We start from the raw sequence: 477033 nt of genomic DNA, 5'->3' as shown, positions 1-477033 counted from the left end.
AAATAAACAAACACATTGAAAAAATGGTATTAGGCTTCTACGTCAAAAACAGAATCAAACTGGCTGTAAGCATGAAATCCAGAGCCCATAGTAACGAACATAATCCTCATGCTGCTTCCAGAACATTTTTCCTTAAGAAGCATCAAATTTCTTTTGTTTTCTGGACAAGTTGTATAGTAGAAGAGTAAATAAAATGTTTTCAACTACTCTTGGATACAAATCCAAGGAGCAATAAGATGGTAATCAATACAGGAAATACCAGGAGGAAATATAAGCTCCAGAAATTTATTTTGAGCCTCCTGAAGCTAGACTGAGCACCTCGTGGACCCCAGCAAGAGTATCGCTGCCTGAGGGGCGCTCGGTCTCACTGAGAACACGAGGAAAGAAGCACCATAGAGAGGAGAGGGGATACAAAGATGAAGGACAAGGACACAGTAGTAGAATCACATATTTAGAGGAGAAATTTCTCCAGTTTCCCTGTATTTCAATTTGCAAACATATTCAACTCTTGACTCCAGCAACCTCTTTGACTCGGATCAAATCCCCTACAGTAAGTGGTGGACAAACATCCCAAGTAGGTTACACACTTTAGAAGTCATCTGAGTTTCATAAACTGGGCCCTTTGGAATAAAGTGTTTCTGTTTACTTTTATTCTGCAGAATTTTTAAAACTTGCTCACTGATACTTTTAAAGAGATTAGCAAGTTAAGCAATTATCTATGCTCTCATTTCCTCATGAAATACAGGTTAGTTTAATCTTCTTAGGCTTTGCAGTGATACTATAGGGCATAGCTATAGTATGAAATAGCATGTCACTCCAGATGAAAGAGGCTGCAAAGGTTTTGCTCACCTCTTAAAAAAAACCACACCAAAACCCCAGACTTCATCATAACTACAGTTTCTGAAATTTGTTTAAGGGATATGTAAAGGCAATTATCCTCACAAAAAAAAAAAAAAAAAAAAAAAAAAAAAGGAAAGAAAGCCCAAACTTTGAAATTGGAGGAAAGAGATTAATGTTATTATGCAAGTGGGGACACTCCCTGTAATAGTGAAGAGTCAGCATGTATTTTTCCAGGTTAAGAAAACAATACAGCCACTACATGTGTGACAGTGACAGGAATTGCTTGCTGTAGCGAGTCAGAGGGGCAATGGGTTGCAGAGGCAGTTGTGATGACTGAGGCGCAGCAGTGACATCCCATAAGCTATGTCCATGTCTACCCGGGGGAAGCCCCCAAGCTGTGCCAGTGTAATGGCACACACTGCTCCATGCTGGCTCCGTACTGTACTTTCTTGATATTGCAGCCTCTGAGAAAAACGACTCATTACTAGTATATCACAGTTCACTACCTGCACAACTGTTTGTGGGGAGCATAATAAATAATTACCACTGACCAGAACTGGTGTACAAATGAAAACTCCTCTCCCTCCCAACTCAAATTCTCTTTATTCAGTCCTGTGTTACCGTTACCAGAGAACACTGAAATGGCAAATTTCCACCGTAGGGATAATGCTGAGTAGGTTCTTATGCTGAGTCACCAGCTCCTACACCCACAGCCAGGAAAGCTGCACAGGTGGTGCACACCTGAGGTTGCTCTATGGCATTTCCCATCACTGGAGCAGCCTTAGTGGGCCCCAAGGAAAACTCACTCAACCATTTTTTTTTTCCCTTAGATTGTTCCTGTCATAAAAAGTCTTCAAAAAGGGGAGTGCAATGAAAAAAATATTACTTTAATACTGCTCTAAAATTTTAGGCTTAGCCAATGCCCAGGCACTTCCCAATGTCCTCAGTGCTGCCAGTCCCCTGACCAGAGCACTGGACTTTTTTTTTTTTTTTTTTTTACCATGGAACGAATGGGAATGGCCCAATTTCACCCTTTCTCCTCACCCCCCCCCCCTCAAGACAGCACTGAAATCAAACTGATAGCACATTGCTTTTATTGGTAAAGAAACAACTGCTCTGCGCCTTGAGGAGTATGTAACTTGTCTAATTTCTGCCGGGGGCTGCTGGGTCCTGCTGGTGGCTCACAGCCTCACGCCTCTTCAGGCTGCCTTTTCCAGAGGCCTGGGGGGTAGCTGCCAGGAGAGCTGGGGAGGCACGTTCCTGCTATGACCAACCACAAAAAGCACAAATAACATGCACACAATTTATCCAGATTAAGCTTGTTGAACCCAATACTGTTGAACCTGTAAGTGTTGCTGAGTGAAGCATCAGTGGCAGAAACATACATGGCAGAGGCCTAAGGATGTGCGGCCATTTGATCTGCTCAGCCTGATCAATGGCAGTGCTGTGCCAATGTCACAGCTGGGAAAAAAAAAAAAAAAAAAAGCAAAAAAGCAGCACTTGGCATCTCTCGGTTTTGTTTTTTTTCTGAAAAGTCAACGTTCCTACCATTTTATTGTTTCTCTCTCATTACAGCAAGGAGACTCACCGAGCCCACAGCCTCCATTCACCCAGCATGTGCACAGAGCGCTCCAGGGTGCGTACTCAGATGTAACCTGCCAAAGATTTCCCACAGCCCACCAGGACAGGTTTACAACACCTGGTGCAAGGATTTGGGACTAGTATCCACATGCCACAGCAAAGACAGACACTTCTCCCAAGGACTGCAGGGCACCCGATTGCCCATGCTGCTGTTTGTTTATTTATTTTGCACAACTGGCTGAGCAGCATTGGCCAAGTACACCAAGAGAAAAGCCCTTCTCTCCTACCACAGCACCTCTGGAGGGGAAAGGCATTGACTGCTTCTCTTGCCGTTAGTTTTCCAGGCTGTTCCTCAATCCAGAAGCACACTCACGTAGGGACATGAGCCAAAGACAGGGAGCTTTACCCACGCAGCTATTCCCAGCTCTCAGGGTACCTTCCTTCCCTAGAAGCACGCACTGTCCTCTCAGTCCTGGAGATATGTTAAATCTCCTAGAGATCTTTCTAACCAGGGGAACCACTTCCATGTAATGATAAAATACAATCATTTTCCCAATAGACTGTTTCTAGTAAGAGCAAAGTGCTGGAGAGAGGACAGTCCCTGCATTGCTTGCTGAGGGGAAGGATCTGATGTCCTGAGCATCCATAAGCCCATTTAATACAGTGACCTGTCTCCATTTCCTGAATTGATTTGGCATATGAATGTTTATACTCCGAGTGTATTTAAACTAATGGCTGCTAAAGCAGCTTACGTGACTTTTTAATCTAGCTTTTCCATACAGTCATTTGTAGAATGACTGTTTGGAAGGGAAACAGACAAGAAATTGGGGCAAAACTTCCACCAACAGACACTAAAAATGGTATGATGCGGCCACAGCACATGCAATTACACAGGCAGATTTGTGGCTTGTTCATTAGCATTAAACTACTTTCCCCACAGCTGAGCATTTCTACAGGCCACCGGACTAGAGGCACATGCACACTGCCTGTGAGCCTATCTCAGATGAGCCCCGAATGGGCTGCACTTTAGAAAATTAATTTCAGCTTCTGTAGCAGAAAATACAAATTCTCCCACCAGTCCCTTTCCTCAGGGAGAAAGGGGACACATCCAGTTGAGAGGAGAGGCCCACCCAGGTGGCCCATTCCCCTGTGCTCTCTCTCAAGGGTTTTGACTATCATTAAACGCTAAGGCAAAAGGAGCATTCATCACTGAAAGACAGTTTCAAGAGCCTGCTGCAATGTGCAGAGACTGGCTCTGATCGCAGATTACTTCATTTATTGAGCACGTGTAATATTCTCTGTGACTGTATGGTGGAAGTCTTTTTGTGCCATTTGCCCTTAGAGAAAATAATGTTGATCTCTTACAAAACACTAAGATCTGTTGATCTGGTATTAAATATATCTGTATCATACTATTTTCCTTTTCAAGGTCTTCCATACCTTTCTATAGTAATTAAGCATGCCACGCCAAAAATCAAATCAGTGCAAAACCGTATTTACCCCCAACATGTCACGCAACTCATGTTGTTTCAGCATACGACAGAAAAAGCTAATCAAAGGACATCACACCTGACCTTCTGATGACTTCCCCAGCTTGCGTGCTGCAGGCTCACCTACCCACCACGCTGCAGAACTGCAGACAACACAGGACCATGTCTAGGTATTGTACCTAACCAATAACTCCTTCACAGGTCGTTTTCTAGGCATTGCCACTGCTGTTTTAAGTATGATCAATAAATGGACATAAAGTTCATTTTAAAAATGAGCATTGTCTAAGCCTGCTGTTCTGATACTGATATATCCTTACTAACAGTAGTACAGACACTGCTTCAAAATTAGAGACAAAAAACCCAGTCCAAGACACTCTCCTCCGAGGGGATGGGCGCTACCCACCCCATCAAACCTCCACCCGCACATGCCCCCACAGAGCCAGGAGCCAGGGCTGCTCACACAGTCACAGATCCCCCATGACTGTCCCGCTGCACTCACGACGGCCAAGCACCACAGTTTGAGAGGCCCTGCTCAGAGCAGGGAGTTGGTGATCTGAGATATAAATATAGGAAAATGAGCCAGGAAGGGATACATAACACAAACATAATTATGGTTCCTGAGTAATAAACACCGCCTTCAGTTTCCTGAAGAAAACCCTATGCCATCGGCGTGACTCCAAAGGTTGGTTCCCATCACCTGTCACAGCAGGAAAAGAAAAAAAGCACCTTTGGGTAATCTCATCCTGGGGATAATCAAGTTAGCTCAGCCTGGCAGATGCTGAAAATCTGAAAAGCAGATGCAGCGTGATATGGCCAGCCCAGCTCTTTATGAAAGCCACCTTCGCTCCTGGGTGGCTGGAGCCATGCTCAGTGCAGGGGTCTCCACTTTTCTGGGCATCCCACCTTCCCACAGCAATGGCAGCACCCGACTGTTGCTGCAGCTTCTAAAACTACAGAAGGAAATGGCATGATCTACTTAAACCACAAGATCCATCTGGCAGTGGATTTCTGAGTGATTATCACATACCTCAGGTTGCCTCTGGACTTTAATCACCCTCGAAGCGCGATAATCTCCAAAATACATGCCCTATTGTGGCTTATCCATGGCAGAAAATTACAGTGATGCATAAACGAGTTGTGCTTTCTACACACACTTGGATCTGGCATGGATCCCGGGAGCCAACTCGTGCCCTCTGTTGGGTCAAGTGCAGAAAACAGCTCTCCTTTGCCACTGCCAGCTCAAAGGTACGCCACAAGGTCATCTCCAAACACAGCGCATCAAAGATTTGCTGACTAGATACTTGCATGCACAGCTGGGAGATGGAAAGGTCGTTCAGTGCCGTGCCTCCTCTCAAAAAATAACATTATGTGGAAGAAAGCTCTGAATATAGATTATCAGTCCAAGACTGATGGCACAAAGTGGCAGAAAGATGAGCAATGAGAAGGGAAAACCACAGGTCTCTGTGATAACTATTTCTTCACTTTTAGAAATTGCTTTGATGAGCTCTCAACAGGGGGTAGCTGCCATTTCCTTCAGTTTTCACTGAAGCTTTAGTAGAGGCATGGGCTGTTTCTGTTGGGACTTTGATCAGAGGAGTGGACTATACAATTTCCTGCAGAAATCAGGGTGTCCTCTCTCAGGAAGGAAAAGGGAGATTGGATAAGTAAGAACAGAACCAAAGTGGTGTTTAGGTTCAAAGATGGCACCAGAAGGATGCCTGAAAACATAGAAAATGTTCTTTGGAAGAAGGCCAAGATACAGAGGTGCATCTCAGACTGTAGTTACAAAATAGTTGAAACTTTTAAAGCCCTGGCTGGCCCTCCATTCAGCTCTTTGTCTAAGGAGCCCAGCCAGGGCTCAGCTTCTGGTTTATTTTAGACTTACAGGACAGAGCTGTAAGAAGTCAGAGGGAGGTTCATTGGCCGGTCTCTTCAGGCCAATGGCCACTGGCAGCACACCTCACTGCAGCTTAATCTGCTCTAAGCAGCCCAGACAGAGCAGCTGCCATTTGCTCTGTGCTCTTCCATAAATGCGGATTTTACTGTGAAATCTGGATTTGACAAACTGGGAGCAAACAAAGACAGCTGATGATGACACCCAAGCATCTGAGCAGATTGCCCTTAATGGAGACAAACTCTGCCAGAAAGAAATTTGTTTCTCCAAGAAACTTATATTTTTAAGATTCATATATTTGTTTGCTGTTCACCAAACACATCAAATGTAGGTATTGTGACACATCTTCACTGGCATCATCTTAATGCATTACTGATGTTACAACAGAAAGAAAAAAAAAAGACAGTATCACAATCAAATTAATAACTCCATTGATAATAAAACATAGTGTACCCATCCTCAGAGAGAGGAAACCTTTATGATGATCCTCCTGAATGTTTAGAGAATATACAATTAGGACTTCCTTATACAAAATTCCTGTTGAAGCCAATAACTTTAAGGTAATTCCTGTGTGAGGAAGAAGTTGATAATGTTCTATCAAGCACAAAAATACCAACATTTGCCAAGGAATGCATTACTTTTTATGACAAAAATTCTGTCTTGTAATTCTTAATTCCTTTAAAATAGTTCTACCACTAAATACCATTACCCGGTACAGGACCTAGTGAAAACATATAACATTTATTAACAAATTTTCTAAACACGTACAACTGCAATCAGAGTCTCAGAGGCATGAAATCAGAGAGTTGATGTTTCTGTGCAGAATTTGGTGTCAGCATATAGCAGGCAAGAACAATACTTGTTAAAGCAGCAAATCAGTGCTTATACTGGTAAGTAATGGAGACTGAAGTTTTTATATCAAACACTCTAAGATGCAAGAGGAAATATTTAAAAAGTGAGCTTTGTTGACCTGAAAGTGGAATTAATTTCTTGGCATGCCCCAATAACTAAGCTCCTTCTCACGTCAGAAAAGTAAGTCTTTTTTACATGCAAAAGGTGGCATCAGATCTCTGTGCTAAGGAATGAAAAAGCAGCAGTTGCTCCAGATATGAAAATAAAACACATTTTCACACCAAAAAGACATGCAGAAATGCTGTGCTGTCAGTAACAATAAAATACTATCTAGTAAATAAAAGTGAGTTACAGTAAATAGAAGGAACCCCATTCCCTGCCAGGCTGCATCTCCTATAGCAACCAGCATATGTGCAAAGTGAAATGAAATTCTATCAGATAATGCTTCTCCATCTGCTTACACGCTGCTGCTTCTACGCTCTCTTCTTCCTTTGCTGTCAAAGACTTCCCTAAACGCTAGGCGGTAGATAACCAGATCTGGGGCTGAGATGAAAAAGAAAAGGGCTTTTTTTCCCTCCGAAAATACACGATACCTTTGCACCCTCTACTGGGGACAGAGTCACGAGCAAACAGCCCGCAGAGCCCTGCCGTGGACATCTCCCTCCCTCCCCACACCACCTACATTTAACTACTGACGACTGGGTTTCATCTTAAACATTTTATTTCTTTTAACCCCGGGATATCAATTCGATTCTAGCCATAATCCCTACTGACTTTAGTTGCAGTTAGTGAAAAGTTTACACATAGGATTAATGAATAATAAGGGAAGCTCATGAAAATGCCTTATTTTATGATCATGTTCTTGCAAGGTCATTCAAGTCTTTGCTTTTTGTAAGGAAGGAGACCTCTTGTGCTGGGTAAAAAGGCCATTTTAATACCAAAAAAAAAAAAACAACACCCACCCCTTAAGTAGCAATGTATCATTAAACAACATGTCAGGAGGACAAACATTTGTTAGCTACTGAAAACCAGGCCTTTGCTATTGACACACAGAAACCACTGTGGCAGATTTTCTGTAGCGAGGATGGCTTCTGTAACTTTGACTCTCTCCCTTTAAGGTCAGGAGGAGCAGATCACAGCATGATGGTTTTATTCTTATCAGTATTTTTTATTAATTTAAATAGTAATCCAAGGGAAAATGTTCATGTGACTCAGTAGAAAGTGTGTTAAAATAAAAGTGTTCAAGAAAGCTACTAAAGAAGTTAGACATTTAGTTATTCCAGTTTATCAAATAAAGATAGCAATAAACCCATTTTTGAAGAGCATCTCTGCTGTTATATTTATAACCAGAAGGTGGCATTAAATTGCCACAAATCTGCTCCAAGTGTCCTTAACTGCTGCCTGCCCGAACCTAGCAGGGAAGAGTCCTGGGCACTTCACACAGCTACAAATTTGTCATTTAAGCTACCACTTGCGTAAACTCCCTGGAATTAGAGCAAGGTAGCCAATAACTAACTCATGCTACACTGGCAACAAAAATGCTTGATTTCTTCCCTCCTGCCTGTTCACCCCGTGTAACCAGCCTCTGGCATATCTGCCCTGGCTTTTCTGGAAGACAACTGAAACGACACGACTCAGAAGGACCCCACGTCCCTTAGTGTGTACAACACATGCAATACTGTCTCATGTCAGCAGTGGAGGCAGAACCTCAAAAACTCAGGGGAGTTTCAGAGGAACAGGTTCCCATGATCCTTGCTACTTACTCACATCATCTCCCATGAAAAATGTCACACTAGGGAAACTCGGGGTTTGGCTGAATCCTCTGTTGGTGTCCAGCAAGTCTGAGGGCCATGCTGCCACCTTGCCTCTCCTATAGTGTTTCTGTATAACTTCAGGGATGCATTTGTATTGATTGCCCAAACAGAGGCTTCCCAGGTTTTACTGAGAGAGAAGTTATCTCTGTAACTGCTCCACAGCCTGGAGCCCTACCCAAGAGCAATAGAAAGCATCCTGAGTGCACAGGCTGATACTGAAAGCATCTCTCAGATGGCTGAAGTTTCAGGAAGAAAAACCCACACACGCACACCTGCGCAATGACACCAAAGAGAGCCTCAGAGCCCTCGAAGTTTCCTCCGTGTGGTTCAGTTGAGCAGGATGCTCGATTCCCTCCTGCGCTGCTCCAGATCTGCACTGCTCCCCTCAGTCCCGGGGCCGATACGCACTCCTGAGCAGTGGGACACCCTGGGGCAGGCGCTGCTCCGGCTGCACCGCCAGCTGTCTGTCACGGATGCAGAAGAGCTGTTCTGTGACATAAAAAGAGGAGGTTGAAGGGATGCTGGGAATATCCTGGTAAATCTGCTGCTACACAGCAACGCTCAGCCCCGCACTGCGTGCAAAGTGAACAGCCGGGTGTAAGAGCAGCACTAGAGACAGGCACAGGCATAGCTTGCCTGGCTCCAAGCCTCTCCTTGGTGCAATGGCAAGATTTCCCAGCAGACTGCAGCAGACAGTAGAGCAGGAGAGCCAGGGTCCTGCTCCCCTTGGCCTGCCACATCCCCACACCAAGTCACAGCCACGCCATCCCCTTTGAAGGGGAGAGCTTTGCTGCCACAGGGCTAGCTGCCAATCAGACAGCTAACAGCATGCAAACGCATGGTGCTCTGCCCATGAACAGTTGCTGTCTCAACACAGACTCTAGCATACTGCCAGAAAAGAACTTTAAAACAAAAAAAAATTTTTTTTTTTTTTACTAAGATCACTCAACATGGTTATTTCATTTTCCATTTTTAATGAGTTGGTCATTATTCTTTTTTAGTGAAATCTTGTCTTATTTTATTCTAGTGCTACCCGACCCCACCAAAAAGAACACATTTGGGAGAAGAAATTGGCATTTACTAAAAAGTACAACAGAAAAAAAATAAGTAGGCATCCAAAGTTGCAAAACGGAAGGATAAACATTCAGGATATTTCAGCGCTAATGCAATATAAGGTGACAAGGTGAATACTGGGACTTCCTTCTTTCTGTGATCATTTCCATGCAAACACAAAAGGAGACTCCAGCAAGGAGGAATCCAGGTGTTGGTACTACTCTGTATTTACACAGAATAAGTAGCAATTCTCTCGATAAGTTTTAAGATAAAGACAAAGCTCATTTGTGGCTTTGCTTGGGAAAGAAATAAAGAAAAAATATAATATTTTTATTCCTGCCTTTCAGATAAATAATTCAGAGGTTTCTGAGTGTTTGGAGGTTTCTTTGTTTTTAAAAGAAGGCAGGGGCTCCAGTGACAGACATTTAAAGAAGAGATCAGCTTTGCTAACGCCCATGTGGCAGCCCAGACAAGACGAGTACGTGCATGCAGAGGGAAAGGAGAGAAATAAAATTCAGGGTTGGAAGAAGCCTTGCCATTTGGGTTGCCAGTCATCTGGACCAGCACAGCCTCCTGACAGCTCACAAGTCTGCATTTCCTTTGCCTGGGACTTGGTGGTAAAGGGACTGAGAGGACGGACTGAGACCAGCTCTCAGCATGACATGAGCTAGATGTGGTCAAGAGCCATACCTGGACCCACAATATGAACACGGCAGAAGTGGGGCAGGGGGAGTGTTTATGTATGAGCCCTATTACTGCTGCCTGAGGAAACGTAAGGCAGGGAAAGGTTTGGAGTGAACAGGCAATGGCAGGTAGCTCTGATCAAAAGCACAGTGATGCTCAGTTTGTAGCACGTGAAACTACTGAAAGATTGAGTGCTGAGAGAAACTGAGGGAAATGCAAACAGAGCCCCCGGAGGGGAACCATCTTTCAGCAGGTCATGAGCAAAGCCAATAACGATTTCCACTTCATTTGTATGTGTGCTAAACATACTTGGCATTACTTCAGAGACTGGGGTCAAAAGTTCGATGATTATAGATCTTTGCTAAAGGCATTGTGCTAGAAGATGCATCTGGGTGGCTGCTAGGAGAGGGTCAGAGACAGGTTTGCACTAATCCTTACCCCTGCCCTGTCCTGGTAGGGTTTCCCAGCTGAGATCCATCATATAAGTAATGGCACCACACTGAAAAACATCTGGCACATTACCTCACTGCCAAGATACTTCAAAGCAGCGAACAGGAAGCAGAGCAAGCAGGGCCAGCATTCATTTTGCATCTCCCGATAGCCTTTCCATGCTGCCAGTCTCCTGGGCCAGCAAAAGCCTTCCTGTGCTGAAGAGGGTCTGGAGCAAAATCTCCAAAAACATATCTAAGTACAGCACACACAAAAATTAAGTCATGCATATATGAGGGAGGGGGAAGGATAGCCATCTTCCCTATCAGCCATCAGGAAAAGGTAGGTAATTACAGGAAGGCAAACTAGAGCACTTTGAATTAGCCAGTGCCTAACACGGAGAGTACAAATACTCCCCCTTGCAATAAGTCAGCATACACACTCTTGCTGTCTCCACAGTGGTGCCTGCACTGCAGTTCAGGCCCTTGTACACATTTCAACACCCACTGCTTTCTCACCACACAGTAGGACACCAGGTAGAAACAGCACCTGGTCTTGAGGGTATCCTTATGGGGCTTAAATGGGACCAAACTGTCCGCTGCTAAAGGAAGCTTTGGACCAGCCTCATTCCCCCAAGGGAAGTAGTAGCAGCAGATGCCTCTTCCCAACCCCAGGGCAGCTCTGCAGCAAGCCAGCATCCCTCTGAGCACCCCAGCCCCCAGAGCAGCACCAGCAGGCAGCTCCCTCACAACCATTGCCACTGCCTCTCTGGAAACAGAGGACACTGCACCCTTAGCTGCTTCACTGCTTGCCTCCCCATAACACAGCAGCAGCAAAGCGAGTCCCAGCACTAGCTGATTTGCCTTGACCCAAGAGAAACACTTAGAAAACAATGGGCCAGACAGCAGATAACTTAGTTTCTTGGCAACACTGACAGCATTTTAACCTCTCCCTTTAGACTTTAGTGGTCTGGTGGACCCACAAAGTCAACCCCACATGCTCCAAGATACATGGTGAAGTTCCCCCCATGCCTCCAAAAAGGTGGCCATGACATCGCCCCTTATGGCCCCTGTAGCACTTGGCTGTTGCTGCCTGGGGATAAGCTGAAGAGAAGCACAGGTTTCTCTGCCCGAGAAAGATAACAGAGCTGCCACAAAAAAGTGTCAAGTACACAACCACAATGCTGGGAGCGTCCTTTTGCATCAGCGACTGATGTCTTGGCTCTCTTGCCTTTCTCCAAAACATACCTGTGTGACAGAGGCTCTTATGACTCACTGAGTTTCAGCACATAGTTTGACTTTCTTTACATTAAACTGGCACAAAAAGGAGGAGATTTCCATTGGCCCCAGGGGCATTACAATTACACTGCCTGTGTTTCCCAGCTATGAGTAGCCTCACGGAAAAGAAATCTTCCAGGGAAGCCTCAAGCAGATTCAAGGGAAATGGAGGACCAGAAGCTTTCATTAACTCACAGAGGGCTTGGTTGAACTGGATTCAGGCAATGAATACTAGCTAAGGAAGAGATGGGGTCATTTTTCAAGGACTCCTGTGCAATTTTCTTGAACTTTAACAGGAGCTTGTAATGCATTCTCTAAGGGTGTAAGCCTCACAGACACACATTGTCAATTTGACTTTTCACAAGTGGGGGAAAAAAAGCTAAGGAAAACAAACCCATTTCTTTTTCAGAAACTCCCCACCCCTTTCTTTTGTAATTAAAACCACCATAATGACCACTGCAGTCTAAATCTAATAGGAATCTGAGTTTCTGTTTTCCATTGGCAGCCATTTGCACTGCTCAATTTAGGCAACTCACTAAAGCATAAGAACAATATTGCAAGACAACCTTCTTGAGTCAGTGGGTAAGAAGAAAAGCTTACCTAGACAGCATTAAATCACTAAAATTGATTGCACCCTATTGCTTATGCTCTGATTCCACTGGCAGGAAAGGTACAAGCTGGCTTATTTACACACACACTAGTGAACTCATTCACACACAGCTGCTTTCCACCTTGGAGCAGTAAAAATTAATAATAAAAATAATTAAACCTCATCAGCCTTCAAGCATTTGGAAGCCCCAGAGCCCCATCACCAGATCCTCTGAAAATGCATCAGCCTCCTCATGAGAGAGATTGGGGCTTGGTTCCTGCAGGGACTGGCTGCCAGAACTACCACGGCGCCTGGTCGTCACGCTCCAGCAACAGATTATTCTATGGTATCGACCCCCCTGCTCTGGGTTAATTCTTTTAATTGTCTCACCACATCTTTTCCCATTAGGCTGATGTAACTTGTTTAAGCATACACAGATTGATTTATGACAGCACTAGGGATGTTAATCAGATGCCTGCTCTCCAGTTAATGCACGCTCTGTAAGAGATGCGGGACAATAGTCTCCCATATGGGAGCTCTAGCCTTTTGCCTTGAAATCAAAGGCAGCCTCACAGCAAGAGCAGAATTACACCTCACTAAGAAGAGGCAGCTTCCACCAGCATTGCGGGTAAGGCAAGGTCATTGCCTCCTGCTCTCGATTCTCAAGTGCCATCTTCTTTAAATATAGCTGCAATCAAGGAAATGGAAAATCTTTTTAAGAAGTTCACTGTTAGGAACTTATTAGAGCCCACTGAAATCCTCATCAGGAGGTACAGGGTTCCCTTCAAATGCAACCTCATTTGTCTCCATTTAAAGAGGCACTTCCCTTAACAGTGTATGTCCAATATCCTTTAGCTCACTGCTGCGTGGTCCCTGCATTTCCCTTTTACTGAAGTGAGGTGCATAGTGCAGAAGCCCGCACAGAACAGCCTTCTTTTCCATACATACAGCTTAGGTCACCTAATGCACAGAAGACATAATGTTCTGATACTATGGAAATAGTTGAAAAAACAGAGTTCTCAATAGTACCAATAAAAATTTGAAAACTCTTTGGAAAAAATAGGACACCCTTGGTACTTTTCTTTCTATTGCTGTGTTCAACATTAAATCAATTAGATACATTCAGCAAGAATGAAGTTCATCTGTAAGTGCCACCATCTCACTGAAAGTCAAAGAAAACTTGCCCCCTAGCTTTGTGCTTCTAGGAAAAAAAAAAAAAAAAAAAAAAAAGCAAACAAAAAACTCCCACATATCCACTGTGCCAGAGTGCTAAAGAAAACTAAAGTTCTGATTCTGACTATAACCTACATAACCAGACAATCTTTGGAATTACAACCAGGACACCACCAGTCCCATCACATTTTGACAGCAAATCCCATGCATTTTCCCACTAGCAAGAGGACTCAGAGCAGGACCTCCCTCAGCCTATTCTCACAGGTGCTCCTCCTGCTACCCAGCTGGTCCTGCCTTGGTTAGCAAATGGACTTCATCAGCTCAGATTTGCAAATCCTCCAGAGAGCTTTCAGTACAATTTCTAAACACAAAGTTACTGGATGTGCTGACAAATCTCAGTACTTCTTAAGAAATTTCTTCCACTTACAGCCTACTCATCTTAGATGCAAGGGGGGGAGGGGAGGAACTTATATAAAAATGTATAAGAAAATTGCAGAAACAATCTCTTGAACTGAGTTCCAGACCCATCTCAGACCCTTCAAACACAGCAGAGGGGAAGCTGATTTGGACATAACCAAGAAAAGGAGAAGAGCAAATACAACAAGGCCTAAAAGTGACCGAATTGATGGCAGCACCAGAGGCTTTGAGGAGAAGAAACATTCACACAGTCAAAGCAGGGACACACTTCCAGAACTAAGTAACAACGATACACCTACGCTTCCACGGTTTTCTTATTTCGTCTGACTTTTTCTGCAGCCAGACCACAGTCAGCAATGCCTCTCCATCAGTGCCGTGCAGCCTGGAACCTGCTAGCAGCAGCCTTGCAGGCCCTGAGCAGCAGCCAGGACTGCCCTGGGCAGGGAGCAGGATACACCCCCACGGCATCGGCCAGGCCAGCACCGCCTGCCACTCCGCTGCCAAGCCCAGCTCTCATCCAGCCAGGGTCTCCAGAAGCATCAACCCCAAGAAAGATTTCCCAAAGCCCTGCATCAGCATAGACATGCCAAGGACGAGACACCAGGCAGGAGAGGGGAAACCGGCACTAACTAAACATGCTTCCAGCCCAGGCAGGGAGGCAACGGGAGGTGCCCAGCCCCTGAGAGCCAGTCAGTACAGTCCAGGTTTCCAGCGTCAGGTATCTCATATTTACAGCAAGTTCTTTGAGAACAACCTTCACGCTGAGAGCAACTCACAACATTTTCAAACAAAATAAGTGAGACAACTGTAAAAGTACCTTTAGATGATTCATGAACAAAGACTAAAAAAACCCTTATCTAATGTATTATTAAGTATGGATTATTATTCAGCTCTGTTGAAAAATACCAAAGGCTGCTTTGATAGATCTAAAAGCACCAGCAGGAGCCACTGCCCTTTGTACCTTGCTACGAAGAGCCCCCAGCTGACAAGGGCCACATGGACCATATGCTGCTCTGAAGCAGCACTGACAACAGAGATCTCAGCAGATACTCCAAGTGACAAAAAGCACTACCTTCACTCTTCTGCCTCTACCCACAATCTATTCCAGGCCCTCGCTCCAACAGCAGCTTCAAACCAGCACTGGTTTGTCCCAGCCCAAGACTGATATCACCTACGGCCTGAGCCCATCCTCCCCAACAGGATAAGACTCAGCCTTATACCTCCCTGAGGAACCAGCCCTGATGAATACCTAATGTCCCTTCCTAAATTTGTGTGCATACTAATCCTACACACCTGCAAGTACCTACAGGGTGGCTTCAGTCTCCACTGACTTTATCTATGCTGCAAAAAGCAGCATTTTCTCCTCTTGTTCTCAAGTGTTTTCAATACTTTGAAATGCCACAGCCATTCAAAATGTTAAGGCAAAGGATGAAAGCTACAGAAATGTAACTTCTTATGGACAAAAGAATGCAATGAGAAGAGATGGGCAAGACGGGTGATAAATTCTGCCCCAGCCACACCTAACACCTATAATGTATGCGCATGAGTAACTACCTAAGGCACTGAGTAATCACCTAGGTTTATCTTTTCTGACTTTCATAACTCACATGGAAAAGTAGGATCCACTACAACTATGTTGTTTGTCTCCAGACACTGACGCCTATTCATGCTTTACCCAGAATTGTCTCCTTTGCAATAATTTTGTAGAAAGGCACTACAAAATTGCCAGAGCTTTTCTTGACAGTGAAATTTCACTTAAATAGTACGAAGATACAAGCTGACTTGTATCCTGTGACTGGGATATGTCACATACAATATATCCTGCAAACACATTTTTAATTCTTTGCCAAGAGATTTGCCTCCCCATTTAAGTAAAACATTCATATTCAATTCATTCTGCTTGGGACAATGTTGATCGCTTTACAGATTACCAAGCCAAAATATCTGACAGGTTATTTGAAATACCCTTCTTCTGTAGCCAGCACAAGGAGAATGCCCAGCATGATGGAAACCTACATTTAAACTGTCAGCAAATCAGATTGCCAATCTGATACCGCTTTTAAAGCCACAGAAGCTATTTGTGAGTGTGTGGAAGATGTGTTTCCTGCTGTCTTAGTTCTGAGAGGCTGTTAAGCAACGAGGAGCTAATGAGGAATTTGATTTGGGCTACGGCAAAGTCCCAAAAGGTGAGCAGACATGAGAGGCTGGTGGAGAAGCAAGTTAGGAATCAGTAGCACCAAAGCATTTCTTCAGTTCCTGCTCCCTGCAAAACTGGATGAGAAACGAGTGCATGCATGAACTTGAGGGTTTTTGGAGCAAGGATAGATTCTGTATTTTTACAATTGAAAAGCTGAAAAAGAGGGAAACGTTGGAAAAAAAGCAATATTTTTATGGTTGGTTGGAGAACATTTTGACAGGCTTTCTCAAACGAGCAAAGACAGACATGATAGGACAAAAGTGATGCTGAAGTACTAGGAAGAGAAGCAGTCATTGGGAGGAGCAGGATCTTCCCAGATCTTACAGCTGCTTCTCGCATCTCAAAGATGGACACCATTTGTAGTCCTCGTCTAGTCTGGGACTGACAGAGCAAATGTTTGAAGGATATAGAGAAAAGACAAGGGTGGCTTTTAAGGTGACACACACAGTAGACATAGGCATAGCGGGAACAAAACAGGAAAAGAAATTTCAAACTGAACATTAGGAGACTACTCAAGCCGTGAATTTTATTGGACAGCTAAGTATTCTCCAAGGGGGGAAGTGGAAACTCCATTTGCTCAGCCATTTAGAAGTAGAGACGTGACTTTATTGTAGATAATACCCTGTACTTTCAGAGTTGGAAGGCACACTATAATTTAATAGCTCTTTTTTAAGTCTAACTGCACAACTGTCTATTACAACTAACAAAAACATCAACTATTGCTAGAGCTAACATAAGCTTAGACACAAACCCTTGAATTACTTTCTCTCTTCACTTTCTCATCTATTTTTCGTCCTCTCTATAAGCGTTATTGCCAAAGAGTGAAGCAGCATGAAGTATGGGTGCAATATTTAAAAAAAAAAAAAAATCAGATCATTTACTGTTCCTCAAAAAAAATTAGTTGTGACAACCATTTTTAAAGATTGGTTTTGCTTATTGAGCACAGCTTTTACAGAAATGGACAGGCACACTTTCATGTACAGTCCTTATGCCTTGTCACATCTGTATCATGCATGACGTTTTGACAGAGAATTACAACAGCCAACGATGGTCTCCCCAGAAGGCTGTGCCTGGTGGCTATTCCCGCTAACGCCAAAAGCCCCGTTGGCTGCAGGCGCTAAGGCTTGTCCAGCCAGTACTGCCAACCAGACCTGCCCAGCGGGAACCCAAAGCACGACCAGGGGCACCGAGCCCTGCCCAGCCTCCCCACCAGTGCCACCGCATGGCACCACCAGCCATGGGATTTGCCAGCCCCTACCAGGACTCCCTCTTTCTTCTGCTCTCCGAAGCTCCTGTGTGTGCCTTTGTGTGCCTCTGCCTGCACCCGTGTGTCTGTCTGCCTTCAGAACAAAGATTTTAGTGCCCAACAGGATGGGTAGGAAGCTCAACTGACATACAGGCATATGTTAATGGCTAAGGCAAAACAGCAAAAGTTTTCTCAATAATTCCACTCATGGCAATAATTTATGGGTTTCTGTTTGACAGCCCCACCACTTTGTGCACAAAAATGCTTTTGAAATTAAATTGTTGCAAATGGACTTTACCTTCTATCTCCTTCCTTTTCCTTCACCACACTTCTAAAGATTATAACATACTTGTCAAACTAGGTGAGCATCTCCTATTTGGCAGGATCAGATTAGCAGGTCTTTTAGTCAGAAATTAAAGTTAGAAAAGAAACATATAATTAGTTTAGCACTAAGTGCTAAAAAGTATTGCCATGTCCTTAAGAGGACAAGCTCTCTATTGCAGACATTAAGTACTCAGGCTATCAAGAAAATATTTTGCAGACATGAGGAACTCTAACTCTCTGACTCATTGTGTTTGGACTCCTTATAGCAAAAAGTTTTTCTCCTGTGGAAGAAAAACTCCTAAAGATACACAATTAACTTAAGTCCATTCCTGACAGCAGAGTGCATCACAGTAGTTGTTGCTTCTCTCTCTCTCTGTAAAATCACCCTGATACAGCATCAAAACCAACTGTCGTTCCAAAGAGCAAGGACTATCAATTCAGTAGGCAGCAGGACAAGCAAGCGCAGATCGTACACAAGTCATTTTTTCTGTTTAACTACTCATTTATTTTGATGTTTGGAGAGAAACCTTTCTCATTTTTCCAAAATTCCTAAGGCAGGCAGGTCTTTCTTTTTAAACTAAAGTGAGTGTTAGAAGTGTGACCAGCTGGTCATACTAAACCCCACTTTCCCCTCATGTTCAACTTGAAGTGATACCATCATCAGATGTGTAGGTTTATATGCCTGTATGTGTGTTATGTATGTTATGTATGTTATGTATGTTGTTTCTGGAATCTTGAAGATCCTAAATGTCGTTTCCCTTCCTGGGCCCTGGGCTTTTTTTGGACTCAAGAATAAATTCCTCTCTATGGCAAAACAGTCATCATGAGCTGCATTTTTCTTCATCTACAGCCCCTAGAACAAAGGAAGCGGTAGGAAGTCCTGGTGCAGTCAACTCTGCTCTTTATAGAGACCTAAAATCTTCTCCATCGCCTTGACATTAACAGTGGCTTTCCAAAACTGCATGTTCTGCACTGGAGGACAAATGAAGTACATCACCTCCTCCGCATTCCTCTTCTTAAACCAAATAAGTACGTGTCACATCTTCTGGGCTTTGGGATAAAAGTACAAAATTTTAAAAGTCGTCTCATCTCACCTTGAAGTCCCTTCCCAAATATAATTACGAGTTTCTAAGCCAAACACCAGGGAGACTTTTTTTTTTACTTTAATTTACTGTAGGTCCATCAACTTTGACCACGTTTGCAGGTACATTTTCTCCCCATTAGTTCTGTCTAGTCAAAGAAGCTCACGTAGCGATGACGCATCTTTTACAGATAAGGGTATCTGCTGATTTGATTTACTAAGAAGGCTAAATTTATTATGCAACATTTTACAAGTCTAATTCTGCTTTCCCTTGACGGTAATAAATTCGATATCAGCTCCCCTGAGACAAGAGAACCAGTCCCTTTATTATCCAGACATGACCCCCAGAGCCAGATTCCATTTTAGAGACGGGAAATGGCCATATCTCTGATTAAAAGGGAAACTTTAATCAAATAAAGTGCCTCATCAAGCAAGAGCCAAGATTCCAATACTCCCGACTGCAGCACAGCAATGATCCAAAGTCATATCTGCCCCCAACCCATTACCGCTTACTGCAAACGTGATATCCATCCCAAACAGGAGGTGCATCCTGCAGCAGTTTCCTTATCATCCTGGGAGCCGCTCCTCCTGTGCCCACAGTCCCTCACAGAAACATGTTCCCACGCTGCTACCCCAGGGTCTCTTTGAGGAACCAGAGGAGGATGAGCTTTGCGGCATTTGGGGTTTTTTTCCCCAACTAAATCAATCTCACAGGTGACAAGTAGGTTGAACCATGCAGCCAAGTGCAGCAGCCACTGCCTTCAGCTCAGTACCCTTCCAATAACACTCTTCTGTTCTCTCAGATACTTTCCTTCTACACTCTGAAATGATCTTCTGGAGCATTTAGGATACTAGCTTATTTAGAGTCCCAGGTCAGAGCTTTGTCCCTATTGTCAGTGGTGTATTTCTGCAGTTTTACAGCAGGGTAGTAAATGAATAACAAATAATGACAGCAATGACCACACGGATGTCTAGGGGTATTGTTATTTTAAGTGTGCTTTAAGATTCCACTTCTGTGTAAGCACTATCGGATCTGTATGCCACTCCATGCAGGGATCCATCTTAAAGCCTTTCTGGCCATCTAGACAGTTTTCTTGCAACAGAGCAAGATAGAGCAACTGACAGATAAATCATCTCCCTTTCAAGCCACGGAAGCCCAGCTATGCAAGCAAATTAAGGCACCCGAACTCCACGTCTAGATCCAGTTATTTCATACAGCCTTCTGCAGAGATCCTCCTTGGATCAGCCCACGTGTCACTTCTGCTATAGCAGTCACGATATTTACCCTCTGCTTTATGCCAGGAGTATCTTCCTAATACCAAAGCCTCTGCACCGAGTGAGGCCCCTTGCTCTGCAGGGCTTCCAGCTGCAGCAGTGGCCAGGCAAGAAGCGGGAAGTGTCATACCGCCGCACTTGAAGATTATTTCCCCAGTATTTTGTCCGAGTGTGACACGCACACATGCACACCCGCAGGAAGACGGCTACTGCGTTGCTCCCTGCTTTCCAATGCAGCTTCAGTGGCCTCCGAGTTGCGAGCGCTGTCCCGGGGGGGCACACCCACCCGCGGGGGGGCAGGGCTCAGCCCGGCCCTGCCTAGCCCCGTTCCCGCTCAGCCCGAGCTCTGCCGCGCCCTGCCCTGGCCCGGCCACGCCGTCGGGGGTGCGTCCCGGGCGGCGGCGCTGTGCCGGGGGTCGGCGGCCTGCCCCGGCGAGGAGCTCTCGGGTCAGACGGCGGCAGCCGGTGGCACAGAGCGGCCGGGGAGGGGGCGGCGGTTCCTTGCGGCCCCGGCGCGGGGGCAGAGGGGGCCTTTGCGGCTCGCACCGCACAGGGGCCGAGCCGGCCATCGCCGAGCTCCGCAGGCGAGCGGGGCTCCGGACCGACCGGGGCAACGGCGGCGCCGGGCCGCGAGGGCACGGGACCGCTGGCCGCAGCACCGGCGGGCGCACGTCGGACCGGGACCGCTGCCCCTGCGCCGTTCAGGCCCAGAGGGAGGCGACGGAGCGAGGGCTCCGGGAGGCTGCCGGGGGAGCCGGGGCCGCTGCCAGGGCCGCTCGGGGGTCCGCGGGCAGCCGCGCCGTCGGGGCGGCGAGAACTGCCGGCGGGCCCCCGCCTCGGGGGTGTGGCCGCCTCCCCGCCGCCCCCCTCGGCACACCCCCGGGGCGGGCAGGGACCGGCGGCACCCCCGCCCCGCAGCCCCCTTCCCGCGGCCGGGCAAAGCTGTCGCCGCCGGCGCGGTACAGCGGGGCGGGGCGCGGGGGGCGGGCGAGCGGCGGGGCCGGGGCGGGCGGGCGGGCGGCGGGGGGGCGCGGGGCCGGCGCGGCGGCGGCGGGGGCGGGTGGGGTTTCCGTGCGCGGCGCTTATTAGTGTGGTGATGGAGGGCCGGCCCCTCGGAGCCGCCTCGCAGCGGCGGCGCGGGCTGGCGGCGGCCGCCGGGAGGTGAGCGGCGGCGGCTGCTGGCGGCTCGGGCGGCGGAGGCGGCGGGGCCGCCCTCGCCGTGCCCCATGCGGGCGGCGGCGGGGCGGCGGCGGCGCTGAGGGCGATGTCGGAGGCGGGGGGCGCGGGCCGGGCGCGGGCCGCCGTGGCGCGGCTCTCGGAGGCGGTGGGCGAGCGGCGGCGGCGGCTGGGCACCGCCATGGGGGAGGCGCGGCGGCAGCGGCGGCTGCTGCTGCTGGTGGTGTGCGTGGCGCTGCTGCTGGACAACATGCTCTACATGGTCATCGTGCCCATCATCCCCGACTACATCGCGGCCATGCGCGGCCGGGGGGGCGCCGCCGGCCCGTCCGCGCCCGCGGGGGGCAACGAGAGCGGCGGCGGCGGCAGCGGCGGCGGCAACCGGAGCCTCCTGCCGGCGCGGTACCCGCCGGCCGCGGGGGGCAACGAGGACGTGCAGATCGGGGTGCTGTTCGCCTCCAAGGCCATGCTGCAGCTGCTGGTGAACCCGCTCAGCGGCACCCTCATCGACCGCGTGGGCTACGAGGTGCCGCTGCTGGCCGGGCTGGCCGTCATGTTCCTCTCCACCGCCACCTTCGCCTTCGCGGAGAACTACGCGACGCTGTTCGCGGCGCGCAGCCTGCAGGGGCTGGGCTCGGCCTTCGCCGACACGGCCGGCATCGCCCTCATCGCCGACCGCTACGCCGAGGAGCCGGCGCGGAGCCGCGCCCTGGGCACGGCGCTGGCCTGCATCTCCTTCGGCAGCCTGGCCGCCCCCCCCTTCGGCGGCATCCTCTACGAGTTCGCCGGCAAGCGGGTGCCCTTCCTGGTGCTGGCCTGCGTCTGCCTCCTCGACGGGCTGCTGCTGCTGGCCCTGGCGCCGCCCTGCGCCGCCGGGGCGCGGGCCAACATGCCCGTCGGCACCCCCATCCACCGCCTCATGGTCGACCCCTACATCGCCGTGGTGGCGGGGGCCCTGGCCACCTGCAACATCCCCCTGGCCTTCCTGGAGCCCACCATCGCCAACTGGATGGAGGAGTCCATGGGGGCCAGCGAGTGGGAGGTGGGCCTCACCTGGCTGCCCGCCTTCTTCCCCCACGTGCTGGGCGTCTACGTCACCGTCCGGCTGGCCGCCGCGTACCCCCACCTCCAGTGGTTTTACGGGGCCCTGGGCATGGCCATCATCGGCGCCAGCTCCTGCCTGGTGCCAGCCTGCAGGAATTTCGGGCAGGTCATCGTTCCCCTCTGCGGCATCTGCTTCGGCATCGCCTTGGTGGACACGGCCCTGCTGCCCACCCTGGCCTTCCTGGTGGACGTGCGCCACGTCTCTGTCTACGGCAGCGTCTACGCCATCGCAGACATCTCCTACTCTGTGGCGTACGCCCTGGGGCCCATCGTGGCCGGCCAGATTGTGCACACCATGGGCTTTGCGCAGCTCAACCTGGGCATGGGGCTCGCCAACGTGCTTTACGCCCCTGTCCTCCTCTTCCTCAGAAACGTCTGCCAAATGAAACCCTCTCACTCGGAGAGGAACATCCTCCTTGAAGAAGGACCTAAGGGACTCTACGACACCATCAAAATGGAGGAGCGCAAAGGCATGGGCAAAAGCCTCCGGCCAGCGGGCGAGACGGAGGAGAACAGCATGGACCCCTACCGCAGAGACCTGACAGGGGTGTCCGAGGAGGACTCCTCAGACTATGAGTACAGTTAGGTTCCCCCACGAGGCCCAGCCCCAGGAGCCAGGAGGGGTGTGCGGGAGAGAGGGAAAGGGGGGTTGAAAGCATTATTGCATTATGTTTCTGTACTGACATGCAATATATACAGTTTAACCTTTGTCATGATGTAATGGCTTTCTTCTTCTAGACTTTTAACTGGTATTTCCTTCAGCATTCTGGCAGGGTGGAGGGGGTGGAGAATAGGGGGACAATCCGAAAGAAAATTATGTGGATAATCATTGGCATAAATCTGGGGGGAAACCTTCCAAAAAAAAACCCAACAACAACAAAACAAAAAACCCAACAGCTTTGTAGCTGGGGTATAATTGTGCAAAGTTTTTTCAAGCTGAAACTGTGTGTGACATACTGTATATCTGTAAAAAATATAAGAAAAGCAAAAAAGTCTGTGCAAAATTTTGAATGGCATATTCAGGGACTTAGTAAATCTTGTGTACATATACTTAGATTTTCAGTTGGTTTCATATATTTAAGAAGAGCAACAACTATCACAACGTCTTATTCTTCCTTGGGAATAAACTGAAGTATTGTACTGGTTTTTTCTCTCTTGTGCTGCTCTCTGGTAAGTGCAATATGCTGTATTACGTTGAAGTCCAAACTACAAGAATAATACGATCTGAATAAATGGAATTGAAGGGGATCGATTGTCTTTGTTTCATTGTTGAGGGCTGCTTGAGGGAGGGAGCTGGTTGTGCTCAGCGTAACCCCTATGGTAACAATTCCTCATAACACAAACCTCATCGGTTACCAAAATCGCCCAGGAGAAAACCCCGGTACAAAATGTTCTCATTCATTCTTCAAAACATACGTTAACGGGGCCGAGCAAACGACATCACACTGCAAACATGCTATCGATCGCCTAAAAACAGCTCCTCGTACTCTCATGCGAATTTAATTTTAATTCTCACAATCGTAAATTTCAATTTTCGAATATTCCAAAAATTACATTACCAGCAGTTAGAGACACAGCACTGGAAAACGCCCTGCTTGGTGCTGAATGCTGCCCCAAATGCAATGTGCCCACCTCAGTGTAGCCGACAGGAATTAAACAAAACAAAAGATGGGTAAAGCGCTTCATTCAAACCTTTGCAAAAAGTGGAAACCTTCGATCCAACCGCAATGGAACCAGAGGGCATATTTTGCCCTGTAAATTTATCTTGATATAAAACAAAATCGTTTATTTAAATTCCTAGCTCATTAGGAAACAAAATAAATGACTTATTATCTCAAGAGGGGAAAAAATTACATAAACGGCCACAGGAACTATTAAAGGGCTTCCACCGGTCCCTGGGGAGCTGGGCGCCGCGAAGGAGCGCGGCCGGTTCGGCCGAGCCGGGCGGGACGCGCGGCCCCGCCGCGCCGCAGCCGCTGCCGGGGCGGCCGAGCCGCTGCTCGCCAGGAGCAAAACCCATGAGAACACCGCGACGGTGCTTCGGCACGGCGGGCTTGGCGAAGGAGCAATGGCCACGGCGGTAGGGGCTGAGCCCCGCTTCCCTGAACCGGCAAGCGGCACCAGCCGCGCCTCCTGCGGCCCGCTGCCCCGGGCCGCCCCCGCCCCCCCCCCGCCCCGCTGCTGCCGCCGCCGGCCGCAGGGCAGCTCCCGCGCAGCCCGGGCCGCTCCCGGGACCGCCGCCGCCCCTCCCGGCCGTGGTGCCGGCAGCCCGCAGGCAGCGCCGCCCGCCTGTTCGGCCACGGAGCTTTCAGGAGCCGCAGGCGCCCCGCGGCCACCCTGCTCGACACCGGCGACAACCCCCGTGGCAGCGCGGGTCACCGAGAGCTGTAGCCCTCGGGGGCTCCCCTTGCCGCCGCCGGGGAGCCTCTCGGCTGACCCCGACGGCGGTAAGGGCACGGCCGAGCCCGGCTCTGCCCGGCTCCTCCCGCCCGCCCTCCCGGGACACCGCCAGCAGAAGGGGCAGAACATGCGCGGCGCCTGTTGCGCGCAGCGGGAGGGGCGGGCAGGGCCGGGCCGGGCCGGGCCGGGCCGGGCCGGGCGGCGCCGGGGGCGCGGGGCGGGGAGGAGCCAGGCGGCGGCGGGGACGAGCCGCGCTCCGCTCGCCCCCGCCCAGAGGGGACCCGGCCGCCGAGGAGGCGGCGGTACCTTGGACAGAGCCGCCGCGACGCGCGGAGCCCGCCCGGGAGCCGCTCCGGAGCGCCCCGACAAGCAGGTACGGGCGGGCGGGCAGCGCGCCCCGCGCCTCCCGCGGCCCCGACGGCGCGGCTGCAAGTGCCGGGGCGGGAAAGCCGCGGGGCTGGGGGCGGGGCGGCGGGTGCCGCGGCGCGGAGCGGAGCGGAGCCGAGGGGGGTCCCCTCGCCGAACTCCGCGGCGCCGGCGGCACCCACGGGCCCGCCCCGTGGCCGCCGCCCGTGGGTCCCGCCGCGACGGGCGGTCCGGGAGGGAAGGGGCTCCCCGGGGCTGAGGCGGGGGAAGGTCTCGGGGCGCGCCGGCAGCCTCCGGCGGAGCGTGAGCGCTCCCCGACGGGCCCCGCCGCTGCTGCGGCCCGCAGGGAGCTCAGGGCCGGCGGCGGGGCGGCTCCTGGCTCCTCTCGTAGTGTCAACGGCCGCAGCAGTGCGCACCTCACGCATGTATTCCTGATAACGCGTACATTCCTCTTAACTTTAAGCATAGATTCCTGAGAACTTTAAGCTTATCTTCCTGATAGCACCGAGAGTGAGGATGAATAGGTGGGGGCTGAGTGTAATGCCCCAGCAACGCTATATACTGTAAGCTGCCTCCCGAGTCCACAATGCATAAAGAACTCAAGCATAAGCACACGGGCTTATTTCAGTCCTCTGCTATCTGCTAACGGAGAGATCAGCGCCTTTTGTTGTGGATTTGAGCTGCTGCTCTGAGCTGTGGGGAAGGCCACCCGGCTCCACAGCCTGCTGTGACTTGCAGCCACCCTGCTAAGCCGCCCACCCCAGCCCTCCAGCTAAGCCAGCTGTAAATAAAAACAGCTAGGATTAATTTTTTTGCTTAATAACTTTGACAATGCACCTCTCAGCCATTCCAGTGAGCAACTTTGAAGTCATCTTGAATTTCTGCAGGATTTTCTCTTGTGTCAGTTTCCTTGTCCTTTACTAAGCAAATACAGGATTGGGTGTGATGCTAAGCTGGCAGCGCTTGAACCAGAGACAAAGCCTCGGTTCATCCCCGTGACAGGAGAGTACAGTTCAGGCTACCACACCCAAACTCTTTATCACACTGATTTTACAGATATATGAATCTGTTATTAGTAGCATTTCCCACAGACACAGAGCCAGTATGGACCTGTAGTCAGTGTGACTCCATATTGCAGTTTGACCAAAAACATAGGGAAAGGAAGAACAAAAGTCCCAGTGAGAAGAATACCAGCAGGATTTTTCCTTTAGGGGAATACAGTTTTAGGGGCTCTGAAGACAAAATGGCTGCTCTGTATTTGAACACAGGTGGGGAGCTGAGGCTAGCCCATAAAGAGCTGGGCAAGCCACCATCTTCCAAGAGTTTGAGGACGTGTCCATTATTTGAAGTGCTTTGAACCTGTGTTGCTAGGAATAGAGTGCACGGCTAAGTGATGAGACCTGTGTAGCACACGAGAGGGAGCGGAGCAGCGCAGCGGGTTAATGTGGCCGTTCCGTGAGGGAAATCGTCTCTCACCTGGGTTGAAATCGTGAGCAGATGACAGATCAACACGAGTTTGCTGTGTGCCTCATTGCAGGGCCCCAGGGACATCTCTCAGCCTTATACAACCTGCTTCACAGCACATGGCCCCACTGGCAGCCAGCGCAGGACAGGGAGAGGGCAGGACCGACACAAGGTGTCAGTGACCACGTACACATTGGCAGAGCCATGCTGAAGCCGCAAGGCTGGAATAGCCAAGCCGGTTCCTCAGGAGGGGAATAATGCACAGCCATCCCTGCGCATCGCCAAACAAAACTCTTCATCTCACTTTCATACACTGTAGGTTTTTATCCAAATTGTTCTTAAAAGCTGTTGTAGAAATAATTCAAGTGCCCTGAATGTATAGTCCCAAGGGTTTCAGAAGGGAAATATGACGTCCTTTTCTACTTAGTCAACCCATGTTGTCTTTTATATTTTGCATACACACAGCGCAAAGTAATTTAAAAAACCAAAAAAACCTGTGATCTGCCAAGACCTGGCTGAACACATAGAACTTACTCTGCTTTAGCTGTACCACTGTAGCTGAAGGACAACTGCTTGGTGTGGGCACTATTATATCGGAAGAAATATGTGTGCCGTATGGCTTGTTCTTTTACAGAAAAGGAATAAGAGGCATCTTTAGAAATGAAAACCAGGATAAGCACAATACCAGAGATACACAAGTGGAAGTATTTGCTCTGTCACAGGTGACTTCTGTGACTTTCGGCAGGTTAAGCCGTCTCCATGTATAGGTTTTTGCTATTTTGAAAGACTGCTATGCGAAGCGGCTCAAATGCAGTGTACGCCACCCCTCCCAGTTCTCCCACAGCCAGCCAGCCAGCCAGCCAGCCTGGGCAGGCTCATGGGGTCCCCCAGCCCAGAGCTACGCCCCAAAGCACTGGCACCCTGCGAGCTTCTAGCCTGCAGGGGCAAAGGCACATCTCCATCAAGCTCCTTTCCACAGCTTGCACATCCAACACAGAGATGAGAGCACCTCACTGTGGAACCGTGCAATGACAAATACATTTAAAGACTGCGGTGCTTTCATATAAAATGGTAAAGGAAGGACATATAAGATCCTTAGATAGAAAAATGCAACCTTACTATTACCCATGTCGACATGAGTACATTCAAAGAAAAGTCACCTCTTTCCTCCAGCTAACATATAACAGTAATACAAAGCGTGCAGATCATGGTACAATGCATTGCAAAGTAAATTAGAGTGACAAAATAAACCATGCTGAGAAGGGACCATTTATGTGCATCAGATAGTTCTGGATAAAGAAATTTATAGCTAAATGAGACAAACAATGTCAGAGCAATTTCCACAGGGCTCAGTTCAGCTACTTTTGAAAGTTGTACTTCTATTTCTCTTCAGTTTTGCATTCTGAAGCTTCTATGTATGCTTGCGCAGGGAATACTCCCCATGTACGTTTTGGTTATAAATAACGGGTACTGACTGGACTTTAAATCTTTTCTATTTCCAGAACTGAGGCGTGAGGCTCCATAAGTGCCCCCAAGTGGCTTCAATTTCTGTCCTCAACAAAAGATATCAAAAGAAATGCAGGAATGCCTGTCCTAGAAAAAAACATGCAGAAGAAAGAGAAAGATACATGCAGTAAAGATGAGACAGTAAGTGACTGTTTCCGGGAAAACAAAAAGAAAAAAAAAAAAGGTTGAAGGTGGATGACTTAACAGCTTTTAATACTGTAAATTAATGCAAATTAATATAATAATTGTAAACCAAGCTCTGTTCCAGAGCTGATTTCTTCATTTCAGGGAACACTAGTTATCCTGCAGCAGTTTATACTCAGGAATTTCGATCTAACATTAGTGCTTCTCATATCCAAATACACTCCTCCTCCCAACATCCTGTGAAGAATTCCAGTAAGTGAAATACTATTACACAACAGCAGATGCGTTACTACACAGTTAGAGATGGCATGTAATTATTTCTTAATAGTACAGAACTATCAAACTATCACATACGATTCATTTTCAAGCTGGTTTAAAAGATGCTGGATGTGTAAGTGCCTGTAAGTAGTCAGCCCCTCGGGTTTAAAGCTTTTTTCCCTAAGCAGAGTCATGAACTGTGCAGTAACCTTACCCAGAAAGACAGGGCCAAAGCCAGGTATCAAAAGGAAATACTATTTGGCACATCTGTTTCCACTGACCAAGAAATCAGTGACAGAAGAGATATGCCCTGACTAAACATAGCTTGAAACTGTAGAATTACCATTCCTTTATTTCTGAGATCCAGGGCGCATTACAGGCTAAATTGGATTTGCATTTCCATTAATAACTGGTAATCCTATGGCACTTCTTATGAGTATCTGAAATCTTCGGTTTCTAGATAGGGAAACATAATGTAGCACTGACTTTTCTGTGGATGTCAAAAGGCAGAGCTGGTATTTGAGCTCAGAGGCCACCCACTCCCTGCCTGCTGTTCAGAGCCCTTCCTCCACCCGCTCCTGCCCTGCCTGCACTAGCAAAGGAGTTTGCAGCTAGCCTTGCTCTCAGCAGCTGGTGGGACTAGGTGACTGCCAGACATCTCTTCCAACCGAAATCACGCTATGATCCTGTGATCCTGTCAAAATGAATATCTATTACATCAAGAGCTAGTAAAAAATTCTGAACTTTACCAGCTTTGGGAGACAGGCAAAAAACAAATTAGAGAAATAAACCCTCCAAAAGTTTATGGTCTACACTAATCACTAATGGACAAGCACAGCTGAATTAGATGACCGTTTCTCAGCTGGGAGACACGTCCACCTCCCTGAGGAGCCATGCTTAGAGCATCACAGCCTCTTGCAATTTCCCAGTCTTTCATGGATTACTTCCTGACTTGATTTTCCCACTGCCCCCATAATTCCTCTGGCTTTTAAATGACTAATTACACTTCACTTCGTTAATTCTACATTAAAAAACAAAGGAAGCTTAATTGCATGGACAGCATGAGGTTGTTTTCTTCCCAGATAGTGTTGGTTTCCTGCTCCAAACAGGATAAGGATAAAGCAAGTATAAACAGAAATGTTTTATCAAGCCTTCTAGGAGGGTTCCAGACTGGCTGACAGCAGAGGTTTGGCAGGGTAAAACACAGGTTTATTGAGGATTCTGTGTAGTCAGTGCAAATAAACAGGTAGACCTGCATGTTTTCTATTTCTGCAATTTTATAACCAGTCATATTACCAATCGGACAAGTAGTAATCCACGGTTTTACTGATCACAAGATAAATGCACTTCTTTACTAATGAAATACCTTCTCTTAATGCATTATTTCATTATGCTCTAATGTATTTGAAGATTTCCTAGACTATATGCTTGCATCATGCCTATTCGCCTGTCTGTTCTAAGATTTCTAGAATTTTTACCAAGGAATATTCTCCTGTTTTCCACTAGTTTCCTGGCTTATCCATTTGAAATCCTCATTGGCCAAAGGCCTACAAATAGAGCTACTGAAGAGGTACCAATGCTTCAGTATTGCATACAGCTGCATACTATGTCTTAAAATCCAGGCACTTTAAGACCTAATGAAACTCCACTGAAGTCACGCAATTACATTTGCAGTAATCAGGCATCTCAACTGCTAAAACAGAATAAATGGATTAAAAAAGGGATTCAATGTATTAATCAGCAACAGAAGAAAAAAAGGAAGAAAAAAAAAAAGAGGACAGTTCGGGAACAAGTAGAATTACTTGCTAATCTCTTTTTTTTTTTTTATGATTAGGTAGTGCCAAAACTTCCAGTCCCACCACTGCAACAGACCTTACGCATGTACCTACAGTGCATGAAACACTTGGTGCCAGAGGAGCAATTTAGAAAGACCAAGGTCATTGTGGAGCAGTTTGGAATTGCAGGAGGCCTGGGGGAATCCTTGCAGCAAATCCTCGAGGAAAGAAGGGAAAAGACAACAAACTGGGTAAGCAAATGCAGATGAGAAAAATAATTGCTGTGTTGGATGATGCTCATTTACAAACTCTGTGATGTTCTATATGTGATCACTGCTTTCTTTCAGTGAGTCAATGCAAACAGGGGTCACATGAGATTCTACCAAAGGGAATAGATATTTCAGACGTATTAGGCTAGAATTTTCAAATGATGTCAAAATCTATGTCATTATTATGTTTTCAGATCAACGGTTTGTTGACATAAATGAGGGAATTCGTGCATCTCAGGTGCATGCATGCAGGTGTCAGCTCTACCTGTAGGAAGCACTAAGTTACATCCTTTTTGGATGTAATTTCTTCCTTTCCCTTTAATAACAGGATTTAGAGTTTTTATTAAAATGAAAAATACTTTCTGATAGGGCTATAAAAAGTGCCCTGCATACCCATCTAGCCAAAGCTCTGATCCAGTCAAATTATTCTGGAATGGAAAACTTTAGGATAGGAATTACTCTTTTTAAATTAAACTGTTATTTGCCATTCATTGTCACGCCATACCAATGTAGCTACCCTGAAGTATTTACTTTGCCAAATATACATACACATGTATAGATAGATAGACAGATAGATATCTATCACATAGACCATACTGAGACCTCAGGCTTTAAAAGTCCAGCTTTCTGCTTGCCAAGACAAGGAAAACTAAATAAGCTGTAGATAAAATAGAGTTTATCATTCCACAAAGTCACAGTTCATCCTGCCTGCATTAACCATGTTAGAATATGGCAGCTGAAAACTAGAAACACTGATTTTATTGAAGTCCTTCCATTGCAGCAAGGAAGAGAGACACTGAATGGTTTCATGGGTTCTGTGAAATCCTGCAGGCTTGCTACTGATGTCAGTGAAGTGTCATTCTTCCTTAACTTTTCAGTTGTGTGACCCGCAAGAAAACGCCATCAAATTGCTGCTATAGTCAGAAAAAAAAGGCTACAGTACTGGCAGTGCTTTTATTTTAAAAGCAGTGCTTAATTTCTGAACTACTTGTTGCTACAGTCTGAGGGCTCCACTAAATACCACCCAATCTCGTTTTGTTATGCTGATCATAGAACTTCATGGTTTTGGTGGCTAAATTAACCCTCGCTTAAATAGTGTTGCTGATAACAAATAGCGTTCCAGGAGACAACTGTTCATTTAACCACTTACAGCATGAAAATTACAGAGGAAGGACATATAAGCATTTTCTGAAATGTCTCAACTTTAAATACTGGTTATTAAATACCTGATTCTGAAGATAAAACAGAAATGTTTTTATTTGGAATTTAACTTGCCGGGAGTACAGATCTAGCCTGTTCTCCTGAAGACTCCAGAGACTGTGGGGGAAGCATCTGTTCTAACAGCAATGAAATATCTCAGAGGAAAACTTTTTCAACTGATGCATGCATTTGTAATTATTTTTGCATAATTTCATTGTTGTTTATAGCTACCATATGCAAAGCGTGCCTGCTAAACTCAGAAAGACCACGTGATCTTTTTATGAAAGCCTCCATTTTCCAAATAACGATTCTTCAAAGTCTGCTCAGACATAAAGGAATGTGGTTACCGTGCATCTGTGTTTTCAGTAAAAATGGTCAGAAATTTAGTATGTGTGTCTGTCTGGGTCGAGCATCAGCAATCTGCATTTGTGTCCGTGGAGGGAATTCTCCAGGGGCCCTAGCCACGTGCCAGTATCTGCAGAACTGAACCATTAGGCTTGGGAAATTTTTTTCGCACTCTGTCTTGCTACAGGACAATATCTGGTGGCTAACAACAGAACATCTTGGCATCATTGACAAATATTTGAAGCCCCTTGAGGAAAGCCATCACTAGTAGAATTCTGTCCGTCTCTTAAATATATCCTAATCACTGTTCAAGGGTCAGCAGTTAGCATATTGTACTCACACGTTTTTTTGTTGTAGAGAGAAGCAAACGACAAAATACCCAAACCACCACAATATGGAGCTTGTTTACTTTTTAATGGAACACACTGTAAATTGCCATTGATTGAAAAATAGGATTATGGAATTGCGGCTGATTTCAGCTGAGCTGAGGTCACAGAGCTCAGACTGAAAATGCTCAGCAGCTCCATTAATCAGAGCCCATGCCTGACACCAGGAGCACCAAGCACTCTCCCCTCACCCCCAGACTGCTTTTCTGCATGTTGTTCATAGCTTTAAGATTTCCTGTCCCCTTCCCTTAGGTGTTTAACTACTGGCTGGATGACATGTACCTCAACAACCGGCTAGCTCTTCCAGTCAATTCCAGCCCAGCAATTATCTTTGCTCGTCAGTATTTCAAGGATGTGAATGACCAGCTGAGGTAATGTACTACGACTTTGCAGCTTTTGCTAAATGAAAGGGTATTTTAAATGTACTGCTTTTGCCAAAAGACAATCAACTTTCATTAAAAAATAAGGGCTGTAACCATTAAATGGTTTCCTACTAGGCCTGCTGACTGAGGGTAGTGTTTCTGGGGTTACTTGTACTGATATTCAGAAATGAAAGTGTCATTACTAAAAAAAAATGCCATGGCATTTATAATTTTTTTAAGGAATATTTGCAAAGCTTTTCATTGTATAATTCAAGTAAACCATTTTGCGATGGAAAAAAGAAATACTAATTTCTGACACACTGTTTAAAGGAAAACCTTAACATGCCATCACTATGACTCATGGCCACCCTGCAAACTGAAAAGGCCGTGCTGGCATTAAATTGTCCCTCTCGGGTGCCCAAAAGGGCACCAGAAACACAGGGGATCTAAGAATAAGAATTCAGAAATCACTCCTCCCCAAGAACACTGCTTCCTTCAGGCCCATCCTTCCCAGCCCTGAACTGACCTTTCTCCTTTGAGCTGTTGTGGGCAATTACAATCATTTAAAAAGTGAAAAGGTAAGCAAGTAGCCAAGCACAGAATATACCTCTCCAGACACCCTTAAATCAGGATTCCATTCTTCAGCCTTTGCCAAAACATTTTCTCTTTTTAAAACAGTAAACCAGATCAAATCTACCTTCATGTAGTGCAATTTTCCTCTTTGCTTTTCACACTCTCTAGCTGCTCATTACTGAAAGAATTAACTGCATGTGAATTTATGCTATTATAAAACAGCCAGAACCTTGAAGCCGATATGTGTTATTTTAACATTTTGCATAGACAGCCAATGTATCATTTACTTTACTTTACACATAACTATAAATGCTTCCATTCATTACTGACTAAATTTATTGTGCACACAGCTTCTGAAAAACCTCCACTTTGCATTTTCTAATGCACGTGCTTTAACAAGGAAATATTTTTCTCAGAGCCTCCCATTCAGACACAGTGCAAATGGGCAGTGTCAGGAAATAATACACCTGTCCACAGCTCTGCAGAAAGAATATCTGCTTAGGACAGGAAGTACTCTAATAAATTGGACAGCTTATGAGTATTGATATTGAAACCCATGTTAAGGATTCTATTAAATATTCAGCCTCTGCTCCCATTCTCTAAATAAATGCTTTCAGGCTTCCTCCTGTGGTAGTCTGTTTAACCATTGAAGGGACCATCTCTAGGATTTCATATTTCTCTTGACATGAATTAATTTAGGGTTTGGGTGGGGGCGGGGGGCTCTTCTTGCTAAGCCAGAAGACTTTCTCTCCTTATGCCGTGTCATCAATCATTCAGGCTCTCCCCTGTCTCTCAGAAACAGCCCAGTGTTGCCAAATGACAAAAGACTGATGTCACTTCTATCTGCTACTTGCAGGTTTGCCGCCAATCTCATTTCAGGAGTGCAAGACTATAAAGCTTTACTGGACACGTAAGTAGCTTGGAAGGAGAGCTGCTGCTTGAGTATCTGCAGGGCTTCTGATTCAAGGGTGCTCTAACATGCCCAAAGTCAGGCTGCATTGCACCTCTCCATCATCTGGAAGGGCTGGGCTCCCGCATGCTCCAGGGCAAGTGCTTCAGCAATTTTTTATGCACTTTCTGCTTTATTACTGCAATCTAACAGGTTGGAGAAGGATCCTTTTTGATGCCTGGTAGTCATCACTCTAGCACGTGCAGTGGAGCCCAAAGGATGCATGCAGCCTGCCTAACAGAGCTATTGAGAACACACCAGGAACTCTGTGCTCCCCAGACCCAAAAAGCAGCAGTTACACAGCGGTTACACAGCCTGCACACCTTCCCTGGCACCTGGCATGCACCTCCTCCACATACTGCACCCTCCATTTAGAACATCGGCCCCCCTGCCTCCCTCCTCCCAGAAAAGAAATAACACATCCCACCAGGAGAAGGAAGCCTCACCACAGAGAGGCTGGTTCAGTGGCTAGCAAAAATAAGTTGTTACTTACGGCATTGGTACTTTCTGTATATAAACACAGGGGAAATCCATGATTCTTTGTCACGTATGAAGTAGCTCATAACAGCATTTTACACAGCACTTCTTAACCTCACCTAGTGTATTCCACGTTTACTGCTGAAATCACTGCTCCCTGAAGAACAGAAACAGTGGAGAGCCAAGCACAACGGACACCGCGCCATAGCAGGGAAGGGGTCATTTTCCTGTCTGGAAATACAAGAGGCCTATGTGCTTTAACTAACACTTATTTGGATGAGGAAGGCAAAGTCCATATTCAAACAACAAAGTCCCTGTCATCTATGAATTAGATAAAAGAAAGAGGAAGAGGCTGTTTGATTTTTCACTTCAAAAGTCTAACAGCTACTCAGAAAGTATAGAAGAGGTACTTATTTAAGAACACGTGCTTTTGTCCAAGATATGCCATGCAACTGCATACACCAGCACTGGCGTGCTGTGAAGTACTATTGCATACTAATGTAGTTCATTGCATCTTTATATGAGAGCAGCTGAGATGAGATAAAGAAACCACATTGCTCAAATAAAGGCTAATTTAAATTCTTATTATTTTGACCTCACTACTCGAGATCCAAAGACTCCTCTGATCAGATTTGCTTGCCTTAAATCAATCATCATTTAAATCCTCACTACTGCGTCCTCATATTGTTATTACTGTTTGCTTATCACCCCTCCTGTATAATTATGAGGACATCATAATTGCAACATTCTCGGTTCCTTGTTGCTGTTAAGGACTGCTACCGGTGAGCGTACTGCTAGCTTCTCTTGGATCATCCCACATGCAGATGCACAATATTCCAGCACAAACCCAGGTGTTTAATTTTAACTGTGCAGATACTCCATGCAGTTGCCGGGACTAAATATTTCAAACAGAGCCTAACTTGTTCACATAAAAGAGTTATAAGATCTTACGCAGACATCTCCTAAATCAGTACAAGATTTTCTGGTTCCATCAGTCAGAGTTAATAACCCCTTTCTTAACTGCTATAATCAAGGATTGTCTTACCTAAATCTACCATGCTATTCTACTATTTTTGATCATCATAGATGCCCTTTAAAACTCTGTTAAATTTAAGAGGATTTCTGCATTATGTGAAATGTGGGAGAAGGAGAACACTAATAACCCTGTTCTGCTGATAAGGAACAAAAAAAATTAAGCAGCTGTACAAGGAAATAAGTGATACAGAGAGTTTGACAGCTAGGAACTAAAGTGAATATCCCTGGTTTAGAACTGCAACAGTTCTAAAGAGACAGTTAAATAAGATAAACGAGCATAAAACATTACCCCATATCAGCTGTATGACAGTAACCCTCCTTGTGTGCTTCTTTGCCCCTGCCCCGCTCTGGCAGGCTGGAAGCTTAGTTCTCTTTTGCTGAGGGAAGACCTCTGCACCACAGCATCTTCTTCCTCCTGTGGTCTCTGCAGCCTCTCCCGAGCGACAGCACCATTATTTCCTGCTGCAGTGTCAGTGGGATATTTTACAATCCATAATCATAATTGTGATAACTTCTTTTCTTTTCTGGCCACTAAAGAAGCCTTTTAGGAGGTGCTGTTTCCACATGCTTTCCAATAAAAAGGCAATAGGTTTTCAGCACTTATTCCCCCATAGGTCTAAATAAGGATTAGCACGCAAGCGAGGCTCTGTGGAAAACAGAAACACCCTCTGTATTGCCACAGTCGTTTCTGTTCATCAGGCAAGTCCCTCTCACACACTCTCTAACCACTCCACACGGTACAGGGCCACTGTGATTTGCAGTGAATTTCACCAATACTTTTTTCCAAGGCGCTATCTTTTCCAGCTGTTCTGCTGACTTCCGTCCTGGAAAGGTTCTGGGGTCCCATCTAGGCAGGCTTCCCATGCACGTTGCAAAGCTGCTTGTGACCTGCTATTCTTTCCATTTCCACTAGATGATAATGCCGTTGCTTAATGAATATGCATGAAGCTGCCAGGAATGATATATTTAACTTTGGTATGGGAATTCATCCATTTCCCTTATACTGTAATATCATTTTATTATTCAATTTGTGTTATACCTGATCTAATTGTAACAGAACAAAGGACAGATTAGATTTCTTTTCCTTTCTGTCTCTCTCCCCCCCTCTCTTCCTCTGGCTTTGTTTTTCTCCTTCTCTTTCTCCAGCCATGCTTTACCTGTTGATTTTGCTCGTGGACAGCTGTCTGGTCATCCTCTCTGTATGAAGCAATACTATGGACTCTTTTCTTCCTATCGTCTTCCAGGACATACGAAAGATACCCTCGTGGCCCAGAAAAGCAGTGTAATGCCAGAACCAGAGCACATCATTGTTGCTTGTAACAATCAGGTAAATGAGTGTTCTTTTTTTATACCTTTCTATATTTCTTAGTTTGCTTAAATTCACTCAAGAAGAGCCTAATGTGACCACTGTTCAGAAACACAATTAGCATGCTACGTATGAGCTCACTTTTTACCAAGCATTCGCTGTCAATATTTCCAAAAGATGCTTCTGTAGCATTTTTGTCCTTAGCCCACGTTATGTTCCAAGTACAGTGATGCAGAAAGGAGGAATGTGGCAGAATTCATTTGCTTTCTCATTCAAACAAAAATGTTTATTAAACAGAGAGGAAACCACAGAGAAAAAAAATCTTATTAGAGTGCATTTGCTGGAAATGCTTTTCACTTGACAGTCAAGTGTTGGCACACAACACATGGCATATATACCACCGTCCCACGTAGGGGGACCTAAACTATGCCTGAAGAAGTTAGCACAGGCGCAGGCAGAAATACTGAAGCGTTAGAGTGAATCTGCCCCAACCAATGAGTGCCATCGAGCAGCAGAGTATACTGGCTGGGCAGAGTACCTTACAGCCCAGCTTGACTGTTTGTAGTACTGGAGCCGTGCCTGCAGGCCCCCTTGGAATGAAGGGGTAGGTCCCAGTGGTCCCTTTTCCAAGAAGTCCTGTTCTTCACCTCAATGGGAAGTTCTCTAGATTCTCTAGGTTATTTTTAAGTAAACAAATAAAGCCATGGAAATTATTTACATACTTCCTGATGTTCTCTCTTCAGTTTTTTTTAAGCTTATTCAAATAACGTATGTTTTATTTGAGCCCAACACACAATGTAAGTCCCTTATAGCAACTGGCATTACACTGGTGTAAAAACACAGGAGGGGTGAGCCCTGGGCCAGTCCCCAGTGGTTTTGTTCTCCACTGCCTGCAGGCCTGGCTCTCCAGGCAGGACTTCAGCATCTCAACACCTACCCAGGCAAAAGCGAAACGTTGGACCACTAAGGGTCCAACCCATCTGTGACTGTTCTTCTGACTTCTGTCATTTTTTTGCAGTTTTTTGTTTTGGATGTTGTCATTAATTTCCGTCGTCTCAGTGAGGGAGATCTTTTCACTCAGTTACGAAAGATAGCCAAAATGGCAGAGAATGAAGAGGAAGTGCTGCCTCCAATTGGCCTGCTGACAACAGACGGAAGAACAGAATGGGCAGAGGCCAGGACCATCCTTATGAAAGGTTAGCAGCAGCAATCCCAGCTTTCTCTTCTTCATCATCTTCCTCCTCTTCCTTCTCACCATCATTGCCTTTCTTTGCTGGGATCGAACATTACAGCAAATATAGGACTGAATGTGCAACATCACTGCTGAATTTTTCTAGCAGGAGGAAACTCAATACCTGTAAGTGTTCAGATGTGTGTTACCAGGGAAGCAGCAGATATGGTGTGACCCTTTGGCTGTGTATGTGTAAGTGTTACGCCATGTAAATAGCTCTCACTCCATTCTCTGTTTTTCATCACATAAATTACATTACATCAGATTTTGTGATTTGTCTCTTTCTTCACATCCATTTTGTACCAATAGGAATGATGTATCCTCTTAGCTTTCAGTAACCATTAGACATTTTTCATCTCATCTAACAAAGGCATCTACAAGTTAAACACCTATTGAATCTAGCTGTGTACTCTTTCCAGTCAATGGAGAAAAATAGAAAGTACCAGTGCTGATTCATCCAAATCTTAACTAAGTATCTAGGAAAGGTGGCAGCAATTATTATCTGGGGATAGTTCTCTCTCTCTTCCAACAACAGGCAGCATTTAGCTGTCTTGGATTCTGGACTCAAATGCCTGACTTTGAAACAGATGAAAATAAAGGGTGGGATTAGTCCCCTCTATCACTTCACACCTTATATATTTTACCCTGAAGCTAAGTGATTTAAGCACCCTCTTTTTGCCATTTTAGATGACTTAGGTATTCATTTTTCCCTCCTGAAAAAAAAGTTAACTCATGTCTTTATCCCCAGTTCAGCAATGCTACAGAAAATATTGCTGGTTTACCAATGCCCTGGAATATACAAGAGTTGCCAGGACTACGTTTACCATCCCAAGGAAGATGTTCCCTTTTCTTAGTCAAGTTTATCTGTGCTTATAACAACTTTATATAGATACACAGAGAGAGAGAGAGAGAGTCCTGGCCATTATTACAGCATTATTACGTGGCACCAGTCTTGTCTTCAGGCTTTCCCCTCCCCTCCCCTCCCCTCCCCTCCCTGTCTTTTCTTTTTAAAGCAGTAGAAAAAAAAAATTATTTATTTTAATGAAAACGGAGATAAACACCTAATAATTTATTTTCATGCCATGCTTTTAAGTAAAACAGTGAGTACCTTGAAACCTGCAGCAAAACCATCTTTGTAAACCTGCATCATCCTAAAGAAAAAAAGACAAATCAACAAAAACTAGCAGAACCATCTCTATAGTGTTTTTGGATCACCTGGCATTTGCCAAAATATTCATTTTAATGAGGAAGCAAACCAACTCAGTTATGCAGCTGAAAAAAACAGATTCTGCACTAGCAAATATCACAGCACCATGATGTGAGCCTTCTCTAATCTAAGCAGGAATCCCATCCTAGACCACTCCTATTAGCACAGCTCCTCTATATAGTATAATGCATTGCTGTTACGCATGGATACATGATTATTAACAGCCCTTTTTTCTTTCATATCTGTGGTGAAATATTCATGCAACAATAACTAACAGAGGAAGAGAAAAGCCTCTAGCGAAGCAGTGTGCGGTGGAAGGTGTCACTCCACAACTGTTCTGTACTGGGCAGGGAAAGAGGATGCTTCGGGACAGAGAAGACCTATACAGCGCCTTGCAGAGGTTATGAAGGAGATATATACATGGGCCTGCATAGACCTAGAAGTAGAGGATAGGTCTTCTAGGTGAGAAAATTTCAAAGACATTGACATAAACCTAGCCATCACTGATTTATAAACACATTAAGTATTTGAACTGCATTCAGGCTGCAGAACTCACTCACTCTCCTGACTACAGGAAGTGAATTCTTACTGCTATAGGGGCTGCTGTCCCATGCATTCTATATCCAAATTTGATTCAGAACCGCCTTCTCATATTTTCCTTTTTAAAACAAAAACCGAAAACCCCAACTAACCAAAAGCTGACTCGCCAATTCAATGCAATTGTGTGCATTAGAAAGGAAGAAGGACAAGAAGTATCTTGCAGGGCTTTAGGCTTGTTCTCACACTTCTCCTCTGTTTCAGCTCTTTCTGGAAATATTTATTTTCCATCCCAAGTCATGGTTCATGAGTTCTTGTGCAGTTCACTGCCTGCTTTACACGATAATTTTTTTCAGTGTTTGATCAGCTCTCTGGACGTGTCTGTTACTTTCTGTAAGGGCATCTTTCCCCTACTTTTGTATTTCTAGCAGAGCTTAATTTTATTCACTCTAATACCTAGTCTCAAGATACCCTGAAGCCATATGTCAGAATAAGGGCTTCATATCTGTCAAAGACGTGTGGGCAGCAGCCACAATGAAATATATATAAACCTATCAGACAACATAAAGCAGAACGCTGAGCAAGCTGCGAGCAGTTTGTAAATCACTATCCAAGCAGTTTTTCCTTGAAGGTGCCTGTCCACAAATACCAGCAGCTGATGTATACAGGGCAACTTCCCTTCACAAGGATCTTTTCAGCCTTTGCACTGACGTAACTCAGATCATCAATGGAATAAATACCACAATTACAGTAAGCCCTGCAAGTATCAGATGCTAGAAGAACTTTACAGCCAAGAGGACAGGGACATGCCTTCTCCCTTATAAAGCTTCTGAATGCTTTTAAAGACAATTTGTAGGGACATCAGTGTTTCACATGTATGGGGGCACAGATCAGTGACAGAAAGCTCAACCTATCTGCGTGCCCCATCAGTTACAATCTCCTGGCTCAAGTCTTTATAGGAGCTGGCAGGAAGGCCAGTTGCCTTCCCTAGGACTCTGCTTCTGTGGGTAAGAGAAGACAACGCACTATGCACTCCACCAGGTCCCCACACAGCCTGCAAGAAGTCAGGCTGGCCACCCCTGTCACTCAGGCCCATGGCTGCCAACACTCCCTCGCAGAAGCCACCAGACAGCAATAGACAGTACCTGACCATAACCTGCAAGAGGGCACAGCTCCCCCTCTTCCTTCTCAGCCACTGCTATCACTTGCCTTTTCTTCTCTTGTCACCTTTTTCATTTCTTGCATATTTGCACTCTTTTTTTACTACACAGCATCTGGAGAATGAACCTAGATGATAACAAGCAACTGGTTTTTTTTCTAGCTCTTCACTAATATATGTTACTCATTTTGGGAAGGTACATTTTTTCTTACTTTGAAAAATTATGTTCTTTCAGAAGATCAGGCTACTTTTCATATTTGCAAACATTAAAAACATGCACATTTTGAAATGGCTCCATACTTCAAATGCAAATCAGAATTGTTTAATTTTAAATATTTTTTCCATTCTTTCACCTACAATAATCTCCTGAATTGAGCACAGATTTCCTGAACTTAGCACAGACTTGCAAGAAGTTTTGATCAATCTGAATTCGTATCGTTAGTTAAGAACATTCTGAAACAAACATTTTCACCAAGATCTACAAAAACTAGCAGATGAAAGTTGATCTGTTAAGAATGGAAAGAATTTTAAGTTGATGTCTGAAAGCCCTTTTTCCTTTGATCTTGTTAACAACCATTTAACAGCAATTGACGATGTTATATGCTTTTGAATAAAACAAGTTCTTGTTATAGGTCCCACACTTTCATCCTTTCAGTTAAGAGCTGTATTAAGTGCTCAAAATGAAATATTTCCTATGCCTCAGACTGGCCCTCAGAAGCAAACAAACCTTTACTTTCAAACCTTTATGAGTTAAAGAAACTGAGAAAAAAAACCTGCACAAATACATCATAAATAAGGAGGAAAGCGCTGAGGACAACATAACAATAGCCTTTGTAGTCCACCTGTAGAAGCAAGAGTGACAGGATAGGGAAAAAAACAGAGAAAGAGAACCAGAAAAAGCACATTTTATTCAGCAGTACATTAGTGATAGGAGGGAAGTGTAATGTGGCAACCCATGGTTTTGGGAATACCATGTTCAAAAACAGAACCTCACAACCTCATCTGCAGATGTTTCCTCATGTGATGTAGGCAATATACCCAGTCCAGGGCTTATTTCTCTAACATACAAGAAATGACCAGGGACAGGAGAGAAAAGAGGGTTTTAATACAAGAACACAAAAACAACATGGGCCCTGCTGTTCCTTGTCCAGAAAAGGTTTTAATGGGAGAACAGCACAAAACCAGTATAGGCCCTGCTGTTCCAGAACAGAATGCTGCAGCACTGCAGCAATAGCACGAGCTCTGAAATTCTCTATTTTCCACCTGTCCTCTCTGTAACCGCTATGTATAGTTTAAGTAAGCATTGCTGGCTTTAAGAGTAAAATAGATCTATTTTGTAATACAATTACTTCAGGAAATGAAAGGCAGAAAAAGAAAGTGGATATTATTGAATCATATGAAAGATACACAGAGATATTGCAAAAGTTAACACATGAATTACGTTACGCCTTGGTGTAACGTTTCCTTGCACTGAGACGTTCTGCTGTTGAGAGAGCTCTGCAGGCACCAGCTCATTGCAGAGTCAGGGTCCGATCTTCAGTGCTCTCCAAGGCAGCAGGGTTCCCCAACCTGTCCTGCACTACAGGTAAGAGGATGTGAACGTTTCACTCTTTTATCCCCAGACTCTACTAACCGCGACTCTCTTGACATGATTGAACGGTGCATATGCCTGGTGTGCCTGGACAGCCCAAGCGGGGTGGAACTCAATGATACAAACATGGCATTGCAACTGCTACATGGGGGAGGCTACCATAAAAATGGGGCCAATCGTTGGTATGACAAACCTATGCAGGTAAAAACCTTACAGTACTATGATATTACTCGCACGTGGCAAGGGACTCCGGTTGCCCTTGTGTCAGGGACCACTTAGAATCAAGTGGGAGAAAGAGGGGAAGGTGGTGTTGGGTTGGTGTGAGCAGCGCTGTTCCTTGCAAGGCAGGGGAAGCAGACCTACTGCCTTGCTGGCAGTGGGGGGGCCTTCTCCAACACAGGTACGCTTTCAGCTTCTCTGAAGTTGCCCTTTGCACTTGAGGAGGTAGACAGATACACAGACATACAGGTAGGTAGACATCTGATTAAAAAAAAAAAACCAAAAACAAAACAAAAAAACAACAGTACACATTTGATTACACTCAATCAAATGAAATAAAAATGCTGGACTAGCATCCCAGAACAAATAAGAAAAGCACGATAGCTTTCTCCATTTTCTCTTCTCACACATTTTCCTGACATCCTAGAAATACTACTGCTTGTAATTTAGCATGTGTTTAAGTTAGTATTAAGTTCTCAGTTAACAGAATGTTTACTCATTTAATGACATCCTTGTTGAGACTTTCCTGAAAGTATTGATTTCTCTAGCCTTTTTCCCAATCAGATTTTGATTGTCATATTTGAAAGTTGCACTGTTATTTTCACATTTTGCAATAGACCCAGGGTGAAGCAATGTATTAATCTCCAACTGTCAACAATGTTGACACCACATGAAAAACTGATAAAAGCGCCGACTGATACATTGCTTGCGCAATGCTTGTTGCTCTTGCCATATCTAAGAACAGCAACATGAAAAGAGAAACCACTAAACTAACTTCACTTGCACTGACTTAGCCCAGTGCAAATACATTTCAGTGGTCATTCCTGATTCATGCTGCTGCAAATGCCATTATTCGCAGACTCCAGTGCTGTGTTTTTAAAGAACAAACCATTTGTCTTTAGTTAGAGTCCTCTGTTTGCAGGACCACTGGTTGAGATGTTTCAAGCAGATGAGAATAAACAAGATTTTGTTTACTATCAGAAGGTAGCAGAAAGCAAATAAATTTGCATAGTATAAGGGAGAGCTTCATCTGTCCAGATGTATTCAGGCCAGAAGTAGTTCAAAGGCAAAGAGAAATTCTTAGGGAAAAAAGATCCCATTTTCTTTCATGCAAATGCAGATTATATAGGAAGCCATTCTCACAGTAGGACTTGTTCTTCCTCTCCATATTCTTCTTCAACTTTGCAGCAAGGCATCAGAAAACATCCAGGTAAACTTTTTGCATCACACACACTGTGAAAACCTCATGGGAACCAGGGAAGCAGGATGCGTATGTGTGATACAAATGCACAGGGGGAGCTGAGTGGGAGAAGTCCAACCAAAGACACTTCAAAAGAAGTGGGGGGGAAAAGTCCAGAAAAAGGACAAGAAACGTGAGACAACTTGCAGTTTTGTCCTAGACATCTGCTTTTGTTTGAGATGCAGAAGTAACCAACTGCATGGGTATCACAGAACTACAGTGCGGCAGGTTAAGTGTCACCAGTTATACCACGTGTATGCAATGAAATCAGGAATGAAGACAAGTAAGAGGGAAATGAAGAAAATACCACCAAAAAAAAAAAAGGTAAGGAGGAGGCAGGACAGTAAAACAAGCTATGAGAAAGCTATCAAATAAGGATGAGCTTGCTCATTTGATATATTTGTAATAAAATGTGATCCTAAGGGACTTTGCAGATACAGAAGTTGCATTGCCTCCAAGTGTAGAAGGAGAACCCCAGCCTGTCTTTCTATTGACGGGTTTTCTCTACCATAAAGCAGATGCTAAATCCAATTTCTGGACTCCAATGGGAATTGCTGAAGTTTACATTGTCGCAGGACTCAGTCCAAAATAGCAGCATGAAAGGGATCCAATGCAACGCCATTCACAGGACAAGAAAGTCTCCTGCGATAAGTCTAAGTCACCCACTGATCTGTAAGTCAAGGAAGTTCTTGATATGAGCAGTAAGAAAACCACAGGAGAACAACAAGGTCTTTTGTTAGGTTGCCATCATGGGTAACTTACCCAGAACATTATTTATTCCCTATGTATCTTGCATTTGTTCTTTTCCTTGCTTAGTTTGTGGTAGGAAGAGACGGAGTCTGCGGTACCGTGTGTGAACATTCCCCTTTTGATGGCATCGTACTGGTGCAGTGCACTGAACACTTGCTCAAGCACATGTGAGTCTCCTTTCAGCACAGCTGTTGTACCCACCCCAGCCCCCGGGAAGCCTCTGCCAGTGGCAAATTCCCCCTGATGCACAGGGCCCCTAAGGCCCATACAACTGTTGGAAACCAGTCATTACCTGCTAAAAAAAACAGTGTTTAACAGATAGATTATTCCTGTGACCTTAATGACTTCTCTCTCACATACTAACAGGAAAGAAAGCTCCAAGAAATTAGTCCGAGCCGATTCAGTGAGCGAGCTTCCTGCTCCACGGAGACTGAGATGGAAATGTTCCCCTGAAATTCAGGCACATTTGGCATCATCAGCAGAAAAACTCCAAAGGTAGAACAGATGCCTTATTTTTCTCAGCAGTGACTGCAAGCTGGGAACTACCCAGAGCAGTGAGTGCAGGCATGGGTTTCTTCCTAGAAGGCTCTCCCTGCCCTCCCACTCCTCCTCATCTTCCCAAGCTGGACATACCTAGCATTTCTTTGCAGGATGGCACCCTTATGGGCTGGAGCTACTTCACTGTATTCAGGAATTGCATTACCATTGTTTCCTTCCACGTAAATATTAGGAAAGCTAAAGACCACTGGAAAAAACAGTTGAGTCCTATTTGCACGGGATGCAAACAGTGCAGGTCCTCTGTTTTTGTGGATGCACTTTATGGGTTTGACCTGACTAAAGCTGAAGCCAGGGCAATGGGGATACATATATGGGACAGTAGAATACAACTGGTTTGAATAAACAATTTGAATTCAGGAATGTAATTTGTTTATATCTATGTTGCTCCTACAAAGGTTAGTTCTTCTGACTGTGTTTCCAGACTGTTAAAGATTTGCATAATTTTGGGGGTGGGGATGGCAATGAGATTTTTTTTTTCAAATTATTTCACCTCAACACTCAGGCCTGTGATCTCTCTGTAGAGAATTAACACATTGTTCGCGTGATCAGCTGTAAGTATGTCCAGTGTGATTGCATTAAATGAGACTTCAAAGTGGCTAGAAGCATACATGAGAGTATGAAAGCATTCAGGATGCAGAATAATTCCTTTTTGTTTTTAAATAAAGGTAGTAGTCCTCTAAATTGAAACTTGCAAGGAGCTTACAGCCTTCATCAGGTTTTAAATCCACCCATTTCTCATACTAGTAAATCTCACACAAATTTGTGGAGAACAAAGGAGGCCCTGGCTTAGGCTGCAGGAGTGGAAACACTATTTTTTTAATAACAAACAAACATTTTACTCAAATGAACAGAATGACCTGAGTGCCACAGCTCATGTTAAGGCTGCAGATACCAAGCCCAGTCTAGAACCTGTATGAATAAAAGTTGCTGAGTAGAAACAAGTTACCAAAGGCCAGGACTGTCTGAAGAGCAGGAGCCCACTCACCTCCAAGGGGGTACAGGCAGGAAATGATCTCTGGGTTTTATTTGCAAACAGAAATGGAACGTGAGATTCTTGCATCTCCCCCCACAGTAACTGCCTCTGCTTGTTTTCCAGGATAGTAAAAAATCTGGACTTTATTGCCTACAAGTTTGAGAACTATGGAAAGGAATTTATTAAGAAACAAAAGATTAGCCCAGATGCCTACATTCAAGTAGCACTTCAGCTGGCATTTTACAGGTAAGGTTAATTCAAATCATAGGAACAAGGCAGCACAGAGGAGATTCACACTTTGTTTTTTATACAGACAGTCCGTTTTTTCCTCAGCACCCAAACAAATGCCTCCTGCATGGAAATGAGTGATCTTGCCTAATGACTGTAGGTCAGACAAGATAGAAATTGCCACCCAGTTCTGAGACAGAGTACTCCTTTCCTTCCCTCCCTTTCCCTCTCCTTGCTCTACCTTCCCATCCCCATGTCCCACACACACCATTCCCAGCCAGTATCCTCCCTCCCCACAGCTGTCCCTGCGCTTGGCATAGAGAAGAGGGTGCAGGGACGTGGCAGGGAGTGGCAGAGAAGCCTGCCACCCACAGCAGCAGAAGCAGCTAGGAAGTAGAAGTCCCTGGGGCAGAAACACTCCCTTGCCACCATGGGTAGCTTGGGAGGAACCGTGGCAGTAACCCACAGCTCACCACGTATGCGTCCCCCGCGCCGCAGGGGGAAAAGCATTCACAGGGGAAAATACTACAGCAGCATATCAGATCAGAGTTCCTACACAGGATAGTAACTACTGCTGCTTCCTTCTTCACAGGCATCCTAAGATTTTGTAATATCCTGTAATTTCCATGGTATTATCAAAGTTAAAAGCTCCTTTCTGCATTGTCAGAACAGCTAATGCTCCAAGTTAGAGGTCGGTTGCACGGTTTCCTGCAGAATAGCCTATTACACGAATAAGTCTTTACCATGTCAAATTAAATCCTGAAGTGGTCTTTACCTAGTCAAAATGAGAGATGCCCAACACATTTTGTATACTCCATTAACATCTGTTAAACATCCGTTTTGCGTATTCCATTAACCAAACTCCAACAATGATATGGTCCAAGATTGCCATCTGGATCCTAGCCATGATATAAATCCTGTGTTCACAACAAAACCCTTCGGGGACAGATATGTTCTGAGACCCCTGCTTCAACTGGAAGGCACAGTAGGTCTCCTGAAGCGAGGAACAGTAGCTATATACCTGGCCCCAAATTAAACAATAGTCTTCACACTCTGTTCTATTTGCTATGTGGGTTTTCATTCCAGTTCACAGTCTCAAATAGCACCCTTTTTCCCCTCTTAGTTTTCTATTTTTCATTCACACACAGCGTGCATTTTTTTCTTGTTTTAAATAAAACATATTTCACGCCCATAAGTAAATGATTAATTACACAATTATTTTATGATGCAGTACAAATAAAACATTCCTTGAGATCTTTCAGTAAATTTTAGTTTTACTAGCCTTGTTTTACACAGCAAGCCATTTTTTACTGGCAATGCATAACTAAAATGTATACAGCTGTATCCAGCTCCTCATATTAGAAAGGAGTAAGCATCCATCTTTTTTAAGTTTCTTATAGAATTCCATTAACATTAAGATGAATACTATGCAAAAAATAAAATTGTGGCTGTAAAAATAAAATGTCCTAAGCCTATATTTCTTTTAGTCTTCATGACTCCTTGAAAATAATTATTCTTTGTTTTTCTTACTTCATTCTCTCAGATGCCACAGGAGACTTGTCCCTACGTACGAAAGTGCTTCCATACGCCGATTTGATGAGGGCAGAGTCGACAATATTAGGTCTGCTACCTTGGAAGCATTTGCTTTTGTAAAAGCAATGACTGATGACAAGACAGCTCTATCGGTATGTTGGTCTGGCTCCCTCTGCCTTCTCTGGCAAAACACTATGCAAATAATGCATTCGTGATCCCCAATCTCTCACTTTTTAACTGTTAACTGAGAAGATAAAGGCATAGGGTAGGGTATCAAGCCTTACAGGATTTTGCTTTTTGTGCAAACCAACCATTGAGCTAAATATAAGTATTTCCTTATTTTTATTTAAGCATCCAAAAGATTCAGAGGTGCCTAAACATGACATTATAAGAAACAAAACATCTGATTTTAGACTCAGCACTGTCTTCTGAATAACCTGTCATCAGATCCCAATTCTGCTCCCTGGCGAGATCTAGGCTGAACAAGCAAAGTTCAGTATCATGATACTGCCACACCAGGGGACTTGCCTGGCAGGTCCCCTGCAGTAGGTAGCTCTGCTGCAGATTGCAATGTGTGAAGTGATGTAATTCACGTGCTTTGATTTCTGAGTAAGACGGATATGTTCTGGCTGATCTTTTTGGTTTTAAAGGTGTGCTTCTACCAAATACAGTTAGTATTTTAGGATCCTCAAGGGGGCTGAACCTTCATAATGAAAAAATTTCATCAAGCTCATAAAACAAGTCTCCAAACTGTCCTGACATCATCCTGCAAAAAGAAAAATTAAATTGCCTTTCTTTGAGCCACCACCATCTGTTTGCCAGAAGCATGAGTACTGTACGTAGTAGATGGGGATGCAAAGAGGTACAGCTGAGAGAGCTGAGACTATAGCTGCATAAACAGCTTTGTGCACTGTCCCTCCCTCCATCCCTGGAGGGCCTCCCTCAACGTCTCTCTGTGTGCCACTTCCACCCACTGCACTTTGCTGCTGTACAGGGAATTTCCAGGTGGCTGTTTAGATGCAAAATGCTGCCACAATATAGATTATTTTGCACAGTAAGCCCACTCTAGTGGCAACAGCCCACATGGCTGTTCTTTAGAATCTAGCATAGCATTGCTAGAAGTATTGCTGGGCTGTAGCTTAAGTGTAAATTAATGAAATATTGTAAACCAAGCTCTCATGTCTGAGAGGATGAGAAAAATTTGCCCAGAGAAGTGGTCTGTTCCTCAACTGCTGCTTCAGTCTCCTTAAGGTTACCATGCCTAGAACTTAGCTCATGATGAACAAGACTCAACTAAGTTCCATCTTAAAATGATAACTCAAAGGAAGTAATTCCCCAGGCTGAGTGAGTAATTCAAGGCAGATCACGACCATACTATTTCACATAATAGTGACTACCATACAGTAGACAAGAAGAGGCTGTCGTTATTTGCTATCAGTGTCCTGTCTGACAACATGGATCTTAATCATATTTCATTAGAAGCTGCTGTCATCTGTGCACACCTTCCCCTCCACACTTCGGTGCTCACCATACCCCCAGCCCCAACACACATTGCTGCAGGCTGACTGTACCCCTAGGAGGAGCCAGCCTGCTCCTAGCACGTTATTTTGCCAAATCCTTCTTGTTCCCTCCAACAATCTCTTCCTACCTTCCTTATTCCAACACTTACTGACTTCTGCAGCTCTCCCAAACCTTTAGCATTTCTCACTGTTTTACCACCCAAATCTGAGATTGTGCCCACCTTTCACAGCATCCTAAACTGTACTGCTTCACAGAAGCAAGCAGAAGAATGCCATGCATGTCTAGAGTGATCTCAGTCTCGGCCTCCAAATCTTTATATTGCATGCCTTGGCAGTCCCGAACAGGGAGAATAATGGTTTCATTCCCCCTGAAAAACCTGCAATCATAATGCAAACCAATCCAGTGATAGTTTTCCTGGCTTCTTGTCCACTGAGAGATGCAAAGGACATTTAAACTGATCTGTGATTGTTCTTTCCCACAAACATTTAGAAATCTTTGTTTTGATGTGAACATCTTTATCTTTCAGCTCAAAAAATATATATGATTATCACAGAATCATTAGAAACAAAATTCACTTAACACAGCCCTATTCCAAGGTAATTTCTTTAGACGTACAGATTGCCTCTAGATGTGAAGGGGTTAATTCTATTTTTTGGACAAAGAGATGCATCACTTGGTTTAAGTAGCCTTGAACTCCCCAAAATATTATTTGTTAATAGCCATTAATCCAAATCAAATTAAAAACAATTTTCTATCTGATGCTAATAAAAATTATCTTCAAATGATAAAGCTTGAAGAGTCACCAAAGATTGATTGAGTCAGATTGATTCTCTAGCAGGAGAAATATCTCATGCATTTGACACTTGCTGTAAAAGAAGCAGCAACTGACACTGCAGAGATTGCTTGAATAGCTGTAAATTAATCAGATTTAAAGACTGCATTTAGTAATTTAATCTGTATAAGGGAACTAAGGCCTAGCTTTAGCCCTGTGAAAAAATATCAGACTCATACTTTGAAGGTCCCTGATGGTGGCCTTGAATTGCTTCTAAAATGAATTCTTTGTTCAAAAGATCATTAATCGTCCATAGGAGCTGAAGGTTCCCTGTTTGTCTGGAGACCCAGTCATTTTTGGGTGTTTCAGGGTCTCCCAAATTTGCAGTGTCAGACTTGATGTACAGCAGGTCAGCACTTCTTAGGATCATTCCCTTAATATAAAAGGCTGCCATTTGACAGGAGTCAAAATTTACTAGCTTGTTACCTGATATGTGAGGCATCTGTGGAGGGCAGGGCAGCCTTGGAAAATTCTAGATGCCCTTTCACACAGGGGAGTAATTTTTTGACTGGCTAGTAAAATATCAGTAATGGCTTTCATTAATATCACTGTCATTGTCTAGATAAACCATTCTGGAGAAGATATACAGCCTGGCTGTTTTGAAAACACTGAATTACACTAGGCAATTATTTTCCCTACTTCAACTGGAGCGATTCAATTAGTAATAATCTACATCCCCGAAATCCAGCGAAGGAATCCATGAAAGGAACTGCAAGGCTTTCCTTGACTTCCAACAAACCACCACCATAAGCCTGTTCAACCCTTGCACAACCAGGCACCGTTGCTGCTCAGGACATTGAATCCCTATGGCTTTTCATTTGTAAAGAGTACTTACACCTGAGCCAGGAGCAAAGGACATTAGAGAGTGCTTGCTGTTTGGCTGCTGGTTAATTGATTGAAGATGCTATTTCTTTGAGCGTTTATTCAATAATAGATATATTTTAATTCCCCCAACAGGATTCTGAGAAGATGCAGAGATTTAAGGATGCAATCACAGCTCAGACTAATTACACTATTCTGGTAAGTAAAACGCTGCTTTGTCTGAATAAGGACTAGTTGGTTTTTTTCAAGAAAAGTATGATACCATCATTAACTATTTAAGCACCAGAAAACATAGGCATCTCTACATAGGAAAGTACCGGCTATGTCACACTTATCAAAATTTCTGATGACCCAAACACCCTCCAAATAGCCATATTCAACTGACCTCACCTTAAAAAATACTTCCTGGAAGGCAAGATAACAAAATTCTGCATTAGACATCAGTGGCAAGACCATCACTCTTGGGCATTAGCTCTCTTATCTAGAACTGTCACAGAAGATGACACTCTGTATTCAACATATTCACAGGGAGTGTGCACCTGTGAAACATTTATGATTTGTATCTGCATCATAATTAGGAGTCCCAGCCACAAATTAGGATTCCACTAAGGTTGGTGTTGTACAAATTAACAATTCAAAAATGGCCTCCATCTTAAAGAGCTTGCATCTTAATTAATTAAAGATTAAAGCTCTTAAAGAGCTTGCATCTTAATTAAATCAAAATTTAATAAAGGGATTTTTTTTTTTATAAATACTGAAAGGTTTGCAAGGGAGATCAGTAGCCAGATGAAATAAGCCTTTATTCTGTACACTCTGTGATCAATATGAAATGTTAGCCATGAAGATAGCCAAGAAAAGTGGCAATGGGGTATTCTAGTGGGGTATGGCAAATGGACAGCTGAGAGCCTTATCAGGATGAGAAGTAAGCAAGGCTTAAAAGTAACCAGCTTAACTGCTGTGTAACACGCATGAGAAATAAAACTCCAACTGCAAAATCCAGATCCCCCAAACTTACAGGTATTTAGACCCATGAGCTATAACGTTACAGATAAGATCAAGACAGCTGTAACACATCAGGAACTTCCCCTCCTCCCAAAAACCTAACCGCTTATGCATTTTCTTATGTTTTCCCCAGAGGAGAGAAGTCCCTATTTGGGACCTGATCCTCAGAAGGACTGGTATTACAGAAAGTGTATTCTGGTATTCCAAAGTGCCATTTCTAATAACGGTCATTAACAATGAGGGAATGATTATAGTAAGTTCTCTTTTAAAGACCTGAATGCAGTGTCTAATAAAAGGAAGAGACACCCTCCAGTGAAGAAATCAGTTTAGTATCCAATACAACTCGTTTTCTGTTGATTAAAAATGAGACAATTCAGCCTGGGTAATGCTCTACATCCCACTGTGCCAAGACAAAGCACAGACTTACTCTACAAAAAACTTCGTCAAACCACTCGTGAAATTAATAAATGTTAATAACCAGCTATGTTAAGTGAATTTGCTACCTATGGTTTTGCCTCAGACCATTGCCTAACAAACCCACATTGCTGATTACTGTTTAAACACTCATAATATTCAAGAAATCATTCATTTCCAGAGGTGGTTTCAAAGGTATACTCAGACCACTGGAGAGGTGAAGTGTTGCTTTCAGGCAGGATTTGTTCCCAAGACTGTGAAACAAAAGAAGCAGGGAAGAAAAACAGTTTTGGTTTTCAAGCCTTGTGCTGGGAACCCACGTCTTAGAAGCTGAGACTCCACATCATTTCTAAAGCAGAGGCAAGTCTTACTTCAGGGCAACTGTCTCACCTGAACCATTTCAGGGTAACCTCGCAATGAGCACAACATACTGTAGGTCTACTAGGTCACTACTAATGGAATTTCTGTACAACATCTCTTTAAAAAAAAAAGAAAACATTTCCACAAAATCCCCCCTCCAAGTCATGTCCGTTCCAGAGACTGCTATAAAAATTCAGCTTCCAGTGTAGCTCACGGGAAAATATTAAAATCGCCATCAGAAAGTTAATTTATCTTTAAATTTAAAAAGGTCTCTAGGCATTTCTACTCAGCAAGCTCCCCTTTCTCTCTCAGAATAGCAGAATGTAATTGTTGTGCCTTTAAACTATGGGCAAGACTTACATGGTCTGACTAAATCGTGCGTAACGGACTGAAATGTAATAGCTCCTAAGAAAAACAAAAAAATCTACTTCATAAAACAAAAAGCAATTTAATGATTTTATTTCCCCTTGTTAGGGCTTACTAGTAGCATTGCTATCTTAAATGTGGAGCTTTAAAATTCGATTTAGCACAGTTTTTTCCTATTCGTTGACTCACAGTTTATTTCGTTAGCCTGTCTCGGCCTCTCTTCAGACAAGACATTGATCTATGTTGCAAAAATGTCATTGCTAACAGCCTTATAAATCTTGTGTGATAGCAAAATATTTCCTTTGATTATCAAGTCAGTTTCCCTCTCTGGGAAAAACAACATGAACACTGCCCTGATGTATGCTACTTTTTTGCAAGCATCCTTGCTCCGTCTGGGCTGATGAGCAAATAGCCCCTTTACCAATGGGTGCCTACTCCTTCATAAGCCAGACAGGATTATGCACTCCTGCCCCCCCTGCTTCAGGCACTTATTAGTGGTTAAAATGATTCTCCTCTTAAGAGGAAAAGCAAACTTGTTCCTTTCTTTTTTTTTTTTTTCTTTTTTTTTTTAATTCTCTCCATAAGAGGAAAACCAAGCTTGTTCCTTTTTTTTTTTTTTCTCCTTTTTTTCTTTTTCTGTTCTCCCCGTAAGAGCAAAAACCAAGCTTGTGCTCTTTTTTAAATCCTGCCTTCTCTCAGGTTGCTCGTCCCCCTCATTACAAGGGGCCTGTGCCACAGGGATACCAAGTTCTGCTCTCAGTGTAGTACAATGTCCCTTGTTCAGCATTCCCTTCCTACGTGACTTCAGCCTGCTACCAGGGATGAGCTAGAGCTCAGTCCTCATAATCAATGCTTTCACCAGCTAGAATAAGCTTAGACTGAAGGATTTTTAAATGCACATTTTAATCTGAGGCAATTCCTGCCTGGTTGGAACAAATTTTGATTTGGTTTCCTAAAGAAACAAAACTCTGTAAGTATCCTGTCTGCCCATCTCCCACTACTGACTTTTGATCCTGTTAGCCATCTTCAATCACATTTGCTAGCAGGGCAAAGATCTTAAAGCTAATAAATTCCTCAAGTCTATAGCATTAGGTAGCTGGATAGAGCACAGGGACCCAAGCACAGTAAGCTCATGTCAGAAAGACTTACTGCAGGCTCGGCAGTAGTTCTTCTGAGTTGGCTAGCTGGCCACCAGCGTGCCCCTGCTGCTAACTTTCAGCCACTGCACATGCTGCCGATCGCCTCGCCTGTAACCATGAGACAGAAGAGGAAACTGGGGACATTCAGGAGCAGGGTTTGGGGGCAAGCATGGCTGGTTCTGCGCTGGGGATGATGGTGAGCAGAGACACAGGCAAGCAGGACGGCAAGCAGACTGCTCTAGGTCTCTTGCTTCTCAAGCACATTATTCTCCTTTGTTAGATGCTGTTTAATTTGATTCTAGACTCACGGTACCTGGACTACGGTACCATCCAACTGTGCTGTCCTAGACTTACTGTTTTCAATTGCCTCATCAGAATGAGGGCTAAAGTAAGGGCTACCCCTGAGATAATCCAGCTCTGCAATGATGCCAGTACAGGGAGAGGGGGAGGGAATTGGGATATTTGGGCAGTGAATGAAATTGAGAAGGCATTGTGTCTCTAACCCCAGTCTTCTCAAGTGGTGGGGTATGCTAGTAGATCTGTGATAGATCACTGGCAAATCTATGTTATTCTGTGATCACTGTTAAATCTGTTGCAGACATCTACCAGATCTTTGGATCTCAATTCTATGGAATGATACATGCTTTACCTGCCAGAGTGAGACGCAGGCAGCAAGGCAATGAAAGATTAACTTGTTCCGATTTGGAGGTGTTTTGGAGCCTCCTATCTTGAAATATAACTCAAGTGATGCACAGGAAAGTCTAAAATACACCTAGAGATTTCTGGTGTCCCATATGCTCCCCTCAGTGGCTTTGGAAGCCCAGTCCATGATATTTAGCTCTGAGAGATGATGAACACCCAGAACACCAGATAACATCAGCACATAATACCTCTCAAGACCATCTCCTTCCTAATTTTTACATCTGCAGAGCACCATATGAATTTCTCGTTACTGATCATCAGCAAAGTACATACTCAGAATAATATCTGAACATTATAGGCATTACATCACTCAAACCAAGTTCATCAACTCCAACCAGAAAACAAGGCAGTAACAGCCATGAAAATGTCTCCATACTCAGTTAAATGCTGGTGTCTTATCATGTTGTCCACAGGCTATTACTGGAATGGCAATAGACAACCATCTGCTAGGGCTCAGAGAAGTGGCACGGGAACACTTCAAGGAACTGCCAGAGATATTTACGGATGAGACATATTTGACAAGCAATCGATTCATCCTCTCAACCAGCCAGGTGAGTTTCTCCTGTTCGCTCGTCTTGCTAAGCAAAGGCTAACTCACTTGTGTTCTGCCAGACCTTGCAGCTCACAGTGAGAACAATGTTAAAGAAAAAAAAAAAAAGAAAAAAAGAAGCTAGAACCGTCAAGAAGTCTGCAAAATTCTCCAGACTTTTAATCTAGTTTTTGTTCCTTCCACAAAATCAGCACAGTAAATACTGACTGAAGTTATCACAACATCCCAAAGCCCTTCCTGGAAATTCTGGAAATGCACACAAACTCAATAAAATTCGCATGAGGGCTCAGGGTTTCCTCACTTTCCAAACTCCGTATCTTCCTGTTCCCCTTTCTTCTCCTCCTTCCCCTAAGGTGACAGCTTTAGTGGGAATTCTTTACTCAAGTGACAGTACAGCCACAAGCCAGGCAGGCTGCCACTCTGAGAAACAAAAGCCAAGAGCCATGAGGAAATTTTACTCTTAAAAGTAACTCTGAAATCTTTGAGAGCCTTCAGTTATTCTGTGTAAGACTGCAACCTGTACAGGCATGCCTCTTGGATTTACAGACATTTTAGACATTTACAGATTTACAGTTATTTGCAACTATACTAAGATACTCTAAGACTCAACACTTCCTACATTTAAAGTTCTGAATAAGGAAACATCTTTATAGCATACAGCCTAAAAATTAAATGTGTCATTGCATGTAGTAGAAGTCCTAATGAAAGAAGAAATCTATGGAGGAATTAATTTACTGAAACACTAGCCCAACTGCACAGATTAGAACTATGCAACAAAAGAGACTTATGATATCATGCTACAGCATAAAACCTTAATAAGTAATTTGATCTTGTCATAATGTTTGTAGGCTTTCAGACATGAGTGAATGTAACCAACATACTACTACATAAATTCTCCAAGAAACTATCCATGAGCAAAGAGTGCTTCTGAATAGCTTTATGGCCTTCGGCTGTTGCACAGCAAATTTATCTGACAATTCTATGGCTCTATTAGCAGGACTAATGGCTTGTTCTACACCATTAAAAAGCCAAATGTCATTTGTGAAGGCCCATGTACGCAAAGTCTGAAACATATAGGTTTCTAACACATTTTTTATTTTCTGCAGTAGAAAGTGTTTCACTCCTGTACTATGCCATGATTAAACCAAGGTGTAATAGAAATATAGCACCTAGATGCATTAAAATATGTTTTTATACAGCATCACAATTATGAATGATTATTTGAAAAGGACAATACTACTTTCTAGAATTGATTACAGTCTTCACATTATAAGTTTAAGATAACCTTAAGAAATTAAAAACCTTAGAGAAATTTTATGCGTCATAATTTTATGTATCATAATTACATACGGCCTTAAAAATTCCCTATCTATCAGTAACAAAGCTTATAGCTGTTAAAGATCTATACAAAGTGAGCAAAGAAATGCATTATATCCACTTCACATTATACCAGTTTTCAAATGGTAGCAAAAAACCAGAGCAACCAAATTCTATACTGAGATCAGCTTTTACCTTCCAAGTGTCAGCTCCAGGTCTGGACTTCTGAAGGAAGTGATATTCTACAAGGGGAATTCGCCACATTTCCAGCATTTGTAGCATTTGTTTATCTTTTTCCTCATTCCTAACCAGCTGATTTCAGGTGCCCTGATTAATCAGAGATCACTCCTTACCTTCTCCCTGCAACCAGGTTCCAACTACTACGGAAATGTTCTGCTGCTATGGGCCTGTGGTGCCCAATGGTTATGGGGCATGTTACAACCCTCAGCCAGAGCATATACTATTCTGCATCTCAAGCTTTAAAGACTGTAAAGAAACCTCCTCAGACAAGTTTGCAAAAGCTGTGGAAGAAAGTCTCCTAGAAATGAGAGATCTGTGCAGCAAATGCAACTCCACTATGGCAAAGCCACTTGCTAAACAAGAAGCAGCCACCCAGCCGCAGAGCGACCGCAAACTCTAAGAGGCCATGGGAATTACTCTCCTGAGTTCACCTTATGAAGAAACAATGACATAGTTGTTCAAAGGCAAGATAGTACTAGTAATATATTAATGTAGAACCAAAATGTCATTTGTTTTACATTGTTGCCAACATTTAAAACCCTGTAAGTACTAAATCTACCATTTCTTGCTTGAGAGTCAGCAAAAAAAGGTTTGGTCTCACTGGCTGAAATGCAGGAGGAAGTAAGAGGAGTATGTGTTGTACTACCATTTCTAACCATAATTAACTTATGCCATTTTATCACCTAAAAAAATTGAGTAAGAGCATATGCGACATAAATTAAATACTAAGGCACACCAATTAATTAATATCCCCTGCAAGTAGTTATAAAATATTCACATCTATTCCTGCAAGATTTGCATGTAAAGAAAAAAAAAAAAAAAGAAATTTCCCCTATCAGGAATGTTGAGAGTAACATTGTACGTAACAGGCTGATGCCATTAAATCTTGAAAATCTGCATGAAGAGTATTTAAAACCACCATGCTATTTTCTGCATAAAAAAAAGCAGATTATTTTTAAGAGTGGCTGCTGTGTATTTCCACAAACAGAGTTTAGGAAGATTACACTAGCGTTTGCATGTTCCCCCAATTCAGAAATGCTGCAGAAATAATTTAGCCTTTATTCTGGTTTGCACTGGCCTCAAGCACAGTCCCATTTTGAGAGCAGCATGTTGGAGATAAGATCCATCACAGAGAACTGGGAGAATTTTGTCCGTAATGAATTGACTGACTTATTTCTTTCTATCAGTGAGCAAAATCCAGTCTGACAGAGAGGCAAAGCACAAAGCGTAAGTGCAATTCAATCCTACTTAAGACCTTTTTTGTTTGCACAGGAATGAATTTAGTCACTGTGTCTAGCAGGAGAGTGTACGCAACCACACAAAATCAAAGAGCAATAAATAACTAGAATGAAGAGGCAAACTTGCAATATAAGAAAGTCTCCAAGCTAGAGCTATAAACACCAGTTGAAGAGTACTGGTACTCTTATCAGCTTTGCATCATCCCACTTGGGAGGGATTTATATTTTATATTTTTTAATAGTAGATGTAGGGTATCATATTCTGCAATATACAGTAAATTCAATCAGGAGAATAATATAGTATCTGTATCTGGGAATTCCCATATTCTGAGAGTGTTATCCTGAGTGTTTCATTCCCTACAAATCCTTCCAAGGACTGATATTTTCAGTTACCTTCTCTCAAGCTGAAATATGTTGCCTCGCTTAGAGGTGTTCAGTCATCATTGTTAGAATACCACTTACTCCCTGACTAAAGACACTTACTAACTCCAGTGCAGATCCCTTGCTAGGCAAGCTGGAGCACACTCGGAAGGCTGGCCAGGAGCTGCTTACTTGCCTCTGGAGAAGTGGAGACATTTTTTCTTCCTTCGTAGACTGAACAGTCACATGCTTAAGCGCTCTCAAGCCTAAAAGCAGGAGAATAGATTTATTACAATAAACTAGAGGCACAGATACATTTCTGCCTAAGAACTCTAGATACAGATTCAGTAGATTATATATGTCCATGCTTATTTAACTGCCTCTTCGGAGTTGCATACATGCAATTAAGCAGTCTGCTGGATAAAGGCTATCCACAGCCCCATATATGACAGCACAGTGGGCCTGATAATCAATTGGAACAAGTCAGCTACGTTGGAGCAAATCAACCATGTTAATTTACAGTGATTGAGAGCAGGGCTCATTTTTTTAAAGTTAATGCGTTCATTTAAAAACATGCATGTTTCATTACTCCATGAGCTGTGGTTCAAACCAGAGATGAAACCTATTTTTAGATTATATAAATAATATTATGGCATAAAAGCTGCCCCAAAATTAAAATGTAAAAAAATAAAGAAAACTGTTAGTCAAACCACATGTTCACTTAATGAATATACTGTTCAAAACATTACTTTAAATTTTTCCTACACTATAATTATGAAAATTACTTTGGAACATTCCTAGTAATTTTGCTTTGTTCTGTCTCATGTCACTACAAAGGCTTTCCGTATTTTTAACATTTGGAGCACTACAATCTCAAGATTTTCCCATAGAATTTTACGTTTAAAATTATAACCGTATTTTAAGTGTATAAAAACACTGTGAAGAGTTATTTGATTATTTATTAATTTGCTTCTAATGAAATACGTAATTTTATTTTGCATTCCTAGTTCTATAGGTACTGATATTTATTTGCAAATATTATCTGTGTTTCCATTTCACTTTTTTGGCTGGAATTTTAACAGTAGCTCAGACAGTGTACTCAACACACAGTCACTGAGAATTCAGGCAGAAACTACAACCACACCTGAAATTTTACACCCATTTATCACTAAGAGCCCCTTACTTGTCTACAGCTGCTGTAACAGGTGCTTTGGATTCTCCCACACTGGCAAATACTAGTGGTGGAAAATACCAACACCATATTTTTACCTCAGGAAGAAACCAGTGACCACCCATACTTACTATTTATTTAGCTAGCCATTCCAAGTATCTTAGGTACTTACTGATCTGGTTTTAGTATGCAGCCTGAATACCTGAAATGAGCAGCTTCAATGAACGCAGTCCCTCCAGAGGAAGGCATTTGTGTAAATGCTTAACCTTAGGCATTACCCATGCTAAAAGCAGTATCTGCAAAGTACCTGACTTTGTTCAAGAAACTTCAGACTCAGTCCAGGTATGTTTAAATTGGAGAGTCCTGATTAAATTACAGTTGGATAAAATTCACAACACAGGGCATTACAAACCTCTCGGTTTGCCAGCAGGAGCTTCACGAGGGACTGTGCTTCTCAGTTAACAGAATCCCCTACACCTATGTGGTATGATCCCATGCTGCAGCTGCATCTATTAAGGATTTCAGGAAATAGGTAGTTTTCCTAGGTTCTTATTTAAAATTATTTGTATTATACAAATGAAGTTCTCTTCCAGAGTTTAAAAATACACAGCCTGTGCACATGCACTTACGGAAATCAAACATGAAGCTTTTAAAATGTTTCCAACCAGAAAACTATGGAATAGATTGTTCATTACAAAAAGGGAGAAAATCTTGATTGACAGACGAAGTGTAATTACGTTAACCTAACAAGGCAATGGTTGAATGAGACCTCGTGGTGGGACCTGGGACATACAAACCCCCTGCAAGAGAATTTTAAGAAGGTAATTGTTTCACTCTCGCTGTAGGTGTACACCCACGTACACGCAGTACTGGGATGTAGAAATTAAAAAGCCAATTTTTTGTGAACGTCTGTATTCACAGCGAACAAAAGCGAAAGAAACTTGACTGCAAAACAGTGGTGTTTCAAGGGTGTGAGAACCTGACCTGGCTCCCCTGCGTGCTGTCAAAGGCCCTGCGCCATCTGTCATTAAGCAGGACACGGCTGTGACGACACAGCTGAACTCCTTCTGGTGTGTGAGTGGCAGAGGACATAAAAATATTTTAGTGATACTTTTATTTTTATAGAATATTATAGATTTATGACAAAAGTAAATGTGTATTTATAGCACATTTTGTTTCTGTTATGCTTTGTGCTCTATTGAAATATATTTACCTGTCTATATTCATACATACGACCTAAAGTGTACGCCGGTACCACGAATTCAGCTTGCTTAAAGCCAGAGCTCCGCACCGCAAATAAAATCTACCAGAGCAAAGATCTTGCCGCCTTTTTGCGCCCTGCCCCCGCAAGCCCCCCTCACCCCGCCAGGCGCCGCGGGGGAGGCTGCGGGGCGGAGCCGGCCGGCCTCCCCTCAGGGCAGGGGAGGCGGGAAAGCGGCTCCCAGCGGCCGCGGCGCCGCGCCTCCCGCCCCGCAGAAGCCGGCTCATCCGGCAGCCCCAGACGCCGCCGTGCCTTGGGGCGACGCAGCCCGCCCCGCGACGGGGACCCGGCTCAAAACGCCCGTTGTCCAGCCGGAGCCGCGCTCCGCTTTTCCCCTGACGGAGGGGAGGCGCAGCGGGCAGGGCGGCCGCCGGCGCCCCGCGGGCGGGTGTTCCCGGGGCGTCGGTGTGGTGACGCCGTACCGAAGGGTCTCGGTGTCGCCCGGCCAAGGGCGGCTCTAGCCGCGGCGCTGTGTGTGTGACAAAGGAAAGAGCGGGTCCTTAAACACGCCTCGGAAAGCACAAACGCTTCCATCTTTTGCGTTTGCTAAAATAAGCTTGTATGACACTGTGTGTGTATTTTCCAATTCCACAAGCCTTATTAAAAACACAGTCTGACATAAACTCATAAAGGTGAAAACGTCTAAGCCCAAATTTAGCTATAAAGCGAAGTACTTGGGAGGGCAAAGTAACTTTCGCTGCTTACGGCTCGCCTGTAATTCCCAGGGATTCACACAGCGCGGGTGGCCGGTACCCGTGCCCGGGAGCCGAGCTGCCCCCGCCGGCCTGCGCCCGCAGCCAGGCTCCAGCTGGGACCCCCCAGCCGGGACGGGCCCGGGGCCTGAAACCGCCTCGCCGCAGATCCAACGGAGGAGCCGTGCGACGGAGTTAGCTACTTCTGCTGAAGTGGACTATCCGCACCTCAAGTTGCAGTGGCGTATCGCCCACAGAAGAAAGTGCAGCTATTTTTTTCCCCGATTCATCGCAAATTCTGTTTATTAGGGAATGAGCAACAGGTTTTCTCCATTCTCATGCTTTGCATCTATAAGAGGATACATAATAAAAACTTCTGCCTAGCAAAATCCATCTGAAGTTGCGAGATAAATCAAACTGTATGTTATCTAACGTATTCAAATAACTCAAATTTTGTTATTATAAAGGCTTTAGGTCACATAGGTGCAACAAAAAAAAGAACGATAAACTCAGTGTCGGACAAATCAGTATTTGGTTGACACTGGAAACTTACAAAGAACACAAGTTAATGCAACATATAGGCTACTGGCAACCCATTCAAATTCTCTCACTGGGGCTGCGACATCATTGCAACACACCTGACATGGACCGAGAGAGACCAGGCCTCAACCTAGGGAAACGAGTACCTTTTTTTTTTCATTTTAGAGCCAACAGTATAGAGATGTCATCTCTCTCATCCATTTTATACACGTGAATTAATTGTCAGAGATTGCCATTAAAGTGTCCTAGAAAGCAGCGGGAGCTGTCTGATGAGGATGACAAAACAGCAGCAGAAGCTGAAAGCATGCTGCTTTATGAACCGGACTCCTTCCTCAGCCAGTTTCTATAGTTTTTCCATAATCAAATTCCATAATTAAAACGCTGCAAACAGCTGTCACAGGTGGACATGGTTAGGTTAAATGTTGGAAAAACTCCAACCCTTGCAAGTCATACGGCTACAGTGGAACCGGGCCAGAGGAAGCGGTACCTCTGCCTGCCAAAATAACTGATGTGTATTGGTCAGCACGCTGTCTCAGCCTGAACACATAGCTGATACAAACCCCCAAAGGTGAGATCCCGAGTGTGTAACTCTAGAGGAATCTGCTTCTGCCTTGTAAAACAAGTCAATAGAATAAGATGAATTAAAAGAAAAATTAAATCTATGGGGACGCAGGCAGATGCACGTGGCATTTCTGTGTTGCTGGAATTGCATTATCAGCCAGTTCTCTTATTTCTCCAGTTCCGATTAATTTGCAACAACACTATACAATGTACCGTAATAAACCCAAAAAGCACCTAATTCATCTAAACAAACACGTGGGTCGAGAGAGGATTTTGTCCCTTCTGGTTTGATTCTCAGCTTCACAAAATCTTTAACGTCCCGAGGAATTACTCTTTCAGCAGAAGCAAAATGAATTATGCGTCAATGAACAATTGGGTTATCAAGGTTGTTCACTTAATGTTCCAGCTGTTCTATAGCACCATCTTAATGTTTATTGGAGATTTCTTTTGAATTTAGACTTATTCCATGGTACTTACAAATAAATGCGTCGCGTTTCTTACAGCTGCTGTGCCAGTTAATAGCAAATACAAGTACATAATGAATTTCTTGCCTTTTACCGCTAGAACTAGAAATGACAGAGGGTGGAGGCTTCATTCAAAGGAGATCCATTAATGTAATAATAGGGAAGCCAGAGATTAAAGCCGATAGGATTTGTGGGGAGTTTTGTACAGCACTTAACTACGTTTACACTGTTCTTTGCTCCTTGCCCTCATAACTACTAAAACTTAGATAGTTCACAGGAAACCAAGCAAACACAGTGCTGGCCACTGCTTCTTTGCCCCTTTTCCAGCTGTCCTGCAGGCAGGTGGACATCAACTTACCCTGGAAGAGATACCAGACTGGAATGCCGTAGAGCTGGTGGTCAGCGGGGAGACTGTATTTCGTTGCAACATCAATGAGCTGGGTTTTACTCATCGCAGTCTCTCGCTGAAAGCACTTACATTTTGAAATGAGCGCTTCCTAAGGCATAAACAGGCCAGGTTCTGTCAACATTAACACTTTTAAGCTCTGCACTCCTTTATATTTGAGGCAGTTTGAAGGGCACAGTCAGGAAAAGAGGATGGTTTGGGAGTTAAGGCCATGCTTGGGAGAGCACCGCTCGGGGCCTTCCCGCATGCACCAGCAGACAACCACAAGAAAACCTGCTGGGTTTCAGTCCACAGAGGTATTAGGACATCCTTTTGCTTTCAAAATAGCAAATATTTTTCTTTGCTTGAGCCTTAGCTTCTTTGGGTTTTTTGTCTTCCCCTCCTCCCTCCCCAGCAAAACATAGATAATACCATTTCAGTGCCTTGCAGAGATAATTTTTTGTCGTTTTTTGCTGCAGGTGAGACAAGGAATTCAGGGCTCAAGTTTTCTCTTCTGTGCAAGTGGCTTCCAGAGAAAGGCTGAAAGCCACTGCTTCTCACCTCCCCACTTTTTGACAGCCTCCCTAGGGCTGGGGACAGGAGTTGTGGAGCAAAAGCAGAAAACTGACCAAGGATAATGGCATTTCCAGCACCACAGCTTGGTTGGTTTCACCTTCCCGCAGGGAAGGCAGACAGGCCAGGAACTGGGACGTTCCGGTTGGAAATTTCTTCTGACAAAATACATCTTTTTTTTGTCCCATTCCTAGGCTAGACAGTGAAGTACTGGCTAATAGGCCATGCTACTCTCTGCTGAACCACCAGCACTGCTGCATTCACTTTTTTGCTCTGTTTCAACTCCAGATCAAAGCTGAATCAATCTGATTATGCAGCTAACCAGGGTAGAGCCAAGCTGAGTCCAAGTACTGTGAGGGAGAATGCAAAGGAATATAGATGCTCGGATAAGAAGTAGAAATGTAAAATCAGAATACATTTACCTGCATATACTTTGTAAGTTGTGTTTTTTCTCCTTTAGGAGGTGATGGCAAGTTGGATCCACTTTGTGAAGAAGCCAGAAAAGCAGCATTAAATGCTTACTGATTTACAGGGACACGTGCCCTTTTACCTTGGTTTTCTGTCAGGCAATTTACTTGCATTACAAAGGTATTAGAAATGTCAGGATACAGTTGGTTCTTTACACTTCTAGGTCTCTTAATGAAGCTCTAAATAATCTTACTTGTTACACCCATGTGTCAACCAAGTAAGAATATACCACCTTTTTCCAGAACCAGTCATATGTTACCACCCTGAATATTATAAATTCATGTAGAACTGTGACTTGCATGAAGTTCTAATAATTTCATTTTAATTAAAAGAAGAATGAAACTCCTGGTTATCTTTCATTCTTTCAACTTTTAGAAAAAGTTTCCTATGTCAAAGATGATAATTTCGAAGTCATTCATAGCTGATGATCAACCCATACATATTCATACAGATGTGCCCGTTCTGCTCTTCTCTTGGCCACAGATTTCCCAGAGAACATTCGCGCATCATTATACACAGCCCAAAGGCACGGAGAGAAAGAAGCTGGCACAGCCATAAGGACAGGATTGAAGCTGACGGGATGTTACCACAACTGATACTCCGGGTACCTCAAAAGTAAGGCTGCCTTGTCCTCTCTCTTTTTTTCCCCCCCAATAACTAGAGTATGAAGCTTCTTTTTTGCTTCTGATTTGTCAACACGTACTCTCAACCTCAACTTCATTTTAAAAACACTTCTGACTCAGGTAAATTCAGTAGTTTGCAGATAATCATATGCCAGAATGCTGGTACCCTGAGCAATTTTCAGTTTGGCCCGTAATTAGTTATGAAAGAAAGAAGTGGTTAGTCTTTGCATCCTAACGGATTGCTGTGAGCAAAGAAACACAGCATTTGTTGAGGCTCAGGAGCGCCAGGCAGCAAAGCTGCAGTTTCTAGTGCAGCTGCAGGAGAGACAGGCTGCCCAGCATAAAACCAAAGACAAAGAAATCCTATCACTCGATATCTCCTATCAGCTGTAACCCGCAGGGAGACAGCTGTAGTTACAAATAACCAAACCACAGTTATGGGGATACTGACCCAACGCAAGTGTGTTATCAAAATAACACTATCCCTATGCCCAGATACACTCCCCTTACCAATGACCTGTAGATGACAGAGGCATTAAAACAGTATTCTTTAACGAGAAAAAAATACTCATAGCTAAAGTCAAGCAAAGCAGAAACTATATCGTCCCTTTAGCAGACTGAAACATTTTTGCTTTCTACAACTCTGATATAACAAGATTAGAAAGTGAAAACATTCAGACTGACCCATATTGAGAAGATGAAGACAATTAAGCTCGGCACAGATAACGAAGGCACTTTCTGCAGCAGACATTCACACAGACAGCAGACTGGGGCTTCAGCACCTGCCCCGCTCCAGTTCTGCCCTGGACAGCAGCGAGTTAGTGCACACCTGGCTGTGACCCTGACCCGTAACTACTGAGCAGGCTGTCCTCAGCCCAGCTCCGGCCTCCAGCTCCAGCCCTCGGCACAGAGAGGAGCTTTAAAAAAACCCACCCTACTGCATTGGTCAGTGGGACACCAACAAATGGCTTTCTGCTCTGGCAGTAAATTGTTTGTTGGCCTCTTAGGTAAATGCAAATTAATTAGACTAAGTTAGTTCACATAATGTTAGTTCTGGGCAGAATTTACTCCCCAAAATAGAAGAGACAACTCCCCGGACCTCTTGAGCATGGAATGCTGTGAACATCAGCGGAAACGCTCCAGGCAGATGAACTCACCTGTGTGACTAGTTTATTATATTTTTTTTCAAATTTCAGTTTTGCTGTGTTCAGTGCCTTCTGTAACATCACTCTGAGGACATTTCTGCCATACCTCCAAGTTAGAATGTCAGCGGTTTTGTAGGGAGATATTAAGCCTTAATAGATCAACATGTTTAGCTGGAACAAATACAAACAAGCTTTGAGGAACACAAGGCTTCAAGTCTGAAAGAGAAGCAGCAAAGTTCAAGACAGGTATGGGTTGAGAACAACTGCTCTGACTTTGCTTTAGAGTAATATTATGACCAAATTGTGAAAGCTCAGAGACAGAGGAGAAAGAGATTTTTAATACGACAGCAAGATACCTTCCAGCAAGATAAAAAATTAGCTCCATCGGACATTTTGAACACAGCCAGCTAGAATGCATAAAGGCAGCTCAGGCCCCATTATTGTGCTTTCGTTACAGAAGGGAAAAATAAATACAAATTTGAAGTACTCCTTTCAGTTTGGTATCCATCCCCCAAACACTACCTGTGATTAGTTGCCATGGCACTAGCAGGCAGCTGGATATTTGAAGGCACTGTAGTAGCCACTCGGACAAAGGCATTTAATTTTTTTATACGTGAAATAACCACTTTTTTCCTCAAAGTCTCCCTCATTTTTAAGGGGATTATCTGCCCCACAGATAATCATGGCCATTTGAGAACTGAACCTAGCCTGCAAGTCCTCTCTACAGTGACTTTCATCCAGACTATTGTGATAAAGTCAAATCAGGAGGAAGAAAACAGCAGCAGCAAATTATTCCAGTAGTAACACCAACTAAATTGCTCTGCAGCTTTTACGGTTTGACTAATTGTCTCATTAAGACACATTTCTGATCACTGAAATGGATCTCAAGTATTTTTAATCACTGAAAAAACTGTACCACTAAGAGCCTCTCTCCCTCCTATCCTCGGCACTATTTGCAATGGAAAGCACACAAAGGCTCCTGTTGATTGGAGCCCCGCTGCTGCACAGTTGGCAGTCAAATGGTACTAATGGCGCAATAACACAATATAACTAAAATAGTTTGCCTTGCAGAGTAACAATCTCTTATAACACGATTAAGCTCTATCGTGTGCGCTTCCTTATGTTTTGCAAATGGATCCAAAAAATCTGACAATTTTTCCAGTAATTTCTTCAAAAGGGGAGGGAAAATAAAAAAATCATTAGCTATCAAAAAACTAATTAACAACACTTGATACATTAAAAAAAGATGAAAACAACTGCACCAAGCACGGGCTGCACAGCAGCATGGCTGTGGGGCACCCAGTCCACTCCCCCTTGCAAAACGCACCTCCAAAGACCGAGTTTGTCACATTTAATTGCAGACGCTTTATTGAAGCACTTCGTTTAGGAGCTGGCTTGCCCTAGGCTACCTCTGTAACTGATGGAGAGAGGCATCTCCACAGAGCAATTCGGATCTCTACTAAGTACAGATTGTAGGATCTCTGGGCTCCTAATTTAGGTACTTTTTTGGTGTTTGGTTGCAAACAATATTAAGAGAGATGAAGCTTCTTCCTCATATGAGGAGCACATTTCAAAAGGAGCAAGCCGGTATTATCTAACATGCTACTACATGCTCTTTACACTCTCAGCAAACACGAAGATTTTGCTCTTGGCCACCGCTCCCAGTGGTTGCACAAGCCATACATTGCAACAAGACATGTCCCCTCACAGGAGTTGTAGGTGTTTATCCCATACATTATCACATTAAAGACAGCAGCCACTTAATTTTCAAGTAGATTATTCTCAGAAGTCTAATGCAAAAGCGGCACAGCTATTGCTAGGAGAGATGTACATTTCTATGGTGGCCGGTCTGATCAAAAAAACCTGCAAAGGCCTAGGAGCTCTTTTGTGGAGATGGAAGTGATGCAAGGGAAGGAGATGACTCCATACAAATACTCCAGAAGAGTTGAAAAGATCTGATTTATTCTCAGATGTATTTTGCTTGTTTAAAGTGACTGTACGATGGTAATCATCACCTTCCCATGGGTGCACTTCTGATCGTGTACTTGGAAAAATAAAGCAACATACAGCTGATATCAGCACCGTTCTCAGAGAAGAGTTTAAACTTCATTAGAGGAACAAAGTTGAATTATTTTAATAGTTGGGTTTTTTTAAAAATATCAATTATACTATACATAGTTAAATTTCCTTCCTGTTCATTTTGCATATTGGCCATCCAGTAACATGATATTAAACATGGCAGCACTAGGAACTTCCATGCATCATTTTTACATATTAAGAGAAAGTCTGTGACAGATTCGCTTTGCAGTCTGTAGGAAATCACTTCTCCATCTCCTTCATCTGAAATGGAGATAACAGCTTTGAGTCACAGAGATCTTCTGTTCCCTAAAATATTTTCCAATTCTCCAGTAAAAAGTGCCGCACAACTAGTCGCATGGCACTCTGCAATTAGTGCAGGGAAGGGTTTTATTCCAGTAAATTCTTTTTTTAATTTTTTTTTTCCAGCTTAAGAGAGAAGGAACAAAGTGATACTTCTGTTTTTAACAGTTGCTTTAAACTGTCCAGATTCCTTTTGGTTATTTTAAGGTATTTCTGTTTAAAATATTGAGAACGTTCCCTATCAATGCCCATGCGTGTTATGAGTGGAAAACAGCCCAAGAGAATACACGTAGGATTCTTCTGCTCTGTCAAGGCACATATTTACAAGACTCATAACTCGGTATAGGCTCATTCAAGTGAGAGACAAGATGCATTACTAATTTAAGATGAATTTGAAATGCGGCCATTTACTTGCTACAACTTTCAGTTTTGATCAATTTTGTAAGGCAGTTTTAAGAAAAGACAGGCTTGTTCGGCACCCACACATAGGCACCGCTCAGACACATAAATATTTGCTCACATACACGTGTATATGTAAATGCACCCAGGAAGGCATCCACCAAGGTCATATGAAGTATAGCCAGAAACGTTACAAATCAGTGGTCTCTGCCATAGGCTTTGGAATTAACTCTGGGGAACAGAATATGCTACAGACATCTCTGTTGTCTTCCCTTTGGGCTTTGTTACAGAGACGGGTACCACAAAGTTACAAAGTTCTGCATAAATCTATTGAGCTCATGAGCTGTGCAATACCGTGCACACTATGAAAAACACAGTTTTACTGACAAGTCTAATGAGGGGCCTGAGGGCTGTGATAAAGGCCTAAGGGGGAAAAAAAAAAAGAAGAAGAAAAAAAAAAAACCGCACTTCAGGTAGCATATCCCTAATTTTTTAATGCATGTAACTATCAGAACAGTGATGCTGAAGAGAAGGAAAAATACTAGAATTTTTTTTTTGCTGACAGTCCCTGGAGAAGCTATTTATGTGCAGTCATATACTGACGTACGTACTCAGATATATTTTCCTGAAGCCTGTAGAGTTTTGTCTAAGCAAGAGCTTCAGAATGTGTGTGTGTGTATATAAATTGAAGAATGCCTCTTTTATAATGAGAAGGGTGTATTGTGGTATAAATATTGCAGTGCACATTAAATAAACATGGTCACATATGACCAGGTATCTATTAAATGAGCACATCACAGGAGAAGTTAATTATCTAAGAGTGTAACTAGGAACCGTTTAGAATCACTGGAGATTAAGTTGCTTTATTTCTGTTTATCTTTCCTTCTGAATAGGCAGTAGGCTGTTGCAATAAAGAGTCCCAAAGCAACACAAAGCTTCAGCTCTTCATCAACTCTAAGATGACAGAGTTTTGTCAACAATAGGCTGAAGTTCTGATAAACCAAAAATTTTCCTCAAGGTAATTTGAGCAAAATATGCTGGCACAAAACAATACCGAAGATGTAAAGGTGCAAAATATTTCTTGTTCTTTTGATATCTTAAGCAGCTCAGCAGAAGGAAGACGACTTACATGGTGTACTTTATGTACATGTATTTCTCTCATATATTGCACCCCAAAAAAAGTATACACAGACTTCTTCAAAACTGATTGTTAGTGTCAGACTAATATCCCAGGGGTAATGTATAACTTTACTATTTTAGTAAGATTTTTCTAAACTTGAAAAGCTATATTGTATTTCAGTCCACATGCAAAAATATTAATTCTGATGGAATTTGATTTTGCTTGGGCCATGAAATTCATGAAGAAAACTGTCCACTATTCATCCTATACAACATAATCAACATTGCAAACACTGCTTAGTTAAGGATATGTTTGTGCAAACCAGTCTAGCACAAAGAACAACTGATGAAGAAAGATCTAATCACATAAAATTCTTGAAAGCAAGACGAAGCCAATCCCTTTAAATTACTCAAGTACTGCTTAAACCCTGTAATTAACATATAGTAATAAATATTTCATCTTTAACAAGCCTATTGGGAGCAGTTTGTTAAACATTTATTTCTAGTCACGGGGAGTTACGTACGATCATTTTATCATGTTCTGAATTAGACAATTTTATCCTCTTTATTTTATCCACAGCAGTGGAGACACTCATTTGGGGAAATATCCTCTTTCCTCAAATGTGGAGAAACATACTCTTTCTTCAAATGCGTTTTGCTTTTTACTAATTAAGTTTACCCTTGCAAAGTCCTGGTCAGCACACAGTGACGGTTCACATTTACTTGACGGCCTCTCCTGTGGAATTGACTTGCTACAGATAGGGGAGCTTTATTGGAAACCCCAGCAAGACAACCCAAGGCGTCACTGCAGAAGTAACCTTGCAACCTGGGCAAGGTCATCTTGGGAGGCTGGAGAGAAGAACCGAGGTCTCCTCTATGGCACAGCCCGGCCCCAGACAGAGGATACCAGGGGTGCATTTTCAGGCACCTTCTAACATTGACCTGCACTTGTTCCTCTACCCCGGGTAACGCCGCAGGCACAGGGAGAAATCTGTGAGAGCATTAAACATCACTGCCCTTCAACCAAGCCCCTGTGCAGACAGCTGTTATTCCACTGCAAGGCCAACTGAAATGCGGTCACTGAAACCACTGCTAAAACAAACCCATTATACTGATCGTGTCTAGTGTCAATCCGAGGGAAATAAGCGAGCGCCAAGCCGAGCTCTTAGGCACAGCTTCTTCACTTGCGATACTCTGAGCACGCCCTCCCTCCTGAAGGGGAGGAGAATATAAAGCTGGCTGGGTAGAACATGGGCAGAAAGTTTCTCTGTGCTCCTTTATGACAGCAGCAGTGACTTTATGGGCTATTGAATAGGAAGTAAAGATTTCTGCAACAGAAACTATATTTCACTGTTTCATGCAGCATCTTTAGTGATGACTACAATTGTTTTCCCCTCTAAACAAATTAGATCTCCATTTGCCATTAATGACTGCATCACTTAAATATCACAAAGGAACCGCCTGGTGCACTTATTAATAATTGAAAACTTTGAAGAACTCTGTGAAACGTTATCAATCAAAGCTAATAAATCTCTTAAAATATTCTTTTTCCTGAATAATTTTTCCTTTTGTTCTTTTATTCCTTTTGGATAATAGGCTATGTTTTAAATAATGGCATTAAGAAAAGCACAATCTGAAATAAGAGTTGAGAAGTATCTAAAATCAGAAGTGGTTTCAACAGTTAAAAAAAAAAAGGCAAGAATTAGAAAAGAGGCAATATTCATCTGGTTCCTTCTTACAAGTATGTTGAATTTCTATTTCAGTCTGCATACTGTTTCCCGATATCTTACACTGATGATTAAGAAAATGTACCCACTTAACCTCTGTCCTTGTTCTGCATAAACATGAAGAAAACTTTCAATAATCATTTTTTAATCAGTAGAGTCCATCAAATCAAGACTCCTATTGCTATACAATTGGACTTTGCAGAACTACTAAATGACCGAAAGGAACAACAACACCAACAAAAAAAATACCCAAAACTTTTTGATCAGAGCTAACAGAAATCTTGAATGCCTTTTGCCGTTTAAAGCTTCATGTTGGAGTTATTCTACTCAGTAACCTTTACTACCCAAGAACAAGGGCAGAAAGATACATGCAAAATTACCCTCATCTGCGGAGGTTTTTTTGGTGTGGTATAATGTCTATGTTTTCATCAGCACAGCAAGGTTGTATGACAAGTACTGAGCAAAGCTCCAAGACCTGCAATCTTGTCCACAGGACATGGGAAAAGCAGCGGTCCAGTGCCTGTCCCTCCCAGCAGACCTCGCTGGCCATGATGGCTGCAGCCTGGCAAAAGGCAGATCATTCTTCACCTCCACCCAGGGAAGGACAAGAGATTTTTAAAGGGTTTGTTTTGTTGTGTTGGTTGTTTTGGTTTTTTTTGAAAAACAAAACATGCATTTCTCTACCTTTTCCAAACAAACCTCACTGCACTTGCAATGCAAGTGGCAGTAATTATACATCCTGAGCAGCTTTTGCCAGTGACTTGCATCAGAAATCCCCATGCACACCGTGAGTTTTTCTCTAGGCCTTGAAGTCCTCAGAAGCTCTGATAATAACTCAGAGGATGGTGTTCCCTTCACCCCGAGGGCAGGGTGAGGCACCCCTTCCCAGTTCCCACCAGCCGGGTCTCTTACCTGCCCGTAGAAAGCACCAGCAGCTGGGAGCCTGTGGCCCCCTTTCCCTCCTGAGCCTTTCCCAGCAGCCATCCTCAGCCTCCTTCACCGCAGTTTAACTCTGTAACTCCTGTCCTTCCAACAGCAGAAATGGCTGGCAATGCCCCACAAAAGCCCGTGCAGGGACCCACTGCAGGGGCTCAGCCACAGCCCTCCGTTCTGGGGAAAACAAGGTGACGTTTTAGGGGGTGATGCAAAGGAGACAGAGATGGGCCAGCTGGGGCCAAACCCTGGGCTTTAACCAGTTAACCACAGGCAGCGTTTGCTTGGCCACCCCCACAGAGGCCAGTCCAATCAGCCATAATTAAGTAATCACCTGTGCTGGGTAACTCATTAGCCTGGCAGGTGCCCTGGCAGACCCCGGTGACCCAGCACCAACGTGAGCAGCTGCCTGTAAAATTAAAACATGCCGAATTCACCAAACTAACACACAAGACAATAACAGACTTTTTTTCCTCCATCTTTGACCAGACTTGTTAACTTTACAAAGGTATTTCATTTGCTTTTAGGGATTTTTCTGGCTTTATGTGATTTTTGAGCGTGCCTCTGTTTCACGTTTTAAATAATGTTCAAAGTCATCTGTACCACTGGCAAAAAGCTAGGCTGAGCAATAGTCTGTGACAGCTGCGTAAAGTTAATAGCAATCAAAAAGACTGATTTTTTGGCACACGCACGTGTGCGTGTGCGCGCGCATGTGCACGCGTAGAGCAGAGGTTCCCAAGCTTTCATTTTGTTATTAGCAGCAGTGGTTATTCCCAGCTCTGTGTCAGAGGCAGCTGGTCTGCTGTTTGTGCACCGAGGTAAGAGCCACCAGAGCTCTCAAGACAGTGGCCAGAGTCCAGCCAAGGGGTGCTTCAAAAACAAACAAACAAACAAACAAACAAACAAACAAACAAACAAGAAACAGACACCACCCCCCCAACACACACACTTTCATCTACTCAGTTCAAACAATGCACACACATTCCTGTTCCTTGTCTAGTCTCGTACATTAATTTTTACCTCCTAGAACAAGCGGAATGGTTCCCTTTCCAGCGCACAGGTTACTCCTCTGCTCTAGCAGACTGACTCCAACTGGACCATGGGTAGAGCAAAGGTTTCCACCCCTGCTGTTAGCGCAGTTCATCAGGTAGCTACTAGGAAATAAAAATAATTGTGTGACAGAAGCTGTTCGTCTTAGCAAGTCTGGTGCTGTTGTGGGCATGCATGATGTGGTATCTCACCCGCCAATACGATGAAGTAAATTGATTTGAACATTTGCTGTTTCTTCTTTCTGAGTTACAAAGCTGGGATTTGGATTTCAGTGCAGACTACTTGCAGAAGAGGCTTATATAATACTTCAGTCCTTTTCAAACACTCTACAAAGATTAATGTATTGCTATCTAGTACGTACAAAGTATTTAACTTGTCAGCTAGTTCTAAGAAAGTATTTGTTTTCTGTGAGATCAGAGAGATATTCTTAACCTGGTTTAAAGCTGCCACTACAGAAACTTGCATTCTTTATTGATACTGCATGTATTTAATGTGCATCGATTTAAGAACTCTCTGTAAGAGTTTTTTATTCAAGGGGCCTCGTTGAAGAAATGCAGCAGAATTCTGCAAATAAGTATAATCTATGCATTTACCAATTCATAATGCTTTAGTAGCTTTTGAACATTTACTATCTGAAAGTACAGGCAACAGGAAAAGTAATTCAATAGAAACATATGTTGAGCCAACATGTTTAGAGAAATTAATTCCAGTGTTTAGAAATTAGAGAAGTTAATTCCAGTCTAGTTCCAGTATTTTAAAAATTCTGCTTGAAATAGAAATCTGTTCACTTATTGCTTTAAAAAATTAGAATAGAATAAAACAAAATATTCTAATATAACCTCAATGCTATTATGACTTCTAACCCAATGGTTTTGAATAATTATCTTTTTCTAGTCCAAATGCTGTCTCTCTCACTGCTACTATATTTAAGCCACTACTGAGGAAACAAACAGAAAACGGAAAAATGAGCTGCCCTATGCACTCTCACGAATGGGATGCTAATGCCAGCACTCAAAGGAGAAACTGTCAAAAAGAACAGCCATAACAGAGAATTTCATTCTTACATGTTTTTATTTTATTGGTTTTTTTTACATTCTTTGATGGAATTTTTATGCAACTATTATGCCACAATCTATGATACACAATGAAAATGGAAACCTGTCATTTACCACTTACATTTCTATGTTAATTTTGTTTTCTACCGCTGCATATACCGTGGCATAAGTGCATTTATCATATTTCATGCAGCACTGACCTGCCTTATGCAAACTGAGAATACAATAAACGGTGCAGCAATATTTAGCTGCACTCAATTCTTGCCAAAGAAACAAGCATTCATAAAAGCATTAAAATACTTCAGGTGATAGTTACTGCTTAATGTTTTGAGCTATGGAAATGGACAGGAGACAATCTTTGCTGCTGTCAGCTGCAATACTTTCCAAGTTCATTAGGTTTCAGAAGACTGAATTAGCTTCACTGTTTCAATGAGAGAAAAAGCCCAAGGCAACCAGCCCGATTTAAAAGGATCCCATACTGAGTTTCACAAACATTAGACTAAGTTTGGTTCTGGATCCCATGGTAAGTACTTTACCACATCAATTTTATGCTCTGACAGAAGGATTATTTTTTTCACCATCATGTTGTCTCCAGGCCAAATGGACAGCATAAGGCACACATCCCTTTTTGGTAACTTGCTCAGACAAGTAATACCTGGTCATAGCTAAAAGTTTTTAATACAGCTTTTTATTTTGATGAGACAAGAAGGTTTCCAGCATCACCTGACTCTTTGAATCAGGCATAAACTGTCAAGCCTTATTATGTCACAGCCAATACAGCAGTAGCAGGGTAAAACTTACTGCCAAGAACACAACTATGTCCCATGAGCACGCTCAGGACAGGGAATTGGAGATGGGGGTGAAGTCTCTCTCATCTGTTTTCCCGTCACTTGTGTCCAAGTGGCTGCTCAGCAGATCTAGCATAACCCTCCAGGCACTGCAGGGGCACAGGGCCCTTGTGTAGCTAGTTACTTCTTCCTGCTTCGGCACAGGCATGGCCGTTCCTCTGCGGCCTACCACACCGCTTGCTCTGTTCATTGAGCAGTTCCCTCTGCAGCCAGCAGAAAGAAGGGAAGAAGTCTCCTGCCGCTGCATAGTCTAGTGTTGCAGAAACCTGCAGTCACAAGGTTCACCCAGACCCAAGTTCTCCTGGGGCAGAGGGAACGGGACTTCTGACACCACTAGTTTTTATATTAAGAGGGGAGAGGAAAGCTGTGCCCACCTGCCTTCTAGCACTGCGGAAGAAGCACAAGCAGCGACGCCCTGAGACCACCCTGCTGCGCAGTGCCTCCCGGGAAGCCAAGCACTGTCTCCCGAGAACAGAAACAACCCCTGCTGTTCCCTCCCCTCCAGCACCTGCTGTACATCAGCCGCCTTACACAGAGCCAGCTCTTAGAGGCGGTTCACTTTTATGTCCATACTGAAAGTACATGGCAATTGATATCCTAATTGACAAGTAAACACAAGGGACAAAAAAATCAATTACTACTTGTACAAAACCACAGCATGTGCCTTTGGTCAATCAGCAACTGTTGCTTGCCCACCTTCCTCTTAACATAAAAAAGGGTGACTAAATCAGGAATTGCCACTTCAGAGTTGAATTAATATCAGCAAGGAGATGTGAGGCAGGGATTAGCACTCGACAAAGCAGAGAACCCACTACTTGTTGCACAAACACAGATTTCTCATCCAAACGCAACCTTTTTACGGGTGCTACCAGGTCAAAGAAAAGCAGATCCTAGTAGTTTGGTGAGGGAAAGAGTGTTCATCCAAAATGAGGATGTTCACAGGACCCCACAGTTCCTAATATCACAGACCATCAAAGCAGGCAGCCCAGGGAGTGGGAGCAATTGGTGCTGCCACCTCTTACTTTTGAAGTCATTTGATGCTGAATTCTCCTGCTGATCACCCGCTGCTCTGTCAGCTGTGGTCTTGTGTAGACTTCTTCCCTCCTCAACTACCCCCAACAAACCTTTTCTTGGTCCCTTTTAGATCTGCCTTCATCACCCTCCTCCACCTTATACCTAAGTTGTCCACACCACTTTTGTTATCACCCATAGTTCAGCAACTTTGTAATCTGACTCCCTGTTGCCAGCCTCCTCCTCACATCTCCAGGCTACCTTACCATCTCCTTCCAACAACCACAGCTGGTACATTTCTCTCCCAAAGTCATCTATCAGTTCTTTGCTTTTCAGTTTCATTACTCCTCTCCAATACATCTAGAAATAACTGTCAACCATTTTCCTTGTAACAATGCATCTTGTTTCCTTAGAGGCTCCCAAACGTACTCTCTTCTTTTTCAGGGATGTGCATAACTATCATGCTGTCCACGCCTGCTCTACTTACTTATAGTAATTAGACAGTGCCCACAGACTGAGACTGGAGCCTCACTGAGCCAGACACTGCAGCCTTGGATAGGAGACTCTCCTTGTGCCAAAGAGGGCCCAATCTAAATAGACAAGTGACAAAAAATGGTAGAAGGTAAGTTGGATTTTTTTTTTTTCCTGATAAAGTGGGGAGCAAGGTGCAGATTAATGAAGTCCGTTGCTGGATCATTTTATCTGGTAAAGCAAAAATACATAATTTCCAGTATTCTTTCCACTGTTATTTCCTCTTCTGGATGCAGTGATTTGAGAGACCACTAGTCAGAGATGGATCGGTGCCCTGCAGTTAGAATGTCTTTCCCTCAAAGGCCTCCAGGTTGAAAGCTGTATCCAAGAACCTTCTGAGCGACACCAGATGCGTGTTCTTGTTGCCTGTGGCAGCTGCAGCAGCAGGCTCTCGGCCAACATACCTTTGTGACAAAAAGAATTGGGCAAACAAATGAGGTGAGAAGAGAGACTATTTTGACACTAACAGGCATGAGAACATGCTGCTAAATGCATTCAAGTCAGCTTGGCAGATTTGGACATTTAATCATTAATCTTTGTTAAATAAAAATCAATCTAAGGTGCACCATCAGTTATACCTTCTGGTCAGCTTTCCCCTCTCCCCCCTCCTGTCCATATTAAGCTGTGTCTTCTCCCCCATCCCTCCCAGGGCAGCCAGCTACACTGTCTCATAATTAGATTAACTTGCTTTTGGCGATGAAGACTCTCATTCCTCCGACAGCTGCATGCACAGATCCGAGAGTCAATCATCTAAAATAAATGCAAAGGTACCTGGACTGAGCTCTTACAACAACTGTTTCCTCCAGAAACCTAACATTCGGAGTGAAAAATCTTAAAAAAGACAAAATCTTAGACAAAAAGAGAGGAAAATCCAGGACAGCTAAGTGCTGTGCTAAGTGGCAATAAATACAGAGCTAGCTGCTACTGGTTTTCTTTTAGAACTACAAGGAGGAGCAAGATATGCATGATGTATTTGAGAAATACTCATGTAGACTTTTCCCTCCTTCAGCCAAGAACCCAAACTCAGAGGTTTCGATTTGTGAAGAACCTGACTTCCCCATGAATAACATCCTCAAACCAAAAACAAATTTAAAAAAAACAAAACAAAACAAAACAAAACAAAACAAAACAAAACAAAACAAAACAAAAACCCAAGCAAATGTAAAAGCAAACAAATCAGCCCAGGAGATAGAGCAATTGTTTAAAGTCTCATACCATATAGGTCGAGTGTGGTTCACAATAGTGCGGAAACGAGGTTTGACATAATCATAATATCCACTGTTTTTGTGTTCCTCCTGACACCAAACAAGATCAGCACCTGGATACTTCTCAAGCTCTTCTTTCAGCAGGTCAAAAGGGAATGGTGAGATCTGGAAAGAGAGGGTAATAACTGGCAAAGCTTTCTTTTACGTGGTATTAGCTCATGGCAGGAAAGCCTTCTACTTATTGGGTATTACAACCAACCATTGTAATTAACCATTTAATACCTTAAAGAACATATAGCAATTCTTTTAAGTGAGTCATATTTCTTTAATTGATTTCATGCTGTCAGAAATGAATACACACATATTTTATAGTTGCACCGGTATGAACAGAAGTAGGTCATAGTCCAGATCTCCTGAATTCCTACCGTTTTTCTAGTGTGAAGTAGCTGTGACAAGTCCTTAATTAGTGAATGACAATATAGCTGCAAAGTGTACTATTCACAACATTTAAACCTAGCAGATTGGATATACAAATTTAAGGTGCTGTCATATTGTAACCTTTACTTTGTTACGTTGTTCTGGAGAAGTCATCAAGCTTTCTGGATCTCATTGTCCAGTACACTATTGATGTGTTCCTTCTCCACAAGGCCATGAAGGATTAGATAATGTCTTGTAAGATGCAAAGTGCTATAAAAATGCTATCACCATCCTTTCTGGGAAGTGATATCTATTTAAAAGCATAGGAATCCCTTACTGAAAGTCTCCCCATCTGAGGATCAGGGAGCTCACCTGTTCAAGTCTGGTTATAGCTACTTGTTTCTCCAGGTCTTGATTCTTTCTCTCTTTCACAAGATCATAGTACACTTTTCCTGTGCAGAAAATCACTCGCTTGACCTCATGCGGTGCATGAGCTGCCAGCCCATTCTCAGGAATCATGCGTTGGAAAGTGGTACCTAGTTAGACCACAAATTAGAAAAGTGCTCTGAGTGGAACTGACATTGTAATAAAGCAGCCCAAGAAACAATCCTTAACTGAGCAAGCAGCAGGTTGCAATGCTCACGGGGTTCTGCTGCCTCTCTATTCCTACTTTTCAGAGCAGTAATTCTATTAAAGTGGCTTTCAGCAGTTTAGTTGCAAGAAATTAAAAGATTATCAATAATCCACTCTTTCACACTTAATAGACAGAAACCTATTAAGAGTGGATTCTTTTTTTTTTAGCTTTATTTTGTGCATTACACCTTTAATTTTAAATTGATTGGATAGCTCACCTTTGCTTACAGGTGTTTTTTTTTTTTTTTTTCCAGAGAATTACCTGAAATATTGTTTCTTCTTTCCAAGATTATCTCAACCATGTAACATTAATATAGGTTTAGAAAATTTTAGAACATTTTTATATAAAAGCATAGCACATATTCATAATGCAACTAAATCTGGCAACTGCAGAAATACTTACACAAGCACACACATTACTGCCATATATTTACGTGATTTAAACCACTGTTTGAGAGCTAAACTGTCATTAGCCAAAGGAAGAATTCGCATAGTACTGAGACGTATGTATTAAGTGATAAGATACAATTTCAGATGCATATCCTCACTGCTAGATATCTTTTCCCCTGTGATATCATCTCCCAGGAGAGCAATTTGCTTGGGATACATGAAAGTGGAAGAAGGACTTGATGGTCTAAAAGATCCTTTTCTTTTCTCTCTTAGATGATTGATTAGAACTATTCCCACATTAACCAACTGCAAGGTAGCAGACAGTGGCATGACCTCCCAGTTTGAATCAGCACACCCACTTACCAGGAGAATAAGCTCCTGTTTGAACCATTTATCTTGGGGGGAGAAAAGCAGCAGCACAAACATATAAAAGAGGAATGGATTTATGTCAGAATTATTCTGTCTCACTGAACAGCAGAATTCATCATTAAAAAAGACTGAATCTGCACTTCATTGAGTCAGCTGGAGTCAGTGTTCCTCTCCTTCTCAACTTTCCATTAAAAATCAGAGCAAAAAGAGTTAGCTGACAGGCAGCAATATTTTACTACTTGCTGTCCTCCTCAGCAGGAACATGAAATTATGTCAGAATTCAGTGTTAATTAGGAGTTTGGCCACTATTGAGGCTTAGCCTGAAGTAGAGGGGACTCCCAAGACAAAGTGGCAAATCACAATCCTTACAGAATTTCTAATCTGACTCATTCTACAAAGCTTTGAAACAGTAATCAAGACCAGCAAATGTCTTTGCTTGAGAAGCAAACTTTACTCACCTACAGAAAGAAGATAACGCAATATTTAAGCATGTTTATACACTGTAACTTGCTTTTAAAAAACTGAGCAGTTACTCTTTTCCGACAGCAGTCAAGACACCCGCTAGAACTGGAGACAGACCACCACACCTATGCACACTCTCTCACTCTGAACAATCGCTTTAATCACTCACTCACTACATTTCACTGCATTTCCTCATGCCACCCTAACACATTCTAACCAGTGCATGGCAAGACAAATTACTCCAGTTTTTGGTATTACCTCTGCAGTCACTACATATCTCCTGGTGCTGACAGCATGCCAACAGCAGCTAGGGTGGTAGCCTACAGCTCTGAACTCGCTGATCTCACTTTAGATCACTGGTGTGACATGGCAGCCCCAGAAGCGAGTATTCTAAGAAGAAATGGGCCCCTCATTCTTCCAAACGGGCACAGTGTGATTATAACCTGTCCCTTACATCTAGGGGACAGATGGACGGGACAGTACAAAGAACAATTCAATTTTTATATGAACAGATTAAGAGCGGAGGAACCTAATGTTGAGGGGAACATCCCTGCAGAGAGGGGAATGGACTTTCCACTGCTTTTAAGATTAATAGTTGGTTACAAGATAAGCCTGTTAAAATTAAGAATCCATACTTGAAAGCAGACTTTTCAGCAAAAGTCCATGCCACTACAACAGCTCCACAGAAATTATGCCAAAGGAAAAGGCAAACTCTACAGAGCAGATTCTCTTCTTCACAGTCTGACATGCAACTTGATATAGCTAATTATTTGTCCATAACACTTTAAGGTGACCTACCAGGCACCATTTCATCAAAACTTGATTTAGCTTCTGGATGCCTCAGCAGTGACTTGGGTGTCAAAATAATCAGCTGTAAGACAGAAATTTTTCCGACAGTCAGGAGCTGCTTTATCTACATTATTACATGTAACGTTTCTAACACTGTTCATACAAAAAACACAAACTGAATATGCTATAGAACAAATTAATGTGAACAGCAAACACAGTAAATTATTTTTTCCTGTTTTGAAAGCCTAGGAATTTTCAGAACTATTCAAAAGATTTGGGTAGTCCACTCCCTTTAAAGGCTGTCAAAACTCATTCCTTATGCTGCTCTTTGAGAACAAAATCAGATCACAGGCTATGAACCAGTAAAACATCCAACAGTTGTATTTTAGGTTTCTGAAGTTCCAGCAATTAGACATGCAGATTATAGTTATGCAACCTGTTAGCTACATAGTGTCTTGACAAGCTCATCTGAAGGTCTGCACAGCCCGAAGGAAGTAAAGCTGAAAATCAAGTTTTAGAACCGTAGTAAGTCAGAGCTGAGTTTCATTCCATCAAATCAGTGACTTCAACCTGTGTTCAATTAAGGTTTTTCACCAACGATTCTTGGTCTTTTCAGCAGTGTGTCATATGCAAACAAAGACTCCTCTTGATGTGAGGGCTAATATACCTAGAATAATCAAGTCCATTACAGCAACTTTACCGGTTTTCTGAATGGCAGCAAGATCTGTCTTCTGAGGACATGGAAGTAATTGGCTGGAGTTGAACAATTCACCACAATCCAGTTGCATTCGTACAGCTGGGAAACTTCAAACTGCTCACTGAACTCCTGAGAGAGACATTAAAGGCGTCAGAAAAATGTCTAAAAGATCAGAAAAAAAGGCTTGAAAGCCATCTTTCTATTTCTGACTCTCAGCAACTCCCTTCCTCAAAAAACTTAATTAGCAGATCTCTGCTGAGATTATATTATTAGCCAGGGAAACATCTCTACACATCATTCTCTTCTGTTTCTACTTCTTCCTAAAAACATATGCAAATAAAGGCAAAAATCTCCCATTCATTTCAGCAAGCTGGGAAGTCCAGGAAGGAAGGGTGAGGAGGATCAGGACTTCAGTCAGTGGAAGACACAAAACAGAACCCCTTTGAAAGAATCTTAAAACTAGAATAATTTTTTTGAGTGTATAGTTAACTCTCTCCCATTTTTTGGTAGGTGTCCTGTCCTCTTATACTATTTTTAATACATAAATTTCATATGTTTTATATTTATGTATCTTATGAATATAGGGTTTTTTTAATCCATATCTATGTACATATATATTAGGTAAGCATATATATAGGTATAGGTACAATAATTTCATTACAGATTGGTACAGCATCTAACACAATTTCCTGCTCCATGGTTTGAGCTCCTACCTTCTATGATAAAATTTGTAACTTGCTTATTACGTGCAATTGACAGTGCTTAAATGTAGTCAATCAAACAGGTCTTTATTCTGACAGTACACTGACAGAAATCACTTTTAGATGAGGAGGGACGTGGCTTTGGAACTATCAATGCCCCAAGGGTAACAAACTCAGGGCCAAAACTGAAACATCCATTTTATTTTGCTTTTTATTTTTTCAATTGGTGGGCTTTTCAATTAATGTATAGCAGTGTTTCGTAGGAAATCTGCAATGGGGAAGTGGATGCACAGTATCCTGTAGAGCTATGTACTTTATCTGTAGAAACGAACGGCCAATGTATGAAGGTCTTAGCTGAATCAAATTTAGAAGTTGCTTGTTTTCATGCTCCCAGCAGTACAATTTAGCTCCACTGCAAAAAGCCAGGAGTAGTCTCACTTGGCCTCCTTTAGAAATTAGCTAGAGACACCTATTTGCAGTACGCACAGCAATATAAAGAAGCAGAATCACTGGCCCTGAGGAACAGCCATAAAAAGATCACGCTGCTGAGATTAATTGTATATGACCTCAGCTTTGAAACGAAGCAGCATATACCATGTATTTCCATTACTTTTACTAGGATCAAGTTAACGTTACACCAACTCTTGAAGCTAAGTCTTAATCCACTGTACCTAGGTAAACGGATGCTTCTTACAAAAAATATCTCTGACATGTGAAGAGCAAAAAAAAGGACATGGCCTTTGACAAATCTACTTACTGGATAAGCATCAGAATCATCATTGCTCATCTGCAGAAACCTCTCAGGCCTGGCTGATGAATGCTCTGGACCCTGGTAAAGGTATTGTTTAAAACAACATTAAAAAGCCAAATCAGCAGTTAGACATCAGTCTAGGTCACTCACTGCATGAGTACCTCCTGTCACCCTGGCAGCTCTACACCAGGCTGCACACCTCCCCCCACAGCCAAAGGCATCAACGGCAGCAGCAGTGGAGAGGACACACCGCAGGACTGGAATTCTTTGTCTTCCATAAACTGTTTTCATAGGAGTAGATTAGGTTTTACATGGATTTCCAATGCTTTTACCAGCTGCAAGTAATTTCTAGCCTCACTATAGCTGCACAACGAAGACCAGTGAAAGGGCAGTAGGTCCACGTGGGCACAAGAACGACCTTGCTAATGCAGGGCAAAAAGGAGCAGGAGGAATGTCAGGAGGAGAAACACCACGTGCCTCAGTGTACTGCAGTGACTCACACTTCTTTGGGGCAAACCACACTTGCATGCTGAACAGGAGCAAACACAAAGTTAACTGCTGACTATCTTTGCCGTATTAGCAACACAACAATCAGACTCAGGATCTCTCTCCTACCATTGTTCACTGTTCAGTACAGGACAAAATAACCTAGATGAAAGCTTCAGCTAAAATGGATGAAAATACATGCACACATTATCTGTCAAACTAACCTATGATTAATTTCTGGCTCCTCAGGAGGTATTTTACATTCTGCCAAAGTACTGAACACACAGCCACTGTCTCACTAGCAGTACCCAAGGTAATTTCTTTTAGTGCACAAACACTGTTAGATCCATTTTATACTAGCAAAACATGCATGCTGGTCACAGACAGTATCAGGAACAAGGAGTGTAACAGAATCTATTATCTTCCCCCATGTCCTTGTTTATAAAGGATGAGAGAAAGCTGTGAGGAGTACAAGAATGCAGTGTGCTTTTTTTATTTATTATAGCAGCCTTTACTTGTTCAAGTGACAGTTACTGTTAGGAAGAACTTTCATTTTGGGGACAGTTGCAAGGTATTTTAACCTGAAGACATAAACTATTACACCTCTCAAATCTCTCCATGGCTCCTAAGCTAACAATGTTCATGAAGAGCTTTTTTCTTTATATGGCTGTCTCTCATCATCACTTCCTCTACTGAAACCTTAACATATGATCTCCAAAATCACTCATTATTTTGACAGCTAGGAGTCCACCTTGATTCAACGCATCATCCTCCCTGCTTCCAAGTGCAGGATTCACTCTACTCCATGGACTAAGGGAATTCAAAGGAAAAAACACTCCACTGGCAACAAAGGAGTAACACAAACAGCCAGGAACCGTGCCTTGCGTAATTACTCTTTTGAAGTCTGTCTCCACTTTTGAGGTGCCAAATAATCTGGTCATAAACAGGTAAGGGCTTGAGAACAAGGAGCAAAGCTGCGCAAAACTGTAGTGCACGGCAACAGCCCAATATTGCAGTACCTCTGCTGTATACATCTATTTGCTGTAAATCAAATCCTAAATGAGTACAAACATAGTGCTTCACAAGCACGCTGAATTCAGTGCGCTGGAAACAGAGATGTTACTAGCAAGCAATTACAGGAGAGACACGTGAGGCTTCCCTAACATACACACATACGCTGCCCCAGCAACAACCTCAATCCAGAGCCTCAGTGTTCACATCCATCTTTGATTTCTCTGCCGACACCACCAGTCAGATTGCCAGCAACTGCTGCATGGGATGGGACAGGGTTTATTTCTACTGTGACCACCTATCCAGTGAGACCTATACTGAATCCATTAGCTACTTTCAGACGAGTCCCCAAGGAGCCATTAGGCAGCACAGTCTTTCAATCACAGCCAACTTGCCTGTGAATGCATGACCTAGAGGTGAGGGGATCCATATCCCATTACGAATCCTTCCCCAAATCATTCTGTCCCCAATGCTGTAGTTATAGAGAGAGTAACACTCCTGTAATGGAAAGCTCCTCTGGGAAGATAACGGATTTCAACAGCCTGGTGGGATTCTTAAATATCCCGAAAACACCTGACACTAGTAGGAAAATGAGCATGTTTCAGAAGATCTGGGCAAATCTTAGCTGCCAAGTGGCTAAGAGAAAAGAAAGATTAACTGTACTGTAAGTAGCAGAGAACCAGCTCCCTTCAGCTGAGTGCTTCCCTGCAGAGGACCACACCTCCTGCTGAGGGCACATTCAGGCTGTCCCTCAGGATTCATTTAAAAAAAATTGATTTATCAAAACTCCTGTGAACAGCATCAGACCTTTATTCTTTACGCACAAATGGGTATGGAAAGCCATTCATAAGATATGAATGCACCCCAGCATATTAGGACAGGATTATAATTGAATGGAAATAAACTAAATTGTTTGTGAGAATGGAAATGACGTAGTTTGTAGTGAAAGGGTCTAGAGCATTTATACAGATGGAGATTGCCACTGTGGCACATACTATGCTTTTCTTAATAGAAAACTAGAAACATACATGCACCAATTCATGAATGTTAATGCATTTGAAAAGGAGCAAATTAACCTAGCCTGACATGGTGTTCATGTAACCTTTAAAAATAATTTAAAAGATTTGAAGAACAATTCTACTGCTGATATGAACTTCGTATAACGTTATATAGAGAGCTTGCCCATGCCCTTTCCCTCTAAGACACAGTCTAGTTCCTCCTACGAGCCACCAAAGAAAAGAGAGTCAACAGCTAGTGGAAACGTTTTCCTTTTCAGAAAGAGGGAAATTTCTTATTATATGAAAGTTACCCAATGTCAATGATTTTTTAAGAAGTTTTAAAGTTGTTTCGTATCATTTCATTGCAAGTGAATTTAGTGCAGAGTTTACACAGATGTACTTCATGCAAAATAACACCAAGGAAGTACTGGTAGACAGTAATGATTTCTTAGAATCTGTCTTTCTAGGGAAAGAAGGCAGTGTCAGGGAAAGATACAAAAAAGAGAGAGAAAAAAAGAAAAAAATGGGGAAAACATGGTACACACCACTAAGAAGGACACAAAGCTAAGAGCTCAGAAATATTTCTCAGTTTTCTTTGGTTCTCACTGGTCAATCTATTCACATTCTTTTCTGTAGCACTGAAGCAGTCCAACATGCTAAACAGTGCCTTCTTCCCCCGGCTTTGTATCACCATTGGCTCTCCAAGACACCTTTGCCTTTTACAGACACAGAGGAAAGCATGGTAGCCAGCATTTCCCTCCCGCACATGCCAGCCAGTGGCCCTCACCATTCCTTCCATTCCATGTGGCAAGAGCAGGACAATCCCGTTGTGACGAACCCATTTGGCCTGGCCGGAGCTGATGAACTGGTCTATTATACACTGCGCCGTGTTGTGGAAGTCGCCAAACTGGGCCTCCCAGCACACCAGGGCATTGGGACTCGCCATAGCAAAGCCAAGTTCAAAACCTGAGAACAAAACAAGTAGGAGAATTAGAAAAGAAACAGACTTGCTGACAATTCTGTTCATTTCTCATTAAAAAAAAAAATTAAAACAAATCCAAAATGAGACCATGAACTGGATTTTTGTAGCCCTGTTATAAGCCATGCAGTTTTCAGTCGTACCATTTTAATCTGAAAGATTAGCAAATAATGTTTTTCCAATACTGACTCCAATCCTTCAAACTTTTCCTCAAACATTTAAATGTTATAGTTTTTAAAAGAACTAAACCCCCTCCCTTAGCTCAGACTTTTGTGTGACGTTTTCCTGAGAGCTCACTGAGGTGGGTACCATCTTTTCCTGTAAAAATCCACTTACAGCCCAGTACTAGTTCAAGAAGCCACTTGTTCATTTTATTACTTGCACAGCCCTGCACAACACTGTCTTTTTTTTTCTTTTTTTTTTTTTCCTCTCATATGCAGGCACTGAACAAAATTATTGGTGACATCAATCATCAGTCTGTAAGCAGGATCATAGTCTTTGGATCTTCAAAAAAACTTGAACGTAATAGGTGCATGGAAGACACATCTGGGACTTGGGTAAACAATCCTTTCTTTGTCAGGGTTAAGGACCCTCTAGGTCTCTGCCTCAGTGGCAGAGAGGAGACCAGAAGTGCTCTTCACAGGGAGCACACTCGCTACAAGACAGACATTCAGGTGCTGGAGGGTGTCCAAAGAAGAGCAACGAGGCTGGTGAAGGGTCTAGAGAACAGGTCTTATGAGGAGTGGCTGAGGGAGCTGGGGTTGTTTAGCCTGGAGAAGAGGAGGCTGAGGGGAGACCTTATTGCTCGCTACAACTACCTGAAAGGAGGTTGTAGCAAGGTGGGGGTCGGTCTCTTCTCCCTAGTAACAAGCGATAGGATGAGAGGAAACGGCCTCAAGTTGCACCAGGGGAGGTTTAGATTGGATATTAGGAAAAATTTCTTCACCAAAAGGGTTGTCAAGCATTGGAACAGGGAAGTGGTTTAGTGGCGGAATTGGCAGTGTTAGGTTTACAGTTAGACTTGATGATCTTAAAGGTCTTTTCCAACCTAAATGATTCTATGATATCACTACTTCAGCTAGTGAAAACAGAAAGATGTAACTTTCTTGCTCTCCACTCGTGTCAAAGATCTCAACCCATTTTCAGGTGGTTTACAGTAGCAGGTAAGTTCAGAGATTTCCCTAAACTTGTGCTGTTTGAACTGTACGTTCATCAACTCCACACAGAGCAGAAGGGCCACACATTCCCCGTTACTCAGCCATGTCAGGTTAATGCAGCAGGAGAAACATACAGCAGCAGCCCAGTTGACAGCAGCTCAGGTGTTCTGCACAGAGCAAGCCAGGCAGCTTGTTGTCGGCTCTTAAAACCTGTCAAGGCCCAAACATAACTGAAGGCTCTCAACAGGCTCCATAGGTATCTCTTAAAAGGCAGAAACGAATTATTGCTCTCACTGAGAGACGTGCTGCAGTATGATAAAGCCCCAGCTCTACAACAGGACCTGCGGAGATGACTGGCAAAGAGAGAAAAGAAAACCAAATCAAACTGCTACTGCAATGTAAGCTAGGTAATTGATTCCTAGTAGCTCTGCGAAGGCGAAAGATAAAAAACTCCAAGGGTGTTTTTGCATGTGCTACACGGCCTCTGCTGTGTAGCTTTAAAACAAATGCGGAATTTTGTGTCACATCAGAACATGAAAGCCTAGCTATGTGCAATGTGCCTGTCTCAGTTTAACGACCACACTTAAGTTTAAGGTATTTTTCTATACCACGTTCCATAGTAAACACCTAAATGTATCTAATAATATAAAAATATATATTTGATCTCTGCTGATATTTTCCTTTGACACTTCGATACAGCTGAGCCTGGAATGCTGAGCTAATGCTGGTACTCATATTCTACATCTATAGTTTGGAATGATTAAAACCAAAAAAGTTAAAGCTCTGAGTAAAAAAACAGTGCTACGTAGCGCTGCTCTGGATGTAGAGGTTCTGACTGAGGGAAAACTGATTCAATAGACATAGAGAATAAATATTTGATGGATAAATATGTTTTAAGTTTTTAAGTTCTGCACAGAATATAAAGATCTGTTTTCAAATACAGAACTGCAACATGGGAAGACTCATTGAAGGTTACCCCAGCAGAGCAACTAGCTTTGCTGTTGTAAAATTTGTATGTAAAAAGCTACGATAATGAATTGCAACTCTTTCCTGAGTAATTGCAAGACCGTAAAAAAACCTCAGAGTGAGCTAACAGACTGATATGGATTTCTTATCTCTTTGCAGCTTCTTTATTTTAAGACCTGCACATGCAACCTAAGTTGCAGAGAGAGTTCCATCCCACTACCATTGATCTACACTGAACTCAGCTTCATGTTTTTGCTATGCACAAGTCACTGTAATTTCCATTTTTGCCTGGTTTCCTTACAGAGACACGGCAGCCACTCAAATGCTGTTCTACAATATAGGCTTGATAGCAAAACCAGCTTAGGCAAAAATGAACACAGTTTCTGGTAAAAAAATATCTGTACTGCTTAATTTGCCCCACTGGCCCCCAGCCTCCCCCCCCAAACAGTCACAAGAGTAGTGTACATTTAATTAAGACAGAAATGCACCTAAGACTGGCATCTGGGATGCAAAGAGAAATCCCTTCATATCTGAGAGGACGGTACACCTGTCTAGATACTATGCCTTAATTGGGGTTTCTCCTCCTTTTTTAACTTGCAGATATTCTCAGGAGTACAGGACAAAAATATCAATCTGTAAAACCTCATGTTGTGGATTATATTTCCTAGAACCAAAGGTGGCTATGAGCCCAAATACAATCATAAGTCAGGAACCTAATATGCCTCCTAAATATCAGTAAAATCCAATACTGCTTTGTGACCACTAGTATTTAGTAAACTACAGTAAACTGTTGTGAAGCCATGATAAAACCCAAAGTCATTAGAACTATAGTTTCTGACTCTGATCAAACCCACTCTACAACTCTTCTAATTAGAAAAGTTTCAGGAACTTCAACAAACCTCAGGCTTCCTGGAAGAGACAAGCTTAGCATCTTGACATTCTCCACACACAAAAGGCTATGCCACAGGCTCACCAGCAAGTGATAGCTGACATCTCTCATATACTTATCATTTGTGATTTATACCCTGGTGACTGGAGGCTGCAACCCCTCTAGGAGAGCCTCTGTGGAATTCAGTGGGTAAGAGAATTACTTCAAAGAGAACTATAATACCAAAAACTGTACAAGCAATAACAGAAAAATACCTAAAATACCTTTAAGATGGCCTGGTATTCCAGGCATTAAAAAAAATTTAATATATTATGAGACAGAAGAGAACAACATGTGGCACATACAGCATATGAGTTACTTTAATATTATCAGTGCAAGGTGATTGACTTAGCTATGGAGGAAGATTTCAGGATTGTGTCAAACCTATTCAAACCTTCTTTGTACTTTTTCATTTTTGTTCAACTTTCACTTTATGTTCACTATCAGAAAGATACTCAGAGCTCTAAGCTAGGATTGAGGTCTTCGTGTGCTGGATGCCACAAACATACACAAGCAGTTCCTTCGCTGAAAGTTTTACTGTGAAACTGGGAAAAAAAAAAAAAAGAAAAAAAAAAAAAGAGTGAAGGACAAGCATTTCCACCTTATAAAACTCAGAACTAATGAATACGCGGTTACAGAAAGTTTAATTTGTCTAGTTCCACAAAGAAAACCCTCAACAAAACTAGCGAGATTAGTCATGTATCAAAGAAGTTCCTCTGTAACACGACCTACAAGAACATCCTTCCAACACTTGACATGAAGTTTTGAAATAGGTCATCTATGCATGTAACTGAAATTGCTTTAGCTTAACTTGATGACTACAGCTAAATTGGAACTACAGGGTTTCTTTCTTCTGCTCCAGAAACAGGCTCTTCAGTCAATGCCAGGATACAAACTTTGCTGGAAGGTGAGTAGAGGGACAACTGTAGAACAAATTAACTGCATGAGAGAAAAAGCAACAAGAACTTCAAGTGAAATTGTTTATTCACAGAGAAAACAGTTTAACATATTGTTTTTATAGTGTGTCTTCATAGTCTCCTCCTCGGTAATTCCAGCCCAGCTTTTTGTTTACCATTTCCACGGCAAGAAATCTTTGAGTCACTTGGCTTCTGGACTGATGAACTCTGAACAGTCCATCCATGACTCCAGCAGATGCTCATGTTCACACCAAAAGGCAACAGTAAATGAGAGGCCAAAAGGTGACTGATAAGTCAGACAGACAGCCTTTCATCTGTGAGTCACCATGACAGTGCATTACCAGTGGATGGCTTTTGCTGACCATTCCTTTGGCCTGACTGCCTGAATGGCCTTTCTTTCAGAACATCTTTTAAATCTCTGTCCTCCTTATTTGTGCGATTCTATTGTTTTTAACACAATGCAAACAGTGGAAAAATTTGCACAACTCCTTCAATCCATTCTCCCAAAGGTATCTGAAAAATAGATTTCCCTAGGTAGGCTTGAATCCCATTCTAATTTTACACAAGCATTAAGAGACCATTTCTACTGATTGGGTGACATGGTTGAGAAAATATGCAATATGTTCAAGACTTATTTGCGCATATGCTGCTCTCTGTAAGGATGGGGTAATCTAGCTTTTCGAGAAGAACAAACTGAGGTCTTGACCACTTGGAGTTATCAATAATCACACAGCGCTTTTCAAAGAGTATGGAGCTCTGTGCGTATTTAAAACTTGGTCAGAGCACACACATAATCCTGTTTCATATACCAAAATCACCCCTAAAATTCACATGGAAAAAGAGTGTAATTTCTCATTTCCTATCTTATTGCCCACTTTGTGCTAATAATCTCCACAAAGTGACAAAGTCCGAGGTGAAACTGCGTTGAAAGGTGTGATCCTAACACAGATACCTTTTGCAAGCTTTCTGACAGCCATAAAAATATCTGGGAAAATATATCAAAATGTAATCTATACATTCTGATTAATATTTTGAAATTAGTTCTGCCAAGACTACTATTTCATGGAACATGTGTCTGTGGTATACCCACCTTTGGTATACCAGAACTCATTTTCCACCAGGCAAATGACAATGAGAGTTCCTAATATTAAAGCTATCCCACCAGCGATTATAGCAATTGCTAGGGTGTCTGTCAAGAATTACGACTCCTACCTGCATGTGGAGAAAAATCGTTTAAAAAGCAAGATTTGAACTGCTAAATTAAAAAAAAAAATGGTGGAAAGACATCTAGACAGATGCAAGGTGAACAACCCAGGAGAGGGTGAGGTGCTGCTCCTGAAAGGGATTTGTTGGGGGCACCAGATGAGTCAAGGCCAGGGAAGGTGACCCGAGCTAGAAAGACTCCACAGTTCTAGAGACGGGACATAAGCTGCAGGGGAGCAGGTTCCTACCCAGGCCCCTCATGAGGGCTCAACCTCAGACCAGAGTAAAGGGTTAAAAAAACTGCAGCAGAGACCTTGCAAACTTCTATAGTTTGTGTCTGCAGTCACAAGAAATGAACATTTCTTCAGAATGCTGTGCAAACTTTGCGAGTTTAAAGGATTAACTCTTACACAGCTAGAAACACAGAGAACATGTTTAAGCTGTGAGGAAATCCAGTGCCAAGACAACCAGGCTGCAAGATGAAGCTTTCAAAGAATGACAGGTAAAGAATCTGCACACCCAAAGGGTGGCGGAGAGCCACCAGCCAGCTCCCGAACACCAGGCAGCCGTGCAGGGCTCAGAGCGCACTAGGGCACAGGGGACCAGGACCCAGCACAGCAGTTCAGTAAACTTCCAAACTGAGGGGAGAGGGGAAAGAAAAATACAAAGCACTTGACTAAGGCTGCAAAACTAATGTTTTAATTGCTGAAGTTCATTAAGGTCCCTAGATGACAGACGTAGCAGAAATGCTTGTTTCCATTAGTCCAGTTCCTGCTGTGCTCCCTTACTGTTCTTTTGTCACTCTGGCAGAGAAAGAGGTGTTGTCAAGCAAAGTGGCAGCTTACACAGCATATTATACTGTGTTTTTCCCCACAGCACTTTTCATGATTGTCATAAGAACTGTAGTTTTTCAATTAATGTAAGTAAGGCTATAGCTTAATTCAATATGATTTCAAAGTGACTTAAGGCATGAATGTTAACTAATGGTTATAGAGGACTTACCAGTGCAGGGATTTAATGTCAGAATGAGGAAAGTTACAAAGACAGATTTGTGTTATGTTTAACAGAAAATCTAAGCACAGGGACTAACGGAGGGCCATGCATCCTTTCACAAACCCAAACACAGCCCAGGAGAAAGCGAAGTTAATACCCATGTGGTGGATGAACAGAAAGACTGATGCCTTCTTAGAGCTCCATGCAGATGCTATTGAGAACCTGGTCCTTGGTTACCACAGTCTGTCCTATCTCCTAACACAATTTCTGACAGGTAATTGTATTTGCTACTCCGAACCTTAAAAATATGTTGTTCTGAATGAGTAGTAATACTACATATTTCATCCTAGGAGTGTATTGCAAAAAAAAGTTTAAATTAATACCTGTCCTCTTCCCTCCATCTTTTGCTTTAAACATGAACTTCCCCCTTGAAAAAGCTGTACTCCAGGTCTCATCGTTCAGGAATTTGCTGAACTATGCACTAGTTCCAAGTCTATCTTGCCTGGCTGTTCCCTGGAAGTTCCCGGTACAGGATGCTACAGCCCAAGACCTCTCAAAGCCAGTACTGAACCTGACAGAATCACACCTCCTGGGTGGAGAATCAACACTACACAAGTCATTCTGAGGGCAGTAAAGACAGACAAGAGATCCTTTCAAGTATTTCAAAAATGCCATGGAGTGCCTGTAAGTTACTTCTGCTTTTCTCCTCTACCTCGATCAGCAAATAAAGTCAGACAAACTTCTTTGCTTAAATGACTTCACACAGCTGTCACATATACTCCCAGACATTCAGTTTCAGTAACACGGAAAATTTATAGCTAGATGAGTGGATGCACAACTAAATTGTAATTATCTGGATATAGCTAAAAATAGTAGACACAGGACGTCAAACAAAATTATCAGAGATTGTTAAATATTCTGATTTAATGCCCCCGTACACACACTCCACAGCTTCCTGTATACAAAACATAAGCAATTGTTTGAACTACAGGTTAACCAGACTGCCTTTGTTTTATTTCTACGTGAAATCAATCTTGTCAGAGTATCATTTTAATGGAGCAGTTACACCCCAGGTGTTCTTAACCAGCTCAACAATAACTTGGTGCGAAGCTCACAGCTCTGAACAGATGCCAGCTCTTGGCTTATGTAGCTGCCAAGGAAATAATCTGTAGTTTTATCATGCTGGGCTGTTCAATCCATTTTTACTTCGCTCTAATTCACAGAAACTAAGGGAATTCCCAAAAATGCTTCCGAGATGTTGCATGTTAACACAGTCATAAATTAAATTCCTAACACCTTCCCCCCTCCCCCCTTTATGTCCTTTCACAACCCTCCCACCCCCACCAAATACTTTAAGGCACTAATCCCAAACTGCTCCTTGTAACAGGCTTATATAGTAGAAATAGCAGTTAGAGAAAATGAAGTGTTGGGGGGGTTTTGCTACTCCTGAAGAATCAACTCCTCAAACTGCAAATGTTCTCTTATTCTTCCACGTACTAAAAAGGAGACCCAGTGATGTTACCAGCCAAAGAGGTAACAATTCTAATAGTTCCCTTTTGACTGAGATGCATTAACTAGAAGAGACGTTTTCACACGCTGCTGCTTATCCCGACACTGTCTCCCTATGGATACAAAATGCAAGAGTAAACATGTTGGAGAAGGCTGATAAGTAAAAGCTAGCAAGGGAGAGGAAACTTAATTATAAGATCACTTCAACATAGAAACATGGCATTCTTAGTTAAAAAAAAAAAAAAATCATCGCTCATCAACTATTTTTATCAATTTAATCTCCTTGACTGTTAGAAAACATCTCGGACATGAGGGATTTAAAGTTCTTAACAATTAAAAATATCAATATTGTTAGTTTTGAAGAACCTGTCATCACATCTGCTCAAGCAGAATTGCACAGAAATGGTACTCTTGTTTTCACTGCATGAACAAACACATAATTTGCCCTATTGTTTGTATTCAATTAAAGTTATTAAATCAACTTTCACATTTCTGCTGCTGAGGAAGGGGGAAGAGTAGGATGAGATCGAGAAAGAGAAAGAATGAGGGCCCACTTGGTTCATTCTTTAAAGAACAGACTTGTGGCAATAAGAATTGCCCTTCACACCATATCAACACTAGGCTTCCTTAGACCTACTGAGGTGTAATTTTTGGAACAAAAGCAGATTTTAATCATATCCAGACATTTGTCACTTTCACATTTCGATACGTTATTTGAATGTAAAAAAACCCCAACCAAACAAACAAAAAAACCCAAAAAACCCCAGACCAAAACCAGAAACCTATGACTCACCCATAAAGTTTACAGCACCACTGTAAACAGGCTCAAGTTAAGAAATCCCAGCCCAAACTGTGAGAAACAACAGGAAATTCGAAACAAACAAAATCATTCTCTGAAGTTAAAATCTTGCTTTTTATCTATGTCAATTATTTTCTTATGTTTATACACATCCTCTTTTGCACTCTCCTATTTAGAGTTCACATTTACACGTTACTATTTTAGCTTATGGAGATACAAACTTCTGTTCACACCAATTCTGCCATAGAGCCAACAAAAATACCTAAAAAATCTCAGCTCTTGTGCCCATGCTCCAACTCTACAGTTTTATACCATTTTAATATTATTAGCAATAGGTAATATGTAGCATATGTTGTGCTGGTTTTGGCTGGGATAGAGTTAATTTTCCTCATAGTAGCTAGTATGGGGCTATGGTTTAGATTTGTGCTGCAAACAGTGTTGATAACACAGGGATGTTTTCGTTACTGCTGAGCAGTGCTTACACAGAGTCAAGGCCTTTCCTGCTTCTCACCCCACCCCACCAGTGAGGAGGCTGGGGGAGCACAAGAAGCTGGGAGAGGACACAGCTGGGACAGCTGACCCCAACTGACCAAAGGGCTATTCCATACCATATGATGTCATGCTCAGCATAGAAAGCTGGGGGAAGAAGAAGGAAGGGGGGGACGTTCAGAGTGATGCCGTTTGTCTTCCCATGTAACCGTTACGTGTGATGGAGCCCTGCTTTCCTGGAGATGGCTGAACACCTGCCTGCCGATGGCAAGTAGTGAATGAATTCCTTGCTTTGCTTTGCTTGCTTGCGTGGCTTTTGCTTTACCTATTGAACTGTCTTTATCCCAACCCACGAGTTTTCTCACTTTTACCCTTCCAATTCTCTCCCCAATCCCACTGGGGGAGAGTGAGCGAGGGGCTGTGTGGTGCTTAGTTGCTGGCTGGGGTTAAACCACAACATAGGTAAAAATGACTATGTGATCAAGTATTTCTGGAACTCTGAAGCAAGCAGCTGCCAATTACCATCTTTATCTACTACAATGTTTCATCTTTTTCCTTCACACTAGCTCCAAAATGGATATGAAACAATATTTCATTATTTATCCATAGAATCAATAACATTTTTGATAAATTATTAGATTTATTTGTTTTGTGCTCCACATTCCTCTTGCCACCCTCATCATGTCGGAGTGAGGTTATCCATTGTCTGTGGCTGAAGGTAAAACGTCTGTCCAGTATGAAAAATATAATTCACTATGATTAATACCACCACTAACAAGAATTTGTTTTCCTGAAATAGCACCATTCAGAATAGCAGTTCAGATAAGGCTGGGATGGATTTTTATATCTGTATTACAAAGCATCCCTGATTTTCTTGTCAGTTTCTCCCCTTTTGAGAAAGCATTAGGTGCATGTTCCAGCATTGACAAGATCAACCACAACAGATGGATACTTTCAACTGAATCCCATAATTATAAAATGTGGGGATGCTTGTTTAAGAGATGCCAGAACATGAGAGGGAGAGCTTTGATACCTGTTCCATATATAACTGTTTCACAGCTTTTTTCCACATTCTCTTTCTTGCTGAGCTCTGCTTCTCGTATAGCTACGTTATACTCTGAAATTCACCTTCCATCATTACTATGTAATTTCCTGTTGAATACTAATGAGACCAATGCTAGCATATTCTGTGACTTTTCCACCTAAAGCTGCTTAAGTCTCCCAGTTTATGGTTTTGAAGTACAAGTATGCTCTAAGCAGCCTAAACAAACAGGCGTACCATTTGAAGAGTGCAGGAAGTTTTGCGCTGCAAGCACACTGAAACTTGCAAATTCGTATGCCTGATACTGCAGGCAACACATTCAAAAATTAAAGAAAACAAAAAAACGAAACAAAACCAACCAACCAACTAACCACCCGCTTGAAGTTTTCCCCCCTCGTTTTTAATGTATGCTAAAATGTTAAAACTAAAATGTTAAATTAACCACCCGGTTGAAGTTTTCCCCTCTCATTTTTAATGTATGCTAAAATGTTAAAACTAAAATGTTAAATTAAAAACAAAACCCATCATAGCACACTGTAGGAAAAAAAGAGTTTGGCTTAAAGTTTATACTACAATGAGCTTTTAAAAAACTTTCAAGACAAGAAGTCCACAAGGGACAAATCTTACAATGAACAGGGTAAATTTATTGAATCTCTTAGTAGAACTACTTTTTTCAGGGGGTGAGGTGGGGGGAATCAGTTGAGGCATTTTGATTGGATTTTAGGCCCCTGTTCTGCAATTCCTGGCTCCCACCTGATACAAAACTGCTATGAATGCGAGAATGTCAAAATACAACAGTTTTTTATTTTTAAATGCCACTAGCAAAAGGAGACTTTTGTTTGTTTGCTTTGAGGCTTGGCAAACTCAAGTAACAAAGTAAAACTTTGTAGCCAGGAGGCTTAACCACATTAAAGCAAAATCAGAAAAAAATCCCTCTTAATTAGCAGTCATCACTTCCTACATCTTGTTTGAGACCTATTAAAACATAAGCAGACCTGTTGGATAGTTACCCCGAGACATACCTAAGACACCATATTCGGAAAGGGAGCTGTTGCACACAGTATAGGGGGCCTGCTGCTCCCAAAGGTGATTCATGGGAACACACGTTCTCTTGTCAACTTCTTGATCATGAAGCACATGATGACGATGGCTGCAAATAGGTGTTGAAGAAATTTATTAGCTAAGAATAACTTTGGGGTTTAACAGAGCTATTTTCAAAGATAAACCATCAAGGCTATGTTCTAGAAAGCATGCAAGCAACACAGTTATCTTTGCTTTACACAACACCGTGGTTTCATTGAAATCTAGCGATACAATCACATGTCTAAATACAACTGCTGCACTATAAGGACTTTCACTGAAGGCTTGTTCTCAAGCACTCATGAAAACTGAAAATACCTCATCACTAGTAGAACTGGGAGGGAGGGGAGGTTGTTGCTATGAAATAGACCGATTAAAGCAAAAAAAAAAAAAAAAAAAAGAAAAGAAGAAAAAAATTGTCATTAAAAACATTTCATTCTGCCTCCCTGGCAAATTCTATTAATCTTTTCCTTAAAACAACTGTTGTTTGTCTTTTATGCAAAAATTTAATCTAATCTAATCTCAGCACCAAGACTTGAAGCAGTTGTATCCTCTTTCCTGCTATTTCCACTCGCATGCACCATTTACAGCTCTCTAGAACACCATTAATCAGCATTAGAATGGGGCACCAAGGAACCCTACCAAAACAGAGATGACTGAAGTAATTACTGTCATCCATTAACTCTGAGCAGACTGAGTGAATCACACCAATATGTCCAGCTTTACAACTGCTAACATAAGGACAGTTATTATACTGGTAACAACTGCTGCGTGTTGTATAGCTGCCAACACTGAACTAAAGACTGAATCTTTTTGTACTTCCCTTTGCTATAATGAATGCTAGCAAAAGAGCTCTGAAATGTATTTAGAAGTCAACAATACAAGGCCAGGAAGACAGAATCTTTGAAGAACAGCACAGGGAGGTAGGTAGATAGGGGAAAATACACACACCAGACAGCTGTTAGGTAGGAATTTTTGCCACTGTCATTTTATTTTTGTCATTCAGATGAAGATAGAAGGCCTAGCTAGGCGATAAGCTTCTTGAGCATGAAGTTTTGTGTTTCCCCAGCAAAAGGCAATTACAACGAACGTAGATGGACAGCCAGAAATACAGACATGCAAGTCAGATTTTGCTGTTGTGCGATTATCAGGTTTACTGACATCACACCAGTACAGAATCAAGTCTCTCTCTCCCCCTTCCCTTCTCTAGAGTGTCTCCAAGATGAGAAGGGGCCCAGTCCTTCTATCTGCAGTTTTATCTAGCCTCTGTCTATTGATAATGTTGAATACTGAAACAGAGAGAAAGCAAGTTGTCACACTGAATACTGACAGAAAGTACTATTTTCTAGACAGCACTTCAGAAGCTCCAAAATAATGAAAGCACTCCCATCATGTTTTCATTATGGCAACACAGTATCTTCAGTTCGTCCCAAATTCTAGCTGATGCCCCCTCTCCAACTAGCCCCAGAGATCCGAGACATTATGTACTTCAAGGATTTTGGGAGGTGAAGAAGTGTCTTCTCAATAGAGAGAGGATAAAATGACATATACTTTTAATGTGTTTGCAATGTGTTTTTTCCAATAAAAATGCACCAGCATTTGCAAATGTCTTCAGTTGTTAGAGAATTTGCTCACCTTTATTATAAATGACAAAGAAACCAAACCACAGCTAAAAAAAGAGCAGCTTTACCGAGAACTGCAGTCTCTCTTAGATGTGCTTGTACCACAAATTAACTTTTCTACCTATTCCTCTGATGAAATGAGCCTGAATACAGTATAACAGTCTTACACATTTCTACAGTGTTCTCTTCTGTTTAATAGAGTAGTCGAACATTCTCTGACTTCCTCAGGTCCAAGCCACTTTTTTAATCTCACCCTTTATTGGTCAACTACCCTATCACATTCATAGCAAAAATTCATAATCACACCATAGGCTAGTATTTTGTAGATCCCATCAGGCAAACTCAAAACCAGGTAAAGGAGAACCAGGTTACTATAACTCAAACATCTGCAGTACCAGCTTCAGTCCTGAACTTCACAAGAATTTATCTGAATGCCTTTTTACTCCTTTTCTAAAAGACTGAATAATAAAATCCGGATGGCACAGGAATCCATAGCTCACCTTAGCCAGTCTGAATAGCTTTTTATTTGAACACGTTTTTTTCTTTTTTCCCTATATTGCTGTGAGCACAATAATTATTTTTATCTTAAACAAACATCAAGAAAATCTGGATGATAGTTCTGGAAAATCCTCTTCCACCAGTGAGAGAACTGGGAATACAGAGAATCAGTATTCTCAAGACAAGTCTATAGGCGTGTGCTAGACATGACTAAGCACTCACCTGAAATAGGTGGGTAGGTTGCTAAACAATGAACACATGTGTTCCTCTCCCAGGAGATGCTCACCACTTTACAAAACCGTGGTACTGAAATCAAGGAGGATCAGAAATCAGGGCAGCGGGGGGGGGAGGAGGAGGAGAAATCTCCCCATTTTCAGTTTTGTTTTCAGGTCTTGTCTGAAGGATTTTGTTAAACTGTCATAAGAATGGGAGCAAAAAAAGAATGGGAGCAAAAAGAAAGCCCAAAAGACTGGATACCAAATGAAGCTCAGCACAGAAACAGAGCACTGTACCAGAGAAGACAGGCACCAAGATTTATCTCTTTTCTGCAAGCATTCACAATGAAGCACAGTGCAGCTGCTAGTTCATTCACCCCCAGCAATGGGCTTCGCATCAAAGGCTTCAATTAAATACATCATTAACATTTCACTCCATGGAGAATCAGGTAAGGCAGCAGAACCATATATATTTTTACCAAGTGATCAGATTCTGCATTCATTCATGCTCCATAGTCATTAAAAGTCTCGGTACGAAGGATCTTGTTTCACTTAAGAAAGCCTTGCCAACTGGCAATGTGTTTGTTCACAGGATACCCGCGTTCCAAGCAGCCTCCACTGGAATGGTATTTAAAAGACTTCAGAATCTGCAGCAGCAAATACCCTTCTTTTACTTCTCAGCAATTAGATGGATTGTAGTAGAATTTTTAGTTAAAAAGCAGAAAAAAAAAAAATAATTTCTGCTTTTCAGCAAGAAAAGGAAGAAAGTATCTAAGGACATTTGTTCTGCCTTAAATGCAATTCTTTAAAATGCTGTTTACAGATACACAGGAGATTTGATTATTCTTGACTGCCAGAATCTATAACATCCAGATTGATGCTGAATAGCTTCAACTTCCCCTTCCCCGCAGAAGACCATATTGTTTAAAAAATGTCAAGGTGTTTCTTTAAGTATGGGACAGCATTTAACAGTTATCTCGGTACTCACCTAAAAGTACCCCTTTCCACATCCTGTCCACTTAGTCGGACATGGATCCCTTCTTTCAGAAAAGAGCCAAAAGCCATGTACTCTGCTAAGGCCCAGTCAACAACCCTGTTCTTGGTCATTTCTAAGCGGGCTCTCAAAATCCGAGAGAGTCCTACATTGGAATAAAGATCAGATATCAGTGGATCTACTTCAGAGATATTTTATAGTCACATTACATTCACCATTCTCCTTCCCCACTGGCTAACTTAAACACAGATCCTAATAGTGTCTACAAATTGTTCTTCTAGAACTGAACTGCTAACAAAGTAAAACAACTTGTTTCCCAGGCAAAGGGTTGCATAATGTTCGTACCTTGCTCTAGAAGAAGAAAATAAGATTGGCTGTGTCAGAAACTACTGAGGACCATTAAAGAGACTCCTGGTGAAACACTTCTTAAAGATTTATTTTCACATCTCTAACACCAAGTACTGTTTTATAAGAGACTGAAAACATCAGCTATTGGGTTTGTGATTTTTTCTTCTCTCTCTCTCTCTCTCATTTTTTCTTGGCATTTGTCTTATTGGACTTCTGGGGATGTTACAAAGAGAAACAGGGCAGATTAATCAATACTATGAATACTATGGATATCATATAAATAGGAAATTGCAGCAGCTGCCAATGGATTTGTGGTTGGTAACCAAAAGCTGTTTTTTTGTTTTGTGTTTTTGGTTTTTTTTGGTTGGTTTTTTTTTGTTTTTGTATTTTTTTGTTTTTTTACAGTGAAGATTTTATAACTTGGTAAGCCAAAACACAAGTGGCAACACTGTGACTTTTAAAGGGAATAAAACTTCAAATCTCTACACGGGTGCTTCCAGCTTTGAGGTTATAAGCTTAGTGTATTCAGTGTCACTTGACACCATCTTATTTTCACATCTACACTGATGTTTTTGGCAAGCTGTCCCATTTGTTTATTCTCCCATACTTCCCTTTGTTACTTCCCCATTTTTACAAAAATCGCCGTTTCCTTTCTACATAAAACTATTCTTTCATTGAAATTATTGCATTTTAAGTAAAAAAAATCTTGAAAATTTCCTCTTTAGAATATACTAAACATTTAATAAAACAAAATAATCTTCCAATTGTTTGTTGAAAGACTGCAAGAGATTAAGCTGTTTCGTTCTAGTGGAAGGACAAAGTATTTCAAAGGTGCTCTTCCCCTTTTAATTCTCCCAAAATTTTCTCTTTCATGGCCTTTTAAACTGCATAAAAAATCTAGCAGACCAAAGTTTGGTTTGAACCATAAATCTATCTTATATACTGGCAAGTGTTACTTAGCGTCAATGGTTAATCAAGTTACTAAAGAGAGACTGTCTTACCTTTTTAATTAGAATGTCTAATATTAAGTTTTATTGGATGACTATAATTTCAAATTTATCAGTGTCACAACGAAGTGCACAAATGTGTAGAAGAGATTTAAAGTTCTTCTATTAATTGTATCTGCTCAACAAGTTTGCAATTGATAACTGGGAACGCCCTGTCATCATTACTTGTAGTGGTGTTTAATTGTCCCAAAGGAACACAAACACATAGAACATGTACAGCAGAGACACTTTATTCCTTGATGGATGACTCTGGAGAAGAAAGATTAGCTAGAGATTTTACCTGGGGGAAAAAAAAAAAAAGCTTTCTCCTGATCCTAAATACATTCCCTACCAGCCAACAAAAGATTCCTAAACAAAGTGTCTCCATGTTTCCCCCTGGAATGAACATGTTATTGCTCCCTGTAGAGCTGCTAGACTTCAACCTGACCAAGGAGTAAAAGAATTAACTCAGAACTTTGACACAGTGCCAGGCACTCCCCCATGAGACAGGCACATTTAACTTCTTACTGTAATAGATGCCAAATTCAGAATTGAATCTCTTGAGACCAAAAGCTAAGACTTTTTGAGAAAACACTAGATTTGTGCTATCATCAATGCTAAATGGTAAGTTGAAAGAAAAACTGAATTTGCCCACACAGAGTCCTTTCAGCTGTACTAAAATTAGGCTCTTAGTATATCAGCAATGTTGCCAGGTCTGAAAAGACCAAGCTATATGCCTGAGTAGAAAGTTATCTAACTACAAGAAGAGTGTCTTAAGTGGACCTCAAATTACCACTGGTTTTAGCATTAAAAAAAGCATTAATAGTGCTTCCCAGTAAGTCCCACAAACGTGCTGCATAGAAGCAGTATTTTCCACAAGGACTTGAAGAATAAAAGGAGGAATTAACTTAATGTTACAAAGAGACTTTTACCTCCCTCAGAGGAAAATCTGTTTTAATGAGGTAGGGAACAGAAGTGGTGTGATACGGAAAGAACATTATGCTGAGAACAAGCAGCAGGACCTTAACTGTCACATTCTCCTTGCCCATAGGGTGGAAGAGTTAAAATAAAAGTCACAGGCATTTTCCTCTTTGGGAAATGGCCCAACAGCAACTCGTGTGCAGAAATATAAAATCTGAGCAAGAAACATAGCCACTAGGAGAAACAGAGAGTCCAGCTGACCTGCATGTATTTTGAAGTCTTTGACTGGCACTGAACTAGCTACGTTGCCAATGTGAGTCAGCAGGTCTTCTGAAATGCCAGTTGGAGGACAAGACATGCTCTTGGGTTCTCCATCCACGTTAAAGAATCCTGGAAGTAAAAGATTTGGTTAGAAGTCCAAGGCCTGATTCTGAGATATCTACACTACCTACAATCTATTTAAAAACTCAGAACTCTTAAAGTACATCCTAAACAGTGGCCTGAACCTAGTTCTTCACCTTTCACTGGGAGACAAAATCATTTTGATTGTCTGCATGACAACAGAACTTGATCTTACAGGCACTGATCTGTTTTGTTTCTGCTTTCACTCCCTGCAAAGTCCAACTATGTGGGCACAGGCAGCCAATAAAAGGCACATGGCACCTCAATCCCTCAAAAAAAAAAAAAAAAAAAGTATGAGACATACTCCTCCTTCCTGAAGGCACAGACAGTTAACATTACAGGAAGAACACTTCTCTGCTAAACTGAAAAGATGTCTTTTTCAAAGTCACACTTTACTCTGCGTGTTTTTTAAGAAAGAAGCACCCCTTTCAAGTTCATTTGGCAGAATGTTTTATTTACTATTAACAGGGGCAAAACAAAGGTCACATATTTTATTTTAAAGGAACACTGTCTGATAAAAACCATTTAACAGTCCTAGAATACGGACTCAAAATAAAAGCACAATAATATTAACACTAGGGTAAGTGAAAGGAGACTTCTTACCAGGCCAAGGTGAATCAAGCCAGTGCTTGATATGTAGTATCTTGTTATCCTTAGATCTAGTATATGCTTCTTCACATATTCTATCATACTTTGCAATTTCTTCCTGTAGAACAAAAACTTTCTTTTTAGAACGGATAAACTTAACACCTTTGTATCTTACAGATGACACCTACCATCAGGAAGATAAAACCAGTTATTTAACTCCAGAAGAAAAATTAGTTACAATTATGCAAAAAACCAATTTCATTTTATCTAGGATCAAATTGCCTTCTAGAAACATGCTTACCCACATTACTCTAAACAAATTACTCAGTTTATTGGACGGGTGTTACAGAGGAGAGTACCAAGACCCGAAGTTGCAAGCAGTGCTCTAGAATGAGACAGAACTGAAGTACCAAATATAATTTACAGTCATACTTCTAAGATCAGCATTATGCAGCTCTCATACTTCAGGATACAGAAGCCACTGAAGACTAGAAAATAACGTCCTAGAAAACTAGTCTGGCTAAGAGAGTTTAGCTAAGAATCTGCTGGCTACACCTATCAATGGCAACAGATACAAAGCCATATTCTGCAGAGGCCAAATGCCTCTACAGTATCTATGTTTCAATCCAAAACCATTCTCAAGTTACTGAGCTAGCTAATCTTAAAAGTAATTAACAGCAATGTTGAGCTCAGTCTGTACAGTAAAACATCTATCCAGGATCCTGGATCCAGTCACCAAAGCCCATGCCACTACCAGCACACTCTTACAACAGTGCAGGATAGCCAGTTCTGCATGAGCTGTGATCATTCTTGTGGGTAACAGAATGCACCTGCACAAACTGCTTTTTTGTTGATATGCAATGCTATGTCACTACATAGTTAGCCACACCTTCTCAGAAGGTCCTTTGTTGCATCTGCCGTCTACACATTGACTTTCAAAAAGATTAAGGTAAAGACCTAACCAGCTTAATACAGGCACCAGACTCTACACTTCATCCTTCTGGAATATTTCACATTATCTCAGTTGAATTATTGCAAGAAAACAAAAAGGTTAAACTGATTTTATTGCATAATTGCTGGATACAAGCCTTCCAAGGTTATCAATATGAAGCTACAGTTATACCTATGAGCATTCAAATACTGTTTTACTGCTGAATCAAGATTCTAGAGATGAAGAAGAACAGCTGACCAATGCCTCCATCTCCAACATTCAGATCTGATCACCTTTTACAAATCTCAGAACTGAAGCAAATTTTCTTCTGTATAATATGTATTAATTACTTCACAACACTTTAAGTCCTTTTGTTACAACAATACTATCTATTTTACATGAAAATCCAAACCAAATTGAATGAGAAAGTGTCGAAGGGTGAAGACTTATCACAGTAATGAAAGGAAGGTTTTTAAGCAGACAGCATACAGAGACAGTTGTGTCTTCCTACTGACAGCTTCTTAAGTTCCCTTTAACTCTGCTGACGTGTACCTCAAACTCCTGCAGCGTTACAGTCCCATCTGCAATCAGTTTGTCAGCATACTTCTTCAGCACCGGCACCTGCTTATGAATTTGCTTGTACATTAGAGGCTGGGTGAACATCGGTTCATCCATTTCATTGTGCCCTCTCCTACGGTAACAAACCTACAAAGGGAAAGATTGTTTCCATTGGTAAGGAAAAATGTAAAATGGAATCTTTCAATTTCACAGTTTTACAAATATTTTAGGAGGTTTATGGTATAAAAACATTTGTGGATTCTTGTGGGGCTGTTAGTTGTTTGGGTTTTTTTAAATGAAGAAACTAAAGGCCATTAAAATTAAAATATGTTTCTTGACAGGGTCTTCTAAGCCACAGAAAAATAAGGGAGTAGTTCATAATACACAGACTGAAAAGTTAAGAAAACCATGACTTACCAGATCAACCACCACATCTTTATTGAATGTGTTTCGCCATTCTGCAGCTACGCTGCACACATACATCACTGCTTCAGGGTCATCAGCATTCACGTGAAAAATGGGAGCATTGACCACACGAGCAACATCAGTAGGATACGGAGATGAACGGGCCATACGGGGGTCTGTGGTGAAGCCAATCTAAAAATTCCAGAAACTTCCACTAAAATGTGGGCATTTCCCTCTACTTTGTTTTGAACACTTGAGGTTTTCATTTAACAGTCATTTACACAGCAGTAGTATCAGCTTTTCATTTTGGCTAGCTAGATTCTTTTTGCTCCCTTAAAAACAAAACAAAGCAAACCTAATCCGATTAAGTGTTATAAGTTGAATGAAATAAGTGTAGGTGATAAAATATTATCCACTCAGAGTTGCTACATACTGATCATTTTCAGGAACCTCCTAACCATTCTAGCAAACAGAGGGGACAATGCACCTTGCTAATAACAAACAAGAATAAAAAGAAATACACTAGCAACTATTCAGCAGACAAATTGATTGGAAAATGCTCTACTTGTTACCTGGTTGTTGACCACAACGTGAATAGTGCCATTCGTAGTGTAGGATGGGAGGTCACTAAGATGAAACGTCTCATAAACCACTCCTTGTCCTGCAAAGGCAGCATCCCCATGTAATAATATGGACATAACCTAAGAGGGAGGATTATACACACATATCCACACACATATTAGAAAGCAAAACTGCAATTTAAGCTGCTTAGAAGGATTTCTCTGCTCCATATTTCTGTAGTGTTAATAAAACAGAACAGTATTTCTATACTAAACCATAGACTTGTCAGCATTCTGCTGCCTTTGCTCAGTTTGCAAATGAAATAAAGTTTAAGCCCACTTCCTGAAGTTACCCTTGAGGTACCATGTTAAAAACCGTATCTAGTTCAACAGGTGATATATCCCTTTTGTGAAGGAGAAACAGAGGAAGACTCTGTAACACAAAACTACTGGTAAACTATTTTTATTAAAAATAAATATGAAAAACTACCAGTAAGAGTTACTTTATTAAAAAAATCTTTACCTTTTTCCCTGCTGTATCCCCTCGATAAAACTGTTCAGCTTTTGTCTTCCCTTGCACAACAGGATCAACTGCTTCCAAGTGAGAAGGGTTAGCCATCAGGGACAGAGTGATTTTCTTGTTTGTTGCTCGGTTGATCCTCTCATGGTACATTCCCAGATGATATTTTACATCCCCAGATCCCTAACATACAAGATGTAGTCACGATTCAGGAATGTCATTCATACCAGCTGCATCTGATTGACTACACCTAAAATTTTTGTGCTTCCGTCTGAAAAATGCATCTAGCTAATTGTACATCAGTATGCACTATGGGTTTGACACCATAATTTCAAATTGGAACAGCGTTCCATTTTATTATTTCAGTGTCACTATTCAATATTGGATAAATATTCACAGAATATTGATACTCATTTCATTTATATGAAACAAAGAAAGATGCTCAGAGATGACGAACTCAGTCAAATGAGCTGGAACTTACTTATCTACAGTCATTCCTAAGACACCTTCTGCATGTCAGAAGTACAGTATAGTCTTTAAATTTGTTAAGAAATTTTACCGAATCATATTCCTCAAACTAGAAAAGACAATGCATTTCAGCAGCTGATAACACTATTTTCATCATAACCATGACCAAAAACTACCTTGAATGTTGACCTCTCTATATAGATCTATTGAAGAAGCATCTTACCTCATCAGCTGCTTCAAGTTTGGGATCAAACTGACAGAAGATCTGCTCCAGCTCTTTTCGGATTACATTCGCCAATACATTCAGCCTACCTCTAAGAAAATTCCAAACACAGTTATGTCCCAAAAATGGTAATAACAGAGTTAACAGCATAAAACATATAAAATCAGCAAGCCGTCTCTGTCAGAAATGTGCAAGTAAGAAGTTCACCTCAAACTTTTCAACCTGAAACCCTTCATTCTACCCTTCTCCTCCCATTGCAAAGTTCTTCCAATGCATTCCCACAGACATTTTAAAATGCCTAGTTATCCAAGTATGAGCAATGAATTTTGTAGCCATCTAGCAGTTTTAACATGATGACATTAATAATTAATTAAGGCAGACTGCAAAACTAAGTTTGATACTATCTCACCAAGCTTTCTCAGTTCTAGAATCTATACAATGGGATAGACACCATGGCTGCTGCCAAATTTGCTTGCAGCTTCAAAGCACACCAAAGAGAGTTTTGCTAGCATTTACTTGTGAAGCCTGTACCCTCTCACTGACAGGTATCTGTTACAGTTCTGTGTTCCCATTACTTGCTATGACTGGCTCTTGCTACCCTAGCTTCTCTAATATCAACTTCGTTAATAAAATTCTAGAACCCGAAACTTAAGACAATAAACCCATTTGTTGGGGGGTTTCCATTGACATTACCTATGAGGCATCCCCATTATAACATATTCAATTCCCATTTCACTGGATTTATCAATGATGGTCTTAAGTGCAGGAATCATTACTTCACATCCTTCCAAACCAAATCTCTTTTCGGAAGACCACTTGCGAGCAAGGAAGTCTTCAAATCTTTGCCCAAAAGAAACCCAAAAAAAAACAAGAGAGAGCGTTTGTATTAAGATAATGTAGAAAATACTTATTGTCAAACATCTTTTAGCAAATAAAATTACATTACACTGCTTTAAAACATCTGTGAATACATGTTTTTAGGCCTCTGGAAGTAAGTCACATGTAGGGAGGGTGACATAGGAGAGAATTAAGTCTTTTTTCTCCTCCACCTGAGAAGTATTTACCAGGATTTTGAAACAATTCAGACAGGAAGAAGAGTCTCCACCTCAGACAAAATTCACTTCCCAAGTTGAACTCTGCTTCTCCCATGTATACAAAATATATACTGACCACTGGGAAGGCAGAGTAACAGCAAAGAAGTCTCTTCCACAGATTGAAGAAGACATAACAGAGAACCTGTATTTTCTGGAAGTAACTATTAAAAACTTGTAGAAATACAGCTGAAAGCACGTCTATTTCATAGGTCCTATTCAACGGCAGGGCTCCTCAGACTGTGTGATGTAACGGTTGGTAACGTGCCAAGAACTAGGACACTGGTATCTGCCTCAGCTGCAGCAGGAGAAAGATGTCAATCCTTGACAGCTCTATGTTCTTTCATTCTTTAATGCATTTGGGCCAGAGGCAATATGAGTGGTTAAAAAGTACCTTTTAACAAATGCTGAAAGGATTATATGTTGTAAAGCTTGGAGATACAAAAGGCAAAGAAAATACATCTTCATGAAAATAACTGTATTGGTTACATCATCTGTGCAATGCCTTGATTCATAACACTGCCATAATCCATTAATACTCAGCTTATTCCTTACTTAAAATGCTGACATTTACCTTTTTAGATTGAAGTCCTAAAAGCAGTGAAATGAAGAGTTGCCAAAAGACTCTCCTTAACTCACCCATCAATACCCTTACAATTCAGGCATCTAAGCGACAAGCCAGACCCTCAGCTGAGCTATGCTGCCGGAATTCCTCAGGCAAGCCAGTGGGGCTGTGCCAGTTTATATAAACTGAAAGTGGGGTCCCATGTGAACAGCAAGTCCTACGGGGCAAATCAAAGTGGTGGTTGTACATGCTGTTTTCCTCCTCTTTGCAGCTGCAAGTTAAGCCAGTATTGGACCAGCAGAACATTCATTATTTGAGGCAAATCTGCCACTAAGTGTGCACAACTACGATTTTTCAGTGTCACATCTTGCAAGTCCCCCATATGCCACTGTGAGTTCACAAGGGCTGGCAGCTGATCCGCTGTCACTGCATGTCTTCAGTACCCAGTGAGGAGCAAGTCTTAAGAAAGATGGGTACTCTCAGAAGGCATAATCTAGAAATGCTTGACTCTGCACAGGCTTAAGAAGATGCCAAGATCAGACTACACAATCAGGGTCTAACATGTTTACTAATGCATACACAAAGTAGCTCAAAGATATACAATGAATATTTTAGAGAAGGAAGAGTTAAAAATGACCCTTTGTTCAATAACCTGTCAGTGAACACCACAAGGGATGAGAAATCCTACTTTAAAATTCAGTTTCAAGTACCTGAAGTATGTAGTACTTGGAATGAACATTTTTGAAAACAGTATTCTTAAGCAAAATGATGACTATCTGCTTTACAAAGCCACAAATCTCAAGAGCACAACCAGTTTTCCACAAAACCAGATCTTTTTTCTTGATCATTTTCAGACAAAAAAAAACACGCTAGAGATAGCTAAATAGATATTTATGTAAAGCTTTTTTCTTCTATTTTCAGCACACAATTAATTTGGCAGAAGATGAACATTCGGTTCCTTCATGCTACTAGAAATCCCAGATCTTTCCGCAGCTCAGACAGGCAGGAATAAAAGCAGAAATTCTTGTCTCAAGATAAATGGAGATGGTTCATACTGAGTGCTTGTTAAACAAACATATTCAAGTGCAATATTCACTTGACCATCAAGTGACTTTTTAATTTCTGTTCAAATGAAACTTTTAACCAGACAAACCATCTTGCTATAATATTGGCAAACACAACCTGGCAAAAATATCTTCCAACAACTCCAATGAGCACTTCATTTTTAAGTCTTTGAACATAGAAGCCTAATCAGAAAATGTGTCTTTAAATCTTTAACTCCTGTGTTTGTCAAAGGATATGCAAACTGTTTCAGATTGTAAGAACTGTAATAAATCTTGTGCCTGAGAAGACAGTCTTGTTCTAGGGGTGAGAGGGTAATTCAGTCTCTGGGATCACAGTATTTCCATACAGATAGCCACAATGGGAGCAATCAATAAGCTGTTTCCAAACATGCTTTCATATATTGCAGAGACCAGAACTCCTGCTACCAGGTCACAGCACATCTTGGCATACCTCAAAAGGAAAAGGGGCAAAACCAGGACTTGAAATCACGTTATGCCTCTCAAATCCAGTCCCATCTTGGCACAGCCCTCCAAAGAGACTGTTAGCATCCCAAACAATGCTCATGTCAATGTTTCACCTGCCTAAAAATTCTCCTTGAGCTGACTGTTAGGATTGCTTCCTTTGATCGTGTGCTACTAGAAAGACGCACAGTAGATAGAATATAGCAGAAGATCAGTATCCAATGCTGTTCTGACACCTGTTTTCTGAAACAGGTTACGAATCTTTAGCACAGATGCATATTAGTAGTCTGTTGAAACAATTTTTTCCCAGTTTATCTCCGCAAGCCAATGAAAACATTGCCAGGTATGCCACTAAAGGTTGCACAAGCGTTACAGAACACAACCTGCTTTTTAAGAAAATAGAATACTAAAAGTAACTACACTGACCCTGACATACCTCACAGCACACGCTTTCCTTTGATATCACAGCCACATTAACTACACCCACCTGTACTCCAGATTTCACTTAGACTCTTCACCTCCACCTCAGCAGTTTACAGACTGAACCAGCTTACACCCAGCCGTCATAAAGCAGTTTCCCAGCACCACCCCAGTGTACCTCATTGAGCGCACCAGCCTTGCTAACAAAGTCCTTTTTTCCTCATTAGTAAACTTCATAACTCCCGGCGTCTCAAACTTCTGCCGGATCCACTGGCACTGCTCCACATCATTGATGAACATAAACTCCAAGCCAATGTGTTGGCAGTAGGTATTCTAGGATGTGAAAACACCAACACAGAAGCTTTAGGAGTTAATAGGCCATAAAGAAACAAATATATATTTTAAAATTATATTTTCTGTACATATTACTCTTCTGAAAGCTATCTGGTCTTCTTCCTCTTCCACTGTATCTTCCCCACAGTAATCCTATAAGTGAATAAATTATTTTACTGAATCTAGTTTAGTGCCAGAAAGCTTTCTCTGCAAAGTAACATTTCAAAATTTTGAATCTGGAAGATTCTCCTTTGGTGATACATTCAAAGTAGGCCAATAAACCTGCCTTAAACTGACTGGCATTATTTTACCTAACTTGCTACTGTTCTTACAGGCATAATAGAGTCTTTTCTTTAGATGCACCAACAAAGATTTCAAGTCATTTATCAAAATTTACCCTGTCTTTTTTAAATGTCACCTGAAATCAAGTAACAAAGACAATGAGAAGACAGCTATGAAGCCTCATGCAAATTATGTGGTAACTGTCAAGTCTCAGAAGGCTGGAAATCCGAAAAAGAATCCAAGCAGCTGAGAGTGGAGAAAGGACAGGGAACAATGCAAAGACACTTCAGAAATTTTATCTCCTTGTTGCATTTGTAAATTTTCTTTTTCTTACCTTAAAAATAATATTTAACCAGAAAAATGTGTCCAAAATACAAGTCAACAGAAGTAAGACCTATTGTGAGTTTAATTTGAGAAAAAAAACACTCTGAACAAATAGTATGTGCTCTCTACTGCCTCTAAAAAGGAATTTAATGTTAACTTCAATTAAAAAAAAATTCCAAAGCTCTGGAGAGGAGAGGAAAACCAGAGGGTTATTTCTCTTTAACACAAACCAGTTCCTTGAGGCTTTTAGATTTTGCTATAGATTTTATCCATTTATTTGCACATTACGATTTTAAGGATTATCTCTTGAAAACTGCTGCACAGTCATGCTAGAAGTGCAAAAACCAAAAAGTAAATATAGACCTCAAATGCACAACAGAGCTGTTGTGGCTTAACAACTTACCACTCTTCAGCTAAGCTGATATAATAGTCAAACATGCAAGTCAGCACATTCTCTCACACCTGCAACAAGTCAAAGCCATGAACCCTTATATGCCCAATAATTATTTTTTTTATTTTTATATTCTTGTAACTCAGTTCTGTATTTCATCCTTTAAAATATTTCCTCACCCCTAGCCCTTTTTACTCCAATGGATTTCATTACCATGCAACAGAAATGTCTACAACTTCAGTACTCCAAAATGCTGGAAAAAGCACAATCGGGAATATCCAATACTTATTAACTCATTAGTTTACAAATTCATTACCATTCCTACTTGCTGTTCTGCTATTTGGAGTTCCCCTCCAATTATATTTATTTCTTTAAAATAGTTTTGCTTTAAATTATTTTAGCTTTGATGACTTCACATGGCATAACCATATCACCTGTCAGATAATGAAACTCTAGAAAAAGGACTGGGGATGGAAAGCAAGGGCCATCACTACCCACAAGCTGCCGCTGGGCTTTCATGAATTTGGTACCCAACCCTCGCATTTTTACGCAGGTAAAAGTCTCACTAAAGGTAGGGCTCTGTGAGCAACCCCTGCACGTCCTGAGTACTGTATGCAAAGGTGTTTTACCTGTGGTAGGACGCTTAAAAGACAGGTTCTGAAGGCTCTATTCCTTTTAAACAACATCAGCTCTTTACAGAACTAGGGACCAAATTAGCATTCTACCATATTCACCTCTTTTATACTCATCCTTAATCTATGTATTTCAGATATCCAGGCAATGAAACTAATGGTGCTGCCATCTCTAGAAACAGCACACTGGTTATTTTTAATGTCATTTGAATTCTTTATATGCTCTATTAATAATTGACAAATGATGAGGTTTTTTTGTGACTGACAACTGGAAAAAGTTCACTCGCGTTTGGATGAAAACAATCACAAATCAAAAAACATCCCACTGACCTCCAGTCGTTTGATGATCTCTCGTAAAGAAAGACTGTTCTCATTTCCTCCTATGAAGGTGGTTGTAGGCAGCTGAAAGACTTTGTCCAAATCTGATTCATGCAAACCATAAAACCCTACAACAGGTACATTATCAATTTGCAAAGCAGGGTAGGATACAAAAAGGAAACGAACATTGTTTTTCAAACCACCACGAATTAAGTTTAATAAAGCAATATTAAGAAAGAACGTACCAGATTAAAAATTGAAATTGTGAATATTTTGGAGGCATCCATTAGTACAATGCACTTTAGTCTGGATTTTAAAAAGAAATGTTTTAATTAAATAGTTATTGTTTGATTAGAAGTACCAAACCATTCTTAAATGCTCAGATAGAACAACTGAAATTAAAATCACCCAAGTCTTTTTATATTTCAGCATATTAGCATATATGCCATCAATTCTCCACATTATATCTTAGCACTTCATTGTTTAGTAAAATAACTGTAATGATTGGGATTTCTTCCTTGCTTTATCATGAGCAACAAAACCAAAAAGAACCACTTTTCACAGACAGAACCAGTTGGTTGGAAGCATAGTAGATTAATTTATACAACATTAATAGATAGACTAAGAGAAAATACAGAACATGTTCAATGTAACACCGTGCAAACCCTCTGGTAGAACTTCCAGGGTATCTCTATTCACCCCCTTTCTCTTTATAGGGAAATTAGTTTGAAATACCCATGTATTGGCCTGTAAAGTTCTATTTCCCAATTGGTGACCCATTATAAACCAGACAGATTTACACACACACACACACCAGCTAAAACAAGGGCTTGTTTAAGCATATCATCCCATCTTGATTTAGACATACATCTAAAATTGTTCTGACTGAGAATACAGTTTAAGAAAATATTTAACATAACTATTACACAGTTTCAAAAGCCAAAATACACAACAGATGACTGAAAGACTAGCATCAATGCAAGTTAAAGGCTTTGCATGATAAAGTTTAATTTAGACCTGTTAAATGAAGAAAGGAAAAATAGCTTCTTACAACTGTAAGCAGCAAATGTATAAAACTTGTAATACACATTACATACAGTTACAGAAACTTATATATACATAAAAATTATATATGTGTGTGTGCACATGTAAAAATATTTTAAAAACTAAAAATAGCTTCTGTGTTTTTCATTTTGAACTCTCTTATCTTTGTTCGGATAAACTGCAGGCATCCACTTTAACACTGATACGACAGCCTGCACATAACTCTTAAATCAATATAGAATAGTGCTCCGTATTCCGTGTTAAATGAGTTTTCCGAAGATGAAAACAAAGAAGCAATTTGAAGATGAAAACGAAGAAGCAATTTAAAGATGAAATAATAATGGAACTAAACATTTAGAGTTCAACTCAGGCCATAGGAATGCAAATACATTTTGTATTTAAAAAAATATTATGTATTATTTATTATATTATTTTAAAATAATATATATAACATATTTTAAAATATTAATTTTGTTTTCAATAGTAATTTTAATAATATATTAAAATGTCAAATCTGGAGTGACCAAAAAAAGGGTTTGTGTACCAGTATTTCTCCTTTTAGTACCATAATAGGTTTTTCCAGCATCAAATTAATTCTCATGTTCTATAATGTTAAAAAAAAAAGGGAGAAAAAAAAAGAGGAGGGGGGAGGGACACAGGGGATACCAGGGGCATTAGCGTCATTTGAAACAAAGCAGTATTAACATCCTATTTTTTTTCCTCCTTTGCTGACTTTCTCTCAGACTTCACAGGCTCTTCATGTTCTGTCATGCAAAAACCAGAACACATACAGGAGTGATCTGGGCACACAGAGAACATCTGTGCTTTGTACTGCAGCACTGCATATTTACTGAAGCACCACCTCATGTTTAAAGAGATACAATCTTATTGAAATCCAAGAGTTCCTGAAAACAATTCTATAACTTGAATCGTGCAGTAGGTATACCTGTAACTAGCTGCATTTTTAGAAGCAACTCCCAGAAGAAACTTCCTACCAAAAGGTTTCTCAAAAAAGAAACCAGAAGATGGAACAAAGAAAATGCACAGAAAAATCAAATACTAAAATACCTTCTGTACTACCAGAGACCTTTCATAAGTTTCCTGCCTGGAATGTTCAAGGATAGGCAACATTTGAGATCCTTCCCTTTTTTGCTGTGCCAAGACTAGGTTAGAAATTTTGTTTCCCCTCACAAACTGAAATATCACCTCAGTTACACTCTCAGACACATGCCCCCATCTCATTCAGAGGTCTAGCATATTTTTCCTATGCTCATGAGGGCTTCAGTATGATGCCTTCTGACCAGTCACAACACTACTAAACTATCTGTAGAGTTTAAAGAAATTTGAACTGACGTGCTAGCAATCACCCACGCTCCAAACAAATTATATTTACTCAGTAAATGTCTGATGTATTTTCTAGTAGGTACTTTCCTTTAATTAAAGCTGACAAACTTCAAAGAGAACCCCTGATTTGTGTAAGCACCTTTCTATTTACAGTCTTAGGCACTCCACTGCCTTTATATGATCAAGGGTCAGAACTGCTTCTTTCCCTACCACCAGAAAGAGAAAACACAGAAGCAAAGAGGCAGTAGATGTACTTACGGTAAAATTAAGCAGAATGTGTTTTATCTACTACTTGCACTATGTTTTATGTCTGGTCCAAAAAGCTTCCCTACATATCAAAGAAAAATTGATTTGGTGTCTTTATCAAGTAGAAAACCACCTTTTAAACATACCAGGTAGATTGAGGAGTAGAGAAAAATCAATCAGATGGTTTTTTATTCAAGCAGAGAGGAGCAAAGAAATTGATCAGTGCAATTTCTCAAAGACATGCCCTCTTAGCAACCAGAACCACCTTTGCAAAAGCAAACCCGAGCGTATTACACCGTTGCAGCAGTAAACTAAAATGATCACCATTGGATTATATACACAAGTCAAGAAGTCTGCACTTTCCGTGTTTTCTTCTGCTAACTTCAAACAGACTTCTTCAAGTTACGCAAAAGGAATAAGTATCACAGGCTAGAATCCCAAGTTGGTATGAAATCTACCCTAAGCTCCTCTATCCAGCACTTTGTTTATTCCTTGTTTTTCCTATTGACTAGCCTTCACATGTCCCCAGTCAAAATAAGTATCAAGCATATGGTATAAAAGTAATTTAGGTTACCAGAATCTTGGCCTAATGTATTGATTAGTATTAATTTCTGGTGTGGTTCAAAACCATAAGATTTGGGGTTTTTATAAAGCGTTTATAATTATCGTTCATCAGAAGGTGAATTCACAGGAACCTCACCTGTGATCTCAGAGTAGAAATTCCACCGTCCTGAAATTTGAGCCTCCTTACAGATGCTCAAAGAAACTATTTCATGATACCAGCAAGCAAAAAAGGTAGAAGCTTCCCTGAAATGTCTTATTAAATCACCTCAGCCCAATGAGACAAAAGAGACAAATGACCATTGCAAATAACAAGGCATGCAGTGTACACACCAAGTTTATCAATGGTAGTGATTAAGTCAGATGGAACAAACGAATCCAAGTCTGCATCCAGAATTCCAAGGGGATCTAGCTGAGCCACATGATGGCCGCGGATCTGAAAAAGGAGGAAAGTGAGAGAAAAATGAAATCACACTAACAAAAGTCAGACAAAGGGAAAAAGTCACAGATATCTCTCCATAGTGTATATATCAGCCATGAAGTCAAATAAGCAAACACCACTAATGTCATGAGAGGGTCATATTTCCCGAGTTTTCCCATACAGGAAAACAGGAACCGGAAATAAGCATTATATCTCTGGATATGTATACTACCTCTATTAAAAACTGTTGAATACACATCAGAACATAACCTTTATTTTGTCTGACATACAATTTAAACTGTAATTACACTGAAGTCTAAGTAAAGAAAACCACTAAAGACTGTACTCTAAATCTCTAGGTAAAATTAAGAAACTATGACTAGTCTATAGATCCTATCATTTGCTAATTCAGTCATTTTGTATTTTTGCCTGAATCCTCTTTTCCGCACCTGCAGAATACTGAAATACACCTTTGCTGACCTAAAACACAGATTGGTGCTGAAGAAGTTTATATTGGAATTGAACAGATCACTCTTCATGAGCTGTGCTCCTCATCAGATAGCATTTATTTTCATTCATGGAATTCCGGGAATTTCATCTATGTTAAAATTGACATTCAAGACACCAAAAAACACAAATTCAGTAGGAAATTTAGCCAGCTTTCAGTTATCAATATGACTGGTGTTAATGCATGCCACAAGTTGCCATAAACTAGTGCCTTATACTAACATACAACATCGCTACAGAAGAAAAAACTAATTGATTCAATAGAGCCTCAAATAAAACCCAATTTTTTTAATATAATGTCTCTTGTGTGTGATTCTCATATACCAAATTAGCTCATTAAAAGCTTTTTATAGATTAATATATGAATACTTTCTCCTTAATGTTCTTCTTTTTAGGGACCAATTCAGATCACTTGGGTAGAATTTCATTCACACTACTAGTATCCTAATTGTCTCTGGAAAACAATATATCAATAAACTGCAATATTAATAATGAATTGCATCACACAATAATAGAGTGTGATTAAAGTGTGGTTCATCAAGAAGCGACTTGTAAAAACACTATTCCGATGTTCTATATTTGCAGGAGAGTTCATAACAAAATGCTTTCCACTCATAAGCAAACAAATATGGCATCTTTTTTAGAACACCAGCTCTGTAAATTCAGCCTGGCCTCTGAGATTCTTTGCATCTCATGAATCACCAGTAATAAAACTCTGAGAGGCCAAATGATGCCCATGGCAACATCTGTGCCACCTCATTGTTTACAGCGGCACAAAGTCTATCTGACTGGAACTAAGCAAACAATTCTGTCTCAAGCATCATCAACAGGAAAGAATTCACCTCCCTAAGCTACATCTGCTCTGTGGTATTAGTAGGAAGAGGAAGAGGATTAGCAAGAATGCCAAAACCCAGAAGAGCAAATCAGTAAAGCGCTGTGCCATATTACACTCCAGGAGCAGTTTGGTCTTTAACTACAAAACAGTCTTTTCCTCCATATTAAGTTATTTTTTAATAACTTCCACTTCTTTCACTGGATACAGAAAAGAGCAACAACTGCAAAAATCAGAGATCAACCTTGTGAAAATACACGCGTGGAAAATTTTCATCAATTGCCATAAATTTGACTAAAAGCAAGTACAGACTACGTGAAACTAGCCTTTAAAATCCTATTTTCTAGACACATGCAAAAAAACCACCCCTACATTATAAAAGAAGACTCAAGAAATTAATTTATCTAGACTCATTTTTGTTAAGCACACACATTTCACTGGAAATCCTTCTTTCAGTGCGTCTGGTGTTCTGCATTAGAAAAAGCAATAGATTAACTGCCTTTTCAGAAGACCAGCTCAACAGACCACAAAGCAGTTTACCACAAAAACCATAAAACACTGACAGGTCTGAGAAATGAAAATTCTGTATCCTTCTCCATTTCATTTCATTATCAGGCAAAGGACAGTCACAAATTGATCGTATCCCTTCAACACTGAATTTAGAGGGTATTAAATACCTTTTAAAAACAGACAGTTGCCTTAGGTAATCCTCTTTCATTGTTTGTCGCAGACACATGGGTGCCTGCCATTTATACAGACATTTCTGTTCCGTCACTTGAGCCGGACAGCATACTCTTTCAAATACAGGAAACAAAACTGCAATCCCTGAATTATTTTCAAGTAAACAGTGTCAAAACAGCCTAACATTCTCCAATTTTCTCTAATTCTTCAACAAATTTTTACTGCAAGCAAAAGTGAATGGGCTGAACCGGTTGTTTTCTACATAGCTATTACTAAGTAAGTTTTGTATATTCTTTATATTCACAAACCTTTATACTCTTTCACAACACCTATCCAACAGCCGGATTAACATGGTTCATATCTGAATCAATGGTGACAATGCGATGTGTACAGAAAATAAAGTTTTTTTGAAAAGTTCCTCTTCTATTCCTCTGACAATAGCAAACAGGAGTTAAAATTCTTAGCACAGGGCAGAACAGATCTGCTCAAGTCAAACTATAGCAAACTTCTTGGGAAGTTACATACTTATTAAAAAAAGCAGAAAAGAAATTTAAAAATCAAACTGGGCTATTTTGCTCAATACAATCTACATCTTTAGCAGGGTTTTTTCGTTTCCCACTGTTTGTAAGCCTTTTATTGAAATTAAGGTATTAAACACAAGTCTAAATAAAAATGTTTAAACTTGTTTTACATTTAGAACACACCTAACCAAAACCACTGTGCTATTTCCAAAATCCTCCTTCTGTTAGGGGAAAAAAGGAAATTAGACTTAATTTCTTAATTTAATAAAAGGGTTAAAAAAATCTGAGTGCGAACCAAAGTCAATTTTGATGAAGAGCTCTCTAAAAGAAATTCATCAAAGCTGACCTAAACTCAGTACCGTCATCCTCCCAGAATTCAACTTCTGGTTAATTCATTATTTCTCCTCTCCCTTTTTACCTATAAACCTGCTCAAATCAGGAATCTCAAAATTCACACTACATGTATGAGAAGCCAAGCACATTTTCTCCTTTCTTAAAGAAAGGCAGTAACATTTAGAACTGTAATACAAACTTTCCCAGAGGTGAAGACAGACTTGGATCATGGAAAAGTTTGCTGTTGAAGAGAGGGAAAAGTTCTTATTTCACTGCACACATCAGGAGATTCATTAGTACCAGTATATCCAGGACAACTCCCTTCATATGAAGCAAAAACTGTTTCAGATAACTTACGTTTTCCAATTTGGTCAAGTAACTTACTGAATCACAGACACAGACACACACACACACACACACAAAATCTTAATACAGTCAAGTAAGCCAAAAGAATAGTAAAGGCTAAGCTTTGACATGTTTGGCTCCTGCTCCTGGTAAACGGGCAAAACCCAATAGATTCACGTTCCCTTTCATGAACAATTATCTCCACAAAGAGCTTCCAGGTGAAGTCAGATGACCAGCATCAGGGCTGTGGGTAATCTGAATCCCGAGTTTGCTAAACCAGAGGAGCATTCCAGTGTTCAGACACTGTGCAGGGAAGAAAAGACTGTCTAGTTCAAGATATTTTGGATCAGAAGCAAGACAACAGGCAAGAGTTACGACCAGAAGACAAACAAGAACATAAAAATGAAGAAAAAGGTTGTTTGCAAAGGAGAGGCCCTCCCACACCTAGCCCAAAGTACACTTACTTGGTATGCTCTTATCAAAGACTGCACAGCAAGGTGATCTTCCACAAGCTTTTCAGCTTTACCCGGTGTCTGGGCCAGGCCATGGCTCTGAAGAAATGATGCCTTTCTTTCCAACTGATTTGGTAGATGGGGATCATATGCTTGGCCAGCATTAGCATTTCTGAAGAATAAATCCCACGACTGGACATGTGTACAGAGAAGGAAAGAAGGAGTAAAATTTATTACCTCAAACAAAAGTCTCAACCAAAAGCGTCTCCTTCAAGCTGCAAATGGTACCTCACTGCATTACAGTGTTAAGTACCACTAATAGCCAGCAAAAAGAGAGCACTGATATGTCCACATCTTGGTAGCAACTGTGTGTTTCATTCACCCTTTTCATCTCATTTCTTACACTGAGCTTGCTCAGTGGAAAACTCTCCAGCACATATGAGTGCAAAGCATCTTCGTACATTATTCATTCACACAGCTCTTTCTAACCATGACGTTTATTCAGGCAACCAGTAATGGGTATGATATTATGCTGCTGGTAAAGAAGTATCAAGCCTATAAAACTGAAAGCCTTAATAAATGAAATTAATGCATTGCTTTAATGATACTTAAAGAATTTATGATACTTCAAGACACTCACTGAATATGCTAAACCAGAGTCAGTCCTTAAGGGCCTTTCTTGAAGAAACTGTTTAAAAGCAATTACAGCTTTTCTGAGTGAGGCTTTTGGTCTAAAGTCCTTTCCTCACCAGCTTAGATTACCTCGCTATGAAAGAAATTTTATGGACCTGGTTTCAGGTGCAAGTCATAACTTTAGAAGAGCACATATTTCGGAAACCAAATCACAACAAACGAAAGATCCTTTTATTTCCATCCGCACTTTTACACAAGCCACTTCCTCCACATACCCCCAAATCTGGTTTTCCTGATCTGTTTCTATTCTGATGAGGTAGTCACTATCCCAGGTTACAATGGTATTAGATATATGGATGCCAACAGACAGCAGCAGAATGGGATAAAACATCTGAGATGCTTATACTCACTAGCACTAGCAGGGGACTAATCAATACTTGTGCTTAGCTTACAGTTTCCATAAAAGGTAATGAAAGGTCATAAAACACTTTCCTCTGTTTGGCTAACCTAGGAAAGAAAGGAAGCTATTTCAAAACTTTAAAATTTTTGTGACAGGAATAGAACTACTGCAAAAGCTAAATTTCATTTTGTACCGTGCATATTATTTACCCCACCTGTGAGCTTGGAACTAACGCATTTCAAGGAACCAGTGCCAGAAAAGACAAAAAGTAGCCCAAAATTTTGATTTTAAAAAGAACATTACTTAATATATTCATTACAGAATACACAAAAGAATCAAAATAATGTAATACCAACACCGCACAACAGAAAAATATTTATAAAATTCTGTTTTCATTAGCGAAAAGTCTTCATATTGAAATTTCTACAAGCTTTAACGTGTTCGGAAACACCATGATAGGGGCAGGATACAAGAGCTAAACATCACCCAACCTTCCAAATTCAAGTTATGGAAGTGAGGGGACTCATTGCACCTGTGAGCAGGAACCTCATCATTAGCATGAAGCCATGGCTCAAGAAACACTGCTTTAATGCACTTTATTAATACAAAGCTGCATTGATACAAATACGATAAACTTACTTAACTTATCACCCTGCTCTTACACAGACTTGATCTAAACATAGCCTAACTTTCATATGCCGTGACAAATTAAGGCAGACAGATCACGCTTGGTGGTCAGTTCCAGACACACTGATGAAGAATTCATTCCTCCTCCCTTCTCTCATTTATGCTCATTTCCTATATTCTTCTTACCTTGACACCTTGCTAGCCGCACTGAGATGAGAAGTCTGAATTTACACAACATCCTATCAATGGTCTGCAAGAGTCTATTAGTGTAACTGCATGTCCCTGGTATTCTCTCTATACACCTTCGTACTCTATATTAAGAACAGTATTGTTATTCCATGCCTATACAGCGCCTAGACTGAGAGTTTGCGGATCGCAGACAATGAAAAACAGATACAATCCCTTCATGTTGCAACTAAGGCTACTTAGACTGGAGGAATTATTTTTGCAATATACAGTTATTAAGTTTCATTAAATTAGGAAATTCCAAACACACGTTTGGATCCATGACAAATCTGACATTTGGTATTCATTCAAAGTTTTAATAAAGAATATGCTTTGCTTATGTTAAGGTTCCTTCCTCACTTTTTCCAACACCATGATACACATACAATGACAATAATAATATAACTATTCCTTTGTTGAGTCAAAAACTTTTCATTTAGATGTAGAAGTTATCACAGCACAGTCACACAAACAACGGAATATGTTTTTAGACAAGTGCTCTGCTGAGACAGTTGCTAACAAAATCCAAACAGATTTGCCCAACAAGCTACCTGTTTAAGAAGAGTAAGCATAGGAACCTTTCTTCATGCAAACTCACAAATATAAAGAAATACCTTCAAAATGTTTACATCCGAAGATGCAGCCAGCTGGGACAGAAGGAGCCCACACTATTTTTTCCCATCGCGTTTTTGAACTTATTGATTTGTTGGGCAAGCTTGACATTTAATCAGAGGGGAGGGAAAATACATCATTTGGCTACAGAAAATTAGTTTTTTCTAGCTACACATCCATCAAAGCCTTTACAAATTTCTATAGTGTCTTTCAAGATTGATACCAGATTATAGTCTTCAAGTCCTGTGTATCAACGTCAGTCTTTGGCACCAGCATTTGCCATGTGACTGAACAGACAGAGAACCAGCTTGGTCTCACAGCAAACCTGCAGTTTCTCTACTAAATTAGTAAAGTTCTTTAAGAAAATGGTAGAGGAGACTTATAATAGAAAAACACATCTGTAAAATATAAATTACTACAGTGATACATGATACATTCCTTTTTTTTTTGCCTGTCAGCAAACCTATATTGTAGTTAACCATTATTTTCTGAAGTAATATAATATAATTCAAGTGATTCAGTGGCAATATTCTACTCTCATATAATAAACAGTGTTGCACTTAGAATAACAAGTAATAAATTAGCTATCTTGATGGTTTGGGTTTTTTTTTCTAGTGACATCACAATATTTATCAACTGTGGCGAGGACAGTGAAGCCTTAGAAGACACACACTGAGCATCACTACATCATTTAAAAAAAAAAAAAAAAAAAAGAAAAAAGATTAAGTCAAAACAAAACAAAAATCCCACGCTTTTTCCAAGTACATAAAACAAGGAACTGATTACACGCACATGGTAAGAGTGGCTGCATACAGGATAACATGGCAGGCATTATGTACTCAATATCCAACCATGCAGTTTTGTAATTAATCTTGTTATAGTAATAACTGAGCCTTGTCAAGCTTCTCCCTTATGATCTATGGCCCTGACACCATGCTTCAAGGAGAAATAATGATGCCTTTTTCAGAACCCACGTCATTTTATTCTGATTGTTGTTTTGGCTACTCTAAGGATAGGAAATTCAAAACACAAGGAAAAGCAGGAAGTCATCAGGAATGGATTTGCACAAGAATAAAAGTTCCTATGGATACAAATGCATATTCCTTGATATATAACCATGGTATACATAGAAAGGAGAGATTCTTAAAAAAACCCACTAGTAACATTTAATATGTTCATTGGAACAGAACAGCCATACTTCAAACGGTTTTAAATAAGCGTACATGAGAAGACATGTCCAGTCAAATCTTCTGAGAGGGAAATAACTTGAGGAGCCTTGATTAATTGGAGCTTCTAAGTAAAAGCGAATAGAGTATGATTTTTAAAGCCCAGGAAAAATAAAGCTTTCTCATCTCATCAACTAGAAGGAGGCACATCTCCTCTGATAAGAAGGACATATCCAAGAAAAAGAAACATGAGGAAAAATAGGAAATAAAGAGGAAAAAGAGGAAAGAGAATGTAACATCTAAACGCCTAGCACAAATTGGGTCTCTAAACCATGCTGGACGTACTGGATAAAACAATGAAATATGAGTGGCCTGCAGAGAGAGTCAAATTACTAACAATACCATAACCAACACCACATAAGCCATTGCTGTCTCTTGACATTATTTTCCAACACTTCCACCACTTTCCGTAGCAGAATGACAAATTCACAACTTGGCTACAGTCATAAAACATACGTTTAAGAAAACAGGGTGAGTTCAACTCTCAACATTTTTAACCTGCTTTATTAAAGCCCAAATTGAACAATTTCTGTCAACAAAAATCTTGGGTAGGTATTTACAGCTTTCAGCTGATGAAATGAGATGTTTTTCAAGACACCACAAATTAATTTTGTTGATGAAACAAAGTAAAATTAATTGGCATCATTCTCCTCCCCCTCTTTTTTCTAGGCTGTGAAAAACCTAATTATTTGGGCAAGAATAGCTGTAAAGTAACCCATGATGTCCATCAATCATATTCTTGTAAGCCTCATAAACCAGGCACACAGTGAATTTACTTCAGTTCATTACTGTTGTAAGTATATCATATAGTTAACCTGGAAAAGAATTCACACATTTTTAAAATGCATCTTGAATTACCTGGGATCCACTCCCAGCCTGACAACATTCAAGAAGCATTTGGACAACGCCCTCAGACATATGCCATGATTTTTGGGGTTGTCCTATGCAGGAACAGGAGTCGGACACGATGATCCTTCGGGGTCCCTTCCAACTCAGGATATTCTATGATTCCATGATTCTCTAGGCCACGCCCTACTCCACCAGTACATTTACATTCCTCAGTCAATTCACTTCTGCTGTTCAACCTCCACACTGCATCACCTCATCAGGATCCATTGCCCAACTGTGTCTAAACTGCCAGACGAATTGGATAGTCTTTCGGCAGCATTTTTAGCACCTCCGACCACCCCCAAGTATCAGCAAAGTAACGAGCAGGTCTAAATTTCTCAGAAGCCTCTGCTCTTTGCTCGGGCGGCTGCGCCGGGAAAGCCTCCCGCCCCCGCAGAGGGGGTGGCCGGCCTCTGGGCGGGGCCTGACCGCGGGACGGGCCCGGCCGTTCAGCACCCTGGCCAGCTCCGGCCGCGGCGGAGGCCCTGCCCGCTCCCGCCGGCGGGAAGCCCGCAGCGCGCGCGCGTGCTCTCGCTCCCGCGCTCCCCGCCTCCTGCTCACGGCCGATGTAACTGCCAAACACCTGTGACGTTTACTGCGGTTTATGCCCCATCAGAAGCATGCAAGACTTCACAGCAGCACAATTCACTCCGCTGTAAAGGGTCTGACCAAGAAATTTAGTTCTTCTGAAAGGAAAGAAGGTTGTCGCGAGTCGATGCAACTTAAACAAAACAAGTAAAAACAAGACGTCACCACACACGCCCCTTCTGCATGACTTCATTCCTTCAGTGGCCTCAAAATAAAGGGTTAATATCGATCTATAGCACCAACACATCATGAGGGCTTCTCAGAAATCAGTTCAATGCATCCACACAATGTGCTGCCCTGCCCTACACTGGTTGGAAACTTACCTGGCAGTTACATGAGGAGGAAGGAAAGACAGATGGGACAAGAGGAGACACTCCTGGAGATGGTCTCTTCAGTTTCGAGTTAAGGCATAACACAAAAGACCTAGGATCCATCTGATAGGTGAATAACCTTCAGTCTTCAGAGTTGTCACTGCATATGTCACCTTCCAACAAGACTAAATTCACACGCAACATCCCAAAAAAACAGCTACAAAATTGCTTTTTTTGGTCTTCTTTTTTTTTCCCCTCAACATGCGCCACTTCCTCACAGTCTAGATAGATTATCAGACTTAGAGCAACAACTTCTAAGTGACATTTTGATATATGTGCCCTAAGACTAAGGGAACACACAACCAATTAGTTAAACACTTTGGGTACAAGTCACATTACTTCTCTAGAAAATGACTTGTCTGTCTTAGAATTTATCAGACTTCTCATCAGCTTCTTAAGTTACTATACATGTATCACCGTAAGAGAGCCTTCCTTGTCAGCAGAAAGCTTGTTAAAAAATAAGTCTATGTATTTTGCCCACAAGAAAGGATTTGAGAGAGACAGAACAAAATACTTTTCAAGATACTTAAGAAGGCTTTTCTGACAATTTCAGATTCAGTTTTAAGGTTACAACTTCCACAGCTACCCAAAGGGAACCAAACATTCATCTTCTTCAGACAGTTTAGATGTACCAACGTCAACACATACTATTTAAATATAACACATCCTCTGATACAACCTTGTCACAATAAACCAAAAAATTAAAAGTATTATATTTCTTGGGTCTTGTTCCAGATGTAACTAGTTACTTAACAGACTGCTTGAACAGCATTTCCATGGAGGAATGCTGAAAGTTTCTGAGCAGCTTACTATTTCTGGTCTGGACTTCTCATTCTTTCCACTCAGCTCACCATGCCTGTGGCTCCTCTGTACTTTTTCTGCTGCAATATCACATCTTACAGCAATCAATATGTGGGAAATTAGTTTCACATTCTTCAATTCATACAAGACCTTTTTCTAGACTTTTTATAAAACAAGTTAAAAAAGAAAAAAAAAATCGATTCCACCCTTAACCTAGTATTATCATTTACAGTCAAGTTTTAGACTTACCTTATGTACGCTTTTAGGGTTTTCCAGCCATGCATAATACATTTCTTCCACATAATTTGAATTACTCCCACTCAGGAATGGTTCTGAGGTTCCTGATGAAGCATACCGTAGGCCATGTAAAAATACCTTTCTGGCTATATCTTGCTTTTCCAGAAGTTTAATGCCATGCCACTTCAGCGTAGCCGCAAACAATTTCAGATGACTCATGTTTGTTTATTAGACAGAAGATCCAAGTCTATTAATAAAGACAAAAACAAACCTAATCAGAAAAAGAGCCGATGAATTGCAGATGCATTTCAGTCTCACAGTGAAAACTGAGGTTTATGGCTAGAGTGCTCTTCAACAAAGCTCAGGCTTGAAGGCACAAAGTTCTCTTCAGGAGAGAGGCCACTCCATGACTGACCGTAGAGCTACACTTACGGCAGTGGAAGTGCTGCTGATGGCCATCCCCACATCAATCAGTTCACCTCACAGCATCTGAAACTGATAACATCATCCTGGTTCCTGAAGCAATCATGATACCACTTATACCACATGCCCCCTGAGCCCCGGTTCCCTGGGAACAAATGAGTCCGCTTATCACTGACTTCTCTGGAGCTCTTGGCAACCGTAACTGCTGTCTCTCGGTTGTAGAAAGCTGCGGCCTTTTACCAAGCCAAACTGAGGTAGGTCCAATGAACAGCATCAACCGCAAACGCAGTGGTTGAAAAAAAGCCTGCTACCTCAAATTTATGCCATGAATAATGGAGCTGACAAAATAATTAAAAGTGTTAGTGAAGTGTTCATATTGACATTAGCCTTCAATCAGTGTTACACTACAAAAAGGCTCAGTTTAATTTGCTTTCCTAACTAGCAATATTTATCTTGTCCTTCCAATGACCTCTTATGAGTTTTTTTTAACATGGAGAGCAGATTCCCTGTAATTTTGAACACAGTGAGAAAAAGTAAGGGTTGAATCTTGGGCATGTTGAACACCATCAGCTCCAGTGCTAGCAAAGGGAATCAAAGCTCACCTTCAGAATAAGAACAAATGTAGCTTACAATTAGACCAAAAATAGTATAATCTTCATGCCGAAGTTGCTAAAATTGCAAAGGAATACCAATAATGTGAAAATAAATGACTAGGTTTGTTTTCACTTTAGAAGTATTTAGAAAGCTACAAGAACATAAAGGGTAGGATACTAATTAAGAGGAAGAAAAATTGAGATTTAACTCTGAGGTGTCTCTCATTTGTTTTGTTGTCCATGCAGAGAAATAATTTATTTGGTCAGAAGGCAAAATCCAAGTTTTTTGTTGTTTAGTGTGACTAGTTGAACAATTGCTAAAAACAAACAAAAGTACTGAGCTGCCAAATGAACTTTAAAGTGTTTTAAAAACAACACTGTCATTTTGAGTCATAGATCAAATTTTATGTTGCTTATTACATGTAAAGATTATTTTATCCCCAATTCAAGAAGTAATAGATACCTTAAAAATTCTGTATAAACATTTTCCGTATATAAATACCATTAAATTATTTTCTCACTGTTTTTCCTCTTCCCCCTCCCCCTCCAAAATGGAAATATATGGTTATAAAATTCCTAAATTTATAAGGGATAGGAAAAGCTATATTTTTCATCATCCAATTTAAAAATGAATATTGGTCTTAAAAAAAAAAAAAGAGATGAAAAAAAAGGCTCTTACTGAATAAGACAGTATTACTGCATGCTCTTTTCTGGCATCACATTCTTTACATGACATTTTTAACTCAACATCTATTTTAAAAGCTGCTAACTCGATACCCTTTCTAGTCACTGACTTTAACCATATCATCCCAGCAGTGAACTCTCCTCCTTTATCACATTAAATTCCCTTGTCTCCTCTTTCAAGACTTCTGCAGCCTTTTCCCTCTCATCCACTACCAGATCTGATGTCTAGCTCGTAAACACCAGCTGCCATCATCCACTTGCTGAATTTTCCAAGCAAGCACTTGTTCACGTTCTCCATGGTGCCCAGATACGTGAAAAGTATTCTCCCGAGGCAGCATCACCAAAACTGATATACAATCCTCCTTTAAACCTACAAAACACCCAAAACCTCAAAACTACACACTCTTCTCTCCGCACTTGGCATTTTCAGCAAATTGGCAATGGTTAGGCTACTAGTATGCTGAATCCCCTATACAGCAGCATTATTTCCTGTCTACCTATATTCACTTGTTATTTCCCATTTCACAGATTCAAAGCTTATTACAACACTGATTCCCTCCTGTCTGAATACTCTGTCTATGAATAGGGCTCCTAGGCAACTGTAGGAACATAAATACTATCAGCACCATTTTGAAAGCAGATTAAGTCCTGCAAAAGCTCAGAGCAACTGGGACAACACTGACAGAGTTAATACACTGTTGGCATACATAATTCTCTTTAAGATGTAATGGCACTGAAAACACTAAGTATGCGTGTCGTTTTGCAAAACTTGGTAAGACTTCAACACGTTATAACAGTAAGAACTGAGAGGTCACCATAGCACTTAGGACTTTATGTCTGTGCCCATTCTGATAGAAATGATTATTCCACCTATCTCATTCCCTGCAAATCCCACCCTCTGCTACCAAACTTCTGCACACATACCTGAGAGGCGGACATTCATTCCTAAAGGGTGTTTTTCATTCCTACCCTCATTTGAAGTGCTTTGCAAAGAGCTGGGAGAGAAGAGAACGAGAGGAACATTTTTCTCGGTTTATCATACTACAGCAGCAACCTTCTTAAGTACAGGTAATTTCACATTCTTTCTTCCTAATATGTCTGGCTGGAGAATGTGTAGATTTTTCTTCTAGCAGTTAGCAAAGAACACATAGCAAAATAACAACAATTTGTCAGGGAGTTTTGAAAACAGATGCAAATGACATAACATATAATAGAAACAAAGAGCTTGTAAGTGGTACCAGTCACTTCCCTCCAGTTCCATTTAAATTTCAAAATGGGGTCAGAACCATGCTTCGAGTTGTAACTACTGTATATGCAATCTGTAAGAGCAGATATGGGCTATGGCACTCCCGTGAAGATATAAAGATCACAGGTGAAGAAAAGCATTACCACAGCCATTATTCCCATCTAAGGAAAAAGTAATGTCTCCATTTTTATGCAGGTATGAAACAAAAATGGACAAAGCCACCAATTATGTAATTCCAGTCAGATTTCAACTACAGATTAATTTCACTCAACAAAACTGACTTCTTCCTAGTTCTTCCTTTCGCACACACCACTATTCAGCACAGATGTCAGCAGCTGAACAAATTGGAGACCACCAGCATGATCATAGACCATTCCAGACCACTCAGCCTTGAGACTGCCAGTCAAAAATCAGCACACAGGACAGCAGGCAGAAGTCAGAAATAGTTAGGACTGTTCTACTCCACTATGTTTCCTAAATCAACCCTGAAATGAAAACAGTGATTGGCAAGGAATCAACCTGAGCTAAGAGCAACCTAAAGGAAGATATTAATTAAATCTCTACCAGAGGTCAAAAATAAGAAGAAAGCAGTGAACCAAAAGAACAACCTGATATTTAATGCACCAAAGCACCCTTAAAATGGTGGAAGTAAATGAAAGCCCTAAGCAGCTGAAAATTTCTGCAGCTGTTCTGCAGTATGGCATGTGTGTCTCAAGCTACGAGCTACCTTTCACCTTGGCATTTTCAACTCTGGAAGTGACCTAACGTCACGGATAGTCTTGTGAATTATTCTACCCTCTAGGTTTCTAGAGGGTAATAGAAACATATGAAAAAGAGACAACAAGACACTTCCGATAGCAAAGTGTTTATCTAGATTTTTCCAAGATCACTTTAAACGTAAATACATGGCACAGGCTAGTATCATATGAACCAATATTCTCCTGGTATTGCCAGTACCCTTACTGAGTTTCTTAACACACACACAAAGTCCTGCTACCAATGGTAACAAATGTTCTTTATGCTCTGCAGAAGTAGTCATTAATGTCTGGTCCATATTTCACAAAAACACTCCTTCATCCACTACCATGGTCATTTTCTCCTACGCTCCCCATACAACTCACTCCTAGAGCTATTCTTAAGACTGAATAATTCTAATAAAACAAGGCTGACAGTGAAAGAAAAAGGATTAAGATAACAAAATATCTCCAAAAGCCTGTCATGAATGATTGAAGCTAGAGAGGCATGGAATATCCTTACCAAATAAGGCTACTTCAGGAATATATAATTCCAAATGCTAAATGTTTCTTTTCCTTCCAGCACAGATGTGCCATGGTGTATAAAGAAGCATAATTCTCCACCCAAAAAGTTGACCTGGAGGAAGTTTACAAGCCGTGCATTCACAAGGCGTACATTGTAAGTCTTGGGCAATGGAGGCATCTCCATGCAAAATAAACCTACCTGATATATTACTCTCCCCTCAAAAAAAACACCTTCAGTGGGTACTAAAGGGACAACATCACCACAGACTCTAGGCTACCAAAACGTTGTAAAAGAGCCGGGGGAAAATATCTGGAAGGAGTTGGTTTTATTCTTCTGGCCCTGCCCGTAATGCAAGGACACATCCTTCCACGGCCACCCGGCAAAACCTTGCCACGCCAGTGCCCTGTTCACCTTGGCCGCGACGGGAGGCCGGAGCCAGCGAGGCTGCCAAAGCGCTGCCGGCTACGACGGGGCTGAGGTACCACTGGAGGCCGGGCCAGGAGGGCCGCCTTCCCCCCTCACCCCGAGCCGCGGCGCCCTGCCGGTAGGCCGCTCTCCGGGCCCGGCCCTGCGGCACGCCCCCTCACAACCGCACCGCAACGGTGACCCCGACCGCCCGGTATGCTCACACGGGCCGGGCCGGGCCCGGCCTGACCTGGCTCCGCCACACCGCCCACAGCCTGCCGCCCCCGAGCCGAGCCGAGCCGAGCCGAGCCGGGTCCGGCCCAGCCGCCAGACCCGCCGCCCCTCACCGGCGCTGACAGACCTGCGGGGACGGGGAGGCTGCGGCCCGCCCGCGGACAGCAGCAACGCCGCCTCCGCCGCCGCCCGGGGCACAGGCCGCGCCGAGGGAGCGGCGGGGCGGGGGACCGTTACCTGCGTCACGTGAGGTGCGCGCCGCAACGGCCGCGGCGCCCGGTGCGCGCGCTGAGGTCACGGCGGGGCGGGGCCGGCGGGCGCTGTCCCCGGCACCGCTGCCGACAGGCGCGGCCGCCGCGCCCCCGCCCGAGGCCACGCCCCCTCCCCGCAGCCCCTCAGCAGCGGTCGCCCGCGACGCCATTTTGGGGGCGACGCTCGCCCGGGCCGGGGCCGTCGGTGAGGTGCGAGGCGGGGGAATATCGCGGTGCTGGTGTGCTCCAGCGAGGAGCCGGGCACCCTTGGAAGCCCCGTGCTTGCTCCGGTCACCTCTCCCGGTACAGAGTGAAAGCATTGCTGCGCTGGATGCCGCCCCGGCCGGGGTGCATGACCCTCTGGGGGGCCCACCTGCCATGGGGTGTCTGCAACAGGAGATCTACCTGGCAGGAGGGAAAACGGGATAAAACGAACATCCATCTGCAAGATTTCCTGTCAAGAAAACTGGTGATAGAAGCAGACACCTTTGCAGCAGCAGAGCGTGAGGCGTTGCGGGGACATAAAAGATTATCCCGGCCTTGCAGACGGTGTGCTCCACCTTCCTCGAGTTAATCTTCAGGCCTATAAAGATACCAGCGCAAAGAAAAGTAATTGCGCTTGGCATTAATGGCAGAGGACAGCGTTAAACTTCATGTGTACATAGAAAGTCCTTTGGTGATCCCTGCCCAACAGTTGTCATTAAAAATAGAATGTAAGTATAAACGAAAGCACTGATAAGATGAATAGCTGTGAAGGGAGCACAGAAGGAAAACACTAGAGGACAAGTTGTTCACACAGGTCCTGTACAGGAATGACTGGAAGTTTCATAAAGGAGATGTAAAGTGTTCCAAGGACAGTTATGCTTTCTCTCCAAAATTTGTACATAAAGCAGACTGAAAGTAGTAGACCTTGACAAAATGATTGAAACTACATTTAAGGCACTTATTTGAGTGAGTTATTGTCACAGGCTATGTGGGCAAATATAAAATGCTAGACAATACAATTTCAAGTGTTCCTTTGCTGGCAGAATTTTTATTTATACCTTCCAAGTCGTCTTTTCTCCTGCATGTCGTCAAATTACAAATGTCTATCTGTTTTCTGTAATAATTCACACCATGACATATTTGTTATTTACCTGCTCTTAATCAAGTTACACAGTACATACAACCAAGGTCAATTGTCTATACAGACCCTACAATTGATATTTCAGGTAAATATTGACACCATCACATAAATACCAATGTTTGATAATTTTCTGGGTAAATAATAAGATATGAATAATGGGAAAACTGGGCATGCCTTAAAAGGAAGGAGGAGAGAAAGAGCTATAATTTATTTTGTGCTAAGGTTACACTGCAAAAATGAGTTTATCAGGGTCAGGTGGGCAGAAACAGAAAGTAAAAACCTTAGGAAAGAACACAACAGGCTTCATCATGGGTTTTGTTGCCTAATGGTCACACAGATTTTCATGAAGCTTATTGGTTATTAGAGTTGTTGATTAGAGTAAAAATAATTTCCTCTAGATAAAAAAAACCCCTTAATCCTCACATAAATAAATCAAAAGCCTTATTATCATCTCAGCAGTTTTCCTAGCAGCTGTGCATCTTCAAGAAATTGATAAATACTGCAAAGTGAAGGTGTGAATGATTTTGTGTTAACATTTTTGTGATACAGTATTTAGTGCAGGGAATAGATTGTGCAGAGAGATGGCACAGGAGGCACTGCGGGACAGCCCGTGCCACGGAGGGTGCTGCCGGGGAGGGCGACCGCCACGCTGGCTGAGGGAGCCCATCACTGCTGCAAAATACAACGCGTGCTGAACCAGTTACTTGCAGCTAGCCAGATGCTGGTAGAGCCTTCTGGCAAGTGGTGAAATATTGTTAGATGCTGTGGCTACTAATTGAGTTTTAACCTTATTATGAGCGGACAGAAGCCATCTTTAGAGCAATCATGTTATGCTGACTGAACATAAATTCAATTAAAAATTAGAGTGAGAACAAGCAGACCTCCCCTCTACCTCAGAGGGAAACCCACATGTCAAATCCAACTTTGAATACCATTGCAGTGAACAGGGTAAACATGCTTGGATAGACACTGAGATACTGCAGTATGTTTTAAGTGTTTATGTTGTTCCCTGAAGCCTTTGCCTAATTTCACAACATTTATGTTCTTTTCTTTTTCTTTTTTTTTTTAATTCTTCACACAATAGGAATTTGCGTGCTTGAAACAGCAAAATTCTAGTTTATTGTGCTTTGGAGAAACTCCCAAATTCTCCAGTATTTATAGTAACTGGATTTCACTCCCGCCTCTCCCACTCAACTTTCGGTGCCTGCCCCACCAGCTCTTCCTGTGGTAAGGCATTGCCTCACTGCTGCTGGCTTTCCTGCCTTTGGTGTCACTTTGCCACCGTTCCGCGCCTCCTGAGCCGTACCTTCTTACCACTCATCTGTTTGCTCTCCAGTGAGCCCCTCTGATGGACAATCAGCTATTTTCTCATGATTCTAGATTTAATCCCTAAAATTTCCAATTACAGTTCACGTTTACCTGCCCATTTATGTGTCCACTTGTAGACTTACCTCTCCCTCCCACCACCCAAAGGAAGATACGTACACTGGCTCTGCTTCCTGCTAAACTATCACACTTTGAAATTGGCTGGAATGAAAGTCCAGCAGTGGAGTGAAAACTTAGAAAAATTGCAATTCATAGCAGCCACAGAGCCAAGTTTGCCAGTTTGCTTAGCATCGTTCTCATGCCAGGTCCGGACTGAAAGAGTGTTATGCGTTAGAGAAGTTTTACACTGGATAAAATGTATAACACAGGATAGTTATGACAGGAGACCTTATCGCTCTCTGCAGCTACCTGAAAGGGGGCTGTAGCGAGGTGGGGGTCGGTCCAAGTAACAAGCAATAGGACGAGAGGAAATGGCCTCAAGCTGCGCCAGGGCAGGTTTAGGCTGGATATCAGGAAAAATTTCTTCACCGAATGGGTCGTCAGGCTGGTCGAACAGGCTGCCCAGGGAAGTGGTTGAGTCCCCATCCCTGGAGGTATTTAAAAGATGGGTAAACGTGGTGCTTAGGAATATGGTTTAGTGGTGGACTTGGCTGCGCTGGGTTAACGGGTGGACTAGATAATCTTGAAAGTCTTTTCCAACCTAGATGATTCTTGATTCTATGAAATGGAAGTCAGATGTGAGATTCTCTCTTGTGTTGAAAGACACACTGCCTCACCATGATTTATTTTTATATTTATGCTTATTTTCTGTAGCACGTCAGTGTTAATCTAACATGTTTTCTTACTTATTTCTGCATCTTTTATGTCTTAACTCAGGCATGAGTTAACAAAACTAGAACCAACCTATTTGAGCAAACCAAAGCACGTCTTAACAAAACTAGAACCAAGCTGGTTTTGGAAACACACCGTGTTGCCCGCTGGCGGCACAGTGTGACCCATCGTTTGTTCCGCGGTATGGTATTGCAGGGCTCTCTAATGCCTTGCCTCTGTCTTCGCTTGTTTTTGGTACATCGGTTTTCTTTGCCGGATCAGCAGCTACTTGCAATCAGCATTGCGGTTCCTGTGGTTAACTGCTTCACACATCTCTCTCTCTAGCACAGCATGACTTCTCAGTAGGCTTGTTTCTTCAAAGGGTAATCTCATAGGAGGTGGTCTGGATACAGGCTTACTCATAGAAGGACAATCTCATTAATAGCTTCCCCTCCTGAGATAGATATATTTATGTATTTTTGGCAACTCTTCATTGTTATTGATAATGTAATTCCACTAGAGACAATGTTTACCAGAAGTTCTCTTAAGCGAAGCACAGAAACTCCATTTTACTGTATTTCCCAATGTGTTTATTGCACATGAAGACTACAAACTAACATAGATTCAAATCTAAAGTATCATATCTTCTTAAAGCAAGTCAATTTGGAAACGGTAAAGCATCCTCTCACTCTGAGCCAAACAATAAACACAGTGAATGTCCTATGGGGCTCTGATCATTAGGCTTGTCTGATATTTAGATCTGAGATTTAAAATACTTAGACCATCCTAGACCAAACAGCTCCAACAAACGATTCAGTCTGTTTTCAAAGGCGGGGATTTTGGGTTTTGCTGCTTATCCTAAGTAGACATTTCAAATAAGCACTAAAAAACTTTTAAAATCCCTATGAACAGTAGCAGAGTAATGGCACTCACTCTTCCAGTTGGGATTTGCACCGATTCCTTGTACAACATTTCTCCTCCTTTTCCACAGCCGTCTCAGTTGGAATATCCTGAAATTATTTGGCAGGCACGTCTTCTGCCGGCCACAGGAGCCTTTCCTGGGCAGGGTACATCACTTGGGGTGGTCGCAGCTGCTTTGACCCTTCTCCCCAGAAGTGCTCTACATCTCGAGCAGCTCACGCAGGAGGGTAACCGCAGATTCTTGCTTCAGGCCACAGGCAGCATAATGAAGACCTTTCCCCTTCCAGCCCCGGCCCTGCACTCTCTGCTGTCATCGCATGCCACGGTCTCCCCGTGCAGCATCCAGCGTCCTGCCTGCTGCTAAGCACCCTGTGCTGTCAGTGCTCCACTTATGTCCATTAGTGTGAAAATATATTAATTGTAAACATACTTTTCAGCCTGGAGTTCACACCATGTTTTCAGGAGGAACCAAATTACTTTTAGCAGGAACTGACAACTGCCGAGTGCTGCCGGGCAGTTCCTCTGGCAGATTTCTAATTCAATCTTCCCTCGGTTTGCTCTGTGGCTTTTGCTTTAATTCTAGCAGACGTATCTGCATTGAATGGGGAAATGTTTTTGGTAGTGCTAGTACAGGTCTGCTTTGAGCTGAGCTGCTGTGTAGCCAGGGTAACTACTACATTTCATGGTGACCTTACTTATTGCGCTCCCTAAAATGGCACATGCTTAGGTATTGGCAGAAGGCTTCTTTGAAATAGCACAACGCAGTGCTTCATGCTGATGTTCTCAACAGCTGGCTCAAGTGGGTTCCAGCATCTGGGCATACCCTTCACGGATACTTCCCCGTGGTAGCCACACGGCCACATTCAGCACATTTTACTACTACAAAGTCAACAGGTGAAACCATGACCCTAATGAATCAGCAGCATATTTCCATTCACTTCAGTGCTTTCCCCCAGTCTCTTCTATCTTCCTTTTTTTGTCAACTGGTGTCATTTATCAGGCTTTTCTCCCTCCCCAGTCCTACACGGGAGAAGCTATTAATTACCTCTGACACCTCCTGCAGTGAAGTTTATGTGGGGAATTTCACATGGGTTATTTCCATTCCCTTTGCTTGCAGAAACCTTGGCGTTGTGTGCCACGAGCTTCAGTAATATCCCTGACTTCCCAGAATAAACTTCCCCTGGTAAAGGAGACATGGGCTGCTGGATGCCTGAGGGACAGAAAAATCGGTCCCAGTTTTGGGTTGCTGCTTCTTGTATTGGGCAGGTTAAACGTGAAGCAGCGAGGAAAGCCAACAGCATGCTGGGCTGTGCCAACAGAAGCACAGCCAGGAGCTGGAGGAAAAAAAATTACTGCCCTTTCCTCAGCTGTAGGGATGACCTGGGGGGGGTCAGCTGGAAGACAGAGCCAGCAGAGCCAGGCTCTTCACAATGCTGCCTGGCAGGAGGATGAGGGACGGTGAAATAGGAGTGGTTCAACCTAGACACAAGGAAAACAGTTTTCCCTCAGAGGATAAACGAACACTGCAACAGGGCCCCAGAAAAGTCGTGGATCCTCCATCCTTGAAGGCTTCAATATCCAACTGAACAAAGCCCTGAACAGCCTGGTCTGACTCCAGTGTTGACCCTGCTTGGAGCAGAAGTTGCCCCGGATGACTTCCAAGGTTCCTTCAAACGCGACTGAAGCATCTATGATTCATACCAGTTTCACAACAGAAGTCACGTCAGATCTAAGGTTAGGCATGCAATCATTATTAGGTCAACAGACAAACTCACACCGATACTTTCATATGGATAGCATCTATCTTGGTTTTAATTATTCTCTATTCTAAAATTTCAGGCTGTATTGCTCTGGAGAAAACGGTAGCTTAGAAGTACACAATGTGTTATTGGAAGACCAAGATCACCAAAGACTGCTCCTCAATTGATTCTGGCCAACAGGTTACTTTCAAGTGACTTTATTTTCCAAACATATTCCTGGGTAGAATCAAACTGCAGGAGACCATTTGCCTGGTCACAGATCCGTTAGAGAGAGACAAGCTAGACAATAGAGCTAAACGAAAGGCAGGAAAACACAACTTCTACCTGGCTGTTTCACAAGTCTTTCCTAATAAATTAGCCCACTACAACTACAAGAACAAAAGCAACTGTTGCTGTAATCATTTCTCTGATATCTCATTGTGTTACCATTAAAATATCAGAGTAAACAAAGAACTACAGTATATACAAAGCAGCAAGTGAGTCAATGAAAGAGGTAGGTCAGCAAGGAACTCTGGCATACAACATTTATTATAGCTGCCAAGTAACGAATTCATGTTGAAATTAGCAAGAGCACTAAACTTAATTTGTCCTAGTATTTTAATGGGAAGTTAGTATGTTTGCAGGAGAAACAGCAAGAAGTTTTCCCACTAACTGTGGAAGTAGATCACCACAGGCACTGCAAAAAAGCCTGCTAGCATTTGGCATGTTGATGATGAACGAAGCACTGCCAACTGCCCTTTCCTTAACCAAGAACGAACTGAAAATGCTATTTTTTCTATTTTACCAGTGGATTAGGAGAAAACTGCTAGAAAATTGTTTTCAATATTTGCAGGTGTTTCATAAGAGAATCCTAACAAAAACAGAAAAAAACCTTCATTTTTGATAGCTTTCTTTTAGCTACATCTAAAACACACTATGTTTTTTTAGATTGTCCCTTTAGGTGAAAAGTACCCTGACTTCATCATACTCAACCGGAAAATTATCCTCATCTCTTATTCTCTACCACTGGCTGTGTTTTCTTCAGGAGGATCTATTTTGATTTTTAATGGTATTTATCCTGATGAGGGAATGTGTAATTATCTTCCCACTTCTTTCATTTGGAAGAAAATAAATAAGGCAAGACAGTTCTCCATCAGTTAAAAAACTTCTAGGGTATCTGAGATTTGTAGCTCTCACTGGGAGCAGGGTTTGCTAATGAAGCTTTTGAAGCCACAGTGGTGGTGTCTGATTGTAATTGCTGAAAGGTGACTCTTGAAGAGGTTTGTTTGCACTAATCAACACCATGTTGTGCCTCAAAGCTAGAGTTCCCTTAGATGCACTGTCCCTGGCGAGTTATTCTGCAATAACTACACAGGGTTTTCTGTTTACTTCTGTTCTGGCACCGTATCTGTTTTTTTAATGGGATCCTTTGAAGCTGCTCTCCAAACCTGTTGTACAGTTAAAACTTCCTAATTTCTTCCTAACACTTTCCTCTTGCAGCCCCCAACCCCTTCTCCTCTGGTGCCTGAGCCAAAGAGACCTTCAGCAAAAGGGTTAGTGTAAAATATCCAAGGGCTCAGGGGTGGGCTGGAAGTATCGAATCTATTATGTGCAGAGTAGCAATCATTTCTTATTTTCCTGATGGTGGCCATTTGGAAACATTACATTCACAGTGCTGGACACAGCTGGACAATATTAGAGTGATTCTTGTTCACAGCTGAAACAGCTCTACGCTTCCCTTAATTTCTGTTGCCTGTATCTTACTGTACAGTTGTTCTCCAGTAAAGCAGAAAATAGTCTGAGTGTCTCAGTTACCAAGGTGAGCTTACTGTTCATGCGTCACGTGGACTGGTGATCCGTTAGCAGCCACCATATCACTGAATATTCAGAAAAAATAATGTTGGTGTTATAGGAAAAATGCAACAACTCACCCCAAACTTAGCCCCAGCATGTTGTTTTGTGCTTGTTTTATCAACTCGGAATAGATTGTTCTAACTTTGCTCTCAATTCCTTTCAGACTAGATTGCTGCGCAGTTCAGGCTGTCACGTTACACAGGTCCTCCTGTTTTACAAAGCCTTCACCCCTCGATGCTGAACTCACTGAATTGTCTTCATGCTTAGTAACAGGAGGCCGTTGTGGTGCTCAGGACACAGCACCATAACAGCGTCCAGCTCTCTGGTCTTCTCCGCAGGCCAGTTACCAACGGATGCCTGGATGGTGCTTGTTTCACTAACGTGAAGGGAGTATCGCTACAGCTCCGTTTTAAGGCATTTTGAGCTGCACGAAATCCTAGTCTGATTAATCATAGCATCACCTTCAATGCACAGTACACTACATGAAGAACATCATCATCAAGTGAAAGGCAGAACCCACAGCGAGATGAGTTTTGGATTGTAATGATGCTAGTGTTGGACTTTTAGCCCTATTGATTTGGCAGCCTAAGGCAATTGCAGACGCTACCTTAACGAACAGACCTTTCCTGCATAGCCCCGTTCCCCTGGATGTGCACAGTGCCTGTGGAAGGCTGTCACTGAAGCCAATTAAAGAAAAAACCATTGAAAACTCTGTAAAGGTGTTTGGAAAGTGAGAAATAAATCCTACCTGTCATTTCCTACTCAATCCAGCTAGCAAATCATAACCCTCACTAATTACCACCCTTGCACGTTGTAGCAAGGGAAGGATCTGGCTCTGAAGAGCAAGGATTGCATGTCACTTTGGGGACTGTGATTAGCCAAAGTCTTAAGTAAATGAGTTTGAAGCTGACAGTTCACTCAATACTCTCAAGCCACTGAGCGTAGCTGGCACACACTGTCACCACGGGCGCTTTGCATGCGATAGAGGCTTAGTGGGAGCGAGCCAGGAGGCTGAATTACGATTCCTGTTGCAGACAGGGTGAACCTTTCAGGCTGAGGCTGAGATCATCGGCTAGACACCGCTGAGGAGCTGAGCGGCATTGAGGCCATCAGACCAGAACAGAGATATAAAGCAAGCACTTCAGTAAACAAAGAGGCTTTTTTTGCAAGGAATTAACACCTTTTTCAAGCATGGGACAAAACACACATGGGTTTCACCCCCCAGGTGTGGGTTTGTGGTACTCCTGTGTTTTACCTCTCAGGAAAAGGCGCTGCCTGTGTCTGCTGGACACCAGCTGAGCAGGGGACCCGCACGAGTCCCTCACCTCCTCCTGGCTCGTTCTTGCCCTCAACCCGCTTCAGAGAATTTTCCCCACCCGGGTATGTTCCAAATACTCATTTTTGGAAATGCTTTAAGATACAAACTACTAAATACAGCATTAGGATACTTTGGCCACTAGTTGCTGCTTGCATTATGTCTCAGCCCTAGAGAAATGTTAAGGCAGCAGAGAATACCTGGCGTTATTTGTTGTTTCAAGATGCTGGTCGTTGTGATCCATACATTCCTGTGCGCGCCGTTCAATAAAACATTGGCCGAGTATCGTGAGAGATCAGAATCCGAAGCTGGATTTAACTCCCTTAAGTCATAGCTCTGTCAGGTCACTGCCACATGAATTTTCAGAACAGCAAAGCCTTCCCCTGCTGATTTAAGCATATAAACGCATTATTTGGTCATAGATTAAACGTTTTTCATGAGTACAGTTTTACACGGATCTGTCAGGAGCTTTTACTGGACTGTAGCAGAAACCAATCTCAAAGTCATTTATTAACATTTTGAGGCTACCTGAAGGTCACATGTGATCAAGATTTGAGGCAAAACGAGGGGGATGCTTGCTTAAAGCAAACAGGAATTTGATTAGCCTTGAAACCCTCCAAACCACTGGGGCCAAAAGCTTTCCTAGCAGGCAAAGGAGGTTCCTGCTGTCAGTCGGTAACAAAACCCTTCCAAAACTGACACGCAGAAGGTCCAATGTCATCTGAGTGTTTCCAGCTCTCATGCCAATGACTGACAAACAATTTTAAGACTTCAAAAACTTAAAAAAAAAAAAAAAAAAAAAAAAAGAGTCGGTCAAAAGATTTAGAGCCCCAGATGCTGAAGTCAGATGATTTTAGGAGGTACTTAGTTGTCATTAAAAACATCTAGTCCTCATGATTGCCCGCAATCAAATGGTCAAGTTTCAGATAGGGGGGAAAAAAAAAAGCTCCAGATTTGTTGCATTTTTAAATTTAATCTGCTGGGCTTAGCTGCTAGTTTTTGTGTACATGGAGTTGGCGGAATGAGTGAGCAGTGGACTCAATCAATCAGCAGGTCTTTTTTTTCATCATGAACGCTCAGGGAATTGCCATCACCAACAGTAAAGTCTAAATGCCAGCTAGCCGAGATTTACAACATGGAAGAAGTGGAAGCCTCCTTTTCTCAAAGTTACGGTATGTTCAATCCTTGACCAGAAGACACTGATTTTTTTTTTTTTTTTTTTACGTTTCTCCTCAAAATGCAAAAGTTTTGATTTTCCACAGAATGTAAAATCAAACATCCCTTCATTGCTGCCCCACATTTGCCGCAGGTCAAGTAATTATGAATGAAAATGCCACTTTGTTTATATGAGTTCCGTTTATGACAGAGATTAAGTTATGAAATTTGTACTCCTGGCATCTTATTAATACTGCTCTGCTGTAAAATTCCTCAGGCAACAGGCGAAATTATGACTTAAAACTGCAACAAGGTAATTACCTTACAATGCAGGCATTTTCACCAGAGTTAGTTCTGGATTTGAAAAGACAATTTTTTAGGACCTTATCCTTTATATAAAAGGGTGTGAAACACTTACAATCACCTTAATTTATTTCCATGGCATTTTGGTTTAGATCCAATCAATTCCTAGTACATTAAGGAAAATCTTGTCATTATTCAATAACAGGCTTCAGCTATTCAAAGGAATTTTCTTAACCTTTAATTCTGAAAAGGCAAGTCTTCAAATCTTAGCAAAATTAACTTTGTGCCGTGGTGAAACACTTTGATCTATACAATAGCTTTATTGCATCTGGTGTGCCAAGGTGCTTTGATGAATGGAAGAAATCAGCAAATTCAGCACTTGCCTTCCACTTCCAGCTGGAAGCCCAGCGCACACGTGCGGAGGAGCGATATCCTCGTTGATGTAAGGCTGTGAAGGAAGGTTCTTCTGAAGCATCTCTAAAGCAGATGACATAAACTACATCTAAATCTTAAGTGGACACTCTTCAAAATTAATTGATTTGATTTAGCTTCCTCTGCTTTCAAATGGAAGTAAACAAAGCTTCTTTCTGCTTAGTGATAACCCACACTAATGTCATAGTTCAAGACCATGAACTTTCTCAAGTGTCCCTTTGTAGGTAACACCTGATGTGGGAATAGCACAACAGATTAATCCAACCAATGAATTTCCTTTACGAGCGGAGCAGGTCAAACTCCTGCAGTGGGGAAAGATGTCCATAGGGCATTCCATCCCTGTCAGCCCTGCAAAGCCGATACACGCCCGAGGGGACACCCTGCCTTCTCTACACGCGGATACGGTTTCTCGCTTGCCCAGTTATTGATCTCAGAAGGGGACAGCAGTTGCTCAGGACCATTAACATGGAAACATTGACACTGACGAAGATGCACCAGCCCATTGAAATATTTCAGTGAAAACCTACTTTCTGCTGTTCCAGCTACACAAAGCAAAACAACTTGACCTTAACGAAGCAGCCTGGAAAAAATTTTCTATTAATTTCTTATTCCCGATTATAAAGCTGCAATATTTTGGCCATGTAAGGTGCTCACGCTTGTCATTTCCTCACTGAGCTCCAAAATGAATGTGACTTACCCGGGCACGGTCAGAGCTCATATTGCTGTTCTCCAAAAAACATCACCTTTTTTTTTTTTTTTTTTTCCTGCTGTAAGCAGAGCAAGACTACTATCGGCATCCAGTCAGGGCAGTCTTTCACAAATGAAAAACATTCATCAAACAGGCACCTAAGGAAATCCATACAGGTATTTCTTCTTGGACACCAGCATGTGGGAGATGGCAACGCAGCAAATAGGAACATGGAAACAAAAATCAGTTGCCTCCCTAAAGTGTTTTCTGCCCTCTTTGCAGACCTGCAAACTTGGAAAGTAAAGGCTAATCAGAAAAAAAGCCCTCCCTGAAAACTGGTTTTGATAATGATTGCTGAGAGAATCTAAGCATTATATTTGGAGAGCATGACTATAGCAGATTCCTATAATAAATCTGAAAATGGTCAAGTTTACCCCTGATTCTGCCTATGTTTTCCTGGTTTGTTTTGTTTTTTAACAGGTACTATTAGCAATTTCTGAGAATAAACGTAACTGCTTCCCAACGATCAAAATAATTTTCTACCTATCTCCATAAACTGAGTGTAAAAGAAAGGTGTCTTTGAGCCAGAAGATTGCAGCTTTCCCCTTTTGCCTCTTAACACACTCCTCCACCCTGAAAAGGCGATGCCAGATGCCCGATAGCCATTAGAGAGCACGCCCCACCAGGACTTACAGAAGTTTATTTTCCTCACACACTCCAGACATTGCTCCTAATGCAAAACACAGTTTACACAAAAGCTAGAAAACATTGTACTTCCAGGCAAAAATACCAGTAATGCCTTTAACCTTTAGCTAAGGTCAGACATATTAAAAAAGTGACAATGTAAGGATACGTTAAAACAAACAGTTTGTAATTTGTCATAACTGCCTTCCTACAAAAATAGCCTTCGGAACCGAAGCTCAACATTTGTGTCGGGACAGCGATTAAATGCTAATACGCGTACTTATGTCTTGCATCCAAACGGATAGCATCTTGTGTGGCACTGCATTCCGTTTCTTGGTAACTTTAAACACAGACTTTAAGAACAAACCTGCTCCACTGTTTTTTTGCTCCTTTTCTATTCAGCAAATGCAGTTTTTATCTGGGCAGAATCTCACTTTGATAACATTAATTACAGAAGGAAGCAGCTGCAGTAGGTATAAGAGTTCCAGGCAGTTGCAGAAGGCATCTCTTCAAAGAACAACAACAAAAAAAAAAAGCTGTCACTGAACTGGGCCTTCCAAGAGGACCAGTTCTACAACCGAGAGCAGGGCAGACAAAGTGTCTGTGGAAAGCTCTGTACAGGGTGGGTAGGTCGTTACCTGAACGTTATGTGAATTCTCCAAGAGGAGATTTACACAAACCAACGTTTACCACTGGGGCAGAAAGAGGAGTTCAGGCTTTTCAGTAACCTTTACCTAATCGGGCACGCTTTTACCGTTTTACACCCAGTGAAGAAATCCCCTCGTTGTAGTCCATTGCTCTGGAAACTTGAACGTGAAAGCGGTCCTCTTAGATACTCAGAAAGGAAAAGAAATGGGCGACAGGTCTCCCATCTTTAATAGCACCTGTTCCATTTACTTTCAAAAAAAAAACCAAACCAAAACACAAAAACCTGTCTTTTTCTTGTTGTTAGGTAGAGAAGCTACAGAAAGGATTTTCAGTGCAATCCATTTTCCATTGGATCTAGAGAAGAGCTGACTGTAAAGGCTGAGGCGTGTGACCTGTGGGTACCAGACAGCCAGCAAGCACAGTCAGATTGTAAAGAACAGCGCAGTCTCTCTCTCTGTCGTGCACAGGTTCCGCTGTGCTCTGCTTGGTAGATTTACAGCTGATTAACTACATATTAATGATCTGCACTCCCTGTAGTTTGTGACAGCTGCTTTAAGCTACTGCAGCGTATGTATCAACTCGCCGGTGGGCAGAGCGCAGCGTATGCATATCCACAAACATCCCAAGGGCGTACCGCAGCGTTACCAAGAGGACCTGGCACACACCAGCGCTCCCTTTAACTGCGTACCAAGCGCCGCTTACCAGAACCACGTCACGTCACTCCGGCTGGCAGCTCAGTTAAGCAGAAATTGATGGTATTGCTGTAATGGAGTTATCAGTGACAGATACCTCCTATGCAGCTTCCAGGTCACACTCACTTAAGCAATGATAAACGAGCAAGAAACACTGTGAGCACAAAACAAGATCATAAATACTCCATTCTTAGTTAAAAAAAAAACAACAACTTCAGACAGCTGCAGCATCTTGCAGTTTCCATGGTTTCATGGATATTCTCACTCTTGTCAAAAATGTACCACAAAATAGCGAAAAGAAACTTTTTGCAGATTTTAAAAAAAGAAGGGATAAAAAAACCCCAGTCATCCACCCAGAGCAAATACTGCATCACCCTACACTGGATAATAGGCAAATACTTTGGTGAACCTTACAGAGTTTATAACAGCTGTTGGTATCCCAAGGTCTGACATCCATCTGTCCGTCCTTCTGTCACAGGAAGCTGCGTAGGCTGAGCGGAGGCAGACTGTTTGGAATGTAAACGTCAAAAGTTGTGAAATTCAGTTGTCTGGGACTCCTCTATCCAAGCACTGACACAGGTGGGGAGCCAATGGTTTGCAACAGAGAAAAATGGGAACGGCCACAGGGAAGCAGCCTTTGCAATTGTGCTTTATCCTTAAGGAGTTATCTCCACAGGCTCCAGTTGCTTTTAAGGATTAATAAAGCGTGTTCCTGAGGGTGTTTGCTGATCACACTTAAATCAGTGACAGCTTGGCACAGGAGGGAGTGGCAGCTGCTTCCCCACTGCGGCAGCAGTGTGTGAGCACCTTCTCCTGCTTCCCCGTCACCTGGGATTTACAAGGTACAACATGAAGGGCATCAACCCTTCCCCCACCCAGTCATCACACTACCAGAAGTCCGTCATCTCCAGATTATCCAACACTCAGTCAAACACCTTTTCTAGAGAATTATATCATTTTTTCCCATTTACATGAGAAGAATTAAATCCCAAACCAGGCATGACAAACCATGCTTGAGGATGAACTGCGAGCTCGCCTGCAGCGGCCAGGGCACCCCTGCTCGGCCACCACCAAGCTGCTCATTCCTGCTTCTGCGGGCACGCCTGCTGGTCAACCTCTTCGTTACATCGCTGCTGTACTACAGCCTAAATCCTTTAGTATTAACACTGCACACTTTAATAAGCTCAGCTGCATCTAAAACCTTAGGAACAATCAGAAATTATATTCTATCCTCATTTTCTGTCATGCTAAAACCAAAAATTAGTTCCTTACTGGCTTAAACCAAGATTTTTGAAAAACAATTCTAAATCTTTTCATTGAGGAGGATGTCAGTCCCAATTTTACAGACCATGCAAACATTTATGCAACATGTTCATTATTTACATCTTTTTAGGGTTTTATTTGCTTATATGTAGTTATATTTCCTTCATGAAGTTCAAAGAACAACCAAACACTTACTTGCTTACCAAAAGCAAACTGGGAATTAGCATGGAAACGTCTGCATATGGCCATAGACACGTATGGAGTCTCACGCTCATGCTAACACCCTTCCAGTTTACAGTAGTTACTTCCTTTTTACATCGCTACGCAGATGGGCGCCACCACTACAATACTGTACAGTTAAGAATTACTTAGCTGTATTTTCTGTGCCAAAATACTTGAATTATTAAATTTACTGCTACAACTATCTGTACTATTGTGCCATGTACATTCAAATGGGCTGGAATTTCTCTGTCCTGGGAAGTATATTACAAGACAAAGCACACAATATTGCTTCAGTCAGAATTTTTTAATCGTATTCCTACAAAATCATGTAAACATTAGCATACAGATCCAGAAAAATCAATATAACGGTGCATAAACTTGAAGTTTAGAAGAATGTCAGGAACACTTCAACAGTTTATAAATTAATATATACAGTAATGGGTACTCATCATTAGATAAGAACACCTCAAAACTGAGGAATTTAGGTGCAAGAGCTGTAAAACAACAGAAGTGCTCCGACACCAAACTTGACTATGAGGCAACATTGCAATCTACATGACTGCCTGTTGTTGTTTCATATTAACCATTCAATTTAGCTGCTAAAAAGTATAAAACAAAAGTTTTGGTAGGAAGTTTATTTATTTGAAATCATATAGCAAACATCCTTAAAGTAATAGAAAACCCAAAAAACGGAATACTCCATAAATAGGTTTCTAGAAGAGTGAAACTGAAGCTTACTAGGCTGCACAAAGAGATCATCGGCGTCTCCATTCCACGCTACTTCAAACAGAGCACCAAAAGGCATCTCTAGCTAAGGAAAATGTTTCAGGTAGTTTATAAACGGAGAGTGGCGGGTGGAGGGGAAAAAGAAAGAAAGATGCAGAGCACGTACTGGGCTGATGCAAAATTCCTGCTTCCACATGCAGCATTCTGGGCAGTTTAGCTCTTTATTGAATTAGAAAGTCATGGGAATGTAACACCATTGTTAATTTGTTAACTCTGGGCTATTTTGCTTAAAAAAAACCCCAAAACAACCAAGAAAAATATAATCTTCAGCCTGTCTGCGATCAAAGTCATATTCAAAGTATTCTTACAACATTGCCCTTTAGAAGATCAGGGACACACAGTAGAATGCAGGATACATCACACTCCTTCAGATGACACATTCAACAGAAAATGAGTTAGTATTTTCCTTTTCTCCTGTCCGTACAACCATATTTCATAAGAGGAAAAATGTATGGTAAACATATCCTCAAGAATGATCTCAAATAAAAGGCATTCTTCCCCATATTAGAAAAGTCTCAGATATCAGTGAAAATATAGACTGCATAAAATGACTGGGATTGTTCTGGAAACACTTGACCCTGCAAAAACTCCCTTAACTGGATACCCTATATGATCTTCAGAGAATCTTTCCAAAGTTGAATATATTTTTCTGTTTCTAGAGTTGAACTGGAATTTTATGCCATCTGATTTTGGTACATTTTTCATACCTGACAAATCACTTCCCCTCACAATGAAAATTAATATTACACTAATAAAGATGTATTTATTTACAACAAAGGGGAGGTGATATCTCGCCACATAAAGCTTTTTGCTATATTTTCTTCCAGTTGTTCAGGGGCAAATTCTCTTCACCTGTTCAATGGGAAATCCTGAGTAGTAAGGTGAAGGTTTGGCAGATAGCACCAATTTTCCATCACTTGTCTTAATTAACAGGGTACATTTATCATCGGCAATGCATCTAGAAGCACTAGCATAGTTGAACCTAAATACCCAAATAAGAGCTTACTATAGAACACTGCTACTCCTATTGCCAGGATCTGAGCCAACACTGAAACACCAGGAGCAGGAGAAAAGATTGCCGCTAACTCTGAGGACACGAGCTGCAAACACAGAAAAAGGCCTGAAATTCTAGCCCAAATCTTCTCCTTATAATGGATGGGGGTGGAAAAAACTACAGCTGGTGGGAAGAAAAGGAAGAAATGCTTACACTGCTGTGTCTGTCACCTTCCAAGCTGCCCATTTAGCATTAATGCAAAGGTGCAGCATTCTGAAGGTGTTTATAAATGACCCAAACTGCTTGCTATTGCTTCCACCAGAGCAGCTCGAGCAGCGAGTGCTTTATTGTAAGCCAGACTGCCAATAGCTTCCAGCATTTAATTACCATGTTGTGTTTCAGGCTTGGAGAGGCTTTATCTGACATTAGCCAAAAGGATTTTTTGATACTAGAGCCTTAGCTCACTACATTTCCTGCTGCGGTTTTTACTTGTATTGCTGAACTGGCAGTAGCAACCACGACAGACCAGAAAAAATCTAACACATAGGAGGCAAAACTAAGCAATTTCGGCTTAAACTTAAACTGGGTTTAAACTACTAATGGACAAACGTTTCATTGGATTGGCCCTGTACATAGATCCGGAAAAGTTTTATCACAGATGCATCTGCAGTTTTGTGTAAACTCTTAATGTACTACAGCAACGCTAATTTGGTATTCACAGAGATAGTAACAGCACAGTTTTTACACATCTTTTCCCCTCTCTTCATTGTTATCGTTCCCATGCCTAAAAAGACACAGGCGCAAACTCCTAACAAGACCTCATGTCCTTATCTGTAGCCTGCAGACTTTCCTCCCACTGATAACGTAAGTGATTTCCATTTCCTCGCTCACGTTATCCCACGGGGATCTTATACTCACATACGCGCACACTACGATAACGGAGAAGTGATATGACAATATAAACACAGCTAGCAGACCTTAATTCAAATGATATCGCCAACAACTGTGAACCTTGAGAAACTTCAAATATGCTAACATGGCTAAGACCTTGTTCAGTGTTGTAACAGATAGCACCAACAAAACCGTATTGAGTTTCATGTGAAAACGTTTCCCTTGGCTTCTAACTTTGGTCACACTTTTCATTTTCCCGCTCTCCCATACTTCATTTTTTCTCTACTTCTTCATGCTAACTTTTATGTCTGATTCGATACAGACAATGCAGTTGTGAAATGCATCATAGCTCCTCCAGATTCTTTCAATTTTTAACCATTTATTAAAAAAATAGATTAAACCCAGGACATTTTAAGTTAAATGAATGAAAAAGTTGATAAGAACAACGAAGGTACCGTGGCAGTCTTAAGGACGTAATCAAATTATGACAATTTTCAGTAAGAACGATCATTACAACGGTTCTCTCTAAGATCATCCCAGGAGTTACATGCCTGCCTGTACTCCAGCACTAAGCTCACATGAGAAATCTAGATAACATCTCTGAAAAATAAAGGCAAAAGAGTACAGAGAAATCTTCTGAAGTCTTTCAGCAATCTCTTGACTGAAATACAAGTGTGTACCAAAATATCCTGCTTAACAAGGTATAATGCAAACCAGATTTACCAAAGAAATCTTTTCCATACACACATGAAGAAGGTTTTCATGTACAAAACCATCAAACAAAAAAATCTTGTCTCTCAAAGGTGGGTTTTTTTTGTTTGGGTGTTATACATAACTACCAATGCAGTCAATATATACTAAGTTAAGCCAATTCATACATTATACCCAGCAATTCACACAATATACCAGTGGGAGGAGATGAACAATATTCTGATCAAATACATTTATTTTAATCCTCAAAGCACAACCCTTTTTCTTCATCATCATCAGTAGAATCTGCATAGGACTCAACGGTGTTGTATATGAAAGAGTACAGCTTGACATCTGGTCCTGAAGTAGAACAGCTTCTGCATTCTTCATTGTAATATCTCAGTAATAGCCTATAAATGTCCCCTTAAAAAGAAATAATTAAAATACAATAAATATAATAAAATAAATAAATAAAAATAAATAAAATAAAAATAAATAAAATAAATAAATATAATAAAAAAGAAATAATTAAAAACTGTGTAAGATCGTGCCATATGAAGAATGCATGATTGCAAATGAAGACTAGAAATGCACACTCACACTGAGATAGTGGCTAGGAACGTCTCTTTAAATGAGCAGCAAAAGAGGAGGTAGACAACTGTACAAGGGGAACGTGACTGTTTCCAAGTTTGTTCAGAACATACAGTGAGCCCCCTCAACTTTCTGCTGAGCTTTCTGCACAAGCAGTCCGAATGTTAGGCTCGCATACGCATTACTTACAAACGTATTGCCAATTACCTAGCTTTATGCTTCTGTCCCAGAAATTAAAGACATGTAACAATTACAGTGGGGCAACGGATACACTGCGTTTCTCGTATTGCTACTGGGTAACTCATCAGACCACATCTTGCCGGAACAAGACAGAACCATTTAAGACAAATCTATATCAAGAATGCGTAAGCAGATTTTACCTTTTTAAAGCATTTTGAGTTCTATTAAAAACTTTTGCAAACCTTCTGTCTACCACACGTATCTGTATTTTCCAAATTCTGGAGCATAACTCTCAAGTGAATTAAAAGGATTCTAGAAGTCTTTAACAGATTAACATTGCACAGTTGACCCTGAATCAGAAGAGTTCCCCACTCTGGAAACAGGTACAAATAAACAGAGACCCATTTGCTTGTGTTCAGGAATTGATGACAATAATTCTTATTGGACAATTTCCATGTACAGAGACGATTAAGTCTCTTTGCTGCATGAAAAGATTTCTATATGCTCACCAATAGTTTGGCCCTTCTCACAGAGAAAAGTGTGCATGCTGTAAATATCCCGCATCAGCTCCATATCTCCAAAGGTAAAATAAACAACATCACGTCCAGCCTCAGCAGCTGCCAATATCTGTATTAAGGCTGAAACAACAAAGAAGATTGCACACATGAATACAGGATAAAACAATTTGCTGAAGGGAAAAACACAGCCTAAGTTTACAGCAATTAATCCTACCATCCATCTCCAGGTGAATACTGCAAAGCAATTTCAAAAATGGCTAGATAGGTATTACTTCCAGTTTTAAAACAAAGTAAAGAATACTGGGCACTGCAGCTCAGAGCATTGAAGTGTTCTGCTGGAGTCACTAGTGACAACCACCCTTACTTTCCAGATGAACAATGTGCTTAAAAATCAAAGGGTTTTTTGTGGTCCATGTCCACCCCCAAGCAGCATGCAGCCATTAAGTTATCCAATAAACGTGCGCGACAGCATAAGAAGACGGAGCAGCATCTGACATCCTGGTTCAACCTGCGTGCATCAAGTCACAAATAGTGCAGTAAAACGCATCCATTAGCGCATCACAATTTCCATTCTCTGCCACCCTTCAGAAGGAATGGAGCCAACCCTCTCACTAGGTAAGCTACACAAAGCAGGAGCTGACCCAACTTTTGGCTCCCAAGAGGAGATGTATGGTTCTGCAGCCTCTTACTGCACAATCTGAGGTGTCCATCTTGCCTGTAATAGAAGTATGCAGCATGGAATATGACCTATAAAAAGTGAGTGGCGATGCCAGGAATGCAATTCAGGTTATTTAACTTCCAGCTTTATGTCAAACTCGCTGGACCAAGCTGCATCCCAAGTTCTGTCAATGGCTAACATTACAAAATAGACAGACTTTGTTTTCCTATATGGAAAAGAAAGAAGAATGCTTCCTATCTTGGAAACAGATTTTTGAAGATTCATCTTGAGAAATCATCCGGGGTATTGATCACTGGTCCAGCTAAGCCAAGCTAATGACCCACTGCAATTGGAGAAAGTGGCTCTGGTCCAGCTACCTTTTCTCCCTTCTCACCCACCTCCTGACTTTCCTGCAGCTCTGAGGTGCTCATCAGACATCTCTCTGAGCCAATTCCATTCACCAACCTGGCAGAAAAGTTACATGACAAAAGAATAAAAGCTAATTGTTTTCTGCTAGATCAGCAGTTGAATTGGCTGAGTGAAGGGTTTGCTAAGAGCCGGAGCTGACGCAAAGGAGGGCACCAGAACATACAGCCAAGAACAGGGAAGGGGACAAGAAAAACCAGGACCCTTTTAGGTAGCACCAAACTATTACAAGAGCGCAGCTTTTTCACCAACCAGTACTGTGAGGCTGGAGTGTCACAGATGCATGCAATCAATCACACATTCATTTCAGGTAATGTTACAACAGTCCAAATAATGGAGCCCAGCAACTATTACATCTGTTGCGGCTTGTCTTATTTCAGAGCCTATGGGTGCAGTTCTGATATTAATTCTTTCCTTTTCTACCCAGTAAGTAGAGTTAATTAAAAAGTGATTAATATTGTCTTTGTAAAGATTAATTTTAAATAAAATAGCATACATAGTGCATTACCACCTGCTAGCGGAAACTAAATACAAAGCTGTTCGTAGCTCAGCTCAAGAATCTTTCACATTTTTAAACAGAGACCTAATAAAATACTGCATTCTTTAATCAAAAAAAACATCTTGTAAACCCACAGCTAAAATTATAAATTACATGATTCTCATGTGAAATTAATCTCAATCTGGGAATGATATTTTAATTAAACTACTGAACCAGCTGTGGATTTGGTAAAGCTTCAGTAGTTCAGCTTTTAAAGGGTCTAATTAACTAGCTTGCATAGGGGAACAGAACCTAATGAATCTTATTATTCATTCCAAACAACCAATGCCATTTCACTTTACAGAAGATACTAAAAATATCCTACTGTTTATTTTGAATTGCTATAAATCTTATGAAATGAGGGTCAAAATTTCTGTCAAGAATCAGGCTTCACAATCTTCTGGGCATTGATGATATACAATACCACGTGAAATTTCCGTGCTACTGATACAGAAAGGAGCATCACAGGAAGAGCAATAGAGCCTGTGGTACAGGGGACTGGAGGGATTTGGGGTCTCTTGCCCCCTGCACCCAGCTGACGTGATCCATTTAACTCTTCTGGACTCGCACCTGAAGGACTGGCTGTGCTGACATACGTTCTTCTACCACCCAGCAAAGGTGGTAGAAGCATAATACAAATCCCTCTGGGGACACAACTATTCCCACAGGCCCTACATGTTCAGTCTCTTTTACCCAGAGGAAAGGATGTTATCACCAGGGACTCCCCTACTGCGGTACCATTGCGGCAGCGTAGCCAAAGTCCAGAGCTCAGTGCGAGGAAAGTGGCACCAGAGACACAGCGGGGGCAAGCAGAGCGGAGCTCCACTACTGCAGGCACAGCAGCGCCACACTGGGTTAAACACCCAACGCGCCTTGCGTCGTTGCCTACGGCGTCAGTTCAGAACTGCAGTACTATCGCGGTAGCACCTCAATATCACACGCCATTTACGTGAGGCAAGACGCATGCTTTTCTCTCCTTCCACTAATCCTACAAGGGTCTTTTTAAAGCTGATGGCAGTCTTCCTCTTGAACTTTATTTTCTCAGATAAATAAGAACACCAGTTCAGCTAGAGAGCACGTTCTCACAATCATTAGAAGTTAGATGTATGTATTTATGAGATGCCTCACCAGATCATCTCCTTTGCATTTTCAATAAAACAACACTTCTCCAATCTTTAGACAGTTGCACAGAGCCCTTGCAGCTAGTAATTGTTAAATTATCCTCTGGTTTGAAAGGCAAGACAAAAATCTTCCAACTTCTCCCAATTATATAAACATATTTTTTCAGTGTTGAAAGTCTTAAGTTTATACTAAAATTTTGTGGAAATATCCCTAACTTAGCTAGAATCTGTCCTGTTTATGTACCAGGTCTTTAATTTATAAAGCCAGATTATTTTTTTCCTCCCTTAAGACGACTTTAGTTTTCGCATCATCTGTGACCTTGGGTAAAACCATGTTTTATACACAATCATGTTCCCTTAATTCATGACTAAAAAAAACCATGATAAAATATAATAACGCATAATTATGGCGCTTATCCAGTTATATCCAATTGCATCAAATGCTTTGGTGATTCTGAAGTGTCTGTTACAGATCCAGATACTACTTCTGAAAGGACAAGGGTTTATATTTAAGAATGTTAAATGGAAAAGCGAGATTTTAAACTACGAAAACTATTTTGTCATTGCAATACACTGTAAAGCCTGTGTAGTCAATGAAAGCTATTTATTTGGGTTCAGTGAAACAGTGATACTGATCATCTCAGAGTTTTATAAAACATATTCTGAAATGAAGAATTTATGACCCCCTATGAAGATTATTCTCCAGTGTAAGAGATTTGCTTATAATGAAGTGAAACTATTGAGAGAATTTGCATTTCAGAATAACCCTATACAGCATTTTAGAACAAAAGGGAGAAAAAGCTTTAGCACTTATGACTGTGCAGGGAGTATCTGTGAACTAGAAAAGGCTTCATTTGGTTATCACACATCATATGCAACTCTATTCTGACAAAAACACACATGACAAACTACTGTACTCTTTTCGTAGCTCATACTTTACAAAAAAAAGAATGAAGCCATCTTGTTTCTAGTCAGCATCAGCTCAGACAAAAATGTCACGTACTAAAAGACTAGCTCCATATCCCATAGCACATTATTGTCATTTAATTCTCTTTATTAAGTATTGATTTTTCAGAGTCAACTAAGAAATTAAGCTGAGTTTACAAAAAGAGTAACTTAAGTGCAAGTTAAACCAATGTCTGTCTTTGTAAGGTCTGCCAAAAGAACAGGCGAAGACTTGAGAGCACATCCGTAGATTTAGATGAATTTTTTTGTAACAGCAGCAGTGCTGTAAATTGCTGTTAAGTGTTAATTCTCGCAGACTTTGGAAAAAAATAAGGTTGATCCAAAACAAGAGGAAAAGTTACATAAATGAAAGCTCAAACTAAAATATTAGGTTAAAATAAAACTGAGAGAATGTTCAAGTCTTTACATGCTCTTGTTCTGCCTGGAGTTCATACCCAAGCTATGAAACACACCTCATGGCTCATTTCTTTGTCTACATCAAAGGCTTTTCTTATGGGCTGCCTCACCACATGGACTCGGCTCTGGTGGTCTTTGTCAGTATGTTTCAGTTTTGAGCTCTGGCCGATGGGGAGAGGAAGTAAAGCATTGCAGTGAGCAATCCCTATTCTAAAAGTCACACCCAGTGTTGAACAAATAATGGCTTAGATCAGATGAGCCATATTTTTATCAGAAACCCATACATTAAAAGAAATATACATGGGATATTACAGTTCAGATCCAAGAGGAGGCCTTATGCACATCAAAGCATTTATTAAAGCTTCCTAACATAGTCATAATCAAGTATGATCAGATCCTGCAGTAAATACCGCTTCTGATATTGATGATCTGCACTTGGCAGCCCATTTATCTAATGGAAATCAAAAAACAACTGTCAGGAAATCAATGAGCATTGAGAAAAAAAATAGATGCTCAATGAATAAAACATGTTAAGAAAGAAAATTAATGAAGCTGGTAGCCTGATGATTGTTTGTCTCAATGTCACTACCTAAAGCTGTTCAGAAAAGCAAATTTTAAATACTCTCCAAATGTTTGAAAACAACAAAAATGTAAATTTCTACTTAGAACTATATGAATCAGGATATCAATATAAATGTCAGGATGCATCAGTTCTTGACTCGATGAGAAAAAGTCTTACATGAATGTAGGCATGTGATATCTGCTGCATTATAAATACTCCAATTAAAAATAAAAACATGAGAGAGTGAGTGATATAGCAGGCAAGTCAGGAAAGAAAGAAGCATGTCTGAGTGACTGGAAACCTCTCTGGCATACAGCAATATATTAAGGAGCAAAGCTAAACATGAAGCATTGCCAGCAAGTTTATGAAACCTTGCAAATTACCAGGTATTTTAAACAGCTTTGCAGAGATACAAATTTTAGGCATAATCTGAAAAGACTGCTCCAGAAAGGTCAACTGATTTACACGACTGAGAACTGCAGTGAACATGTTCTTTTGTGAGCTAATATTGCATGTCTGTGCTTTTGAAGGTTTCAGTGCTACAAGTCCTTGTAAATCCGGCATTCCACCATCACGTACTTGCCTCAAACTTTAAACAGAAAATAGCATATAAAAACAGCGTGCATTTTTATTGTTTAAGGACACATTACTCATGGCCTAAAGATCAAAGCTAATGAACCAGTTCTATGGACAGATTAACTATTATTCTGATTCTTGGCTAAAATGTATTAATTCAAACAAAACCAAAAAATGTACTTGAACAAAAAAAAAAAAAAGGCCAAGAATCAAAATCTAAGTTATTTATTTGATTCATTTGGACATTAATGAATTGCTACAATTTACCTTTTAATCGGGAGTCCCCTCCAAAGGCACCACATCCCCAGTTTCCTGTGGCTATTGCAGAAAGATGTTGAGGTGGAACGTTGGGTCGAGAGAAGCCACAGTAGGCCTGCAGGCAGACAAAAGTCAGAAGATGAAGTTGACAGGCAATCTGATGCCAGATTTTCAAACAATAAGATGATAACAATAATCAGTATTGTCTTCTAGCAATACCAAATTCAAACTACTTCAATACACCATTAGTTTTCCTTTAAATTTAAGATCAATCACCAAAGAATTTAAGGCAAGAAGAATTTTGCCTTATTTGGATCCAAGTTAAAAATTAGGTACAGGTGCTGACTCCTAGGGATTTCATCACAGCTGTAGGAAACTTTTCAGGATAGCCAGAGCTGAGAATAATAATAGATTGTATCATGTTTGTTGCTTTTCAGCCCATTTAGCATACATGACAGCCGACCTGCTGTGTCCAGTATTACTGAAATTCCTCAAAACTGAAAATAAAACACAAAATGGCATCTTAGAATACAGGTCCAATGCAATAAATGAGAGTAGGAGGAAAAAGTGTGATATTCACTAAGAAATCTTGAGCAGGTGCTTCCATGTATAGAAAAAAGGATAAATCTATTTGGGAAATTTTTCAACAGTACAAAAGCTTATTGAATTGGTACAATTGCCTGGTACAGACTGAAGTACCCACGGTTTCATTCCAATCTGATCTAAGCTGCAAATTCAGACTTCTGTTAGTTATAATTTAGCAGGGTACCATGATACAGAGTTTGCATAAGGAGCACTTACGCATCATCAGGTGCGTGCAGCTTCTTAAGCTCTCTCAAGTCAGAGCTATTAGCGTGCTTAATGTCCAAAGCACATTTGTACGAAACTAGTGGGCTAAGCAAGGTAGTACTCTGGTTGTGTGGACAATAATTCTTCAAATTCCATCCTCCCAGTGGGGGAAATGGATTGGTGTTGCGAAAGCATGCCATTTTCTTTTCAGCTTTTATTTAACGGGCATGTATTTCTTAACTTGCCAGGACATGGAGAACAAAAACAATTAGAAAGTCACAATTAGAAAGTCAGCAAATATGTGGAAGGTCTTCAGCAGCCATGAAGAGAAATATCTAAGTAAGTGCTCCCCTATGATTTTTCATAGCAAAGGATAAAGATAAAACTAATCACTTTTTTAAAAAAGAGACAACACACCAATATTTTAAATAGGTTTCACCTAGGAATACAGGAACACGAAAGCTTTCCGTGCAGTTTTAAAGCAGTTGCTTCCATATGGGAAGAAGAGCTGTTCCTTTTTAACTACATAAATGAAGCTGTTTTTAAACTGTACACAACTTCGAATATATGGTATCTCATATCATTTAGAAGTTGTGTGATGTTTATAATTGGTTTGTTTTCATATAAAACAGTTATATATAGTTCTCACGATTTTCACATTTGAAACATAACTGTTCTGCATACCGTAATTCCGAGGGAAGCATTTCTTGCCAAAGATGAAGCTGTAGCTTTTTGTAATCGGTGACTATCAAAATAGGCCTAATGACATTTATGAGTGGGATTGCAAGCCCAATTAGAAGTCAGTTGTTCCTTAGGATTTGCAAAGTGGAACTTGCAACTGGAAAAATTATTGCTAGTGAGAGTCTATATTAGGCAATAATCTCAAGGGACTAGCTAAGATGAAACAGTGACATCTCTTACACATATATCTGCAAATCTTAATGCTGAAATCAGATCAGATGGTTTTTTTTTTCTTATTCTGAACAGCTGTCTTTAGACAGTATCAATCTTGTTTTCTGAGTATAGGTTAAACCAGAAACAAGGGTCAGCCTCGGACTGCTACCTTTTGAGAAAACTAACGGAGAGTGAACATCTGGTTCTTCAAGACAAATGGATCTTACAAAGGAGAAATCATATAGGCTTATAAGGAAATACAAGTTATAAGAAGAATCACTTTAAGTTGTGTCAATCATTTCCTAATGTCTAACAATATAACAGACAAACAAAAGAACCTCTGGAAACAAATGGACGCTGAGCCGTGTCTACTAATACATAATACACTTGTATTTCAAAGCCTGTGTGCATATACTGTGCTTACTGAGTCCTGATTTATTAAATCATTATAGAAATGGAGTCGCAGCTTATTCCATCAACTTGTTTTCACCCATAGGAAAATCAAAAGGTTATTGTTAATTTTAAACCAAACTGAAAAAAACTCACCACAGTATATTCAAAAATATTTGATTTATTAAAATATTATAGAACCTCCAGTAAACTTAATGAAATTTTTACTGTAGTAAATAGAGAATTAACTCAGGCTTAAAATTTTCTTTAAATACCAGGCAGTCCTCAAACAACATCAGCCAGACACACTGTATAAAAGTTGCATGGATCTACCATAATTTATTTTAAAAATCCAAATGCAATCAATAATATTGAAAATTGTAGGCAGATCATAAATTCACTAGAGTAGGTAATTTGAATTTTGTACTAAGATATCACTGAAGTTTACAAAATTTAATTTACTGTCTTTTTCAGGGCTAATTTCATTACCAACCATGAAGAAACAAGCTGATGAATGTTACTTTAGTCAAGATGCTAAGGTTTTATAACTAAATTAAATTAGTCCTTCAGCACTGTACATCATTTTTGGGAGAGGGGGGGAAAAAAAAAAAAAAAAGAAAAAAAGATTAGCTCTCAGGTATATTTCCTTTCTCTTTCCAGCTGAGAATTAGGAGCATGCTGCCCTGTGCTTGAATTTATTTAAAATGCCTTCTGTATTATTCTATACCCTCCTACACTACAGGAAGCAGGAGACTTTTGTGCCCTTATATTTAACACCCTAGCTAAAGCAGAGGCCTACTGTATCTATAAACATAGAAGCACACTAAGCAGATTTTATCATTAGCATGTTTTGAACCCAAATATAAGCACACTAATATAGTATAACTGTATAAGCATTCTTGTACTCAACTGCCCAGCAAAAATAGCATTGCCATTACTATAACAGGCCACAGACCTTTCACTACCTATGCCTTATACTAGCCATGCAAGGCCCTCATTCTGGCCCATTAGCCTTTTTATTAACTTAGGAGAATTTGCTATGTAAACTGGAAATTGATACCAGGCATCTCTTGTTAGGCCATAAAATTTATGCATGGGATAACAGCAAAGGCCTTGAAAACATTGGCACAGGTTGAAAGCTAAGGCCCTCAGAACTATAAACAGCTCACTGATAGCAATTACTAGTCATTGAAAAAGTACAACTTCAAGAGCAGGGAAAAGACTGCTTTAGCTTCAAGAAAAGAAGCAGCAGCAAAGCAAGAAGAAAAACAAACCACGTGAAAATCTCAGCCATGCAACATGATAAAGCACCTGCTGTGGCTTAGGAAAGCAACTGCATGTTCCCAACCATTATGCAGCATGTAGTCCAGGGCAGAGACCAAAGGCTGGGAACCATCTAGAAACTCAAGTATTTTATTTAAGGACATGATCCCCAATTAGGAAGGGCAAGGGATAGAAAAAAGATGCCCACTGCAGTTCCAGCTTCCCTTGTCAAAGAGCTCTTCAGCCTGGCAACCTTGATGACCAAGACTATCAAGGACCATAGCCATTGGCGCTAACTACGCAGTTTTGTATACACACAGCTAATGCAGGGTAAGGTCAAGGACTGACTGCTTTGAATACATAGTGATAATGATTAATGATGTGCAAGAATTATGAGTAGGAAGTGTGCTGTTTCTGAATATCAGTCTAAAAGTCTTGCTTGGCCTGATTTATCAGTCTTACGAACACCCCCCATCACTGCAAGCTCTAACTGGCATGTATACACACATATTCAGTTGCAACGGCCCTTACAACTATTGTGCAAATAAAGATAGGAGATTTATGAACAGCTGGACTTGATCTCAAAAAGACATCAATATATGAAAAAATAAACTCTCAGGTAATATGTCAATACTCCAAGAGCAAACAAGAAAGGTAGAAGAAAAGCAAGTGACACCGTTTTTATGAACTATCACCATGTTAAAACATGAGGCACCCCCTTCTCCACCTTGACTGGAGGGCTGAGTAGGATTCAGCAGAGGCAATCATGGGAAGAGAACTTAATATCATAATTTAGAAGCAGGACAGTGAAGAGTTAACAAAATGTATATCCAAATGTCATTTATATTCTTGAAAGTTAAATAAAATACACCTTTGAATAGTATATCAAAAGATAAGAGTCATTCTATTTGACAAGCTTCTGCTTTAACATTGGACAGCAAAACCCTGAAAAGTACACCTTTTATAAGAGATACAACTAACTTACAAACTTACTTAGCTGAAGATAACAATACAAAAATATTTGAAAAGGTACTATAAACATTAATGAAACAGCCTTAGACTGCAGGCCGTTGTAAGAGGTTACTGGCCTTGTTGAGCTCTCTTCTAATTTTCTCTGGACCAAACTGATCAAGGAAACGTCTGAAGTGAAATGCATCTATAGCAACAATTTCAGTGTAGCGTCGCTGCCATTCATCCCTAAAATTGGAGGGAGGAGAAAAGTAGATTACATTAGTTGTTTAATATTGGCTATATAATTATGATCCAAAATGAGCAATTCCCTGCAGAGCTACTCTGTTAGAAGAGGCAAGAAATGTGAGCTCATAACAGACAATGGAGAAGTTTGGTTTTTTTTTTCCTTTGCAGGTCAGAAATGAAAGCAGCATCAGAAATCAGACAGGTCTTCCTATAAATTTAGAAATACTCTGGCTAGACTTTGGGCATAAACGTGAAACAAATCTAATTACACAGCACTATTTATTAAGTACGTAAGAACACCGCAAGGTCAAAGAAAAGCACTTCGGCTCTCTGTCTTCCTCCAACATTTCAATGAGAGTACATTGTGTATGTTTCTATACCAAATGAATAATTTTGCGCATACACTATGATAACATTGTTGGAGAAATAAATTCAAGAGCTCAGAGCTTTCTGCTCAGGTTCATGGTATTAAATCTTATTTTGCCACATGTCAGCTGCACTGTGACACCTGAGGTATCATTGTCAAACTTCTTGTGACATTACAATCCACAGTTCAGTCAGCTTAACAAGAAATTGGATTAAATACATATAACTGTAAAAGAAGTTGGTTTAAGAACTGACATATTGGCAGGTACCATTTATTAGCATTAATATCTCATTATGAGATAACTTTCTTAGCTTGTTGGCTCTACTGAAGAGAGCAGGATAACAGTCAAATTCTCTATTAAGGCAAATGCTAGGAAATACTTAAAGCACCAAGTTTGCAAACTTATAGCATTCATTTATTCTTTCACTTGAAATATTTACGTGGAACTTTACCTTGGCGTCTTATCTTCATGGCTTCTTGCCCACCGGTAAGTTTCTGCATAGCCTGTATACTCACTGTACTGCTCAGTACCTGAAACAAATGATGTTCTGTATTACATACAAAATATATACATATTTTTTCACTTGGAAAATCTTTCATAGGAATCACTGCTTCTCCAAATGAACATGCAGCTCTCGGAAGCAATGGAAAATAGAGATTCATATCTGCACCAAGAATACAAGATCTTCTGGTAACCAGTAGAAGCTTCTTTTCCAAGATGATGTATAGCATCCACCATAGAACATTAGAAGTGCAGATCTATGTATGCTGTCCAGTCTATAAAAAGAACATAGTTTTCAACTTTGCCACTCTCCAGTTCAATAGCTGCTCAATAAACTGCCTGTCATCTTTAAAGTTTTACGGGCTAATATATGGTTAACGAAGACTGTGAGCCTTTGCACCACCAGCATTTTGCTTTTCTTTTTTCAGGCTACTACCTGTAAACACAATGATAAAATAGTCACTCCACTATTGAAAACACGGCAACCCTACTTCTTCACAATTTAGCAAATGCCTGTGCTGACAGTTTAGGAAACATGGGAAGAAAAATACAGAGAGATTCAAAAGTGTATGTGGTGAGCTGTATGTTTATATATTTTATTTCTCTAACAAGTTTTATTTTGCTAACAAAAATCCATAGAGCCAAAGCAAACCCTGATGGTCAGAAACCAAGCAGATTTCCAACATGCCAGTGTGGCCCAGTTTGTTGCCCTACAGTCTCTCGAGGGCAACTTTACCTAAGGATAGGTAGGACTGTTAAGCTTCCTGGCCTCATTGCCCAATAAAGCACCTCTTTCCCTTGTTGTTGTTTTGTTTCGCATTTGTTCAGCAAGATTCCTGTACTATGGTTCCTGACATGAATTCTCAGCAATTAATGGCATTGAATGGACTGAAAGGCCGCTGCTCTCAGCTGCAGAGGTCAGTACCAAGAAGCTACTGCTGTAAAAGCTCGAGCACCCACAAAACCATGATCTGGAACATACTTGACTGCTCTGTGAAAAAGTCCAGCAGGGTATCTTGGCAAGCATTAAGGGCTGTAAGAAAGTAGCTCTTTAAGACCTCCAGTAATTTTAGCTATCATGCTCTACTGTGCCAACTCCTTTTCAAAGGTTTATCCCAAGACCAAGAAGGAGAGCATTTTAACTGAGAGTTAGGATCAGAGCCTTTCTAAAAGGCTGCCTTTCACCTCATTCTACCAAACTTCAGGACCATGCTTCAAAACCTGGGGATGCACAATTGTTTCAAAGAAATACTCCTAAAGTGACACACAGCAAAATCACAACTTTTCCCCCTGTTTTGAGCTTGCAACAGCTGAATTTCAAAAGTAGGGGATAGAACAGAATACCTTGTTTGGAAAATTTCAGCTCATACAGGTACTGTTTGGCACAAGTTATAAACAACAAGAGTAAGAAGAGAAGTGTTAAGCAACCCCCTAATTACAGTGACAGCAGCTACGCCTATAAATATAACAGAAAAATAGGTTTTAGAAAGACCTAAGCTGATAGCACAAACCATCTGATTACTAAGACAAGAGTAATGCCTAACTGTTGCACAGATCAGTGATGCTCTGAGAATACAAATGTTTAAATTTAATGTCAAAGTTTTTCAATCTCTAAATAAAAAAATAAAAAAGTTGCAACAATCAGAAACATAAAACTATTTACTTTTAACCTCATCTGACAAGGGAATTTGAATGCTTGCCATCAGCAGTCTTAAGCATATGAAACGTAAGCTGTTAAAAACTGTTTAAAATTATGCGTATACTTCAAGACATTTTCCCCATTTACCCAATTTTGTTTTACCTGAAAAGACTTAACAGCACTTCTTTACGTCATCTGCCCTATTATCCACTCATTATTTGTTTAGCTTTGTCTAGATGATTAACCATACTGAGGGCACACAAATTCCACTCAAGGCTATTCAGAAGAGTTGCTGCGCAAAATGAGCGGGATGGTAAAAGATTCCTCACCAAGAACTCACTCACTGTTACAAAATCAAACTCCTCAAAATTGTGACGGCAGAATATGCCTATGTATTCACACACATTCATGCCCTCATACAAAGGACAACTGCAAGCAGAGTAAGTATTCAGAAGTCAGCCTTGTAATCGAATTGTAGGCTATCAACCTTCAGTAAGAGTTTTCTTGATGTAGGTAAAATTCAGATTTACTGATAGGCTTGGGAAAACTGTCTGAGCAAGTAGTAAGAAAAGACAGACAAGGGAATTATGTGACTTTTCTGACAGCTCTCTTGAGGGGACAACATAGCAAAACTTCCGACTTTGAAAAGGAAGCATTTCCTTTGGTGTCTAGCACGTGGAAAGAAAAGACTAGGTTATCAAGATATTGTAACAGGATAAATAACAGTCAGAGTATTAAGCTGACCTTTTCAAGGTTCATTGTTTTCATTAATTTTTATGGAAGTGCAGTGTCTGCTGATGAAAGCACCAGGAAACAAACAAACAAGCAAATACATATATTAAAAAAAAAAAAAATTCAATAACAGAAACTCAGAGAAATCACATGAACTCTAAACTCATGTCCCAGAAACCCAAAGTTAATGAAAATCAATGGGTTTTCATAAGTGAAGCTCTGGAAATGTGTCAGACCAAAATGGTTATTCAACTGGCAGCACTTTTGCCTCTGAACTACTGGGATACAAACTGCTGTTGCTGGGAGAACAGAAGCAGCACAGGATAAATTCAATATGCTAATGTTTCTGGTGAATCTTTTTTCTTCCCATAAAAAAAATAAAGGGGTAAAAAAAGCCAAGCCACAAATACAGCATAATAGCACAGTTCCATCAGAACTTTAAAAACAAGCTACAAAACAAACTAAAAAAACCTACCTAAAGTCAAAAGAAAGTATAAACAAGTATTATTCAAAAATACATTCTTTGTGAAACTTGTAAGTTACCGCATCAGATAAACAGTGAAATTGCCAAATGTTAGTGCTTATGGGACCTCATCCATCTAGAAAGAGTTCCGATTATTACTAAAAATAAATATACCTTTCTCAGACTCCATAGTCTAGCTTTATTTGCATATGATCTGTATGGCATTATAAAGTTCCCAGGGACTGGGAAAAAAACTACCGTACTGTCCCTCTATTTCTTATGAGCTAGAAATCATACCTCTGAAGAGGCAGTACCACTAGCACTGAATAAAAAGGAGTACATGTGAAAAGCTCAAGGGTATAGTTTTGTGATCACCAATATAAACACACATTTACTACCAAAAGTGAGGGGAAGATCCTCTCTCCCTTTCTATCAGTTTTTCTGATCCTTATCGTGTGCCACCATTAGTCTTCTGGCTCTCCAGACAGAGGCATGCATGATCAGCCTGCTAAATCCAGCTGAAAAACAATTTTTCCCCTCTGAGTAAATTTTCAGCTGAACCAATTATCTGATCTCATTTACTGCACGGGTAATATGCTTAGAAGTCTCTGAAAATGCATTGCTAAGATGCAGCCAGGACCGGCCGTTGTTCAATCTGTAGATTTAAAGCAAACATGGAACACAGCTTCATCTGCTCTTAATACTGCCTGAGTATATGTGAACTGAAAGAGGGGAGAGAAAAGAAAAAAAAAAAAAAAAAAAAAAAGAAAAAAACCTGAATGAAAAACACTGACACTTATTCACAGCTCTACCAGAAATGCAACTGTGGGAATCTGCTGCTGCTGACATTTCTGTAGGTAGATGTCTGTGCTGAAGAACTTGACTGTTTGCATGACCAGTTCCATATTCATTACAGCAGTGATCTTAACCAGATCCTGTGCAATCACAACAAATTTAATTTTTCTCCAATTTCTCAGACTCTTCTGCAAATTTAAGCTACACAGTTATGCCCATTAGGCCGCTGAGTCAAGATGCATCACACAGAATGTAATTTATCAAGAGGATTGTGAGACTTGGCTAAGAACCGAGGTGGAAGAGCTCCAGGGATGAAATGAAAATGATGGAATGGCCATTTCCATTACAGAAGAACACCATATCACAAATACTAATTGCAAAACACTATAAAGTACAACAGCTCAAGAAAACTAAAATAATATTGTCGCAGGGGAAAAAACACCCTCACCTTTATTTGTTCATGCCAAATCACTAGTTTTTGCAGGGGAACTCAAGGTCTTTCAAAACATTCACTTAGTGTTTTCCCCCAACCAGTTATTACACACACCAATAGCTGTGCTCTTTTTTTACCCTCTCCGGAGGAGCCTCACCCAGAGGACAGTACTTCAATATGTTAATCTTGTTATAGTATCATATCCAAATACACAGCAGAAATCGGCAATGGCCAAGAATTTTCTGACTCATTTTTTTAAAAGCCAATTTATCAAAAAGTTTTCACAGAAAAGGCATTAGTTTTGGCAGGGTGGAAAACCAAAATAAAACATTGTCTTAAGATTACCAAGTATAAGAATGAAAACAAAAGATGCTCTGCCCAGTACAATCAATAGCTCAGGACAGAGTAAGATTTGCAAGATCTAAGCTCAAGTTTCTACTGTGCATGCATGTGAGAGAAAGCAGTACTTTGGAAGGACTTTTGCAAGAACTGTTTTCTAATACCTGTACAAATTCCTGACTCTTGAGGCAGCTCAGGTAACTAAAACCAACATTTTTACTACAGCAAACTGAAAAAGATAAAATATACATAATCTATTATAATATTTGTCCAGAGGATCTCTCTGATCAAACATTTTTTCTTTATAGCCATTCTTTAGAGCAAATAAAAATATTATAGCATAATTTTATTTTTCAGTTATGAAAAATGCTCACTGTGTTCTTGTGTATAGAACTGAGACACACACAGCATGACCTGGGCCTCTCCAGTTCTTAATAGTGACATTTGGTGTTTTGATGCTAACTGTTTTGATTCAATGGATAATAAAACATTCCAAGTTCTATGACAGATGTGGAAACAAAAGGAAAAACACTTTCAGCAAAGCACTGGACAGACAGCACATCTCCATACACAGCCCCTCAACAACATACTGGAGAAGCATTTAGTTTTTGATGTTGTAATTATGAACTCATAACTAACTTACAAGTAACACAAACACATGTTCTTAACTTACAACATCAAAATCCTTAAGAGACATTTCCTGACTTTCTACCCTTTTTAATGGATGCTGATTTTCTCCTCTTCCACTTCTTCCCCTTTTTGGTAACCAGAAGGCAGTTCTTTTTCTCAGAGTTTTCAACCCCACTGATCACATCAAATGTTACAAATTCCAGACAGGATCAAAAAAAAAACCAAACCAACAAACCACCCGGCTTTAACGTAACAGAAGCATTACCTGCTAATAGCTGGGACCAGCTAATAGCTGGTAATTGTGACTTTTACCTACACTGCCCAACAGTATTCTTTAGCTAGGCCTAAAGACACTGAGTCCTCAAACACATTCATATAGGATTAAAAAAATTCTGTCTGCTTGCTGTCACTTTTTTTCCTTCTTTTTTTTTGTCTCCTTCACAAAATATCTATTGGAACAGGGGCCCTATGGTCTTAAGAGGTGGGGGGAAGAAGGAAGCTCTTTCTCAAATAAGTATAGATTTTTTTTTCTTCTGTTTTTTATCCCTACAGCATTTAAACATACTAAACTTCAACTTGAAATATATTTTCTACATATAAAACCAGAATAAGATGTGAAACATTTTCTGCAAAGACTGACCTGTGATGATAAGACATTCATTGTGATCCAAGACTTCAGTGATGAGCCTCGATACAATCAGTTCTGGGTTGATTAAAAACCGAATCTCTTCTTGTACTAGTCCTGCCCCAGTCACACCACCTCCAACAAAACGGTTTGCAAAATCAACCTAACAAAAATATATTCAGGAGGATTATGAGATAAGCAAACAGCATAAAATCCTTTCATTTACCAAGGTAAATGAAGTCCTGTACAAATTTCAATAATTCTGTTGAAATCTGCTGCTATCACTTAAAAATACAAGCAGCAGAACAGAGCCTGATTAACAGCATACCTTTCTCTTTTTTTCCTTTTTACTTCTCAGAAAACTTAAAACAAGTCAGATATTACACAGCAAAATAAAGTTTTGCATCTCAAATGCTCTCAATCCAAGTTTTGTGGGTTTTCTTTGAAGAGCACATATTTAAGAATAAAACTTACTTCAGTAAACGTGAAAGACAAAACCAGCAAGTTACAGTATTCTTTCTGCATTTTATGGACATTAAAGAATTATTAAGTTGTCCTTTAATAAGCATTCTGCCCCAGCTGTCCACACTGAAGCATTTTTAGATTAGCATTGCCCCTGTACCAGTTGTTCTGTACCTAAAAGTCTCTTATGAATTCTCCTTCAAACGCACTTGAACAAGGCAAGTAATTTGATCATTAAGATTTCTGCTTGAAACAGAGAAGCTCTGGACTTTATTTCTTGCTGCAATAATACATATTTTTCAAATTACATTTTTATATAGACAACAGTTCTAAAAGGATTTGGTTTATTCAATAAAGTGATTACTATTTATTCAAATTCACTGCCCATATAAATTTATAATTTTAAAAAGTCACTGCATCTTTCAAATGTTATTAGCTTTCTTACTGATATTTAGATAGCTGATGAGAGCTATCTAAATATCAGCAAGATATTTACAGGAGGGGAACAAAAGTTGCTGCAGTGACATGAACATCTGTGTAGATGACAAATTGATTCAGGAGTCAGAGTCAAGTCCAAAGCACACAGAGAGCCAGCCGCTACAACAGCACGTGTTCCTGAAGTCTATTCTGGAAATACCAACACACTTCAGTTGTTTAAGATTTGCTGACCTTGACTATGATAAAAAAACGTACCATGAAAACTACCCAAATGTTCAGTGTGTCAGGGCCCCAAATGCACTTTAACTGTGCTGAGTAGCCTCACCCTGGGCCCCCATCCTTGCCTCCGGTGCATGGTCCCCATACAAACACACCCCTTTGTCCTGGACCTCGCCTGAGACACATCATGTATGGGCCCATGCCCAGCCCTGTCCCCTGCTGATGCCCACTTGCTGACCAGACATCTAGGGCTGATCTTGGTGACCTGACTCATCACCTTGCCTTTGTCTGATGACCGCCAGCCTGTCAGCAGAAACTATTATTGTCACCATCCCTGCTCTGCTTGTCCCAGCCAGCAACCCTGCCCACTGAGGCTGGGGTCACTGCAGACTCCTGCATTGTCATCTTGCCTTGGTCATCCTGCTCCCTCCTGGAATAAGCACTCTTCGTCTGAGCAGTGGCATTTTGTTTGATAAGACTTTCAATAGCCAGGAGGAAAAATATCACATCCTAGGCAATGCTCTCTTTTACAGGGTGCAACAGAAACAGTACATGAAAAGGCATAATTCAACCTCTCACCTCTGAGGTTATAGTATAGTTGAATAAAGAGACAGCAGAAAAATGGTTATTATTGAGCAGTTGCTGAGTTCTTAATAATTTCAAGACACATTTGAGTGCTCAAGTTTCATAAAGTCATGAGACATTTTAAAGTTTGAACAAAAAGCATTGCAGAAGAAAGTCCTCCTATTCTCCTTCCTCCTCTTCCTTTGCAGCACTTGTTCCCAGCTAAAGAAGTTGTAAATTTTTTTTGGTAAATGAACTCTAGAGGGTAGACGACTTTTTTTTTTTTTTTAAAAAAAAAAGACAAAACCCAAACAACTAATTTGAAAACTCAAATGTGTTTCTTGCTACAGATATGGACAGGACATCCTCCTTATGAATTTCTTCTGCTGACTGGCTCCCAGACCGGAACAGTGGTGCTGGCAGCAACAAGAAAGTCTCCTGAACCACTGACCTGGTCACTGTCTGGGGCACAAGAATAATTTTTTGAAAATAAACTGAAACCCTTGACAACTCATCAAGATCACTGCCTGAAACTTTTATCCTGTCAATCTTTGATCCTGGTTTGAACCAAAAGACCTGAAGCTGTCCAGGGCTCGTGATTTTCTGTCAGCTCTTTCTGTACCAGGTACATGTGCAAACCTACTTGAGCTGGGGAACACTGACAGTACTAAGACTGCCCACGGAATTAATTTTGATGTTTCGTTTACACTGCATAACATCTTGTCATTTAAGTCAACTGACGATAAATAATAACTTCGTTAAGCTGGCAGACTATAAAAGTATGACAAAAACATGACATAAAGCCACATTTCCTGTTATATGCGCTTACCTGTAGCATACCTTGTCCATTGCTTTCAATGGTGCCTTCATAGGTGACATGCAGTCTAGACAGTTTTTTCTGAGACCTATCATTGAGGAAAAATATTGTACAGAAAGGATGATTATAGAATCTCCACACGAAGACATCCATTTTAAAAGAAAGCTCATTCAACCCAAACTTCTCACACACCTTAACACAAGGTGGTTTAACAAAAAAAAAAAAAAAAACAACCAAAAAACCAAAAAACCAAAACCCTGATGGATTCAAGAAAATGCCTTTGCCTTTCAGAAACAATTTGTAGAGGTTCAACGTAGTCAATTGTTCAGTTTCTCCACCTCTTTCACCATAAAGCCCCAAACCTGAAATTGAAGTTCTATGCTTTTCACAGAAGTTTCACAAGTTTGTCCCACATTAACTCGCTAATCAGCAAGAAAGCTGCAACACTTGTGTTTTCATACTGGTTATCACCCTATTTCATTATATTTCCTGTCATTTCTGAAATCAAGTCATCTCTCTCTTTTTTCCCCACTCAAGCAACAGCACCGAAGATGTGCTACTGTTTTAAAAATTCACTTAAGACTTGTTGGCTTCACAGGTGAACAAACATACTGGAAAACTCAGGGCACTCAAACTACTTGTGGCAGTTCACCCACTTCCCTCTGTACTTCTCTCCATAACAATCTATACCAAACATTGTTTTCTGTAGTAGTTCCAGGCCTGAATCAATTCCATATGAATAGGATTCAGTTATCACTGGCGTAAGAAATTTCTTACATTAACAGGATGTTTGACTTACCTTTCCCAGTCTGGAAACTCCTGGAGACATTGCCTTGTAAACGTCACCAATCCCGTAGGTTCTACAGGCAAACCAACCCCAGAGGAAAATGCATTAACTGCTGGAGCTTTAGTCCTTAGATTATTTTAAGCGGTAAGCTTTTAAAATTACAGCAAACATGATTCTTGGCAGAAACACAAGAGCTTAACTTTCCTCAAGAGCAGCTTTGAATCTTCCCCTAACAGCCCATGCTCAAACTGAAAACAAGTAACATGAAGACCAAAATACTCACTTCTCTTCTCCCTTTGGAGTTCAAGTATTTTTCTTTTTCCAGATCAAGGAAAAACTATTTCTTAAGTGATTTTCACTTAAACTGTAAACACTACTAGAAAGACTCAATAGTTGAGGTTAAAGTAAAATGTGCTGCCACTTAGAAAAAAGAAATTGTGAACCTTTAGAAGTGACTACTGTTCAGTGCCAACACACAATGCATAGAGTACTCAACCTATGGAAGGATGAAGCAGCAGCTCGTATTTCCAAGGAAGTCCTACTATGTCAATAAAGATGCAGTGTTAGTGGATTCCAAATCAAGCTATTTTCAGCCCTGCCAGGATGCCTAGTGAAATTCACTGTATTTCAACTAAGAAAAGACTCCTGCCCGCAAGAGAAAAAGAGGAGCCATTGCTCATTGAAGGAAGGATGCATTATTATCTTCTCTCCTTATTTTACTCAAAAAAGTTCAGTTTTGCAACAGAAAGAAAATATCAACCTTTTATTAGGTGATGTCATCCTAATAAAAACGTCATTTGAGACCCAGTTCTTTGCTCCAGTAAGTCTAGTGCACTGGCTTATGAAAAACATTCAAAGCAGTATGTAAAGCACAAACATATCCTTCCAAAAGCCTGAAATAATCCTATGCTTTTCTTCAAAATTATAGGGATTTAGGAGAAAAAAAAAAAGGGTTGCTTGCTCTTAAAAAAAAGCACACAGCTTTCAGTAATCAAGTGCTTTTCCACAAGGGAACTCTGGTATCAGTGGCGATATTTTACAAATTAAGCATTCACCTTTTGAGCACAAAGTCTTCAGCTGACAGAGTCTCCACTGTGTTCTTTTACAAGGAATTCAATTACCATTTACAATAAAAAGAGTTGCAAAATTGTTACAGTAATTTATAGAGCTAAGTTACTTCAGTCTTACTAATTCCTTGGACAAAAAAGAACAAGAAATAGGGTCTTTTAAAGGTATGATAGGAATTTTTAATTCAAGAAAAGAGCATTCAAGATTCTCATTAAATATTATTTAAAGTTATAACATTAAGAAATCTAATACGGTAGTTTCATAAATCATGTTCCCAACAGATCTCATATGCACAGGGGGTCACAGGGACAGCTGCATAAATTTAGGATTTCGTTTGCATGAAAACATTATTACTCAAGTATAAGTATTATTACTCAAGTATAAGTATTATTACTCAAGTATAAGTATTATTACTCAAGTATAAGTATAAAGAGTGAGTGCACTATATCTCTTCTCAGTCCCACACATAGATCACAATTTACTTTTTACCTCAGAGATTTAGTTCTATTGACGTTGCTGAAAGTTTGATAGCTGAAACAGGATGTAGCTACATTTAATTTGTGGTGAATTAAAATGATGATCTGAAGATGGACTGAACGAAGTAAAGGGATTTTTATATTTAATAGCTTAAAGCTGTCTTTCTTTTAAAACAAACACTTCTGAGAAAATATGAAGCTAATAGTGAAATACTGATATGTAAAGAAAAAATTCTTTAAAAAAATACTATAATAAGGATATTACTGCAGATGTGATGTATGCTACGGCAGTAAAATCTTTCTCCCCCAAAATACAATATATAAGCTGATACAGTTCTCGCAAAAATAAAACTATTTTTGAAAGCTTATGCAGGTGTTCAAATTCATGGTAACAACAGAAGATCTGACTATGCACACTAAGGAAAATATTGCGCTAACTTCTAAAAGAGTTGGGGATATCTCATGTCTTGCTATCATTTGTTTTATTTGAACTTCACAACAGCTTTGCTGTCGGAGAACAGAAGGGAAAAAACCTGAAATATCAACACAAGTAGGGGAAAATCCCTCAGAACTACAAATGTTATAGTCAAAGGACTAAATGTGCATACTGCAGGAAATCTGAAGCTTGATTCAGAATCTTTAAGCTTGTGATTTTAATGACTACATATGGTGCTAAGTTCCCTCTACATTCTCACTGATGAGGCGCAGCAGTAGTTGCATATATTACAAACATTATACATATGCATATTTATGTATACACATATAGACATATATATATACACAATTTTAATATATATATATGAGGGGTGTGAAAATGTATCTCTGTATTTTACACATCCCCTCATATATATGTTTTCAGAAAAAATAAAACGGAATAAGCTCTGTGTAAAAAATTTAATGGCATGCATCATCTATATGAGTAGTGACATGAATATGAGTATCAGTGTGCTTAGCAAGCTGGCTTTTGTTACACACTTCCATCATAATGCTGCATAGCGATTTCTAAATTTCATGGGATTAAATTTTGCATGTATCTGCTTTGTAGCTCAAAAAAAAAGAATAAAGGATATACTTTTTTCTGTGACTCTCCTAAAATAGCAGAAAAGGGTCTTAAGTTTCTCAGGCTTCCTTGGTGACCGTCCTTCAAACAATCTGAAAAACAAGAAATAAAAGCAATTAATTAGATTTCAGGGTGATTTGATTTTTTAACTATTATGCACATATTTCAATTAGCCTTGCATTTAAATACTCCACCGTAGAAAGAACTCTCTAGACAGCCCCTCTGTAACATGGGTCTTTAGGAGTAACAAGTTCGTTCGCTTGCCAAGTTTCTGATGAAGATGCTAAGTGAATGCCTATCTCACTCATACTGATTTTGGAATATCAAAAAACATAATTTCAGTATGAACACCCAGGAAAGCTACTAGCTTTATTTGCAACAGACTGGTTTGGATGCAAATAAGTGACTGAGGGGTGAAAACGTGTATGTTGAGTACTCCAAGATCCAAATGTCTTACCCTACTTTCAGCTCAGTGAGTTGCAGAGAAGAATTAATGCAACCATATTGCTTTCAAGAGCTGCACTGCCCCAGCAGCGTTTCTAAAGAAAAGAACCTACCCCCAACAGAAAGAGCTTCAGCCACTGGGCTACTACTGGCATGCTAACATTCATTTGTAAAAACCTAAGCATTAAAAAGAAGCATCCTATTTTTAGCCATTAAGTGAATGTATTCTTTTAAGGTTAGCTGAAATACTTTTACTGCATCATCTATCTTCCAGCAACTTGAACACGCATTACTTAATTTCACTTCCAACAAAGTGACAAGGCATTGTTATGGGCAACACATAATGGAATTTATCTGGAAGGAAGAATAGCAGCGACTTCAGAAATAATATCCTTTGAGTAGGAAGTTCACTAAAAGATGTCTGATACAGTGAAAGCCCCGAGGATGTAAGATTCCCCCGCAATAAACAGTCTAAGTAAAGGAATGACACAACATTATTCATTTGTTTCCGTGTACTGGAATGACAACCTGCCTTTAAAACCAGGAAGCTGTCAGGTGAATTTAGCTTTTAGTAGTGAACTAGATTTTTTCAGTATTTAAAAATTCTTATGAAGTATACATGCTGAAGAGATCAATTACATCCAAAATCTATATTCAGTCACAAAAGCTAATTTTAGAAAGGTTAAAAAGGTTTCATAAAAACTTTTTTATTCTTTGAATAATCAAGCAGGACTTTAAGAAGGCAAACTCCAGACTTATACAGTCTATTTTAAAATGGGCCAATATGCAAGTTCTATCAAGGGGTTGTGCTTGCACAACTAATAAGGGGTTCATCAAAGAAAGAGTTGGGGGTGGAGGGGGGGTGGGGGTGTGTGTGTTTGTGTGGGTCTTGCCTAAATGCATAAATGATCTCTGACTTTTCATCTGCAAGTTTCATTTGGTAAGAATCCTTTAACCTGGTTAATTTATCCATTAGCCCAATCATGCCTTTACTAGGTTTTTTGCCTTTTTACATCAAATTGAAATCTTGCTTATGCTGTAAACTCTCAGGAGAGAGTTCTTCATGTCACAAAGGTGATACATGATTCAGCATTACTAGCAGACTGGGCAGGAGAAGTCCAGAACTGGAAAAAACTATGCCCGAAATAAGTCAGATCAAGCTAAAAGGCAATGGCAAGGCAGATGCATTTGGCTTCATCCATTACAATTACTCACCAAAATGCAGTCACTCTGTCAACTAGGGAATTTCAACCAAATATTTTTTTAAATCTGAAGTGTTCACCATTGGCCTGCCTTTTCTCTTGTTAAAAGCTGTGATAACTACCTCTCTTCTTTCTCCTCTTGGATCAAAGCTAGAAGCTGATTTGCTTCCGAAAAATCTCACTTACAGCAGATAAATATTCCCAAAACACCATCTATAATGAGAATAATAATGAGAAGAGGTATCTGTATTTCTGTTCTAGCCCTATATGGCTGGGTAAAAACCACAGGGCAGCACAAAAGAATTTGAAAAGCTCTGGATTCTGGCACAGGCATCCCTTGCTGTAGAGGGATACTCCATACAGTGGGGATACACACAGTGACGTTCAAAATTATCTGTATTTTGACCTAGTAGCTATACGCATCCAGTAACTACATGCATCAGATCTTTTATAGCAGTTAGCCCAAGAGCTCTCATCACCCTTCTCCTCCTCACAGTATTTGCTTTTCTTCACTATGACATAACATAAATTGTACTTTCTCTTGAAAATCCACTATTAAATACAGAAAAATAATTTTTGAAAAATTATTTATTAAAAACAAAAGCAGGCAACACCAGTCCTGTACACACATTTTAAGACTAAATCCACCACAAATTATGTTTGTCCAAAACAGAATGCACTCATAAAAGGACAGCCGTTTATGGCAGGTTGAAGATACCATGTCTTAGATTAACATGCTTAGATTTACTTCATATTTTCTGTGTCTAGAATTTACTTTATTAGTGAGCTAGTGGCAAACTGAAGATGGCTATCTGCAAACATGCTTTTTATTACATATATATGTTTGCAAAATACAGAACACTAGTATATTGCTTGCGTATTTTCATGTAACCAGACCACTAGGAACCCTTGTCTTCAGCTGTTTCAAGTAGAAGGTGCTTTACAACATTAGGAATTTGTTTTAAAGGGCAATCAGACCAGTGGAAAAATCCCCACAGATTTTAATGGGCTATAAATTAGCCTAAAACCCACATAGTATCTAATTATTTATTGATATTCATTCAGTTGAATTTGACTGCTTCGTAGTCTTTTAAATTTCCACAGAAATCGTATCACAACGACATCAATGATTCAGACAACTTTCAGCAAGCTATACTAAAGTCAGAAGAAGAAAGAAAAGCACAAGAGAAAACCCAATCACCCTCCCCCCCCATACACACAGGCAACCAAGCTTGCTTAAACACAGCACAAAGTAACCAGTCATCTTTGTGAATGCAACAGGAAAAGCAAGTGATATTTACAACAACCAAAAATGGCCCAGTCCTGCCCCATTAATTTACGCGAGGATATAACATGGCAAAGTTATGAACGTTTTAACCTTAAACCTTACTTCTGAAATGATCAATTAGGCAACATTATGACGAGTTTTATTTCTGAAGCAAATATCTCTATTTTGAAGAGCAAAACTAGATGAGGCCATCAATAAGATAATAAATAAAATTCTTATTCAAGCTCCGAGACACAGATCCTACTAAAAAAACCACCCAAAACGTAAGTGGCAACCACATAATCAATTTCCTGACAGAAGAACCCAAGGCCAAAACCCATTAATTCCAATTAAAGAACTCATCCAAGTGAAGTGCACTGTAAATCAAATGCAAAGCACTGCAAGCCCACTTTCAGTTGAAGTAATTGAAATATTACTGGCAACTGCATATGTAAGCTGTTTTGCTTTGTACAAGATGTTCCCACTGCCATGCAGCTAACTTCAATTTAGCAGATACAGGAGCAAAGAAAGCTTTCAGGGCTGATCACCAAACACAGCTGCAAATTTATCTCTGGCTTTCCGGCTTCCAAGCCAGGGTAGCAGCAATGTTAATCAAATAAAAGGCCTCTACAGAGATACACTTAAGTATTTGAGGAATCAAGGTCAGAGATTTAAAAACATAAGAAAGTAGATGTGTGAACGATGTCATAAACACAAAGTAGATTGTTAAAGTCATTGTGGCTAACTGAAAACTCTTTCCTAGCAAATATTCAGACGCTTAATTCAATTGTTCTGAAGAGAAATCCTATATATAAGAAATAAAATATTAAAAATAATAAGAACTGATATTGGGAAAATAAAAAAAAATTTAAATTACTCAACAACTGTCAGTAAACATACAGTAACGTTACAAGGCAATAGTTTATATTATTTCAATAATTATTACAATAACATGTGCATTTGTTTTGCATTAGCTTTTTCATAAAATTTTAGGGTGGGGAAAAAAGCATTTTAAAAGTGTAATCAATATTCTGGTTTTTGTAGTCTCATTGACTGCAAACTCAAAATTGTCTTATTTTCAACCAACATTTCCACCTTAGAAAGCTGGAGCCAAAAGCTCTAAAGAACCTGTTCCTAAGTCCTTCAAGTGCTGAGACAAGCGGCAAATCTGCAAGGTACTTTAAAGGGTGCATTTCCAATGATGCAACATCAACATGACTTAATAACATTAAGAGCTACACAAAAGTAACCTTGGCATGCAAATAGTTTACTGGGGAAAAGTTGAACCAGCTTAAGTAAACAGTTCCGAAATACATTGTTTCTGATTACAGTATAATTAAAATACAGTAGTTTACTTGTAAAATTTAATTTCCAAGGAGCTAAATTGATCCCTTGATGTTACTTGAAGAACTGGCTCCAGCAATTTTTACAAGCAGAAGGAACTATTACAATCATGTGGTTTAATCTCCCAGTTAAATAATTTCATATTGGTATTTCCATCCCCAGCCTGTATCTTCCCATCCCCAGGCTGGGCTTCCTTTGAACGTTTCTTTTCAAAGAGTATAACCATGTCTTTACGTTGAAATCAGAACCTATCATAAGACTCAGAAAGCTGTCCGTGCTGTAACAATATACAAAAATTTGCAGTATGGATTGTACTGCAAAGAACACTTCCCATTCATAAATTCATGACATTTCATGTGTGCTGTTTGCAAAAGTGTGGATACACAATTTTATACTTATGGTCCCCACAGTTAACTACATGTGCGTTTTCTTAACTACCACAGGCACATAGAAGTGCCTTTTCCTTTACTACTATAGTTGAAGACACACTTATATTGTTTCTTGTATTTTAGTGTGATCTCACTAAAGGTAACATAGCATCTAAGCAAGTGCAAGACCTTTTTCTAAAACCTCATTTTTCTCCTACAAATAAAAGTGGAAGGATTTACAAGGAAGTGTGGATAGATGAATTTCACCCAGTAAAGGGACTGAGCAGGGGATGTGATGGAAAGTTAAGGCAGAAATGAAAATAATGAATAGATGTTACCTTCAATCTCAAGAACAGAGCTAATCACTAAGCAGAGCTTTAGTCTAATGTATAGAATGACACAACACCTGGAAAAGAGAATAAAATAAGCACCCTGCTTTTAGTATCTTGGTGCGTTTCAAAGCCTAAGCTTATCTGATGTATACATGTAGGGGTGGAAATACCACACTTGCGTATGTTACTGTCAAACTTGTATTACTCTCCATATGATTGAGGGCTATTTTCATTAAAAGGCTGAGCATTCTCAATTGCTAGCAAACTCAATGGGAACTACCAAAATTTCATACTGATACACGAAACCCTAAAGGAAAAATTAATATAGTGTTGAATGGCACAATAAACTCATCATTTAGGATTACATCAGTTGCACCAGGGAGCACACAAGAAGCATCTCTTCCATCTTTCTCCTGCAATTCCCCCCTGCCCCCCCCCCCCAAAAAAAGTGGAGTTCCATGAACAGAAGACAAAAATAAAACCCTCTTTTTTTCAAAAACAGTATCATATTTGTGAGGAAGGTTGTTTGTTTTTTTTTTTAGCTTTGATTTGCAATGCTAAGCACGGCTGATCAAAACACTCTGTTTGAGTAAGGGTTCTGTCACAATATTATTTGACATTTTTATTCCATTGTGCACCAAGGTAACCTTAGTCACACACATATTAAGGACTACCTATAGATATTAGTGCATCTAATGTCTAGGAAATCTGTATGCATTAATGTGCACAGAGAGAGAGAACTCCATCATGTACGAGTTGGAATGTGTATATAATTATGTGTGCTTATCACATGATTGCACAGGATAGAGAACAATCTCTTTCACTCTCTAATATATGAAAACAATTCAGCCTATCATACAGGAATAACTGGATTTACATTAATTACCTGTATCCTTTGCCTGAAGTATTTTGAGAAAGCTGTTTCAATTGATTATGTATTGGGTGGAGTTCCCCTCCATACAGAAATATTTATCTACCTTTTAAACCAGACTGCTACATCACTAAAGCTTCACTTCAATGAAAAAGATGGAAGATAGTTCCAGTCAGTCACTGGTCAAGGACTTTTCATGAAGAATAGAGCTGCAACAAGTGTTTCATTGCTACCATTTACACTCCCTTTATCAAGAGAAATGAATTACACAGTGTTTCATTCCTTCTTACATACCTGTGATTTGTGAATACCAATACCCCAGACCCACTTGTAGTCTTCAAAGCACCCCAGGGAGCGTGCAAGACAATCCACTAGGATGCAGGAAGAAAATGTTTTTGTACCACTCAAAAAAAAAAAAATTAAAATAGTGTTTATTTCATCTTTATCTCATCCTTTTTAATTTTCTTTTCTTGTGCATGTTGTAGAATATAATATATTGGTAGAGTAGCACATGTATGTAATTTATAAGTAAATAAATATGCATATATTGGGGGTGCACACTCAAATTTTTTACTGATAGGTATGTGCTGTCCAAAAAAAGTTAGGAGGCCACTGCCCTAGACAGCTTTAAATACTTAAACATCAATTACGTAATGTAAGATGAGGAAACCTTAGCAAATTTAAAATGGGAAATTCTTATATCCAATAGAAAATATAAACCCTTACTAGAAAGTCCTGCAGCCATTGAAAATATTTGAAGTGAGAACTAAAAGTAAAGCTACTCAGAATATCAAAACTTCAATTCATGAAATTTGGACTTTATATAAATCAAACGCAGAACAATCCAGATGAGAAATTCCTCCCAGAGAGGTGAAAGGCAGACAAATGAATCAGCTCTCTGACAGTACAAAAGGAAATGCCACTGTCCAGATCGTGCACTTCCCAACAGGAAAATGAAGCACAACCTTACACAAGTCAGGTACAGCAACCTCAGTTCTGCTTTTCTGGTGCCTAGTGTATGTCTCTTCCACTTAATAACATGAATTCCATCCTTCCATATTAAAACCACTTTCCTTTTCTCTGTTTATACAGGAAGTAATTCAGAGTTTTTGAATTCCCTTGGCATCAAGCAGGAGAAAATACAATACACTCAATAATTCAACCTCATAGGCAATTTCTTATTTACTGTCATGTGTCATAGGTACGAGCTGTCATCATCTCAAAGTTATTTAAGAACATGTACTATTCAATACCCTTATGTTTAATTAGAACTTTATCTTTAGAATAAATAGTGACTTTTAAGAATTGTATAAACAAAAAGTTGGGCAATGTAATTTTATTGGTAATCTAGATGCAAAAACTATCTTTCCATCTCAGACACTCACATATACCCATAGCTCCGTTCCCTGTGCTTTTCATTTTGGACTTTTGTTTACTGTGGCAAGTAACTTGGAGCATTATAAACCTGTTTTAAGAAAACATTTTGGTGATTTAGGAGTCTTAAAATACATCAGATTGATACTTGACTTTGATGAAATGATAAGGTGCTAACTCCAAGTACTCAACACCAAGGAACAGCAGGGTAAAATGTTTTACCCTGAGGATCTAAAGCAAAAGACATCCCACAGCATGGTACAACTAAGTTCTGGACTAAATTACTATATTTACTAAGCTAACAAAAGAAAAAAATTCAGAGTGAGTACTGTTTTAATCACTACAGCAAAGTATGCCAGACTTGTTAAGAATAGCGTCTTTTTAAATTTGGTTATTTAGAGATTATTTCATCATTTACCACACACAAACGTTGATGTTAAATTTTTCAGAAAATTACACTCTTTTTAAAGTATTCCATCAAGGGCTAATTAGAACATATGCCTAAGGTAGGCATAATGGAATCCATTTTGTAGGATCAGTGTCTGTAAATTCAGAAAACCTAGAACCACTTTTCGTAGGAGCAATGCGTGTCTCAGTCCAAACCAAGTTCTCTCAAAGTCGCTAGATAATTTATTCCCCAGAGAATACTCATTAGTGTTGTGAAATTGATGTTGTTTATGAAGAGACAATTGCATTACTGGTAAATTAGATTTCAATTCTCCTGCATAAACGTACTATACAGTTTGCCCATTTCCTTTCATATATTATACATTCCATAAAAGACATATATGTCTTAACTAGTGGGTTTTTCCCCCTCATTTCCAATCACTTGAAATTACTTTAAAGGTTTGTTTGATAAAAGATGAAGAAATTCAGTCCTAGTGGAATACTGGCAGTTTCGGACCAGCACATCCACTAATATATGTGCCACAAGATCCAGCAGGCTTATGTCCTCAGACATACTACCTTCAGTTATGAATTCAACCTCAATTGCTTTGATGGGAGCTACTACAGATGCATAGTATCTCCAGTTTAACTACAGTAGTTTTTTGAAAAAGGAAAACAGAGGAGTTATTGTAACTTGACACAACAGCTAATTGCAGATCCATAGCAGGTCAAAGACAGCAAAAGCAAAGTGCATCTTTTGACAAACCTGCCTCCCTTTCAGTCATGGAGAACACTGACTCAAGGTTGCCGAAGTTTTTTTTCCCCTTATACTTTGCTTTTACATATACTCAAACTAGCTAGTTTCGTAAATTACCAAATTCTACAGTGTTAAGACACAGGTCTGATAACTTGGTCAACAGAGGGGAATAAAAACCTCTACAGCGTGGTCTTGTGTGATAGTGGACAGTATCCATTTCAGCATCTTATAAAAAAGAAATGCAAGAAAGCGTAGTTCAATCTTATCTTTAATATATTTCAAGAGGAATATATTTTTCATGGAATTGCTATGTTAAACCACAAACTACTCACAAAGAAGATTAATTATGAGCATCACCATAAGAAACTACTTTAAACTGTGCAACCAACATCATAATTGTAGAGATGATCTCAGAAGAGTCAATGCAATTCATGCTCTACATTCAACCAGAATGCAACTTCTGTGGAAAATTTACCAGAAATAGGAATAAAATGGCAAATTTAATTATTTCTTTCTTTTGTGATGAGCTATTTTTGCATAAAGCTGATGATCTATTTCCATCTTATGTATTATAAAAGTGTTTTTAAAAAGAAAAATTGAACTGTAAATTTAGTGTGATATTTTGAACAGAAGCAGTATTTTATGCTATTTAGTATGATCTAATGTTTGGCCACTGAACAGATGTCATTCTAGCTACTAGAATTCATAAATATTAAAGCTCTCAAAGTTAAACTATGAATTCCATTTTATTAACTACATTTGAAAAGAATTATGTAATTAATGACTTAAGAATCATAATAGGCCCATCCTTGCCAAGTACGAAAGGGAAGAATTCAATTAAACTACTGAGTATTTCATTATACACAGGTGACTTTCAGTCTGTAGCATGATGAACGATCAAAACAGACAGTCAGTGTCACAACATACTAAGTGCTTCAGTGTCAAAAGAGGAACACTTGCTTTTTTTCTCTCCTCTCATCTGGCAAGACCAACAGGCAGGAGAGGAGAGGTAAAGCATGGATGACTTATGTTAATACTAACACATACAATGGTCTTCCTTCCAATCAGTTGCAGTTATTAGCCCACACACCGGCATTCCAACAACTTGCCATCATCACTGTAGTAACAGTGCCAAGCACTGGTGCACCAGAAAATGCTTAAGAGAGGGAGAAGGGGAAAAAAGGGGGGGGGGAGGAGAAGTAGTAGTAAATTCTCAATATCTTGCACTGACTGTCTGTTGTTCCGTCAAACAGATTTGTACCTTGGGGGGAGTAGGGGTCTAAGTCACAATATGGGAACATGAGGGAACATGACAGCATTTAAATGTAGAAACAATAACTATTTCGTACTGTATACAAAGGTACTAATGTTTAAGTCTGCATAAAGCGAACTGATAAATGACTGCTGCGTAAAACTGAAAACACAGAAAGAAATGTCTTATACAATTGTGTTTCTAACTTAAGGCACAAATTTTATTTTTTCAGTCTCAAAGAGTTGAGGGGAGGTGTGGAAGCCTTTTGTATGAACATAGCAAGGGCATGCATAGTGGAATCGAGGAACACCCTGTTTGCTAAAGAAAAAAATCCCTCAAATGCTAGCATCCGCTCAGTAATTTTGTTTCGTTAGGGAACCATGGCAGATTATTTTTTACACCCAAAGAACAAAGTCATTCATTCTCAGCCATGCAGCAGATGAATTACGCTGAGGAAGAACAAAGTCTGGAAAAAGCTGCAGACCATAATACTGTGGGGAGAAAGGGTTGCTGTGTGGAACAATCTGTTATGCCCATACCTAAGCAGACAGAGCAGAGCAGCAGCCTCCAAAGCCTTTACATCAAAACATTGTTATAAAGAGGGGAAAAAAAAAAAAAAGTCACAAACATTTTAACTTCAGTCATTGCCTACTGCCTTTTGAGTATATCCAGCTTCACGAAAGGCTTTTTTGTAAAAGCTGAAAATACACACTGCAATGGACCAAACCTTGTCGTTTTTACAAGCCTCAAACAATAGCTGAAAACATGACATTTTATTCTCTGTCCTTGCCACTAAAGAACTAACTTTTCAGGGCATGAAAATACAGGGTTGACAGGAAGAAAAAGAAATAGGATACTATCCATCCTCCTTCTCCCCCCTCATTTTAGATTTCAACCAAGTCAGGTTATATACAGTAGCATGACAGAAAACCGTAAATTCTTGTAGTCCTCTCTCCACCACTCACTCTCTTCAATCTCCTTTTGCTTTTATCCTGCCAGTCCCCCTCTCACTGACACATTCCCTCTTATTTTATCCACTGCCTGTCACACCTCATATTCTACTTCACTAATCTGCTCATCGTCAAATGCAAAATACACAGGGCAGGGTGCAGGTGGAATTTTGGTCCAACAAATGGTTAAGTAAAAAAAGGACTGAAAAAGGAAACTGTAACTATATAAAAATTGCATAAATTGGCAAACACTGAGAAAGAGCCACTTTTAATCCTCAAGAACCAGAGGACATCAGCTTCCCTTCTTTTCTCCAGTTTGGCAACAATATTCTTGCACTTAAACGAATAAAAATGGCTTTCTACCCTGCGTGACTAAAAGCTGAGCATCACCTCATCCGTAATGCAAGAGGAAGGCCTGAAAGTTGTCTGCTGTATTACCCCTTTTAAATAACATTGCTGGAACTTACTATGAGTTGGCACCAGGAAGCCAAGTCAGAAAACAAAGTTAGGACTGACTGGAAGAGGGCAGAAAATCCTGAACAGTTAATACTTTATACTGGTCATTCTTTAAGTCTACGGCAGGAAACTATTTACCTAATAATTTGCCAAGGCTTTTTTATTTAAAAGTAGTTCAAAATATTATGCCCCGAGTTAACCACTAGTATTATGCTGTACTACTGTGACTTTATATTGCTGTGCAATGTTCATAGAAGATAAATTTACTCCAGTGATTCAACAGTATTTTATTCTGTAATTGGTAAGAAATTAACTGCTTGATTTATAACATGCTTAAGTTACAACAAAAACTGGTACCTTAAAGTTCTTTAAAAAACCCATAAAATTCAGCTAGTTGTGTGTAGCTGGTGCACTCAAACAGAACTGTTTCCAGAACTTCACTGTCTTCTTTCACTGCTCTGAACATAAATATTTTTTAATGCATGGATGGTACTTTTCACTTATTTGTTCTTAGGAACTAATGGAAAAATATGCTGAATCGTATGGCACATTAATGCCTACCCACACTTCTCTTATGTGACCTACTGCATTGTTGGAATTAACGCCAAGACAGTGACCCTCGTCCCTCTTCTGAAATACACAGTATAGAGAAACCTGTGCTAGCCCTTAAAGACAGCAAGCCCCAAAACCTTTACTAGCACATCAGCATGCCTGACAATTTATTCTGGGAAGTTCTAGTCTAATATAGCTCTTATGCCACACGTACTCAAGTGTGCTGGATCACAGGTAACAGTATTTTTATTTCGTCTCAGTTTTCAGAGCATATACACTACATACGTTAACTGTGAGGAATAAGAAAAACTCTAGATCAATAATCTATCCAAGCTCCAGCCTAATAAACTTAAGGTTGATCTACACAGGCTTTTATGGAAGCGCCCAGAAGACAACAAACTCTCATTTCTAATCTACAAATCCAGGTGCACCGTAATATTCTGCAGCAGGAAACGTCTCCATCCTCTTCCCCCATTTAAAACTGAAATAAGCATATTCAAAAAATAAAAGATGTGAAGAAAAATTTCTAATCTACCAAATCTGTCTGTAAGCTAACGTTGAGGAAAAAAGACTAAGTGTTTGTTTAGAAATCAGAGTATCTTTAATTAAATTCTTATTGCAACCTTGAAACCTTTTTAGGCTAACTTGTAGCACAAAGAACAGGTTTATTTTAACATGCAGCTCTACAACTGCCTTAAAATGATAAGAGATTGCTGGGATGCTGAAGAATCAAGTCCTATTGATCTGACTTAATGTGCAGATCACCACTGCTGACACAAAGGAGACAACAAACATGGCTGGGGAAACACTGACCTTTAATTTAAATACATATAGAACACTTAAAACACAACTGACATATACCATTCGCAGACAAATGGCTTATGAGGAGGGAGGGAATTGTATCAGCCTAATTATGCCAGAGCAAGAGTGTGTCTGTCTGTGTGCATGCATGAAAAAAAGGAAAGTTTAGAATATTAAGCATATCTTCCTGTGCACAAGATCCTTTCTTACATAGTTGCATAGTTTTCTTTTCCCTTAGAGGTAAAAACAGAAAAGACAGAAAGCAAACCACTGAAATTAGTGACAGAAACATGAAAGAAACACGGAGTTTCTCCTCTAAATGTCAACAATAATATTTTCATTGAAGGGTTATCAGCTTCATTTACACCAGAGTGCCATACCTGTTGAAGTTAATGTCTGGATAACTAGAATACTCAGACTTCATCTTCGCATTGCGACGTGGAAAAGTACAGAAGAAAGCATTGGCTAGAAAACTAGCAATCTGTTCCTGTGACATTGTGATGGAGTGATTCATCTTTTGTTTCAGTAGAGGTATTGGCTACCAACAAAAGAAGTGAGGGGGAGGGAGGGGCAGGAGAGAAGGGAGGGAAGGGGAGAGAAAAATAATTAGCTTACGCATTTTAAAAGAAAAAACAGGAGCACAAAATTACATTTGTTAAATTAGAGCAAGAGTAATTTAGGCCATTGGTGAACCCTTTAATCAGCAGCACCATTAAAGTCAAGAACAGTTTATTCAAGACAATTTGGGAAAAGCTTGCTTGACAAACTGCAGATTTCTAATCAATAATAAAAAGAAAGACCAAGAAAACACAACTTATCAAACAAAACCACGGGGAATGGAGAGGGGGAAAAATAGTTGGGATGTTGCAAATCCTGGTCAATCTTAAAAACTGAAGTAAAAACCCACTTTCAATAGCTGTATAGTTAAGAACCCTTAAGGACTGCTTTCAGCTACAATAACCATGCTTTATATTTTACAAAGAAATGTGGAAGTCATGCCACAGAGCATCACTCCATGGCCTGCTTTGAATTTTTTTCTATCCTACTTGAAGAAATAACACTGATAATATTTGCAGGAAGTGCATGATTATCCATTCTTTTAGAATCAGAATGAACAAAAAGCTCAGCTTCACTTTGGTCTTCAGTTTGGAGTTTTATTTGACTCTAGTCAGGGTTTCTTTAATATAAAAAGAAACAAAGGGGCAGAGGAAACCAAAAAAACCTGAAGTGTTATACATCTTCCATTTTATCAGGCTTTAGCCTCCTGATTTGGAATTTTCGCTCACCACATTCACGGCTTTTTTTTTTAAATTACGTGATAATACTGGGGGGGGGGGGGGGGTGGGGGGGCAAGGATATAATTCCAACTGCTAAGGAGTCCAGTAACAATTACAATAAACCCACTTAACAGGAGAAAGAGAATAGAGTTTTCACCTCTTCTTCCAATATTCTCAGCCATCATCATTAGCCTAGCTCCAGGAGAGCTGAGCAGCTACAGTTTAATCCTTTTAGTTGTGAATACAGAAACTGCTACTAATTTAGACTGTTGAATACACAGCCCTGTTTACTCCACAAAACAAATAAGTTTTCCTTCATTCTTATAACTACTACAGTCATGTTCACTGAATCTCATTCTGTCTTTTGGCTATTTAATTAACAAGCTATATTATGATGTCTGAAGTCACACAGCTAGAGGGGGGAAAAAAGCCTAAGAAGCTCTCCCTAGTAAGTTCTACAAGCCTATAAAAATAGGATATTTTGGACAGTGTGTTATATTAGAACAAATTTAGCTTTATGTCTAAACAAAAAGAGTCTGACAAAGTTTTTCACAATTTACACTGCCTAGCAGTACATCATCTTTATGAAAGGCATTACTACATGAACTTGCAAGTCTTGTACTTGACGTTGTGTTCATAAACTTCACAGCATTCTCAAAAACCTCCCCATCAAGTGACTAGTAAAAAAATTTTTAAGAAATATTCATACTGTTTGACGTTATACATCTACTGTAGGACCCCTGCAGCATAACAAAGTAAAGGGAGATTTTCCCTGCTTCTGTGCAATAAAATCAATTTAGAAAACTGTAACAAAGGAGCCTACAAATTAGAGTTGTTACCTGAAAGGTAAGGAAAAGGAAAGTTGTGTCAACCTGAAAGGTTTCATGGTCATCTCATTTAAGAAAAGCAAGAAGCACTCCAGCATATAGAAAGGAAAGCATCACTGAAGTTCAGGATAAAAATATGACAGCGAGAAATATATTTTTACATTCTATTATATCATTATAGATGTGCATTGTCCGTTCTGTTCCCTAGGCCTCAGCTACATTCAACACAAAAACTATAGCTTTTATTAAGAACATAACGTGATCCTGATGTTTTGATCTTAGCCATTAGTTACAGTTTGCAGAAAAGTGGTCTGCCACAGAGCACTTAGCCAGCTCTGTTTACTTACCTGGGTGCAGATACTAGGGAGACAGAGTGCCAGCTTGACCATATCAGGAAGAATGGACTGGAACAAATGTTGAGCCTCTGCATCTTCAAGAACCTGTTAAAAAGAAAGGAAAAAAAGAAAAAGAAGGCTTTTTACCTCAGAAACAATGATTGTACGAAAAGTTTGTGAAAACAAGGACCCATTCAAAAGAAATGAGAGAAAAAAAATAGGTCCTATTAGCTTCATGCAAATCTGTAGCATTTTTCATGGTAGTACCTCACTGCATTTTACCTTGCAATAACCCACTAATTGAAATACAAAAACAATTTTCAAAAGCTGCAGTTGAGAAAACATGTCACCAAATGCCCTATAAAGGAACCTTGAATAAGTTATCATTTGACTCTTTCCAAAGCAATGAACCAAATTCTCAACTGGTAAAAATCACTACCTAACCACAAAAGTACTAGAACAACTTACTTAGTCAGGTCATAGTCCAAGACAAGGACCTGCGACATTCTCCTGTTACGGACGTAAGAAACACACTGCTGGGTCAGACCAGTGGTCCCTAGCAGCAGCAACAACAGGAAATGCTATGCAAGAAGAGCATGCAAGCCTGGGCACTTTCTGCTGCCCATCCCTACTATGTTCCCTCAAGAACTATAGCCGCTAGATTACATACGTTAAAGGGTGCAGCCTGCCTGGTCCCACACGCTGAAGTTGCAATCTCTTCAGTCTCTTCCTGTAAGACAGCTGATCCTATGACTATTTTAGCTGCCCCTCTCTACCTGCTCTAACATTCTTCCTGAGAAGGAGAGACCAGAATTGACAACGCTCAAAAAAATGGGCACACCAATGTTTCACAAAACTTCTCAAAGCTTTTATACTGAAGACCAAGTCACATCAAACCCTTCCTGTCCTATTCTCAATTCCCTTCCTGACACTGGCCCACTGTTGACATGTTTGGCTGCCAAAGCATATCAAGCTAATGCATTCAGAGACAGTCCAGGATCTCTCTTCTCAGTTGCAACTGCCAGTTCTGAGCTCAACATCACATACACAGTGTTTAGATCAACCCACCCACGCCCCCATTCATGTATCATACATCTATTTTTAAAAGGTGCAAAAGGTTCTTTATGGTGGGCAACGCTCTTCTAAGAAGAGCTAAGATAGGCACATGAATGGGAGGTTGTGAAAAGAAAAGCAACATAAAGCAGTGCGGCTGCACTGCTTTAAAGCGGCACAAAAGCATGCCATATTCTCAGAAGTCTCACATTCTGCCGTATGAACGGGCTGAAGTGAGATCAAGGAGAGAAGCACATTCTCCATCTTCCTGTGCAGTGGTGCAGTTTTTCCCCTGATCTAGGGATCCAGGCGCCAGATGTGACGGGCTGTTAGATTTGCATGCTGTGTTTAAGGCAAAAAGCATAGAGAACACACAACTTGCACTACAGCTGGGGAACAGAGCACAAAGGTCAAGTTCAGCCTTCTGCCCCCCTCTTTCCCCTACATCCTGGGAATTTGCATTTGAGACTACCTTCTACCAGTTTCTAGATTAAAATCATTAAAATTCTGGAACTGTGGCTTTAAAACTACAGAACATTATTTTTCAAGTAAAAGTGTTAGAAAATAATTGGATTTACTACCAATTTCATACAAAAACAATAGCAGACAGAATGGACAAAACAGCATCAAGGTATTATCAACTTTAGTCTCTGCAACACTTAAGACTAATTGTGAAATCACAGAAAGTGATCTTTTTAGTCATACAATCAAAGCATTGTCATTCACACTTCAATGGAAAGTTTCACACAGACTTCAGAATGTAAAAAAAGATACTGGCAATTTTCCTGAGAAGAGGAAAATACAGTGCCTCTGATTCAAAGCATACTGTTCCCCATAAACGCTAAGCTGAAAATATTGTTTGAAGGCTAACAACTTCTATTCTTCCAAGATCATTAAAATAACTATAGAAGTATCTCTGCTCTATTCCCTCCCATTCCAAGTGATATAAAGGGATAAGAGTACTCAGGAAGTTAAAAAACAAAGCACAAACAAATGCTCAAAGGACAAACAACAACTTATGGCAGGGAAGGGGGGGAAATAAAACAATCCCAATACCTACACAGTTACTTTGTACACATTATGTATGCTGCTCATGGAGACATACAAACAAGGTTTTAATTCAGTTTTAAATTGAAACAAGAACTTACAAAGAACAGCAAGCCTAGGAAACATGAAAATCATTTGATATTAATAGAGGAGGAATCCAAGTAATATACAAATTATTCCTAAAAGTCAACTTTTTTTTTTTTAAGGTTAAGAAATGAACCAGATGCATCTCTCTCTCTCACTCCTGTTGTTGGCTGCATAAGCACCTACATATTTACACAGTACAAGTCAGATATTGAAAATTATGACCTAACCTTTAACATCATCTGCTCTAGCAGGAAACTTTGCTCTGTTCTTAGGCACAATGTTTTTAAGTGCCATAAAGTAACAAAATGAGCATTTAAAGGCTGGAATTTCAGATCTCAGTACATGAAACCATAAAATGAATATGTAAGTTAAATCTATTCAAAGGATGACATTTAACCTCAGATGTCTACCAGGCTGTCAAATTCTGATATTCTCTCCCCTTCGGGTAACACTTCCTCTCTTTTAAAGTTGACATATAAATAGTGGCTGCTATGCTTTGCTGACTGCCACAGACTATACAGTATCACTTATCTGCTGACACATTATGGCACTGGACTTTGTCATAGCTGTCAAAACTTCAACCTTTTCTTTATGCTCCTTTGAAAGCAATATAATAATAGTAGGAGACAATTTCTTCCCAAAACAGAAGCAGGGCCAGCAATTTTACAGCTCGGCTCTGATACAAAATGCATAACTACAAAGTTCACTTCTTAAACTCTCAAATTCTACTTTTCCTTCTCCTTACCTTCCTAATGTTGTACAAGAACATGCTCTCCTCTCCACATTATTCCTATGCATGACTTTTACCAGACCTCCACTAATGAAAACCTCAAAATTTGGAGCTGTTAATGCCCAGCAGTGTTCTCATTGAACTTCAGACAGATTATTCTTACATGTAAATGACAAATAAGGTGCGTGGGGGTGTGTGTGTGTGAAAAGTGTTGGGTGCTACAAAAACCTTACTACATTTTCACAAGGTAAAGGACTCCACAACTTTAAAAAGATGATCATTGTGAGTGCTAAATTCACAGACCTTGCCAAGAAACTCCTAACTCTGCATTGTTCTCTACCCAAACCACCAAGCAGCCTAAGCATCCCTGTTTTGAATACTCCCCTATTTTGGCAAAGGTCTCCTAAATATTGCAGGGAAGCACATCAGTAGTTTTCAAGCTCAAACATAGTTTGTTTCTTCCCAGAAATGTTATAACTTGGCAAAATAGCTGCTGCAGTGAGTAATCTAAGAAGTTGTTCAACTGGAGGTGCTTTTTTTAAAAACAAAAAACCCCAAAAAACAACAAAACACAACACCCAAAACAAACAAACAAAAAAACCCTTTCTCCCGCTCCTCTCTAAAAATAACTCCTTGGGGAACTAGTCAGTCCTGTGCTTCCCATTCGTATCTTGAGACTATAAGCCATTACTGAACAGTGGCAGTAAGCCCTAAATATGTATCCTTCCTTGCTTTAAGTTTCTTAAAAAAAAAAAAAAAAAAAAAAGTAACTTGAGTCATGGCAATATCCATGCAATCATAACTTCCCCTTTCTGCCCATGGACTCTTCCTGTACAGATAACATTCCTATGAAGTTTCTATGAAAAAGAACAGCTGCAAACCCCTGGCTGCTTGGCCCTCATCCTCTTTTGACCACTAAACCCACATGCCACCACAGCTTTGTAGACCAACCACTGTCACTGCATATTCTCAGATACGCTCAGTGCAACACAGAGCCTGGTTTTATCTGTGACAGTCTTTTCAGACTTTGAAAGCAGCAAAAAAAGAACACTCAGTCATGGAAAGTAAAAGGATTCCAGGACGTGGAGTGCTGACACCACAGCTACATCTGACAGACATGCCACAATGCAAATGCCAACCTGGGAGAACCTAGCAACAGCACAGAGAATACCTGGTCACAGAATTGAATGAAGATTTATTTAGAAGGAAATTCTCTCCAGGAAGCAGTGACTTGCACTGATGTAAAATCCAGCATATTTAAACTCACGTTACATATTCTACTTATCTGTTCCTGCTTAAAGAGGGATGTGTCGTTCTATCTCCCCAAACACACACACGCACCCATCACATTTCACCAGTTCCCATGTTCATCTGATAATTTCCTGAGATCCTTCAGCTTGCTAACACTACAGGAAATAACTTGTGGGGGGTGGGGTGGGTAGTCTTCCTCTGCATTAATAAGTTGAACCAGCCTACCAAAAACTCATGCATTATTAGATGTTCTGCAGGGTGGGTGGTAGGTGAAACAGAACCAATTACATCCCTTGTCAACAGGCTACAAAGGCAGATACCAGTTGCAACTCTTCTCACTGAAAAAGCAGTAATATTCTAGTTAGTATGAACCTGTTCCAACAAGCACCTCACTTTGAAGTAAACTTCCTAGTACAGGAACGTCTGTATTGATTCAGTAATGTGCTTTTAACTGTGTACAATCTTTTTCAAGACTACAACAATGCAAAGATTGAGAAAGGACTGGATTTCCATTGTTAAAAAAATAACATTTGTTTTATAATCTAAGGAATTCTAAAATATGAAATGGTTGTCAACAACTTTTGATAAAGGAAAATACATCAAGTATCATAGCAATTTTGTTTTTAAACAATTGCTCAGTTTCTCCTTTCCTTATTATGCATACATGTCCTTTGCAGCATCCTTCAGGATTTGAAATAAAAACAAAAAATATATTGTTGGCTTTATACATAGTCCCCCGACCATGCAAAAAATTATTTAGGAATGAAATAAAAGCAGGGGTTATACCCTGAGGGAAAAGTATATGGAATCAGAGTTGCAAAGCATGACTTGCCTTTTGCCAAAGAAATCACTTGGCGATTTCATCAGTATTTGCACGGGAGTGACTGATTAAATGAACATGACTTAAGGCTCCAATTCATAAGATGCAAATGGTTCAGCGAGCCATAGCAGAGGTAAGAGCTCTTGGCCAAACTTGCATTGCAATTTTGCAAAATGAACATTTATACTGCAGCAAAGAGGCCTGACTAAACGCCACCATAAGTAATGGCCTCTTGTCACTATAAACCAGTCCTCCAAAATGTAATGAACGAGTATGCCTGACAGTCCTAATAAGAAGGATCTGAGGAAGCATGGGGTGACAGTGATGGTAGAGAGTTTAAATCTAAATCTGACAGCTCATCAAACCAAACAAACTGCACATACAGAACACAAATTTGGACAGCTCTATCTATCACATGGGAAGGTAGAGTCATCACGCCAACAGGCAACCAGCATGCTAAGACAGCGATGGCTTAATGCTTTCAATTTGTTTGGTTTTATTTCCCCATATTAACTTTTGTGGCAGGACAAGGACCAACTGAACCATGTTCTTAAGGATGAAGGGGAAAACCAGAGTGTTTCCTTCAGACTGTGTGTCTTTTATTTCCTAATTCTAATGGATTTTGACCTTCTGACTTTTTTCCTTCCCAACTGCCATAATGCCTCATGCACTTTCTTAGAATTACTTTGTTTCAGTTTGTAAGTGCGCTGTACCATCAGTTACTATACTGAACTGTCTTTCCAGTAACAGCTTTCCTAATTATTTTAATGAAGATGTCGTATGGTTAGAGGTGGTAATAGCCTCCTATAACTAATTAGACAAACTGCGTAACTTCTATGTGCTCTATTCACAGTAAGTTCATTCTCCTAATTTCGGGAATAATTTTTTTCTTTTTCTTCACTATCTTCAATTTGTCTCAAATAAAAATATTTTTACAGATCCGCAGATCTGTATATTATTAAGACCCACATGATGAATACTTCCAAGCTGAAAAACTTGGTTGCAAATAGAGGTGTAGCATATAAGAGTATATATAGCCTACCTACACATAACAGCATTATTAAACCTCCTCCAAGTCTGCAATTCAAAGAAAATAACAAAGAAAGATATGCGAACAAAGCAATACTATTCACATTCTCACAAAGAGAAAGATTTGCTCAGTGCCACAAGCAAGGAATATGTAGGTGGAACATGCCATGAAGTCTAAGACAATTCAGAACGGTCTTCTGAAAAAAATTTGATCAACTTCTGTAATTTTGCAATTTTGGTGAGGATAACAGGAAAGGCAAAAACCTGAAGTAAAAAATATATTTGGGGAACAAGGACAACAGGAACTTGTGTTTGAAGGCTTAATTTCTTTTTAAGACTGTTAACAGTCTTGTTCTACCCATAAGCATTTAAAATGCTGCTTTTTTTCATTCAACGCATAGACTGTACCTCCCTTCCAAAGGCTCCCATTTCACTGTCAAATGAGATGTAAGAGTTCAACTGTGCTCTTGCACTATTCTACAAGATATTGGTTCTTGTGCACTTTTGGATAATGTTAACAATTTCTATTTCCCACTTTTTTTTTTTTAAAGTGTATTCCACAGAACCACCTCCCCGGCACCCTGAAGCATCTCCTTCACTATTCCCCTCCAGCTAAGACTTTCCTTTGAGATGACACTTATACAAAAACTTGAGCATACTTAAGCAATCACAACACGCGGCTGCTCCTTTAGCGCACTAAGCAACATTGTCTTCCTTTTCTCTTCCTTCCAGAGCAGCCTGTACTTATTTACTTGTCATCCTGTCTCATACAGAAGTCACATGCTCTTTGTATGCTGTGTAAGACTTAAACATGGCGCAGTCTAGATCCACGACTAGAACTCCTTGGTGCCAATAGAACAACCAAGCCACTGTCTATGACATTTAAGTCTTTTACCTGAAAGTAAACCAACCTCAGACTGCCAACCTGTACTCCCTTTCTTCCCCTAATCCTTGTCATAAGTGCTTTCAAATATTATAGAATCCTAAAAGCAGACTCCCTCAATTTGTTATTTGGAACAGCTGGGGAACAAAACAAAACAAAAAAGCCTAAACAAGTTCTTACCAGGTGACTTTGAAAACTAATATATTAACTTAATGCACCCTCAAATATCCGAAACAAGTTTCACTAAGTCATACTCTCTACAAAGCCTTTTCTTCTGGACAGGGAGTAGATGAACTATACTTAAACACACTGTGCCACAACTATCAGTGTATCTGATACCTAGACAGAGACACTAGGCTGTAGCCCACTAACTTGTATGCCTATGTAAAACAGACTCTTTGTCATAATGTAAAATATTATACATATAAACAAGGGCAAAACCTAGAAGCAAAGTGGGGGTTGGGAGGGGTGAGGATTTTAGTTCCCATGTTATTAAGTTAATGAACTTCCAAAACTGCAGGAGAGAATAAACTCTTATCTGCCTCCTTTAGTTCCCTTACAAAACTAATTCAGTAGGAAACACACTTAGCTGTCAAATCCATCCCATTTCTTGAGCAGTTGTCTGATTAGAAACCAGAAGAAGGACAAAATAATCTTTGGAGGGAAGAGGGGAAGAAAAAAAAAAACCAACATAACATTGGATTATGCAGAGAAGAATCTTATTTGAGAAGAAGAATGCTTCTGACATTTATCAAAACCACAAACTGACACTTCAAAAGCAAAAAGGAAGACAGCTTACAAGGCAGAGGTTAATTCATTTTTGTTTAATTTTTCCCCCCCCCGAAGGCTCATTCACGTCTTCTGCCAATCCAAACCTGGAATGATCTCTCAGGTGTATCATCCCTAACAATGGCAACTTTGTTTTCAAAGCTTTTCAACATTCTGAATAAAATCTGAGAAGAATGTATATTTATATTGCCATCTCCTCTTAATGGTTTTAGAAGCCCAGTTTATACTTCTAAGGTACTGGAAATCTAACCTCAATCATTTTCATTACTAATGAGTGAAACCTCAGTCCTGATTCTCTGCAGGCCACCAACCAACTCTACCTGCACGTTCTTGCAGAGCTATTCTATCATGAGTAGAAGCACCACAAACATTTCCAAAGCACTGGCAGAGTCCTGGGAAGAAAAGTCAAATACTGATTTCTAAATACTTTTGAGTTACTCTTGGGAAATACAAAGTAGTGGGAAGGACAATGACCTTGTTTCTACTGCAGCACTGTAACATGAGGGGAAAAAAAAAAGTATCTTTCATCTGACTGACACAAGCTAAGGGTGAAAACAATCTGTTTCCAGGTTCATTCAAAACTTTTACCTCTCTAAACACAGTACGGGGCGGGGGGGGGGGATGTTTAATACTGCCATGATTTTAAAAACATCCGTTAAGAACCCTAGTGAAGCCATCAGATGTTTAATTACAACTTTTTTCAACCACTTTTGAAACCGATAACCTTGGCACTAAAAGCTTCATGAGACAACATAGCTATTGCCCTTATAAAAGCTGAATTTTCTTTAACATTACCAAAAAAAAGCCAAGCACAGACAGAAGGGGAAAAAGAAGGATCAACTAAAGATAACACAATAGCACTGTAGATAGACTATAGACTATTTTTTGCTTGGTTGTCAGAATTATAGACTCAAAATAACCAATATCTTGAGAAAAACATGCAGCAATTCAGATTATATTGGCCAAATAAGACCCTCAGACCATCTCCGGGGTACACACTCTGCCACCTTTGCAAACCTGCTCTTTAACAAATACATGGCAACTAATAACAAACTCTGCAAGGAAGCAATACAAACAAATTCAGTTTTTCAGATGAAAATGAATGAGAAGAAGTTACAATACGCTTCATTTATGCCTTCCTAGTCATCCTAGCAATGGCAATGCCTCTTTATCGCTTCCCTACTTCCATGTACACTTTTTCAGAGCGTTTCTCTTAAAAGCTTTGACCATCATCAGTTTTTTTATTCTAACTGCTCCAGACATTAAAAAAAAATTCTAAAGGCACAAAGCAGCTAAGGAAAGCCACCACAACCAAAAGGAGCTTCTCTTAGTCATTTGGGATAGATAGGTGAGCACAGATAAATGATGATTTACCCATAATCCAATGGAAGCAAAAAAATCTGTTCATCAGCCCCCTGTTCCCACAACAAAATAAGCAACTATCAGAAAATAGCTTTTAAAACCAGAACATTTATATTTACTAGATTTTTTTTTCCTTTTCTTTTTTTAAAAAGGAATGTGCTCAATACAGTGAAAAACTACGGAAGAGATCCTCAGGATGTATCTTTACATTGTCTCAAAGCATTAAATATCCAAAAACACTTAAGACACAATATAATTAAAACTTGACACCTGGTATGTGTAGATATCCCGTCCCTGGTAATTCTGAGCCAATAGTCTGATGCAATAGTCATTGCGATGGTGCTTACAAAACACCACTTAAAAGATACTCAACTGTTCTGCTGAAAAAGTACAGAAAACTAAGAATAAGCCTGTAATTCAGTACTCAATGCCATTTCTCCTCTACAATGCTTAGTTTCTAATGTTTTGAATGTGTACAAGATGCATATTGCCCCCACCCCAGAAAAGCTCACATTTTGTTCAATATGGGGACAAATTCCTTTCTGCTACTGTGAAAAGAAAACCCTTCATGGCACACTCAAAAGACCTTTTCAGTTCAGATTTTAAAAAGGTAATCTGATGTAATGAAAATTGTTTGAAAACATCTGGACTAAAATGAAATTCAGCAAGGAGCAATGGATAGGCTATTTTCAGCCTTGGGACATTTTGTTTCTTGCTTAAAAGCCTACATTTGTAGTGCTGACATCTCTGTACAATGCTCACTTCTGTTCGTACTGTCCAGACAATTATAAAAATGATTTATCAAAAACCCAGTCAACAGAACAATTTGGTACTTAAAAATTCCTTCTATTCCAGTATCACTGATTACAGCAATCATTTTTTCAAGCAGGTCATTCAAACAACAAAACATACAGGAAAGACTGACATGGTTCATAAGACCTGCTAGGAGACAAGAGTGGGGTAAAGCCTTATTAGAACGTAAAAATCTCGCAGGATATGCACTTACTTAACAGTAGCAGGTGTTCTTAAACAGTTTGGTCTTTTTCAAATGAGTGAAAAATCCAGAGCTCAACCATAATCCAACTAGATTATACTACAGTCGCATCACCTTCAGATGTTGCATTTATAGTCTTTTTTTAGATGAAAAATTGAAATAATGGTAAAAAAAAAAAGGAAGTGTAATTTCCACAATTGTCCAGGTAATTTCCAAAATTTCTTAAGGTTATTAAATTAAGGTTAAGACCACACACACTTAAAGGCTGTGTGGTTCTGCGGCTGTTTGAAATTTTGCAATTGAAGTAGAGTATTTCATTGACAAGACAGTTCTTAACTTTGTTCAAATCAGCCCAGTGATCTCAAAACGCAACCAATTCTTCTTAGACAGGAAACAGACATACTGCCAATATTTGCACATCTGATTTTTCCGCTCAGTTCTCAAACATTTAATATGCTCTGTCTTAACTCAATTACTTGCATCCAACACATTATCTGAAAGTATCAAGCTCAGGCCAAATGTGCTAGTACACTACACAGCAACATACATTCAAATGAGAAACTATACTTCGGCAAAAAATGCACTAAGCACATTCTGTAGATATTCTCCCAGGTCTTACTAGGTTTATGCTACAATTCAGCAATTCAATAACACACATTTGTTAGGTTTTTCAGTGAAATACAATAAATTTCTTCTATTTATTTTAATTATTCCTAAGTGCAAAGCATTGACTAACAGAAACAAGACTCATTGTAATATGCTTCATCACTCCTCACATTGAGAATATTCTCCTGTATTCTGGAATCTGTGCAGAACACCTGCAGTAGAAAAAAAGTGATCTCTTAGAAAGTGTGTGCACATATCCATAGGCCAAAATTTACATAGTAAGGATTTGTGCAAAAGAAAAATAATTTCTAGTACAATAATTAACTTCAATTTTTCAAGAAAAGGAAACCAGACTTTTGGAAGAGCAAAACATCTGTAATATGGATGTGTGATATTTATGGAAAATAGAAAAAGCTGTATTTATAAATTAATTTATTTACATATTTATCTTGCATATTATATATTAATAAGTTTATGTATTTGTAAATGACATTTATAGAAAATTTGAAAAGGGTATTAAGTGAGGTTCTAGAAATTTACAGGTAGACACTTGCATGTAAAGCAGACAGTAACAAAGCCTCAAATCCTGACTATTCTGGACTTCTAAAAGGATCTAGCATCCAGAATTATGATTGCCATGCAAGTTTTAATGGAAAGAAGCAGGGAGAAATGGGAGTCCTTTTCTAATCCTGTTTCAAAACTAATTACAGCTGTAATTGTAAGACAAACATTTTTAATAGCCCATATTCTATATCACGTAAAAGCATAACTAAAGGGTGAAGAAAAATAGCAATATAGTCCTTCAGCTTGACAACTGACCTTGTTTTCTTGCTACGTAGCTTTTTATCAGATTTTAGGATAAGATGAGATTCGTGCCATACAAAAAAACCTGCTAACAGCCAGTTTTGAGGCTAAAACCAGTGAACTCACGCTTGACTGGAAAAGGAGAAAAAGGAGCACACATAAATTGGTCTGGTACACTCTTCCTTTTCCTTCATGCTGAAGGTTCTTCTCTGCAATTAAGTAGAGACAGAAGAGACTGTTCTTTTTAAAGAGCTTTATCATGTTTCTTTCAACCTCATAGAAAAATCCAAATTTAAAAGTTATACATCTTATTTCATAATAGAAAAGGATTTCCTGAATGCTGAATTTCTATGGGAATCAACAGCAAATATGCAGATCCTGGTCATTAAATAGATTGATTGGCTTCAAATAGCTTTCCCAAAAGACAAAAAGACCACAAGACATGCATAAACAGGCACTGCAGACACACACACGCTTTTTCCTACACTAAAAGCCAAATCTAACAGTTGGAAACAGTATTATACAGTGGAGAATGACAGTGTCTACCAAGAGCATATCCCCTTTCAGTCTTCCTATTTGCATCAAGTAGGCACCAAGGGTTTAAAGTTCTGCAGAGCGCCTGGAAAAACAAATTTTAAAAGGTGTAAGTGCCTTCAAGTGATGTTCATTTAAAATGTCAATTACATTTATTATTTTGTCCTCCTAAAAGAGATTAGTATATAGACACCCATGCCTTTCTGTCAGCAACGTCTTATATTGGTACTACGCCACAACGGGACCTGTGTGACAAAGCCACTTCTGCCTTTTAACTTCAACTCAGCAAAGTCTTAAGAATGTAAAAATGGACAAAAGTTCATGAAAGCCCATCAACAAAAGATGCCTAGAGAAGTCTAACAGCAAAAAAAGCAAGTAATCAGCAGCACTTCCTCACAACGCACTTTGCTTGCAGTAATGTTTCCGACATTTCCAGAGTCTATCACAGTATCTGTGTAGATGTCAATGGGATCTTTCTACCAGCAATTTCTCCAAATCCCTTCAAAACCTTTTGTAAAGCCATAGCATCCTCTGCATCCCCTGACAAGGGAGTTCCGCAGCCTTTTATTCAGTATCTAAATAAGTAATTATTTTTGTCTGGTTTTGAAACCCTTACCTGCTAGGAACACCCATCTGGTGTCCCTTAACTGACGTACTAGAAGAATGAACAGTCATTTCCTCTTCACCCTCTCTTACATTCATTTTGGACATCACTGTTATACCCGTTCCTCACTTCTCTCTTAACTAAGATGAAAAGATGAAACAATCCTAGCTTATTTCATTCCTCACATGGAAACTATTACATACTTTTACACCATTACTGACTCCTCTCATTGTATCTTCTCCATTTCACAGACACAAACTTTCCACCAAGATGATAAAGCTCAAAGAATCCAGACAAACATAAAAATAGTTATGGATACAATGCGAATGTCTGCAAGATGTATTGCGATCCACTTTTCAGATGACTCACAGAAGCTCAGAGACAATCACTGTCTATGTCACACAAATTTACCTAAACTCCAATCTTCGGTCTATGCTTCCGAAGAGATCAGTCAAACTTATATCTAAGCTATTTGCAATTTCCAACACATGAGTAATCACCAGAGATTACAGTTTGTCTTTTAATGACATGCCTAAGTACTGGATTTAATCCTTTTCAGCACTGAATCGCATACAGACATTATTTCACAAAGTAACCTTTTAAACACAAATATTTGGGGAATCCTAAATGCTAACAGTCCTGCATATATAACATGAGTCCCTCTCCTTCTGCTTTGCATATACAAAAAAGCAGCAAGAGTAGCTAAAAATCAGATGACTAGATCCGATTCTTTCCTTTTACTGAAGCATATCAGGATAGCCTATAACTTAGATAATTTTCAAGTAAGAATTGAAAAGCATATGAGCATTATTCCTTTGTTTTCTGACACTAAAATAATGTCAATGCTATAGTCCTTCTCCAAGTTTCAAAGGAGTTTAGAAGATGACTGAAATTAAATCACTTGAGCAATAAAAGAGCCCATCGTCGTTTCATTGCCTGCAGAGTTCCTTTTTGTCACTTTAAGTGTCTTACACATTTTTTCAGTAGATTCGTTATTAACTTAAGCATTGCTGCTAAATCTCACAAGTTTTAGATGGGACCAAATCACTAAGTTTGATACAGCTCTACTGTAAAGGACAAAAGCAAGTTGTGAGGCTGCTCACTGACTGGTTCACTTCAAAGGAGCTCAGATTTTAGCGACAGCAGAGGTTCTATATCACAAAGGTTCCTGAAGCTTCACAACATAAATCCTGCTGACTTAGGTTCTCGTATACTGTGCAACTAAAACTGAATTTAAAAGAAGGAACACCTTTAAAGAAAGTTATGCACTGCTTATACAATGTCATGTCATTTGCAGATTTAAATGTTCCTCTGTTATTACTGAAAGAGCAGGGCAGACGCAAGCAATAAGAGGAAGAGTTCATGAAACAACATTAACAATAATTATGCTTAAGTTCTAAGAGACTTTAAAGCAATACAATAAAAACAAAGTATGTCCAGAACAAGAAGGCCCAATCTAAAGCAGCAGACCATGTGACTGTCAGATGACAAATGATAAAGCCCTACTTTTCCCTTTAAATAAAGTTGCTGCTGTTGGAGATTTGTCTAAGATATAAGCCTTGAATGACCTCACTAGTCTTATTACTTCATGCACTTGGGAAAAAGCAAAAGAATTTGGTCTTGCCTGGAAGTGGAAGGGCAGATCCACAAGAAAGAAAAATAAGAACTACTACAGTATGTAGCACTGTGATCAAAAGCATGTAGTAAATTCCCAACCTATTATCATTCACATAACTAAAGCTCATCTACAACACATTGTGGGTCCCAAGACAGCTCCATCCACAGCAGTTTCCTTTACTGCTTGTTGTTTACTCTTTCCTATCTGGCTTCTAGGTAAGTTCTGGGAAAACAGATGCAAGGATGACTTCCAAGTGACAAGAATTTTGCAAGTAAGAAGAAAAATGTCAGCACTAATAATTTTCATCCACTAAGTAATAACTTGAATAAATCCTAGGCCTGTTTGCCAATATTAACAAACAGATGGCAAAACAAATCAATGCAACAGTGTAGAAATTCCATAGAGGACAACAAAACTGTCAGCTGCCTGAAGCAAATAAGCTACCAAGAGCTTTACGTATATTACTGATGGGTGCTATGAACTTTTTAAAAGAAACAAAAAAAAAAAAACGTAAGCTCACAAATTTGCTTCACTGTACAAATAGGAATTTTACTTCCACACATTAACTGGTATGCAAAAGAATCTTTTGAAAATAGTGTGAGGGCTCCCTCTTCTGACAACGCTTTGGACAAACTGTAAAACTAGTCAGCCTGTACATGTCAGGGTATGTTGGTTTAGAAAAAAATCCTGGCTCACATACATGATATTTCTTTCCTATTAGTTAAGAAAGCTGAAAGTGTTTTAGTCTTCAAGGAAAATAAACTTAAGTCCAAAAAACTGGTAATTATTGTTATTACAAGGAAATTGATTTGAATCTTACAAGTAGGATTTAAAAATAATGCATATTTTGACTGCATAACTTGGAAGGAAACTACCTAAACCAGGAAACACAATGTAAGACTGATATGAAAGCATTTAACAGATTAATAGATAAGGTGACCCGTGTCCAGAATCAGAAGATAAAATAACAAATGGTACTTTACAATTTATCAAGCACAGACCAATTGAAGTAATATCTGAATACACTGGCCTTAAATGAATCACTAAAATAGACACCATTAGATTTGTGGACCCAGCTCCCTTCTAAATCAGACCACAGAATTCTTGGTTAAGAAGGTATTGGAAGCCAATAGTGCCCAAGAATATAAATAGATATTTGAGGATCATAGAATCTGTTTTAATATTTTTCTTTTAATAGATATTTGTGACTATTTCTCCCTCTGTTGAGCTGCTGCCCCTCCCTTTGGGCTGATTACTCAAACTAGCTTTCCTTTCAACCAACCCTCTCAACTTCTGCTGAGCAAACGTCACCTGAAACAGTTCCCCTGTTCCCTCAAAACCATAAGATAAACAACAAAATACACAAGCCAATGGTAAGACCTTCATAATTAACTCCCAAATACAGTGACTTCAAAAGCCCCACTTCACTACAGCTGGTATATTTAGGTCATTTCCACAGAGGATCTCAACTTTTCACTCAATAGCTGCTCATTTAAGCAGACTGCAGTCATTCAAAGCAGATGCCTTGTTAATTTACAGAACTTGAAGAATTAACACAACCCTTAGCAATAGAAAAGATTTTAATAGCTCTACAAGATGTATCCCCTCCACATCTGCTGTTCATCAAATTCAATATATTTAGTAAACAAAGCCAGGGTAAGGTTTTCCTCCTGTGGTCTACAAGGAGCCACTGTCTTACAGTGCTTCACTGTTCCTTATTTAATATATTGCTGCACTCTTCACCTTGGTCTAAAATCCATGTTTTGAAACAGCTCTCATCCCTTCATCTGGGAACCTCACAAATAAATCATCATTCCCAGGTGACAGAAACTGCCTTTTCACCCTCAGTGAAAGACTGATGCCTGATACATAGTTTATTTCCCTATTGTTCCTCTCTTCTCTGGAGACAGCTGATATTACTTACTCTCCCTGGCTGATGATCTCTGAATCTAATCATCCATAGTTTCCAAACTCCCAGGTACACAATATGAACACATCCAGACAAGCTCAGTTGCATTGGTAGCAATACTATGCAAGTCCGGTACATTCCTGAGTCAGATTTTTAAATAGTTCACTTGTACTTTAAAACATTCCACTAATTTAAATATGTATTCTTTAATAAACCAAGACTGAACAGTTGAACAGGCCAAGTTAATTTTGGTTAGTACAAGAGGAGCAAAGAAGCCAAATGTCCACAGCCTCTACCATCCAGCCATGACAGCCTGAAAAACAGAGACCCCACAGACGAGAGGAGGGAGCACTAAATTGGCAAGATGGGCAAACACAGTAGCTCTCATGGCTAGCAAACACGATACCACCAGTATTTTTATAGGTACTTTCTGTCAGTAATAACAATACTGTGTTGCATGCAAAACAAAAAGTATTCTGTAAAATAGTACTCCCTATACACAATGGAAATAGGGAATAGAAAGAACAGTTTCTCTGATCACATGAATTAAGCAGACATCTATTTTAAACACACATAACTAACAAAATTAACTTCAAATCAAATTTAGTTTCCACTGAACCTTAATACAGCTTAGCAAGCCCCTCCCAAGTAAACAAGCACATGCGTTTTAAAAGCACTTCTGAGTTGGTGGGAGAAAAATACCACATGAGATGCAATAGAAATTGTTATCTCCCATACTGCTTTAATTAGCACAGTTTCTGAACGTCAGTCAAGATGTACATTAATAGCCCAACCTACATTTTCCACTTACTATTCAGTTTTCTTTTCCATCCTCTTCCAGGAAGGTAACATGAAGTCATAAAAAAACACTCCAATCTTTCAAAGGCTCTACACTTTAAATTCATCATCTCAGCATATAGCAAAAACCAGCAAAGCACAGCCTATACAAACACCAGTGTAACATTACATTAAAGTTGTTTAAAAAAGGAAAAAAAGAGCAAGACCTTTTAAAATAAGAAACCATTACACTGGAAATATTAATACAATTTATTAATAAATCTGGTTATCATAAACAGAGAAAAGGCATTTCTCACCTTACCTTCAGTAATCTTAGTTGTTACTGAAGCACCCAAATTACCTGCTTAGGATTTAAAATGAATCCAGATCATAAAGTATAATTATCATTTCAACTGAAGTTACCAGCCAAATAACTGTCCACATAGATAATCAGTGCAAAACCTTTACTCTTGAAAAGGCAAATAAAGCCAAAAGCACTGAGACATATAGACAAAGTAGTCATGTACATTTCACTTCCTATTTTCAATCAACTTGGTTTACCTTCTCACAGAAGTCAGTAAGAGCAGTGAAGTCCCATTTCTTGGAATAAGCAACATTGTATCTCAGTATAGCCTCCTGGGGAAAGAGCACAACAAAATAAAGCTTAGAGATACTTATTAACAGAAGACAAACGATTTTATGAAATTTCCTTTATGAAGTAACAGTACCATCTAGTGGCTGTAGCCTGTCACAGAGCCTACCAAAACCCGTAAGACTATTAATATGGTGCAACTCCATGATACTGAATCCTGTATTTTAGGTTTGGCATTGAATAAGCTTTAGTCTACAGGTTTTTCCTTCTAGCACAAAACAAGATAAGGCATGCTTGGATCTGCCTACAACACACAACGTAAACACTCCCCACCCAATGCTTGCTCTCTTTAAAAATACCAAAAAAAGTGTGCCTCAGCAATGTAGCGGAAGTTTTACCAATTTACAAACTTAAAGAATCAGAACCACAACAAAATTAAACAGGCCCTTTACAACGACAACCACCTTTAAAAAATTCTCAAGAAAAAACACCAAAGAAAATAGTATTATGAAGGGAAGTTTCATTAGTTCCCAGGGGAGCACTATTCATTCTATTGAAGTTTATCTGCAGCTTTTACATCCTCCTCCTTCCCTGCCTTTCAGGTAAAATCTAAATTACACTATTCTTCACAAAAACCATAATAGCACTTCTAAGCTGCTCCAAATCACAATTCATTAAAAGCCAATCAGAACTGTAAGAGTTATCAACAGAGCAATAGTCTCCAAAATTTACAGATTTTTGTCAGCGGCTTGAATTGTTGCAATTTTAGTGGAGTATACTGGTGCGAAGAGTTATCATTTCAAACTCTCTCAGCTGTGCATCGCCCTACCATCTGGTTCTACAAAAAGCCTACATGCTACATTTACCACAAACTAGTAGATACCGCTGGACAAACACAGCTTTGTGTAGACTTATAAAAGACAATTCATTTTAATAATACCTAATAAATTCAGTGGTAACACTTAAGATGCATTAAGACCCTTAATGCATTAGAGAATCCCTTAAACAGCAAAGATTTTTTTAAAATTTATTTTTTTAAGTGATTAAACAAATAGGACCAAGCCAGAATCACTAACAGTACACAGAGAGCCTGCATTTTCTTATATGTATATAGACTTGATTTCAAATGGACAACCTTACCTTCAAATCATGCGAGCAAGTAAATTTGTTAAGTAAGGCAGTTTGGATTAGTTCCCATCGACTTCCAGCAGCTCTGTCTCCATTCTTTAAAACAAAAGCCCAAAACAAAGTCAGAGTAAGTTATTCAAAACAGAAGGACATATTTACTAATAACTGTCTTCCTTGCCACATTTTTTAAAATAAAGTTTGCTTTATTTGTAAAGTTCTTTAAAAATAAACCACATATTTTGAGTAACAGTAAAGTACTTTTGCAACTTCTAGTCCACTGCATTCTACTTCCTGAAAAGTTCCTTTTTAATTGAAGCATTGACAAAATTCATAAAGAGCTCTTTTTCACATATGCAGCACTCTACCTCATGCCATCTCAAGAAGGACAAATAATATTCAGTACATTCCTTGTGAAGAAAGTGGATTTTGCAGATAAAACATGACCACAGTTTATAAAATCCACAGCTCAAAAATATAAACTGAACCAACTTTACAAAAATGTAATATTAAGAACAATAAGGGCACAGATTATAAAGGCGTATTGCTGTGGCTGACTTGCGTCAACCCAAATTTAAGACATCCTGTGATATTTTTCCTCAACAGAAAGTCTTATTGCTGATTGCAAGCAATAATGATATTTCTTATGAGACTACCACAAGGGCAGAGACAACTTGTCTTGCTCAACTGGCAACAAAGATCTTATCAACACTTTATCTCTGAAACATCAATTAAATTCACTTTATACTGTATCTGTAAAATTGATAAAGGAAGAGACTGAGAGTATTTCCTAGAGGCTATAAAAATTCCCTGTTCTGGATTCAAGTATCAATAATCATTATACAGCCTTCACCACAGGACACACTTGCTCATTTTATTCACCACAGTCTAAAGTATTTCAGCAGGTATGTTTAAGAAAGTCTCGAGCAATGACAAGAAATACCAGATCAACAAACCATGCAGGGCCAACTCTAATCTCTCCGCCACTGTTTTAGCAGAACAGCAGACAGATACACCTTATTCTATCAGCAATACCTGACAGAATATTATAATCAGAATGTGGTTACAAAGTCATTCACATCTTTTGGCATCCCAAATTGCTTCACCAAAAAAAAAAAAAATATATATATAAAACATATAAATATGTAAGTATATAAATATATAACTTATATGGAGTATAAGCTTACATTTCATATAAGTACAGAAATATACACACCATCAAATCAATGGCTAGGTAAAATAACTACTAGGAAAAAAAAAAAAAAATCTTCTGCTCTGTCTGAAGCATCATGACCTAGAATCTAGCTTTTCAGACCACGTATGTTCATCTATTTGATAAGTGATTCCATACACTCACTTGGCTAACTGAGCAAATGCAGTAAACTGAAAACTCATCTATATGTAAACAAAAACTTATCTGATTACACAACTGTAAATGCTTTATCTTACCTCATCCTCTACAGGGTATAAATTTTGTTCTGAGCAGGGCATTTTAACATGTTTGTTGTCCCACAAATCTTTGTAGTGAGTTGGAAAAGGTTTTGGCACCTCTCCTTCCCTCAGAAGATCTACCTGCAACACAGCAAGAGGGCAGAAAAAAGCTCAGACTCTACTTTAAAGTTTTTAAATGGAAGAAATAAAAAGTAAGCAAACACGTAGTTAAAAAAGCTCTCATCTACAGCCACCCATTTTGGAAAGGGGAAAGTTACAAACTGACCCCTGATGGATATTCAGTTGGGGGGGGGATCAATCTGTTACTCTGTTACTCTTATGTTATACTTGGTGAAAAGAACACCACCTTACCATTTGACCTCTTGAAACACATTGAAATAAAGGTAATACATGCAATTATTTTATGTCCAATTAACAGCTAAATACTCCCTCGTTTATGAATTTAAGTATCTACATAGTTTCATCCAAATATTTTCAAAATGTAGTTTCAAATCTAACAATAGTCATGTGCAGAAATAACATGTTTTAACCTAACACTGAAGAGGATGAGAAATCATTATAGATATAGCAATATTTCAAATTTACTCCACAGATTATCAGAAATGTAAAAATAAATAATGCAATGTCCTTAGAGACTTAATCTGCTATTTGGCCTTCTGGCAGCACTGATTCAGAACTTGCATTTAAACTCAACATGCTTTTCTTTTGTTTGCGATTTATCCATGACCCTACAGGTTTCTGGTCACATGTTTTATTTCAACAATAATTTAACTGCATACTACTCCAAAGGATTAAAGGCAAATATATCAGATTTGATGTCAAATGCAGTGGTAAAATTGCTAGAAACTCCTCTTCGTTGTCTTTTTCATATCTTGAATATCTTGAGCCTTTTGTATATCTTGAACCCAAAACAGAATCATGTTAAAAAGAAAATATAAAACATGAAAATGTTGAAGTACAAATTTTACTTGCAGACATATTTAAATTCCCACAGTTTACAACTCAGACAAGAAAGTACACACACAGCTACGCAAAAGAAAAATAATTGTCCCTAACAAGCCAGAGGCAGTAAAACCATAATTACATTTCTTCTGGATCTTAATACCCTAATTCTATGCACCAGAAAAGTCAATTTTCAGGAAAATGAGTCGCCCTAGTCTGCTCACAAGGAACAGCAAAGAAAGATTTCCACAACCTGCTAATACTGTAAGACTAATGTTTGGCATTTCATATTATTGAACAATTCAGTAAGAAATTTGATTTCAGGGAATACACTGAATTATCGTACTCTGACGGTTACTGTATGATTGGCTGAGGGTCGCAGATGAGGAAGACGGGCCCCACACATAGGCGTTCTTCTCATCTCTTCAATCGGTGTCCCAAACCATTTCTTATTAGTTGGAAGAGGAGGTGGCATGTATTTAGGAATCTTCCTTCCTGGCCTCTGGGGTTTGAATTCACACTTTTCTTTTCCGCTGTTAAAATAAGATATGTAGGAACATTTTATTTCCACTGAAAAACCTGGTAGGCAAATACACAAACTTCCACTCCAGGGTTACATTGGTAACAGAGTCAGTTTATTTGCTAGCCTTTGCTGTGGCCCCAGGCCAAAGCTTTATTTGGGGAAAATCAGCACCACCAACAACCTCCTCCTCCCCAACACATACAAGTACATTTTGTCTGCCAAAACACTCTTCTCTAATGGCTTACAAACACTTTCACAGAACTGCAATAGGTTAGCAAGACAGGGTTCTCCTCTGCAGAGTCATGCTCTTTCCCAACAGGATCTGTTTATCCAGGGACAGGAGACAGACTCATTGGTCTGCATTTGTCAGGATACCCTCTACAGCCCCTTCTGAACTGTTAGAAAACAAACACATGTGCATGCACAGACACACATATTCCTTCTTCAAACTAAAAAGAAAAAAAAAAAGATAAACTTAATCACCCTTTCTCACTAGGGTTGTATTTTTCATGCCAGGCACACAATACTTGCAATGGAAGTAGAAATTTAAAAGTAATCCAAAAAACACTTGCAAAACTCAAATATATGCAAGAGCAGATGAACTAATCCTCTTTAACGATCAAAGCTATTTGCATGGATCTGAGATATTTTGGGGAAGAAAAATCTGAACTTGCTATATGTTTCATGTAACACACCAGATGCTTCTCATGCAAGAGAAAGTTCTCAGAGTAAAATGCAAACCAAGTTAAAAGCCTACACTTTGAGGTACTGTTTAGACCTCTACATTCCCCTTAGCAAAGTTACTCCACCCTTGGATAAAGATGTTGTCCAACCTGTTCGCTGCATCTATGCATATGCCAGTATCTTCAGGTGCAGACAATGCCTTCAACCTGGCCGATCACATGCAAATGGTGTAGCCACATTAGCATGACGCTGGGTACAGGCCCACTGTGCTCATCTGAGAGCCAAAGGATAATTCTGGCACAGCATTACTGATGACTGAAACCTGTTTGATACACTACTACTTCTTTCTCCGCAAGTTAAGACCTGAGCCACTCTATTATCTGCTGTGGACCTGGTCTAATGAAAACCAGGAGGAAAGCTTTAAGATTTTCTAATTGCCCTCTTAAGCACTATAGACAATACCACGATTTTGTCTGGCACTGAGGTTTATAACCTTCACATCATCTTGTTTAGGCCCCAAAAAGAAAAAAAAAAAAAAAAATCACTACAGCCTCATACTCTACTGTACTAATTATTTGGTAAAGCGCTGCTAGGATTCCCATCTATCCACACAGCAAAACTTTTGCATGAGTTTCCCTTCTCAAACACAGATTTATTGTAACACACGATGCTTTAGCACTGACAAATGCAAGCCTCAACCTCTGCTGCTTTGCTACAACAGCAATTCATTTAAATTAGTGAAAAGAGTAGTCCCTGAACCCATCATTTTAAACTTTATGACCCCCTTCTCCATACTTTATAGCAAATTCTTCATCCATCCGTTTTTCCTAAGAACTACCTTTTTTTGTTTTCCAAATCCACTCACAGCCTACTCATCTCTCAAGATTTCTCAGATGCAAGCTCCTGCTGCTAGTTAGCCACCCTCCTCCTCTTCATTTCCTTGAAAGGTATGGTTTGTGCTGCTCCAAACATCCAGAAAGGACGTCCCAGTAAAGATGTGCAAAACTACTTTTTTGCCCTACTTTAAGGACTTGAGTCTACTGAGATAATTGCTTATTACACCAACACACAGTCCTCTTGTTTCTGCTTACTCCTTTGCTGTTTATTCACTGTCTCAGCTCCCACTGAAACCTAAGTTCTTCAGAGCAGATATCCTTTTGTCCTTACACAACATCCAGCATAAGGAGTCCTGGGTCATGCTCAGGGCTTCCATTTCTATCGCTGTAGTGTGTGATCACCAGTCCTTCTCTCCCCCCAATTCTGAATAAAGCAAAAAAAAAAAAAAAAAAAAAAAAAAAAAACCTCGAAAAACACTGGCACATATCTCTACAACTGCTTTCAAAAGTGAAATTTTTCCTGTCTATTTCAATCAAAGCATCAGTAGCACTGATGCTTCAACAAAATAGATTCAGTATTTTTGATAGATGAAACTAAAAAAAAAACAAGAACACATCAATTTCCTCAAGTATTCCAAATAAAACAATGAATGCTAGAGCTACACTCCATAAAGCACTCCTGTAGCACCATTCATTTTCAAGCATTAAAAATCCCATGGTCTTAAATCACTTCTTTGATAAAGTAAATCAACTTCCTGCAGTGTCTTTAATTCACAAATTTAACAAATCTCCAATGATTTAAAAGATTGTGCTGGACAAACATATCCTTTAAAAAAAAGCACAGGTAGTCCCATTAAAAATAAGTTACTTCAAGCTTACATCAAAATTGTCTTTGTATCTTAACATACATTTTGCAAAACTCCTTATACAATCCAGCCTCCAAAGTGCTATCACCAAAGAGGAAATTTTCAAGTGTGTAAAAACATATGAAGAGGCAGACAGAACGCTACCTTTTCTCCTCAATCTTAGGTATCCTCATGAAGTGAGAGGTGATTTTGGAGTCTCTCTTCACACCCTGTTTTGCACCTTTGCATTCTGATGATGGGGCAGGAGAGATCCCAGGTGACTTTGTATGCAGACCGTCCTCTTTAACAGGATTATCTATTTCCTCAAAGCTTTCACAGCCCTTGGCAGAAAAACGTGACTTTCTTGACTCCAGTTCAGCATCCCCATATTGAATTCTAAAAGATTTGTTTATGGATTTTGACATATTAGTCTCCTCTCGCTCATCAAGAAATGGACTCGTTTCTTCATCAGCCTCTGACCCATGACAGCTATTTTTAGAATTATCTACATCCATTGGTGACTCTGGTTCACTTTCTTTCTCAAAAGCAGGTGAATCCCCTGAACTGCTCTGACATTTGCTCAGTTTCCCAGGACCTCCAAGATCAGATACACAAGCATCACAACCAGCATCTGAAAGTGGACTTTCCGGAACTACGTCCCTTTCTTCTTGTTCACCCATTAAACAGACAGAATTGCAACTCTTCAGCTTCTGTGAATTGCATGAAGCCACTTGTCCATCTGTCTCAGTGTCTTTTGAAGAAAGTTTTGTATTTCCCATTTTCAAAGACCGGCCTGATGATAACTTCCTCTGAGCCCAATTGTCACTGCTTTCTTCACAGCCTCTCTGAGTCTGCTTGCCAGTTTTGTGCATCTGATCGATGTTGGCATTTTTAAAGAGGTCTCCAGACTGCGTCACCTTCACAGGCTCTGTGTCCAAGACCGGATCTTTGTCCTCAGCCTTCCAGTCATACATGCCGCCTGTCTGAGGCAAATTTACATGCTTTGCACCAACTTCCGCAGACATTTTGGAATAATTTTGCTGACAAATATTCTCTAGCTTTTTAACATCATGCTCACAAAAGTTCTCTTTTTTAATGGAAGTCATCCTGGGATTTGCTTCAGTATTGTTACTAATTTTGCTGTGTAAGCTGTGGAAGAGAAGTAAGGGAATTTAAAGTCTTATCTCCAAATGAAATTTCTGTATATATATTTTTTAAAAGAATTACTATAAACATGCAACAAAAACTACAGAATTTTACCCATTATACTCTGTAAGTGAGCACTACCAGGATCAACAAGTTTTACTGCTCTGGTAACGTAGCTCAATAACAGTCTATTTCCATTTAAAGGCTCCAAAGGATGATGAATTGGTTGCTTACCTTAGAAATCTATTCCAGTGATTCATTATCCTTATTTTCAAATCTAAATAGTATTAAGCTATGATAAAGTCCTCCTTAACTTTCATTTTAATCAGTTAAACACAGTGAGCAGGGAAATCAATGGTTTTGTAGCCATTCCCTCAGAGCTACAAATTCATCTTTTAAAAGAGGAGGACACAGTAGTCCATAGTCTCAAAAACATCCTATTACTTCCTTACTTTTATAAGCAGCCCATGACTCTTCAAAAAAATCACAATACAAAAGCATAAGAGCAAAATATATTTAGAACCGACAATAAAAATTAAAAGACACATTAAATCAATTATGATTTTTAAAGAGAAAAATAACCTAATTTGTCCTGCACTGTCTTACACAAAGAACAGAAAGAAATGTGTCCTAACGGTTACACAGGGAAATGAAGCAAGTTTTGTATGAGCAGATGAAACTTTTCAAGAAGACATCTGATAGTCATTTCACACTTACACACTAATTTTTGTATCAGAGTATTGATAAAGAAGAATACTTAGATGCCATATGAATATTAAAAAAACCCTGACTAGTTTTGGTGAATATATCACTCTGAAAAATACCTTCTCCTGAATGTATTGTTACAACACCGTATATAACCAATGCAAAGTAAGCACGCTAAACTCTGTATGTCTGGTCATTGCCCAGTTTCCCATCTTCCCATCTAAATAGGAAAATACGCAATTATCACACAATCCTAAATTCAGCAACTGAACATCTTAATAGATTCCTGAAGGCATTAATTCTCTCCATGAATGGTAACAGATCCTCTTCTAAATGACCACTCTGGATAAAGAGATAGCATTCACACTTTTACCACTACAGAACAAAAAGAAAAAAAAAAAAAAAGAGGAGGCTTGGAGCAACAGATGATAGCTTGGAACTTCATCCATAGTAAGATAGTTTGAAAACAAAAGGATTTTAGAGGGTTTTATGTTATGATAATTTAACTCCCCATCTATGCATTTGTTCCTGCACTGAAAATTTTTATGAACAAAAATGAAAGTTATGTTACTGCTGCCATCTCAATAAATGACTGTTTAAAGGTATTGACAACGCTTGTTGTCAACTTAAGATGAGAAATCAAATCTAACACAGTGTTCAAATTCAAATAAATTAAAATTGTGATGTTAACTGCAACAGAAAGGCACATGAAGTGTCTACACAACGAACCTGCTGCTTAAAACTGACTAGGCTGTTATCTGCCAGCAAGGCTGCAGGAGGGCATATAAAAGCAACTCTCTAAAAGGAATCCTAAAAAAAATATGTATTTGTTTCCACCTTAAGCATCCTCTTAACATCTTTGCTTTACTGCAACCTATAAGCCTGCAATTGAGCCCTGCGTACTTCTGCATTAATCATTATCACACGTTTTCCTAGCTATTTTAGCACTGCTATGGATTTCAATTTCCATTAACAAACATAAATGAAAAATAAACCAGCACATTTACAATTGCAATTATAGAAAAAAATAATATCCAATATTTCTCTGCACCAGATAGTTAAAACTCTTAGAAGTTTAATTTTAACGCTGCCTTGCAAACATTGCTCCTGACAGACTACAGTAGCAGAAAATATCAAACTTCACTTGGTGCCATTCAGCAGCAAAACTTTAACACCTTTCACAAAATAACCTGAATGCACATTTGAGCACCAGTAAATTCTGGCCCAAATTAAATCAAGTTGCACATGCTTATACTACAATCACAGTCCAATGAAATGAACCAAAACAGACTTTTGTCTGTAAATTAACAACAGAACTGTGAGTTGAATGCAGGACTGTCAGCCAAAACCTGTAACTGTTATTGCCCTATATTAAACAAAAATAAAAGCAGAGCTGTTGACTAAGGACACAGTCTGATACTACAGCTAACTCGATCTAGTGGTTGGCTGCCGCTGGATGCAGCAGTCCCACTTTGCCTTCCCTTGCTGCAAGTTCCCAACTTTTTCTTTGCAGAAGCAGCAGTATTTATTCACCAAAACAGCGAGGTGCTTCAGGAAGTCAAGTCAGCAAAAAATTTGGTTTTGGCAGGATTAGAAGGGAGGGGTGGGGGACTAGTTAGCTTTTTGTAGTGAAAGTCTGTCAGTTAGCTATACTCAAGAGGATGCGCCAAGGTAAGGAAAGCAGCAGAAATGGGGCTGCCTTTTTTTTCAGTGGATAGCTGTCCTGGCAACCTGCACTTTGAGTTCCCCATAGGCCCACTCAAAGAACACAACTTTTGAATATGTATGCCGCACACTTTACCTTTTGGACTCAGTTGTCTTGGGTCCTTTATTCTCCAACCAAGTGGTAATTGTCCGTTGCTTACAAACTGAAAAAACACAGTTCACTACATTATTACATGAAACATGATAAAACTGCAACATGATTGCATATGAATAAGATAACTTGTACTGAATGAAGATAAAAACACCTCAATTAAGTACTCATTATCATCTCTACTATAGGGAGCATGCAGACTAACACTATTAAAACTACATGTGATGCAATATTTAATTCATACCAGTCAGCAGCTGTAGCTTCTGTAATAATCTTTATAAATGCCAGGCTTGGTGTGTCGTGGTTGGTTTTTTTTTCATCCAGCATTTTTTTTAATATGGTTTAAAACATACAGTGAATCTCTAGGTTTTTTTTTTTTTAAAAAAAGAACAACTTGAACTTTCCAGCTCTCATTATCACCTTTAATTACCACCACCACTTTGAGTCTTGAAAGATTTCTGCTGAATTTTGGAGTGAAGAGGCAACATGACATAGCTTCAAACAAACAAACAAAAAAACCTAACAACCAGGCATCATAGAAGACCCAGCTGAGAACCTCATTTGTATTCAGCATACTGTGAAACATGAGACTTAATATAAAGATTGTACACATTAGAAGTGACAAGTGCTGAGAAAAGGACTTTATCTTTTCCCCTCCATCCATAAACTATTTATAAAGCCTATCAATGCTTACTCCCCTAAACAGCAACAAAATGTGAAGGAGACAATTTTTTCAAATTTACTACCAATGACACGGCTCCAGTGAATGTGTTCAGTCTCTGTGACACTGCAGTTCAGAAAAGCTTTCAATAGAACAGCAGCACATGAACTAGTTATGTAGAGACTTGTGGGGGGAACAGGGAGAAAAAAACTCAAAACAGTTATTTCACAACTGGAAAGTAATCTTCATTAGTATAAGAAGGGTGTTTTTTAGTTTTTATTTTGTTGCTGTTATTTAAAGGTAATTCTGAAAATTTGGCAACTAGCTTCAGTTCCCTTTCGTTCCATTTGCCAAGACAAGTTATCTACCTGCCACTGCTGACTATGTAAGGTGTTTACTCACTGCTTTCAACTGGGGTAAGTAAAATCTGTAGCTCCTAGTTCCCCTGTTGCAACAGTAGTTTTGCAGAATTTAAAAACCAGTACAGCAGATCTGGCTATTCCGATTAATAGCTACCACAGAAAGACTCAGCATTTTACTGCAAAATGGAGGTTGTGTAACTTGTAGCACAGGTAGCTTAGGCCATAGGTAACTTAAGAGACATTGTTTCATAAAAGCTTTCCCTAACATTCGAGGCCTTGAACACTTTTCCACAGCTGGTTATCAAATATTCTCATCAAAAGTACAGAATTTCAAGAATGAGAAAGTAATCTCCAGAAAATGTTTAGATCATTTTAAGTTCTTCTGAAACAGCACAAACAAAAGTGCAAAATTGCCACCATGGGACTGGGACACCAGGGAGTAATGCCAAGCTGTATGTAGATTACCTAAGCACAAGGATACCTGTGAGATACTCAGCCATTCAATTTTTCAACAAACACTCAGCTTCACCCCACTCGGACAAAAATAACAGCTTGACGGATTTTTACAAACTAAAAGGTTTTTATTTCTAAAGATTCACTAAAACTGAAGTATATTAGTCATTCTGTTTACCAAGTTTCACCTTCTTATATTTGAAGTGTTAATCCAAATTGCCTACAGGAAAGGGGAAAGAAGCAGCCAGAAAAAAACCTGAAGAGACATGTTAAAACATGGGACGAATAAATCTCTTCAAAAGGCAGCTGACTACCTCTTGAGGTATAAACTTGTGTCGAGGAAGGAATACTTATTCATTAGCACAATAAACAGAAATGATAGCAGCAGAACAGAACAGAATGGCTTTGGTCTGAACTTTCACATCTGACTAGCCATTTAAGCCCTATAACCAACATAACACACATCATTTTTCTTTAATACTACTAACATCTCTTCTTGCTACAGATAAGGTGATAAAAACATAAGAGGCAACAAAAAGACAATGTATGCTTACATTCAGTGTAAACAATAAAAACAGACTTTGGTGTAATTTTTTTTTTTTAAGTGGTCTCTAAATTTCTATTCAAGATTCCCCAAATCATTCCCATAAAACAAACCATTCCTCAGAATCTACCACTGAGGAAAATAAATGAATTTTTAGAAAGTTCTTATTCATCACTCCGTAGGAGTGCATACATATAACTTCAAACTATTATCTACTCAAAGTTGCCTCTTACTTACTGGTTACTGAGGTTTAACTCATCAACTGAAGACCACAGCAAATCTGTTTGGTGGTTTTTTTTTCCTTCCCTGCATTCCTTTCTATTCCTGAAATAGGTACTTTATTGTGCATTAAAATTTTATTTTGACAGCATGAGCTCCAAATAAAAATAACCTGAGGAAGCCACGTGGGAACTTCTACGCAGCTTTGTTACCCGGCAGGAGGGGCACCGCACACGACCAGCAGCGCTCTAGGCCTGCAGCCGCATGCCCATGGGGGTTCCTGTCACTGATCTTAGCTCTCCTTGTCGCGATAGCCTGGCACGACACCCCGCTGAACGTCAGTTCTCTTGCAGCAAGTATTTGTCCTCTCACCTACGAAACACGCTACCTTTAGCGGCTCACACCTCGCTTGGATGGCTGCATTGTTACTGAAAGTTTGTAAAGAATCAGGCATAAAGCCAGGATAACGAATCCTGTACCCAAAGCCGTCTCCAAAGCGTAGCAACGCGCACCGCCCGCACCGCCGGGCTCGGCAACGCGGGACACGCCGGCTCCGGGAAGCCAACTTAGCCACGACACAAGCCCGACATTGCAGGCCAGCTCCGGGGAGGCTACGTGCACCGGCACAAGCGGCCTCTCTCCATTTAACGCTGCCCTCCTTACAGCCTATCACGCCAACAGAAGCACAGCAGAAATGCAATAAGCAGCAGGAAGGGACACCGCAACTCGGCAGAGCCCCCGGCGGAGCCCCCTGCCCGCCCCGGCCGCCTCCTCCCGCCAAGCCCCAGGCGCGGCCGCGGCTCCCGCGGGCCCAGCGGCGCCGGCGGGACGGGGCGGCGGGGGCCGCCGGGCAGCGCTCCGGCCCGGCTGGGGCAAGTTCAGCACCGCCCAGGCTCTGCGGGCAGAGCCGCCCCGTCCCCCAGCACCCCCAAACCACCCAGGCCGCCGAAAGGGGGGGGGGGGGGGACGGGGACGGGACGGGGACGACACGGATGAACGGATGGGGACGACCCCGGCGCTCGCCCAGCTGCTCCCCCTGACCCGGGGAGGGCGCAGCCCCGGCCGGTACAAACCTTTGTTCCCCACGGCGGTGGCGGGGCTGCCGCCGCCGGAGCTGCTGCCCCCGGGCCCCTCCTGGCGGGGACCGAGCGGCGGCGGCGGCGGCCGCTCTCCTTGGGAGCCGCCGCCGGGGCTGGCGGTGCTCGGCCGGGCTCTCTTCCGAGGGGGGTCCCGCCCGCAGCCCGCACTCATCCTCGGCGGGCCCGCCTCCGCCCGCCCGGCCCGCCTCAGCCGCGCGGGCCCGCCAGCGGCCGCCGGGGCCAGGCGACAGCCACCCCCCGGGGTCGGCGCGACGATGCGGCGGCGGCAGCTCTGCCCCTCCGCATCCTCCGGCCCGCAGCGCCGAGCTCGTCCCGCCGGCCGCCCCCTCGGCGGAAGGAGCGGCGGAGCCGGGGCCGAGCCGCGTCCAGCGACAGCGGCCAGGCGCTGCCGCCGCTCGCAGCAAAATGGCTCCCCGCCCGCCTCACCCCTCTCACCATGGCGACCGCGCTCCTCCCCCTGCCAGCAGCGGGCGCGCGGGCCGAAAAGCAGCGCGGCGCGCTTTACGGCGGCGCGCGGAGGTCGTTGCGGCGGCGGGCGGCGGGCGCGGGGCCCGGCGGCGCCATGGAGGGCGGCGGCAACTCCAAGGGCACGGGCCTCGGCGGCCTCTTCGGCGCCGGCGGCATGGGGTACTCACACGCCGACCTGGCCGGGGTGCCGCGTGAGTACCAGCGCGCAGGGGCGACCGGCGAGGCTAGCTGGGGGAGGCGGCCGGTATCCGCTTCCCGTCAGCGGGCCAGGGCCGGGCGCGGCGGCGCCGCTGCTCTCGGAAATCAGCATGGCGCGGCCTGGGGAAAGGGCCGGGCCGGGCCGGCCGAGCCAGCGAGCGAGGGGCCGCGCCGCCAGCGGGCCGGGGCTGTGCCGGCCGCCTCGCCCGCGGGGAGCCGAGGCAGAGCCGATTCCGCCGGTTGCCCCGGCCGCGGGTTGGAGGGGAGAGGGCGAGGGCTGCCGCTCCGGCTCCGGCTCCGGCCCCGGCAGCGCGTTGCGAGGGGCACTGGTTACAGAGACGTCGTCTCCGTCCCATCCGTGCTGCTCCTATAGCGATTCCTGAAAACGGGGGGGTGTCAGTCGGTGTCGTGCTTTAATCGGTTGCGCAACTTAAGCGCAGAATTTTCACGGCTTCCACGCACGCGGTCTGCCCCCTTTTAACTTGCTGGGTGTGAAATTGCCACTAGGGAAATTGGTGTTAAAGTATTCTCTTTTATTTTCCTTTCAGTAACTGGAATGAGTCCTTTGTCCCCATATTTAAACTTGGACCCCAGGTATCTTGTACAGGTGAGAAGGCGGCTTGTTTTTATTGCGTTGAACTAGATTCCATTGTTTGTATGGTCATACGTGAAGACCTCAAAAATCATGCAGCGTTGTGCAGCATCTACTGAAGTCTTGAACTGATGAACAGTTGAAAGGAACGATTTTTTCAGTACTGTTCTTAATAAAAGCTTCCAGCGCGATGGCATCTAGGAGAAGAAAACCAGTTTTAATATAGAGGGCAAGCAAGACAGTTGTCAATGTAAGCCTGCTGCTATTGAAAAGAGGAGGTCTCCCTCCCTACTCTGAGGCATACAGCCCAAATGTGCCCTTGCACAAGTTCTGGCATTTGTTACACCCTCCACTGAGCCCCTTCAGTCAGTAAGAGCAGCCAGAAACTCTCCACTCTTTTGATGGAGTAGTTTTCTGTACTGTGATGAGTTTGATCAGTTTACAGAGGTGTCCAGTCAAACCCCAGACCTGGGGGTACAGGCTTTGTCATCGTATGTGCTGTCATCGCAGCAGCAGCAAATTTCGTACCACTTTCCTTATGCCATTTCCCAGCTGAAGGGAGACCATCATGAAGTAGAGCTTTCCGTTTTATTCTACAGAATAACATAGCTATCGTACTTACGCACCTTAATATTAGTTGACATAACATGATGGCCCATAGGCCACCATAAGGAAAGTAAAATAATTTTAATGTTTTCCTTTCTCAGCAATATTAACTATAGCTGAGAAGGTTTAAGTTAATCCAATAAGGATGCATGTCCTAATGATTTTATTTAGTTAATATTGTCTATATATTTATATATGTGGCTTATATTATCTGAGAACATTAAATTTTGCAGCAGTAGCACTGAAGGTCAACAGTTGTATAGTATCTGCTAATCTGTGTGCCTTTTGTTTCACGGTACACTGGGTCACTGCTGCTTTTGTAAGTGGAAAGCTCTGAATGCAGTTCTGGGGGCTGTTTTTTATATTTCTCTTTCACTAGAAGCTGTTGTAGTCAAGATTACAACGTAACATTCCCATAATGGTAGAAAACAGGGGATATGCCTCTGTTTGAAGTGGATACACTAGCATGATTATCTTGCCTGCTGTTGTTGAGTGGTCAAAAAAATGCTAGGTGATTATTTAGACCTCTTCTGAAAATACACTCTAAAGTTGTCTTGTTTAGTTAGTACAGTATATCTGGGAACATGTTGGTGTTAAAAATGGTATAACAGAGTTTTTGGAACAAAAATGTGTGTATACTAATAGTTTTGGTTTTGTTTTGTTTTTTTGTTTTTTTTTTAAAAAAAGCTTGCTTTAGAAGAAAAGAAGGTATTGGCATTAGTGTCACGAGTAACTTATAAAACAGTTCTAAAAAACCCTATTGACGTAACACTAGAGGCTACCGTTTGTGTTGTAACACTTCACTGCTCTTCATGTTTAGCGTTAGCAAGTATATTGAAATAAAAGGGAACAAGTTGCCCAGCCAAGCTGTGGGGTCTCCATCCTGGGAGATGTGCAAAGCCTGGGTACGGCCCTGAGCAACCAGCACTAGCTGACCCTGCTCTGAGCAGGGGACGGTTGCACTAAACAGTCCCTGCAGGTCCCTTGCAACCTTAACCATTCTGTGATTCTAAAAATTCAAGGAAAAAGACATAGCTAATATTTTAGAATATAAGAACTTAAATTATTAGCCTTTAAAATTGGTTAGTCTGTGAAGGTGTGTGGAGGGGTGAGGGTCTCCTGTATTTAAAGACTATCCATTTGCTTTCAGAATGCAGAGGGAAAGTCAGCCTCATTATTGAGAGTCTTATATTTTGATCCTGGCCTCCCCATAATAACAAGTAGTACAATGGTACTCATGACTTTGAAACCCACCTTCTTTGTTAGTCCATTAACGCAGGCAAAACCCAATGTGTTTTCTGCAATGCTTTTGTTACCTTCAGCAGGTATGCATTATATAATAGCATGGCAGCCTTTGTCAGAAACCTAGAGGATGGGCTTCTGAGGTGGCTGTCTCTATAGAAACATAGTTTACATACAGACAGTGATTGCTTCATCTTGACTTTTTGGACAATAGTGAAAATTGTAAGAAACTGCTAAATAGTGTACACACTGAATTTCTCCAAATACCTAGTTATGGGGAAGATAGAAACCATATTATATGTTCAGTTTATTGATAAAGTAGTCACAATTTTAGAAGCTGTATATTTTTCTGTATTGTCATCCACGTTCAGTGCCAAGTATGGACTAAGAAAACCCCTCAGAATGCAATTACTTAAGCCTACAGTTGCAGTCATCTGTCAGTTAAACGGAGGGTGAATAGTACTGTGACTGGAAAGCACAGAAGCACAAAAAGAGATCTTACTGCTTTAGCACCTTATCAACATGTGTGCATCTTGTCGGTGTCTCATATTGAAAAAGTGCCTTGGCCCACTATCTCTACACATATGCTCGTTATCAGCCCATTTCTCTAGCTTTTTAGACCAGTCTGATTTACAATTTGTCTACGATTACACAAGCCTGTCCCTGTGGGAGAAAGATGCACAAGTAAAAAAACTACCCACCTCGCATATTTCATGCCTGATCATCACCAGTTTTGAATGTATTCCTTTCTTTTTTCATGTATTCAAAATAGGTCACTTATTTCAGTGCAAGGAAATACTTCTTTTGGTACAAAGGCAGTTTTTCTTTAGTGTCAGGAGTGGGAAACCTTAATGCATTACTGCATCAGTATAGGTTGCTCAGTGAGGAAACAGTGCTGCGTAATCAGACAACAGGAAGGTTTTTAGAGGGCAGTGAGTCTTGTATTGCCTGCTGCAAGATGTAATAAATAATTAAGCAAATAGTCATTTAAAAAAAACAAACCAACAACCCACACAATATGAATTCCTTCACTGCCTGATGTAATTTATAAAAAGTTAAGACAGCTAGGAAAAAAAAAAAGCTCTCAGTTTATCTTTTTAAAGTCTTTTTTCATTCTTATTAAAGTATACACATAGTATATTCCATCTTTGTGCTAGTGTAGACAACAGTTTTCCAGAAACGCTGGTTGTATCTATTTTTTTCTTTAGTTCATTGTATGGGTTAAAGAAAAAAATTTTAATATTGCCTACATTTTGAAGCAGGTATACTTGGAAAATACAAAGGTGTTTGTTTTGTTTTGCTTTCCCCCAGGATACAGATGAGTTTATCTTGCCCACAGGAGCCAACAAAACTCGAGGCAGATTTGAGCTGGCCTTTTTTACCATTGGAGGATGTTGTATGACAGGTAGGTGGTTGTGTTTTTCACTTTTCCCAGCTGTCCAGGTAACACCTCTGTACTACAGTAATTGACGAGATTGTAAACGTCTTGTTCTGCAGTCTAGTCTTACATAAACAGTTACTTAACTTCAGTCTATACACTGAAGTCTATTCTCAGTATTTGCTTCTAGTATTGTTCTTTTTGTTCCTTTTTCTTCTTCTTAAAAAGTAATCACTGATATTATGCCAACTAGGGGCAGCATTTGGCGCACTGAATGGTTTGCGACTTGGCTTGAAGGAGACACAGAATATGGCATGGTCAAAACCTAGAAATGTACAGTAAGTGTTTAATCTCAAAAAAAAAGTACACCTTAGTGACAGAGTTGTTTCTTCCAGCTTGTGCAAAGTTAGATCTGAATATACTGCAAAAATAAATCTATTTTTGTGTTTTTATTAGGGACAAATGAGAGTCAGTGATTGCCTTCCTTAGGTTACGAAATGTTTTTAGTTATAATGATGTTCAGTTCAAGCTTTTTGCTTTTCATTTAGTGACAATTGGTATGTCCTCTGACTTACCTTAAATATTTGAGAATAAATTACTACTTTGATATTTACTTGAAATCTACTTCAAAGTCAAAACAGTGGTTTTATGTGTTGAAGTATTCCCAGGAGAAGCACAATTTAGTTTGAGCTATTTTTTGCTGTGACTTATCTGAGAGTGAGTTCTCTCTTCTTTCCCAAACTTTCCAAAACCAGGAAGAGATTAAGATGCAGAAGCTGGGCCTGCCTGGATTTGCATTGGGGATGACATTGGTGTGTGCTGTTGAGCAAGTGTGGCATGGTCCAAGTTGTTCTGGATTACAGCCTCCGTGAACGCCCATGGCATTCCCATGTTTTCACCTTACCTGATTGTTTCCAAGAACACAGTGAAGACAGGAACACTTTTTTTTTCATGCTTCTCCTTCTAGAATTACTGGTAGTTTAGACATAACTATAAGAAAACTTAAGTGCCTGTGAAGGAGACATAGGAAAGTAGGGAAGTGAAATAACTGGAGGAAAACGTTTTCACTCTCCCAGAATACTTTGGGAAAAGGAAATTTTGGAGGAGGAATTTAGTATTTCCTAGTACAGTTTATGCTGGCTCTGCTCCTTTTAAAGTATTGTTTCTGTACACTTCGTCCCCTTCTTTACCATCTCTAGAATTAAAGATAGAACCAAAGTATTCCCCACTATAATTATGACTCTTCCATAATGTTCTAGATGAACAGAATTCTATTTTATGTATTCGGAAGGAGCTGAGTCAGACAAAAACATGTTGTTAAGCACAAACTTTGATGGATTGAGCCCAGCAGGTGGCAGTCAGCACACATGCTGCTGTTAGTCCTTGCCTTTCAAGGGGCAAGGCCTGTTGAAGGTCATCACCTTGAAACAGTGTATTAAGTTCCATGTTTCCCTAATCAGATGCAGGGAAGAGACTTGCCTAGCTAGATTTCCTTCAAATTTATCCTTAATATCCTTTACACAGATATTAATTTTTTTAATGAATTTGAATTTTGCTGTTAATACCCCATCATCAAATATCTCACAATATGTCATGGTTATTAAATTATGAATTTTCTCATCAATTCAGAATTAATGTAATGTTAAGCAGAATGGGAGTGGGGATTGTAATTAGGGGGAGATTGTCAATACCCTAGCCTCTTGGATTTTTCTCTCTTGTTTCAGAATGAAGTTTTCCATTATTGTTTAGTTCATTACCTAACCATATTCAGTTATGGCCTGTGTCTCCTAATGAAAATTATAAAAAGGAAAAGTAGTGGAAAATGAACTCAAATCAGAAGGAACATAATGTGTGACACACTCATTGCTTTAAATGATAAACTAAGTTCCAGTGGTAGTCAGCCGTCCAGAGCAGTACTGTGCCTGTGATAGTGTTACACTGCTGGGAGATAAAGATCAGTCATTTCTTCTGGCTGCTGTTGTCACCGTTCTGGAGACAGCTGATGCCAAAAAGAAGTGGCATTGTGCTTCCCTGAGAGTGCGCTAAAGATTTGCTTTCCCTCTTTAGTGCTAGTCTGGAAGCATACATACAGAAATACTCAGGGTACTTTACCTTTTGTTGGGTGCTAAGTTTGACAAATGGGAGTGCAAAAGATTGATTACCTCTTTTCTTCTTGACTTGCTTTGGTTCAGGCTTGCTTTTAATACCCACCCTGTTTGTTCAAGCATCACCATGCTGCCTGACACATGGTCCCTGTATTGCTTGCACCTTCTAGAAGAACACTCTAGCTTTCTTGGAGCTCTCTTACCCAATTAAATCAGCGTATCAGTCATTCTCAGTAGCTACATGTAGTCACCATGTCAGGAACATATGTCAGCTAGGGTTAGAAAGTCATTTGAACAGAAGAGATTGGATTCTTGGGAAGGTGCAAGTTTGACTTGAAAAGAGAGCAAGATTTTCTTAACACTTGACAGGACTAAATATTTGCCTTCAGCATTGCATGCATTACTATTTGTAGTATGCGTGGTAGAGGAGATTATGTATTACCAAGCTGTGTGCTTTTCCTTACTGTTTTGTTTTGAAGGGCTTTTAGTTCATTATTCCAGTTTTATTAGTCAAATGTATAGTGTAAACACATTATGCCTACTATCGTAAACACTGCCTCAATGTAAACACAGACAGCTAAAGGTTTTAATACCTTTTTAACTCCTTTATAGAATTCTAAATATGGTGACAAGGCAAGGAGCGTTATGGGCTAACACTCTGGGATCTCTGGGTAAGTAAACTTGTTATTTTGTAAGACAAACAGTTTAAAGGTGTAACTGTTTGATGGGAAAGTGTATTCTCTAAATATTCATTATGAAATCTATCAGGAAAAAACACAGTTTTTTTTTCTTTGGGACATGACAGCATTTCAGTAGACATTGAAAAGGCAATTAAAGGCTAAAATTGGATTTGAAGCGTAAGTAGCAAAAGCCTGTAATTAAACCCCAAAATTTTTAGGATGTTACAAACAAGAACTCTAGCTATGGAATAACAGGAATAACTGAAAATTATGGGTAATGCTTACTTGTTAATAAGTTCCAGTTAATTCACAATTTATAATTGAATACTTCTGAAATAACTTTACTAACCTAAGAAGAGACTCAGTGGTCATGTGAGCAACTGCCTGATGTCTGTTTCCAGTTAAAGAGTCAACAAAATGTTTATCTGTAGAAGAAACGTGATGGTGACTACAAAGATTTATCCTTTTATGATGGTAGCTTATCTAGAAAAATCACATATGATACCACCAACTTTAAATCTAAATGTTGCTTATAACTAATACGGGTTAGAAAAAAAGAGAAAAGAAAATGATCAAAAGCCTGATGTATGAGAAAGACACTTCTGTGAACTGAGGTTTGAGGGGGGCAGGAAATAAAATCACATCAGTTGCCTCAGAAAAACAACTGCAAGTGATTTCATAAAAGTCAGCGGAATAACTAATGCCCTAGAGAATACAAGCTCTTTGGCTTCTCTCCCACCCCACTCTTAAAAGAGCAGAGGGTGCTCCGTTACTTTGAAAGGAGAAATCCAAAACTGATTAAATTCTTTTGAAGAAGATTAATGATGGAACTCATTGCCCCACAAAGCGATAACAGAAGAGAAATGATCAGTATTTAAAACAGAGATTACATCATGTTATAACCCAGTCTACATATGTTTGAATTTTGAAAAATGCATCAAAGCACAGGCTAAGTTGCATTTACTGCGTTGTTTCAGTCTTATTTCTAAAGACTAGATTAGCTTGTCATTTAACTCAGACATCAGCTTTTGAGGCATAGAATAGAGATCACGGTTAGAGATGGGATTCTGAACTACAGTGAGAATGGCACTTTTCATAAGAGATGCATATTACCTAGTGAGTTTTATGGTGGGATTTTTGGCGGTTTTGTTGGTTTTTTTGTTTGGTTTTGGGTTTTTTTCTTATTTTGTATTCCAAATCTAATCAAAGCATGTCTGAAAACCCAGATGCAGGCACACTGCAGTTCAAGGTTCCAGGTTAAGTGACACATTAACAGGTTTTTTCAGCTGTGTTTGAAGAAAGATTACTCAAGAAAATGTTTGTGCATTCCAGTAACAAATTGTTATTTTTCTTATAAAATATGGCCTCTGAAGTCACAGAGTTAAGCAGAACTTGATATTTTGGGATTTGGTATAGCTCTGCCTTGTCCTAACTACCAGAGAAGTTCCTTTCAAGGAGCTGAAGTATTTTTGCATCTTATTTCACATGTGCAGCATTTCTGTATCTCAAAAATTCCTTTTGTCACTACTGACAATTTTTGTCATTCTGTTCCTGAACAGAGGTAGCAATATCTGGGTTAAACTATTTTTAAAAAAATGTTGTTGAATTCAGCTCTTCCTTCCCCTCATCGTTAATACTACATGCTACTAAGACAAGGTAAAATACTGTTGCCTATGCTGAATGGAGAAAGATGCTACTGTTCAGCTCATTGACATTAATATGGTTGCTTATGAAGGATTTACATGCTTTTTAGCAGAAGTAAAGATTTCAAATTCTTGGAGGACAAGGGATGAATTAAAGTGGCATGGTGTCTTTATCACTTTAAAATGATGACATACTCTACTGTTATTTGTCAGCATGAAATATGATTATATTATGAGGGGTGAGGGTGGGGGTGCCTTCTCCCTTCATCAAAATGCATAGATTATATATGCATCCATGCCAAAAGCCCGTGCACTTATTTTTCTAATCCTTTCTGGGACATTCCCTAAAGTTCTCCTAAAGCAAAAGGCCCTTCAGGGACAAAGTTTTCATACACAGGCAGAGGTGAAGCAGCTGTAAATGTCAAATCCCAAGCAATCTAATCCCCCCCTTTAAATAAACAGAAAATCTGTGCTTCAGAAGCATAGTCTAAATAGTTACACTGAGCCTGGATTCTAAGTCTTGTGTCTCAGAGAATGGGAGTTTTAACTTTAATTTTTTGATATGTTTTTCTTTCCCAGCTCTACTCTACAGTGCGTTCGGAGTCATCATTGAAAAAACACGAGGTGCAGAAGATGACCTGAACACCATAGCTGCTGGAACCTTGACAGGAATGCTATACAAAAGCACTGGTAGAGTAGCAAAACGTTTCTATTTTTCCTCTTCTTGTGCTTTATCCTAGTTATTAGGATTCTCATTACTTTTACTAAATACTGTCCTGCTCTGAAAATCAGCAGTGTAAAAATGGTACACTAGGAACATAGAACTAGAATGTAGGTTTTTTTGCAGCTCCAGGTACTATCACATGAATCACTTGTAATAATTTTCATCTTGATGCAGTCAAGCTGTGTTCCGTGTATTCCACCCCCCACCCACCCCCTTTGACTTTGGAAGATATTTGCCTACATCCACTCATGGGCTTGAGAAACTATTGGTTTTATTCCTGCTATACTTGAAAAACACGGCTAAGAATGAGCTGGGTATGTATTTTATACAATCTAACGATAAATCTGAGTAAACATTTGAGTATTTATTCAGTGTGTAACGGACATAATTTAGCTCTCATGATTATTATTAGTCCTGTGCAGGTCAGAAAGAATGCAATTTAATTCAGCTAGGATTTTTTTTTTTTAAATGCAAGTTTTCCTTAAGTAGTCTTAGCTCTGTGAAAAACAATGTGCGAGTTAGGGGATATTGAACTAATAGGTCTCAGTTATCTGCTAGATGCAATGCAGTTAAGTGTCTTTTTTCAGCTAATTGAAATCAATTTTTTAATGCCAAAAAGGAAAAAGCTTAAAGTGATGCTGTCTACTTCTGAGGTTAAGCAACAATAACTAGAAATATTAAAATGAGATTACTTTCTCTAAGCATAAATGAAACAGTGGTATTCATCCAGTACAATCCTAAGTAGAGTGTAAGGCAAAATTGCATTCCAAATAAGGATTAATAAAAAATTCATTCTCAAGAAAGTGAAAATCAGGAATTCAAATATAACATGGATCTTTTTTTTTTTTCCTTAAGACAAAAGATTTTGGTAAACCAGTTTTACAAATTCATGTCATTAAAGTATGCAGAGGGAAACTAATATATTTATAAAGTGATTACTTAGCTGTTTGTGAAACTGTTGTCTTGTGGTAGGACTCTAGTCTTTGCATAGTGGTCAAAACCAACAAACAACGTTATTTGAGAACAGCATGGCTTTAAGGTTAGTTTGCTGATGCATACTGAATTGTTTGCAGAAGAGAGGGTCTGATCTTCATCAGCAAAATGCCTGTTAACACATATTCCAAGCTCAACAATTGGAGGGATAATCTTTTTTAGAGGACTATTGGGTACCGCAGATTGACATTACCACAGGGGGAAAAAAAAAAAAAGTTTTAAGTACCTCGATAAAGTTTTGGCTATATGATTCACCTGTATTTTACTGAGGAGATAATTCTAGAATTAACCTATGTACTTTTGTATATCTGACTGAGCCTCAGCATCTTAGAAGTGCTCCTGAAGGCCAGCTTTATCAGGGCAAAACAGTTTGAGAAGTCTTATTTTCCTGTTGGCCTAGACTAATTGAAACTGGAAATAATTGGCTTGAGCAGCCTTCATAAATACTAGCTTGCACACTTAACCTTGCAAGAGCACATAGCTCCCTTGTAATCACCTGCTTATTTGGGATTTCATGAGTGATATGCCAAATTGCCAAGAGCTGGATAGGGTAGCAGTATAGAAGTCTTAATATCTTCTGTAGGAATTTATCATTAAGGAGAACTGCCATCTTACACTCCAGCAGAAGCTTTGCCCTTACCTTTCAGAAGTATAGAGCTGGCATTATGTGTAATCTCTTTTTTTTTTGGCACGGTGCAACCATGGATAACTACTCCAGGCACATGCACAGTCATCTGACACTACAAAAAATTTTCTTGCTAGTGGAACTTTTATTTGGTAGCATAAGATCTACTGAGCTAATAGTAGCACCGATAAAGGTGAATGTAGTGAGTAAGTCTGTATTCGTTACAGTATTGTATTTCAAGTATGTGTTGTACATATGAACTATAGTGTACAGAAACTCAAAAGAAATACATTTTTCACTGTATAGAGGAAATTTGAGTGGCACAGTACACCTCAGAGGTCAAGGATTAGTTCTGGAAGTGAAAAAGATGATATTCACATCCGTTTGAAGAATTTAATTACAATCTTATTTTCCTTTTTTTCTTTCATGCTCTGTCTTGCTGCTTCTCCCATGCTTCCTCTCCTGTCACCTTATACCAGAATGCCCTTCCTAATTCTGTATCGTAAAGCTTCCCTCTAAGTTATGCCTTTACCCAGCATCAATATATATTTACCTAAAAAATCTTGAATATTTAAACCATATGCAAATGATCAGTTCACATCTGACATATATAAAGATTGTAATCATTTCCTGTGTTACATGGAATGCCATGTTGTGATGGCATTTAAAAAGGAAAATTTGAAAGCCATCAGGGACATTTTCTGTTATAAATACCCATATTTTAGTGTCAGCTGGAAACTCCCGCAAACACGCCGTTTCAAATCAAGGGTGTTCTGTAATCCACAAAGGGTAGATACAGATTTGGAGGCAACACTGTTCAAACACTCAGATTTCCCACTTCCATCATTCCTGTTTTGTAAAGAGATCAGGAACGTATTTAAGAAGAAACCGTATAAAGTATGGCAGCTTTTTTTTATTATGACTTTCTGGTTCATGTTTAAACATAGCACTGGTGGAGGAATCCCATCAGCAACCCTGCTGCACTGAAAAATACTCTTGGGTACACTACAAAGCCTAGATTGAATTTCTGAAACAAATGATTAAGCCTTTGCTGAGGGGGAGGAGTAGACAGGAAAACAAAAAGTGGAAAGACTTTTTCAAGGCGAGATTTGTTGCCCCAAACTGGTCCCAGTTTTCACAATTTGTCCTTGTAGAGGTGTTAATCATTACCAAAATGCCAGCAGTCAAACAAAAAAGGCTTTCCAAAATATGCACGTTCTAAAGCCATTAGATTGTGAGCGGTTTTGTGCAAGGCTACTTAACACACAGCTTGTGGATGAGAAGATTAAAAAGTCTGCAAGTGAGGACTGTGGAGTTCAGCCCTGCTCTGTTCACTGGAAGTGGCATTAGTCACTGAAAGTTCCCCCTTACAAGTGACTAAAGCAGTTAAGTCCCCAAGACTTCTGATGGTCCTCCTTGAAGTGAGTCAGATGCCATTAACCTGACATTATAAACAAGTGTTAGCTGGAATCTGGCTCGGCATACTGTATGGCTTAGATTAACAGATGTTGAATTGAGTGAAAGTAAAATGGATTTGAGGAACTTTGAAACAGCACACTAGTTGATCCCTTTGACCAAAGCGATCTCTAGTTTTCACATTTGTTTGAGATGAAATACTAAGATTACTTACTAGATTTTAGACCAAATGTAGCAATGCAAGTACAACATTAACTTGTTACTAGACTTGCAACTTTGTGGAAGCTGCGTTTTGAGCTCACAAATTGAATGTGCTGGGTAGAAGTTGAGTGACACATGAAAGGAAACCCTTTGTGTTCCTTTGCCAGTGGCCCGTGTGGTAGAAATGTTGTTGCAACTTAGTCAGTCCTGTTAGAGTTTTGCTAAAAGGGAATCTGATAGCCTAAGTCCATGAGGATGGCTTTTCCATTTAATAAGCTACTATTCTTTATTCTTCAATTTCAAGCAAAGGCAGAAATGAAGATCTGTTATGCCAAGTTTTTTCTGATAAATGTTACTAAGCACAAAAACTAACATATCTTGAAACAAACAAATATGTAGCCCCCTTGCATGCATTTTCAACCTCTTTTCTAAATCAAGCCTCTTTAGTTTGTTTTCTCGTAATTGTATTAGTCTCTGAAAGTAGCAAAAATCACAGAGATGATTGTCACCACGCACTATGTCACTGTTATTTCTGTTATTTCACTGTTATTTCCCACCATGAAAATGCACATGGTTCCAGTTATCATGTCACAAAGGTAGAGCTGGCTGAGGATTTTGCACTCCTCCTCAAGCATGCAAGATTGATCTCCCAGGAAAAAGATACTGAGCTAGGTGGGACTTTGGTCTGACCCAGTGTGACAGCCATTAATTTCTCATTGAAATTCCTGACAGAGACTTCAGTAAGCAAAAAAGTTAAATAGCCTTTACCTCTTATCTGAGGGTTGCACAGGTTGTAGATGTTCTTTTTCTTAGATAATTTTTTTTTCTACTCTTGAGGTTAGAGAAAACAGGAACAAAAATAAAGTAATGCCTTGGACAAACTAAATTATTTCGTTTACTGTACTTCTGTGCAGTAGGAACCCGATACTTGATAGAGCATCTCGTGCCTTTTGCACAACAGATGTTACATGATTTGGTATAAAATGTTGTACATCTGAAGAGAAGGGAATTGCATGCTAGCAATAGCTGAAGGGAGTAGTTGTTATTTTAAGACCTCAGAACACAACCCTGAAAAGTCAATATGTCATTGACATATTAATTCATAAAGTCATTATGAATTAATTAAGAAGGGCTAAATGTTTTAGTGCTAGCAGTAAAGTCTGGCCAGAGCCAGTGACGTTCAGGGGGTAGGAGTTCAAGGGAGTTGTGTTAGCTAACTACTTCTTGAGCTATAAAAGCCTCTTCCCTGTGGGTTCAATCTGTGTTTTTCTTTGGACCAGACAGGATTTTTGTCTTGTTTCTGTTTGGTGGGGAGGGGGAAAGAGGAGCTTTTAGTAGACTGCTGCAGGTATGGCCCTGGGATGTCTTAATTTTCTGCATTATTTCAAGAAAAGCGAGTAAAGGATTTGCTTCTGAACTTTGAAGTTCAGAGCAGTCAGGCGTTTTAGGAATTACAAACCTCTGTTAAAACCTGCTTTTAACATAACAGGTCTCTAGGACTATTAATCAAATGGTGTTTAGTGAAAAGATTTCGGTTTGGGTCTGAAATAAGAACGAGAAGGGCAAACTAGCAAACTACAAGCAGATGAGGCTTGCTTTGTGACTTGTGGGCCAATGTCTAGGAATACACATGGTCACTGAAAGCAGTGCTGCATTCTGCCCAGCTCTGCTAAGCAGAGGCAGTGAGCTAAGTTTTCAGTGCTGCAGGGATTTTTGGGGTTCTTGCTGGCATTTACAGTAGCCAAAGTAGTCTCCTGTCAGTCAGGTGCTGCTGCTTTCACTCAGCGAGAAAACAGGGAATTTTAATAATGTTTGCAAAGTAATTTCAACAGCTTTAATACTTCTAAATTTGTAAATTAAATTCTAAATTCTTACTGTTTTTCTAAGTTAGCCTTCACACCACAGTAACTACAGGACATTTTCCCTGTTTCAAGCTTTGTTGTTTCTGTATTTTAAGCGTAACACTGTCTTAGCTGTATCAGTATGAAAGTGGAAGATGCTTTTCTGGAATGTATCTTGTTTTCAAAAATAAATATATCAGTTTCCTCAGTAATTTCTGTACCCATAGACTTCGCCCACACTTACAAGATTTCATAAAATGACCCCTGTGGAGCAGCAGGAGGAAACCGTCAGTTTTCTATTGACATTAGAACCACCCACAGGTGTTCAAACAAATGTCTGCCTGATGGTTCAGAGGGTCTGGTTAGCTACCACTGTGCTTGAATGTGGAGCAAAACTGAGGTTGCCTTGTACATTTGAAAAGTCAAACCCTTTAAACCATTTAAAAATATTTTTGTTCCTGGAAGCCCTAAAGGAAGAGAAACTGTTTGCATTCTGAATATCAGAGAGAGAGAGATTGGAAGACAGAAAACTAATTACAACTGAAATATTACACTTCTTTGGTTTGGCATAAATACATGGGCCTGGGTTTTCAGTTAAGGTATTTCTAATGTTTGCTGTTGGATGGTTCTTGCTTTAAACATCCCAGGAACTGTCCCAGGGTAGTGGAGTAACACATTCTGAAAATAGAGACAGTAAGGTCCTAAATGGAAGATTTTGCCCTCATGTTATACAATATAGGGAATGGTTTTACCTACTATATGAGTCAAATTCAGTGTTAGGAGTGGCTCATGCTACAAAGAAATGCAGAGGTGTGCTATTAGTATGTTGTGTGTCATTGCATAGTGTACTCTGAAACCTATTTTAAATGCATGGAAGAGGGACAATACTCTCTGGTGAAAGGATGCAGCAGCTAAAGCCAAACAGAGAACTAAATTCTCATTTAGACAGCATCACGTGTATCTTTGGAAACCCCTAGCAGCTTCTCAACTATTGTGCAAGTTGCCTGATCTCAAAATACCTGCTTTCAGAAATGTCTGTCAGCTGGAACTTTAAGTTATCTTACTCAGACACGCAAGATTATAGGCTTACGACCATGTTTCTAGCAGGGTTTGTCAAGGCAGACGCAGTATCAGAGGCTTGCAGAGAGTGATTGCAGAGGAGGGGTGGGAATGTGTTCTATCATGCAAACACAGCTGGGATGGGAGTGGAGAATTTTACTTTTTTTTTTTTTTTTTAACAAGGTAATCTTCTCAGAGGGCTTAACATTTCCTGCCCAGCAACCGGGCTGCATTCTGCAGTGCATTACTGTTTTGTGTCTGCCACAGACCTGGAGGTATTTACTCAAACACAAACCTAACCAGTTAGGGAAAGGAAAGTTTTTCTCTCTCCCTTTTTTGTAATTACTGTGGATAGTTCAGAAACCAGGTGCAACTGCTACAAAACAAATTACCAGTACAATTTTGTAGCCGAGATGTAAGAAATGTTTCTTACCAGGTTCCCTACATGTTTTCTTCTTGGATTTTTTCTAACCAACTCAGTAATGCACCTATACCAACTGCACAAGTTTAGTTCCTGTTTGTGAAACAGGCTTCCACTGAAACATCTTCAGCAAAGCCCCCAAGTTGTCTGCAAGACCTACAGACTGCTTTAGGCCTGGTGGTTGACACTTTGTAAGTGGATTCAGAGCTGCCATCCTCGCCTGGCTGACCTTAGCACATGAAAATAACTTTTTTTTTTGTGTTAGGAGCAGTACGTCTCAGCAGCCCTGTGTCCAAGTCTGCAAGGATGCTAGAAAGTAGCTCAGCTGTCCAAATTAAAGAAGATACCTTTCTTGTACAATCCTAACTTCCCAGAATCTGGAACCAGGCTTGATCAGCCTTCAACCTACCTTTCTTCCATAGGAAGAACAGGATTTTAAGGGGAAAGGAGGGGAATGGAACCTGGGGACTGAGGGAGGAGCCTATGGGAATAGTCATAGCTCTGTACTGTGTTGTGTTCTATGAGAATGTTTCACGTTTTGTGCATTTTCCTGTACACCAAAATGGTTAGGAGCCCTCTTTGGGGCTTTCTTCTGTGAGCAATTGCTTCCTAATATAAACAGCAGAAAATCAAGCGCTCTAATGTTTTATTCATTTTCCCAAAAGTAACAAGGAGTTAGTATTTTTACAGATTATCTCAAATATTTGTTTCACACAAAGTGTCCTTTAAATTTCACCTGTGGCTTTTTGCCAGAAGCTGCTTGCACATGGTTAGTTCTGTGTACCCAGCTGCAGCCCCTTCACATGAAAAGCCTTTTGTGCAACTCCATTTGCATTCCCAAATCCTGATTTAGGCACATAGGTGCATAATCAGTATGGCTTTCCTTAGAGCTGTAGAGTTCTCAACAGTGAACTCAGCCTAATATCCCAAAAAGACTTTGAATCATCATAGCTGGTCTGGCAGTGAAATCTCTAGAAACTACAGCTAGACATGACCTCTAGTACCAAGTCCAACTTCTGCTATCACTTCTCAATGTTCTTGGTTTCGTTACGTGCCTGGGCAATGTGACTAGGTTTAACAACTCCAGTGAAATCCATTTGATCTTGCAGCACAGGTAAGAGTCTCAGTCTAGCCGACGCCAACAGCTTCTTGCCCCACTACAAGCCTAAATGCAATTCTGTGAGACAACTTTATGACCCATAATGAAAAAAAAATAAAAATCACTGATTACTGAGATGCATTTCTTTTCAAGTTTGAGGAACCTGAATTCCACTGTCTGTTCTACCAATAAAGCGGGCAGGTTTTATCTGGTTGTAAGTGGAAACTGGCTTTGTTCTATATACTGTACACATTATCTAACTTGCTTTGGCTGGGATTGACAAACATTGCAGAACCAAACTCAGTGAAGTTTTCATAGTATTGAGGGTCATACTCTCAGGTCTTCTTGTGCATTCTTGTTCATAGTGCATTCTGGGAGCTTTACCAAGACAATTTCTATTAATGAGGAACAGAAACATTCTGCTGTTTAGTAAAAGCAACAGAAGTCTCTACTTCTGCCCCTGTACACCACAACCCTCGCATGGGTGGAATGGAGTTGTGGTGCCATCTGACTCCTAGCTCCAGCCAGGTGTGCTGGCTGCTGGGATTAGCCAAGCTTGCCCTGTATTTTTACCTACTACTATTTTCATCTACTTTTTGATTTTTTCAAAAGGCTTAAAATTCCAAAGACACAAAAAGCTGTGCCAAGTTCTGCGTGACGGCCCTCGTGAATCTCTGGCACCCAAGGTCATGTTCACATCAGCTGCTGTTGCATTCACTTATTCCTTCCTGCCCTTTCTCCTCCCCCCCAAACCTTGTTACTGTGATGAATATGGTTATTATTCCTGATCCGAAATCCTAAATGGAGGAGTTCTTAAAGCAGGAAGAGATCATATCTGCCTGTAAACACCTGCATTGAGGACAGATGGAATAGATAAAGCAGGACTTGGGAAAAGCCGGCTTTGCTTCGAGTGTTCTGTGGCAGTTCACTCAGGCAGTAACATAGTTTGAGAAGTCATACCAGCAGAATTGTGGTCAGGATCAGGAATGACCTTTCTTGAGCCTGGCAGCAGATTAGAGGGGAGGGTAGAATTAGCACGGGTACCCTTTCTAGAAAGTTATTCAAAAAAGAAAAACTGTGTTTCATTAAGATGCCTGATGGATTTGAGCAGCTTCTTGGAAGTTGCTGTAGCTGACCATTTCCACAGATGTAAAGTTAATGGATTTTAATCTGTTTCTCTTTTTCAGGTGGAGTGCGTGGGATAGCACGAGGTGGTATTGCAGGTCTGACGCTTACTGGCCTCTACGCTCTGTATAACAACTGGGAGCACATGAAGGGCTCCATAGCCCGGCAGTCCCTCTGAGCAGGGCAGCCGGTGCTGGACGGAGGACACGCTTGCATAGTCACCAATCAAATCAGTTGCGAGATCTGTCTGGTGCCCCTTCCTATTTTATTTACAATTAGTGTGAAACCGAAGGAAGCTATGCTGGGAGGAACCTCTTGACACCATGTAGCTGGACTGGCCCTTTCTTTCCTGCCAGCCAGTCGCTGGAGAGGCAGCAATACTTGTTGGACCTGCAAGGGAACAGAGTGGCCACCGAGATGGAGTCTCCCTGACACACTCACCAGCTAGCCCTGGGCCAGAGCTACGAGGCATGCTGAAGTCCCATAGCTGTACCTGCTGCGCTACCAGGTTTGTTTGGTTGCGTGTACTACAGCGATAGCACCGCATAATAAAGTCTGTGTCCATCGAGCTATTCGCTGCAGTCTTTCAACGTGCATCACCCAGGCAGCTGGAGCCTTAAGTAGCAACTGGCACAGGGCAAGGCTTGTTATTCTGGCAGCGCAGGGTAAGCTGTAAAAAGGGACATCATCATTAATAAAAAGGGTGGTACTTAAGCAATACCATTTCTACACTTTGCTGTTCTTATTACCGATAAGACAATAATGGGCAGCATCCAGTGACTCTTATTTACAGTTTTGTTTTGAAGGACCAGTGTGATAAAATCCTGGGGGAGTTAGTGGGTGAGGGGAAGTGAACTAACAGGCTGATTGTCTCCTGATGCGAGGTGATGGTGAGGCATACCAGGGCTTGACTCCACTCCCTTATTTGCTCCAATAAATAAGGAACTGGTTGTTTCTGGATGAGGTACAGTTGCTATGAGAACAGCTGCCAGTGGGTTATCAAGATACTTGGGTGCTCCAGGACTTCAGAACTTGTTTAGCCAACAGTTAGAAACCAAACAGTATAAGTACTCCTCTCGTTGCCTATTACAGGATTTTTAATTAGGGATATGCTTCCCCCCCCCCCCAAGTGATGTTTGTAGGTCATTGGCAGAATGAAGAGATGTAATGAACCTACACCTTCTCCAGTGTTAAAATTAAGCCATGTACCAAGCATTGTTTGCAGATAAATTAAACAGTAGGTTGTGAATTAGTTCAGTAATTAGAGTTATTGTATAACAGCTTAATCCTTCAGGTTTTAAATAGAGTCTGTAAACAATTAAACAGGTCTGAGACAGTGTGAAGGCAGGGCAAGGGAAAAATAAGAAACTTACTTCTCAGTAGACAAGTGAATGCAAAATAAGAGGTTACATTACTTGAATTCTCCCTACTGAAACAGCTCTTGATAACTATGTTGCATTCAGAAAAATAGAAACAGCAACAAAAAAAAAGCAGGAGAGGGAAGGTAGTAGCTCTTACCTTCCTCTGAGAAAAAATCCAGCTTTGTTGAGAAGCCTTTTTAGGAGGAGGTTGCCTCTGAGACTGGCTTTTTATAGAGCAAATGCTCTAGCTAACGAGCCTTCACAGGTGAACTCAATTAGCTTTACGGGGATACCAGGTCAAAGTAGATGCTTTATGCCAGCACTTAACTAGCTGTAGCATAAAGGAAAGACAACAGGTCTTTCTTCACCTGCTTTGTAAATGCTGTTTCTTGTTAAGCCTTATGTTTTACTGTCTTTTAGTGGGCTGTGTATCACTGTTGTGGTGTCAGAGCTAGACCTTCTAGCGTGCATTTTTTTTGAGGGCCACGCCACCAACAAAACTGCCCTACTCACGGGCTGCAGAAAGGTGAATAGGCGTGAGCTGCGCAGTGCTGTTGGGTGGGCCATCAGGAAAACGCTTGCACTTTCTTCCTGAACTGCTTTTTCTCTTCCCCTTGGCATTGGTGAGTTCCTCCCTGCCCATGTTTCTTAGTCACCGTTAATAGGACTTGCACTCCTACGCGCTCGACAATGCTGGATGAAGGATTGCTAGCCAATTTGGGGGCTGATAGTGGTCGCTTTTTAAGCGTCAGGAACTTTGCAATGTGTCTTTTAGTTTTGCTAGAGACTTTTTTGGAACTGAAATATGACCCAGGAGCTCTCTGCCCCTAATTGAAGCGGGAAAGCTGTGATGCTTAACAAATGTCTTTTCTCCTTTAGGTGCACTGGAGATAATGTTGGAACAAGCTTTTGTAAGTTCAGAGTTGCCACAACCTTAAGGCTAGGCTGACTCTTTAGACAACTTAGCATGTTATCTGGGCTGCAATTACCTCAGATTTCCTGGAGTTGCTTGCCTCAGGGGCAGAGCTGAGTGCATTTTTCTGAAATAGCTGTTTCTAGAGCTATTAAAAGCTTTGGTTCATAACCTGCTTGTGTATGGAGTGATCCATAGCTTGAGCTATGAAATACAACCAACGCAGAAGCAGCAGTGAGGGAGGTAAATTTTAAGTATGGAATACAGAGAAGATCTTCGTGATGTTCTGTGTCAAGACTTACCGTGTTCACAATTTAATGGTGAACAATCTGTATAAACTTGCTACTTAAAGCTGTGACCAAAAGTATATCTGAGTTCAGTAGGACTAAAAGGAAGTAAAATCAAGTTGCAGACAGGATTTGGCAAGCCAGTAACAGCCCTCCCATGCAGTATTACATAATGCACGGGAGACCTTGGCCATCTTGAAGAGCGGTGTTTTATCCTCCTGCAGTGCCAGTCATGGCATCTAGTTCTGCTGATAGCTCTGAGACAGCTTTCCATGCTCTGGCAGCAGGTGAGGGAGTCTGAGATAACAGGTATAACGAGAGCTTTTTGAATCTTGTAAAGCTGCTTCTGTGCAGTCTTTGAAACGGAGAAAAGCAATTTCACCATTCCCTGTCAGCAGGTGACTTCTCGTACAGTTGGAGGAATTTGTTGAAAAAAATCACTAGTCATGTGGTAGGAATCTCCAGCTTCCTCAACACAGCAGAAGCGGCTTCTGAGAACAGGAGGTTAATGTATGCTAGGGCAGAAAAATGATCCAGTGTTCATAGCTTGTTTCCTCGGACCTAATCTGGGACTGAAAAAGAAGGGGGGAAAATACTTTTTTATGCCTTAACAGCAGGTTACCCTGTGCATAATAAGTCATAGGTAGTTAGGAAATTGGTATGTTTTAGGTGGAGCATTGTGCACTCTGTGAGTATCGGCCTGTGCTGTTGAATGCCAGGCACTGCAGGGACACCAAAGGGTACCGCAGCCTGTTTTGGTACTTCCACAGCATCATTAACACTGGTCTCGTGTTCCCCTCGGGTGTCCCTTCCCCCCCATCAGCCGCCCTCTCTCCCTGCCGGGTGAGCGCTGCTGCCAGACTTGCACCGCAGCAGGTTTGGGTCGGAGGCGGCGTGCCCCAGGAGCCCTGCTGGGAGCCCTGCTCCAGGGAGGTACTTGGGAGGGAAGGACGCCTCCACTGCCACTCACACCCTCCTGCTCCTTTCTTTACAAGGCTCTGCAGCCATGCTGACTCACACCTTTGTGAAGGGTTTCCCCAGGCTCCATGTGTGTGTCTAGCAGAGGAAAGTTTGCTTTCTTGACTCTCCTAGCCTGTGCCGCAGCCTGCGCTGCTGCCACCAGTATCTGCCTGTCAAGCGCTGGCCTTTCCACGGGCTCAAGTCTGGGGCGCCTTCCCTTGCTGCCCGCAGCAGTTCTCTGGGGCAGGGACATCACGGGCCTTCACCAGGCACGTGCTCGGCTTGTGAAGTCTCCCACCTGAAATTAGCCGTAAAGCTCCATACTTTCACCAATACATACGTTATGTGACCACAAAGCATTTTGGTTATTTTGTACAGAAGTGAGTTAGGGGGATTCGTTTGTTACAGAAACTCAGCTGAGGAAGAAGTGGGAGGTAACTGCTCCAGCTCCCTCCCAGGGAGGGAGAGAAGTAGAAGTAAGCATTTCAGAGAGGACCCCATTCCTCAGTACAGTCCGGTAATCTCGGATTGCTCAAAAAAAGGGCTCCCACTGTTAGCCGCAGAAGCCAGGAATAGCATTCCCTGCTCTGGCTACTCTACCGCCCTTGTCTTTGGAAGACCTGAAGTATTTTTCTCCCCGTCTTTGAAAGCTTTACTGAGGATATGTGTTCAGGAGTTCTGCACGTGGCTGCTTCTAACAAAGAACCTCTAGTTCATTTATTAAAACTGTGTGTATGTACACCCACACATAAAATTCCAGATACCGTGGCTGAAAGGCTGCCAGGCCCAGCTGCATGCTGTCTCATGAGAATGTTCTCTTAATGCTACAACGCAGCCTGGATTAAGTCACTTCTACCAGTTTAAAGGAATGGAAAAATCCTCCAAGGAGGAACAAAACATGCAGGGAGCCTGATGTTCAAAACGCAGAAGAGCCAGAGAGGAACTAACTTCCAGTTGCACAGCCAGACCAGAGATGTTCTGCAGCCATGGGAGAAGAGGACAGAGGGCCACTAAAATCCATAAATCCTCCTTAAGTATTCAAGAGTGATAAAAAAACCCATCATTTTGTCTAAATCTGTATTTCTTACAGCAGCTGAGTAAAGGCCAGGTGACTCAGACGCACCACCCGGTGCAGTAACTGACAGCCTGGTGTGACTGCGGGGCTCCGTGCCACTGCAGGTCGTGGTGAAATTAAGAACTAAAACGTGCAAATCCAGTACGGGGATGGACGCACAGCTGCAGCAGCACCCAAACAGAAGTGAACTAGGCAACGTGCCGCAGCATTTGTTGTTAACCGCCTTGCAAAGGAGACGTACCACACCTTGGGTTGCAATTATTTTTTAATGGAAAAGACTAATTGATGTTTTACATAAATATCAATTAGTGATAACAAGTCAGTTGAATAAGTAAAGGAATACATACCCCCAAGTTTTAAAGGCTCATAATGAACTGACAAAGTAGCACACAATGACGACTACAAGGAATTACAAGAGGTGGGCTGCACGTCAATCACCTGCATTAAGTTCAACTGCTAATCAAATTAGGCTATTATTGGAGTTAGTCACAGTGCGGTCTTCCCATGCAGCAACAAGGACACGTTCAAAGGGGAAAGTGAACTTCAAAAACATCTTTCTGCTTCCAGCAGAAAGCCCCAACTATGAAAGTACGAAAGCCTCAAGTGGTCCACTGACGTTAAGCCCTTTTGGGGTCTGGTTTCAGGTTTCAGATGCACAGTGTCCCTCCCCTCCGACTAAAAACGTATTTTTAACCACATGCACAGGTTCTGTCAGACGGGAATGTGTTCACACTGCAAAGTGATACCAAGGTTGGATCTTGCTAATAATTTCTTTTCTACAGTGTTGTGAAGGACTGAAATCACTTTTATTCCCAGGCAGGCTGCAGGGATGGGGAGAAGGGGAGGCTATTTTTATAGTCATTAAGAACAATTTGTTAAGTGAGTAGAAGCTGCACCAGAAACTATGTAACTTCACAGTTTTTCATGCAAGCTGACAGGCATGATCTGCATTTCCATCTAACATCTCCGCACTCGTCTCCTACAGGCTCAAAATGCTAAATACCTACAGAGGTATTGCTCACACTATGTCCACAAGCTATAGGGATCAGAGTTACGTGACCCCGCTTTCATACGCATAACAACATGGAAACCCACAGCTTAAATATCTTTAAAATGGATCAGTGAGAGCCACGCAGTTTGCCAAGTTAGTGTTTCCAACAGCATGACATCAATCTGATGAGAAGGCATCAAATTCCCCTAATATTACCTTTAAATATTATGTGGCTAAGATGCCTGCTTTCCAGTGGTTTAGTCAATAAAAGTTCATTATGAATTATCTAAAACTAGCAGAAACGTACACATTTCACCTTACAGCTTTTTCAGTGAAAGTCAAATAGTTACTAAATGCTGGGCACGTGGTAGGATCTGATCTACTGATGCATGAAAATTAACACCCTACCCTGGTTCTCTGAATGGCTCAAAAATTGGCAAGAAAAGTTGTTATTCAAAACTAAATTAGCAATTCTCCTGTCACGTGTCAGGTCCCATAAATTCATGTCTTTTTCAAAATCTGGACTACACATACTCAGCCGGGAGATGCACCAATACAAGACGCAAATGAAACCTTTAAAAGTCAGCAACTGCTCAATGAAAGAAATTGCTTCCAAATACAGCCTAAATCATCTTGCAATGCCAGTAAGCTGGAACCCAACCCATGACAAAGTTGTAGCAGCTGAAAGGAACAGCAACACTTCTAAAGTCACTGCCAAAGGTGGACGTTCCACAGCACCAGAGAGATTTTGCTTTATATTTGCACTGGCTTCAACATACTTCAAGTGAGAACCCATGAAAGATGATTCACGTAGTCCCATAACAGACACGAATTTACTAACACCTCTATAGTATCAGATTGCTTATGCTCAGTGGGTTTACATTTCAGAATTAATCATAACAAAAAGGCATCTTCTGCACCGTAAATCTGTTATATGAGAAATCTTTCTTTTTGTTATAATTTTAGAAGAAAAAGCAGACGGCAAACACAAACACAAGAATTCAGCTGGCTGCAGTCACTCAGCATGATGTGCGATTGATCAGCAGGAAGGGGACGATTTCAACGCTTCCAGTTCTTCACATCTAAACAAATTTAAAATTGCGTTATTCTCTTTGATAAACAGAAAGCAACACTTTTGGAAAAACACATGTATAAAACACCCTGGGGCAGGGGGGAATCATACTAAAATACGTCCTAGAACCAAGTATCTTGCCCTTTAGGGTTTGAAGTACGCCTGCTAAGAAGGACTTTTGTCATTAATTTCAAAAACAATTATAAAGAGTTATCTTGGTAGAGAGGAGAAACGTGATGTCAGCTGTAAACACACTACTGAGATAAGAAAGAAGCTGCCTGGAAATTTAGACATTAATTGCACATTCTAGTTACAGTAGAAGTTACCAAGATTTTACCAAGCGTCAATCAGTTGAAGAGTGATTTACTCAAGAACATAAGTAATTCCCTCCCTGGCTTGTGATCAAAAGAGGAGGAATAAGGAAAAAATAGCATGGTCCAAGCTGTTAGAAAGGTATATGGGGAGAAAATCACAATGCTGTTAAACATTACATATAGCGAACTCTGAAGACGTCAGTTAGCTGCCATCATCTGTATTCTGTACCCCCGAGTTATGTTTAGGCTCAGCTGTTCTAATACGTTCTGTCCATCCTACCTGTAAAGGAGTCCGATACAGCCATTTTTCTTTATCTCCACTGAGTTTCATACAGGCAAAAAGGTCACAAACTGCAGGAAGGCCAAAGTCCTGAAAGAGAAGTCACCTTAATTACTGATCTCCAAACATAAACACATTCTGATGCATCTTCAAAGTCTGTCAAGTGTTCAGAAAGACAAGAAAACTGACTTGAGTCTTAGAGATGAATACTTTCTTCATTTAGTAAGACTAGCTATACTTCAAAATTAACTTGTTTTGTGTTAAATGCTGGCCTCATCTAATTAAGTAACTACGTAATAATCACTGAAAACATTAAAAGAGCTAGGAAACCTAAAAACTGTCAGTCAGTATTTTCCAGAAGAGCAATGAATTTGGAAGAGAAAGCAGGCATTAAAGAATTTGGAAGAGAAGGCAGGCATTAAATTCAGTAGAACAATAAACCCAGCACACTGGCTTAAGACACAGCAGTAATAAAAACTCATGAACATGCTCACTTGTGCTTTCTTGCGTAGAAGCCATTTATCTTCCGCTGGAGGCGGGTTAGCATTTTCTGGGTTGTTTGAAGTCAACACCCAACTGTTTACGTTCAAGGGGAGGTGGAATGGAGCCAAGAGGTCTAGGAAAGGGCTCTTGAAACTAGTATCTGCTTTTTCCCTACTCGCCTTTTCTTCTGCACTTTCTGGTTTCTGCTCAGACTTGGCTAGCCAGCTTGTCAGAGGCCTTTCGAGCAATACTTTCAAGGGTTCTGCGATCTCTGCTGAATAATCCGCTTTCTCTGCACTAACGGGTTCCCCTGTGAGCTGCTGTGCGGGGTTAAGCCAGGTACTGGCAGCAGACTTTGTCTTCTCATGCTCAGGGCTTGGTACATCTTTCTGGCTGACCGGAACTCCGTTTTTATCCTTCCCTTCTTTCTTCAGAAGCCATCTACACAGAGCCTCTTTTCCACAGTTTTCATCACACACACACTCCGAAAAGCTGGCACACAGCTCATTAGCTTTGCACACATCTTCCACCTTAAATGGGGCCTGGGGATGCTGAAGAAGCCAAGCATTTACAGCAGATGTAGTGGGTGATTTCCTTCCGTCAAGATGCTCATTCAGGCACTTCAGATTTCCCAGGTTCTCAATTTCCACACTTTTGAGCTGGCTGCCACAACAACTGGTACATGTTTCAGCTTTGAGGAGCCAATCATTGAAATTAAATTCTTCCCTAAAAGGTTTAAATTCATACTTCCATTTCTCATCTGAAGCACTACTTCCATTTTCTGTGTCAGGAGTAAGCAGCCAGTCAGAAAGGTCCATCTCTTCTTGCCCAAGGGATTCCAATTCCTCCACCTTTTCAATAGTGGAAAAGGACGAGTTGAAAGTAGAGGTGGAGTCCTTGCGGCCAGGGGAGTCTGTCTTCCCAGGAACATCACGCTGTTGATTCTGCAGGAGCCAGTTTTCCAAATCTTTCAGATTTCCCCAGGCTTGCTCAAAGTAGCAGACTTTGGAAGAATTCAAATCCTAGTAAAGACACATTGAAATGCATCTATTAACACTAAAAGACAACGTTCAGTAACTGCTTCCACAGTTACAGCTTGGAGCATTCTGATAGTAAGTACAGAAGTATTAGTTGAACATGAGGCAGAGTGAAGAGAATTACAGAAGGTTTAATTCCTACCACATTCTGCCTGCAATCAGATACTGTGTTTCCCTCTTTATTAAAAACTAGGTTAGTGCATAAAAGGTTTACCTGGCTGGGCTCTGACACACATTTTTGTGTAACCCATTCTTCAAGATTGGTGCTGGGAACATACGGAGCCTGGCAAACACCCACAGGTCTGCTTCCAAGTAACCAGTCAGCAAGCGAGGCACTCACTGTCCCATACAATGTTTTCTGCTGTGAAAGAATGTTCTTCATTACGAGAAAGTCTAATTGCTGAGGTAATCTATGGTGAACATCAAAACAGGCATTCAACACGCATCAGTATTTCTGAACCAAGAGAAAAACCAGTCCCTTCCAATTAAGAAAAAAGTAAATCTTCAATCGCCTGTATGACTTTAAGCCAGTGCGCCGATAGATTGTTTTGTGATCCCACATTCTTCAGAGAGCAAATGACAAGAAATGGAAGTGACAATTTCTACAACGCACAGTTCTGATAAGTGCAAACCCAGCGATAACCCTCCTTCTGACCACAATTCCCGTTACTTATTTGCTACCCTCATTCACCGACGCTCTTCCTGTGCAGAGCCCAACATAAGATTTCCCATGAATTTCTCCATTAAAAGGAATTGGACAGTTCCAAGTCCTGACTTGGTAACATCAAGGAATATTCAACTGCAAAATTCTGACTGACGGTCACACTCCAAATTCACTTTCATACTATGTTCTTGCACGTCTGTTCCTGGAGCAGCTAAAACATCAGATCACTAATGCTCGCCACAGCGACTGTTAGTGGCTGCTCAAACATCTTAACAAACAAACAGTAGTCATTGCTCAAGCAAGCTAACATATTGTGCTTGAGTTCTCCTCTTCCCTTTAATACAATTAAATGTTCACGGATACAAGTCTTAATCTTACCTGCTCACAGTTCATTAGGGCACAATTCTGCCCTGGGAACCAGGGAGAAGTATTCTCTCTCTCTGAGGTTTGCTGTAAGGAAAGAAAAGTAAAAGTTAATTTAAATCTCAATTTTGTCCCGTTTCTAGGATGAATTCTACAATAAAGCAGAAGTAAAGCACAGTTACAACTGGTCAGTTCTTTGTGGCTAACAATTTTCTCAAGATTTAAAAACAGAATGGAGAAAGATTTACTATAAAAATACTACCTTCAGTCCACTTCCTTTAAGAGAATTATCTCCAGTAATACAGGAGATACACTGCTTACATAAGAATCCCAAAATATTTATATCACAGAAAGCCATCTACGATGTATAACTATTAATATCTAAAGAAAACCATAACATTAATTTTCAGTTGCTGGAATAGAGTAAGAATATAATCATCATTCCCTCAGTCTCAGCCAAAATATATTAAAATAACATGTACGTAACTAGATCTAAGCTCAGTCAAAATCAGAACTACATGCAATAGTTCATAAAGCACTATCTATAAATTATACAGCTAAAACTATGACTCGTACACAAGATCCATTCAAGCTATAACTAAAAGTAGAAATATCACTTGGAATATATCGCACTACTGCCTCAAAAAAAGATTTTTTTTTCAAATAGTCCAGCCCACAAAAGTCTTGGTGCTTACCATTGTTTTAATTGAACCAAATGAGGTAATAGCCTGGCGAAGGTAAGATGTGTCAGCCTCAAAATTCAGGATGGAAGACTCCTCTGGTTTAAGAGTAAGACTTTCCAGTCTGAAAGAGTAAGATGATTGTATATTTATTTTTTTCTTTCTGTAACTATCATCTTCATCTGTCATGTTTTGGGAATCAATCCATTATTTCATAAAAAGGTTTCCAAACTGACTTGGCACTAATTAGGTAACAGAAAGACTTTTAATACTTCCACAAGAATAAAGAGATGCCTATCCACAAACAAAGAACAGAATAAATTGCCAGCAAAAGACAAGTTTCTCCTTCTTACTTCAATTGCCATCAACAACTAATATTTGAAATAATCTGCCCAAATGAGTACCTCCACTGCTTGTTATAGTCCTGTTTTTTCAATCTAAGATAAAAAAAGATGAGAGGAATCATATCTCAGACTGCTTTAAAGATCTTGTTTCTAAGAACCATTAAAAATGTGGAAACGGTGAGTTAGATCTATTATTAGTTCTATTAGAATCAAAAATCAGATTAAATTCCTAAGTCAAAATAAATACCAATTGTGTTAACTTGCATCATAAAATATATTTACCTCTCCAGGCAAACTGAAATCTGGTTTGCTAGTTCGTTACTACAGGAGCGTTCCAGCTGATGAATAAGGCAATTGAATTGTCCCAAATACTGTACGGAAGACAAAACACATGTTATTGTTTTGGTTTCTAAGATTAAAATTGAAAAAATACTTGCGAGGACAAAGTTTACTTAAAAATGCCAGTGCAACAATTTACAGCCAAATCTTACCCAGTAGAGCTGCTGCGCCTGCTGCTGCAACGCCTCCTCTTTCAGCTGCTGAATGAGATCTACCTGCTCGAACAGCCAAACTTCACGGCTGCGCAGGCATTCCAGGTGGCGGCTGATGTGGCTGTGAATCTTGGCTTTTACCTGTAAGGTAACATGGACCATTTCTAGAACATCTGTCAAAGAGTATGAACAAGCACATGTGCGCTGATTACAAAATAGTATTTGTCACCGATAAGTGGTATTTTTGGAGCAATTTATTTCTCAAAAACTAACCACAGTCACCCACAGCACCACATGACTCAAGTTATTAAAAGTTCCAAGGCTACCTTTAAAGAAGTATCAAAGAACAATGTTATTTGCAATATCTCTCTATTCTGATGTTTCAGCCAACAGCTTTAGTAAATTCTGCATGCCTAAGCTAGTAATACAGGAATACCTTTATCAAGAGCATGACCAAATTACACAGCAAGATGCTTGCAAGTCTCTAGGAAAATTTCAGACCATCATCATAATAGAAAGTACCCTGGAATAATAAAAACTCTCATTAAAGTCATGTTAGTTATTAAAAGTATTTTTTTAAAAGAATTTAAAATTACCTCCCGCCAGTTCTCTTTAATCTGTTGTTCAGCTTTGACGATTCCAGATATAGCCGTTTCCAAGTCCTTCTTTGCTTGAAGGCACTTTGCCAGAGGCTCACTGCCACAGGAATTTCTGTTTCTATCTTGTGGTGGACTCATTCTTGAAGTGTTCCTAAAACACAAGGAAAAACAATTTCTTAATAGTTTCTATTCCTCTGTAACAGAAGAGGAAGGGCATCATATGAAGAACCATCTGCTCTACTTCACCATGAAGGTGACAAAAAAAAACTCCCTAAAACCCTACACCAATGCAAGTTTTCTAAACATAGACAAAGCTTTCTCCAGGAGCGACAATGGTCTCTCAAACAGCTCGGCCCACAGAATTTGCACAATCGCAGGAAAACCAACAGATATTTGACAACAGCTTCAACCGCAGGAGCTTAGTCAATCCTCCCCTGCCATTCACCTTCCTCTGGCTTTTATGTCTAGCCAGCAAATTCCAGCAGCTGAAGGCTGATTCAGGCAAGGTTCAGCAGCTCTGCTGGAGCTGGGGGAGAATGGCCCGGCCAGGGGCAGGAACTGTTTCAGTCACCCTTTTTTCAGCTGCAGGCAAATGAACTGGCTCCCATAAATGAGAAAATTCCAGTACAGTTTGATCAACTGAAAAATCAAGTGTTGATACACAGATCACTCTTTACTAAGCTGCAAAGGCTGAAACTTAGAGCAGCTGCCCATTATTTTTGTCGTGGTCACAGCCACAGTAACTTACTCAGCTTCAGCATATCCTCAAGTAAAAGGGGCTCAGATACAACATTTCTACAGAAGCTACACTGGTAAGGATTCTGCAAGTAAGGGAAAAAAGGTAAATACGGATTTTTAGTAAAAATGGGAAGCATCGATGTAAGCATTTTTTCTAAGCAGTGGGTATTTTGTGACCAAAGAGTTTCATTTCTCCTGTCAGTTTCATGGGATTCCTGAAGCACTAACTAAAGATATGTAGTAAATGTTCTATTTAAAACAAGTCTTCAGCAATGACAGCTATGGAAATTCCCAGCAGAATTAATTAAAGTGTACACATGTGCCAGTCTAAATATTTCATAGATTTTACCACTCCTCTGGAGAGAACCCAAAAGAGTATTTTGAATATGACGAGATGACCACAGAGCTTGTGTTACTGAGCGGCTATTTAGTCTGCAATTTCCAAGCCCCATGACCATATAAACCGTAACCCAAAAATCCTTCTACAGCCAAGACCCACCAGATACGTATAAGTTGTGTACTTCAGAGAGCAGAGGGCTAGGAGAGGTTCGCAAGTGGAAGCTGATAGAAAAAGCAAGGTTTGCTGTGAGGCAGCGGCAGAGGCTGCATCTCCCTCGGTTCCCTCCACACCACGGGCTTCCCGTCTCCCAGGTGCCCCCAGCCATGAGACACGGAGCAGGCACAGGAGCCCCACCAAGCCCCCGCACGCAACTCAATCCCATCCTTGCCATAACATCTGATCTTCTAGGAAGCACAGAGCACAACTACAAGAGAAGTGAACTTGAATTTATTTTTTAAGCTTATGTTAATTCTACACCAAATTAGACAGGGTGCAGAAGTCCAAAATACACCATTCTCCATTCTGTGCTATGAATGCCAGTTTTGTCCTTGTATTTGCATACTCTAATTCATTCACAGGTTCAACTCTGTAAGGTTTCATGATTTTCACCTTGCTAGTGATGTTCAGCAAAAAGTAAGCTTTCCCTTCAAAACACCCCTTAGATTTTATCCTGCTTGTCAACTCTCTCATGTATAACCTACAGAAAAACATAAGTGGGAGCCCTAGCTCTCAGACGTCACCTAAAAGTTTTAATGCAAAGGCAGAGATATAGCGAGCCAAGAAGATAAGGATGTTAGGTATATTAAAAGCTATCCTATACTCAAAAGTAAACAACAAAAAAATCATATTGCTCCTTATTATTTCATTCATCATACCCTTACGTAACAACCGAGTCAAAGTCTGAAAGGCTACATGTAATTGCCATGTTTGCTCGCACAGTGGATAATGTACTTAAGAGTTTTGTGAAAGTTATGTTAAGCTGTGTATCTACAAATGCCAAGTCCAAAGTATGCTGCATTGCCGTTTACTTGTTTTCTGAATTTATGCCACTAGAGAATTGGGCTCAATGCCTGAAGAAATGCTACTTTTTCACACTTTGCATTAGCAACTTCGTACTGGCACAGTCAAACTTAAGAAACTTACACATGCTCCTCTAATGATCTCTGAAAATACTTGCGTTTGTTGCTTTTCCGGTTTTTCATTTGCTTGCAAGAGTCTCTCTCCAAAACGTATACAGAGAGAATCCATGCTGCTTTCCTCCAGCCAGCCAGCTCTTGTAAAATGGCTGTTCTTATGCTTTGTCAAAAATCAGCCAATAAAACTAACATTACCGTTGAGGATGACAGTCAATCCATCCTTCTTTTCAGTTTCTGCAAGCCTCTAACAAAAACAAGCCGGGGTAGGTAACCACCTATTTCCTTGCTTCCCAATTATCACCAAATAGCACTAGGAGTTTAAGAGATTGTCAGGTCCCCTGCTCTGAAATAACCGAGATCATACGCTTAGGTTCAACAGTAACAAAACATAATTACTTCTGCACGGGATACGTGGTTGCAATACAGAGTCACCATTTTTGCCAATTTCCACGTCACCGAACTGTTTCCAACCACAGGGAGGTATCCCACCACGGCTATATTTGCGTCACGGGATGCCCCCCTCCCCCAGCAGCGGAACCTGCACTTACTTTCCGGGCGAGGGAAGCAATTCAGCAGTGTCCTGCTTATAAAGCTGTTTCCATTTTCAACCTTCTATTCCGCAGCAGCACGGACTCCAAAGTCACACGCGTCTGTTTCAGCCCCGCTGCAAATTCCGCTCCGAGTCCTGGCCGCCCCAGCCGCAGGCGGGGGGCGAAGCCGGCGGGCGGGGCGGCGCGGTGCGGGCAGCCGGGGCGGGAGGGGAAGCAGCCCCGCGCCTTATCGGGGCGGCCAGCCCGCGCCCCGCCCCGCGGCCGCACGTCGGCAGCGCCCGGGGGAGCCGCCGGCACCGCCCCGGGGGCGCGGGGGGGGCCGGGCCGGGCCGGGAGCGGCCGGCGGGGTGCCGCGTTGCAGCGCGCTGGTCCGGACCGGGGGCCTTTCTGCAGGGCGGGGATCGGGCCGAGGCGCGGCCATTTCGCCCCTGTCCGGCGGGGGAGGGGCGCAGCGCCAGCCGCGCTCCCCTCCCTCCCCTCACCCGTCCTCTCATCTAAAATACCGAACGCCTCCTAGCACCCCACTGGCAGTTTAAACCGCAAACCCACAAAGTTTTGCAACAAAACCACTATTTCTTGCAACTCCAGCAGTGTGGCAACGCGCCTGTTCCTGCTCAGGCAGGCGGCGAAGCGGGCCCGGGCGCTGAGGCGTTGGGCAGGGGCCGCTGCCGCGGCAGCACCACGGGCTCACGGGGCTGCCAGCCCACGCCGCGGCCTCCACCCCGGCCCCGCACAAACCCCGGCAGCGAGAGGCCCCCCGGCCCAGCGCTGCAGCTGTGAAGTTCCAGAAATCCCTCTGATAACAAACCGGTTAACTCCTGGAGGGACTGAAATACACCTACACGCACAGTTTTTATCACCTCTACTCTTGCTTCCACAATTTCTCACGCGGATGAGGAAAGCACACGTGCAGGCCTGCATGTAATCGGTAAAAACGTTACAGCTATGAAACCAAAAGAACTGTCCAAATGAGGCTGGAAGATAACATTGTTGTTCCTAATCGCAAAATAACTACCAGTCATTACAGACAGATTTTTGGCTCTTTCTATTAACACCCAAAGGCCTCACCTAAGGGCTGTCACTGCAAAGACCCCGCAGACTAAACTTCTGATGACAGCAGGACTTCTAATGCTCTGTATAATCTCCAGTCTCCTACAGGCTGCCTGCCTCCGCCCTGAGGTGTTACTTTCCACATTTGCCTTCTTTTGCTTTTATTTGTAGATCAGAAACTGCTGGACAAACCCCATTTTTTTAGATTCAAATTAATAATCACGTGGCTGGGGAGCAGAGGAGGGCACAACCCTTCCCCACCTACGCAATCTGCTAACAGGCCAGCAGAAAACTGGTTTTACCAGCCTTTCACTTTCAGCACAACCATCCCCGCTGCCGAAGATCATTGTTTTCCATTTCAAGCTGGTGTTGAATAACATCAAAGAGATGCCCCTGCCAGCCTGTGCTGGGGAAAGGCTTCTGAAGGGAACAAAACCTCACGTCGAACAGACTCTATTTATAAATGTGGAACGACTCCTTCCAGTTGGCCGGACAAGGCTGTTCTAAAGGTCTCTCCGACCTGACCTCATGTGGTTTTAACCCAGCTGGCTTGTCTGAACTGAAATCCTTCATTTCCATTTTACCCCACCAAAAAACAGTAGTTCCTCTTAAGCAACTGTCCCAGATTAGTTACGTGGGAGTTGTGGTCAGGGAGTGAAGTACTGTAAGTACACGAGACGAATCTCAGAAATTTCCATTTACATCCAAATATAACAAGCGTTTTATACAGTACAGCATCAACATCGCGAGCCAATATCTGCGTGGAGCCTCTGCTGGCGGCGATTATTTTACTCCAAAACAAGCGTGTATCACCATCATTTATAAGTCACAAGCCACATGCAGAAAAAATGACCTCCAACAGTTCTCTGAGGAACAGAGAAAGTGAAATTGACACCTGAAGGAATAACAATTTTAAAAGTTTCAGGTAATACATTTTCTAAAATTCAAGTAGGTTTTACCTGCCTGCACTGTATTGGATCTGTGCCATAAACCTGAACACACACAACTGCCCTTTCCGTCTATTTTAGCCCTGGCAGGGCCTGGCCGGTGCACAAAGCGCATGTACCAAGGCATCTTCACAAGAGCTGGTTCTGTCGCAAGTCACCAGTGCAGCCGAGACAAGAAGTCTGATCATCATTTTATTCCATCGATCGTTAATATATTTTTTAAGTACAGCACAGCAGGCACATAAGTAAAATCCCAAAATATCTGAATATGAAGGCCCAAAATCACTATACCATAATTACGTACAAGACCAAAGTAGATATCACAGAGTGGAAAAGACACGCTGTTATCTTAACACAGATTTTACATTACAACACAACCATCTTTCAGACTTTTGCGTTTAAAACCCTTTGGAAAACAACTGACAAATCCCTTGCTCTGCTTGAAGCATACAGCCCCAAAGATAGCATTGCCACGCTCCCTGTATATCCATCAATTCAATGTTATGCACTTGCAGCGTTATGAACGGTACTTTTTAAACGCCTGCCAGCTTTTTTTCCCCTCCTGTGACTGCATGCCTTACCTAAAACCCCAGTGGAAGAGAATTTTGTTCCTCTGTCAGCTTTTCCCTGTAGTCCCAACCAGAAATACCAAGTTTAATGCTGAAAGAATGACTAACAAAATCCCTGAAAGCTCTGGCTGAAATTGCTTACCCCCTGCCTAACGACAGATGTTTCCCCAACTTTCAGCAAACACGGTGCACCACAACCCCTCATTGTTTCTAACCCAGGTTGTTGCTGCTTATGCAACCTTTGAAAAGCGCAGCTGCTGACAAGAGATTTTGATTTTACAACTACGGAGTGAGATGACTTTAGGAGTGCTAGCAGCTTAACTTCCCACGGGCATAAAAAGAAAGCGAGATCAGTAAAAAAAAAAAAAAAAAAACCAAAACCCTACGGCCTTCCTATTCGATCAGTGCTAGCCCTGCACCACAGAACTGTAATTTCCTGACTGACCTGCCCGACCCACGCCGGGCCGCCTGACAGACTTTCAGCTGATCGCTCCTGGGTCGGGCCCCCTCCGAGGAGGGACGCCGGGCCCCCTCCGAGGAGGGACGCCGGGCCCGCCCGGCGCAGGGCGGCGGGAGCCCGGCGGTACCCGGCACACCGGACCCGGCGGCGCTACGCCGCCTTTGCGCGCCCGCCCGCACGCCCTGCGCGGAAACCCGGCCTCGCAGCGCCACGACACGCGGGGGTGCAGCCACCACCTTCTGAGCGACAAGGACGCGCGTTTCCCTTCCATCAGCCTGAAGCGGGCGGCGGCGCCGGGACGGCCGAGGGAAAACCCTCACAGAAATTAACGGCACATCATCTCCCCCGCCGCAGGGCAACGCGTGTACGTCGTCCCCCCCTCCACTGCGCGCCACCGCCGCCCGCCCGCCCGACCCGCGGGGGACCCCGGCCCTGTCACCCGCCCCCACCCCCCCCGCCACGGCGGCCGCGGCCCCCGGCGAGGCCCTCGCTTACCGGCACCGAGCGCAGCGCTCTCCCCTCGGCCCAGCGCCGCCGCAGCTGCCCGGCGACCAACGGCCGCTCTCGCGAGAGCGCCGCCCCCGCGCCGCCCCGCCCGCCCCCTGGCGGCGCGGCGGAGCGGCTGCGGGGCCGGGCGGCCGTCGGCGCCGCCGTGGCGGCGGGAGCGGAGGGCCGGAGCGTGGCGGGCTGCGGGCAGACCCCACGGGGTCGGGGGCGGCGAAACCCGGCAGCAGGGAAGCAGAGCGGCGGAGAGAAGCGGAGGGGGATGCTGTTCCACAAACCAACCCAAAACCGTGAATCACAACAAGCCCAGCGCAGCGGCCCGCCCGGGTCGCCCTGCCGGGGGCTGGCGTGGGCGGCCCTGCCCCCCCGGGCCTCTCCCCCAGGGCAAGGCCTTGCAGCCCACGGTCTCCGGCGTCCCACGCCCTCCCCTCTCCCATTTTCCTTGTCGTGGTGGGGGAGCTGCCCGGCAGCCGGGACACCCGGCAGGCCGCGGGAGGGCTGCCCGGCTCCCCCGGCCCCGCGCGGGTCACGGGCGGCCGATCCGCAGCGGCAGCCCGGCCCGCTTCAAACCCGCGGACAGCGCCGGTCGCCCTCCCCGCCTGCGGCAAAACAAAGCGGGGGAGACAGATGAGGTACAGAACACATCGGGGGATGTGGCAAACCGCCGGTTCTCGTCTTTTTCGTGCCCACTGGAGGAGTCCCCGTGCGCATGGTGTGGCTTGGCTTTACACGGTACCTTTTTTGGTTTGTGTCTTTCCCCAGGCGTGAAGCAGAGCAGAACATTTCCCAATACCTGCCATCACAGTTTTCAGCTGGGAAAAGGATCCAGGTACAATTCTGGAGGGTTGCACTGCTGCCGCCCATGCCTTTAGCTGCTCAAGGCAAGGACATCTCAGCCTTTCCAGGACCACCCAGCCAGCACCTCCAAGAACGCATGTCCGTGAACCGCTGCCTTTCGTAGGTGTTTGCACAGTACTTAAAACATACATTAACAGAGAAAAAGGACTTCAAAGGGAAACCCAAGTAGCTGTGCAGCTCTGCATACGTGTGGTAGCTGAGTACCATTTCCTACACACAGGAGCTCCTCTGGGCACAGACCAAGGAGCTGTTCTTTTGAACAGGATCTTACTTGTGGGTAGGGCTCATGGCTGCAGCCAGAGTACAAATAGTTCAGTGTTGACGTAAGAGAAAGTGGAAGTCAGCCACCGAATCCCAGATGTGCTGTTACCCTAGGAACCTGCATTTCAGGTATTTGGCTTCTTCATCTAAACATGTAGGAGACAGAGGCTGTGCTATATAATCCTTCTCTGTGTATTTGGATTTCAGAGAAAATAACGCCGGCCCCGTCTGACCTTGAAAACCAGCAGTGCTTATATACCTGTTGTGTTCCCCCACCCAGTTACCCAGCAGGACTGTCCCGGGTAAAGAGAGCAGCCTCTCATGGGCAGGCAGGCACAGCGGACAAAGCAGTTTGCTGTTATGTCTTCCATAGGCTTGGCCAAGGCAATATCATAATCCAAATGGTTTGAGTGGTTTTCGTGGAACCACTCATGCTGGTAGATTTGCTTCATGCAGTACACTCTCTGTGTGGATTCATTGTGGCTAAGGTTATGCATTCCTAGGAGGACTTGCCAGTCAGATACACCTTCCATCTCACCCCTAAAAGAATTTCAGAATAAGGAACCATACGCGTATTTTTAATGGGCTCTTTCCTCCCACCACTGATGGCAGTACATGCTGCTCCTCCCTCTGCCATACCCTTAGCCACACCAGATGTGCCGTTTTCCCCAAACCTACATAGCGGATCAAAAATTGAAATGTAGAATGGCATTAGCCTAAGCAAAGGGCAAATTGGTAGTCTGCTAAAATAGGGGCAAAAGGTTGGGTAGAGATGCGATTTTGTGGAAAAATAAACAAGATGATCGCCTCATGTTCAAACAGTAGCAAAGATTGAGGCTTAGGTACTGTGTTCCTCCTCAGTGCTGGATAAAACTGTGTATCAGCATTGACAGTAAGCATCCAACCAAAGTACAAAGAGAAGCATTTTTGATGCATAAAAGGGATCTACATACACATCAAAGATAGTTAATGAGGATTAATGCATGCGACTTTTCCCTTGGGAAGTGTATGACACTGCATAATGTGCTCCTGTACCCAAAATTCAGTACTACTTCTTGCCGAATGGGAATCACACATGTAGTCCTGCACCATATAAAGCCCATCCTTCCTGACAAGCCACTACTTGGCTTTGCCTTGATTCGGCAAAAGTGCTTAATGACCCTCTTTTTATTCTCAAAGACTTCTTCCTTGCTCAGCTGCAGCGTGAGAATAAGGGGCAGGGTGGGATTCATCCCTCCACAACCCCTTGAAACAGGAGCCTTGATATAGAAGTGGAAGGTTTTCCTGCAGTTCTTGGGTATTGGCCTGCCAAACTGTACTACTCTGTGCCACCCAAAACACAAAGAACTTGAAGAATGTTCTCTGCTGCAATGATTTTATAGCAAATTTTATGGGGTTTATGCACATGTTCTTAAAGAATGTTTCTGGTTCCTGCTTAGACCATTCCTCTTTCAATAACTGCAATAATTTAGTTGAAGAGAATCAGTTGCGTTAACTTCTATGTTTAACGCCCCATAACGTAATTTACCTGTTCTGCAACTCTACCACGCAGTTAAGCAGCACATTGCTGCTGTTTAAAAGGGAAATAAAGCAGCGCAGCACACTGGCAGCGGCCCAGCACGCACAGCACAGCTGGAGGTGAAACCAGATGCCAAGGCAGACCAACAAGCTGACAGTGGCTCCTCTCAGAGACAGCAGTGGTCCCAAAGCGGAGTATGGAATTATAGAAGAGGCATCATTTTAGGCATCAGGGAAATTCACACGGTTCCTGGGGGAATCGCCAGTTGCTTCAAGCTCTGCTGCTGGCAGCAGGCTGTTTTCTCTTTGTCCCTGCCAGCCCGGCCGCGCAGCCCTTTCTCCTGTATATCCTCTCTGACGTCTGTCCTTGGTCCCCTTCCAGGCATGCCGTGACCTGGCACTCAGTCCCGCAGCTGCACGCCAGATCCCTCCCCAGCCATCCCCCAGAGCTCATCCCGCCCATGGCCGGAGGCCGACCTCGCAGCCACCAACCCACCCAAGGAGCAGAGCGGGACATCAGTCTGTTGTGCTTAAGCCCAAGGCTTTACTTCCCTGCAGGGGATTTTCAAAGCTCTCTGCGCTGTATTTACTTGCCTTGAATCTTTGCTTTTTGTGTCGAGCTACTTCAGTGCCAGAGATAAACTAAATATTTTTGAACTCCCACACAAATGGGTTCATATATGGACTGTAAACAGATGTTTTAATAACCTTTTCCTGCACCCTACACTCGGCCTTTTTTCTTCCTCTAGTTTAACGATTTCTCATTTCTGCAACCTTTTTTTAATTACTGTCTATTCATCTATCCCACATATAGTCTATCCCACTTCACATGAAACAGAAGTACAGAATACACCTAACTCCACATGCATCTTTCATTTAAAGAGGTTCCCGGAAAGTTTTTCTGTAGCTTCTCCAGGAAGTCTCACCAAAGGCAGAACTTGCTTCTGGAAGCAAGGGGCTGCAATGAGAACCCAGTGTCTGTGAATAAGGCACCTGCCACAGGCGTGAACAAATCTCTTACTTGTTGTGGTCCAAACCTATCAATGCAAAAAATAACAACGGAAGTTTTAACCAAACAAGTGTCATCCCTGAGTAGAAGGACAGAGAAAAGGGACAGATTTAACTTGTGACAACAGAAATGCTGTCTCTTCTGCAACAGGGGTTTACTAGCAATTGTAGAGGGGAATACCTTCATTAATGTACTACTTCATCATGTATGCAATGAAGGTATTAGGACTCCATACCCTATGCACAGACAAGTTGGTCAGCACATACCCAAACATTCAGATGTTTGTCAACACAGCATCTTTTGTGCGATAGATGCCTAGGCAAGTAGGTTTTCCTAAGGGTCCCACACATTCTCTAAAACAAAACCATGGGTATGACCATTTTAATCCTCACCCATTTTTTTCCTAATTCATTTTTCCCTCCTGGAACCCTCCAAACCTTCAGCCGGTAGGTGCATCTCAAACAGCAACCACTTCATATACCTGTATCCTTTTGCAGAAACAGGAGATCCTTTGATGGCCAGAAATTAAATGTCTTCCCACCTATCAAGTGGAAAGCACACTCAGTTTGGACATGACAGATAGGTACTGTAGCTCACACGTGCTTTACAAACGAGAGGAATGCCCGTGTATATTTTGTGGGTCACAACAGGTTTGACCACATCTTCAATGACAGCAGTGATGGCCCAATAGCTACGCAAAAACGTGCCAACGCAAAGTATTATTTGTCAGTAAGTGTGTTACTGACTTCATCAGCAACCTCTTCCAAGACATCAATATTCGTGTCACTGAAAAATTGTCATAAAGGCTGTGCATACCTGTAATGAGACTTGCCAAGGCCAGGCGTGTGGCTTTGCTTCAGTGCCTGATATAATTCTCCCTGCAGTGTTTGGCTGAAAATACCCTCTGCCATAGTTTGCTGGCCAGTCTACAATATGCAGAGAAATACATTCAATAAGCAAAGTCACATCCCAACAGTGGAAATAAATCCTTAGTCATGTGCATACACCACACACTCATATTTTGAATAACTGCTTCACGCACTTGGGATGTTAAAACTGCTGTAAATTTAAGAAATCAGAACATCAATGGAAAAGTTTCCCATGCAAGTGTAGAGCTCAATGCTAAAATTTCAGAGACCTGTGGTTTCCTGAAGAGCTGGGTTTCAGGGTTAAAGCCCCTATGCCTCTCAGCCTGCAAGTGACTGGCTTTTGGGCCAGGGCAGCCGCTTTGCGTTTGGCTGCTTGGAGGATAGCTCAGATGCAGGCTAGTGGAGAGCAGTCGGTGTTCAATAACTGGGCATGAAACCAAGTTTGAGTGGATTTCAAGATACTATCTCTGAAAAACTGTTTATGCCCAGGGACTGGCTTTGCATTTGAATTAGAAAACAAACAAACAAACAAACAAAAAGCACTTGATCCTGCACAATGTGTTTCTCCAGATTGTTCATTACCTCCTGCTTGTTACCACAGGGTTGAGGAGATGAGCTTAAACTAGGCAACGTTATTATTAATCATCTTTGGCAAAAGACAGTTGGCTTCTCCGATGCTAAAAGGTGGGAAAGTGATACAAGAAAGAGCTGGTGTCTGGCACAGGGTAGGACCCTCCAAATTTAATAGCCCCAATAGAGAGGAGTACTTTATTCTGTATAAAGGCATATAATACCCAGATATTCCATTTTTCTATGAGAGAAATAACAAAAAACTCTAAGAACCTAAGGAGGAGAAAATGCGTGGGGAAAGTGCCGATGTGGTGACCCAGGTGGGGTGCTGGCCCCACCACAAACCCCTGTATTCGAACAGGAGGGACGGGCCTCGGGGGAGGCGAAAGCAGAGGAGATGCATGTCCCCACTTTCTGCAGCCCCAGGCAAGGTCTCGGCATCGGCGCTCAGGCACAGCACCGAAGGGCTCACGCTAGGCGGGAGGGAGGCATGGAAGCAGTGTATAATTTCAAACAATTTTAACAAACCTAAAGCTGTTTTTACAAAGCTTCAGCCTACTTCGGAAAAATTGTTCTATCACAAACATAGATTCAGCCTGTAGTGAAACAGCTGTGTGATTTTGGTCACTAAACATTGCGAACATTTTTTCTCCCCATGTATATACACACACACACACAAATTCCAGTCAAAATTGGAGCAGGAAAGGATTCTCAGTGCAGGCTTAAAGCACAAGGGCTGTTTTAACAACTAGGCTGTGTTATGGCTCTAGGGCTTGCTCTCATTTAAGTGGAGAAGTGGGTTATTGAACAACAGGAGTCACACAATCTAAACAGGTCTCTTCTGCTTGCTCAGAAACACTTGTCTCATCTTTTTTCAAGATCCTTTTTAAGAAAGCAGCTACAGCAGCGTGGCACTAAATTAACCCCTAATTCTACTGTTAGAGTGAGGCCGATACTGAAAAAAGCGTAATGTTTAGCAAACACAGATCACTGTGAAAACAAGGAAGAAATTACAGCATAACCCATCACACCATGAATTCAAATTAACGTACAGGCTTTCCTAAAACTGGATTCTCTGACGCAATGGCATTTGTAGGGTTTTCCAGACAACGTGAACACCAGACAGCATTAAACTTACCTACATGCAGGAATTTCTGCTCAGTCCCAATCTGGGGTGAAGCAGCTTGCACTGCAGCCAGTGCCAGCGGCAGGGTAAGCAAATTGTCTACAACCATTGCAAAAAGCAATCAGAGGAGATGAAAGGACTGACTTTTTATGCATGTGTCATTACTGAGAGCGTTGTGTCTGTGGCAGGGGAAGGACCAGAAAAGCCAGCTCCTGCCGTTGCTCTCAGGGCAGTACAGTGCAGGTCAGATCACGGCTTCCAAGCCTGGATGGTTCCGCGTGCTTCACGCACTGCGAAGAGCTGCCCGTCAGCGGTTGCGCACTGGAAAGCACAAACAGAAGGGTGTTTCGGCAAGGTTCACTGTGCAGGGAGCTGTGACCCCGTCTCTGTTTACAGTAAAAATTGTGGGAGGTGAGCAGGGACCAGAAAACGCAGGGGCGAAAGAGTGGGTCTGTTCTGCCAGGCTGCGCACCAGCCGCTGAGCACCAGGTGGAGCTGGGAGACGTAGTCCTGGCCAGCAGGAGTTCACGAAAGCTCTTGACCCAGATTCGTTACGTTACCCTACCTTTAACACCATGGGGGACAAAATCTCTCCTTCTTTACGCTGCTGAGCCACCTGCGACACCGTTGTTGCTGGAGTTGTCCTTTCAGCCCGTAAGCGAGCAGGAGGTGGCTGGAACAGGATGGAGGCCTGCAGTGTCATTTCCTTGCTTGTGTTTCCCTGATTTGTTTTCTAAGCTTCCTTCACACGTCATCTGAGTGGCGTAGCCTGTAGTATATTGAAAGGCTGATAATAAGATAGATGACATCTGTTTAGGTCACATATTAGATAGGATTAACGCTTCTAAAGACTTACAAGCTACAGCTTAGTACTCTGCTATCTGAACACATTGGCCCTTATACATGTGATGGCTGTCAGCTCAAGACCCAGCAGTTCTACAGCCTGAGAAAGAGAGAAGCTGGACGTCCAAGTGACCGTGTCAGAGGATATGCACTATTCCCTTCGCTGATGTAGATGGGCAGTAAAAGCCACAAGCACCTGCGTGCTTAGTCTTGTGAAGGAGCTCCGGGAGGAAGAAATGGCTCCACAGCACTGGTTTTGCTCAGGGCAGGGGTGCTGCCCCACAGAAAATGGATATGCTTGTTCCAGCTTGCAGAGGTGAAAAAGGAGCACACCCATCTCTGTAGTGGGCAGAATTTTTGGCTGCAAGTTTCTTTTTGAGCGAGAAAAGGAACAACCCACATGTCACCCGTCTCTTGCCCTTTATAAACCGCATGGCTCTGTAGAGCTACCTGCTGTAGAAGGGCAGGGGAGTGGGGTACCCCAGACTGTAACATCAGCAGAACGCACCACAGCTCCCTCCCTCAGCAGGCACGCAGGACTTGCAGACACGAGCAGCCCAGGGCTCTGCGCACGGGCTCACAGGCATTAGATTCTCCTTATTTGCAGAGGGCCAGCTGGATCTTGTGACCTGTGTAAATAACAAGGCTTTGGAAAGAAGCTCAATAGGCACGTTGTGTTCTTCTTTTCAGATCCGTAGTTCTGAACGGAGGGAAAAAAACCCCAACTTAGAAACCAAAACTCACTTCACTCTTAGAGTCCTAAAGTCCCCTGAAAGGAAAACACACAAGTGACTGACGCAGCAAGTCCCACCAAGTTATTTAACTGGTACCATAAGAGTTGATTAGAATTATTTATTTCCAACTCTTAAACCCACATGCTGCCTCCTTCTCTCTTGTCAATTAACAGTATTACTTAGCACTAATAGACTGCTTTCATTTTCAAGGGGCTTAAGAAGACAAATTAATCACCTCAACATGTCTGAAAGGAACAGATGGTAATGAAGTATTAACATTGCAATTTCACAGTTGGAAAAGCTGCTGAGAGAGGGGGCAGCAGTGTCTGGAGGGCGCCTGGCCCCTCTCCCTGTTTGGAGCTGGGGGTCCTGGGTCTTGTGTCTCTGCTCTGAGATTCTGCTTTATCCTAACCTCACTGCACATTGTTTTTCCTAAGCAAAGCTACACGGTTTTTCTTATTCCATCTTTAACAGGGAGTAACATCTTTCCAGAAGGCTTCTTACCTCAGCACGTCTTCAGACAGGTCATTACTGCTTTGGATTTAAAAGACTAAATGTCTATCCAATAATGCAATTAGTCCAGCTTGCCATTATTTCTTACTGTCTATAAGGAGAGAAGTGATCAGGAAGAAATACCTTCCCCAGTCTGTACAGTGGAGATGCTTTTGTCCCTGAAACATCTTTGATTACAGTTGGGCACAGAACAGCTGATTACATTTTCCTCCCCACTCGCTCCCACCCCAGAGGACCACGGGCATGGGGCAGTGTCACTCTGTGGGGGCCTTTTGGCTCAGCTGTACAACACACAATTTCTTAAGCTACATCTGGAAGGAAGAGAAGCTCATTCTAGAGCAGGGGTTCCTAAAGCAAAACCTGTGTATGAAGGGTGAGATCTGTGGCCATCCTTAGCAGAACCCGCTCAGGATCCAGGCTGTAGCAACTAAAGGTCTCTTCCAGCAGCATGAGGCCAAAGGCAAGTGGTCTGCAAACCCCGCAGACTGAACCAGAGGTGAGAGAGCCCACAGCACCCCATCACGGGGCTGCCAGCTTCGGAGGGCCCCTCAGCTGCACACCCCCATCCCCGCTGGTGTCCCCTCATCGCCTCGGGGGCGGCAGGAATCACTGGGGAGTTTGTTATGGGGCACCTACGTTACTGGGGCTGGAGTGAATTGGGTTAGGTGGCCCTCCCACCTGATCCCCAGCCACTAAGCAACCTGTCACAAACACAACTCTAGGAGGCCATTTCCCAGCAAAAAATTAAAATTTTTTCAGGAGAAGACCAAACAAATAAACACAATTATTTTAAAACTAACTGATAAGAAACTGACTAAGCAGCTTTTTTTTTTTTTTTAAATAATTGACTTAACTATAGAAGGTTTTTATTTAAAACATTGAGAGAATATCCTCTATTTCAGTATTTAACCCCGCAACCAAAGATTATCTCCAATTACAGCTGTGCAATGTTAATAAAGTCAGTCAGTGACAAATGTCTGACAGGTTTTGGCCTCTCCTCCAGGAACGATAACAGTAAATATGGTGATACATCTCCTTTGTTACGAGAGAAAGATAATAACTCAGAGTGAAATTAACCATTATAACTCTTTTTCAGAGCTACTTCATCAGTATACTGGTATCAGTATCAGTTCCCTTCATTCTGTGCTGAACCACTGACCTAAGCATCTCAGCCCATTACCAATCCTATAGCCATCAAGTAATATATACAGTTCAGTCCTTCTAGAGATATTAGTTAGCATCTAGGGATGATATAAGATATCCAAAATACTGCATTACCAGGTGGCTGTTCCCATATTTCAAGGGAAAGAAGGAGCACAGGCAAAAGGGTTAAGCTCGCAGTGTCCCAGTGCAGCCCTCGCTGAGGATTTGTGCAAAAGGCAGCCCCGATTTGATCAGCTGTAAATGGTACCTGAGCATTCAGGCTGGGGAGAAGAGGCAACATGATGCAATGTAAACTGGTTTTCAAAAGGTTTCAAGAAAATCACACACCTTGATTTCACCCTAGCTTGACAAGCATCTGTGTTCATCATTGACCCACTCAGTTATAAATCTAGTGTAAATTCTCCTTCTACTTTATTTATATTTAAAAGTAGAATGTAGTGGATTTGGATTTTCTTAAGTTAAAAAACATTAAAAAGCAGAGAGAGAGTTCTCACATTTACAAAAGTAACACTTGAACAGAGCACTAACATGAAAAGTACTTAATATACAAACTGACTGTACTTAAATGAAAAAAAAAATATTGAACCCAAATGCAAAGTGAATCCAAATTCCCCTTTTTAAGAGGTACCCATCATGCAAACGAAACAACTTCTTTCATCCATGTAGTTAATATTCAGATGAGTATTTTATTTGCCCCCCCCAACCTCTATTAATATGCCTTGTATTTTAATCCTTTCCAAAAGCATAGGAAATCCTTAAAGACAAACACTATTTTTGTTACCAACAGCGACTCCAATTAGTATCCTGAAGAGTCACAATGTCTGTAATGAGTGAGCATCTGTTTTTCTTGATTAGCAGATCATTGGTGTCCTTTCCCCTTGCTTGTCATTTTTCTCATCCAGGAATGATAACCAGTGTTTAGTACTGTAATAGCAAATCTGTACCAATGCATAAACCATAGGTAATTCACACCAGAGCTGTATGAAATCTAAGAGTAGTTCCAGCTTTTATAGTATTACAACAGCCAAAGCACTCAAGGGACTTTGCCATATTGTTCCAGTCCCCTCTGCACACTCTCTCTTTCTGACCAGTTTGATACTGATTCTATTTTACCATCTTCCTAGAGTTGGGGGCTTGATTTTAGAGGGGGGCTTGGGATGAGGGGATGGGAAGCAGAATCAAGATTATTCCACATGTCAAATAGCTTAAAAGTATGGATTATGATGGTCATGGGAGCAAGGTAGAGTTGCTATTTTAAAGCTTTAATTTAACTGTTCAAATTTTTAATTCTCCTGCACACCCAAGGACAAGCTCACAGACAACACAAGGTTTTAGGCCATTATAATGCTTAAAATTCTCAAAGTGTAATATTTGAAGAAAGGAAGAAATCAATGTTTAGTACTGCTTATGATACTCCGGACCATAAAATAAGCCGGTACAGAAACTCTTTAGCTAAATGCTGAATAACAGCAGAAGTAACTTTTTTTAGTTACTCATTACTTCTTTACTTCTAGTAAAGCTTTAATAAAAGGAACTTTAACATCTAGGATCATTATCAAAACTTGCGTGCTCGCAGATATAGAGGCATCCTGAGTAAGGCGTCATATTCCAGTGGTTTCAGACTTGGTTTGTATAAAAGTCATTTTGAGTTCAGACTTTATTGAGGCCAAAGTCCCAGGGCCTGAATGAAGCCTCCTGAACTCAAAGCAAGTTTCACAGGAGCCAGCTCTGTTTAATTCCACTTTGTGCAGGAATGAAAATTTGAGCTTGAACTACTCCACATTATTAAACTAATGCATCACAGCGCATTCCAGCTAGCAGGTCCTATATTTAAGGATTTTCTAGCTGAAATTTTAAAACCATTCTAAAGCACCAGGGGCTCCTGTTCATATACATGTTAGGTGAACCTTATGTAGACAGCCTGCTAACTTATTGTTTTAGGAAGCTGGGACAAAAACCAAGCCAAAACAAGAAAAGCACAACCACACACAAGAAGAATGGATAACTCACAGCAGTAAGTTCTCTGACACTGCAGGTTTTCCTTTGAGACCAAAATGAGCGTTCCTCCTCTCTCTCCATCAAAAAATATTGCACATTCCTAGTTTCCTGAAGAATCTTAGACATTGACCAAAGGCCACATACGACACTAGAAATAATAGTCGCAGCTTTCTCGACAAAACTTTCACTTCAAGCAGGCCCTGCATTACAGTATCATAAAAGGTTTCTCACTGGGAAATTGTTTGCAAAGTCGGTTTTTAGAGAAAATAAATCTTTAGGCTGCCCATATGACCAAGGCATTCAGAACAAATACCCTTAGAGCTGTACTTTGGTGAGGACACAAAGTCTCGCTTCCAGCAGACATTTGATGTCAGACCAGACAGGGAACGCAAGACAAGCAAAGGTTACATGCAAACTGGTGCCTGTGGCTTATGCAACAACAAAATAACCACTGTTCAGGATAGATGCACATAAAAAGAACTCCTGGGAGATTACTTTTAATATAAGCAAAACAAAACTGCTTGTGATTTGTAGGGTACGATAATGTGACAGACTAATCTGAACAGCTTTTGTTTCATGTCTCTAATAAACAAGCATTCAACAAGTAATTCACATTACATGAGTCATCTTTGGTAACACTGTACATTTGTATCAATCACTTGGTAAACATCAGTGCTGGATATTTAGAGTGTAATTCATCATAACTACAAACTAATTTGAAAGTTATGCAGGAGCATCCTCCAACTCTACAGCAGCTTGCAAAGGGAAGAGTTCAGACTAGCAATATCAAAATTACTTCACGGAGTTATGTAGCAAAAGTTACAATTCTTTGTCATATACCATCACACTAGTTTGTCATTTTGTCTACTGTTAAAGTGGGTTTATAGTCAGCATTATTATAAATTAACAGCAAAGTAGCTTCCAAAACAATTTAAGGGAGTAAGATTGAAAGCTAAGAACTTTGATTAAAGCTTCATTTTCTGACTTTGTTTTCTAACCCTAAATTATTAAAACACAGACAAAAAATCATCATTATTTTAAAAAGATGCATCATTTAGAAAAGAAGTCTCATTCCTTACAATATGATTTAAAACTAACATAGAAGAATAAAACAGTGCTACATTAAATACAGTCAAGAGCATTCAGATGGCATGATGTAGGTACAACCCTATGTCCTTCGTTATATGGCCCAACCACAGGTTTTTCCCTGCTTTGATGTGTATTTGATGGTCACGGAACTTTTCCCACTTATCCTGAAGTGGATTGTCCACATGTATACTGTGTTCACACATACAAGTCAGCATTTATTTACACTTTAAAAGCAGCACAGCTGTCCTACAGCTGTGTGAGCTGTGCTCACTCCACTGCAGTACTGGAACGAGCACAACAGCTCGGGTATCTCAGGGAATGCATCATTGTTCTGAACGGCCTTTTTTTCCCCATTTTATCAGAAGATGGCTCCTCATTACTTTTCCCAGCCAGCTCAGCAGGCTCTGTCTGGAATTGTTCTATTTGAATCTCGAGATGTTTTTGAATGGCTAACCCAAGGACTTCTGGATCCACAGATGCCCCATACACTTCCCACGTCATCCCTTCGTCATCCCATCTCACTTCACGTACTGGAGATTTGGGGGCCTCCAAGTCTTGCTCCAGGTTCACCTCTGGGAACACATGCGAGTGGCCTTCTGCTGCAGCTGCTGGGCTTGTGGCCACAGATTTGCATTCCATGGTTGGAAGGGTTTGTACCTCAGCATCTCTACGCTCAAGAACTGGTTTCACTCCTCTGGTTAAATCATTCATAGAGGTCATAGTCCACATGTCCTTAGTTGTCATTACCATGTCTGCACCTTGCTGGCTACTAAAGGCAACACAAGCAGCCTTTGTTTCTGTAGGAGCTCTCTCCTGCTGAGCACAGTGTCGAGCATGTTGCAGTTGTTCTGCAGGAATGCTACAGCACTTCAGGACTCTCTTGGCATCCAGGCCCGATTCACTTACTGAAGACACCAGCTTAGGATATGTCAGAATGTCTGAAGTAGAAAAAGAATGAACATAGCCAGGTGCTGCCTGCTCTTTTCCTGACTCGCTAACTGAGCATACCAACCGTGGAACAAGTTGTATAGATGGTATGGGCAAAGAATGGCAATAGGCAGGGATGGTGGCATCTACTTTCATACAAGAGTCCTGCCTTATATTACAGGGCCCTGAAGAATTGTTATGAACTGTCATCACCATGGGTGAGTATGCAGAGTTTGGAATATTACCGTAAGTCAGACCACCATGAATAATCCCAGTGGCCTGACTGAACATTGTCCTGTTTGAGAAACCATTTCCAGGCATGTGGGGTCCTAGAACAGCAGTGTGAAATGTTCCAGGGTCTGTGTAAACAGTAGTATTACGTGGAATACCACCGCTGTCAAAGCTATTTGTGGGTACTTTTTGGTCTTTAGGTAGAACTGGAAGATGAGTCACAAGGTTTTGATAGTGAGATGTATTTTCATTTGTTTCTGATCCATATCTCTGTGTTTGGAAAGACATCCTAGCCACTGGTGGACCATGCCTGCAGCTAGAAGAGCTTAGGCTGGAGTGAGTACCACTGGTTTCTGCGTGAGTGACGTAAGTCTGCTGTTTGCAACTGCAAGTTAGGTCTGAGTGGCTTCTCTGAAGGACAGTTCCTGGTTCTTCCATTTCACACATGCTTTGCTGGTGTACAACCCAGGCGGAAGAAACATTCTCAACAGTGCTGCTCTTTACACACATCTTAGTGTCCCCCACTTCCCAGGATGCTGGGCTCTGTTCAGCGATAAGAAAATGGTTTGTAGTCTTAGTTCTGCTCTGTGAATTGTCATCGGCTGACTGATCGCTTATGGTTTGGACCACTGATCCAAGTCCCATCATCCCAGGCACACTCTCATTTCCCAGGGTATGGCAGATGGTGCTACTGTGGCTTTTCTTCAGCTCCTGTTTGTTGCTTTGCCTTTCCTCTAAAGCTGATTGCCCAGTATAGGCCAGACTTGAGGAGCTCTTCGACAGGGGGTGACTGTTGACATTCAAGAGACCGTGGCAAGTAGAACTTAGTGCATCCTGGTAGGAATGAGTGTGGAGCTGGTGGCCGTCAGCTGACATGGCAAAAAAAGAGGTATCTGCAAGAAGTGGGGGAGAAGAAAAAGAAACAATTTAAGAAGGAAATACATGCACTGGAGACTATAATCTCTATTGACCTTCTGTCTGGGCTTCTTGCTTTTCACAGTTCACAAATAGGTTTTTAAAAGCACTATACTGTAGTCTCCGTGTACTCAGACTGGCCAGTTTCCATTTTCAGTTTCCACAAAGGGTGGAATGTACAAAATGTACAGTAGATGTGGACAAAACTGTTTTGACCACATGTAGCAGAGGAGACATGACACGAAACCCAAGGAAATGAGCTCTGCCAGGCCTGTGTGGAGTTGGTGCCAGTGTTCCCAGAACAAGTAATGCTGGGCAGCATGGGGCAAAGATACTCAGCTGGCCCACGACAGGGTCAGTGGGTTTTCTGGCTTATGCTTACCACTGGCACAATAGGAGGTGGCAGCAAAGAGGGATCCAGCGAAAGGCTGGAGGTGAAACTCCCCTAGGAACCACTGAGCTGGATGGGAAGTCTGCATCTCAGCATAGAGGCTGTTAAGGGTAGATTCTTTAGTTCATGGTTTGGGCTTCTTGTGCCAGTCACCTTTGGGAATCCACAAGTTCACACTGGCTGTGGAAGGTGCATATTCATTGCAACAGAAGCAGGGTAAAAACAAAACAAGAAAATCTTTAACCAAAGTACTGTGCTGCTTCTGTCCTTTTTTTCAGTGCACTCAGTCACTTCTATTGTTAGAAAACACTTGTTTCTACTGGTTGGTATAGTATCCTATATGTTGTTAACATTTATGTTAGCACTTCCACATCTAAGAGAAGTTGTAATTGAAGATTTTTAATCCAACCAGATTCAGTGATCCATTTTTGTTGATTGAATCAGATCTTCCACTGATTGACTATTCACATTCCCTTGGTGTCACAGAGGTCTTTCAACATTTGTATAACTGAATTATTTTAATATCTATCTACACACAGATACAGAAATAGATCTCCTTCCTCAAAGAACCCATTCTGTTGAACAGAAAAATCAAGAGCATTTATTCATTGCTTCCAGGTCACATACTACAGGGTAATTTGTTGTGCAGAAGTATAGTGGAAGCTACAAGTTCTCATTTTAGAGAGCTTTCCCTCAGATGCACTCTATACACTCTGCATCCCTAGCAGGACTCCTAAAGAAATCTTCAAAATTTTTGGTGAACTGTATCACTGAAATAAAAATGAATGTGTGGAACAAGAAAGGTATGTACATGTGGTGGACAAAAGCACTCCGTAAATGTAACAGGAAAGTTCACTCAAAACACCAAGAGACCCATGGCTGCAAGGGCTCACATTCAAACCTCTCAGTGAGAAGCTTTTAATATGTGATCCTTTTAATATGACATTTACAGGCTCCAAGAGTCAACTAGCAACATAATTGATAAAGAGCATGCCTTTTGCTCCATCCACAAACCAAGAGCTCTACTGCTGATCCAGACAGCTATCAGTGCTTACGCTTGTAATTCCATTTTCGTTGTTAACTTTGGCAAGTTAATAGTTCAGGTTGCAATTTTTCCATCACCTGAAATCCACTTGCATTGGCTGTTTTCCATAATGAAATTAAACCGAGCAAGACAACATTAAAAAATAACAATATTTGCAATTGCTTCTTTGGGAAGCTTCTCATTGCGGGCTGTGTAGTAGGGACTTGCAATTGGCAGCAATATCCTCTAGCATTGGGGTTCACTTGAATTTGGACTGTATGCAGAAAAAAGGCAGTTTCCCTGCCTTTATATGTGCTTGTTCAGTTAGAAGTTAAACTTACCACAGACTCCACCCGCACCAAGCCTGCTCTGTATGCCACACAGCCTCTCTGGCCTGGGGCACTCAACAGGCTGGTGGCATCTAAGGACAAGACAAAAGCATCTTTTCTTCCAGGAATGGAATTTCAGATTCCTGGGTTAGAGGCACTGCTGAGTGCAGCTGCAGTCAAAAGCAACCACTGCTTGCCAGGCTGGCCATCAATGTATTTCTGCATGTTCTTCAAAAGCCCTCACAAAATCTCACTCAACACTTAGAAGAGAAGCAAGAACTGGGAAAGTGACAGTTTTAAAACACTTCACTCATCTCCTCCAGCATGTAATCTATCCTGCAGCCACTTACACATATGGGTATAGTCTGCCACATAGAGTTCAAAGGAGTCAATAGGATTAAACACCAGAGCATAGCTGTCTGCAAGGTGAAGACCTTACATTTAATCTCTTTAAAAGATAACGCCTGCAAAGGCTCTCTCACACACTGCGACGAAACAACATTTACTAATGGAAATCCTCAGTCACAAATATTGAGTCTCAGGTGAAAGGAAGCTTCAAACATATCCTGTTACTGATGATATAAGGCTGTGCAAACTTCGAAGAGTTCCCTCACAAAGTTTACAAGGTTCAAATATGTGTATATACACAGATACCAAGACCTCTATTTGCTTTCTTTATGTAGCATCGCTGCAGAAACCTCTGTAACTGGAAGAAGTGATGCAATTCGAGATTGATTCATCACCTGAATGTGAAGGAACACATTCAGATGAATGAAACGCTCCAAATATATTGACATTACTGAAAACAATATCTAGTGTGTTGTTTGCAATGAAACCTTCAAAGAGAACTCTGAAGAAATTTATTTTTGCCCCACCCACATAGACTCCAACTGCAGCTGAAATCAAGACCAAATGTGGGCCAATGCTCCATATATTACATATGTACAAATACATGTGTAACATTATAACCAGCAACTACCAACAGCATTTGAACATCTGTGCTCAGCTAGACCAGTGTTCCATGCTAGCACAATTGTAACAATTCTCCTATGACTTTTAGACCTTAAAAACAGTGGGAACAATTACCAGTTAAGTAAACCAGCATCTCACCTGACACTTCAGGACATAGTTAAGGATGGGGAAAAAAAAACAGTAAAAAAAGAAAACACAGCTCCATTCAAACAAGATGACTCAGCTTCCCTTAGAAAAATTCACTTTCCCATCGTGTTGAAATCCAAAGTTACATTTTTGCAGACAGCCTGAACACTTCCCCATTTATAGGCCACCTATTGCTTTCTCCCCCCGTTCCCTGCTCCTTTTCCCCACTCTGGAGAGACCTATGAGCCCTTACACAACCGGCACATTTTGCCCACCTGGCAGAGGCAGGGCCCTGAGCCAGACGCACGCACGTGGAGCCCTGCACGGAGGGTGACAGCTGCAGAACAAATCAATGTCTGGCAGGCCTGGCCTTTCCTCACCTCTGCTGCAGCCAAATGTTGCCACAGCATTGCACAGTAGCATTAGCGAGCATGCAGGTGTGCCACAAACCACATCAGCTTGCTGACCCTAATTTTTCTTTTCTTTTCTTTTTTTTTTTTTTTTTTTTTTTTTAAGCTGGTTTAGCTCTCACTACATCAAATCATCAATCCCGCCACACCGATCACGGACGTCAGCACAGGGAGGAAACAGAAGACCACTCCCCTCTGCAGAAACACAAACTTACTAGTGGCATAAACCCAGAGCAAACCTGCACACATGGTGCCCTTCTTCCTAAGACTTTGGAAGTGGCATGTAATCCCATATCCACCTTCCCAAACTCTGCATTTCACTCGTGCGATGCTGGCACTGATTCCCCAGGGCCCACAAAAATTCTTACACGTACATCCCTACAGAAGCAGCACAACACTGCACGTACACGTGCTAGACGTATACTACCTGTGGAGGAGCTCATGCAGACTGCACCCAGCTGACAGCAACTGAGAAGGGGCAGGAAGCAGAAGCCTCTGGGTGGTTATATCAACACATGTACCAGGGAGGGGCTGGGGGCAGGTACCGAGAATGGTGTGACAAACTTTTTTAAAAAACAAACAAACAAACAAAAAACCCCAAACATGGAACCTCTCTAATTTCACAGTCATGCAATGCCATTGCATTTTGTGAATCAGCTAATTAGGAATGGATTACCCACGTGAAACATGGATATAAACACAGCTGACTTAGTCTGTCCTTAGAGACCTGAAACAACTTTTTTGCACGTTGGGCGGAGAAGACTGCTTTGCTTAACTTTGCTTTTTACAAAGTAAATACATGATCTATAGGAAAGCAATTTTATTAAAAAATACCTATTATAGATTCTGACTTGATCTGAAATATTTTAATTTGGAAATGCAAAGGAAATCTGCACCTGAATACACAAACAAGAAAGCATGAACTTTGAGGCAGATACCCTCCTACGAATATATAGAAAATTGTTAGACAAGCAGAGAAAGGATTAGGATAGAAATGGAATTAACATCCACTATTTTTGGCTTAGCTTCAGATAGCTTATGAGGGGATCTAGGCTGCTTTCACTAATTCCACTGAACTACTTTAAAGCAACAAATGTGTATTTTGCTATGACTTATGATTAAAGTTGTGACCTATTTAATGCACTAGTAAATTTAGTCTCAGAATATTAAGTATCATGTGTGTTATCAATTGAAAGACATTCACTGGTAAATTAACTATGATTCCGAAATTCTTCAGTATTTTTGTATTCCATGCATGTACTTTTAATTACAGTTTTGACAACAAACACAAGTGGATGTAAAGTGGAATAATTCCTTATAATCATGTCAATATATAGAGAGAGCAAGCTTTCGTGTAATGTAATAATACCACACGATGTTTCAGTATGATCGTATTTAGCTCCTGCATTATGTATTTGCTAGTGATTGCTTTCTTCCCTGCATTGGCAGGCTTCAAAAGAGTGTTATGACAAACAAGACATCCACAAAACAAATCATCGTTTTCATAACGAGGATAGTAACATGGGTAACATGGGATATTAACATAAGACGATGTGTTAATAACAAAAGAAATCCAGCCATGCTTGCATTTCCTTCAACAAGCAAAGAAAGAAACTACAAAATGCCGTAAAAGTAACACAGCTGCTGGATCTTTTATCCCAGGAAAGGATTTTTTTTATTTTGAATACTGTCTTAAGCAAAAATCTGCACCATAACTTAGCAAGTTACATGACACTGACCATGCTCTTTCATAAGTACTCTGTTACTACAGTAACTAAACATATTGTGATGCAGTATGAATCTCCTGACACATTAAACAATACAAGTTAGTTGCAGAATTTGGGAAGAGACAAAGAGAAATTTCATTTAAAATTTAATACTATTTACTAGAAAAATACATGCAATGCCAGAGACTTAGTTCTCTAAGTTTTCCACCATTTGTTTTTGCTTTATATAACTGTGATGGTCAACCCACAAATTAAGATGACTTGTAATAGTGACTGCAGGCTGTTTCACCCTTCTTCACTTTGCTGATCATACAATTTAAAAAAAATTATTTTTTCTTTGTATATTTCATTTCATGCTTTCAAAACCAGCATCTGCAAAATAAGTGAGAAAAGCAGAGCCAGTTTCAGAGGTGAGAGCATTAATATGAAAGTGTGGAATTTGGAAGAGTTCGGTGATTTGATCCATACCAAAATTTTTGGATGATGACTGTTAATTTTGGGTACTGACCAGGACCCTCCATGGCAAGCGCTAGCACTTTTTGAGAAGACATGCAGCGCTAGGGGGTTGCAAGGTCTTTGCCCAGAATTTGCTCCTTCATTTGCATCATTCTGGCCCTGCTGTGCATCAGCACTTGGTAACCTGTGCAAATAATCAGCTTCATAAGATAAACACAGAGTTTCTGCAATAGCACCAAACTCCAAGACAAACACATGTATGTTTTATACAAGGACAATAGTGTGATTTTAATTAACTTACAAGACTTACTTGAATAGAAGGCTGCTATATGTAGCTTCTTAACTCTGTTTAATCTTATTACAAACACCATGGTTATAAAGTTGAAAAGGTAAGAGCAGTTTATCATTAAAATGACAGAACTTAAATTACAACCTAAGGGGTAGCTGTCACTTAGCCATAAACACTGCTGACACCTGCCTGGGACACAAGACAGCACACACAGAAATAACTAATTTTCTGCCTAAACAGCTGAGTTACCTTGGGTACCAGAAACAATGCAGTATATTCACAGTGTGTTCTCTTCAGGGCTGGTATTTTAAGCAATGTGTCTTCCTTATTGGCATCTATGACTGAACTTCTAAGATAGATGTTTACCATGGTAAAATGACATAAAAAGGAACATTATCTAATATGACATTAATTTCTTTTAGAGCTGTTGTCATTTTAAAGAGGCTCATACCACCAAAATTAAAAAATAGAGTGGGGTCATGTCTAAAAATTCATCCCTGCTTGCCCACATTGAGAATTACCGGTAACTTGCACAAGGTAAGAAAGATCTCTTTTGCACTTACACAAAGATTGACATGCTAGTATTGTGAGACCTGATGGCCTCTCCCTAACTACACTGCCCTGAAAGAAGTAGTCCATTAACAGTAATCACTAACATCTACTGTTGGGGAGGGGGAGTCAAACCACTTGAATGGCATTGGCAAAACAGGATTAGCCATGGTAAAAAGCTTTCAGATTCAAGTGCCTGGGATTAGGATTTTTTTGGTGTTTTTAATTATTTTATTTTGGTGAGGGAAAGGAAAAAATAGAGGAGTTACAATAGGGGAAAAGGTATCACTCATCAGGGAACTTCAAGGAGTTTCTCCAAATTCCGTAAATACAACTATATCAATGCAACTAGATTAATATAGAATCAGGTTGAGACCCCAATTACTTAACCTTTAATCCATTGTCTTCCTTTAGGCTTTCCATTTCGGAATAGCATTATAAATTAACTATGCCTTGTTCAGTTGAATCTGCTAATGCCCTCTTGTAAATATTTTGGGTCATCTTATATTTCCAAGTATCAGACAGATCTACAGGACAGACTGATCTGGGCATCTACAAATACCATGAGATGCACACAACAGACAAGTGCATACTGTGTATGTGAATGGACAGGATTATTTTTCAGTTCTGCACCACTAGAAGCACCGGTGACAGTGGTGCATGTCACCAGGACCATAATTCACTTGCAGGAAGAGGAAGAAGAGTACATTTGACAGGCTGAAAAACACGAGAGCAGAAGAGTTATGACACTCGGTGCGCAGCAAAGCAAAAGCATAGGTTGTGCATGTTTTATGCACATATAAGCCGATTAGTCACAGCTTTTCTTTAATTTCTGTTAATTATCACTTTGTCTATCAGGCTTTTGTAAAAGACTTTGTCTTTGCCCCATCTGAAGCTGAGCACACTGGATGGACATCTTTCTGCATTGATTAGCAACAAGATGAAAACGAGAGAGTCCCCTTTTTACTGAGTATTAATGAACCTCAGCTATCGCCTTACTGAGGACCCAAGCAGGGACCTCTTCCCCCAAACGGTGAGGTTACCATGGGTAGCCTGGTTACCAGTGACCTCACCAGGGGATAATAAAATAGTTGCCATGTCAGAAAGTGAATAGATTCCAACATTTGCTGATATATTCACCTCAAGGCAGAATGACAAGCCCATTGTGTCCACAATTATCCCAACCGCATAAGAAAAGTCATGCAAGAGGATGAGCATTCACTTCTACGAAACAGCAGGGGCAGCCCACAGCCCTGGAAGAGTCTGAGCCAGCAAAGAAGAGCTGGGAACTCTAAATTCTGAAATGAAAGGCTAAAATGAGAGTGCCATGAGAGAAGAGCCTGAGAAGGATGAACCAAAGAAAACTATTTTAATGACAACTTTAATTGAATTCCCAGGAAGGAGAATTCACACAGGGCTGTAAATAAATTATTGGGAAACCAGAGAGGGGTGCAGTCTATCACAAGGGAAGCATGTGTTGGGATGTAGTCCTGACACCACCACATGATGCACTGTGCAACTACACGTCCTCTTCACCACCCTTCTTTATTTAATCATCTGTCCCAGAAACAACTTCAAAGATCTCTTAGGATTTTGATCTTTTTTTAGAAGAAATTTATAAGCAAAACATTACTCCCACTATGTCTCCATGTGCACATAGACCTACTTCAGTATACAAGCTGCCTTACAATATACCCGAAGGAGCTAGGATATGAGGTGTTGTGCAGTCATATTTGATGCTCATTGTTAGTATTTGACAGCTCATTTCTTTAAAGCTCATCTCTTCAGTCAGAAGACTTAAAACTTTTTCATTACAAATTAAATATGCTGATATGGTCATGTAATCAGCTGTTTTCAACAGCTGGGTCTTTAAAAAAAAAATTCAAATATTGTGACAGCAGGCAACACTGACCTAGAATCATACTTACAGTGAATAGCGTGGGCCTACAGAAGTGGTACATTAATATAATTGCCTTTTGGGTTTAAGCAGAACAGAATTATGCAAAATGAAACTGTTAATTCAGCTGCCAGGCTTATGCTGTTAAGAATTGCTGGCTGCTGATATCCACTGGCAGTACAAAAGTCCTGTGAGAAAAACATTTCATAATTTTGTTAGGAATTAATCTTTAATGCACAGAATTTGCAGTGACCTATCTACATTTGAATTTATTTCAGAGAGACAGACACTAGTGAACCTTTTCCTCTTCACAGCAGAGGATCAAATCCTACTCCATCACACGCACCAATTTGGAGGGGACAGGGTCAGTCTGGTATTGAATGACTCATCCTCCTCAGAGCTCCCTTTTTGGGTCCACTCTTCAGTCCTGAACAGACTACTCCCACAGAAAACCCATTGACCTGGAACTCTGCAAAGACACATGGCCATAGCTTGCTCAGCAAGCCTCTGCCCATCAGAGGCCCAAGCCTGCAAACTGTGTGAATCACAGTTGCCTGTGAAGCATCACGAACTCAAAAATCATACAGAAAACCAAAAGCCCGCTTACGGCCTGCTTCCAAACTCACAGCAAGGGAGTACAGCTGCATATTAATGCAATCTTCACAAGAGGCCAGCACGTCCAACAAACTCCACCCAAACTGGCTAAGGGATTAAAATATGTACTTGTAAATTCATGTGCTTTAGTAGAAAATATTCAAATCATCATTTTTGCTGTTTGCTTGAAAGCTTAATAGCAACAGTTAGAGGGAAGATATGAACGCAGCTTTGCTTAGCCTCCCTGCGCTACGGATATCCTAGCTTTAACTTCAGGATTCAGCACTGTAGTTAGTTACTTTTGAATGTGAGGGCAATGAGATACTCCACCCTGACAAGCGAACGTGCATCTGACACCTAAAGCTGTGTCACACAACGCGTGCGAGTCAACAGACAGTGAGCGTGCGTGTGCTCTGTGCTGACTGGGAGGAGGTGGCGAAAAGCGCGGAACGGAGCCTCCGCCTAACGCCCAGCCTCCCAGAAAAACTCACTCACTTGGGCTCAGTGTTATATCGACAGAGATCAAAGCTTTATAACTAGTTATGGTGGCAGAAAAAGCAAGCTCAAATCTGCCTTAAAAATACTGACTAGATATAGCCGCAGGTACACTGGCTTTTCATGTTCACATATCATCCTTAATAGAAGGATGACAATTCCTATAGTGGTATTAAACAGGAATAATGGTGACATAAATGAAAGTAACAGTAATCTGAAGCTCTCCAAATATCTCTGTTAGGATAAAGGAAGACAATATTTACAGATTGAAAGATGCCCCACCAAAACAAATCAAAGATGGTTCATTCTTCTTCTACATGTAATAGTTAAATTTTTTTCCTGCCTAAAAAAACCTGGCAACTTAACTCGCAAGACCTAGTAATTTACCCTCGTTTCTTGTTCCCTTATTTTTCCCTGTGATTGAACACTGCACAAGGGCTACAGAAAACGCCCTTTAATTCTTTATTTAAATGACAGTGGTTATGTCCTGTACACAAAACATTGCAGAAAAGAAAGATTCAAAAAGGCAATCCATCTACCTCCAGAAGTTACTCTCAGCAGTGGCAGGGAAAAGACTGACTCCTAGACTGTAGACTGACAGAAAACTGACTTCTAGATTATAAAAACCAATTGCTCAGTAATTAGAAAGAGGAAACAATTGCCTTCTAATTCTGTCTGTGCTCACTGACATAATGTACGACCTTGAGCAAGTCATTCACTTTATGACTCAGTTTACTCATCTATGACTCAGGGATTAGATGCAGAAGCCCCTGATGTAGGTATTTAAAGGCTTAATTCATGATTGCAGAGCACTCTGAAATCCCAGAATGAAAGGTATTAAATATAAGACATTGAGAAGAATTTATTCTGGCCCTTCTTTTGTAATATTTGGTTTGAAAGAAATAAATAGAGCGTCTCTACTTGAAACTCTTGTTGCACTTGCAGAAAACTTGTCTTACCGGTAAAGTTCAGACACTATCCATGCCTTGGAAACATCTGGTTAAAGCATCCCCTCCTCCAGCTTCCCAGCATCAAGTGAGGATGAATAATCTTAAGGATTTCAAATACATAAACCCAGTACTAACAGAATTTATCAGATTAGGTGCCATATGTATATAGTGTATATATAATATGCATGCTAATAACATGCATATTATATATGCATGGTATCTTAAGTAGCAATGATTTATTATAAGTAGATTCATTATACCTTTATAAGCAGAGCTGCCACAACTGCAGACCATGTTGTCCTGCAGTGCTGCATTCATTTACAAGCTTTTATTTACTATGATGAACTTTTCAGGAAAATCTCTCTGGCAGAGAGATTCTGTGACAAATTTAAGTCTTCGGTTCACACTGCAAGCAGTCTTTTATATATCTTTAAACTGGAAAAGAACTGGCAATCTCTATCCAGAGGGATAAGTGGTGCTACACACATATAATCAAGTGAATATTGAAAAGGACTAAAAAGAAGGTTACCTAATCGTGTTTCATAGTGTTGCTAAAAGTTCCCATTGTGCGACTGTAGTATAAGCTAGCTTTGAAACTATATAAACAAAGAATATGGGAGGAACTAGGAAGAATAAGGTTCCTTTTCAAACTTGATATTTCCTCATAAATAACAGTTATTATGTCAAAGTGCGGTCTGTCTCTCTCAAAAAAGCAATGGTCCCAATTACTCTGTGGTTTAATCAGACCTATGTGGGAAACTATTATCTATAGTTTTCAGAAAACATCTGAAAGGGATGAAAGGGAGCATCTCTCTACTCTCTCAGGACTGAGAGAAGAAGAACATCAGAGCTTGGCTAGAGGACAGCCCATGCTCACAAGATGCTATCCAAAGCTTGTTTGACACCGGAGACTTTAAGGAGAGACAAACCGAGAGACAGTGGAGCAGCAGACTAAAGCTTGCAAATGTTTTGTCAAATCCGAGTGTGGGAAGAACTTCCTCAAGAACTTAGATTTACACCCTGCTCTATGTAAACAAGCAAGCTTCCACTCCTCTTGGTTAATCTCAACCACAAAATGAGCTGCAGAAGTCTCTACTTCCTTATTAACATTTAATAATGTCAGAAACACAAAATATTGAGGTATAAATTTGGAACAACTCAAGAGCTGCAAGACAATGCAGGTTCCTGTCATCATCAGGGTGGAGGAAGATCCCACCTGTATGACATGAACAGCTAGAGGGTAACTCTTTAAGCATCTGCTGTTAACTGCTAGCAACAAGATACTGATTATAGAGAATTAAGTCTCTGTTACAGGAATTCTTTGCTTTTCAAACGTTGGTTTGACCATATTCAAGACCCAAGCGGACAAAATCCTAATAAATCTGCTCTGACCTCATAGCTTTCACTGCTTTGAGCACGAGGTTGGAACAGATGAGTTCCCAAGGTCCCTTCCAAACTGAACAATTCAATGATTATTTTTTTTATTGTTTTCATAATTTTGTGCTTTTATCTGTCATTGCCAGTGAGAAGTTTTCATATGGCTTCTCATCCTGAGCCTCAAAAGAAGCTGGAATGTGCAACGATTTTGCAATATTAAACCATTTGTTTAAATTGATAAGTGGAACCTGTACCTTGTACTGAAACGAGGTAAAACAGGAATGACTTTTGAAAGGAAACACAAAAGTGATCCCTATATTCTACAGGCAAAGGGATATATATGAAGGAGGTAGTGAACTCCAAAAGTTTCTTTCCAATCTGTTAGCACCTTTCTTGTTACTAAATCAACAAAAGCACTCCACCCCTTCCACAGTTTAAAAGCCATTGAGAAACAAATAAAACTGCTAAAACAAGATGTGTCTTTTTCCTTGACAATGTTTCAAGACGTACTTATCCACCCTGTTCAGTCATAAACACTGAACTTTCCCAGCAGATTCTTTGCAGAAAGCAATAAAATAATTTTAGAAGTCTAAAAAAAAATCCAGTTTAGAAGAGTTAGGGTGGCTTTGTGCATTCATCATCTCTCCAATTTCCATGTCAGGTTTGCTTAGTCTGAGCTGAAAAGGAAGTCAGATCTTTCAATTCAGCTCAGATGAACAGGGTTCTGTCAGTCTTATGCACTGTTGACTAGAGTAAAGCTCTGCAAGTCAAATGAAGGTCTTACAACTGCTCAATCCCATTAACCTTCATTTGCACACTCAGGTATGCCCTTGCTAAAGCTTAATTAGCAAATATTCTAGAGATGGAGAAATACTCCTGCTCCTTTCTCTGTTTTGTATTAAAACCACACTGCACAAGAGTTAAGCCATAATTTTGGAAGACATACTACTTTAAAGATGCACACAGGGACAGGCCAGTTTAAAGGTGATCTTTCTTATGATGCTTTTCTAGTGCAGAATGACGCTTGGATATAACTCACATGCTTAATGCTCACACTCAACACTACACTAGCAAAGACCTGGCTGATGTCAGCTTCGGTTAGTTAGCCTGCCCCTATTCCCATGCTCTGAGTATATGTACCTAAGCAGCCCCAAAGTGATTTTTTGTGGTTCCTATTGCTAAAGATTATTTCTGAGTGGAACTTTATTCTGAAGAACTTTAGCAGCTTTTGCAAAGGAAAGAGACCACCTTCTTCCCCACCATCCACTAAGGAATCAGAGGATACTCCTAAAGGACGGTTCTTAACATACGTATGAACTACCAGCTGCGTAGCTTTAGATTAATTTGATAGTTATAATGCATCCACAAGAAATATCACATCAAATGATCTAAGCAGAGAATGGCTCATTTAGTATCTCTCGGTTCACTGCCTTCTCATTGTATCCCTTGTGCAGATATTCCTGACCACTGTACCCCAACATTTATTTTCATTCTCCCTCTCTTTTTGCTTTTACATAAAAGATCTCTCTCTCACCACTGAAACACCTCCCACCCTCCCCCTGAGGGAAAAAACGACTACTAAGAGTTTGGATAATTCAGATCTTCCAGAATTTGAATAGCCCAAAGAAATGTTTTCGCATATGATATTGTATAGGCACACAGTGTGACAGTTTACACCAGTTAAAAAACTCTTATTACTGTACAATGAAACTGCAAGAATTAACCAAAAGGCCAGTGCCCCCAAACCCTATGGTGCTGCTCATGGCCACAGGGGAAGGGGAAAAAAAAAAAAGTGCAAGGCTGACAAGGAAAGTAAAGTGTAACATCATTTGCAGCATATGATTCATGCTATCTTGTTCTTGGCCCAGAATGGTTTGGGACTACAAGCAATGAAATATCACATACATCTGCCAAAGATACAAACTTTTGTTTCTTTTAGGAAGTAAGAGAATTGCTCAATGACTTGAGGGTCACTTGCAACAATAGAACTATGGCATATGATAACAAAAATAAGATTTTTTTACTTTTTCTCATTCATTAAAAATACTCATAGAACACAGAAAATGAATAAACACCATTAACAGCTTTCTGTCTAGCTCCTGAGCCTTTGAAAGCATCTTTCCTAGGCTGCATTCTCCTGCAAATTGTATAACAGCTTGCAGTATTCAAACACAAGGAACCAGTCAAGTACACTCCATCCTCATTTTAAAACATTAACTACAGGGGAAAGGAATGGAGAATTCAACCCCTTTAATCTCCAGAAGAGTTGCTGAAGAGGGAAGAGGATTTTGCTGCTGTTCTGCACAGAACAGACCAGCCTGCAGACAGGTGTAACTATCTCACTGGTACAGCAAATACTTCTGCTTATCTGGAGTGTTTTAAAGCTACCTCCAATTTACCCTTTGTCATTGCCCTTAACAGAAAGAAAATTTAACTTCAGAAGTCTAATGATCATCCATAACAATTTTCTTCTGTTCCACCCTCCCTCGTACACTCTTATTTTTCAAGTGTATTTTGAATATGTATAGTTTACTATGGAAGGAAAAATATGGATTTGGTATGGTTATCTAATGGGGAATTATCACATTTGGTATTATAAACCAGCTCAGACATCACAAGGCTATATGCAGTTTACTGCTCTTGTTCTTTATGCAGCCCTAGATAATTGTTAGATAAACTAAACTGCAATTGCAGCTCTCTCTAGAGTACAGTTGAGATAAAATATGCGAATGGTAAAAATCAACAAAACCCTATAATCAGAGAAGAGTGTTTTACAGAGTAACTGAGCCAAAACAGGAAAACATGACGCCCTCATCTAATCCACACTCATAAATGAAACCTTCCCCAAACCTAATTATTTTACACAAAGACTCCACGCAGAGGTCTTTGAACTCGGATCTTACTGCAATCTAGGTCCTGCAAACATTCAGACATATGCTTAACCTTAAACATGCAAACAACTATTTGCAAGCTTTAATCAATGTCTTGGTGCAAGGAAGTCACTGATATTTTTGTATCAGATGATTACTTTGAAGCATGAGTCACTGGAAAATAGGTAGATTTTGATCTTTATATGCTCTTATTTATGCAAAAGATCAACATCTTACAAAATATATTTATCTAATGGTTATCTTTCCAGTCACCTTTCATGCTTAGAGTTCTCTAAACAGAAATTACTGCTTGCTCCCCCCATCCCTTTTAAACCTCTTCCCCTAAAATCCAGAAGTGCATCATCACAAATTCTTACTTTTAATCATAGCAGGTTATAAACTACAACATATGCACAAAGCACTCTTCTACTATGGTTTCTGATTTGAAACATTTACTCTAGCGACAATAAAAAGCCAAACCAAATCAAATCTTTGACTTTGGAAAAGACAGATTTCGGTTTAAGAGAAAATTTTATCAGTCATTCTAAATAGCAATTGATCATTTATCTAGGAAAGAAGAGTGTAAAACAAAGCTGATACGCAGAAGGCACTGAAATAGTCCTCAGTTTTTCTGTAGTATTGAACATTAACTTCTTAGGAATTTAAAAAACATGGTACACACAGTGGAAAAAACAAGGGAAACCATTCTCTGGCAGATTAGTACTAAAAAGTAACAATTTAAAGCAAGACAATTTACTCTTTTTTTTTTTTTTTTTAGTATCAAAACCCCAACATACACACAAAAGATAATCAAAAAGCATCTTCATAAACTTGCAGATGTGCAGAGGAATAAGATGAACTGGATTATGGTGGTTTTTCTCCCCCAAAGAAACAGTGACAAGCATATTCTAGAAAGACCTGCTAAAAGACAAAAATACGTACACATCTAAGTGAAAGACACCAGCACAAAACAACCACCTTCTGCAGAACTGCATTAAATTACATTAAAGCTCAGAGCCATAGTTCCCATCATTTCAGTAAAAGAGAAAACTACAATTTCCTGGGCTTTTCAGTCCAGGGTATCGACCCCCTGCTGCCAACACAGCACTTACAGAAGCCTGGGTCTGTCTCTGTGCCGCTCCTCTCCCTTCCCCTCATCTGCTTTGTTACTCTCAAAGACCTGCTGGCAAAACGGAGAGGACTCGGTGTCCTTACAGGAGACGAGAGAACGGGCAATACATGATTTCCGTGGTCCTTACCTTCCCCCTACTCAGAGACTGCACATCCAGCTTCCCTATCCAAGTTACTTGGAGGGTATTTAAAATAGATGCTCAGAAATCTGAGGAGAACAAAAGCCAAGAGAGTTCAGATTTCCTTTAGAAACTGGGCTCCTTGATCCGCCCGATGCTGTTGACACTAAGGTGAGCATATGATAAGGGGAAGGAGGAGGAATTGTTAGAGAGCATCAAAGGCAGGAGACTGGGAGATGGGGTTTCCTCTGCCTAGACGTGACGCCCCTTCCTACCTCCCCTCTTGGCTGGAGAGGAAATAAAATGGAGCCTAGGAGGGAGGGAGATAATCCTGCGGCTTCATCTGATTAGAGAAACTGGGCCTGTGCAGAGCCAGCAACGCCGCCAGGGAAGCACAGGGAGGGGAGGCAAAGAGGGGCAGGAAGAGGAGGAGCAGAGGGGGAGGAATAGAAATGATAAGGGGAAAAGGAAAATTTTAAAAGGTATACAAAGGAACTGGTGCCTAGGCCAAGCCACCCTGGATGTGTTCAATTTCTACCTTCGCGTACATGTGAAATCACCAGTAGGAAACACCCACTGCTTCTGGTAATCTGGAGCGATTGGGGGCGGGGGGGGGGGGGGGGGGGGCGCGGAAACAAACCACAACCCAAAATCCAGAATGCATCAGCTGTATAGGCACGGACTGGGAACAAAGACGTCCCAATGGATTGAAAAGAGTGAGATTTGTTTGTGCTCAGTAGGGAGAAATGGAAAAAACTGTATGCTACAGATAGTTATCTAGTTTGTCACGGACAGGACACGATTTAGAACAAATTTTCTGTTGCAAGTCATTTTCCAGACTCTGTTTCCCCTTACTAAAACAAACCTTAGTTGAAACAAAGTGACTTAAAAAAAGTACGTATCAGCACACGCATCAGGGTGCTTGCAGCTGTGGCCTCGGTTGCCCTCCCACAAGTCCCACGCCCTGGCAGCTACACTCCCAGTCACGCCCTCCCCTCCCTCCCGTGCCTGCCGCAAGCACTTCTGGGCTCATGGCTGCACACCTGCACCACTGAGCTACTGCGGCCCATGGGGATCCCCAACTTGCAGGAGGCTGCGGCCAGTCTAGCCCTCACTGCACACGAGTGTAAGGGCAGCACCGTGCCCTCGCACTCGGCCTGACACAGGGGCTCACCCGAGGGCACTGGCAGGGTCCCGAGGGTGCTGCTGTTGAACATCCCCCGTCCCATCCTCCCCTGGCAGGGAAACCCCGCCTGGAGGACACAGGCATCCAGGTCCCTCCAAATTGCCAGGTGTGACCTATGGTGCATTGGGGAACGTCAAGGACAGATGTCGCCAGCAGAGTCTCGTCCCCATCCATGGTGGCCTGTTTCTGTAAAGAATCTCTTCTTTCACTCACCTTTATCAGCTACTACACCCGGTCCTTTCCCAAGCACCTCTCCTTGTCTCCGCACTGCGAGCTGCTTTTATTTCTCTCTGGCCTATTCCCCTCCATTTAAAGCTTCACACAAGGCAGGCTGGTTGGATCTCTGATGGGGCAAGAAGAATGCCAAAACATCAGAAAATAACCCTTTCAAGTCCTCTTTCTTTCTGTTCAGGAAGGAGTTAATACCTTTCCTGTAAAACACTTACAGCACATTCTTACTTTGTTCCTAAGTCTTCACCCAGTACCCTCCCATCAGCCTAGCTCAGCTGGGAGAGGGGGGCCAAGACCCCCCTCCCGATGCTTTTAGGAACACAAAATTGCTCCCTGAGTCTTCAAAATGGGCTGCAAAACTAGTCATTTTCTATCTGCTTCCAGGCTTTGTTCCTAAGACACACAACCCCCGCCACGCTCACTAAGGGATTACTCCCTTGGGCTACAGGTCAGGAAGGATTTCAGGGGTTAACAGCCACGCACGGGTCAGCAGCAGCTTTCCGGCTGCTTTATTTTGCTTGCCATGTTTATTACAGCAATGAAGCAGAAAAGGCGCTTGAAGTCAACTGTTTGTGCTGAGCTTGTGCATCCTTCCTGCAAGGCCGGAAACAGAAGTTCCTTGAACCCGTCCCTTGCAGAGCATTCTCATCGGCGTTCCTGGCGGCCCAGGATCATGCCCAGGCGACTCTCCCCCCAGTGGTATAGGACTGCAATGGTGCCGCAGGGAGAGGACAACGTTACGGCATTTTGCTTCCTTTCTTATTCTAGCAAAAGGCCTTTGGCTGACACGGTAAAACACAGCCCTGGCACTCACAGCTATTCCAACGTTGTTCCCTGGGTGCCAGTGGCCAGCTGTGGAACAACTCAGTGTATGACCCTTCCAGTCAAATGCGTCTTCCAAACTTGACCCAGGTTGCCCAAACGATGTCCTAAGAACATATAAAGGATACAATGTGAGGATAATATTGCATTTCTCTTTTTCTTTAAACCCTCTACATGAGGAAGTTGCATCTTGTCCTGGATTTGGTATGTCCAGCAAGGTTGACTGTTTTCATTAACAGCATCAAAATATGGTTACTGAAAGATACTAGTGACCAGCTTTTACCTCAACAGGTTACACATCTGGGCATCCATAACAATGGGATTGGTATACAGCTTTTTCATTTTACATTTAATAAGAAAAGGTGTAAAGATGTCTCAAATTCAAATTTGGAGAATTTATTCTGTATCTTTCTTTAACAAAACTGACAGTTAAAGGAAACTGAGAAGTCAATAGCTTATAGATACATCAAGCTAAATCCAGACAACGTTGATGAATTTCTTTTGGGAAGAAGGGAAACATTGGTTTTCAACAGGATTTTTGCAGGACAGTTCTGCCACTGCTGCTCAGCCTGACTAGCATTCCTGTTTTCCCTGAGAACTCCATCCAGGGTTTCAACATGTGAGAATGAGTTTAATTTCATGAAATGAAAGTCCTACGCCCAGCCATGGAAAAGAGCTTTCAAAATTACTATTTACTGATTTGGGTGCTTGAAGATGAGAAAAAACCAAGACACCAGCCCCATGACTTTGAGTCACCTCATGTGAGGAAAGGCAGTTAGCGCTGCTTGCCTGCTGAAGAAGGGCAGCACTGGGCAGAGCTGTCAGACCTGCAGGCCAATTTTTGTCACCCCAGCCTCCATCCAGGCAATCCGGGCTTCCACATTCAAGAGAGAAGCAGCCCAGTCCTAGCCCAGAAGCCCTTTGTCTAACCTAAAATTCACTCACCGTGCTTTGACCAGATAGCCCTCTTCAGAAGAGGGTATTGGGTGGGGAAACCACCCTGATCTCTTGGTTCCTCCATATGAGACCTAAGAACTTGTACTGAAGCCCTCCTCTCACCCCTTCCCATTTATAACCCTTTTCTTGCATGCCTGGACTGCTGTCATTTGTAGTAACTTTTTGATGCCAGGTGGGGTGATTTGGACCTGCCCAGCCTGCGGTTGTTCCATCAGCCTCGAACCTCCCGAGCTCTGGCACTGGCAGAGCTGCCCTCTGAGGGGGCAGGTTCAAGTGCCCCACTTGGAAGTGCCTTTTTGAGCTGGCACACAAAAATGCTGCTTGCAATTTGTTCATATATCTCTGTCTGGGGGCTCTGTATGCAAACCCTGGAAGGATGATATTTGCTGTCTGTTGATTCAAAGCCACTTAAGCCAGTGAAACTGCACCTGCAACCAGGCCAGTTTTAGCTTAATGCATTTGTGGAATCTATTCTAGTCTATAACAATAACATAGCCCTCCAGGAACAATATGCTGTCTTGTGGGTAACACTGCTCATTTGCCTGAATGTCATCTGCCACAGCCAATTCGGATCAGGTCTTGGATGTCTCCATTGTAAAGTAGTTTTGAGTGTTTTTGAAGAGTAATAGCACTTTAGCACAGTCTGAGAGCGCCTTCAAGATAATAACTAATGCACCATAGCCAAACTTAACTTTTACTATGCCTATAACCAGGCAGAAGCTCTCCACTCTAGATACCGCTAGCTCCTTATTGAATTTGACATTCTGTATGCAGTGCCAGGTTTTCAGTTTTTGCTTATGCTCGGATACCCAAAATAATTCCAGTCAGCCCAGTGTAGGAGCTAGCATAGCGAGTGTTTTCACATGCATGTGAGGCAAGTGAAAAGCACCTGAGACTGTTTGAAAACGCGAAACTGATCGTCACCTTCCATTTGACGTGAGAAGAACAATTATTTCTAATGTAGAACTTTACAAAGAAAACAATTCTGTCAGATAAGCAATATCACAAAAACTTCAAATTAAAATTTTAGATAAACATGCAAATGCTGTAATTCAAAGATAATTTACAGATAGAATCCATCTGGTCACGTTAGTGTTCTGCTTAAGAAAGCAATGCCATTTATATATAAATGCTTAACTTATTAAAAATATCGCAAGTCTAGACCACCTTCTCATGTACAGGAGTTATTTAAGAAAATAAGCTCTTCTCAAATTCTCAGACTTCCCAGTACTGACTAAGAACTAGACCCAGAAAGGAGTGTTTATGTATCTATGTCCAAATAATCCTCAGAATCACGACCTACCTCTATTGTCATTTCCCTAAAGCGTAAACCAGTCTGTGTTATTTCTGCATTCCTTCCCCTTCTCCTGCCACTCATCAGACTCCACAGTGAAAACCTTACACTGCAGCGTTAGACGAGCACTAGCGCTAAGGCAGAGTGTGAATACATGGTGTGTAGGGGGGTGGGGGGGTGTGTGTGTGTGTGTAAAACCACACCAACTTAAACTGGCCGTGACTGCTGTAGAACAGTCTGCTTGGGCTAGTGTGCATGAATACTTTTAGCCTGCATAAGGCATTAACAACTTGAAGATCCACTAAGAATTAGGGAAAAAGTAAGAATGAACATGGCAATCTTTTCTAGTGACTGTCCATATGGGGACAGGAGACTGAGGTCCAGTCTCTATTCTAAGGGTGGTTTATTCATTTAATCCAATGAGCATTCTGTGTTACAAAACCTGAAAGGGAACCCTTCCCCTAGAGATCCTTATCACCTGAGTTGCACTACAATGCGTATGATAGCCTAATAAAAAGCCACTGTTAAAAAGCAGTAACGGCTTTACTCTTTAAGGACTCCACTATTATATATTGAAGATAGATAGATCAATAGAAAAAGAGCCATTTTTATACATCTAATTAAGGATATGCCTGGTTGGAAGGGCTGTGTATCTATTTTTTGAGTGTTTATATCTAGCGAGCGGCATGATGCCTTCTGGTTCTTCTGCCTGGGAGAAGGTAACTGCTGGTTAGACAGCCCAGTTGTAGCAAGTATGGTCTATGAATAAGCGTCTATTCTGCAATTTTATTTTCCTGTGAAAAGGAAGATGGTTTGTGTGGGTTTATCTCATCTGTTTGTTTTCATAAAGTCATTATGAAATCTGCCAGGTCATCTACATTCATCTTTCTTGGGAATAATGCTGTAACACTACTGACATTACTTTTTTCAAGGAGCAACATAGATGTAGTACTCTTCTTTGTGGGATTAATCTTTTTGAAAGCTGTCAGGCTTCTTAACACTGAAAACTGGTGGTTTTGAGCCATGCCATCTCCTTTCTTTTTCATCTTGGGGTTAAGAGCAGCTTTCTCAACAAAGACCAGTTCTTTTGCCTTTATTTTGCATTGGCAGTTTGCCAGGCAGCCTGCTGATATAAGCAGTCTCATCTACTTCAAAGACTTAGCAAATCTCTACACAGCACTATTTTTTGTTTGGTTATCAAATGAATAGAACAGCAGCTGATTATGCAGAATGCAAACAAGATCCCTCTTTTAAGCATGTTTTGTTATAAACCAAAGATTTCATGACGTGAAACGTTAAATCCCATCTTAAATGAAGGGACTATCACATGGGCACTCTGCTCTCACTTCTCCTTTTCCCAGATCTCATTTCCTCCCATGCACAACCACCGGAATGTCTGCCCTGTTCTCTACAGTTGCTTAATAACCAATAGCCAAAATCAATCAATAATTGCAAAAAAAATAACCCCTCAAGCCAGTTTTGGGGTCGCTTTAAGCTGCCTTTCATGCAATAAGAGCTTTGGCCTTTTTGGGAATTTAATCACATGTTTAGCTTCACTCTGCATTTCATTGCTCGTCTTCCATCTGTTCCATTCCTCTCAACTGGAAAGGAGGCAAGCCAGCACCACATAAGCCAGCAGGGCTCCCAGGGCCTGATCCTAGAAAAAAAAACAGTACAGAACATTACACTTCGACAAGTCACCAATAACTCTGTCCCACCTGACTCGTCCACCAAGACACTCTTGCAAATTTGGATCTGAACTCTTTTCAAAAACACATTCATGCATATACTAAACCTCCTTAATTTACTTTTGCAAATGCTGTGATTCAAAAAAATTATTTGGTCTTTGGATGACAAAGAGAAACCCAAGTATTAGAGTCTTTTCTAGGTCTTAGCCGGTGCCCAGGGCTGAGTGCTATGAACCAAGCCTGCTGTAGAGACAGATAGCTCTACTTAATGGGAATCAAGCATCTAAATAAAGACTTGAACTTTGATGCCTCAATTCCCAGATGTAAAAATGAGGAAATGGTATCAGCAAGATGCTGGGGAAAGCACCAAGGATAACACTGTGCCAGAGGAAAGTACTGCAGCCTGGGAGCATGATTTCTGACCCTGCTGCACTTTGAAGAAGCATAGCTCTGCAGCTCCAAGAAAGGCTTTGTTTTCCTATGTGACCTGGAATATTCTCAAACAATTTAGGCCACAGTCATCGTGTAGTTGTCTGTTGGTCCCATGGCCTGTGGATCGACTCCAGCCCACTCAAAACTCCTGATCCAGCCTACCTTTCCCTGGACAATATTCTTGGGCAGCATACCCATCCCCATTTCTGCCCCACACAGCAGAAGCCTTCCTATACTGGTCTCTCTGACTTCTCTCAGAGGAGCTGAGGGGCTCGTCCAGGATATGCTGGGGAGAGTATGACGGAAGGGAGAGAGATGGAGGACAGAGGCTTCAGGAAAGTTGGGGGAATTTGAAGAGGATTTGGATCTAGTCCCTGTGGCTGTCGGACCACTCTCATAAGAGGCATAACCCTTGGTTAAATGAAACAGAGATAAAATTTTTATGCAACCAATATACCAGGGTGACATTCCAAATTAAACACAAGCTGAGAGCAACAGCACTGTATATTAAATAAGGTTCACACAAATAATACCTATAAAGTAGTACAGATTTCAGGCAGCCCCACAGCAAGGGAATAATGCTATTTCAAGTGTGTCCAGTGCCAGAGGCAGTCCAGCGAGATGGACTGTAAGCCCCAGGCTAGCTCTGCCTGCAATAATCTGCAGGCTTGACTCTGTGACAGATTGAAATGCAGTAACAGTGTTTATGCAACTAAATCTTGTTCTAATCTATTAGCTTATGTAACCTTTGCTCGTGGACGTACTAACTCATGGGTCTCAGGAATCTAAAGAAAATCTCCTTTTTTTAACTCTCTCCCACCCTTCAACCCCTGGTTGCCAAATAAACAACTAGATTGTCAGAGACCTCATTCATTGTCTTCGAGGAAAAATTACATTGCTAGGAGAAAAAAAAAAAAAGGTATCAACTAAAGTCCTAAAAACCAGTGTACTTCTCCATACATACAACCAAAGTTATATAATAAGCTGGCTAATGGTAGGCAGGTGTCCTTCAGGTCAGCATTTCCAGCCACAGAATGTACCATTTGAGCCCCAGGCTGGGAAAGGGACAGAAATGGTTTACTTAGCTCCTAGGGAAAAAAAATATTGCTTTCTAGCATTCAGACATTACCTTTCTGAGTAAAGCAAGGCAACAATATCTGTGGGAACAATACTGATTCCTCTTAGCTTGAAAGATTTACTCTCATCCTTCTCATATTTCTTGCATTTCCTAGAACATTTTCACATATATTTTAAGTGAGGAGATAAAAACAGGAACAGCATGCAGCTTTCTTGCTGCAGCAGTCATAGTTCTAGTGATTACTAGATGAAGCGTGCCCACATCAGCTTATTTTTGTCCTTCCTGGCTAGGGTCTAACCTAGATTTGTGAAAGGATTTGGGTTAAGATGAACCCTTTTTGGTTTTTTGGGGTTGTGGGGGGTTTTTGTTTTGATTTTTTTTGTTGTTTTTTTTTGTTGTTGGTTTTTGGTTTTTTTTTTTTTTCCCCTGTCAATTGAATAGTTCACATAGCTGCTGTGACATTGCCCATGTGACACTTGGTGTCTACACTATACCTGATGTAATTTCTAACCCTTTGTGTATTGAGGATTCATGCACAGGCCAAAGCTGATCAATATCACTTGGAATTAAATGTATTTGGAGCCAAATCCCGTTGTATTAGGTGTATTTAGGAGAGGTCATTATGTATTTTTGATGCATACTAGACACTATCAGTACTAGACAAATACTCTGTAAATGGATCAGGTATTCCTTATTATTTGTCACAAAAGCAGTATAACAACAGGCACAGTGCCTTTTGCTGCTAAGTCCCTTTACATATTAGGATGGTCTCCTAGCGGATTCTGTGATCGCATTGAACCATTTATTCTGGCAGAGCCAGAAGCTGGGGCCAGGTAACGTCAGTCACGTTTCAGCTCTGCCCTGTGCGGCGGTTTGCAAAGGAAAGCCAGCAGTGGGAGCCCAGGGATGGCACCCGCCCTGCAGTCTCCGGGCCGCTGTGCAGAGGAAAAGGATCACTTATGCAGATAAAATAAGGACTTCATTATATGAAAAGTTTATTCTTTTTTCCTTGCATTCAGGATTTAAAAAATTTTTTTCTTACGTCCTTGACCCTGAAGACCTCACTACAGTCTTGCCCAGGCTTTTGGGAACCACTGTTTGGCTTTTTTTGTTGTTGTTGTTGTTTTGGGTTTTTTTTGTTGTTTTTTTTTTTTTTTTTTTTTTTTTTTTTTTAAAACCACAAATATGTATGGGATGACATCTGTAAATCTGTTGTTGCTATACATGGAGCAGTTTTAGGTGCATGTGCCTGCAGAAACAGCCCTAAGTTAAAGCAAACAGATCTTCAGCTTTCAGTATCTCATTCCAGTTGTATCTGCTCCCAAAAACAATCAAATTCTGCTCTCAGTTAAAAGTTTACATGCCATAAGGCTGTACCAATTAGGGCTATATTACATGTGGTATGACTGCTATGCCATGTACATGATTTTGTGCTTTCCTGCACTTCACCCAAATCTTAAGATGCATTCCTCTCTACAGATTCATCTGCCTGCTCAGCAATCCCTCCACATTTGTCTTAGAGTACTCATACCCGATTTACATTATGTCTGGCCTAAATCCATTATCTGTTCCAGAGGGAGTGAGAGTTAGGAAATATTGTCTAAAATAAAAACTAGCTTGCCTTAGAGCAACATTTGTTGTTCATCGCTACAGCTGCGTGAACAGTTTATTTTGCATGTGTACATAAGTAATCTTGCAAGGTCTTGTCAAAGTTACGAGATTTAGTTTACTATTACCAAGGCTAGGTGGTGTATAAAACCAGAAAAAAAAAAAAAGCCAGATATTGCCCCCAAAAAGCTTTACAGCCATGCAAGCCAGAGCTTTGCAAGTAATTTTCTCTGCAAAAATCTCTACAGGCCTTGTGCACATCATCTGTGAACTTGGAGCTTATTAACAGAAGTAATTTTAAAGGAACATTTTGTACCCTTTTTTTCTTAAAACAGCAACAGCTGCTAACTTTCTTAATGCAATTTACACTAGCAAAAAAACCCTACAGCCATCAGAACATGTTGTAAAAGCAGACTTGGTATTGCTGAAATTCCTATTGTAAAACACAGGAAGGAAAAGTTAATTGAAAGGAATAAAAATTCACGTTTTCTGCATTCTGTTTCATAGAGCAAAAAAAAAAAAGTCACCTTTAAGAGAACTTTTTGGTTTGCTCTCTTGACTCCCACCAAAGCCCAGCTTTGGCCAGGAGGTGGTGCTACAGCCTGCATAAATTTTATTATTAGGCAACAGCAACAGTTAAGGCATACTAGAAGCAAAAGGAAAAGGTAAAAAAAAAAAAAAAAAAAAAAAAGACAAACGTTCTGAGTTCTGTAGAAGTGCTGATATGCAGACTTTATCTATGTATACTTTCATATCAGCAGGTATACCATAACACTGCTGAAAAGATTTGTAAGAAGGCCCTAAAGAGAAAGCGAATACATTGTGTGTTCATGTCTGTCAGGGACTTCAAATACCTAGCAAAAGATGAGTATCAAAGCATGGAAAAAGTCTGCCTTGCACAGCACGCTCTCTGCAGGCTGCAGCAGTTTTTCATGTGCCCAATACTCCGTTGACCAGTTCTGTGCCAGGAGGAGACTGATGGGACAGGTACACTCAGGTGGAAGGTTTGCACAGGTCCAGAAAGCATTCTGCCCGCCTCTCCCTGAACAATATCAAGGTTAGCTGCAGTGTCAGGGGTTTTATTGGGCTAAGATGAAATACCAAAGGAGGAATCCAAACCCCTTAAATGAGGTTAATGCTATGCCCCCCCCCCCCCCCTTCTTCTTTTGCTGTCTTTCTCCGTAGGCCCCTCTAAAGGCACCAAACACAGCAGCTTTTGAAGATTTTTTTCCTGTTGGCCATGTTGGCCCTGTCTCTATCCTAATTTCATACCTGTAATTTTACTGGGAGAGCTGTTCTGGATTGTAGGCTGAGACACTCAGAGTTACAGTGCTTAAAGGCAACTCCCGTCAGCAGCAAAGCAGAAAGAAAACAATTCTGGCAGACTCATTCCCTTCTGGCTGCACTTACTCTCCCATTCCCATCTTTTCTTTTGAAAGGAAACTAACAAATGATTCCCAGAATGAATCCAAAGGGTGTTTTAGGACAGAGTAGATCTTTCTTTCACATTTTCTTTTCTGAAACAATCAATTATCTGCAGCCGGCTAAAGCTAAGAACTAGATGTTAGTCCAAGGCCAACAGTAGATTGTGGGAGAAATTCTTATCTCAGTTACACAAGTGTGAATCTGGAGGAACTCCAGTTATTAAACAATCTATAAAATAAGGATAACAATAACTATTATTTCAAAGAGCTTTTGTGATGGTTAACTACCAGTAATTAACGCTGGTGCAGAAATTGGGAGCCTGGGAATGAAAGGCACTATAGAATTTCTAAGTACTCATTATTTCTGCCATTCACAATGATACTTCTCGATGTTATCTATTTGTTGTAGTTAGGGTGCCCACCAGTGCTCCCTGCAGAGCCTAATCTCTTATGTCCCTGACTGATTCACCAGCCTCAATAAAACTAGTCACATTTTAATTGGGGGGGGGGAAATAATCTTCTTTCTAGGCGCCATGCTAGCTGAAGGTACCACCGATGTGAAAGTCAAAATTCACAAACACAAGGAAGTGGGTGCAAACGCAGAAGAACTTGAATATGTTTCCCTTAAAATGCCTGGATTTAAAGATCATTCTAGGGCTGCCAAATGGGATTAAAATAAATAATAATAATAAAAAAAAAGATAAAATTTTAAAAAATCCTTTCATTGAAAGGGATCTGTTGTAACTTTAAGGTTATTAATAAATTACAGTAGGGATTAGACTTTAGAGGGAAAGTGTCAACTGAATTATGCTAGAATTACTTACCATTAGAAGGATCTACCGATGCTTCCGATTCTACAGCTGAATCTTCTTTAAGTATTTCTCTATTCTCTGTCATGGCGTGTGCCTACAAACAGCATTAAGTAATTACATGCAGTCAACTTGATTGTAAACAGAATGGTATAAAAGGTGCCAAGCAAATATTTCAAAAAGATATCCGATTTCAAAAATACACACATTTCAATTTCACCCACTCTAGTGGAAATTATAATATCATATGATAAATGATGCAAACATGTTACTTAAGTTGGTGTCTCACGGTCAATGTGATAACACTGTTTTAAAATTAACACATTTTAGAAAACTGTTTTGTGACAGAATATTCTGTAGCTTGAGTGTTCTGACTTTTTAAATCAATTCCTTAGAGATGATAATCCATTTCCAACTTCTCTTTCTATTTTTCGGAGGGTTTAAGAGCAACATCACAGCAGATTTTCAGGCTTACCTTTTCTACACATCTCTTCCAGTGACGACGTCTGCCTTTTCAGCATCAGTGTCACCTTTGCCAAAGCAAGAACACCACCTCTGCCTGAGCAGCCGTAAAAATGGTATCATCATTTCAGCAGTCAAAACAAGACTAACTAACTCCCACCAAAGCAAGGAAATTGCCTATAAGGAAAGTAGTGTCAGACATACACAGTAAAAACTACCGTATTTGTTATCTCCCCGGATGACGAGCTATGCAATTTCATGAGAATGTATATTTTCAAAGACATTACAGGAATGTGCCACCGGAGTCAGAAAAACAGAATACAAAGGAAAACATACTTAGGAAATATGTATTACTAGTTGGGGGCCTGACTCCTTACTTTTGCTGCTAATACTACAAAAATCATTTAAAAAAGTAGGCAGAATGCAGCATCCTTTCCCTGTATTCTAAACCAGGATATCTTGGTGATTATCCTGAAGTATAGTAAATATAATTTTGTAGTTACAAATGGAATTTTTACATGGGCTTTTAAAGGCCAAGGTTTTACTGTAAGAAGCAACACCTGGATACGCACACTGAAAAGTGTATATGTTATGTTACAAAAAAAGCACCAGAAACTTACAATGTTTATAGTACAACATCTAGGTTCACAAAACATTAAACTCTCAGCTTGCTCTCAGCTGTTCCAGAGATAAACTTTCTGTGAGAAAACAAAACTATTTTTCAAATCCAGCAGGTGAGAAACACAACTGAATAAATATTCACAGCATCAGCTGAGAAGCAGAGCGTGTGAATCAATCCTGGTCAAGGCTGGAATGCGCAGAATACATATTTGTTAAGGCAACACTATATACTTGAAATGAACGGACTTCTTAAAATGCCCAAACTTAGGCAGGCAGTCTCTTAAGACATTTCCAGAATTCTCTCTGATACAATAGTCAAGTTACAGTATGTCAACAAGGGCAGATCAGCATTATCTTATATTTGAACTTAGAGCTGGGCTTTTAAAACAATAAAGGAAATCATACCAGCTTCTGGCTGGAAGCAATCAGGACCATAATCAGACACACAGCGGACGCAGAGAAACATCCTTCATCTCTTGCTCCTGGGCCCTGCTATACTACATGCTGGAAGCAGACACGTTCAAACCTGCGGCAAGCGGTATTTATATGTTTAGTTTATATTAATTAACTTTAGCTCCTCCAAGCGTGGTAATGTATAGGACGAAACAGGGAATCTGTAAAGAATTAGGGCTAGGAAGGAGGTCAGTAATCAGAGACAAAGAAGGGTGTAATTGTGTTCCTCACGTCCTGTATTTATTTTGATTTCCAACTGGTGCTAGAACTCAGCACAGAAAGACTAGAGAACAGCAAGTTTGCGGTACAGTACAGAATCAAAATTAAAGCTCCCTGCTTAGCAACTTGGCCGTTAATTCCTTCCACAGGAACCCGGAGAGGGTGAGATCTGCTCCTCCAAGCGCACCCCATCCCATCCACCGACTCATTGAAACAAGAGCTGAATCAGCAGGTGGCTATTGCTTCCCAGACGTTGACGCTTCACAGCCCTCCACGCAAGCAGCACAGCTTGCATGGCAGACAGTGCATCTGGCCCGGATCACTTGAACTGTCCTGTAGCGTTCTGCAAAGCAGTCAGATGTTTAAAGCAACTTTACCATTCCTCACACAGATGTAAAAGCGAGCTCAAGTGAGAATACTGTAACAGAATTACATTTCTCAATGCCAGATTCCAAATAGTTTATCAATGGCATCATTATCACTAACTACCCAATAAACTTTTCCTGTCTCTCATATGACATCTGCTTAGGGACAGGACAACATTCTTTTGAATTTCCCAAGTTTGCAATTAAATTTTTGTTCCAAGCTTGGATTGTAGAAAGAGTAATGTAACACAAAAAGATGTGGTTTGGTTTTTTTTCCATTTGGACTAAAGTCACAATCTCTTGACTTGAATGAGGCAGTTTCATTGGAACGGGTGATTTCTGGGCAATCACCAACCGTATGAAGTTTAACAAGGGTAAGTGCCGGATTTTACACCTGGGACATGGCAACCCTGGATGTACATACAGACTGGGGAACGAGAGGCTGGAGAGCAGCCCCGTGGGGAGGGATCTGGGGGTTCTGGTCGACAGCAAATTGAACATGAGCCAACAGTGTGCCCTGGCAGCCAGGAGGGCCAACCATGTCCTGGGGTGCATCAAGCACTGTATCGCTAGCCGGTCGAGGGAGGCGATTGTCCCGCTCTACTCCGCACTGGTGCGGCCTCATCTTGAGTGGTGTGTGCAGTTCTGGGCCCCGCAGTACAAAAAGGATATGAAGCTACTAAAGAGTGTCCAGAGGAGAGCCACAAAGATGGTGAAGGGTTTAGAGGGGAAGCTGTATGAGGAGCAGCTGAAGTCACTTGGTCTGTTCAGCCTGGAGAAGAGGACACTGAGGGGAGACCTCATCGTAGTCTACAGCTTCCTCCCAAGGGAAGGAAGAGGGGCAGGTACCGATCTCTTCTCCCTGACGACCAATGACAGGACCCTAGGGAATGGCAGGAAGATGTACCAGGGGTGTTGTAAGTTGGACATTAGGAAAAGGTTCTTCACCCAAAGGTTAGTGGAGCATTGGAACAAGCTCCCTCGGGAGGTAGTCACGGTGCCAAGCCTGACAACATTCAAGAAGCAATTGGACAATGCCCTAAGACATATGGTATGATTTTTGGGGTTGTCCTATGCAGGGACAGGAGTTGGACTGGATGATCCTTGTGGGTCCCTTCCAACTCAGGATATTCTATGAGTTCTATGAGTCTATGAGAAAGCAGACAGTTGTTGGTCTTGCCACACAACTCAAAACTTTCAGTTGTCTCAAACTTGCTTATAGAGATTATCCTGACAAGTGCAAAACGGCTGAGGAAAAAGTCTATACTTCAATATTACTACTAATTCAGTGTAGAAATAAGAATAGCAAAAGCATTGACTATGCAATATTTACTCAACAGCTATGGTACAAGAGCAAAACTGAAATATATGGAGCTTTCTCTTTTTAGAGTACAGATGATCTATATACTTTCTTACTTATAGAGGACTCAAAAATTAATAGAAAAGGCTTAACCACACTACATCTACAGCAGGACATATTTAAATGCAATTAAAAGAATTCTAAGATTCCACAGAAACAGATGCTATTTCATTAGAATCCTATGGGTTTAATTCCTGCGGATTTCTTTGGCTTTTAGATTAAATGGCACTATGCAAATGCATGCAATAGTTGTGAACAGAACAAGCACGTATAATACAAAGTTGTTAAATTTAAGGTATAGATTCTTGTCATACTGGCTGAGAAAGAAGCAAGCATTAGCAGGCAAGAAGAAGCGAAGGTGAATAATTTTGTTTCTAAACTATGTACGATTAATTTTGTTAGTTAAGATCTGTTTGGTTGTATTTATTACACACGCAAGAGACTAAAGATCATTACATTTATAAATACAAATAGGAAAAGCTGTAATTGCAGTTGTCTAAGTAGACTTTCCGTGTTCCTTTGTGCTTATGAATTTTGTTACAAGTTTGAAACGAGTGCATGCTCATTTCTTGCCCACCCGAATTTTCAGAATTAAGCTACTAATATCAAAGTCTTTTTCTGGGCGTAATTGTAGTTTTCGAAGTTATCCCACATAGCCACTGTCGCACAGGTTTTTCGGAGGGGGGGGGGGGGGGGGCTGACAGAAGCTTTGTCTAGCGCAAGGGCTACTTCTCTGCGTATTTCCACACCTCCCTCCCCATCACGCCCGCTGAAGGGCTGCTGAAACCCGGTGGTGGCCGGCTGTCCGTCCGTCCGTCCCTCCCTCCCTCCCTCCCTCCCAGCCCCCGCGGCTGCCAGCGCCGGCTGGCCGGGCACAGGGAGCCGTGGCGAGGCTGCACCTTCTTCCCAACGCGCCCCTTCCCTTTTGGCTGCTCGGAACCGGAGACGGGTCTCCCTCGGCCCCGGCTTCCCGCCTCCCCCGGGCGCCGCCGGGCCGGGCCGGGGCGGGGCTGCCCGGGCGGGGCGCCCCGGGCGCTGCCGGCCCTCAGGCCGCGGGGCGGGGAGCGGGGGGCGGGCGGAGGCCGCCGGCAGCCCCGGGCCCGGCGCGGGGAGCGGGCGGTCGAGGCGGGCCCGGGAGGAGATGGGACGGAGGCCGAGCACCCATGCCCGGTAAGTGCCGGTGGGGCGCGGGGCGGCCCCGCTGCGGCTCCGCCGGGGCCGGGCGCGGGCAGGAGGGAGGGGAGGGCTCGGCTTTAGCCCTTGGGGAAAGTTTGGGTTTGAGAAATGGGCTCACAGAAGGGCTGCAATGCAAAGCCATCCGCCCTGCCTCCGGAGCCGGCCGAGGAAGCACCAGCCCCGCCACCCCTGCGGGTCCGAGGCAGCTGCCGTCGGCGTGCCCTGCCCGGGGCACTCCGCTGCAGGGCACAGCTGGGCTCCCAGGCAGACGCAGCGAGTGCGAGGACTTTAGTCCGCCACCCCAAATAATTTGGTTTATACGGTACATATGCCTGTACTGTAGGCGTTAATAAATCTGAGTATTTATATAGGGATTAAAGCTTTTGATGGAGAATTGGCCGGTCATAACTCCAGAAGGCTTACTGCAAAGTTTAAGAAAAGCTTATTAAAAGCGTATCGTCAGACACTAAGCAAAAAGGGATCCAATCCCAAAGGAGACAGGTGATGACCACCAACATTTCTCTGTGCTAGGATAAACCTGGTACCTTTTAACAGTGGACAGTCCCCCAGCACAAGCCGCTTGGAGATGAAGTGGTCCAACAGGTCTCTTTCATCTCCAGTTGCCACGTTCCTGCACCGCAGCAGAATACAATACATCAATTTCTCATGATGACGGGTAGTTATTGAAAGAGATACGTATTTTCTCCCTGCACACAATGGATTCAACTTATTTCAATCGTTGATTTTGTGACTAGTGCTACATTGTGCCTTAAGCTACTGGTTCCGTTGCTGATCTAATCAGATAAGATGGACTAAAAGTGAGCCAAATTCTCCTTACCCTCCTTAAATCATAGGTAGCTTTACTGAGATGGGTAAAACTTTAGCTTATGTCTACCACCGTGTAAAAATAAAACAGCAAAATTTGAGCCAATGGCAGTGGGTGGGCCACGGATACCTAACATCATTCTGCAGTGAACAAATTCAGTACATTAAACGCATGAATGAAGAGACTGGAAACTCATTCTCTTACTCCAAAATCAGTGAACAGCTGATATACTATATATTGCATTACAGCGCACCGCAGCTTGCTGTCCTTAAAGGTAAATGGTGACAAACTGGTTATGGGGGAACAGAGGACTGCTGCTGAGAGCATTAAAGACTTGGGAATGGAGAGGACGAGTTACACAGACAGAGCCCGGTTGAGCTTGCTTGAAATGTTAACCTTTAAGGTACCTATGTCAGACGGTAAAACCACCAGCCATAGAAACATTTGTGTTGTTGGTAGTACACCTGTATGAAGTGAACCATTAATTTCTATTACATTCATGGGCATTAAACTATTTTTTCTGCATCAGGCTTTCTAAGCTGTAATAAACTGGTAATCTGACTGAAGACATACTCGAGCATGCCCTACAAAACTAAGAGGAACACACACAGAGGATTTCCATGCTCAGGACTGCATTTGTTACACATTTCCTCATGCTGTGCATTTTTATGAAAGAAAACTAAGTTACCAGTGTAGCACAACCAGACTTCTCTCTATTAATATAAACCCATACCATATAGGTACTTGTTTCCTCTTCCTCAGAATAAGTCTTGTACTAATACTATTGTACTAATAGCCTGGCTAAATGCTGAAACGTATTCAGCCCAGCTACCGGCTGCAAGGACAGCAAAGTGCCTGTTGCTGTGGTATAGCCAGGAGCAGGGTGGTTGCTCCACGGTGCTGGCAGACATGAGTGGTTATACGACTCATGGGGAAGCAGCCAGCTAATTCCTGCAGAGAACTAAAGCAACACACTGGGAGGGGAGCTGCAAAAATTATTTGGCTTCTGTAACTGTAGCAAAGGCAGGAAAATGAGATAGGATCAGATAAAGGCCTTTGAGGCACTACGGCCAGGTTAATTTTACAGCACAAGGTATTTACATAAGTGTTCAGTAGCTGAAGGACATTTCATATCACTTATTGCAACATGGCAACAGTGAAAAAGATCAGTAATACATGTATTTGCAACTCACTTCCTATACTCTTTATAGCTCTAATCAAGAAACTGTATCAAATTAGTGTTGAATTCTTATTCAAAACTACTGCTAGTGCTGACTGATTATTTTGTACTTGTATTGTCTTATTAGCTTGTACGATCATATAGAGGTGGCTAACTGCAAGGTATCTACCGAGCACAGACAGATAAAAAGGAGAAAGGAGTAAAGCATGATCACAGTTATCTCTAACTAAAAGAAGAGAAGAAGAAGAAAAAAAGTCGGTACCAGTTGTGAGAGAACGCCAGGTCACTTTGTTGCTTCAGTTCCAGGGGGGAGCCTGAGAACGGGCAGCACACAGGTACTCGGCTGATCCCGAGCTGCCTCCCATGGCTGCAGAGTGGAAGATAATTCTGCAGTTTGGGCTCCTTTGCAGACAGAGGATATTCTGGTAGGACCAATTCCCAGTTGAGACCTAGTCACGTCTCGATGCTCCAGTACGAGCTTAGTGGTAGGCCAAGGCAGGCTGGGTATAAGGTACAGCGCAGAAGTGGTCTTTCCAGCCTTTTACTCTAGCATACTCAGCAAGCGTGAAGAAACAATCAGCTGAGCCCATTATCAATGGCCTACCCTTGGTCTAGTGAGAAATTCTCACAACAGAATTCCTCTTATTCACATTAAAGACATTTATTAACTTTTCATTTTTATTAGTGTGAAAAAACCAAAACCTGAATTATACCAGATTTGGTTTTATCTGAAGTAATCAAGATTCAGGAAACAGTGTTTAATGGATACTTAAGTTTGAATTTACCGATCAGGAAACACATGCATCCTTAGAAAGAAAACCACCCAGAGCTTTGCTTTGTTCCTTGAGCCAGGATCCAGTCTCAATTCAACATAGATGAATAATTGGAAGAACAAACCAAACCAAAATAATGGTACCTTTTGTATTAGGTGCTCATGGGTTTTCTTTTTCTTCTATAATGAAAGCTCTTGCACTTCTGCCACGCTAAGGTAAATGCTTATGCGAATGTAAAATAAGAGCCCAAACAACTCCTTGAGTTTGGGGGTTTTTTTCCTCTCTATAGTCTCTTACCTTGCAGTCATTGCCAGCATATCTGAACACTTTTTAATTTCTCACCGCCGATGTCATACATCTTCAGGTGTTGCATCATGCTATAACCAAAGACAAAAACGTGCACGTGAGTGGAATGTTTCTGTAAATAAATTTGTCAGCTTTAATATTCCTGTCTACCCTCAAAACATACATAAACTTTGATCCTCCTATGATGCTTCATGTGCTTCTGTGCTTGAACAGAACAAGCAGTTGCTGTTGCTGGAGGTATAATCGGAGGGATCCTTTTATTTGTTCTCATTGGAATAACTGCATACCTGCTCTGGAAGAAATTTTGCCGCCTCCTTTCATATGAAAAGCTCACCAGTCCTGTCAAAACAACAAATGCAAATGCCATGTTTCAGGATCAGTCAGCTTCTGAAATTCAACTAAAAAGCACAAGGTACCTATTTTTGTTTTGTTTTTAAAGCATACACTATTGTTAATTTATTTCAGCTTGTCAAATCTCAAATGAGGGGGTGATCTAAGTATAGACATGTACAGAAATAAATGAGACCCCTAAATTATATGAAAACAGTCACGTTCTGTTTTGTTCCTTTAGGAAAATAATACTTTCTGTAACTATGAATGCAACGATTATTTCTGTTTTATGTAAAAGAGATAATACATTCAAGTGTAGTTGGTGCATGGATAGCTTTATCTGTTACCTAGACAAATTCAGCCTCAGTCATTCCTGGTGGTCTCGTATTGAAGCATCTGAGAACCAAACCATAGGACTGCAGTTCAGAAAGGAGACTGTCTTAGAAAGTTAGTTACTGCAGGGCTTTGGGGCTCTAAAACAAGCAGCTGCAGTTAATTCTCCCTTTCCTTTGAAAGATCAATTCTAAAGAAGAAAGGGAAAAAGTGAGGGATCTGGCTGAGGAATTAAGATCTGATGTCCCTTGCTGGACCTTTAGCCATTATATAAATAAAATAAATTGCAAAACAAGGGGTATTTATGTTTTCTACCTATGCATCTCTAGAATTTTTACAAAGAACTTTTACAGAGAAAACCAGTAAACTTATTAGTGTTACCAAGTTTGGTTTCCATATTTAAACCAGAAGAGTCGGTAGCTGTTGTTGTCTTGAGCAGATCCAGAAGCGTTCCGTTCATCATTCCACCGACACTGCATGGGCGAGACTGGACTAACCTGATGAATGAGGAACAGGTTCAGGAAGATGGTGACCCCTACATGATTCCTCAGTCTGGGCCACGGTCATCATTTCATTCTTTGGGTATGGCACTGCAAAAATGGGATCCTTTTTAAGGGTACCTTTATTATTATGAAGCATTTTTATTGGGGGTATACCAGACATAGTGTTACCAGTACAAGCCCTAAACACTATATGTATGTATGTATGTATGTGTGTGTGTGTGTATATATATATATATATATATATATATATATATATATATATATATATATAAAGGAATTGGGCCAGGACATATCTGATTGCTGTCCCCAGAAACAGCAGAGTGACCAGTTGCAGGCTGCAACAACAAATACCCAAAACTATCAAGGTACAGTCACAGGAATAAGAGAAAGAAAAGTGGTACAGCCTACTACTCGCCTAAATTTGAGGGAAAAGGAATTAAAATACCAAGTTTATGCAAAAATGGATTGTTAATAAAGAGATTAATGCGATTTCCCTAACACAGCAGTGGTTATAAAAATGCTTGCTACAGTCTTGAGACTAATCTGAGGGTGCTTGTTTTTTATTTCATGAAGCTGGAGCTTATGTTGTAGGGACCATTAACCCAGAGCTGTACAAGTTTCCTGAAGACAAAAGCGAGACAGATTTTCCTGAAGGCAACATTGGCCGCCTCTGGTTCTCCATAGAATATGAGCAGGAGTCAGAAAGGCTCCTCGTCTCCTTGATCAAAGTCAGAAAGCTGCAGGCTCCTGCTGATTCCTGTAGTCCATTTGTGAAAATCTACTTGCTGCCTGATGAAAGAAGCTACTTGCAGTCCAAAACAAAACGCAAAACCCTTAACCCGCAGTTTGATGAAAACTTTGTTTTTCAGGTACTTTTCCTTTTATGAAGCAGATTTTTGTTTGCAAATATTGTCTTGTCAAACTACAGTACATGTTTTGTGAAAAGTAATTTTCTACAAACTTCTACCAAGATACAAGTCGTTTCCATTTGAGATAGGATTTATTACTGGGGTTTCTGGAGATCCTGGGCTACTTAAGTCTGTGGCTCCAGAACTGATCTTATTTGTGGTCTGCACCAAAGTTGAGGATTCTAGAACTTGCCCTGGGAATGGCGAAAACTCCAGTCTGAAGTATGGCTGAGCTGTTCAGCCCAGCAGCTCTAGAAGTCCAGAAGCAGCCTATACTGAACTACTGCTTTCATAGCTTTTAGTTTCTTTGCTGTGAGAGTAGGCTAGAAACTAGAACTCGTGAGATGTCTGGTATACTATTTGTGTAGTGCTGTAAAGCTAGGAGCTTGGCTCCCTATGCCAAGAGGCTTTGAACAGGTGTCACAAGACAAAAGCTTTAAAACCAAAAAAAGGTCGTGTTTCAGACAACTGAAAAATGAATGTTTACAGATTTCTAAACATTTGTGTCTGGAAGTGAATGCATCACATAACACTAGATCTATATGAGTTGAAAAACCGCCAGCTAACTTCACATTTTTCAAATCAACTCATTCTGTTTTAGCTTGGATCTTTAGACTCCTGCATAGCTAAAACTTGAGGCAAATTAAGAAAGTGGATTTCAAATAATCAAAGGAAATCTCCACCTACCTTTAACACACTTTGAAAAAGTCTTCCTTTGAAGTCATGCTAGAGTAGAAGAGTCTCTCATGTTTTATAATTATTAATATATTCTTCCTTTTCCTGTACAGGTTTCCAGTAAAATGTTGCTCCAAAGGACCCTGAAGTTTTTGGTTTATCATGTTGATAAACAGAAGAAGCATCATCTCCTAGGCCAAGTTATCTTCCCACTGAAAAATGAAACATTAACTGATGACAACAAACTAGTCATATGGAGAGATCTGGAGAAAGAAAACTTGGAGGTATGTGATACAGGCTGCTTGGCATTGTGGAACTTCCGTCATCTTACAAGTACTGGAGGGATACAGCTGAAGTAGAAGTATGTTGTATCAAATACATCAAATGCAGAAGTATTTGATAAACATCTGGAATCAAAATTCCCACCTTACCAATCTGCAGATCCATAGCTGTTGTATAGGGATCATCCAACTGCTCAGAAACAGTCACACGAGTTAGGAGACAGTTACCTAAGAAAGCACCTTGTGTTGTTTGCTTCTGTTTTGAATTAGTAAGAGCAGAAAAAAAGCAGAAGAGGCAAGGAAATAGGCATCACCTGGAAGAGACAGGAATTCAAAGGTTCAGGAAGGCTGATTAATTGGTTCTATCAAATGTCACAACAGCATAAATAAAGCCATTACAGTTCACTCACATGCCTTGCTGTGGCAAAAACCGCTAGTATGAAGAACTTTTTTCTCCCCATTTGTCTTCATGAAGAGGGAGTTTTTCAGATATATTTGACAAGTGTTCTTCTGCTTCCAAAGCCTCCTTCAGACTACGGTGATATCCAGTTCTCCCTCAGCTACAATGACTACCTGGGCCGTCTCACTGTGGTGGTTCTGAGGGCAAGAGGATTAAAGCTCCAGGAGGAGAGCCATGCTGTCAGTAAGTGTGATTTCCTCTCTGCTATCAGCTCCAGAATTCCTGTTTTAATTTGCTCCTTCCTCATCTGTCCACCCGGGCTTGTACTGAGTGACTCTGAAAAGAACAAATAAACATCTAGGTGATTTAATTTGAGTAGAAACAAGCCATACTTTGTTACTGGCATAATTAGATTTTGATAGCTCAGTTCTGCTATGTTTTGGTTTTGTTTCATAATAAGTCTTCTCATCAGTAGCCATTTTTTTCTCCTGCTTTAATACAGTGAGCAACGTCCCTTTGCTGCACTCCAATCCAGAGAAGGCGGCATTTCAGGGGATATTGACATGAACAGAATTGCCTCAAGGCAAAAGCCCAGAGGTAACGGCTGCAGGACAACCGTTTACGCTGAACAGTTGTCCTGGGAAGAACCGAACTGGGAAAAGATTCCCATTTTAGGACAGCCTGGCCATTGTTCAAAGAACCATGGCATGGAGTCACAACTTTTCTCCCTTACCGCAGTGGGGGTTTTCCTGGTACATCATGCTCATGTGTCCTTTGCCTCAGAGATGTTGAGTGTAGAGATTACCTCAAAATGCTGTTTAAAATCTAAAAACACTCAAAGCAAAAACCGATGGAAGAACCAAACTTGTTTGAATCTGTAGTGAGTTTTTTGAAGGGCTTTGAAACTGAACAATATAAACGCAAAATACACCCGGCAGTTAAAAAGAAGAGAGGTTTAGTTCTCTATATACACACATCAACTACGAAGTTGTTTTGAGGTTTGAGTGGGCTGTTACCAGGAGGTTTAACTTTAGAAACAATGCCCTCTAAATGAGTAAATCTGCATTCATAATGTTAGAGATAAATTTGCTCTGTTTAGGGTAAAATTCATAGATTAAGAAATGCACAGTAAAATGATGAGAGTATAGAGGTTTCCAACAAGCAGAATCATACCTCGTGCACTTGTTGAAAGAGAAATATATTACAGAATGTATTAGTCTTAATAAACAAATAATTAAGATACAGATGGCCAGAAAAAATATGACTGGTTCATGGCAGATGAACTAAGTAGCATCATGAACTACGAACAAATGTTCTAATTTTGCATCATCTCAATAACTTTACAAGAGAGGGAGAACACACTTCTTAATACATCATGTTTCTGCCTGCAGGTTTTTGTGAAGTTCTGTAGCACAAAGAGCCAGAACTCTATGTATTTCTTTCTACAAATCTAGCATTAATCTGCCATGTTATCTTAGTGCTGGTATACTTCAGGTTATCGTAATAAGCAAGAGTTATGGGCACACTCTGGAAGGAAGAGCTGCCAGAAGGCAATTCTCTAGAATAAACTACTAAGGAAAAAAAAGGAAAATTAAATAAATTGGGTGTTATTTCCTTTGATAATGCCCTTCAAGTATGATTTAAGGTCCATAGATTCTCTGGTAAATCCTGAAGAAACTGGAATGAAAAGTTTTCTATATTAACAGGGATTAGTGCAACACTAATCTTTGATGGAAAATACGCAGTATAGTACAGCAAGGAGGCATTTATTTTTAGATTCAAATCACTCAATTAAATGTATTAAGAAGTAATAAGTAATGAAAAGTCAGACTTTGTGCAAGTAGTTTACATAGTAACTTTTTCCATATATAGCACTGAGGCAGCAGCTCTGCCATAAAAAAAAAAAAAAAAAAAAAAAAAAAAAGTAGTCTGTTCTGGTAATCCTGCGCCCTCTGAAACAGTAATGACAGCCAACTGCATCTGTGGAAATAACAGGGAGACATTAGGAGTCTATCAATGCTGTCTCAGTCCTGACATTTCTAATCATTTTTGCTATACAGGTGAACCTTAATGAAGTGAATTGCAGGGAGCAATAAACACAGCAGCAGCATGGAATCTATTACTGCTTCACTGGAAAGAACAAACCTTTAGCCATCAATGAAGATGAAATTTCTACACACTTGTCACTAAATTTTGTAGAGGGGTAGGGTAGGGAAGAAAGGAAAATTTCAGACTGCTTTGGATCTCATTGTCAAAGATCTACTGAATAAGACCACAATGCAATACAGGTCCCCTTCGGGAAGCAAAGCGGAATTTTGTTGTTGTTCTCATTCGCACACTCACACACAGTTTTTGTAATATTTTTTAGAAGAAAGAGCAGAGATCACTGATCTTTTCCTCAATGTTTCTACAGAATCCCTTACCACAGGGCTAGAAGTCATTAGTAAAACCTTTTGTTTAAGGATTCTTCTTTGACTAGGAGAATCCTTTCCCCGAAACATATCCAATCCAAGCGCAGGCTGCAGCTCTACGACATGGCTCCTCCCTCACGGCCTCCCTTGTGTTGGATCAAACAATCATGTGATCAAATATATGAAATTAACTACTGACCCAACAAACTAAGCCTTCATAAAAGTCTCCGTCAGATGAAGGGAAGGTACAGGAATATAAGATCAAGGATGCAGGGTAAGAATATGACTGCTCCTTTTAACAGCTCTTAAATTGGAAAGTACACTGCAAAACTGCACCCTAAGTACTTTGGGTAGTCCCTGCTTAATATTATGCATTGCCATGCTGCCATATTTCGGGAATCATTCATGATCTAATTTTATACGTAATATTGACTCCTGAAGGCAAGAAATTCCTTGAGCCTTCTCCCAACTGCCTCTGATGTATTTTCTTCTTGAATTTCTTTTTCTTCAAGGTGTGTATGTCAAAGTCTCGCTAATGAACCATAATAAATTAATCAAAAGTAAAAAGACAGCAGCCGTTCTGGGATCTCCCAATCCAGTGTATAATGAAACCTTCAGTTTCAAGGCAGATCAGACAGAGCTGGATACAACAAGCCTGAGTCTATCTGTGCTCCAGAGCATCAAGGGAGAACGTAAGCTATATAAAGTATTACAGTTAAGATGTCATAAATCTCTTACATATTGCAGAGACATTTAAAGCTGGGAGGAACTAATTCCTTTTCAGCAATAATCATAAAACATATATAAAAGGTTTGGGGTATTTCACAGGCTGTTTCATTAAAAAGCAGAACAACTTATTTGCAGTAAGTGTAAGTCTCTCTTTCAGAGGCTAAAGATAAATTAAATAGAAGACATGAATAAAATAACTGTAGGCTAGTCACTGTCAGTACAAGGTGTTGTAATTTTGTTTCATTCTGGTATCCTAAGAAAACAAGCTTATGCAATTACGTTCTGTGAACACTTGTGTGTGTAATCCCCAACCTCCCAAGATTTTGAAGCCATTCACTGTTCCTAACCAAGTTTGAAAGAGGAATAGGAATTTTGTCACAGCAGTTCAAGCAGTGAGAAAGAAGAAAGATTACAAACATCCCCATTCCCTGGCAGAAAACCTGATGCTTGAGGCCACCTCTTACTACTTGTCAGAGAATCCATTAAGGAGTTCTGCTTAGAGAAGCAAATCAGAATTCAATAGAATCATAGAATCGTTAAGGTTGGAAAAGACCCTTAAGATCATCGAGTCCAACCGTTAACCTAGCACTGCCAAGTCCACTACTATACCATGTCTTCAAGCACCACGTCTGCCCTTCTTTTAAATACCTCCAGGGACGGAGACTCAACCACTTCCCTGGGCAGCCTGTTCCAATGCCCGACTACCCTTTCGGTGAAGAAGTTTTTCCTCATATCCAACCTAAACCTCCCCTGGCGCAGCTTGAGGCTGTTTCCTCTCGTCCTATCGCTTGTTACTAGGAAGAAGAGACCAACCCCCACCTCGCTACAACCTCCTTTCAGGTAGTTGTAGAGAGCAATAAGGTCTCCCCTCAGCCTCCTCTTCTCCAGGCTAAACAACCCCAGTTCCCTCAGCCGCTCCTCATAAGACTTGTGCTCCAGACCCTTCACCAACTTCATTGCCCTTCTTTGGACACGCTCCAGCACCTCGATGTCCTTCTTGGAGTGAGGAGCCCAAAACTGAACACAGTACTCGAGGTGCGGCCTCACCAGTGCCGAGTACAGGGGCACTATCACCTCCCTGGTCCTGCTGGCCACACTATTCCTGATACAAGCCAGGATGCCATTGGCCCTCTTGGCCACCTGAGCGCACTGCTGGCTCATGTTCAGGCGGCTGTCAACCAACACCCCCCAAGTCCTTTTCTGCCAGGCAGCTCTCCAGCCACTCCTCCCCCAGCCTCTAGCGGTGCATGGGGCTGTTGTGACCCAAGTGCAGGACCCGGCACTGAGCCTTGTTGAGCCTCATACAGTTGGCCCTGGCCCAATGATATGGCCTGTCCAGGTCCCTCTGCAGGGCCTTCCTACCCTCCTCCAGATCAACACTTCCACCCAACCTGGTGTTGTCTGCAAACGCAAACTTCCACTGTCTTTCATCATTTTCACTTGCAGACAGCCGCACGTTTGACAAACATTCTGAAATTCACGTGAGGCAGGCTCAAACTATTTTCCCCATCCACTGCTGAAAAGTTCAGGCATGAAGAAACAATCTGCTCATTGGCAGACAGCGGTCAGTGGCAACCCACGTATTGCGGCTCCCAGCTGTCTCAGTAACTAAATCTATTCTTTCCCAAGCTAGAGCATCATATGAATCCTACTAAAGTTGCTGATGCCCAAAACTAGGGCACACGTCCACAGTACGCTTGAGGTAGAGGGGCTGGGCAGATACAGATCTGTGTGCCTTAAACTGGTTCTAGCTCAGAGTGCAGGCAGTAGGGTAGGCCTGAATTGACTAAATAGCCACTTTCTGCAGTACCTTTTAATGCTGAATCTTAGCACATAGAAACAATGGAACTTGAAATCTAGAGTAAATTCTTTGATGAAAATTTTGGTTTAGAAATAACTTTCAGAACATGCATTAGAGAAATACAAGTTAATATTCTAATTTAGGTAAGGATTTCAGAGAAGGACTTACAGGTGTTAATCACTAACTGCTTTCTCTTTTTCCCAGAAACACATCTGCTGGGACGTGTAGTAGTTGGGCCTTTCATGTACACCCGCGGCAAAGAACTAGAACACTGGAATGAAATGATCAGCAGGCCCAAGGAGTTGGTTAAACGATGGCATGCTCTCTGCCACAGCACGTAAACAGCATGGATTAAAAAAAAAACAAACCAACAACAACCTTAAAATGGAAAAGCTCTCACTATCTTTCATAATCTAATGATAAAGGGTACAAAATCTTTGACCATTTTACACTCCGAAGTAGACAAGAATAAAATAAGTAAATTCTTTCCTTGCCCAGACACAAAGAGAAAACTTGGTCCCTGCTAGGCTGGAACGCTATCTTTCCTCTCTTCAAAATATATTTCCAATGTAATTAATATGCAACGGAGTAAACAAAACAGGAAGACAAACATGATCTTCCAGTGTTAGTTATTTTGACTAGTAAATTCCAATTCTTGGTCCTGAGTTCTGGGCACAAACGATCATTCATCATGTGAACAGAACCCAAAATGACCTAAGAATTTTCAGTGATGTCCACTGCAATGCATCACCACAGACAGAGTAGCTTCACCAAAAGGGCTGGAAGCCCGGTAAGCATGCCAAAAGATACAAAGCCCAAAAGATGTTGACTGACTACTAAATTTACAATTTATTTAAAATAGCATTATATTTAAAACCTCCTTTGAATATGAATGGTGGAAAGCACTGGGTGTTTATTGATCAGAAACCTAGAAGCACCTGTTCACGTCCCTTGGCACAGTGTATTTCTTGCAGTAATTCAGTTAGGTGTTTTCAGCTGACCCCAATGTACAACACTATGTTAACACTAAGGAAGAAGCATAAAAGAAGTCCTGAAGTCACAAATGGCTGGAGGCTTGCGGGAGTACTCTGAGAAAGTAATACAAGGGACCTGTCCTGTCCTTATATATTTCTCCCTAAACACATCTCTGCTGGAGACAGAGCGTTCATTACAAGAACCTTGGGTTTGACCTAGTATGACCATTCTTACATTGAAAATCCACTTAGCTTAAGCCCTCAGGACATATGTCTGTTTTAGTGGTAGAGTTTTCTTCATTAAGTAAATTACTGCTCTATAAAATAGTTCAGAGCAATTATTTTTAATCAAAATAAAATAAATAGGACATTCTTCTCTTCTTGATTGTTCACTGTGGACCTGAACTCTGTACCTTTCACGCCATGCAGTCATAAACCAGACACACACACTATTGCACCAAAACATTTTGTCCAATTATGTTCCAAGAGGACCATAATCTCTGCAGCTGAAATAAAGCCAACTTCCTTCCAAACAGGATACTATATTAATTAATTCAATATATTAGAAAAATGAGGCTTCTCTGGGGAAATGAGGACACTTTCCATTTTGATAATAGTTATTATCTAAAGGAAATATTATGAATGAGAATATATCCGAGAGGAATTGTAAGGTAACAGACTCCACTTCACCTGATACCCCACTTGAAGTGTTATGTGGTACCCTCAGTCTGCCTTGCTAACTACACCACTGGGTATAAGACGAGCCTAGACTCATTACATTTAATTGAATTTTACAAAATGTTCAACCCTCATTATATCTGTTAAATGAGTAATGGCAGCATCCCCAATCCCAAAGAGCTGTTTTCAAATTTTACTCCTACAAAACCACTGAAAACCAGTCTAATAGGCAACATGATCGAGCTGGGAAGGAAAACTATGTAAGCTCTATGATAACTATATTACTACAATAAAGCAATTTTACCAAATACATTATGTCCCTCTATGATTTAAATCATACCGATAAACATTAAAGACCTTGAAAGTAAACTTAAAAATGTTTCGGACAGTTAGGTTTACTAACTTCTGTAGGAAGATGCATGTAATGTACAGTGTCTATTAACAGAAATACCTCTAAGTGGGAAGTCACCTGCCTGACTTGATGTACAGTACAGTCCAAGTAATAAAACAATGCATCGTACTAATGTGGTCTCTTTTCTTTGCGCTTCTTATACATTAAAGTACCGATGCTTTCAGTTTGTGTGTTCAATAATTCCAGCTAAAATCACGAAGGAACATATTTAAGTGCACTTACCAATGTACTTGACTTTGCTCAAGGTCATCCAAGTGAAGTAAATGAGAAAGGTCCTTTTTGACTCTTCCTGAACAAGACAGTTATTCCAGTAAAGTGAGAAACATTATTAAATAAGGAGTTATAATACAGTGTGACAATTGTCACACAATAGAGTAATTTTTTTACCTACTGCCTTTTATAGATCATCCATCTTGTCTTCTGCTTGAGACATATCCAGATGAAGGAGGACCTCTCAGCAACTAACAGTCCTTCCTTTCCTCTAAAAAATTTTAAATTTTTACCAAGATACATAGCACGGAAAACCCCCATCCAAGAAATACACAAGAAATAGATACAAGATCATACAAGATGTGTCACCTTCCTCAATACTTTCCATTACTATTGACAAATACAGGAATTTCTAAAGCTCTGCAATAAATCTAGCATGTAACTTAATGAAAGTACAACCCCATCAAATGAGCGTGAGCAGCAATTTACCAGCATTATAGAACAGACACCATGGTTACATTCTTGCTCCAGAGAACAGGATCTTGGAGAAGTGGCCCTACCACTACTCAAGCAGGGTATTTATTTATATCACTCTCTGCCTTACCTTCTCTCCCAATTAAAATTATACCTACACTAGTCTTTTAGGAAGCCTAATGATCACTGTCATCTGCACTACTCTATCCTTCCTCTAAGTGAGCCAATGAGAGACCAGATGGATTTCTTTGATAATTGCTTGCTCCTAATATAACAGTACATACTAAAAGCAGCAGCGTGATGAAACTGAAAGAGAGCAAGATGCATTACAGGTGATAAAGGATCATAAAGCTCCTTCAGAAGAAATCTCTATGGCACAGAAAGTGAAATGGCTTCCTGTTTGAAAGGCAGGGAGAAAAGTCTGAAGTAGTAAACACAAGGCAGCAGGACCTAGAAATTTTACAGAGTTACTAAATTGAAGATAGGAACCAAAGAAACTATAGAATTACGGTAAACTTATTAAAGTTAACATTGAATGATGGTGTCGTGTTAGTAGCTTGGATTTCAAGAAGGAATACTGTTAAACAAGAGTCCAAGTGGTGATCTGAAAAATCATGAGAAGAGGATGAAGCAGTCAGGTCCAAGTCAGCTGGAGAGACCTAACCACAGTACACAGAACTTGGTGGTTAGCCACACAGCTCACCAATCCAGATGGCATGACTTCCACCCAAAGGTATCAAATTATCTGAATGAGACCACACGTTGACAGGACGTAGAACAATCTTTAGGATTTCTCTAATGTAATCGATGTCTGGTTTTCAAGACACCAGGTGCCTACCAAAGCTGCTGTATCACTCCCCTCCTCAGCTGGACAGGGGAGAGAAAATATAACGAAAGGCTTGTGGGTCGAGATAAGGACAGGGAGAGATCACTCACCAATTACCGTCACAGGCAAAACAGACTGAATTTGGGGAAAATTAATTTATTACCAATCAAATCAGAATAAGGTAATGAGAAAATAAAAACTAGATCTTAAAACACCTTCCCCCCACCCCTCCCTTCTTCCCAGGCTCAACTTCATTCCTGACTTCTCTACCTCCTCCCCGCCAGCGGCACAGGGGGACGGGGAATGGGGGTTGCGGTCAGTTCATCACACGTTGTCTCTTCCCCTCCTTCCTCCTCAGGGGAGGACTCCTCACACTGTCCCTCCCACGGGAGACAGCTCTCCACAAATTTCTCCATCATGAGTCCTTCCCACAGGCTGCAGTTGTTCATGAACTGCTCCAGCGTGGGTCCCTCCCATGGGGTGCAGTCCTTCAGGAACACACCACTCCAGCGCGGGTCCCCCATGGGGTCACAAGTCCTGCCAGCAAACCTGCTCCAGCATGGGCTCCTCTCTACATGGGTCCACAGGTCCTGCCAGGAGCCTGCTCCAGTACAGGCTTCCCATGGGGTCACAGCCTCATTTGGGCATCCACCTGCTCCGGCGTGGGGTCCTCCATGGGCTGCAGGTGGGTATCTGCTCCACCATTAACCTCCATGGGCTGCAGGGGGACAGCCTGCCTCACCATGGGCTTCACCACGGGCTGCAGGGGAATCTCTGCTCCAGCGCCTGGAGCACCTCCTCCCCTTCCCCAACATGATGGGTCAGGACGTCATCCTGTTTTTGCCAGGTCACATGAAACTAAAGATAAAAAGTGCTTTTACAGTGAGCTGAAACTCAATCATTGCAAGTCTCTTGAATTCTCTTTTTACAAATGTTGTGGTTTAAGCCCAGCTGGCAATTAAGCACTAGACAGCCGCTTACTCCCCCCCGGTGGGATGGGGGAGAGAACTGGGAGAGCAGAAGTGAGAAAACTCGTGGGTTGAGATGAAGACAGTTTAATAGGTAAAGCAAAAGCCGTGCACGCAGGCAAAGCAAAACAAGGAATTAATTCACTACTACCCATCAACACGGTTTCCAGCACAAATCCAAAACATAGCCCCATACTAGCTTCTATGAAGAAAATTAACTCTATCCCAGCCAAAACCAGCACATTCTCCACCCCTTATATTCTGTACCATTTACATCATGCTCAGGTCTCACACTATTCAATACATCCTTATTAACCACCACCACCCTTCCCATCCTTTGATACAATATACAGATATCATACCCCTAGTCTATGGGCTTCCCCTGTAAAACATCCATCAAATGTCCACAAAATGTCCATTGAGTTCATTTACTCCATGACTTTGGGCTCCATCTCTTATGGAGTTATTGGGCACCAAAGCCAGCTCAGGTCAGGTCACTGGTTCACTTACACTGCTTCTTGTAAGGCCTGAACCTCCACTGGTTCAGGTGGTTCCTGCTATAGTAATTCCCATAATGTGCAACTCAAACATGAGTTACAACGATTTAAAGGTATTTCCATTAAAATCTCCACCCCTGGCCCCTTTGGACCAGAGCATAGGGGTTTAACGTTGCAATGAACTCCTCCCCTTGCCTCTGCTTGGACTTATCCACAGGCTGCTGTCCCTTAGGGGTGTACCTGCTCCACGTGGAGCCTTACCTATGAGCCACGGTCTCTGCAGGTGTATACCTGCTGTGGCATAAACTTATCCACAGCCACAGTAGGTTTGAGGTGCACCTGTTCCAGCGTAGCCTTCTCCATGGGCCACAATGCCTTCAGAGATGTACCTGCTTCAACATGGCCTTACCCACAGCCACAGTCTCTGGAGAAGTAAACCTGCTCCAACATGGCCTTACCCATGGCTGCAGTCCCTCCAGGAGCGTACCTGCTCTGTTGTGGGCTTATCCGTGGCCACACGCTTTGAGGTGCTCTGGCGTGCACAGCCACTAATGCTTCAAGGTATACCTGCTGCAGCATGGACTTATCCACAGGCACAGATACTTTGAGGTGTACCTCCTCCAGTGTGGACTTATCCTTGGGCCACAATCTCTTCAGAGGTATACCTGCTGCGGCACAGACATAACCATGGTCACAGACACTTCAAGATGTACCTGCTCAGGTATGAGCTCATTCACGGCCCCAGATGCTTCAAGGGTGTCCTGCTCCCACATGGACTCATCCACAGGTCACAGTCCCTTCGACTTGAGTTCCAGCCTGTCCAGTACAGCAGCACAGAAACAGCAGCAATGCCCTGGCCATCTGCCAGCCCAGGCGCAAGGCCATTGCTGTTATCAAAATGTTCCCAGGCACAGCACAGTAAGATAAGCACTACAGCAGTATAGCAAGGGGCAAAAGCAAAAAACAGCCACTAACGAGCACTAGACTCTAACATACAGCGAGGCAAGCAAGCCCCATGGCAAGCACAGAAGCCTGTCAATTAATAGCTAAACAGCAACAGCTATAAATTCAATCTAGCACATTCCAATCAAAACTGTCATTATGTCAAACCCTTTGAGCCCCACATTGGGTGCCAAAAACGACTGTCGTGGTTTAACCCCAGCCAGCAACTAAGCACCATGCAGCCGCTCGCTCGCTCCCCTCACACTGGGATGGGGGAGAGAATCAGAAGGGTAAAAGTGAGAAAACTCATGGGTTGAGATAAAGACGGTTTAATAGGTAAAGCAAAAGCCATGCAAGCAAGGCAAAACAAGGAATTCATGCACTACTTCCCATCAGCAGGCAGGTGTTCAGCCACCTCCAGGAAAGCAAGGCTCCATCACGCCTAATGGTTACTTGGGAAGACAAACGCCAGCACTCCGAACATGTCCCCCCCCCTTCCCTCTTCTCCCCCCAGCTTTATATGCTGAGCATGACATCATACGGTATGGAATAGCCCTTTGGTCAGTTGGGGTCAGCTGTCCCAGCTGCATCCCCTCCCAACTTTTGCACCCCCAGCCTCCTCGCTGGTGGGGTGGGGTGAGAAGCAGAAAAGGCCTTGACTCTGTGTAAGCGCTGCTCAGCGATAACGAAAACATCCCTGTGTTATCAACACAGTTTCCAGCACAAATCCAAACCATAGCCCCATACTAGCTACCATGAAGAAAATTAACTCTATCCCAGCCAAAGCCAGCACACCGAAGCTGTGATTTTCCATATTATCTTTAGCACCATTTATTAACAGTAGCAAAAGTAAGTTTTCATTCTTAATCATCAGATGAGGACACTACAATTAGTCTCTTCTGTAACTGGTTCCTCCCTTGCCCTAGGCTCGATGTTGTAGAAATTATCATTCCTCTACAGAGACTCTGCAGTGTTTCCTTTGTATAAGGGGCTACCTAGTTTCTTCTGGAGATTTTGTCCTGCCATTTGCATCTGATTTGCACACCAGTGATGCTAGTGTTGAGCATAGTTTTTGGTGTCACTGTGCTGTCTTTCTTACACTAGTCTCAGGTATCTTGGCAGAGCAGGAAATTGATTTTGCTGGATCAGCATTTCTATGCTTGCTGACAAAACTGTCAGACTGTTTCAAAGATAGACAAAAATAACTGGGAAATTATTTTATCACAAGATGTCTAGGGCTTAAACCAGAAGACTAAGTTTGCTATGAGAAGCAGAGCTGCACAAACTCGTTTGATCAATAGAATCTGACCAGATTGATCAGTACACAAGTAGCTAAATACAGAAATAAAGTAAGTGACCTTGTGAAACTTCAGCCGAGAATTCATTTCTTCAACGTCATCCAATAATCCTTAGGATCCTCTCTTGCTGCTAGACTGATCAGAAACATTATGATCTTCCCTTTTATTGGTACACAAGAAAAACACATGGCTTACACAGCTCTAATTAACCTCATTAAAAACCCAACAGTCCCAAATTGGTTTCACATGAGATACAACAGAATCCAAACTAGCACCAAGAAACATGGTTATTCAATTGTAAGTAGCCACTTCCAAGAAACAGCACATGAAAGCTGTTCAACAGTCATATTACTTGCATTATAATACATTTGACAACTTGATTAATCAAATTCAGTTTTGAGAACAGTTCTATGTTTGAAGCCTGAGGATAGCTGAAACAGTGTATGTGGAAACTGATTTCCTAAATGAGAACAGTGCAGGTAAAGATCTGCAAGGATCTAGCCAGACAGCAAATATGATTCATACCCTACAGATTCTACTAGCCTCAGTAAGAGGCACAATTTATATCGGAGAAAGATATTTATATCAGAAAAATACTGATCAATATATTTATTCACTTTCGCAGAGTAACAGTTATGAGATTGTTACTTTATGAAGTCAGGTGCAGTCATCATTTACTCAGTCTTTTACTGATGAAAATCACTATCAGAATACATTAAGAGTTTAAAAAGAATTAAATTAATTTCTAAATCTGATCAAGTTGGGAGAAAATGTTGCAGCCCAGCGTTAAATTGATTAAATTGGCTTAAGGTGATTATTTGCCAGCTTATGCTGGATAAATACTACAACAATAAATACTACAACAATTAAACTATTTAAGGGGTCCATGAAAGAATGCACCAGTTTAAACTGTTTAAAACCTCTTAATTAAATTGGTGCAACAACTTCTAGATACACAAAATTAGATTCAGTGAGACAGTTCTGTTTTACAAGAGAAAACAATGGCAGCAAAATTGCTGAGGGTAAATGGCAGAAATTCTGCTGTTAAAAGAAGGAAAGCAACCACAACAGCAAAACAAGCAAAGACATAACCAAGTTACAGATAATGTATAGGATAAGGACAAACAAAGAATCTTATAACTAAAATAATATTACTGAATTGTGGCTGTCTTCCTCTAATCTGCCATATCTGAGAAAAATTCAGTCTCACTCAATACTAGTGAACTTTTCTGGGGAGAAAAGGAAAACAAATACCCAGTAAGAGTTTATTAAGATAAAAATATATGTAAAAAAATATACTTTATGACAATTTATCAGTATTACAGCAGCATTGTATACTATTAGCAGATGTTCCATACTGGTCCTTTTGGGTTTTTTTGTATAACTTAAAAACAAAATCCTTTCTTGTATTTTTAGAAAGATTTCCTTCCTTGAGCTAATTCTTTTTTCTTCTGTTTGCCATCTGTGTGTTCCTATGGTCTCCGCTACTCAGTTATTGCAGAGGTCAATGCTTCAAAGATCAGGATGAAAATTTAGCAGATGGAAATCCTTTTGCAAAGGATAGCTGTTTTCATCTAGCACAAAATGGCTCCTAATTTCCAACAAATAGGATGCTTCCGTATCTGCTAGCAGCAAATGACACAAGTCTGCTACTACTGTGCTGTAGGTCATATCTGAAGAGGGCACTGCAAAAGACAGAACAATCCAATTTACTCTTTATTTTCGTTATAGCCCCTGACATTCACGTTCCACCTCCATGAAAGCTACACTGAATTACTGGAAGTGTATCAACATCTGAATAGAAAATTATCTTTTTTTTTTTTAATAATTTTTTTAAAAAACAATGTGCTAAGACTGTTTCTCATTAAACTAACTATAACACCTGTGAGTCATGTAAAACACCTCTCAAGAAGTCAAACAGGATGTATCAAGGAAAGCCTGTCTGAAACACTGCTCAGTTATTTACATCACGAAAGCATGTCAGCTATTTCTAAAAACTGCTAAGAGATTCTATTTTGCATATAAGGAATCCATTTAGTTACTGAATACTTAGTTATATAACATATAATCAATGTTCATACCATCTCACCTCTTGTTGCTACCTCAACTCTGAACTTCTGAGTTTGTCAGACAGCAACTGAAGTGTTCTCTTTGAGGTTGGCAGGGGTTTTTTTGTAAGTCTCATACAATATGAGCAATCATCATATTTCCTGAACAATCTCATTCCAATTCTAAATTGTCATTAATTAAAAATTTTACTTCTATGATGAACTTTGCTGCCTGTTTCCAATCACAAGTAATTCATGAAACAGTACCTACTAATCTGTTCAGCCAGTCTGCGGGAATATTGAGGAAGATTTTTTCCATCAACTCAGACACCACATGAACATAAATTTCATATCCTTCATCTTCTACTGTCATCAAAGCAGGTCTAGATCAGAAAACAAGAGACTCTTGAAAGTTAGCTGCTATGTTTTTTTGATTGAAGCAAAATTTAGTAATACAATGTAATACTACCCTCCAACATAACACCAAGAACTAGAAAAACTAGAAAATCTCTATGCACTCATCTCTGTCAAACCTGTAGAGTTGGAGTAAGTTTGAGATATATATACTGAATTTACTAGTCAACTTCTAAAGCTATCAAGTAAGCCTTACTTTCAGACAACTGCAGAAAACAATGCTTTCGCAGTGGTCTTCCACTGGAAGACAATGAGAACTGCACCGTTACGAAATTAGTGTTATGTCATTTATAGAACCGTTTAGGTTAGAGAAGACCTTTAAGATCATTGAGGCCAATGGTTAACCTAGCACTGCCAAGTCCACCATGGCTTTGAACTTAATATATTTGAAGTATAAATGTTAGTATGTAAGCATATGTACCTACAAATATACAAGGGGTACATGAAGATTTGAAATGCAAAGGAGGGAGACAAGCTTAGGTGTATCACTTGGAATTGTATCATCTCTATCAACATCACCTAATATTGTCTGTCTGAATACACCACTTCATAGCCACTACATAATACCCAGATAGTATCTCTTGTACTATGACAAATACCAAATGTTTTCACATACCACTAAACAGGTAAAAATCTCTCCTCTTCCTGGAAACCTTTTTCTACACAGGATAAGGTCAATAGCATTCCTATTAGGTCTGAAATGAACCTGGTTAAGGACTGCTGTCCCACAAGCACTGGTCTTTTCAAATTTTGCTGTTTCACAAGATTCAAAAGTGATATTGGATGACAAGCAACTGGTAAGAAGTGATAGTTTTTTTAGTACAGGTATTCCCCATATTTCAAGTGTTTGTCTTCTTTCCACCCTGTCATTATTGATGCCATACCTTTTTTATTGTTCCCCCAAGTAAGTCCTTGCTATTGGGTTTTGCTATGCTTCTGTGAGATGATGATACCTTAGCAGTCCTCTATAGGGACATTCAACAGGTAGTTTCTGCTTGCTTTCAAGTTTCTGAGTGATTTTACTAAGCCTAATCATTTACACAGCTGATGCAGCTTCTACCCAACGTACACTCTTTGACTGCCCTGAGACTATATACAATTCGACCTGCAACATCTGCACCATCAGAATCCTCACACGTATTGGAAAATCTCCACTGCTCTGATCAAAGCAGGATGCAATGCTCTTATCCTGACCATCCCACAGAAGAAACTAAAATAGTAAACATCAGGACATATCACAATAATGTAAATCCTGGTTACAGCAATATTGGAACAGTACCAAAACAGTATATGTTAAATAAAGTAATAAAATAAGGCACAATCATCTTCAGTGCAGAACTTTTCAATGGGAGATGCTCCCAACAGGATAAAATGTGCTCACTGCAGAGATGTCAGAAATGAAAGAAGGGCAGTCACTTCAAGAGACTAGCAGAGCTGCACTGTCAAATAGGACAGTCAGCCAGTACTTCACTATATTGACAACTGGAGAGTGTTATTAATAGATTAATTTAGTTAGCATGATGCAGAATATACCTAACAGCACTAATTTGAATGCCTGTGAGGCAGGAAGGCAAATGACTGCAAATATGCCACTTTCCCAACAGGCAAATCATTTGACTTACCATCTGTTAATCTAAACGCTACTGCTAAATTTCATAACCTTAAGTGAAGTGATCAAAAGAGATAAGAGAAGTCCATGCCTGATTGTCTGTGAGATTATTTCAAATCTGTTGGTTTAGACAGAAACCAAGACCCAGACTATTCGTAATCATTAAAGACTGCTGGCTCCCTTCATGAGAGAAAGCTTAGCAACAGTACACTTACATGCTCAGCTTCCCAAATAATTGTGGGCAATTGCTATTTTATCTCTGAAGAAATGTATTTTGGTTTAGACAATTTATGCTGAAGTACGTGAAAGTTATTATGACTTTAACATTTTGGAAACAGTATAATTAAATATGCTTGCAGAGAAATATACTAAGAGATGTTGCAAAATTTAAAGCTTTCAAAACCATAGGTAAATACGGTCTACAGATGTAACTCGCAAACCAAATGATGCATTAGGAAAGACTAATTGTGCTTCATTCCTGGTTATTATATGCTGACTGCCTGTTTCTCAGTTCATACTGTGTTCTCAAGGTCATCTAAGTCTTCTTTCAGATAATCTTATTTACTTCAACAAGAGCGAACTGTCATGGTGAGAAAGAAAATTCAACACAGCCTTCAAAACAGAGCCTAGCACTGTTAAAGTTCTTTTGCTAGCACCACAGAAAATGCAATTTTGTGATTAACTTTATTCCTTAAATACCACTGATTTTAATATGGTGAATTGAAATCATTGTAAAACAGAAACATATTTGAGGATATAACTAAATTTCACTAAAGGCATACATAGTTCTACTAAAATATTCCTTAGAGGCTACTAAGTAAATAGCCTTTAGTACCTGTATACAAAGCTGGTGAAGCATACCAGTGAAATGGGCTTTTCCAATAGTACAGAAGGGTTAGATTCAATCCCTGATGGGTATAAGTATCTAGGAATCTCCTATCTCATTACCGCTACTTTTAAAATGTTCATCTTTTTAAATGACAAACACTCATTGGTATAAACTGAAAAATGAATTATCTGAAGGGAACGCTACCATCATACCAAATTCCAGGGAAAAGATGCTAGGAAACTAAAAGTTTGGGCAAAAACAGATATAAGAAACAAGGACCTCTATGTGATGTCTGAAATCTAGGACATAATCTCTGAAATACAAAATATTTTTCCTTGTCTTAGTTTTCATGATTTCTTCTAGCTTGATATTCATATTGTCCTAGCTCAAAAAGAATATGGAAACAGTTACACACATTATATGACAGCACTTATGTAAAATATAAGTTTCTAGGATCTTCTGCCTGGTTATTACTGCTACTATTAAAGCGTTCAGTGTTCTGGGTATCTAACATAGCAAAAAAAGAAAACTATCTAAGCCTATACACATGCATCTATCTTAAGCTTGTGTCTTCAGCACCTGAAGGAAAAGATGAGCTTCATTACAATCACAGCAGATTAACAAAACTGGGCTCCTACATTTTGAAGTGAAAAGATGATAGGGGATGACTTCACTGACCTACAGTATTGAAACCTGAGATTTTAAGGCTATGTAAGTCTCCTAAATACAAAGATTCTGTCATAATATTTATTTTTCGTATCATAGTGTCTATTTCATATCTTAAATATTCACACTCTTAAAATATAAAAATTTCTATGGTAGGTTAATAAATTACTACATTCCCTGAATCAAAGCAGCAAATCAAATTACAGACTAATCCTATGCTTTAAGAAGTCACCAGTGTTTAGTGTTATTACATTTACTCATACTAAGTAGAAAACAATATGCAGATTTTAGTCCCAAGGAAATGCTGGTAGCTATTGCATTGTTAGAAATAGAGTTTACTGAATTTACTACCTCCTTATATTGAGAGATTGAAAACAACCCGAGATAAGGGGACATGAATTAGCAAACTACAGAAAAAAAAAAAAAAAGTAGTTTTCTACTAGTTGTGCATACAATTTTACAAACAAGACTAACACTAATCATTGACATATCCAGCTGTTGAGTAGCACAATAACGCTAGGACACCATAATTAGTTAATAAGTTAATTTCATATTAACAAGAAATTTCTTTAGCAAGAGACAGATTTTTCTCCAGTTAAGATGTAAAATATACTAAGGTATCCTACAATACAGAATTTGGAAATACTACCAAGGAGATGCATTCTTACTAATCAGAGTGAAATTTCAATGCAAAAATGACAGACTTTTCTTTGAAAAATTTGTGAATTTAAGTTCCACATCAAGATGTGTTCACATGCTGAGAATACAAACATTTGAGATCTTCATTTTTCTATTACCTTTTGTGTAAGAGTAAATTCAGGTCCTTCAGGACCACAGGAGAGATCATAAACTTATGAAAGAGAGGGGGAACCTTTTCAGTTAAGAAAATTCTTTGCACTTAATCCTCCCTCATAGGAAAATAAATAGCATATAAACTTAAAGATGCAAGGCTATTTTGCATAGAGGAAAAAGATTGAGTCACTACCTTGTTAGACAAATGGGATTCTAGTATTTAAATCAAAGTCAAGTGAGAAACTATTGTGTATGCAATGATTCCTTAAACTCACTATGAAATAGCTTAGGAATAATTTTAGAAAGAATTTTGGTAGAAAACGTACGTATTCTAGAATTCTCTTACATCTATGATTGTTTCAGTTAACCTTCTCTACCTACACATCTTTCCAGTAGCTATGATACTTACATTTCAAAAGCCCAAGATAAATTTAAGAATTGAACAATTAGTTAATAATGTTGTTCCTACATCAACTGGATCTGTTTAGTTTATATTCTCTAAGTAAATGTGCATATACATCCTGTCCCACAGTGCCATCTGCTGATAACTTAGTATTTCTGCTCCCTATGAGAATGTTTATTGAAAACATGTTAATATTATTTCCGCAAGGCTAAAATTGATTAATCAGTTTAAAAATATGGTTGTGCGTTCACATGGTTTCAAACTTAGGCTGAAACAAGACACTCAAGGAGTTTTCCTTTGGTCCTCAGACCTCTACTCCATCTTAGCTTACTGACACAGTACTGGGTAAACCTCGTTACTGTATGATGTAGTATTCAAAGAAATTAAAAAGTTAGATTTAAACAAAGAATATCACCTATAAATAATGGCAATATAATACAGCAATTCAAGAACAGCTCCTTGAAAATTCATTAGAAAAACAGGAATTGCTAACCACACCTTAAAAATAGAATTTTATATATGGGGGAACTTAAAATGGAAAAAGCTGTCATTTACTTCCCTAATAGTACACATCACTTCAGTTTTATTTTGTTTACCTGTAGAATGTTTTTACTTTGTTATACGGCAAACATCTAATACATTGCTTGTAGATCATGTTCTCATCTGCCTGTAGTTCCAAACCACATTTAGCACAACCTGAATACGTAATCATAGGCAGAGAAGCCAAAATACACTCCAGTGAAGTGTCAGCACAGAAGATGAGTTGCTTGTACTGACCAGTTGAAATGGTAAACTTCAATTCTAAGATACGGGCTTTCACTCGAACCACTCCTACAAAAAAAAAAAAACAAAAACAAACACAATTTCAGTTAAATCTGTATTCAGTTTTATTTATAACCGAAAGCAAAAGCAACGCTTACAGCTGATTCAAAACCAAAATCATTATCAATAAAACTTCATTATTTTTTTTCCTTTAGTAGCACATGCTCATATTTTAGAGATGATTACGAAAAATCATTTTAGAGATGATTATGAAAAATCCTTTTGGTTAAATATTATTTAAAAATGTATAAAAGTACTACATTTTTAGGTACTATTGTGGTAGATACCAATATAGAACGGCCTGAATAAGAGGTCAAGAGATTAGAATTGTGCAAATAATTTCCAATTGCTTTTCTTCTACACTAATTCAGAGACATTGAAAAGCATAGCTTTAACAACTTAGCTTTCCCCCATTTATACATAAACTAGTGTTAAATGCTGCAATACCAACTTTATTTAGTTACTACTTAATGTTTAATACCAACCTTAGCAATCTTCTAGGTTTACCTGGGAGGGGTGACTGTTTGTGTAAAGTGTATTCTTTGTTCTTTTGTAAGAAGATTTCAATAGCAGTAGCTATTTTACTCTTGCTTTAAAGAATTCCAGTTTTGCAGAAATACTATTCAACAAACTTCCAGTGACTAATCACATCATTACTAGACTGGTTGGTGTGGACAACAAAAGGCAGCATTCCTCCCTATGTTCCAAAGCTATCTTTGTATGGTACCACATACCACACCTATCTCATCTCTGGGATTACTGAACGAAGGCTGCATTCACAGTTTGACTGGGTACTGACCAGCAGCCTACAGAATAAATTCAGACTCCCAGAATTGTGCTAACTTAAAAAAAAAAAAAAAAAAAAAAAAAATTACTTTATCAACAGAGCATCTATTTTGCTTAGTTATGCCCTGCACAACAGACATAATAGAGCTATGGATAACAACTTTACCTGAGCATTTTTCCTCCAAATGTGCCGAGAGCTTTGTCATCTGCATGAGGGATGTTTTGCTTTTCTGAAACTTTTCTTTAAATTCAATTGCCCTTTTATCATCATCAAACAAGCACTCATAAGATGACCACGGAGTTGTGTGCAGTTCAAAGTCACCTGAGACAGAACTATGTTGGACGAGAAGGTATTTGAAGTCCCATATGTGATCTACAGAGCAAAAAAAAGCAAACAGAAGAGTTTACTTTCTATACCAGGTTAATTTATAGAAAGCCAAGGTCACCTACAAGGTTCAGAAGCAAATCAGCAAGATATTCTCATACGGTCAGCTCTCGCAACTTTATTTCAAGCCTGATGACATGTAGAGTTTTTCCTTTCCTTTTCCTATAAACTTTGCGTGAGTCCTCCCATAACAGAATGATGCTTTCATTTCACTTGTACTGAATTCAGCTTTCAAGACAACTCAACTTTTTCAAAAAGAAACCAGTTCTGAAATTTGTCAGCTCTAGGAAGGAAAAGTTGGCAATGTCTAGAGGAAAAAAATCTTCATGTTGATTAATCAACTTCCATCTTTACTATGTCCCTGTTTTTTAATCTTCTATCTCCATAATGCTCCAATTTAAAAATATTAAGTCATCTTCCATCTTCCAATTGACTCTGTAATAAAGAAAAATACTTTGAAAATGGAGATTACAGAAGAGTAATATATTTTGGGTTGTCCTTCACTTTGTTATAAGAATCCAGAATTCACCTACTAATCAAGTCTGATAACCATTTAGGCTGTTATTTTTTCCCATGTTTGCTCAAGCTGAAAGTTGCAGCCAAAATAATTGTTTTTGGAAATAAGTTTAGAAAAATACATATTTTTATTTAATGTATTCAAGTGTCTGTATAAGCATTTTATTAGCATGTTTTAGTATTTTTCTTATTTTGGATTAGTCTGATTTTTGGTGGTAACTTGCTAAAATTGCAAGCTCCTGAAAAATCTGCTGCCAAACAGTGTTTTATGGTAAAATACTCCAAAAAACCCCTTCTCCTCTGAGGATCAGTCTAGTTTCATGCACCTCATATCTGACTAGACATCTTGCAGCTCCCCAGAACTGAGTATGCTCCAGTCCAAAGCAAGATTCAAGCAATAACACTAGAGCAATACTGAGGGAAAATCTAAGCAAGAGGAAACAAACAGGCACTTGGCAAGAGGGGATATATGGGAGGACGTAGTCTAACTAGGGTACAAGATTTGGTTGATACCTGAATTTAACCTATTATTCAGATCTTCAACATTCCCCTGTTGATTAGAAAACTGATCACAAAACATGAGTAAACTATAAGTAATCAAGTTTACAGAAGTGTATTTAATGAAACAAATCTTTCTTTTTGATAATCTAAACCAGATCAGCATAAAGCATGAATTGAATGTCTGATGACTGTATACTGGAAACTTGGACTGATTTTTAGCAAGAGATGAAAAATAAATTTAGCTTTTACTGGCAACAATTTTTAGATGCTCTAGAACTGTATAGTCTTATACACTTTATTTTAAGTATGTAGACAATTTAAAAATTACAAGTCTTCATAACTTCCTCTACCAGACTATGAGGTTTCTAATCTGCTAGTACAACTAATAAACACATACCACAGCTGATCTATGGCTCCTAGCACGGATGGACATTGTGCTCTTCCTGTAACTCACTCATTTAGCTGTTGTGTTGTGCATGCTTTAGTATCATGTGAATTTATCTTTTTGGCTATCTTACTGGGATCAAATGTTCATGGTTTGTCTGTGATTAAGTACTTGAACAGCTGAGAAATCACTCTTATCTTGAATTTCAGATAATCCTTTAATCATTAAAATGCCAGCTTCTAGATGCACAGAACACTACCTGGAGAATAAGGCACTAGCTTTACATCAAATATAAACACTTAATACTAGAGATCTACATCTTATACTTTTCTGCTTTAAGTATCAGAGAATATTATTGTGTCTTAGAAATTACCTGTGCCATCTTCTTTTTGCAGCTACAAAAATTTTAAAAATTCTATATTTTGAAAAGTGTAACATTCTAGCATACTAAATTCTGTAAGATTTCTAAGCATCTAGTGAACAGTATATACCTGCTCACACTGAAGTATGCACAAAAATAAGAGCCATGTAGGTATTATGTAGTAAAGTTAATTGGTTAATGCTTACATTGGACTATCTTCCTCAAGTAGTTTAAGAGGCAGGTCTTGCCGTTAAATGATTTCTAGGAATAGAGATTACTTATAAATTGAAGTGGAACTCGCAGAATTTAGAGTGTCTACATTTAATAGGTAAAGATTCACTATGAGGTTGTTTAACCTTTCTGGGTTTTATTTTGCGCTATACAAAAACTGGCTTTTTAGGCAGACATACTCAGCGCTTCAAGTAATACGGCATTTGCTTCCCAAGTGTATCCATTGACCAGAAATACAAATTTTTAAGTTATCAACTTAAGAAAAAACTAGTTTCACTTATTTTAAAAGAAGCCAGCCAAGAATAAAACAAAATTTGGTAGTCACTGCTAAAACACAGGCTATGTAATTCTTGCAAGAGATGCTTTTAGTCAGTTACAACGGGTCTTGATAGCAGGACCATTAGGATATAAAGCTTGACACTGTAGTAAGGTAGAAAGCAGAGAACGAAAATCAGAAGTAGAAAAAAAACCCCAGCAATTCATGCTAAACCAGACAACAATAAGGAAGACTCAGCAAAACTGATAACATAATTAACACTCAAGTTCTCTTTTTTTGTAGTTACATAACTAGGCACCAGTGCATCTTGTGTCTAGATTCAAGTTTCTAAATACTCATGCTTTCTCTGTCTTCTTAAGTGAGTGCATTCAAATTCTGTTGCTGATGGCACTGGTTCTAAATAGAGGAGACATGTTAAAATTGGTATCAAATATGTTGCCCTTCCAAGGGGAGTATTTAAAGGTTGAATGGGAAAATGTTACCAGCTGAGCATTTTAAAGATATTAATAGCATCACAAAAAACTTTTTACAGCTACCTATAGGTAGAAGGACTTTACCTTTTTTCCTTTGAAGCTGAGGGCACCAGGCAGCCCCTGCTCCCCACAGCACCATCCTGTAGTGTTGATCTCTGTTCTGTTCTACTGTTAGAATAATTTTTCTTTGGTTGCCACCTCTGTAGCTATACACAGATTCTGAAAAAGTTTGAAATTATATGACTTCTACAGTAAAAAGCATATAAACACACAAACCCCACATCTCTCAATACTAAGATGAAACCATGCTGCTATTGCATTTTATGGTACAATTACAAGCAAACAAGAATATACCTACAATTTCTTCAGGACAGAATGAAAGCAATCTGATTTCTTCAGCAACATGAATCTAGTTTGAAGGAATGCATAAAGTAGATTAATTTACCTTTATCCACCTAAATACTCAGCAACTGAACACCTCCCTTTGAAACAGTAGGTATCTGAGCAACTTTCAGCTCCCACTCATCCTGACTGGTATAAGTGGAAAGAAATTGTACTCAATCTCTCAGACTGTCATAATTGGCAGTTAAAGTTCCTGTAACTTCTGTGGAGTACACTGAAAGAAACATTTCTCTAGAAGTTTTCACATAAAAGAAAACTGTAGTCACGTACAAGCACACTAAGAGGATTAGTAACAGTACACATAAATTGAAACAATTAAGTTCTCTACAGCACTTACCCAGGATACTGCCTGTAAGTTTCAGTTCCACACTAAAACTACAATATTTTTCATAAATAATTTTTGAACAAGAAATCTTGCTTTAAATATCTAACAGTTCTGAGATTTATGTACCATAATAAATTATGAAGATTTCGTCTTCAAAATTTTCCATTTATAATGAATAAACATGATATTGACAGTGTGGGTAAAAATCTGAATCTTACTAATACAAGCACTAATACAAGATGATAGTGCAATATGATCAAATTTATGTGCAAAGCTTGAAGACAAGCACTGAGAAACAGTGGTACTGTAAAGAAAAGATAATCAGAACAGTTATGCAGGAAAAAAGAGAGGAAGACTCCTTTTCCAGGTGGGAACAGTTGTCTTTAACTGCCCAAAGCATGTTAAAAAACACAGCAAGACACTGCATGAAATACTGAGAATGCCCCCAAGATAATTTGGGTTTTTTCATTCCAGAAGGTGGAGAAGATGCTAGGAAGCAGCTGTAAGGCCTGATTATTAAGAAACAGAAACAAATTATGAATTTTAACATAGAAAATTGCTTCAGCAAAAGGAATCCTGAAATAACTGCAGTCACTATTAGAAGAAAAGAAATATGTGACAGAAGAATAAACTCAAAAAATCAGTACATGGACTGTTGACCATGATTCTTTGACGGAGAAGAGTCTTTACAATAAAAATATACAGGAAACTCAGATTTCGAAAACAAATTATATTAATGAGGTCATTCTCTGTTGTGCCTACGTGGAAGAAACAGGAGTATCGCAGCAAGACATCTTAGTAGTTTCGCACTGTGCATTTTCCAGTGTTGAAAATCAAAAAGAACTTGTACAAAAAGGCACACAAGTAAGGATTATTATAAAGAAATATTGCATGTATTTAAAAAAACATGAATACTTAGCTTTAAAAATTTATTTTAAGTAGAAAAAAATAAACAAGAGATGTTCCAAATAAGATATTAGAAAAGAGCAACACAGTTCCATTATAAAGTAAGAAAGGCAAGCAAATCCTAAAACAGTAGATTAAAATAATCAATAACTTATTTCATTCTGAAAAACACATGATTTATAGTGCAACCAAATTTTCCTTTAATGACAGGATGCTTACATGGAAGGTAGTTGGCAGGTGAGCTTTGAATTAGTAAAGCTTGACTGTCCCACGTGACATTTTCATAAACCAGCCCCCTTCCTCAAGCAGTGGTCTACAGCAAGAATGTACCTCTCAAATTTCAAGAGCCATTAAAAAACATATTTATGTTCCTCCACCAGAACTGCCATATCTCCCTCTTTTCAGCATTCCTGCTATACACACCTATCTTCCCTGAAAAGGATTTCGAGCCCACATTCCTCATATCTAAGATATTCCTGCTGCCATTCCACTGCCCAACTCTATGCTTTGTACCTGCATCTCTCTTCAATCCTCCATCTTATTGAAGACCAGGCACCACACTATTTGGAGCTGTGGAGATGCTCAAGCCATCTCATTGACAAGTCAATACATTAGTAACTACAGTCCGTGGCGAGTGCTCGTTCTTAGTGAAAACACACCAATCCCTCAGTGAGTAGGAACACTGATTACCAGTGCCTGCTCCCTGAGTGCTTCTCTCACAGATGTGTATGCTATTGATCAGCGCTAGTGTGCAGTAACCTCCTTTCAGCAGCTGACTACAGTCATTATTTCTTTCCCGTCTCTAGCTCCATTTCTCTAACTACTGTGCCCCCCCATGAGTGGACCATTACAAAGGTTTTACTTGTGACTCCAATGTCAAACACCAGTGTATGGAATGGGAAACAACCAGAATTGCCTTGCAAAATTACTATTTAAGTTCCACCTATTGTTGAAGTTCTGGAAGTTGAAGTCTAGCACCTGAACTTACCTGTTAATACGGCAATGTTGATAATTTTCAAGATTGAGTGAACCAATGTATTTGGCTGGAGCTGGTCTAGCGGCATATACTGAACACTATCCAGTCTCTGAACCTGTCTTCGTGGAATCTCTCCAAAGTGTGGAAATTCTGATGATATGTATGCCAATAAACCATGGAGAACACCACCATCCACTATAGGATAAACTTTATGAGAAAACAAAGTTAAAGGGACACCCTTTTTTTAGGCTTAGAAGTATAACATTTATCAGTTGGTACATATTTACACTGACAAAACCAAAACCATTTCACAATAATACTAAGGCAAGAAATTCTTGAGATGTGTAACTCTTGATCCAAAATGAAACTGTACTTCATCTGCCTCCTCTTGATAACATCCCAAAGTTAAGCTAAGTACAATATTTTAAATTACACCAAAAATGGGAAAGAAATCTTGTATCATAGCTTGGCAAGAACAGTTGTTCTCGATCATTTACCCCAGAACCTGCCTTAAATAGCTGGCAATAATGGACATCAGGAAGACAGTAAGAACAATGCAAGTTCATGGTGATACTTCCACTGTATTTTCCCCTTAGTCTCCAACCCACCATGGCTCAGGTATCTTTAAAGACTTCACGCTTAACAGCCTGCAATGAATTACTTTCCCTGAATGTATCCACTTACTCTTTAAGCCTCTAAAATTTTTGCAAAAAATTTAATCCTCAAGAAATCTCAGACATCTTATGGTTGAGTCCTTGGCTAATTGCTGTTTCTTAAACTAAGCTCAAAGAATTCAGTTTTTCAGAGTTTTGCATGGTAACCACCTGTCCTGGTTTCAGCTGGAATAGTTAATTTTCTTCCTAGTACCTGGTATAGTGCTGTGTTTTGGATTTAGCATGAGAATAATGTGATGACACACTGATGTTTTAGTTGTTGCTAAGCAGCACTTATACTAAGTCAAGGACTTTTCAACTTCCCATGCTCTGTCAGCGAGGAGGTGCACAAGAAGCTGAGAGGGACCATAGCCAGGACAGCTGACCCAAACTGGCCAAACAGATATTCCATACCATATGATGTCATGCTCAGTATGTAAACTGGGGGGAGTTGGCCTGCGGGGCAGTGATCACTGCTCAGGGACTGGCTGTGTGTCGGTTGGCAGGTGGTAAGCAGTTGCATTGCTTGCTTTTCCTGGGTTTTGTTTCTCTTTCTGTTGTTTTCTTTTTCATTACAATTTATTATTATTATTATTATTTTATTTCAATCATTAAACTGTCTTTATCTCAACCCATGAGTTTTCTCTCTTTTGCCCTTCTGATTTTCTCCCCCATCCCACCAGGGGGGAGAGCAAGCAGCTGTGTGGTGCTTAGTTGCCAGCTGGGGTTAAACCACACCACCACCCAACTCTACCATAAACTCCACATGCCTATCTGATGTCATCATGTCCACATCTTGTTCACAGGTGTTCCTGTCATACCCTCCTATAGTGTTTTGTACCTCTCAGCTGCTCACATTTCCATTTCATCCTGTGTATGAGCCATTGCCAACAAACGGGAGTACTTCAAATAGCTATTTTACTATGATTTTTTTGTGGAAGCTTTTGCACTATAATCTTACATTCTTCTGGATTGAGAGCTGAGCAGTTCCCCAGATTCAGTAACTGACTGGTAAATGTAGATTGCAGCATGATTTCTCCACACCAAAGATTCTCATACATTATTATATCTGCAAGAAAAAAGCAACCTTATCAACTCATGTATCAATGATATTGAAGTGTATCATACTTTTCTTGACTATAGAACCATCATACATATAGGTATGAAAGACATCACTTGGAAACAAAGTGATTTTTTTTTTTTAAATCTACCAACACCATTTACAATGAGCTAATCAAATTTTCTCAGTCGTTTGATGTAATTCTTCAATTCATATAAAATATTCAATAGCCTCATAGCAGGTACTGTATCAGTGAAGTGGGTGACTGTATTGGGTAAATTATTATTGTGCAACATTTCAGAATGAGTAGTAAAGTACTAGGCTTAACCAGAAACACTTCTGATGTATTTTGAAATAAGAATGTCTAAGAAAAGAAAAAGTCCAGCTTATAGAATCATAGAATCGTTAAGGTTGGAAAAGACCCTTAAGATCATCGAGTCCAACCGTTAACCTAGCACTGCCAAGTCCACCACTAAACCACATCCTCAAGCACCACGTCTGCCCTTCTTTTAAATACCTCCAGGGACGGAGACTCAACCACTTCCCTGGGCAGCCTGTTCCAATGCCTGACTACCCTTTCGGTGAAGAAGTTTTTCCTCATATCCAACCTAAACTTCCCCTGGCGCAGCTTGAGGCTGTTTCCTCTTGTCCTATCGCTTGTTACTAGGAAGAAGAGACCAACCCCCACCCCACTACACCCTCCTTTCAGGTAGCTGTAGAGCGCAATAAGGTCTCCTCTCAGCCTCCTCTTCTCCAGGCTAAACAACCTCAGTTCCCTCAGCCGCTCCTCATAAGACTTGTGCTCCAGACCCTTCACCAACTTCATTGCCCTTCTTTGGACACCCTCCAGCACCTCAATGTCCTTCTTGGAGTGAGGGGCCCAAAACTGAACACAGTACTCGAGGTGTGGCCTCACCAGTGCCAAGTACAGGGGCACTATCACCTCCCTGGTCCTGCTGGCCACACTATTCTTGATACAGGCCAGGATGCCATTGGCCCTCTTGGCCACCTGAGCACACTGCTGGCTCATGTTCAGGCAGCTGTCGACCAACACCCCCCAAGTCCTTTTCTGCCAGGCAGCTCTCCAGCCACTCCTCCCCCAGCCTCTAGCGGTGCATGGGGCTGTTGTGACCCAAGTGCAGGACCCGGCACTGAGCCTTGTTGAACCTCATACAGTTGGCCCTGGCCCAATGATATGGCCTGTCCAGGTCCCTCTGCAGGGCCTTCCTACCCTCCTCCAGATCAACACTTCCACCCAACTTAGTGTTGTCTGCAAACTTACTGAGGGTGCACTCAATCCCCTCATCCAGATCATCGATAAAAATATTGAATAGAACCGGCCCCAACACCGAGCCCTGGGGAACACCACTTGTGACCAGCCACCAACTGGATTTGACTCCATTTACCACCACTCTCTGGGCTCGACTGTCCAGCCAGTTTTTAACCCAGCGCAGAGTGCACTTATCCAAGCCCTGAGCAGCCAGCTTCTCCAGAAGAATGCTGTGGGAGACAGTGTCAAAAGCCTTACTGAAGTCCAAGTAGACAACATCCACAGCCTTCCCCTCATCCACTAAGCAGGTCACCTTGTCATAGAAGAAGACCAGGTTAGTGAAGCAGGACCTCCCTTTCATAAACCCATACTGGCTGAGCCTGATCCCCCGGCTGTCCCGCACATGCCACATAATGGCACTCAAGATGTTCTGCTCCATGACCTTCCCCGGCACCGAGGTCAGGCTGACAGGCCTGTAGTTCCCCGGATCCTCCTTCTGACCCTTCTTGTAGAGGAGCGTCACATTTGCTAACTTCCAGTCATTTGGGACCTCCCTGGTTGACCAGGACTGCTGATAAATGATGGAGAGCGGCTTGGCAAGCTCCTCTGCCAGCTCCCTCAGTATCCTTGGGTGGATCCCATCTGGCCCCATAGACTTGTGGGCATCCAGGTGGAGGAGCAGATCAGTGACTGCCACCTCTTCGACAACTGGGACTTCACTCTGCATCCTATCTCCACCTCCCAGCTCAGGGGCCTGAAAACCCCGAGGATGACCAGTCCGACTATTAAAGACTGAGGCAAAGAAGGCATTAAGTACCTCAGCCTTCTTCTCATCCTTTGTGGCAATGTCCCCCTCTGCAACCAACAAAGGAGTGAGATTCTCCCTGGCCCTCCTTTTGCTGCTGATATATTTGTAAAAACATTTTTTCTTATCTTTAACTGCGGTGGCCAGTTTAAGTTCTAGCTAGGCCTTCACCTTTCTAATCTTCTCCCTGCATAACCTCACAACATCCTTGTAGTCCTGAGTGGCCTGCCCCTTCTTCCAAAGGTGGTAAGCTCCTTTTTTTTCCCCGAGTTCCAGCCAAAGCTCTCTGTTCAGCCAGGCCAGTCTTCTCCCCCACCTGCTCGCCTTATGGCACATGGGGACGGCCTGCTCCTGCGCCTTTAAGACTCCCTTCTTGAATAACATCCAGCCTTCCTGGACTCCTTTGCCCTTCAGGACTGCCTCCCAATATCTTCAATCTTGTCTTCCATCTCTTTAAAATATCTACCTTTGCACCTACCTATAGGCATTTAAAAGAACTCTTAAAGAGAAATGGGTATCTTAAACTGTAGAAGTATTCAAGCCATTTTATATTGTGTTATTTTTTGCATATTGCAAAACCTAAATGGCGAGATCACTATCAAATTCTGGTCAACTCCAGCCCTAAATTAGGTGCAATATTGCTTTTATTGTACTGCATTCTCTTACATGACGTGTTCTCTTAAAGAGGGAAGGTTTTGCTCCTATTAAGTATTAAACGGTACAAAGGATTTCTCAGGAGGAATCTTTTTTATTAGCTGACATGCTATGAAGAAAGTGAACTGCAAACAGCATTTTATATTTCTGCAGTCTGTATCAGTTACTAATTCACAACACTATCCACCTCAAGATGCTAGGGCTAAGCTACAAAGTCCTTCCTAGGAGGAAGAGTGTTTCTCCTCCTGAGACTGAACATATCACAATTTTCCAGTCCATCTGCTGGTCCAACAGCAGAGAACTACAAAAATGTCTATAAATCAAATAACTAGTACATCTGGTTTGTAACAGCACTTTTACCTTTCAGGAACAACCGTTTTAAAACACAGACAGGTTACCGAATACAGCTGTACCTATGGCACTGCTGTAATGCCAATGCACTGCTGTGCCTCAGACCAAAGACTATGCATAAGAGACAGGCAAACTTCCATGGGACAGTCGATGTACCACCAGCAGGAGGACTGAGAATTCAAAGTGATGTTGAACGATGTAAGAAAGACTTAAAAATGCTTAGCCATAGTTCCAAATTACTGGTTACATAATGTTCTACTTTAAACAGGCATTTTAAAGATCCACATTTTAAAAAGGCAAATAAAGGAATTCTCACCTGTGAGCAGTACAATATCCCCAGGAAACACAGTGAGTGACCAAAATGCAGCACCACGCCACAGCACCACCTTCCTCTCAATTTCTGACTGGTCAATAACTACAATTGTTGCTACAGGAACGTTACATGAAGATTTTGGTCTAGTCTTCACCCGTATTTCTTTGATATGACAAGGATGTACTATTGTGACTAAAACATTGTACTTTTCATTTTTGCAGCAGCAGTTCTTAAGTGGCGACAGTTTCTTTTGAAGTTTCTTGAACTCTGCCATCCTCTCTTGATCCACTCTCATCCCAGGACCAGCTGGAGAAAAATTCAGTTTAGCTCTCTTTGATTTCAGCTGTCTTTTAAATGCTGAGTGAAAAATATGAAAGGAATCTTCACAATTGCGGGCTCTTTTAGAAGAGCTCTTCTGAGAACTGTCTACTTGAGAGCACAATATTCCTGAGCTCAATGGTTCAATATGGATTTCATTTACAAATTGCTCAGCAGGAACATTGAGTTCTTGAGACTTCTCTGTGTCTTCCTGAGCATTTCCTTCTTGCTTTGTAGCTTCAAAGCAAACATTTTTCCCATCACCCTCAGAACTGAAAAGTTCAAGGGAACTTGTATACTCTTCCTTATATTCATTTTCAGCCACATTAAGACATGTTCCAACATAAGAATCAAGTTGGAAGTGATCATATTGCCTTTCTTCCTTTTTTTTGCCCACTTCTGTTTCCGATAGTTTTATGATTCTTTTCTGCATCTCGTTCTGATTCTGTGCAAAAACAGCCATCTGACTTGAAGTCATTATACTACGAAATTCAGTATCAGTTGACACTGCAAGGTCTGAACAATCACCTGGTTCTCCTTTCGGTTTTGACTCTTGATTTTGGGGGAAAAACATATCCAGATATTTACTTAGATGTTCATGGTGATCACTTCTATGACCTGATCGAACAACTTGTCCCACAGACTTTAAATGTATGCTAATCTGCTTAGTACTGGCAACCAAATCAGAAATGTCAGAGCTGTTAACTTCTAAATGACTGGCTTTTCTTTCAGGGAGGTCTGAACAACAGCCATGTGATTGTTTATCCTGTCCAGCTGATGCCACACATTTTTGAGGAAGGTGTTGATCTGCAGCCTGATTTACATTTGCATGCGTGCATCGATCTTTCGATATTTGACAATCAGAATAAATTAAACTTTCAGTCTTTTTAGGTGTGGTGGTACAAGTTACTGCCACAGGTACAAGAGATGTCAAATATTCTTTTGCTACCATTAATCTCCCCTGTTTAGACTGCTGAGAGCTGCCATCATTTGTAGGAACTGCTGTGACTATAGAGCTTTCTGCCTGAAACACTACTTGGTCAGCACCTTTGATTTTCTCAGAAAAAAGGCTATGTATATCACATGAACAGCGGAGTTCTCTCCATTTTTCAGCAGCAGGTGCTGAACTACTTTGCTCTACCACCTCCAGTGGGCTTGGAATACTGGGTGCTCCCACAAAAATATGAATTTGAGGTCTTTTTGACATTTTTGATTGCTGTGTAAGCTTGACTTTAAACAATATGGTTTATGCAATAAACACAACACTAAATATTAGTAAATGCCAAAAATTATATTTGGTCTTTTCTTAACAATTTAAAAATACCTAAAGTTCAAAGAAGTGTTTCATAATTTAACTGGTAAAACCACCACTTTACTACTTAAAGCCTATAAAATTAAATGTACAAAATAAAAAGTGGAAGTTATTGTGTCAAACTTGCACAGAAAAATAAATTATTTACAGTAGGGCTTAATTTCTGATTCTGATACTTGGAAACATGTAGCAGATGCAGAATTATAGTGAAGTTCAATTTAAGTTTAATTATTGAGCAGACTTATCTTCATTTATTATTGCTAATTAAACAGTCAAATGTGAATTCACTATTCAGCACTTCATTTTAATTAATGTGAAAAAAATGCCTGTAAGAAACTTTCACAGCATGGTCAGGAGATAATTTCACCTCCCAGAAAATTAAAATTTCAACTAAATGATTCAAAATACTAGAGCTATTTAAAATTAGTTTAAAAGTTTGCTAGAAAAATTCATTTATATAGTATCATACTAATGAAGAAGTTACTAGCTTTTTCCTAGCTTATTAAAAATAAGCCCACCTTACACAGCACAAAAGACCCTTTATTTTTCTAAATTTATGCTATACTGTACTTTTAAAATACTCAGCTACAGCTACAAGTGTTCATTAAAATGCAGACACCTAGCTACACGTTTTGGGAATGTTGTTAATAGAAGTTGCTGCAACAGGCAATTCTGCAGAGGTAGGAAACAGAACACCAGAAATGAAACTCAGGAGCTAATCCAGCTGCAAACAGAAAAAAAGAGCACTGAAACAAATACAGCATTGAAAAATATTTAAATTTTTCATTAGCACTTACTAAATTAACAGCTGTTTTCCTAACAACCCACTAGGGGTCGATAAATCTGCACATTCATAAAACTCATAGTAACATGGAAAAAACTATAAACATCCTGGAACACTGATCTCTGGTATGTTATAGGTGTAACTGGAAAAACAATATACAACCACTAAAATTAGATATATCATGTCATAATACAAAGAAGCTACAAAACACAGGAACTGGTACCGCTCAGTTTTATGCTCATTGCAAAATGAATAATACTTAAAAGATCAGGGTATCCAATCTTCTGCAGTTGTACATTTAAGTTTAGGCTCATAATAATGCAACCTTTAAAGGACAATTCCCATACTTGTGGAAGTTTTAAGTTATATAATTAAAGAATGGTAATATACAAAGAACCAAAAAGACAGAATTTACAGTTCGACACTAAAATAATGCATCAGGCAAGAAGGGAAAGACAAAGCAAAGCGATAGTAAGGTTGAATCCCTAAAGAAGTGGTGTTAAAAATAAGTTTTACAGATAAAAGGCTGCCCAATACATGATGTAAGAACAGCTTCACTAACAGATCCCCTATGACAAATAGAAAATGTTACCGCTACTTCAAATTAACGTTAGAAGGGTAACCCAACTGATGAGATTAAATAATTTCTTCCATTTGAAAATGTATAAATCTACTGGTAGCTTTTGTCATCTGTTATTACCTTGGTTACAGCCATTACAGATGAGTAGCTTTCTTAATTAGGTACTCTATAGTATAACAATATAAAGGTTTCTTAATAAAGAGGTTCAAGTGAATAACAGGTTCAAATGAATTACAAAAGATTTCTTCCACATATGTGCTATAGTACAAAAGAGGTTGAACAGCAGAATTCTGACACAAGTCCATGCCATTTGTAAAGAACTTGCATACCATGCAGAGACTAATGAAATAATCAGTCATTTCCAAACTGGGCTTTGGTACAGTGAGCAGCTCTTTCACGTCGATCTTTATCTTCTTCTACAAGGGCTGAATACAGACTTGTCACAGGTATAGGATACTGTCTTATTCCAATCTTACTGTCTTGTTACATGTCTTTAACCTGGAAGAGATTTCAGAGGCTTTTCCTAATTCTGCAAAAATTCTGAAGCATTTGTGCATCAAGTCTCAGGGAGAGAGAAATCTTAATTTAAGTGAACTAAAATATGTTCAGGACAAAATAATTTTCTTACCTGCTTTCTATACCCTCAGAGTAAGTTTACAACAAACAGTTCTTCTAAGTTTTCTTATAAGGGAAAACTGAGATTCAACTACACTGTAAATAAGCCCATTGAATACTTCAGTTCTTGATGAGTTCTGAGGACACTGGAAGGGTGATTTGGTGGCTAAATAGATGAGATCATTAGAACAGTATGTTTAGAGCCCAGCTTACAACCTGGAGTTGCAAGACCTTTCAGAGATTTTATATTCTTAGAAAAGTTGGTGCTTAAGATGCCATATTGTAAAGTACTCAAAATCAAAATTAAAAAAAAAAAAACAAAAACCAAAAACCAAACTGTCAAGTGTCCTAGACTACTTCATGTAAATATAATGCAGGGCTTCACACACTGTACTAGAGCAAATTTTTGCACTTTATAGGTTAAAACCAGAAAACAGTAACAAAGGAAAGCTTTTAGATAACTATGTATTTCATAGGCTAAACATACCTTTTCCATACTTGAAGTTCAGTATAAAAGTAAGCTTAAGATCCTAGAAATGCAGTTGTATTTCACTCTACTTCCAGGATATCCCATATTGTGTTTCAAATGTATTCTTCCTATAATCAGGGTTGAACAATGAATTAATCAGTTAACACTTGAAGGAAAAATATCACTGAAGAATCATATTCAAGCATGGGGTTTTTTTGTCTGTAATTCTGTCTACTCCTGGCATTAAAAACATTGACTTTGTTTTTAATTCCCAAGCACTCCTATATTATTTTTAATGAAAAGCTTTACTAATCTATGACAACAAAATGTAAATCTAAATGCATCCCAATAGCCCCAAACTTTCTTCTCAGTATATATATACATGCAAACTCTTTATGCAGAGTCTGAGTTAGACAATTATCTTGGCATACTTGTGGTCTTCATAAAATCTATTTACTGTTTTTACTTTTACCCTTGAGATTCAACTGGATTAATTCTTCTTGCATTAGGATAAGATCCTTATGGCAAAAAAAGAGTTTTGGTTTTAGATTTAAATAAGGGAAAAAAAGAAATTGAAAGATAAAGATTATAGCAGAATTATGTTTAATGATTTTCATTTGTTATGGATTAGTTAGTTTTGTGGTTTGCTTTAGGTAGTTTTACTTGCACTACAATATTAAGTACTATGTGTGTAAGGATTAGAATATAGCAAAAAAATAGTTATATATATTTCCGGTTAAGGAAGTAAGGGTACATTGCAGCATGAGGTGATTAATGAAAGAACAGACTATTAAAAATAAAGGAACAAATAACTGGAAGGTTTATGAGGATGAGGTTAAGAACAGGGAATATTGCCTTCCAGAGTCTCAGTGTAAGCCACTCTTGGATCAGAAATGCATAGGCCACAAGATCTGCTACTGTATACATATAGGGACAACTCCTAGTACAAAAATGAGTTTACTAAACATGTGAGCTGCTATACAAATGTGTTCTGAATAAATATAAGAGCACATCTGAAACAGGTGAAATCAGATTAACAGCATTAATTAAGATGCCGGCAATACTTTAATAGGAGAACACTTTTCAAAATAAAAATAACTTCTATACCTTGGTAAACTTCCAGTTATGTAGTATTTTATCTTTTGTTTTTTGTCATGTTTAAAAATTAATAAAAGTTATACATAAATTCAAAAAGTTTTCCTTAACCTTCCATTTCTGTAACTTCTCTAAACCTTGGATTTTCTTTCCTGATTCATATTTTGCAGTGCAAGTATATTATTTCAAAGCAATTGCATCTTGATCTTATGTAATGAATTTTTGCAACTAAAATATCATTTATATTTTCAAAACCTAAAATTTTGATTTTTCTTAAGATATTTAGAGCTTTGGAGTGGTAAGTGACCTCTGCCTACTTCTTGGTTCACCTAACGAGTCCACTATCAAATTATCTGATTTGGCAATTTCTGAGCAACTCTTTAGGTCAAAGAAACCAAATTCCAGTACCAGGAATCATAAGTACTTTAATCATTTAAGTCTGTAAATCAAAAGAAAACTAAAGTTTGGGTAAATTCTCTGTATGCAAAATTGTTTAAAGAATCTTTGCTATGCTTCTTTAGAACAGTATTATTACTTATTTAATGAGTTGTTAGTGAAGTTCTACCCCTTGTTGTAAAGAAAAAGTCTGAAAGAACAGCTCTTATTACAGACCTTAAAAAATGAGCACAAAACCTATCATATTAGCAAAATGCCACTGCCACAAAACAAATCCAATTTTATACTGTAGTTAAACTATCTGTGGGTAGACAGGGGGTTAACTACACTGAAGATAACAGGAGCTAAAGCTCATAAAGATATAACTGAAACCTGAACGCACATATCCATTATACCTGTTAATTATTACACCATTTCTTAAATTGTGGAAAGGTGCTCTATTCATAATAGCCAATGAAAGCCTAGCTTTTTATCTCTGAAATGGTCAGAGTCTGATTGACGGGTCAATGATCTATTAAAAACAGTAACTACATCAGCAAGTTTTACATTGGCAAGACACTGCAACTAAAGTTTAATATACCTATTACAAGAAAGACATTATGGTGCATAGTGTATTTCCCCTGACCTAAACAGTAAGACAGGAATTCTAAATTTAAAGGTTTTTAAAATGAACAACTATGTCATTAACAGTTCGTTATTCTCTAGTGATTTGTTACACATAGGAAAAAATTTAAAATAGCTTTAAAAGTCCTCTTCCAATAGTTAAATACTCCAGGAACATTGTGTGATGCTACACACATGGCCTTAAATTACCCTTTAAATACCTTAGAAGTATCAATTACTTTTTTACACACAAAAATGACCAGAGGGCTGGAACACCTCTCCTATGAGGAAAGGCTGAGAGAGTTGGGGTTGCTCAGCCTGGAGAAGAGGCAGCTCCGGGGAGATCTTATTGCAGCCTTCCAGTACTTAAAAGGGCCTTATAAGAAAGACGGGACAAACTTTTTAGCAGGGCCTGTTGCAACAGGACAAGGGGTAGTGATTTTAAACTAAAAGAGGGTAGTTTCAGACTAGATATAAGGAAGACATTTTTTACAATGTGGGTGGTGAAACACTGGCACAGGTTGCCCAGAGTGGTGGTAGATGCCGCATCCCTGGAAACATTCAAGGTCAGGTTGGACAGGGCCCTGAGCAACCTGATCTAGTTGACGATGTCCCTGCTCATTGCAGGCAGGGTTGGACTAGACGACCTTTAAAGGTCCCTTCACAACCCAAACTATTCTATGATTCCATATTTCACTATTCATTAAGAGTATTCACTCACCATGATAATCACTTAAACATTAGGCCCAGGTAATTTAAAGAGGGTGACACAGCTTCAGCTTCCTATCACTCCTGAATACTAATGGTAGTCCGATGCCTAAATCCCTGTTTTTAAAAGTTACATCCAAATACAATTTCAATCAAGTCTTTACTTAAGCCCTGTACACTGAAAGTAAACCACACTAATTCTACCTCTGGGTAACAGTTTCTTCATGTCTGTTACACACTACAGCTTCAAGCTATACATAAAATTACAGAAATAACAGACAGCGATGCATCAGAAGACAAAGGGCTAGAGCAATATAATGCAAAAGTGTAACTTCTTTTCCACTTCTGGAATTCTCATACATCCCCGACACCGAATTTTTTTTAGGGTAAAACCAGTATATTCTTTTAACTTGCAGCTTTAATTTGGTACAGCTTGATGATGAACATCCTAACCTGTAAGTAGTTAATAACTTGATTCCTACAATATGCAAAAGCAATTATATGGTCCTTTACCTGCTGAAAAGCTGGCGCTGTAGATATCAAATACATGGGGTAGGATAGTCTCTAAATTCTAAATTTTAACTTCTACTGTGAGCTTTCCCCTCCCTCATTTGCATGCTTGATTTTACACTTCTCCTACCTGTAGCATAAACAAAATTAAAGGACTGTTTCACTGAGCTTACAACAGAAGAAACTGCGTTATTATTAGCCATCTTCAGAGTGTTTACTTTCAGTTCAATTCAAGCTGTAGGGTTTTTTGGTTGGGTTTTTTTTACGACAGTTCATTCCATATTATGGTAGAGTAGAAAATCTACTAAGACGCTTGCCAACCAAATGAAAAATAGAAATAAACCTCTAGATGCAGAATTCTGATTACATCACAGGAAACTTTCTGGCACTTTTACCATGCTGCTCAGATCTTCCTCCCAAATTCAACTTTTGCCTTTTTAAAAGCCAGGTACTCTAGCTGTACAATAACCTTGAAAAACTGAAGAAACAGCAAGCAGTGTAGTAACAGTTTCACACACGTACAATCCAAAACAACTCTGGGATGAAGCGATGAACACGTTACATGTTTGCTTGCAACTTGTGCAAGAAAAGAGAAGGGTGATCTTTATGCCGACAACTTACGCTGGCACTGCAAGTGAATCAATATACCAGCAACAGCACCTATCCACCAGATCAATAAGAAGCTTGGTCCAAATATATATATGTATTAAGAGGAACCCAATGGAAAATAAAAACTGCCAGAAGAAATCAAGCTAAGCAACTCGTAGTTGAAGCAATCTTATACTCTACATCAGAGTGAGGGATGTATCATATGGGCTTAAAAGAAGATTATACCTGTAAGTGAATGGCAGCTGAAGGAGATTTAAGTGGATTGCTTTAGACTAGGCTAGTGGGACCTAACAAGAAGTCAAGAGAACATGCATGTGGGAGAAAGTACACATACATACGGGCAACTGGGAAAATGGATAGGAGGTGGTAATTACAGATCTTATTTTTGTCATCCTTTGTTTGGTGTTGGTAACAATCACCAAATACCTTTCGTCTAAATTTTAATATAAGGTTTCAGGCAAAGACTGTAGTCCTATAACTGACCTGTTTAACCAAAACTAATTTTACTCCAAGGTGGTTATTTGGCTTACATAATAAAGTAATGTTTCTGGAATACTGTGCACAGAGGCAGCTGCTGACCAAACACAGTGGTATATCAAGAATCCTGCTAGTCAATATCTAGATTTATGAAAATCACAAGCCTTCATTTGCCTGCAGCAGTACCTGTAATAATTGGTATACAGTTACCTCTAAATGCTATCTGAATATAGATTATTATTGACAATAAAGTGATTTCTTTTAGTACTTATTGTTTATATTAAAGAGCAGCAATACTAATCCATTCAGTATTTAGTTCTCATCACCGGCTATTACGAGAGGACTACAATATCATTTGGCCTCAAGACAGGTACAGCTGGTTTACAAATACATAAAAGCTGTACTTGGCAATATATAGCCATAAAAAAAACAAACCACGCATCCAAGCTTTTTTCCTTATCTGCAGTGCTTTCAGTAACAAAATGCTTTTTTGAATATGAAACACCTATGATTTAGGCATTGCGATAGAAACCTTCCTAAATACTCCTGCAGCAGAAGCAGGGAGATCGATAATTGAAACCAAAATCAGTGTTTTGAGAAGTTCCATACAGTCTGACACTTTTCCAAAAGTTAAATCAGAATACTGAATAAAAGGCTAGAAACATCAAGTTGTTGTTTATAACTGTTACTGAACTATTAAAATAACTAAGGCAAGCAATCAAATGGCATTGCTAACATTTAATGTGTACCTACTTGCCTACAGGAGCAAGGCCTGTGGTTTCTAAAGTTGTGCTCTAAAAGGAAAATATTTTCCTTGATCTGAAATAAAGACATTTCTTCTGTAAATATAAGCTTGGATCATGTGGAGGCATCTACTCAGCAGTTGCATCAGCTATTTTACTTTAAAAGAATTATTTTTTGGAACCAAATAATGCGAAAATCTGAACACTAATAATACATTTTCAATTCAGCCACTGAGATGGTCTTCATTGTGTTTGAAAATTGGAGTAAAGGTAGTAGGCTTTTGTGATTAACTTGGTAATTCTTTCCTCACTGCCTTCGTGCCTTGCGAGATCTCCTTTTAAGTAAAGGCTATTTATTGATTTTTGTTTTGCAATACATAAAAACATATAATTAAGGAGATATGAACATACAGTGGCTGTTACAAACAAAAGAAGTTAAAAGTTCTGAAGAACAGTGACCTTTTGAGTAGGAAAGAAAGATAAAGGTAAAAGGTCAAAGATACACACAAGTGCTGTGCATGTTCTGTTGAAGAACACTCATTCCCCAAACCCTTATTTTTGAGAACTATTTAAACTGAACTGCTATATAGAAAAATATTCTTCCAGATATTTCAGCATCTTCAAAAAACTCACAATATTAGAATGACATCATCACCGCTTTTTTTTAGAAAATAGGTTAAGTCTGCAGAAAACTATCCACAGGTACCATTACCAATGAAAACAATCTATTTTAGGACTTAAACCTCCTGATAAACTGAGGCTGATAAAACAATACAAAACCTAAGATAAAAGTGAGGCAACTGGTCAAAGAAACATCATCATAATAGCCCTATTTCCATCAGATTAACTGCCTGTAGATTTGATTTATTAGGATCAGATGATAAAAAACCCAAAATATCAAGCTAGCATCAGCTTTTATTTTTTTCTTGTAAAAGTCTTTTCTGTTTTCCTAAACTGATTTTTGTTGACCAATCAGGAAAATAGAACTTTTTTTTCCTAAACTGAGCAACAATTCATTGGGCTTTGATTGAATGGATTTCTGTAAAATCTATTTCCAGAACAGCAAATACCTTTCAGCTTGACTTAGTAACACAAGTGCCAGAACATCACTCTGATATTGTGCAACAGGCACATAATACTAACCAGGGACACCTTCCTGCACAAATCCAGTGTATTTCTCAAAAAAAAAAAAAAAAACAAACAACAAAAAAAACCACCACCACCCCTCCCCAACATTCTTATTTAGGCTCAAATCATGTGAGCCAGTATTTCACATTATGAAAGTTTTTGGAATCCATATTCCACAACAATTAAATACATCACTGGGAATAACTGGTTATAGCACACAGATAGCCATAATCAGAGGCTGCTCTCTCAATTGCAGTTGCTTTAGTGGCTTGGGAAAGAGAATTTACTCCCCCATATTGTATATGGCTTCTACCCTACGGCACAAAAAAAAAATATTTACGCTACAAAGCCACCACGTATCTTCTCAACTTTACAAAAGCCTCACTCAAAAAAGGTGAAGTTCTGTAACAAAAAAAACAGATGCTGACTGTACATTCATAGACAAAAATGAGATATCATCAATGTTTTGGACAACAGCTGTAGGTAAGACTGTGTTGTGCTTTTGTACTGTGGGAGACAGGGCGTTGAAAAGGTATCATTCATAAGTTTACTTAGGTGGGATAAATCAGCAATCTACTAGTGTTAGTAAAATGCCTTTCACAAGTGAATATGCTAGCAGTAGACTTCAACAAAAGCTGAACTTCCTCTTGGATTTAAGGCAAGTGGGGTATTTTTTCATTTGTCAGCATCACTAAACAATTCAAGTTAGATGTCTGTTAACTAAAAAAAAAAACAGCCACCCACTCAAAGAAGTCATACTAGGGGAGCATACAAGTCATCACTAGAGATCAAGATGTGCTCCAAGGCTGTGCAAAACTAGAAACTATACAAGCAGCTCCAGAAGAAGCCAGATGGCATATAAGCCCACAAGACCTCTTCAGACCAATAGCTCAATCAGGAGTTCATTTATCTCCTCACTGTTTATGCAGGATTTCTCCAGAAGAGCAAATATTTAACCTTCCTGTAAACAGAAACAACAGTAAGTATTTTTTACAGGACTGAACCTATGGCACCAGACCTATTCTATTCTTTCCCAATCCTGAGCCACATTCTGCACATTTTATCTATTTTTGTAGTATGCAGCTACATCCTTCATGTGGTAACATTAGTGTATTTTTGTGAGGTTCAAAGTAACTGGTGATCTGATATACTAAATAGCTGATCTCACCAATACTTTCATGTCTCGGGAAGATGAAAGCTGGCTTCACACAAAATATCTATAAATCTAAAGTCTCAAAAGGAAAGTTCATAACACAAGCTTCTGATGTGAGCGTTGTATTTTAAACAAAACCCTTGACAGACATTAACTACATGACAGTACTGACTTCTATATCCACATCTCTATTACTTCTGTTCTTGAAAATACAAAGAAATTTCCAGGTTATTTTAAGATCTTCCTATTGCACACACTACCTTCCCCCCACCCAAGAACACACTTCAGCCGTAACAACTGAAAGAGATAAACCTCTCAACTTCTAGACTGAGGAGTGGAAGATTTTTTCAGAGATAAAGCTCCATTAAGGAAATACAACCTTCAGACTTGGGCCAAGCTGGCTCCATACAATAGTGGATAGCACTACAAAGATCACAGATGGTTCACTGCACACACTAGTTCCTTATTGTGGCTACAGAAGAAACATACCTGTCATCTTCTTTATAGAACTGTATATATGTCAGCCAAGCAAAAGCTCTTTCATGGGTATTATGGCTAAGGTGTAAAGTTGTTAACTTACTAGAGCACTGCAGAAAAATAAAGATAAATATTTCAGAATATTTTAAGTTAGTGAAAACTACAGTGAAACTTCTGAAAACAGAAAGAAAACTTTTAGAGTCCTTCAGCATTTACCTAGCAAAAAATTAAGATATGATACATAAAGGAAATTAACATGAGCTTTTTAATATATAAGCCTTTACATTTCAATAGTTTAGATAGATGTTAGTTTAGCAAACTGGTTAAGCTTTAACAGAGAACAGGTGACACTGAGTAACTATCAACACAGCTGACTGAGCCAAAGGTGCCTTTTAGATGCAAATTTCCCTATTTCAAAGAGGTAACTTTTCTCTCAGACTTTAAGGCAGCAATGCACTTAGACTAGTTATTCAAAATAATTTGATTGATTATACTTCAAAAAAATTGTAGATCACAATTTCTATCCTACTATGCCCATAAAAGTTAAATGAAATCATCGCAATTGAACAAAATCTGTGAATAAAATGTTTGAAACATTGATTTATATGGCCTGCACATATATCTGCCCTTTTCCATTGCAATTCAGCTGTCTGAAAACACCTCATGCAAAATCAAAAAACTCAAGGTATGGTGTTACAAGTCATCTTGTTACAAGTCATCCCACTACTTCTGTAAGTCATAGCGCATAGCACCAGTGCATAGCACCATGACCACTGATAAAAACCTTCTTGTACCTACGTTCTCAGTAAAGATGCATCATTTTCTTCACTGTTTTTATGTTACAGGCAATACCTCAACTACTTTCTGTGCCATGCTAATATGACTATTGCTGTGTACCTTCACTCAGTTGCCTTTAATTCAATAAAACTTTTACAAATGATTTTATTACTTGCAGTACTACATAGTCCTCATTTTGAGGTGTATTACACTAAGAGGTTGAGACCAGTCCTATCTGCCTGACTGAAAAAAAAGTCTTCAACATCATTTATTTCCCCCTCACCGTTTTAATACCTGGGAATATTATGCCCACCTTAACTCTTCCATCATGTGCTTTGGGAGAAAGTCCAGCCAAGTATATCCAGACTTTAACAAGTTCACATACACCAGCAACCCACTCAGAGGAAAGCACCTTTCTTCAGAGAGAAGCTGGTACTCTAGATGATCAGTCCTGCCACCAAACTATGTTGACAAAGCCAACAATAAAAAAATGTGACGGAACCATGAAATTTTAAGTTGTGTAACTTTAAAAGCTCCTGAAGTATGAAGAGTTAAGGATGGAAATTACAGAGGTTTATCTATTTATCCATTTGTATTCATGCAGAAGCTGCTCCAAGCTGAAGTAAAACCATAAATTGCTTCTGAGTATAATTCAATATAATGAGGAAAGAGTAGAGATTTAACAAATGCTCACCTCACAGTTTAGTTAACACTTTGTGCACTGCAATGGCAATCCTGTTTGCAAATACAATTTTTTCTGTATGCCAAATGTCGCAAGTTCTATACTTGAACTTTACTAGGAAAGAAACAATGTGACTGACAGCGTACACAAGGCCAATGTGGCTACTAGTGTACTAGCGTAATTTTTATCCACACAGCCATGTGAGCTGCTATACAAAGCTAAAATCACAGTAGTTTTCAGAAAAACATTTTAAAACACACTAGTAGGAAGTTTTCATATAGAACAGAAATGACAGTGTCAATGTTAGAAATGTATCTTTTTAAGAAGAGTTCTGTTTAATGCCCCAATACACAAACGAGTTTGGTACTAAAGTAGCTCTGAATAGTCTTCTGTAACCTGCCCTTATTCTATGTCAACTGACATACTTTTTACAGAAAGACAGTTACAACTATGTATGACTTGTGGTACTTCAGCTTCATGTGCACACAGCCAAATTTTACCTTCTGTAAAGACCTGAAAGAAGAAAATTAGAGGTAAAATATATTATGATTAACGCAGGGAGGCAAAGAAATACAGGGAACCTTGCTATCCATTCCATATCAAACTATTCTATGTATTTAGCTAATGATTTGAGTAACTCCAGATTTTACTTGCTTGTGTTAGGAAGCACATAGAATATAAATAATCAGCTATGATAGTATTGAGCATATAACAGGTTATGAGTAAACACACATTGGTTTTGTCCTTCCCATAAATTTCACATTAAGACCTGTTTATACAAGCTGACTTTAAAAGATTTTACAATTAGTAGATAAAGCAGAAAACCAAAAAGCTATTACATTAAACATATGACCTATTATCTTTCTCCAGAAATTAGTAACCTTTACGACTGACCAGAGAAAGGAATTTAAAGAGCAGTACAGTTTGTTCTATCTTAGCTAACGTTCTGAGTTACCTGACATCTCATTGCAAGAACTATACTGATGTTTACACTATATATATAAAGCCTTATCTTGCAGCTAAAACTAATAAACCATCCAAATTAATGGCAGTTTAGAAGCCATGATCCCATAACAACAAACATTAAATGAAATACGGCAACATTTCATGTTAACCATTACAAAATGCTGGAGCAGAAGAAAAATCTAAGAGATAAAATAAAAATACATAAAACCAAACTAAGCTATCACGTTTGTCAGCACAAATCTGAAAAGCAACAAATGGAGGTTCAGTTTATGGTATGGAAATCACATTAAAAAAAATAATTGAAGGCATCTTCCCCAAAATAAAGATAGTATTCATTCATTAAATAGAAGGCATTCAGTGACAAACGAGAACCAAAATATTAACATGTTAACTTAAAGCTTTTCTCAACAGGAACTTGTATGACATTACAATATATTATACAATATATTATGAACTGCAACTGCCAACAGAAAAACCATGCAGAAAACTGAACAGTCAGATCACAGTGAGAAAAAATTAGTAAGTGATGGGTTATGGATGGAAGGCTCCAATCTTCACAAAATAAGCAAGTGCAAGTACTTGATTTGAGGAAGCTAGGAAGAAAAACACCCAAAGCAGTGTCCATTTAAATTGTATTCCTCATTAAAAAAGGCAAATACTGAAGAGGGAAAAGGTAACATCACAACGTACAAAAGAATTAAGACCTGTGTAATCATACTGTGTAGTTCTTAATTCTTTTACACATTATCATGTTACTTGATGCTCCTTTCTCAGTTTGGTAAACAAATAAGTTTTACTCCACCAGCTCTCAAGGAAGTTAAAATTCTAATCCCAAATGGGAACCAGCTGTCAAGTCCCTTTACCTATGCCTGTCCCTTTAACTTGGGAAACACAGTGTTTAGTATACAAGTACTTACATTTTAAATCCAGGTAATTTTTAAGTCTGAAGCCCTGATCCTGAAAGCTACCCTATGCAGATACCATTCTCCAAGTACCCCTGAAATGACACATTGTTTAGCAGGCATCTCAGATTTTCACTGGGCATGTGAAAATGGAGAGAGAGGCTGTCCATCAGTAGTATTCTCCACTGCTGAGCAATGCAAAACCACTTGTATTGTACTGCCGTATAGAATGGTGGTGTTATGCAAAGTCTTTTCCTCCCCAGTCAGAGCCCAGCTTCTTAAGACTGTAAACGTCATAAAATGAAAGATCATAAAAAAAATCTTGACTCAAATTTATCTTTCAAGAAAAGAAGAATCTCTCTTGCGGGCAACATCACTATTTTAGAAAGGGGTGAGGAAACCTTACTTGAGACTTTGAAAGAAAGGGTTTTGATCTATTCAACTGATCATCTTGTATGAATCAAAATACAGTTTAGTGGGGACTGAAGCCGCTCCCATTTAAAAGCTATCTAGGGTTTTCCACATTACATTAGATTTCCAGTCTAGTTCCAGGCTCCATGATAGATTTGCTACCACGCTTCATACTAATAACAGTACTCATGATAATTCAAGAGTGGTCTAATCCCATTATCCAAAGAAGGAAATACTGACTTCTCAGGTCAAGAACTAGATGTCAAGAGCAGTACTGCTGGAAGAAAGCTTGTCATTGATCTTTAGGATTTGTAGTGCTTTATAAGCATCGATGCAATAAGGGGTTTGATCTTGACTGATTATCCTACTGTAAGAATGAGAGTCTCATGCCTGAGAAGTCAGAGCTCTGACCACTGGGGTTACATTGCTGTACGCAGGAAGGTTGGGGAATAGCAAAACTGCCATGTCTGTATTCCCAACAGGTCAATTAGAATTAGCAGTCCATGCAGTTAAAAACCTGATAAAGTCACCTTGGTCCATCTCATCTCCAGATTTTATGTTCTCATATGATCTAGGATGGGAAAACAAAATAGAAAAAAACAAGTGCAGATAAAGCTCAAGAAATTACACTGCTTTAAAGAAGTTGATCTGACATTCTCAGCAAAAAGGCACAATCGTATCTACACTGGCACATTCCCAAAGAACTCATGCCAATTCCAGTATCTATTGCCTTTGTTTGTTAAGTACTTTCACCTTACTTGGCATTTTAGAAATTTTAATAACCAAATATAGCCACAGGTCTAGTTGTATTACCTTCTCTTCACCCGTCATCATCCAATTTGCTGGATGAAGACTTGCTGAAAGACTGATTATTTTCAGACACATTAAACACATGGTATGGAAACAATTGAAATAAAATCTGCTGGAAAAACACATATGTAACGTATTTGACAATCACTCCTTTTATCCAAACTGACACATTAAAGTAGCTGCAGATAGTATTTGTTATTCCAAGAGAACTTCTGCTTATTTCTCCAACACTAATTTCTATGGATTCTTTTAATCCAACAGAACCTGGCAAATCTTACATAACTTATATTTTTCATTATCTTCAACATAAAACGCATGTAGTTCCATTAGAGCTCACTGCTTCTGTTCCTAACAAGGAAAATACTTAGTAAATTTAATATGCTCTGATAAAGGCTAAACATTCAAGACAGTAAGTATTTTACTTATCACTTGGAAGACAATCTAAGACTTCCCTGTATTTCTTGAGAAAACTTAAGTTTGACAGGAAAGAAAAACTATATCAGTTTATTAGAAAAGCAAATCCCATGAGTTTCTCATTGAGAAAAAATACCACCCATGCTCTAATTTCTGACCTATATTCATTCAGGTATGAGGATCATACAAGTTTGCATAACCAGCTCAGTTCCAAATGATACTCAATATATTTCTCCTCCCCATACCTTTAAAAAGGTAGGGAATAAATTGTCATCTGTTTTTCTTATGGGAACAGAGGCTAGGAAAGAGTAAGTTACTTTGGCTCACACAGCAGGCCAAAGCAAGTGCCGAACTCTGTGTGGATCTTTCATTCTCATACTTTAAACATTGCACTATCATTCCCCAATGTGTAATTCTTTGCCTTTTTTGGTAAGTCACAAAACTATCCTTTTCATCTCAACTTTTCAGCTTACCTATTGAGATTTTAATATTCATTATCTCTGGTTATTCCATTTTTATACCTGGAATTTTCTGTCTTTCTGCAATGTAAGATTTATTGTCCTCCTCAGTCAAATTCTTTTATTCTTTACTTGAAGTCTCAGGTGTTGACTTACACCAGCATAAAACAATCAAATGATTCAAAGTTGGTATTAACACAGGGCACTCGGTGTTACTTACTTTTTTGTTTAGTTCTTGAACCTCATACACTATTTGAAAGATGTTTTCTTTTACCTTATTCATTGTGCAGAACCTAGCCACACAACTAAGCCTTAATTTTTATGAAATGTTAAAAATTATTTTAAAATTTAAGTCCTGAGGCAGTGTGCTATATTCTGATATGACTTTAAGACTCATACACTCTGGGAGAGAAAAAAGGTGATGAGAGTACAATGTTTTGCCAAATAAGATATCTTTTTTCTTTTAGTTAACAGGCCCATTAATTTCTTTGACTTAAAATAACCTTCACTGAATTAGCCACGTAATAAACAAGAATAAATTAAGCCTAAAACTAAACAACACTAATGGACTTGCATTACAAGTATGGGTTCACTGGTAGGTGAGGCGTAAAGTATACAGGGGAAACAGAACAGTGAAGGAGACCACCTTCTTTTTCCTTCCTTCTCCTCTATTACCTTCATGAGGTATTTGTCACATGAGGAAGAACTTCAATTTCTGCTTATATAAATAAATGTAACATTGGGCTATATAACTGCCACAATGCTAATGTAGACTATAAACCTGAGATGAAGATATAGCATACACTCTGTTCAACAAAGTTTGTGTCTAATGATAACTGTGAACCATCTAAAAGCATACATTATTTAGATTGCCAGTTAGTTTTCCTTTACTAAAGACAAACACCAGCTTATCTGAAAAACTAATCTGATAAGACAAAACAAAAGAAATCAAGATAAACTTTTACAAGTTCCATGACGATTTTAACTCATTTAGTCAGATGACAGCAATATAACACTCCTTTTGAAATCAGAAAATCTGTTACCAATGATGTCCAGAGGCATTACCTTACCAATATTTCAAAATAAGCTTACCTTCAACCTACTGACTTTCAAAGGAAAAAACAGAAGAGATGAAGTAGAACAGATAAACTAGACATTATCTTGCCAACATTGACAAGATTAGACAATAAATAATAATCAAGAAAAACTTCAACAGCACAAAATCTTCAGCTTTTTAATTAAAAGAAATGTTTATCTAAATCAGATTCTGTGGCAGTGCTGAGGGTTTATGGCAGCACCTGCAAACTGTTCTCATGTCAACTGCCAATATCCCTTGGATGCTCCTCACATCTTGGACACCACTAGGCCCATCCCACCCGTGCTCCTTAAGGTGTCCACTGCTCCCACATCAGCACCAAGTAACGATGACAGCAACAATGCCGCCAGAAGATATTCCAGGATACATAGATTCCGTCTGTTCTGTGGTTTTGCCACAACTCCATAAGCTGGCACTTATGTCTGACACTGCATGGCTATACATTTAACATGACTGCCATATGGCCACCTAAACACCATATATAATGTGACTTTAATGAACTCCAGCATTTCCACAGAAGGACATTATTAATAAACAAAGTCATTTAACTAGAAGACAGACCAAAAGGACTGGAAAATATCTAACCTTTTTCTAAATGCAGTGTTTTCAAAAATTGTTCAAATGTGCTCAAGATGGGACAATTTAATTAAAACAGAAGTATTTCTTATTCTAACCTATTTTCCCATTCTGAGATTCCTCGGGGATGAGCCATATAACAGTGACTTTTTGCACTGGATCTCTACATTCAGTGGGCACCATGAACAATATTGAGGTCTGTGAAAGCTGATTAAGAAAATCACATACACATTTTTAGCATCCAGCATAAACAGTGATATATTTTTTTTTTTTTTTTAGGAAATCCGTAATGTATTGAAAAATATCAGCCAATGTACTCCTGAACTTCTCTAATGAACAATGCCAATTTCAATTGTACCAACAAACTTGAGAGGCAATTCTTAATTCCTTTGTATCTGGGCTTCATCCACCAACATCTTTCACAAAGGATTAAGCATTCAAACATATTTTAACAATATGGATTTGCATAACCAGCCTTCCAAAGTGGAAGAGGATAAAGTTGATTTTGTCAACAGAAATGCAAACAAAAGCACTACAGAAGACTAGTATTCTCTAGTTCATAAGAGCTTAAATGTTTGTTATTTAAACAATGCACACTTTGTTTATGTCAACAACTTCTGATTGTCAATTGAGCATCAAAGCAAGAAAAAACTGGTTTGCAGTCTCTGATGCTGTGATTCCAGGCTGTTAAGATCTTAGGTATAATTTTCAGCCAGGCAGCCAAGGCCACCAAGAGTTGCAATCAATTTCAATTTTAAATGTTTTTTCAAACAATTCTTAGTTCACTCCTGGCAAACCATACTTTCTACTATCTGTTGTTTGCTGTGCTGACAACAATTCTCTGAAAAAATAGTGTAATTTCCAGGAGATAAACTGACTAAAGTACTTTCTTCCCCTCCTAACCCTATTTAAGGGAACAAAGCTTGCACACTCATAGTGCATCTGTGAAGGTTTTTATACCTGTATACCAGTCAGCTTTCCCATTACTAGCTTTTTTCATCAGCTAATTTCACGTTTAACAGTTAGATGGGAATCTCAAATATATTGGGTTCAGTAATTGTATCATCCCCTCTTTTGCCTTGTAAACTAGAAATGAGGAAAAACCAAGCAAAAGCTAAATATTATTCCACAAAGACAAAAACAGCTGCTTTAACAGATTCTCACTGATCCAGGAACTGAGAAAGGAAAAGCCTTCATATTGACCTGCAAAAGCCTTCACTTCACGAAGGGCCATGTTGACTGAAAGGTCACTGAAATCAGATTAATTTGTTACAGACTTCAGTAAGCTTCAGATCAGATCCACAGCCTCCAGACAAAGTTATTTTTTGTCCTACCCATTTGAAAACCTGAAGTGGCATTACAAGAAATAACTGTTACAAAAAGTGTATTTTATATTTCTCAGTTATATTACCTGGCAATGCCTATTAGTAATATATTGACAGTAACAGTACCAAAACATGTCACAGAAATTTTTTGCATATCTATAGGCTGTCTAAAGAGATGAGGACATTATCTTCTGTATACATGAAGAGCTTTTTATATCTCTTCTGTCACAGAGCTGAAGTAACCAGTTGGCAACCTCAGTCATCATGCACAGCAACAACATAAACAGATGGAGACGGGAGGCCTTTAAAGCTGATCAACATAAGCACCACCACTTTTCATGGCAATCAAAACTGTATTTACTCATGAGGTAGTTATCAGAATTTATTCAATATTTTCTGATTTCTGCAGCAGAATAATTAACATTTTAAAAGCTCAGGAAACCACCCTTGACACTTTCTCTGAAACGCTGGTCGATTAGTCCACTTATTGAAGGTTTTTCAAGTACCTTTCACTGAGAGAATTAGGAAGCCCTGCCAAATTTACATTCTAGAAAACAGCTTAATAATTCTATTGCCAGAATTGTAAAATAAGAACGATATCTTGTTGCAGAAGTTCTGGAAAAGTAAAAAATCTTATGATTGTTTAAATAATAAATTTAAATATTCTTTTACTCAGCTACTGATTGTTTTTGTAGCAATGCCTCAAGTATTAAAACCAAGACTCTCACTTTAGACTAGCATTTCCTAAAGAAAGTCCCTACTAGGCTAAATCTACCAACTTCCTACTTTACTTGTACACTTATGAGTTTCATTCCCTACTTTTACAGTGCTATAGACAAGCAAAAAAGTTACTATTTACATATGAACGAGATGTTAGCAGCTTATACTTGAATTTAGCAATCATGAAAACACTTAAATTTAATGCAAAATAATACATAAAAATAATGCTAAATAATGAGACCACAGGTACCTAAGCACCTCACTAATAACACAAAGCATTGGAAACTTTAAAGTCTTTATCTCAACAGCAAATAATCCAAATACTTCTTCTCCAACTCTGCAGTATTACAGAAAGCACATCTCAGATTTGCAGCATGTGCAAATCTAACTTTTGCAGTCTACCTGGAAAACCACCAAATTCAAGTTCTTTTGTATCAAGGCAAAGGGAACAAAGAAAGAAAACCTGCCAGTCTGCTCTCTGGCTTTGGTATGGCTGAACACAGCTGAAGCTACTTATAAAGGAAAATTATCTCACAGACCTCAGTTAAGGGATTCGTAGCTCTTTACCAGAATTTTAAATTCAGCTGGCTCCCCCTTAGCCTCCAAACAATTACATCTAAGTATTGGTACCTTATGCTGCCAGTGAAATGGCTTTTCATCAGCTTTAGTCTCTAGTTGGTTGTGAAGAGATAACCGAAATGAAGATTTCTAGTCAAGTGTTCATTTTGTAAAAGTGCTTATATAGACATGTTGCAAATTAAAGGAATCTTCTGGGATTCACCTAATTCATGTGTTGCCTGTATTGGCATCTTGTAGAGCCAGTCCTCTAGCAACACTGAAGCTAGACAACTGTGCCACACTTCTCATTTCATCCCTGTTATACCATGTACTGGCTTGGCACAAAAAGGGAAGAATATAACCAAGAAATGTGGCACTTGGAGTAAAATAACTTATTTACAAATTTGGAATTAAAATTAAGCTCGGATTAATCATTCCTTAGATTCTTTAGGCTATAGTATATTTATTTTATTAAAATATACATATTTAAAAGAACACATGCTTTATCAACATTGCCCCCCATTATTCTGAAGACTGAATGCTGAATGTTCCTGCAGATAAAGAAACAGCCGTCTCTACTTTCACATACCATGCCAAAAATAACTATACGTGAAGTTTTACTTCAAAGCATTGTGAAGATGGAAAATGTGATCCATAAAATTTGAGAATATCTCAAGCTAATGACCTGCAAAAGCAATAGATTGCTATTTGGTAGTATGTTAGCATCCTTTGGCACAATATGCAGGCAGCTCCAGTGCAGTAGGATTACTGTGAAGCCCTACATACTTGCTGCCTGTCTGCATACCCTCTATTTAACAGACATGCACAGGATCTCATCCAAGAGGAACATGAATAGGACTACAGTTAGTATTCCTGACAGATTTATACCCTCCCATTTGCCCAGTAACTATTATTCAACCATCCACAGATGTGTTAACTCAGAGGCTGAACAGTTTTTCTTCAGCAACAGTTTGGGATAAGGCAATAACCCCAGCTCTCAGCTATTCAGTTACACTACCAAGGTCTACATAAAGCAATACAGCATAACACTTAAGTCCTAGAAAAATAAGCATTTTTGCAACTTCTGGTGAAATGAGGAAGGGAAACAGTTGCTCATACAGGCAATTCAAATGGGAACAAGAACTTGCTTCAATTTGTGTAATATTTTAAATCATCCTACTGGGCTAGAACCTCAGTTTTACGACTTGCCACGTTATTTCTGGAATCACTAGGGCAAAAAAAAGTCTTCATATGTAAATGTTACCAATAATTGGACTTTATCTCAACCAATTCTTTAAGCAAAGGGTAAGAACTGCCAAATGCTTCATGTGATATGGCTGACAGCTTAAAATGAAGCTTGCTGAAACAACTGTAATTCCACTTGCAGAGTATTTCAAAATCCATTTTCTGTTCCCAGAAGAAAATTTGTTTACCACAGAAAGGCATTAGTTCTCTGCCCACTGTACAGATCAACTTTCCTCCTGAGCATGTTGTCTAATGGATGTTCAGACTCTGAAGCCTCTGAACTGGAAGCAATCTCAGGGTTAGCCTGGATTCAAAAGGGCTTAGCCAGACAAGGGGCAGAGTTATTCAGAGCCTTGTGAGGATCCCTAATTTCCAGCTTCTCTGCTCTCTCTCACCTACTTTGGTGAGCTGGTAAGGAGACTGGGAGGCAAACTGGGGACAGCTATCCTAGCTTCTGAGAGAATCCAGTACCAGTACATCCTAGGAACATTGTAGCCAAATTGATAGAGAACATTAAGCTGAACCTGACCTTTTAATTTTAATAAAAATATATTTCCATTTATGACACCACTATTAATGATGTCAGACACAGGAAAAAGATTATCCTAGTCACCTACATATTCTCAAATAGTTAATACTTCATATAATATCATGGATTAAAGCAGGAAGTACTGGATTCCTGTCTGAGAGCACTTTTTTCAATAAAACTTTAAAATTTGACACATAATAAATTTGACTCCACTTGCTATGAAATTGATAATTTACACCTTAAAACTGTGGATTGCTTTGGTGTTCATTATTGTTCTTATATAAAATAAAAAAAATCTGTTAAAGTCTTATATAAAGATGTTTTAGAAGCAGCTTAGGAAATTAGATCAACTTGTTTGTCTCCCTCACCTATACTTCACAGATTTTAAATAAAAACTTGTACCAATCTGTCATGTATACACAGTTAAATATGACCTTGTTGCAGAGTCCATGAATCATACAGACAGCTCCTACCACACAGGTACACAAGTTTTCTCTACATATCTCTCTCTTCAGATGCAGGTCTAAGACCAACATTCAGTATGAAACTAACAAAGTTAGTGAAACTTCTGGTTGTGAAGACAAGAAGTTAGTTACCTTTGCATCCATCCACGAGATTTTTTTAAGTGATGCTACTCAAATGTGAATCTTCGAATGGCACCCCATATCCTATACAAGAACAAAGAACATACAGTTAACCTTTCATTATTGCAATTACCACTTTCATACCTGCTAGAACTCATTCTAAAGCATGTGAATTTTAATTTCCTCTGACAAATAGATTTTGCTTCAACTGCTTACCACTTACCATATAAATATAAATATTTAAAGACTAAGAAATTTAACATACTGATTTAGTTATTCTTAGCATACAGCTTGTTGAATATTTTGCTGAAATCCAGTCTTGTTTAGAAAAGAGGGCAGCTATGGTGCTGCCATTACTCCAAATATAATTGTGTGACTGAACCCACTGAGAGATCCATTTTGTTCCCACACTGTCATGTCCCATACTCAGTCACAAATACATTCACAAATGCATACCGCAAACAGCCTGATACTGCAAGCAGCTGCTAATTGAGTTAAGCTCGTAAATTAGAGATGCCACAGCTGAAGGCAGGATAGCAGCTAAGCATGTTAACCTTATTTTGATCTAAGACTACACACTTGAGCAAACTGGTTAATCATATTTTTCATTCAACCTTTCGTGTCATGAAATAGTATTCCAAATCCCCTACAGAACCAGGTGAAAATAATTAGCTGGTAAGGACTAATTGCCACAATACCTTTCACCACCTTCTTTCCTACACATTTACAAAAGTTAAGAACTTGTACAGAAGTTGAGCTTTAGCTAATAAGAACCTAGAGATGATGAAAATCAAACAGTAGCTCAAAACTGATACAGCCACCAAGAACACTGCAATTCTGTGAACTGAAAATGAACACCACAATAGAAGTTGTCTCTGAACCAGTATGGACAGAAAAACATAATTCAGTAAGTTTGTTTCTGAAGCCCTGTGGGAACACCCAAATAACAAACTGCCTTAAGAACAAGCTCCTTTCTTGCTTTTGTTTCCATATCACTTACTATCAAGGATTTTTGTTCTCTAGACTATGGTTATAAACCGTCCTCATTACAGATAAAAGTATCCTTATGTCCTTATGACAACTTCTGAGGAATCTTAAGATAGAGAAACAACATGAAATCAAGACAAAACTTAAATATCAGTTGCCTGAAAAGTTTATGTGTATTGAAAGAGTATGTGACTAAGCTTCCTGCTGACAAATACACACAAAAGTTATGTTACTTTCCCACAAGCCTTGCAGCACAGCCCTTGGATGTCCACAGTGGTTAGAGAGATTCCCACAGGGATAAAGCAACTTCCTGGTTATTCCTGCCCTGAGGGCACTGGGCTCCCACATGTCTAGCAGAAAAAACAACCCTGTATTTTCCAATTAGCAGTCCAATCCTACAGAAAGCAAATAAATCACTTATTTCTTCTAACGTGAACCCGGTAAAAGTGCTGCAACACATTATCTCCCACGTTCTGAAAGCAGATCTTACACAGTTTAAAGCAATATTCTTAGAGATGTACTCAAAAGTCTGAGCTACGTAAAAACCAACTCCCCTTAATGGACCAAGGCCCAGTAAAAGGCAACACACTACCAATGTAACACCTGACTAGATAAAGCAGCTGTGTTAGCAGCTTGACTTGAAGCCTTTGTCCCCTCTTGACAGAGCAGTCAATTAAACACATCTGGATAAGACAGGTCTTCCTAACAGGCTCCCTTCAAAAGGGGTCTTCACACAAACTGTATTTTCCCTGAAGAATTTTGTATGCTGCACTGTGGAAGCACCCTTGCTTGTACTTGTACTCGCGGTACGAGAGGCCACGTTTTTTACCCAGCAGAAGGACAGCGGGCGCCGGCCGGGCCGGGCCAGGCCAGGCCAGGCCTCCCTCACCGGCAGCGCTACAGCAGCCCTGCCGGGCACAGCGCAGGGGAGAAGGCGCTGGAAGCCGGCCAGAGGCTCACGGCTGGGCTGTGGTGAAGGCTACGCGCCCCGGGCTCTTCACCAGCAACGGCGCTTTCCCAGCGCAGGGCAACGGAGCGGCGCACAAGCCGAAGAGCACCGCGCCAGCGCGGGACGGCGGAGCCCAGCCCTCCGCCCGGCAGCGGCCGTTAACCGTCACCCGGCGCGAGAGGCGGCCCGCGAGCGCGCCGGGACCCGCAGCTCCACGAGAGGAAAGGGAAGCGATCCTGGCGGGAAGCGGCGGCGAGGCGGGGCCGCCCGCTACGCGCCTGCCCGCCCCTTCCCGCCGCCGACCTACCGAAGCCCGCGGGGGAGCGGCCATTAGCGCCCGCGCCCTCCTCCGCGCCCCAGCCCCGCAGGCGAGGCCGCAGCACCGGGCGGCAGCGGCTTCGTGGGGCGGGGGGCGGGGCGGGGGGCGCGCGCTGCTCCAGAGCGCATGCTCGCCCCGCCCCTCCCCGCCCCGCGCGAGGCTCCGCCCGCCGCGCCCCCTTCCCCTCAGCGAATCCCGGCGGGGGCGGGGCGGGGCGGCGGGGGCGCAGGCGCAGTGGGGAGGCGCGGCGCGTTCCTGCCCCCCCCCGCGCCCCCTCCGTCCCCCGCCCGCCCCTCCCCCACCCTGCGGCCCTTTAAAGGCGGCGGCGGCGGCACTTCGCGCCTCTGGTGGCCGCAGTGCCGCGCCGGGCCCGCAGCCGCCTCCCTGTTCCTCCCGTCTGCGCCCGTAGCGGAAGCGCCGGCGGTCGCCGCCATGTACCGCTACTTGGGGGAGCTGCTGGCCTCCCGCCTGGCCGCCGGCTCCGTGCTGGCGGGCGCGGAGCCGGGCGGGCCGGTGGCGGCGGCAGCAGCAGCAGCCGGGGGGGCAGCAGCGGCGTCGGCATGGGGCGGGGGCCGGTGCCCGCGGCGGCACTACTGCGAGGCGGCGAAGAAGGAGGACGACCCCAACTTCTTTAAGATGGTGGAGGGGTTCTTCGACCGCGGCGCCAGCATCGTGGAGGACAAGCTGGTGGAGGGGCTGCGCACCCGCGAGAGCATGGAGGACCGGCGCCACCGCGTCCGCGGCATCCTCCGCATCATCAAGCCCTGCAACCATGTGCTCAGCGTCTCCTTCCCCATCAAGCGCGACAACGGCGAGTGGGAGGTGATCGAGGGCTACCGGGCGCAGCACAGCCAGCACCGCACCCCCTGCAAGGGAGGTGAGACCCCCCGCACTCCCCCGGCCCGCGGAGGGCCGTGCGGCCGGGCCCGCGGCGGCCCTCCCCCTGCCCGGCCCTCCCCCTCCCGCCGCGGGGCGGGCGCTTCCCGCGCCCCGCTCCCTGAGGTACCGCGGGGGCGACCGTTAAGGACCGTTGCGGGGAGGCCGGGCGGCAGCCTCCCTCCGCCGCCTGCCGCGCCTGATTTCCCAAGGGAAGGCAGGGGCAGCGCGGCCCTGCGGCGGCCCGCTGCCCCCGGTCCCCGCGGGTGTTCTCCCAGATCGCCTAGGTGCGAGGTCCGGCAAGGCGAAGGGTGCGAGGGCAGCCTGCGTGGCTGCTCGCCGTGACTCAAGCCTCGGTGGTGGCTGCTGGAAAGCGCGTGGAAGCCCCACGCTTGAAGTCTCTGCTCTTGAGCCGGGAGCTGGAGAAGCTGTCCCTTACCGCGCTGCCTGCTGCGGTCGTGAAACCTGAGTGCTCACCCGGAAAACGTCAGTAGAGGAAAATAACAGGTTTTCCCAGTTACCGGCTGGATACTCAGGAAAAGCCAAAAGTGATTTTTCTAGGGAACGCTGACTTGGTGTAGGTGAGGCCAACGGGGCATGCCTGTGCAAAGGGACCGACCGGGAGGGTGAATCCCACAGGAGCTGAGCGGAGCTGAGCTCACGTGGGATCAGCTCTGATCTCAGAGGAATCAAACTCCCTTTTAGTCCGGGATGGATGGCATTTCCTTGAAAAACAAATACAGCTGTCCTTTAGCATAACTTATTCAGGAGCTCTGATCTTTGTGGACAGTTAAGTATTGGAGACCGTTTCAGGACTGTCTCAAACCAGAGCTTCTATAGTCTGTAAATACATTTCTTCAGCATAGACCAGCTTTGTGGTAAATAATGAAGGTTGCAGAAAGCAAAGTTTTCTCTGTGGTTTCTTATCGATGAAGACCTCTGACTTCTAGAATAGAGTAGGAAGGGTGTTCTTAGGTAAACGTGTTCGTGATAATCAGTTCAGCTGGTGTGTATATAAGGCATGGGAATTTTTCTCTTTGCAGTACAAATAATCTGTCCTGTGGATGTGGTTCCTAGCTTTCCAAAATTAAATATGTAGTGAGCATCCTGTGACATGTTTAATTCTTACCCAGAAAAGGCTAACTCAGAATAACTCCTGGTGATTATGTGGAACAAGAGTTACCAGCATCAGACTTAGTTGTAGCTGGAGTATGGCTGAAGCTTACTTTGTGTGGAGCTACTGTTTCTCTGCGATTGCTATAATTTCTTTTAAAATACTGATGGTTGTTACACTTCTGTTTTGTCACTGCTTAGGTTGAGTTGCTTTCTGCTGCTGCTTCCAAGAAGTCCTTTTCTGTACAGCCTGTGTTACTGTTAAGATCCCTGCTTTCATAACAAAATACAGTTCAGTGGCAAATGAGGTAACAAGATAGTATTTAACATGATAACTTCTAATATTTCACATTAGTATTCCTCAAAACTGAAAGAATTAATGTTTTCACAACAAAGAATTATAAAATACTCTGCACATGAACAAAAAACACCAATTGAGTGATACTTTATATTCTGATACCTACATTTCTAAATCCTCAACAAAATTTCTTGATTTTCAGTAGCATTTGTTATGCCTGTCTGCCTTGACACTGGAGCAAACACTGGAGTATTTATGGCAAGTTACAACTGTAAATTTCTAGGCAGTTGGAAATGACAGCTAAAGAACTAATACTAAGTCTCAACAGCTTGTCCCTTTCTTCCTGTGCCACTCCCCACCCCCCATGGGTTTAGGGAAGGAATTGCAAATGATATTTCCTTTCCACTCGTTTCAGTGTAGTGATCATAAATGGATTTCACCTTCTAATGCTCTCTAGGAATTTGCATACTATCAGAGGACAGATCTGGCTCTGTAGTAAATTTAAATGGGACGTGTGATAAGTACAGATTGACTGCTTGAAACCTGCTATGAAAAAACGTGGGAGGAAGTAGAACATTTCTACTTAAACTGCAAAGAAAAGGGGTGGTAAAGGTATTTCTGCCTTTATGGTACATTGGACCCACTGGAAATGGACCAACAACTTGAGCTTCTGTCTAAAGGTGATTTTTAAACTAGAATCCTAGTAGATTCCCTGGGGGGGGTGGGGGGTGGGGGCGACGACTGCAAAGCCCAGTGAAATACAACTCAAACTCCATAATAGTATGATATGGGAAAACTTGCTGAAGTGAGTGTCTCGCACTCTGTGGAGTCCAGAGTCTGATGCAAGTAATTCATACCAGCAAGAAACACCAAGGGACTTAAGGCCACCTTTTAAAAGAAGGGGTGAGTTGGCATGGGGAAGGCTTGCAGAGCAGTAGGAGGAACACAGCTTCCAGACCTTTTCAGGTGCAGAAGTGTGAACTTTAACTTTGCACTTACTGAAAATTAAAGTTTGATAAAATAAGGTTCCTCATCCCAATTTACTTTTAAGGATCTGTGTTTGGTACTAAGAAAGAGATAGCATTTAGTTACTGCTCGGTAATCGCTAGCAAGTAGGGATGCTTTGTCATCTCTGGCATTCTTTTAAGGACTATTGTACCTTAAATGTTCATCTCTTGTATTTCTTGAGGTTTACATGTTATATCAATTGTAATCAAATTTGGCTTTACATCTTTAAGTACCTTTGCAGAAAAAGTACATGGTATGCCCATTTATTACTTACTAATGAGCTGAAGGATAAGACGCTGTTAAAAGAATATTAAATACTGTTCTGTATGCAGATTAGACAAATGATCAAAGTGCACTTTCAAGTATGAAAGTACAGAATTCAAGTATGGAATGCAGGAAAGCAAATGTTTTTAGATCTTCTAAAGGCTGTCTTCCTTTAATTTTGTTCCTCATTTCTTTTTATACACCCATACCAAAATACTTTATTAGTGATTGTATGTTACTTCTGTATACTGTTTTTGTGTATAAGGTCATTTAGAGATTTAACCGTGAACTAATGAAGAATTTATACTGTAAATCAAATAAAAAAATCTTGATTTAAATGCTCTAAACCTGGAAGACAGCTCAATTACTTGAGGAAACAGAGACTAAATAAACATTTGAATTATCTGCACTTTAGCAGCACCTTCTGTTTCTACTAAATGTTTTTAGCTTAATGTTATAGCAGTTAGATATGTTCCTTCTGTCGCAGATGTCATCCTCAATTTCTTTGCCTGCTCGTTCTCTTCTAGGGTGAAACCTCAACCCCTGCTTAGTAGTCTAGCCCAAATCTGGAAGGTGCCAGACTTCTTAATGTGAGGTTGTTCTTTATGGAGCAAGTTTAAAACTCACATGTGCCTGCAGATGATACCTGCCAGTAGAAATGCAGCAGTTCCTTGTCTACTAGTCCTTCTGTACCTCTTCTCTGCTGTCTTCTCTGTTGCCTGCAAGTAGAAATTACTCAGCAGAGTGAACGCCGGAAGAGGCTGTTTTGAAAATAAGGCTCTTGACAGGATGGATGACTGTGGCCTGATACAGAAATGGAATGGCAGACCACATGGGCCGGGCTGGATGAGGGCAAATTCAAGATCAGTCTTGCGTGTTTTGCATAGGCAAGCTTCTACACCTTGGTGGGAAACTTGACTGTCACATTTCTATTCAAGAAGTACGATGCTCTTAATACCGTAGTTCTAACAATCTGAAGCGTAGTTAATAAAAAATAGGAAGTTATTTAATGGCTTATCCTACTCTCTTCTCTCCCCCCAAAACAGGTGTAGAAACACAAGTCAACTTGATTGTGTTGGACACAGTTGTTGCTGCACAGTAGTGCAGGTGATTCTTCATTGGGTCAAGAGAAGATCTTTTCAGGAAAACTGGCACTAAGTACTGAAACACGCTTTCTTTTCAGTTTATAGCTTGTGGATTTTTTCCACCTCATCAAGAGAACCCAGAGCTAACATTTCTTGTTGCATCCTGTGGTGCTTACCTATTTAATTGTTGTAGAAATGAATCCTTAATTCTACTTCGCACATTGCAAGCCTTTGCAACTCAAGACGGTGGTGATTCTTTTTCTTTTGGTGTGCTTCTCTTCTGTGCTTTAGGAATCTTTATGGAAGGGTCATGAATATACCCATCTAAGTGACAGGCCTCGCAGTATGTCCAGCATGCAAGTCCAGGTTTTAAATTCTGCAGTGTAACTGTTTGCTAGAATGGAAAATTAGTTAGAAGCCTCCTCATCCCATTGAGAACATAGAGATAAGCAGTTTTCTTGTGTGTTGGAACTCAAGTTGCTTACAGTCCAAACTTAGTATATATGACTGGACTGATGCTGCATGGTAGCTGAAGTAATGCTGTGGGTCGGATCACTCTTTCCCTTGCTTACGCGGTGACTTGCGTGCTAGCGGCCAGCACTAACAGGAAACCACAGCTGCTCTTGTTCACTGCACTGACAGCTGCCTAAAGAACTAAAACAAACCAAACAGGGTACAGGAAATGAGATGGCTGAATACAGATGACTTTATTGAAAAATACTCTGGCCGTTCCTACTTAAAATAATGAATCTTTGTAAATAATTTTATCAAGTTCTATGAAAGGCATAAAAGTGGTTAAGCTGCTTTTTCATGTGGTTGCTGACAGCTGTTTTCATTAATAGGTCGGTTTCAGAGAATAGATTAGTGAAAATAACCAATGTGCAAATATGAATAAGCTTATTGAGTTCCTACCTGCTTAGTAGTGTGGAAATGACTCCATGTTTGTTAGGCAGCATTTACTGTGGGGATAAAGCTATTAAGTGGTTTTAAAACTTTTTAAAGCCTTTTCATGTTAACTGACTCTCCACCAGGTCTGTTATCAATAAAAACAAATGAATCGGGGTTGGGAAACAGCCTAAGCTTTTGCTTATGTTCACTCAAATTGCCTTAACCAAGTCTCAGTGGCTTCCTCAGTTCTGAAAGGCTTTAACACCATCTTTAGTTCCAAGCTGGATTTAGTCTGACTTTCACTTACATAGAGATTTTGAGAAACTTTGTCATATGTTACTTCAAAGGTCATTATCTGTACATAAAGACAGATGATTCTTACTTCATTTGCACAGTTGACTTGGGGGTGAATGAATCTGATTTCCTGTGTGGTGCTGCTTTTGCTGGTTAGTAGAAGGAACTATTCTGCATTACAAAACTTTCCTATCTTCTGGTTTTGGCTGCTTTTCTCCTGCCTGTCAGGGTTTATCCTCCCCACTTGACTTACGAGTTCACGTTAATGAGCTTCTTACTGCATAAAGTGACACTTATTCACGCTGTCCTTGCCGCAGTTTCCCAATTGCAGAGGTCTAAGGCTGATGCTAATCTCAGTGCCCAGTCACCAAATAGCCTCTGTTGTACACATTACCTTGTCTAAAACAGTATGCATACATCATGATGGTCACCTTAAGAAGAAGATTTACATGCAAGAGTTGTACCAGTACAGTCCTGCGTGTTGTCTTGGCTACTGTGACATTGGTTTCTCCCCTTTGCAAGTGAGGGAAGTAAGAAGTAGTGCTATAAGGTATCTTCACGTCAGCAGAGCTCTGTTTATCCTGGGGTTGTATTGGTGGCTTTGCTTTTTTTAAGTCATGAATGAATGAAAGTTCTGAGGTTGTGTCTTTGGCCCAGGGGTCTTAGAGAGTAAGACATGGAAATGTAACCTAGGGACCATGCAACAGAATGAACTGTAACATAGACCATCTGTAACCTGAAATAAACCATGGAAACTGAGCTAACTTCAAAGGAATAGGAGAGTTTTACAGAAAAAAGGGTAATTGGCCTAACTGTGGTAACACTTGCAGTGTTACAGCTAAAGCTTATATGAGTGCCTTATTTTTATAGGTTTCTGTTATTGTAGAGCATACCTAATTTTACAATTAGTACAACAGTGGATATATGTTTAAATTGCAGATTGAAAAAACAGGACAAGGAATGGGTGTCCTATGCTTTTGCTGTGCTTTAATAAACTAGTTGCAATTCTCGGTGAACCATATCTGTTTTGTGTTTTACCTCTGATATTCTTGCAGGAGTCTATGCCTTGTTCTTTTGGCTATGAATCTTTTCAGTCTCAGCTTTTTCATATAATCAGCTCATATTGTTTGTGCAGTAGCCAGCTTTGTCCTTGATCTTAAATAGTTGTTTTCCCTTGCTGCTGTTGGCTCCTTGTCTATTTATAGAGAGATCATACCTCTCTCAGCATTGGGCTTTCTGGATAAACACATGTTGGAGAGACTGAGGAGGGGAATCTCTTGCATGGTAGTGTCCCTTCTGTTCTCTGGGTCATCCTAGCAGGTATTCTTTGTTGCATGAATTGCAACAACTCCACCCTGTTAAGAAATAAACTCTTAGGCAGAGCATGGAATTTGCCTGCTTCATGTCAGCACTACGGTGGCTTATTGTTTTGTGGCTCCTATGGCATTTGGACTACCCAGGGCCAACTCGTGTGTTATTTCCGCCCTCTGCACACACCCATGTGCATGGTATTAATATCTGCATGGAAGCGGTGTTACTGCATCTCTCTGTATCAGTCTGTTGACTGCAGTTTAATGAGCAACCTAATCCTTTAGGCAGGGTTGAGGTAGTTCTATAGGTGAGACTATTTCATAGCTATATTCTAAGTGCATGAATTCAGGTAATATGTGCTTGCTTGGTGGTATATTAAATTTGTCATAGTTGCATTTAAAACACAAGATCTTACTAATGCACCACTTTTTTTTAATATAGAATATTCTTGGCTTTGCTCTGCATGGGATGAACTAATAACATGTATATGTTTAAGTATATTTCAAATGTAAGTACAGCTTATTAAAAGTATGCAAGAAGTGGTATACTGAAGTATTCTGTCTGGTTGAGTACCTTAATGGTCACCGAATAGATACTTCTGGTTAAATCAGAATGGCGGGATGTGTCCATAGGGGAATCTCTTTGTTGCCCCAGGTTGTAGCTGGCTAATGCTGTGTGGGAAGAGATAAATATTTTTCTCCTCTCTTGGCAATTAGTGAATTGAATTTAGGAGTGTTGTTGTTTTCCAGCACCGAATTATTCATCTTGCTTTGTTAGGTTTGTCTGGAATTTCTTAGTCTTCAATAATTAAATTTGTCATTGTGTTGCTTGCCATACTTTCCAAATGGTTAAATAAGGCTAAACAGTTTCCTTATAGGGAAGGCTGGATTGTTTTTCTGGATTTAGAAAAATGTACTTGTTCTGAAAGAGCCTAAGGATTGCTTGGGACATCGGTTCCTACTGTGTTAAGTGTCAATGATTACACAGAGTTTGATAGTAATATAACCACAGTCTTGCTTACTTCCCAAATGTAAAAATGTTAAAGTTCCCCAAATGAAAATGTTATAATCCAGAGTTAAAACATTATGGAACTAAGACATTACAATAAATGCTGGAGCTGATTTATGGATTTTGTTTGGGGATTTTGCTGAATAGTTTGAACAAGGTGAGCACCTTTACTGAAGCTCCTTTAGAATCTGGATGTAACGTCAGCCTTTGGACAGGGTCAGGCAAGCTGTTAACCCACAGAGCCACTGCAGAATCCAGTGCTGCTAATTGGGAGATTAATATGGCTGTAGTCAGTCCTAAAAAGTTTCAAATGAGATCACGAAATCTGTTTTGCTGAGTGCTGTATGGATAGTGTAGGATAGCTGCTGCCCTGTAATGCTTGTTCTGATGAGCAAGCGTTTTGCAAATAGAGGTGAGCCAAACAAATGCACCATCTTAACAAGAATTGTCATCTGTAAAGGACCCAAATTAGTTTCAAAGATCAAAAGATGATCATAACTAGAAGAAAACACTGAAGTCAAAGCAGGACAAAAGCCTCAGTTAGATATTAATAATTCAGACTGAGATGCATATCTGTTCCAGGTTCTGGGGAAGTTGGGGAACTTACTAAGATTTGCAAGATATTTAGTGCAGGAAGAGTAGTTTACCAAGTGTTTTGCTCTGAACTGTTACTATGGCAACTGTTTAGTTTTGAGATGTCTTTGAATACTTCACGCTCATTAGTGGTGAGGGCATGCATAGATACTACCACTTAAGATCACTGCACTAGAAGATCAGGAGATAATTACACTAACTTGCCTAAATGTAGATTTTTTTTTTTTTTTTTTTAGCCATACTAGAAAGGCAGTAATTGTCCTTGAAAAGTTGGTGGTTCTGTACACCATGTTTTCTAAGGAAGCATAATAAACGCACTGAACATCACGGAACATACTGAAATCTGTACAACGTAAAATCTAGTAGGAGGTATAGCCAGTTTTCTTTGAAATCAAGATCTTTGTTACATGCCTGTTAGTACACTCCTTAGTACAAACCTGCTGATTAAAATGGTAACTGACCACTATTATTATAGAATCCAAAATACAGTCTTACTGATAATTACTATGTTGGCATTTATTTAAAAAATACTGTGTTTCAAGTGCTTTGCTACCTCCATTTGGAAAAGTGAAAATTAATCCATAGCATCTATCTAAGAAGCTAAGCTTAAATCATGAGCAAATTTTACTTTGGCCAAAGCAATTATTGGGCTCAGTGCAAGAGGTAACTGGGTGAAGTATAATATCTCCAAACTACAGATCGTAAAAAAGTTTTAAATGCATAGACACTGCAATGTGATGATAAAGCCTTCTCTTTGCACTGACTAGTAATGAAACAAAATTAAAATGAGAACATTTTCTCATCTAGAAGGTCTTGTGCATAGAAAAACAAAGTCTCTCAGAGTACTGTTTAACTTCTTGGGGTGTGGCAAGGAAAGAGAATTCTCTACTAGAACAAGAATTTGTATGTTTTCCAGTGAAAAGTATTTTCCATGGCAGTGAGTCATACTGTAACTTGAGGCTTTCTTCAAACTATTTTTTGTAGCTAGTTTGCTGTAAAAGTCACAAGTTTCCAGAGACTTACTGGGTGGGACTTGCCAGAGTTTAAAAAAATTATAATCTTGCTATGTGACTTTCATTTGTTTATGTATTAAGAATCTTTAAAAAAAAAAAAAAACCAACAACAACAAAAAACACCCTTAAAAAACCCACAACTGTGTATATGGTCCATTTTTAGTCTCAGGCTATTGAATGCATAGTGATACTGCCAAAAGAGCCATACAAATGCGTGGCAATACTCTCCTCCTGCCAAATTAGAAAGCTGTCAAACTAAATTTCACTGATGTCCAAATAGAATATAAATTAAGTCTTTTATCTTTGTGCATCCCCTTGCAGATGGAGTGTACAGCATTCTCAGATGCCTGCCTCTCATCAGTCCTAACAGTGTAGCACAAATAACTTCCCTGTCAAGAGGTGGGCCTCCTGTAGAGTAATTACAATTCCTGGAAAACGGTAACTGGCCAAATTGTGAAAAGGAATGAAATGTTAGCACATCTTAAATATTATCCACTCATGCCACAGAAGGCAAAAAATCATCACACCTGTCAGGAAAGCTGGAATCCACACCTTGAACTATGCCTGACACTGTAATAGAAGTTTTTAGCAGATAAACTGGAGCAAAGTGGCTAGTGAAGTCAGCACAGCTCTCAGAATTGACTAGTCTCCCACTTAAGAAGATAAAGCCAGCAGACAAGCCATGTCAATTACAGCTCTTTAAAAGGCTAGAAAAGAAGCTAAATCTTGCTCAAAAATATAAAGTTGTCCAGAAAAGGACAGTTTCAGCCTGAAGTCTAAAAGGTTTCCCTATTCTGGTACATGTACATGGGTGACAAAAAAGCATCTCAGCTGAAAGCCTTTCAGTACTTTGTTAGTCTTGGGGCTTTTTCCCTCCTTCCCTTGGTATGAAAGTGTAATATTTGTTACAGTAAGTTTATAGTAACCCTTGGCTGTAATACAAGGAAACTGGAGATGTAACTGTTTTGCAGGTGTTTGAATCTTCTAGTTAAACTGTTGCTTGTTCACCTTTTCAGATCCAATCTTCAGTATGATATGCAGAAGAGGCTGCTCTCTCCTTTTACATTTTGCTTCCCTGTTAAAACTGTACAAAATAACTATCCCTAACTGTTTAGCCCACTACTGCTTTCCATATATCAATAAACAACATTTTGTGTGCCTGCAGGAGTACAGTTATAGCAAACCTTCTTTGTGTATGCAACTTGAAGTTTGAGTAAATATATGGGTTGAATAAATACACAGTGACATAGTGCAGCTGGGGGTGGAGGGGCAGAGTTCATTTCTAACCAGCACAGATCAGGGCTTCAGACCTGGCTGGCTTGACCAATGCTCAAATGAGACCTGTCCCCAGAGTACCTTGCTCAGCCAAGAGGGAACAGTGTCCCCAGGCAGGACAGTGAGTGCCGTAGGTGATGTTTGTTCTTGCGCAGGGCTGGACAGAAGGAGGAGGATCAGAGTAAGAAGTGTTAAAAAGAACATGTATGTTGTAACTTTGACTGGTCTGTTGGGCTCTGATAGATTCCACTTAAATTTTGAATATTACTTCCTGTGAGAAGGTTCTTGAAAGCCCAGACATTAACACCTTACAGCTACCTAAGTCAGAAACTAATTAGTTTGCTTTTGGAGACCACCCTTCCCCTGTATACACACTAAATATAAATTCTGTTCTGTGGAGGCATGGTACTTTCTTTTACTGATTGAACTCACATAAGAAATCAGCACTTGGCCCTCAGCTTTGAGCAGCACTTGGTTCCTTTGAAACTGGGATTGTTTCCAGAGCATTCAGGAATGGCTTTCATAGCAGCACAGTGCTTTAGTTTGGATAATGTATGCTGGCCTTTTTTCGCTCCTGAGGACCTGAATATGGTCTCCTCTTTACATAATAGGAAATTTGTGGTGCCTTGTCCTAGCATCTAAAGGACACTCTGTGCCTGCTACAAACCACCATGCAACTTGGCACAACCAACAGCCAAGGATTTGGGGAGTAGAGGTGGGGATAATGAATTCTTCATGGCTCTGTTACATGCATAGTGATGTAGGAGAAACTTTGATAGAAGCTAACATAGCTGTAGGGTTGTTTTTTTTTTTGCTGTGGCCATATGACTTTGGGCACTGTGTTGATCTTAAATGTAATGTTTAGGATTCTGTAGTTCTGTATATGTGCCCTGTCAGTTTGGTTAAATACTTTCTACTCTGCAACTACCTCCAGAATACATGAATTTTTAACTTGGAGTTCAACCAATTTATTGGACAGCTAGAACCCTGTTTTTAGAAGACTGGTAAGAGTCAGGCAGATCTCCCTTCCTTTGTGTCATCATTTTCCACTCTGTTTTGAACTGCTTTGATGGCTGGGATAACCCATTTTGCATCTGAGCTGCAATCAGACTGCAACAGTTTGAAGTTGCATCTGCACCATGTGTCAATACACACTTGCAGTTCTGCTGAATGACTCAGAGCAGGGAATGCAGGTGTGAGCTGGCTTCCACGCGGGTGTGGGATGGGTGGCCTAGTCAAACTCACTGGGGTAGAGTTATTCCATCAAAATGTTTTGAACAAATTTGAATTAGTGGAGTGGCTTGATGCTTCCTGTTATGTGGCTGTGCCTAGCAGCCAGAGTTCTGAAGCTACATATGGTTTTGTTGGACCACAGCCAACGTATTGCAAGGCTCATAACTTAATGGGAGCTTGGATTACTCTAGCAAAGAGATCTTGATTATAACTTGTAGTGATAAGTTATGTTCAGGAGCGAAGTTCATCTTGTATATATAATGAACAAAGTCTGAAGCTAAAGATCTTATGGGATGCTGATGAGCTTTATCAGCCTCTTGGAAACTCTACTCTGAGTTAACTAACAGCTTGGCTCATCTTTCTCCAAAGGAATATTCACTTTTGTTCCAAGGTTGAGTGCTGCTGTTAAACTACTTAATAGAGAATTGCTGAAGTCTTGAATTTCTGCTAAGTAAATGAGAGATATTTAAGTGGGAGAATGGGGGATTGTTCTTTAAGCTTTGGAGCAAATAAGTTGATAAATTACATAGTTGCATGTTATAGGCGGCTGGTCTAGAATTAACTTTCCCAATATATAAATACCTGTGAAATTGTTCAGTGAATTCCTTTTTTCCTCATGTGTCTTTTGCAGGTATTCGTTATAGTTTGGATGTTAGTGTGGATGAAGTGAAAGCCTTAGCATCTCTAATGACATACAAATGTGCTGTGGTTGGTAAGTGGTGGTTTTTCAAGCAAGGATACAATCTTTAATTTCAATCAGTACTGATGTAATTTACAGAAAAGCATCTAAAGGATTCAATTAAGTTTTAGACAGTAATCTCTGACTAAAATCTGTAGCAAGATGGGAAAAAATATATAGTGACCAAAATAATAATACATGTTCCCTCTGCTGTTACTGTACACACTTGAATAAAGTTATATTTTCACTTGAAAAGTCCAAATTCTGCTAGTTACCCCCTCCTGTAAAAGTACTGCTCTTGAACTCAAATCAAAGCATGACAAACTTGGATTAGGAGGGGGCTAATTTTAGGGGAACAGATGGAGGCTGTAAAGGATTCAGGCAGGGGAGCTGTGGAGAGAGAAGGATAAAATTCCTTTATGGGTCATAAAGAAGAATATTTCATACACGGCTGCTAAATTGTAGGGGAGTTCGGAGAGAATCTGCACATTATCTATAAGAAAACAAAATACTTATTGATGTATATAGAGACATTTCACTTAGGACTTCCAAAGTAAAATTTTTTGCGCTAAACCAGTAAAACATAAGCTGTAAAACTTACTGTTTCTACAAGTGCCAAGTACAAGAGCTTGAAGCATAGAAAATTTAAATCATTAACTTCTGAGTTTCAAAGACCATTTTCAAGCTGCCCTTGAAAGATTTCCCATTTTTATAGTAGTACCTGTATGAGATTATAGCTTATGCTTGTAAAGCCCTAAATGTGGCAAAATCAAATTCACTGCTAAAATCAAAGATATAATTCCTCACACATTACTGATGCATTCTGCCTTTATTGTTGAAAAAGTAAAATGATTTTCCTTTGCATTCTTGTAGATGTGCCATTTGGTGGGGCAAAGGCTGGTGTCAAGATCAATCCCAAGAACTACACAGTAAGCTTAATCATAGATAAAAATTCGGTTACCTGCAGTACTGAAGCCAGCCAGTTAAAAAAGCTCTTCTAAGAGCATTATTGACCACTTTAAACTTCCTGCCACTTCTGCCTCTGTAAAGGCTGAATTTAGCTTGTGCATGCAATAGGTAGGAAAAGAATTTTTAGAAGGTGTGTGTTTCAGAGGTGGAATACTTCAATTATTTAATTCATTACTTTTTCTCTTAAAGTCAGAAGACTACAAATAATTTGGAACCTGATTATTTTTTAAGTTGATACTGTTAATAAAGGCTTAAATTAAATTACTCTTAGAAAAAAGTTAATGTTTTTGTTTATTTTGACAAATAGTTTTATGCTCCATTAAACCTTTCTATGCAGTGTTCCAGTGCGAATAATAACTAACTTGGCTTATACAAAGTTTACTGCCGGCTTGCCTTCTTGCCCTAATTAAAATAACTTGTACAGAACGGCATACTAGAATACGTAACAGATATTCTAAGCTTGACACTCCTGTAAGGATTTGTGTGAAGTCGTTCTACCGTGTTGATTACAGAACCAGCAGGCCAGCTATTGCTGTTGCTGGTTATAAATCTCTCACATAGGATATCAGATTTGTTTGCTGGAAATCTCTGCCACGAGCACAGGTCGTTCTTCCTGTGCCACAGTCCTGACTTGTTGTGGATCAGAATGTACGGAAAGAAAGCTGGATGTTTCCTTGTGCTGCCTGAGTACCAAGGGTCTGTTAGGGAGTGGCATATAAATTATATAAATATATGAATCATCCCTTTTTCTAAAAGAAAAGGGTACATGTTTATATGCCTGTACCTACCTATAAGAAAAGGGCATAAGTTCTAGGAAATATTCATAAACACTAATGATTACTTGTGATATTTATTGCATTTTCTCTATAGGACAATGAATTGGAAAAGATCACAAGAAGGTTTACCATGGAGCTGGCAAAAAAGGGCTTTATTGGTATGTTGTGCAATTTACTATTAAAATCTAGGAATCTGATTTATTGTGCATTGACAGTGTTCACTAGATAGTATGCTTAAGTAACTGTATTTTTGAGAGCTGTAAATAATTTGGATATAGAACTTTCAGCAAATAGCCTCAAGAATTGAGTCATTGCATCTTCAGGCATTTTAAAGGGAACTGTGTCTTAACTTTTTTCTGGTGGCTGTTCTGCTATGAATAGCCACAAAAGCTGAGCTCACAGGTTCCAGAATGAATCACATTTCTCTTAGAGGTAGGTTATAAAATTGTGACCAAGTTAGTTGCAATTTTAATCTCTAATATCAGGCTCTTCGCTGTTACTGTTTCCTGTAGTCTCAGTTGAGGCTTTTGGCAGATATCTGAGGAAACAGAGGAAGGAAATAGAAGATCCACCCCAGAGAAAGTTGATGGCTTCACCCATGGCAACCACAGGCTGCAAGAGAAGCATAGGCAAGAAGCATAGGTGCCTGTTGTAACAGAACCTCAGCTTCTGTAATGTTATAGGTGTTTCATTCAGACTCCCAACCCTGTGTTGCTCTGATAGCTTGCTGTCTGGAGTTGCTATCTGGAAGTCTCCTCTGGAGAAAGCTGAATGTTACTAGTTTGACTTGTAATTAAATTGAGGATCTTTACCTGCAGGACGTTCTTATTCAACTGAATAATAAGGCCTGTAACTAGTTAAAGGTCTGTCATGTATTCCTAATGTCTAACTGCCTCTGGGAATGTGTCATTATTTATCTGCATTTTCTTGCTCTACAGCCAGTGTTTGTCATCTGCTCTTTCAGCCAGAGTGTTTCTCATCTAAATTAAGCTTCTATATAAACACACTTATTGATGTTACATGTGACTAGGGGAATACTGTACACTATGCCAGCTATAGTGATTGTTAGTTCAGTGACAATTAAAATGATTAAATTCGTCTTCCTTTTTGGCTCTATGGTTGGTGCTATGCAGCTTTCACAAACCTTTTAAAAATACTTATGGGAAAAAAAAAGAGTGGAGGCAGAGCTGCATTTAAAAACTTGCTGAGCAAGTCCCTCTGATCTTAAATAGGTTAGGTAAATGCTATTTTTACTTATCTAGAAAAAAAAGACAGAATTTGCTTTTATTACAACAGAAGTTCTTTCAAAGGTTTATTTCATCAAGAAAGATGTAATGTCTCTTTCTTGAAGTGAGGGGTAAAATCAAATGTATCTGCTACAGTGCAATGACTAGGAACAGTGTACCTTCAATTGTTAAACTCATCCAGGAACAAAAAGGAAATTCTAATGCAAAAAAAGACCAAAACAAAAAAAAACACAAACAAAACCAAACAAAAAACCCCCCAAACAACCAGTTAACATCATGGTATATAGAAATCACACCTAGATAGCGCCCCTTCCTGTTGTTACAGCAATGATAGTAAAAAAAAAAATAAATAAATATGCTTTTGATACATTATATTACTCTGACTTTTTATTGACAAACGGACCTTCATTTTACGGAGTGGCTTGTGTGAAAGGTTTGAGGTTTTGACATTATTGTACAAATGTGTGATATGGCATATAAAACTGAATCGAATCCAGAAAAATCTGTTGATTGCATAATAAACTGAGGATTAAACAGGAAAACAGTTCTCTGCCAAGCCCTGCACAGTTCCCAAGGGAATAATGGTTGAAGATAACTATTCGTATTTGATCCTTAAAAGCTATTTTCACTGTTGCCAACAGGACCTGGTGTTGATGTGCCTGCTCCTGATATGAGCACAGGGGAGAGGGAGATGTCCTGGATTGCCGACACCTATGCCAGTACCATAGGACACTATGTAAGTTTTGAGCAGAGGCTTTGAAGTAGAAAAGCTTCCTTGGTCTTTGTAGTAGTCCTTTCCTCTAGAAATTTATTACCATGCTGCGTAATCATATAGTTGTATTTAATTACGTGGATCTAAATATATTCTTGCAAACTCTAACAGCTTAATTGGTGTGAGGTTTTTAGGTTACAGTTAAAGAAAAATAGCTTTAAGGTTAATGTTTTTATACTAGGCTTAAATTAAGTTTGATACAATACTGATTGCAACTGTTAGCAAAAAGAAAATACACTGTTTTTAAAGGTCTCACACTTAGTCTAAAATTGGTTTCTATTTCTACCATTTCCCTCTGTTTTTCATTAGTACTATAATTACTAATTTAAAGTTGTTAATTGGTTCATAATAATTGATATACTCTAAAGTACTGAAATCTTTCAGTTTCGGACTACTGAATTTACAAGTGTTATTAAATAAATTCTCTGGTTTTGTGCATTCAAGAGACCATGTAAATTAAGTTTGCCCTATTAGTATAACCTGTAAAAGTATTAAAGTTCTCTGTGGTCCCCTAAGAGTAACAAGTAATCAGTGCAAACTAGGGCAAATTTTCCAAAATGTAAAGCAAAAAGATGCTGATACAATTTATTGCCCAGAAGGCAATAAAAAAACTAAGTTTAAGTTTTTAAAAACTAGTTTTTAATTATAGCCCTTAATGTGGCCTTTGCCCTTATGTTGCTGGGGTATTTTAGCCATGTTAACTGTACCAAAAACATGACCGTTGACCAAACACTTTTGTTGTATACTTTTGACAGGTTGGATGAAAGAATAGCGTATTACAGACAACTTATTTCTTAAGGCTCTACTGTCTGTGCTACCCAAACTTTCTACCTTCTCTTTCAGACATTGTTTCTGGTACTGCAGCAAGTCATGCTTTGCTAAGGAGTCTTGCCATAGCTCTGTATTAGTGTGTTGATATGCTATCGCATGTTTGCCTATCTCAGCTCCTTTTGAATGGAAAATACTCTCTTTTCACTTTCTGCAGTGCCTTCCAACAGTTCCTCAGAAAGAGAGCAGGGTGTACACCCCCAGTAATAAGGCATTAGAGCCACCCAAGTATTTCTCTGGCAAGTCTGTTCAAGATGTGCCTGGCTTTCCCGAGACAGTCTCTTGGCAGAATACTTGTGCAGTCTGATGCCTTTAACAATAGGAAGAGGGGATGACACAGGTTCTTCTAGACCTGAAATACAGTCTAACATATCTTATGGAGGGCGGGGGGAAAGGAATGCTTGAGGAATAGGCTCTGGCATGCTGATTAGTTGAGTTAAATCACTTTTACACAGAGCTGTCTGTTAGATAGAGATATCGGTATAAAACGCTACTTGCTTTTTGTTACTCACATATGTAAATGTAAATATTTTAAATAAAACTTTAAACCTGAAAAAAACTCCAAAATTATGACTTCAACAAGACTTCAGCAGGCAGAGTGGCAACTTGCTCTCTCAGTCATAACTTAAAATTCTGACATTTAAGAACTACTGCCTCAAAGCATTTTAAGTTTTAACATTTAACTCATTGCACTAAAATGCATATTTCACTGTGATACAACAGCATTGCTATATTACAACTGAGAGAAGGCTCACAGCACATGACCTGCTTAAGATTTGCTGTATATGTTAATAGTTCACATAGAGTTTTATACAGAAGCTTCAGGTTTTTTAATAGGTGGAAAACCAAACACTGATACAGAAGAAGATTTTTAAATGGCTGAATTTCTTATTCTTTCCACTTTGTCATCTCAGCTTGTTGTGTAGTCCTACACATACACACGCTTCAATGACAAAAGAAAACAAACCAACAACTACTGAGGATAAAAATAAAATGTGAATTATGCTACAACAGCCTCCTTTATTCCTAGGCCCTCTCTGCATGGTAGTATCTTATTCTTGAAGAACAAAAAAATCTGAGAGGATTTAGGTACATTTTCCTGAAAAGTGAATTAAAGAATTGAAATAAGGAACAAAATTAAATCAGTTTACTTAATTTTGCTGGGTGGCTTGTTTGTATATGGAAGAGAGAATGGTAGCCATAGTGGAACTTATGAGCTATTGTGGAGAATGACCAGGTGTAGAGAAGGAAGGTGGGAACTCTGACAAGGCTGCAAAAAGTGGAATAACCTATCAAAACCCGTTTGTGGAGGAAGATGTTTCAGATAACTATCTGGTTGAGATGCCAAGAACAAAACTAAAGGTGTTAAGGGACTATCAGATATATGAAAGGTGACCATGGGGGAAGGAGGGAAGGGAACTAAGAGGAGAAAGTGACCATTGAACAAAACTGAAACTAACCATAATTCAGAAAACAGATGGAAGCTATGTGAGGAACTACATTCAATTGAGTGGAAAGATAACACTTCGGTGAGAAATCTACGGACCTGATGAGTCCGTGTGGTTGCAAGCAGATGTGTTCAGGGAGCTTGAAGTGGCAAGGAAAAGCCAAATAACAGATATAAACAGACAGGGGAAGTCTGCTCGAAACCTAACGTACAGAGCCAGGAAGCTGGAGAGACAAGGAGAGTATTACTGCAGCGTGGAAAGGCGTTAAGAACCAAGCAAAAGTTCAGTGTCTGAACTTGGCCAGCTAAGTTCATAGACTATTATAACTAATATAAAGTCTTTAATGCTAGCTGTAAGCTATTTTATAAGCTGCTGCTTAAAAGCCATAGTCTTTCTTTTTGTCCCAAGGATATGTTAAGCATTTTTTTGATTGACTTAAAACCAGAGTTTTTAGGACTTTGACATTGACTGTGGTTTGTATATGTGACTTCAGGAAGATCCGGACCTGCCCTCACCTCGCGCTCTGTTTTCTTGCCAAACCATGCAAGTCTTTAATAACTACCATGTTAACTGTTCCAGAAAATCCATCTTAAGTTGCTGGGTCACTGAATTATATATGGCTAAAGTTTTTGGTTAAATTAATCCTTCCCACTCTTCTGTACTTCCTGACACATCTAACTGACTTTTGGGACATGTGAAGGGACTTTAATAAATACATTCTTATGTATGGTGGGGGCTTTATTTCTTCAAGTATTTATAAAACATACTTCCTCCTTTGTGAATGCATGAAGGCTAAAATGTAGTTTCAATCTGAAACAGAATGAAAACCTAAAAATACATAAAAACGCCTGGCCAAGTTGTTCCTAGCAATACACTACCACAGATCTTGTTTACAGTCGGTATGCCACCAGAGGGAGCATACAGCTTAATGAGACCAATGCAGCTACATTTTGGGAAACTGAATTAGGAATTTTGTGGCAAGCCCAGCATCACTTTTACTGCTTTTAAAGAGAGGTTAGCTTTGGCTTTATATTGTTAACGCACTTTCATTTTCAAATAATAAATAGTTTTTGTTTCTATTATGGCTCTAGTCATCTCCTGCCATTCTGCCCCCACATACTTTTGTCTGCTCCTTTCCTTCCTCTCACTAAGCATCTTGTGCTCACGCCACAGGCATGCAAATGCATTTGGCACAAGCGATGGAGAGGAGGGAGCCTCCCAGTGAATATGTGGCTGGTGGAATAGAAACCCATCCGGCTGCTGGCAGACTTATTTCAGTGGATTCCCTTTCATCCCTACCCTCTCACTTGGATTGGATGCCAAGCCACTGTGTGACTGTGCTCCCAGGGTGTGGGAGCATGGGAACCAGTGGTAACAGAAGAGGGATGCCCAAACAGTGTCTAGTTTGGAAAAAAGTTTTTTCAAGTTATTAATTTCAATTTGAAAAATTAACTCTGGTTTTAAATAGTCTATTTTATCTTGGCTAGCTCTCTAGCATATGGAAAATTTATTATCACCAAATTAATGATAGAGGCTTGATTGTATATATTGCTTTTCTGAATAAAAGTAGTAAATACTTGTCTAACTTTTCCCATATGACCTTCCTACTGTAATTTTCCTCTTGGATCAACAACAAGAAGGTATTAGGCCTGTATTGTTGTTTCAAAATAACTGAATTTGGTATAAAGGAACACTAAACACAGTATAAAGATGATTAAAAACCAGTCCAAGGATATGTCTGAGCCTTTTAAAAGATTAAAATGTCAAGAATAATGATGGAAACTATGGCTGTAATAGGAGCTAATTTTGAGAAACATACCTGTCAGAGGCCTGCTCATTGCTAACAGCGCAACATGGATATCACCGTAATTAATTAACCACAGACTGAAGTTAACATATACACTTAAATGCCACAAAAACTTACAGAGTATATCCAATATTTCATTATGCAACTTTCCTGACATCCACTAGAGTATTTCTGAGAAGGTGTTCACACAAACTCAGGAAGGAAATAATCTTTACAATCTAAATGTATATAAACTATATCATGTTGTGACTCTTAAAGATTCCTGTTTTCCCTTATCTCTAAGGTGTACAAAACTTCTTGTTCCAGCTGTTTGATTAATTCCATAGCTCACAAGTCCTTCACTGTTTTACAGGATATTAATGCGCATGCATGTGTAACTGGTAAACCTATCAGCCAGGGTGGGATCCATGGACGTATATCTGCAACTGGTCGTGGACTCTTCCATGGAATTGAAAATTTCATCAATGAAGCATCGTATATGAGTATATTAGGAATGACTCCTGGATTTGGGGATAAAACATTTGCTGTTCAGGTAACGTTTTTCATTTAACTGCAGGAAAAAAGTAGTAAACAAACTTCCAGTAGAGCTGCTTTTAAAAAGGGCTGTAGCAATAAATCCTGTTAGGGTTTTATGACTTCCAAGTTAACCTTTACTCTCAAACTTCAGAAACACTTTTCAAGCAGTCTAGGTGCCCTTTATTTTGGACTGTTTTATAAAAACTGAACTTTTGATTGTGCTCTACAGGTACAAAGCCAAATCTCCAGTCTTTATAAACATAGGCTGCCAAGAAAAAAGGGAAATACTATTACAGGAGTTCTTTAAACTAAGGCATTGCACACTTCTCAATCAGCTGTGACACTGTTTCTGCCTACACAAAATTTGTTGCACTGTTTTGTAATTAAAAAATCTAGAGAGAGAAGGAATTGAGGGTTATGTTCTTGTTCTACTATGGAATGAGCAGGTGGAAAAGTACAAACCAAAACCTTATCCTGAATTTGTAGAGTTGAACATATGTTTTTGGTGTTGATAAGACTTTAGGATCTACGTAGTTAAATTCTGAAGGGGTTTGATATTCAGTAATGTGCATTGTCATTCTTAAAATTTTGAAGAAATAACTTGTTCTGTTCAGCTTGGAGCAGCATGTTAAATGGAGGATTTGAGGGATTGCTTTGTTTTGTTGTTTTTAGTACCAGCACTGGTTGTTAGAAATAGCAGAGTAATTGTAACCTCCAAGTTGTCTTCTAGTTAACCAGTGGGCTGAAACAAACATCTCTGCCCTGCATGGACCCAGCAGCACACTCATCTCCCTGCACTTTGACATTTTCGTGCCTGGCAGAGGGCTAACCAACAGGCACTTAAGCATAACTTAGACTGAAAATATGGCTATAAGAATAGCTGAAGATTTTCCTAGGAAAACAAGGATACAGCATTGCAGAGACCTAATGTATGACAAACTGTTGTATTGAAATTTGCTTCTAATATATAAACAAAAATCCTAAATATAACTGGAGCTTTGTTATACAGGAATTTAATATTCAGGTTTTTTCCAGCATAGAATCTTACTACAGATTTCTGACATGGATCACGTGACCTCTTGGTCTGCCATGTGTGTTCCTTTACTTCTAGAATGTTGGATAAGGGCCTGGAATTAGGTTTTCTACACCAGTAAGGATGTAAAAAATGCTAATTAAATACAGAATTATCAAATTTAAATTTGGGCAATCTGTTTTGTACAGGACCACTTCAGAAATGTATTAGAAATGACGTAGCTTCCTACTAGTTTGTATGTTTTAATGTGAAGAATTAATGATACTCTTGTTTAATGCTTTCCATTGTGGGATGGGTTTTACACTTGTAAACCTTCCTTACCCAAATTAAATGAGACTATTTCTTGACCTGAAAATGTTGGTCAAACCTTTGAATAGTCATACAAAAATCCATTAATCCCTCTAAGACGGTGCTAGTTATAAAATGTGTTAATAAATATCATAGTTTTGACACTTTCATAATAACATTAATACTTCCCTTCTGTATTTCCAGTATAAAAAATTTAGCACAACTGTACATTGCTGGCTACAATGCGTAATTTCTACAATGGTATTCAGACTAGAAGAGAAATCATGTAGATTTCTTCTATCTTTCCTATACACATCATCTAATGCCAAGATATGCCAATAGATGAAGAACTATTTAAAGCTATTCAAAGCTATATAAGCCTTAGCAGTAATCATTGTTTTGTCTGAAGGGCTGACTAGTTTTCCCTTTCTCTTTCCACCTTCAGGGATTCGGTAACGTGGGCTTGCATTCTATGAGATACTTGCATCGTTTTGGAGCAAAGTGTGTTGCTGTTGGAGAGTTTAATGGTTCTATCTGGAATCCTGATGGGATTGACCCAAAGGAACTAGAAGATTACAAATTGGTATGAAACTTAGCTGAGCAGAAGTAGTTTCATTTTTGTCAGCTTTGCAAGCACATAGGATGACTGTAGAGTGGTGTTAATTTTTGACTTTTAAATTATGCTGCAATTAGTACTTACAAAATGGCTTAGGAATGTTGATTCTTCTGGCTTTCTCCTTATCCCCACTATGAATGCAGGTGGTTAACACTAACTGATCTTGTGGCTTTCCCTGTCTCTTCAGTTTATAACATTGTAACATTTATAACATTTTTACCCTTTGACCCAGCTCTCAGAAAACTGGCAAGGGCTTGCATGTGTACTTTGGCTTCAGAACTGGAGTTCATGGTTATTTTGCCTTTCTTATGACTAAACTAGGAAGAATACATCAAGGAGCCAGAGCAAGGAGGTTCCTAAAGGATTAAATATGGACATTTAAGACTTCAAAGTGCAGTTTTGCTGCTTCTTACCTATTGGATGCTTCTGAAAAAATGAAAGCCTGTCTGGTAGTGTGACTCAAATATGTAGTTTATAATGAAAACTGGATATGGTCTTTTTATTTCAGTTTCCAAGTGAAGCAGTCTTGAGGGGACAGTTCACAGGCACTAAAATACAGTCTCTCGCTTAGAGTTTCTAAGAGGCTTAATTAATGTGTCTTCTTTTACATAGGGAGCATTTGAATGTTGTTATCACCCCTTTCTTAAAATAATTAAATACTCCAGAGCCCAAGTGGTTATCAGTGTCTTTGGCCAGAGAGCAGTTATGCCTCAATCATGGCAACTCGGACTGTTATCCAAGCTTTATAGCTTGCTTTTTATGCCCAATCTAAGTAAAGATAGGAATTATGTTATATGCTGTCTTTCTAGTACTGTTGCTTCTCCCTTACGTCTATTTTGAAAGTTAGAAGAAGGGAAGGAAGTCAAACGAGTACACACACACTGAAAACACCCTGGTTTGTTTCCTTCAAACAGCAACATGGGACAATCATGGGCTTCCCTAAAGCACAGACACTTGAGGGCAGCATTCTGGAGACAGACTGTGACATTCTCATCCCTGCTGCCAGCGAGAAGCAGTTGACTAAGGCCAATGCTCACAAGGTTAAAGCAAAAGTAAGTTGGAGAGTTCAAATGCAAATGAAAAGTGGAGAAGGCCTGTTTAAATACTAGTATTCAATAATTAGCATGGATGGAAACTAATACATACCTCTTGAGTTACACTGCTGTGATTCCTTTCAGATTATTGCGGAAGGTGCCAACGGGCCTACCACTCCTGAAGCTGACAAAATCTTCTTGGAGCGAAATATCATGGTTATTCCCGTAAGGTTCTATTATGATGTTTGATTTTCATTACAAGGGTAATATTTCTGTAAATTGTAGCAAGACATTATTTACTGAAGGTTTTTATGAATAGCTATTTATTTGCTTTGGGTGGTTTTTAACAACTGCTGTCTGGGAAATGGGTGTCAATGTTGCTTAAGATTGGTAGTAATTACTTAAAGATCTTACTGCAACTGTAAATGACCAAAGATAACTATTACATGAAGGCTATGTATTCGGAAGAGAGAACAATCCACAATTAGTTCTTAAATCTGTAGTTTTGCGTTTTGGAGTATTAGCTGACGTTTGCTCAATTAAATAGTCCACTAAGTGAAGGAAGAGGGCAGAGTAAATACACTGGCCAATTTGTTTGTAAACATTGTGTCTCTGGGTGATGCTGTGACAGAAGTGTGTATCATAGATTGTATAGCATAAATGTTGCATATAGGGATAATTTGAAAGAATAAGACCTATCCCAGGTATAATGATACCCTTTTCCCAGAGAAACATATCCTGATCGAGAAAAACTTACTGCTAGAAACAGTGGCTGATCTTCAGCTTTTACTCACTGAGATGGCCTAAGAATGCCCTAACTTTCTTGATTAAAAACTTGTGCTAAAATAAAAGGTGGTGGTCAGTCAGGCACACCTGAACTTCACATGTTCTAAAGTCAAGTCCTCTTCTAAATCAGTAGAAGTAAACCCTGGACTGCAGAAGAGGAAAAGTGTTGTCATGCAAGAATAACAACTGGATAGTCTTCTGTACTGTAGTTTAATACTTTGTACATAATACTTCTGCTTGCTTTTCCTTAATACAGTAGAGCTGTCTTCGTCACATGGTCACAATTCAAGACATTTACTATTTTTGTGCAGGATCTTTACCTGAACGCTGGTGGTGTAACAGTGTCGTATTTTGAGTGGCTGAAAAACTTGAACCACGTCAGCTATGGCCGCTTGACTTTTAAATATGAAAGGGATTCAAACTACCACTTGCTCAGTAAGTGTTCAGTTCCGCTTTTGCTGTTTAACTGGTAGATTAAACTAGCAAGCACCAAATGTGGGAGAAATGAATATAAAACTGTTTTAAATTCACCTTAATTTCACACAAGTCTATTATTGCTGCATACTGAAGAGTAGGAAAGATTTGATAGGTTGACTTGCAACTCTAATGACTTAAGTTAAATGTATACTTTTTATGAATAAAGTGATGCTTTCCTCAGTTTTGTGAAAATCCTGAGCTCAAACCACTTATGTGAAATATTTGTTACTTCTTAATAGATGTCTTTCAGCTGCACACTTGGTATTTGAGAAGTATTCAAAGTTTGAGTGGGTAACATTGTTCTGCACATATAACAATAGAGGATTTCTATAAAGGGCAATACTTTAATTGGTACAGGCACTGTAAAAATTTGCTTATGGTCTACAACTCCACTTAGGACCATTCTGTGCTTCCCAGTTTCTGGGCCAGAATACCAATTACATGGAGAGAGGAAGCTTAATGGAGAAGAACTGCAGGATATTACTCCATTTTAAACAATACTCTGTAGAAAACATGAGAATCTCAGGACATAGGACTTGACAAAACATATATCTGAATGTTTTTTCATATAAACTTTTCTCATAAATGATACCTTTTGAGGTGTTTCTAAAGTGGTTGAGGGTTATGGCAGTTCTAATTTAAATACCTTTCTTAACTTCAAGATTGTGCCATCTGAAATATTCTGTGATGTTGTTTAGGAAAGCTTACTAATTAAACTACAATAATTAAGATGAAATAAGTATCAATTCCCAATACCAAAGCACTTCTCATGTCTTAAGGAAAAAACCTAAAATTCTACATTGGGCTTTTTTCTTAGCAAGTAGTGAGTATGCAAAGTGCAATAGGAGATAATTGATTGCTTTAACTTCGGGAAATATTTTGTCTAATGCTATCTATCAAGTTAGGAAAGTTAATCCAGATTGCTCTATCAGCTTTATGAGTTTAGCAAAGTGGGATCAGTAAATCCACAGTTGCTTGCCATGTGACTGTACTATAGCAATATTGCTGCTAATATTGGAGTCATTCACCTATAAAAACAGATAAATCAAGATCTTTTTCTTTTCTTGGAAAACAAAAATAAGATGACTCCCTTTGCCCTCAGGCCCTATAGTCTGCATTCTAAGCCATTGAACACTGAAAGTCCTGGGGTCAGCTCCTTTCGTAGGGAGCGCATTCCTTTCCTTGTCAGTTACCTTGCCTCTGCTTTGTTTCCTTTCTAGTGTCTGTCCAGGAAAGCTTGGAAAGAAAATTTGGGAAACATGGCGGAACGATTCCAGTTGTGCCTACAGCAGAATTTCAAGATAGGATATCGGTAAGTAGTTGCTGTAGCTGTATTCTGATAGTATAACTGCAATCTAAATTTTACCATTGTAGCTATTACGGAGGTTTTTGCCCCAAGCAGGGCATTAGTCACAGTTAGCCTGATGGCCAAACAAATAACGCAAGAAAATGGTCTGAACTGCTTAGGAATACTGGAAGTAAGCTATTTTTTCTTTCTTTTACTTAAGCCCATACAAAATACCTCCAATATTGTTAAAAAGCTATAGTTTTAATACAGATGCATTTTGTATTTGTAACTGGTGTAAGATTGCATGTTGCTGTTCACGTAGTGGAGTTTTTCAAAGCAACAAACTATCTCCATTGTTTAGACAAACCATGTGTGTTTTTTTTTTACCAGGAGGGGTGCAGGGAATGATTCTTTTCGCAGGCCAATAAGGAAAACTTAAAAACCTGTTGTTTTTTTTTTCCTGATGCTTTTGTTTGCTATGAAATACTTGATATTTCTGCTGGCTAACCTGATAAATACATAGATTCCATAATTTCTTTGAACCCTAGCTATCAAAGTCTATGGAGGTTTTGCAGTGGGAAATACTGCCTCAAACATTACCAGAATTTGTTTTGGAGATCTTGTTAATATAGTTTTTCTGGATTTCCAAACAACTTTCAACAAGATCCCACACCACAGACAGTTTGGTACACTGTTTCTGTACTATAGACAAAAGCTGACTGAAAAATTGTAGAATGTTCTTCTAAGACTGAATTAATGAGCAAAGAAATGTCAGGTAAAATTCATTATCATCTAATGCGTAGCAATACATGGTGGGGAAATTTTCATATAAAATGACGGGTTGTGAGCTCATCCATTTGCATTCAAATGGAAGATCTGGAGGTAATGACAAAATATAAGCTCAGAAATCCATAGCAATCAAAAAGCAAATCCAGTGTTAGAGATTTGTTCTGAAGGGAGAAGAGTAAGACTGACTAATGATGCCACAATATAAACCCAGCGTGTGTTTGCCTTCTGCACACTGCATGCAGGTTAGGTCTCTCTATCTTCAAACATTGTAGATGTGGAAAAAGTTCAGGGAAAGATCACAGGAATAATCAGAGATACAGAAGCTTCTCATACATGGAACAATGAACTAACCTAGGTCCTATTGGCCTGAAATAGTCCTGGGGTGGAGACAGTAATCTGTAGGATGAGTGGAGTGAAAATGGATGGGTAAGGACAGATTGTTCACTGGAAGGAAGGGTGAAGGAGAACGAGGTGCTGTCAAAACCAGCAGAGTGAGGAGCAGAATGAAGAACAGGGATGATTCCTAGCACGGCAGACAGTTCAGATGTGAAAGACCCTGCCAAGGGATGTATGGAATACCCTGTCTAGGGACGTATGGAAGCTAAAAGGGTTGATTGGTTTGTTTTCTTAACACAAGTTCAGGAGGAGGTGGGACAAATGACTGGGGGAAACATCCACTGAGTTGTGAAAACCATTAAACCATGCTTCCTTAGGAAGAAATTGGGGAAAATACATGTAAACTTGGGTCACTGTCAGATGATAAAAATAGATTTTAGCCTGATCCAGTGTGATGCTAGCATTTTCATAAATGTTAGGCTAAATTAATAGCATGGTAAATAGGTTCTGTTGCTTAAACACAAGCCATAGGAACTGGCCTAGTAATTTCTACATCCAGCCCAAATTGATATTTGAGGAAAAGCATGTATTTTGTGAAGCCAGGTCTCAAATTATTAGTAAATTACAACAGTCAGGATGATGGAACATTACAGCTGATAGCCTCAATTAGAATGACTGAGTATCTTCAATTATTTATTGTTCTGTGTATTTAAATTTTAATGGCAACAAAGTTATTGTGGAGTTGCTCAGGGCTAATACAGTGTTAGGTATATGAACTGGGGATCTGTGCCCTTCCTCAAACCTGACAGTCTTCAAAACAATTAGAAGTAGTTTTCTATAGGTTATTAACTCTTGGGAGGTTTTTTTTGTTTAACATTTACTGTGTGTTCTGAAGGCTGGAAACAGTAGTTACAACATCAATAAAAAATGTTAGCATCATGCATCTAGAAGCTAGGCATATGAAAGACTCCAGTGCTTACGTCTGAGGTTTTAGAACTGAATTGACTATAATTAGCTTTTCAAGTTACACGGTAAAGGCGATTTAGTTTCTTACACCAGTCATTAGAAGAAAATGAGTGAGCAAGCTTCAGTAATTATGGGAATCCAACATGTCATTGTCCCTAATATATGACTACTACCTTATTGTGTTTTGAATTAAACCCTGATTTTATTCCTGTTGTTGCAGGGTGCATCTGAGAAGGACATCGTCCACTCTGGGTTGGCTTATACAATGGAACGTTCTGCCCGGGTGAGTACTGCATTAAGAAATGTACTTACAGGAGAAAACATATGTGGCTTTGCAACAGTTTTTGAATGTGTGGTACAGAATTTCTTCGCAATTAAAGGAGTAGATAAACAATTCATTATAATGGAAGTCACTGTGAGTATGAGGTATTTCTGCTCTGTGCCAGGATGGCCAACTTTAAGTAAGTATAGTAAACATTAGAGATGAGTACATGAAGTCAGGAAGTATTTTCTAGTAGAAGCTGTAGTAATTAGAAAATTTTTAGTTGTCCTTTTGTACTTGACTAATCTGGGACACGTACCTAAGAGTGCTTTACTTTACCATCAGCAGTTTTAGATTAATCCCTTTATGCAGTATTTTTAATTAGTGGGGCAAAGACTACTTGAGATGTCTTGTCTCTCCATGTATCTGAGGTGTACATGTGGATCCAAGACCTGAAAAGGGGCAATATAGTAATCTGGGAAAGATCTTCCTTTTCAGATCTCAGTTGTAAGAGGAATCAAGAAAGTTTAAACTTGGTCCTCAAAGGATCTGAGCTCTGATACCAATCTAGCAGCTCCTATACTCCTAACTTAGATCCTCTAAGTAAAATCTAGTGTCTCTCCTATGGAGAAACTTGCAGAAATCTCATGTGACCTTTTCTGTTTCAGCAAATCATGCGTACTGCCATGAAGTACAACCTGGGTCTGGACCTGAGAACAGCTGCCTATGTCAATGCAATTGAGAAAGTCTTCAAAGTGTACAATGAGGCTGGCCTGACCTTTACATAAATAGGCCATTAGCGCTCCTTATTGTATCCCATCCCTCTTGCCGTTTATGTACCCTCTTCTTGAAAAAGCTTATCACAAGTTTACATGTAACCACAAAATTTCCTTTTCTTCTGACATTATAGTGGATTCTATTCTCAATTAGTTTCAGTCCAAACTAGTCTTTTTTTACAATAAAAATCCATGGATTAGGAAATTGTATACAAATATGTATCTGGAGATAACCATTCATCTGCACTTGTGGGGGCTATTCTGGGTATTCTGCCTACAAAACAAAATGGTACATTTTATGTATGAAAGAGTGGTGTTGCCACCTGAGCCACTTTCCAGACTTCAGATCAGATACTGTACTAGATGAGCACTTAGCTCATTATTACTTCATGCACTTTTGTTTAATGATGTAATTTTGGCTTTGGCACTTTCAGTAAGGCCTTGTATGATCAATGCTGTGGCATTGTCAAAGGAAGAATGGGCCTCCAGCAGGGATTAACTTCGATAGGAGTCTAATTTTTATTTGTAGTAAAGCTTCAGGCCTGATTCTCTTTAGGCAATGTTTTTTCTTTAACTGTGCTGCTGTTAATAGGACTGCCTTTTATTGCTTGTTCAAGCTAGCTTGACTATCACCATGAAGTATGTAGAGGTGACAGACTAATATTTTTATAAGCTGAAACTATCAAGCAACTCTCATTGTTTTTAATCAAGTATCTATGTAACTATTCTGACTTTAGGTTGTTTCCTTTTTTTAAAAAAAGGGATAGTCTCAATTTGGTAAGCAATCATACTTAGGTTTTTTGGAATTCTTTTTCAGTCTTTCCCTTTCAGAGGCTTTCTGAAAATTAGACACTGCCTCAGTGAACAACTGAAGTGAAACTCAACCCAGAAATCATTGGCCAAACTATAGAGGAGCTAGAATGCAGCTATAAACTTAATCCACTGTCTTAACACACGCAGCCTGGTTTGGGTTTTTTTTTTGGTCATGAGGAGGTCTTGAAAGTTTTGAACATTAGAGTACAACAAAATGGACCTCAACACAATATTGGATCAAGCACAGTTTTTAAAGTGTAAGGCTTTTGTCCAGTGGAGTCCCCTTGAAGTGCCAGATATTATTTATGTAATGAATATAAATGTTTTTTTTTAAAAGACAACTAGTCCCTCCCAGAAACTCATGCTTTTTTTCTAACTACTTTGTAACTGCATGACATAACCTGGAGAGAAGAGCAGTTATTAAAGCTGACCTTTCCAAACCTACTATGCTGGTGTATTACTGTTTTCTATTTCATTCAATAGCTTTCCATAGTTACAGTCAGTCTGTGAATCTTCACAGCACACTTGTTTATTCATTACATGCCTACTGGTACAATCCTGTCCCCAGGTTATCCCAAGGGGCTCACTAATACAGATCCCTGTCTCTTGAACTTGCCTGTCAGCAAGGCTTTTGAAGTTGGGTGTAGTCAGTAAATCATTTCACTCTGTCCTCTCAAATTTGTGTGAAGAACTATTCTAGTAGTTAGCATGGAGCAATAAACCTGTGTAATGCATTTAATTAGTGGCTTACTCCATCATGTATGCTCACATCTATGATTATAAAAGTTCTATCACTTAAGTGCAGTGTATGTATACACTGGCTTTTTTTTTTTTAAATGAGAACCCTTTGAGCATGAAAGAATTACTGTGATCGAAGTGTGGATCCCTGAACATGAGATCTGTATCTTGGATGATATTTTTCAGTGTAGCTTTTATGTAAACATTTATTAGATAGTAAAATGAAACTAAGATTGTAACAGTTCAACTCTGACAAATTGTAACCTACTTCCACCAAAACTCAGAGGCTAAAAACTCACAAATAAACAGTTGTATTATTGAAAAGAGAAAGAACCTTAAAAGCTGAGTTGCATTATCTGGCAGCAAAGTTGTTGAAAGCCAAGTGCAGTAACAATGAAGAAACTTAGCTAATTTACTCCTGTACTCCCCCGCCCCCGACATTTCCTCTCCTCCTCTCTAGCTAGTAAAGCACCTCTAGTTTGGCTTGAAAAATGGGACCCTTTCAGTGGTGGAGCATATGGAAAGCTGGCATAGATTGCTAACTGGGATATCTTTTACCCACATTGAACAAAAAAAAAAAAAAAAAAGCCGAAAGCTGCACAACACCTGAATTCCCTAATTCATTAGAATCTTATATTCTTGTACACCCACATGTTAACACTTCTTTTTCCAGAGCATTTTGAAAGAAAGCAGACCTACCAGCAGGTATGATTCTACCAAATCCAGAAACGAGCCCTTAAGGTTGACTAGATTTCACCTCAGCCAACTCTGAAGCTGCAAGCAATTTTCATAAGGATGACAACTACAATGTTTGGGGTTGCAGACCTCCTGCAAACTACTAAATGCAAAAATCTCTCTATTATACAGAAGAGCAAGTAGAACAATCATTTTTCATCCCAGGAAAGAACCCAGCCCTACATCTGTTTTCATTGATAGCAACTGTCACCACCAGAAAGAAGCATTGGAGCAATGGTAATTCTTGCTGTGATTTCAAGATGCCAAGTAAGTAATCTCTAAGTTACTCTGTTAGCAACTGGGGAGTCTGTAATATCAGATTCCTTACTCATTGCAGAAGCAAGTAACTTCTTCCCATCTCACTCTAGGTTCATATGCATGCAGTGTTTTTTGGTTTGGTTTTTACAGCTCAAACTTGGTCAGTTCTCATTCTTCCAGCTCCTGCTCGATTACTGTCCATCTGTGTGTTTGACAGGAACCCTGCAAATGTGGTAAATGACTCCGTTGCCATACTGTGTGCTGCATGACACATCACTACTCCACTGTGCAGAGCTGTTGAAGTTGTACCAATGATCCAGCTCAGGCAGTGTTAAGCAGTTCAGTGGTGAGCTAAGTGCTCTGCTGGCAGTAATGCCTTGTTCTGCTGTTAGCAGTAGTTTGAGTGTCACAGTGCTCTTTTACAGTGGTTATGTACACCCGAAACACACCCGCATCTTCATCAGCACAGTATCTAAATGCAATTTTACAGACAAGACCAGAAGTACAAGCACAGTCCCAGAAGTACACAGGTGCTTACCTTGTCTTATAATGGCTGTTTAGGTGCTCAGCTTGTGCTACTTGCACACACGCGATCACGACTTACATTCAGTGACAAAACAGGAGAGAGATGAAATCTCAAGTCCTTGGCTTGACATTGTGCCCACTCTGAGCCATCCCTTAGCTCGTAAAAAAAGTGTTTATCTGCATTAATGGTGCAGCACAGCTTTAGCTGTCCGCTCTGTGAAGTAATGCAGTCTTTCTAGGCCCATGATTGTGAATTTTTTTTTTATATGTGTAACCAAAGGATTCCTAAGGAATACATACAAGACAGGTAGAGTATAAGTATTTTCTTTATTTAAGAGTACATGTAGTAGAAACTTGTTACAAAAATTTCAGTGGTGTTACATTTTTATCTTCATTGTCCAAAGCTTTTGCCCCATGAGGTTGCTTGATTTGCTACATTTTTCACAGCTTTTTCACCGGTCTCAGCAACTTTGTAGACTTCCTCAAGAGCTTTTAAAACAGAAAAACAAAGGTAACTGTAGCATCGCTGCACTACCTTTCCCTTTCCCACCCGGTGCGGGACAAGGGGCAAGGCAGAGTTGGGGGAACCTATCTGGGATTTCACTGACATGACATTATTGAAATAAACAGAAACATTGCCGTACCTTTCTGACCAGCATCCTTAGCCTGTTCCACTGCTTGCTGCACCGTCTGGCCCACCGTGTTAACTGGAATTAGGAGGAAAACAAGGGTAAATCAAGCAGTCTTTACCCTTCCCCTAAACTCAGTAATCACATTTTAGAAGGGTTCACTAAATGTTCCAGGGCTAGAAGATGAAAAATTTTTCTATAAGGATGGGCACCCTGGTCTAGTGGGAGAGAGATGCTATTAGGAAGCTGGCTGTAGTTCCCCGCATTCTCATATGTCTTGGTACAGGGGAAAAGTATGGAAGTTACAATCTGTGTCATCTACAGTGTCAGGAAACAAACCCTAGTAGAAAATCAGGTGCAATGAAACCTTCCTTTTACTGAACCTGGCTAGGATCTGCAAAGAGCAGGCTTGGGCAGTTTGGTTGGTAAAGATTCTCCCACCAACCTCAAAGCTTGATGCTCACCGTCTGAAGCAGCGTGCTGTAAGAGCAGCACATCAAAATTTAATGATTAGTCTAATACTTTCTCTTGTAGCTAGAGAAAATTTTATTCTGTAAGAGACCAGACTAGTTTTAAAGGCATGGAAATGTTCAATGGAGGAAACTTATTGAAACATGAAGAGCAAGAGAAGGTATTGTCTTAAAGTGGAGGAACTGCAGCCTAGAAAGTAGTGATTATTTGGATGATCAGCCTCCAATAGCTATGATCAGGGAAGTCTTGCTCACAAGAATCAAAGTTTGAGGCAAATGGTCTTCAGTTGAACCTGTATTTTTTTTTTCCCCCAGCTCCAAATACTACCTTGTAAAAGACATTGATGTGTTCTACACAGCAGACACTGAAAGGGGGGGGCGCTGGCTGAGCAAGCCAGATTCCTCATGGACATTGCATGAGGGAGAAGTGCCGAGGTGAGGAAAGACATTTAAGTGGACTGGGAGTGTCTAAAACTTCAAAAGTCTCCAGGCTTGGATTGAATGGCTCTTCAACAGTAGCTGTTTTGTTAAGTGTCTTGTAAAAACCAGTGCCCTCTTTCACCTTGGGTTTGTAGGACACTTTCTACTGCTTAAGAGACACGCTAATCATCATCATGCGTCAGCTTTTGCTGCAGTTTCCTAACATGAATGACATACACTGCTCATGAAGTACAGTTAAGGAAAATGCTTCCTATAGCAATCTTGAGTCACAGTCGATTTCATGGCTCCTTTTAGGAACCATGGGGTAGGTGCTAATTTTAGATACTTGCAAAGCCCAGTTGTGCCACTCTGCACTTAGCAATGGCTCATGGGACTGCACCTTCGGGGCACGTGCAGGCACAACAGAAGTAGTTCAGAGACGAGGTAATTAACAGTTGTACAGTCACTAGTTGGACAGCCTTGTTCTAGTTAAAAACTAGCATTAAGTCCCCCTTTGTTTTCATTTACATGGGGATTTGGAGGGTACCTCTCTTTATAATACTCCTAGGAGTGGGTGCAGTACTGGCACCGATGCAACACGAGTTCAGCATTACATGTTGTGTATTTACTGCCTGTCATCAAGGTACAGGCTGATGGCACAGAAGTAAGTGGCCACTAAGTCAGGCCAGTGCCTGGGAGCTCCTGATCTTGTTCCAGGATCCAGCTCCAGCTGGAAGGGCTGTGCTGTGGCACAGGACTTGCTGGGAAGATGGGTGCAGGCAAAGAGCTTCAGACAGCTGGCATCTGAAGAACTGGTTCAGCTTCAAGTGCTTGGGACAGAAGGGGAAGAACTGCTGCTACTATTTAAAAACTTTGCTCTTAGAGTTTGTTGACTCCTAAACAGTTCAATCAATCAGCTGAACATTGAGATTACTACTCGGTTCCTTCAAGATGACAAATACCACTTCTAAAACATCCGCATCAGTCTTCTAGCATAGGAAACCATAGAAAATGTTTCCACAATGTTAAAAAAGTTAGGAACATCAGAAAACCTCCAGAAATATGCATTTCTAGGGCTGCTGTGCAGCAAAAGCAAAATGAAGAAATCTTCATTTGAAAACAAAAATTGATTGTTACCCTCCAATTAGCCACATCTTGGTGTTTCCCCTTTCATGCTTCAGCATAGAAATAGTTGATTTAAGAATCAGCTTTTGGAAAAGGGGGCAGTGGGTGTGGGATTAGGCATCTTTCATCTTCCTAGCAAACTTAACCAAGGATAGATGGTAAATAAGTAGTAGCAGGCTTTCCACTTGCTTCATTGGGCACATAACCTGCAAGTAATATTCCTACTGCATATGAAGTCACTGACAAAATGTCTGGTTTCAAGAGTTTACCTAAATGTCATGTAAAGAAATATAAAACAGTCTCCACGGCTCATGTATCACACTAAGCACAAACGTGTCAGGGATTGCACCAGTGCACATCTCCATGTTAAAGCTTCACTAACAACGGCTCATCTGAGTGGCACATTATTTAAATTCAGGGCCAATTCTGCAAGCCTCTCCGCAGAGTAAACTTGACTCAGGTGCCCTAAGCCCCTGCAACCACACATTGGCTTTTGGTGGGGTGAGCAGCTGTGACACCAGCGGGGCTGGAGCACTGACAGCAGAGCAGAGCTGGCTTACCTGCCTGGTTTTTTTGCAGCACTGAGCAGATCAAAGACCTCAGAGCTTCAGGAAACTAATCCACTACACTGTTACAAAACTCACATTTATCATGGCTGTTCGTGTTAGAAAACAAAGCCCTAAATAAGCAGCCTTGCCTCCCCTCTTGGTTTTCTGCTGTCCTCTTCTCTCTTCAGTGCATCGTCTAGACGCCCACACAATAAATGCCAGAGTGGGAGAAGTTGTGCGAAACCAGTAGTTAGTACGGGTCCTTCATTTACTACAGCTTTAGAGGGTTTGGAGATCACAGGACATACTGACTGCACCCTTGAGGACAGCATCTATAGAGTTCACGCCTAAGACACTTATTTGCTCCCAGCTGCAGGAGTGGGAGCAGAGCACATACTTTAACACCCAAGGCACCAAAGGAGGGAAAGCAGCAATTTGTATTTACCTGCCACCTGTGCAGCGCTTTCAGCTTGTTGCGTGGCTTCCTCGGCAAGCTTCTTCCCAATTCCGAACATGGCTGCGCTCAGTCCTCTCTCTCCCCGCAGAGAATGGGTGAGTGAATCCCTAAATTCAGTTCCATTACAATGTTTGGCAAAGCACAGCTTTTTATAGACAAAGCAGGACTCCTCCCAGTAGTTACAGGGCAAATGCAAACTGGAACAGGGAAAAATTATGAGCCCTTGTTGGGTGATTAATGTACGAGGCATAAGAGGGTGAAGAGACATTAGTGTTTATTACATTTTCCTCCCCAGAGAGAGGGCGTGGATTAATCAGCAGAAGTTTTCCATGGCCCAGGAATGAAAGCTTTGTTTTTCCCATGTTGAGGAGTTGGTAAACAGTGTGCATGCCACAGCTGTCCCACGGGGGGAGATGCAGGCAGGCACAGCCTGTCATGAGCCGGGCAGAAAAACACTGCATCGCAAAACACACAGCTGAAGAATTGCTTAAATCAACTTTAACATTTCAAAACCTTACATAGAAAAGCATCCAGTTTCAGATGATTCTCGCCCACATTTTTTTTTCTCCCCAGTGGGACTTAAAATCCTTTGCTATAAAAAGAAATGGGAGGAGCTAACCTTGCTTTTTAAAGTATCTGATGAAATCTTTGTTGTGTTAGACAAAGCTAATAATTTTGTGGTGTGTCATAATTAATATTTTAACCCTTTGTTTCCAGTGCCTGGCTCAGAAGAGTGAAGAGAGAAGGTTTGTGTCGTTCCCCTCCGTCCCCACAGCAAACACTCGCAGGACCCAGCATGGCCTCCAGGGCCTTGGGCATCAGGCACGGGCCGGCGGGGTGCAGCCCCGCAGCCTCGGCCTGCCCTCACCAGGGGCCAGGCAGCACCCAGCTGCAGCACCAGGCTCGCACCACCTCCCCGAGTGACAAAAAGCTGAGCTGCCACCTTGTTCCCCGGGCCGGAGCCCACGGGCTGGGACATGGCACAGGGCCAGCCTGCGTGCAGCACCACAGGATGGCAGGAGGCAGGCTGCCAAGCACACGGTCCCCATGCCATCCGCGTTCCTCTCACAGAACTCCTATATGCCATCCAGCCAGCCAGGAGCTGCTCTCACCCCAAACGACCAGGCTTATTTTTTTCTGGCTTTCTAGCAGAACTACTTTTGTGCCCTTTCACACAGTGGACAGGAGCTTTTGCTCTGTTGATCAAATAATTGTTGCTGAAAGGGGAGGGAGAAAGTGTACCTTACCTCAGAACAAGGGGTTTATTAATCAATCTGATCTTCTGCCTACAGTTACCACCACAGCAGGCCTTAGGAATACCTCTCCTGATCCCAGACATTTCACTTCATGAACAACAGTTCTACGATGTCCCTTCCAGCATTGCAGCAAAAGTTCTGTTTTCTTCCCACAAAGTCCTACTTTATGGCAATTAAATATTATGCGGAGGGTTTTCCGGGGGTGAAAAGGGGCTTCTCTGCATCATCTTATCTTCTGACAGCAGGGAAGGGATTACTCACCATATCTGAAAGCAAATTCTACCAGAATATGCTCACAAAACACAGAAGGAAAGTAACAATTTTGGGTTTAAATTAATGTCTTCCTTGACGTCAAGTCAAGGGGCGTTGACGAAACTCAGAACTGAACTACAACGCAGAAAAAAAAACTTGAAGTATTTCAGATAACTCAGAGCAGCATTTGACCCATGGAAATTCATTGCACAGCAGCTGAGCGGTAGAACGCACCCGTTGTTCCCTGTAAGGTCCTCAGTTACCCACAGCTGGCCTTGCTTGCAGGAAACTGCCATTTCCTAGTCCTGCTCGGCTGCTGCTCCAGCTACTGACAGGGAGAGAGGTGTGTGAAGACAGCAAGACTCAGAGTCAGCAACGGGCTTGTGCATTTGGTGAGGTGACTGTTTGCATTGTAAAGAGACACTAGAAATACCCCTCTTCATCCTGTCCTAATTGCAAAGTGAATGACAGTTCCTTCTCTCCCACGCTGCAGTACTGCAAGTGCAACTCTTTTTCAAAAGCTACATCATCACTAGCTCATGAGCAACTTCCACGAGAGCAGATCGGTATAGCACCAGCACTGATGCTTTGACTTCCCAATGAACATGAGTGTAGAAATAAAATTACGAAGATGACTGTAATTATATTCCACCGACGCACTGCAGGTACATATTGAATTGTAATGCCAGGGAGAGTACGTGCCATTGCAACACTCCCTACAAACAGGTGAAGGTGATGTTTGCTTCACAGGAAGTAAAAACATACAGCATAAAATGCACCACAGTTTTCAAATATAAAAAAAAGACATTTTCTGTTACTACATGTAGACCAAAACCATAGAAGACGAGCAAAGAGGTGCAGTTTTCTGCAGGCACCAGGATTTTTATCACTTATACATTTAAACTGACATTAGATTGCATTCGGTTCCATAGCTTTTGCCATCCGTCATCGCAGCAGCACGTCTCAGTAACTGCATTTACTAACTTCACATAAGCAGAGGTGGTGCAACTGCATAGCACTGTGGCTTTCTACAACACGAGCTGCCCCTCTGCTTCTCCTCTCCTCGGCTCTGTCAGCCATCCCAGCACAGTGACACATCCCAGTGAACTTTGCTTATGAGTACACTGGGGCTAACGAGAGCAGGGCCTCAGGTCCCGCTGGCTCCACAGGGCTCATCTCCATGCACCAACATGCCCCTCGCCATACCTTGCTCCCCTCCCTGTGCCAGGCTGATCACACAGCCAAAGCCCAGGACTGCCGCTCAGATCAATCAATGCCAGGACAGCTTGCTGAAAACACGGATTAAAGCTGCCAAGGCACAAGCACATACACATCCTAAGCTCAGCCACCAGCCAGCACAGGCAAACACATGGAGCTCAAGAGCAGAGACAAAACCTGGCATCCTCTGCCACAAGCGCAGGCTGCGGGACACTCGCCCCAGCCTGGCTGAACACCACCACCTGCCAGCATCAACCACTTGCAGCTGTCGCAGCCGCTCCCATGGGGTTGCATCCCACCACCACACAGCCACAGCACCCCGGGGCGGGCAGAAATCACAACAACCACATCACAGCAACCGTGCCACCGACACAATGCGCCACCAACTTCCCTCCTCCCTGCAAAGCACACAGCTGCCTTGCACACCCACTCCTACCTGCCCACCACGTCTGCAGCCAGGAGCTTCCCCCAGGCTCCCTCCCACAGCCCCTTTATAGCCTCCCCGGCCCCTGCCTGGGCACAGCTGGGCAGCCCCAGCCCAGGTGCGGGCAGGATTCAGGGAAGGGCCCCTCCACCCCACCCCACCCCAGCCCAGCCCAGCCCAGCCCAGCCCTGCCCTGCCCTGCCCTGCCTGCAGCAGGGCCCTTATTTACCAAACCTTGCAAGGTTTCAAGTGAAGGGGAAATCTATGCAGTTGGTAGGAGATTAATTTAAAATACAAAAGGAAGGATGCTTTTGTCCTGTAGGTAGCAAACCTCACTGAACCTGCTGCCGCCACAGGCTCTGGGAGCAGACAGTGCTGGCAGCTCCAAAAAGAAGCTGGGCAACATCACAGACAATAGATCCGTTCATAACCAGAGACTCCAGGGAGCAGCCGGGATATACCCTCCAACATCGTCAATCCAGTGATCGTGGTTGCCCGGGAGTATGAGGGGAATGTTGCGGGGAGCGGCCTGGCCTGCCAGGGCTCCCCAGGTAACCTTCCTATTGCTGCCGTTTACTGCTGCCGCTGCTGCTGTTCTTTGGGAAGGAGAGAGGCTGAGGAGGGGGGAGTCATCTGACATTTTTTCAGGTCATGGGGTAATGGCATAACACAGTCAAAGCATGCAGCCAACACGACCGCTTCACCCCCTAGCACCTATCAGCCGTATATGGAGAATAGCATCCAACACAGCAACAGCTTATTCAACTTTATGTTTCTTGGTGTTACATTTAGAAAGACAAGTTTCTTTCTGCAGACGTGCTGCCCCGTCTCATGGTGGGCGGTTTCTCTGTGGTATCCTCATGAGCATTCCTGCATTCATGCCCCATGAGCCCTGGCATTGCCTCGGCTGCAGCTCCCTCCTGGCACCCGCTGGCGTCCCACAGCAGCCACCCATGTCCTGCCTGTGTCCTGTCCGTGTCTCATCACTCAGCCCCAGGTCCCTGAGCTGCGGCTGTGCCAGGAAAGTCCCCTGCAGCACCCCCCCAGCCAATGGAGGGCCAAGAGGACCCTGGGGGGTCTGGCGGCAGGGACATGGGGGGTGCCACAGGGGGAAGCAAGAACCTGATTAACAGCAAAAAGGGTGACTTGGGAAAAGAGGTAAAAAGGCAGAAGGTTAGTCCTAAAGGACAAAGGATGCTGTATTTCATAAATGCTGCCTAAGTTAGACATGGCAAATGAAAGAGCAGCTAAAGCCACAAGGCGTGAGAGTGGGACCTGGGGGGAAACTGAGGCAGGGTGAGTTGATGCTGACAGGCCCTGGGGGGCTGCTGGTGCCAAGGCCAACAGAAGAGCACTAGGAAAGCACTCAACAGTTGTGTTCTCTGCTGTCCAGCTTTTACATAGGATCTGCTCTCCCAGCTTTTGAAATTAACCATGAGGGCTAGAAATGCTCCAAGGATGCTCCCAGTTGCCTGGACTGGGTCTGGGAGTTGCAAAGAAAGGAATAAAAAAATATATATGTATGTGAAGTGTTAATAAATGGGAAGAAGTAGCTACTTATAAAACAGGATTGTTTGCATGAAATTCCTGGTGTTTTCCTCTCTGAAGGCAAACGGGAAACTGGACAAGCATCACTTGTGTGCATGCATGTGCATGTATGCGTACCACTGTGGTACAGGCAGCAGCTGAGGGGCTGACACAAAGCAGGAGAAGAACCTATTAAGGCAGAGCTTATGAGCAAAGTGAAAATGGCTCATGCAAATCTTTTTGGGGGCTGTTGGCCCCCGTGGCGCAGAGGCCAGCCCAGTCCGGAGCCCAGTGGCGTTGGGCAGGGACATGGGCTGGGCCCCCCTGCCATGGCCAGGGCTGGAAACTGCACGGAAACCTGGCAATGGGCACTGGGCTGGGGGAGAGGCGGCAGGGATTTACAAAAAAAAAATCACCTTTGCGTTTTGCCACATGACGGGAAACTACGACCACAAAGACACATTTCAGAAAGCCTGGATTCTTGATAACCTATAGACTCGATAATCAAAGCATTCATCTGAGATGAGCATTCATGTTTTCTTGGGCAAATGAAGGAACTGAAGGTGGATTTTGAGCAGTCTGGTAAAATCTGTGTCCCGTGAGCCCCTGCCCTGCTGAGCTGCGAAGAGGAGATGGGGTGGCTGCTTGTCCCTGCAGCCACTCCGGGAAGGTCTCCGGGGCATTGGAGTGGGGCACGGGCCAGGCGGTGCTCGCGCTGGCCAGCCCGGCCAGGTCGGCACATGAATCCTCTTCGCTCAGCATTTCATGGCTCAGGCAGCTGCAGGCACACCCAGAAGCAAATTTTAGGAAATTTGAGAACTCAGGTGTTGGATAATATCATGTGTCTCTAGGGTTGATGGCATGTGAGCTGGTAGGGGCATTAAGGGTGTCTGGTTTGCTTTTACAAAACATCTGGAGTCTTTAGGTGGGATGGGAAGACACGGTCCCGAGTTAGGACATGGCTCCCTGTGCGATGCACGAAGAAGGGCCAGCCCCAAATATTCTAAGGCCAAAGAGCACTGTGAATAAGGCAGTGACCTTGTTTGTGGAGCAAAGCGCTGAAGTTCAGACCTAGAAACATTTGCCAGCAAGTGACTCAGACTCACGGGTGCCTGTGGCATAGCATTCGCCCTCGGGACAAGAGATGTGAAATGCTCTGATCAGGCTCTTGGGATCTGTGCTAAAGCAGCAAGGGCTCTGTGTCACATCCCTGTGCCAGGGACTGGGCATCGGGACCTGCCTCCTGATGCTCCATGGCCAAATGGAGAAAGGTGCTTCTCCTCTCTTGACTCAGTGGACGACCTCCGGCAGTCCCTCCGGCCAGGCAGTCTGGGCCCTGCCCTGCCAGTGCTGCTGCCAGCACTGGGCCAGAGCAGCAGTCGGTGGCAATCGGTGCGGTTACACTGAAGACGTCGCCTGTGATTGCAATAAGGGCACATAAAAACCACGCACACAGGAGTCAGGGCTGTGTTCCCCACGCACAAAGCAGCACGAATAGAACCAGTCATGTAAGCGGATAACAGGTTTTACTAGCAAAAAACACACAATGGTTCAATTTTTTTTTTTTTTTGGTAATATGGACTAAGAAATGGTTTGGAGAAAAAAAAAGGTGTGATGGAGGGTGGTGTATGGACCACTATCACCCACAAACGTAGCACCGGCATCTAAAGAGCTCATTCTCTGCAGATTTCACCATCAGGGAGGTAACCATGGAAAGTACAAAATAATTAAGTACTATTGAAGGTTGCCCAGTAACTGAGAGTGCAATAGTCTAACGCTTTTTCTGTGAGCTTGTACTTGGGTAAATATTTAGGCTTTTAAAGCTTTAAATGACAGTGGACATTGCATTGGGACACTCTGTGCAAGCCCTGGACTATGTTTACTCACAGATGGTCTATTACTGATAGGGTCCTCTAAAGACTTTTCAGTCCGTGCAGTCTTTCTGCAGATTGTAGTGGTCTTCAAGTTCAGCGGTGAGTCAGTCTCTCCTAGGACTGCTTGCCAAAGATCGGCACACACATGGCTTCCAAAAACCCCTGGGCAACCACAGGTCTTGGTCAACAGGTACGAGACAGCAGTATCTCAAGCTGGCCTGGATTGCCCTGTTTCATTAAATCCAGATGCTTTTGGTTATTCTTTGGTTTTCTTTTGTAAGGCCCAGATCAGCTTTTGACTGGAACCAGGCTGGTAAGGCTTCAAACCTGGAGGAAAAAAAAAAAAAAAAGAGAACAAAAAAAAAGAAAAAAAAAAGAAAAAAAAAAGAAAAAAAAAAGAAAGAAAGAAAAGAAAGGAAATATTGCCTAGCAATGAGAAACACCCAAAGGCAGAGGTAAGAGCACTTACTGTGAATAAGTGGGTATTAGTGCCTTCTGTTGACAGAGGCAGCACTAAGTGGGCACCCTGGCTGACTGCAGCAGCCTCTGATTGCCCAGCAAGCAGCAATCTAAAATAAATATTTCCATCGCCAAGGCAAAAAGATTGCCCACTTCCCTCTCTCGCCCCAGCTCCATCCCTGAGCACCACCGCCTCTGTCAGCCGGCAGCCGCTCCGCAGCGTGCCCGGGGCTGCCTGGAAGCACCGCGCAGACACTGCCGCAAGAGACGCGCCGAGTACGCTGTGGTGCTGTCTCTCACCATCAGTGCTACCAGTTGTTTTTAGCAGTAGTACCACAAGTGTGCATTGGGATAAAGGGTCCGATTTTTGTCCCCAGGAGATTTAACAGGAGTTGTGTTGTGGATAATAGTAACAAGAAATGTAGACTGGCAACAGACATACAGGAGGAAGGACAAGGGGGTGGACACCACAACTCCCATTCACTCACAGAGACCACGGGGCTCCTCTGCGGCACAGGGCTGTTGGTTTCCATCTGTCTGTCTGCCAAGCTGCAAAATGATTCAGTACTCACCTCCCTTAGGGGGTGGTCCCTGACCTCCTTGAGCTTTGAATCAAAAAGCAAAAGAAATTTGCAAGACGTTGTGTGATCCTTTACTGAAAGTAAAATAACAAGAGTATATAACAAAGTGATGTATTTCTGGGTGGTGGAAATCTTACAATACCTTTTATTTATCTTAGTCTGAAAATACAGCAGGTGGGAACAAACGAACAACTGACATGAAATATAACCCCAGCTTCACTTTTGATTACTGGAAGGAAACTCAGTTTCATCACACAAATGGTCTGGTGTCCTGGAGTACAAACGTTTTCACTGGTTTTATAAATACACTCGGCAAATGTGGCAATAATCATTGTGCTGTTGTAAGAGCAGGGCAATAGCATTGCTGAAGCCTTATGAGCCATGTTGAAGATTGTGAACAGATGTTACAAGATGTGCTAAAAGATATATTTTTCTTATATGAAGGGTGAGGGTGGCCTTCTGCCTTAAAATTTTGTATTTGGAGAGAGAGAAATTATCCAGATCTCAGACAACTTTTGTTTTTCCACACAAAGGAGTAGGGAATTGCAGACCAAAGAGAGATTTTCATATGCAATACTGTTTGCTTAAATTAGCATCATTTCTTAAATCCACATTTTTTCCCGAGGCTAGACACTGCTTCTGCAGCTTGTCCGGTTGCTTTTTCTACCCCATCTTGCACCGCCTTGGAAGTCTTGTCAATAGCTGCAAGAGAGGGAAAATAATAAGCAAAAAGCTGGAAATATGCAACGTGGTTTAATATTTATGATGAAAGGAGGAGGTGTGAAAATGATTAGACTATAAAAATATAGGGATATATCTTTAAAAAAGAAAGGTTCTCCACAGCTGGTTATAGTTGGGTTTGGCAGGATATATTTAGGATGGGCTGTAAGACGTTGCTAAACAGGAGCGGTCACTCAGGAGTTTTGGGCGCTGAGCTGAAGCAGTGTGAGATGAACGACGGGACAAAGCTGGAACAGATCCATTTTGGTGTACGTGTGGCCTGGCTGATGGAGGAGGGTGCTTTGGGCTAAGAAGTGCTGTGAATACTGGGGTGTTTGGGAAAGACAATCTTATCAAGTGATGGGGAAGGTGAAGGATGCTTTCCCCTCTACTCCCTTCTCCTCAGTTAATGTATTTGAGGCACTGCCGGTGAAAGCTGTGCTCAGCCATGGGCCGCGGGCATAGGGTCACTCCTATGCAGGACCCGACAAGTGAGAACTGAGCTTAGTTTTTAGTTTGACTCCTCAGAAACAAGACGCCGATGCTTTCCTGACGGCACCTTTCCAGCTGTGGGATCATTAATGTTTGACCCCAGCTGCTGCCTCAGCAGGCGCGGGGGGCTGATGGGGGGCTGGACCTGGACAGACCCTTACTCTCCGGGCTGGGGAAGCAAGGTGTATCACAGGGTTACTCAATCCTCAAGAAAGAAGAGGAAAGTTTTTTCCGCACTGTTCTCACAAGTTTTTCTATAATGGAAGCCAAGATCTGAATGCCGTGCATGAGACTCAGTGGCTAAGGGGGTGTCAGCTATCATGGTACATCTGCCAGTAAACGTATGGAGCTACTAAGCAACAGATCCTAAAATCCTTTCCCATGAGATCTGTAAATGGCCAAAAATTGTCACAAGCAAGGACTTTCAGGCTGAGAACATCCACGGGACAGAGCGGGAATGAGCACTGCCCGCTGCTGGCTTGTGTTGAGCTGCTCCATCACTTCGTGATTTGCCCATCATTTCGCCTACCTTTCTGGCTTGCATCTGTAATTTGGTTGACTGCATCCTGAGTAGCCTGTCCCAATGTGTTTGCTGTAATTAAGGACAAAAAAAATTTCATTTCCCGCTGTTCACATTTATGCTTAGAGGAATTCCCTATGTCAATCAACTTTTCTGCATGTCCACAGAAGGTTATGCCCCTGGCAAGAGATAAGGCTGGTACAGAGCAGGCTGAGGCTGTGTGCTTTGCTCATGGGCACCCTGGGAACCATGCGTGTTGCCAGAGCAGCTTGCTATGAGATTAGTGTTCACCTAGCACCTACGGTCAGCTGAGCAAATCGATGACAGATAAGAAGATAAAATAAGAAGGAGATAAAGAAGTGAAGATTAGCAGTGAGTTGGAATGATGACATTTAGCTGCAAGTTGCTTACTTTACACTACATCTGCTTTTATTGATTTTTCTAGCTTATTCTGCTCAGAGAAGCTTGGCCATCTAGCGCGCGTTTTCTTTGTGGGCTGTTTGGGAGTAGTACCTTTTCCAAAATGCAAGCAAACACATTAAACAGAGCAGGATAGGAAAAGGGAGATTTTACAAATAAGAGATAAATAGAGGAAGAAGAGGAGCAGAAGCTAGAAACGTACAGACCAACTCCAGAATATAAAGCATTAAAAAAGTGAGATGCCATGTAATTGTAAGATGCCTGATAGTTTGTGAAAGAGCGATAGCCATCCTGTCACTTTTGCTAGAAGAAGTGACCCCTCGATGGCATGACTATATTCAGGATGTAGCAAGGACTATTTTGTTTTTCAGAAAGGTGTACTGTCATGTTTCTGGGTCTACTATACATTTGTTCCCAGGTGTATGGAAACTTACTGTAATTCCAAAGACGTCAGTGAGGTTACTCTCATATTTCAGCTGTGCAACAGAGGGTTGGCAGGATCAGAATCCAGGGCTGATACAAATTATACCCTGCTAGGAATGAGCTGCACGCAAACGTGGTAAGGAATATACTATAAAATACTAGCATAAGCTATACACGTATTGAAATTTTTCCATTTAAAGGAAAAGCTATCATACTTTGCATTGAAAAGTTGGTTTCTGATGCACAGTGCTAATAATATCGAGCTTGGCCCTACAACATAGGCATAGCTATGACAGAAATGTGTGCACAGATTTTGTTTTACACCCTGCAAAGTCTGGTGATCACTGCTGGAGGAGACTACAACAGAAACATACTTGTACTACTTACTACAAGCAGTCCATTGCAATCAATATAGTTACTACCAGAAGGCATTGAGAGCCAGGCCAAGTAGCAAACATTAATCAAAGCTTAACTCCAACTTCTTAAAAGGAGAGCAGTTTAAAAACCTCTGCAGAGCATGAGAAAAGACAACCCTGAGCAACGTAAATGCTAGATACAAAAGGTTATTACTACCAAATCAGTCTTCACTTCTCTAAAAACACTAGAGTTTAAAGATCTGTTTGGGGAGTGACAAGGCTTGGACGATGCTCAGCAGCCACTGAGGGAGCTGTGGGTGGGTGGAGGTGGTTGCCCATGCTGAGCCAAGAGCAGTGGCCAGCCTGGGGCCTTCTCCAGGAGATGGCCAAACCTTGGCCCCAGGAACTGAAAGAAAAGGAAAAGCTATGTCCTGCTACCACCAGTGAAGTGAGTAGTGTAACTACAGATGGTGGTTTCTGTAAGCGAAAGCAGCAGCTAAGCCCCCCACAACTATACAACAATATTTAATCTTTCTTACCAGCATCTTTTGCTGCACCTTCAGCCTGTTCCTTCAGTCCCTGGAAGTTTTTACCTGACATCGTGGCTTCTGACACCTGTTAACACTCTTCTGCTTCAATAAAATTAAGTGCCTAGCGATGTATAGCACACCATGTGAGGGGTGTCCTGACACGTCCTGGTTTTATACCTGTGCCAGGAGACCTGCTGATGCTTTTGGGGGTGATTGGTGCAATGGGTGGAGTTTGAATGTGAGGCATGAGAGCTGAAAATACGCACAGAAAAGCCGTTTATTTACCCTCCCCAATGAGAGGGTGTGCCCAGGTAGAGATTTCTGCTTCATCACACTGTCTTTGTTTGTAAGTTTGGTTGGGTTTTTTTTTAATCAAAACCACAAAAAAAACTGTTCCACCATCACAGACAGAGAAAAACCACTGAACTGAGCTTTGTAAAGACTGCTGGAAAACTACTGAAGGAGCAGTGCCTGGGCATGGCCAACTTTTGTCCCCGCCGGGCTGGCTTCTTCCTCCTTCCTTCATCCCCTAAGCTGAACCTCCTGAGAACGGAAACCAGCCCAAACTTCACTCAGTTTTTAGCAGTTTTAATCACAATCCCCTTTTCTTGTCAGGTGGGATACTGTTAGATGTGGAGAGTTCCTATTTACATGTATTTTTATACGAAACTGTAAATATGGTCATCTTTCCAGTTGTTTGCTCAAGTCGGATTGCAAAAACCCAGCATCACTGAAGGCCTTGCCTGGGTCAGGTAGGTAACCAGTGCCAGAGCTAGCAGTTCTTAGGGGAAGGGAAAAAAAAGAAGCCAAGCTAGCAAAACCACCTTTTCTTAGTGTGGCTTTGTATTATGGGTTTTGTTCGTACAGAAATAATGTTTCAAATAATTTCCTTCCATAGCATCACTACATTAATAAAAGTTTCTGGCTTTAACCTCTGGCATTTCACATGTTTCCACTAGCCTTTAGAATTTATGTTTTCTGCCACCATTCCCCAGTACAAAGAAACTTTGTACAAATAAACTGTTGGCAGAGTTGGGGGCCAAAGGGCTCGCCGGCTTTGTGGGGCTCGAATTCCTCATCGCCATTTTCCAGCGTACAAAGCACCTCAGTTCAGATGTTCACACTCATACCCATATTCATCTTCCCAAGGAAAGCTTTTTTTGTTGAGAAATGGGCATGAGAACAAGATGCCGTGAATAAACTAGGGTGGGAAGTGACAGTGCTCGTAAGTTTAGTACTTCATTAGTACCCAAGTGAGGAAGAGCAGCAGAAAACAAGGCTAAATGCATTCCTCTGCGGCTCCTATTCAGCCTGTCATTTCAGAGAGCTCTTTTCAACTTTTGCACCGCTGGCACCGCTTATTTCTTATTTGAAACAGCAGTTCTCTTTCCCCCTTGACAGGTCATTTAACATTTTAATTATACATTCACATCAGGTATCTTTTTCAATTCCTTGCTGGTTTATTTTTCAGAATGATTTTCTCATTTGGATTTGCAAAAAGTCAGATAAAAGACACCCAATATTCTGAGGCTCTGGCATTTTTGGGACAAAACCACTAACATAGACCTACTTATCTTTCTTGCCCAAACCTGAGAACCTAGCAACCACAAAGCCGTAACAGACAGATTTCAGCCGCTCTCAGCTCCCTTAGCCAGATCGCTGCTGCCTTGCTTAACTTTGGGCAGAGTGCTCATGAGAGCAAGGAAGAGGCTCTCCAGCACCCACCAGGCAGCTTGGCACGGCCTGAGAGAGGACATGTCGAGGCTCCAGCAGCAAATACCTTCCAGCTGCCCTCCTAGCTCTTTTCTACCGCTGGACTTTCAGCTCAAGGGCCCTGCTGGCGCTGGCTGGGGTATTTGGCCTGAAAGGGAGACCAGGAGTTTGGGACAACATTTAAAACTGATGCACACTTACACTGAGCATTAAACATGCACACAGCAATATTTTAGAGGCTCCTTAGCAGTTCAGGTAAATATTGTTCTCTAATTCGGCGCTGACAGCCACCTAGATTACTCCAGCTCCAACTATTTTTCTTCCAAGTGGAAATCTTTGTTTGGCACTTTGAACTCAGTATGGGTGTCTGATCTGTGCCACTGCTTGCTTTACCTCCTGCTTAAAACATTAAGTAGCACGAATTTGTGAGTAAAACCTACACCACTGTCAGCATAGCAGCATGACTCCTCATCTAATGTAATCTTATCCTTATCATTAAGATCATTATCCCGATTCCAAGAAAAAAAAGGCGAAGAAAGCAAATTACACTTGCCTGGCAAAGTGACATGGTGTGATCATTATAATGCAGCCCATAGCAGGAGGAAAAGGGACCTTTGGTAGAGTATGTATTTATCCCATATGACGGGACAAATGGTCTGTGCATCAGGTGGCTCGCAGAGTTACAAAACCACATCAGAAAATTAATGGAATGTATTGCATCATCTTTATTCACTTTGTGAGTTGACATTACTTTTTTAAAGCTAACATGAAGCATTTTGAACTGATGTTAGATACAGATTAGAGCATTCAGATATAAAAGGATGATTGACCTGAGCAAAAACGAGGATTTGAATTCCATCTGCTCCAAAATTTACAGCAATTTATCCCTGAGTTTTCATTTGTTCTGTTATGAATATTGAAACTACTAATGTAGATTGGATCTATTCCTGGATTTTGTAAAAAACTATTTCTCAAAAGAATTTAACCTTCTCTTGGCCTCTAGGGAGAATAATATCACAAGAGAAGCTGTTGAAAGCTTTTCCTGAAACAGACCATTTAAGTAAAAGTGAAATGGTAATTTATTTCTAATTACAGATCAATGAGCTAAGCAAACTAACCATGTGGCTTGAAATTCATTCCTGTCCTGGTCTAAGCTATAGGTCATCTGACTTACATTTCACTCTGTATAGGTCCTGACACTAGGTATTCATGATGGGTCTCCAAAGGTCTCTTACAAGTATGATGGGAAGTGTTTGAGCTCATGATGAGCTGGATGTCCCACCTGGGCACCAGCCTTTCCTGTGACTTCAGTGGGAGTTCAACGCATTCGTGGCTGCCCTGGGAAATGAGCGGCTATGTTTTCAAGAAAGTCAGCTTTCAAATGTGTGGTCTTCTGAAATGCTGCCTCCACTATCCTGAACATCTGGGTGAAAAAATGAGCTGCTTCAAGAACTGTTCCTCCTCATGAATCCCAGTCTTTGCTTTGACTCCTTTGTATGCTTTTTGATAGTCTCCACTGTCAGAGAAGATCTAACCATCACTCGATGAACCTAGCTGGCAAGTATTATGGGATTGTTCATTTCACCATCGTCAGTTCTCAACCATGTTGTCTCACGACAAGAAAAGATAGGGGTGGGGTGGAAGATTATAAAGTATTTTGAAAGTTAAATGCCAAAACACTACAGCCTGTGTGCTTTTTGTCTCCTGACGTCTCCACAGTATTGACTCAAAGCTCCAGCCTCTAAGTACAGCTACAGTTTCTGCTCCTGTTACCTCTTTCTGAATGGGTTTCCAGGTCTTTGCATCATTTGGTGAGTCCTAAGGTCAAATCAAACTGCCTACAGGTGGAAGGTTAGTTTGGACTTTCGCTGTTGTCTGTGATGAGTGGTTATTTGTGTTCAGGGGGAAAAAAAACCCAAACTGATTCCTTAAGTGCTAGGAGGGCTCCACGACACACGGCCCTGGAGTTAGTTGGCAACTCCAAACATGCAGCCCAAATAGCTGTGAGTTAAATCTGAGGCCCTGCAGGAAAATTAGAATTTGTTCTGATTTCCTTTCCTTTCACTCCTCTTCTACAGCGTCTTTGAGCACCCTCTCACATAGCAGTAACACGAACCCTTCTGTTTTTATTACCCGACGAAGGTGAGAAGTAATTGATCAGAGCTAGAGCTCATGTTTTACACATGAAAATGGGCAAACAATGTTAATATATTTCTGGGCGAAAAGTACGTCTGACTGATTCTTCATTTGCATGGGTGGCAACATTCTCCAGAAATCATCAGCCAGCTCTGCTTCAAAGCATGAGATCAAAATAAGGCCAATATATATGGATTTCTTTACCTTCTGGTTTCTGAATCTTCAGGCAACGTCTAAGTGAAGCGTCCAGTTTCTGCTGTCTTCTGGAGAACCGAAGACTAAAACCGTGCTTGAACAATGGTATTTTTCTGGAGTCTCATGATATCCCGCAGCCTGAGTATTTTTTCTTTAGGAAAGAAAAAAATTGTCTGGTCTTTAAGTTATAAGGGGGTAAAAAGATGAGAAAGGCTTGACCACCACCTTAAGATCTGGCACAGGGCTAGGGAAAGAAATAACCGATCCTATCCCAGGAGTGGCTAGGAAAGCTGAGGATGTGAGCTGGGATGTAAGCCAAGGGTAAGGCCTACAGGAGAGCTTTGTGTATTTTTCTAGGCACACTGAGAGGAAGAAGCACCGTGGCTCTACCCTTCTGGCACACGGCCGTGCTGCCCACCCCACCTGGGGCTCAGGGGAGAGGAAAGGTGGAGAAGCAGAGCTACCGAGCTTGCTTCCCTCCCATGCTGGAATCCACTCAAAAAAGCAGTGCCAAAGCTTGACAGAGAGACTTTGTGCTGCTAACAGACCTGTGCGAAGTCGTGCAGGCAGGGTTTTATCTGACATTCAGAAAGCTGAGTTTTAATCTGAGTTTTTTTTGGTACGCTATTAACAGTACGGAGTATCTTGTGATTTGGTAGGGTTGCAAGGCATTTATGAAACAGTAAAAATAAGCTACGCTTCAATATGGAAAAAAGTCTCAGCAGTACAAGACTACCCTGTTCCTGCTCGCTGATGCAGGATGCTCACACGGGAGGAAACCACATGTCCTGATCTCTGTCTTTAAGGCTTGTGATTGCCTTGTGCAAGATGCACAAGCACTCCTCCGAGCTCTGACTGCAACGGGCCTTAGACCAGACCTAGGCAGGGGCTATGGCAGGGAAGTGTTGAACCCCCGTCCAGCCCGGGCACAAAACAGTGCTCAGCGACATGAGAAGCAGGCAAGCGCAGAGGCAGATCTTTAGGAAACATTCAGACAATTTCAGTGCCCGTATGTTAGGCAATAGTCGAGCAGTGGTTTTAGCCTCACAGTTCTAGATATAGGTGTGTAAATACCAGTTAAATCCCTCTCTTCCCACAAGGAAGAAGATGCCGTAGCACAGCGTATCGATGTGGGGTGCTGCAAGCCTCTCTCCTCAGCAGCTGCCTAGCTCTACCGCAGAGCAGTGGGCCTGCACTCTTAGCTCAGCAATTGTAATTCTCTCCTGGTTTAAGTCCTTTTGAACCGGGGGTGAAGCCTGCCTGAGAGACTGGTGTTCAGGGAGCCGCTCACTCCTTGCTTTGAGTTACAGCTTGGTCCTGCCGATACCTGCCCCTGCCTCCCACACGTGCTGTAGCTAGTGAAGGCACTCAACTCCTCTTTCCTTCTGGCTGGCAGAACATTCTTCTTGTATCCCCATAAAGCAAAGCTTTGGAACAGAGGGGTTTTTCCCTGTCTCTCTCTAGCGAGCACTAAGAATAGGCTCCAGCCTCCTGCTGCTGGGCAGGAGTATCACAGCCCTTTATGCCCTCTTACCTTGGCCTCAATTTTAGTTATTCTGTTTAATTGGCAAGTTCTGCAAATGTTTTGCAGGACATCAGAAAAGTGTATGCACATATCGGATATAACTTCCTTTGAGGGGCCTTGTTATCTCTGCTAGGGCTCTTCTGTTCCCTTTCCTTGTCGAGATCAAACATCCACTCTGGATGGAAATCCTGCGGTCTCTGCAAGGCAAAGCTTTGCGTGTATTGTTAATGGCGAGAGAGGCTGATACCACGCTTGCTAGATCCTTCCATGCTACAGCAAGTCTTTCCTGTAATACCTTCCATAGTCATCATCATTATGCAGCTTAATGAAGATTAATGGTCTGATTTTTTAAGTAAATCTCTACAGTTTATACTGGCTTCTCGTGGATTCATGGGTGCTCTGCCTGTAGGTGAATAAAAGACCCCATTTTTAGATCCATACTTACTGACGTGCTTTAAACTCATTCTTTGTTATTTACAGCAACGAGCTTGTAGCAACATTTCCCTGTTCTCTACGTTTGTGAATGCGGAAGGTCTCTGCTGCTCTCACTCAGCAGCTTCTCTGCAGACTGACGGGCTGCTGTAGCCGGTACCAGCCCCGGCGTTCGCATCGCACCAGCAGTTCTCCTTTGGCCCCCGTTGTTGGACTCGCACATTTCACCGGAATTCTGCCTGCCCCTGCCAGCAGTAATGCAGTTTTGATCTGACATGTCAGTGCCCATCATGTTTCTCTAATTACCTTCTAGCCATTCATTATACCCAGAAGACATCAGGATAGAGTTTTCAAGCTCTGGTGTAAGCAGAATAAATAGAAAAGAACAAATACTAACTGAGATCAATGTGACTTTCATGTTCCTTTATAAAGCCTTCTTTTTTCCAATTCTGCCCTCTGCCCTTAAACATGGGGGGGGATATTTAAAAAGTGAAATCTCTATTTTTCAGCCCTGAGAGACAGAAAGCTGGCCTAACTATGCTATTGACTTCAGAAATACAATTTTTCATTATTCCCCTTCTTTTACATTACGATCTAAGGCCCTTACAGTCCTGAGATTGTTGTATTTTAATACCACACTTCTACAGCAACAGTTCATCCATTTGGAAGGATCAACGTCTAAAATGTGCAAATAAAACTGGCAAAACAAAAAAACTTGTTCAAACACTTTTTTATTAGTTAAAAAAAAAAGAAAATTTCCACGATACCTAGAGATCCCAAGTGCCAGTGCAGATGGACGTGATACACGGATCAGTGAGTCTGACCAAATCACGCAAAGCGAGCGGGTCGGGAAGCCACGAGGGAGGTGGGGAAGGACACACACATCCTGGTACACGGCTGCACTTTACTTACTATCAGAGGAGCCTGGCTTACGTATATTGTACGATTGGTTTATGAGGGAGGTGAAAGACTACAGAGCTGAATGCAGTTAGTCTGTGGAGAGCGGGATTTTCCTGTTGTAGTGTCAGCTAATATTTCCATGTATGCTCTTGGAATGCCTTCTTTTGAGCTAGAAGTCCCTAAGTTCATTAATTGCCTTCATTTTCACCCTGTGAGAGAAGACAGACAGGAAAACAGTTAAATATTTCCAGTAGAAAACATATATAAATAAAATCAGGAGAAAAATCAGTCCTGGTAGTGACTGCATAAAAACCCATAAACAACATCATAACAATGACTGTACGTGGTGCAGAAAATAAATGAATTATCCCTTCCTTCTGGGAACCAGCCACACTCCCACTCAGACCTCCGGAGAAAATGAGGGTGTGATTTCGCATGTGGTGGTAGTTGAGCTAACGCGGGGCCGGGCTGCCACCGGCAGGACTGCCCTGCTTTCTGCTGCCGGGTCTGCCTCCCGCCCCGAAGCACAGCCTGACATTAGCACTTGTGCAGCCATGAAGTCAGTCGGATTAGCAGGGTTCATTTTTGGGACGCGCAAGTGCTAGCACCAGCACCAGGGGGGCGATGGCTGGCAGAGGCTGGCAGGTGCAAGCTGAGACTTTTGGGAGCTTCAGGCACGGCGAAAACAGTCTGAGCTTCAGAGACGCTGAAAACTGGGGAGTACGGGTGCATGTGGTACCGCAGGGCTGGCGGAGTGGGCAGCCAAAGGCCTTAGCACTGAAACTGTAAAGGAAATTCCGTGTTGGGCAATAAGAGGTCGTCCTCCCAGAGACAGACATCTGATCCAGGGCTTCAAAAGGACATTGCAGGTAGAATAGATCAAAAATTAAAAGAACTAATTTAAATACAGAAAAATCTATACAAAAAATCTAGCTTGTTATCTAAAAATCTGTAGAAAAATCTAACTTGTTACCTAAAGCTCTTCTAAAGCATGGCTGTAACCAGGGAAAAGCTATTCCATGTCATGATAAAACCATAGGATAACATTAACTATTATATGCACATTTACATGCCGAAATCAAGCAGCAGTTTAGTCTGTCCGATCTGTCACTCATGGCAAATTCTTGGTCCCGAAAAAGGAAGTGGCAAGAGTGAGAACCCATGAGCTCAGGTTTTGTCAAACAACTCCTGAAAATGGGAAGACTGCTGGGTTCCACGTGCAGCAGATCTAAGATCACAGGAAGCAAAGGGGAAATGGTCCTGGGGAAAACCAGTAACCCAGAAAAAGCCCACGCGCGGTCTCAAGAGCCTGGGGACGCAGGACAGTCACGGCTGTGGCATCACCTTACCTCTCCGCTGCCGCCTGTGCTTGCTGCTGGGGCCCCCTCTCCCGCCGCCCCCGGCTGCTCGGGCGGCTGCGGCGCAGCCAGGTCCTCCTGCCAAGTCACAAGCGAGATGTTTGTCCTTAACAGCACATGCAGAGTCATCACCCTAATCTCAGACTATTTGAGCAGACTGCGCAAAATGGGTTTGAGCATTACACGCGCAAATGAAATACCAGGTTTAATAGAGGGCAAATATTGCTCAAAATCCATTTTTTGCGCAGTTTGTTAGAGCAGATGTCTATGAGAAAGCAATGCAATTTCTTACAGCCTCGTTTAGGTCTTTTTCATACAGCAAATCAGTTCTTTTTCTGAAGTTTTCTTTCCTGTTACTGAGACCAAACAGAGTTTTGACTCCTTCAGTGTGAAGGAATTTGGGAGCAACAAGTAAATTCACCTGTAGTAAGATAGATTATGCCTAACCTTTCTCTACATTATCTTACTCACCCTAAGCACTCATTGCATAGACTGATACTAATTTCAGATATAGCAATATTGTGGTGGCATTTACGGCATGCCTCAGATAAAATTTCATTATCAAAGGATAAGCTTTCCTTTGTGTTTGAAGTCCAAGCATTTTCACAAGCACTTTGGGCTCTTTTAGCCACTTCCCCACACCTTTCAGCTACCTTCCTATTCAAAGAAGAGGAGAAAAGATTATATTACCAGGCAATTACTTCAATCATGATTTTGCCACATGGGAAAAGAAGGCAAAAATCCTGACCATAGTGGGTGTGCCCAGGAGATGGACAGAAAGCAGAAATGCACCTTTGTGGAATCCGTCAGCAAGAGCAGGGGGAAGCAGAAATAGCGAGACCTCTATAGTCCAGCCCTAAATCACCAGGGAACTCTCCTAAAATTACAAAGCTTCTCTATTCCCTTTGAGTGCACGTGCCCAGCAGTATCCCTGAATTTTCACTCTCTTCTCCCACATGAAGTCAGGGCCACCGTAGAAGGAACCTGAGACACATATATTACGTAAAGGGAAAGTCAATCTTGCACGGAAGGGAGAGATATCATTTGAATTTCAATATTTTGGAAACACGAGGCCATCACTTTCCCTGGTGCCAACTGTTGATGCAGTGCAAATCAAATGTCCCTGTCAAACCTACTGTAAACAGAACTTTATGCTCTATGTGTTTTGGGGGACTCCACTCTTCATTTTCATGCGTGTCCTTATTTTCCTGTCCAGTCACAACTGTTCTCGTCAGTAGGAGAACACCCTTGCTGCTTTTGGGACTGAATTAGGGAAGAAGAGGTCAATGCGAAATAAAAAGGAAAAAATAGACATATTTCACAGAGTTATATAGATATAAGGTAGATCCCATGAAAATTTAAGCTGGAAATTGGACTTCAGAACCATTTTTGGCAGGAAGGGGAGCCTGGAGATGGAAGCACCAGAACCCGGTTGTCCTGCCATAGGCTTCCTGCTCTCCACGTAAGCTACCATAAGAGATCAATCCACCAAAGAAAAAAAATGGCCAAAATATTAGCCACAGCCCAGTACTGATGTCTGTCACAGCTCCCGGCATTCCCTTCACCTCCCTGATGAGAGTCAATTAGTTTGTTTAGAGAGAGAGCCATGCACTCGGGGCATCTCCATATGAAAAGCAGTGGGATTCCCCCCCCCGCCCCCCCCCCAAGAAACATGCCCTTAATTTGCATTGCATTGTTGGCTGAAATGATTCTTGCTAGCATCAGCCTGATCTGTGTTAAGCAAGCCCAGGTAACCTGATGACATCAAGTTGTGCACATCACAGAGACCAGTTCCTGGTCTCCAGTTCCTGGCGCAGCAGGGACCTGAGGCTGCTGGGGACAGGGCACCGCTCTGACGGAGCCACTTAGCCACAGCCTTTCCGAAACAAGTGAGCTCTCCTGTTGTCAGCAAACAGAACTCACTGCTCTGAATTTATGGAGGCTGATCTGGCCTCAGGATCCAGCCTGCGGCTTTAAAACACTTTACATGCTATAGGGCCATATAAAACTGACTACACCTTATAACTCAACAGCGCACATTAGGTCAAAGCAGGTAAGTAGCCTCAAATTGTATATTGAAGCTTTACAAGCAGTTTTTTGGACTGTTAGGTGGAAAGAAAAGAAACCTGCAATGCAAGCCAATGACAATAGCTGTGACAGCAGGCGCTTCGTAGGTTTTTTGCAGGTGGGGTTACCAGCTGCTGTGTGAAATCGTGAACGTGAATCAAAGGCGACTGCCTAAGGCACTGAGTGCATTGGGAAAACTGGGGGACAGCTCACAGGAACACAAAGACAAGTGCAGTGCACTCCACCTTTCTACAGGGCATGATCACCTACTCTTCTTGTGGGCAGGGAGCTCAGCTCTGGTAGATGTGGAAACACTCATGGAAAAGGGCATCGCTTCCTCAGGACATTGCATCCGAGCATGATGGATGGGCTGAAGAATGCCTGTTCAGCTATTGTGCTGCTTATTATATCCCTTAAAACATGCTGTCTGCCAAGACTCTGCTCCAGAATGATAAAAGTGACTGATCCACCTATTTTTAGAAAGGGAAGCATGTTTCTGGAGCGTGTTTCTAAACTGTGGTGGAGGAACCAGCACAATCACAGGATGAAGAGGTGTCAGGCGTGTTAGGGATGTCGTCTCACAGCCTTTTTCTCACGCGCTTCCCACCCTGCCCAGAGTAGTGAGCACGAGATGAGGAAGGGCTGCATTCCTTAGCTGGGTGTTAGCTGCCTGGGGATTTCGGTGACTAGTCAGGAAAACAATATACAGAGGAGGACCATGTGATGTAAGGGTCTTCACTTTGGATGAAGAGCCAGAAATTCCTGGGTACCCACCCCAGCTACGACACTGACTCACAGCGTGATGCTGGGCAAGAAAGCAAGGGTGAAAATCCAGCTTCTCTGGAAGACAGCAGGAACTTTGCCATTACTTTCAGTGTTCATCTTCTCATTAAAAGGGATAAAACGTTCTAAGGGAAAGGCATGTTGCAACCATGAAGTAATTAGTAACGCTCCTCCTGCTCTTAAATGGCAAGCAGATTTTTTTCCTGCCTCAGAAATCATGTATTGTCTTAGAAAAAGTATTTAAAATTAAAAAAAAAAAAAGATTTCGTTTCTTCTGGGTTGTTTTCTTCTATTTGTTTTGGGGGGGTTGAATCTTTTTGGCTAGAGAAGAGAGAAAAATGAAGTAGTTTAACATAATAGTTAAGTGAAACACAAGACCTTAGAACTCATGACAGGAATATTACACAAGTTTTTAAATATTTTTTTATATATATATAAATATATTTGTATATAGAATATATATATACTATAGAAGATTTACATATATATATAATAGAATATTTCAGTAGGGTTATGAAACATAGTTACATATTCAGATATCACTAATGAAAACCTCAACAAATTAGGACCTGCCATTTATAAAAATATTCCTGTGCAACGTTAAGAGGTCTTAAATAGAGCGTACTATAGGCTTCTGGGTTCAGATATTTTAATGTTTTTTAAAAATAGATTTTAAAAGTCCGCAGATTTTGAAAAAAAAAAAAAAAATTACGATTTGATTCTTCAGATTTCTCAATTTCACAGGTTCTATGAAATTCCCTTGTTCAGCTCAGCGACCGTGTTGCATGTTCCGCTAGCTGAGTCTATACGTGAAATGGAATTTATATTTTTATCCATATTATGTTATAGGCCAGCGGGTTTTTTTCGCCATCCCCAAAAATTCTGAGATAAACAACCTTATCGGGATTATCTTCCTTATCTAACAGAGAAAGCATGCAGAGTCTAAATGTTGGATGCTGGAACATCACTCATCAAAAACTCAACAAATTCAGTGGCAAGCAAGATTTCTTTTTTTCTTATTATTATTTTAAGGCTGTAAAACCAGAGAGGTCCACTGGCAACCTAATCTGTTACAAATTTAACAGCCCACAATGGGACATCAGTTGCATAAGGCAGAGAAAGGTTTAGCCTCCTGTAATGCTCTTGACCTTGGGTACTGGAGCAAAAGCAATGCTATTTGGCAGTATCCCCAAACCACTCCCTTGTAAACCCTCAGGCAACCTGACAGGTCCTATGGACAGGCTGTCCTGGATGGGTTTCGGGCTGAATGTGCTCGGAGTGATGCTGACAGCTCTAAGAGGTCAACCCGCGATTAAAGTGAGTGGACCCACCGACAGGACAGACAGACAGGTGCGGAGGATTCCTGTCTTACCCTACAAATCCAGGGGGACTCTTGGGGTAGCTTTGTTTTCATCCAGCTTACAGACAGACTTTCTTAGGGTTTCCTAGAGCTGCCAATACAAATAATACATATTTAATAATGGTTACATTATTATCCTACAGGATTACTGGGGCACAGCCTCTAGCCATGAAGCACACACACAGTCCTGTAGACTTCAAGGCTTCACCAGTGCCACTAACTCAGTTATTCTGCATGTGAAAAATGTATGCCTGGATGCACTAATGAGACTGAAAGGGAAGCACAGAAAAGGTGCCTGTAGACAGAGTACCCCACGCCATGCTGCTTTTGCAGTCTCCCCTGCTCCTTGGGATGCTGAAAGATACCACCAGGATGCATCACTGCATCAGTGAAGTACAGCGAAGCCTGAATACAAAGGATGAAGCTTGAATACAAAGGGGAGGAGTTCCAACTATTTATTCTACTTAATTGTAAGGTAGTTCAGCTGTTGATTTCCCTGCCCCTCCTGCTTCGCAGCTCTGCCTTCAGCGGCGTCTCAGATGCCCTTGGTTGCTCTCCCCTAAGTGGCACCCGCCCTGCCCAAACTAACTTAAACAGGGAGGTCACTCATCAGTTTCTGCTTCTGATTCCTTTGGTGTGACTGTCTTAGCGTCGGTGGCATCGCAGGGTTTAACTGAACACAATTAAGGCCATGAACGTCAACTGTTCGTATTCAAAATGTGCAGCGGTTATGAAAGCGATAAGCTGCGGTACGGGCATGGTACACGTGTGCTAGATCAAGCGCTGAGAGAAACGATGTGATCCAACAAACGCACCCAGCAGTTGTAGGTAACTGACAACTGCTCAAATAATTAATGGAGTGAAATAACAAAAAGATCAAACCCAATTCAAAATGACAGAGCCGTGAACTGACAACTAAACCATATAAAAACTGACAGGGCAAATAGATCTAAAGGGAAGCTCTAGGTGGAGGGCATGGGGAAGCATCAGCTACTGGGGAAACTCCTTCAGTCCCCAAGGGGCATTTTGTGAGTGTGTGTGTGTGTGCGTGCGTGTACGTACATGTGCTTGTTCCCAACCACGTGGTGTCTGCAATGCAGCAAACTTTGTGCTGTGTCATGCAGACGAAGAATTAATCCTCTTCTAAGACAGGGATATCTAGTGGGTGGTTATCTTACTGAAATCCCTTAACGTCCACCCCAGGGACTGGGATGGGTGCAGAGCCACAGACAGAACACATTACTGATGGGTCTCATTCCTTTTCACATCAGAAAAATTGTGGAAGATTTATAGCCTTCTCACTTACGTATTTTTTACTTAATACTTAGAACCTCCTCCAAATCAGTCAATACTTTCTTGTACTCAGCTAGCAACGACCAGGTCTGTGCCAAAGCCCTACTAGGCGATGCCAATGCTACTCAAGGTTGCTCTCGTCTGGTGCTTGGCACCCCTCTGTAGGCGTAAAGTTACTTCAGCCCCATTTCCGCCTGCCTGGCTCTGAGTGCTCCCACTGAGGACAGCAAGGAGCAGCGGGCTGCCAACTCCCAACGTGTGTCCACGTTTCAGTGCCTGCCATGTTCCGCGAAGGGCTGGCTTCTTCCCTGTGGCCAAAGTTGCCATCTGATACACCCGCAGAGCTCAAACACCCCACAGCTGCCGCCCCGAGCAAAACTTAATCCAGAATCCTTAGAGTTCCCCACTCCTTGCTAGTATGTGCCTGGGCTGATCCCAGCTGTCAAGCGCACAGATTAAATGTCAACAAGCTCTCCGTCATTGATATTAATACTGGGAACGCTGAGCTGGGGACATGCCTCCTAGGCCACTTGAGTCCCCAGATTCGAGTCATCCTGTAGCACTGCTCAGTGCTTACCATGCATTTACGAAGATCCCTGGTGCTTTCAACAATCCCTCTATAAAGTCAGCAGGGAACAATATTGGAGACAGTTGAAAACAAAAAGCAAATTGTGCAGCACAATAGGAGAAGATCTGGAGAGAAAACAGCTGGTGCCAACAGCCCAGCACAATCCCTCGACTCCTTTCAGGGCCCTCCCTCCAGAGCAGCTTTGGCCCCATGGCCATTGACCATTAGCAGTTGGGATGCACTCGGAGCTCCATCTTCCGTGTCGTTGCTACCCAAAAGGCATCTAGTGGATGCAACTGAAATATGGTGAGTGAGAATGACTAGAAGATTTGCACTCCTAATTTAAGCCGAGGTAAAATGCTGGAGTAGATAACCCCTTTCTCACAGGAACAAACATTTTTCTGAATTAATTTCTTCCGTGACTTCTTTTGCCTTGCTTTTCTCCTGTTCTCATTCTGTTGCCCACCTCTGCTATTTGGCATGACACCATGATATTGTATCCAAAGTAGTTTCCTGGCTCCCTCATTTAGTCTGCCCTTTGGCACAGGACACATGCCACTTTTTTATTTCTTGATCAATCCCCGTTTTAACTCTAAGCAGGCAGACATCGATGGAAGATGCCAGAATGACAGTTCAGATGCTTAATGCTTTAACCCTCTGGAAAACTCACAGCTTTTGTATGTTGCCTGCAGTCTGCATAACCCAGAACCGTTACTAGGGTGAAGGAGTCGCTGATTTTCTAAGTGACTGTTTGCACAAGGATGGAAACAGATAATGTCAACAGGTTTGAGCTGTGAAATTACCACCTGTAAGTTGTAGCTCATCAGTCTCTGAGGGAAGGCTCTCACTTAGGACAAAAGGGGAAGAGAATTGCTGCTGCTGCTCAGTCCTTGCCAGAAAGGGAGACAGTTCGGTATCCACAGGACGGATTCCTGCCGTCAGCAAATTCCTGGCTCTCCTGGGTCAACTACCCCGTGCCAGGTCAGTCAAAAGGTAGGAGGGGGTAGTCTGGCCCCACGGAATTAGGACTCACTGTTTGCACTCCTGCAGCCTAACTGCTGTTGCCTGTGGGAATAGAGATTAATCTTATCCCAAGGGCTTAGCAGAACTTCTGTATCTGCCCTTTTCACATGCTTTCAGGAGGACATTTTGCGTCACTCGTAGCTGCTGTTCTCCTCTTTTGTTAGGCTATTCTCTCAGGATTTATATGTGTGTAGAAGTTTTGTTTCACATCACAATGTGTTTATGTGCAGGTCAGGAAATTCATCAGCCAACTGTCTGAACAATTAAAACAATTTTGGCCAGCCTTGCTTTGATTCTGGGTTTGGGTTTGTTGTGACTCATCTAGCTTGTGTCGCTATCAATGCTATCGACCACAGCTCTCTAAAGAGGGGAAACACAGCAGGGCTTACCAAAGAGCTGCCAAGTATTAGCCTCATGTACTGTACAAATGGTTGCTATTTGTTACCACTCCGTGAAAGCATCTTCTCTAATGATCAACTTGGCCTTCACAGGGAGCTGTTCTGCTCCTTCACATGCCCCTTAATCCCCTCACTTGAAGCAACCCAGTTTGTCAAATTAGGCTGGAGGACAGAAGACGCCTTGTCTGAATCTGGCTTAATCCGTGCACAATTTGGGTCACGCAGCCTTTATCAGCAAGCGCTTGGTTGTTGTCAAAAACAGTCCGAAGCAGAGCAGGTGGGTCAGGCTCGCTGCCGGGACGGGGCTTTGCCTGAATTGCTGCTGCCCTCTGCTGCCTGCGGAGCGGCCGGGGCCAAGGCTGGGTGCTGTGGCGAGGCCAAGCGCTGAGCTCCCGCTCCTTCACACCCAGCACACCCCAGAGCTCTGACTCCGGCCAGATGCTCACTGCAGCCTGGCTGTATTTCCACTCAAGTCCCTGGAAAAAATGCTTTTCTACACTCATAAGAAAACGTGGAGCCAGAATCTTGCCAGCAGTGCCCACTGACGGGACAAGATGCAATGGGCACAAATCAATTAACGTGTGTGCTGGTTTTGGCTGGGACAGAGTTAATTTTCTTCATGGTAGCTAGTATGGGGCTATGGTTCGGATTTGTGCTGGAAACCGTGTTGATAACACAGAGATGTTTTCGTTATTGCTGAGCAGCGCTTACACAGAGTCAAGGCCTTTTCTGCTTCTCACCCCACCCCACCAGCGAGGAGGCTGGGGGTGCAAAAGTTGGGAGGCGATGCAGCTTTGACAGCTGACCACAACTGACCAAAGGGCTATCCCACACCATATGACGTCATGCTCAGCATATAAAGCTGGGGGAAGAAGAAGGAAGGGGGGAACGTTCAGAGTGATGGCATTTTTCTTCCCAAGTAACCATTAGGCGTGATGGAGCCCTGCTTTCCTGGAGATGGCTGAACACCTGCCTGCCGATGGCAAGTAGTGAATGAATTCCTTGTTTTGCTTCGCTTGCACACATCGCTTTTGCTTTACCTATTAAACTGTCTTTATCTCAACCCACGAGTTTTCTCACTTTTACCCTTCTGATTCTCTCCCCCATCCCCCCAGGGGGGAGTGAGCGAGGGACTGTGTGGTGCTTAGTTGCCGGCTGGGGTTAAACCATGACAATGCATCCATCTGAACACAAGAAATCACTGCTTTTTTTCCTGTGAGGGTGGTCAAATGCTGACACAGGTTGCCCAGGGATATTGTTCAGTCTCTATCAATGGAGATACTCAAAACCCAGCTGGACATGGTTCTGGACAAGCTGCTCTCATTGAACCTAAGGGGATTGGACTAGATGATGCCAAGAGGCCCCTTCCAAACTAAACGATTCTGTGATTACATATTAAGCATTATATAATAACATTAAGCATTATATAAAAGCAGATATTGCTGAAAACCTCTCATTGAATAGGTAAAACCATCAACCGTAAATGTTTGCAGATATTTTAAGTGTTAGCCAAAGACAGCTCTTCTGTCCTGCACATCACCAAAGAAACAAACATACCTTTTTTACAACTCCTGTACTGGCCACGATGGTCTCTGCTCCTTCTACAGTCCTGTTTGCCACTGTGTTCACGCTGGCTACTACAGCTTCTCCCACCACATTGGCCTGCTCTTTGGTCTTCTCAGCAACTAGGATTTCAACAAAAGCAGAAAGTTAATGAGCTAGGCGCTGCCAAAAGGCTGCCAAATTCACTGGGACGATAAAATGGTTGCATCAAGGTAAGAGAAGAAATCAGCCCTGGTACAGTCCTTATTTGGATTTTTTATGAGATCATGTCTGAATTTAGATCATGCACATGTACAATCAGGGTTTCGTCTGACTCAAAATCCTGCTCAGAGAGCAACACTGCAGCCTGTCAGTCATTGCGGGCAACTGGAGAATGAAAAATTCACTGTAAGATACTAAGAGACAATTGTGCAAATAAGGTATTTTGCATTGCAGGCTGCATATGATCTCTCTCTGGGCACCTTCTGTTGGATTTAATACACCTGAGTAGCAAAAAAAAAAAAAAAAAAAAATTAGTAATTTAGTCATTAAATTCTCCAGGGAAAGGATCCATTCATCTCTCTTCAAGGCAGTTCAGAAGGCTGCCCAGCCTTGGAGCTTGGGATACCTAGAAAGATCCCTTTGGGTCCCTGACTCTGTGACTGCCTGACAGGAGTCTCCCAAAGACCACAGTTTTGGCCCGACAGGAACTGATGCAAGCAAATCCCCTCTGCATGCTGGGCAGCACGCTTGGCATTGTGAAATGTCTAAATTGCTGTGACTCATCCGAGTTTGCCAAGTGACGTTTGTTAGATTTTTTTGACCTGCTCTACTGATTAAATATTTTCTCCCATCCACATGCACTGCAAATGCCAGACCCTGAACCATCGCTCCTGGCAAGCATCCGCCATTCATCAAATGGAAGGTCAGTGGTGTCCCCCAGAGACCTGCCATCTGGCAGGAACGATGGCCCTATCAAGGTCCAGCAACACATCACAGATTTCCATATCCCTCTCAGGGCTGTGCTCTTACCTGAGGTCACACTTTGCACTACTCCTTCCTTGGTTTTGGTACCTGTGAAAGGAAACGCACAGTCCATCAGTGCTACCTGGCAAAGAACCCTCTGGTTTCTGGATGTGGGTGGCTTTCTGTTCTTACTAGGTGCGGTGGGGAGCTGTGGTGCTGCCAGCACCTCCTGCTAAGACACAAGCCTTTTGTAGAGCTGGCAGATGGGACCAGCTTCCTTCCTCAGTGAAGTCAAGGAGTACCTTTGTGTTGGGAGTTGGATAACTTCAACTACAAATTGTCTGGAGATGCCTAGACCTGAAAAATCTTGATTACAGCATACTGAAGTAGGAAAAATTGTCCCTGAAATATTTCCAAAATGAAAAGAACAGTTGAGCGGCGGTAAATCAATGTTAAGCTAATTGTAAAAATGAATGTTTATTAAGTGACCTGGTGAAATCTCACCTACTTCAGTCTTTCAAGTCGTGGAGTCCCACATGTGACTCCCCCCTGCCTTTCAGGAGGTTACTTGGCTGCAGTGGTCATTTAAAGCTTCATTCTACACCTCTAATAAAGACTCTGGAGAAACTTGAGGCTGAGTTTATAGAACAACCACCCTCCTACTACATACCTACTTACTAGATTCCCATTTTGGTGCCTCAGCCTAGGCTGTAAGTGCCTGCTCTCAGCGATACACAGAATGCAGATGTTTTTATCTGAAATTACGAAAGTACACCACATGTATGCTTGCATTGTAATTTATCTTGCCATTCTCAAGGCAGAAAAGCTAACAGGATATGAGGGCATTCAGTTTACAACACAAGTAGCCCTTAAGGAATAATTAGTCTCTGCGGTTTTCCTCCAAGCTTGAAGTGATCTGCTATACATCCCTTCTGTTTGTATACTGCAGCATGTATGTTAAATCATATGGTAGATGAGCAGCCCCCACAATAACTAGATGCTTTTTCACATTACAAAAAATAAGGGATCAAATTTATCTCTGTTGGAAGTTAAATAAACACATGCTAAAAGGTTCCACTGGTCCCACTTTACTGTATTTTGTAAATCATCTGCACCTATACAGGCTCTTTTCAACTTTCCCATGCTGATACAACAAAAGGATTTTTATGGCCAACTGTCAAAATGATAGAAAGAGAGAGCCAGTCAGATCTTTAACTCCAGAGGTACTGGAGCATCCATGGGTGTGGCAGGAGAAGTCAGCTACAAATCACATCTCGTTCTCATTAACAGCCTGAAAAGCAAAACAGGTGCATTGCCCTGATAACAGATCCAGCCCAGCTCTGTTCTGCCTGATACACGTTATGTATTATTGAATGTAATTCTCAATTGTTGATTTATTTTGGTGGCTGTAATGGTTGCCTGGGGCAGAACGAAGCTGTTCTGCTATGATATGCCCTCAACATTTCTCTCCACCCTCCCAAACTGTATTAAAACTGAAGACGTGAAATCTTTGTAGTTTATACTTGTTACTGCTATAAACTGCAATTCCTAATGATGCATATGATACATGTGTACTGCTGTAAACTGGATTTAATAATGACGCCCATGATATACAAATGTGTACAGAAGCACAGCAGTGAGCAGAGCAGATGCAAATCTCAAGCCATGAACGTGAGCTCCTGAACGGGCCAAATGCACACAGTCCAATTCAGATGCCATCCAGCTTCAGTTTCCCTCCCAGTGCCATTCCAGTAAAAGACTGCCACAATATTAATTTGACATACAAGATCTTTTCACAGCAGACACAGATGTCCAAGCTTAGCCCTTCTTTGCTGTTTTTTGGTCAAAGAGCAGTTGTTAGGTAAGCAAAGTATATAATTTGCTGTGCTAGCCTTGCATAGGTTTCAGTTTTGAAGTAAACATGCTTAGTGAGACAAGAGCTGTATTTCTGTATATTTTTTTACCAGACTTTTGATTTAAGACGACTATCTGGGCTCGATTCTTTTGCAGGGGGAGGGAGCGGGTGGGTGCCATATTTTCTGATGCAAAATAATTCCAGAAAGGAGGGATGCAGGTAAAAGAAAAATACCCAAAACCATTTCACGACAGAAGCAATGGCAGTGGGAAGAGCCACTGCTGGGGAGAGCTTGCCTCATCTTCCTAACCCAGTCTCCTGACCACACCCAATGACTCAGGCTCAGCATTCATCATGCACCACATGAAATCTGACCTTGCCAGCAACCAGCATCTGTTGAATCCAAAAGCAATCACCTGATGCTCAATCTCATTTCACTCATTAGTCCTTGCCTGCAGCTTGTGTACACAGAATTAAAAGTTCATGCATCCGGCCTCTTCTGAGTGCTATGAGTCATCTGCAAGAGCTTTGGTATCGCAAGGGTGCAACTGAGGTGGTGGAGCGCTGTGCAGTGGGAAAAGAGTTGTTGTAGAAAAGGATATCGTGATGTGCTGCAAGTCCTGCAGGAGTTCGTGCTGGGGTCACTGCGTTTAAGTAGAGCTTGGTGCGTTGGGGCTTTCTGCGACACGCGTGATTGAAAGATGCTCTGGAAAACTAGAAGTCCATTTTTTGTTGAGGCTTCCTGAATTATAGTATTAAACAGTACCTTATACTCAAAACTCTGATGCAGCTTTGCATTAACTTCATTAATTAACTTCAGCATCACTTATCCCCCTATTTAAGCCAAATAAAAAAGCCCATTGAATCAACTTCTGGATACAAATTAACTGTGCAAGAACCCACAGCCACTTCGGTATACCCAGAGGCTATTAGAATTTGGAGAGCAGACTGTGGTTTTACTAAGTGCAAAGGTGGCCCATGCTACAGGACTTCTCTCTCTTTTCATGCACCCTCTTCTCTACCCTACACGTTCAGCAAGCCACGCAACAGGGCAGGAGCACCCCACGCTCCTGGTGACTCCCCTGGCAATGGCAGCATCTCTAACCAGCCTAGCTGTGAACCGCATTGCAGTGCTAGCACAGGAGGGAGGCACCTCGGGCTCTGGCATGGGTGGTGGGAACTGAACCTGCGTGGCTCAGAGAGGAGGGAATGAGGTGGCTGCAGAGCCCCGATGACATCCGCTCCGAGCGGATGCCTCTGAATGAGCATTTTTTTCTCCTGGGGCAGCAGCAAGTGACTCACCAGATGTGGTGGTTGTGCCCAGACGTCTGGAATCCTCCTTGGAGAGTCAGTGATGAGTTAACACAAACCTCAATAAAAGTCATGGATCCACTTAATCCATCCTAGGCATTGGGGTTCACCCCCCTTCGCCCTTTCCTGACTTTCTGAAAAGACCCTCAAGCTTTTATACAAGTATTATTTTCTCCTAGCATCCAAAAATTCAGGTTGCATCACACAACGTTCCAGACCAAGCTGCTAGGATAGGGCTCTGCAAAGGAAGAAGCAAGGAAGGAAGAGTTCAGGTCTCTGATTAACCCTTCATGTGTCACAGAGTGAGAAAAGGTGGCACAGACAACATACTAATCACTCCAGTTTTAATTGATATACCTGGTCTCCACCTTCTCTATTTAAAAATCAGTTCTCTGAGCTAATCAGCATCTGGCCTTTACTTTTCCTGCCTGTGAAAGACTGAATATTCCCCAAAGGGCTGAGCATCCCCTGGGATGCAACAGGAACTGAATCAGCCCCAAGGCAAAGCACTATCCAGTGCGTGACAGGGCAGAAATGGGTGGTATACCAAAAAACCCAACAAACCAAAACAAAAAAAGAAAAGGAGAAAGCACTTCATCTTCACCTTGATCCTCATTTGATCCTCATTCAGAGACTTAGGTTTTAAGAAGGCTTTTAGAAAACTTTATGGAAAAGGTTAAAACCTCATGAGCAGACTCTGTACCTCATGGCTGTGCAGAAATGAAAAACAGGTCACAGTATGGAGACTTACAACGTGACTGAACAGAGATGTGAGGAATTATGTATAAAAATTGGGAATAATCCTTTCTGACATCGCTCAAATCAGGAAGCAGCCGGAGCAGTAGAGATGCCACAATGTGACACCTAGATGTGTCATTTCACAGGCTGGTGTTTCAGTTACTGTGGTTAGTTTAATTATTTACAGGGATGCTGTTTACCTTCTATCTTGCGAGTCAGCTTCACATTGAAATGTGAACTGTTACATATGTTCATTCACAGTATGCCAATAGTTGAGTGTTTAAAATTTCAGGAAGAAGACATTACCAGATCTGCTACACAAAATTTGTAATTCCTTTGTAATTTACAAATAAATATCCGTAGCTATTGTCAATATGACTGTTTTAAATATAGTAGCTACATACAGCTGTGGATGTTGCAGCATGACAGCAGGAAGAGCCTGCATGTAAAATTACCCACTAAAAAACCCCCTCATTCCCACATCTAGCAAACATAAAAAGCTGTGAGGTGCAGTAATCAGCACCGAGGTAATCAGTCTTGGGAACCTAAGACTTCATAGATTTTATAGTATCTGGACTATCTCACCATCCAGCCATATAATTATATGCGCTAGATAGTGGAGATAGTGGGTTTCGAGGGTGACCTTGAAGGGGAGGTTTCTGAAACAGCACATTAACTGTGAGAGAGGTCTCTTGCAGGGCATCAGGTGTGCTGTTTTCCAGATCCTATCCTTTAGGCAAAATGAATTCGGGTGTCTTGTAAAGCAAGGTTAACGTGCGCATGCAGAACAAAACAGGTCAGTGAATAGGAGAAGGATTGCAGGACAAAACAGTATGTTTGTGGGGAAACAGATGCATCCTGCAATCCCTACTTAATAACGCTGCTGGGTCCTCTCAAGGACCTCATCAGCGCGTCTCTCGCAGCGTGGAGGTGAGGTGGAGATCAGCAGTGCTTGGTTGCCTGGAGAGTGAGTGACTCGCCCTGCAAAGAACCAGTGAATAGCAGAAACCTTCCACCTGGGCATACGCTCCTTAGCATTGCGTTAGTGCTGCCTCCCCTGAAGTGGTGGCTGGTTTTACGTCTAATTTGCAGTTGGGGACACTGAGGCACAGGGAGGATGTTTCATACCAGGCTTACACAGCCACTCTGTGACAGAGCTGAGGATGTTATCCAGACCTCCTGATGTTCACTCCCAAGCTTTAGCCACAATATAATTTCCCCAGACTTTCTTAGAGACAATCTATGCGTCAGTTCATGCTCAAATGTAGATTGAAAATAGTTCTCTCTTACCTACATACATCACCCCTTCTTTAGTCTTCTCTGCAGCTTCCGTCACTCCCTGCTTGGTCTTTTCTGCAGCAGCCACCACACCTTCTTTAGCGATGGAGAAACCTTTCTTAAAGACATCCATTCTTGTTGCTTGCTAGGGTATGACCTGGATGATCTGAGTGAGGGACAGCAGCAAAAAGCAGCTCAAGACCGGGACTGCAATATGCAGCCTTACCCTTGGTGGATACTCGGTTTCTCTGCCAGTCTCTGTCTTTGCTCTTACTCCTCTGCTGGATGAAGGCAGTGTGGCAAACCTCACAGCCTTTGCCGGCTCTTATTGATGAAGTGCGCTGCAGCGTAGCCAATGCCTGTGAACAGCTGATACTGAAATATTAATGATATGGATCTGCTTGGGAAGATTTAAGAAGGGAGGGGGAGAGGAGGAAAAGGAGGACATCAGTAGGTAAGCGACTGTCTGGAAAATTTCCAGACAGATAAAGCTTTTAAAATATGCTGCAATGCTCTCACTCAAGGATGCTCTCAAGTGAAGAGGGAGACTTTGTATCTGAAGAGCTGAGTTCCTGAAAGGGCATTTCCCCAAGGCTGCAGCAGGAGGCACACACAAGCTCTCCTGGGCTCCCGGAGGCTGGAGAGCACGTAAAGTTGGTAGCATTTGTAGCAAACAAACAGGGTCAGGTTTCTTGATCTGGCAGTTACCAGAACCCATCCTGCACAAAACCATAACAAGAACATTATTTCTAGTAAATACTGAGAGAAAAAGGGAACCAGCTAGAGCTTGGTGCCTAAGTGAAGGGAGCTGGAAGTCCCACTTGCCATGTTTGTCAAATCTGAAGTTGGCCCCTCAAGGCATTTAGTATAAATTATGGGTTTTGCTCAGCTGCACATCCCGTTACAATGGTTCATTTCTGAAAAATCAGATGCCTGTTGGGGGAAATCCTGTTTCCTATTTGTTTCTCTGAGTTGCTGTAGACAGAGCTCTGCTGCTGCAGAGTGAGACGATGTTTTACACTGACGTCATCGCTCACGTCGGAGGCCTGTGCTGCAGAGCACAGCGGGGAAAGAAAATCATCCAGCTGAGAACTGACTGGGGAAATCTTACAGTTTGCATAGAGGATCCATCCAGCCTCAAGGCCTCGCTAGGAAAAAATACCAAAATGTATGATCATTAATCACAGTTGGATATCCTAACGTGCTTAAAGTTAAACTCAAGCTAAATTGTTTTCTGAAGTAGACTCTGAGTGGCCCAAATCACAAACTGAAATTCAATGCAAGCACCCGTGAAAGCAATTGCTGGTGAAACAAAGTGATTATTTATTTTTATTATTATTTAATGGTGCCATACCTGAAACTATGGAAGCCATGGAGCACTGGTCTCCAAGCACAAACCCTGACCAGCTTTAGCTGCTTTTCCTTACCAGGCAAATAGAATATGAAATTCAGTCATGAAGTGTAGTGGTCCATAAGCCACTGATGCCACAAGTTATTAGCCTGGAAGGGTCAGATGAGGAATGACTAGAGAGAAAAAACAAAAGTCTGAATAAAAAATGACATGTCTGTACATTCATGCAGACGTGTACATAAGCATAGTTCATACTGTGGAAGTAAGTTTATTTCTTTAGTTTTTGGGAGTGTTTTTTACTCCATACTGAAACAATTGAAAGACTTTTGATCTGGAAAATAACATAAATATTTCTTCATCGTTCTCTCACAAATGGGTCTCCTTACTTATAAATGAAGAACAAATTTCCATTTGAGTGTAGAGGAGCCAAATCTCTGACAGACTAATAAACTTATCAATTGTTAATTAAAAAAAGTGCAAGATTCAGAGGAAGGCCATCACAACATACCAATTATTATAAGAGCTCTCATTATTGTAGACTGTTGCAGCAAAGAGTGAAAAAAGGTTTTTCTTACCATCTTTCAAAATTTTCTTTAGGTGGCTGATTGACCGCTATCCAAGGTGCACGGCTAGTGCTCGCTTCTGCTCCGAGTGTCTTCTTAAATTGAAGATATATGTGTCTTATTGTATCATACGACCAGTGGTTTAAGCTAGCTGCTCTCGGAGTCAGTCGCAAGACACCCATTGATTTCGTTAGGCACAGGTCAGGAGTCTTGTTTTTACTACATTTATTAAAATGTGAATTTGCCATCTTCAGGAATTGCTACCGGGCCCATTTGCCTTTTCACTAAGCTTTCAAAGAGCAGTAAAGCAAAGTGCAGCACTTCCCAGGGTTATGGGTTTTACTGGTATTTTCAGGAGAACGCCTAGCCTGATAAGGCTGAGCAAGAAGTGTATTTTGATTTTGTTAAGCTCTTGTTCTGCCATTGTGATTTGTACAATTGAATTCTACATATTTTGCATTGCTATAAAAGGTAACAAATATGCGAAATATCAAGCCATTCTGGGATGCGAAACATGAATCACCAGATTGAATTAGCCAGTACTCCAGTGGGATACTCCTTTCCTGCATTCTCCTCTCCCGATGACCTTCACGAAGAGCTCACAAGAGGCATTTAAATGCCGTTGGATCGCTCCCAAGGCAGTAGGCAGTTTGCACAGGCATTGTTTTACCTTGAAACCCTTTTAGGAAAGCTCTGGACTCAGGACAATGTCGTAGGTGATCTATAAAGGGCAAGCCTCAATAACAGCTCCTGAATGTTTGCCACCCGATGGCAACTGTGGTACCCTATTTCTATTCTAAGCAGAGGATTCAGTTCTGATTTGTTGCCAATCTTGCCTCGGACAAACCTAACAACAGGAGTTAATGTAAGCAACCTTAGCTTTCAGATTTTGCGAGGAACTCAAACTTTGTGCCGGTAAAACAACTTTTCCCTTGTATTAGGTAACATAATCAGCAGCTAAGGAGAAGCTCTCCCAGTGGGCAATTCAGAGAACCCAAGTTCCCATCTCACCTGGCAGCAACCTCTTTTTCTCTGTTATCTACCTTGGGACACTGGCGAGAAGTCAGTTAGGCTAGACATTAAGTTCACATTTTTTTCTATTGAGTTTCATTCATACCACTTTGCGAACAAATTTGTATCTCTCAAACATTTAGCTGATCTGCATAATAACAAAAGAAAGTCTCGTCTTGATTAGTGCAATAACAAACCATTGAACTTTTGTTCATTTGAAGTCTGAACTCTGTCTGCTCAGGCATGTCCATCGAGTCTCTTGCTGCATAACACCATAGTTTCTGCAGAATCTCTGAAAGGTGCAGCTCCCCGTCTCCCACATGCCTAAGCCTCTCTCTGGGTGTTAGTTGCTAATATCTGGAAGCAGGCCTATGCAATGCCTGCCAGTAATTCTGGAATATGGGCAAGACAAGTCCAACTCAAGTCTACCTATTCCCAAAGCACAGATGCAAGGGAAAGAAAACAATGCAAAGCAGAAATCAAGATTCCCTGTCCTCTACTGCCTGACTTTTCTGTGTGTCTGCTACAGATTAAAACAGGATTTTACTTAATTTGTGTCTCTTCCCTCTTTAGTTTTCCCAATTGCAACAAAACCTTAACCTTGTCCTTTAATGATGAACTTACGCTGGAGACTATCAGCTGACAAAGGCATCTTGCTGGATGAAAGGAGTGGGATTTGGTCATATCCTATTGAAGTATTTAAATGGTGCATGATGTTTGAAAGACAGGTAAGGAAAGGAAAGACAGACTGCTTTTGTGGCTGGTAAATATCCTTTGTTCAGGAAGTTTTTGTATGAAGAATAATATTAACATTAACAGGATCAAACCTTGCTCTATATAAACAGGAATACTCCCTCTCTCTCTCTCTCCATTTATGAAAACTTCAAAATGCCGAAAAGGAGAACTGTCTCAGATCATTCATTTTCATGCCCTAACAAAAACAAGCAGTTCTGTCTGACATCCTCTTGGCAAACAGTTTAGGACTTGAATCCCTGCATGTACGTTTGCATAGTTAATGAGTAATTTCCTCTGCCAGGGAATGAATAGCGTGAAGGCTAACGGACGAGCCATTTTTAAGGCACACATACAGCAAGCAGAGGGCTGCCAGTGCAGCACTCGGCAGTCTTTCGTGACTGGTCTCTGCCATTGAATACCATTGATGGCTTTTGAGCAAACTAATAAAAATATAGTCAATAAGAATTCATCTTCCTTCTCTGAAGGACTAGACCACTGAAAGGAATCCTTCCTAGCCCAGCAGCCCCCCTCCTGACACTCCTCTCCCCTTGCTCCCCTTCCCTGGAGCTGCTGCACAGGCACGTGTGTGCATCGGCAGCGGGCAGGGAATGAGACAGCATTTTTCGGATCTGAAAACCAATGCCTAATCAGAAGTTATCCCCTTGCTGTGCAGCTATCAACAAAACTGTCCTATTCATCTTCCCAGACATAAAATCCTTTCAGTTATTCAGTCTGCTTCAGAGATTTGGAGCTGGGATATATGAATCTAAAGCAACACATGCTTATTAAAATAATTCCAGCTTTTCAAATATTTTTTCCAAAGCTTTTTTTTACCCTTTTACATACTCAGATTCTGGATTTAAGGCTATAGTATTGATTTAGCATTATGGAGCAGGCAATGAATCTGGGAAGATACAAAACAAAACAAAAAATCCAAAGCAAAAAATGGAATCTATTCATTGAAAACTTTATTTCTAAGGGCTCTTTCCCTGGAGAGAAACTGACTGGAATAGCCAGAATGCTTGCTTTCCAAGTACGTACAAGTCATTTAGCAAGAGTATTGTTTGGCACTGTTTACTCTGTGGTCACCCATCTCCTATTGAACTGTAGTTGCAGGGCTCTGACTCAAAACAAACAGAAAGGGGCCGAGGTGAGATTTTACATCTTGCACAGATTATCCAGAAGACGGTGATGCTATTTGACAACTTGATTATGGAATTGCAAACGGGACGTTGAATTCTTGGGGTGCACAACATTGGAGGGGGTTAAGAGCTGTGTTTAATGTAAGCAGTTATAATGACTAGACAAGGCAAGAGTAGTCCTGACAGTTGTCTGCAAGGTCCCAGGGCATACCAATGAATCTGGTGTAACTGGCAATATCAACTCCTTCAAGACAGAAAACAGTTTGAAGAAGCATTTCTCAGAAATACTTGGGGGAAAAGTATTGTCGTGAATAAGGACACAGGTGAAAAAAAAGCCACTAATGACCGGGGACCAAGACTGGATGAACAATATCTGTCACCTGTCAAATTTAGTTGCCAAAATAGAGAGCAAGTGGGGTGGGTTTTTTTGGCTAGCTGTTCTGAGAATGGCTAGAAACTTCTGAGAAGTACCAGGGCAGCTCCAAACATCTCCACACCACTATCATCACATCGCTTACTGATAGGATTTTGAGTATACGTTTGGAGTAACACCTATTTCCAAATCATTTTCCAAACTATGATTTAAATTTCATTTATCTCGCCCATTTCTTCTATTCCAGCAGTAGTATCCAGCTCTGTAAGGTATACCAAGTCTCAATTAGGCAACTGAATAGTGAATAGGTATCTGTTTAGCTGGTGCACAGTTGCTTTTCTCATCCAGTAGGCACCTCCTAGAAGAGCCTGACCTCAGAAGGCAATGAGTAAGTCATTACAGCAAATGACCTTATATGTCTGTTTTCCCCGGTTCCATGCTGAGGCACCAGCTCAAAAAAAGAGGCAAAGTTGGGATGTATCGTGTTCCTAAATGGGTCCTCCTCATACCTGTTCCTCTACAGATGTTAAGCAAGAAAACTTACAGTTCAGTCTGCCAATAAATCAAATGTTATGAACCAACAGTATAACCCGAATATGTTATTCAGACACCCCAAATCAGGACAGTTACTAGACAGAAATGTTAACTAGCGTTGTTTAGTAAGGAGGGTCCTTTGAATAACTCATATCTTCCATGTGTTCACGGCAGCATCCTATGCTATGCCCATCACAAGGAAAGAGACGTCAGTCCCCAGTATGCTTAATATTTTAACATCTTTCATAAGATGCTACCAAAAAGTCATGCCTAATTATCAACTTGCAAATGGCTGAGGAATCTATGCCTCCTGACTGCTGCACTCACAGGCAGCTCCGTTACAAAGGCACAGAAAACGGGTTCTTGCACCTGAAGGAGCAGCAGATGTTCCAAGCCCGGAGGATGGCAGAGAAACATTGCCCCACCACTCAGGAGGTATCAGGTTCATGAAGAATAAAGATATAATGGCTGAGTTAAGACTAAGTGGAAAGGTATATATTGAAAGACAAGTACAAAAGGTTTGGAAGTAGGTCACGAGTGGGACAACTTCAATATCTGTAGCACAAAAATCACTTTTCTGCAAGCCACGATCACACAGCAGTTCAGGTTATAAGCCTGTTGGTTTTGTCTCATGTTTGTTTCAGCTCCTTCCCAATAACAGGTCTTATTAAGTAAATATACATAACACTTAGGTCACATCCAGTTAGTTGTAAGAAAGGCACAGTTGTCTGTGAAACACGGCACATAAAATATTCACACATGAACATGCATTATAGCAGGATGCACACATTTCTGAAATAAAAGCAGCAGGAAGGAACAGAGGGAAGTTGCTATTTCTTTCAGTCTTCAGTCCAGAACTTGTGATTTCATCTCCCTGGAGAAGTGACTACAACGGCAAGAGTAGGTTTTGCCCTTAAAAGTGTCAGAATTTCTCTGCTTTGCCCCACGTGCCACTGTCACTGTCCTAGGGCTTAATTCCTCTTATGCAGTGGTGTGTGTCACAGGTCAGCAAGGGCATTTCTGCAGTTTTCTAGGTTCTTCCATTAAGCATAAAAGAGGGGCAATCAGAAGGAGAGGGGTCCAGATCCGACCAGTGATAAGGAGATGCAAATCCACAGCCTTTAATAACAAGGCCTTCCAAAATCCTAGAGAGATTTTATTCTCTATTTTTCAGCTGGCATTGGAGTGACTCCAGAAAACCTTTACATTTAATGCTCTGCAAGACATGCTGAACTTTGGGCTGCGCATCTCATCATTCAAACTGAGACATGATCTAGCAGTCCTGCACCAGAATTCCCACCTGTTCTGTCAGTGGAGCATCATTCTCCTTCATTTTTTTTCTTAAAAATGCCAGGGTGCATCACCCTGCAAGACAGCGAGAAAAGAAATAGAGCTTATGACAGCAACAAAACTAAAAGCAACACCGTCAAGTAAAGCAAAACCGGTAAGAAAACTATATCCAACCTCCACAGCCTTTTTCTTTTTTATTATTAGGATGTGGTGACAGAGGTAGCTCTTTACAGCGGCTCTGGGTAAGTGTATTTTTATAACACTAATTAAAAACGCACAAAAAATTTAGGTGTGAGATCCAGAGCTGACAACCCAAACAGAAATTCTGAAAAATGCTCAGTAATCCTGACCACTCTGAAGGACTGCTTCACGAAAATCTTCCACTTTGATGGGAACAGAGTATGATTCACAGAGCTACTTTGCAAAGACCACACAAAAATGGATGTTTGTAAGCTCTTTTTTGCTGTGCATTTACTCTGAATCCCTCAATGCCCATAATTTGTTGTACATACCATGAATATTATGCTGCTAAAGCCAGGGTATTTCAGTCTTTAAATTGTAGGAAAAAAAACCCCATGTGCAGACACCGGAGCAAGCAGGTCAGTGACATTTTCTGGCACCTTAACGAGAGTCTGTTGCACCACTCAGTATTTTCTTTCCTTTCTTTTCTCTTCCTTTCCTTTAAGCTAACATCCTTTTCCTGTGCCTGAGGGAGAAGGCAGTTGATAAAAGCCAAGTTCCTGTTCACAGATAAGTTTAGAAGGCAGCCAAGCTCAGAAGTTCCTTAAATAAGCTATATTCCTACCACCTTTTTTTTCCCTTCTGTAAGAGGCATTTGAGCCCCACACAGGAACCAGACTCACATTGTTCAATAGCCACGGACGTTTCCACAGTAGCTGGGAGGGACGAAAGCTTTTTCCGCTCTTTGTTACAAATTTTTTTTTTTTTTTCCTCCTTCCTTCTTCCAACTTTCCAGTTAAAGAATATTGCTGGGGCATTCCTGAATTAATCCAGGCTGCGCTTCAGAGAAGAGAACAAGAGACAGGTGTAACTGGGTGGGAAAAAAACCACGATGCTAGTGAAGCTTTTGCTCATCTGGAATACAATAGGGTTGGCAAGGCTGGTCAAACACTCGGACCATCATGGATATCATGATGGCTCAGTGCACAAGCCAGGAATTTATGAGATCTCTACATACCCCCAGAGGGCTCCTCTGTCACGCAAAGAAGAAGGTTATTGGGAGGCAGAAGGGCTCAGGGAGGATACTCAGGATTACCCTTCAAGTGTGATCTCCTCACATCAGGAAGAGAGAGATTTTGAAGCTGCGAGCCCAAAGTCCCGAAATGGGTAAGTACCCCAAAGTGTCTGTCTTGCATGTAATGATAGGGTAATCCTGCCTGATACCTTTATAATATAAATATGCCTGATACCTATATAATAAAGATATTGGATTTCAGGGATCAATCTATATCCAAACAGGAGGGTTTAAAATGTTTTAACTACAGAAACAGAAAGCTAAATTGCTTGTGGAGGATGAAATCACAGATGGGACCGGCCCTTTGTCCTAGCCCAAGACAGCAGAATGGGCTTAGGTCTCTGGACACACCTGGCAGATATGAAGCCTTCCAGTTCTTCTGTAGCACCATAAAACAAAACATTACTTCTGGCAAAGCAGAACTAGATGAAATTAATTTACTGACTTTTTCTCACCACAAATGCTGATTATTTTTGCTGATAGTGACAACCTTTGCCCATCATTGGAATGGGCCTAGCTGCAGTCTTGGGCCTTGGGAATAGAGAGGGAAAGAGAACGGTGGGATGTTAGCAAAATAAAAATAATGAGGAGTAAATACAACAAAGTAAGGAATAATAATAAGCATGAAAATTAGTACAAATTTACCCCCCCTCAAAGGTTTTCATGACAGTGAAATGCTTATCATGGTAATCTATAGCAGATGAGTAGCCAGTCTGAGTGGAAAAGGCATGTACTTCACCAGAAAGATTTCCAAGCGTTATGATTTTTGTAAGTTTTACAGGGCACGTAAGTAGGTCTCTAAATGTTTAAAATAGATGAAAACCAAGCAGGACAGTGAATGAATCTTTTATAGCCCTGATGGATAGGTACTGCAGAGCCCTGTTTGGGAGAGCTGAAACAGCAGCACAGTGAGTGCTGTTCACAGCTCAGTGCTTTAGGATGCCCTGGTATTTTTCCCATTAAATGTTCTTGAGGAAAGGAAAAAAGGGAGATGGAAAGAGAGTACAAAACTTTGCTCATGTCATGCTTCCCTTTCACGCAAACTGAAGTATGCAATCTTGTTTCTAGTCTCATCTACACGCAAAATTAAGGCCTCCCTCCTACATGTAGCATGGTGAGTGTATTAAAACCCTGTTGCCTTTCACACATTTTCCCACAAATCTGTACCTCCCACCATTACCCTTAAGTAATTTTCTAAAGCCTGTAAGTGTTGACTTCCAGCTTCCTGATGGGTAGCGTTCGATAATGACATGCACTGCTAATTCACCAACTCCTGGTTAATGCATTTCAGACACTGTCAGAGGATGGAAAACAAAGCCTAAGTGGTACTCTGGACTTCCATGTTACACTGCAAGGTGGTAATCATTTGATTGCTGGTTGAAATGCCAAAAGCATTCTGAAAACTATAAGTACTATGAAAATTCAACGGTGTAAAAAAGTGCATGTAAGGTCAGCAAGATGCTGTAATATACTGTCCTCATAGGGATTTCTTCCTTTGCTATGGAACTTTTTTCAGCACCAGTTTGTGTAATTCAGCTCAGCACTAGCTGTTACTCATCCTAATTTCCTCCCAAGAAGAGAAATACTTCCGCCTTTTATGGAGATAGTTGCATAATGAGTCAAACCATAACATTCTTTCCAATTATAAAGCTATGTTGATGACTACAGGCAGTGAAAATCTAGCCTGGCAGTAGCTTTAAGGTATTTGTTCTTTTGCTAGAGCTATCACATTTATAGTGCACACAAGCCCAGGAAGCTGGTGTGTCTTATGAAAGAAATTTGAGATATTGAGAGGAATTATGTCCAGAAGTGAGGGGAGAGAGTGCGAATAAGAAGGGACAGCATGGCTCCCCTTGTAACTGCACTCCGATTTCTAAAAGTCATTGCAAATGGTTGAAGCAATGCACGTTCAGAGCCTGAAGCCCTCAAGTGCATGTCAGGTGCTCATGGCTGGAGTACCCTCCTATGCATAGACAAGAAGTTGTCATGGATCTGGTAGTTGCTCCCTACAAGTGTGACATACACCCTGGAAAAAACATTAAGCAACTGGGCTTATATCTCTAAAGGGGAGAGCAAGAAGAAAAGCATCAGGAGTTAATCAGGAATTAAGAGATACATGGAGATAAAGACAAGCCATAAAAAAAGTCCAGGGTGGTAGAGAATAATTTTCTACCAAAACTGTGTCCCTCTTCTACTTTGCTTTTGAAATAAGAAAATACTTTATTTTCAGAACTAGGAAACAAACAAACAAAATCTACGGTAACTTTGAGACAAAGTTTTGACTCTCGTTATCTTCTAACAAAAATGAGGTGTTTTTTTTCTAACTTGTTGCTATTTTCCTTACGTATTAGGAATAGTGGCTGTCACAAAATAGTCTCAGATTTTTTTTTGAATTTAGATTATTACTTTTCTTATTGCAGTTATTTGAATAATCGAGACTATCACGACTAGTAACTAGTCAGACAGAATCCTCTGGTTTCTGTTTCAGCATGTAAGGTGAAATGACTCATTAGATTCCAGTCAAATGCTTGGATATGTTACTTCACTAATGAATTCCTCTCAGAATAACAACATTATTCTAATAAGAGTTTTAAAATAAGAAGATCAGTAAGAACTCACTGGCCTTTAGGTGACTTTCTAAAAAAAGAGAAATGCATAGATAATAATCCTTTTGTTTCAACTATTCTTTAGAGGAAGAACTAGGTAACTGTCTAGTATCTCTGCTGTTGCTTGTATCTGAATGCACCAGAGAAGGTCTGCATGTTCAAAGTGGACAAGTAAGGGACCTGGGGGTCCTGGTGGACAGGAAGCTCAATATGAGTGAACAGTGTGCTGCTGCGGCCGAGAAGGCCAATAGGATGCTGGGTTGCATCAAAAAGGGCACCACCAGCAGAGATAAAGAAGTCATTATCCCTCTCTACTCGGCGCTTGTCAGGCCACACCTGGAATACTGTGTACAGTTCTGGTCCCTGCTATACAAAAAAGATGTGGACAGGCTGGAGGGGGTCTAGAGAAGGGCCACCAGGATGATCAAGGGTCTGGGAAGCCTGCCGTATGAGGATAGGCCGAGAGAGCTGGGCTTGTTCAGCCTTGAGAAAAGGAGGATTAGAGGTGATCTCATCACCATGTACCAGTACTTAAAGGGGAGCTACAAAGAGGATGGAGACTCCCTTTCTACAAGGAGTCACATGGTGAGGACAAGGGGTAATGGGTACAGGTTACTCCCACGGAGATTCCGATTGGACACGAGAGGTAAATTTTTCACAATGAGAACAGTCAATCATTGGAATAATCTCCCCAGGGAAGTGGTTGACTCTGCTACACTGAACACGTTTAAGACTCAGCTGGACACAGTGCTGGGCCATCTCGTCTAGACTCTGCCCTTGCCTAGAAAGGTTGGACCAGATGATCCTTGAGGTCCCTTCCAACCTGGTATTCTATGATTCTATATAGTGTTTGTACTTGTGGTTTACAAAATCTAAAAAAAAATCGAAAAGGGGCAATTTTCCAAAGGAAATAATCTGTTTTTCTTTCCTCCCCAGCAGCTGTACCTCATATGAGCTGATTGGTTTGACTTTAGATATTTTATTCTATGGCTGAGGTAAATGGATCCATGTGTACCCAAACTTTCTGCAGAATTAAAAAGGGAAATGAAAGCACAAGTACATGAAGAGATCTGCACTGTGGAATTGATGGACTGTATTAGCATTTGTTTTAGCAATGGAAGATGAAGAGCAAGAACAGTAAAAACTGGTTCTGGATTTCATAAATACTCAATGCATAATACCCCAAATAGGTAATAAATACATTTGCACTCTTCATTTCCCATATAAAGCAGATGCCTAACACAGAACTTCATGGGAACGCTCTTGTTACCAGTGGCTTTCCTGTGTGTGGATACAGGCAGCTAAAGCGAGGCTGGAAAAAGTGCCTGGGACACGACCAGATATGTGGAAGTTCTAGAAGTGATCCAGCAAATATCAAATAAGAGCTTTCATTGACTTTGTCTTAGCTCATCACCTACTCTAATACTTACCACTAGGTGTAACCAATTCAACTGCTGTCTGATCAAGTCATATTGAAAGGAACAATAAATACATCAAGGAGATAATACATCACTATTGTTATCCTGACAATTGCTATGTGGATGACACACCTGATAGCTTGCGCAAACTAGTCCTAAACTGACAAGCCACCTTGGAGATTTTTCTTTCTTTAGAGCCGCTTCCATCAAATACTTGGTAATGACACATCAGCTGGCCTCAAGGGAGCTGAAGGAGAGGGTCACGTAAGTATACAGCTGTGTGCCCTCCCTTAGGCTGTACAATTCAGACCTGGGCAGACAGAACTGGACACACACGTCGTCCTCCTCCATGCGGCTGTATGAAGGCCAGGAACATGGTGACCTTTGCAAGGAAAGTTTCCCTGGCCCTGGAAAGAACAAGCCATCTTCTCTATACCTTTGCCATGGACTTACCTTTGTTGATCTCAGATCCATGGAAAGACCTCTACTGTAATTACACTCAGAAGGACTTGTTTTCTTTCCCTACAAACAATTATTTCTCAAATCAAGCAATGCACTGAAGCACCATTAGTGGAGCACTGTAGCCCAAGGTTCCTATCTTTTCTCAGCACTGAGCAGAATCACAGCCGGCTAGCTTTAATCTAATCCATGTGCCTGCAACATCAAAAACAGCCAGGCTGACAACTCATATTTTATGCACTTAGTGTTCATATTTCATCTAAAAAAAAAAAAAAAAAAAAAAAAAAAGATAAATGAAGCATCTAAAAGGTACGATCCCATCACATGCTAGCTCTGACAGCAAAACCCAAAGCCACCTGTACCCTCAGCTGGCCTGACCTGTCTGCCAAGTAACACTGTAAACCAGATCACTTAAACGTTCCAGGTTAAAAATAACCTTAGGAAAAAGCAGAGGTTATTTTTAACTTTTGCCCTCAGTAACCACACTGACAAATTTGGTCCCCAAATGGCTGGCTGACACAGTAAGGGAGAAATGGACTGCGGTGATGAGATGGGAAGGAGCAAAGCAACTAATGCTGGTTTTCCCATCTATGACAGTGTCTCACAGAACTTCTCTGTCTTTCCAAAAGTGTAATCATTGCCAAGTAGTCCACATTTTGGATTTGCCCTCCAGTTGAGTATGTGGTTTAGTCTTCCTTCTTTCTCTTTAATCCACACACACACACTCAGCCTGCCATCTGTTGGGATTTTTCTTACAATTACAACGTGCATGCAAAAAAATGAAAAAACAAAACCAAAAAAATCCCCAAACCTCACCACCTGAACTATAAATAGGAAAGGCAGAAATCTTCAGCATAAGTAAATAGTAAATCCTTAACTGCTTTAACGTATTTTGAGGTTTGGACACATGATTCTGTGAAGTCACCTTTAATTAGAGGAAGGCTTCCTGATGTCAACCAGGTGTGTTATCTCACTGAAACACACTCCTCTTCCTCTAATTCCGCACTGAGACAGCCACAAAGAAACAGGCCTCTTTTTGCGATTACCCAGGGTGTCAAAATACAGAACAACTATTCTCCGAAGTGTAGACAAGCACAGAAAAGCCAAATCAGTCTTATTCTAGGGAAAGTCAGAACAATGCTCAACCTTAATAGCTTATTTTTTTTGTCCACTTTTACAGGAAAACATCCATTTATTTAATTAAGACTGGTTTCACACTGACTCATCTATTTCTTCAAAACTAGACAGGGACTTTCTTAAGAAGCTTATGGGATACTGAAATTTCCCAACAAAGGGGCATAGAACATACGCTTAAAATAAAACAGGTTTGGATGAAATGCAGCTAAATGTGATCTTCAGCCCCTGACATCCTGCAAACTAGTGGAACGGCCATTGAATGCTCAACAATAGCTTTCACAGTGCCAAGTTCATTAACAGAAGCAATGGTTTCCTATCAAAATTAGGCACTTGGCTCCTTTGAGGACTTTAGGAAATTCTCCAATATTTGGAATGGCTCCCTATTAGCATATTTGCTGCAAATGACACAGCTTCATTGCATGCGATACAGGAGTTATTGAACCTTCTGTGCCCGAAGGATTGTTTTATTTCACAGCTCATTAATGCGAGCTGCAGCAACTCATTCTTTCAGCAGATAGCAAGGGATCTCTTGTTTCGGCATAGCCACAGAACCACCAACTATTACCACATGGATCTGATACCTTCCTACTTGTGAGGGGTCAACACCCCTTGAACAAGTGATGGGTGGCCAACCCTGAACAAAATTACACTCATGCCCCAAACATGATCAGGGCAAACCTGAGTGCACACCATGTGGGAAGGTTGTCTTCCCGTGCATTTTAGACTCACTGGCATCAGCGCAGCTGTGCTAGTAGGCAGCCACTGGCTGCGATTCCTGCTTCAAGACAAGGTCTGACAAAGGAGTGAGTGTGTTATACTAGGGGTGAACTTAAGTCTGCAGGAATTAAAAGATGAAATCCAAGTGTAAGCTGCCCTCTGAGGGGGCTGTAGAGCTTTTATTGTGGGGAGGATCATATAAATGAGGTAATAGCTGTGGGTGCTTTGTGAAGAGGAAAAACATCTTGCATTTATTTCTCTGAAGTAGCTCATACAACAGTTGGATTTGGCTCAAAACCAGCTCCCAGGCAAGCCTGCTTTCTCTTGAGCTCCTGCTCCCAGTGAGGCTGCAGGTTCAGGACTGGGTTTGCTCAGGAAGCCTTCACTACACTAAGTCTTTAGGACATTCTGCAGGACAAGTCCCAGCTGATAACAGACTAACTGGCACTACTGTTGGAATAAAAGTGGCATTCAACAAGCATTACTCAGGGCTCTGGAAGGCTTCCAGCACTGTATGGAAATCCATATGTTTGAAACTACCACTGCCACTCTTTTCAGCCCAGCTTCTTAAGGTAAACTGCAAATCAATCAGTCTGCTTCAATCCCAGTGAAAAGCAGGGCGGTTTCTGGGATGACTCACAGGAAGATCCCAGACCCTGCCTGACAGGGAGCTCTACTCATCCTAAGGGAAAGACAGACAAATACGAGAATTTCTGCTCTCTGATTGTAATACAGGACTACTGGCTGCTCGGGAGGAGCTGGAGAATTCACTGATAGACCACCAGCGATCACTCGCTATCTGCTAATTAAAAACCCAGTGGCGCACCGTGTTCCCTTGGAGTGCCAGCACATTTTTCAACGTGAATACCTTCTGCATTCCATAATGAATAAAAATACACATCTGTCTTAAAACTGACATGCATAGTCCTAGTTTAGATTAATTTAAATATGATCTTTTACCTCTGTTTTATTGAGGCTGCTTTTCCTTGCCGGTGAGAATTTTGCACTGTGGGAGAAACAGAGCATAGATTACACCATAGCTAAAGCCTCATACTTCTTTGCCACTTCAACTGGTATGAATCAGGAGTTTTTCTGCACAAGTTAGTGGAAAACTGCTTGTTTAAATTAGGAGAACATAGTCCTCTATTGTAATCTTGTAGCACATTTAAGCAGCAATAATTGCTTATCTGGTGCCTTTTGCACTGTATAGAAAAGGAAAGTGTCATGGACCTGCAAAGTTTTGTGCTCTGTCAGTGGTAGACACAGGAATGGCTGGACAGGAGCTTTCAAAGTAATTATAGAAACTGGCTTCCTTGACAATAAAAACCTGGGGAAACTGATGAGAAGGACAACTCAGCTGTGCCACTACAGCCAAAAGAACACCAAAACTTATGAAAACAATGTCCTGAAGCCCTGAAGCTTTTTTTCAGGCAAAAATTCCACTGACCTAGGGAGTGCCTAAAACTATGCATTGCGGTGCCAATCACAGGAACATGTAACTAAGAAAAATAAAGCATGTAAGTACCCAGCTGAGCTGGGGGGCATTACTCACACTCACTATCATGCTGCAATTGTTGGTGTAGTGCTGTATGAAAAGAACCTACCCCATGTTCATCTGAGCAGAGTGATAATTACTGCAGATCAGCCTTCTTGTTTTATCTCCCAGTTCTGTGGGCTTTATTTTGTTTGCTATGATAGAAGGTGGCCCAGCCACATCCTAGAATCAGAGATAGAACTGCCTGCATTTTGCAATGTTTCAGTCAAAGCAGAAGTAGTATCCAACATTAGCAAAAAATCATTGCAAGATCAGTTTTTAGCTTAAAGACCCCAAAAAGTTCAAATAAAAGGAGCTTGAGCTAACCTAAAGTTTCTGAATCTTATTTAAATGCAGAATGCCTCATCATCAATGCATTTAACCTCAGACAAAAGAACACGCGTCAAAATAAGGCAAAAATGGATGACTATTCATGTGAAGACTCTATTCAATAAGTAGATTAGAAGAAAGCCTAGAAAAAAAACACCTAGTCTAGTAAAGAACATTATTCAGATACTCTCTTTCCTGGTTAAAAAAAAAAAGGATTAATTTACTTGGAATGTAAAACAGGAAAAGGAACTGAACAAACGAAACATCTGTAGCCCTGGATTTGCTAGGGTTTCCTTGAGTGTTGCTCTAACTTGCAGTATTGTTATAAACTTTACCATTCACCAGACTGGAGAGAAAGCTCTTCTGCTCTTCTCACATGAGCAACTTCTTTCTTCTCCTCTCTCCTTGGCAGCAGAGGCTTGCATCAAAAGGAAACTGTATTAAAGAGAATAAAAGCAGAGGGTGTTAAGTTGGTTATGTATTCAGTGAATGAAGCGACATAATTACAAAGGGGGAAAAAATGCAGAAGCAGAACACAAAGCTGCTGTGTTCCAGAAACCAGCTGAATAAAGAAAGTGCTATTTGTGAAAGAGCAGCTCTTTCAAACTTCAGAGCCTGATTCAGAGCCCACTGGTGCCAGCAGAAGAAGTCCTGCTTGCCTCACTGAACTTTATATCAAGCCTTCATAAGCCTTTAAATTGTTCCACTTAACATTAAAGAATGACATATTTTCTCTCAAGGTTAATAAAGTGAAGAAGTATTTTTAGTAACAGCTATCAAAGTTTCCTTAAAGGAAGCATTTGACAAGATGTGCAAAAAGTACTGCAATAAATTTCACCTTTGGGCACATGTATATCTATATTGCAGCTCATTACAGATGGGAAAAATAAGCCTTATTTAGTTATTTGATGAAAGAATAAATTTTGATAAGCTTCATGGAAATCGAAACCACTAGAAGTTCTTGTTATCAAAACAAAAACATGATATTATGTACCACTTCAGCTCCACAAATAAGCTTTTAAGATCAAGTGAGGAAGAACTAGTGAGCAGATACTAAAGAAAAATAGACACAAAGAAATGTGATCACCATTAAAAGAAGTTTTTATTGAGAGTCTATCAAATTCCCCATTCTGCATAATGCTAACAACTGTCCAAAGCAAGCATCAAATTGGGATCAACCATTGATTCAATTTCTGATACAACATAAGCCCTTTCTACAAGTAGGAAGCCCACCAGATATCTGCAACACATTAACAGATTTTGAAAGGGAATAATTGTATTTTCTATTAAATTTGTGTGCACATTTACATGTGCAATATAGCAAAAGTACTCACAGTCATATGATGCCACATTCTTGCTCACACACGTGTTGATGCATGTAAGCATTTGGTTTAGATTTGTATGGCCTACATGACTCAAAGGACTTGTTTGGGAGCTGTGTATGGTGGGAAAAACAAATCAGCCCAGATGATGATTCATGGGGCGTGGAATGTTTTCATTAGGAAAGAACAAAACACTAAAGCCAAAGAATCCTATTTTAAAAGGAGGTTTCCACACTGAATGCAGACTCCTGCCTGGATCTGGCAGGCATCCTGCAGGCAGACCCAAGATACTGCACCTAGCAACAATACCAGCGAGCTCCCGCAGCAGAACCCCGTCACTTTATTTCCCCAGGAAAAAACAACACCACCAACACCCCACCCCCCCCAACCCCCACCCCCAAAAAGAGGATTTGAGGGGGAAAAGCCATTCCCAGCTATGGCTTGCCAGGCACATGTGAGAGAACAGCCTAACTACAAGCACAAATTGTGTCTCTGTTTCAGAGTTATTCATCTTACATTGACCACTGGGAAGCGATGCCGCCTTATAAAGCCTGGCAGACATACGCACACCTCGGAGGCAGGCGTCAGCCAGAGCATGTGTTGGTTTGCTGGCTCTAACTGAACTGCCTGGTGACACAAGCAGAGCGTTTGACTCTGGAAGAGTAATGATTTAATAAAAACTTGTGGATTTGTCCTCTGGGTCAGTCCCATAGGAAAAAAGACTCACATTGATAACAGGCACAAAAATTCCCCCAGTCATTTGCAAAGGCCTTAAAACTACAGCTGCTTTGGCTTGAAATCACAGCCAAGGCTGCAGCAGGCTGCTTTCCTGTTCAGCTTTCCCAGAGACACAAGCTTTGCCAGATCCCTGCCCCTGCTTCTAAGAGATGAAGAGGTTTGTTCGCACGGGTGCTAACTGAAATCACAATCCCATTTTCCTTCAGAAACGGGGGAGCAGAAACGGCTCTGTATGTCCCAGCAAGCCTGGTGAACTGTTCCCAGCTAGCCCAGGCTGTCTGCCCTTTCCTCCTGATGCTTCCAGCTTCCTTGCAGCTTTCTCCCCTTCTCCTAGCTGCCCAGCCACAGTGGCCGCAGCTTCTGCTTTTGTGCAGGACTCAGTTCCCCATTGCTTCTGCAACTCTCTGAGAAAGGCAACCTTTTTCCACATATGCTGATTATCAGAGATTTGGTTCCTGTCTTCCCATTTAAAAATATACTGCCTGAAGTTCAGCTGCTCTTTATCAGACAAGGTTCTCTCCCTCATACAATGCTCTGCTCCATTATAACACAAGCTCTGACAAACTCATGGAGTACAAGAACCTCCTGATCTCTCCAAATACCCCAAGTGACATGACTAGTACGGTCTAAGGCCTAATTTTACTTTTGTTCTGAGGAACTAATGTTGATTTCTTACAGGAAAGGAATTTAATAGTATGCATAATGGCATATAATATGATTTCTGATTTTTCTCCAGGCTTCATTTAAGCAGATATGTCGCACATATTGACACCAGCAAGCTCTAAGGCTCATAGTAATGGCTGTGACTATGGTGGATGCTATTGTACTGGAGGTAGTACAGCAGACCCCTAGAGATGCCAGACAGAGGGAGAAAAACCCAAATCATGTGAAAATAGCACCTGCTCACTCATCAGATTTACTCTTGGACATTCAAACTTTCCAGTGACAAAAACTTTTGAGTACTGAATTGCCAGCAGCAGTATCAGGAAGAATAATGTTAAAAACCCACACAAACCCAAACCATAATGACCAGTTCTTGCCGTCACTAATACACCTGACGCATAGACATCTAACACAGCAGAGTAGCTCAGTTTTTGAGATTCAAGTGGTCTTCAACCAGGACAGCTAATTTCATGACAATTAGAGAGCTGTTCCCTCTGCAGGTGCTTTATCATGAGGGAGCGATGAAGGCCTCAAACCCCTTTTGCAACTGATTTCATGCCGATCTTCCCATCCGGAAAATGAGACTGTGATTTAAAGTGTGGAGTCTGGTGTTTTGGTTCAGAATAGTTAACAGCCCCAACCCAGCAAGCATCAAGGGACGTCTGGAGGAGCCGCAGGTTCTGCTGCAAAGGGAAGAGCTGGATTTCATGGGTCACTGGGGAAGACAGAGTCCTCTGCAGCCTGCCTGATGCCCAGGTGGCACAGGCTGTGGAAGGTCACTGCTTCAGAGCCTAAACCACAGAGGCTGAGCTGCCAGAGCCAGTTTGCTGCTGTAAGCCCCTCATCCCTCAAAAACTGCATCTTCATTTGATTGGAACTAAATCCAATCCCTGCTTCCATTTCCCAGGACAAGAACCAGTCAGGTTAACTGTTAACCTGGCAGCCTGTTTGGACCTGTCTATATAGAAACACTCTGGAAAGTTAAGGTGAATTAGCTATAACAGTGAGGGTGGTATATATTTCTTCATTTCTCCCTCCAAACTGCTCAACCCCACCTTTTCCCTTAGGAAGAGGATTAGCATGTTTTAACATCAGTATGTTGTTAAGTGATATGTTGCAACTTCCTAATGGCCTTGTGTGCACAGTTTTAGAAATAACCACACTGTAGGTGTTCTCCTACAATAGGCAGGACATGTAGCCAAACTCGTGTGAAACGCAAGGCCCCAGGCTGTCTTTAAGACAGGTTGTCCGTAAAATGCAATTGCTGGTTCAGTGGCTCTTCCTCTGAGGGTTTTGTAGCCAGAGTTAAACAGTGAGAGAGCAGGGACCCCCTGTCTCTCTATAGCTTCTTTGTCGAAACAACGCTGTCACATCCCTTTTCTACTCATCACTATCCATAGAGAATGGTAGGATCCCTTTGTGTTAAACTGGTGAACTTCTGTTAACACACCATTTGAAACAGCGTGTTGAATGCATGCATAGTTTATCAATAATAATTGCAATTACTAATTGATCAGATGTTCATCATCACATATTTTTTAATTTCCCATTACATTATGACTCCTCACTTCCTGTCACTTCCGATCTTGGATTTTAACCATCAAACTTCAAACAACAGTACACTTCCATGTCTTAACTTTAAACTTCTGAAAATGAAGAGGCTCACCTACACTCTGGGGTTAACAGATGTCTATATAATTCTGACTTGGAATATTTACCAGGCTAGTAAAACTCACATGTCCTTGCTATAAGCATAAAACTAAAACCCAAGAAAACCACCCTCATTTTCCCAATATTATTTTCCTGCAGGTGATGGGAGAAATTATTTCAAAGCTAGTCTAATTAATAAAATCCAATCAGTGACTGTATTACCTTGAAGAAGTAATACTTAGGAAGACACTGATTATTAATGGAGTTTATGTAGGATTAAGTTTTCAGAAGCAGTCTGCCTCAACCTGATGAGTCAGTCATTAGGCATCTGAAATGGCAACGTGCCGAGAAAGGCAATTTGACATTTAAAGTGACATTAACCTGCAGGTTATCGTGAGTTGGAAATTTCTCCTGTTAAATGAAAGGACTGGAAATGGAAGTAATGCATCAAAGTGCAGACAATCAACCCTTTTGTGACAAACTCAGATAAGCATCCCAAATGAAAACAAATGAACTGGGAGCGGAGGGAGAAGCTAGCAAGCATTTTCCACTTTCCTCATCATCCAGATGAAAAAAAAAAAAAAAGACCCTTCTGCATTTCACTCTTCCTTGGCACCATTACAAGCAGAGACTTTAAAAGACCTACTTCAAATTCCTTTCCCCTGTCTTTCTTCCTAGCAACTGGTGTTCCTTCATGCAGTCCCGGCTGGTAACATACATAGAAGCCTGCATGAAGGAGAAGTACATTGTCAACTCCCAACAGCCCTGTCTAAATGGAGCACCAGACTGCCAGAAAATCATGTAAGTATCCTAAACAAAACCAATGAAGGCAACAATTTCCTCTGAAGTTCTAAATGATATTTTCAAAAGTATTTAATGACACATTTTGAAAAGAATTAAAGCACCAACCCAGTTCAATACCAAAGTGACATAGGGTCTGATTTATGTACCTAAGGTGATCAGGCATTAAGTAACCTGGGAGAACAACTACTTTTCCAAGCCATCAAGTACAGGACTACAAGGTGATTAAGCGATTTTTCAAATCTTCCCACATGTTTATTCAGAAAAAAACAGAGACCATACCTTTTCCATGATTTTTAGGTCATAATACACACACATAACTTAAAAAAGCTCTGCCTGTGGCCATCAGTGAGACCATTTACGTGGCAGGAGTTAAGAGACGTGCAATTACCCAAGTGCTTACTCTTCTTTCAGAAGGACTGGCTGTCCAAAGAGTACTGGTGAAAGCCAATAGTGTACCTTAAGGTACCAGGATGATACATTCTTAAAGTTGGGAGCCATTGAATCACAACACACTTTTGAACTGAAATAATACTTAATACTCACCCACATGTTTTCACATCTATGTAGTTACTTGATGGCAAAAATGCTTTTGTTCTTTATTAATACAATTCATTTCTCTTTCTCTGAACAACAAAAAAAAGTTTCATGATTATATCTAGCAGAGTTTTTAACAAATTTGTATCTTCCTTGGTACCAGTGACATTTTGGAATATTTGTTTAAAAATAAAACTTTCTCTACAACTCATCAGAATATTACAGAAGTTCAAGCTCAGTCCAAACTTGATTGCAAAGGACTCTATTACAATAAATATTAGTTGCATTTCTGATAGTTACATAAATTTGCCATCTGTGACATTTCTCAGGCTTGTGTCAGATCAGTGCCAGCATGTTTGGAAAAAGTCTCTGCCAAAGAACAGTAAAGCATGCAGCAGGCCACTGGAGCCCTGCTCACTGAAGAGCAGTTACATTCTGTCTGCATGTAAGAATTTGTACGCACCTCCCGTTGTAGAGAGCAGTCCTGAAAAGCAATCTTATGTAGGGGAAAAAAATTGCTGTGGACTGCCTAAATGTTTTACTAAGCAGCAGTGATACAGTTTATGACAAATTTCTTAACTGTGTTCTGCATTAGTCATCTAGGACACGCTTGGCACCAGAGTGCTGCTACAGTCAGTGAATTTACCCCGAGAGACGCCACCTGGCAATAACTTGCAATCTAATGCCCAGACCCTTACTCCCCAGGTACAGGACAGCTCTGAAGCCAGTCTATCAAGTGAAACAGAAGGTTTTGAAGTCTTTGCAGTGGAAATGCTGCCCTGGATTTATTGGCAAGGACTGTGAACAGCGTGGTAAGGAAAGCTAGAGAACAAGCATGAGAATTAACGACTATGCTAGTCACAGTTGCAAGAAATGTTTGCCTATTTGTTTTTCCCCCTTTTTTTTTTTTTTTTTTTTTTTTAAATCGATGCCTTATTTTCTTTGGTCTGCTATGCCCAAAATCATTGATAACTTGAAACAAGTAGTACTTGTAATTAACTGCAATTAGTAGCCAATAGCATTAGCTACTTATTCTTCCATTAGTAGCACCTTTGTAATCTTTACACACGGATAAAGGTATTCATTTGCCAGGTGGCCTGTCAGATATACAAGTCCATCTAGGAATGCCTAATTCCAGGTAGAAACTGGTGACATCAGAAAGCAACACTAGTATGTGAAATGCCCCTACGGTCAGTTTACAGGATGAAGTCATCTGGCTAGGGAAATCACAACATATCCAAGTTCAAACAAGGTAGGCAGCATTCACTCTCCAGCCTGCATTGCTGCCTCTTCCCTGCTTACCCCGGCCGCACAGGTACCAGTGCCTAGAGCGGGGAGCAGCCCTGCGACACAAGAACACAACCCAGGCTGTTATGCCCGTGGAAGCTCTAGCAATAGCCTTTACATACAACGAACTCCTACAACTCTTTGCACTGCTGAATAATGATGCATGCAGCTGCTAAAAGACGGGGGGGGTTAAGTGTGGTTTAAGAACTGGAGTGCTTCATGGCATTGGCAGGATTTAGCAAATAATACTCCAGAAGTAGAAGGAGAATTTAAACGGATAAAAGGTAATTCCCCCTAGTAATTAAGGCAACCATAACAAACACGTCAAACACTTGTGTGAAAATTTTCACACAATCTTTGCCTAACTCACCTACCCAAACAGACTCCACGGATAAAATGGGAGTTCCTGTTATCATCTCTGTAGGTTTAGATTTTCTTCACAGACTTATCTCTAAGGTGATGCCTCAGCCTGACCTTCATTTATAATGTCGGAAAGATATTACCAAATACATTGCTTCTAGTTTAGTCTCTCCTTCGTTATACTCATTGACCAAAACCTGCTGCTCCATCTTTATCTCCTCATTTGTACAGCATCACTCACTGTAGTTGGTGCCATCAGAAAGTTCGGGTAACTGTGGAACAAGGAAGAGGAATTTGCAGATCTTTTGATAGGACCCCCCAGGAAAAAAAAGCCCATATTTGCAATAGACTCATTTCTTAGGAGCAATAACTCAGCATGAGTTAAAAAAACCACCCCTACTGCACAGCATTATCATTTATGCAAAGTTGTATGTTGTGCAGTAACATAAGCAAAGTAAATTCTCCAGACAAGATGTTCTTTCCCTAAGAAACCTGCAATGCAGAAGCCTGTCTCCACATGAGTTACACTACACATGAAATTGCCCTGTGGTGCCTTGCTAAACTGTAATAATTTCTGCATTTAAAACAGTTTCACAGATGTATTACATCTCAATTGCAGATCCCAGTTTTATTCTGGTGCCAGGAAATCAAACTGAAGGACGGGAAGAAGAGGAGTTCTCAAACCACAGTATGTGCTTGAAGTTATTTTGCTTGCCATTCTTTTACCTCTCAGTCACAGATCAGAAAAGAGAGATGCATTTTTTAGCTGCAATGTTACCATGATAAGCTATAGACAATATCTCTAGTGAAAGCGTTATTTGGGAAATCTTTTACACAACTACATTTATTGACATAAATGAGGGCTTTTGGTATAACACTACATGAACACTCTAGACAAAGCATCCAAAAGTTTCAAAAATTGTACGCTGGCTGGTCATCAGCGATACCTAGTGAGAATGCCAGCTGGTAGAGAGTGTTAAACCTTTCAACGGCATGGATGTTTAACCCCTTGCTCTGCTAAGCAGGTTCACAGGAAAGAATACCATGCTCAGAAGTCTTACCAGAAAAACAACCTATTCAAATGCTATTTTAGAGCAGCTACCCAGTAGCTTTGAGATTATTATTATTATGAGGTACCGTAGATTCACATCTCAGGCACTCTATCCTACCAATCTAAGTGTCCAAGAAGGACCTTTCCTTACCCTCTGGGGAAATGGTGTGGCTTGCAGTGCTGTTAAGTATCTTCTAGCAATTGGCTTTAGAGTAGGCATTGCAGCCCTGAAAGAGAGTCTTCTTTACATTATGCTCTCAGCCCTGAATGAATATGCACTTGCTTTACAGAACTTAAGTTTATAAAACATTAGATTGAAATGTCAAAGGTAACCCTGGAGGGTAAGAGGTCCCCAGGATGGCACAGTTGGGATATACCAGTTTCTGCAACTCTCTGTACACTTTGAAATCTACAGGTCAAATTAGCAGGTATTTATTTAGAATAACATCAGTTAAAGGGCCCCTCAGCAAGGGTCAGCTGACACTTGCATCCTATGCTTCTGATTCCTTAGTGAAACACCTCACCTGCTCTTTCATCCTGTCCTTTTATTCTGGGTTGTTAAACCATGCTACCCTTTCAGTCAAGTGGCTTGAAAGGAGTTATTATTCCAGAACACTTTTATGGCACGGGGATACTTTAAATGAAGAGCATTTTACTGCCATCATGGCTAGCATGGCTGAAGTTCTTTCTGTTAATATGTAAATACATTAGGTTTTCATCACTGTTGAAAAAAAGTCTTTGCAAAGAAAGCACGAGTTTAGGTGCTATAAATCAACAAACCCCCTAATTGTCAGTGCAAAAGTTTCAGAGCAAGAAGTACACAGGTGTTCTCAGAGGTCTTGTAGGAATACCTGTCGCCTGGTCGCTGCACTCCGTTGCATGACTTTGTTTTTTTAATCTTGTAATTAGTGTCAACATCTGTGGATTCAAGAGAAATGTTGGAAGTCATTCAAAATCATGAGGCATTACTGGATGATCTTCAAAGTGATATTCATCAAGCAGTCAGCAACTTAGGTGACTTACAGAGAATATTTGAAAACAACGGTACAAGCATGGTGTTAGAAGTGAACCAGAGCAATTCAGGTGAGAGGTCTGACGCAGAATTATCAGCCTGCCAATAGGCCCTGTAAAACTATGCAGATCAGAAAGAAAAACTGAAAACAAAAATACCCTGATATTCCTTGGTCTGCTAGTTGTTTCTAAAGAGAGCAAAAATGGAGGCAATTCCAATACAAATTAATGAACCAAATTCACATACTTGAGTTACCCTGGACAGATTAAGATGTGTTCCAAAAGCAGAATTTAAATTTAATTAAATAATTTTTTTTAAACTGTGTTAACAGATCTTCAGGAAAGGCTTCTGCAGCAAGTTTTGTTTCCCCATGTGGAGAACTTTCTAAGGAAACATTTTAACCCAATGTGGGCAAGCTTCAACAGAAGCTTACAGAACCTCTCAAACATGGTAAGAAACCTGTCCCACGATGTGGAAGCCAACAAGAAAAGCATAGAAAGATTCCAAGAGAGCACCGTGCCCAAGAAGGAATTCCAGGAGCTGGGAACTAAGTTTGACTCAAAAGTCCAAGAAAACGTAGTGAAAGTTGATCAGGTGAAAAGAGATATAGAGAACCAATTGCAAATGCAACAGGCTAGTATTCACTATAATCTCACCATGATCAAGGCAGATACTGACACAAAGCTCAAGAAGTTTCATAAGATACAGCAGTCCCATTTCTTAGCTTTGAACAACAGCATAGCAAACATGAAACAAGAGCAAAACAATCTTGAAAATAAATTTGAGACTTTGAAAAAAAATTTAACAGAACTCTCCTCGCATCATGGTCCCAAGGAGGAAAATACCCAGTCAACCATCAGACAAATAAATGACATTCTGGCAGGGCACGCAAAGCAGCTTAAAGAACTTTACATGGAGTCAGATGTGGCCTTTCAGAATATTGCAGTTTTAGAGAAGTGGTTTAAAGAGTTAAAAAAAAATATCTCAAAGTATAGGCCAGAAGATCTTACAATAACTTTAATGGAGAAATCACTTATTATGGAAGAAAACAAAGCAGCAATGGAAAGGCAGATATCAGAGCTCAACGATACTCTCTCAAATCTTCGGGAAAACTATTCAGATCTGTTGAGGTACATGGAGGAATGTAATTGCCAGAGAATATCTTCTGACACTGATGTACTGGAGGAAGATTTAAAGAATATCACTTATTCCCTTGAAGGCACCCAATCAAACTTAAAGGATACGAAGCACCTAGAGTCAGTTTTCAGAGATCTCTTGAGGAACGAAATTGAAGAGCTCTCCTCAGCTTTTCCATCTATCTATCAGTCCCTTAATCTCCGTCAAGAAGAAAACAGACAGCTTCAATCACAAGTTGTGGCTTTTTCAGAAGACATAGGCTTCTTGAAGAAGAAAGATGAAGAAATCCATCGACATATCAAGTATCTCAATAGTTCTTTTGGCTCTCTTTTGGAAGATGCCATGCGGCATGAAGCAGCACTGGAGGCTTTACTGGGAGAAGAATTTATGGAAGTCTTGTTTGAAGAAGATCCTAGTATCCTAATATCATCAGTATTTCAGCTGCAAGAATCTCTCAGGCATATCTCAGATAAACTCCAAGAACAAAATGTGACTTTAGAATCTCTTATCAAGAGGTTTCATCTCTTGGAGAGAGGTCAACAGAAAAATCATGATGCTCGTACAGCTCTTAAGCATCCCAAAGAAGAAACGCAAACATCCTCTACTCTAGATGAAGTTAGTAGTCAACGCAGCATCGTAGAACATATGGAACCTAACTATGAGGCTGCCAAAGATGATTCCTTGGACAGCTCAGCTCATAACGACATCACGACTCTGAAGAATGACATCAAACACCTGAGCCTGGCAATCAAGAGACATGAATCCAGAAGTGACATGAATCTCTGCTGCAATCATACAATAGCAAATGCAATTGAGCCACTCAATATTTCTGTGGAAATTCTCTCATCAGATTTAGCAACCATCAAGCAGAAGCTGGAGGAACATCTGCTGATTTTTAAAAAGCTATTTGGAAGCAATGAAGACTTAGTTGCCTCAAATGTAAGTCTGGATGTTACAAAGATTCAGTCAATGCTGACCAGAAAAGTGAGAAGGCAACAGAAAGGTCACGATAAGCAAAGAGACAAGAAAAAGCCTGAGAAGCACAGAGAAAGTATGCAAATGATAAGCGGAAGAAATACAGTGCAAACAGAACTTTTGGAAAAAGGTGGGTTCTTTTCTTTTACTTGCTCAAGTGCAGGTCTAACTTCTTTCTGGGCCCTGCTGTAAGTTACACACACAGCATATTAGTCGTGAGACCTGTCAGTATCTTGTGGGATGCTGGAGGGAGAAATTCTGACATTATTTACATCCTCCTCCTCCATCAAAATAAGCAGTTTGAGTAAGAACCAAGTTGATACGCTGCTGCAATTTGCTCGAGGCCAATAAAATTACACCCATTATAGCTGCTGGAAAACTGGCCTCAAACTAATTCAACTTTAGATGTTTAGAACACAAATTTTGTTTGTGGATGCTCACGTTAACGTAGTAGCAGTTTTCTCTTTTGAAGACGATGGGGAGTGCTAAGTTTCCTGGTCTTGCTTCTTTTTCCTCTGTTATTTGAGTCTGGAAGGAGTGTACTCAAAGCACCAAATCCTTCCTAATGTGGACAGATACATTAAATGAACTGCTATAATTGGCACAAGTGGAACAGGCAGGACTGACCAGAGAGCACACACTCTCTCTTACAGCTAAGCTTCAGAGACAAGTTTTCAGCTTATACTTCACTGTGACTTGGCTGGTTCCCTTTCCCTGTAAACATGTGGCCATAACCACTTGGTAATTACAACCACCACAGCTTTAGCACTGGCTTTTATGATTGTAGCCCTTGTTATGGACACATAACATAGAGCAAAAATCAGCCCCTTTAGGCATCTGTGCTGCAAAACTGTAGTTAAGACTGAATAAGCAGAAAACGTATTTCAAACTAATTTATTTTTAGGACAGCAAAAAAGTGCTACTTTTTTTTTTCCTGGGTGGTCTCAGCCTTATACTTTTCCAAGAGTAGTGGGTCAGATATTTCCGGGGAACCATTTGATTTAATCCCAGGCACGTACCCATTTCAAGCATTTAGTTCTACAAAGGAGCATACAGAAATCGGGCCTGACAGGGCTTCATCCTATCTCCCATCCTAATGATCCTGGGGAGAGAAGAGTGTTCACTGCTAAAATCCTTTTCCTCTTTCTTTTTCAGACTCATTGGTGGCATTCCATGTGGGATTCTCGGAAGGAAAGGATAAAGAAAAAACTCTGAGGTTTAATGAAACTTACCTCAATTATGGAAACAGCTATTTCCCTGAACACGGCTACTTTAAAGCACCGCATAAAGGTGTCTACCTGTTTGTCATCTCTGTGGAGTTTAGTTCAGGACCAGCATTAGGACAACTCTCCTTTAGCCGTGGGTACAAAAAAACTCTCTCAAGTAGTCAGAGGAAAACACCAAATGGAAACACCATGACTACTTTTGCTATGGCAGAAATGGAGAAGGGGGAGAAAGTATGCTTTGAATTGCTGCAGGGCTCTGTAGTGAAACGGAGTCCACCTGGGACAACAATGGGTGGATTCCTAATATTTAAAACTTGAATAGTGACATTTTGTTTTATTGATATCTTTCCATAGATGCAATGGATCAATTCACTATTGCTTCATCTGTGATGTATTTAATCCTACTGCATGTGTTTAAACATAGCAATACCCTAGATTTGTCTTCATGCTTCTTTTCTGGAAGTGTTTGGCTTTTGATTAGTTGCTTATGAACAGCAATGGGATTTTCTTTCAAGTGATGAACTAATGGTTTGGACTCCAAATGTATCGGCACACACGTTCCCAAATCCTTCTATTGCGAGAATTGCACCTAATTAGAAAAAATGTTTTGTGGGACGTTCTTCACTCATAACACAAACAAATTCTCCTTTCCCCTGGCAAGAGAGTATTCTCCCATGGCAAATACCCCCACCACTGGCAAGGAAAAGATTTTAGGAAGGACTGTACATATCAACTCTCATATTTTGTGAATAGTATCTTAAAACCAAGAAGCCAGGACAATTTTCCCTCTTAGTTCTCTGTGGCCCACAGTCAGTCACAGACTGTCTCGGAAACTTCTGCAACTCAATCCAATTCAGTGTTTCAATCTGTGCACAACACAAACACCAGAGGAGACTGATCAAACCCAGCAAGATGCACCCTATGCTAGTATTCGTAAGCAAGGATCTTAGAAACGGCCCGGTCTTTTTGCTTCTGGGCCTGGGCCGTATTTCAATTACATTGCAAAAATTTAATAGCAGTATAACATTGTTAAGATGAATTACATCTACATTTATACACTAGGAAAATCTCAACAATATTCAAAGAATATTGGTGAAAATGCAGTTTATTTCTAAAGGTAATCCTGAAGAATATCATCAATCCAGCCCAGAGTTCAGCATTTAGCAAATAGTTTAAAACCAAGCAAGCAAGCAAATAAAACTAACAGCAAAAAGGCAAGCTCATTGGTCTGCTGTCATTGTTGAATATAAAATAAATTTATAATTAGAGTAAACCAAAGAGTAGAATTTCTGAACTGTGGAGTTTTTTTGAATTTCCAAAATCTCAAGATGACCGTGTCTGGTCATGTCCTAAACTTTTCTTCTGTCAAATAAAATATCTCAAAGGCTTTAATTTTAAAGAAGGTCGATTATTGTGGTATTTTTCCTTGTCTATCTTAATGCCTTATAAAACAATTAAATTTGCCAAAATGAAATGCATTTAGAAATTCCCAATGTTTTTGATGAAAGAGGTGAATTCTTATTATTTTATGCCCTTTTAAGGTAGCATTTTCTAACAGAAATCTATTGTGCTGTTAAGGGGTTTTCTCCCCACCCACTTGTGTTCTAAGCAACACTAAACTACAGAATTATTAAAAAACACACCAGCACCAATACACATTATACTGAAGACAACAGTTTGACAAGCAGACAATATGTATCTTTTGGAATAAAGCTACAAAGCAGTTTCAGCTACTGACTCGCTGAAAAGATTGCTACTCTCCATCCTAAAAAATCCAACAAAGCAAACGACTAAAAATGATCTCCCATCCTCTCCTAGCCAACGCTGATTTTCACATGAGATTAATGGGCCAAGTCTCCCCATTTATCTAGCATGGAGCCACATCTTGCGCTGCTCTGTGGCAGGCAGCATAAAGCACCCACAAGCTCAGTGTCATCTTCTGTCCCACAGATTGCTCAAGTATCTGAAGGAAGGAAGAGAAGAAAAATTTGAAGAGGTGAAATGTCAAAAAGGAAGAAAAGCATCAAATTGTAAGATTAGGTTCCTTCAGTACAAAGCGACTATACTGGGGTGACCCAGGTGTTTTTACCAGTGGTCCTCCAATTATGAGCTTCTGTAGTGGCAGTGTTCTACAGTGCCAAGCCAAGTGTGCTGCCTGGGTCAGGGTAGCTCAAGGAACACCCCATCTTCAGTGCACACCAATTCTGCAGCTACCAGCTAAGTTCCACACTTAAATACAGACAGGGGAGATATATATATATTTAAAAACACTTTGCTTGTTTTTAAAGCTTTGACAGAAAACTTCAACTGGAACGAAAACCATACAGCTACTTGGAAAAGGACATGGTAGGTAGTAGACAGGATAGCAGTTCATCCAGACAGGACTTTTAAAGTTTTGGCATCCTTCTGCTTACCAGGGTTTACTTTTGTTGAATAAGCCAGGCACGTTCAGAGATCATCGACTCCAGAGTGAACACAACGTTAATATAAAGATGTTTTCATATTTGTATTCTTCAAATATGTGCTTAAGTTAGCCACCTGCATATACAAAGAAGACATACTTGACTGGAACACTCTCATTTTTAGACCATGAAGCAAAAAATTAACTAAAGATAACGGCTTGCAACATTCTACGGGCTGCATAAGCCAGGAAGCCTGACTTGCTTCTCAAGCAACAAGAGAAAAGATGATTAAGCTACCAGGTTGTGGTGGTGGTTTTTTTTTTGTTTGTTTGTTTTTTTGTTTGTTTTTTTTTTTAAATGAATACATCAGCTTTTTAATAAAATTCCATCTAAACAACCACCTCTCAAATACAAGGAAACTATTTGCCTACTGGTATAAATTTCTTTAAAACCCCCCACAAACACTAGTTTTGTTGTTTGTGGTTTTTTGTGGGGTTGGTTTGTTGGTTATTTTGTAAGATTAAGACAGCCAAATCACCATGACCTGCATTTTTAGGCAACAGACTAGAGGAAACCATTTCAATGAAGAGATAGCAAACTCCAGATTAGGATCTAACGGAAAGAAAAATTTGCCACAAAAATGGCAAGAGGACAAGGATGATTAACTGACAATTTAAAAAAAAAAAGCTATTGGCTGGTTCAGTAGATTAAGAATAGGGGATTTTCAAACATGAAAAACAAACTGAAGCTGACCATAGGCATTAGGAAAAGAGAGTTGTCTGTAAGAGTAGACAAGTTGCTTCAGTTTATCTCATAGCAGACCATCTAGACTAGCATGCCTGATGGCAGTTTCCGCTGAGCACCAACAGGCACAGAAACATGTATGCTTACTCCAAGATATATTGTCAGCCTGAGCCTCATATTTAAAAAAAAAAGCTTCCAACTTCTCTTAGTACTTCCCAAAAATCCTGTAACTGCCAGAAAATGTTGCCAATAGCTCAGGTTTCTGGATTTCCAGATCAAACCACTAAGCTTTATAAAAAGATAAAAAAAGTTCTGCATCTTAATGCCTTCGCATTGTTACTGAAACTTTTACTGCTTTATGAATGTCAGTAGCTTATAGTGCTTTACATTTTACAATTAGTCTCCTAATGGTTTTTCGTTTCTGTTACCAAGATGATCCCCTAACTTTACTCAAAAAGGAAGTACCCATTGTATATCAACAATTTTACTTTCTGTAGATCCATCAGTGCCTGAATTCTGCAATCAGATTCATCTGAATCCATTTCAGATATCCACATCAAGGCAGTCTTTGAAGTACATGGTGGTCACCCCTCATGACGCAGATTCATGAGGCGGTCAGCCCACAGTAGTGGTCCTCTCATGCCTCAGATTCACAGCTTGGTATTGACTTCCTACTCACTATCAGTGAGAAAGACTGAAGTGGTATTTTGGGGAGAGGTGAAGATAAAGCTGCAGAAGGGATTAATGAAATTAATGGAATTAAATCTGATTCTTTACGTAATTAGTAATACTTCTGCAATTTATTTAAAAGCTGGTGAATTGAATCACAAACTACTCAGTATGCTCCTTCGCTTGCACACAAAATATACATGCGGGGTTTTTAGACATGTCACTGTGTATGGCTGTTTCAGTTCTTAAATACTGGTGCAAGCTTATCAGTACCAGATTTTTATATAGAGGTAAAAAATAATCATACACAAACATTTTCGTATTCATTATTAGCAGGCAGTACAATTTATTTTCATCTATCACCCTCCCTATTTTTCCAAAAGGATCTTCATCTCTTTATGATATAGCACCATCATGTGGTCATTTTAAGAACATCATTAGCGGGGAAAAAAAAAAAATTACGTGCTTGTCAAAACAAAGAATGGTGCAAAAAGTTTCAGTTACCCACGGTATTTTCATTACGTCCTCCTGTAACGCTAATATAAACTGCCCAGTTTTCAGTCCAACCATGATCAGTGTAATCAGTGAAGATATTCCAAAAACTACACAATAGCCACAACCATAAGAAAAATCTTACTTGGCCAAGATACTAATCGTAAGGAGACAAATCTTTGTGCAGTATAATTTCCTGGTATTACGCATTGAGGAAAAAAAGGTTTAGAACTACATACAGTCTAGTCTTCCACTGTACTTTCCAGAACTCTAATGCAAGAATTTAACACTTGACTTTACAGGAGAGAAAAGAAAAAGTGTTATAATTATCTTTGTAATATACCAATAACAGTTTATACGATGCTCAGAGATCAAAACTTTCTAGCTACTGTAAAAAACTATCCTTAAAGCTAGGATTATTCCTGATCAAAGGCATAAAGAGAATAGAAATTGATCTTACTTCTTCCTGCTTGCAAACTAAAAGCGAACTCTAGGGAAAGAGTAGCCAATACATTTCTGCAATGAGGAAATAAATTCTGAGATTTTATAGAATTGTGTACTCACAGATGAGATATCCTCTTGATTGGTCTTCATTTGCTTGAATCATAAAAAACAGAGTGAATTTAGCAGGCTATACAGAAGCACCTGCATAATTTTGTAACCAACAGCACGTATTAGCTCAAATCTCTTAATTTGGATATCACTACACAAAAAGGATGTTGCACACAGAGGGAACAAAAACCAATTACAGAATCCCCCATTTCTTTATCTTTTCCTTTTACCTGAAGAGCTTGAAGCAAATTTATATGGATAAACCCAACATGTAGCGAACTTGCATATGCTCAAATAAAAGAATTATTCAATTATGACTTGCTTCTGGCTTTGCTATGAGACAGGGATAAAAATCAGGAGAAGGAAACATTGGTTTTACTGTTGTGCCCAAATTTAGTCCAAGGAATACAGAGCCTGAACTTACAGAGCACCAAGTAATTCTGAACACCATTGAACAATAAAAGTGAACATTAACAACTTATTCAAAGACTGTGGGGAAAAAAAAACCATCAACGAGGTATTAAAAAGTAGGGAATTATTTAGTTACAGCATTATGATTTCCAAGTCATTACACATTTTTAAGGCAAAATCTTATAGTAACAAAACACATAACTAATGTGTACTAAAATAAGGTTATTTACTTAAAAATGATACATTGGACATAATCTGTGTACAGAACAAGCAATTCATGGTAAACTCAATAAGGCACCTTCTAAAGCAGATGCTGTACAAAATACATTAGTGTGTTACATTTTTAAAGGAGTATTCTACACTTCTGGCATATAACACACATAAGAGTGTGACCATTTGTCTTGTTCCACTCTTCTTTCATATTTTATTTACATCTTCTCTAGGTTAACTACAATGTTATTTATTCTCCTTGTATACAATATAGTACATTTCATTTTGGGCATGGCATGTCAGAGCACAAATGTCACTACACGATGTGGGCTTCTATAATTGCATTCAAAGGTAAAACATTACAAAGCAACAATTACATGAGATTTGTTCAAAAATGAGAAGTAATGTGCACTCCACTTCTGCTATACCGACCAAGACTAATACACCATGGCTCCATAAAGCACTGTATCATGCAACATTGCCAGCCAGTTTTAGACATCACTCCTATTTGGAATAAAGATTGTGGGCACAGGATAAAGACTTCTGACTTCAAAGGCACTGTCAGAAGACTGAGGAAGTGCTAAATCATTCTAATATTTGACAGAAGATGAGCACATAACTTCCCTTTAAAAATAGCTGCAACAGCCAAAGAATGCTTTTTAACTTTGTATCTTTGCTTTTCAAACGTTTTAGACCGTTAAAATACAGTCTGTGAAGACAGAGTAGATGAAATGTACCCAAATGATTTGTTTTATAAACACATTCAAATGGTCATTTAGATCAAGATCTAAAGTTTGATTCTAGACTACTATGGAGGTAACTTAAAATATTAATTTTACATTTTATTCAATACCTCAAAATAGACTAATTAAGAAAATAATTGGGAAAAGTGATGGATATTGGGAAAACTCAGTTTCTTGAGTAAAACTCAGGAAAAATTACATATTGAGTAAAACTCGGAATAGACTCAAAATGTAAGCCTACATTTTTCTCTAGGAATATCATGTTTCTTGTGGAATTTACAAGTTAACTGGGAACACCGAAACTTTCAGTTGCTGTAAGAGTAAGAATTATATAAGTGACTCAAATTTTTTGCCACCTAACTGAAATCACATGGAGCAGGTTAAATAAAGACAAAAAACCCCCTCCGAAGCACAGTCTTGATACTCCCCAAGATATTTTCCACACTTCTGATAGTTATATTAAAAACAAACAAGCAAACAAACAAAAAACCAACGCATTTGCCAATATTAGGGGATTTTTTGGGGGATGAAAAATGCTTACAATTTTGACCAACAAAGTGAGATTAATCACGCTCCAGCAGAAGAATCCTATTACCCTCCCTGACCTTAAAGGCTTCTGAACTCTACAGCTTTGCATAAAGCAACAACTTAGCTTTAGAATCTG

General features: G+C 40.9%; 15 protein-coding genes, 3 long non-coding RNA genes and 1 other non-coding gene across 57 annotated transcripts; 10 read left to right on the top strand and 9 right to left on the bottom strand.

Moving 5' to 3' along the window:
• The first annotated feature begins 21480 nt into the window (after positions 1 to 21480).
• Positions 21481 to 23744, top strand: SLC18A3 (solute carrier family 18 member A3). Its single transcript, XM_009466052.2, has one exon. It carries the CDS (start codon positions 21481 to 21483, stop codon positions 23080 to 23082), a length of 1602 nt encoding a protein of 533 aa, XP_009464327.2. The 3' UTR covers positions 23083 to 23744.
• Positions 23745 to 28310: 4566 nt separating this feature from the next.
• CHAT (choline O-acetyltransferase) lies at positions 28311 to 58221 on the top strand. Its single transcript, XM_087766263.1, has 14 exons — positions 28311 to 28373; positions 30469 to 30660; positions 32862 to 32980; positions 34401 to 34454; positions 37152 to 37332; positions 38330 to 38507; positions 43068 to 43237; positions 45312 to 45412; positions 45612 to 45740; positions 46900 to 47022; positions 48548 to 48689; positions 51848 to 51910; positions 56109 to 56246; positions 57933 to 58221. Exons 1-14 carry the CDS (start codon positions 28311 to 28313, stop codon positions 58200 to 58202), a joined length of 1923 nt encoding a protein of 640 aa, XP_087622389.1. The 3' UTR covers positions 58203 to 58221.
• Positions 58222 to 75948: 17727 nt separating this feature from the next.
• OGDHL (oxoglutarate dehydrogenase L) lies at positions 75949 to 134523 on the bottom strand. 6 transcript variants are annotated; one of them, XM_087764810.1, is made up of 24 exons: positions 134405 to 134420; positions 131947 to 132017; positions 129335 to 129569; positions 122727 to 122906; positions 118956 to 119058; positions 115440 to 115555; positions 113326 to 113480; positions 110239 to 110385; positions 109546 to 109636; positions 108858 to 109037; positions 108347 to 108475; positions 107787 to 107966; positions 107364 to 107516; positions 105896 to 105998; positions 105152 to 105280; positions 102630 to 102780; positions 99237 to 99376; positions 88032 to 88210; positions 84756 to 84827; positions 83301 to 83426; positions 82610 to 82682; positions 80330 to 80493; positions 79551 to 79705; positions 75949 to 78739 (listed from the first exon to the last, which is right to left on the bottom strand). In XM_087764810.1, the coding sequence occupies exons 3-24, from the start codon at positions 129539 to 129541 to the stop codon at positions 78616 to 78618; spliced, it is 3057 nt and encodes a 1018-aa protein (XP_087620936.1). In that variant the 5' UTR covers positions 129542 to 129569; positions 131947 to 132017; positions 134405 to 134420; the 3' UTR covers positions 75949 to 78615. The 6 variants fall into 6 exon arrangements, with proteins under 6 accessions (XP_087620936.1, XP_087620933.1, XP_087620938.1 ...); XM_087764807.1 differs by lacking the exon at positions 134405 to 134420 and adding an exon at positions 134295 to 134402; XM_087764812.1 differs by lacking the exon at positions 134405 to 134420 and adding an exon at positions 134295 to 134402 and having other exon boundaries at positions 99249 to 99376.
• A 15710-nt stretch (positions 134524 to 150233) lies between these two features.
• On the bottom strand, positions 150234 to 222808 carry PARG (poly(ADP-ribose) glycohydrolase). 5 transcript variants are annotated; one of them, XM_087764804.1, is made up of 22 exons: positions 222368 to 222790; positions 219041 to 219107; positions 215554 to 216537; positions 214875 to 214967; positions 212847 to 213033; positions 211556 to 211678; positions 210122 to 210205; positions 208951 to 209025; positions 203494 to 203566; positions 203074 to 203156; positions 202314 to 202355; positions 191505 to 191597; positions 189434 to 189591; positions 176709 to 176788; positions 174105 to 174165; positions 173318 to 173393; positions 170821 to 170968; positions 165100 to 165178; positions 164172 to 164280; positions 159757 to 159862; positions 154238 to 154366; positions 150234 to 153380 (listed from the first exon to the last, which is right to left on the bottom strand). In XM_087764804.1, the coding sequence occupies exons 1-22, from the start codon at positions 222543 to 222545 to the stop codon at positions 153217 to 153219; spliced, it is 3192 nt and encodes a 1063-aa protein (XP_087620930.1). In that variant the 5' UTR covers positions 222546 to 222790; the 3' UTR covers positions 150234 to 153216. The 5 variants fall into 5 exon arrangements, with proteins under 5 accessions (XP_087620930.1, XP_087620928.1, XP_087620929.1 ...); XM_087764802.1 differs by lacking the exon at positions 202314 to 202355 and having other exon boundaries at positions 222368 to 222808; XM_087764803.1 differs by lacking the exon at positions 214875 to 214967 and having other exon boundaries at positions 222368 to 222808.
• Positions 222809 to 222889: 81 nt separating this feature from the next.
• Positions 222890 to 241378, top strand: TIMM23 (translocase of inner mitochondrial membrane 23). 4 transcript variants are annotated; one of them, XM_087764821.1, is made up of 8 exons: positions 222890 to 223053; positions 223609 to 223667; positions 226812 to 226905; positions 227132 to 227216; positions 229596 to 229654; positions 231886 to 231996; positions 238349 to 238440; positions 240873 to 241378. In XM_087764821.1, the coding sequence occupies exons 1-8, from the start codon at positions 222957 to 222959 to the stop codon at positions 240888 to 240890; spliced, it is 615 nt and encodes a 204-aa protein (XP_087620947.1). In that variant the 5' UTR covers positions 222890 to 222956; the 3' UTR covers positions 240891 to 241378. The 4 variants fall into 4 exon arrangements, with proteins under 4 accessions (XP_087620947.1, XP_087620945.1, XP_087620944.1 ...); XM_087764819.1 differs by lacking the exon at positions 240873 to 241378 and adding an exon at positions 232205 to 232344 and having other exon boundaries at positions 238349 to 238425; XM_087764818.1 differs by lacking the exon at positions 238349 to 238440 and adding an exon at positions 232205 to 232344 and having other exon boundaries at positions 222891 to 223053.
• On the top strand, positions 228765 to 228967 carry LOC148054785 (small nucleolar RNA SNORA74). Its single transcript, XR_015707130.1, has one exon. It is a non-coding gene; the product is annotated as a small nucleolar RNA SNORA74 (small nucleolar RNA).
• Positions 241379 to 245653: 4275 nt separating the features above from the next.
• Positions 245654 to 259158, bottom strand: NCOA4 (nuclear receptor coactivator 4). Of its 4 annotated transcripts, none has more exons than XM_087764813.1 (10): positions 259011 to 259158; positions 252722 to 252875; positions 252126 to 252266; positions 251917 to 252005; positions 251306 to 251414; positions 250626 to 250697; positions 249798 to 249944; positions 248558 to 249568; positions 248064 to 248153; positions 245654 to 247479 (listed from the first exon to the last, which is right to left on the bottom strand). In XM_087764813.1, the coding sequence occupies exons 2-10, from the start codon at positions 252860 to 252862 to the stop codon at positions 247474 to 247476; spliced, it is 1806 nt and encodes a 601-aa protein (XP_087620939.1). In that variant the 5' UTR covers positions 252863 to 252875; positions 259011 to 259158; the 3' UTR covers positions 245654 to 247473. The 4 variants fall into 4 exon arrangements, with proteins under 4 accessions (XP_087620939.1, XP_087620940.1, XP_087620941.1 ...); XM_087764814.1 differs by having other exon boundaries at positions 249798 to 249941; XM_087764815.1 differs by lacking the exon at positions 259011 to 259158 and adding an exon at positions 255487 to 255742.
• A 304-nt stretch (positions 259159 to 259462) lies between these two features.
• On the top strand, positions 259463 to 262635 carry LOC148054784 (uncharacterized). The gene is made up of 3 exons (XM_087764824.1): positions 259463 to 259651; positions 259782 to 259976; positions 262039 to 262635. Exons 1-3 carry the CDS (start codon positions 259647 to 259649, stop codon positions 262253 to 262255), a joined length of 417 nt encoding a protein of 138 aa, XP_087620950.1. The 5' UTR covers positions 259463 to 259646; the 3' UTR covers positions 262256 to 262635.
• Positions 262529 to 267091, bottom strand: LOC148054783 (chymotrypsin-C-like). Of its 2 annotated transcripts, XM_087764823.1 has the most exons (5): positions 265796 to 267091; positions 265243 to 265551; positions 263482 to 263591; positions 263147 to 263206; positions 262529 to 262693 (listed from the first exon to the last, which is right to left on the bottom strand). In XM_087764823.1, the coding sequence occupies exons 2-5, from the start codon at positions 265337 to 265339 to the stop codon at positions 262529 to 262531; spliced, it is 432 nt and encodes a 143-aa protein (XP_087620949.1). In that variant the 5' UTR covers positions 265340 to 265551; positions 265796 to 267091. The 2 variants fall into 2 exon arrangements, with proteins under 2 accessions (XP_087620949.1, XP_087620948.1); XM_087764822.1 differs by having other exon boundaries at positions 265243 to 267091.
• A 1223-nt stretch (positions 267092 to 268314) lies between these two features.
• GPRIN2 (G protein regulated inducer of neurite outgrowth 2) lies at positions 268315 to 312175 on the bottom strand. Of its 12 annotated transcripts, XM_087765600.1 has the most exons (13): positions 312061 to 312175; positions 311879 to 311964; positions 311382 to 311581; positions 309665 to 309780; positions 308908 to 308959; positions 308612 to 308691; positions 306081 to 306166; positions 302368 to 302488; positions 301355 to 301518; positions 300895 to 300976; positions 291582 to 295497; positions 290750 to 290879; positions 268315 to 273622 (listed from the first exon to the last, which is right to left on the bottom strand). In XM_087765600.1, the coding sequence occupies exon 13, from the start codon at positions 273603 to 273605 to the stop codon at positions 271839 to 271841; it is 1767 nt and encodes a 588-aa protein (XP_087621726.1). In that variant the 5' UTR covers positions 273606 to 273622; positions 290750 to 290879; positions 291582 to 295497; positions 300895 to 300976; positions 301355 to 301518; positions 302368 to 302488; positions 306081 to 306166; positions 308612 to 308691; positions 308908 to 308959; positions 309665 to 309780; positions 311382 to 311581; positions 311879 to 311964; positions 312061 to 312175; the 3' UTR covers positions 268315 to 271838. The 12 variants fall into 12 exon arrangements, with proteins under 12 accessions (XP_087621726.1, XP_087621723.1, XP_087621725.1 ...); XM_087765597.1 differs by lacking the exons at positions 309665 to 309780; positions 311382 to 311581; positions 311879 to 311964; positions 312061 to 312175 and adding an exon at positions 307804 to 307908 and having other exon boundaries at positions 291582 to 291696; positions 295384 to 295497; positions 308784 to 308912; XM_087765599.1 differs by lacking the exons at positions 309665 to 309780; positions 311382 to 311581; positions 311879 to 311964; positions 312061 to 312175 and adding an exon at positions 307804 to 307908 and having other exon boundaries at positions 301962 to 303882; positions 308784 to 308912.
• LOC104013442 (synaptotagmin-15) lies at positions 305342 to 319163 on the top strand. The gene is made up of 8 exons (XM_009465944.2): positions 305342 to 305529; positions 308834 to 309032; positions 309723 to 309865; positions 310360 to 310655; positions 311483 to 311653; positions 312173 to 312293; positions 314974 to 315153; positions 317196 to 319163. The coding sequence occupies exons 1-8, from the start codon at positions 305523 to 305525 to the stop codon at positions 317330 to 317332; spliced, it is 1254 nt and encodes a 417-aa protein (XP_009464219.1). The 5' UTR covers positions 305342 to 305522; the 3' UTR covers positions 317333 to 319163.
• SHLD2 (shieldin complex subunit 2) lies at positions 312290 to 369968 on the bottom strand. Of its 9 annotated transcripts, XR_015706471.1 has the most exons (14): positions 369757 to 369968; positions 367526 to 367597; positions 347580 to 347689; positions 346807 to 346975; positions 343487 to 345837; positions 339992 to 340099; positions 338390 to 338584; positions 335853 to 335987; positions 332806 to 333012; positions 331628 to 331862; positions 326586 to 326701; positions 322292 to 322695; positions 320443 to 321423; positions 319447 to 319536 (listed from the first exon to the last, which is right to left on the bottom strand). XR_015706471.1 is itself a non-coding variant. In XM_087765587.1 (12 exons), the coding sequence occupies exons 5-12, from the start codon at positions 345006 to 345008 to the stop codon at positions 325783 to 325785; spliced, it is 2691 nt and encodes an 896-aa protein (XP_087621713.1). In that variant the 5' UTR covers positions 345009 to 345837; positions 346807 to 346975; positions 347580 to 347689; positions 367526 to 367597; positions 369757 to 369961; the 3' UTR covers positions 325515 to 325782. The 9 variants fall into 9 exon arrangements, 4 of the variants coding, with proteins under 4 accessions (XP_087621715.1, XP_087621716.1, XP_087621713.1 ...); XR_015706470.1 differs by having other exon boundaries at positions 319443 to 319536; positions 320443 to 322695; XM_087765587.1 differs by lacking the exons at positions 319447 to 319536; positions 320443 to 321423; positions 322292 to 322695 and adding an exon at positions 325515 to 325955 and having other exon boundaries at positions 369757 to 369961.
• Positions 369969 to 370101: 133 nt separating this feature from the next.
• Positions 370102 to 400979, top strand: GLUD1 (glutamate dehydrogenase 1). The gene is made up of 13 exons (XM_087765605.1): positions 370102 to 370645; positions 382660 to 382740; positions 383581 to 383636; positions 384547 to 384610; positions 386341 to 386435; positions 390907 to 391086; positions 392837 to 392974; positions 393922 to 394059; positions 394186 to 394266; positions 395139 to 395262; positions 396525 to 396616; positions 398904 to 398966; positions 399614 to 400979. Exons 1-13 carry the CDS (start codon positions 370201 to 370203, stop codon positions 399731 to 399733), a joined length of 1677 nt encoding a protein of 558 aa, XP_087621731.1. The 5' UTR covers positions 370102 to 370200; the 3' UTR covers positions 399734 to 400979.
• On the top strand, positions 370662 to 382653 carry LOC148054782 (uncharacterized). 2 transcript variants are annotated; one of them, XR_015706477.1, is made up of 3 exons: positions 370662 to 371225; positions 371959 to 372065; positions 373855 to 382653. It is a non-coding gene; the product is annotated as an uncharacterized LOC148054782 (long non-coding RNA). The 2 variants fall into 2 exon arrangements; XR_015706476.1 differs by having other exon boundaries at positions 370662 to 372065; positions 373855 to 374267; positions 374374 to 382653.
• Positions 400980 to 403098: 2119 nt separating the features above from the next.
• On the bottom strand, positions 403099 to 409612 carry LOC148054781 (uncharacterized). The gene is made up of 4 exons (XR_015706475.1): positions 409602 to 409612; positions 406428 to 406636; positions 403435 to 403497; positions 403099 to 403279 (listed from the first exon to the last, which is right to left on the bottom strand). It is a non-coding gene; the product is annotated as an uncharacterized LOC148054781 (long non-coding RNA).
• Positions 409613 to 414429: 4817 nt separating this feature from the next.
• Positions 414430 to 417561, bottom strand: ADIRF (adipogenesis regulatory factor). Its single transcript, XM_009465946.2, has 3 exons — positions 417501 to 417561; positions 415772 to 415834; positions 414430 to 414732 (listed from the first exon to the last, which is right to left on the bottom strand). The coding sequence occupies exons 1-3, from the start codon at positions 417559 to 417561 to the stop codon at positions 414626 to 414628; spliced, it is 231 nt and encodes a 76-aa protein (XP_009464221.1). The 3' UTR covers positions 414430 to 414625.
• Positions 417562 to 418106: 545 nt separating this feature from the next.
• LOC148054780 (uncharacterized) lies at positions 418107 to 424109 on the top strand. The gene is made up of 5 exons (XR_015706478.1): positions 418107 to 418243; positions 420395 to 420761; positions 420924 to 421015; positions 421283 to 421640; positions 423541 to 424109. It is a non-coding gene; the product is annotated as an uncharacterized LOC148054780 (long non-coding RNA).
• A 97-nt stretch (positions 424110 to 424206) lies between these two features.
• SNCG (synuclein gamma) lies at positions 424207 to 442897 on the bottom strand. Of its 2 annotated transcripts, XM_087766451.1 has the most exons (6): positions 442859 to 442897; positions 440945 to 441301; positions 435817 to 435858; positions 434800 to 434927; positions 425742 to 425828; positions 424207 to 424601 (listed from the first exon to the last, which is right to left on the bottom strand). In XM_087766451.1, exons 2-6 carry the CDS (start codon positions 441063 to 441065, stop codon positions 424581 to 424583), a joined length of 399 nt encoding a protein of 132 aa, XP_087622577.1. In that variant the 5' UTR covers positions 441066 to 441301; positions 442859 to 442897; the 3' UTR covers positions 424207 to 424580. The 2 variants fall into 2 exon arrangements, with proteins under 2 accessions (XP_087622577.1, XP_009464222.1); XM_009465947.2 differs by lacking the exon at positions 442859 to 442897 and having other exon boundaries at positions 440945 to 441656.
• Positions 442898 to 448711: 5814 nt separating this feature from the next.
• MMRN2 (multimerin 2) lies at positions 448712 to 470580 on the top strand. Of its 2 annotated transcripts, XM_009465948.2 has the most exons (7): positions 448712 to 449278; positions 462439 to 462561; positions 463804 to 463910; positions 465365 to 465433; positions 466706 to 466879; positions 467140 to 469050; positions 470076 to 470580. In XM_009465948.2, exons 1-7 carry the CDS (start codon positions 449004 to 449006, stop codon positions 470462 to 470464), a joined length of 3048 nt encoding a protein of 1015 aa, XP_009464223.1. In that variant the 5' UTR covers positions 448712 to 449003; the 3' UTR covers positions 470465 to 470580. The 2 variants fall into 2 exon arrangements, with proteins under 2 accessions (XP_009464223.1, XP_087620561.1); XM_087764435.1 differs by lacking the exon at positions 466706 to 466879.
• The last annotated feature ends 6453 nt before the right edge of the window (positions 470581 to 477033 follow it).

Source organism: Nipponia nippon, unplaced genomic scaffold (genome assembly GCF_047370975.1).
Source record: "Nipponia nippon isolate SJK-2023a ecotype South Korea unplaced genomic scaffold, ASM4737097v1 scaffold_3, whole genome shotgun sequence".
Taxonomy (NCBI): Eukaryota; Metazoa; Chordata; class Aves; order Pelecaniformes; family Threskiornithidae; genus Nipponia; species Nipponia nippon.
Note: the sequence above shows the minus strand (reverse complement) of the source record. Positions and strands in the feature narration are given on the sequence as shown.

What these genes read in the sequence shown, in the direction of transcription:
- LOC148054783 (XM_087764822.1), bottom strand. Translation starts at nt 265,339, where the DNA reads ATGGTTGTAGACAATTTGCTTACCCTGCCGCTGGCACTGGCTGCAGTG. An exon ending in CTTGGCAAGTCTCATTACAG is followed by an intron (nt 263,207 to 263,481) that starts GTATGCACAGCC and finishes TCCACTTGATAG; the next exon opens with GTGGGAAGACATTTAATTTC. An exon ending in GTTTCTGCAAAAGGATACAG is followed by an intron (nt 262,694 to 263,146) that starts GTATATGAAGTG and finishes TTGCATTGATAG; the next exon opens with GTTTGGACCACAACAAGTAA.
- MMRN2 (XM_009465948.2), top strand. Translation starts at nt 449,004, where the DNA reads ATGCTAGTGAAGCTTTTGCTCATCTGGAATACAATAGGGTTGGCAAGG. An exon ending in AGCCCAAAGTCCCGAAATGG is followed by an intron (nt 449,279 to 462,438) that starts GTAAGTACCCCA and finishes CTTTCTTCCTAG; the next exon opens with CAACTGGTGTTCCTTCATGC. An exon ending in AGAGGAGTTCTCAAACCACA is followed by an intron (nt 465,434 to 466,705) that starts GTATGTGCTTGA and finishes TCTTGTAATTAG; the next exon opens with TGTCAACATCTGTGGATTCA.
- ADIRF (XM_009465946.2), bottom strand. Translation starts at nt 417,561, where the DNA reads ATGTCAGGTAAAAACTTCCAGGGACTGAAGGAACAGGCTGAAGGTGCA. An exon ending in AGGTGCAGCAAAAGATGCTG is followed by an intron (nt 415,835 to 417,500) that starts GTAAGAAAGATT and finishes CCTTAATTACAG; the next exon opens with CAAACACATTGGGACAGGCT. An exon ending in TACAGATGCAAGCCAGAAAG is followed by an intron (nt 414,733 to 415,771) that starts GTAGGCGAAATG and finishes CCTCTCTTGCAG; the next exon opens with CTATTGACAAGACTTCCAAG.
- PARG (XM_087764804.1), bottom strand. Translation starts at nt 222,545, where the DNA reads ATGAGTGCGGGCTGCGGGCGGGACCCCCCTCGGAAGAGAGCCCGGCCG. An exon ending in CTCCTTATGCTGGATGTTGT is followed by an intron (nt 213,034 to 214,874) that starts GTAAGGACAAAA and finishes TTATTTTAACAG; the next exon opens with CGGAAAAGAAAAGTGTGAAT. An exon ending in TTAGAAGAGAGCTCAACAAG is followed by an intron (nt 159,863 to 164,171) that starts GCCAGTAACCTC and finishes GTCTGCCTGCAG; the next exon opens with GCCTACTGTGGCTTCTCTCG.
- NCOA4 (XM_087764813.1), bottom strand. Translation starts at nt 252,862, where the DNA reads ATGAGTCCACCACAAGATAGAAACAGAAATTCCTGTGGCAGTGAGCCT. An exon ending in TTGGTTCAATTAAAACAATG is followed by an intron (nt 250,698 to 251,305) that starts GTAAGCACCAAG and finishes CTTTCCTTACAG; the next exon opens with CAAACCTCAGAGAGAGAGAA. An exon ending in CCCTAATGAACTGTGAGCAG is followed by an intron (nt 249,945 to 250,625) that starts GTAAGATTAAGA and finishes ATTCTTTCACAG; the next exon opens with CAGAAAACATTGTATGGGAC.
- GPRIN2 (XM_087765592.1), bottom strand. Translation starts at nt 308,631, where the DNA reads ATGCTGGCAATGACTGCAAG. An exon ending in ATGCTGGCAATGACTGCAAG is followed by an intron (nt 307,909 to 308,611) that starts GTAAGAGACTAT and finishes TCCACTCTGCAG; the next exon opens with CCATGGGAGGCAGCTCGGGA. An exon ending in CTGGCGTTCTCTCACAACTG is followed by an intron (nt 306,167 to 307,803) that starts GTACCGACTTTT and finishes GCTGCGGTGCAG; the next exon opens with GAACGTGGCAACTGGAGATG.
- SNCG (XM_087766451.1), bottom strand. Translation starts at nt 441,065, where the DNA reads ATGGATGTCTTTAAGAAAGGTTTCTCCATCGCTAAAGAAGGTGTGGTG. An exon ending in AGAAGGGGTGATGTATGTAG is followed by an intron (nt 435,859 to 440,944) that starts GTAAGAGAGAAC and finishes TTCCTTTCACAG; the next exon opens with GTACCAAAACCAAGGAAGGA. An exon ending in GTACAGGAGTTGTAAAAAAG is followed by an intron (nt 425,829 to 434,799) that starts GTATGTTTGTTT and finishes GTGACTTGGCAG; the next exon opens with GAGGACCTGGCTGCGCCGCA.
- SLC18A3 (XM_009466052.2), top strand. Translation starts at nt 21,481, where the DNA reads ATGTCGGAGGCGGGGGGCGCGGGCCGGGCGCGGGCCGCCGTGGCGCGG.
- LOC148054784 (XM_087764824.1), top strand. An exon ending in TCCGTGAACCGCTGCCTTTC is followed by an intron (nt 259,977 to 262,038) that starts GTAGGTGTTTGC and finishes GTCCCCTTCCAG; the next exon opens with GCATGCCGTGACCTGGCACT.
- SHLD2 (XM_087765587.1), bottom strand. Translation starts at nt 345,008, where the DNA reads ATGTCAAAAAGACCTCAAATTCATATTTTTGTGGGAGCACCCAGTATT. An exon ending in AGCTCTCAATCCAGAAGAAT is followed by an intron (nt 338,585 to 339,991) that starts GTAAGATTATAG and finishes TTTCTCATAAAG; the next exon opens with TTTATCCTATAGTGGATGGT. An exon ending in TCAGCTTCAAAGGAAAAAAG is followed by an intron (nt 333,013 to 335,852) that starts GTAAAGTCCTTC and finishes TTTGCTCTGTAG; the next exon opens with ATCACATATGGGACTTCAAA.
- LOC104013442 (XM_009465944.2), top strand. An exon ending in GTCATCATTTCATTCTTTGG is followed by an intron (nt 309,866 to 310,359) that starts GTATGGCACTGC and finishes TATTTCATGAAG; the next exon opens with CTGGAGCTTATGTTGTAGGG. An exon ending in GGAGGAGAGCCATGCTGTCA is followed by an intron (nt 312,294 to 314,973) that starts GTAAGTGTGATT and finishes TTTTTCTTCAAG; the next exon opens with GTGTGTATGTCAAAGTCTCG.
- TIMM23 (XM_087764818.1), top strand. Translation starts at nt 222,957, where the DNA reads ATGGAGGGCGGCGGCAACTCCAAGGGCACGGGCCTCGGCGGCCTCTTC. An exon ending in ACCCCAGGTATCTTGTACAG is followed by an intron (nt 223,668 to 226,811) that starts GTGAGAAGGCGG and finishes GCTTTCCCCCAG; the next exon opens with GATACAGATGAGTTTATCTT. An exon ending in TAACACTCTGGGATCTCTGG is followed by an intron (nt 229,655 to 231,885) that starts GTAAGTAAACTT and finishes TTTCTTTCCCAG; the next exon opens with CTCTACTCTACAGTGCGTTC.
- CHAT (XM_087766263.1), top strand. Translation starts at nt 28,311, where the DNA reads ATGCCTGTCCTAGAAAAAAACATGCAGAAGAAAGAGAAAGATACATGC. An exon ending in TATAAAGCTTTACTGGACAC is followed by an intron (nt 34,455 to 37,151) that starts GTAAGTAGCTTG and finishes CTCTTTCTCCAG; the next exon opens with CCATGCTTTACCTGTTGATT. An exon ending in CTTCAGCTGGCATTTTACAG is followed by an intron (nt 47,023 to 48,547) that starts GTAAGGTTAATT and finishes TCATTCTCTCAG; the next exon opens with ATGCCACAGGAGACTTGTCC.
- GLUD1 (XM_087765605.1), top strand. Translation starts at nt 370,201, where the DNA reads ATGTACCGCTACTTGGGGGAGCTGCTGGCCTCCCGCCTGGCCGCCGGC. An exon ending in CCGCACCCCCTGCAAGGGAG is followed by an intron (nt 370,646 to 382,659) that starts GTGAGACCCCCC and finishes TGTCTTTTGCAG; the next exon opens with GTATTCGTTATAGTTTGGAT. An exon ending in TTCAAACTACCACTTGCTCA is followed by an intron (nt 395,263 to 396,524) that starts GTAAGTGTTCAG and finishes TTTCCTTTCTAG; the next exon opens with TGTCTGTCCAGGAAAGCTTG.
- OGDHL (XM_087764809.1), bottom strand. Translation starts at nt 129,541, where the DNA reads ATGAGTCATCTGAAATTGTTTGCGGCTACGCTGAAGTGGCATGGCATT. An exon ending in AACTTGAAGCAGCTGATGAG is followed by an intron (nt 109,038 to 109,545) that starts GTAAGATGCTTC and finishes CTTGTATGTTAG; the next exon opens with GGATCTGGGGATGTAAAATA. An exon ending in CACATGGAATGGAAGGAATG is followed by an intron (nt 84,828 to 88,031) that starts GTGAGGGCCACT and finishes TACCTTTACCAG; the next exon opens with GGTCCAGAGCATTCATCAGC.